The sequence below is a fragment of the Agelaius phoeniceus genome, chromosome 5 (assembly GCF_051311805.1).
Source record: "Agelaius phoeniceus isolate bAgePho1 chromosome 5, bAgePho1.hap1, whole genome shotgun sequence".
Taxonomy (NCBI): Eukaryota; Metazoa; Chordata; class Aves; order Passeriformes; family Icteridae; genus Agelaius; species Agelaius phoeniceus.
Genome location: NC_135269.1, coordinates 66,935,553 through 67,437,751, shown reverse-complemented (window position 1 = coordinate 67,437,751; position 502,199 = coordinate 66,935,553). Strand labels below are relative to the sequence as shown.

General features: G+C 43.1%; 8 protein-coding genes and 1 long non-coding RNA gene across 27 annotated transcripts; 6 read left to right on the top strand and 3 right to left on the bottom strand.

The window, feature by feature from the left end:
• The first annotated feature begins 18,678 nt into the window (after positions 1 to 18,678).
• Positions 18,679 to 41,070, top strand: PROSER2 (proline and serine rich 2). Its single transcript, XM_054631706.2, has 4 exons — positions 18,679 to 18,833; positions 28,500 to 28,715; positions 38,504 to 38,756; positions 39,620 to 41,070. The coding sequence occupies exons 2-4, from the start codon at positions 28,536 to 28,538 to the stop codon at positions 40,609 to 40,611; spliced, it is 1,425 nt and encodes a 474-aa protein (XP_054487681.2). The 5' UTR covers positions 18,679 to 18,833; positions 28,500 to 28,535; the 3' UTR covers positions 40,612 to 41,070.
• Positions 41,071 to 41,077: 7 nt separating this feature from the next.
• Positions 41,078 to 49,197, top strand: LOC143694172 (uncharacterized). 2 transcript variants are annotated; one of them, XR_013182510.1, is made up of 2 exons: positions 41,078 to 46,483; positions 48,628 to 49,197. It is a non-coding gene; the product is annotated as an uncharacterized LOC143694172 (long non-coding RNA). The 2 variants fall into 2 exon arrangements; XR_013182509.1 differs by having other exon boundaries at positions 47,073 to 49,197.
• Positions 49,198 to 52,256: 3,059 nt separating this feature from the next.
• On the bottom strand, positions 52,257 to 106,397 carry UPF2 (UPF2 regulator of nonsense mediated mRNA decay). 3 transcript variants are annotated; one of them, XM_054631704.2, is made up of 22 exons: positions 105,960 to 106,396; positions 100,895 to 101,274; positions 98,536 to 99,315; positions 94,558 to 94,718; positions 93,374 to 93,571; positions 91,977 to 92,126; positions 91,470 to 91,573; positions 91,064 to 91,149; positions 84,619 to 84,727; positions 83,331 to 83,444; positions 81,832 to 81,948; positions 76,760 to 76,945; positions 76,021 to 76,224; positions 75,034 to 75,309; positions 73,466 to 73,649; positions 71,275 to 71,414; positions 70,178 to 70,282; positions 69,163 to 69,261; positions 68,307 to 68,474; positions 63,703 to 63,844; positions 59,998 to 60,118; positions 52,257 to 53,477 (listed from the first exon to the last, which is right to left on the bottom strand). In XM_054631704.2, exons 2-22 carry the CDS (start codon positions 101,254 to 101,256, stop codon positions 53,468 to 53,470), a joined length of 3,816 nt encoding a protein of 1,271 aa, XP_054487679.2. In that variant the 5' UTR covers positions 101,257 to 101,274; positions 105,960 to 106,396; the 3' UTR covers positions 52,257 to 53,467. The 3 variants fall into 3 exon arrangements, with proteins under 3 accessions (XP_054487679.2, XP_077035354.1, XP_054487680.2); XM_077179239.1 differs by lacking the exon at positions 105,960 to 106,396 and adding an exon at positions 105,356 to 105,591; XM_054631705.2 differs by lacking the exon at positions 52,257 to 53,477 and having other exon boundaries at positions 59,994 to 60,118; positions 105,960 to 106,397.
• A 5,798-nt stretch (positions 106,398 to 112,195) lies between these two features.
• Positions 112,196 to 131,801, top strand: DHTKD1 (dehydrogenase E1 and transketolase domain containing 1). 2 transcript variants are annotated; one of them, XM_077179231.1, is made up of 17 exons: positions 112,196 to 112,370; positions 114,042 to 114,197; positions 114,638 to 114,849; positions 116,533 to 116,727; positions 117,690 to 117,959; positions 121,148 to 121,319; positions 122,851 to 123,049; positions 123,904 to 124,216; positions 125,266 to 125,350; positions 125,937 to 126,076; positions 126,448 to 126,598; positions 127,507 to 127,613; positions 127,884 to 128,048; positions 128,421 to 128,503; positions 130,044 to 130,213; positions 130,728 to 130,813; positions 131,270 to 131,801. In XM_077179231.1, the coding sequence occupies exons 1-17, from the start codon at positions 112,211 to 112,213 to the stop codon at positions 131,369 to 131,371; spliced, it is 2,766 nt and encodes a 921-aa protein (XP_077035346.1). In that variant the 5' UTR covers positions 112,196 to 112,210; the 3' UTR covers positions 131,372 to 131,801. The 2 variants fall into 2 exon arrangements, with proteins under 2 accessions (XP_077035346.1, XP_077035347.1); XM_077179232.1 differs by lacking the exons at positions 128,421 to 128,503; positions 130,728 to 130,813; positions 131,270 to 131,801 and having other exon boundaries at positions 130,044 to 130,183.
• A 4,736-nt stretch (positions 131,802 to 136,537) lies between these two features.
• Positions 136,538 to 150,684, top strand: SEC61A2 (SEC61 translocon subunit alpha 2). The gene is made up of 12 exons (XM_054631023.2): positions 136,538 to 136,768; positions 138,281 to 138,348; positions 142,078 to 142,143; positions 143,575 to 143,653; positions 145,291 to 145,422; positions 145,562 to 145,671; positions 146,304 to 146,457; positions 147,380 to 147,540; positions 148,514 to 148,711; positions 148,924 to 149,115; positions 149,257 to 149,333; positions 149,626 to 150,684. The coding sequence occupies exons 1-12, from the start codon at positions 136,762 to 136,764 to the stop codon at positions 149,810 to 149,812; spliced, it is 1,431 nt and encodes a 476-aa protein (XP_054486998.1). The 5' UTR covers positions 136,538 to 136,761; the 3' UTR covers positions 149,813 to 150,684.
• A 1,895-nt stretch (positions 150,685 to 152,579) lies between these two features.
• On the bottom strand, positions 152,580 to 165,279 carry NUDT5 (nudix hydrolase 5). 4 transcript variants are annotated; one of them, XM_054631027.2, is made up of 9 exons: positions 165,162 to 165,279; positions 159,772 to 159,861; positions 157,674 to 157,741; positions 156,808 to 156,860; positions 156,079 to 156,186; positions 155,443 to 155,538; positions 154,371 to 154,472; positions 153,180 to 153,233; positions 152,580 to 152,921 (listed from the first exon to the last, which is right to left on the bottom strand). In XM_054631027.2, exons 2-9 carry the CDS (start codon positions 159,832 to 159,834, stop codon positions 152,812 to 152,814), a joined length of 654 nt encoding a protein of 217 aa, XP_054487002.1. In that variant the 5' UTR covers positions 159,835 to 159,861; positions 165,162 to 165,279; the 3' UTR covers positions 152,580 to 152,811. The 4 variants fall into 4 exon arrangements, with proteins under 4 accessions (XP_054487002.1, XP_054487001.1, XP_054487003.1 ...); XM_054631026.2 differs by lacking the exon at positions 165,162 to 165,279 and adding an exon at positions 164,727 to 164,863; XM_054631028.2 differs by lacking the exons at positions 155,443 to 155,538; positions 165,162 to 165,279 and adding an exon at positions 164,727 to 164,863.
• CDC123 (cell division cycle 123) lies at positions 164,896 to 216,415 on the top strand. Of its 9 annotated transcripts, XR_008534095.2 has the most exons (18): positions 164,896 to 165,029; positions 166,824 to 166,895; positions 168,728 to 168,782; positions 169,568 to 169,600; positions 172,013 to 172,108; positions 173,486 to 173,592; positions 179,834 to 179,882; positions 181,487 to 181,562; positions 184,478 to 184,600; positions 187,882 to 187,910; positions 192,947 to 193,075; positions 194,825 to 194,962; positions 195,776 to 195,803; positions 197,509 to 197,739; positions 210,464 to 210,545; positions 210,641 to 210,741; positions 214,010 to 214,241; positions 215,780 to 216,415. XR_008534095.2 is itself a non-coding variant. In XM_054631024.2 (14 exons), the coding sequence occupies exons 1-13, from the start codon at positions 164,956 to 164,958 to the stop codon at positions 195,800 to 195,802; spliced, it is 1,008 nt and encodes a 335-aa protein (XP_054486999.2). In that variant the 5' UTR covers positions 164,896 to 164,955; the 3' UTR covers position 195,803; positions 197,509 to 198,089. The 9 variants fall into 9 exon arrangements, 3 of the variants coding, with proteins under 3 accessions (XP_054486999.2, XP_077035351.1, XP_077035352.1); XR_013182505.1 differs by having other exon boundaries at positions 214,010 to 216,415; XR_013182508.1 differs by lacking the exon at positions 210,641 to 210,741 and having other exon boundaries at positions 210,464 to 210,527; positions 214,010 to 216,415.
• An 11,596-nt stretch (positions 216,416 to 228,011) lies between these two features.
• On the top strand, positions 228,012 to 453,081 carry CAMK1D (calcium/calmodulin dependent protein kinase ID). 4 transcript variants are annotated; one of them, XM_054631829.2, is made up of 11 exons: positions 228,012 to 228,372; positions 320,495 to 320,626; positions 359,686 to 359,760; positions 405,803 to 405,941; positions 411,533 to 411,659; positions 420,600 to 420,675; positions 429,434 to 429,546; positions 431,269 to 431,347; positions 440,206 to 440,293; positions 441,424 to 441,562; positions 445,405 to 453,081. In XM_054631829.2, the coding sequence occupies exons 1-11, from the start codon at positions 228,281 to 228,283 to the stop codon at positions 445,524 to 445,526; spliced, it is 1,182 nt and encodes a 393-aa protein (XP_054487804.1). In that variant the 5' UTR covers positions 228,012 to 228,280; the 3' UTR covers positions 445,527 to 453,081. The 4 variants fall into 4 exon arrangements, with proteins under 4 accessions (XP_054487804.1, XP_077035350.1, XP_054487805.1 ...); XM_077179235.1 differs by having other exon boundaries at positions 228,013 to 228,372; positions 449,153 to 453,081; XM_054631830.2 differs by having other exon boundaries at positions 228,013 to 228,372; positions 449,127 to 453,081.
• Positions 453,082 to 466,268: 13,187 nt separating this feature from the next.
• Positions 466,269 to 501,153, bottom strand: CCDC3 (coiled-coil domain containing 3). Its single transcript, XM_054631239.2, has 3 exons — positions 500,392 to 501,153; positions 499,295 to 499,469; positions 466,269 to 468,385 (listed from the first exon to the last, which is right to left on the bottom strand). The coding sequence occupies exons 1-3, from the start codon at positions 500,823 to 500,825 to the stop codon at positions 468,110 to 468,112; spliced, it is 885 nt and encodes a 294-aa protein (XP_054487214.2). The 5' UTR covers positions 500,826 to 501,153; the 3' UTR covers positions 466,269 to 468,109.
• Between the last annotated feature and the right edge of the window lie 1,046 nt (positions 501,154 to 502,199).

Below are 502,199 nucleotides of genomic sequence, written 5' to 3'. Positions count from 1 at the left end.
ATTCAAATACATTTCCTCTACTATATTTCCCCCTTTTCTTTTACTCAAGTTAACAGTTGTACAGATGTTCAATTACAATACATACATTTCTCCATGACTCACAGGCCATGTTCAACACCCACATTTCTCCATGACTCACAGGCCATGTACAACCCACATAGCTCCTTGCTCAAAGGCCATACTCTTTCACAGCTCCCTGACCCAAAGGCTATGTTCTGTCGCAGCTCTTGGCCACCACAGCTCTCGGCTGTCTTATGTTCTGCTAACTATCACGTCGGGGTCACCACTTGTAGTTCTTCTATTATTTCTCCAGAGTCTTATATTGTTATTAGATTTCTAAAGTCCATACCTCCTGGGTGTATTCTCATAGCTGCCAATCTTCACTGACTCCTTCTGCATACTGTTTTCTCTCAGGTCAGGGCTCCTCCAAAGCTCTCCCTGACTGGCTATCCCGCCCCCTTTTATCCCAGTCATCTTCATCGGTTACAGCTGCAGCCCAATTAAGGACATCACAGCTGCAGCCCATCAAGGGCAACCGGGACCCCTGGGGCAAAGCCTCTATACAGATATTCAAATACATTTCCTCTACTATAGTGTGTTTGTTGGGAGGTCCATCCTTGTGCTCAAAGCTGGGCTTTTACCAGCACTGGAGCAGTTCAGCCCTGGATTTAAAGACTTGACAACTTCCAAAAAAGGGGTTCAGCTGCTCCACTGGGTAATCAGTTGCAACCTTCCAGGTGAAATTTTTTTTAATGTCCAGTCTGAGCCCTGAAGCAGCATTTTCTGGCCATTCCCCCTTGTTCCATTATTTGGCATGATTGAGAAAGTTTTGCTCCATTATCTGTGTAACTCTCTCCAAGCAGTCACAGGCTGCATGTAGACCACACTTAGATTCATTCCTCTGTGCTAGACTGACAAGCCCTGCTTCCTCCACCCTCCCTCTAGGTCATGTTCTCTGGGTAACCAGTTTGGCAACCCTCCAGTAGACCAGTTCCAGTTTCTCCACATCCCTTTTGTACTGGTTGTGCCAAAACTGGGCTGTATCCTAAATATGGTCTCACCAGATTGGAGCAGAGGAGAGCAGAATAGGCCCCCCTGTGCTGGCCTGTGAGTAGTGCTCAGTGTGTGTTTTGTCTGCTCTGTGATGAGAGTGCACTCCTGGCTTGGATTCAGCCAGGCATCCCCTGGGAGCCCATTTCCAGCAGGACTGTGCTCTGCCTCTCCACTCCTCACCTGTGCTGGTATCCTGTGCTGGTTATTCTTCCCAGGTGAAGAAACTTGCATTTCTCCTTGGATTGTGGCTGGTTTGGATTGAAGCCAGGCCATTTGGGGTGTCAGCCAATGCCCAGTTTTGCAGAATCTGCAGATTTGCTGAGGATGTGTTATTGATGGCAGTCGTAGATGAAAGGAGCCTTGGTATCAATCCATGGTGACCAACATGGGATGACCTCCCAGCAAACACATTTTTTCTGAAGTTCAACATAGCCAAATCCTGAGGGCTCATCCATCTCATCCTTAAATAGACATCTAAGCAAGACCATGTGAATCACAGTATGGCTGGGCCTTTTTTCTTTGTTGACAGTAGAAGCAGCCTAAAGGGCTTGGTGCAGACTTGGATGTCTTAAGTTAGATCAAATTAATCCTATCTATGGCTACTGAAACTCCAGATGTGGAAATATCAATTATACAGTTCCACAAAGCAAGTCCCTTTCCATCTACAGATTCAAAAGAACAAAATTTTCATTTCTGCTACAAGTTTTAATTTTAAGAAGGGAAACTTTAATTGACCATTACACTGTTTCACATTGAATGTGAAAAATGTGCATCGTTGGCACTAGCTGTTTTAAAAATACAAATTTTTATTGTTACCACCAGGAAAGATTTACAAACTCACCCAGTTTATATAGGTTAGAAACTGTTATGAGCAATTGTGAGATGGAAGAGTTAAATCTGGAGCCCAATAACCTTCATCATGTCCTTTCCAATGCAGTAAGATGCTGCATTTAGACTCTGTTCCCACATGCTGCTCTAAAAGCATTAGGAAAGAGTAAATTGTTTTTAAAAATATTTATATTTAATGGCTATCTTGCAGCTACTCAGCAAATCTCAACTGGCTCTTTTGTTCCAGGCTTTTAGAAATAAGTACATTATCTGATTTTCACAGAACAGTGCCCTTTCCAGCTAACTGCAGTAATAAAATGGTTTCACTGGCCATCTTAAAGCATGAGTGACAGTTTAGATGAGCACATTCTTTCAGAAATTCAGAAATTCTTCTACAGTTGATTGCCATCTCCGGGGTTTGGCATTATTATTAACTCCATTCAGATCTTGAAGAGAAAATATATTTTAACTCAGTTTTCACAGTATTTGTACTATTTCATGTAGTAATTATGTAATAATAGAATTATAGGCTCACCCTAGAATGGTTTGGTTTGGAAGGGACCTTAAGGACCATCTAATTCCAACCCCATGGCAGAGACACCTTCCACTAGACCAGGTTGCTCTTGAACACTTCCAGGGATGGGGCATCTGCAGCTTCTCTGGAAAACCTGTTCCAGTGCCTCACCACCCTCAAATTAAAGAATTTCTTCCTAATACCCAATCTAAACCTACCCTCTTTCAGTTTCAAACCACTCTGCCTTGTCCTGTCAGTAGTGCTTTTGTAATTAGCAATCATCAGTTCTAAAAATCTTCGTATCCACAGGAACATTTCCCTCTTGCTTGAACACTAGACAGAAAAGCTTCAGAAGGTTTTATAACATTCCTACACTGGCCCCTGAAGACTGACAAAACAACTTAATTTTTCATTTCTGACTTGCATAGGCTTTTTATTTTTGCCCACATCTGCCCTTATTGTTTAATTTAATGGATTTACAGGCTATTCCTGGGAAACAGAGCAGTTCCAGAATCGTTAATTAAGTACTACAGCCAAGAAAGAGCAAATCAAATGATAGATTGGGAGCCTTATCACCATGTTTATCTGCTGCCTGAGGGAAGAGTTTGTCCCAAAATAGCAAGGATGCTATCCCTTGTCACCCTCTCCATTTTTATTAAAGAATCTCTCTGCAGAGAAGTCTGCCAGGTAATTAGCCTAGTTTCAAGTCACCCTAACAGCATGTGGCTCTGGAAACTAAGTGCAACTCCATCTGCACACAGCCTCTAGGATGCAGCTTATCCTTGGAAATGACCAACAGGGACATATTTTCTATCCATATATACAGGAACAGCTGGCATGGAAACCAGTCATGATATGCAAGCAAGGAATTGCCAGCATGAATGGAATGAACTGCCTCAGAGTCCATGGAGGCCTTAGAATGGCTTTGAGCCTTTACCTGGAAATTTCAGAAAATATACAAAGGCAAAATCTGGAGGATATGATTGTTTTGCTTGGGATGTAGCTTCAGGCTCCCCTCATGAACAAGGCAAATGAAAATCCAGGGAGCAGTGACAACACAAGGCACAAGATGATTCCTAATTCATGGACCAGGCAATGGCCTGCCTCACCACCTCACCTGGGGAATATGTACTGAAAGTAGACTTAAACAGAAGACATGGGTAATGGGCAAGGTATTTATAACCCTCTGTTCCACAGATCCCAAGAACAGCTTATATAAGCTTTTATATAAACTTCATGGAGTTTCCTTAAGGCCACCCAACCCAGAATTCAGCAGCCTGGGTAAGAATTAGTTTGGGGTTAGTTTGAAGTAATCTCCTGTAGCTGTGGAGGAGAGACCTTGAAAATATGTGCTACAAAGGCCCAAAAAGCTGGATGTAGTTAACATTAAAAATACATGGCTACCTCAGTGGCAGGAGTCAGCAGCAGACTTTTTACCACCTAGCTCATGATTTGTGAGCATTTGGATGGCAGCACTGTGTCCTTCACAGAACTGCCTCTGGGTAATTCCTGTGCTGTCATTCCTGTATTGCAGATGGGGAAATTGAGGCCAAGTGTGCTGTGCCTGAGGTCTCCTGGTGAGCCCATGGCACTGTGGCAGTGGCACTCGGAATGCTGACACCTGCTCCTTGCATTTCTTCAGCAACCAAGCTTTTGGGAAAATCAGCAGAAATGCAGGATGACGGCGTGCCCCGAAGTGACTGCAGAGCCTTCTGAACAGGAATTATGAGCTACTGCATCAAAGGCCTCTTGCTTGACATTTATTGGCTTTTTGATGAATGTTGGGGTAATTCTACTGTCAACAGTTTCTCATTAGAAGCCTGGCAATGTACTTTCTGACCATTATCTTTCTCAATATCACACTGTGTTGCTACAAAGAGCAGGGATTTTATGTAAAACCCATCTATCTCTGTAGCTGCAAACTTTTCTAATAATTCTACATTTAAATAATCTCATGGAAATGCTGGCTGCTGTATCTGAGCAATAAGGAGACTAGACAAATGGTTAAATTTCCATGAAGACCTAAAGCTATAGGACAAATCTCATACTGCAATGAGTAGGATTCATTTGTCTTGATTCCACTGGCACTGCACCTCAATTATACTAATTTTGAATTTCACTGCTGAATAATGCATTCCCATCCTGCTTTACACTTGCAGAGGAAGGAAAAAACCATCAGAGCTGTGCCTTTCTCACTCTCCACAGTATGATGTACCACCTCCTGGCTGCTTCTGGTCAATATTAGGAATTCTTTTTGTCAAAAACCATAGATTTTCTAAAAATAAAATAGTATAAATATACCCCTAATACCACTGTGTATTTGGAAAGGGGAAAAGAGTTCATTCAACTTTGATGTTTCCAACTGCAGTAATTTTCATGCTGTGAGTTTTGAAGTATTAACATTTATTTTAAATATTTGTATCCTGGAGTCATGATAGTGGCTATTATAGTTGTTATAGACAAAGAAATCAGAATAAGATGATAAAATAATTAATTGAATTTCTACCACTAAAATGCATTTGATTCATGACTAATGTTCATAAGCTATTTAATATGAGAGCCTTTAATTTTCCCTCCTAGAGGCAGGATGGTGTTTTCAGCCTGCCAAAACCAAGACCTGTAATGCTGTGGACTCTAACTAAAAATAAACTTTCCCACCAACTCTTTAACCTCACTTTGATGGCAGTGCAGATTAACCTGTTGGACTGAACACAGATTTAGGTCTCCATCTCATCCACCAGTCCTGCTGAGGGAACCTCCCCTCCCAGAAATGCAGCACAGGTATGGATGGCAGTGTCTGAGTCTGTCACTTGTCAGGAGCTCTGATGTAATGGGCCATGTCTGAGGGAGCAGAAGCAGCTCTGCTTCCTGAAGGAGTTTTTAAGGACACATTCCCTGCAATAAGGGAATGTTGACATTCAGGCTGCCTCAGCTGCTGATGACAGAGAAGGCATGAGGTCTTCCACAGTGGCACTCAGGTTTTATTCCAGACCTGTCCACCTATAAACAATTACAGTGGATGAAATCATGTTTGGAAAGATGAGTGATGTTTTCCCTGTCCACTCTGCCCTGTCAGCATCAAGGATAAAGTGAAATATATACCTGCTTTGGTCGTCTCCATTTCCTGGCCCAAAATCATTCTCAGTGTAGACAGTGAGTGATGCTTCTGGAAAGGAACAATAAAGAATTAGTAAATCATATATAGAACACAGGGGAAAGGAAAAAGGAAATGAAGTCATTCTTCTAATGTGGTCTTCAGTCTAGATATGAATATTTTGTTTCTTGTACCTGTTTAATGAAATACACCCTTCATGCCAATAAAACTTTGATCATCTGTTGTTTAAGGGAGTTAATCCTATTTTAAAAAATCCCCATTCTGAAGGTTAGGATATTGTATATAGAGAGACATTGTGAATAATTCTAAGTTAATCTCCCTTCTCTTTTAGGACCTCACTAGTGTGCTTTTTCTTTTTTTGTATGTTGGTTTGGTTCTGAGACCTCAGTGTGATGTCAGAACTTTTATTCTGTTTTTTTCTCTCCCTCCTTGAGGGTTAATTTTGTTTTAATGAGTGCTAAGATTCTTACATGACTGAACTACTCATTCTTACAGAGGTCCACAAGTCTGAGACATAAGAGATGGAAGAGCAGGGTAATGAGAGAATTTGGCTCTCTGAAAGAAGAGAAACACTGAGGTGCTTTCCAGAGCACCCACACAGAGATTGAAAAACTGACATAATTTACCCCCTTTTCATTGGGACCATGCAAAGATGACCAGCCCCTTATTCATTATCTATTATTAATTATCAATACTATTACTTATTTTTACAGCTGCTATCATTCATTCTATAATGTATTTAATAAAATGACAGCACTAAAGTTCAGAAATTTCGGTTTTGATAACTCCTCCCCACTAACAGGCTTGGAAAGTGGTCTGAGTCACTGAAATCAGAAGCCTTTGCTGCTGGAAATGGGGAATAACATTTATCTAGCAGCAAGAGAAGACTTCATCCTTTTATAGAGCCTATGAAAAAACACTTAGTCCCTACTATGTACTCATCACAGTAAAATGGAAGTTGTCAAAGATAGAAGTTCTTTTTCTTTGCTTTCTCTGGATGTTCCTGTAAGCTTTTAGTCTTTTTCCACATGAGCATTTATTCAGAGCAAGCAGCCCAAGAATATTTCCATTGACAGCCTGAAATCTTTATGAAGTACTGGATGGTCAAAATGCAATACCAATTTATTCAGTGCTCCTAACAAACACAAACAGTGAATTTACCACAGGAAAAGTCAGTAAAGAGCTCAGTGGCAGTTCATAGGCTAAAACCCCACCTAATTAAATGTCCTAGACCTTTCTGACCCATTCACTATAATATTTAAATATATTTCTGTATGTAATTTGTTAGATAATTCTGAAACATAAACAAAAGGGGGAAAAAAATTAAGCCCTGGACAAAACAAACAACAACAGCCAAAACAAAACCAAAACAAATAAAAAGCACTGATTCACTTCCTGGCTTTCTCACAAAACTCCACTATGACCTTGGGCAAACTGACAGAGACAGAAAAGAAATGTGACTGTCCAGTCCAACCTTCTGCTTATCACAGGTCATTGCTTCTGCCTGCTTTACCCCCAAAGAACAGTTGAATTGTAGCTTTGGGTGAGCTAAGGAGTTATCTAACCTTGTGATGAAAAAAAATTGAAAATCAAATAAAAAGAAGATGCCAACAGTGTGATCCATTCTCCTTGCAGTCAGGACTTGTGGTTTACTCCTGCTTTGAATTAACCTGACTTCCAGCAGGGAACCAAAGCTGCCTTTTTGTGGGCTCAGGTAGACCTTTCAGTATCTCAGGGACTTAGAGGTAAAATGGGCCTGATCACTGGGTTTTTTCACTATGTTTTACTTGAGTTGTCCCTGTACACCACAACCTCTACAGGGAAATTTGGCTCCCATTCCCCATACACTCCATGCCTTGCACAACCCCTCACACTGGCCTTGGCTTTGATGGGGGATGATTGATATGTGATTGATTGATTGATTGATTGATGTGTAGCATGTAAGTTACGACAGTGAGAAAGGACTTTTAAAAATCAAGCCATAGACCCCAAAAATCTGTGTCTGAGGCAGGATCCTTCAGTGCTCCGTACATCCCTTGTTTGCCGTGGAACAGAACGCATCACTGTGCAGTGAGGGCACCGTACCCCGAGCTGTCGGCAGAGGGCAATGGCAGCTCACGGCTTGAAGCGGCTCCGGGGACGTGCGCCAGGCCGGGGCTGCCAGCCCTGTGCTGCTACTGGGCTGCTCGCAGGGAATGAGCCCTGCTGTATTCCGAACAGCACGCGTGAAAAAGTACCCCGGGACCCCGCAAGTCAGGGCTCTGAGCTTTCTTCTCCCACTTTTCCTGCCTTTGCATCCTCACTGATTACATTGGAGGACCAGTTGCAATCTCATTCAAGACAGACAACTCGGTAAAAAAAGTCCAGGGAGACATTTGGAAGCAAGAGGAGACCCTGTTCTGCTTTAAGGAATACACCTGTGAGCAATATTACTGTGTCTGGGCAGCTGGACCATTCAGCTGAGCACAGTTTGGGAAAGTCTGTCTGTTCTGGCTTCCCTGGGGAGTCTGAATTTTAGATCCAAATGGGTCTGTGCGTTGTGGTAAGAGGTTCTGGATGGAACAAATGATTCAAAAGGACCTTCCAAGGAGGCTGTGTCAGCAAGCCAGGTAAAGAGGTGAGTGAAGTGTGACAGTCATGCCTCCATGCCTCAGGATTTCAGGAATAGGATCCAGAGGATGGGCCTCCCAGCCAGAATGTCAGTGCTGCCTCTTCCACCCACCTTAACAGGTCAACTAAGTGGAACCATCTCTTCTCTCCATGACTCAGTTTCCCCAGCTGTAAAGGAAGTTCTAAAGTTCTGTGTGACACACTAAAAGCAGTGAATGATAAGAATTAATCAGCTGTGCAACTCACAGCTAAGTGATGAACAATTGTTCTTGTCATTGCTGGCCCAGAGTCTGCTGGGCAGAGAAAAAACTGCTGAAGGTGTTAGTCCAGATGGAGTGTAAATGCCAAGGCACAGCAGGAGCTGTTGAAAAACAGCAATATTCTCTCAGGTCCTCTCCCAGCAGGAACAATATTCCAATTGCAATGCAGATATCCTACCGAGTCATTCCATCCCTCAGGCCAGGTGAGCACTCTGCAAGAGGCTGTGAAGGTAATCATTACACTGGTGTAAATATGAACAAATACAAATGCCAGGTGTCTCTATCTGAGCCTCGGATTTACTCCTGGCTTCATGGAAAGTAAGACAGCATGATCACCTCTCATGGCACTTTTAGTCATTGGAATTTCAGGGAACACTTGTTATCAGCCAATTCTCCCCAGACTCCCATACTGTAGAAGAAAGATGGGGGCACATTCACTATTGACAGCCACCACAGTGAGGGAAATCTATAACTTCAAACACCAGTAGAGTGGGCTGTGCTGGAGCAACAGAGGAATTCAAACAAACAACACTGAACGAGCAGCTCAGGAATGCAGCGAACCCAGCCAGGTCAACAAGAACACTGATAAGGTGGCAAGTGGGGTCCAGCCCAGCCAAACCTGCAGGAGCCCATGGCAGTGGGGTACAGGTTATGCCAGCTTTGTGCCCAGCAGCTTCTGCACCACTCTCACCAGTGCAAGATGAGTGGAAGACGTAATTTAACTGCTTTGCCAGATTTCACTCCAAAGGCTCCACTCAGCCCAGTCAGTTGTGACTCAACTCCTTTTCCACCAGACAGCCTCAGCCCTGCTGTGCAGGTGTGCTCCCACCCAGCCACGACAGGGGTGACCTGTGCTCTTGGCTTTGTTTTCCTCCCTGCCACTTCTGAGCTTTCCCTGACTGGGAGAAGCTGGTTCAGGCAGGAGCCATTTCAGACTATGTCCATGTGTAGCCACAGATGTTGAGCCACCACAAGAGACATCTCTAAAAGCAAACAACTGAAATTGCAAATGTTACCTCAGAGCGATAAGTAGCAATAACAAGGACCTGGCAAGACAGTATTTTAAGCCAGAAATGTGCTAAATAAATACTTTTGCAGCCTGTTTTGAATCTTTTCTTCAACAAAGTGTTGGTTTTCAGAAAAAACTTACATAATATCAGTTTTAAGCAAAGGGGGTTTTTTTCCTTCTTAATTAAAAACAAATTTTAAAAGGTTTAAATGAAAGTTTATGCAAGCATTTCCATATAAATTAAAAAATAAAATAAATAAAAATAACTCCACCAAAGCACTCTTTCATGTGGACAGAGAGTTCCTGTTAAGGCAGTGGTTGGTTGCATGGAGGATACAAAAATAGCTGGTAATTTAAGTTTATACTTATGCCATTAAGAAATCAGGTGCTAATGAGACTGCTCGGGACTGAATCACAACTGCCCGTGGCTATTCCATGACAGCTCTTCCAGGAGGTGTCTCCAGCAGCCATGAGTCAGATTCCTGCCTCTGCAGGAAACTCCCTACAGGGAAGCTGCCAGGTATGTCCTTAAAGGCAAAGGAACCAGGGTTTTCTCAGGCTTTAGCACTTCCACCTGCAAGAACAGGCCACAGAGGCAGCTGGGAGTGAGCGTGGATAACAGCAGCCTGAGAAGCCTCTGTGCACTGGCACGAGCAGGAACCAGCAGCACTGCAAAGGTACAACAGATGGCTGTGAGCCAGGTGTGTTCCTGTTGGTCCTTGAATTGATGTTGGCTCTGCCACTCTTGTGATCTTGAACACAGGCCTAGAGGACAGACTCTTCACTGCCTGAATTAAAATCTTGCCCTCAGTTACCCTAGGCAAGGTTAATGACTATAATTTATTAAAAGGTCTATAATGACTTGTTAAATGATGTTGAAAATGGTAGTTGCATGAAAACAAGTTACAAAGTGTCCTGACAAACAAAACGTTTGCCCTGTACTTTCCTTTAAATGGAACATAGCAGTTAAAAGAAATCCCTTGGACACTTTTGGGGGCCAAGAACAATATATTAACTCTATACATCTGCATCTACCATACACATCCAGGTGCCCTATACTGTTCTCTTTGTTGGTACCTCAGATGCAACTGTGTGATGGTTTCCTTCCCATCCTCTGCATTCCATGGACTTGACAAGAACAGCACCCACAGCAGAGTCTGCATGGAAGGCACCAAGTGAACCCACTGTGAACCACCTCTCTCACTGCTGTGCCCCTCTAGGGAGGTGCTCCCAGGGAAGCAGGGCCCTTCCTTGTGAGAACCAGGAAAGGATCCACAGGCAGTGCCTCCCAAGAGGCAGGGCTGGCAGGAGAGGAAGGTACACAGGTGACCTCACCTCTTCTGTCTGCACTCATGTTATTCATAAAACACTTTCATAGCTATTGAAGAAAAACTTGGGATGACAGACTGGCAATGTTTCTTTGGTATTTAGCATTTGCAAAGGCCCCTGCATGGCTGGGACTCAAAAAAGCCTCTGTTCAAATTATTTTCTCCTGTTCCCAGGGTCATTCTCTCTCCCTACTCGGTTGCAAATCTCCTGATATCCTGTGTCTGAAGCTCATGTTGCCAGCCAAAAATGATATCCAAGCCTAGAGCTAATTGTATAAGCTCCTTCTAATGTTATAAAGAGGAAGAAAAGCTTCAAAAGATCAAAATCCCCAAAATGCTGGGAGGTACAGATCTGCCTACCTGCAGCTGGTAGGGAATGGATATCTCAGAGCACTTGACCTTCATCAGGGAACTACTCAGGAGATGGAGCCTGACACATTGTCCTAAGAATAGGAATATTTTCAAGAGTAGAACAGGGAAATTGTTGAAATCCATCAAAATTTTTAGATTTATTTTTTTCATGTTATTTGCACTTATATGTAGTGACTTTGCACTTACTTAAGGACCTGAATATTGCTCTTAATATAAGGCTTGTTGGAATACTTCTTTTTTATTCTTAATTTGGAAAGGCCTCTCCCATTCCAGTTTGAGAGGTGCACATGGTAGCAGTGCAGACCTTTTAGTGAAAGATCTGGTACTGGTTGTCCCACTGCCTCTTCCATCTGTCTTTGCACAGCATCAAGGAAGAAAAGGGACAAAAACCCAGCAGGAAAAAATGTGCTTCCATTCCTCACTTTTGAGGGTGAGATTTCCTTTTTGTGGAGAGATCTCTCAAATTATTTACTATTGCAGCCTGATATTTTTAATGGTACCTTCTTCCACCAAAAGAACAAGTTATTCTGTAAAAAAGCCAGTTCTTTGCCTCTGCCAGCTGCATGCAAGTACAAAATTACAAAGCACTCACTTAGATGAAGTGAATACTTCATTAAACAATTAAGCAATAAGGCAGAACAAAGGCTGTGGTTTCCAGGCCTTGTTCTGTAATTGTATCCTGGAGCATTAGGAGAACCAGTACTCAAACACAGGGTTGCAATTTAGGTTAGGATTATCCTCTAATAGCCTTGTCCTGTGGGATTAGGGGCTTGCCACGATGGGGAGTTATTTCATCCATCAATGGCAATGTAAAATACATGATTTGTCCCTGAAGATCTGAAGGTGAGGATTTCCTTCCCTATTTCCTCCTTTCACCTTCTTGTTGTAGTGCCTTGAGTAGAAGCTTTTATCTCTGCTTTTACTTTCTGAACCATGATGAGTATCCTCCAATCCAGATTTTATGGAGGTACAGTCACAGAACCCAAGTTCACAAGTAAATACCCCTGAGTGTCCCCAAACACGCTGTGGACACTCTGAGCTTGAGGGATAATGAGGATGGAAAAATCTGTGAGTCACTCTGTGGGCCAAGGTTAAGTTTGTGCTGAAGTCTTCTGTTCAATCATACAGCACGTGCAGACACTGGACTGCCATGGAAAACTGAGAGGCTCATCAAGAGATAAGGCAGAAGTGGGTTTTGATGGCTGATAAGCAGGGACTGTTTGGACTGCAGATGAAATTTAAATGTCTAAAGTCCATCCACATTCTGCTACAGAAGTCTAAACCCCCTTCCTGATCTAGTAAAGGCCTGATTCAGCTCCTAATGAAATTACTGGGATTTGTTCCACTGACTTGAAGTTGACCCTGGGCAGAGCCCACAAGCCCACCAGAATTCCTTTCCAGAATATCCTGAATGACAGTGGCAAGTCCTTCCCTCAGACATGATCTACAGGGAACCCCTCCATCCTGCTCTCCTCCTCCATAGACCTCTCAGTCCTGCTGAAACAGAAAATACAGCTCAAATGCAAAATACAGCTTGCTGTATCACAGGACACCCTGCCCTTGGGAACTGCAATTAAGATCATCCAGGCACATAGCATGGGCCAATGGAATACCATTAGAAGAATTAACTTTCAGTTCTAAAAGAAATCAAATCAGAAATTAAAAAAAAAAAGGAAAAACAAAGGGTAAATAAAAGAAAAAGAAAAAAAGCACAAACCTCAAAACCCACAGCAATTAAAAAAATACAGGTTTATTTCCAAGTATATGTATTTTGTGCTCTCTTGAATAAAGAGTTTTCTGTATTTCTTTGATTCTAGTTGCACTTCTCCCCTTTGGAAATAATACAATTAATATTTAATTCAATTCAGTGGCATATGTCCCTGTTCCCCCGAGGAAAATAAGTTACATTAATTTCAAACTCGCTGACACTGGAAAATAACCAGTTGTTTATAGTCGTTGGGATGTATGGAAGAACAAACATCATTAAATGTCAGAAAACATATGTTTTAAATGGCAGAAGCCAAGGAACAGCTATTAAAATCAGGCCACCTTTAACCAGATCCTGCAACACCAGGAAAAAGCTGTCCCATCCCCCTCTAAACAAAACACAGGAAAAGGGAAGTATTTGCTCTCAGAGTAGGATCTGCTGAAGGGAAAGATGATAGATTAGATCTAATAGAAGATTTAGGAGCCACAACTAGAATTTAAATGAAAGTGAGATACTAAGTCCCAAAAATTCACCCCAGCTCTCCTTTCTCTCCCCCCAGGTGAACTGCAGACAAAGCCTGAAGGCAGCACAACTCATTAGGGAACTTCCTCTTCCTCTGCAGCCTTCTCCTCCTCGTACCTGCAAATCTTGTCTCACCGGTGAGGTGCACTAACACCAGAAGCAAGGAGAGGAGAGGAATTAGGTCTGAGTTTCTAGACAGCTCACTGGTATGCCTGTGAGATCAGGCAAGGAAGAGGGACGTGGCTTCATGGAGAGAGAGAAGCACTAAGAAACCACAGTGGCAATAGAGAACGGGGAACAAGGGTAGGTCCTGAGGCATGGGTGGGACGGGGGTGCTGGCAGAGGAGGCAGAGGGGATTGGGGACACTGAGCTGGCCACTGCAGTGCAGAGAGGAGATCAGGTACTGGAAAGGGAAGGGACAGCAGGGAATCTGCATATCCAGAGGGCAGAAGGAAGACTGTGAAGTTTGGCTGAAGAGATGTTAATAAATACAGCTCACAATGCCTCCAGCTCTGCTTCTGTACAGGCAAAGAACCACAGCTGCCTCAGGGCCATTTCTCAATTAACTTATAACATAACCTGGAAATTAGATATTCTTCTGGCTTAATCACAAACAGGGCTAAACTTAAAGGCGTTCCTAAAGAGTACCAAATAAATCCTGACTGTATCTGATCTCCATAGATCCTATCTTGACTGTTTTTCACAGCAAGTGATGGTATCTCAAGTACTTGTCTAGGAAGTGCCCATCTGGAAGACTCTGTTTCTTCTGAACCACCAGACTGTTCAATCTCATCTCTCACTCTCCACATGTGTACCCTGATCATCCAGGGGAGGGATGGAAGTTGCTCTGTGCAGCTCAAAGATATTCCTGTCCCTACAGCAGTGGATCTGGTTTCAGATCTGTCTCTCTCATCCTAAAGTTTTTGTCCCACAGCAGTCAGTCCAAACAAATGCAAAAACATCTGGGTGCAAAAAAAAAAGATACAAGCACTTCCCAAAAATAATCACTGAATCATAGAACAGCCCAGGCTGGAAATGACCTCAAAACATCATCAAGCCCAGTCTTTCATGGAGAAGGGAGCCTTGCAGAGATTATGCAGCACCCTGTCCACTCACATCTTGAAAACCTCCAGCTCTACCTGGTTCCTTGGGAAGTTTGTTCCAGTGACTGTTCTCACTATAAAAAATATTTTTCATATAAAGATGAAACCTCTCCTTGAGCAATTTGTACTTATTGCCACCTGTCTTCTCCACGTGGCTCCTTAAAAAGAGAGAGCCTCCAATCTCTCTGTAGTCACCCTTTAAGTGCTGGAATACTCTGACAAGGTCTCCCCAAACACTTCTCCAGGCAGAAAAGACCTGACTGGTTCAGTCTTTCTTCACAGGGCAGGCTCTTCAGCCTTTTGATCATCTTGGTGGCTCTTCTTTGGACCCTCTCCAATCTGACTAGACCAAGACCAAACACAGTACTCCAGGTGTGGCCTGGCCTCTAATGGGTTCTTGGGTTATGTTGTCCCAGCTGCAGGACCTTGCCTCCTGTCTTGTTAAACAAACCTCATACAGTTCTTGCTAGTCCACTCTTCCAGCCCTTCCAGGTGTCTCTGCTAGACTGCTCTCACTTCTCACATCTCCATCTCACTACCCAGTTTAGTGTCATCAGCAAACTTGGGGAGGGAGCTTTCAATCCTGTCTTGTTTGGTTTAAGCTGTTTCACTACACGAACCTGCCTGACCACAAAACAAAAGCCACAGGGTTGGCAAGAGGGAGGCAGCAGTGACATGGGGGCTGGGATATTTGACTGCTACTGAGTCACAGGCAAAGCCCCAAGTTTTGGTTACTGTAAGTTTATCTCATTGCTTGGAAATGCATTCTGCCAGCTGGGCACTGCAAAGCAAGCACTGCTGGGACACTGAAGCTTTCCTTTGGCTCTGACTGTAAGTGCCAAGCCAAAAAAAGGAAGCAGTCAGTCAAGGGGAAAAGTTGTATGAATCAGTCCTGGAGCACATTTCAAGTGGGATTACTGATTGTAAACAATAATAGTGACCTGCTGTTGGTACAGGACTTTGTACAACAAACCATGCTCGTGTCTGGAGGTTTCCTATGGCCACTCTTATGCAAATAACAAGTCATGATAATACCATGTTTATCACAACACTAAGTCAACCATAATGACTGTAAATGTAACCTGACCTTCACTTTGGCTAAACTCTGTTTCTTTCATGGTTATCTCATATCTCTGTACATATTTATTTCCCTATTTTGTCTATCTGTTGCCTGTTCTTTTACTTTACATACACTGCCTCACACAAGAGGCTCTGAACTTTAACCATGGGGCTTTCTAAGCCTACTGAAATTCAAGTAAAAACCAGATAGCTTCCCATCAGTCTATGTTTTCTTTCTGACTGCTCCATTCTACCAATTCTTATCAAATCCAGGACACATACAGAGAAAAAGAAAAGACAGACCCAAAATGAAAACTGTTTGTGAAAAAAGTCCAAACCAGGTGAATAAGATCCTCTTTGATCACAGTTGCTTAGTTCAGTGTGTCTGCTCTCACTTATTTGCAGTAGCAAATACAATGAGCACATTCTGTGAGAAGAAACACAAATTTTGGCCTGTGAGATGAGGCAAAGGAGTCAGATTGGCAAGAGGAGTTTTATGAGCATGGGCTTGTTCTTGTGGCTCTGTTTTGGGCAGCATTACCAGCGTAGTGACACTGACAGCTGCATGTGTCACCCTCCAGTGAGGTAGCAGGATGATAGAAGAAATTAGAAACGCACATAAAATATTGTTTTGCTACATTAAGTAGCAACCAGAAATGTCAGTATCACATGTTAATTAATGATTAATGCTGGAAGAAGGAGCTGCATACCTGACATATTTTTGAACTGGTATAACGAGTTTTCACCGAGCAGAGGAGGGAAGTTCTCTATAATACACAGTAATGGGCTGTGTACTTGGAACTGTGCTCCATAAATTTCCCCACCTTCAGGACAGAATGTGTCAACACACAGCTGGTCTCCTAGAATAAACTCAGTGCCAGGACTAGTAATCAGTAATGCTGAAGAATGAGGAAAGAGAGAAAAAAACATACAAATGATGATCAAAAGAACAAAAAAACTCTTTTGGACTCACCTGGGGTAGAAAAATGTTGACAGGGCACATTTTTAATGTGAGACTACATCTGATATTACAGGGTGATGAGAGTAAAACAAGAAATAAAGAAAATAGCAATATGGAGCTGATAAAGCCCTGTAACTGTAAAATCTTCCTCAGAGTAATGTCCTACTTAGTAAGGAGAACTTTAGCTCAGGCAGGTTGAATTAGCATATAATACATTGCAAAAATAATACATTGAAGTTATCTAACATTCTCAAAGCACTCTCCCTCTGTGTATTGATGTTCCCACACTGGAAATCTGTAAAGTACATGCTTGCCTTTAAGTATATTCCTGAATTAAATGTTCCCAGAGCAGAGATGCTCTCCTTAGCTGGGGAGTCCATGCTGTATGCAATAGACACCACTCCCACTTTGCTCCTTGATGAAATAAGGAGCTTTCCTCTCCTGTGCTGTTGTGTAACAGTTGTTACACAGGACAGGCATATGATCCTGCACCAAGCTGTTGCCAGAGCCAAGAATAAAAGAGAAAGATGGGATTCATTAACCTAACATCAGCAAGCTCTAAACTGGGCCTCCAGTCAAGAGAGACACACAGGACTCTGGTCAGGCTTCACCACTACAACCACTAGACTCAGCTTTCCTCACAATGTGATTTGTCCAGCCTCTCTTCAACTGGTGGAAAGTCCATCTCTCTTGGCTGTAGAATGACTAAAAAGCTTAGATTAGACACCAGCTTTAACATAACCAAAAATTACATCACCAGAGTCTTAAACATTTGCTTTCCTCCTGGACACTTCTCCTGGGAGAACACTTGAAGAACTCCCTGGAGAACACTTGAAAAAATAAGTTACCAACTGGGAATGGTCTTACCTTGTCAGCCCTCACTGACCCACATTGTACAGCTCCTCCTTCCCTGTTCTGTAACTCCATTTGTTTGGGTAGGGCCACATCTTTGAAATCTTTCCATCTTCCACACTTTGAGGTACTTCTTGTGTTAGGAATATTCCAGCCACCACAGCATGGGTAAAAAATAATGATTTCTGAAAGCAGCTTGAAATTTTTACAGTGTAATATAAGTCAAACTGGTAATTTGCTGGCTGCCGTAGCCTTGCACAATGAAAAAGGGAGAGGACACAATCACCTGATAAATACCTGTGACTGTGACAATATATTAGTAATAAATAAGAATACAAATAGGTAATATTTGTTATTGAGCTCTTAAGTATATGGGTGGCACAGATTAACAAGGCATGTAAACCTTTTCCCACTGAGGAGGCAGACTCAGGGAGTTGTTACAGTAATTTTCTCTTTTACCTTCACCATTTCCCAGTAGTTTAGTGGAAGGACAAGCCCCTCATACACCAGATCCAACACAATTTATGCCTCACAGAATCATAGAATGGGTTGGAAGGAAACCTTGAAGGTCATCCAGTTCCAACTCCCTGCAACAGGCAAGAGGGACACCTTCAACTAGACCAGGTTGCTCAGAGCCCCATCCAGCCTGTCCTTGAACACTTCCAGGGATGGGCCATCCACAACTTCCCTGGGCATGATCAGGGCAGGTTTCACCTCAGGGCTCTCTGAGGCAGCCAAAGGTGTCACTGTCCCCTCTCCCAGTGTGCCCACCATGGCTCTCTGCCCTCACAGGGTGGCTGTGGAGACCCATGTCCCTCACACACAGTGGAGGGACACAGAACCACAGAACTGGTCAGGTCAGAAGGGACGAAGCACAGGATTTTGTCCAGACAGTTCTGAACATCTCCAGTGAGGGAGACTCCGCGCCCTCTCTGGGCACCCAGTTCCAGTGCTTGGCCACTGCACAGGACAGAAATTCTTCCTCATGTTCGGGTGGAAGTTCCTGGGAATCAGTTTCTGCCCTTTGCGCTCTTGTCCTACTGGACACTACCGAGCATAGCCTGATCTGACAGCCTCCCTTTAGATACTGATAGACATTGATGAGGTCCCATCTGAATCACCTCTTCCCGAGGCTGACCAAGCCCATCTCCCTCTTTCCTCACAAGTGAGATTCTCCAGACCCTTGATGAACTTCGTAGCTCCAACACACTGGGCTCCACTCCAGGGACAGCGCAGCCCCTCAGCCCCGACCGTACCGCTGCCGCCTCTCGGCAGGGCAGCCTCGCTCGCTCCCTCCCTCACGGCCTGCCCCGAGCGCCGGGACAAAGGCGGCGGTCCCGCCCGGGCGAGGCGGAGCCGGGCCGGGCTGGGCCACCGCCCGGCCGCTTTATCCGCCCGCCGTGGGTGGCGGCCGGCGCAGTGCGCATGAGTTCGGGGCGGCAGCTCGGCGGAGCCCGCGGCGCTGCTCCGACCACCTGCCCGTCCTCCGCCGGGGCTCGTTCCGCCCTGCGTAGGGAGAGGCGCGGACCCCAGAGCCGGTGAGTGCCGCCCCTGCTCGGGGGGCTCCCCTGGCCCTGCGCGGCCGCCTGGCTGAGGGGTCTTCGCTCCCCCGGGCTCGTCCCCGCCGGCTCTCGGGTCGCTGGCGTGAGGGGGCGAGCTCGCCCCGCTCCGGTCTGCCTGCCCCCCGCTCGGTCTCGCTGCGGGGAGAGGCGGCGGAGCTGCTCGCCCCTGCCAGCCCGCCACGGCAATGGTTCGGCGTTGCTCTTATTACTCACTAATGGATTTTTAATTATTCTTCCCTCCTGTTCCAAGAGCAGCGGCGGCCGGGTGCTCCGTGCGCTGCGCGGGCTCTGCGCGGCGGGCGGGACCGGGGACAGGGACCGGGGACAGGGACCGGCACAGCCCCGCAGAGCAGCTTTGGGCTTGGGTTAGTTTTGGTACACGGGCGGAGAGGAGAAAAACTATCAGCAAACTGCTGCCCTGCCGTGTGTGAGGCTTGGCTTCCCACTACTGAGCTGTTAAGAATTTTTTCATCCCTCTGGGTTTCTTGTTCTTCCCTAGCATGACGTAAAATTTCCTTCTGCTTATCGGCAACTTTAAGAAAATACGGTTAAGGAAAGGTTTCATACCTTTGATGTGTGCTGTTCCTGCCTGACTAAAGGGTGATGAGGAACAGCTGCCTTGTGCCTCCTGTTTGCTTTCCGAGTGTCTGCAATTTAGGGTTTCCATTGGAAAAGCTGTTTGTGCAAACACTGGCAGATTCTAATTCAGGGCACTTTTTTCCCCTTCCTCCTGTCAGGTGCCTTTTCCGTCTCGAGGTGGTAAGCATGAGAAGGCTGGTGCTTCTTAAGATCTTAATCTGAGGTGGTTCGGGTGAGGTTTAGTGCGTGTAAAAAGAAAGCACAGCCTTAAAAACACTATTGGGATTTCCAGTAATCCAGCATCTCAAGGGCATGTTTCCTGAATAGTTTTTGTTTTAGTGTGGCAGCGAGAGGAGGTTGCTGCAAGTGGAGCTCTCTTGTGCTTGGTCCTGTGCATGGGTGTAGCAGGAGACGATCCTGTGGTAACAAGCATGCAGGTGAAATAGGAAGGAGTTAAGACAGCCTCTTCCGAATTTTTCTAAACATTTTCCAAGGATTTTAAGCTGTAGCAAGTACCAGAAATGTAACAATTACTTCCTTTCCCCTCCCTTTTTATAAAAGACTTCTTTCTAAACCCTAAAGCCGAAGGCTTAGCTTTAAAAGCTTTTTCAATTTCTGGCTTATGCTAATAAAAAGGTATTATTTTAAGACTTTGATACAGATCCTTGACTCATGCAGCGTTGTAGATGGCCTTCCTTGTACAGGCACTACTTTAAAAAATTATTATTTGGCTTTTCTCCTTCCTTTGCAGGAATTACTGTTGTATAAGGGGGAAGCTAATGTTTAAACAATAAAAGGGAGGGAAAATGTTGCTTACTTGGGTCTCTAAGAAATGAAGATATTACTTATTTCTCAGAAATGGAATAGATTTTCCCAGCAGTGTCCTTCTTATCAAGGATTTGTTTGGGGGTTTTACTATAGGGACTGAATGAGTAGAATGAAGTTTTATTGACTAGAAGTGCAAGTAATACCTGGCATTAGAAAGGAGCAGGGGGATTTCTATATTGCATCTCTGTTTTGTCAGTAGTAAAAGTCCTCTCATCCTGTTAGTTATAGCTGCTTTTTCTCTGTATGCCTCTGAGAGAAATATTAACCAAGAATGTTGGCAGACGGATTGCTGGTTGGATATAGTAACTGGAACAACTTAACTCCTGAGCACTTGACAAGTCTCAGGCTGACTGACCTTCTGAAATACTGGAGCATGAAAATAAATGAGCATATGAATGTGGCTTTCAAAGCCAGCCAGACAGGCTGTTACTGTTACCAAATCCTCCCTCCTCCTTGTTTTTTTTTAATTAAAAAATAAAAGCAAGTGATTTTAATTTCCAGTATAACTAACTGCTTAAATGTATTCTTTTCAATTGGGTGTATATAGATGATCCCTGTACCAAGTAAAGTCCAGGGCCAAGACTCTACTGCTCTTTTTTTGCCAGTGCTGTTTTCAGCTTTGTTTACCTTGGGCAGGCAGACCTTTATGTACTTACATAGGAATGAAATGTCCAAAATTAGTTAATTTTTAAAGTAAACACCCATGCTTTGTGCTTCAGACGTCCTCTGCTTTTTTCCCCACACCAGCACGGCAGTCACAAAAAGAAACATAGGAGAGCAGCCTAAACTCTAGTTGTGAGACTGTGACACAGCTGAACTGGGGCTGAAAATTGTCTTGCTATCCTAAATACTGTGTAAAACAGGATTTGGCTCACCATTGCTATGACTGTAGCAGCAGTTACATAATGAAACCCTAAACCCCAGCAATGCTGCACCTGTAACAAGACAGAAGTTGACTAATTACAGAGGCGTCTGTGCCTGAAATTGTTTAGGTACACTTCATGGTTCTAAAGTGTTGGCTGTCACAGATAGCACCACCCTGATGTTAACAGGGCAGATTTAAAAAGAGTAACTTATAAAGAATGGGACTCTTTCCTTGTTGACATTTGCATAAGGCAAATTGAAGTCAGAGGAGAGCTCAGCCATCACCTGGATGTGTTTAAAGCCCCATGTAGGGCTGGAGAGGCAGCTCTGGGTATCACATGAAGTGCTCCCACTGAGCAGCTGCTTGTCATCAAATCTCACCTGGAGAGTCCCAGTGAGAGCCTTATCACTGCCCTTAGGTAAGACCTTAATCTACAGAAAAGTAACTGCTTGTCACTGGCTGTAGCTTTATTTTTAGTTGGGGCAGGAAGCAGTGCTCTCCCTCTAAATGAGCGGGAAACGTGAGCACTTCAGGGATCTTTGGTGGTTGAATCCACAATGTTGTGTAGGAGCCTTTGCCACTGGCCTTCATTTCAGGCAACAAGACTCAGCTGATGCTGATGTAGTGAACTGGGAACAGAGTTTATTTGCAAGGGAAAAAGCAAAGATGTGTGGGCACTTCTTTTCCTGTCTTGAGGGTGGGCCAATGTGCTGAGCATCATCAAATCCTGCCCTGGTATTCCAGTGCCTTGAAAGAAGGAGCATTTCCCAAACACTGCAGAGAGCAGTATGAGGTAGTGGTGAGCTGTGCTCTTGTGCTGGCTTGGTTTCATGTAACAAAGTCTCTGAACTGCAGGGTCTCAAAACAGTAAAAAGGATGCTCTTGAAAATCTAGAAAGACCAGTTAAGAATGAAGCACAGTATGGATTCCACATTTTCTGGTATCATCAGGCTTGGATTAGTGTGGTCAGAGGTGTGACCTTAGGCATTGTTTCTGAGCAAAGCATGATTTGGAGAATTCAGTGTAGTAATTGAATTACTACTTGGGTGATGAAAATGTTGGTTTGTGATTGTTTCCTTTCTTTTTTAAGTGGTTGCTACATTTAATTTGAGATCCAATTCGCTGAACCATTTCAGCGTGTGATGGAATGTCCTAGTGAAGTCAGACAGATTTAAGTTTTACTGAATTGGTGCCTTGCCCATCTAGTTCTTTCAAAAATGTATGTACACAGGATTAGTTATTTCACTGTTGGCAGCTCTCACAAATTCTGGTGCGAGTTGTATGAATGACATTCAGTGTGTTTCTTGAGGCTCCAACTTCCAGTTTTAGAGGACTGAGAGAATCTTTGTTTTTAGCTCCAAAACTAACGGATTTTGTAGCTCCCTAGCCTGTAAAGGAAAGTTTGAATTGTCACAAGTGTGCCACAAAAACCAGAAAGTTTAAAACAAAATATTGGGGTTACATACATTGGATTCTGGGAGACTTGCATGGTTGTTGTCACTCTGTAATTACTTTGATGAAGCTGCATATCTGTCATGGGCTGCCATGAGAGTCCCCTGAGTTCACACCTGGCTAAATATTGTTCAGTCCTACTTGTCACCTGTTCTGCAAGTCAATATTGATGTCCAAGCAAGTGTCTATAAAAATGCTGTTGGCCTGGCTCTCATTTAGTAGACCTTACTGTCATGGATTCTTTGTCTGTGTATTTTTTTTGTTCTTTTTCCATGAATGGTCAGCATTTCTATTTGGCCATACTGTGGTGACAGTCCCCCTCTAAACAAGGGCAGGGATGTTTCCAGCTTAGTGGATGTTAAATAGCCATGACTGTTTTGAACACATGGATTTTTCATGAGCAGATCAAGACTGTGAATCATACTCAGTGTTATCACAAGCTTTTACATTTATGATATGGAGAAGAAAGTCAGAATTTAACCATGTTGGCCAGTTTTGGTTTACCTTGGTTCCTAAACATCAGCTGTTGTTTGTTGTTACTTCAGTTTTGTTTTGTTTCTTTCTGTAAGAGCAGCTTATAAATTTACTGTCTGATTCTATGGGATTTTTATGTGTTCAGCAAAACCTCATCAGTTTATCCTGTGTGCTCCTGGAATCAGTCAACTTGCCTGTGAGGTTTGCCCTCTGTAGGCAGTACTGTTCCTTAGTCTATTCTTTTACCAGAAAGCTTCACTCTTACTGTATGTTACAAGAGTGGGGTTACCCCTAAAGCTCAAGGATTTACTCAGTATTTCACATCCTGAAGGAGGTGAGAAGAATTCAGTTGCTGATGGCCCTGTTCAGAAGGAGGAAATGTGCCCACCATAGCTAACCATCAGTGAGTTTGGAGGAGTTTGGAACAGCAGTGGCTCAGTGAAGACATGTCATGGGCCAGCTGGTTTTGTTCAGCTCTGGTCTGGTGCAGCTGGTTCACAGGTATGTTGCAGGAGCACTTAACACAAGGCAAAATTCATGAGGTTATTAGACACAAATACCTGACCTGTTTTGGGAAGCTCTGTGGTCTCCTGACCACAGCACGCAGGAATCTGAATGAATTCCTGCTCCCCTTTGCCTTGTTTTACTGCTCTGCTGCCAACTGTCAGAGGCTGATAAAGGTCTCCAGTCTGCTCCTGTACCATCATTTTTATAAAACCCATCCCATGATAACACTTCTGATGACCACAGAGTGTTTGCAGATGTTTTTTCCCAGATGCTTAACTCTCCAAACTCAACCGCCACCATGGAGTGCAGGGTGACTGCCAGTGTGTGCATTGCTGTGTCTGTGTACAGCTGACAGATGAAACCAGCCTTGAAGTTCACTGGCCACTTCTTCTGTTTTGGTTGAATCACTGAGAAAGAGTTGGTTAAGAACAAAGGCAAAGTCTGTGTGATGCTCAGGGTGCAACGAGGCTTAGAAATCTATCTCCAGAAATGTTTCGTGCAGAGAGTGTTCTAGAAATTATATGTATAGTGAAAGGGACAGACTGATCTTGTGCCCTTTTAAAAATGCATGATGATTTTCTAAAAATTGTCAACTCACCTTAAGTATATTGTGCAGTTAATGGCCTGCTGCTGTCTGCTGACTTTTGGCTCCTGGCTTACGTAGCAGTTGATTTTTAGCATTTAAATGTCTTGCACTTTTGTGGGATTGATCTTTTTGCCTATTAAGCTAGTCTTCAAACAGGATTGTTAATAAAAAATTCTTTCAATCTCCTGCTACTATAGAAACAGTCCCTTGTAAATGCTAACATTGAGCTTCAGTGAAGAAGTAACCTTAGTCAGCAAAACTGTAAAAATATCCTTTTTGAAAGGACAGACCACACCTTATCTTTGATGGCAACTTAATACATTCTCTCTGAATTATTTGCCTCTGTCAAAGCAAAATTAAATCTTTGGAGGTGAAATTCAGTGCTAACTTCAGAATCTTTCAATTTCTTCCTTCTACTCTCTGAAAAACGTGCATGATATGTAACTTGTATTGTTTTAAATAGCTCATGAAAGCTATCTCCAGTGTAACCAAGAAGTGATCACTTCAGATGATAGAATCACATCTGCCCTAAGATGCATTTCTGGTTTGTTGTCTGGGATCCTCTCTCCAAATAGCACAGTTCCTGTCACACTTCTGTGCTCCTGTGTCACGATCTGGTAATTTTTTATTATTAATCCCTAATGGTACAGGCACACATCTCTTAAGCCAAGCTAAAAAATACTCAGCTACAATGACTGAACAACAAATCCCATTGTGAGCAACTTTCATATTTAATGCATCTCTGAAGGTCACGAGGAACAGCTGCCTGTGGTCCTGCTGTTCCTTCTCTCTGAGCAAGCCTACCTTAATTTTGAACCCTGCTTGTTACCTTGGCAATCCTACTGAAACAGTGGGTCTGGAAATTCACTAGATCCTTGACTATTTCTATCTTAAACTTATAAAGTCTTTCCCTAATAGAGATGACATACAGAGGGTGAAGGGACTTTAGTGTTAAGCATGGTTAGGAGAGGAATTTGTCTGTAAAACATGCTGTGTGTATTGCAGCAGTGCTGGGCAGCCTCATGTCAGCTCTAGCTGCTCTAGACACTTTACAAAGGTGTAGGAGTTTCTCAAAGCATGAAGAACACAGCAAAGGGGAGAAGAAATAATGCATATGAGTGGTTATGATTTTATTGACATGTACCTTTGATGTGGTAAAGGCGATGTAAAAGGTAGAAGGGGAAAAAATCTTCCCCCACACCTTTTCTGCAGGCTCACAGACCATTGCACAGCTCTCAAGCTTTTCTGAAATGAGTAAAACTCCCAAAGAAGGCAGAGCTTCTAACACAAAAGCAGGACCAGTGCTGTAATGTTTGATACTGGCTCTTGTGTGGGCGGCTCTCTGAACCAGTTGCACTCACTGCCTTTAGTTATTGTTCAGGAGCTTTGTGAAACCTCTGAACTGCAGCTCCAGAATGAGTAATGGGAGCTTGCTGGGAGCAGAGGTATTTGTTGTTATTTATAATTCGTGGCTTTAATGTTTATTGCTGCTGAATCTGGGTGTTCCCGCTGTCCTGAATGCAGATAGCCTACCATGAACTTAGTCCTGGTCAAACTGAGGTATTGCTGTTGCAGAAAGCAGAAAAATACTCTTAAGTACTTCTCCCTCAAAATCTGGGCCTCTTGATTTGTTTCTTGGTAACATCAATTAATATCTTCTCCTGGTTAGTCTTTAAATGTGGGTTTTATTTGTGATATCTATTGTCATCTGTAATTGTAATTTGCTAGCTGTTGTAATCTGCAGCAGTGACCTCTCATAATACAGTCCATAAGATGTTCATAGTTATGAGTGTAGTTCTAGAAATCTCACAGTTGAGGGACTGAACAAACATGGCATATTCAGTTTATATTGGGGACACCTGGATAAAAAATTCAATGCTGCCATTTAAAATTGCTGAAGAGGAATAACATTTGCCATATGTTGAATGTCAGTAGAAGCAGTCACCTCTTGCTGGTCTCTCTTTTCCATCTGAACATCATCTTGACAGTCATAGGATGGAATCTGAAGTCAGTGGGAATTTTCTGTGAATTTCAGAGGTGTCAAGATGCTCTGATAGTCTCGCCTTCTAAAAATGATATATGTGTTTGTGTGTGTTTGTTCAAGTGTAGGATTTCAGAGGAGTCAGGATTTTCACTGATAATGTTGGCTTCCAAAGATTCCATATATTTTCTTGTGTGGATGTGTTTGTGTGTGGCTTTTCAGCACCATGGGGTTTGTTGTAGATGGAGCTGCTGCTGTTTTCCTGTTTAGCTTTCTGCAGCAGCCAAAGGTGCAGCAGCTGCTTCAGTGCTCCTGTGCCTGCCTGTCCTGAGAGTTTGAAAACCAGGACCATGAGCATGCTTCTACCTCTCTGGGCACCACTTAAAGCCCATTATCCTGAGGATGCATTGTAGCACTGATAGCTAAAGTTCTTAATAAAAAAAAAAAAGAAAAAACTATCGCAGACATCTTTTTGTGAAAATCTTTTCTTAGGATTTTCTCTCTTCCAAGAAGCTGAGGCCTCAGAGACAAAATGTAAACAATGGTTATCTGCTGCTGTGGAATGCATCAGGTGTGTCTGTGATGGGGCCATTTTGAATGTTTACAATTAATGGCCAACCACAGACCAGATAGCTTGGACTCTGTCTGAGCCAGCTGCCTTTGGTATCATTCTTTGCTATTCTATTCTTAGCTAGCCTGCTGAGAGACTAAATCTTTCCTTCTATTTCTTTTTAGTATAGTTATAATGTAATATATATATATCATAAAATAATAAATCAAGCCTTCTGAGCATGGAGTCAACATTCTCGTCTCTTGCCTCATCCAAGAGCCCCTGTGAACACTGTCACAAAGAATGTTCTTTTTGTGTAGAAGTAAGGCTAAATTTGATGGTTAGACCTAATGCTCATAAGAAGGGCTATGAGATGTTTTTGTTGTGGCAGCCCAGTGCTGTGGATTGTGGATGTGCTTCCAAGACTTGCTGGAGTCCAGCCTAGCTGCATTGTGTGGGAGCTTTCCCACAGGACACGTTGGTGCTGCGGCACAGGCGAGGCACCTCTGGTAATGTCATAGCCCTCTCCTGGGAGGAGGGATCAGCGGGATGGAATTGTTGCTCACTATTGGCAGATGTTATCTCACTGCTATGAAACACTAATCAGCTTACCAGAAGGCTCTGGTTTCTCAGCCCTCAGCCCACAGCTGTGGGGAGCAAGGAGAAGTAATCCGATTGAATTGGAAATGCAGGCTTGACTTTGCTTCTCGTGTCGCCTCTTGAGCCATAATAAAGGGAGAAGCGCTTGGGAAGCAGGAGCATCTCATTTAATTGGTGCAGTGTCAGGGGAATGGTGTCCATTTCCCAGCTGGCTGCATCTAAGGTGGCACCTCAGAACCAGCTGTTTTGAGGAATGTGGCACTGCTGGCCACGGGTCACAGGCAGGCTGGGTGCAAAGATGGACTGTTAGCAAGCAAGGCAATTTCTCATTGCAAAGGCTGCTTTAATGTATCACAGTGAGAAATGAGCCACATTCTATGTTTTGCCTACCCCCCTGCTCATGCTGTTAGTGCACTAAAATGATTTTTGTGTTTGTGTCCTTGAGAATCAAAGAAAATGTTCTGCCAGAGTGTTTTGGGAGATGATAACAATTCAGAGGTTTTACAGAACTGGGCACTGGGAAAGCTTAAAAAACTGGGGACTTTTCCTCTAGTGAGTGCTGGTGCATATGTCTGTTTCAGTAAGTGTCTTCCAAATGTACAAGTACTGTTTCTTCATGGCTGAGTGAAATAAAAGCTCTTGAAGCTTTAAAATGCAATTTGTAATGCTTTGATGCAAAAATGGCACCAAGCTCTGCTCCTGGATCTTTCACCAGAAGCAGGTGGCATAGAGCTGCTTCAGTAGCACGAGTTAACTGCAGCAGTGTTAGGAAAAGAATGGGGTTCTGTTTCCCTCATGTGATCCCATAAATAGAATTCTTGTTTAAAACCAAATAAAGATAAAAGTACTCGAGCTGTGCCAGTTGGTATCTCAGTCAGTGGGATTTTATTACTGTTAATGATGTGCCATAATGGAAAACACAAACTGAATTTGTAGGACAAGGATATATGCAGGATCCTTGCTTCCAACTGTCCATAGACATCTGGTTTGGAAGCACAAGAGATGGAGTACAGAACCTTTCTATGTTGAATTTTAGTCATCTTTTTGAACTAAACCAGTGTTTTAAGATGTGCCCATAAAGCAGTAGATGTGTTTCAGGACTTAAAGATATGCCCTTTACTAACTTGTGTGGGATCTTTTTTTGACATTTATTTTCCATTCCTTTTCAAGTGTTTTAACCAGCAGGTTTAACCCCATGCCACGTTGTTCTTTGTTTCCAGACATGAATAAAGCGAGCAGCCCCACGTAACACGCCCATGGCATTCTGTGCTGCGTCGGGATCAATAGGTCAAGAAGGTGTGATGCCTAGGAATCTCCTGGTGGATCCTCCTGAAATGGCATCTGAAATCTCTCCAGAGCACACACATGGGAGCATGGAAAGGGCTGGCAGTGTGGAGAACCATGGCAGCCAGTCTAGGTGCAGGAATCTTGCCTTGGTAAGTGTTTAATGAGCCTTGTGCTTAGTGATAGAGATTGCATTAATAGCTCTGTCCCACATCATGTGATTTTTGTTTTATTAAGATTGATTTCTGCCATTTCTAATCCTAAGTGGTTGCTGGTGTTGTCTTGGTTGTTTAAACTCAAAGGACAGAAATAACTTCTCAGCTTTGGTATCACAGCTTGTTATTCTGGTCCGATTGTCTCTGGGAGCTTGGAGAGTGCTTCTCTCCAGTCCTTCCTCCCAGAGAACCAGGAATGGCAGTGAGGGCTGCTCTGCCCTTGCTTTCTTAAATAGCTCATAAAGAAACTTAAGGATAGTGCTGGTTCTACACACTGCCTTTGCTTAATCTCTTTGTTGACACTCCTGAATAAAGGTCTCAGCTCATTCCACCTTAATTAGATGAGTAACAAATATGTCACCATAAACAAAGCTGTGCTTGCATTAGTGAGTATGAGTGTGTGGCCATTTCAATTGTGAGTGAGTAACTGAGGGAGTAGGATGCACTTCTGCATTCTTCCCAATTAGCAGGGTGAATCAGGCAGTGAACTCAGCAGTACACTTCGTACTGTGGCAGCCTAAGCCTAGAAAGTGCAGGTATGGTTCCTGCCATATTTTTTTATCATCCCAGCCATTTGAAAAACATTCATTTTTAATCGAGGAAAGGGCACACGTGTAAACACGCTTGCTTGGAAATCTAAATCTCTGTCTTGCCTTAAATATGGAATTAGGCTTTCTGTCTCCTTTCCTCTGCCCTCCCTGATAATTTCCTTTGAATGTGATAGTTTTCTGTGAAAAAGTGGCAAAATCTGTATTTATCTGTTTACCTCAGACACACTCATGGTTTTGTGCTACGTTGTGAGCTTTCTGGCACCTGGAGGCAATTCAAATGCAGGTCCTTTTTTTGTTGTTTCTACTGAAAATACTTACTGTTAATATGACACTGTATCCTTCAGTTGTGTTGCTAGTTAAAACACAAAACAAGTATGATGAAATTTAGTTCCTTAACTGTTTCTGATCTGTTCTAGAAAAAAGTTGTGAAGGGTCAGGGTGGGAGAGGTTAAGAACATCATTTGGACTCAGGAAGTTAGTGTATGTTGTTTGTTTTATAAAAGCTGGTTGAATTTTAGAGAATTACAGTGGAAGTAGTACTTTGGTAGAGAATTACACCTTAATCTTACACAGAATTGCAAGTTAATTTTGCTTATTACTCTACCTCTAGTTTCCAGGTTTACAAGTAATAGTCAATCGTGCCATGTATAAATCAGTCTGTACAGTCTCATTGCAGGTCTGCTGTGTCAGAAAATGACATAAATTCCCTTAGTCCAACTAGATCCTGCCATGTGATAACCCATATGATGATGCATCAGCTAGAATTGGAATCCCTTCCTACTCTGTAATGCAGTAATTTATAGATGGAGTAAAAGTTAGCTGTAGGCTTGGGCAATTCCCATCAGACCTGTGAATTAGCAGTTCACAGAGCCTTTCATTTGTCTTGAGTTTGTGCATGAAGACAGTGAATTGTGCACCAACAGATTTGATTGGGATGCCACAGATGTTCTTCCTGATTTTTCTTCCAGCAGTGTAAGTAGGTGACATGTCCAATAAGGCTGGCAGCTTGCATGTGTGGAGTAACAGGCTGGACAATGTGAACTCCTCAATACAGGCATAATTTCAGTTTCTGAATTTGAGAAGGGGTCTGTGTTAAACTGAACATGAAGGAAATTCTGCTTAATTGCTGGAACATGCTCCTAGAGACATTATCTTGCTTCAGTAGTTTTGTTATCAAAGTTTAGAAGATGCAGAAGCTTTGATGGCCTAATGAGAAGAAAGGGGTAGATAACTTTGTGTAGACAAAGAATTTCTATTATGCCAGTTCTGAGAAAAGTGGGGAAGTATTTTCAGGCACACTAGGCCTTCCCTGGATCCTGAAACAGAAGCAACTAAATACCTAACTGCCTCTTCATTTATCACTTTCCTGGGTCTGTTCACCTAGAGACATGGCAAGAAAGGTCAGGATTGGCTTTGATATTTTGGATTTTTGTAATGGCATTGCAAAGGAGAGAAGTGTGACCGTGCTTCCTATGACAGGCCCATAGTGCTGCAGGTTTCTTCCTACTTGATTGTAAAAAAAAACCAGGCTCTGAATCTTCTCAGTGTCAGACTGCATTAGTTACTGAATATAACCTTTGTATTTGTGGAATTCAAACAAACCCAGGGATGTGATAATAGGGACAAATACTTGGACTGGCTTTAGCCTTTGCTGACTGCTCACAGCTGGTTTGGCTGACTCCTGGCTGGTCCTGCATCCTGTGTGTCTGTGCTGGCACTGCTTGCTGGGAGCTGGTTGTCAGTTTAGGAATGACTTGGAGATGGACATCAACTGCCATGTGCTAAAAAGGTCTTAAAATTCTGTATGTGGGATCCTTCCCAGTCAGCTGTTGTCACTTCAGTTTCATTTTGCCAGGTTTCTCAGCTTCTCTTACCTATATAGTGATGCTTCCAGTTATCTTTGACAACTGCCTCTAAGGCCTCTAAGCCAAATTAATTTTTTTAAATGGAAAGCAAGATGCTGCCTTGATTTCACGAGTATTTCCATAGAAATTATACATGTTCAGGTCTGGACTTATTCTGCCAAATCTGTCACAGCAGGTTGAGTTGAGATGGGAGAAATGTATGCCTTGATATCTTCATCTCACATGAACTTTAGTAGCCATAAAAAACTGTTCTATATGAGGACTAATTTGCACACATATTTTGGTTTCTTTGTTATAAAAGGTATCCATACATCTGCTTGAGAGAAGTGTATTCTCTCAGTGCATGGAATCAGTTGCAAGGGTGAGGGCAAACAAAACCACTTTGTTCTTGGCAATTCTAGCTTCCAAAACCCAGTCTGTAATGACACTGCCAGACATGTGGTATAAGAATTAACTTGCCATGAAATACAGTTGCAGCAATTTAAGGACACTTAATTCAAAGATAAAACTAGGTCTTGGGGTTTTTTGGAAGCAATTTGCCTTGTTCCATTGACTGAGTAGGCACAGACCAGCTTCTTGAAGCCAATCCTTCTTTCAGTGCTTATCTCTGGTAATTGGACTGGGTATCTATTCTCAGCCATGAGTAACTGCTTTAGTTTCCAAGTGTGAATAATGTGCTAGGACAATTGTGCTACCTGTGAAAACCATGGCAGAGGTGCTGGTTGTACCTGAAGTGGGCTGTGCTAATTGGAACTGCACTAAGAAGAAGCTGTGTCAATGCCTCAGATCTGTTGCTGAAGTACAACTTCAGTACTTCACCTTCTGTATTGAACATGTTTTACTGAGTGACAGCTTTGAGGAATAGTGAGTCCTTGTTATTCTTGGTGGATCACACTGTGTTCTATATTTTATTTTTTTTGCCTTTGGATCAGACAGGTCCTTGGTTAATGCCAGAGTTTACCACCACTCTTTTTGGGGCAGTGGTGGCCTCTAGAATTTGTTCAAGTGACTGTTTCATTTGATCACTAATCAAATGGCTTAAACTGGGAGAGGCCATGACTTCTGAAGAGATTTTGCTTGTTCTGATTATTATTTCTTCAAACAAGCTTCCTCTCTGGCTCTAACAAGACTTCACAGCCAGTCACTGGAGATGGTTTGTCACCCCTGGATCCCTTGTATAGTACAGGTGACATTCTGAACATTGGTTACTTAGGCATGAAGAGTAGCTATGCTGTGAGTAGTCTGAGCTGGCTCAGTGTTCTGTTTCACACACTCAGCCATTTAACTCAGGGGTGACCTGGTTGTTTTGTAGTTATGGTGTCCCTTGTAGCCTAGAAATTCTTTGTTATGATCCTTCTCCTTTTTTAGATCAGTACAGATAGTCCAGATGCAACAGACTTGGCATTCTGGTGCACCATGTTTGTATCTCTTTACCTCAACCTTCCTGGAGAGAATCCACTGGAAATCCAGTGTGGATTTAGGGCTTCTGGAAAAGGACAGATCATGTGTCTTTAGCCCACTGCCAAACTTTTTTCCTCACAATTTGAATGAGTCTTGTGATGCTGAGCTGCACTTCAGGTACATTCAAGGGAAAGTCCTGACAAAGACTCCTGTTGTAAAATTGTGTTTTTCCCCCTTGACATTGATACTGCACAGGATTTACTGTACTACAGCACCTTTCACTGTGTCCAAGGGCTTTGCCAAACAACAATACATAAAAAATGAGAGGAATTTTTGACTGTTTGCTTTGTATGGCTACGACTGCCTTGGGGCAGGTGGAAGCCATTCCTTACAGGGTGTGGAGAGAGCTATGCTGTGTTCCATCCACTTTAAGCTGATGTTAGTATGACCTGGAAGCAGTGTGCCTTGGGAAAATAAGAGCCTGACTCCTAGCAAGGAATGATCTTGCTGTAAAATGTGCCAGGGAGAATACAGATCCTGAAGGCAGTTTGGGCTCTGTTCACAAACTGTATCATTGTCCTTCAAAGCAGGATCTGGTAGATAGAGATTATTCCACCAGGTGGGCAATTCTGCTTTTTAAACCTTGCTGATAGACATTCTTAGACTTCCAGAGTGTTTTCTTCGTATATTCTGCTACTCTTTACAGAATACTTGGATTAAAGTTTCTGTAATGTGAAAGTTAACTTCTACTTGCCCCACCTTCAGTGAATGTAAAGAAGATTTGTTGCAGTTATATGGGTGGTCAACTTTTTATATATTAAAATACTCTCAGGGACACAGGGCTGCATCTGCCCACCCCCATTAATTCTCCCCTGTTCTGAGTGTAACATGCCCCCCCATTATTTGAGCCTTCCTGTGCAGTTGCACTCACAGCACTCCATGCTTTGTTCTGGACTCTGTCCAGCTTGGCTGCATCCTTTCCAAAGTTCAGCAACTGAATCTGAACTCTGTGTTCCGAATGAGGATGTGCTGTCATGTCATCACCCTGGTTAATATATCTCAGAATGAGATCTGCATCCCTGAACAGCAGATTTTTTTCCCTCTTTATGGCACTTAAACTGACAGAATCACAGATTGCACAGGTACCCTGCAGTAACTTCATCTCAGCATCATTTTTTTGTTCATCTGAGAGTTCATTTTTGGGGGCCATGTCATAAAGATTTCAAATCAAGGTATGTGACATCTTGGGCTTGCAGCTGTTGGTCAAGTCAAGAACCCTCTCATGAGAAATGAGCTTGGTGTGAAATTACCTGATGTTTTTATAAAAATTATTTAGTGGCTTTTGCCTGAAATGTCTCCCTGTTTTTCTCAATGTTGTTCTCACAATTTCTTTTTCCCTTTAATTTCTACAGGCTGATCAGCCTAATTTTGTTTATCAAAGAGATGTCTTCAGAGTTTAAGTAGATATTCAGCTTGCTTTCTTTGAAACTAGGTTAGGAGTAATTTAGTCAGTTTATGACTTTAGCTCATCTTATTTATCTTTTAAGTACTTGTAGATAATTTGTTTCCTCACTTAGGACCTATTGATTATATGCTTTGCTGCCTCTTATGAAGCACACAGTACAATTATGCTCGTAAACTGAAGAAAACAACACTCAATATTATAGTCTTCTTCACCAAATGAAATGGTATTATCAAAACCATCAGATAGTGGGTTGTAGAGGAAGCACTTTTTGACACAGCACACAATTACACTCTGGAACTCCCTGCCACAGAATGCTGTGCATGCCAGTCATTTCCATGGCTCAAACAATAAGACAAATTCATGCTAGAAAAGCTCATTAAGGGCTGTTAAACACACAGATGCCACTGCATCTGGGAAATCTTTAAGCCATGTGTTGCTGGAAACTGGAAGGATTTGGAGGAGGAAAAAATACACCCAATCCAATATACAGCAACACCTCCCACACCCTCTATACTCCTGTGTGTTCATAGCTGCTGAGGCTACTGAGCTAAAAGGGCTTTTGGTCTGATCCTGTGTAGCAGTTCATGTTCTTAGCTGTAATTCACATGCTCCCAGCCTCAGTAGCAGCTGTACAACCCATTCCATTTCCCTTTCCTGTAAATCTAGTCAGAGGTACTTGACTTCTTCTGTGCTAAAGCTTTTATGTGTGTTCTGGTACAGTTCCTGCACGCAGGGCTTTCCTTTTCACCCCTTCTGAAGTAGAACTGCCTTGTTGTTAACAGACTGTGGCCCAAGAGGTGCTGCAATGGCCTTTGTGCTACACCTTAGTATAGTTTGCTCCCTTCATGGTTCTTTTGAGAAGCACCCAGTCACTTCTTTCTCATGGAGTTGTGCCTATTAATTCCTCAGTGCTGTCAAGTGATTGATAAATCAGTTGAATCTGGCATTCTCCTGGTATTTTGCTAATTGAAGTGTGGTTCCTTAGCAGGTTTTAGAAGATTTTTTTAAGCACTGCAGATGTCTTGGGATTTCCTGTGGTGTTCTGTTTCTGTCAAAGCTGTGCTGGTCTTGGGATTTTAGATCAGGCTGTGATGTTCAGCATTTCTTCAGATGTGTATAAAAAATTGTGGGCCTCTGGATATTAAGTCATTGTATTTAACAGGTAGGAAAGGAATCAATTAATCTTTCCTATGAAATAGATTCTACTCTTCTTTTCTTTCTCTTATTTCTTTATTTTTCCTCTTTTATACCAAACAGTGTTTTAACAGACTCTTTCCTGTTTGGCGTAAGCAGGAAATGTTTGGCTGCAGAGAGATCTAAAATATTAATGCCAGCTGAGTATACTCAGCTATTTCAGCTGTTTTCATCCCAAATTTCTTCTGTCTGAGAAGTCTTTTTAATCCTCCTAATTTAATGTAATTTAAAGCTGAAGCACAATATTCAAGTTTCAAATTCAGGCTGTCTTTTGACAGTAGTTTTAAAGTTTGTAGTGTGAGGTGTATGTGAGATTTAGTTTAGGGAGGTGTGTTTGTGTATCAAGAGTAGGGAGTAGATGGAAACTATGAGGTGAATAACTCAAGAAGCTGAAAAGACTTTTCATCTATTAAAAAGCACAGCTTCATTAAGAAAAAAGGAGGCCTGGAAAACCAGCCTGGAAAGAATATTAACTGTTCCAGTACTTGGAATATATGGAAAATGGCAAATAGACTTGGTAGCCTTAGTTAAAACTGGCACCTTTAAGTTAGAGAAATTCCTCCCATCTTTCTGAAGGCTTTGCTATAATACAAGTAATACAGGTGGGAATAAAGCAAATCACTGCTTGCTTTACATCTCTGAGCTCCTTTGGTTTGACCAGCCTGAGTAGGTTTGTTTTTTTCCACTGTGATTTTGTGTCTGAAATGGGATTGTTTCCTTGGCTGGCAAACTGAAACGTATCTGGCCTGAGGGAGTTTCTATCCAGACTCATGCCTTGCATCTCAGTACAGTGCCCTGACCTAACACTGCCTATTCTCCAGAGCTGTTGGCTTTGGTTTTGTTGTTTGTTTTGTTTTGTTTTTTCTGATGGAATGTGACATTGATCATCTTGAAGGGAGACTGCATGAGGAAACAGATTGAAGTGCTAACAGAGATGAAATTGGCCTTTCACATCTTGGTATGCTATTTATTACAAATGTGTTTGCAAAGGGATGGTTACTCAATTTAGATCCTTTACCTAAAGGGACACCACAAGATCCATGAGAGATGGTTAAATCAGGCAAAACTCTCCTGCAAGTCTAACCTGTCATGGAAAAATGTTCAGTCTTGCAGCACAGAAAAGGATGCAAGGAAGTGCTTTTGGAAGTCTTTGCTTCCTTGCTTTATTCCTTGCTCTGCTCTTGATCAAACAAATGAAGCTCACGTGGGAGCAGTTTTTTAGGTGCACACAGTAATTCCTGTACCACACTCTGGATCTGTTGCCACTATGAACTTGTTAAACACAACCCCCTCTTCTTTTCCTTTGCCCTGTAAGTCTGGCTTTTGCAATGAGCTCACCCTCAACAAAGGCTCCTGGAGTCCTGCTCAGCCCCAGCTCAGGGCTGCCCAACAAGGGCTCCTTTCCTGTCATTCTCTCGCCTACTAGACATAGCAGCCCTATGAGTATTTGGGTGGGGAAGGAAGGAGATTGCAACATCCATTAAGGAAAAAAAAACCACACACACAAAAAAACTAAAAAAAAAAAACAAAAAAGGAAGGCTTGTCTGTCTCTTGCTTTTCAAGTGCAGCTGTAAAACTTTCCTTGGCCTTTGAAAACTGACATGTGGTGGGTGTGAGCTGTGGACTACGTCAGCCTTTGAAGTTCATCTTTTAAACCAGCACTGGCAAATGGCATCCAAATTTTAGCTTTTCTAGCAGTTTTGCTGCAAGCTGGAATAAGTTACTTATTCTGACAGTGCACTGTGGATATTAAGACTAAATTAGAAATAAGCACGCCTCTGTACATCTCCTTCCTACCAAACGTTCTATTGGCCACACAGGCTAAGAGCCTCAAACCATTTATTTTCTCATCTGTAACATTCTGAGTGCTTGGAGATCAACTGCCCCTGGGTACAATGCAGCACATTATATTTCTTAATCTATAGGCATTATTTTGGTACAGAGCCATGTCATTCTTATTTTTAGGGCTGAGAATGGGGATAAAAGCTTTGTTTGTGCAAGGAGTTAACAGGTAGAGCTGCACACAGGTTTTTTTAGTCTAATCTAATGTAAGAGGATCTGAACAGGCACGGTGAGTTTGAAGCAAGTTGTGCTGCCCTAGCAAGAACGTGCTACCTCTTGAATATTTGTACTGCATACCTTTATGTATTTACCTAAATTCTCCCAGCCCTCCACTGAGAAGTAGCCTTTTTACCCTGTCTGCACGTGCAATGAGGTGTCCTTGGCACTTCTTGTTGAGTTACTGACAGCAAAGTTTCCAGTATATGCTTGGCAGGGGAGAAATTCAATCCAGAAAAGGGAAAACCTCACTTGATTTTCAACAATATATCCTTGCATTCCAGAACTCACACAGGCCTCTTGGGAAATGTCTTTCCTGTATCCATTGTCCTAATGCAGTGCCTTTCTTAATCATTCTTTGTCATCTCCAAGCTTCTGGAAAAGTGAGTGTTTCCCAGGGTGGAGGGAAAAGAGAGCATTGCTGCCCAGCTTCACATAGTGATAATGTGGTAATCAAGTTAATTAATAGCAGTGACTCAGAGAAAATGAAGATTGGATAATCCAACGATTATTTATCACTCCTGTGGTCTACAGGATTATTTCCTGCTGAAGAAAATAGCCCAAGGCACTACTAGGGAATACTATACTGCTAGGGAACAGGTCTTCCTATTTGTTCTTGGGTTTTCCTTTCTGTAACTCAAAGGTAAAATCTTTAAAAATCCTCTCCCTCCTTACTGTTACCTCTTTGTAATCTCTTATGTACCTCTGGATAATTTATGGTTTGTAGTGCCAGAGACACTTCTCAGCATTGCTTCTAGAAGTTCAGTCACCCTTTGGACTTGAGCAAAAAGGGAATCAACCCATTTCTGGGGCTGTCCTGAGTGCACCTTTCCCTCTCATGTTGTTCCCCAAGCCTCATCCCTGAGTTTGATACAGAACACAGTTTGCCCCAGTTTGGAAATCAGAAGAAGCCATCCTAACCCCTGCCAAGGCACAGGTGTGCAGGTGTGTGTAGGGCTTTTTATTTTGGTGCTTTTTCTTTTTTTTTAGTAGCTCTTATGGCTTTTATGATCTTTCAGTAATTTGCTCTGTACAACTCAAATGAAGACTTCTTTGCTAAACTAAAGGATGTAATACCAGTTGCTGCTGGTTTGGTTTTTAAATTTTTTTTTGTCCTCTAGCATTGTAATGTCTAAATGTCTTTTTGGGAAGGTGTCAATCTTTGGGTTTTTTTCTTTTTTTTCCCCATAGGATGATGAAAGTTTGAAATACTTAACTCATGAAGAACAGGATGTTCTCATGTTCTTTGAGGAAACCATAGATGCCTTAGAAGATGACTTGGAGGAGATGGCCCTACGTGACAGTGGCATCCACTGTCAGTCCCCAAGGTCAACAGAAGAAAATGTGTCCAGTCATTCAGAGACTGAAGATATCATTGACTTGGTGCAGTCAACACCTGAGAGCAGTGACCATGAAGGCCCTTCCAGCAGAGATACAGAACCAGGTAGTTGGGTTTCTTGTGAGTGTGGGTTTTCTCTTTGATCCAGCCCTGACCTATTCCAGTTCTCTGTAGAAAGTGTTTAAGAAATTCTGTACCTCCCTTACTACCTCAAGATAAATTTGTTACTCATAAGGAGCTCTAAAGACTGTGATTTTCATTTGTCTTGGGGTTATTGAAATTCTTGCTGTTGCTGTAACTTTTTTTAATAATTTCTCCTTTTCCCTCACGGGTGTCGTGCATCTGGTGAAGTTGTTGGTTTGCTGTCTCAATCCTCTGCCTGCAGACTGAGTTGTCACTGTTGTGCACAGTCATTGCAACAAAGCAGACTGTATTCACCAACCTGTTCATGCTCTGCTCTTCCCCAAGACTTTTTAAGATTTTTCCCAGGAGTTTTAAGATAGCAGATTGTTTTCAGTGTTACTCTGTGTGGCACTGAAAGGTATGCAATCCTATCAGTGAGTTTGTGACAAGACAGCATACGGCATGTTGTTTTTGTCACCCCTAGAGTATGTTCTCTCTGTGTTTGGACAATGAATCTATCAGTGGGACATAATTTGTCCTCTCCTGGCTGTTTTAATAAAAAATAAGAACTGCAAAACTCTTATGAAAGAGCAGCCATTGAAGCACCCTGAAGCAACAGGCAGACTGTGAGTGAAGGGCAGAGAGAGGGCTGGGATAGTGACACATTGTAAACGTGGTGATTTGGGCTGGAGCATTGCCTCAGAGATGCCATTGCTGGGACTTGGTATGGTTTCTTCTGGCTATGTGGGCTGAGGTTGAGTTAGAAAGGTAGAGAGAGGGGAGAAATGCTGCTTGCATTCTGCTGTGTCAAGAGTTAATGACATCTCTGCTGCTTTGCCTTTTAGTGTTGGACGCCCCTGGGAGAGCCGAGAGCCCTCAGCCAGCTGTACCTGCTGACCTTCCCCCACAGCCCCCTGCCCCAGCACCAACGGTGTCTGAGACCCTTCCTCTTCCTCCTCCACCCCCTGCTCCAGTGCAGCATCCAAAGTTGCTCCGTTCTGTCCCCACTCCTCTCATCATGGCCCAGAAGATCTCGGAGCAGCAGGGGGAGAGCCGGGCGCGCTTCCCCGGCGCCCTCAAGGAGGGGAATTCCGATAGGAGGAAAGGCCCGGTAGCCAATGGTGATTATTCCATAGCACCCAAGCACCCTCCTGCCCCCGCCCCCAAACTGCACCGGTTCCCAAGCAACATCAACATAACAAATGTCAGTGGCAAGGAATTCAGCGAGACCATTTCCAAAGCAGCGGTGAACGTCCAGGAGCGGCGGGCTCAGGTGCTGGCCAACATCAATGGGGGAGCTCTTCTGGCAGCTGAACTGGAGGAGAAGCTGCACAAAAACGATTTCTTGTCACGTAACAGAAGTTCTTCCCTACGGGATCTCTCCTCTGAGCAAACTCGCTATGAAGCCCTGACAAAACTCGGCCTAGTTAAGGGAAAGCCAGCTCAGGACCAAGTGGACCATGCCCCAAGCACTCAGCAGCCTGATGTGCAGCCCAAGAAGTCAGAGGCTGTTACCAATGGATACCAAAACATCAATGAGATTTTAAAAAGCGAGCCCAGCCCTTTCCTTCCTATGGGCAAAACTGTAACAATCAGACCAGAGGTGGCTCTTGCCACTAACAAAGTGAGCAGCCCACAGCAGAGCACAGAAAAAAGTTGCAATGATTATAAACAAGGTGGTGTAAGCCTGGACATGAGGAGGAGGTCGGGTTCTCTGCCCAGACCTTCAGGCTTTCGGTCCCAAGGGATAACGGTGAAGTTTTCCGGCCGTGGCTCCACTGAAGAAGCCAGGAGAGAGGCACTCCGGAAATTGGGACTGCTGAAAGAGACTGCCTAACTTGGATGGGAATGCTGTGGCAGTAGGGGGAAAGTCATAGCATGGCTTTGTGCTGGAACAGTCCCAACAGGACTGGGATCAAGTGGATTGGAAGAGAAAAGGGAAAGTTCTCTGCTTCAGACCAGCCAGGAAGGTATTAGACACTGTGGAATGGCCACTTGTGTTTATCCCAGGACTGGCACCACGTAGGGCCATGGACAGCAGTGGGGTTTGGCTCTCCTTCCTACAGAGAAACTCATCTGTTGCTCTTTGTGACTAAGAGGGAATTTTATTTAATTAATGCTGGACTGTAGCAGGCAGCATCTCGTTAATGAAGTGTACAGTGCAGTATTGTTGTACATAGCAAACTGAACGGCAAATCTTGCTTTTGCTCTTTCTGAAGCCAAAACAAAGAGCTCTGTCTGTCCTGCCCACATGTCTGTCTGTCCATGGGAGCTGGAGATAATGTCACAGCTGAAATTTCTGTGACTTTTTGTTGTCTGTGTTATCTGGCTTGGCTTCTTTCCCTGCCAGTAGTGGAGTCTTCTGCTCCCTCACTCTCCCCTTGACTCAAAACTGTGCCCAGGATGGCTTCTGCCTCGACCTTCTCCTGGGCAGAGCAGCCCAAGCTTTGCTGGGTGACTGCCTCACTCTGCTGCTGCTGCACCTGGAGTCTGCCCTCCCCTCCCACCACCTGCTCCTCTGTCAGGCCCCAGCGTGTCCAGGGAAAGGCACCTGGAGAGCCTCAAGGATATGCACTGACAGCCAAAGAGTCTCCTGACAATCTGTGACCCCAGCTGCTCTGTCCCAGGGAGCATCTCACAGCAGAGAAGCCATAGGAACAAGTTAACTTTGTACCAAAAGCAACACCTGTATGCTAGAAGTCTTCTCTTTCACATTGAGGTTCCTGGGAAGGAGCTGCTACTTCTTGAGCAGTAGCTGTACCACACAAATTATAAGTTCTGTTACTTCTAAAACTGTCATTTGGTCTTCCTGTAGTTTGACAGCCCTAATAATCCTCTGTTCACAGCCTTATTTGATTCTGCCCTGCCAATGCATAATAGAAATTACAGCCAAAATTCTTGCAGGCTATGTGGAGTTTCAGGAGAGCTGCACATCTTTCCTGAATGGTCCAGTTGCTGGTATTTTGCCTTTGTTCAATAGACAAGCTGGTAAATATGGTCCCAAAATATATTTTGTGTGTTATTATGTTTTTGGGGTTTTTTTAATATGGCAAAGCTGCCCTTCCACATTGAAACTCCTTCCCTTTTTGTATTACCTGAAAACATCAAGAATAGCCACTTTAAAATCAAATGCCAAACTCCTTTTTTTGTTGTTATTCCTTCATGTTTGATTTCTCAGTGTTTTGGATTTTTTTCTAAAGGGAAAAACTGACTTACTCTCTGCACTTTCTGAAGCCTCGACCAAGGCACTCCTTCTCCAGAGTAGCTGAGCAATAAACCTTGGAGAAGAGGAGGGGTGGCTACAGCAGAAACTGACACACCCTTTGGCGAGGAGCTCTGACATAACTGTGATAAACAAGTTTGTAGTTCTTGTGATAAAGTATTTCAAACTTGCTGAGCTGTACCTGTAAATGAAGCTGTCGTGAAGGAAAAACCTTTGTGTCATTCTCAACCTGCCTCATAAGTTAAGGGTTTTTTTGGGTGTTTTTTTTTGTTTGTTTTGGTTTTTTTTTTTTTTTTTAAATTATCTGCTTGCTGCTTAAATTTTTAATTGTGCTGTTACGGTATCTGGCTGGTTCTGTTATGTAGTTACTCTTTTCAGCGTTTTCACTGGGTAAGTGATCATGTTCCTCATTGTGACAGGCTTGCTATACATAAGCAATCAGTAATTAAAATATGTGGCCGTTCCTGGGCTGGCAGAGCACTTGGGCATGCATAATCCAACGTGAGAGGTGCTGCTGAAGCAAAAAAAGGCTGCTTGTGTGCTGCAAGTAAAGCACAGGCTTGTTCTGCTGGGCTCTGAGTCTGCAGTCCTAAATCAGAGAGACTGGGAGCACAGAAAATACTCCCAAGCATGTGCTGCAGTGCAGGCTGGAATGTGGATGATGCATCATAATTTATTAACATAACCTGATAAGTAAATTTAAATGTTTCATGGCCTTTGTGCTTTTAAATCCTGGTAAAGCAAATTCTTCATTAGGAATGTGAAGTGCGTACGAAGCAATCTCCACATCTAATCATTTCTGCCAGCTCCTCTTTGAGTTGTTTACAGCTGAGAGTCCTTGCTAAGCAAACGAGGGGGGAAAAACCCTGACACTGTTTCATTGAAATTCAGTCTAGTTCAATAACTCTGTAATGTCACCCTACTTAAGAATACCCCAGATATTTAATGTCTAAAGTTGCTGTATGCTGAATTAGCTGGATCATGTTCTCTCATCCTTTGTGCAGGGCTTTGTCCTCAACTGGTGGGAAGTGAGAGTTCAATCTTCATTAGGTAAAGCAGTTTCTGCCCAGGGAGGACTTGGAACGAGGTATTCATTGTGGCCCTTCATCATAGCAGATAAATTCTTCTCTGTGCCTAAAACTGTAGTGAGTAAAGCCATGTACTAAATGAAGTTAAGTCTAGCTGCTAATAACCTGTATATAAATTTAGCTCTATTTTGTGTATCTTGTTTTGTGTGTATATGTTGCTGTGATTTTACTTTCTTTCCCTTTGTGCTAGAGGTAACTGTCTTGCACAAATCTGATAAATCATCTATTAAACTAGAATAAACCCAATGAAATGATGGCTGATGGGAGGTGCCATTGTGTTCTTTGCCACCCAGTAGCATGACTCTTTCTTGGAGGAGGGAGGTGACTTTTTCTTAATGGCTAATACTGATTTAATAACCTTTCATTTTGCAACTGTGGATGTGTGTGAGCCAGAGCCCAACCCTGTCATGGCAGGTGCTGGAGGAGGGACCAAAAAAAAAAGGCTGTGTCTGACAAGAGATGCATATTCTCACTGCTGGGCTTCAGCAGCTGTGATCAGTGTCCTTGCCAGAATGAAGTTCATCCTGAACAGTGTTTGAATTAGACAAAAGCCTCTCTCTCACAATGTTTTGCATTATTAAAATGACCTTTCCAAGAGGAAAATTTTATATGGGAAAGAAGAATAACATCTTTGTTTCTAAGGCTGTTACCATGAGTGAGTGTGGTCCTGCTGAGTGTGGAAGTCTTCCTTGTTGCACAGGTCAAAGTTCCCTGTCAGATAACATTCCTACCCATCCCTTCTACATCTGTGTGCTGCTTTTCTGTCTTTTGAAGGAGGATTTCTATGTAGGTATTCAGGTGGTGTTGAGCATTTGTCCAAACATTGTGTGTCATAAAAGAGAGGCTAGAAATCACTCTAGAAAAAATAAATACTTCCATTTGTTTGAGCTGCTTTTTCATCCCTGAGGCTGGTTGTGGTGGTAGCCAAAAAGCAGCAGCAGGTGCAGCAGCCTTGTCTCCAAGCTCTGCAGGGCTGCCTCAGGGCTCAGTTCATGTCTCAGCCCTGGCAGGGCAGGTGCCCTTTTGTAATTGTGTCCAGCTCCAGCCTGGAGGCAGAGGCAGAGAATTTAACTTGGCTGGATCTGTCATGAAACTTAAAGGAGGTTCCAGTGCCTCACCTGTGCTGGAGGTGAAGCCTCTCAGCTGCCCCAGCACCTGCAGCCTTTCAAGTGGCTGCAGCTTGGGGAAGAAGCTTTTGATGTTTTGACTCCTGTTTTATACACACACATATATGGAATTTAGTTTCTCCCTTTAGAACAGACATCTTCAGAAAGTGTTATCCACAGAGGGATCAGGGGAGGCAGGAGGCTGAGGGGAGCTGATGGTTTTAACCCAGCAGCTTGGGCAGGTTTTCAGTCTTGTTTGTGCCTCAGCAGAGAGCAACTTCCAGCTCTGCTGAACGAGCTCAGTGTTGTGTAGCTGAACCCACCAAAGTAAAAATCCCAACCCTCCCTTAGCTGGCTGCTCCTGTCCTTGCAGAGAGGGAGCCAGGGCAGCACAGCTGAGGCACAGCAGCCCCTGTTCCAGGGGGATTGTTCTGGAGCAGCTACAAAGGGAGGGCCTTGGAGCAGAGAGGCAGTGCTGGGACTGCTCAGGGCCCACCCCAGGCACCCCCAGCTCCCTTTCCTCTGGCCACTTTCCCAGCCACTCATCCCCCAGCCTGGAGGGATCCAAGGGCAGGACCTGGCACTTGGTGGTGTTGAACCTCATTCCCCTATGGATCCAGCCTGTCCCATTCCCTGTGCAGAGCCTTCCTGCCCTCCTGCTGATGAACACTCCATGGCCCCAGCAGGCTCCTTGCTCCCCCTGTGCAGTTCATCAGTAATGATGTTAAGCAGGGCTGGCCCCAGCACTGAGCCCTGGGGACAGCACAGTGACCAGATGCCAGCTGGGTGCAGCAGCATTCCCCACCCCTCCCTGGGCCCTGCCCAGCCAGGATTAACCCAGCCACAAGAGCCCAAGCCCTGGGCTGGCAGCTTTTCCAGCAGAGTGCAAATGGTGGCAAAGGCTTTGCAGGAGTGCAGGGAGCCACGTGCACAGCCTTGCCCTCATCCCCAGGTGAGCCACAGAAGGGGATCAGGTTGGTCAGGCAGCTCCTGCCCTTGACAAGGCCCTGCTGGCTGGGCCTGCTCCTGTGGCTGTCCTGCATGTGCTGTGTGTGGCACTGGGGCTGCTCTGCTCTGTGACCTTCCCTGGCACTGAGGCACAGGCACTGGCCAGCCTGTGCTTCCATGGATTTTGCTTCCAGCTCTCCTTGTGGAGGGCTGTCACATTTGCCAGTTTACAATCCTGCCCTTGCCAGGACTGGTGGTGTGTAGAGGATGATGGAAGCGGGCTTGGGGAGCCCTTCACTGGCTCCCACAACAGCAGGGGGTGGTGGATCCCACCTGCCCCATGGCCTGCTGTGTATCCAAGGGCTGTAGCAGCTTGCTGACCATTTCCCCTTGGGTTATGAGGCTTTCTTTCTGCTCCCCAGCCCTGTCTCAGGAGCTGTGTACCCAGAGAACAACTGGCCTTGCCATTTACACTGAGGCAAAGAGGGCAGGAAGTGCCTCAGCCTTCTCCTCATCCTTTGTCACTGTGCTTCCTCCTGCATCCTTCTCATCCATCCTGTTGTTGCTGATGTATTTATAGAAACTTCTTTTTTGGCTTTTACAGCAGTAGCCAGATTAAATTCCAGTTAAGCTTTAGCCCTGCATAAGCCTGGTACCCTTGGATTCCTTCTGAGGTACCTGCTCCTTCTTCCATAGGTCATGCTCTGCTTTTCCCCCTGAGCTCCAGCCAAAGCTCCCTGTTCAGCCAGGCTCCTCTCCTTCCTTGCTGGCACTTTTTTCAGCATGTGGGATCTGCTCCTGTGCCTTTAAAATTTCCTCCTTAGAAGCACATGCAGCCTTCCTGAGCTCCTTGGCCTTCCAGTGTTGCTTCCCAAGAGACTCTGACAACCTTTTCAATGAGAGGAGGCCTTCAATTCATCAGCCCTCCTCCACCTGCTCTTGCTTTCAGCTAATTCCTGCATCCCATAGAGGCAAAGGCAGACAAGTCTTCATCCCAGTGCTGATTTCCAAACTATAAATATCTTTTCCTCTGTAGTAAGGAGGGTCCTTAGACTGGATGGAGCCAAACCTTCCAAGGGAACACACCCTTGTCTTGTGTGTTTTGTTTTTATTTGGTCTTTTTTCTTCCCCAGAACAGGGCTTCTCTTCCCATGTTAGGTGACTCCTCCCAGATGAGGAAATGCCTTCCCTGAAAAGTGCTCGGTGCATCCCTGACTACATCACCAAATGTTCAGATGTGTTCTTACCTCAAGGGAATTGCCAGGAAAGATTATTTTCCACTGGGCCATAATTACCTGCTGCTGCTTCCAACTGGCCAAAAAAAGAACACCAGGAGAGGCTTCAGTAAGTTTGGGATTAAACTGAGCAGGCACAAGGAGTGGTAGATAAACCAGCTGGCAGGCTTGAAGGAGCGACTCAGCTTCATTTTCTCCTTTGTTCATGGGTCTTTGCACCTGCCCCTGAGCTTTAATGAATGTTTCACACAGCCCCAGGAACCACAAACTAATTCTGAGTGGTTCCCAAAGCTGCTGAGGCACTCTTACCCAGGACCATTATTTTCTTCTCAGAGGTGTCTCTGAATCATAAGGAAATGCAGCTGCTACAGTATCCTCACCTGAAGGGCAATGTTCTTTGGGGTTTGGGGGGTTTTTCCCCATCATTAAAAAAAAAAAAAAACACCAAAAAACAACAACAACAATAAAAACTATGTTCAAGGCTTGAATTTAAAAGAAAATAAATACATAAAACCCTGTGCTACAGCCAGCCAGGGCCTCTGCTGAGCTGCTGCCCCAGGTCTGTCAGAGATCCCACAGCAGTGTCACCCTGTCCCACTCCAACCTCACCCAGCCCCTGCCCTGTGCCCCAGCAGCCACCTGAGCATGGAACCTGTACTGGGAACAAGGAAAGGGTTCTCTCACCTTATCTATTGCAGAGTCCTCCTGCTTTATTTGCTGTCAGCCCCTGTGGAGCTCAGAAGCACCTGGAGCAGGTGGGCTGGGAAGTGCAGCTCAGCAGTGCCTTTCCTCACACTGAACAGTGACTCCAGCAGGACAGGACATCCTTCCTTCCTCTCCCTTCCTGCTTTGCAAATGGAAGATCACAGGAGTTACTGGAAAAGCATCTGGGCCCAGGGCTGGGGCAGCCAAGGGAAGCTTCACGCAGACACCAGCCAGGGCTGGGGCATGGCTGCTTCAGTGGTGACTGCTGATCATGTTTCTCTTTCTGAGGTGATGCCCAGAACCAGGTCCCTGCTCCCCCAGTGATGCACACCCCCCTCCCAGTGTCCCCACACAGACCCTTGGGAGGTCCCATCATGTCCTTGTTCAGCCCAGGAGGGATTCAGGAGCTCAGTGGAGCTGTGGCAGCATCCCTGAGCATCCTCCCAGAGCCTGGAGCCCCAGCCCTTGCTGGGCACAGCCCAACTCGTGCAGCTGTCACAGTCCCCCCCTCACTGCTGGCTGGGGCTGCCGTGCAAGTCCCTTCCCTGCCTGATTCAGCCTCAGAGCTCTCTGTCAGGACAGGATTGCTCATTTCCTCACAGGGCTGGGGAGGTCAACCTCACCTCAAATGTTCATGATGGGTTTTTTCCCATCAGTTCAAAGGAAGCTCTTAAGTGCCTGAGATTCTGTTATTGCCAGCACCAGAATATGGTGCAAGTTTTTTATCTGTTCTTTGCATGCTTATCCATTCCCACAAGGAAGGGCAAGGGCTGCATTTCCCAGCTGGGAAACAAGGGCAATGAGGTAAAGCCAAGGGAAAAAGAGCAGAGATCAGCCTGACCTTCAGGTTTCCAGGCTTATGGAGTAATCCTGAATCACCCTTCCTCTCCCACCACCACACCTGCCCCTTTGGCAGGTAGCATTCCCTTGGCAGCCCAGGAGAAAATCCAGCAGCCTGGAAGCTCAGACTCACATGTGCCAGGAGTTGTTGTTCATACTCTGATTAATGGAGATAAGTCACCATTGTACTGATGCTCAGAGGCTGGAATGACACCAGAAGGAAAACAGCATCCCTACAAGCTGGTGTGGCAGGAGGGGAGACTATTTCTTCATACTTAAAGATCTATTAGGAAACAGTTGTCAGCACATTTCTATTTCCAATATCCAGCCCTGCACAAGAGCAGAGGATCCACAGGGTCTTCAGGCTTCACGACACAAACTTCATTACTGTGGAACATTTCCTGCCTCCTAAATGGATTTTAGTTTGCCTGGTCAGGTTTAATTTTTATTTATGGCATGAGTTTGCCAGTGAGCTCGAGCCCAGGAAATGGGCACTGTGTGCAATTCCTGGTGCATCCTATAACAAAACCCTCAGCTCAGTGCTAACTTTTCCCTGCAGCTTGTCACCCTGCAGCAACAGTGAGGACCAAAATCTGCTCTGATTTTATATTACCTAAGACTCACAGCCAGTAATAAACTCCTGGTTTTCATGGGTGTGGGATTTGGGTCCAACCTGAAAAATAAACTTGGTTTATTTACCCCTCTCAGGAATTTCAGTAGGAAAGGGAGGGTTAGACTGTGAGAGTTCTGCTGCTGTGTCCATCTTCCTACTGGAAAAGAAGATCTGCCCCAGGAGGGGTGAGCAATGGTGTCTGCTGGGAACAGCTCAGCTGGATTCCTGGAAAGGAGTGGACTGAAGCTGTGTCTTCCTCCAGGAAAAGGCTCTTCCTGCCCTGAGCCCAAGGAGGAAGCCAAGCTCCCACCACCACTTGAAAAGCTGCTCAGAGCAGAGACAAGCACAGCCAAAGCTGCCTCTGAGCTCCCTCTCATGACTTGGTTATCTTCACTTCCATCACCCCAGGGAGGCAACTCCCAGCAATTCAATTTGGGGTTGATACAGCAGCGAGCCCAGAGCTCCCTCCAGGTGGGTTCTCCAAGCCTCACTGACACATTCAAGTCTTGCTTCCCAGGAGAGCTTCTGATTTTTAGTTAACCATGAACAGATAGATGTGTGTGCATATGTATATAATATATACAGTGTAAATAATTTAAAAATGGAAAAAAAAAAACCACCTCCCAAAACAGTTGAGGGGTAAATACAGCAAAGTTTTCAAGCTCTTGGGCTGTTGAGTGACTCATTCTCAGCAGCAAACGTCACCCCCCTTTATCCCCTGCACAACAGAAACTTTCTTCCTGCAGGTAAATGTCAAGGAACAAATAAACATTAGCAATAGCTAAATGTCTTCCTCCTTTTTAAGTGTCCCAATCATTTTTTTATTTGCCTGGATCCAGGTAATGGAGGGAAGGAAGGAGGGAGGGAGAGAGGCTTTTTGCAGAACACTGTTTGCTCTTCTAACAGGGATCATAAACACAAAGTGTTTTAAGGGCACAATCACACCCCAACAATAATAACTTAAAAGCAAAGTTTATAGTTCAAACAATGCAAGTAAATATTTTGACATTTGCTCATTTGTTTGATTCCTGCTCAAATAGTTTCCTGTTCCCAGTAGACTGGGATTTCCTTAGGAGTAGCTGGAAAAAACCCTATTTATAGTGGACCTCTGAGAAGAGACAGCAAAGTGTCACCTCAGAGGGGCACTTTCCACAGGGCACAAGAGTGCATGGCTGAGGAAAACCTCAGTGTGGAGCAAATCAGTGATGAAGTTCAAAGAAAGGAAAAAATGGGGAACAAATGGATGTATTTATCAGGGAGCAACAGCTGGCTCGTGGCATCATTATGGATGGATTGATTTTGAAAACATCCACTCAGCCTGGTGAGGATACACAGCACCTGAGCTCCTCACAGCCCATCCTGCTGCCCTGCTGGAACAGCCAGAAGAAAAATGCTGAGAGCTTGAGGAAAGCAGGCAGACTCCACAACAGAGGTGGTTTTCTAAGCTGAATTTACATAAAATTGTGTGTGCTGCAGCCCATGTGCATGGATGTGCTTTATATTTGTATCTCCATAACAGAAACAGCCCAAGAGCTTTCTATGCTGAAGGCCTGGGAAGTTGAGATTACAGCAAGTCTGCGAACTCAGCAATTCATGAAAAAAGATTTATAGCTTTTGAAACTCATTACATCATTGTGGGTAGAGAAAGATACCCCCTACCATCAACTGGAGTTCAAGGTGCTGCCTGTGAGTACTGGCATTCCTGGGTCAAATTCCAATTTCAGGGCTTCCCAGACATCCTGGCTCCATCCTAGAGCAAGGACCAACACAGCACCTCTGCTCCAACACGCTTCCAAGTGATGCACCATAAATCATGGAATGGTTTGGCTTGGAAGGGACCTTAAAGCTCATCCAGTTCCACCCCCTGCCATGGGCAGGGACCCCTTCCACCAGGCCAGGCTGCTCAGAGCCCCCTCACAGGAGCCTGGGATGGCCTCAGACCCTGGCAGGTCCCGTGGACTCAGACACATTCAGGTTCCTCAGGTGGTCACAAACCTGTCCCCTGTGACAGGAAGGATTTCACTCCCCCAAGTCCCTGCCTTGAGCTTTGGAGGCTTGGGAAATGTGGGAAGAGAAGTTACCATCAAAAACTGAGGCACAACTGTTGAGTACAGACCTACACAAACAAAAGCACACTTTGTACAAACCTTTGCACAGCACACTTTGTCTGTCAGCTCAAGGAGCCTCACATCAGTGAAGACAACTCCAATGCCAGGGCCTGACTTTCACCCAAATTCTTCCACAGAATGATAAGATAACAGAAATCTTTACGTAATCAAAGCTATGAGACAGTTTCTCCTTCATCTACGTATGTTCTCCCAGACTTAACTCCTTACTTGCAGGGTCAGGAGCACTGCTGCAGAAATGCTCTTTGCAAGGGCACCTTCAACCAGCATCCTGTGAGAAAGGTTCCCAGGGAACATCCAACAGTGCCACTGTCTGCATTGGGGATGACTTCCCCAGTGACCTGATACACCTGTGGGTCACTGCACTGCAGGGGAAGAGAAGCAATGACATTAAACATCATTTCATTAATTCAAATAAACATCTTGTAATCTGGGTAAAGCAGCAATATTCCTAGGTGACAGACACTGATCAAAACAGAGGCAAAACAAAATTCCCCATCCTGTATCAATCCCAGGCTGCTTACCCAACAATTTTAATCAAACACCCTCCAAAGGAAGGCAAAGCTTTCTGAAGACACGAGAGGGAGCCAGGAAGAACTGCACGAGGATCAGATGGCACCAGCACCCAGCCACAGCATGAGATGTGGGCTCAGCACAAGGGAAGGTGAGAATAAAGGGGATGCAAAGGGGTTTTTTCTGTGTATCATGGAATGGTTTGGGTTGGAAGGGAAGGGACTTCTAAAAGTCACCCAGTTCATGAGCAGGGAGAGCTTCAAACACATCAGGTTGAAATCTTGCCTGTTTCCAGGGATGGATCCACCACCTCTCTGGGAAATCTGTGCCAGTGTCTCATCACTCTCACTGTAAAAATTTTCTTCCTTATATCTAATTTAGGTCAACCCTCTTTTAGTTTACAACCATCACTCCTTGTCCTACTGCAACAGGCCCTCATAAAAGGTTTGGCCCTGTACATTCAACCCTGATTATTTCACTCACAATGATCTTTAAGGTTCTTATTTGGCACAACATTAGAATAATTAATTTTAAAATTAAACTTCAAAAGGTTTCACTGAACTGTTTTTCAATTTCAGTCTGCAGTCAGGAAAATCACCAGCTGACCCTAAACTACCTTTAGTAAATAATTTTATAAAGACATTTCCATTGATCCCAATGCCATCCAAGGCATTGGACTGACACATATAAAACCGTGTTTATTTTTATGCAGTTACTCAATCTGGATGAATTAAATGCTTTTGAAACTAAGCAACATGTTGAGAAAAGGAAGCTGACCCTAGTCTGAACCACAATTAGATGCTTCATTTGGTGTTAGGAAGTGGTAGGCAGTGTTGTTTGAGGAAGTGGAAACTGACCAGGGGATATGGTCATACTGGGCTAGGAGATGTTCCTGCAGGAGCTCAGAGTTCCAAACCTAATTAATGAACATACCCATGAATTTCATGTGGAAAGAAAACTACATGAAAAAATCACATAAGACTTGAATCAAAGACCTGGAATTCCTGTCCAAACTACAGCCCACAATAGACACAAACCCTTCAAAACATCATTTCCAAAGTGGATGTCAAGAGGCAGACACTGACTCTAAATTACAACACTTTATTGCAGCATTGGCAAAGGTCAGATTTCTGAAGCTGGTGAAGATCGGGCGGCATTTCTGTATGAAATGTTACAATTTTACAAGTCTCTCTTCCTACATGCAGAAACCAAAACCAGTGGTAAAAAGGATTTTAAAAGAGCTAGAAAAAAGAATTAGTAGTAACATACAGATGGGCTCTTGAACTCAATGAACTACCTCTACCTGAAAGCAAACAAAACCCTATGCTAATAAATAACAGATTGTCAGAAACAGACCAAGAAACCTCATTTCTACTTAGAAAAAAATAAAAATTCTACTTGTTTCCAGACTTAAATCTTTTTTTTTTTTTAACTTTTTGTTTGTTTCAATAGACACAGAGGCTTATCAACCCATGAAGATCAACAAAATATTTGGATCCACTCCTTGACATCCTCCTGTTATGCTGACTGGCACGTTTTGGTTTTCAATGATACATACAATGGGCTCAACTATATCCCTGTCCTTAGGCTGGTGTCAGGCTGTTCCAAGCAGTACGAGTCAACACCCCGTGTTCATCAACTTCACTTGCTATTTTAAACCTTAACAGACATTTTTACCTCCTTGGCTCTTCAGTTTTTCACCCCTCCCCACCCCCTTTCTGGCACATCTGGCAGCAAAAGGCTCTTCCTTAACCAAGAACATTCTGGCTGAGGAGTGTTTGAGAAGTGATCCTACTCGGCAGGGTTTTCTTCTGCATTTTGCTGTTTGCTCTATGCGTTTCTAGCGCAGATTTGCAGCCCCCCAAGAACATCCTTCCAACACCAAGCGCTCGAGTCGGAGACAACGTAACTTGTGGCGAGTTCAGAGCTTTATTTCCCTGCAGGCTGAGCTGCCCAAGGCCTTTCCCCTTCCAGTGCCAGCGGCTGAACTCCCAGCTGCTCCCGGCTCTCGCCGAGCTGCTCGCAGGTCAAGTTCCCCATCTCGCTCGTTTGCTTCTGCTCCTGGGAGAAGAATTAACCCTCAAGGCGGTTCCCATAACAAAAAGCTTTTTTTGGGGGGGTGGGGGGGGAGAGGGGAGGCTGCTCTTCGTGCCCCACGGCCCCAGCCTGTCCCAGGTTTCGGTTCTGAACGCTCTAGGCTGACATGCTGAGATGTGTCCACTGCTCTCGTTTAATCGCTGGAGGACTCCACAACACCAGAGATACAGGACCTAATGAAATGACACTGGCGGCTGGATCAGCGTCTCCTGAGGGAAGAGCACAGAGAGGAATCACATCAGCCTGATCTGAGGGGCCCCAAGAGCAGCTGCCACTCATTCTGATACTTTTGTACCCTCAAAGTCACATATTGCTCTTTTCTGCACAACCATTTCACCAGACAAAAGCAGGGGGATAATCTGTGTGTGACAGATGAGTAATGCAATGATTAACTCTCACAATTAATAGACAAATACCATGGACACAGGTTAAGGAAAGTTTTATAGATTTATAGTTATGTTGTACCCCCTCACATGGTTACCAAGGGTCACCTGGCTTGTCACTGTGGTGACACCTGACCTCCAATCAGGGTTTGAGGAAGAGATCTCCAGCACTGGACAGAGAAGAAGGGGTTGATGGACAGAACTTTGGGAGGGGTTAAAGGGTTAAAAATGGAAAACCTCCATTGTGAGGGGGTTGAGCACATGGCAAGGAAAATCTTTTGCTCCCTTTTTTCTCTCTTCAGTCTTCTGTTGTATTTTTGATAAGGTTTAATAAACCTTCCTAAACTATGAAAAGTGAGGAGATGTTTCTCACATGCACCTTATCATCGCAGATGAGATGTTGAACTACTGAAGCACAGCTGTGAATTTGCTGAAAAAACAAGTTATTGTAAATAGTTTTCATCTTTCTGTGCAGTTTCTTAATGCTTAGAAGTTCTGCAGAAATGTTACAAAGGGCTTTCTAGAGGCAAATAATTGGTTAGAACCTTTCTTAGAGTCAATTGGTGCATTTAAATCTTCCACCATCTCTTGCCCATGAAACACATCCCAAAATGTGACCAAAAGTCACATTTCATTTTCTTAAGAACATACAAATACAAGAATGACATTGAAGAATGACACCAGTTTGTAGGCAGGGGATTCAACAAGACCAGGGCAATGCAGCAGGAAGGCCACCCCAGTGTCACTCACTTCAGCACAATGCAGTTATTCCATCTGGGCTCCTTTTTAGCTGATTTTAGGTTGCAAATTAAAATTAATAATAGACATCAAAATAAAACTTCAACATTTACAATTCCAAGAAAGGTCCAAGGCTACACACCCAGAATTTTTACCATGTAACCACAACAATTCATGTTTCTTTACATCAGTGCATAATCTTCCAGTGTTTGTTGAACAGTCATTGGATCTAAACCTAGTTTTTACTGAAGATCTTGCAAGAAAAATGTTACAGATATGTTATCTGGACATAGCAACTTCTGCACCTCTTGTACCAGATGAAGCTTTCACACAAATTCTGTATTTGCATGCATTGCTTTGTTCTACTATCCAGTATTTGTTTCTATAAAAATGCTGTGTATTTTTGCCAGGAAGTCCTGAGCTGATGCATCATTAGAACAGCACTGCTTCTATTATTTGGTTTTAACCACCTGTTAGTGTTACATAACATAATATTCCAATTCTTTGTGGCACACCCAACATCAGAACACTGGCTATGTGCTTTCAGTAGAAAAAAACTTTCATTTTTATTTATTTAGTAGACTGACATCTCACTTGCAGAAGGTCACAACTGAGGGCAGACATCACTGAATTGCAGGATCATGCTTTTAACTCTCCATCTCCTCTTAAAATTTATTAAATTTTATTAATTAAAAAATAACTCTATTGCTGATGGGGAGGGAAGGAAAAAGGCTGGGACTGGCTGCATGTCTCCAGCTTGGTCAAAATGACTCTCACCCAAACCAGCAGCTACCAGAGCACATCTGCTGGGGGCAGATCCCTGTGTCAGGGGATCACAGCAACCTGCTGCTGCCAAAAATAGCAGGAGGAGTTTCTCCCAAACCAGGTATTTCACATTTGTGTCCAACCTAGTAAACTTGATCCAAACTCGTATTTGGCAAGGCCAAACTCAGTACACAGATGTAATTAAAACCATCTTGAGCTCTATGTGTAAAAGAAATCAATTCATGGCAGTCTCCTCCACTCTCCCTTCCTGCCACTGAAATTCAGAGTCAGCTTCTGACACCACTGCTGAGCATTAGCACTGCCTGCTGTGACAGGGCAGAAAGCTGGAAGCCATGAAAACCCCCAGAAACATCACACCACAGCTATGGAATCATCCCAAAGCCATGGCATGGGTGAAGCTGGGAGAGCTCAGTCAGGACAACTTTCCAGCTTAAACTGAGGAGTGCCCAGGAGAATAGCAATAATCAACTCCTTTCTGCACGTTGCTGACACCACAAGATCACAAAAATCTCTTTATTTCTTGACATGTGAGACCTCTGAAGCTGGATTTCACACTGATCCCTAATCCCTCATGTCCTCCAATCCACAACACTCTGCATTTCTGCACAAATCTCACAAACTCCCAGCTCCAAACACCTCCTCTCCCAGTTCTCTCCCTGCTTTGCTTTTCTCAGCTAATCTCAGCTTCCATGCTCTTTGTTCTCTCTCTCCCCTAATAACCCAAAGCCACAAACAAGAAACAGAAAACACCAAGGTGCCCATTAAAAACCAATCACATCTGACTTATCACATTCCATACTGTGAACATCAAAATTCAAATAAACCACACAAGCTGGACTCCCAGTAAGTAAGAGAATCTTAACTTCTGGGAGTTATTTTATATTCTTATCTATCCCTCAAAAATAAAATGCTCTGACAAAGTGAAATCCAAGTCAGTGTGCACAGTGGGTTGGGCATTTTTTGGGGATTGGTAGCTGGTTTCCAGAGGGCCACAGAGCTGCAGGGATTTTTGGTAGGCAGTTGTTATTATTTATATTGAAAGAACCTTTTCAAACACAGGAGTCTTTCTAACCGAGCATGGCTTATAAATACAATTTTGCCTTCTATTCTCTCTGAAATGAACTGTGATCAGGTGTCTCTCCAGCTTTGCTGTCTGGGTTAGACTCTCACCCTGCCTGCAGAGCTCAACAAGCACCACCCTGCCCAGGCAGGCACCTGAGGCTTTTCTATTCTATTCTTATTTGCTCAGCCCCAGTGCAGTCCACCAGAAGGATTTGGAGCCCCCCTCCCACATTCCTCCCTTTGCTTCCCTCCCATGAAACAGCTGAAAATTTGGGGTTTGGAATTTCTTAGCTGTGTTTGAAAGGCTCATCTCAGTAAGAAGAGAATTCAAAGCTTCATAAAGCAGAATTGTCAATGCATCAACTTCATGACAGGTGATGTATGAATTGTGTTGGTCCAGCAGCTGAAACAGGAAATCAGGTTAAATTCACATTTCTCCTTATTATCTGAACTCTGATTTTTCAGCATTAATGCAATATTCTTTATGATGAGAATATTTAGCTAATAAAATCCCAGCATCCTGTTATTACTGTCATGCTTCATTTTTCTTTATTAAATGGGTTAAAGAGAAATAAGAGTCAGATGTAAACAGGAGACCTGAGATCACCATTTAACTTGAATATGATTTGGTTTGCCACCATGTACCTGCATCCCATGGGGAACTCTGGACACAGGCAGGCCCCTATACTATACTTTCAAAGCAGGAACAAATTTTGAGGCTACTTCTTTTAATAAGGAGAGGTTTAACAAGATAAAATCCTTGGTAAGGCCCTGCTTCCAACAGAAAAATTACAGGGAGAAAATTTGATTTTCTTGGTAATCAATGTTTTTAAAATTATTTTATATAATATGGTTATTTTCATTTCACTGTTAAAACCAAGCCATTTAATGGATCTCAATCCTCTTAAACAAAGGAAAACTACTTTATGTTTGTAGAAGCTCTTCCTAATGGTACCAGTCAATTTTTATGATAATCCCATCACCAAAAAAAATTACTTTAGTAAATTTTGTGTTTCTTGAAGGTAGTAGTTTAGTAGCCTGAGAGCCAAAGGCCTCTCTCACCACACAAATGCTACAGAACCAGAGGCAAGAGAGAAAATTGTTTTCTTCCCAGTGCTGCTGAAGCAAATCAAGGAGCACTACTTTTAATGGAGTCACAGTAAATTATCTTTAAGGCCAGTCAGCCTTAAATGTACAAGTCCCAGAAAGAATCTCTTCCTCACAGGACCAGCAGGTCTCAAAACCTGAGGCAATACAAGCAGGCAATTCCAAACAAACAGAAACAAACTCCAATTTTTGATCCAGCATTTTGCACATGCTAAATAATAATAAATCTGACAAAGCTTGCAAATCTCACTGCATTTACTTTAGTACAGAACAAGGACATGGACAGAGGAGAAATAAAGTAAAAACTGCAGAAGATTTCTCTTTTTTAAAAAACATTTAGAGGGCTAATTGCTTAGTGAGATCCAGTTGTTCAAGGCCAAAAACATGAAAGAACCCAATGCTCCCTTCATTAAATTCTGAAATGAGCTGCTACAATACATAGATTTGGATTTAACTTCCTAGAAGGTGTTTGAAACACAGTGCTTAGGGCATGTTCAACAACACAAAAGCAAAGGTAAAAACAACAAATCAATTTTCCTACTCTCAGCACTCCCTGAAATGCCATAAAGGCCTCATTCCTACCCCAGCTATCAGAACCTGTCACATTGTACATTACAGTGGAATCAGCCAGGAGATTTATTTGCTTAGATTACCCCTAACTCAAGGATTTTAAAGTAATAAGTTGTATACCTTAAAGAAAGCAGCAAACTATTATTGCCAGTAAGATTGAGTTATTTTGCAAGAAAAATAACATTTCAGTTGTGTTCATGTACAAGGAAGCAGCAACAACACAACACAGTGTCCTCATGGAAATGACAACATCTGTGTTACACCATTGGTTCCACCAGGCAGGAATGTGAAACCCTCTCTACACAGATATTAAAATTTACAGCTCCCATCTGCTCAGTGAGACCCTCCAGTACCCTCAGAAATCACAGGGTAACTTTTCAACAAAGCATGAGGGGGGTCTGGGCAGGGACTGCAGTGCAACTGTAAAGTCAGAGGACAATTTTCAATATACCCTACAAATCAGAGGCTCTAAGAATGCAGGCAACAGAGAACCTGTGCCAGTGGGAAGCCATTGATGGACCCAGGGCCTCCAAGAAATAAATGGACTCAGGAAAAGTCCTCGTTCCTTACTGCAGGCTGAGATGGCTCAACTGATGCATGACTGCCAGGCAGAGCACTGCAGTACAAACATTTAAAATAAAATAAAATAAAATATACCTGCTCAAACAAATAAAATATACCTGCTCAACAAATAAAATATACCTGCTCAAACAAACTTCCTGGTCTCTGTTCCAAGCAGCTTATGGATTAAAAGGAACAATTAAGAGGAAACTCCATAATACAAAACTACATCAGACCTGCAGGTGCATGGCACTTGAATAAGCAAACACTGCTCCAACTGTTTGCTGGATAACATCTGACCTACTTGAGTCAAGTCCTAAATTATATTTTCCCTACAACATCACAATATAAAAAGTTTTCTAAAGAAAATAATTTAAAAGAAATCTACAGATATCACATCTACTGGTCTGGCTGTTGTATGTAAAGAATAACTGCAGCATGCAGCTCATGCCTGAAAGAGCAGAATGCTGCAGCTGTTAATGAAACACCTGCAAATATTGTGGCAATTCAGTGTACCCGAACACTTTGTATTCCTACAACAGCATTAGGTCACAGTGATATGAAAAAGCTAAATGGAAAGCACTGCTCATTTTATTGAGTTTCATCTGGTTCATTTTAAAAAAACCAGTTCTTTTAAACTGCAATCTTTTTCAATTTTTTTTTGTACAAGCAGTGTCTGTATGAGGTCCCAATGGAGTGAGTGATCATCAGGACATTATCAAATGATCATAAATATGTACCATGAAGAAGTTGAAAATGCTACTGGAACACAGAAATAGTACATTACATTAACTTATTTGCAGTTTACAAAGACAGACCCATTAGGAAGTAAACTGTCCCTTCCCAGCTGCTGCTCCTATCAATCCACCTTCAAAATGAACTTGCAAAGAAAAGAGAAGATTGAAATCAAGTCTGCATTTCACCGAAGCTCTGTCCATTCAAATGTGTGCTGCAGGGCTAATTTAATGTTTATTTGCCAGCTTTCTCTGAGTGAGAAAAGACACACACTAAAGCCTCAGAACAACTATTAAGCAATGGGGAATGACTCTTTTCATGTTAATGCTGGTTTTGGCAAGCTCTTGAAGATAACAGATTAATAGCCATAAATTGAAAATTCTGCTCAGTCTTCCCCACCTTCACTATATTTACTTTCCATTCAGGGCATCAAATACAGAGGAATAGCTGTCAAATTCACCCCACAGAAAGAGCATGAGAATTTCTGCAGACACTAAAAAAGTAACCAATCCTCTCCCCCTCTCATGGAGAAAGCAGACATGCATCTTTTGCCCTACAAATAGAGGCTCACATTCTAGCGGCCATTTCACAACTGAAAAATAATCTTTTGGCTTCCAAACAGACACTGTGCTAGAAACACAAAACACTGCTTGGCATTTTAAGAGAATGCTTTAGAATGGAAACGACTGTCCAAGCACTCACTACAGAGATCATTATCTCTTTCAATTATGAAGATAATCACTTGCCTAGAACCAGAATGACCACATTTAAAGGAAGATTGTCCTACCTCCCACCGGTTTTAAAGATTAGATCTGCATTAGGTGCTCCCTTCGGATGCTGGTAACGAGGCCGCCGCTCACGATTAGTATTTGCTGGAGCTGGACGCTGTGCCAGAGACTGCAACATTTCTGGGATTTCAGGCAGAAGAAAAGGAAAGAGAAGAAAGTTCAATACATTTTCTATGGATCATTTTTACATAGGAATTTACACATGCACATCTCACTGCCGTTTACAATTTGCTGTAGAGTTAACGCTCAAATTATTCCCCATAAGTTAATTACCAAAAGTTACAAACTGCATGCACAGCTTTGATAAACCCAAGCTACCCCACAATATGAACTTGCATTTCCAGATGTTCCTGCAGAAGGAACTGCCAGCAATGGTTTTCATTACAGATGCTCGAGAAAAGACCTGCAACCTTTTCTTTCTAAACACATCAGGCACCACTTTCCTCGTCAGTGATTGGGAACAAAGACTCACAGCGGCACGAGTGGCCTCCACATTAAACCTCCCCGGAATAGTAACAACTGGACAATGCTGCTGCCAATTAAAGACTCAGCAAGAAACCTGTCCTAAAATTAGGCACTGCCAGTCAGGTATTTAAGCCTAAGCTTGGCATAATTGGATCATTTTCCAGGGAAGACAGGCACCTGAAGAAGGTGACTCAGCTGACCTACATTGCACCAGCTGTCCCAGGATGGAGTTTTTCACTTTATCATCAGTGGGAATAAAAAAAAAAAGTGCAGAAGTGCAGCCCACACTACTCAGTTTAGGCCTGGACAGCCAACTTATGGGGCATTTGAAACCAGGATAGTATTGTATTTTAACATTTGGTAAAACTTAATTTCTAAAACTTTATTTCATTTTTTAATGGTAAAAAAATGTTTCTTTACTGGGTAAAGTTAATGCTTATTAAGTAGCCAATATAATTACAGATACATCATAGGAGGTAACCTCTGCCAATCTCTTAATACATCTAATAGAAAGTATTCCTACAGTCCACCTGAGCAGGGATCTACACTACTCAGCAAACAGACAGATGGGATAAATGAAGGGGAAAAGTGGAATAAGCTGTTAAACAGATTATGTTTGAAAGTCTGCTCTGTCTGGTTCTCCAGTCTCTGGTAATCTCATTGGAGACACACACCCATCACCTGCTGCACACTCACTGCTCTCAGTGGGGCCAAACCAGAGACTCTAATGAGGTTCCCTCACCATTTACAGAATGCAGGTGAAATGTTCAGTGAAGTTATCCCCCCAGTCCTGGAGAAATTGGGAAACTGTGACTGATCCAGTATCTGTGCCAACAGTCAATGAGCCCTGGATGCATGTTCTGTACACTGAATTCAGCACCTGGCAAAGGCAGCCACTGACAGCCCGTGTTGGTAAACGTGGAACATCACCTTCCACACAGCCCAGAGAGCTCTGGGGGCAATGAGGAGACTCAGGAGGAAAAGCAGTGAGGGCACCCTGCCAGGCAGGGGGGAGCAGCAAGCACTGAATGAACAAGCACAGGCACAGCTGCCTCTTCTGTCTGCCACACAGCAGGGGAAAGGAAATATGGGACTGGGGAGTTCAGAACTGGAGAATGTAACAGAAGGCAGAGATGGCAGGGGAGCACAGGGTGTTTTCCAAGCTGAAGGCACATCACCAAAGCTCCCTGGTTCTTTAGTGAAGAAAAAAAATAATCTGCACAGAAAAGTACCAGTTTAAACTAGAGAACCACCCAAGTTCCTAATAGTTCTTTAAATTAAAAAATCTTTGTAATATACTAAGCCTTGCTGAAACATTAAATCTTTATCTGACACTACTTTGAAGTACATTGGTGAATTTCCATCTATTAGCTACCCTGTGCAGATGAAAAGAACAACAAGTACATGTGCAAACAATGGGACAGCCCTGAGGCATCCTTCCAGAAATTGAGAATTCTTTCTCACTCAGTAACTTCAAAGCTAGAAACAGAAACTTAAACCCAACACTTTCATTCAGTGAGTAGCTACCAACTTGTCACAGACAGGATGATTCTTCAAAAGGAACAATCAACTGCACTAAATCTAAATAAAATATTGTTCCAAAGGTGAATGTAATTTGGTCTATTTAATTTAGCCTGGTTAAAAGGTCCTTCTTAGTTTGGTATATTACCCAGGTTAAGATGCATCAACAGCTGTTTTAAAAAGGGATGTCAATTATGGAAAAATCTTTTGCTTTTGTGTTGACTTCCTTTCTGTATTGTTTTATACACAGCAACTAAATAAAAATCTATGAGAAAATTTTTAAAAAAGCCTATTTCCAGATATCAATTTGTATCAGTTTTCTGATTTTGTCCAACAGAAATAAATCAATGTGATCCTTTTTTGGATATAAAGCACAATTGCTCACAATAAAGTCCTAGATTAAACAGGTTCATTTTAGATATCAACAAAGTCATACAACAGTATAAAACCCAAATGCCTTGACCAGTGGAAATATTAGAAGTATCTAATGAGGAAAAACCTCATTAGATACTTGAGGAGAACAAGTCTGAGAGAAGCACTAGAATGTCTAATTCCTAGAGTCTCTCTCTACCTTTTTAACAAGTGGGCTTTATAAGAGCAGTGTCTCAGGAAAGTTTCTGCTAATTACCATGTTCAACACTAAGAATATCTTGTGTCACCACTTCAGAGCTCTGCAGACACTCACTTTGGAAGATACTCCTTTCTACAATTACAAGTTTAATTCTGGTACTATAGAAGATCTGCAAGAAGTACTGGATTGCACAGTGTTTTAAAATTAAAACTGCTTTAATTTCCCACTTCTTGATGAACAATGACCTTTCACTAAATGCCTTAAATGAGATTTCCTGCTAATTAACTACTTACACTGTGATTACCACCAGACTACAACACCTTTACAAAAAGAAGCAGAGCAAAAACTTCTGAGATGTTCAATGGAAACAGTAACATAAGACATCAGCTGCATGGGTCTGGCTTTGTTTATTATCTGAGTAGGCCGAGGGAAGCTGAATGTGAATAAAGGCACAACCCAAAACAAACCACCCAACAACTAAACACATGAGGTGCACCTGTTTGGGGACTGCATGATCTGCTGGATTAACTGTTTGCTTCCATCTGCCCAGCTTCCAAAGGGCCTGACTTGCATGTCTTCAAAGCACAAATTAATCATGTAACCTGCACAAAACTCTCACTTTGTTAATATAGGCTTACACTCCAGATTTGAGGACTCCTAGAACCTTTACAATACAAAGCTGAGGTGATATTTTAGATTTCTCTGGTGAAGTTACAGGACTTGCAAGACTAAGGAGCCTAAATATTAGTAATATCTAGAACACCTATTAATAGTTTATAAGCAGAGCTTAAATTGCATAGCATTCATCTTGGATCCAACTCAACTGCCTTGCAGTAAACATCACATTGATTTTGTATTACCTTAAAGGACAAGCTCAGTTCTTCCCCTTTCCCAGAATAAATGAAAATGCTGAAATTTGAGACCCACTTGAAAATTCTTATTCATGGAACAGCTAAAGAAACTTCTTCAAGTATAAAGACCAGGGAGGAAACAAGAAATGACTAAAACCAAAATACAGGTTTCCCATAAGGACTGCAAATCAATATTCAGAACTTCAGCTCCCAATCATCACAAATAATGCTTTCTGCAGATGCACAGAGGCTCTCCTGAGAATAAAAACTAAATCTTTGGTGATTTATTTTCTTACCCTGGTAGTCCTCTTGTTCCTGCCGTTCATTGATATCCAAAGTGAGCTTTTTCATCCTCATTCTCTCCTCCTGTTCTGCTTGCTGCTGGTTCCAATGGTTTGCAGCAAGTTGGGAAGACATTGGTACATTTAGGATCTTAAACTGCAAATGAAAAGAAGTTTTTAAGTACCCATCAGAGGAAAAAACCCAACCAATACAAAACAAGCCAAAATACAGAAATGGTATGGTTATTTCTAGGTTATTTCAATGAGGTACTTCCTACAGAAGCTCCTCCTGTGAAGTGAGTTGTTGGTTTGTTTTGAACCTCTATTTCATATAAAGGAGCATGAGAAAATGCAAGCCCTGCTAAAGACAGAGAACACACAAACAAGGCCAAGTTCAAGACCTATTACACACAGTGTTCATGTGAACAAAACTGACTGTCTTTCCCTAGGAAGGCACAGCCATGGGCTTTATTTCTTGTTCTCATACCAGCTGCTTTGCCCACAGGGAACTGCCCTGGTCTTGAGGTAAAAGCTCCACAGCTGGTTCAGAAAGCTGCATCTCCCTCTTTGGGTCTCTTCCTTCCAAAGAGATGAAGCCCCCTGAGCTGAGTATCTACCACTGCCCCTTGTGATAACAGAGGCAAAACATTTCAGAGATTCCCTGGAATTTCCTGGCCAGTACTTTTCTTTTTAACAATAATTCTGGCTCCCCACTGCTTAGCCTAGAGACAACCACGGTGTCAGACTGATCTTTTCCTCCTCCCCCATACCCAAATGTGCCCACCACCCATTCTGATTTAAACCCATTATCTGATTTGCCATAAGGCACACCAGGTAAGCTTGGCACTCCCACAGAAGTACCTCTCTCTGGAAATCCAGCTGATATTTTCAGGAAGGTGTAGGGAAGGTGATTTCTTTTTCCCCAGACTCAGAAAATCCATTTTGTTACTTCCACATATCTATTTTTTTTTAATTGTTCCAGAACAGAGAAATAATTCTTAATCTTATCCACAACTGAAACAACAATTCTAAGAAAATCCTTAATGCTAAAGTTTGCAAACATTTAGAAGAATCTCTCTTCCTCCTTCAACTTCACATCCATTAGAAATAAGTATTTCTATGCCATAAGAAGGGTAATGCATTGAAGGATAATCACTCTCAATATTCCATGAGCTACTCTGAATCCTGCTCCTTGTTACTCATCATGGGAGATCTACTTCCAAAGAAACAGAAGAAAATTCCTAAGTGTTCTTTTCTGTTACACTGTCAAAAGCTGCAGAGAGATATAAATTATCAAAACCTCTGCTGAGAAGGTTTAGAGTAAAAGCAAAATCCTCACCACCTGGAGTCAGTATTTAATGCAATAATCACTAAACAGTCTTGAGGTATCTCAGAGAGCAATATCCCACTAGCAGCAGTGATGAGTGTGAGAAGACTCAGATGAAGCACTGGAAAATAAACTGTCTTTGAAACAGTAAGGACAGACTCTTGCAAAGATCTGAGAAAAACTTGGGTACAGTAAATCCCTAAACCCTACCAACTACAAGATGTATTTAGATGAGATTTTCTGGGGGTTGGGATGACGGTAATAGCATATTATATTGAATATAAATATGAGCTTGTTATTAAGGTGTGCAGGGAAGAACAGAAATGGAAGTTGAAATTCCAAGAGCAGAGTAAACTCTGGTTACTTATTGCTGAGCAGGCTGTGCAGGTTCCCAGATACCATCAAATGAACTTTAGGTAAACTATACCAATAACTAATCTAACTAATCCATTAGCAGCATTTCAGGATAAAAATCATTCCTCAGCTTCACCATTAAGCTCCTCATCCATTTTAATGTGTCCTTTATATTTTCTCTGTTCTATGGATTTACCAGCTAGATGGGATTGGTGCTTTCAGACAGGAAGCCTAAAGTAGAAAAAGAAAACTGAACTATAGAAGGGTGTAAATGAGAGAAACAGATAGAGAAAAACAACAGCCTGGCAATTAACAAAACACCACTGAGTCACCATCTCAAGGCAATCAGCTGCCACCTGAAATCCAGTCACTGATGACAATTACTACAGGATATGATGATTACTGAACAACTGAAAGATTTCCAATTTGCAAATAGTGAAAAGGCCTATCAAAAATCTTTTCTAAAACCTGTGACATGGGGGCATTCACATCAAATCAGAGGATTTCACTTCAAGGATGTCAAACTGAAGGACTGAAAGAAGATCAAAAATGATTATTCAGAAGAATAGACCACAAATTTTATAAAAATGCCATGAAATAAAGATGAAGATATAAATGATATAAAAAATTTCACATTCAGGGAGAGATTTGACCATTCCATTGATATTATCATTCTTTTATGAAGCCTTGCTAAAAATCTTTCAAAGGGGAGGTAATCTTTTGTCTTAGGCAGTAACCAAATTCCTTGACTTTCTTTTTACTGTCTATATCTCATTTCAGTTCATATCTACCTGGCATAAAACTTCTGGTTCAGAAACACCAAATGGTATTAGGTACAGCTCAGCTCTGATCCCTTATGATGCCAACTTAATTTCCCCTTGCTCTCTCATGACTGATGGATAAATTGCAATGCCATCATCCTAATTTCAAACAACCATGTTAGGTTCTACTGCCACTAGTTTTCTATGTTCTGAAGATAAAATACAGTGTCTTGTCACTATCAGCCTGCAATGACCATTGATTTGGATACATGCAGCTGGTAAATACCAATCACTTGCTCTTGTATTGCTTCCAGAAAACTACTTGTCAATGCTGCACTAAAATCTGGGTGACACTGACATGTCAGCTGAGTATTTGGCAACTCCACTACCAAACATTACCCTAGGGAAGGAAGCACAGCACATTCCATTCTTTTAACATTTCTTGTCTCAGGAGCACCACTGACAAAGAACACAGAGACTGAAATCATGACTAGCAGAGCAAGCAAGTAGGTGATGTCATTTATCACTCTGGTGACTGTACAGATGAAGTTACTTACAGCTGCCCAGGCTGCTGCAAACTTCTTTTGACTGTTTTAAAAATCTGAAAGTTTACAGCTATAACTTAACAGTGAATCACTTTAAAACTCATTGCACATTCTGCTCATGCAGATTTAAAATGGAGCACCATAAGAAGGAATAATTATTTTCTTTTCAACTCCACCTCTTCTTTCCTGCTTATTTTTCTATTAAAACTCTGTACTAAAACGCATTTTTTTCCTGAATACAGAACTATGGACAAAGAAGGCTTTCATTAATTCAAGAGCTGAAGTAGTCTATAAAGCAACTGTTTTCTACATTTCTAGAAACACTGAGAGGAGTTTTGGCAGGAAGAGCCTACTCCAAAAACCAAATATTGGGGGAGGAACAGGGGAAACTCCTGAACAAGTTCTGCTTTCTTTTCTAAGTCACATTTCTGCAATACTTTCCCCTTTACATGGAATATGAAGATTCAAAAATCCCTTGTAACTACAGATACTCCTAGTAAATTATCCTGAAAAAGCTGACCAACATTTTTTTAAAAATGGAATTCTCTTCAACCTCTTCTCAGACCAATGACCACAATTAAACATCTCCCACTCAGAGCTTTTGTAGAACTTTGTATGCCACATTGAAGTTCCAGGAAAACAGAATAACCATTTCCTACATGAATTTTTGGAATGTGTTTCATATGAATGGAGAGATGGAGCCTACTCCAGGTTTATACACCCCAACAGCTACACTACTGTCCCAATTTAGGTAACAAATGTAAAGACCAAGTAATTACATGGATCTAAACACTTGAAAGGCTCAGACAGATGGTATGAAACAATTCTTAGCTATGCTTTCCATATAAATTCAGAGTAATTTATTTTCATCAAATTATACAAACAAAATGAAAAGATTTCTTTAAAAGCCCCAAACCATGACAAGAAATACATGTGGAATGTGTTAGGTAGAGACTTGTGTACTGTGCATTTGCTGAGCTAGGAAAATTCAAACATACACTGGAGAAAAGAGCCAAGACTAACATACAGCTTAGCTGCATGAAACAAGGAGTTAGTTTGTTTTATCAACCTGATTTTCCTTTAAGTTCCTCCAAGAGATTCACCCCATGCATTCTGGAATAATCCCCTAAAAGTGTCTTGAGGGATGACTTTTTTTTCTTTTTGCAAGTTGAATAAATTCAGCCAAGTGGCAGTTACTTAGGAAATTGAATTGAGCAATGACAATATATCTTGATTTGAAGCTGAAAATGTTTTCAGGAAAAGCTGGAGAATTTTAAAGATTCTGGAATATTCCTTTTTTTTCCTAGTCCTTTCAATGTGTTCAGGGGCAGTCCACCAACCACATCTCTTCATCTTCCACAACTATATCTAAAATACATGTAAGACATACCACTGACCTACTGGTAGAATCACCAAATGTAAATAGCAATGGTATAATCTGACCACAGAATTTTTCTACATCATTTCTATTAACAACCAAGAATTCCAAGAAATTATATATGGTATTTTTCATGTGTCAAAATGAAGTTGTCTGTATCGGATTTTGAGAAATGAAAGAAGAAATAAAAAATTCTGTGTTACTTTTTTTGAAGTGAAAGGTCTTTATTTATTTAAACAGTATCTATCCCTTACCTGCTGTTTGTTGCCTTTTCTTGTTAACATGACAAATGGCATTGTGTCCCCAGACTCTGACTCTCCTTCCCCACCACCAAGTGGGGGGCCCTTCTTCAGCTGACTTTTGAGATGCAGAGGAATAGCAACATCCAGCTGATGCACTTTAACAGATTCACCACTCCTTTGCTATGGAAAAAACGTGAATTCTATAAATGATCAGATGCTGACACAGTCAGTCAGGCTGGCAACATTCATATTTTCACAACTAAGACAAGGTTTAACCTTCCAGGAAAATTAAGTTATACATTAGTACATTTATTAGGCTTACTATATTTTCCTTTTGTTTTCCTTGTTTGTGAAGAAGAAAATTACAGGGCAATCTCTTAGGGAAAGAAATCTAAAGACCTGATGAGGCACACTGCAGAACATATATTCTTAATTCAAGATTTTTTTTTTTTGTACATCTTATTAATACATTTATTATACAGGGATTGCTTTACTCAGTACTGAAATATTTACCAGATGTGACTAAGAAAACAAAGTACTAAAAAGCTTATGCAAATTTAAATGTATCTGCATTTTAAACCTATTAAAACCTAAGATTAAGTCAGAAGTTTTGCACAGTATCTGATGCATTCATTACTCATTCTGTAAAATATATGTCAGTGTATCATGTATTCACTGGGCAAACAATACAAGTAACAGCTATTTTACTAAAAGCCAAACAAGTCAACTGCAGAGAAGAGGCCAAAACAAAGGAAAAAAGTCTTCATTCCTTTAGTATAGTAACATAAGCATTAATCACTTATTTACTTTAAGAAAAAAATCAACTACAATTAGCTGTACATCAAATTAAGGAAATAACCATTTATACCTGAAGATTTTCCAGCATCATTTTATCCAAGGCCTGAATGAAATCCTCATCCTCTGCACAAGGGACGTGCTTCAGTCCTCCTCCTTTAATCATTACTTCCTATTGCAATGGGAATAAAATCATCCATCACATTAGTTTCAGAAATATGAATTTTCAGTCTAGAAGTAAGTGAAAAATATCCTTATTGCTTCTGTATCATACACAATCCAAAGGTTTATAGAACCAAATTGTTCAAGAAAGAAGTTTTCAGCCTTGATGATTTTCTTGAAAGGCATATTTGCTGATTTATGGTCACTCATAACGTTCTGACAGACCTGTGTGTGTGTGTGTGTGTGTGTGCAGGTTCAGGGACACATTCAAGATGTGGCAATAAAAAAAGTCTGTGTCCTTAACACACCTATTTCAATTCCATTTTCCATTAAGCCCATGAAGTTAGATGATATTTTCAGGACAAAGCCTACCTTTCAATTATTTGGAAAGCACAACATGACAACAAAAATGTCAGAACTGTAACACATTGTTCTATAATGTTCATTATTTCCTTACTATGTAACTGCAATTCAGGCTCAACCATTGGATTCTTTAGCTGCAAATATTATAATCTGTCAATCCCAAATTTGTACCGTAGGAATTTCACACTTCTTGGCTTATCTCCTTTTCTGTTTTGAGATCTAGTGGAGTGTAACTGGTTACCTTGTTCTATCCTACCAGTTTGCTACTGTGGCTGGCATTGCAAAACCATCATTTACACAATATTTCCCAGTCTAGCTACCTGTGAAAGCTCACAGTCTTAAGAAAACAAGTTGTAGAAAATTTGACAGCATAAAAATTTTCAAAAGGTAATGACCAAAGTATGCATACATGAAAATAAGCTATAAAATGTATTTGAAAGAATAGCAGGAAGTGACCTTGCTGTATTTTTCCAGATATGTTATGAGCAGCACTGGCAAAACACACTGAGTAAAGAAAACCAAAGATGCAAATTCAATTCACTTATCTCCAGCTCAATACATACTGTATTCTCCTCATCAGTTTCATTTTCCTTATTGGAGTCCGTAAGATAATCAGTGTTCTCTTCCTCCTCTTCTTCACCCTCTTCTTCCTCATTGTCAGAGCCCTCCTGAAATATTCAAGGTTAACTGCTGACTATTTTAAACAAGGACAGCTAGGTTCCTCAAACATTTTCCTAAACTCTTCATGTTGCTCAGTTAAGTCTATGTAAATTTGTTTGGTTTTTATTCAATGTTTCAATCTGAACTCAGCTTTATTACTAATTTCACAAATGCACAGCAGAAAACTGGGACTGGTGGCTGATACATGCTGCCACTCAGAGGGAACTGCACAAGCTGGAGGAATGGACTGGCAAGAACTCATCAAGCTCAAAGAAGGGAAATACAAAGCTCTCCAGAGGTGCCTTCCTCAAATTAATACTAATTTATGGGTGAAGGCACAAACTTCAGGACCTTCAGTGCTGAGAGACATCTATTGAAAGAAAGCTCATTAATAAATCAACCAGCCCAAGCATATGGAGAAAAACTGTTCTGTATTTCCTTGATGAACTCATTTTCTTGTAACAATACCATTATCACGTCAGCTTTGCTGTGTCATAGTGACAAATCAGAATCTCTACGTACTTGTGGTTTTTTTATTGGCTCCACCACTTTTGATTGAAAATATTATTAGCACAGTAAACAAGGAAGGCTTTATGCTTCATAAATCTTTTATTTATTCATATTGCATAGACATACTCTGAACACCTGTTGTTTTTTCCTAATGACTGCTTTGACATTTAGTCAATACATTTGCTTCTAAAGCAGATAAAGAAAGTCATGTGAAAGTGAGTTTTTTTCATGCCAAAAGCTGAAGGTATCTTCTTGCTGAGAAGCAGCACATACCCTGAGCAAAGCTGTCAGGTTCAAGTTTCTGCCAAAATAAGCCTCAGACACTCAGTTTTCCACATACATGGAACTGGAATGGGAATATCCTGGGATGGGAATAACTGGGCTGTGCACACCCAGATTTCACCTAACTCTGACTTAGAAGGGCTTCAGAAAGTGACAAGCAAACAGAATCACTCCTTTTTACATGAGGCAAGGTAATAATTAAGCTCACCTCTTCTTCAGGTTCATTTACTTCACTTTCATTTCCAGATTGTTCCTCTGTCTCTGCTCCACCTTCCTCCTCTTCTTCATCCTCTTCCAGATTCTCTCCTTCTGTAATGGAATCCTTGGAATCTTTGTCATTCACAATTCCTGAAATTTGGAAAAAGAGGAAGACTTAGAACATTAGAACACATATAACCACTCAAATTTTATGTGGAAACTCACATCAAAAGTCCATTGTTACTGAGCACTAAAACTTAAAATATTTGACTTCTGAATGAAACATTTCCTATATACTTAGCTTAGACATAAAGGGTAATAATGTCCTGTCAGAAAAGGAGGAAAACCTTAGAAAGAATGTTTAAAATCTCCCAGAGAGCAGAAGAAGCTGTCCAAGTTGCCTCAATACATCCTCAAACTAAATGTGGACCCTACTGACACACGCAATAAAATCTGAGTACCAAACTACAGAGACTGCACAAAATCAGCAGAACCAGAGACATGGAGCCCCTGCAGTCTTTGCTGCAGTACTTCCCCCTACTGTTAATTAACAGTTTTGAAACCACAATTTTCTCAGCCTATAATAAACCTTTATGACCCTCTCCTAATGCTCTGAGGCTGCACTTGAAGCCGTGAGGATGTGGGTGCCTATATGAAATGTCTGGCACAGCAAAGTCTCTTCCACAAGTACAGTCTGGTGTGCTCATCCTCCTTGCAGACAGCTCTGACATTCTTACACTGTGTGTTTAGTTCATCTTGCAGTTTCTCTTGCTGACCTGCTTGCCTTCTGTCCCTCAAGATGTTTTAGTTTACTCTGAGTGTAAAATATCAAACATAAATATCTCTTTCAGTAAGGCATCCTTCAATCTAATACCATTATCTGTGCCATTTCCACAGAAGTAAAAAATTAGTCTTAGCTTTTTCCAGTGCTTCAGTGTCCAGTTTAGTCTTAGATATAAATTTCAATCAGAATGTATTTAAGAATTGAGCATGGTTCTGATTCAGGAAAAAAATTAAAACCTGTTTTTAGAGAATGACTGCTGTTTAAGCCATCCAGTGCAAAATCCCCAAACTTCCAGCATACACTACTGCTCTCATACATTCTTTTGTTTTTCTTTTCTTAATTTACAAAGCCACTTAATTCTCCAGAGGACTGCTCATGTCAGACTTCTACACTGCTAGTTTCTCTAGGAATTGACTGAGGAGTCAACACAGTCATTATTCAGGCTGTCATTCCTTTTTTGACATTAGACCAACTGCACTTAGGGCCAGCCATCAGAGTAAAGTTTTGTGAAGCTCCTGTTATTTGTAGGAAGGAAGTGCTGAGTACCTTTCAAAAGAATATTACAGTTCATATAACTCAGATATTTCTTCTTGGTTATCATTTTAAGAGCATGAAAACCATGAGTTTAGATGACACCATAGAGGAATTCTTATCTGCTTTTCAGTTACTACATAGGGAATTTCAAGGCATGTCAATTAAATAAACAGCATTATTTTTAAAAAAGTTCCTCCTAAAACAGAAGTTGCAACCTTTTATGTGGCTATTAGACATACTCATCTCACTGAATGAAAGGATTATTCTTTGAATGTGTCCAAGTAGGTGAAATGCTCTAATTAACACTTGTATGGTGTAAAATTTGCATATAAAATCTTTTAATGAACAAGTTTGTTTTCAAATAAAAACGGAAGATTAGAAAACAACTCCATTTAGCAATGAGCACAGCAGTGTCCAACATTTTCTAAGAAGGGATATGTACAAGAGGTGTAAAGGTTAATATGTTGATAACTGTTTAAATACTCACTAATCAGTGTATTTTCAACTGAGCTGTGCTGCCAGCCCAACTGTTTTCTCCTGAAATTAGTGTGATTACTACATTCTTCTGATTAAATTAATGATTTTCTTCCTCATATCTTGCACCATGTGACTCCATAAATACATATACACATACTTCTGCTCTCCAAATACTATTATATTAAGAGTATTCATACTATTTTTTACAACATCTATTACTTTAGAGTTATGGAGATTCTGTATGGTATGATTAGAAAGAAACATGCAAAAAAGCTACAAAAATGTTTCTATCATGAGAATAAATGATCATAACAATAACAAGTTACCTATTACCAACATAAAGAGACAATTTTAAGAACTACAGGAACTGTCAAAAATACCTAACTTCCCTTACACATTTTCTTACCCAATTTTATTAAGAATTCTCGTTCCAAGTCTTGCACCTGTCTGACAGCTTCTTCCAGAGAATTGCAGAGCTTTATCTTTGGTCTCAGCAGTTCCAGTGTATCACTGATCATATAGTCTATGTCTATAGGAAAAGGGTGGTCTTTTGTCCAAACATCCAAACTTTTTTTCCACCACACATAGCGCTGGAATACCAAATATTGAAATCAATTATATGCACACTGATGTTTATAAACCATTTAAGTTATGAAGTTTAAAATGTTATGTTTGTACAGTAAAAAATGCAAAAGCTTTCATGTCACAACTCTCCTGTTTCATACAACTATTAGATATTTTGACAGCACTAAAACTTGTTTGATAACACTGGATATCACAAACATTAAGAATTGTAATTACTGTTATAAGACTGAACAAAAAGGCCCTGACAAGAAAGTGCCTTCCCATGGCAGTAAACTCTTTCTGCAAGAGATGGCCATTTAACAACCAGCCAGCTTTCGATTCCTTCCCCCAAATATTTTCAAGAAAATGAACTTCCCCAAAGGCATATTATGGGGAAAAGGGAGAAAACATCATAAAAAAAAAAAATCTTAAGACTGCAGCCAGCTGCCAGCTTCAACTGCCTTATCCAGTTTGCTTTAAAATTAATTCACATAAACCTCTTACAGTGACACTGTAAAAAATTAATGCTGATTTTAAATGAACCTAACAGTAGAACTTAAGAACCAAGGTGCTGCAAAAACTGCATGTGAAAATGAAGTATGAATAACAGAATCTTACTTAAAAGATGACATGCTCAAGAGGAAGGCTTGCTGAAATTTTTAGATGTAACAGGAATATAATGATGTCTTCCCCAAAACATTTATTTTTGCATTTAAAAATCAGACCACATCCTACTGTGAACAGCCTGGTCCAGTGGGAGGTGTCCCTGCCCATGGCAGGGGGTTTGAACAAGGTGATCCTTGAGGTCTCTTCCAGCCCAAACCATTCTGAGGTTCTATACTTCAAAACACCATTTTACACCTAGCATGCAGATGGATTTGTATCCTTTGAAATAAGTTATCACCTTAATTTTAATACCCTTGTTTTAGTATAAATTATAGAGAAAAGCAGAAATAAAAAGAAATTAAATCCAGCAAGTTTTAGCATGAATTCCATGGTCTGGAATTCCTCATTTCAGTGTTTAAACATTCATTATGAAATATTTTCCCCACTTCATTAAATTTATTGAGTCAGAACTTTCTTTGCTGCAACTTGTGGCCATTACATCTCATCCTTTCACCATGCATGCCTGAGAAGTATCTGACTCCTCTTTCTCAACAAAACCATTAGCTGAGGACAGCAGCCTAAATAATCTCTTCTTCAAGTTCAGCAAACCCCAATGTGAGCACCGAGTGCCTCCAGATCATTTTGGCATAACTCAACATAAGATATCACTTGAAACTAAACTGCTACCAGATAGACAAGATTCTACAAATTACAGTGCTAGGGAACAATGAGATAAACACATACCAGACTGACTTATTTTAGCTTGTTAAAGAACTTTACAGATCTGCATAAAATTTAGAATACCTGAAAATATACAAGGAAGCAATCAAGTTTCCGCTTGCTGGATCCTCTGTCAAAATATTGCCCACAGGTATCGAGGATTGTACAGACAAGTCTGATTCTGAAAAGATGTTCTGGAGGGTCCAGTGGACTAGGACTGCCATCAGGATTCACACCAAAAGAGGTGAAGGAATACAGAGTTCTAAATATTACAGCTGACTCCACCATTCGATAATTGTAAAGCTCCCCCAAAAACTTGGCACTGCTGATCCGCCGTTGGTTGAACTTTGGTTGATTAACCTTTATCAAAAAAGAACAAGAAAATTCACTATCATGAAGACACAGAAGAAAATTAAAAAACCCAAACCCAACCAACATTTTACAAAGCAAGAAAGTGTATAAAAACGTTGACAGAATTTCTTAGAAAAAAACCCAATCTACCAAACAAAAAAAAAATCCCCAAACCCAACCAACCTTTTACAAAGGAAAAAAGTGTATTAAAAAGTTGACAGAATTTCTTATAATAAAAGATGGTTACTTGTGGCTACATACATTACATGAAAGTAAACATTAAAATGCAGTTATGAAAGCTGGTCAGCTAGTAAGTTCCAATACATTTAGCATACACTCCATCTTAAATCTATGATGACTTTTCAGTCAGAGAAATCTTGTCATTATAAGAGCTTTTAAAATATGGACTGGCCTCAAAAGTTACTGGAAGTTGTGTAAATCTGTCTACACTGTCAAAAAATAAATGTTATGCCTTACTATGATAAGGGAGGCAAAACAACTGTCTCAAGTAATGTTAGTTTGGTTTTGCTGGGTTTTTTGGGTACAGTTATTCTATTAATTTAAATAAACCTATACAAAGCAAGTAACTGAGGCAGAAGAGTCATCAAAAAAAAAAAAAAAAAGAGAATCCAAGGATCCCTTTCTTTAAGCACAATTATTTCAGTTTTCCTTTCAACATAAGTAGCTGAGTGTAGCTTAGCAAGGATACTGATTGCTTACCTCCATTCCTAGTCGAATATCCTCCAGCACTCCATCCACAACATGAATTCCCACATCTTCCTGGTAAAGAACCAACCCTGCTAAGAGGTTGGCTACACAGTGAATACTATTATATTTGACATTCCAGATGTTGATCATACAGCATATAACATAGTCCTTAACTTCTGCATCCTGCCAAGGCAGCTTGCGCATCTGTCTCAGGACCTAAACCAAATTTGAAGACAAGCTTCACATTTTAGCAGGTAAAATATCAAGATGCTCCCTGTCATCCCCCCTCTCTCCTGGCTGGAATGAAATCCCTGTAAGCACCTGCAAACAACCTTGTTCTCCCTTCCAGGCCTCCTCCAGGCCTGCAGTGGCTATGGAAGACTTTATGTACATGACCCAGCTACTGATCAAGCTGTCCAAGTCTGCTCCATATTTCCTTGCTCTTACAGTCTGGATTTAACTGAAGCCCTTTGTCCCTTACTCTCCCACCACAATGTAGAGAACACAATGATTCTCATCTCACTCTGCCTTTGTTCAGCATGTGATGCTGTTGAGAACACAGGTCCACAACTGGAGCTTTAACATATTCCAATAAAAGAAATTAAACCCTTTTATTAATTTATTAAACTTTAACCATTTTATTCCTCTTCCTTACAACTGAAAAACCATAGCCCTCCCCAAATCTTTTCCAAAGTAACTAGTACACACCACTTTCAGTAAAAACTGTATTAAAGGTTTTGAAAGGATTTACCTTCTCTGTGGTGACCTTGGAGAGATCCTTGTAAAGAAGCTTACGGATATATTCCTGCAAAGGAGGACGTTTTTTCTTCACAGTTTTTTCAGCTGGAGGGGGATTACAGTAGTAATAGGCATTTTCTACCATTGTAACATAGCGTGCATCAAGATGCATTGCTTGTTTTTTCCTCATCATTTGTTCCTGGAAACAAATGCAAATGGCCTGTTAGAGATGCTGACATGCCACATTTTCAAGCCAAAGGCTTTTAGAGTTACATTTGGGATACAGTAAATATGAAGGGTTGCAGAAAAGTAAGTTAAAAGCTTGGGTAGAGAGAAAAAAAGACAAAGTACATATATATGGTTCTGTGTTGCTCTTTCCATGGTCATTTTTCTTTATGATTCCTATTTTTATAATGGCTCACCTGTGGTAAAAAGGGTTTCAGAAAAGTATTTAATTCAAAATCTTAATGCTGCTGTTCAGATAAATGGCTCATAAGACTACTAGGAACTCTGTTTGAAACATTATTTAACTAGATTTTATTTAACTAAAGTAGCTGAAATATTGATGTCTTGACACAAACACAGTGAATAATCATAAGACTGGCAATCTACTTTTTACATCAGCATCAGAGAATTTTTGATGGTTTCATACTAATTTCCAAAGCTTTAGACAATAGAATTTTCCTTATTCCATGCTCCATTACTGCTGTTTAGCCAGGCAGAGTCGACTGCAAGAAAAACAGTATCTACCATAAAGTAATGTTTCAGGAAAAATCAGACAAGTAAGACTTAGTACTAATTACTGTGCTTAATTGTCATGATTGTCCTGTTTTCCTCACTTAATAAAATCTTTTCTCCATACTTCACATTAGATATGTAAGTTAAGGTTCATTTTGTGGGGTTTAAAAATTTATCTAAAAATTCTGTAAAAGAACAAAAAAAGCAGTTCTGATTTTTACAGTTGAGGATGAGCTTAATTCCATTATTAAATACTTTTTAGTATGTACCTGTGTAATTATATATATATATAGGTGTACTTCTGTAAGTGATCCTATATATTCTAAGTCACTCTGGTTGTGGTGGTTCACCAGGAAACTGGACCTGTGTAAACTTTATTAGCTGCTAGAGGCTGGCTACACAGTAATTTCTAACTCCTAATAAATAAACAAAATTAACATGTAAGTGCTCTTTCCCACACACAAATATTAGTACATCCATTCATGCAGTCCAATAAACCAACCAAGAGTTTAACCCTCCTTTGATTATTGGTGAGAAAGCACTATTTTTCATGCTGGTGGCCTTTCCACTAAACCTGAACAATTTAAAATTTCTTTTATAAGGCAGACATTTCAGTTCAAATGAAATGTCAATGCACTCAAACAGCTCCATAACCCTGAGTTTCAGCTGCTAATTCAATGAGGAACAGTAGCTTTGTGTAACATAGTAACCCAACAAATAATGTAAGTTTCTTCCTGGATTTAGTCATCTATCACCAGGAATGTCTCCATCTGACACCAACCCTAAGGCATTTCATTCTTAACCTTTTCCACAACACAAATGGTCTTTCCTTTGATTCCCTGTGAGACTGTTCCTTTCCAAATGGGAAATTTCTGTCAGTAGCAGCACATTTTCCTACAAGCACCTAACAGATGCACAGTACTTAAAACCTGAGTACATAAATTGTTTTATGTGGGGAAAACCACTTAGAGTAGAAAATTCCCCAACTTTATCATGTCATACATGTTAATGTTACCTTTGAAAATGTTTCACCTTTTCTGGATAGATCAAGAGAAAATACACCTTTGCTGCCTTAAAAGCATTTATCATGCTGTATTATAAACTGAAAAATGAAGTGGGTCAAAGTGAAGCAGAACAGAGAAAATGGCAAAAGGGCTTGCAAATAACATTTAAAACCCCCTAAACCTACAAAATTTGTGTATTTTCCTGTTATAAGAAGTTGTACATTATACTGTAAATAATAGTTTATAATTAAAATGTTTCTTCCCAAAAGAGACAATATGCACTACCTGAAGTCTCAACACCATTGTCATTTATTGGGTTTTTAGCAGTCCTGAGTGTGTGTTCTAACTGTGAGTGGATTGTATTAGTCTTAATCTCTACTTATTAAAAATCTTCAGCATTTCAATTTCATGTTTCAGTCCTTTTTCAGCTAAGGCATCAGATGGACAGGCAGGAAAGAGAAATCTTAACACTACACTGTTTGTAGTGATCAAAACCTTGATGCAATTCAGAGCAAAAAAGCAAGACCTGTGGTCCGAAGTGCTTTAAGCCCATCAGCTATTTTGGGTCCTCATTCTTCTAGGCTAGAATTAAGAATTGCATAGGTAAAGCACTACATTTGAAAATTAGGTTTCTCCTTGTCCTTTGATAAAAGCAGACCACAAACAACATTACAGTATCCATGTTAAAATGTTAAAACTGTTTGGGTTTTTCTTATTGGTGAGTACCACAATCTTTCTGCATGTGGCATATATTGCAGAAGCATTTCAAAAGAAAATCTGGTGATCATTAAGGAAAAAAAAAAGAAAGAAGTAACTAATCAAAACCTAAGCATCATGAGAATTCCAATTTTGGAAAGCATTTCAGCATAACTGACATTTAAACATCAGATTACAGCAAGATACTGAAACTGTTTAGCTCCTGCTTCCCTTTAATACCTGCACTGCTCTGCCCTGCTACTCGTTCTGACAGTTCAAAATGGAAATGTTTCATTTCCTGGAAGCATGTTATTGTTACAGTGAATTAACACAGTTCTCCATGCACTGCATTTACTTTGCCACAGCCTCCTCCTCTACAAACAACATCTCCCAGTTTGAACAGCACCAGTAAAAGCAGCCACACCAAGAAGGAAGCCACCATGTACCTTAAGTTCTGTGTATTTATTAAGGCAAGTGATCTGGCCCTAAAACTTAAGACAATTGTCTAAGTTAAATGATTAAAAATGCATCAGGAAGCTTTTAATACCAGAATTTCAAATATTCTTTCAGCAAGACCACAACAGTATAATACAAGAATTTGACATTTAAACTCAATTATGTTACAGAAACATAGATCAAGATGAAGCTGATCTTCCTTTTGAAGCTCCAATTCAAATAATCCAATTCAAGTAATTCATTTATCAACTGATCAATCCCAAAGCCAATCTAGTTTTACATTAGTATTTGAAATTACATAAAGGACACTGAATTTGAAAGATTTGCCAAGAAGACCATTATGAGAAATAAACATTGTCCTAATAAAAGAAGAATCTCTAAATAATCTGCAAAACATGAAGTAGCTCCACAAAACCAGGATAGGATCACTAGAATAAGTTACTTAGTGCCACTAAATTTGCAATGCCCTTACAGAACACTTTACTTCTCAATAAGTAATTTTTCCTTAATTACTTTTAAAATCCATTCTTAACTATGGCTTTCTTCTACACCAGGACAAAGCAACATTGACATGCAGCCTGTTTGGAATCTTATTACAAAATACATCATCAGCAGTAAAGATTAGGACCAATAATTATTTAGAGGATCAACAGGCCTTAATTCCACCCATAAGAGTAGATCAGCTTTACAATTGCTAGGATTTTTACCACAAGATTGTTATCAGCTTTGAGAGAAATCTTTTCCACAGTTCACCCTAACTTGTACCATAAGACTATGATCCAATTTGTTTAAGACTATTTAAGTCAAAATTATTCTCTGTAGAATTTTTAGGGGAATGTTAGAAAATGCAGCTATTAAGATGGATGCAGAATATAATTCTATTTAGCCTATTTTACATCTTAATAAATACACAGTCCAAACTTATTTGCCATCTTTCACCTTCTCCTGGCTCCTCAATGAATAAGAAAAGACCACTTATCCAAGACCTTGTGAGGCTTTGAGCCTCAGGAATTCAAACAGTGTTTGTGGTTTGTCTTGCACTTCACAGTTAAGCCATGTTTAGCATTCATCCAGCAGATTCCAGCAATCCAGCTAACAGCCAGCATTTTTATAGTGCATAACAATAAAAGCAGTCAGTTACAAAAACCAGCTCTGGTTTAAGTATTTAGTTTTTCCTGACTTCTAAAACTTTTATTAACTGCCATAAAGTGATAGCAATGAGTAAAATGTCTTTTAAAGATAATGAAACTCAGTTTTCAAGGGAAAAATTCTTGATTATGGGAAGGAATATATTTCACAATACAACACATCAGCTGGCAAACGTTTAGAAAATTGAGATTCAAACCCTTCAAGATACAAAGTACACCTGCTACAAAAAGCAAGAGCCAAGGAACTGGCAGTTAATTTGCCCATCTCTTTCCTCTCATGACTGTACCACCTCTCAACAGATGTTCTGACATTCAAAGAGGTTCAGAAAAAACCTGTATTTTGTGGAAAAGAAACTGTACAACATTATACCCAAGTATGCAGTAGCTTCTCCATTAACTAGAGCACAAGAAGAGAGACTGCTGGTTTAAGGGAAAGTGGATCTATCTTTGAAGATCTTCTTCAACCATGTCTGATTTGGTGTCTTGCCCTGGACAGAGAGTTTTAGGATTGTCTCCCAAGTCAGTAAATATATTTTTCAGTTCTTGTTATTATTATTTATTCAGTTCTTGTTATTTTTAAGTCTTTGTCAGTACTTCTTCAGACTTACAGATCCCAGTTCTAATCTTAATTCCCAATCTCTATTTCTAGGACTGCTTAGTGTCTTCACAAACTTTTTTTACATTTAGAACCCCAAATCATTATACAGGGCATAGAAACCACCTCTTGCACAAATGTCTTCACCTCCAGTTGAAATCATGTCTGGTTCTATTCACCACTATTTTTCCCCTCAAACACTATTTCACTATTTCAGGCATAGCTACAATATTCTTTCAACCTCATCCTCGGGGTTTCTCTGTCTCTGAATTACTAGAAGTTCAACATCAATAGCTTTTTACTTCAGAAATTGAATTCCTTTTCTTACATTTTTTTTCAAGACATGAAGAGGTCTTCAGGTCAACTGGAGTTCTTGAGAATAGTTTCAAAAAGCAATTGCTTAAGTCAGAGCATGACACCCTCTCCCATGAGACAAGTTTTCTCTTACCAAAAGAACACTGGTTCTTAGGTGAGATTCTGGTGATCTGAAGAGGAATCTTCCACAGGTTTCCAGCAAGGTACAAGCCATTTCAATGTGGTGATGAGAGAAGTCTGACAGAAGCATCTGCAATGTATTTAGATAAATCACAGCTTGTTAAACATCTTTTTCAGCTGCACAAAACATGAAGTTATGCCTACCAGAATGGACACTATGCTGGGGTACTAAATTCTTTATGAATAAATGCCAATGGATTTCACTGATCAGCTGTTAGGATTGGCAAGCTCCTGGCACAGGTTGCCCAAAGAAGTTGTAGATGCCCCCTCCCTGGAAGTGTTCAAGGTCACCTGGATGGAATTGAAGAAACCAAGTCTAGGAGGAAGGAGGCCCTGTCCAAGACAGGGGCTGGAAGCAGATGATCTTTAGGGTCTCATCCAACCCAAACCATTCTATGAATATTCAAAAGATTCATCTCATTTTAAAATTCTTATAAGAACAGGTTATGGAGCCCAAATTTAGGCTTCAGAAGAACAAGATGTTATGAAAGACCAGCATAAAAACTCCCCCCAATCTACCCAATAACACTGCACAGGGGCACAGTAACCTCAGAGCACACCTACCTGCACTGTTTTCAGTTAAGCAGTAACTATAATTAACACAACTTTGCATTTTACAGCATTTTATAGACAAGAGAGGTGAAATCATGAGTGATTATGATTTCTTTAGGAATTCAGCTTTGTTATCTAGCAAGTCAATGAATAGAAACTATTCATATAGAAAGTGATGTTAAGCTGTGAGTCTCAAGCATCTTTTATTAAAGGCACTTTTATTTTTTTAAACCTATTTTTACTTTGGGAATTGACATCAAGGTTTGAATGTTTATCAGCATGCAAAGTGAGATGATGTGCCTAGAGATGAATGCTTTCCAGAGGTGTTTTGCTCCTCAACAAACAAAAGCTCCTGCTAAATGGCATAAAAGCCTCTCCTTGCATCACTGAAATCCTTTTTGCCTCCTGTCCCTCCCCCTTATTATTTTCTCCACAAAAACATTCATTAAAATCAACATTATGGAAGTTTTACAATGTACACAGCAGATTAATAAGTAGCAATATCTGCCATACTTCCAAAGAAAATGATGAGCAGTTTGGTTATATCCAAATGTAGAAGTTTATTTTAATATATTCCTCCCATTAGAAGAGGAAGGAATTCTATATCTTCTATACCTTTTATAGCTTCTTTATATATATACATATATATATATATACACCTTTATATATATGTATATACCTTTATATATATATATACCTTTTATACCTTCTATACCTTTTATAGCTGCTGACTTCTACAGCAGCTCTAAAAGTCTCCTCATACCCAGCAGCACAGCCAGCAGGGTTTAAAACACCCCATGTAATGAATTCAGGTAACATCAGCAGCAGGTAAGTGAAGGGGAATAGGATGGGGCCACACTGTCAGCACACACAGGAGTACAGGGCTATCACAGCACCAACCTTTAAACAGTGCAGAGTGTCATTTTTGGAGAACATCTTAAACTTGGTGAGCTCACCAATAAACCTCACAGTTTTATTCTTTGTTTCAATGTTGATCTGGTCCTTTTTTCTTACCTAAAAAAACAAGCAAAAATTAATTGTAGGCCTTCAAAATACCCACTTCTAAATTACTTTGATCTGAACATGCACAAAACACACTTGGGAATTCAGCAGTGCTTGGTATCACTTTGGGTCCTCAAGCTCCACCTCTCATTGGGTTTCCTAAAACCCTCCCTACAACCTTGTTTCTTCACAACATTCTCAATTCTTTTCCCCATCTCCTTACCCCCCCAAAACAATTAATTCCTCTAGCATACCTACTCCTCATTACTCTAACATTCCCCTCCTTGGCCCAGTGAAACAGTGATAAAGAATTCTAGATTCTACATTCAGAATTTTCTACATTTTCAGGATCAATAAGAAGTCTCTATGTGAATAGGACCACTTGTACTGTCCTCAAGGAAACATTAAATATTGATAGTTTAAGTCAGATTAAATAATGTACAGACTTTTAAAATAACTAACATTCAGCAGAAATTTAGGAACCAAACAAAAATATATCTATGTCTAAACATAACCCATAAAATAGAAAATTGCATTTCCCCAACAAAAAGAAGTTTTTCTGAGAAAGTTAACATTGTTAAGATTCAAGTAAGTCTGAGCAATTTATACACATTTTTAATGTCAATATTAGAAAAAAAATTGAAATCTGTGCCACAGAGCTCAGAAAATGGTGAAGGGATCATCACTGTGCACCATAACACATTTGGTTATAATATTTAAAAAGAAAGTGATGGAAACAAGACTGAAAAATACATTTGTGTGGAAAATTTTGAGAGATGAAAATTGCAAAATCTAATTTTAATTAAATATTTTATGGTAATACTGATCCCTCCAATAGTAGCTTTGTAGTGGGAAATGTTAGCACAGGTCAGGTCTCATTTTAAAAGCAAGTTATTTATTTACAGAAAACTCTTAACACAGATGGAGCAGAGTATCTAATTTTTGTAACTTTTGTACAGTTCATTTATATAAATATGTAAGCATATATGGAAAGTTGAACAAATTTCTATTTAACAAAGTTACAAAACTTTCTCTTCTTTTTTCTAGAACTGCTGAAATGACAGAAAAATAGTCACTGAATTTTAGAAGTAGTATTTACACAACACAAAGTGGGTTTTTTTCCCCAAAGGTTGACTTATGAGATTAATTGATGGTTTTAATAAAAATATAAATCACCAAAACATACATGGAACCTGAAATCCCCTTTCAGCATGGAACAGAGATCCTCTGCTACATCAGACATACAGGGATGCAATGTGGCAACCAGCCTTGCATAAAATGGTAACAAATCCAATCTGCAAACAAAGGAGAGGATAAAATAGACAATTTAGAGACAAAAATGTATTTATGTGTACAAATATGGGTACCATTTTACTTGTGAAAAGAATCAATGCACTGACAGAACTACATACATGCAATTTTTGTGGCTCACTTCAGAATGCAGTATCATTTAAAAACAATCCAAGAAAGCAAACCCCCATATCCTGTTGGAATATTTCAGAGTTCATTTCCTTTTTAACTCCTGCCATAGGTAAAATGCTGAATACCATCAAATACAGAATCTGACCTTCAGTCAATTACCAAACAAAAAGAAAATTCACATCTATCTCAACATGCAAAACAAGGTTCTTACAGACAAGGCCATGGGTTATGGCAAGGTATTAATATTTTTTCTGAAAAGCAGCAGACATAACTAGGAAGGTAGAGAATATCTTTACTTTTAAGGTGGAAAACTCTTAAATGAATAGCAGTTATGACATAAAACAAAGCTGAGCAGATGTGATGTGGCCACTCTTTTCCCAAAAACTCCCACAAATGGTAATATTTTCAAGGTTTCTGTAGAATTTCCTTATTTCCTTCTCTCTTGCCTTAATTACATGCCTTCACACACATTTCCTTTGCACATTTATGCAAACCAGCTGTGTATATATCAGTTTTAAATGCAGAGAAACCAACTGCACTCTGAGGCCTCATAATATCATTTAACAAGCTGAAGGAAGTATTTTCAGTTTATTTTCAGAATGTTAAGTTAATGCAGTAAACAGATGAACTCTAGAACAAGCCAAAGTAAGTGGAGAGGAACATCCTAAATTTGCATGCTTCTACTGAGAAATTGCTTGTAAGGGAAAAATGCATCTTGAGTTTGCACTTTATGAAGGATTAAGGTTTTCCCTAGTGCTCAGGAAAGGAAAACAAAAAGAAAAAATATGCTAACAAAAAAAAAAAAAAAAAAAAAAAAAAAAAAAAAACACAAAAAAAAAACACCACAATCCAAAAGCACAGTTGATACACAGAGCTTGTCATGGCATAAAGCATCAAGACAAAAACTCCAAAACAAAACCATCACAACTGCCTCCTTTCTCCTTTTCCAAGACATTTAATACCCACTTACAGAAAAAGAGACAATTATGTATTTCAATTGTGGGTTAGAAGGATCAGAATATGCTCCCCCCAAAAAGCATAACCAGGCAGCCTCCTGGTAACACCCAAGACTCCTGGTGAAACATTGTGGGTATCTCAGTTACCTATTTAACAGCTTTTATCTCTTCTGTTAATCAATAACTGAAGCAGTATTTACATTTTTTAAGCTTGTTGGAACACACAGTCAAGGCTGACTACCCACAGCAAATTACTACCATGTTATTAAGCATTTAGGCATTAACTTTGAGAGAAGTGAAAGTCTCACTACTTCACACACACCCACAAAAGCTAAACTGAGAGAGGACTGTGGCTGAGCTAAGAGGGTGTATTTAACTGAGGGGATTTCTGTATGGCAACTCTTTTAAAACAAATATCAGAAAGTTTTATTCTGGTCTCAACAAGTACCTGCCTGCTGAGAGCCAATAATTTCATCTCTGTAAACTGAGTATACCTAGGGGAAAATTAAAGTCTTAGAGCACATTGTTGTTATTCCCTTGCAGGACACAAAAGGTTTCTTCATGAGGAAGCATACTAAGACTGGGTATTTCTAAATAGGTGAAATATAATAAGGAATAGCCTTGGGTTAATTATGCTGAAATTGGCAACCAGAGATGGAATTTGTTCCCTCTCAGGAGAGACAAAATTTCATGTTCAGCAGTGGAGACATTCCAGTATCAGTGGCACCATCTACTGGTACAGGCAGTGCTTTGCTCCCTCCAAAAGCATTTCTTTTTCTTGAGAAGGGGGGGAAGAACTAAACTAAACCCCCACAAACCCCACACTGCTTTCTCTTCCTGCTCTTCTGGCTATGAAGCAAGAGCTGGCATCAGGAATGGGGCAGTCACTCTCTGAAGTCCCCTGAATATTCAGCACCACAGTAAAAAGCACCACTTGTGACCATTGTCATTTAGACCCCATACCATGGACTGAAATCCAGTCAGCTCTGGATCTCAGGCTCACATGAGCTACACATCAGGAAAATATTTAAGAGCACATCTTTTTTCCACCATTTCAAATGTCAGTTTATTTTAAAAAGCCCAAACAAAAAAAAAACAATCCTAAACCAACTTACAGAAAAACTTATCTGAAAGTCCTAACTGCAATCTCTCTAAAATGAATACATCCAAAATTTTATGCCCAGGAAGAGTGAAGGGGGCATTTTGTACATTTCCTAATTTCTGTGATTCTACAGAACAGCTCAAAGAATGAAGCAATGGAGCCAGAACTCCTGTGTCACAAGCACAATGCTAATGGAAAAAGCAGAGCATTCACAGGGCCTGAACAGGTAGCCAGTGCCACCCACACTGCTCAGTGGCAAGAGAAGGATGATGTGGAATTGGAATGTTACCAGGGAAGCACTTTTGGCTTTTATTTCTTTGCCAGGACATAAAACTCCTTGATCTCAAGCACATCCCTCAATTTCATCCTCAACTGAAACAGGCCATGCAAACACTGATAAGTCAAGTTCAACTGAACAAAAAGAACCTTGATACAGAGAAGTCTCAGGAAGAAAAGCTGACAGGAAATACACAGGAGGCTTGCAGTTTTTGAATTAAAATTTAACACTTGAGAAGCAGCTAACTTCTGAATGAAGAACAACCAATAATAACACTAAAAACTTCCATGTGGAAAACAGATCTCTTACTGCAGGTAAACTTGCAACACAGATCTCCATAGATGGGAACATCAAAAATACCATAAGTCACAACAGCACCTATATACTGCTTAACATTTATCTGCAATTGTTTAGAATTTAAAGCCTAAGAAAAGATTTCAGACTTCTCATATTGAAGTAAAGGAAAAATATTTACAGAATTGCAGTATTCTGGAAAACCTAAATAATTCTGTGTACAGGAAGACAATTCAACAAAGAACCACACAAAAAGGTCCTAAAGCTGTGAGCAGTATGGGTTAAATCACTGCCTGCAGCCCTGGATTAACAGGCTAATATTTAGTTTTAAATCAATCCTCCAATGCAAATGTGAAAGCCACTCGCATACTGGCATTGAAAAATCTTTTTAAAAGGCCTTCTGTTCTGTTGGGTTGGAGGTTCAAATCACAGCTGAAAATGTAAATGTGATCCTTTCATCAGTATTCAAGAGAGCAGGGCAAAGATGCATTCTAACACTGATTTACAGTGAGTTGAGGAGGAAATGGCCTCTTTTGTCAAATTAAGTTTTCTGTCCTGAAGAATCCTGATTCGTCCCAATCTATCCAACCCTAGTGGTAGCAAGAAAGCTCCCTGGCAACACTACATAATGACTTTGATTTCACAGTGTCTGTTTTACACATCAAACAAAAAACCAGTTTTACACTTTCTTGATGAAACTGTTGTGCCTGCACATTTCCCAAAAGTGATCTCAGGAGAAGAAAGAGAACTTATTCTGTCATTGAAATACCTCATTATGGCTGCAAATAAAGCAGCTAAACTTAAACAACATTAAGTGATATGCTTGGAAACTAAATGCTTTTTGAAAATATACTGCTTTATCTGCATCCTCAAGGACACTGCTCCTCTGAAGCTTTCACAAAAAACCCTCCTCAAAAACATCAGCATAACAAGCACTCCTCTCCCACAGTATCCTAGAGAGATATTGCAAAAATTCTTGGACTAGTAAAAACAAGTATGGAAGAACAATAATGGAAGGTAAAGCCATATCACTATGGCTCAGTGAAGAGATACCCTGAGCAAAATCATCATTAATGCACAGTACACAAAGCCTCAAAGCAGTGTGCAACAGAATATCTTTCATTTTCTACATCAGAAAAGATTGTGAACATTGATTTGAAGACACACAGCAGAACTGCTCTTTTACCAACTGCAGCAATACAGTTCACTTAAATATTGGGGTAGGTTGCCCTTTCAAATTGTCTGCATCTATGGGCAGCTCAGCTGGTATTTACAATCCAGCTGCTTGTGTTCAGAACAAGCAGCTCAGTCAATATCCTGTTTTTCAGTGGAGTAGCCCAGAGATGGGCTCACCAATGCAGGCACATACTGAACTTAAGGTCTTGAAAGAATCAAGGTAGCTTGAGTATTTATTAGTCAAGTAGGTCCCAGAGGAGACAGCAGGAAAAGGAATTAAAAAAAGAATGGTACATCAAATGTTAGTACATCTTAATATTAGGAACAATTCATAATTATAATCAAAGACCAGCAGTGAGAAGATCAGCTGAGCCTTCACTTCAGTGTTGGCTCCAACCACTGGGGACCAAAACCATCACAACAGCAGCAGCTCCTTGAGGCTATCCCACCATCTATCCTGCTCTGTTGAGGGCTATGAGAAAAGCTAATATTTTTAAAATTATTATTACTTTTAATACAAATCTGCAGGGCAATGGAATTACCACTGGGAAGATGACAAATCAATGGCAATAAGGAAACTATGTATGCTTCTAGGAGTTTATTAACTCTGCTCCCAGTACAGCCTGATCACAGACACATCTTTTAACAGTGCAATATATCAGGAATTTAACTTTTGCTTTCATGCCATCTGTGAAATCACACTGCTGAATAACAGCCTTATCATGCTGTTCCTGTTTGAAAGTACCTCCTTTCACTGTGCACATGTACAAGTTCCTCCAAATCACTGTCACCTAGCACAATTTAGCAGATTATGCAAAGCAAATAAAGAATTTTCAAAGAGGTTCCAAGAGCTGATAATCAAATTCAGCAATGTGGAACCTACAGCACCAGGAAATAATACAGGACAGTGGTACAAACATTAATGTAATGTTTGTCACAGCCCAGCCAAAAAGCCACTTCCATTTCAAAAGTATGGAAAATTCTCTACTATGGCAGAGCTGAAGGCAAAAGTCTAAGTGCTCCTGCTGATTTTCTTTTCTGTAAATGTCCTAAGCTGTGAAAAAGAAATTCTGCTCACATTGTGTTTTGATGCATTTCATGATTACCAGCAGGCTGATAAACAGAAATGTTACTTCCCCTGCTACCTACATTTGGGCTAAAGAGCACTTGTTACATCTAACATAGAAGATAATCAGTTGCCTGCCTCCTCTGTCATTAATTAATATGTTGGGCACAATCAGGCCTCTATCAAAATCTCCAAACACTGAGGTCAAACCTGTAAATTTTAGAGGCAAGAACACACAAGAGAATGAAAGATTATGTGCACTGCTTCACCGTGGAGTCAGGTTAATGCTCAGTCAGCAAACAAACCATTGGTTTGCACACAGCAAGAGAACAGGGTTATTAGCACAGCAGATGGTTATTTCAGATGAGATGTAGAAATAGGCTGAATTAGGGTTGAAAACACAGCACAAGCGATGAATAAACTTAAGGAAAACAAAGCACCAACTCTGCTTGTTCAAAGTCTACACATGTGTTAAAAAAAACCACAGATATTCAAGCTATGTTTTTCCCCCAGTGTTAAAAGGTAATGGAATCAAAACTCTTAACAAGAATTCCAGGATGATCATATTCACTTTATGTTAAATTCAGCATCAAAACAGCTCATGATGAGAAACAGAGCAAGGTGAAGCAAGAAAAGCCACTTCTTCATAATTTCACCTATTTAAGGCTCAAATTTAGCAGAGAACAGAGAAATATTATTCCTCAAACAAATTCAATGTTTTTAATTGAATATTTGCAAACATTTTTGGAAGCAGGGCTCTTCCTGTAAGTGCAGGAAGTCTGCTTACACAGAGACAAGGAGAAACAGCAAGAGCTTTACACAGGCACATGTGCACAGCCAGGAGAGGCCAGGCTCCAAGTGCCTGGCCTAGAGCTGCCAGAAGGCACAAGGCTGTAACAATGGCCAGGTACAGCATCAGAATTAACACATCACAGGAAATCCTCCTTCCAGACTACACTGTGCTCTAAGTGCCCACAGGCTCTAACACAAAAAAGTGTAAGCTGTCCTGAATGAAATGAAACCTCCCTTTTTGGTATCAGGTAGGTTTTACTGTTATTTTCACAAAAAATAAAGTAATTTTTAAAAAGTAATGAAAAGAGATCTGCTGTAAACACCAAGTATTAGAAAAAAAAACCCTTTTAAAAACCTTAATTTTTTACAATTTATCATAGTGTGGATCATTGATTCTAAATATTTCTTTGGTGCTTCAGCATAAGCCACTCCAAAAGTGCAGATCAGGAATATACATGGAATATACACTGGTTTTAGAAAATATATGCACATGCTAGATTAAATAATAAATGGGTGGATCCAGCTTGGTCCCCCTTCTGCTCTTACCTTTGTCTAGGAACTATGAAAAGTGCTCGTACCAGTTTTCTTCTGTTGGCTTTTGTATTCATATTCATGCAAAAATCCATTGCTGCCTATAAAGAACAAAGTTAATGCAATGCTTCACTTGAATGCAGTGGGTTTTCAAGAAAGCAACAGAAAATGGTGTTTACACACAGCTTTTACAGAGTTATTCCTACTACATACAACTGCTTTAAAAATAACCATAACGACAAATCTTCAGTTTTGGCTAGAACTGGCATAGGCAGAAAACATGTCCACTGAGAGGAATACAGACTGATTAAAAATTAATTCAGCTACTGTCAGACTCCAAAGATTGAAATCTTTATTTCCTATCTATCTGATCTAGCATTAAGGCTTTTAAGAGTGTGAAAAACTGAAACTATGACTGTACCTTGTCTATGAGGTCTCTGTTGACACAGTTTGGAAGCTGCTGAAGAAAAGCATCTACAATGAGTTTTAAATGAGATCCAGTACTGGCTTCTTCATCTTCTTGTTCTAACAGAGGAAAATAAACAAGCAGCAGACATCTTAAAGCTATGAAATATAATGATATACCAACACATTCCCCAAAAGGTGCATTTGTAATGTTTAGTTGTAAAGTATTCATTCCTCTTTGTAGTCACTCTTCAGACAACTGCCTTTACATTTGCTTATTTTAAAAGTTGTGTGAAGGAACTGGTAACTTTCACTACATAAACATCTTTAAAATAATTTTCACTTTTATCTGAATGACTTGCTACAAAATCATTTATCACAATCCTAGCAGTTTCTAGCTGCTAGTTTCATAAATAAATAAATTGCCCTGAATGCACTCTACAAATCCACAAACCAAAACAACCACGTTAAAAAAAAAACAAACCACAAAGAAAAAGAATTCTTAAAACCAATTCTTTTTTACCTTGCTCATCAAGAAGCTTCTTTGTAAGATCTTCTGCCTCATCTCCACAGTCCAACTCCAGTGCATCATCATTAATATCCAGGTTCTCCAGCTCCAATTCCAGATCCTCATTCCCAGCTGCTTCCTTATTATCTTTGGCATCTTTTGAATCTATTTTCAAGTTAAGTAGAAATACCAAATAAATACTAACAAACTGTTAAATACACACAGTTATAATTAGAATACAGGAAGATTAATGCTGCTAAACCTACATCTGTACTGTCTTAATGCAAAATCTTTCACACAGATGAAGAAAAAAAAAGGAAAAAACAGAACAGGAGGAAGGTGTTGATGAAATAATATACTATATAAAAGGTCAAATAAAGATTATTATTTTCCTTGAACACAATATCTGAATCAGAAATATTCAGAAAAGCAGTTAATATTTTTCTTGGACCACAACACTGGTCCAACACTGAGCATTTTTCCAAGAGATTACAATCTACAGAATTTTACTGTTTTTCCAGGCCTCCTTCCAATTGCATTTGCAGACTCTGCTTCATTTAAAAAAAATAAATTTCAAGGCAGATAACCTTATTAAAATTCTAAAATTTTTCAAAGCCAAGTGTGACAACTTGTAAAGAGTGCACACACCATATGGAAATACAGACTCACAAACAAGTAACATGTTCAGAATCACAGGCAAAATGAGTCTGAAATGGACTTTGGTGGTATCTCCAGTTCAACCTTTTGGTCAAGGTGGATGAGCACTAGTAACACCACATTTCTCAGGTATTTTTCCAGTTGTTTTAAAATAGTAAGACAGAGATTCCAGTCTCCCTGGGCAAGCTGCTCCAATATCTAAAGATCCTTAGAGGGAAATGTCAGAATTCTCCAATCATGCATCTTGTGTTACACACTGAGCCAGGGATGGGGACTTTTTATCCCATTGCACCTGAAGTCTGCACGTGCCTGGTTGTGAACTGAGAGCTGTGTCACAAGTGAGGAACCAGCCAGGCCTTCTGATCTAGTGAAATTTTATCCTGACAATGTCACCTACCATTAATTATTTAATAAGAAAATAACAGTGAAAAGGACCCCAAACACTAACATCTGCAAAGAAGGGAAAACTCTTCCCATTTCTCACAGAAAAGTTGGTGTTTACTCACACTGGTTAACCTCCAATTTCTTGAAATTTACAATTCTAACAACATTAAAATCAATTTACTTTTCTTCTTCCTTAATAACCAGATGTAATCCCTATCCCACCTAGTTTATTCCCTAAAAATTCATCCAAACAGGTGTACTGTCCTGATAACACAAATTATTTTATTAGAGACTCATTACTTCTATCAATCAAGTTTTTTTATCTGTTAGACAAGATATCTTGAAGAAAATAACTTATCTAAGCATCCTACCTCTTGATTCATCTTTGCTGGAATCCTTGTTCTGGGAATATTTTTCATTATCTTTAAACAAAATTGCTGGCACAAAAGCTTTCAAGTCAATGAGATTCTCATAGAAGTTTCTAGCATCTTCATCTTCCCAGATACCCCCCTCCAGGTCATATTCTCCAGGCTTCCCTGGTGTGAAAATATCAATACCAGGTCCATGTTCTGCAAAAAAAGTTATTTACACAAATTTACATCTTCTATGGGGAGGCACCTTAAGGAGTCCTTTTAGGAAAGTGTTAAACTATTTATTACTACTTCTGTTTTCACCTGAATAATTCAATGCATACTTAAAAGTGTTTTTAACAATTCAATCTTAGTATTAGACATACCAAGAAATTATCTTAAGATCATAAATTTCATTTTGATTAAAAACTCAGACAGAATCAGAGGAAGTCAAATCAAACAAAACTAAGCAGCACATTATGTGGTACTAGAAAGTTGTACCAGACTTTAACAACATTAGCATTAAAAGTAATCACTTGGAGGATGATGAATTGTATGAACCCCACTGAGTTTTAAGAATGAAGTTTAAAAAGAACAATTTAATACTTAAAGCCATTTAAAAAAACACAGCTTTTTAAAGTTCAAGATAATTTAAAGCAAAAGATACTCTTGATTTCAACAACATCTCAACGAATCTCAAAGTTTAAATCGAATGGCATTGAAAGCTGCACTCCTGCTCAGGAGGCCAGACAGCCACACCTAGTGACTTATCTGCCTTATCAATATGTTCCTGCCCACAACATCATGCCCCAAAATAGACTTAAATGTATTTTTTAACAGCATCAGCTTTTAAAACTGACACAGTTTTTAAATACTAAAACCTGCATAATATTAAAGGAAAGGATCAGGTTAAAAACATTTCTAAATTTTCCATTTATTACTCTATCCCCAGAAACAAACCTAAAGAGATATTACTTAGGTTTCCATACACACAATATACCATAGTTATGGCTACATATTAGGCATAATTACTTTAATTTCAAAGAATAAATGTATTATTCACTAGCTGATACCCCTTAGGGGGACAGGTTGAATGAAATGAAACCAGCAGAAAGAACACACTGCTAAGAGGGTTTGGTTATTTTTTCCACCACACCCAAGCAGAGTTCCAGGATTCTGTTGACCTGCTTTAGAATCTGGCTTACCCTCAGGTGTTGGCTTCTCTTGGGGGAGGTCAGGCATGTTCTCATCCAAAAGATCAGCCAGAGACTGAGAACTTGCCAACAGCTTCTGATAGGACATGGCAAACTCCTCATACTGCTTGTGTCGATCTTCACTCAGCTCTCCTTTGGAGTGCAGAATGCGTCTACAAAAACCAAACCCACAGTAAGACCACCCATCCCTCAAACACCTCTGAGCTGTGCTGAACCATTAGCAATTCCTCTGAGCAAAGCCAGCCTGCCCTCCTTGAGGGAACTGGAACAATTCTAGCTTACACTGAAATAGCAAACATTTAAGTGACACTATTATTGTTCCAAATCACACTGAACTTCCAACTTCAATCCTACTTAAGACAGTCCAGTCACAGAAGCTCCAGCTTCCATGTCAAAGAGAAAGACTCACTTGTTCTGCCACAATTAGGCTGTAAAAGTCCTAAAAATACTTACATAGTAAAATAAAATATTCAACTTTATCAATAAACTAGATAAAAGTTGCTTTGCACCTGTAACAATCCATTTCCACATTGTTTAAATGATTACATGAACTATTGTCACCAGGAGGGTCAAAAAATTTGCAAGCAGCCCACTGACTTTCCAACAAAACAAGTTATTTCAAGGCTATCAGGCCAAATTATGAGCAGCTATATTTGTTTCTTCAGGTGCTCTTTATTTTTTTTTACAAAACTATTCATACTTGTTGCAAATAATAATTTTCAACATTGAAGTCTGTTGTCAAAAGTAACTTGCACTTGAAGGAACCTGATCACTGCTTACAAGTGATTACTGGCATCACTGACCAGGCACCCTGCACTGAGATGAAAGCATCAGAAATCTGAAAAAGGTGCAAATGCCACAATTCCCAGAGCAGGTTGTATCATTGCATTATCACTGTAGGGCTCCATGACCATTAGGCTTTTATTATGCAATAGGCAAACAGGCACAGCCTTGCCAAAGCATCTTGTGGCAGAAGAATTCTGAAATAGTTAAGGCAATGTAAGTTGAGGGTTATCAGTCTCTTGTTCCAGATTAATTGTAAAACAAAAGTCTTTTTGTACACATTCACAGGGTGAGCAACAAAATCACCTATCCCTGCTCAGAACCTCAAGTGGACACAGGTGTCGGGCAAGAGAGCAAGAAGCATTAATGCTGGCACAAGTTCTATTTCTCTGACAAAACACACTTATTTAACATGTACTGCCTGCTCCTGCAAAGTACAGTAAAGAAAAATTAACCAATTAAATAACCCCTGAGTATTTGTGAAGTGCAGTAGTTCAATCTGGATTCAGGAAACACAGTAAGTATCTATTCACAGCTTTTCCATGGAGACTGCTGTCCATTGCATACATATTTTAAACCAGCAGCTTTATAAACACCAGCATTGAAGCTCTCTGCTATTATTCAAAAACAAAAAAGCAAAGTGCTGTAACAATAGCACAAGACTTTCAGTTCTCAATTTCAGTTTCAAGAAGACAAGTGTTAACAAATTCAAAGCAGTTAAAGCAAATAAAGCAAAGTAAAAGCACGGTTCACCTGTGAATACAATTACAAGTACAGCACATAGTACTTGTCTCACTTCATGTCTCTTCAAAGCACAAGGCAAGTTCAGCACATCTTAAAAACATCCTTAATTTAGACAAAAGAAGTTTCTTCCATAGCTAACACTTTTCTTGGAAAACTCTCTTCAGAATATGGGAATAATCAAGGTGTTTCCTTGCAATGACACAGCCTGACAAGTTTTGTTGTGCCCTCAGCTGTGTCACCAAACAATCACCAGGTTCTATGGTTATGTCTATATTAAAATCAAAGAGTAGCTCAAGGTACTTTTCCTAACCATCCACTTGAGTCTGCTTTAATTTTACCTAAATGATTCCACAGGTAACACAACACTAAGGCACTCTTAATTTAGCATAGTAATTTTCAATTAATTCAACCAAATTGTACAGCTTAAATTATTTCACAGTCATTCTCCTGACAGAGATAAATTGATGAGTTATTTACCTGACAAAATATCATAACCTTAACATGTGACACAGTTAATGCACAAAAGGGAACACTTCACTCCCTATTCACTTCATTGATTGTGGAATAACACTGTGAATAAAAACTACAGCAAAATGGATCAGATTTTCAATACACGGAGAATTGCTTTATCCAATAGGATTACTGGGTTTTTTTTTTTAAAAAAAAAACCAAACTAAACTAACCTAACCAAACAAAAACACCCCAAAAAACTACCACCCACAAAAATCCAAATTTCAAAGCAAGCAAAGAATCAAGTGCACAATCACTTTCCCAGAATCTACAGTTCAGGAAGATTTCTGTAATACCCATAGAGTTCTTACTTGGCACATCTCTGTCTTGCCCTCCTGATGCCTTCTACTTCCCTAGCAAGCAAATGCCACAAATCTGTTACAGATGTTGTAAACAAATAAAATCTGGTAGGAAAGATTTGATGCCTTATTTAACAAAACTTATTCCTCCTTATTAAGGACTTAAAATAGACACCTCAAGCTTCAGAGAGAGAAATAAAGGAGTTCTCTTAATGCAGTGATAAAGGACAGCTCTTCACATGCCTTCCCCAAAACCAAGCCCTGCACCCAAGCTGACAAGGAGGGATAATTCAGTGTCAAGGTGCTCAAATAGGTCCCTCATGTGCCCTTGTCTGATCCACTCAAAGCAGGCTCAGTGATGAGGTCAGACCAGGCTGCTCAGGCTCTGTCCAGTCATTTTTATGCAGTTGTACAAGTAAATATTAAAGTATATTTCTACATCCCAGATCATTTACATTTTTCATGCTTCTTGCTTTCTTAACATATTTTGTACTTCTCAGAAAATAGAATGAAAAAAGTTTCTATCATACAGACTTTGTAACACACACTTATTGAAACACCAGCCAGAACCAGCGTGCCCAGAACTAATGATAATTGTGAAAGTATAAAGGTTCATATGCATTCACTTAGAAAAAACTACACCTTAGTCAGTAATGTACTTTGAATTAGTAAGGTACTTGTAGAAATAATGGTACCTCAAAAGTCAGTTTATGATCCTGTGAAATTCAACACTTGGCTGAGACCAGATAGGACTGCAGCACAAAACCCATCAGCACAAAGGAGTCTTGCTTTGGAAACATAAAAATTTAATGCATTCCAAGCATACATTTGGTTCTGGATGGATGTCCAACCTTTTAGCTGAAATATGTGTCTATAAACAGTAACATTTTCATTTCTATCTGACTGGAATGCTTCCAGAAGAAATTAAGAAGGACAGTTTTAAGAATAGCATTTGGGTTTAGGCTGGCTCCAATAATGAGAATTCAGGATGTTTTAAAGCAAACAGTTATTAAAAAATGTGAACATGGCAGAAATAAAATTATTAAGATCTCAAAGTCTGCATATTCATACCCTGCAATATTAGTACCACATACAAATATTTAGGAGGACTTTTATTAAATTGTCTATGCCCTCCAACACTTTAATACATTTATTTAATATATATTTGTCCACCTTGGAGTGTAACAGATACCTTCCTAACTTAGCCTATTTTTTCCTTCATCCTAGTATACTAAAATAAGTAGACAAGCCAAAGCAATTGTGGCATATGCTTCGTTTGATACATGTGGGTGGAAAGGGAGAAATCAGATTGTGCCAACTGCAAAAGGACAGTGCCAGCTGGGAAAGCAGCATTGCTCTCATGCTGATAAGGAAACAGCACCAAACAGAGGAAAGAGAATTACAGCTAAAGGTCAACCTCCCTTTCCTTTAAAAGATATTCAAAGAGTCTGTTTGGTCTCTGCTTTTTAAGTATTCAGAACAAATTTAGAACTTTTTTTTAGAAGCACTGCAGAACACACTTATCTTCTACACACTGCTAACAGACTTTGTTCATAAATACTGCAACAAATCTAGGCATTTCATAAATAAACTAATTTTTATTCATAAGTAAAAAGCAACATTCAATTGTCACCTGTTTTGTCTTTCAATATTTTGTAGCTCCCTGTGGTCCCTTTTCAGGTGTTTGGTCAAAGATGTAAAGTATTCCTTCAACAAATTCTGGAAGGGCTGCTGTTTCTCTGGGCTAATTATCTCACTAGGAGGAAAGCTCAAGTTAAACTTCTCTGCAACAGTTTTTACCTTCCTTGGTACCAAACCAGCAATGTCATCTCCACAGTGTCGACAAAAGCTGATAACCACAGAAACATGAGTGTGGGATTCTCGGTCAGCGTTAATAATATTTTTAAGCTGCTCATAGATTAAAGACAAACCTTCCTTGTCAGTGAAAATCCCAACTATTGTCAATTCTGCAATGAAACGCAAATCAGTTCTTAACTTGGTAATGTTGGGAGTCTTCTCTTCTTTCCTTGCTTCAAAATGTTTTTTCCAAGCCTGAAGTAACGAAGGAGCAAAATCAGCGTATCGCTGGTGAAAGAGGGAACACAAATGCACAGCGCAGTTCACGTCTGATATTTTCAGTTTGGCCTCCACAATAGAAGCCACTGCTTCTGCAATGTATTTGCTTAAATTCAGGCTATTAAAGTCATGGGACAAGGAGTCCCTTTGTTGCTCTGTAATGGTTTTTAGCTTCTTAACAAAAGCTGTGTTCTTCTTCAGACTGGAGTCCAGTCTGCTGAAGAAGTTTTCCTCCGGACGACTCTCCGGTGCGTTCTGGTTTTTGCTGCGCAGCTCTTTTCTTGCCTGATGGCGCTCCCAAGCCTCCTGATGGAGCTGATGTGCTTCCTCCTTCTCCCTGTGAGACATAAAAATCAGTCATTTTTGTTATGGAGCCCTCATCTCAGAGTATCAGTATAAAGGAAAAAAGGTCACAGTTGGGAAACCTTCAGGAGTTCTAACACAGTTTCACCTTATTCTCTTCTTTAATATCTACTAAGCTAATCCTAGAAAGCTAAAGCATCTGCTTCAGAAATTCTGTTTAATTTTTGTGTTGCAAAGGGCAAGTACTACTGGTTACAAAACAAAATTTCTCAAATATTTCTATGCAGAACATATTAATCCCAACAGACTTGGAAAATATAAACAAGAAACTTCATTTACTACTGATGAAGTTCCCACAGAAGAGGAAACAGCCTTTCAAAAGGTTACTGTATTAGACATTAAAGGAAAATCTTTTATTGCCAGACTACTGAAATTACACAGAAAGTTTGGAATAGGTGAAATATATGTGTCCCAGCTAGAATTTGGCTATGACATTGCCTCAATCTTACAAGGGAAGTATTTCAGACCTATAAAGATGCCACCTTCAGCACTGTACTATGGCTGGATAACATAGTAAGAAACATGGTCTTGGTAATATCACACATTAAACTGCCAGGCTACATTCTGAGTTTGCCATCCAGGTATCAGTTGTCTATGATTGATTAAAAGTCATTTCTCACATCAAATTTGCTCCTGTTATGTAAGATCTGTAGACCTGTTAAGTTTTGGACAGTAACACTTCACCTTAAATGCATCTGTGCTTCTTTATTGCCTGGTTTGGGCTGGGACAGAATTAATTTTCTTCAGAGTATCCTGTGTGGGGCTGGTGCTTTGGATTTGTGCTGGAATCAGTGCTGATAACCCAGGGGTGTTTTCACTATTTCTGGGATGGGCTTACACGTGGTCAAGGCCTTTTCTGCTCCACACCCCACCCCACCCCACCCCACCAAGGAGGAGTCTGACACTGCACAAGGAGCTGGGAGGGAACACAGCCAGAGCAGCTGACCCCAACTAAGCCAAGGGATGTCCCAGTCCCTTTGACACCATGGCCAATACATAAATCTGGGGCAAGAAGGAAGGAGAGGGATGATAGGAGTGATGGTGTTTGTCTTCCCAAGTCACTGCTAACATTTGAGGGAGCCCTGCTGTCCTGGGGAGTGCTGGGCAAGTGGGGAATGAATTCCTTGTTTTGGTTTGCTTGCCTGCACAGCTCCTGCTTTACCCATTGAACTGTTTTTATGTCAACCCACGAGATTTCTCACTTTTCTGATTCTCTTCCCCATCCTGTTGAGGGGAAGGAGTGGCTGTGTGGGGCTGATGCTAGCTGAGGTTAAATCACAACATTTACTCAAGTACAATTGTGCTCTCCATGGTCATCACATGCAGAACATTATCAAACCCCCATAACAGAGACCAAAGTAACAGAGGTTACAAGTGAACACTCAAAACCTCTTAGAAAACACAAAGCCCAATCAGACAGGCATGTAAAATTTATAACACTTACATGCAACTTATTCAAAGTAACTCCAACACTTCATCTTTTCTAACTGACCACAATTCTGATAACAGAACTCCAGCATTTGGCCCAATTAAACCTTTAAAAGATAACTTACTTCAGTTGAGCAGCTTCTTCTTCTTGTTTCTTTTTTTCTTCCTCCTCTTGTTTCTTTTTCTCCTCTTCTTCAAGTTTCTTTTTTTCTTCTTCTTCTTTCTTCTTTTGCTCCTCTTCTGCCTTTACTTTATCCTCCTCTTTTTTCTTCCGCTCCTTGTCTTCCTTCTTTCTTTTATCCTCTTCCATTTTTTTCTTTTTATCTTCAGGAACCTTTAAAGTCTCTCTCTTCATACCAACCTTCACATCTTCTTTTGGCTTCTCCCTGGTGCTCACTGGTCGCCTTTCACTAAATTCTTTTTCTTTATTATTTAACTGAGATTCTTTTTCTTCCATATTTGCTGGCTTTTTGCGCTCAGCTGGCATTGTGTTACCCAGGCAAACCTGCAGAAGCACAGGAAAACAAGTACTTTTAAATTGCTGTTGATATTTTAGTCATTTTTCACAGCCCACCCATATTCACTTAACTCACAAATGCGTGACTCATCAAAATAAAGGTTTTCTTGAGCTAAGGATTAGACCTGACAAGTAAAAACAAATAATTTTGTAAGCATGTTGTTCTGCAAAGTTGTCTTCAGCATGAATTGTGAAATAGAAGCATCTTGAAGTTTCTACAACCCAAGGAATTTAAGATCTTGAACATAAACAAGTCCATCTGGAAGAAAATAATTCAAGACTGATGAAAACAAAGTACCCCAAACTTAAAAAATAAGTACATGCTTGATCCATCAGCATGCATCTGCTCATCACTGACCTTTCTACACATCTCCCAAGAACACTCCCCCTTCCACTACCACAACTTAGGACACATAGGATAATGCAGGTTAGATGGGACCTTAAGTGATTCATCCTCCTGCTCAAAGCAGGGTCAGTAATGAGATCAGACAAGACTGTTCCAGTCCTGAAAAGTATCAAGGAAAGAAACTGCACAACTCCTCTGGCCAACCTGCCCCAGTGCTGGAGTATCCTCACTGTGAAAAGGATTTTCAACTTGCTTCCTTGTTTCCTCACCCCTCCCAGATGTCCCCAGCATCTCCAGCACTCAGCACAGGCAGCAGCTGAAGAGCACAGTGCTGACTAAGCTGGATGCACAAACCTCCCTGCCAGCAGAGCAAACGGAAATAATACCACAAAGGCTGTGATTATCAAGACTTAGGAAAGGCTACAATTTCTCTCTCCTTCTACTCAACCAACATTTTTGTAGGAGCTTTAGCCTCTTTGGGGTTTCCAGTCCTCCAAGCTTTGGTTTCATTTGGACAAGGACACAAAAGGTAATGCATATTGAACACAAAAGGGTAAAATCACAGGACAATTTTGATTAGGAGGAAAGCGAGACAAGCACCTACTTCAGGCCTCTGCTCCAAGCAGATCCAAGCAGATCAGAGGCTTGGCTAAGGCTTTAGTGTCCCCAGGAATAGAGAAGCAATGGTCCCTTCTGGGCTCAGAGACAAAAAGCTTTTCCTGATACCTGCCTGGAAATTGCCATGCCCCATACTGTGTTTGCTTCTTTTCATCCTATCCCTGCACAGCTTGGGGGAGAAGCCAGCTTCATCTTCACTATGCTCTCCCATTAGGTTGTTTCAAGACAGGAATAAGATTTCCCCCACTTTTCTTACAGATCAAGAACCCAGTTCTCTGTGTTTCTCCTCAGATATCATGTCCTCCAGCCTCCCCATGGTCTTGGTGATCTTATTCCAGTGTGTCAATGCCATTGTTGGGAACAGAGAACCCACAGCTGGATGTGTAAATGCTGAGCAGAGGGGGGAGACTCACCTTCAGCCTTACTGTCAACTCCTGGTACCACAGCCTGGAATGCAAGGGCATTCTGCTGACTCCTGCCAGGGGCAGGGGGGCCAGGCAGGACCATGAGAGGCAATTACAACCACCTAGGCTTTTACTTCAGGCTAAATTAATTTCTTAACACCAAAAATAATTTTCACATACTTACATGCGTCAAGTTAAATGCAGGCATAGGTGGGACTTTGTTTTTCTTAGTAACACCAATTTGATTCCCAATGGCCACCCCTACTTTTGCCTAACATTTTACTCTGGATTATGAAAACATCCTAGATTTACCAATTCCCTGCATCTACTCAGAGTGGATAATGAGACACCTGCATTCCAATCTCATGTAGAGTGCTTCTGGTATTAATGTTAACTATTTTGCAATATGTTTATAAATAAATAAATAAATTTATAAATAAATCTTCACAATAAAGATGTTTCTTAATAAGCATTGGACATTCCCCCTGCCATCTCCCAAACAATAAAATGAGATATTTATATACTGTCTATCCCACCAGATGAAACTGTATTAGAATATTTAAGGTGCTCATCCATTTTTCTGAAGAAAAATGGTGTGCAAAAATTTACAGAATGAGTACTCACACCTGGGCAGTGACAACCTAGCAATGGGGAGCCTATTCATGACTTGGCCTCTGGCAGCAGCTGGCAACAGCACCAACAGGGAAATGCCTCTGACAGGGACTTATGGAAATCAAATCAGCATTGCTTAAACAAGCACACTTGGCTCCCTAATGCATGTCTACAACTCCCAAATTTCAGAACTATTTGAATTCCAAAAACACTGCTCTTAAAACAGTATTATTATGAAATCAGTACTTAACCAAAGAGGGAAGGGGTCGCCTGTGTTTAAAGAAATGCTGGAACAGCATGTCACAATCCCAATACTCTGAACAAGTAACTTTTAAGAGCAGGGTCATTTACCAACAGGGTCATTCCTATTCTTACTAAATTTAGGAACTCAGAATTCTGTTTTAAAGATGTATCTGATGCTTCCTTGTATAAAAGCAAACCTGAGAAGATGGGATAAAAAGAAAAGAGAGGGAGCATCATTTGGCACGTTATGGTTTTGACCACAAGGCAGTATTGTCCACTTTTTCCCAATGAACAACGGAGTCCAAAAAAACCCCAAAAATCTCATTTTACAGCAGCATTCTGTTCTGTATCCCAGAACAGGTATGCTGCAATCCTTCTCACTACCCACTACGTGTACAGCTCCTTATCTCCCCAACCTTTCCGATGGCTCTGCCAGCTCGTTCACGCCGACACCAAAGGCCCGAGGGCACAGGAGGCGGTGCTGCCGCTGCCTCCAGCTCCAGCCGGGCCGATGCAGCGCGCAGCTCCAGCCAGGCGGAGCTCCCAGCGGCACAGAGCCCCCCTGGCAGGGCTAGGACTGTCCCACAAGGAACTTTCCCAAAAGCTGGGGGAAGCAGGGAAAAACGGGAACGGCTGGCTCACCTGGGCCTCATCTCCATAGGAAACAAGGCTGAAGATGGCATGGAAACATTTATTCTGTTTAATAGCTCACATTTACATTCATGCACTGATGAAAAGGCATAATAATGATGTGAACTCCATAAGCAAACAGACAGGACAAACCAGCACTCACACCAGAAAATTGGGAAGGACAGAGAAAACAGAGACAAGACAAACATCCCTGTGCCTTTGGACTCGTGGCAGCCCATTTCCATAGTGACACTTGCATCCTTTAACACTCCTTCTTCTCAGTTCCAGCACCTACAGACAACATGTTTGTAGAGGGAACTATTTCTCTTAGTTTTTCAATATTTGATGTACAATGATTTATTTAAAGTTAAGTCAATTTTTACTATACTTAAGTTTCTACTTTTTAAACAATAATCTTCAAATTTTAAAGAATGGGACTGGGTTCCTGATACTCTTGAGCTCAGAGACTTAGGAAATAGTTTTGAAAATATAGAAGTAACATTTAAGAAAAACCATCTATGTTATTTACTCTTGAGGAAAGCAGAGAGTAATGTAAGGTATTCAGCATCATTAATCTACTCACAATTCAGAATAAAAAAATTAACAGCAACACCTTGGCGCTCAAAGCAATACTCTCAGGTGAATAAAAACAGTCTACTCTCAAACCCTGAAGTAATATGATCCAGAATCTCTATCCTTGCAACCACAAGTCTGAGAGAAGGAAATACAGCTCTATTAAACTAAACACAATGAAATTTTTCACTAGAAATTAAATGGATTACATAAATTGTCCTTTCTGCAGCTACTCTTATTACAAAAGAGATGTGGGAGATAATGAACATAGGCAAGGTGTCTCACCTCTGGCTGAAAAATCTCAAAGAGCAACAAACTCCTCCATCACTAGTTATCACACTACTAGAAGGTTGTAAATTTCAAAAACTGAAATTCAATTAAGGTTCTCTTAATGCAAGGGAAGGTGCATAAGAAAAATACCCAGGTCAGTGAGGAGAAAATAAACTTACAGGTTTGGGAAAATGAGACACAGCACAAAAAAAACCCCCAAAAACCGTAGTGCAGAGAGAGAGGAGTCCCCACACAGGTGGCAGGGAAGGTTCACAGAATCGCAGAATATCCTGACTCAGAAAGGCCCCACAAGGATCATCGAAGTCCAACTACTGTCACTGCACAGGACATCCCCAAGAGTCACACCGTGTGCCTGAGCACATTGTCCAAACACTTCTGGAGTTCTGACATGCTTGGTGCTGTGACCTCTTCCCTGGGGAGCCTGTTCCAGCGCCCAACCACCCTCTGGGTGAAGAATCTTTTCCTGATATCCCACCTAAACCTCTCCTGACACAACTTCAGGTCACTGACACATCTTCTGGCCGGCCTGCCGAACAGCCGGGCACTTTTACTTTCGCTTCTATACCTCTCGGGGAGAATGTTTTGCTGCCAAACTCGCAGGAACGCTCTTTCCACCATGAAACAGAGGCCTAGAGACAAGGCACTAAGTCCAGAGAGACTCCTTGGCTACCACCCCAATGCCCGCTCGCAGCTCTCCCGCAGCCCGGGCCCTTTCCCGGATGGCACCAGCAGCTCGGCACCAGCAGCTTCCGCTTCTCTCCCGGCCTCCCTCTCCCAGCGCTCCCAGGCACCGCCACCCGAGCCTTCCCTACTCCGAGCCCCACGGCCCCTCCGTCTCCGGAACCCCCCTCCCCATGGCCCCGCCAGGCCCCTGTGCCCTCCTCCTCCCGTCCCCGAGACCCCTTCCCCACACACGCCCCGGCACCGCCCTCCCGTCCCGTCGGTGCCCGCGGTACCTGTGCCCGGTGCCGACATGGGCCCGCCCGGCGCCGCCGCCGCCTCCTCCTTCTCCTCCGCCCCTCCGAGGCCCCCGAGCGCTTCTCCCCTCACGGCGACCGGGCCGCCGCCGCGCTGCCTGACCCACGGCGCTGCCCCGACCGAGCCCTCCACGCCCGCCCCGCCACGCCCGGGCGCGAAGGGAGGAGCGGCGCCGCTTCAGGGCGGCGGAGCCGCGGCTGCGGGCGGCGCGGAGCGGCGCTCCCCGAGGGACGGGGGTTAGGCAGCGCGGAGGGCAGCCCCGCGCGGGGTCCTGCCGGCGGACGGGTTACCGGGAGTGCGGAGGCGGAAGGGGAAGAGGAACGGGAACGGGAATGGGAAGGGAAGAGGAAAAGGGTTCGGCCCCGCGTCCCTCCCAGCGGCGGGGAACGGGGAAATAGCCTCTGAATGTCGTTTCCTTGGTGGCCTCAGCGCACGGCTCGGCTTGTGGAGCCGCGTGACGTCACGGCGGTGACGTGTCTGTGCCGTCATGTGGCGGGTGGTGCCCTCCCGGGTGGTGCCCTCCCTCCGGTGTCACCGTGATAAAACATTGGGGTGACAGTGTCCGAACACCAAATTTCTGCCTCAGGGTGGCTTCACGGGGGGGGCGCGCGTTAGTGTGCCCAGCTCTGGGCTCCTCAGCACAAGGGAGACGCTGCAGAGGGTCCGGCGGAGCCACAGGGATGAGGAGGCCTCTGGAGCATCTCTCTGTGAGGAGAGACTGCGGGAGCTGGGCCTGGCCAGTCTGGAGAAGAGAAGACTGAGAGGGCGTTTCATTAATGCCATAAATGTGTCCAAGGCAGGTGCCAAGAGCCTGGTGCCTGGCTCATCTCAGTGGTGCTAAGTTACAGAACAACACTTGTAGCCATGATATTTTCTGAAAAATCCTTTCCTTAGGATTTTTTTCTCCTGAGAAGCTGAAAGGCCTCAGTAACAAAATGTAAATAATGATTATCTGCTGCTGTAGAATGCAACAGGTGGATCTGTACTTGGTCCATGTTGGTTGTTTCTAATTAATGGCCAACCACAGTCCAGCTGTTTCAGACTGGAGAGTCATGAGCTTTTGTTTTCATTCCATTCCTACCTTTCCTTTCAAGCCTTCCGATGAACCGTTTCTCTATTCTTTTAGTATAGTTTTAGTATAATATATATATCATAAAATAATAAACTAGCCTTCTGAAACATGGAGTCAACATTCTCGTCTCTTCCCTGGTCCTGGGACCCCTGTGAACACCACCACACACCCATTCTGTGATTCTGTCATTGGGTGTCTTTTCTAGTCTAAATTTGGTCTCTCTGCCCTCTAGCCCTGTCACTGTCCCCTCTGGACATCTGAGGATATTTCACAGTGGTGAATTTAGTGCAACTCCCAGATTTGTTGGAAAGGCTCTCTGCCTGCAGTTCTGGGCACACCATCACTTCTTGGGCAACTCTAAAGCTGCCTAAGCTGGAAAAAGCTGGCACGGCCCAGAGTTGCAGAGTGGGAATCTGGTGTTTATTTTACATTTTGAATCCAGGTTCTGACAGGAGCTTTTAGGTTGGGAAAGCCTTTACACCCCTCTGGGCTTAGATCAAGCCTTCAGCAATACTGGACTTCGGCAGCAGGCACAGGCCTGGGTGTACATAATGAGGTTATTCAACTGTTAAAGTTGCTTTTTACTCAGAGGCAAGAGTCAGCCCCAACAGAAGACACTGTTTACTGATGCAGAGCTTTAGGTGTGTTCTGCCAGCTGGTACAGGACTAGACAGGTTGTTTTGGGTTTTTTTTTTTCCCCAGGGAAGAGCTCTCCTCCCTGCTGTTTAACTTCATTGCTCATTTTGCAGACATATCTAAAAATCTCTTTCTGGACAAGTTTGAAAGGATGGAGTCGTGCTTGTTACTGGCATAGATCATGCACATGTCCCAGCTCATAAAGATCTCATTTGCTTGCCAAAATATCTTAAACTACCAAGTTGATTCAACTGAATCAATGGAGTGGAGAAGATCCATGGCAGAACATAGTAGAAAGAGGGAGAGAAAATCCATGTTAGTGTTGGCACTTTATTTTCCAAAGGCACCAATCCTTTTGCCTGTCAGGGGGTGCCTTTGGATTTCTCTTTTTAGGGGGAATTGGGTTATACTTGGGTTAAGTATCAGTGGCACTGCCATTACATCAAGAGATGTTGGCTTATTTTCTTCTGAAGCACAATGCTGCTGCCCTTTCCAACATGAATAAAAAGCACAATCACTACAGTTTGAAAGGAAAGCAAAATCTCCTTTTGTGTTTATACCACACTCCCACATCTACAATTATGTTGGAGCTCTCTCTTGTAAAGGCCATGCAAGCAAACTTCAGAAAACTTTTCCTTCTAAAGTACCTGTTTCATTTGTGCACATACTAATCCACCTTTGGTACTGATTTACCAAAACCAAAACCAGGTAGATGTTTCCTAAATCTCAGACATAATGCATGTCTTTTTTTTTTTTTTATTCCTGAAGCTCTTCTTCCCAATTTTTTTTATATGTTTCCTCAATTACTGGCACCAAATATGCACACAGTATTCAAATTGTGCCAAATACTGGCCTAATGTAGAATCTGTAGGTGTCCACTAGATTTCCTTGCAGCCAAATCCAGCAAAGTATCTTCTTTTCTGAGTGAATGGATATTCACATAATTCTTTTAGACCCACCTGATTTTTTCTCATGATTTTTGGAGATTATTTATAGCCACTGTTTCCTGGAAAGGAGCTACATTTTAGTGCACATACTCTTTCAATGTGTGCAAGCTTTCACCTCATCCTGTTAAAACAAATCATGTTTGCTTATCTCCATCTTCATCCTGTTAAAATAAATCATGTTTGCTTATCTCCATCTTGACTCTCACATTCAAGGTAACCTCTCCTTACCACTTACCTCCAGCTGACAAACTTCATCAGCTCTCAAGGTGTGGGCAGCTTTTTTGGGTTGATCTAACTACTGAAGTGGCAAGGGGCATAATTCCTTTAGAAATATTCACAGTGCTGCTGATTTTCTATGCTGCCAGGTAGCCAGACTCTTACTATTCAGTATGCACAGCCTTGGTTTTGGGCATTTCTAGGATTTTTAGTGAGAGCATCATGTAGTACTGAATGATCCTCTCACAGGAGCCTTCTCTAGGATAGGCTTTGTGCCAGAAGAGCCAGGCTGGGAGAGTCACTTTGCCCACGCCCTCAGCAGTGGTGTTTCTGCTGGCACAGGTACCACCTTCTCACATTTAGACATCAATCAAAGTCAACAAAACCTTTCCTTGACCTAGATAAAGCTACAGCAATGCTTTTGTCACGTGTAATCATGTCCTACACAAGATGATTATGTTGGGAAATCTGTAAAGTACTTTAAATCTTTATTAACTGGATTTTGATTCACATAAAAACCCTAACAAGTTGACTTGATGAGATATATATTTCAAAACTACCTGCTTAGACTTTCTTAAACTTCTATTAAGTGAACTTATATATACAAATATTCAGTTAGTTCTCTGAGATCCACATTGTGTGTCTGAAACATCTCATTGGAGAAACTGGAAATTTTTTAAAGTTCAAACCTATTCCTATCAATGCTAAATGGGAAATATTCAACTAACTGCCTATATGATTCAAAGCAAAACCACAGTGATATCTGCTGTTTGTACTGGTATTTGTTTAAGAACTGTGGAAAAGTATTTCATCATCCTGCAATCTGCCTGCAACATTTGTCTGTTTCCCCAAGCACAGAATGGAAATATTTAACTACATCAATGTTTTCTCCCTCTCCACTGTCAGCTTCAAAACAATCACATAATCTCGCAGCATTATTTTTAAGGTTCCTTCATTCTAATTGAAAAAAAATGAATATTCACAGCCACATTTCTACTACACTTCACTGTATGGACCCCATGTCCTCTTCTCCTTCTGTCACTGTATCCTTTTGCCCTCCTTGCAGCATTAAAGGTCATTTTTTTTTAAATATGCATTTAAATATGCACAAACCCAACCATGCAGGCCTCAAGGAACACAAGTGGCCCCTCTGCAAGAACTGTGACTATTGTAAAATCCCAGACCAACTGGAACTGGTTCAGTTCTGAAATCCAGTTCCACTTGTTCCCAAGGCAAATACCATGGTTTGATCTGGACAAAAAATGCTCTTTGATTTCCTCATTGTGAAGGCTACAGGAGCACAACCAAGCCCATGGACAGGCAATTGCCAGTACCTCAGACCTGCATTCACACAAAGTTTGCAGAATCACAGAAAGGTTGAGTTTGGAAGGGACATTTAAAGATCAACTGGTGCAACCCCCTGGCACAGGCAGGGACACCTTCCACTATTTCAGGTTGATCAGAGCTCCATCCAACCTGTCCTTGGACACATCCACAGGTGAGGCATCCACAACTTCCCTGCTCAACCTGTTCTGGTATTTTACCATGCTCACAGCAAAGAACATGCTCCTAATACCTAACCTAAACCTAAACTCTCTTGGTTTGAAGCCATTCCTCCTTGTCCTGTCACTACATTCTCTTGTAAAAAAATCTGTCTCCATCTTTTCTTGCAGGTACTAGAAGGGTACAATTAAGTCACCTGGAAGCCTTCTCTTCTGCGGGCTGAATAATCCCAATTCCCTCAGCCTTTCTTCATAGGAATGGTGCTCCACCTCTCTAATCATCTTGGTGGCCTCCTCTGGATTCGCTCCAACAGGGCCGTGTCCCTCCTGTGCTGAGGACCCCAGAGCTGGATGCAGCCCTGCAGGTGGGGTCTCACCTGTGTAGAGTTGGAAGGGACCTCTGGGGACCATCCAGCCCAACCAAGGCAGGGTCACCTGGAGCAGGTGATGCAGGAACACATCCAGGTGAGTTGTTGGTGTCTCCACAGAGGGAGCCTCCACAACATCCCTGAGCAGCCTGTCCCAGTGCTCTGCCATCCTCAATGAAAAGTTCTCCCTCATGTTGCAGATGTGAAATACAAAGCTGTGTTTCTGTCAGGTACATGCAGGCAATGTGTGTATTTGTGACCATGATATGTGTGGAGACCGACAATGGGACAGTTGTAAAGACAAATTCTAATAATAACTGAGGAAAGTAAAGCATGGAAGAAGGCCTTTGAACCTATCTTTTGTTCACAATGAACCTTAGTTGATTTAGGAGCATTTGAATTAAAGCGTTAAGGATGTTGCTCTTTGCTTGTAGTTAAGCCTTAAAGAGTTCTGCAATAATAACCTTTTGAAGTATAATTTTAGAATATTGCTTGTATCCCTGAAACTATAGCTTTGGAATATATATAAAGGAAACATGCTTATCTCATGCCTTAACAAAACAGAGAAAAGCAGCTTGAGAAAGGAAGATGAACATCAACTCAAGGATTTATAGTTTTGACCAAGAGAAGCTGGACATCACTGTTATGAGATTTATAGTTTTTGCAATTAAAAGGTGGACCCACATCTGGAGAGCTGGACTTCACCAGATGGGATTCATCTTTCTTCTTTTGGAAACCCGACCAGCACCATCTGGAATACTCCTTTTTGGGATACGTCCTGAGAAAAACTAAATAACAATAGTGTATAGAATTGTGATGTAAAAATTTGGAACAGAAACTGCTGATGAGTAAAAATTGGAATAGAAACTGCTGAGAAAGCTTATGAGTACCCCTGTAAACACCTGTAAGCCTCAATTATCGGTGTGCAGTTGGAGGGAAAACTTCCCCCACTGTACCCAGCGCTGTATTGCTCATACTTTAGCACATAAATTAATAAACTGATTGCTGCTTGAATATTGGCCTAGTCAAGCTTCTTATTTATAACACGGTGGAACTTTTTGGGTTTTATTTTATGGCCATTGCTCCTATCCTGTTGCTGGGCACTACTGCAAAGAGTCTGGCACCAACTTCTCGGCATCCACCTTTGAGACATTTATATGCATTCATGAAATCTCCTCCCAGTCTTCTCCAGACTGGCCAGGCCCAGCTCCTGCAGTCTCTCCTCACAGGAGAGATGCTCCAGAGGCCTCCTCATCCCTGTGGCTCCGCTGGACCCTCTGAGCGGCTCCTTGTCTCTCTTGTGCTGAGGAGCCCAGAGCCGGGCACCTCACTCCGGATTGGCTCTCTGGAGCCCCGAACACCGCGTGCTCCCTCGTTCCGTTCGGCACCGCAGGAGCCCCTGAGGGCCCGGCTGCGGGCGCCGCCCCCGGGGCTCGGGGCGGGTCCGGGGGCGGTGGGGGCGGTGGCGGCGGCGGGGGCAGCGCGGCCATGGCCATGGCGGCCGCGGCGGGGGCTCGGGCCGTGCGCTGCGCGCTCTGTCGGGCCGGCCCCAGGCGCTGGTACCGCACCGAGCGCGGCGTCTACGGCTACAAACCGCGGAAGACGGCGGGCGGGCGGGCGGAGGAGCAGCGCGGCGCCGGCAGAGCAGGTCGCACACGGCCGGGGCCGGGCGGGCGGAGGGAGCGCGGCGGGGGCTGCCCCGGAGCGGGGCCCGGGCGCGGCGTGTGCCGTTCCCGGCGGGGCGGACCCGCTCCGAGAGCTCTTGGCTGTGCTTTCTGCGAGCCTGCGGTGCCTGGCTCCGCTCCAGGGGCTGAAGCGGCTGTGAGAGCACCGAGTGCTGAAGTTCGCTCAGCGATGGGCTCTCGGAGCGTTCTGCTGCTCGTAGAATACCTCTACTACTACTGTCATTTCCCTTTTGTGTCATGGGGCTTGAACCAGCCGGACTGAGGGTGGTGAGACACTGAACAGGTTGTCCAGGGAGGTTGTGGATGTCCCAGCCCTGACTGTGTTCGAAGCCAGATGGGATTTGAGGAGCCTGGTGTAGCGGGAGATGTCCCTGCCCACGGAGCGGGGTTGGGACGGGATGGTCTGTAAGGTCCCTTCCAACCCGTTAACTTTCTAAGATTCCATGATTAACTAAGGTAACTCTCTCCTCTAGCAATCCTGTGCTGCTTTTAGCTCCATTTTACAGTGCAGAAAGGTGATTTCAAGCAGAAAACTCTTCTAGGTAGGAGTGTGGTCCTTGCATTAACTTTACTCTGGCGACTGGTAGGAATTAAACCCTTTGCCCAGGAGCAGGAGTGAAACCAGTTTGTAGCTCCTGGACAGCGAGGCCCGTCACAAAGTAGCCTCCTTGTTAATGATTAACATACTTTTATGTAACATTTTAAAAATTATGTTTAAACGGCCTCCTTGCTGAGAGCATTGTGGGCCCTGTTAGCCTTATGTCTGGGTTCTGTCCCTCTGTTGTAGAGCCCAATAGAGAAAAGGGGCTGTTTTGAATGGGCTGACGTGTCAGAGAAATAACCTTGTGCTATGGTCTGAGAATTCCATTGCTTTGGAAAACAAAACCCTTCAGACCTGACTACTGTCAGTGCTGCGTTTTTACAGGATGAAAAACCCCTCCACACTTTATAAGCAGGTTCATGTCATAAATTTGTAGCAGGTTGTGCTTGCAGTGTGTTTTATTGTTTGCAGTTCATCAGCCTGGTCTCTGGCTATGCTCAGTGACAGTAACACGTGTGACCTCTCAGCTGGTCAAATTCTGCCCATGTCGATAATTTTTACCACATTTGGCTCAGCACATGCTCTTGGCTACTACAGACTTTGTTTTTTTTTTTTTTTGAAGTCATGGGACCTGAATTATTGTTAAGACCCAATCCTCCTGTCATTCCAGCAAGGAACAAGGAAGCATAAGTGATAGGATTGAGTTGGTTTAGGAAATAAGACTATACACTGGTAATGTGCTGATCTTGACTTGGACATACCTGTTTGTAGTGCTTTTGGTTCACTACTGCTGTAGAGAGATTCAAAGCAAAATGAAGTAGCTTTGCATATGTTTACAGGAGCCTAACCTATGAGGGGAACTGTGGGGGAAATCTAGAGTGTACTTGGTTGAAAATTGCTTTGGGGAGCAGATTTAGGAGTTTGCTGATGGGAGCTGTTGTGGGGTAATAAGGTAGAAATAACTGCATAGAAAGGCTCTTTCCAGCCAGAGCCTTGATGGTTGCCAGCAGACAAAATATTCCTGTGTTGATGCTGTAAGTGGATTTCATCTAAGCATGTGTGTGATGCTGTTCTGCTTTCTTTTTGGTTCTAGTTGACCATGCTCTTGCTCGTTTAATAACTGCCTATGCTGAACATGGCCACAAAGCAGCCAAAATAAACCCACTGTTTGCTGGCCGAGCTGTTATGAACATGGTACCTGAAATCCAAGAGCTGGCTGAAGTTCTTCAGGGTCCTCTCGTTACTACAGGTGAGTCCACAGCCTCATCACAGAAAATTCTGTTCATGGGGGATTTATTGAGGGGCTGTGGCCTCTGTGGAAGAGTCAGAAAATTGTCAACTTCAGCATCCATATGTCTGTTGCAAAAATCATAGTGCAGTGAGAGGCTGCCTTCTAGCATCTTCAGAAATCATGAAAATTTGTGCTTGTTCTTAAAACTGCTGAGGTTAAACATTAATTTCTTGTGTTACTGTAACATTCTGTGATTTACCACAATACTTAACACTGTAGTGAAGGTTTGAAAATACAGGGGCAGAAGTCAAGAATTGTCTTTTCTTGTCTCTTTTAGAGCCTTGCTGCAGCTTTAAACAAAGGAGGTCGCTCTCTCTTATTGCTTTATTTTCTCCAAAACAGGCCTTAGTGCTTCCCCTCCTCCCCCAGAGTGACTAATAGCATTTATTTCCCACCAGGACTTTTAAACATGGGAAAAGAGGAGGCTTCTGTAGAGGATGTGATGGCTTATCTTGACCATATATACTGCGGGCATATTTCCATAGAAACAAGCCAGCTTCCAACTTTGGAGGAGAGAGAATGGTTTGCTAAAAGGTTTGAAGAGCTAAAGCAAGAAGCATTTACACCTGAAGAGAAAAAGCACTTGTGCAAACTGATGCTTGAGTCCCAGGTACTTAGTTCCCTATTACTGGATTGTAATGGTCATGGAGTCTGTCATGGACCCATTACTATTCTGGGCATGATTCATGCAGAAAAAGAACAATCACTGTCCTGAAAAGCTTTGACAGTGTGCAGGAGGAAGAAGTACAAGGCTTTGTCTGAAGCAGTGCAATGCAGGAATCTCATTGGAGTTTATTGCTGAATTAACTTACCAGCCATTACTGAAATAATGATGCTGTAAATCCATGATTAGTCAGTCTGCAAAAGTGAGATACTCTTAGGTTAATGATCTGACAGATCATTTTAAATGTTACTGATGGGACCACAAGGTTGAGCAGAGCTCTGTGAAGTCTTGTGCTCTGGCTAGCTGCTCTGTGTTTTCCTCTCACCCTTATGCTGATCTGTTTTACTGTCCTTAAAGTATGCTGTCCCTCAAGGTTTTGGAAGAACAAATCAGAGTTGGACTGAGGTTCTATCATACAGCACTGGCAGACATGGTGCTTTTCAGCAAGGAACCTTTGTTCAATGCCTTCTATAAGGAAGTGAAATATTTATGCACTTTTGAAATGTATAGAGAAAATTTATTCCACTACTTCTGTACTGTGAAAAGTTTTAATTTTTTCCCCTTTTCTTCCCACGTTATCCAGAATGATTGAAAGGTAGAAGAGCAGGATCTGTGAAGGTTGGAAAGGTAGAAGAGCAGGATCTGTGAAAGTGTCCCTGTTTCCAGTTTTCCAAGTGGAAGGAGTGTTAAATGTAATATTTACCAATGACTGAACGGAAGTATATGGCCCACTTTATATTTTTTGTAGCCTCTTTGGCAGTTAGAGGAATTTGATGGTGACACAGGAGGGTGATATTGGGACCCTGATGTGCTCTACTTTAACTTCAGTATGACCAGAGCTATACTAAGAGTATATCATTTAACCCTGACAGAAAAAAAACTTTTATATGTGACCAGTTTTGTACACATTATTCCTTAGAACTGAATATTGCTCAACTAGCAGTTGGCTCAGATCTTTGGGTGTGGCTTAGTCTTCCCTTCTCAGTTACAGACTTCATTTAGTTTCTGTCTTCAGTTGCAAAAACTAAAGAAATTTCCAGTGCTTCCAAAACTTGGTCACTTATTTGAGCTTTCTAGGAGGTGAATGGAGTGAAGTGAGAAGAAAATGAAGTAAATACAGATTAATTTTTTTTTTCTCCCAAGCATTCTACCTATGTAACAAGGACTGTGCCTAATGTAAATCAAAATGAAACACTGCTTTGCTAGCACTTTGTATCTCAAGATCATTATGGTTTATACTGTAAAAGAACACCATTCCTAAATTTCCACCTAAAACAGGTAAAGGAAATTTCCACCTAAAACAGGTAAAGGAAATTTCCACCTAAAACAGGTAAAGGACTACCAAGGAATTTGTAAATTAATATGGTGTTAGAATTCTTGGAGCACCTTCCATATGAGACAGAGAAAGTTTGCTCCTCAATGCAACATTTTTCTGCCTAGAGCTGATTTTTTACAGTCATCATAGCTTCTGGTCTCAGACTGTGTGGGTGGAGAGTGAGCTGAGACTTTCCAGGGGTATGTTTAGATTTATATGCCTCAAGGCTATAAACATAAATTATATTTCAATTTTATAAACCAAAGTCTGCTGCTTCAAACAGCCTAATACCGAAGTTGTCCTGTTTTTACCAGGAGTTTGATCACTTCTTGGCCACCAAGTTTGCCACAGTGAAGCGCTACGGTGGTGAAGGAGCAGAGAGCATGATGGGTTTCTTCCACGAGCTGTTCAAGCTGTGCGCGTACAGCGGGGTCACGGATATCATCATTGGAATGCCCCATCGAGGGAGGCTTAACCTGCTCGCTGGCTTACTGCAGCTCCCTCCTGAGGTGGGTGCCTTGCTTTGAAAACACAGCTGTCTGCTAAGGAAAGCAGGAGCCTCTCTTGAAATGGAAAATGTAAACCCTCTCCCTCGGAATTATTATAATTTTGAAATTAAGGGACTCTCAGGGAAAGATACGGGAGCAGGAATAACAGTTCTTTTATTAGAAAAATTAAAAATAAAAATGCGGTAATACAAAACAACACTGACAGAGAATAGGACCTGACACTCTGTGGGTCAGGGTGGTGGCACAGTCCCATTCCATGGTGGCTCAGCCCTCCTGCAGTAACAGATGTGGTTCTGTTGGAGCAGGGATCCTGTACAAGGGTGGAGTTTTCCTCTGAAGGTCCAGTGGTGGTGTAGATGGGCCTGGTCTTCCTCGGGGAATACAGTGGGAAAAGGTTGCTGTGGTGTTCCAAATCCCAGATTATATCCAGGTAGGAACTCTTGGCTCCTCCCCCTGGGTGGAGCATCTCCCAGTGGGATGATGTCATTTATTCAGTCATGCAGGGACACTCAGTAACCCATTAACAGAAGATTTCTCCCTGGAGGGAGGATTGGTTGTGGAAGAGATAAAGAAAACTGCCCAATTAACAGAAGATAACTGCCCTACCTCTAACAGGTGGCAATAGAATAGACACCTCCAGCTACATCTTGCAACCTAAGACAGTAAGAGATTTATAATCTCACAGGCAGCTGCCTGGTTTATTTGCAGTAAAATAAACCCCCAAAAGTTTGCCATGTTGTAAGTGCTGGAGCAATAGAATGTTACCTGTGTGAGAGTGTTCTCCCTTCCTATCAACACTTCAATGTCAACTGTCTGCAGGAGACTGTTAAAAGAACTCTAATGAAGGGTTTTGTGTGCTGCTGCTTAGAAGCATCCTTGCAATTTCAGGAGTAGGAGAGAGTTTTTCTTTCAACCTGTCAGTGAATCAAAAAAGGATTTGAACCAAATCTGTTTCCCTGCAGCTGATGTTCCGCAAGATGCGCGGTTTGAGCGAGTTTCCAGAGAATTCAGCAGCCATTGGGGACGTTCTCTCCCACCTGACATCTTCTGTGGATCTGGACTTTGGCTCCCACAGACCTGTGCATGTCACCTTGCTCCCCAACCCCTCACACTTGGAAGCCATCAACCCAGTGGCTGTGGGCAAGACACGAGCCAGGCAGCAGACTCTGCTCGATGGTGATTACTCCCCAGAGAGTTCTGCACAGCCTGGGGACAAAGTGATTTGTCTGCAGGTATTTTGCTCAAATATTGTTATTTATATTTGTAAGACTTGCTGGACTAGAATGTGAACAGGAGTGTACATAGAAATATCAAACAAAACTGAGTTAATGTATGATGTCAAGATCTGGGATCTTCTTTATGGGGAAGGAGGAGGGCAAGGAAGATTTCCAGGTGGCATTTGTGATGATGCTGGCATTTAAATAATTGCACTTCTAGGATTTCTGAATACTGATTCTGATACCTCCCTTTATTTTAATAATATTCTGTATTGAGAGCCATGTGTGCCTTTCCTCACTTTTGCATTTAAACTGCCACTGGAAGCCTTCTTTCAAATTAATGGGTTTGGAGAAGAGCTGTCAACAAGGCTGCAAAATGTTCAGGAGGATTTAGAGTTTTGTCATGGTACTGTTGAAGATTCTGCTGGAATTAGTTTTTACTCCCTGAACTGACTTGTATAGCTGTAGAAGCAATCCCAAATAGTTCCTTGATAAATTTTCTTCTCTTGCATTGACTTCAACTAGGAAGAACAAGTGAATTGAACTCTTAACATTTTAAAGCCAGGGTTAAAAACAAGTTGGGCAGAAATGTTCTGTAAAGTATAACAAACATGAGGAAGTTAGGAAGTGAAAACGTATTTCAGTTAAAAAAAATGTTTTGCTTTTTTCTGGAAGGATGGGATATTGTGAAAAAGCAGACATGAGAATACAAAATATTCAGGGCATATAAATTGGGGCTCTTAGTTTTTTTATTTTTAAAAAGTCTTCAGAGCTTGCAAGTGTAGCAAACTTTTGCTGCCCAATGTGCAGCAAAAAAAAAGATGCCTCCATCTTTCAGTGCAGTTATTGCTTAATTTTGGGAAGATACTATTGTTTCTTTCTCATAATGGTAGATCTTCACCATATAGTAATGAAAGTACTATGACTCTGTAAACAACAATTCTTCAGGATAAATGGACCCTCCCTATCTAAGAAAAATTTCACTTAGGATTTTTGGGGGTAAGTGATAGGGAGGATTGCATAGCAGAGAAGAGAGACATTTGATTCTGTGCTAAACACCTCCATATTAGTTACCTGATTTAAAGTATTCCTAAAAGGAAGAAAATGTATCATGATCACTTGTGGTAGTGTCTTTAAGAGGTACACAAGTGAGATTGAAAGCAGGCAAATTTTTAGTTCCAGATCTTAAGTGTTTTCATTCAGCTAATTGAGAAGAAAGAGATGAAAGCAGGCACCTTGTGTTTCAGAAGCTTGGTTTGGGAGTTTGACTTTGAACTTTCTGGTTTTACAGTGCTTTCTCTTGAGAAATGTAAGTGTGGACACTCTGAACTCTGAATTGAGCATTTTTCCTCTTCTTCCACAAGCCTCAGTACCAGAGCTTGAGGAGAGAATGACTAAAGATCAGTTAAGGTGCCATTGTCAATGGTGAGCTTCATTGTCCAGGGTCTGAAGGTCTTCTTTTAGCTTTTTGCTAATGCAGCCCAGAGAAAAATGTGCCCTAGCAAAAACCGTTTCCATTTTTTTGGTAGAATGAGTAAAATCCTACCTGCATCACAGGAATTGAATCCTCTGGGGTTTGAGATGAATATGAACAGTCTTGTGCAGTTAGATAGTCACACTGTCTTTAGGCTTTAATGCTTTGGGACATGCTAAAGGCCATCAAGTTTTCTCAGATGTTTTAGGGTCTTCACTCAAATGCTATCACTGAGATATGTAGCCTTCTTGGGCAGCAAAAGAAACCAGGAGGGAAAGGTGAAAACCCAGCACTTCAGGAGCAAGTGTAGCATAGTAAGGGATAGAATGGGGAAGCTGGCTTGTCTCTCTTGCAGTAGTTACCTTTGTTTTACTGTTATACCTCTTAAAAATCTGTATTGGAATGGTGTAAAAAACCCAGAGCTGCCAGATAACTGGTTGATTGCACCTCTGTTATCTTGGTGTACTTGCAGATGTCTCTTAAGGATTGAAACCACTATTCCATAGCTAGAAAGCAGAACTGTCAGGTTTCAATAAGGAAGTACATCAATCTGCATAGTGACTTAAATCTGCAAATGACTGAGTCTGCATTCTGAGGAAACTGCCATCATATTCATCAAAGGAGAACTGTCTCCAATTTCAAAACATTGAAATGTTAGATGACACTCACTCCAGTACCTCTAGCCTTTGTTGGAAACCTGGCTTGGCTATGACAATATTCTCCCTTCCCCTTCTGAACTAATTTTCTTATTTGCAGCATTTATTTGCTATTGCTATTTAAAAATGTAACTAAGAACTTAGGTTTTATTTCCTTTTGAAAGTTTTTGTTTTTGAGTGCTTCCATTTGTGGTATTTTCTGAGTCCCCCATCGCTGGGAAGAAATGGGAGGAAATGAACCTGACTCCAAGTTCTCAGAAGGCTAATTTATTATTTTATAATCTATATTATGTTAAAGAATGCTATACTATGCTATACTAAAGAATACAGAAAGGATGCAGACAGAAGGCTAAAAATAATAATGAAAAACTTGTGACTTCTTCCAGAGTCCTGACACAGCCTGACCGTGATTGGTCATTAAGTCAAAACAATTCATATGTTGGAAAAACAATCTCCAGCCACGTTCCAAAGCAGCAAAACACAGGAGAAGCAAATGAGATAATATTGTTTTCCCTTTTCTCTGAGGCTTCTCAGCTTCCCAGGAGAGAAATCCTGGTGAAGGGATTTTTCCAGAAAATATGATGGTGACACCCATTCAGTTAATTTTCCAGTTGTTTTTATGTTCTTGTCTGTTTGGTAAGGTGGAAATGGGCCTATGTCCCAGTTCACCAACATTCAACTTCAGCAAAAGTGTAGTGAATGCTGTGGTGAGTGGCTCCCTCTGTTCAGGGATCAGTGGTTTTGCTGCACCTTTGCCATAGCCAGGAAGCTTGCAGTCACCTGGACACTGGTGGGTCAGTTTTAAGAGATTATGGGTCAGTTCCAGGTAGGGATTACATCAGGTATTCATGTACATATGGTGGTTGCTGTGAACTTGTGTTAGTGATAAGGCTGCATAAACTCTCCAGTCATGGAAACAGTATTCTGAGAGGGATTAAGAAGTGGGTCCAGCTGGAACTGTGTCTGTTCCATGTACCCAATTTAGGAGGTCTTACTTAATGAGTTATGGTGTTGATTTTGCTGTTCCTCCAGTGTTTCCTAATGAGACTTTTCCATTTTTTTCCCTGATGTAGGTTCATGGCGATGCTGCTTTCTCTGGGCAAGGGATTGTTCCTGAAACACTGACCCTCTCTAATCTGCCACATTTCAGAGTTGGTGGGAGCATCCACTTGATTGTTAATAACCAGCTGGGCTATACCACTCCTCCAGAGCGAGGAAGGTCATCTCTGTACTGCAGTGACATTGGTAGGTAGGGTTGAATCACAAGGAAGATTGCCTGTTGTGTCAGAAAGGATTGTTAACTGCAGTGTAAGCTGTGCAATGGACTTTTTATAGCAACTGCCTGTCAGCTCTAGGGAGAGATTATTGTAACTCCAGTTTCATGGTAGAGTAGGAAATAAAATTATTATTATTATTATTCTCTCCTACTAGCAACAAATCAGATGCTAAAAATATGCCCTCCCCTACCTGCTTTATGGCAAAGACTAAATATCAAGGGAAAATCTTGTCACATTTTTACAGGATGTGATAAAATAATTGCAGGATTTCTGTGAAGTCTTTATAACTCAGTTTCTGTCATATTATTGGCAGCTTTTGAAAAGGTTTTACAACGGAGTATATAACAGATCTACTTTAAACAGTTCTTGTTAAATTTCATAAAAATCATGTGTGTTTTCTGAGCAAGATTTTTACGTCAGATACTCCTCCATTTTTCTGTTTTGTTTGTTGTCATGTGAGCCTGTTGAGCTTTCAATTTAAAGATGAAACTCAAGACCTTTCTATGCCTGAAGTAGAAGCTTTGTTTTGGACTGAATCTTTCTTAGTGATAAACAGAGGTATTACCAGTAAGATCAGAGACATAGTAGTTAGTTATCTTGTATAGGTCTCCTATAAATAAAAATATACTTTTGTATGCTTATGACTTAATATCAAGTGTTTGTCTTATGGTTTCATCAAACCAGACAAGTAGATTCATTAAATCTGATAAGGTAGATAGCATATGTTATTACTGTTTTCTCTGGGCTGGTTTTGTGTTAGGGATTGGTTTTGTTTGAGTTTGTTTTTTGTCTCCATCCTTAGTTTTCCTTTCTTCTTACCTGTCAGTGAAGAGGGGCTGTTATGTAGCTGAGCTTTAGTATTTTGCTAGAGAGGAAATCTTGGCATGAGCCAGGAATAGCTGAAGTATCTTAGTTTCCAGAATTTGGACAGATAAAGCACAAAAGGAGCACTGTTGCTTGCAGCCAAATTGTCAGACAGGAGAGGGTGTTAAGATACTGAAATTTTACAGTGTTCTCTTTAATGAAGAGATTTTTCTGCCTGGAGGAGCAGTGGACAGAATGCTACTCCCTACTAATAAGGGAGAAAGTTGCTTTTGGCTTGTATGAATTCATAGTAGAGACAGCTTAGGATAAGAAGGAAATAAAACTCAATTTTTGTTTGAAAGAGAAGCAACCAAGTAGTTCTCTCCCAGTTCCTGTACACAACCAGATTAATATGATGCAGGAACTGTGCATAGAAACTCCTCTGGGAACAAAGTGCTCGTAAAGAAGTTGTGCTCAAACTGACAAATATAACAGCTTGGGCTAATTGCATGTTCTCTCAGGCAAGACTCCTCTCCTTACCCCAGCTCTCATCACAAAGAACATCTTTTTTTAAATTTGTTTTTAATATTCTTCCTTCCCATGAGTTGTCTGTAGTTTCAGCAGAGCAGGTGAGTGTGTGCTTTCTTTGGAAGGGATTGAGTGTGATTGCTGCTGTGTTTTGAATCCCTGGGCAGGTAAAATCGTGGGATGTGCAGTTATCCATGTGAACGGGGATGACCCTGAGGAAGTTGTCCGTGCCACACGTCTGGCTGTGGAGTATCAGCGCCACTTCCGCAGGGACGTCATCGTGGACTTGCTGTGCTACAGGCAGTGGGGCCACAATGAGCTTGATGAGCCCTTCTTCACCAACCCCAGCATGTACAAAATCATCAGGTAAGGGTTGCACCACCAAAATTTGTCTGCACCACCTCAAATCTTGCTGCTGCAACAGAAGTGTCTGTGGGAGATTCTTTGACATAGCCACAGGTCTTTATGTAAGGTGCAGCTGGACTGTCAGCAGCCCTTGACTACAGTGTGAGTCTGATAATAAGATGTTAATGAGCAATCATTACTGTTGGCTCTTGAATGTGTGGCTTGGTGCTTTTTGGAGAACAATCTTGGACATAGGTCTTGGATTTCAAATTTGTGCTCACTGGTAATCAGAGGGCAAAGTTGCCTTCTGTGTTTCAAGGGGAAGTGTGCATGTTGTGAGAGAATGGGCAGGAAGCCAGTGTGATGCTTGTCTTGTCTTTGCCTGATCATCTTTATCAGCATTTAAATGTATACAGATTCCATCCTTATCCCCTAAGAAAAACACACAAAAATTCACTTGCCAGTGAATTCTGATATTTTAGGTGAAGAGTTTATGGAATGGTTGGTTGATTCTCTCCAATGCAGAAATCCTACTGTGAATTTCTCTGAAGAAAACATGCATGGTAGCACAGAGGGGGTTTTGACTTGTTTTTCCCTGTAACTGCCAACTATAGCACTTTCACTTTTTTAATAAAGGGCTATAAAACATATCTCTAAGAGAACTATTCTCTTTTTGAAAATGCCAGGAAATTGAACTTCATGCAAATAAATATAATGCACCAGGACACCATTTATATGAGTTTTCCATGGTACCTGACTGTAGTAAGGTGGTATTTCTTTGTTCTCCTGTGACACCGGTTTTAGGCTTAATATGTGATTTGAAAAAATAAATAAAAACCAAATAAAACCATTTGGTTTGATTCCCTCCCTGGCAGGTCCCGTAAGAGTATCCCAGACACGTATGCAGAACAGCTCACAGCTGCTGGGCTCATGACTGAGGCCGAAGTGGCTGAGATCAAGACCTCGTGCTACTCCAAGCTGAATGATCACCTTGCCAACATGGCTTCCTACAGCCCACCCCCTACCAACCTGCAGGCTCACTGGGAAGGCTTTGTGGAGCCTTCTGCCTCAATCACCACCTGGGACACGGGCATGCCTGTGCCTCTGCTGCAGTTCATTGGGGCCAAGTCTGTGGAGGTGCCTGAGGAGCTCCAGATGCACAGCCATCTCCTGAAGACCTATGCTCAGGTGAGTAGAGCATCATGATACTTCTGATCCCATGGCTCAAACCTGTTACAGGAAAAAGTCCAAACACAGCAGAGTTGCCAGTTAGAGAATAGCATGGTATCCTCTAGGAAAAACAGCTCCCTCTGTTTCAAGTCTGACATGATGCCATTTTTCCTCCAGTTTTGAAGAAAGATTTTTCCCCCATGTATTTTAGTTTGTTATTTCAACAATATTTTATTGCAATGAAGGAAAAAGCTTATAGAAAACACAGTTTATTATTCTTACAAATAGAAAGAAACTATTATGATAAGTTACTAACATTTATATAGCTGGAAATTAGAATGAGTGCTTTGTAAAGGAATGATTCAGGAACCTGGCAATAGTGTACACAGTTTCTAAAGCCAGTAGTGAGTGTTTTATAACTTATATATATAAACACTACACAACCTGTGGCCTAGTTTGACAGTCTGGGTTGATAGCTCCTAAGTTGGTGTTTGGTTTGGATCAGTTTGGGGTTTGTGAATGTTTCCCTTTGATGGATGATGAGTGTGTGCAGGTGTCTGCTTGGCAGCCAAAAAGAGGCTGTATTTCAAAAGACTGATGTTTTTGTCTTCCCAGCCCAAGGCAAGAGCTCCACAGCTCAGTTTGATCATTTGTCTGCAATTCTGCAGGCCAGAACAGGGAAGAGTTCTGAAGGGTGAAATACTCACACCTGGTATCTTTCATCACTGCTAACCAGACAGACCAGAAGTCTGTCAAGACTACACTCTGTGCTCTGCTAAGATTTTAAATATTTTCTGACTAGGACTACTTAATCAGTCCACAGTTTGTTGATTGGGAGGTGAACACATGGATCACCTATGGTTCTGTGGTCCTCAGGAAACCTTCTTCAGGATGTGCTGAAATAAGACTCTATTCTAATGCAGCTTAAGCTGGCTGCAGGAATATAGCATTTCTCTCTATAGTGTGTTGCTTTTTTTCCTAGCTTCTAATATTAGTCTGTGCCACCAAAAAAGCTACAGATGGAAGAGGACAAAACAGTAATTTTTTCTTCTTCTTTATTTGCTTAGTCAAGAATTCAAAAAATGGAGGAAGGAAAAAAGCTGGACTGGGCAACAGCTGAAACTTTAGCATTTGGTTCTCTGCTGAGCCAAGGTAAGAGGCAACTAGACAGGAGACAGTAAAATATTTTTGCTTTAATGTCAATAAAGGATAACATTAGATTTCTTAGGTGTTTCTAAGTAAAAAGATTGCTATGGTTTATAAATTTGACAATTTGCATGGTGTAAGAGAAGGTTAATTTGAATCCTACATGTCACTAATATTTGTAGACTGAGTCTTAAACATCTTCAAAGAACTGTGGCTCCCTCTCACTCCCCAAAACCATTTGTGCATAGAGCTGAGCACAAGCAGTGCAGCTGACATCAGTGTGGCTCCCAAGTACTTTGTGTGCTTTATGCTACTATTTCTTCTCCCTCCTCTCTAGCCTGAATTCAAATCTCCATTTACATATGATACAGAATGCACATTTTTTTGCAGTTTGCTTCAGTAAATTGAACCAATTTACCCAAAATAATGTCAGAGCATCTGTATGCTTGACAGTTGGAGCTGTTGCTCTCAGATTTGATGTTGCTGATGAGGGGAAATCCAAAAAGATACATAACAAGAGATAGAATTATGTCCTGCATGTTTTCTTTTTCCATAACTTGCTGATCTGGTGTTGTGTTTATTGCTTGGCAAGGGTTCAATATCAGACTAAGTGGACAAGATGTTGGCAGAGGAACCTTCAGCCAGCGACACGCGATGTTGGTTTGCCAAGAGACAGATGATACCTACATCCCTCTGAATCACATGTCCCCAGACCAGAAAGGTTTCCTAGAGGTAGGTTCTGTAGCCCACAAGACAACCTTCTTCAGATTGTGCTGAAACAATGCATGTTCAAAAGCTGCTGAGACATATGTAGGCCTAGTGTATGTTCTGGCAAAACCCAGATACAGGGACATAAAAACTGTCAGGTCGTCCCTATTCTTTGTCACTACAGATTGCAACTTTTATAAGGGGGTTTGCTTTTTCTTGAGAGATCAAATGTTATTCTTTTCCTCTCAGTGCCTTCATTCAAGAGTGAAAAATCAGTGCCTATCAATTGCTTTTAGGAGTGTGTGTTGTCAGCACTGTTTGTCTGGTTCCAATGCTTCTTAACCCTTGGTTGTCTTCTTCCTCATCCACCCCTCCCAACAATTTCGTTTTGTTAGGTGAGTAACAGTCCCTTGTCTGAAGAAGCTGTGCTTGGTTTTGAATATGGAATGAGTATTGAGAGCCCTAAGTTACTGCCAATTTGGGAAGCTCAATTTGGAGACTTCTTTAATGGAGCCCAGATAATATTTGACACTTTCATCTCTGGAGGTGAGTGTACAAGGAATTAATATATTTAAGAATTAATCATTTGTATTATACACATTTTTAGAAAATCCTTCCTCTTTCAAGTAAAAGGACAACATGTTGTGCAAAGAATTCAGTTTTCTCCAGGAGTCCTATGAGCTTGCCTGTGAGGTCCTGACTTCTGTGCAGCTGTTCTCTAAAGACAGCACATCTAAAATGAAGGATTCCTTGGCAGAGTACAGTCATTACAAAAGGACAATTAATTATATTAATAGCCTTTCTTCCCCCACATGTATTTTACTGTGTGTATATATGGTTGGTAGCTTTATAGGCTGTACCTTTCCTTTCGAAGCATCTGAAAAATTCTTGAAGCAATAGAGAAGGAAAATAGTGATTATTTGAAAGAAACAAACAAAAAACCCCACAACACCTTACTAAGTTTGACTCTAACATGTTTTCTGAGTGCTCAGATATAAAACCTCTGTAGTCATAGATGGAAATTCAGAGGCCCTCTAATTCCACCCAAATTCTGGATTTGATTGTAATCTCTTGTATAGTGCAGGAGGTTTGGCAGGGCTCAGGGGAATAAGCACTGCTGTGTTAACCAGGACTGGCTCATAGGATGCTGCTGGGATCACACCTGCAGAGATGAAGTTTTAAAATTTCACTGAGTCATTTGTTCTATGTGGAGACTTAAATGTTCTGGGAGCCCAGAGCTACCTGATGATTTCAGAAACTTCAGATCAGTAACATGTGTTATTTCACTATAAGGAACCTCAGGGCAAAGTGCCAGCAGCATGTTTCAGGCTTGTATTTAATGACATAGAAATTGGTTATTCTTTTTCCTGAGCAGTTTGTGCAAAGTAATGTGTTCTGTGGCTTTATGTTCTGTGGAAATCATCCTTTCCTTCCTCCTCATTCTGTGTTTCTAGGTGAGGCTAAATGGCTTCTGCAGAGTGGGATAGTAATTCTCCTTCCCCATGGCTATGATGGTGCAGGCCCTGAGCACTCGTCCTGCCGGATGGAACGGTTCCTACAGGTACCACCACAGCCCCCAGGGTCACCCATCCCAGCACAGCACTGGCAGTCAGAGCCCTGGGAGCTGGGCTGCAGTGTGCTCCAGGGAGGCACAATCTTACCAGTTCAATGCTAAACCCCTTTCTTCTCTGAAGTTGTTCCTCTCTTGACTTTGGATATTTACTAATCTGTTCCTGTACAGATCAGTGTGCCTCGTGTGCCTGGATTCTTTCTTGCATTATAGCCTCACTGCTGGCATTTGACAAGGTATTGCTGTGTTCCCCCTGTGCAGATGTGTGACAGCTCAGAAGAGGGTGTTGATGGTGACCAGGTCAACATGTCAGTTGTGCACCCCACCACCCCAGCCCAGTATTTCCATTTACTCCGGAGGCAAATGGTCCGAAACTTCAGGAAACCTCTCATTGTTGCTTCTCCCAAAGTGTTACTCAGGCTTCCAGTAAGCTGAAAAATGTCCTTCTTTTTTTTTTTTCCTCTTTATCCTCTTTTGTGTTCTCTTCCCTTTTTTTTTCTTTTCCTTTCTGTGTTCTCTGATTGCTGTTTTGGGGTCAAATCAATGGAATTTTTCCTGTTTGGGGCCACACAGCTTGAGGATTAAAGCTGGGTGGAGGTGAACTAGAAGTAGGGTTCATTCCTGGCCTGATGGTGTTCTTGGGAAGCTTATTATCCCACTTGCACTGGGAAAAGGAATATGAGGGAGAGGGAAGACTGTGTATTTTGTACTTACCAAACCCTGTCTCAGTATTCTTCTGACTCTGGCCTGAGGGAAAAGCAGCAAGATTTGGTAACTTCCAACTCTTCCCCCATGTAGGCTGCTGTATCAAGTTTTGAAGAAATGGCCCCAGGGACAACATTCAAGCCTGTCATTGGTGACTCCTCAGTAGATCCTAAAAGGTAGCTCTGCTTTCTTAGAGGAGAAGCTCAAAAGAGAAGTCCTCTCCCTTTCTCCTACCCAATAGCTTAAATTTGAGGTGGTATGAAAGAGGTGGCTTTGAGAGGAAAATGTTTCATGGTAGGCACCTGTGGTTAGTTTTACTTCCTCTTCTTTTCCTCTGGTAACTGTTGGTAGTTACCACATCTGTCTGCTAAACAGTGAAGTGTTTAGGCTGTCACCCCTTGGCCTCACAGGGAGTTTGTGACTGTAGTTACCAACCTGATGGGGCCTACTCTGCACCATGTCCATTAGCTGACAGTCACTGGAGCAGCTGTGACATGAGTCATAGAATCATACATTTGTTAAGTTGGAAAAGACCCTTTAGATCATCAAGTCCAATCTTAGCCCAACACTGCCAAGTCCACCACTAAACCATGTCCCAAGTATCACATCTGGACATTTAAATACTTCCAAGATGGTGACTCCACCACTGCTGTGGGAGGCCTGTTTGAGTGCTTCACCCTTTCAGTGAAGAAATTTTTCCTAACATCCAATCTAAACCTCCTCTGATGCAACTTGTGTGTTACCTGAGAGAAGAGACAAACTCCACCTGGCTATGACCTGTCAGGGAGTTGCAGAGAATGAAAAGTCACCTCCTAAGCCTCCTTTTCCCCAGGCTGAGGCCCCTCAGCTGCTTCTCACAGGGTTTGTGCTCCAGACCCTTCACCAGCTCCGTTCCCTTCTCTGGATGGGCTCCAGCTCCTCAATGTCTTTCTTGTCATGATTGGCCCAAAACTGAATCCAGAATTTTTGTTCTGGGGCTGGGATGCCTGAGCTGATGAGGTGGAGCAATAACAAAGTGTGTGTACATCTCTCCACTTTCATATGTTACAGTGAATCCTATTCACAACAACCAATTCAGCCTTAATATTTTTTCCCCTGATCTGCTGCTTGCCCCAGCAGTACCCAAGTCTGAGCCTCCTCCCTCTTTGCTTCTTGGCCCCCAGTCAAAAGGCTGGAAGTACCTTGGATCTGGGTTTTTTCAGTGGGATGGTGAGGCCCAAAGGATGTAGTTTGTCTTGTGCTTTTTCCAGTAAGATTAGGCAGCCAGGACCTCTGTGACTGCAGGAGGGTGTGGTGTCTCCCAGCAGGCAGTCCTGCTTTGGCATGGCAGAGAATTGTCCTCTGCAGGGACTTCTCTCCCTCTGGTTTATTTTCTACAGAGAGTGCAGAGATGACCAACTTTGACTGGATGTTTAATTTTTAATAGTCAGAGCTAAGAGAGTTCAATGCCATTGTAAGGTAACTTTCCCAGAATTACTGAAGAAACAGGACCTCTGGCATACTGTGCTCAAAGGTTAGTTTGCCAACTGTTGGAGGGAGTGGGAGGGAAAGGAAGGCAAGGAAGAGAAAAGATGGTCTAGGGAAGCAATTTAGCTCTATGAAGTTGTCTTTGAAGTTTGACTGGTTTTTTTGGTTGGAAGTGTTCTTCCAAGCTGTTCTGCATCAACTTTCTGTAAAACACTAAACTTGGAAACATTCTTTTTTATTTTTTTTTAGTGCCACCCAAGTGGTGCTGTGTTCTGGAAAGCATTACTATGCTCTGGTGAAGCAAAGAGAAACACTGGGAGAGAAGCAGCACAGCACAGCTATTCTGAGACTTGAAGAGCTCTGTCCTTTCCCCCTGGAAGCTCTACAGCAAGAGCTGAGCAAGTACAGCCATGCAAAAGGTCAGCCAAGCTTCTACCTTCGTGTTTCTACTCTCTTTGAAGTACTGAACTAAATCTGTTGCCTTTTAAGATGAAGAGCTGTAGTGGCTTTTTCTTCTTTGTTCTCCCCCTCATACATCCAAGTGTTTCTGGAGGGGGATGTTTCAGAAATGTTCATCACTTGTGTTAAAAGAACTCTCTGCTATTGTTAGCTTCCAAGAAGCAGCACTGAAAATCAGAGCAAACCATTTGAGATATTTTTTGCATTGGTGTTTGCAGTCCAATCCTTTTAGTAGCTTTTGAAAACAGCAGTAGAAAAGCAGAATATACACACAGTATACCCTAATGGGGGATATATTTTGGGTTTGAATTCAGTTCTGAGCTGCAAGGGAATTAAGTCTGGCATGCCTTCATTTCAAAGGTAGCGCCAAGACAAAAAAACTAGAGGTGCTACAAAACCAAAAAACTGTTTTTCTTTCTCTGCTGAAAATATCAATATGTATATGTTTGTTATGTACCCTTATCCTTCCTTTAGTCTTCATCTGGAGTCAGGAAGAACCACAGAACATGGGTCCATGGTCCTTTGTGTCTCCACGGTTTGAAAAGCAGCTGGGGCTTAAGGTAAGATGTCCTCAGGGTGTTTCAGGGTGTTTTAGTCTTTAAAATGAAGTTTGAAATTCTCCTTGAATGCAAAATTTTATGATGCTTAACAAAAACCTAATCTTGATTACTAAACCAAATGTGTCTTCTAATTTCAGCTACTTCTGCTCTTTATAGCACCATTGGTGAAGAGCAGGACTGGAGCTTTATTTTACATGGTGTTCAGTCAAAGTAGACAGGATAATGAAAAATCCCAAGTAGGGGAGTAGAAGGAGAATGCAAAGGTGCCATTTGCTCTGGCAGATCCTGCACTAGAAAGTCCTTGGAGCCTTGGTCTTCAGGAGATGGGGGATAACTTCCTGCATTCCTTCCAGCTGGGACTGCCCAGTTATCTGACAGCAGATACCACTGTGGCATCAGGACCTGGAGATGTGAGTCTGTCCTCCATTAATCATTTCCCCACAACTCCAATTTCAGCTCCGTCTCGTGAGCAGACCTCCTCTACCAGCCCCAGCAGTTGGCATTGGAACCCTCCACAACAAGCAGCAGGAAGATGTTCTGACCCACACATTTAGCTAAGTTTTCAATGGATGCACTGCTCCTGATGTCAGTCATGTTTAGTGCCTCCTCCTGTGAAGAACAAACACCAGACCCTGAAGAGTCTTAGTTCTCCAAAATGGAAAAAAAAAAAGGTGGAATAAGTTTGGTAATGATGAAGCAATTTTTTCATGTTGGGGAATACCTAACAACGAGAAGTGCCTGTTACTCTTGATACTTCTTTTTCTCTTATACAATTTTCTACAAAATGTCTTTATAAAGTTAAAATCCAGTCCAGAGGACAGATTGGTGAGGTGACTGTGGAATACCTTGAATCATGTTGCTTATTTGCACTTGACATTTTCCTGGGATGGTGCGTGTGTGGAAACAGGTTCTGTTTCTTCTCTTTCTGCAGAAATGTTAGTACTGCTTGATCAAATAAATGCTTCCCCATGCCTGGGAATGAGCCATTTCCATAGCAGAATGTTGTGGATTATCTCTTTTTTCTTTCCTTGAGGACCAGGAATGCAATCTGTTCTGGCTGTTGGTGTTCTTCTCAGTGTATGAGTTGTTAAAGCAGGATTTCCATTGGAGGGACCATGCAGGATGGCTCCTGAAGGCTTCAGGCACCACTGTTTTTCTCACCTAGAGGGTGAGAAATCCCAAGGAATGGTTTCAGCTCAGCTGTCATCTGGAGAAAGGAAAGAAATCAGTCTTTATTGAGAAACAAAGGATAAAGGACCAAAACCTTGAGGTTAAGTGGGAGACTAATGAACCCAAATGGAAGACAGGCATCCCAGGCTGACCCCAGTGTTGACTGCCCCACAGCAGCATTCCTGCCACCACAGGATTTCTCCCAGTATTTTTCCTTTCCTGGTTTCAGGGAGCAGTTGGCACCTCCTTGCTCTTCTCAGTTACCTGTGCAAGCAATGCTTAAGTAATCCAAGCTCCCTGTGAGCCAGAGACATTTCTGAAAAGAAACAAGTGGGCTTTAACCAGACCCAGCACTTGCAGATGGAAAGTCATGGTAGGTGAGAAAAAACAGATCCCAGGTAGGGTGTGCATTCACTTGGGGAGACAGCTCCCAAATTCATCTCTGAAGCCTGCTTTAGTATTTCATCCTAGTTAATTGACATATTCATTCATTAACTCCATATGACCCAGAAGTTACCTCTGTTCTGTGATGTTTCACATCACTGCTTTAGCACATCCATCACATCACATCCTGCTTTGCTCTAGCAAACTACACAACCTCCTGCACATCCTGAACAGCTTTATCTAATCAAGGCATATTCTGCTTTAAATTTCTGCTGATAACTAGGAAAAGGAGGCTGAAGAGTAGCATTGCTTTGGCTGCAGCTGTAGCCAAGGAAGTTGTAGAGCCCAATCACCAGCCTTGACTGCACACTGATGATTACACAAAGCCACAGTTTTAGTGCACACAAGGGAAGAACAGATTTTTTTTTTCAGTTGTGAGTTTCACGATGCCCAAACCTGACCTTGTTACACACTATTCCCTCACAGGCTGTTCAGGTCTGGTTATCCAACCAAGTAAAGGATGCTCAAGTGTTCTGACCCTGTTTGATCCTCCTGGTGGGACACAAAGCTATTTCTGTAGTGCTGCTCATGCCCCCAGCCCCATTGGGTGTGCCACGGAGCTCCCCAGGGATCCTGGGGTAGGAAGGGAGAGCTTGAGCATTTCCTCAGTCAGCTGACACACACTGCCTGCAGAGCACTGCTCCTGTGTGATGGATAACAGCTCCCAGGAGCACAGCAAAGCTGCCTGAGGGCTGACACTGTTTCTCCCAGCAATTCTGGATGCACACATTCCATCTGTGTGCCTTGCTCTTCTCTGCATGCTGAATGGGACATCCTGCACACTGCTGGATTGCTTGTGCTTTGGGGAAAAGAGAAGCAGAAATTAGAATAGAAGGGACTCACAAGGACTGAATCCAGCTCCTGGCCCTGCACAGGACACCCCAAGAGTCACAGCCTGTGCCTGAGCTGCTGCACAGGCTGAGTGAGTGGGTAACAGAGCAGCTCCCAGGCCTTTGTCAGGAAGTTCTGTGGGTCATTAACACAAGGAGAAGTGAGCCTTTATCTGCTGTTAGAGAGCAAGGAGAGAGAGAGTTACAGCATTTGTTCATGTGGTGTGTCAGGATTTTCAGAGAGAAGTGCAGGACTAGAAGGAAAAAAGTAAAGACATGGAAGGAATGAGCTGTTGAGCAGTTCATTAAAGGCAGGAAAAGCTCTCAGAAAGAAAACACACCAGGAAAACATATTAAAACAAGTATTTTAGTACTAGTGATGTGAGTTTAGATTTAAAAAATACAGTCTGAACTTTGAAGATGAAAAGTTCTGAACACAGCGGTATTTTGAATAAGCCAAGAAAACAATACTGCATTTTTATTTTTTTGCTTCTGTCAGTGAAGAAGGTGACATAGAAACATTTGTTCAGCACACCTGAAGTGGTGTATCTGTGTCAGTATGGACTGAAGAAACCTCCTGGACCTTTTATCAATCACCAAAACAGTGGCCAGTGACTTAGAGTGAAGAGGGTTTGCTAACAAAACCTGTAATTTAATGAACTTCTCAAATAAGTATGGCTAAAAATCTGAATGAAGGGTGATTACAAGAAACTTCCTGCAGCTTAGCTACTAACCCAGTTATTATTTGGAGATTATGATCTACAAGTACACTGCCAGGCATGTTAATCATGGGCATTTGTCACACTGTACAAGAACTCTAGGTGAAAGTAATTTCTATGGAGTTGCTCATTAGTATTTGTTAAGTTATGAATATATAAAACTGGAAGAAAAAACTTTTCTAAGTGATTTCAGATGAGGGAAGCTCTTGAACAAAGTTGTTTAGGTATTGTAGCAAGGTCTTAGTTAAGAGGATTTCTTAGGGAATGCAGAATGCAATCCAAAATACAGATTCAAAGTTTTGGAGGAGCCCTAATGCTTCACACAGTTTGTGTTCTCTTTTGGTAACTTAGCCTAATACAGGAAGAATTCAAGCTTGTGGGTCAGATCAGTTATTCAGAAAGAATAAATACTATTTTTAATGGTCATATTTAAATCTTGCAGTAAATTCTGATGATCCTAATTTTATATGCCACTGGCTGTTGTAACTGAGAGCTCTGTAGGTGTTATACCTGTTTTGGTGATTGTGGGATGGTATTGGAACAGGTTTTCAGGTTCACTTCAGAGAATCACAGAATCACAAAATCAATTAGATTGGAAAAGACCTTCAAAACATTGAGTCCAACCTATGACTGATCAGCACCATGTCAACCAGAGCATGGCACCGAGTGCCACATCCAGGCTTTCCTTAAACACCCACAAGGACAGTGACTCCACCAGCTCCCTGGGCAGCCCATTCTAATCCAATCTAGAGTCTAATCACCCCTTCTGTGGAGAAATTCCTACCACTGCCTGACCTAAACCTCCCCTGGTGCACCCTGAAGCCATGTCCTCTCACCCTGTGGCAGGTTAGCCAGGAGCAGAGCCTGACCCACACATGCTGCACACTCCTGTCAGGCAGCTGTAGACAGTATTGATAAGGCAGCTCAAGCCTCCTTTTCTCCAGGATGAACAATCCCAACTCCCTCAGCTCATCCTCATGGGACTTGTGCTTCAGACCCTTTCCCAGCTCTGTTGCCCTTCTTTGGACATGCTCCAATGTCCCTATGTCCTTTCACCCTGTGAAATTATCACATCCCTCTTTCAATACAGGTGGATTGGGCTGTTAACCAAACACTTCGGTACCAAACTGCTCAGCCTGTGCTTTCCACCTGTGTGAAAAACGCCAATCACTTTTTTTTTTTTAAATTTTAAAAGTTTAATAGTAATAAAATGGTTATAAAAATAGGAATACAATTAGAGTAATAATAATTTGGACAACTTGAATTAGGACAATATGAGACAATAGAGACAATAGAGACAAAGAGTTATGGATGTCAGGGTACCTTTTTCTGGGCAGCACCAGCCCGAAAAAGGACACACGTTACAAAGGATTAACCCTTAAAAACAATAGCCTGTTGAATAATCATACACTTGATACATGATGCATAAATTCCATTCAAACACAGGATTCTGTCTGGTCATCGTCAGCTTCTTCCTCTGAATCCTAACAGCACCTTCGAGGCGGGAAGAAGTTCGTTTCTTCTGATAATGGAGCAATAAATTCTTTTTCTCTGAAAGATTGAGGTGTCCTATGTCTGCTATCTCACTGCGAGTCCTTTCTTTAAAAAAAGTATCCTACATATAATAGTTTCTATTTTAACATTTTGTTATAACCTAAAACTATATTTAACACACTACTTAAGAGAATGAATACAGCATTACTTTCTAACACAACACATATAATATTCATTTTAATATTTGCTGTCGGTATCTTTAGCTTGTCAGAGTGACCCCAAGAAAAGTTAGAAAGTCTCTTTTCCCAGCCCGGTGCTTGAAGGAGTCAGTGCTGTTCATTTCTTGGTGTCAAGGTTGTTTAATGCATCTTATCTATAAAACTTTTTCTCCTGCCCTGCCGAGGTCCATCCAGCAGGACAGTTCCAGGCACACTGCCTGCCCCCAGGGCAGTGTTATGTCTTTATACTAAAACTACGTGTACAATGTTTACAATTACTTTCCAATACCTATCACCTGTGTTAGACAGTGAGCTTCTACTCTAAACCAATCCAAAAGTGCCAACATCACAGCAGAAGATGGAGACCAAGAAGAAGGAGAAAGGCTGGACGTGCCCAGATTCCTCTATCTTGTCCCCCTGAATCCCCATTCTAAAAACCCCAAAATCTACTTTTTCACCTTGTGATAAATTCACTATCATTCTACTTAATTTGTCATGGCTTGCAGATCTTTATCTAAGGTTGGTAACTTGCTCCAGGGGTCATAATCAAAACCACAGGCATCTTGGGCTCTGTGTCAGTGTCTCTGAGACCCCTGGCCGGGGTCTTAGCTGCTCAGGACAGCCAGAGGGATGTCCTGGGTCCTGACATTTGCGAAAAGCCAATCATAAAATACTCATTTTTCACAACCTGCTATGCTGTACCAACGCCGCCTCGGAAACGCCGAAGCCCCGAGTGAGGTCCGGGCAGGTTCCCGCGCCCGGCAGGGCTGAGCCGCGCCTGAGGGGCCGCGCCCGCCCCCCGCGCCGCGCGGAGCACTCCGGGAGCGCGGTCGGTCCTTCGCCGCCGCGGCTGCCCGCCCTCAGCCTGATCCCGCCGCGGCGGCCCCCGCTCCGCGCCCGTCCCGCCGCTCCGGCTCCCCTCGCCTGGGGAAGGGCGCGGGGGGCGCTCCGTGAGGGCGGTGCCGCCGTGTCCCCCCCGGGCGGGGAGGGACGGCCCGTCCGCAGCGCGCGTCACGTGACGGCGGCGACAGCGACGGTGACAGCGCTGGGACCGCGGCCGGGCCGCCACCGCCATGGGCAGTGAGTGCGGACAGAGCCGGGAGGGAGCGGGCCGGGACCGGGGCGGGGAACAGCGGCCCCGGGCAGCGCGGGGAGGACGTGGCCGGTGATGCGGCCCCTGCTCCGGGCGCCGCCGCAGGCAGGGCCGGCGGTGCCGAGCAGCCGCTCCCCGCACAGGGTCGGTGCTGCCGGGCACGGCGTGAGGCCGGGCACTGCTTCGTGGTGGGGTGACGTGTTCCACTCTAGCCCTGCTATATATATATATATATATATGTATATATATGCACTATATACGCTATAGAGCATATATACCCTATGTACACATGTATATGTGTGTATAAGTGTCTAAAGGGCGGGTGTCAAGAGGATGGATCAGGCTCTGCTCAGTGATGCCACCCAGTAAGACAAGAGGTAAAGGGCACAAAGTGATGCCCAGGAAGTTCCACCTGAACACGAGGAAGAATTTCTGTCCTTTGCAGTGCCCAAGCACTGGAGCAGATTGTGCAGAGAGGCTGTGGAGTCTCCCTCACTGGAGATATTCCAGAAGTGTCTGGGCACATCCCTGTGCCCTGTGCTCTGGCATGGCCCTGCCTGAGCAGGGAGGTCGGAGCAGATGAGCCCTGGGCTCCCTTCCTGCCTGACCCATTCCATGATGCTCTGATAGCTTGTTCATGGTGGAGCTTTGCCACCCTCTGTGGACTGAGGTGCACCTTCCAACCAGCTGTGTGAGGTTTGGGATACACAGAGGAGACATATGTCACCTCAGAGTGTACATGTAAACATGGCCCTACAGCCAGAATGTTCTTACAGCATAATAAATGCATTCTGCAATGGAATAAATGCATCCTCTTTGAAAAGGAACCAATGGTGGTTTTTTATGTCTGCCCCAGTGTGTTGGGGCTGGAAATAATGTTCAAGTTTTGAAGACAAATTCCCTACCAAGCACATATTTGATTTTTTCTGCCCCTAAATTGACTTCATTTTTTGCCCAGCAAAAGAGCTCAAACTGTTGAGCTTTTCTGTGTTTCTAAAGGGGAAACTGTGAAGAGAGATGTATTAAAACTAAAATAAAACCTCCAGAAGTTCCAATCAGAAAAAGTGTTGCACTCATTTAAATTACAATTTCTAAATATTTTTTAATGATTGAGCTGTTTTTTCAGCTAAATACTTGAATAAATCCAAGATTCTAATCTCTGCATGGATACCTTTTGATGTCAGTCTCTTTCTGTGTTTAACTAGCACAGACTGATACTAGGTCATTTATTTTTAGATGGAATACAATTCAGTTCACTTCTGGTGATACATACAGCACCAATTCTCTAAAATTATTCCAGCTTTGGAAAAAAGAATGAGCCAAATCTGGTTAGAACAAGAATTCTATTTCACATTTTTGCCCTGTTTTAAGAAGAGGGTATTAGTTTTCAGACAATTTTGGAAGCTAAATAAAGTTCTGTGAAGTTTTATAAGTTCATAAGTGTTCATTAATATATTTTTCTGTCTTCTTTTGTGTGTGTGTTTGTTTTTCTGGAACAGTAAAATTTTTAGAAGTCATTAAGCCATTCTGTGCAGTGTTACCTGAAATCCAGAAACCGGAAAGAAAAGTGAGTGCCACATTATGTTCTTACTTTTATTAGTTCACAGGGGAGGGAATATTATGGTATTTTAGTCCAGGCTCCAATATAGATACAGACAGGGGGCCCCAAAGTAGACATATTCTTTGGAGCAGGGGGAGACACATATTGAGGTAAAACATTACTGTGATGATGAATTCTGACCACCTTTCTGGTAAGTAGTTCCCTTTGGTAATGATGCTAACTCATTTTTTAAAAATATCTCAATTCTAGACTAAGTTTATTTAGTTTCAGCTTCATGTGATCTATTTTAACATACAAGGACAGAGTCTTCAAGCTTTGTTTTCCTGTGGATCCCACTGTTGGCTTTGAGCTGGCTTGTATATTACTTGCAAAAGGATTGTTCTGTAGATCAGGAAGCACAAATTAAATTCTCCCCTTCCCACAAAGTATTTCCTACAGTCATAGCTGTGATTGACCTTGCTGAGGTGGGAGAGTGATCTGTGGTACAGTTCAGGTAATTGCTCTGTTCACCTTCTGGATGTGACATTTCTCTTTGATCTGAAGTCAATGAACTCCACTCATTTACAGCTGATCTCTCTCATCCTCTAGCCCTTGAAACTCCTCCCACTTCTTGACACATTTTCTAGATTAAAAATAGGTAATTTCTACAGATTAGAAAGAGACCTGCCTTGTCCAAAAAAAAAAAACCCAACCAAACACCATTTTTGCTTTCAAAACTCAAGCAAGCACATATTGCCCACATGACAATCTAATTAAAGTAACAAATTGACTTGTCATGGCTATTGTCATGACTTCCATGAAAATTCCTTAAGAGCTAATTGTTGGGTTTTATATTCTTAAAAGGGTTTTATATTCTTAACTGGGAACATGGCACCATCTCAGAGAATCCCCTTTGGTTAATGAGAGGTTCCCAAAGGTTGGACCTGGATGTAGAGGTGTTTGTGCCAGTGACTACAGCTGAGCCTGCTGAGTTGAATGGAGAAGATACAGTAAAAAATTATGATTATGGCCCTCTGGAATTGATTTTTTCAAAAAACTGGGATTTACCCCCTGGCTCTTTGCTCCATCTAGTTGCTTTCCAGCATCCTTCAGCTTTGGGGCAGGTTTCTAAACAAATTATTTAGGCCAGACAAAGGCTTTTTCAGAGCAGGAGTCTCCAGAGCCAGACCCCCATGCTAAGGCTTGGATACACCAGCTCTGCTTGGCTGGTGCCCATCTTTGTTTCTGCAGTGGGGAACCTTGGTGCAATCTTTTGGTGCTGATTTATGGCACATCTGTGATTAGTTGGTTACAGCCATCCCATTTTTGCCTTGTGAGATGAGTGAGAAGAGAAGGCTGACACAAACCTACAGGCACTGATGTTTCTGTAAAGCTCACTGGCAGATGTTATTTGCCAGAGAGGCAGAGGGGCTTGATCTCTCCTTGTTGCCCATCATCAGATGAAGGATGCCCAGAGAGGTGCCAAGATTCCTGTCCTGTCTATTTGGGTCACTTTGTCTGTACTGCTATTTTGGTCACTGTCTAGACAATGGCTGCCAGTTGCCAGCTTTGTACACATTTAAAGTGAAAATGTAATTGGGAAGATTTCAGTCGTGTTCCTTGATTCTGTGTAGTTTATCAACAGATTTAGGTCATTCCATTTAACTCTAGTTCTCTGTAATTCAGTGTTTTCTTGCAAGCTGTCACAGGCAGATACGACCAGTAATGGTTTTAGTGGATTGGTTTAAGGCCAGGACAAGAAATTCAGATAAATAGAAAAAGAGATTAATTTTCATTAAACATGTATTGATTGTTAAATGAAGATGATGTTTTGATTCAGTTGGGCTCTCACTGAATCACTTTACTGTTCTTGTTGATGAGGAAAGTGGTTTCTCCTGTCTCTAGGGAGTGTTGCTTTTGTGTTTTGGCCAACTTGATTAACAAAAGTGATTGCTGCTGTTGTAGTTAGTAGAATGGGCTCGTATTTCCCTCATGCACAGATTTGCTAAGTAGAACACACTGTTCAGAGCACCAAGATGATAATGCTCAAGTCCCTTCATTTTCACATGATTTAAGAAAAATGTCAGAGGAAGAAAATGTCCAATTGAATCAGATCAGATGGTGAAAAATTTACTGTCCCTGTGCTTGTTAGCATTTGTGGCTGGAATATTTTGGTACCACTCTGTATTTTGCCATTCCTGACATATGGGTTTGGATGACTCCTTTTTCTTTTTGTCATCTTGACTCACAGAGACTGTTTTCCTTGTGAATAACTGCGATTTGGGTGATGCAGAATTCCTCTAATGCTCATATTCACCACAGTTAAGAGACAGAACCAGAGCAGTTCTAGACCTTCACTGATGCCTCTGAAGCCAAGTTTAACTGTGAGGCTGTAGAGATAATTTGGCTGAGCATTTTTGGTTCTAGAAGTCTGTGCTGAAAGTCTGGATTGTGGAGTTCAGACTTGGTAAAATGGGTCAGCACTGCATAGGGTAACACAAGGTATTGTTTGGATTTATTTGCTGCTGTCACTAATTTTCTTTTTATAACTCTGTGCTGTAAGTATTTTTAGCATCTGTCCTCTTTTAAGAGTGAGGCAGTAGCAGGAAATAAATTAAATTACCTGGATTATTTTGCTTCCAAGTGCATGGTTTCACTCATAAAGATGTAGACTACATTCTGGGTTTTCTTTGCTTGATGAGCTGTGCTGCTGCTGCACTGGTTTGTGGTTTCTCATTTGTGGGTGTTCTGTAGCCATTAAACCAGGCACTAATCCTTTTTCTTGTTACCTCACAGGCAGATTCGGTGGTTGGAGGCAGAGAGCTCCAACCATTTCTGCTGTATCTCTCTTATGTGTTAGTTCATGTCATGTTTTAGTAGCTGCTCTACACTTAACCCTCAGGTTTGCACTCCCTGGAGGAGAGGTGGGAACTTGAACATGACCCTGCATCCCAGCTCCCTCTGCTCTCAAGTGCATTTCTTTCTGCCTCATGCTTTGAGTAATCCTCTGACTCAAACCTAAATCTTGTGATTCTTCTCTTCTTGCACCTGCCACTAATTACAGGCACCTCAAATGTTGTGACTCTGAGATTCTCTTCAGTGAATTAATCACTAGTGATCATTGATCTGGCATTCTTTTTAAAGTACATCAATAAAAATATTTTGGAGGAAAACAAAGAATATTTAAAAATCATTTTGTGGTGTATGTCCATGAACATAATGATGAATTTAAAGCTTTCTTTAACACCCTTTGAAAAACTTAATTCTAAATATTTTGAATTGCTGTTGAAAACTCATGGTTCTTCCGGTTTCAGTCCTATGTCTTCACAACAGTTCAATCCCTCTATAAACTTCATATTGCTTTAGTTTAATAATTTCCAGCCTTACAAAACTTCTGTTGAAGCCTAGAGCACTAAGTACTGAAGATAAGTTTTCCATTAATCATTCATGTTTGCTCTGGTAAGTCCATGATTTCTGCCATGCTGTTGCTCTTCTGTAAATACCCACTATATTAGAATACTGTAGATAAAATATATCCTAGTGACTGAATGTCTGCCAGTCCCACATAAGTTACCTTTGTCTCTCCCTCTAAAATCTGAAATCTTATTAAAAATATATTCCAATGAGGGGTGATACTTCCTGGTTCAAAATCTCTGCATTGAATTCTGAATGATGACAGCATTTAGTACTGTTGTGAGAGTGCAATGGAAGTTCTGCCTACAGTGAACATGTTTGTGTCTCCACTCTGTCCTGTAGATCCAGTTCAGAGAGAAGGTACTATGGACAGCCATCACACTCTTCATTTTCCTAGTGTGCTGCCAGGTAGGTATTGATGTCATCTATGGTCAGAAAATGTGTGTTCTGTACATAAAAAGTACCCTGAAAGCATGAGATGTTCTTGTTTTATGTTGACCTACCAGTTTCAGCTTTTGTTTTTATATTAAAGTACTTAAAGTTCAGTTCAAAAAACCTGGTTGTTTGAAATAGTGTTTAGTGTTGATCATAGATGTTTTTAGAAACTAAAGCTTTATACAGAATACATAATGTTTTTTTCTTGTTACAAAGTCCTATCAAATGATGATAGTGGCTGCAGGGTAAACAGCCAAGGTAATTATTTATTGAGCAGCCTAAACAAGCCAAGCAATTCAATGCATTGTTTATCCTCTGTTCATTTAAATTCTAGCACTCACAAAGGTGAAAACTAAATCAAAGTGACTTTTTACCAAATTCCTCTTCAACAAGCTGATGGATTGTAAAGACTGGAGGAAAATGTTTTTGTGAAGTGTTTGAAGTTGAAATGTACAACTTGTTTTTTGTGAATATCCTGGTAAAGTTGTGAGCTAAAGCCCTTTCAAAATGCCTGTCTTTGTAAACATTTATGTGATCTTTTTTAGTTGTAGGCATTCCTAAAACCTGTGCTTGGCTTGTAAACAGTGGAGGCTTTTGTTGTTGTTCTTTAAATTTTCTTTTTAAAAGAACTGGATAATGAAGAAAATGAGAATCCATGCATTACTTGATACACATTTTTAGGGACTTACAGATCTATGTCTTGGAAGATTCAAAACAAACTGTACATTTCAGAATTAGCTTGTGTTTATTAATGCAGCCATTCCAGACTACAGAGCAGTAGTTTAATAGTTTTTGTTTTCAGCTCTGAAGGACTGTTTAAAGGCTAAAACCCAGCTCTTGTACCTATCTGGTGTTTGGGAGGAAGTGGGGAGATAGCAGAGCTAGAAGAACATGTAGTTTTTCTGGGTTTACTAGCAGCTGGGTGTATGCATAACTAGAGTTTTGCATCTGTGTGAGAGAAGTATATTCACAGTAGTTGAGTAAGGAAAACAGATAGTTCAGACTAGAGTTTTCAGAAATTGATCCCTAAGATTGCCTGGATTGTTACTCTACTGTTTGGTGATTAGCAAGAGTTTTAAAGAGCTCAAAATCCCTCAGTATTGACATACAGAATATTGGAAGATTTGTATGAACATGTTTAGTATTGACAGTTCCATGTAGGATATTTCAAAACATATTTAAACTTCTTCCTTTTAGGAGTTTCTGCTTTTTCCTGTAGAAGGGTCTTAGTTTAGTCCTCTGAGTTATGCCCCAGTTGGAGGATTAAAAGAGATGGTGTCAATACTTCTGATTTAATTAAAAAAAAATTAAACAATGTAACAGTTGAATCAGTACATGTTAAGGTTTTGTATGACTGCATGCTAATTGTGTGTATCTGTTTAATGCTGTTGTGCACTTTGACAGATCCCTTTGTTTGGAATCATGTCATCAGATTCTGCAGACCCCTTCTATTGGATGAGAGTCATTCTTGCATCAAACAGAGGTTGGTACTCACTCCTTCCTCTGTTTTCTGTTGGGATAAACAGCCCAGGAGGAAAACAGCTGGCTGTTAAATTCCACAGCACCCAGATGTCAGGTTGGAACACTTTGTAAAGTTCTTAACACAGATGGAATCAAAATTGGTACTTGAGCAGTGCTTCTTGTTAGGAATGGGATTTCTTTTTGATGCAGATGAGATTAATATTGATTCACAAGTTTTGGGATGATTCCATTCAGGATTTTAGAGCTGTCTCTTTCTAACTAATATGTGGGACAGGGAATCTCCTGACTTACCAGTTAGGAGCTGCACTCATGTGCAGTGCAGGAGTGTTGTTTAGGAAATGCCTCACCTTTGCAAGTCAGTTACACTTCCTAATAGTTTGGCAGTATTATGGGTGAGTAGTTTTCTAGATGGGAAAGCTGAAGGCAGAGATGATTAGGCATAAACTTTAGCAAAACTAAACTAACACCTTTAGGAAGAGTAAAGTGGAACACAACCAAATGTGTAAGATTCAAACCAATGCTAGAAGTCTGAAACTTAAGATGGGTGACCAGTCATGCCTGACTCTAAATGAGGACACTGATCTCATCTGTAGCTTGGAAAATTGGCTGGAAGAAAGAAAATCACTGGAACCCTCTAATGTGAAGGTAGTGCTTACTTACTTACTTAGGAATAGTAAATTTTGTTACCAGTGAGGATAGTAAGGTAAAGAAGTTCTCTACTTCAAATTCTCCTGCAGAGTTTGCAAAATTTGGTGTGTCCCTAGCAGTGTGTGATACTAAATATGCTGTCTACTACCCAAACAGAATGGGAACAGTGGCCAAGAAAAGGCTAGAGAGATTGAAAGCAATAAAAAACAGGAGTGGGAAATTGAGTTTTCACTTCAGTCAACTGACTAGAAGTCACTGGAGGGGGGGAGGTGAATCTTAAAGTTTTTGATATCTAATTTTCTGGCTGCTGGAGGAATAGAGATTTCCATGACAGATGATGTAATATTTTACATGGAAACTCCAGGATACAAGTATGAAAGAACCAAATTATCATATTAATTTAATGCTTTCCCTCTTTGAATTGTATACATTTGGGAGTTGGTACCTCAGTGGCACAGTGCCAGTGAGTTGGCAGAGTTAAGAGCAGCTTAATGATGGTCTTTGTTTTGTTAAGAACTAATCCTAAACTCTCAGCTGGAGCCAGTGATTCAAAGGGCAGTGTTCTCAGAAACTGTGGATCTACAGCATATTTTTGTGGTCTGCAAAATTAAACTGTTGGAAAATGTGACATTGAAGCACTGACAGAGTAAACAACCAGGGACAAGATGCTGTCCAGGGAAAGGTTCCTTGAGGATGTGCCAACAAAGCTGAGCTTCAGTGTGCATTGGCCTTCAGTGTTAGCACAGTTTCACAAAAATATTTGTAATTAAAAACTACCTGGGTTTTCCATGCTGCCTTCAAAATTACAGGTTCTAACACAGCAGCCTTTGTGAGGCCATAACTGTCTTTGTTCTGTCATACCTGTCCAGGAATGTACATATTGGAAGCATTATTAGAAATATTTGTTATAGGTCAGGAACCTTTGAAGAGACCTAATGCTTTAGGAGAGGTGCTGGAATGGCAGTTGGTTTCATTTTTCTTCTTTTCTAGGTACTTTGATGGAACTGGGTATCTCACCCATTGTGACATCAGGTTTGATCATGCAGCTGCTGGCAGGAGCAAAGATCATTGAAGTTGGTGATACTCCAAAAGACAGAGCCTTGTTCAATGGAGCTCAGAAATGTAAGCACTGTTCCAACTGAAATTACTGAGTTTATTTTTAATCTTGGGAAAGCAGCCTGCCTAAGTGATAATAGATATGAGATTTCTTTGGTAGGTGACTTCAGATTTTTTTAAAGGATTTGCTTTCTCTCTGTTTTAGTATTTGGGATGATTATTACCATTGGGCAAGCCATTGTGTATGTTATGACTGGAATGTATGGAGATCCTGCTGAAATGGGTGCTGGAATTTGTCTTCTTATTATAATTCAGGTTTGTAAAGAGCTATTTTGTGTGTAACTGAGACTGGTTAGAGACAGTATAGCTGGAAGGAAAAATGTTACTGTGTCTGGGTGACTTCAGTTTATTTATTTTTAATGCTGCAAAGCATCATTATTTGTATCTTTGAGAGATATGAGAAAATAATATATGAGAAATTCTAAATATTCCATAAAGGAGGAGAATGCTGGGATAGTAAGTATCAGATGTATTTCAGGTAGGAGTGGTGCTTAATTGAAAATACAGGAATTGGTGGCTATAAAAACTACAGGAATTCCAGTGGCTGCTCTTCAGTGCTGTGGAGGAATTCTGACTAAATGGCACAGCTGCAGCTTTGAGACATTCTCCTGCAGAACAGAACAGTAAAGGCACAAACTTTAACTTTTTTTAGAAAAAAAGTTATTACTGAGTAATCTGTTTACTGTGTCTGCCTTGAAAAAAGGCACAGAGCTCATTGCCAGGTGAGATGTGCAGGCATTGGTTAGAAACAGTGCATGAATGACATTTAGATAAAAGACTTAATGATCACTCTCCAACATGATGAAAATACTAAAGCAGGGAATTAGTACACAACTCTTGACTTGATTTATTCTTGTTTCTGCTCAGTTTTGTTTCTTTTCTCACAGCTGTTTGTGGCTGGTTTGATTGTGTTGCTGCTAGATGAGTTGCTACAGAAAGGTTATGGATTGGGGTCTGGTATTTCCCTGTTTATTGCTACCAACATCTGTGAAACCATTGTCTGGAAAGCTTTCAGTCCCACTACCATCAACACTGGCAGAGGTATGTGTGCTGTTACAGTCAGTCACAACATGCTTCAGTGGGTGTATACTGCATATAAACTATCAGATTTTTATTGGATGGCATTTTTAAAAAGTTCTCATGTGGGGTGATTGGCTTCTGAAGTCAGTTGTCCAATTAACATTGAAGATGAAAATGTCTAATTTACATGGAGATTAATACAAGTTTGCCTTTGCTGATTTGAAGTGCAGCAATTGAAATGGGACTTCAGGCCCCTTGAAGGAAAATTTTTGGATTTCCAAACTGAAGTCATCTTGTTTTAGCATCACTTAGTCCATGGAAATAGAGAAGATGGGAAATGCTGTACACTCAGAGGAGCTGTTTGTGATCCAGCTGTTGTTTGTGGCTATAGGATGCTTTTGTAGTTGGTGCCTCTGAATTCCTTTAAGCTGGTTTGATTCTTCAGAGGCTGCAGTCTCTTCATTCCACAGCCAGTCTTTGACAACATCTGGTTGTTCTGAGACCCCTGAAATATCACCTTAAGATACAGCATCAGGAAATTAACTCATTTACTGCATTCATTTGAAATCCTGAGCCATGATTTTAGTAGTTCTGTTTTACTAGTTCTAAAAGCTATTTTTCACCTTGTATATTATTTCCTCCTTCTGAACATCCTCCTACTCCCAAAAAAGAAGGGAAGAGAGTATTCTTTCAATGTGTCTTTGATCATTTTGTTTCATTTTGTTTTGTTTTTCTAACAAGAATAATGTTTTTTTAGATCATTCCACATTTCATAACCTAGAAAAGAGTCCTATGTTGTGACATATTTGTTATGACAGGATCCATGTCCTATTGTATCAGATTTTCTGTGTGCCATAATTAATATTTCAAAAAGAAAGGTACTTAAAAAAAAAAGTTTTTAATTTGGGGATTAACCTTTCTTTCCCTTCCTTGCCCCATGCAGGAACAGAGTTTGAGGGTGCTGTGATTGCCTTGTTCCATCTCCTGGCCACACGAACTGACAAGGTCCGGGCTTTGCGGGAGGCTTTTTACCGACAGAATCTGCCCAATCTCATGAACCTGATTGCTACAGTGTTTGTGTTTGCTGTAGTCATCTATTTCCAGGTAAAACTCCTCACAGCAGCTCTGCACAGGTGGAAGTGCACCCTGGACACTGCAGGCATTGGGAAAAGATGGGAGAAGGTTTAAGCCAGAGTAGCTGAAGTATCTTAGCTTTGAGAAATGAACTCTTTTTATTTCATTAACAACAACTCTGTGACAGTAAAGCTGTAAAATTCTACACCCAGGCCTAGTTGCACTCAGTGTAACCTCACATTCCATTAAATGCCATACACACTATGGGAATATTTTTAATAAAATGGATTCTGGTACTGCAGTACAGTAGTTGCATCACACTAATAATATTCTTAATATTCATCATTGACTGAAAAGAATACTTTTGGACAGAGCTGGAGAATTTTGCTTCTTTGGGGTGTGTAGTTTATCACATTTTCCGTAATTTTCTTGAAACATTTAATTAGTGTTTCTTTTTAAATCTAAGTATCTGCCAAAATGGACACTAGAGGAGGATCGGTGTGGAGATAATGGGGACAAGGGCAGCTAAAATGTAATTTTTAAGATTTTTTTTAAAGTTGTCGATTTTGAGTTTTGGGGGAAAAAAAACCAAAAAACCCCAAAACAGGTTTTCAAGTTCATGTGGCTTTTCTTGGGTCTACTCAGATAAGGTCCTGCCCCAAAAAACTACCCAAGAGCCTGCTGGTAACTGGCTAGTTCAGTTGGAAACCATGACAGGCTTTTATCAACCCCTAAGCTATAAAATGTATTTTACAGGAGTACCAGTAAGCAGATGAGAAACCATGTTTATGTGAAAAGACTGTAATACAACCAAGCAGTAACACTTTTAAATCCTTAAAATCTGTAATCCAGACTGTAGCAGAAAGCCTTTGGGCTTTACCATCTCAGACCTTGCAGTCCTTGTTTGTCTAGCAAGAGCTGCATGGTCAGGAATAGCTTTGGGGCATTGTGGGAGTACCTTGTGTCTCAGGTGAGCCCTGGTGCATTTGTGTTCTTTCCCCAGGGGTTCCGAGTGGATTTGCCCATCAAGTCTGCACGGTACCGAGGGCAGTACAGCAGCTATCCCATCAAGCTGTTCTACACCTCCAACATTCCCATCATTCTGCAGTCTGCCTTGGTGTCAAACCTCTATGTCATTTCCCAGATGCTGTCTGTTCGTTTCAGTGGCAACTTCTTGGTGAACTTACTGGGACAGTGGGCAGTGAGTATTTGATCACATTTTAGCTGTGTAGAATTATTTGCATTTTTACTTTGATGTGAATCCTTGGTATTTAACCAACTGGAATACTTACTTTTTTTACATTTGTATATAAAAGCTGTTTCAAACATCAAAGAGGAATTCCTCTATTATTACAGCATACAAATGTGGGAAGTCTGTGAAAAATAATTAATTGCCTTTTTCTTCCCCCTCAGGATGTCAGTGGAGGTGGCCCTGCTCGCTCTTACCCTGTTGGTGGCCTGTGCTACTACTTGTCTCCTCCAGAATCCATGGGTGCAATATTTGAGGATCCTGTCCATGTAATAGTTTATATAATATTTATGTTGGGATCCTGTGCATTCTTCTCCAAGACTTGGATCGAGGTGTCTGGCTCATCAGCAAAAGATGTAGGTGTTCTACCTTAATGGTTTTCAAACAGTGCTTCTGGTTTAGAACTGACCCCAGCTACTGACTGATCAGTTTATCCCAGTAAACATCAAGTAACTGTGAAACACTGCAGTAGTTTCATAAAATAATGTTTTCTGCAGGTTGCCAAGCAACTCAAAGAACAGCAGATGGTGATGAGAGGCCACAGGGATACATCAATGGTTCATGAGCTTAACAGGTAAGGAAGTGCTGACTTCCAGCTGGGTGGTGAAGAGTGCTGGGAAGTGTCAACTAGAGCAGGGATTGCTGGAAAAATCTCCTACCTGTTTCCACTGCAGAAGGGAAGATTCTTCCCATTCAGCTGTTGCCTTTCTTAGTTATGTAAAAGAAGTTACAGCAGCAATTAGAGATTAACCTGTACTTTTTTTTTTAAGTGACATAATAAGGGATTCTGAATCTCTTCCATGTTTGTCAAAGAAAGATACCTTGGTTATTACCTCCTTCTTCTCTGATTTTTTCCTTTCTTACAGATACATCCCTACAGCAGCTGCATTTGGTGGTTTGTGCATCGGTGCCCTTTCAGTACTGGCTGACTTTCTAGGAGCCATTGGCTCTGGCACTGGCATTCTGCTTGCAGTCACTATTATTTATCAGTATTTTGAAATATTTGTAAAAGAACAAGCTGAAGTTGGAGGAGTAGGTGCATTATTTTTCTAGATGTCCAAATATTTCATGGTTTGTGTGAAAGGGAAGGTATTTTGACAACATGCGTCATTTAGTCCAATAATGCTATTTTCTTTTTACTTGTTTTCAAGTGCTACGTGTCCCATTACTGTAATGGGCATTGAGCAATGCCTGTGTGCAGCATTAGTACCAGCTGCCTTAAGAATAAAGTTTACATTATCTTGTTTAAGTATTATCTAGTGTTGCCTGTAATGCTGGAAACAATTCATCTACCTTGCTGTTCAGACACTACAGTGAGATTGTAAAATGTATCAGTTTGAGAGCCGGTAAAAGTCTTTGCACAGAGCAGTAAAGTGTTAAATTAATTCCCCTGTCCCTAAGAGGAAAAAACCAAACCCCTGAGTTCAGATTGCCACGTGCCAGTATTCCTGACAAAATTTATTTGTATCTGTATTTTACATTAATTTTTTATACTTTTTTAAACCGCATTTCCCCACCACTGAACTCAGCACTCCTTATTCCTTTGCCGTGCCTCCACCCAGGCACCTTGCTCTGAGCTCTGAGGGTGGCAAGCAAACCTTTCCTGGCGGCTGATACTGTCTCACCTGTGAGCTGGCTCTGGCTGTGGGCATCTGCTGTGCCCAGGGCTGATCTGCTGTGGGGCAGCCTGGCAGCCACAGCCCTGCCCAGCAGTTCTGTTCAACCATGTACTTGTGAAAACTGTGCCACTGAAACTTCATGTCCACTTCGCTTTTGTGAGTCTAAAGAACGAGGCCTGGTTCCTGAAGCAGTTCATAGGAGGGAAAAGGGGGAATGGGGAGTTCCTGCTGAAAATTTGTCGCACTTTACAGCGGCGATGTAACAAATGTAAGCGTTAGACAATAAACTTATTTAATTAAACTCTCTCCTTCTTGTGCAGTCTTTGGTGATTTCTACAATGCCTTGATAGGGAGGTGTGGCAGTTCCAGTTGTGGGTTTCTCTGGGTCTGGATTGAAGGTACTTGAGATGGCAGTTCATGTTGGGACTCAGCTGTTTATTGTTTCTTATCAGTAAAAGTCTCACTACTGTGAGTCCGGCAGCTTTTCATTAGAAGGCACAAAATGGCCAACAATCTCTTGGTACAGGGTCTTGTAAGATTAAACTCTCCAATTAAGAACTGACACCCAGATTATTTTCCCTTTTAACCCAATAACTGATCCCAAAGAGCTGCAGTGCTGACTTTCCTGCCCAATTACAAAATGCCACCCAAACCCATGAAGAAGGAGGAAGAAGAAGCATGAAGAAGAAACCCAGGATGACACCCTGTGCCCTCCATCCACAACATACTAAAAATCCCAAAACCTAAGTTTCTCACCAAGTGATACACCTACACTGCTCTCTATAATCTATTTCACACTTCTGTGGATTCCAGTCTACCTTGAAGTCTAGGAAACTTTCTCCATGGATGAGGGTCAAAGTCAGTGCTCCCCTGGGGGTTAGGGCACCCCAGAGCAGACAGAAATATTCCCAGTGCCCTGGGTTTCCACAGGGAGATAGGTCTAGAAGGCTCCCTTTCTTCCTGTTTATTTTTTTTCTTTCTAGAACATAATTCTGATTAATTTTTAGCAGCCACAATTTAAAAAAAATCCCAAGATTCCTCCCCTTAAAATCATTGAGTTTATCTGCTCTGCTGTAATCACTTTTTCCCTTTGATGTCACATTTCTTCTGTCTTCTCTCTTAATTTGAAAGTAACTTTGTGTTGTTTGTGAACATAAGAAACTCTTAAGCAATTTTCTGTTTCAGAAAGTTTCCCTAATTATACACACTCATTCTCATCTATTTCAGAGGCAGGACTAACTTTGATGTGCGTTTATTAAACTCTCAGATCTGACCTTTCAGCTGTGGTGGCTGTTTACATAATTAGTAGCAGCCCAGTGTGTGCAGATGCTGAAGGTTTATTTGGGATAAGATGTACCAAGAAGTGATTTGACTGAATGAAGGTGCAGCCTGGGTACACACAGGTGTCCTCAGGAGAGGGAAAACTGCAAGGCTGTGCCCCCTCAGGGCACATAAGTGACCTCAGACCTTCAGCAGGATCCCCTGGCTAGGCCTGCACAGTTCTGGTTTGCACTGGTAGATGGTGGTGTCATAATCATTATTTTAGACCAAACAAACCAGTTTTCTCTTTCTGCATAGTTTAGTTAGGGCTGGGAGAAGGAAACATAGAAAGTTCTTGAAATTGCCATTTCAATTCACCCAGAGGATGCACACAGAGTTCCTGTGCTGCTGTCCCTGCTCCTTAGAGAGGAGAATTACTACTAAATTGGATATTCTACAATTCTATGATTTTTGAGTTGGAAGGGACCTGCAAGACTCACTGAGTCCAACTCCCGGCCTTGTGCAGACATCCCAAGAATCTCACCCTGTGCCTGAGAGCATTGTCCAAACCCATCTTGAACTGTCAGGCTCAGTGCTGTGCCCTGAGGAGCCTGTTCCAGTGCCCAGCCACCCTCTGGGTGAAGAGCCCTTTCCTGATATCCAACTTAAATTGCCCCTGACACAACCTCAGTCCTGTCTGGTCACCAGAGAGAAGAAATCAGTGCCAGCCCCTCTGCTCTCCATCATAAAGAAGGTGCAGCCCACCATGAGCTCTTGCCTCTCCAGGTGCTAGGAGTGAGTGCTGTGAGAGTGACAGAGACCTGCACTCCCTCTCCTGCCCCTGCCTCCTTTGGAACCATGGTGTTACAGTACCAACCACGGTTACCTAAGCATCTTACTGAACTGTAAGTGCAGAGAGGAATCTAGAGAGAAATAAGCCATTCTGAAAATTAAACAGTGTTTTTATTATGGATATTCTGTCAAGGCTTGACAGAGGAGTTAGAAGAAATGCTTTTTGTCAGTTACATAATTAGAAATAAAAATACCAGAATCATTACTACAAACACTTTTTTTGCTCTACAAGTAAAGCAAATGACCTTGATTACAAGAAGAGTTATACTTCTAAGCCATCCAGCTTGGGCAGTTTTGAATTCAATTTCTCATTGTCCAGTTCTAGAACTTCATGAAAGGAACTTGGAGCGGTTTTTCTGCTGCGTGCTTCAGAGCCAAGGCGTAAGTGTAAACCCTGGCATCTACTGCCAGCTGCTCCTCTGCTGCCAGCTCTGAAAATTAAAAAAAACATGAGATGCTGTTAAAACCTCACCTTTACAGAAATGTAAGTCCTTGCTAAAAGGAAGATGTGTAGCATTCCAGATGCTGCAAACTCCTCCTGCTATCACTAACTCACATACCTGGCCAGGTCTCTCACAGCTTTTTGCTTAACATATAACATAATGTATTCTAGGGTGAGAAAGGAGGAACCTTGAGAAGGGATTCTTGAAGCTCATGTTAGTGCATTTAATGTGTCAGAAAGCTCTTACCATCAATCCTTTGCAGTAGGTCATTCTTTGGAAGTGAAACAACTTCCACAAATTCTAGGAGAGAAGAAAAAGGTTTATACATCCTTCAATTAGTGAACAGTAAAGAAATTTACCTCAATTTTCTGTTTCTTGCAATTTAGAAGGGGAAGGAAACTGATTTAATGCTCATCATCATCCAAAAATTGTGAGCTTTCATATATCAAAAAAAGATCAATTAAATGGGGAAAGGCAGTGACTGGGCTCACTAAAAAACACACTTGGCAGAAAAAAAGCTGTAAAAACAGTTGGGGGAAAAAGTGTAGCTGGTAGTTATGAAGGATAAGAGAATCCTCAAAGAGAAACCTCCCTTTTGAGAATGAAAAATACACTGTTGAAGAAAACTTGTTTGGCTTCTTCTGGTACAGGAATGGGTTGGAGATGCATTTCAAGACCAAACCATCTCAAAGGGTTTGTTAATGATGAATTTATGCTGGCTTACCCCTCCCATGTCTCTCTGAATTACTTGTCTTTAGGGCTTGACCTACAGCTGTTGGGGGGGCAGCAATTTGTATTTCCTGAAATACTGGTGCTATAGGTGCAATACTGGGAAAGATAATTGACGTAATAATGCCCCTCAGGAATTTGCATCTAGGCCAAAGTCAACCTCAGGCACATTTGATTAGGGTCAGGAGATTACCCAAGCACAAATAAAAACCAGTTTTAACTGACTTTTTCCAAGTAAAACTTGCCATATGAAGAATCATGACCTTATTGTCAATGAGATCACAGTCACATTACGTACCTCCATCATCTGCAAGTGAAAAGAGTAGTGGGTTAAGGGGTTGAAATACACTGAGGTTTATAATTAAAAAGCATTTGATGGCTAACTGACTGTGAGTGACACTGCAATTACTTCCAGAGTAAAGCCACAATTGAGAGCAGTATCTAGGTTCACAAGTGCTTATGCCCTTACTGAAATTTGGCACTGAAATGTTTTAGAATTGTGAGTGTGCCAACAGCTGACACTTCACATCTGGGTTTCCCCAGTGGATTCAGCAAAGACACACTCATCTAGACTGCAGGATGTGATTGGAAGGATGTGCAGCATCCAAATCAGCTGGGACAGAAGAGATGAAGTGGTGGGGTTAATTGTTTTAAACCCATTGTTTTGTTATCTTCTTAACATTTTCAAATAAATGGTACAAAACTCACCAAGGTTTTGCTTAGGTCTCGTGTTCTCAGCCTCATCTCCATTTATGATGACACTCACAATGTGTGTTGTGCTGTTTGACATTCCTGGGTCCAAGCACAGAGCTGCCAACAAGCACATGGAGAGGTTCATTTTCCAGAGCAGGACTCAGGCACCTTGACATTTTAACAAAAGCCTTCACAGAAATGTATCTGATACAATAGGAGAATATATATTTGGCATACATTTGTGCTGTAAGAGTAGCAAAAACTTTGTCTTCACAAATTCTTAGAAGTAATGTTTCTGTAACTCTCAGCTCTTTTACAGATCCCTGGGAAGAGTTGTTTTCACAGCCAAATTTACTTTCCATTCCACAGACTAAAGATTTACTGTGAACTATCCCTTATACACTTCCTCAGTCTGTGGGAATTTAATTTTGCCATCACCTGTCTCCAACCTCTCCCAGTCCCCAGCATGCAGTGGTACCCAATAATTGAGAGACAAGACTCAACTGCAATGATATTTCCTCAAAATCCTAAGTTGCCTCACCTACCTTCTCGTTTGATTTATGATCCTCATTTTGCCTTCATTTTATCTTATGTAGGAAGCATAGGATTGGAACAATCATGTTCCAAAGGATCTCTGAATTTATTCCAATTACTCTCCTTTCTTCTTTCCAGCTGGAGGACCCGAGTGCTGTCACCTCCCCACAAGTACTGTCACATCCCCACAGCTGACACAAGGGTGACCTCTGCATCATGCAGCTTTTTTTTTCTAAGTTCACAGAAGTCCAGCAATTTAGACCTTTACACTAAAATGCCAAATCACAGCTTGAACAATTGGGTTTTGTGTAAAGGATCTTAATTAATAGCAATTTTCTCCCTACAGACATCAAACTTACTTCAGGCAGAAGTTCAGCAACTGCTTCACATCAAGGACCAAAGTTTCACTTTTACAGCCATGAGATACTACCCTGCTAATCTGCATAGGCTTTGCTGCTTGGATTTTCCCTTTGGTTTAGAGCATTTCAGACATTTAGAGTAGCCATCAAGACAGAATTAGCTTTAGTGGGAAAAAATAAGGAAAAGCAAAGACCTGGAGTACATTCAATGACTTCCCCCTTGTACCCAGTCTCCTCCTTCAGCTCTCGAAGCGCAGCACTTTCTGCTGACTCGTTTTCCTCAATGAGGCCTGGGAGATACATAACACACAAAAACAATTAAAAGCTTCCCACTTAACTGTAATATCCATCCTGAGATCTAATCAAGCTTTATGGAAGAGGGGAAACATGCTCACTACTCTGTCTTTACAGAGGGATAAGTGTTAGGAAGGATTCCAATCCCTGGATTCATTATCCTGCTGCCCACATCCTTAACCAATTATCTACAGAATCATGATGCCTTCCCCAAAAATGGCATTAATATTCTCATGAGGGAAAGAAGCCAAATGCTTTGACTCTTAGAGAAAGGAGAAGTGGAGGGAATTTTCTCCAATCTGCTAAAACAAGCTTATTTTGTTTTTGATTATCAAATATTCCTATTTTGGAATAGCACATGGAGCTCAGCATGGTTTTCCAGCCACAGCTTCATTAAGATCACAGACTCAATTAAGTTGGAAAAGACCTTGGAGATCCTCAAGTCTAACCTTGTAAAATACATAAAGATTGACACTCCAAGCTCATCTAAACACACTGAACCATATGTGACTCATCCCAATGTTTCAGCCACTGACCTGCAGGAAATTCCAAGCAGTAGCCATTGATTGGGGGCCTGAACTGTTTCACCAGGACAATGCAGTCGTAGTGCAGGGTTCTCTGCAGCACTGCTATCACTGCCACACCTGCCACAGCCATGGGAGACACAAGGACATGGAAGTGAGGTTTTAGTGCCAGATCTGGAAGGAACCCACAAACTGCTACTCTGAGCATTAAATGTTTGGATGCCTGCTCCATAATCCTGAATGATGAACTTAAGCTCTTTATAACATGCATGGTGAGAGATCTTCAAAGCTCCCCAGCCAGCCAGAGGCACACATACCAAGCAAGACTGAGCCTCAGGGAAGGGCTCTCTTGCCTACCAAAACTGCTTGAAAGCCTCTGTAGGGAACTCTCTACCCACCATTTCTAAATCATGTCCCAAAGAGCCCCTTGGCCCCTAACAGTAGACCCAATCACCAGTTTGGGAGCTACTCTGTGTCAGGGCACCCCTGATGTCTTAGGAAGTGCTCCATCATTTTAAAGTGAACAAAGTGACCATGGGAAAGCATTCCCACCAGTAAGGTTCTGATTCTTGAGCACTTCAGTTAGCCTTTCATTAGCTCAGGGTATAGCCAGCTCTGCCAAGCCACTGCTCCACATCCTCACTCATTCAGGAACAGATCAGCTCAAAATCTGCATTGTCAGCTTATCAGAAGGACCTTCACAGGAAAAAAATGCAAAGAGAAAAAGCCACCAATTCTTACCATCAGCTGTAACTCCCTTTTTGTTCCCAGTACGCTTTACAGTTTCCCAAGTTCTGTTTAAACAGAGAAAAGAACAAATGAATATAGAAATCATCTTCTATTCTTGCTACTTTCACTTAAAGCAAAATGTACCATCCCACAGTGAGGTCTGGTAAGAAGCAGCAGGCCATAGGCAGGCCCTGTCATACACTGGCACTATAAAATGTCTATAGTATAGTTTTCTTTTGCCTACTTAAGGGGGAGAGAGAAAATAATTAATTTTAGTTACACAAAAAAATCCAATCTTGCTAATTTTAAGAGGACACTCTGCTGATGAAGTGGGAGGCACTAGAGAGAGCAATCAGTACAGAATCTAACACACAAGGGGAGGGAACATGTTACAACAGCATGTTGTAACATCTACATAAACACAGCAAAACTAAAGAGTACAAAAGAATTGGACAGAAATGATAACATACAATGTTATTTTAATTAAGGACATTAATTTGTCAATAATATGGAGAATCCAGCTCCACCAGCAGGGAAAAAGGAGCCCACAATGAAGAACCAGAAAAGCCACAGGATGGACTCTTGATTGTCACAGAGTAGCTGCATAGCTGGAACTTGCTTCTGTGTAACATCCTTCCAAAGAACTGGAAATGCAGCACAAGTCCAATGTGCCCAAGAGGATTTAGGAGCCAAATTCAATCCCAGTGCTTGCACATCTGCCTGAGAAAGATTCTCCCCTCTGAAGAGCAGGAACTGTGAAGGAACCTCACAGTGAATAGCTCTCATCCTGTCTGGAGGGATGTGTTTGTAATGCTCATCTCTCTAGGCTGGGCCCAGTCTGTGCAATTGGGAATCTGCAACACCAGAGAGGCAATTACCTGGTTTTCCCAAAGGGATCAGTGTAAGTTGTTTCTGAAAGCTTCAACCATTGTCTTTCTACAATGACCTAAAATAAAGAATTCTTTGTTAAATACATTATAAAATTAATCCCAAAGAATTGGGAGAAACAGCACAATTTTTTTAAGTTCTTTTGAAGAAAAATTTCAGCATCACACCTATGCAGGAATGTGCAACAGCATTCCTGTTGCTAACACAGAAAAAAAAATACTCTAAATTCTTGAATATGAATAAAAATACAACCCCAAGACAGTAGCTTTTCTTAACATGAAACACCTTAACATCTTTCTTGGTTTTATAACCAAGTTTTGATGAATTCAGTGGGATTTTATGTACTGCAAAGTCCTAATTTTTTGGTAGGATTTTGCAAGGGTAATATATCAGCTGCAGAAGGGTCTCAGTGCAGCCCAGAGACTTCAGCTACACTGGTGCTCACGAGTACCCCCTTAGCAGAGAGCAGCCCAAAAGCTGAGCATGCAAGACTGAAAACCAAGCTACCCTGAAGCTTTTCTTGCCCTTGTGTAACTGCTGTACTCTGCAGCTCTGAGAGTGACACATATCTGCCCTTTAGTGACACAAATCTGCCCTTTAGGGTTCTGAGAGCTGCTGAATGAGTGCTTGGCATTAACACTATGCCCAAACGCCTTTTCTGGGCTAAGTGAGTTTATTTTCCCTATGATGTTTCCTCATCTTTGATGCAATTCATTTAAAAGAGAAAAATGCCTAGATATTAGCCTAGCAGTTTGCTTCTTTTACTGTAACTTCTTTTAAAATGAGTTATTTTTATTTCTTTGTCTATTACTTTGATGGGCAAAAAACATCTGCTTATACCAGCCTGAATGTGCCTTCCCACAAAAAGGAAGAATAAAGTAAGATCAGCTCCCACTTTCATGGAAGATAATCCAGCATCAGGCCACACTGTTACTGCACAGTTACAGAACCACTTCTGATATAAAAGCCACTGGCAGAAAGAGAGTAAATACTTCTCTGTATTAAGCCCACAAAATGATTGAAGAAAGTAAATAGCTTAAAATATGTAAGATCTAATTATAATTTCCAGTGATATGAAAGAGCACATTGTTTAAAAAAGAGAATAACTAAGAAACATTACCAAAAAACCCCAAACAACAAACCAAACAAAAAAAACATAGAAAAACTATACAAAACCAAACCAAAAGAGGATAAAATGAAAATGCTGCCTGCAAAATACCCAGCTCTTAATAGAAAACCCAAAAAGATTACAAAAATTAAATCCTTTATGCTTGTGAAATATTCATATTAAAAAATGCCTAAGAGAAAAGAAATAATACAAACAAATCTCTTTCCTTGTGCTGTGAAACTGGAAGAAATTCCAAGAGTGTTTTCACTCCATGAAGAACAAATAAAAGAAATCACATTTGTGTTACAGCAGGAGCAGGACACTGCCAAACCTGCCTTAACACCAAAAACAAACTTTTAAGAGTTCACTTTAAAGGGAACAGAAATAAATATAGGCAGTTTAGGGTGAAAGTGCTTCTAATAAGAATGAAGTAGCTCCAGAATCCTTTCTCAGGATTATTCTTACTGCTTCCTTTCTGATGTCTCTGGAACAGCAATTGTCTAAATTCAAATCCTTTCAGCAAACATCAAACGTGGTACAATCCTAAATGTTAAAGCAACCTTTGGTGCTTTGCCACCTCAAAGAAACAGAAAACTGTTTGAAAGAGAAAATTGTTGCTGAGTTTCATAACCCACCAATTTGTAAAGTCTCTCAGAGATATCAGCATTATTTCTGAACACTGAAAAACCTCCTGAAGAGACAATACAAGAAACAGATGCAAAATCTGAAAAAAAAAGAGAAGCAGCTTAAAATAATGCAACACTGTAGATTTCTGTAGATTTCTCTCTCCTTATTGATAATTTGTATAATTATTTCAATAAAGAGGAATGTCACACCTTTTAAACTCTCTGACAATCATGCAGAATTTTTTGGTCTTTTTATGAAAATCCAGCCTCTCTAGCATTTTGTACTCTGCACTCACAAACTCACAAATAATTGTTATTTAACAACAAAAAGTGCCCAACCCAAGCATGCTGTACCTCTTCCTTAAGCACGGACTGTTTAGCTGTTTTTGCAACTTCTGTGGATGTCTCAGCTGCCATTTTCAGCAATGTCAGGTTTTTCCCCTCCTGTGCAAAGTCCAGATATATATGAAACAAAATCAATATTTGCTTTCAGTGTAAAGTTAAAAGGTTCATTTCTGCATCGTAAATTAACAAATATAGCTTGTTGGAGGAAGTCAGGGACGTGTGATGGCATGTTCAATTCATGCTTTCAGCTCCACCCAGTGATTTCAGAGCCAAATAATCCAAAGGAGAAATGTAAATTTGGGTCAAATCACTGACTTGTATAATTTCAATAGTCCTATCAGCTGTCGGGTAGCTAGGCCAGCTGAAGACACTTAGTTAAGTGTCTTCAAATGTCAGACACACATACAGACAATAATGCATTTCAAACAGTGGCATTCTGATCTGGGTGAAATGCTCTGTCAACAGTGTCTGGACAACAGGACTGTGCACTCCACTGTGAAAGTCCAAAAAAAAAAACCCTTATACCAAGAGGACTTCAGTGGTAAAAACTGTCTGCTATTAAAAATAAGAACTAGAACCTCCCTCCAGCTTCCATCACAAACAGACACGTGAATGACTCAATCCTCTCACTAAAAACAAGGTCAAAAACCGTGGGGCAGCACATGGGGCTGGTGTGACCATGGCACGAGTCTCTTACTGGGAATGATGTGTCCAACACCATGCAAAAGGCAGCATTTCCATTTAAAAAGTGCCCAAAGCAAGGCTCTGCACCTGCAGCTTGTGCCTCAGCCTGCATCCCCAGGAAAGTGAGATTATGCATTCCCCCCATCCAGTTCCAGCCTAAAGACACAGCAGACAGCAGAGAAAAATATGTATTAGAGACTGACCCTGTGTCACTGTGGAACTACAGGGCACTTTCAGCACAGAAACTTACACCAGGGAAACCATCTCTGATATTAACTTAATACTGAAATCCTGAAAATAATAATGAACCATAAGCAAAAGACAGTGACAAGAAACAAATCAGTTTAAATACCAGGAGAGATGAGATGAGATAATCTTAAAGATCTCAATCATCCATAGCTTTGATGGTCATAATCTTTCCAAAAAGTCAAAAAGAATCTTTCCATGACTTCAGCTATGGATTAATAAGGCTCTGTGTGGTCTCTAGCAAAGAACAGCACCAAAATGTGTGAAAAGCTTCTCAGTCACACCCAACTTCAGCACTTTCATTTTTGACTTCATCTTTATCTCTTTTGTGGTGACATCTGTTGCACACCAGTGAAACATGAAAGGGCAACAATCAGCTTTCTTACATACTGGACTGACATGTGCTTGCAGAAAGTAGTTAAAAGGAACAGGTAGGACTAAATATTTCTGGTTATCAGCAGGAGTAAAACTAAAGTACATGAAATAATTTCCTTGGTCTGTACAACGGGCAGGCTCTCTCTTAATTCTTAAGAAAGTGGTTTTAGGTGAAGTTGGTGATAGAAGTCAAATGTGAAGACTGGTTTAAGGCAACATAAGTCTTGAAAAGAAACCTTAACCTGTTAAACCAAATTCTGTTCCTTAAAAAAAAAAAAAAAAAAAAAAGAAAGAAAAAGAAAGAAAAAAAAGGAAAGAAAAAGAAAGTTGTATACTATTCTTTTAAGGCAATGAAGCTCCTTTTCAAATCTACAGTTTTATTATCTACCTTACCACTATTTGTAACACAAACTGCTCATTCGCTTGTGTTCCAGTTTCTACCCCACTTCAGTTCAGTCAGCTGTTCCAATGTTTGGAACTCCCCTCTCTTAGGACTGAAGAGTTTTCTCTGGACAAGGGCCATGTCCCATGCTGTGACTCTCAAATACAAGATGAAGCTTCCCACCAAACACAGGCAAAAGAAGCACAGCCCAGGAGAAACAGTCAAAGGAGGCTCTGTGTGGTGTCTTTAAAAACACCAAACCTTACATACCCAGCTACAGCAAATTCACCTCCTACATTTGGGATGAATTATAGCCTTTTGCATTGTCAATATAAATATATCAAAGGAGTAGAGAGTGAACCATAGCCTTGTTAAAGTTGTCTTTGGATTGGGCTAAGTCTTGCTCTTTTACTCTCCCCTCACAGGAAATCCTGTTCCATTGATCACCCCAATCCTTCTGCACAAATATCAGTGTATCTTTCCCAAATGTGGATTACCACAGCTGTATCATGAAAAAAAAAATAAATACTAGAGCATGGCAGATATATATACTGCCATATAAAAATAAATACTCATCTTATGGCAGAAGTTGTTTTCAAAACAGCTTGCTCTCTCCTGAGAGATTCAGCAGTGACTTGCTACTTATAACAACAACAAAAATACACAGTTTCAGTGGTTTGAATTATCACTGAAACCTAAAATGGGTGAACATCTCAAAGAGAGGGGAATGCTGATCTAGCCCAGCTTCTGTAGTTTGGGTCTCCTCCACAAGTGGGTGCAGTAACTCTATGTATAGTGACATTTTTAGAAGTTCCACCAAAACAGTATTTTTGTCCAGATTCAGTTGGCAGCACAGAAGTGAGAATTTCTGCTGTTAGAAAGCTGAAATACTGTTTGGTTAAACGAAGGCTGCAATTCTGGCAGCTCACGTTAGTCATGCTGTCAAGGATGGTAACAGCTCCTGTTCATAAACAAAATTAGCTGCAACTGAAAATTAAATTTAACACTAAAATGTGAGGTTTCTAAAGGCCTATTTAGCTTTCAGAACATGCCTTGTCTTGCAGTTCTTCTACCTCATAAAATTCACTCTGCATATAAATATGAGTTCATCTGAGTTAAAAATTCAATGCAGCTGATACAGCAGCCTGGCTACCTGATTTAAGATTACATGTGCTCTAAGAATACACATTTTTAATTATTATAAATGTAATGTTAAGAATATGTCAAAGTGGTCACATTTATCAGCTGCCTTAACATGAATCAACAGCACTGGAACTATCAATTATGGGGGAAAATAAATGTTTTCTACTTTGTCTGGTAGTTTTTGTGCCCAATGTTAGAGTGTACTGCTGGCAAATCATGCTACTTCTTCTATTTATTTCAAAACTCTGGTCAAATTCTGTCCTGAAAAGCCATGCCATTTATAAAACATGTAACTTTATTCCCATTGCTTATTTCTTTATTGAGTGGCTTCCTTTCAAGGCAGCATCCAGCCATTCTACAGTTCCCAAATTATCCTTCCCAGCAGTTAAGATCTTAAGCCAGCTGAGATCTGTGAATCAGTTGGAGAAGTCAAGATATCAGAACTATACTTCAATATTAATACTTAGATAGATGGATTAGCTTTCCTAAATCACTTTTCAGAAGACATTCTCTGATCCAAATACACATTCCAGCTGACAGCAACCACATTTAATAGAAGCTCAGCAATGGGGGTCCCATGGCAAATTCAAGGTCAAGGTCAAACGAAATACAGATTTTCCTATAAAGAATGTGCAAAAGAGACACTGACAACATTTTATGCACGATTTAACCAACAGCACTCTGAGATATCTAAACTGAAGATAAACATTTAAAACTCCTAAGGCACTTTAAACTTGTTACCTGCACTTTAGTGCTATGACTCTAGAAACAAAATCAATTTAGGATCAATTAAGTTGAGGGGAGGGAGAAAAGTAGGGGGAGAATGTTTCATTTTTATCACGGTATCTGGAAGCATGGATGACCCACCGAGTGCCAAACAAAACATGGGCAAGTAACTGCAAAGCAAACAAGGATTATCTCCCAGAAGCAGAAGAGGGTGAGAGGCAGCCCCATGGTGTTATGAAACTTCCCTACAGCTGAGGTGTCACACACAGCTGGGGAGTCTGACCGTGTTCACAGGGGTCCGAGGAACAGGGAAGAGACCAGGATCTGACTCCATGTTTCAGAAGGCTTGATTTATGATTATATGATATATATATCAAAACTATACTAAAAGAACAGAAGAAAGGATTTCATCCGAAGGTTAGCTAAGAATAGTAAAAGAAGAATGAATAACAAAGGCTTGTGTCTCAGACAGTCTGAGCCAGCTGACTGTGATTGGCCATTAATTAGAAACAACCACATGAGACCAATCACAGATGCACCTGTTGCATTCCACAGCAGCAGATAACCATTGTTTACATTTTGTTCCTGAGCCTCTCAGCTTCTCAGGAGGAAAAATCCTAAGGAAAGGACTTTTCAGAAAAATATCATGGCTACAGGGGAGACATCCCCAGACTGCAGATGTGAGGGCACAGGAGGAAACAACGCCATGCAGGGGACACAACAGCTGAACCACGGGGCTTAAATATCCCCCATACTACTCTGTTAATGCCTGACTTGGGACTCAGCAAAATGAAATTGTGGTTGATAAAAAACTTAACACGAGCTGATAGTGCGAGCTTGCAGCCTGGGGCTGCATCCAAAGGTTCTGCCCCTCTCCCCTGCTCTTGTGAGAGCCCACCTGGAGCTCTGTGCACAGTCCTGTGTCCCAAACACTACAAGGACATGGAACTGTCAGAGCAAGCCCAGAGGAGGCCACGAAGTTGATAAAAGAACTGGAACAGCTCCCCTACAAAGGCTGAGGAAAGTGGAGAAGGTTGTGTGGAGACTTCAGAGCGCCTTCCAGCACCTGGAGGAGCTACAGGGAAGCCAGAAAGGACCTGTTCATCAGAACTGCAGTAATAGAACAAGGGGTAATGGGTACAAATTGAAAGAGGGGAAATTTAGGTGAGATATAAGGAAGAAATCCTTTACTGTGAGGGTGGTGAGACACCAGAACAGACTGCCCAGGGAGCCGTGGATGCCAGGTCGGATAAAGCCCTGAGCAGCCCGGTCTCATGGGAGGCGTCCCCGCCCGTGGCAGGGGGTGATTGGAACTGGATGATCTTTAGGATCCCTTCCAGCCCCTTAACATCTATGAAACAGCTCCATGCAGGGCACACGCGGGCACAGGGAGAACAGCAGAACCTACAAGGATAAGGCGTTACTCAGCCACTCCTGGGCAGGGCAGGGCAGAGCGAAGGCAGCGCCGCGGGACGCTCCGGGCGCCGCCGGCTCCGGGCAGCGCTGAGGCGGCGGGGCGGGGCCGGGCCCTGTGCGCCGGCGATGGCGCCGGGCGGCGCCCGGAGCTGCGCGGGAGGTTCCGGGCGGAGCGGGAGCTTCCGGGAGCGGCCGCGCTGAGGAGGAGGAGGAAGAGGAGGATGAAGAAGGAGCAGGTGGCGCACTGCCAGTTCTCCGTGTGGTACCCGCTCTTCAAGGCAGTCACCATCCGCAGGTGTGGGCGGTGAGGGGCGGCGGGGGCTGGGACAGGCGGTGCGGGCATTACGGGAGCGTGTGGGAGCGGCTGGGAGGAGTGTGGGGCGAGGGAGGGTATCCTGCTCCTCCCCTCAGCCCGGCCGGGGCTCACCTGGAGTGCTGTGTCCGCTTCCGGAGGGACATGGAGCTCCTGGAACGGGTCTAGCGCAGGGCTCCGAGCGTGTTAAGGGACTGGAAAAGCTGAGGGTGCTGGGCCTGTTAAGCCTCGGGGAGCACAGAATGGTTTGGGTTAGGAGGGACCTTAAAGATCTTCTGGTTCCAATCCCCTGCTATGGGCAAGGACACCCTCCTCTAGACCAGGGTGCTCCAAGCCCCTTCCAACCTCCAGGGATGGGGCAGCCACAGCTTCTCTGGGCAGCCTGTGCCAGGGCCTCACCACCCTCAGAAGAAAAAATTTCTTCCTAATATCTATCTAAACCGACTTTGAACCCATTCCCCCATGTGCTGTCACTACAATGTCTTGTAAATAGTCTTGCTCCATCTTTCTGCAAGTTCCCTTAAGGTACTGGAAGGAAAAAGAGATGTCTGAGAGGGGACTTTATTAATGGATATAAATCTCTAAAGAGGGGGTGGATGGACCAGGCTCTGCTTGGTGGTGCCCAGCAATAGAGGGCAAAGGGAAGAAACTGATGCCCAGGAAGCTCCACCTGAACATGAGGAGGAATTTCTGTCCTGTGCAGTGCCCAAGCACTGGAGCAGATTGTGCAGAGAGGCTGTGGAGTCTCCCTCACTGGAGATATTCCAGAAGTGTCTGGGCACATCCCTGTGCCCTGTGCTCTGGCATGGCCCTGCCTGAGCAGGGAGGTCAGAGCAGATGAGCCCTGGGCTCCCTTCCTGACCCATTCTGGGATTCCCTGGGGTTGGGTCAGATAGAGGGACCTGTGTGGGGCATGAAGGATTGATTGAGCCATCAGCTGCAGCCCAGGGAGCTGGGGTCTTGTCTCTCCATCCCAAGGGAGTGTTTTGGGAAGCCCTGGGGCAGGCCAGGTACCCCTGTGCTCCCTGCTCTCCTGGTGGGACTCCATGCTAAGCATCAGGAGATACCCACACTGTTCTTATTGTCCACATCCTGTGTCCACACTGCTGTTCCTACTTCCTACTTAAACTATGACTGAGTAGATCCAACCCAAGTGGCCTCCTTGGTGTTTCTATGTATTTCTGGAAGCCATTGGAAATTCTGCACTTTCTAAGGTGCTGCTCCAGGTCATGAGATGTTTACAAGAATTATCAGTAGCTCAGGGAAGTCAAGATAGCCACCCTGCTGGATCAAAAAGTGCTGACATCATGTTTTTAGTAATCAAAGTATTTGATCTTTTATCTTTCTTAGCGTTGAACACAGGCTTATTTTTGGTAAGTTTAGTGATAGTCCTGTGTTTTTGGAACCTTAGGGTGGCATAGGCAAATTTTGATTTGGATTTCAGAAGGAAAACCTTTAGTTTGAGCAACATGTTGTCTCCTCACAAGCTGCACACAATTTTACTTGGAATTTCTTAAAGCTTTGAAGGAATGGGGCATTTTTTCTGTATTTCATCTAAAATTTTTGTCCTATGCTTCCATGGAAGGAGAATGGGCACTGCTTTTTTGGGTGAGGGATAAGATGGGCAAAAGAGAATTTTCTTCCATAATGTTAGGGGATAAAACATAGTGTTGTTGGGGTGTGTGCTATGAAAAAAACAAATTCTTTTATTTCACTAGGATTTTTATTATAACAATTAATAATAAGGTATTAAAGAGATTTTCACATTTCTTCCAGTGTTATTCTTCCCCTGCCAGAGAATGTGAAAGAATATTTGCTGGATGATGGAACACTGGTAGTTTCTGGAAGGTAAAGTGTGTTTTCTCCCCAGCTTCTGAGTATTAATGCCATTTTTTATTCACAGCACCATTTTGTATATACATATTGTACTGAACATAATGAGTTTTTCAATTTGACCAGGGTGACTGCAGTAAACCTCACACAGTGTGAGCGTGTGAATGGGCTGGCTTTTGCTAGTACAGCTGGATTTGCTGGTGCCTGAAGCAGATCTTAAAATCCATGAACTACAGTTTCTTCTACACCAGGGGAGAGTACCAGTCTCTGGGATGCTCAGCTGCTGGTTTTTGTTTGCTTCTTTGGATCTGGTTGGGTCCAATTCACAGGCTTGACCTGTCCCATGCCAGTCCAGGGGTGAAGTGACATTACCTGAACTTAATTCTCAATAAAATAAGCTATAGACAGACTCAATAATCAGTATCATTTTATATAATCACTTGCAATCCATGCATCTGACAAAGCTGAATGTCCTGTATGAACACACATGCCAGGGTTTTGGATGCAGAAGAATGAGGTGGAGAGGTGGCAGGAGCAGCTGGTGAGGACACAGGCCTTGCTCTTTGTTCCTGTGTAGATCTCCCTGTGTGGTGCCCTTGTGGAATGGTTGCTGCCTGCATCTTGTTCATGATCAAACTCACAAATCAGTCCTCACTCCATGATTCCCTACCTGGGAGTTTGCCCCTTGCAGAGCACCCAGAGAGGCTGTGTGTGAAAGGGAGCTTGGGTTGATTTATCAGCTATCAATTTATATAAAAATTGAAGCTGTTTAAACGCCTCGTAAACATGAAAGAGTTTAATTTTTAATTTCTAAATTCTTTTTCTTATTAAAGGATATGCAGAAAATTAGAATTGTTTTTTAAACTATTTTGGATCAGAAGTAGCATTGTCACCTGCTTCTGCAGAATTATGTATTTATTTAGCAGCAGCTGTATATTTTAATAAGCCTTTAGAAAAGCTGAAATTGAAGGTTTGACTTAACAGCTGTGTTCTAAAATTTTGCTGTCTCCAATGGAGTAATGGACAGCTGTATGATTGACTTAAATTACATTTTTAAGATGTTTAAAAAAAATTACATTTTTAAGATGCAGTTAAAATTCCTTTTAGAAACCATTTTTTTCTCTGAGTTTAATTTCCTTAGCTATAAGTGAATGTGATCTTCTTGTAGTCAAGGCCAAAATTGCTGCTAACCTTCAGTGCACCCCTATCTGTCCTCTAGATCTCCAACACTGGATTGATGGCTTAGTCCCTCTGGAAGTTTTGCATTGAGGGACTGCAGAGACTCAGCTTGTCTAAGAATTGACTTTTGGCAGGGATGTACATTTGACCTTGCCCTGTTTGCTACATTCTCCACTTCCCATAGGATCATCTTTGGTCAGTCTGCTGAGTGTGGGGACATTTTCTTTTCAGAGCCAGAAATTCACAAGTTGACATTTGAAACTCAAGGTTTATGAATTTTTACTTGGAAAGGGAATATGGAGGTGAAAATTTAAATTTAACTTATTTTTTAAAAAAATAAATTTGTGTTTGTCAGAGTACAGTAAAGTTGGAAAAGAATCATTAACAGGGTGTCAAAAAGCTTTAATTCTGGTGTTTTAGAGCAAAACCTGATCTGCTAATTTGAAAGAAGCAAAGTGTTCAGGGTAGGACCTAGGCCTAATGCCAGCTATTCAGTCTTTAGTTTTCAGTACTGGTATCTCTGATTTTTCTCTGCCAGGGTTTTGAGGTTTAATCTTCTTATGAAAACATTTTGACATCAAGAGCTGGAAATGCTGTGGAAATGTAATGGACATGGTCAAGTCAAACTCCAGTGCTTAATTTTTTTTCCTGTTAATTTTTTGTCTCAGAGAAGATCCACCAAGTCATGCTCAGGAGGGGAGTGATGATGCAGAGGAGATACAGGTCAGTGTAAAATGCAAGTTTTCTCTTGAGAAAAATATGAGTGTATAACTTTTTCTGCATAATTTATAGGTGTGGAGAGTCCTTCACAGAAATAATTATCATGTGGTAGTTGCCATGCAAAACATAAAAATGTGATCACTTATGCTGTGAAGTCAGGGAAAGTTTAAGATATTTCTATGCTCTTCCACAGAAGGCTTTTTATTTTTCATTTCTTGATAATTGCATTTGTAATCATGACTGGGGAATGTTGAAATTGAACTTAATGCTGTTTCATGCCCTGAAAAATTAGGAGTACATTTGGAGTAGTTACTTCAAGAAACAGTGAAAGTTTTTGAGGCCGTAATAACTCAGAAGGCCATTCTAGAAGGAAAACACTGAAAAATGTTGTAATTACAAAGTGACAGAAGGTACAAAACAGAGATGAAAAAGAAATAAAAGTGAAGCTAATGGATGTGGGTCTAAGGATGGAAGTGCTGGAGCCAGGGACAAGCTGTAGATAGGGAAGACTGAGTTCTGAAATGTCCATCTTTCTGATATAAATCAAATTTGAAACATACAGAGATCTCTTTTTATCAATACTTTAGAGTAGTACTTCTGCTGAATATACTGGATTTTTCCTGTCTTACTTAACAGCCAAAATAATTGCAGGATAGTGATGTTATGCTGTCTGGGGCAATGATTTAATCTACATGTTGTAAGAGGCTGCATGAATTCTGATATGCTCATAAATGATAAAGGATGGCTCAGGAAGATGGTAACCTTTGGTTTGTTCTTATTTTCAACAGTGGTCAGATGATGAGAACACTACAACACTTAAGGTAAGGTCCTGTAAAAGCCCAGTGTGGGTTTGTCAGCAGTTTTCCATTCTGCAGCCTTGGGATACAAACTTGTTGCTTGTTAGAGATATCTCTTGCTGTATTTAACATTTTTCAATCATTTCAGATGGATGGCAGTATAGATATCTGTAACTTCCAAAAGGTTTTGCTGGCTTAATTATATTTCACTAAAATAAAACACTTTTCTTAATCCCTGACAATCATGCACTTGTTAGACCCTAGGAAATGAACTGCAGTACACCTCTAAATATAGCTCTTTCATTTTCACCACTTTGAGTATCTCCAAATTATTTAATCAAACTGGATGCAGAAGAAACCAAGCCCCTGCAGCTTAATCGTCACAACTTTTCTCTTGATGTGCCATTATTTCTTCTGAGTACATCTCTCTATATCATGTTTTTTTTTTCCTTTCCTGTCTTTATGGTCTCCTTGCACATGGAATCAAGATCATAATGGATGCAAACCAGGCTTTCTTGATGTTTTTCTTACATCTGTTTTTGAAATTTGCTGTTGCCCTGTCACTGTCAGAGTTAAAAGTACTCAAGGCACTTGTCTGCCATTGATGCTGTGACTTGAGGTCCCTAAATCAGGGTGTGGAATTGCTCATGTTGGATTAGGTGCCATATAATCACAGCCCTGCTTTGAGTGGTGCTTCTGCTAGCACAGAATTTATAGCCTAGAGTTTAAAACTAATCCATTTCAAATTTGTGCACACTGATTAATCTTCAGTTCAAATATTTAACCTCTGATAGCCTAGATTCCCTTAACTGTCAGTTATTTAAAACAAAGGGTTTAGGATCCATCATGGTTTGCAAAGCTCATGGTGATGATGCTAAATAAGTAAATCCAGAGTTTTGAGTCAGGTTCTGTTATAATGTAGAACACAATAAGGAAATACACAATTAAGAGGTATTTACCTGTCAGAAGAGCACAGGGCAAATGACTCTAGGTAAGTCCACAGCTTCCTCATGAGGGAAGTGGAGGGGCAGAAAATTCTGCTTTTAGAATAACTTGCATTAATATTAATGGTTACAAAGCCAGGCATTCAGAATTCAGGAAATGATGGAGTCCAGCTTGTTTATGCAGTTGTAGAACTTTCCTCTTGTGTGTATATTTATCCTCTTGTATTAATCAAATAATCATTGGTAACATTTTCCCAAGGAGGCTTAGTGTGTGCTGGTATTACATATATAGCAGGACTCCTGATTCCTGTCAAAACAAGAGAAGCTTGGATCAGAATGCAGTGGATGAAGAGTTTTAGTTCTTACAGGAGCAGTTTCTAGAATCAACTGAAAGCCTAAAAATAAAATTAGAGAAGTGGTTTTTTTTCAGTTTTCTGAGTGTAGTTTCCCATGGAGACTAGGTAATGTATGAAGGAAAGGATCAGAATGCTTAAGTTCAGTCTAGGTCACTGCACTAAAATGTGAGAAGGTTTTTTTAAATGTTTGCATTTGGGGAATCTGCAGTGGGGAGATGCCAGCATATATGAGTTTTTTTAGTCACTTGTATGGCTGTGAGGGTTTTGTTGTTTTAGAGGCATCAATTAGCTTTAGCCTAGGAGTTACTTTTGAAATGAGTTTCAAAATAGGCAGAAACAGTTTCCTATATACTTCTTGCTATAAATGCTATTATATGAAAAATCTTTGACATATGCTTCAAATCCTTTCATATTATTTTAAAGGTCAGCAACCTGTTCTTTTTTTTTCTGTAGCACCACATTCAGGGTAGAGTTTGGAGCAAGATGAAGAGTTGGGGTTTTTTTTACCTCAATTTTAGATTTTCAATGTTCTTTACAAGGCAAGGTTTTCTAGTCCAACCTTTGCAGTGTGTCCTCTATTTTGAATCAGTATATTGTAAGCAGCTACTTTAAGACCTAATTGAAGAGCAGATTAAAGTATTACTAACATTTTATTAAACTAGAGCCTAAATGAGCAACTTTATCAACTTGCCTATGAATTGATAAAGATATGTTTAATTCTAAAATCACTCTTTAGAAGTTTAAGTATTACTGGATCTTATTTGTATACAGTAATCTATCACAGGATATAAACTGGCAGGTAAGGATTTAAGGTTTGGTTATTTGACTTGTATTTTTGCCAGCTGTTGCAGGTTTCATGGTGACTGTTATGATGTTTTGGGTTTGAAGTTTGTGATACTTGCTAGTAATGAGAGTGAGAACTGGGAGCATTTTTAGTTTTCTCTGATTGAAAAAATGACAGATTTGATAAAGTGATTTATTTAAGTGATTTTATTGTGCACTATGTTTCTGAGGTTCATACTGATTTTGGACTTATTTCTAGTGCAATATGTATTTCTAGCAGTATTTAGAAGATGGCTACACTTCACTATTAAATGTGTTGAAATTTATATTTTGCTTCTTTGTTCTTTGTTCAGGCACCAGAATTTCCTGAGTTCACAGCTAAAGTTCAGGAAGCAATAAGTTCCTTGGGTGGCAGTGTTTTTCCTAAACTCAACTGGAGTGCTCCAAGGGTAAGAATGCTGGCTCCCAAAACTTGTAATAGATGTTGTCATACAAAATGTTTTGTGTTTGTTTTCTCTCAATGCTTTGGAAAGAAGAAGAGAGTAGTGGTTCTGATGGAAGGAAGAAGTGATACACAAGGTATCAGTGAAGTGATGGATTCTTTACTCTAAGTGGAATCCACCACTTCCTGATATCTTGTCTATCACTAGGTGGTGATGGTGCATTTCTAGGGAGGCTGATCTATGGCAGCACTGACTTTCCTATCTAAAACTAGTTCAGGATACTAGTTGAAGCCTTTGCCTGGTATAAAGATGAAAAGCACCACAGTTCCACAAAAAAAAAAAAAGGCAACTAGCTTTCCTCTAGTTAATTTTAGGTACTCATATCTTTTCTATCACTATATATGACAAAAAAAGGCAATAAACTTTCCTCTAGTTAATTTTAGGTACTCATATCTTGTCTATCATTAGATGGTGATTTTCAGGGAGGCTGATGCATGGCAGCACTGACTTTCCTATCTAAAACTAGTTCAGGATACTAGTTGAAACCTTTACCTGGTATAAAGATGAAAAGCAGCACAGTTTCAAAAAAGGGCAATAAACTTTCCTCTAGTTAATTTTAGGTACTCATCTCGTCTATCACTAGATATGATAAAAAAAATGGCAATAAACTTTCCTCTAGTTAATTTTAGGTACTCATATCTTTTCTATCACTATATATGACAAAAAAAGGCAATAAACTTTCCTCTAGTTAATTTTAGGTACTCATCTCGTCTATCACTAGATATGATAAAAAAAAGAAATAAACTTTCCTCTAGTTAATTTTAGGTACTCATATCTTGTCTATCACTAGGTGGTGATGGTGCATTTTTAGGGAGGCTGATGCATGGCAGCACTGACTTTCCTATCTAAAACCTATATCCTGGTCACAGATGTTGTGTGATGGGCAGGCTCTTGTTCAGGATACTAGTTGAAAACTTTACCTGGTATAAAGATGAAAAGCACCAAAGTTCAAAAAAGGGCAATAAACTTTCCTGTAGTTAATTTTAGGTACTCTTAACTATACTGTAAGAATGAGTGCACCCAAATATTGTTGTTTTGTGTTCTCAAGAGACACTGTGTTCAATCAAGGATTCCAAGAAAGTTCCTGGAAGCAATAAGGCAAAAACCTAATTTTGCAAATGAATTTGCATTGCTTTCATCAGAGTATTCATAAGAAAAACAAGCACTATTTTCTCTTTTAACCACTAATGAAGTTTACCTCAAAATAAAAAGAAATAATTTTCTGCATGTATTTCAAACGTTGCACAATATTTAGATAGACTTGGAGTTTGCATTCTCTCCTGCTCATAAAGATGTGTTTCAGGTCTCTCTGTGTTTCTTTAGGATGCCTACTGGATAGCAATGAACAGCTCTCTGAAATGTAAAGCTCTCAGTGACATCTTCCTCCTCTTCAAGAGTTCAGACTTCATCACCCGTGACCTCACTCAGCCGTAAGTCCATTTCCAGCAGACAATCTCAGTTATCCACAGCCAGGAAGAGCCAAAAGCAAACCAGAAACACCTTAAAGTAGCACATGCAACAGTGTGCCCTGACAGTATGGACTAAGAACATGTATTTTTTGACTACCTTTCCAGAGCAAGTCATGTTGTATTCTTGAGATTTTTTGCCTTCCCACCCCTCTTGGTATTTACTTGTTGCTACCCTCCTTGTTGGTGCCACTTCTTATGGTAATACAGTGTGACTTTACCATGTCCTCTTATTTTAAAGCTGTTGAGGTTTGTGGAGCTACCTGGAAGATGCTTGAGACTTCTGCTAACATATTTCACATATTTCTAGAGCTTGTTCTGAACCCAAGTTCTTGTAGCTCTTGAAACAAATCCATTCCAGGTGACTAAGGACAGCAATTACAGATAAAATGAAAAGTGTTATGTGCTTGGGGTTGATTTTTATCTGCTCACATGAAGGGAGTATTTAATTGTATAGGAACAGTTTCCTCCTGTGGTACCTGAATCTCCTTGATTTATGTCACTCATTTCTAAAATACAGCATTTTTCTGAAAGAAAATGAGATTACTGGGGTTGATATTTCTGTTACTATGGTTACTTTTTTGTTTTTCCTAGACAAGCAGAATTTCAAAGAAAAGGGGCAATCTGTGGCTTGGTATCTGAGAGATTCTTTTCCAGTAATTATTCAATGCTTATTTATAGTGCAGGATCTTTCTGGAGACTCAGTCAAATGCAGAGCCATTGTTCCAGGAGCCTTACAGGGGGTTAACAGGTGTAAGTTTCATGTCAAGTGGCTTATGTCTTGATAAAAAAATTATTTTTAAAATGTGAAACTAGTTACATTAATGCTGTGCAACTGCCTTCTTTTTTATTCCTGCTGCAACTCTACTGAGACTCTCTTCTCCCAGTTTTTGGTACATGAGGAAAAAAAAAGGGGTTCTTGGCAGCAGGGCTGTAAGTCCAATTCTGATGTTGGGTTTTATATCATGCCTAACCTGCAATGAGAGGAGGTGCTGGGGAAGAGACTGAGGAGGAGGGGAGAAGATATTGGAGAGATAAAACAGTTTGAAAAGTATGCTGGGCTTGGGAAACAATTGTGAAGAATGAGAATTCATGATTCTGGGGTCACAGAGAATGAAAGGAATGAGGGAGATGAGAAATCTATAGTTTACATGTCAGAGGTGAGTGAATTCTCAGAGGCCTTTGGTGCTTGCCCATGGAGCTGCTTTTCATGGCTTCCCCTAATAGGTGGGGTGTCTGGAGGATGGCTTGTTCACAGAGTTGAGCAAAAAAATTTCTGTTGCAATGGCTTTCAGGACTGATTCTTGTAGGTCTGAAAAGGGCTGCACACTTGGCATCATCTCTTTGTGAATGTTAAATAGTATGGAGTTTGTATTTACTGTCTTCATGCATAAAGAGGTCCAGCAAAAACTACCCAGAGCTGTTTGCAGAATTCCTGTTGGTTAACTGTTTTCTAGTGACTCTTGGAGACAAGCAAATGTTCAGCAAGTGCCACTTGATTTAGATGTGGCAGCTCCTTGTATGAAATGTACAAAGAATTGGTTCAACCACCTTCACTCATACTGCAATCAGTGTATTTTCTGCCCAGATTAATCTTGTTTCAGTTCCAGTCAGTGCCTCAGCTCTTCACCCCTGCAGTCAGCACTGGCTTGGTGGAGGGGCAGGGAGGACATTCTGGGGCTGTGCTGTGGGGTTTCACAGCATGGCTGTTGCCTTGGAGCAGCAGTGATTTCACCTGAAGTTCACACAAGAACAGTGGTGGCTGAGCAGCCCATAGCAGGCACATTCCCTCCTCCTGATCCTGCTCTGGGACAATCACCTCTTGCAGAAAGGCAACACCTCAAACTCCACTGCTCCAGTCCATTTAGGCTCCTTTTCCAATGTGATAAGACACCAGATAGCACAGCTAAGGTGGTAAAAAAGTAAAGCTTCTGACATGACTGTGGGAAATCACCTTGGTCTCTGTGTATATGTCATTTATGACTATATCATACTTGATTAAAGCATATATTATTGTCCACTCTCTGCTTGGTATTTCTAAATGACAAAGTTATTTGTACAGAATGTCCCCAAACAGTGCCATGATTATGGCTAAATCAGAACAGTGGTCCTCCTTAATTATACTATTGATTAGCTGCCAGTTCACTAGTCCTTAGCAAGCAGAAATTAAAAATGTAGCTGGCATAAGAACCTGAAGCTGAACAAATGAAAATTACATACATAATGCATCCAAATCCCTTGGAAGGACTGCTTGGAGAGAGGAGAAATGCACTATATTTCTACTTTGTCAGTAATGCTCAGTATGGTCTAAAGGTTTCTTGCCCTACATAAGTAACAGCTGAAATGCTGAATACCCTTTTTTTGGTGGTGTTGTTTTGTTTCCTGTGCAATTGTATAAACTTAAATATCCACTTCATGGGCCATAATATGGTAAACGTGCTGCAATGGCAATTTGTAGATCTGGGTTTTAACCTAGAAATATGAGCCAGTGATGTGGGACTTAAGGCAAACCACTTTCTTTGCCTTTTTCTCCCTTTCCCAATTCCTGTCTACCTCTAAACATTGTTCACCTAAGGGAATGCCCTTGTTGTAACTCTCAGCTGTCTCAAGTTCTGAGAAAACTTCAAACTATTAAAAAATATGGACTCATTGCAAATATACTGAGCATGATTAAATTGCTCTGACGGTTTTAAAAGTTTGTATTCTTTCATGATGCTGACACCTTGGTTGAAGAGTTCAGACTAATAAATTGCCTTTTCCATCATGTTAATTTTAAATAAATTAACAAAGACTTCAGAGCGATGTACTCATTAATGCAGTTGATGTTGTTTCTGCTTCAAAGTCAGCATTGTGTTTTACTTAGCTGAGTTCACAAAAAATCTTGTGGGTGGTGTGATCTTAATTTTTCAGGAATTAATGTAGGCTTTCAGAAATTTAGTGTTGAGTATATGTGATAAAAAAAATCCCTTTCTAACTGGGATTTCTGTTAAGTGGTAAAAACTCTTTTGAGCAGAAAGCTCTGTGTAGCCCTGGTGGATGTATTGGTGTAAAATAGAGCTTTTTTCCTTATTGTTAGAATGGGTGGACTATGTTTTGTTAAAACATGATTGATTGCTCACCTTGAGACTGATGGAAATGTTAGCAGTACTTCTAATGATGTGATAGTGCCTCTTCATTCTGACAACATTTCTGATGCCAGGCTTAATGCTTTTAATATTGAATTCCAAATTGTAGGAAAATTTCAAAGTTTTTTGAGATGTGGAGGAATAAGAGCCTGTGTTCTCCTAACCAAACATAGGAGGCAGTGTTGGACCATGAAGAGAATGTGCCTTAGCACTCCAGTATCTTTTTGCAGGAGCTGATCGTTTAGGCTTTAATATAAACTGTTTCAAGGTAGGCAGTTGCACACGAAAGGATGTGGAAAATTAGGCCTTTGATGGTGATTTTTTTTTATTCTGATTTTTTACTCTTGCCCATTTTCCCTAGCAATTTACAGTGTGGAACAAGATTCACTTTTCAGTGGTGTATGAATTTCCAATTTCTTTTAGGCCTCAGAGTTCCAGCAAGGTTTAATATTAAAGGAATAAAGATACAGTTCGAAGGCTCTTAAAAACTTCTCCTTATTCTTTTTTAAATAAGATTTTAACATAAACCATGAGATAATATCAGGGAAGTATCAGGTACAGAATAAATTTTACAATTCTCATCATATTCATAATAGTTCCTAATTCTCTCAGTGATTTGCAGATGAGTTCATGACTTTCTTAGCAGGGTGGGTACTGGAGAAACTTGCCAACCTTTTGCTTTTCTTAGTGTTGAAAACTGACCTGCATAATCACTTTTTGTAGCATGTCCTGTGGTCAAGTGTTTGCATTTGGAGTTTGACATAGAGCTGCCACATATAAAGAGATCTTGATCCTTCTGGTCTTTACTTCTCAGTGTAGCTCTGTAAAAAAGCTGTTCACCAGAACACAACAGAAGAGTTTGATCCTTTCACCCATAGTATTCAAAATGACAATTTTCAGAGGCTTCAGAAAATACAGCCCAGGCATGTCTCAATTTGGGGTGCCTGACATCTTTCTGATTGTTCTTTCAAGCATGTCCAAACCTGAATAGGATGTGGGTTGAAGACACCCCACTTAGCATTGTGCCTCTAGAGATCAAAAGCTCATCTGTAGTACACAAGTTCAGATGGGTTTCAGCAATAAATGTTACAATGAACTGGTAAAAAATATAAAATTGCAACCTCAAATCACCCAAAATTACTCCCTGAACAAAGGTGGCCTTTTGTCAATGAAAACTCATGATAATATTAAGAAGGAAAATTAGATTACAAAAACATGAGTTTATTTTGTCTTCTGCTGTGTTCACCCATTTTTTCATCATTTGCACTCAGTCCTGTGTCATTAAGGCTCAAAAAAAATTTCCCTTTCCATGTCTTGCAGTATTTTTGCCTGTGTGCTTGATTTGGCAGTGATACCTGCACAGTCTGTGGGGCTTGGGATGGCATCCAGGGATTTAATTTTCTGACTTACAATGGAAGAGGAACCATCCTTCCCCACATAACTCTTACCCAAAATGTTTGAGGGTTGAGTTAGGGAATAATTTTGATTATAAGGCTGGGGTTTTATGGCTGCTGGAAAAGACTGTAATTGGAATGAAGTAGATTGCAGGCACCCCAATCTCAGATATGAAGTCTGTGAGAGGTAATACCAGTCCTCATGTGCAGGCACTGTAAAACTCCATGTGCTGGACTTCAGCTGCCTTTGTAGATAAGTTTATTTCTATGGGCTTTGTGTGTGTGGGGGGATATTTCCTTCAGCATGATAGGCATATACTCCAGTAAGGGAGGAATTCTGACTCTAGCAAAACTGTGAGCTCTCATGGGTTTGTTTCTGTTGCTTTGACAGATCTTAAATTGTGGGGAATCTAAACTGTAGCTGAAGGATGTTATCTGTTTACACAGGCTTACAGATATATATATGATGTGTTTGATCACTGTGCTTTTGGAAAGTCTGCCTGTATTGCCCTACTTTTCTGTGTGTTGTGGATATTAAAGTCTAAACTAAAATGTGTGAAATTTATTTCTGCTGGCAGCATACAGAATGAACTCTTACAATAGCTCTTCACTTCAAACCAAAGGCTGGGAAGCCATGTCTTACAAATGCAGTGTTTATGTGAGGTTTTTGGGTTGTTGAATGAAGTTCAGTGCCAAAAGGAGATCCTGTAAATATTGTATTTAGGACTATTGCTCAGCAATGACCCTTAACACAGTTCTGTGCTTCCAAGTAGTTTGTTGCCAATAAGGTCAGGGAGTAGAAATGGAAGAAAATCACATGTTCTTCTGTGAATACCTTTTGAAAGTTACAGAATCTATTGCAAGGTTTACTGTAAAATGACAAAAAGGTACATGGAAGCTGACTTGGCTTATAACTGCCTCCATTCTTGCTAGCTCCTGAAAGGAGACCAACACACTCAGCCCCTCACAAGGGACAAAACCTTGACATCTGCTTGGAGTTGTGGAAATAGTTTTGTTTATCCCACTCTCAAGGGATTTGTAAGAGTATTTCTTAAGGCTCTTAATTTAGAAAATACCATGCTATGGAATCAGGAGTGCTGAGCTGCAGCGCTGTTTTGCATCCTTTATTCATGGAAATGAACTGCTGTAAGGCATGATGATGTGTCTCTGTTGTGTGGTTTGGGAAGTTAAACATTAAAAGTACTTGGCAAAACATGCTGCAGTGAAACTGGATTAGATTGCTCAAGTTTATTGGGTTTTTTGAGAATTCAGTTATGCCAACATAACAATACAAAGGGAAAAGAGCAGCACTGTTGATTCAAACAGAAATAAATCAACAGTGAATAAACACTGACGTTTTGGACACACCCCTGTCCGGATTTAAGTGCTTCCAAATCACACTAGAATAAAAGAGGTGATTATTCTGCTTTTTTCCCATGATTATTGTCAAAAGGAGAGTTGTTATGTATTGCAATTTATTGCTTTGTACATATTGGAAATAATTTAACAGTAGTTCTTATGTTTCACATGAGACCTGTTTCAGTTTGGGGTTATTTTCAGTTTGGGGTTATTTGGGGTTATTTTTATTGGGGTTTCAATTATGTTTCAGTTTGAGGTTATTTTTCTCACTATGGCTAAAATCTTACATGTGAAGCAGATTTTGAAGCCTGTGCCTTACTTTTCCAGATTTATTCACTGTACTGATGATTCCCCTGATCCTTCCTTGAACTATGAGGTAGGACTCCTTGCTTGATTTCTAAGTAATTGAAAATAATTGCTCACAGGCTGGGTGACATTTATGGCTGGGTTTCTGTCCATTAAATGTATTATGTTTGTTTTATTCATGTTGCTTCAATATGAAGGGAAGTCTGGTTCAGCACTGCAGGTCCTAAGAAGTTCATTTAATTGCAGATCAGGTGGGCTGAAGTGCAGACTGGAGAGGCTTCCTTGCAATGTCCTCTCGTGTCTGTCAGGTTGTGACAGGAAGGACAAGTTCAGTAGCTCAAAGTAATACATTCTTGATGGTGAGCTGCTTGTGAACATCACACTGAGGTTACCAAGGCTGAGGCTTGCTGCAGTGGCTGGGGACATCCTGAACTGCTCTGTCACATCTTGTTTCCCATGTTTGTTACCAGATCAAAATGTTCAGCTAGAGATGCTTTAAACTGTTAGTGTGGAGCTACTGCTCTTGTGGTAACATCTAGTCATCTCTCTAATAATAGTTTTTATGTAAATATAACATTTGTCATCATGCAGTGGGCTTAAAGGGCTTTGCAAAAGTGAATGAACCTTGTTTTATTTTAAAGTGTGCTTTAAAGATACAGGACATCTAAAAGTTGGAGCAAAGAGTTTAATGTTACCACCATAGTTAGGAATGTCATCTCTGGTCACTGAAGCTTTCTGCTGCAGTTTAAAGGGTTTGGGAGTTTCCAGCATCCACTAGCAGTAACTGGGGCCTTCAAAAACACCAATCCTTCAGAATATTTCAGCTTAGGAAGTACAGAAACTTGAGAAAGTGCCAGAAAGATGCTTTAATTCCCAGGCAGTCTGTCCTATTGACTATAATAGTTTGCTTTCTATTTCTGTCCTGTGTCCTTATTTTAACTGGTTTGCGCCTTCACAGGCGTCACAGAGTTCTGCTTGGGTGTGTACCAGAATAGAGGTTGATTTGGATAAATTTAATTCTGCTCATCAGCTCCTTTGACTAGGGAGCAACTTTCTGCCAATTCCATGACAGATTTGTTATGTTGTACAGCAGGGTTTTCATTTTCCATGTTTTATCATTAATGGAACTTGGAAGTTGTTGCATAAATGAGTTCACAGTTATACATACTGTACAAAGTGGAAGAGCATAAGATAATTAAGGTGGGTAGGGACCTCAGGAGGTCCCTAGTAGACTAAGACCTAGGAGGTGTCTCGTCCATCCTCATGCTCAAAGCTGGGTAAGGAATGAGATCATATTGTCCCATTTGGCATTTTATAAAATCTGTCTTGAAAACCTCAGTGGGTAGAGGCTGCCCAGCCTCTGTGAGGGATCCCTTCCAGTGCTTGACAGTCCTCATCTGAACCTTTCTGCTTTAAGCTAGTTTAGACTATGTGGTCTTTAGAGATGCCATCCAACTGAAAGCATTCTGTGATTCTCTGAAATTATTAATAAATTAATTGTTTTGAAATATTTTCAAAGATGACTACGTGAACTTCATATTTAAGATTGTTTTGTTCTCTAGTCTCACTGGTTATCATTACAGCAAAACTGTGGCTCTAAAAGGCAGACCTGTTGCCAAAAGGATGCTGTTACTTCTCTGAACCAAGGCTTTGTCATTTGTTTTTCCTGCACAGCTTGTTCTTCGCAAATGGTGTGAACTAATCCCTGGTGCAGAATTCAGATGCTTTGTCAAGGAAAACAAGCTTTTAGGTAAGGAATTTCTTAAAAACAAAGTTATTGGATGAAGTTTTGAGGAGTTTCTCTGATTCCCCGAATTAGAGCTAAGGCTGAAGAAAGCTCTTTCTTTCCACACCTCATTTCTGAAATTAATGGTTTATTCTTTCTGTAATTTAAAATGTGGTTTACCACATCTCACTTTCCACTATATTTGAAAGCTTGACAGCTCAGCATGCTTGCCATTACAGTGGAAATATTCTTAATTTAATTGTTAATTCAGAAACTTCACCCAAAGGCAGAGTCTTTTATATTCAGGAGCAAATTGCATCGACTCCAGCTTGCAGAATGAATACAGAGGCAGTTGTGTGTTGGGCTGTAAATACATGACCCCATGAGGATGTTATATGCAGAAAGTTGGGGAGGTCAGAACACCTCCACAGGTGTAGGAGGTGTCTTGAGTTCATGCTAAATTCAGTGTACTTACTTAGAGCTTGTTGTTCTGTTACTCAAGTGCAGAATCCTGAATGTAAAACGTTTCAAGTGGCACTGAAGAGCCAAGGGATCCATCCACAGCATGCACAGAGCTGGTGGGTGCATTGGGAGACCTCTGGCAGCTGGAGAACAGGAAGATTGTGCTACAGCATGTGTTGTAGGCAGCTGAGTAGGGTAATTTTAGGGTAATTTAGGGTAAATTTAGCTCAGTTTTACTCCTCTGGTTGTGTTGACTATTCTCTGCTGACTATAGCAGGAAATGAGATACCCAGTGCACATACAGGTGCTTGAATTGAGGGGTTTAATTTCAGGCTAATTACTACTCTGAAGTTTGATTTTGGTGTGGTCTACCATGAAATCTTTAGAGATGAACAGAAACTCAAATAGCACAGGATTAGTGCTTATTTGTTCTGAACAAGGTTGAATCATTCTGCCTAAACTCTTCTAAAGAGGAAGTGTTATGGCAGTGATGGAGCAAATGCAGGCTCTACAGGAAGAAAGGTGATTTTTTTTTTTGCTTTAGGATAAAACTGGGCTTGCTCACTTTGCCTCTCTCATGCCTACATATTCACAAGCACCAAGCTCCATATCCACAAGTGGTTCCTTGTGATGATATGGAAGGCCAGGGATATTGGCTTTGTAGTTCTCACTGTTCCTCCTGTCTTAGCATGGTGAGTGTGCACTTGTTTTGGCTGTGCCTTTTTGTACCTGTTGGGAGCTGCCTGCAGTTTGTTGCTCCATGCAGTCCCACCTCTGTGAAGGTTTAGGAGCACGCTCCCTGTTCTTCATTTCCTGATTTGGGTTTCCTATGGACCTGCACACAGATATTTGAGCTGTGCTAATCCAGGTGCTGTCAACACACACTATTCTCCTAAGCCCTTTTATTTGGCTGTTCTGTCTGGTGTTCCTATGCTCACCTTCCCATTTTCTCTCCATTTATGCCAGTTGCAAGTGCATTACAGCTCCCTGTAACAGAGTTTATCTTCCTAATAGCAGAGATTTCCCATTAAGTCTGCATTGTTTAATGGCTCCTCACAGAGATTTTGAAGGGAGGAGAGCTGAATCCTGTCCTGCCTTGTGATGCTGGAACACCATAACTGCCAGAGATACAAAGCATTTGTACACTGGCTAACTAAGCACTCTGTACATTTCATGGCCAGGTTTTGAAACCTAGTACATCTGCCAGTATGGGATTTTTTTTAGCTAGCACTCCAGCTGCATTTCTGAAGATTGTTCCAAGATTTTTCACAATATGTTCCCATACTCTTAAAATTAATAAGCCTGTCAGTCAAACTGAGGAATGATACTTGCAGTATAGTGAATGATTTTCCAGTTACACATCTGCATCCACTTAAATGCCATAATCTTTTGGGTTTTGTTTTTTAGACTCAAGTTAAGCTTTGTAGTGGTATTGAAAATTCAAAGTTCCACTGACATCACAAACTTTTTATATGAACTTCTTAAAAAAGAGCACATCTTTGGCAGTAGTCAGCATGGTCTTACAGTAAAACTCTGTGTTTTGTATATGGTTAAAACAGCAAACTTGAGGTCACTGATACATCTTTCTTGGGAAATTCTGTCTCTTTTTGTATGTAAATAGCCTGAATTGCTCATTCTGCAGTGATGGGGCAGGTCTTGGATTTGACATTTGTCAAGCAGGGTATTGCAATGTTTTATGTTGACACATATCCTGTATGAGAACTCTTGTCATTCAAGATGCATGCAAGTGTATAATCCTGTTGATGTCATTTTAAAAGCGTGTCTTGTAGACAAATGTATGAAATTAAGAACTTGTGGGAGGGGTGGTTTGTCTGCATAGGTAAGAAAACCCTTGAGGGAGCAAATGGGAGCACTAAGGTCTGGCCTGCATGCCATCCCACTGATTTGGGGATTTAGGGATTCACCTCTAGTGCCTTATCAAACAGGCACATGTTATTCCACACTTTAAAAATCAGTTAAATGAGAATCTGTGGTGTCCAAGCATTTGGATATTAGCTTTGCTAATGTGCAAGCTTAGCCTTCACTCCTGGCATTTCATTGTTCCATATTGTGGTCCCTACTGTGATGTGCAGAACAAAGTTTTGGGGACCAGAGTAACCAAAGGGAATAAAACTGAAAGGAAAAGTTGGGAGGTGGAAACTTCAGGACTGCTGGTCCTTAAACACAGGCAAAGTTTCCTCCTGAAATTCACTTTAAAATATTCCAAGTGTGTACATATAAAAAGAGGTTCACAAAATTCCAGAGCTGTTCAAGGAAGAGATTCCTAATGCAAGTACTTTAAGTATAGCAGAATAAAGCTAAATAGTAAGTTTAGCTTTATTATAACAGTAATAAAGGTAGAAACTGGGGAAAACCCCATCTTCTGTGCCTGATAACTGCTTTTTTCTTTTTTTTTTTTTCTGGTTGGGTTTTTTGCATGCCTAGAGCTCTTTATAATCACCTGAAATTATTGCCAGGTATCTCACAGAGGGACTACACCCAGTACTACGATCATATCTCTAAGCAGCACGAGGAGATCTGTAGGTCCATCCAGGAGTTTTTCAAGAAACACATACAATACAAATTCTTGGATGAAGACTGTAAGTATCTTGAGGGTATCTGTGGGTATGCATCTCTCTCTTCATTGCTCTTGCTTTCACAGGGCTTGGTTCTCTTTAGCTTGGGAGAGTCTGAAAGCTCTTGTGGCTACGGCATGTTGAGCAGCAAAAGTTTGGAATTACATTGGCAACAAAAAAAAAACCTGGAATAGGCTGGAGCTCTCCAAGAAAACACAAGAAATGAGTGAAAGATCCCTTCAAAAGGCATAATAACTTTTAAAAAAAGCTTTTCCCCCTTATACTTGAAAATAATTTTTATGCCAGAAAAGCAAGGTAGGAGATCCTTGACAAAAGGCATTCAGTAGTGAGAAGAATACTTATTTATAAAGATGTTGTCAGATGTTTGCTGCTAAATTATTGATGTATTCCTTGAATAAAGGATTTTTAAGCTTCTTTCCAAGAAGTTTTAATTATTTCTTCTAGAATATCAATGCACACCAGGTTAGGTGCCAAAACCTTTGAATAAAGGCCACAGTATTTGATACACCTAATCAGTCCAAGTAAATTGTGTTGTTCTCTAAATGTGAAGTCTTTTGCAAATTTGATTTGAAATAGTTTTCTAACATGGTTTAGTGATAATTGAATGGTGTTGCATCATGATGGGTGATCAATAGTAGTGAAAAATATGATGAAGAAATTTAAATTAGGTCTGGCATGGCCCAAACTTCAGCTCAGCAAAAACCCATAAACATAAGAATTTTCTGGCAGTTTTATTGTCATGTCTAATGCTTTGAAAAGTCAGCCTTTAGATGTGTTTTTAAGCATTATTAATGGTTTTACTGATACACCAGAGAAGTCAAATAGATCTGTCCTCTCTTGACTGTCTGAAAAAGGTACCTTCAAGTGCCAGTCTCTGTTATATTGCAGTTCTTCATAATTTGACTTTGCAAAGCTGCTCTGTTTCAGCCCAGAGAAGTTCTCATGGACTGTTGCTTGGAGAAGACCAGTAGAATAGTACATTAATTTAATAAGTCCATTACATTTTGAAGTAAGATCAGTAATATAGATCTGGCATTCTGGTTACTGCCTTTTAATTTTCCTCTGTGTCTCAATGTAATTTTAGCTGGTATGTAATCAACTGATAGATAAGAATTCAGGGCACTCTTTTTGGAAATTGATGCCTAGATTTAGGCTCTGAAATGCCTGGCTGGTGAACTGAAAGGTCTGAAATGTCATCTTATGTAAAGGGTGCCATCTGAGTTGCCTTGAGGGAAAAGGAGGTTTCAGGGCAACCTTCTGGCATGAAGGTTTGTTAACCTTTTATTCTTAGGCACTAAATGCTGGTCCATCTGCAGAGAAATGCCATGCAGAAAATGTTTTCTGTGTTTTTGTGGGTGGGTTTTTTTTTAAAATCACATTGCATTTATCCCCCATCATCTCCCTTGATCCACTGCCTGGTAGCATATGTGTTGTTAACAATAAAAATCTGGGTTTGCTTGTTTGTTTGCTTTTAAAAGGAAAGGTATTACAGCTTTTTTCCTGACTTCTTGTTTCATTGGGGATTTTGATGCTGTTTGCTCTGCTTTTTCCAGTTGGTCTGGTAGCATCTCCAGATGGAAGAGTTGAGTCAGAGCAGCTGAAGCATTGCAGAGTCAGAGCAGTAGGATAACAGATGGGTGAATGCTTTATAAATACTTCTAAATTATGTTAGAGCCATCTAAATATCTTTGGTAAGAGCCCAGTAAGAGCAGTGCTCTGGAGGTGTTGATAGTGCAGAGCTGGGCTTTGGCTTTCCCTCTGTTTAGAGCAGTTTCTGGTGAAGTTTCACTACAGTCTCACTGGCACAGGCCACTCCTGCTCTGAGAGTGGGAATAATTCAGGTTTTCTTCTTGTTCAGTGTTTGTGAGTGTCCTGAACCAGTCACCAGAGTGCAATCAGTCTGAATTCCAGCTGTGTGAATCCCAATAAATACTGCTAGCCTCAGTGAATACCATGGGCTTGCTTTAGGCTGACAGGCCTCACAATAGAAACCCCCAAATGCAAGGGATATCTTTTGGCTATCACTAAGGAGAGGATGTGGTGCAGGCACTAAAAGTTCAGCTGAACAGCTGGAGAAGAAATCCTGGGGTTCCTGCACCCCCCTTTGCATTGATGACTGGCTTAGCCACTGAGGGCTTCTCTTCCTGGGAGAGCAGAGCACTTAATCCTGGAGTGCCTTTGGCATTGACACAGCCCAGCTTGTGCAAAAGCTGTGAGGATTTTTGGGCTGCATGGTAAAAACCAGCTACGTGACTGGCTTTGGCTTTGTGGAGTTGTGGTTTGCCCTTAGCCCAGCCAACTTCACATGAAATGTCAGATTAAGCTTTACATGCAGGGATGGGATCAGTCAACATCCCTGTTCCTGACAGGCAGCTTCCTGAGACTCAAGTGTTCTGCAGTCACATCCTGAGTTTAATTTATCCACATGTATTGGGAAATCTCTTAGCTGAAATATTCCCTTATTAGTGAAGGAAGTAACCATATAGCACTTGTCTGAGGCTTTCTAAATTTTTTTTCCCTTTCTTCCTGCTAAACTGGTACAAGTTTTGCATGTAGCCATGTCTGAGTGCTTCCCTGTTGATTTCCCTAGCTCAATAGAAAGACAGCTCAAAGGTTTGTTTAACCATACAGAACAGGAGCTGATGGAAAGCTGCATATACAGAGTCATGTTTAATTAAGCCAAGGGGAGGAACAGCAGTGGAGCCAGGCAAGGCAGCTTTTAGTCAGTCACTGAGTGGCAAGGGGGTTGTTGGAAGGATTTGTTGATATTAATTAGGTGTGCTGTGTCTGCTCTGGGTGACATCAAACATGGCCATTTCGCTGCCACTGACCCCTTTGTTCCTACAACCTGTTTGTCTTGTTAGCTGCTGAAATTCTAGTGTCTGGAGCAGGAACCTTCTCTTATTAAATGTTTGTGCAGTGTCCAACACAGTGAAGTCTTGATCCTTCCCTGAAACGTCTCTGTTCTGCTCTAAACAAAACAGCAGTAATGTCAAGGATAAGCTCTCTGGGCTAAGAGTTTATCAGATATTCTTCATGGGAGAAAAATCAACAGAAGAAACCAGCATTAAATGGAAAAACCCAGCAGCTGATTTCCCAGTGCATTAACAATAGTTCTTGAAATGTTTCAGCTCCCTCTTAGAAGTATAGCCAATTCTGGCTTGCAGTTCATTAGACATATTGACTTTGCAGATTGTGCTGTGTACACAAGTATCTATTCAGATTTAGACATCTTCTGTGAAATTATATATCTTTTACAATTAACATTTTTTTCTCCTTTTCAGTTGTTTTTGATGTGTACAGAGACAGCAGGGTAAGTGAACAATAGGTTGTCTATAATTGTTTCTTCTCTGAAAACTTGAAATGTTACAAAGATCAAGCAAGTAATAGCTTTGTCTTCCTAGAAGTGGTCCTGGAAAAAAACAGCCAAACAAACAAAAAAATACCACTAAAGTAAAAACCCTGACCAAACAAAAACACCAAGCAAAACCTACTTGATGTTAATCTGTTCCGCAGATCTTTCTCTGTGATAAATGCTGTCTACAGAAGGAGAATAATAGCATTAGGGGTGTAAATATGTCTGTGCTAGTGATGTAATTATTTAGTTAGTATCTTCCAGAGGAGTTGTCTGTTCTAAAGCACAGAACCTAGGCTTTGACTGCAATCTTCTCAGTTCTGTGAATCTACAACAGGCAGCTTAGTTTTTATTATGACATGAGAGTCCTTGCTGCAGTAATTTAGAGTGGAATAGATGATTTCAGGTGGAAGGGACCTACAGTGGTCATCAAGTCCTACTGCTTGACCAGTTCAGGGCTGACTGAAAATTAAAAGCATGTGGTTATGGGTGGTGTTCCCAGGCACATGGTGGGATTTGTGGGGCTGTCCTGTGCAGGGCCAGGAGCTGGACTCAGTGGCCTTGTGGGTCCCTTCCAACTCAGGATATTCTGTGACTCATTAAGGGCATGCTCCAAATAGCTTTCAAACACAAAAACAGGTTTGAGGCATTTTCTTTTAAGACAGATATTTCCTTGGGCTTTATTTCTTTTTTCCCTGTGTTTGTTTTTTCACTACAGCATTTGAACTCATCAAAATTATCCTTAACATTTCTTCAGATTATCCTTGTGAGATTGGTTCATATCTGGAAGCCTAGGATAGGGATAATTGTCTAGGATAGGGATAATTGTGTGAATGTGGTGTGCCCAGTTTGTGACAGATGGAAGCCAGTTTTTTCTTTTCAAGCTGCTCCAGCTGTGGTTCTGAGAGTTGGGCAGATCAGAACCCTCAACATCCAGACAGTGATGGAGTTGGGGAGAAGCATCCTGCCTCAACTACTTGAAAGATATGTAGGTGTAGTGTTTAGGGATGTGGTTTAGGTGTGAACACAGAAGTGCTGGGCTAAGGGTTGGATTTGATGATCTTAAAGGACTTTTCCAACCTAAATAATTCTATAGAGGTGCCAGTATCAGAGTTAGTAACCTTGACTTCTCCTAGTGTGACTGGGGAGAAATATTTGGTCAGATGAATTGTGCTTGAAAGGCTTGATTGGAGAGAGTCTTTATTAGAGTTGAGTGTATTGGAAGTAAGTCCTGATTCTCATTCTGAATGTTGTTTTAGTATTTTGTAATTGTGTAACAGTAAATCATGCCATAGTTTACAAAACAGGAACTGTGTCTCACGTGGAAAACAACGACTGCACCATTTCTCAATTTCTCAGCCCAGCTTTTAATGTTGGTACCTAAAACAAAGCTGTGGGCTAGAGCAGCTCTGCTGTAATTGAAATTACCTGCCCAGGCTCAGATTGACAGACATGAGGATGCTGTCAGGGAAAATGAGGAGCAGCACTTGAGCATTGAACCAGTTTCTGCCGTTGGGTGCTCTGCCTCGTAGCTGAGGCATGAAGAGAAATTACTTAAGTAAATGGTTTCAGCCTGTGGTATCTCAAATGAGCAGTGTTTCTTCATCTGTCAAGATAAAATATATCTGTTTGTAGATTTCTCTCGGTGGATTCTACCCTCAGGTCTTGTAAACTGCCAGCTAGCCCTTTGTGTGTCAGATGCTTCTCCTTTCACACGTACTATTGTGGTTTGCAACTGTGTTATTCATCGCTCCCTTGGCGTGTGAGTTACAGGCAGCACAAGAATATTGTGAGCATGATTAATTTCCAGAGCCCGTGCTCCTCATCAGGCTGGTTGCACAGCAACCTCACCTACAGAAGGAGGGAAATGTTCACTGACTGCTTGTTTTAAATCCTTTCAACTCTAAATATTCAGCTTGCTTGAAGAAGCAAGTTGTTGTTACTGTTGTAAATGACAGCAGTCTCCTCCCCGTGCTCACTTCAGTTGCTTTAGAGCTGTCTGGAGTTGGCTCCACAGGTCCTGCTCACTGAATTGGAGGGGGGGGTTCACAAAAGCCTGAGAGTTGGCTCTGCTGTTGCTCTTTGCTGTCCCCCAGGTGTGAACAGCAAACCAAGTTCAAGACAAGTCACTGTGCTAAGACAGAGCAGTGCAAGGAGTGGCTGCAGAGCACTGCTGGCTCCCAGCTCTTGAAAAGGAGCAGAGCAGTGCTTGTGTCTGTGCCTTGTGAGCATTGTCACTGTGCAGGAAGGTGCAGCTGGAGTTAGGGAGATGTAACAGTTAAGTTTGCATTTTATCTGTCTCTGACTTCCTTTAACCAACAGGCTTTGTCATGGGCGCTTCCTTTCAGTGCCCTGCTGCTTAATGCCTTAGCAAAAAAACCCATGAAGCTGACAGGGTGTGGTAAATCTATTGATTCCTTCTTCTAGGATGAGAAGAAAACACCATGTAGTACAAGTAGGGGAATTTTTTCCCCTCCACTTATGCACAACATTTTTTTTTCCTGGCTTGTGCATTTCTCTGCTCTTGTACGGCAAAGATTGCTAATAGCAGGCAAAAGACAGCAGACAAACAGCCTTACTACTGCTTTTTAGATACACAGTGCAAATTATCTGAAACTGTATTTAAATCATGACATTGCATGTAAGACTTGAGAGAGAATTTCATCTTAAGAAAAGGCAGTTTGGTTACTGACCCAGGGTTATAGACACTCCTTTTAATGAGCCCTGAAAAGAGAGATTGAGTTTGTTTTGCCACTTGTCATCAATTTGCAGCTAGCAAAGCTCAGTGCAGATTTAAAACCATCTTAAGGAAACAACTGTTGCACTGCTGTCTGCAGGGGTGGAGGAACACTGCTGGGTGCTCACAAAAAAAACATGTTGCTTTCAGTAGTCTCAGAATCAATTTTCAGTTTTTTCCGGGTACATTTATTCTCTAGAAAAACGACCTTAATGTTCCTGAGAAAAAGCTGAGCTGGATGTATTTGGGATGAAGAGGAATTTCTGTGAAAGGCTTTCATAGGGAAGTATTAGGTAGAAATATTTCTGATGCAAGGAAAGATTCTCTGAACTGCTGAATGAACTTTGCCAGCCATTGCTTCTGTGTGTGATGAAATTGGTTCATTAGCTTGTTTTTCTGGAGTGATAGAATGAATAGAATCTAAACCCACAGATTCTTGGAGCTGACAAGACACCCCCATTAGCAAAAGTAAAAGACTGTTTATCATGAGAATTTGAGGAGAACCAGGGATGGGAAAGGACAGCAGAGCTTGCCACACTGGCTCTCTGCTCTGGTGGTGCCAATACTTGTGCAGGGGTGTTGCAGCTCAACCACGCAGATCTGGGCTTGCTCACCCTTCCAGAACAAATCAGAAACCACTCAGCTCTGTGCCCCCCAGTTTGTAGTTTCTTTTGTAGCTGTCTGGTTTCAGCACTTTTGTTTCTGTGCTTTGGCTTCTTAAAATGTGCTCAGTGAGAGCTTAGACCTGCCCTGAGACAGACACCTGTGAAAGCCTGTGTGCAACCACAGCTCCCTGCTGGGCTGCTGGCCCAGCTCTGGTCTGCAAGTCATAACCAGCGCTTTCATCTCTGCTGGGACTCCCCACACCTGCAGCAGGAGCTCACTGGGGATGGTAACAGAGGCACCAGGACATTTCTGCTCACAGGTTTGCATCACTTGCAGTCCCACAGAGTGTCAGTGCCTGTGGGACAGCTCAGGCTGGGGGAGGCAGTCTCCATGTTACTCTCTGCCGACGCTTCCAAAGCATCTTTGTGTGCTAGAAACCAGATGGCTGTAGTGTAAATAATTGAATGTATTTCCTGCTTGAATCGAGATAGGCAAGATCTTTCAAAGCCAGAAGATCCTTCAGAAAAGAGGAGAGAGCAAAATTAATGTTTAGTAGCTACATAGTCTCCAGGTTTCTTTTCCAATTCCAGTTGATCTTTATTATAAACACAATAAAACTCTTCAGCCCTGCTTATGTTACTGCAACTTTTTCCTTCCCTGTTTGATAGAACTCATTTCTTCCAGATGCAATACTGGTTTTGCAAATTTTTACTAGCAGCTGTAGTCACATTTCCTTATAATTTATTAGTGTTTTATTTTATTAGAGTAGTTGATACTTCCTTGGGCAAGAGAAGATGGCCCAGTGCTGGGGGTGTCTCTTGAAGTGCCTCAAGGAACACAGACTGTTTCTTCCTCCCCCACATGTCTGTTACTTCTAATACATCTTGTCAGTCTCTGCTTTCGTTTTTCAGTTGTAAAGCAGCTGTGCTGTTGTGCACCCTACCACAACTGTTTGGAACACAGATGTATTAAAGCTGAGATAGAAACTAGTGTGGACTGCTAGTAATGGCTATATTAAAAAAGCCTTTAAGTTATTCATTATTTATCTATGTCTCTACAGCATCTTTGAGGTTTCATGAGCTCCACCATTTTGCAGACCCTGCTCTTTGTTTTTAGGGTCCCTTGTAACACCAAGAATAGCAATTTTTCTGGAGTGCTGGATGGTGCAGTGTTGCTGAGGTGGTTTTTCATGGAAAGCAAAATTCCTGTATGGGTTGTTTGGGGTTTTTTTGTTTGTTTGGTCGTGTTTGCATTTGGGTTTTTTTTGTGGTTTTTGATTAGTGCTCTCCCCTGTTCCTTGTTCATTCTTTCTGGGGATCTTGGTGGATCATGGGGATTAGCCAGAACTTTGGTGGGCTCATCTGAAAACATTCTGGCATAGAACTAAATTCAGTTTATTTGAGCTCTCTCTGATCTTCTATTTAAAAAAAAATCAAAGTAAATTAATACATGATAGCTTGCTTTGATATAAAACTCTATGAGGTAAGGATGTTAGAATATTTTAAATGTTTAAACCCAGGTAGTTTCAATTTTGACATCTTTTTATCTAAAGACCAAGCATATTACAATAATCTGACTATATGTGTATTTTGATTTTTTTTTTCTTTTCTCTTGTTTGCTTTGTTTTAATTCATCTGTGGTTCCTTTGCAGGGTAAGATTTGGTTAATAGATTTTAACCCATTTGGTGAAGTAACAGACTCCCTGCTCTTTACATGGGAAGAACTCACCTCTGGAAAAAACTTGAAAGGAGACCAGAGTGAAGGGGAAGCAACAGAACAGGTGAGGAAGGCTGAATAACATCCAACAGGATTTATGGCCTTATTTTTGCTTTCTTTTGCTCTTACAATCAAATTGTGATGCAAGTTCCATTGAAGTAAAGGAAGCTCCTGTGACATGTAAACTCTTTGTAAGTAGAATCTACCTTAGAGTTAATCTCAACAAGTGTCACCTGCTGGTTTTAGATGCCTGCAAGGGAATTTTTAGTTCAAACAGTACAAGCCCATATTGCAGCTTTGACCCCATTGCAAAGAAGATGCCCTGAACCTTGCTTTTACACAGTTTTAATGCATTCCTTCCAGTTTGCCTTAAAATCTATTACTCTTCTATATAGTCACTTAAATTTCTACTTGGTTCTTGATATCTGTCATGCAGTTTCCCACATCTCCAGTTTTATGCTTGGGGGAAGACAAGCAGAAACTCAGAAGCTTAACTTCTGTCTCTTCCTCCTCTGGAATACCCTTAGCAAAGCCTTGTCCTCTGGTTGAACTCCCAGGACTTGCAGAACAAGGCTTTCTATCCCTCTTCCAAGCCACATTTCCTCTGTAAAAACAACTAACTTCCCATTAATACAGAAAGGGAGAAACAGACTTTATTTTTTGTATTCCAGCTTTTTTTTTTTTACTGCATCTTGAGACAGTGACCTCACATCCTAACAAGTCCTTGGGCAGCTGGGAAGGAGATAGGAAGTGGTGTGTTAATGGATCCTGGGTTATTTTCTGAGGAGAGGTGGCTGGCCAGTGTGGGCTTTTCTTTATTTCCTGGCTGTTGAACTGCATTAGAGGTCACTGAAATGACAAACTTCATGGAGCTGATTTTAACATGACTTTAGTCCTGTGGCCCTTTCCATAACACATTGACAGGGACACCCCACTCCAGGCTGTCCTTCAGGCCATTGCCTCTGTCTCACCCTGGGGCTGTTGCTGTATGAAACCCATTCCATGAACCCTCCTGTGAAAATCTGTGTCTCCTTTGTTAGAACACACTCCCAATTCAGAGCTGTCTGTGGGACACATGAATTTTCATTCTGGGATTTCTTTTTCTCGTTGCCAGATGCTTTGCACAGTTTTCTGTAGTTCAGTCTTGGATGAAAAGTAGAATAACTTGTCTTCATGTTTCATCTGACATCCAGCCATGTAATCTGGTGTAAAGTTGCTGATCTTTCTTAAAATGAAGCTGTTTATTGCAGTACAGCATGTCAGTGTGTTGAACTGAAAATTGTATCATTCTCCAAAACCTGTTGCTACAATTCAGCATTTAGAGATCTTTTTGGCCCTTTTATAGAGGTTTTTTTTTCCTTCAGTAAGTAAGTTGGTTGGAAAATTTAAATTATAATTTCAGTAAGGTTATAGTTGCAAATGTTTTTAAACTGTGAAGACAAATCTAGGGGTTCTATCAAAAAGATTTTTCTCTATCCAGATATGTATCTAGATACTATTGCCCAAAGTTCCTTATAGCTTCATTATTACAGCACTGTCACAAGCATGAATTTATTAAATGCATTAATAACTGATGCACTGTAGAAACTTTAAAGTGAGGTAATGAAAGCCATTATTTGACTGTTTAACATGTTTGACATTTCAAATTGCTCCTAAGTGGGCAGAGGTTTTATAAGAAAGCTACAATTTTTAGAAAGCTCAAGTTTAGTTGAGTGAGTGCCAAATAAACTCATTGGCAGCGTGACTCAGTCTCAGGAGGAGTCCCAGGAACATTTCATATTCATGTCCACTGTTCTTATCCCCTTTTCCAAAGGATTATCCAGTGTTCCGTTGTACCAACAGCAAAGTCACCGTCCAGCCCAGCCCCTACCTGAGCTACCGACTGCCCAAGGACTTTGTGGACCTTTCCACAGGAGAGGATGTTCACAAACTGATTGACTTCCTAAAACTGGTAAGAAGTAGCAGGAAAAATTCTCTGACCTTCTACCTTTGTCAAATGGAAACACCAAAATCCCTGGATCTGTGCTTTTGTTACTAACAAAGTGTAGAAAATTACAGAAAAAGCAGTGTATGAAGCCATCACACAATGTATTGTTGGGTTGATTGTTTCTGAAGTGATGAACAAGTTTTTTACTGCTCTCACTTTGCTTAATTAATTTTATTTTTATGGGAAGCAATGAATGTATTTTGACAAATCTTACTGAAGGACTGAGTTGTTTCCTTTCTTACTGAAATATAAATATGAATGTAGTATGAATGGAAATGTGCTTTTTGAATGCCTGGAGCTAATGCTTTTAACTTTTAATGTTTTCAACTTTTTTCTTTAAAAGTTACAAGACAAATATATTAGGAAAAACCATGATAGAGTTGTTCCTTTTTCAATCTGCTTTCTTTGTTCTTTTAATGCACAGTGGCATGAGGACATGAGTAAGTTATGGAAGGGGAGGGCAGGTTACCTGCATCTGTATCACTGACTCTTGCCAGCACTGTGATGTTTTCTGGTTCTTGTGTATTCCATGAGTTAATGGACTAGGCAAATCTTGTTCTTTACTGGAAATAAAATCCTATAGTTCAGGATGAGAGAGAGGGTTGATATTGCTCTGTTCCATTTGCTGAAAAATTATCTCTTACTGTTCCAAAAAATCACTTAGAAATGCAGTCACTGTCTAATCCATTGTATCTGGAACACTTGACATGATTTATTAGTGCTCTTACTTCAGATAACTGTGTCCTAACATTCTGAACTCTCCTGTTCTGTTGACAGAAAAGAAATCAGCAAGAGGATGACTGAGGTACCCAGAAGCATTACATTGAATTACAAGCAAGAAATGTGGCAAAATCTGTATTTAGCATAACTATTAAACTATTGATTTAAAGAAAACCTGCTTTTTATAGTTAATGAAAGACCTGAAGAGCTGTTCATCCCCAGTGTCTGTTGGTTTATAGAAAAGTGTAGGGAAGCTTTTTCAGGGAAACATGAAAGGTCAGGGTGAGTTCTCACTGGATTCCAGGTGCAAAGAAGCAACAGCCTGAGTGCAGCTGAACAAGTGCTTTCCATTTCTCATCATGTGAGCATTGATGCCACTGAGCTACGCCTTGGGACTCCCCAGTGTAAATATGGCAACACACAATGCTTGTGCAGTAACAACACGGAGCATTCTCTGCATTTAGGCACTGTCTTGCTTCATATGTAGTCACAAAGAAAAAGGAATGTACCTTTTTATCTGTAGTAACCTTTTAAAATTGTAAATTGATTTTGTTTTGGGAGCACTTCTCTTTATGTAAAAAAAAAATTAAAAACGGAGAAGGGATTTTTTTTCTTTGTTACAAGGACTAATATTTCATTTCAGAGAACAGCTATAGCTGTAGTAAACTACTTAAAGTTTGGAAATCTTACATATTGGGAATTTGAAATTCTGAATGCATTTAAAGTAAAGTAATATTTTCACAGTTGCTGAAGTGAAAAGAAATTCATTTAACTTCACCAAATTTCATTTCATTTTCATAGTAAAGCTTTCTTGAAACCTGTTTTTTTTAACATGATTACATACTAGACATCATCTGTGACTTTAATCTACATAATTAACATCAACCTATAATTTTATATACAGACTCAGTCTTCTTTCTTTTGTGTCTCATCTCTGAGTTTCTTAGGAAAGCAATTATTCTTTCAGCTCTTAAAATTCTGTATTTGTTTGGTACTTCATGTTTTTTTGTATGAAGGGAAGCTTGGCTAAATCTGGGGAAACAGAAGCTCTTGTTACCAATTGCTGCTGTTTGGGAGGTGGGGGAGGACAGTTTGAGGTGAATCACCAGCTGACTTTTGGATATAGGTGTTTGTATGACATCAGTAATTTATTAAGAGTGTGCAGATGCCCATTGAAACAAAAGGACATTTGAAGAAGCTCATAACCCCTGGAAACTGGTTCCTATTTCAGACCAGTTATGTGATACTCTGTGTGTGTGTGTGTGTATAAAGCTGTTTGTGTTTCTTTGCCTTGCTTTTGCTGTCAGATTGGAATGGTGCTTGGTTACAATCTGTTCTTGGATGTTAAATCTGAGCTAAGTTGTTAAATTATTACCTAATGTCTTTATTTAGCTTCTGTTTTGAATGAAAACTTACTCGAGTTAAAGATTATGCAGATTGAGAATCCACACATTGATGAAACATCACAGATGAAAGCTCCTGGAGTCAGAACAGTCTGCCCTGAATTGAAGCATTGTTTGAAGCATTGGAACCTGCTTCTCAATAGCTTTTTGTATTCAAATTAGATGATATTAACTCAGGGCTGGGCTATACCTAATCCTCCCATACTGCAGGATTTTGGATGAGTATTTTTCACCCGCACCAGAGAGATAATTTCAGTATAAATATCTCTAAATTGGTAGGAACCTCAAAGTGTAAAAAAATAAAGAAAGCTTTCCTCTTCGTTTTAAAGTTTCTAGCCATAATTTAAACTATTGTGATGATCTAACCACACTTCTTCCTTTACACAGATGGTGCCCTGGAACTTCCAATGGATCCATAAATGCTTCTAAACTACAGATTATTGTCTTTAAAAACAAAGTCTTAGTTTAAAGCTGGAACATAGTTTCCCACCTCTTCCATGTAGACTCCACAAATTAATTTACCACTTCCTCAGCTGTCTTTGCTGAATGTTCACCAGAACATATTTGGTGATGGGACCAGTTTGTTGGGAGCCTGTGCACTCTGGAGTGTCCCTTTAGGTGGGTAGGCTTGAGTTTTTCTCCTCTGTGAAATCTGAATTCATGGGCTGCTCAGCCAAGCTGAACTGCAGTTCAGAGTTGCAGGAACTTGTCCTGCTTCCTTTGGGCTAACTCCTAGTGAAGCACCTTAAAAGGTAGCAGAGCAAAAATACTGGCCCTATGTTCAGAACTGGTACAGAAACAATCCCCAATATAAAAATATAATCTACAGGATCAGGTCCCCCAAAATGCCATATCCTTACAGTTTAAATACCTACATCAGCTGCACTTTGCTTTTTTCCCCAACTTCAGGTAATCAAACAGTGAATTTTATTTGGCTGTTAAATTAAAGATTCCTCTTCTAAAAAAAATTTTCACTCTATATGTCCTTTTGATCTCCTAGGATAATTAACATTTTCCCTTTGGGGAGCAGAGGGGGCTAATGTTGGTAGATTAAAAATGCTTCAGATCAATTTTACACTGAATAGTACATCACACCTTTCTATTTCATCATAAAAGCAGTTTCTGCCTCTAGCCATCATATACAGAAATTTGAAAATACAAATTTCCAGTTGTTCAGGTCCTTGTTCATGGGATTTAATTACATCATCACCATTTGCTGAGTAAAGGCCAACTGTATACTATATATTCCTAATTATATGCTTAAAACACAGTGTGAAGATGCTTGCAGTCTCATCTAGATGACAAACAGAAGTTTCAGAGGGAGGTAACATGCAGTCATTTTATACAGATCCTGTGCCTGCCAAACCCTGCAGCAGTCTGGCTTAGTCTGATGGCTCCAGCAGTGAGATTCAATTCCTGGGCTGCAGCTCTGCCAGGAGTGCCAAGGAAAAGTCCTCAGTGTATCACAGCCAATGCTTGTGATGTTTAATCTCCCTGAGGGATAGTGGGGATCAGGATTCCTGTAACCCCATAAGCAGCAGTTGTGAACATGTCCTGGCTTAGTTGAGGATTTGGAGTAATGCTCCTGTCCCTCTGGGCTTCAGACTGTCCATGCTGTTTGTTCTCTTTTGAGTCTTCTTTCTCCAGTGTTGTCCAGGTCTTTCCTCATCCCTCAGCCTCTTGTTTGGATAAATATTAAGATCAGAATTGGTAGCAGCAGCAGCATGGATAATACTGGGCTGAATTTTAAAACCTCTCTCTATGCAATTTTCCCTCCCTCTTACAAAGACACTTTTTTGAGTGGTGCTCTATAATACCTAAAAAAACCCCTAAACTCTAAAAGCAGGGGAGAAATACCCAGGTCCGAGTCTCAGTAAAATCAGTAGCACTTGTTGGATGCTGATGACAGATTGTAAAAATCCACATCTGACACCCTTGGCTAGAAATGTCACCTGTCTCATTGTTACATACTCACCTGCTGCCCATGTCCAGGGTGCAGAGGAGAGGTGCCCTGTGAGATGCAGTTCAGGTGCTCATTTGAACAACAGAGACCCTTAGACACTCCTGCTTTCAGGCTTTCAGGTGAGCATTGCCAGGTGAAAGGACCCCAAACCAGATCAGGGACACTGTGGAGATGGGTAATGCATGGCACAAACCTTTGTAAAAATCCTTCTGTACCTTTGTGCATGGCTGAGTTCAGCTTTCACAAACTGTTCCAAATGTGAAGTGTCAGATGGCCAGAGAGGAGCACAGGGTGTTTGTTAGTGAGCATTAATAGTCAAATCAGCTTGGCAACTGGTCATTGATTTTAACCTTAGAGGCCAGAAGTATCAATTCTGGTTGTATTTGGACACATGTTACATTTTGTACATTAGTTCAATAAATAATACTGAACTAAAATACATCTTTTTAGCCAAGAGAAGATGGACCTGAAGTGTAACACAGAAACAGACCATGGTGCTTTTGATTCATGAAGGACACTTGGTAACACTGATACTTAATAAATCTACCTTAGCAAAAGCTTGTCTGGATGTTGAATGAACAGTGTCCTCTATTTGAATTTGATGACTTCTGTAAAGAGACAGTCTCCAACTTGTGGTCATCCTGATATTACCCAGAGCCAAAATAAGACTTGCTGCCATAACTGCTGTATCTGGTGTAATCTTGAAGCTTTCTCAAAGATACAGAGCCCTTAAACAGTTTTATATGATTACAGGATTTTGTAATAATAATGACATTGGCACTACAGCAAGTCTGGTTTTGGGTTTTTTGGTTCTTTCTTTTGGGGAGGGCAAACATCCTGTTACCTTTCTTCATGTGAGCTAAGCAGCAGTGGGTATCCTACCCGGCTATCAATGGTGTTCTGATTTCTCTAAGGCCCTCTGAGCACCTGGCCAGGCTTCTGCCAAGGATGTGTTTTGGCAGCTTGTAGGGAAAGTTGCTTGGCTGGTTGGTCATAAACACTGACAGGGCATTTCTTCGGGGAAGGTTGCAAATTACAGCTGAACTTCCAGGAGAGGTTTGTGGCTCCTAAACAGCATTACTGTCCAAAAGAGAAAAAAGAAATCAATTCTTATTTCTAGTCTTTAGGGCTCAAATCCAGCTGGTGGAGGGGCTTGAAATTTGGGGTTCTGACTTGGCTTCTGCTATGAAACTGTGTCCTGACAGACTGTAGCACTTCATTGATGTAAATGAATTATTCATGGGAGCTGGGACTTCAATATCCAGGAGAGAGAAGGAACATGTGAAGCTAAAATGTCTGTAAGCAGTGTGAGGAATGCACAGGAGGAGCTCAGTGCCAGGAGTGATTGATGTGCATTTCAGTGACTTTGGAGATGAATGGCAGCACTGCATCACAGACCTGTCTGTTGCTCAGGAAGGGCTGGGGGCACTGTGCTGAGCACCAAGAGTGTATTTCCAAAGCTTGGGAATCACAGAATGGTTTGGGTTGGAAAGGAATGTTCCATGTCCTCTTGTCCTCAAACACTTCAGGAATGGGGTACCCACACCTTCTCTGGGCATCTGTTCCTGTGCCTCAGCTACTTCATCATGAAAAATTTCTTCCTTAATGTCAGTCTAAACTGATCCTCTTACAGTTTAAAGCTGGTGCCCTTTGTCCTGTCACTACAGCCCCTGGTAAAAGTCTTTACTCTAAGCCCCTTTGAAGTACTGAAAGGCTACAATATGGTCTACCCAGAGCTTTCCCCACCTCCCTCAGCTTTTTCTCAGAGGATGGGTGTTCCAGCCATGGGATCATTTTTGTGGCCTTCCTCTGGCTTTGCTCCAGCAGGTCCCAGAGCTGGATGCAGCACTACAGGAGGGGTCTCACCAGAGCAGAGCAAGAGGGGCAGAACCCCTGCCTTGATCTGCTGCCCACAGTGCTGGGGATGCAGCCCAGGACACGTTTGGCTCTCTGGGCTGGAAGTGCATATGGCTGGCACTTGGGCTCAGTTTTTCATCCACCAGCATTTCCAAACAACACTTGAGAATTTGTTGGGAAAGTGCCTACATGGGAAGACTTGAAAAGACAGAGAGTTAATAGAATTTTTTCAAGAGGACTGTTTGTATTTCAGGAGGTACAGGGTGTTGTTATTCTGGAGTTAACTGTTCTGGGTTGCAGTCAGGTTTATTTGAAGCTTAAAACTTTAAAAGTCAGAAGTAATTCAGGTGGAAGTGGCCGTGGAGTTGGCATTTGGTGCAGAGAAGCAGAATAAGGACCTCAAAAGGCAGTTTTGGTAAGTGTGGGTGTTGATGCCTGGATCCATTTGGGAGAGGTGGGTGGGATAACTGAAGAGAGGTGCTTTTATAATGGCCCATCAGCAGTGTCCTAATGTGAAGGGAAAATGGCACAGCAAGGGCTTCTAAGGATCAATCAAAATGAAAACTGCGGAAATCTGAAGGAAAGACACATGATTAAGTGAGAAAAAATGAGAGGATGGGGAAAAATGACAGATGATTCAGAGAAAACTGATGCTGTTAAATGTTTTCTTTGCCTCACTATACTTTTTTTCCCTTTTTCAAGGAAAAGAAGAAATGAAGCAAATTAACACAATTTAGCAGAAAAATAGCTCTTGGTATAAAGGCAGAGAGGGCATTGTGAGACCCCTATACATTTTATTTCAGGGTCTGTATTTTTCCATATCTTTGTTAATGGCTGGAGCAGTGAAATAAATAGCCTGTATAAAAATCTGTGGCTGGCAGTGACTTGAGAATACACTCAGGCACTTTGGAGGTTTGTATCAGAATTTGAAATGGCCATAATAGACAGGAAAAATGGCCTGAAATAACGAGAAGAAATTTGATAAAGGCGAGTGCAAAGAGCTGTAGTTAGGAGGAGAAATCAGACATTCGAGTAGAAATGGGTGAGAGCTGGCAGAGCAGCAGTGCAGTGGGAGTGGATAAGTTACAGTAGAGACCATTAAATGCAAGGTGATAATAAGCTGTTGGGGGAGGATAAAGGCAGGTGTCATTCTGGGCTAGCAGGAGAGAGGGGTGGAAAAAATGAGAGATTATTTTGTTTGATGAGAGGATGGTGCAGTGAGATGTGTCGCTTTAGGCACGATGTTGCAAGAAATACCTGGGTCATTGGAGAGTGGCCAAGAGTGAATAAAGAATCACAGAATAATTCAAGTCAGAAGGGATTCATAAGGATCATTGAGCCTGGCTCCCTGCTCCTCACAGGGCTACCTAAAGTTAACTGTGTGACTGAGAGCATCATGCAGACCCTCCTTGAATGCTGCCAGGCTTGGTGCTGTGACCATTTCCCCAGGGAGCCTCTGCCAGTGCCCAGCCACCTCCTCAGTGGGGAACATTTCTCAGAGTTCAGGCTGGACAGCATCCCCAGAAGGGAAATTGGGATAAAAAGGAGGCTGCATCCTCCAAGAATTGTAGAGATCCCAGGGGAATGGCCCATGGCCCCCTGTCCTGCTGCTGGTCACCAGAGGGGACACCAGCACCTCCACCTCCCCCCCTGAGAGACGTCTCTCTTCAGTCTCCTCCAGGCTGAACAAACCAAGTGACCTCAGCTGCTCCTCACAAGTGTTGCCCTTGAGAGGAATAGCAGATTTGTCTTTAAATACAAGCTGTGGGGCTGCTGGTAGATAAAACTAGCTCTGGAAGATAAAAGAAACAATGGGAAGGATTCCACTGGTTGATGAATGGGAAAAGATATTTGCTTTTACAAATAAACTTTAGGTTTGCTGATAAATGAAATTAGACACTGAGAGATGAAAGAAACAGTAGGGAAGAAAAAACCCTAAATTCCATAAGAATTAAAAATTAAAAGGGAGGGTGATACATTAGAGGGAAATCTTTGGTATCAGGTGTTTTGGGAAGTCTGTACCTCTCGAGTACCTCAGCCAATGGGGAAAGAGAGAAGGGAAATGTGGCTGGGAAACTGGGATAAAAAGGAGGCTGCATCCTCCAAAAATTGGAGAGATCCCAGGGGACTGCCCCATGGCCTCTCCCTTTACTCAAATGCAGAAAGGACTCCTCTGTCTCCTTTTTGGACATAAACCTCTGGCGTTTGTAGATTAATTTTCCTAACACCCTTGAGACCTTTCCCCATCTTAGTCACCCTCCTCTGGACACAGTTGAATAGTTTGATGTCCTGCTCACATTGTGGTGCCCAAAACTGCCCCCAGGACTGCAGTGAGGCTGCCCCAGTTGAGAGCAGAGCAGGACAATCCCCTCCCTTACCTGAGTGGTGCCTGATGGATCCCAGCACATGGCTGGCTCTCCTGGCTGCTAGAACTCATTGTTCACTCATATTTCACTTTCCACAGTTGTGTAGATTCAGAAGATCCCTCCTGAGCCTTCTCTTCTGTACATGGATCCCTCCCAGCTCTCCCTGCCTTTCCTCACAGGAGAGATGCTGCAGTGCCAGACATTTCTCCAAGGAGCACCCTAGAAATGGTGGACAGCTTTGAACTCAAATTGCTTAGAAAAAACAACTGCAATCATGAAACATGTTTTTCTAACTGCACTGGATGTCAGGCTCTAATCCCAGAAGGAACAACTTGGCCTGTGATACCATCTTTGGAGGCCTATGCAGGGTAGAAAGGGGCAAACCTGCTTTCTCTGGCTGTGTTCTCCAAGTTATTGCTGCTGTGACAGCAAGATGTCCCTTGTGTCCTGGTTCTGGGGTCAGGAATGTACTAAGAGCTGCCTCCAGTCCCTGATGTTCCATAAATTCGTGTTTCTTCCCATCCAGGACTGCTTAGGCCCTCGAATGGGTGTTTTGGTTAATTATTGCCTGCTGCTCTTTCAGCACACTCCTGCCACTTGTGCCCTGGGCCCAGGGTCAGGAAGGACTCTTTTTTTCTGGTAGTTTTTTGCTCATGGGATAGTTCATAGTTATCACAAGAAAATGGGATTTATTAGAAAAGGCAAAATCAGGCTTCTTCACCATGGGAAAAGGGGCTGAGCTCTGTGCTGTTCCTAAAAGAAATCAGCCAATACATAGCAAAGATGAGCAGGGAGAGCCCTCAGAGGAGAAAATGATCCCAGGCCTAAGGCAAGCTACAAGAGAGTCTGGGGAATTTGCAGGAATAATGCTGGTTATGCTCAGTCTGACTTGAGACCCTTCCTCATCCTATTCCCTCCCTTTCCATGTGGTGTGAAAGTTTTGGCCTTATCCAGTGAGGTAACCCTCCCCAAATTTCAGATCTCACCTGGGGATGCCACGTGCCCTTTCAAAGTGGTATCCATGCTCAAATTCACTGATTCCAGGTGAAGCCCTCAGTGCTTTCCCATCTCTTTTGGGGATGTGAACATTCAGCCCTTCTCAGTGCACAGGGCTGAAGAGGAAGGGAAATTCAGCTCCAGCCCTGGGTTTGGATCTGGGTTTTCTCCCTTTTCCCGGAGGCAGTGATCCACAGCAAGAAGTCAGAGTCCAGGAATAGCAGTTTGTCTCTCATAGAAACCATTTGATTGGCATCACTGAGCTGCAAAAAGACCTGGTGGGCTTGGTGACAGATTCTGATCGCCTGGAGACAGGTTTTTCTCTCTCTCTTCTCACAGCAAGGGGAAGAAAGCTCATCTGGTATCCTTTGGACTCCCATACACCTGGGAAAGGGGTAGCAGATCTTTTGAAAAGGAGCTGCAGGATGGGATCATGCACGTGGAGGGAGGGAAGTGTCTGAAAGGGCTCTCTCTGTCTCAAAGTGGTTTTGCCCTTTGGGGTTTGATGCTCTTTGGAGTGTGCCGGTGTTCACAGGGGTCTGAGGATGAGGGAAGAGATGAGGATCTGACTCCATGTTTCAGAAGGCTGATTTATTATTTTATGATATATATTAGATTAAAACTATACTAAAAGAATAGAAGAAAGGATTTCATCAGAAGGCTGGCTAAGAATAGAATAGAATAGAATAAGAAAGAATGATAACAAAGGCTTGTGTCTGTCCAAGCCAGCTGACTGTGATTGGCCATTAATTAAAAACAACCAACATGGACCAATCACAGATGCACCTGTTGCATTCCACAGCAGCAGATAACCATTGTTTACATTTTGTTCCTGAGGCCTCTCACCTTCTCAGGAGGAAAAATCCTAAGGAAAAGATTTTTTATCAAAGATGTCTACGAGACTTTGGAGTGTGAATACCCCCAGAAAGGAGCAACAACAGCAAAAGAAAAGTATGATGGAATCATACACCATGGATCTTCGTTTTTAACCTAATTTGATCAAGAGCTTTCTTAAACATTTTCAATATTTTCAAACAGGCAGCTCGATGGGGTGAGATGCTCTGGTAGCCCCTTCCCGAAGGAAAAGCTGCAGTAGTGGTTTCTGCAGCAGTGGGTAATGAACCCATGAGAAATGAGTATTGCAAATGCCCTGAGGGCAGGAACACCCTCAGCACAAACTTCTTTGATGAGTCACTACAGAAATAAACCCCCAAATTCGAGTCTGCACAGGCCCTGCCTACATTCTGCTACCTTGCAGGTAACCTGCAGATGAGTTTGAGACAGAAACATTAAACTGTCAAAGAACTTCTACATGGACACTTTTAATTTGCTTTGGATGACCCTTTTTCATGGAGAAGACTTGGAAATAAGTGCTAATGAGTGCTAATTGCTGCTTTTTCACCAGTCAGGCCCGTATAGCCCTAAGCAGTGATTGATGATGGCTCCTTCCAGTGCCTGTGATTTATTTACCGGCTAAGACATTAGAGAAGCACCATGGATTTCTAAATAAAATATTCGACATCTTAAATACCTTGGCAATCAGTAACAGAACGAGTTTTTTACATCTGGCTCTTCAGATCATGATCAGCATTTCCCCTGGTATTTTAAGAAAAAGGGATTTTCATAGACTTTTTTCCTAAAATAGAATTTTTTCATAAATCCATGAACATCTGAGACCCTCACTGCACACAGCCTCTGCCATGTGCATTTGAGGAGGAAATTGGAGCACTGCCCAAGGATGGATTTTGCTCCACACTGGGGTCTCAAGGGGGAGAACAGAAACTGGTATGTAATATTTGGGCATCTGGTACCCATTTTTCTTATTCAGCCTGAGATTCTCCCAGGTATGGGAACAGTTACTGCAGTTGCTGTTAATTTCCTAAGCAAAAGATTATCTGCTTCTCTTTATATGGACACACAATCTTTAATTATATTGTTTTAATACATATAGCAAAGATAATTCTCCTTAATTATTACCTTGAGCACATGGCTGCAAATGCTGTTCACATATTTTTTTTTTTTTCAGTAAGAAATCTGCATTAGTCCTAAATATTGAAGTGTTTTTCATTACTGAGGGTGCTAATAAGTTATTCAGCCTACAGCTTTCATGTGTCAGGAGATCAGGGCTGTATTGACTTCATGGTTGCAAAGCCTTCTTTAAATTTAATATGGGGAAAAAACAGGACTCAACCCTGAAATTAATTAACCTGAGTTGTTGCAGACACCTGCAACTGCCACGTGTAGCCATCAGTCTGGTGTCTGACATTTATGGCTGGAGAAGCAGGTTTCTGTTTGGAATGGCATCAACCAGCTGCTGGGAACCTCTGGAGCTGGGAACAGCATCCTGGGCTGCTGCTGCTGCTGCTGGAGCATCTTCAGCAAGGACTTGTGACTTCCCATGTGTCAGAAGGTCCTCCCTGGGCTCTGTGCCTGCTGCACTCCTGTCACCATAGGACATGAAATAGCACCATGTGCACACACTGTTGTTCTTAAGGTGGGAAAGGGAAGTTTATTTTTTGACTCTAACATTTATATAGATTTTTAAAAGTGACAGGGGATTGGAGGGTGAAAGTGCCGCCTCTCCAATGACACTGGACAAACAAACAGTTTATTAAATTTCTCTTTTTCTATAAAAAAAATGCAAAACAATAAGTTATTTGTTTGAAATATATGTTATATATTTCTCCCATACAGAAAGTGTGTGAGAAAGTTCATTACAAGAATGTAAACATCAGAAAGTTTAAAAAAATCTTAAAAAATTAGGGTGACAGTCTCCCTCAGCAGCAGGAGCCTCCTCACCACCCTTCTTGAGGCTGCAAGGAGCATGAAGAAAGGGAGGAGGCTCAGTGCCAGGATGAGTGTGTTACACAGAGATCCAGGCTGGAAAAGGCTGCTGTAAAAGATGGGGAAATAGTGGCTTTCAGCCTTTCTCAATCCCAGAAGCCTTTCCAGCAGAAGGGCAGTAGCTCAGATGAGGCATTGGTGCTGCTTGCCTTGGTCACCCCTTACAGGCATCTGAGATTGCATCCATGACCTCCAGGGACTCCGGGGTGATGGGCTGAAAACCACAGCTAAAACCAGGGAAAAGGAGATCTTCCCTAATGGGATATCCCTTTGTAGCTTGCTTTTATCACCTGTGGTATCCCTTTATGGGAGTCAGGACTTGCAGCACATGCCTTGCACCCAGGGAAACCCAAACTGGGCAGGGAGAGCATCTTCACGGGCAAGAACTGCAGGACTGAGTGTGCCTGTAGCAAAGGGACCAGAAGGAGCCAAAGCAGAGGATAAAACAAATAAGCCCAGTAAATTGTTCTGCAAGTAGTAGGAAAACAAATTCTGTTTTCCAAACTTCACATCCTCTGTGCCTACACAGAGTGCCCTGCATTGAGCTCACCCTCAGACTTCTCTCTGTGTCCCTCAGCCATGGGCAAGGCTCAGCCTCCTGTGGATAATTTGGAGCTGTGCCTGGGCTCTCCAGGGCTCTCTGGTCAGCTGGAAGGACAAGCAGAACCTGCTGCTCTTACAGTGCTGCTCATTAGGGGAGGCACTGATTCCATGCTCTCCTTTTCCTCTACCCAACCACTGTTTGTCACAAAACGTGCAGCTGTTTGATGTATTTGGTTTCTAGCTGTCAAAACTGATAAAAATGGGCCACTTGTGGGCACAGATGGAGACAGAGCAGTCACAAAAGCCCTTGAGGTTAAAATGTGGGGTGTGTTTTGCATCTCAACATCTGGACACACCTTTCTCCCCTCCCTGTCTCCCACTGGAGTTGCATCCATCATTCTGCCCCCAGTCCTGTGTGCACAGAGCTGGTGCTCAGCCCCATAACATTTCACAGCCTTTTCCATGAGCCTCCATGTTCCAGATTGCAATGCAAGATGTTTTCAATTCCCATCTGTATGGCAGATGACCTTTGTCAGGTGGGCAGTTTGCCTTATCTCTCTCTTTGAGTGACCACAATCACTCCTCCCTTGGGAGGTGATAACAGGTGACATCTGCTGATAACAGACTATTGAATGTCACTGCATGACTGATAAGAACTATAACATCCCATTGTGAGATGCTCCGCCCAGAGGGAGGAGCCAAGCATTGCTCCCCAGATATAATCCAGAGGTTTTTGAAACACCAGCACAGTTTTCTCCACGGGATTCCCCAGAGGAACAGCAGCTGCCTCTTGTTCCACTGGATCTTCAGAGGCAGAATACATCCTTCTCTACAGATCCCCCTTGCTCCAACAGAACCACACCTGGCACTTCAGGAGGGCTGCAGCCACATTTCCAATGGGACTGCTACCAACACCCTGATCCACAGGGTGTCAGGTTGGGTTCTGACTCTGTCAGTGTTGTTCTAGTGTACTGCACTGTTTATTTTATCCTTTTATTTTTTCTCCTTTCCCTATTAAAGAACTGTTATTTCCTGCTCCCATATTTTCTGCCTGAGAGCCCCTTAATTTAAAATTTACAGCAATTCAGAGGGGTGGGGAGGGTTTACATTCTCCATTTCAGGGCAGGCTCCTGCCTTCCTTAGCAGACTCCTGTCTTTCCAAACCAAGACACTACAACAGCTTGTTAAATAGGATAATCCTGGCTGCATGCTTCCTACAAATGCTTCCATTCATAGATCCAGCACTTGCTTCTCCTAATTAAAGGCAATTCTCCCAGTTTGGATACGTTTTGCCATCAATAAAGTGAAAGACATCTTTAAGTAAGAAACCCAAAATACTGTTAAGAGGAGATAAGGAGAGAATATCATACCTGCTATCTTCAGAATGTTGGGTTTCCACACTAATTAAAGTACAATTTATGACATTTAGATCCTAGCCTATACAATTTTCTTCCTATTTGATGATTTTTCTTACAATGGTATTCAGGTCTATTGATTTTTTTTTTTCCTAGTTAAAGACAATCTTTTGGCATAAATAAATATAATTTATTTGGGATTTGGGGAAAATTAGGACAATTATTTAGTACTTCAGTAACTACAGGCTGAATTTTGTGAAATGTCACATTTCAGTAAATTCCTGTAGTTTGAAATTCTGATGATGTTCATTAGGTTTAAGAGGGATTGTAGAGGAGAAATGAAAGTGAGGGACAGAGAGTTACTAGAGTGGAATATAAGGGTAAAAATGAAGACTGAAATTAGAGAGGTGGTTAATTCAATCCAAGCAATGTTTGTGTGTAGTTTGACCTTGCTGGGTATTTTTATTGAACTGGATCTTGTTGTAGACAATGACACAGTACATATTGCAGTGATGAATTTCTAATTACTGAGCTGAGCTTTTCCAACAGCCACATTTCCTGCAAGTTGCATATAAACCTAATTATTCCAGGTTTGGTACTCTGACATGAAAAAATTAAAAAGCAAGCATAAAATATGTGTTATTGCCAATATCCTTGCAGTTATGTAGCCCTAGGGTAGCGTGAGGTGGCTCTTTGTTACAGCCTGTGTGTTTTAGCTGTGCCTGGGGTGTGTGGGAGGGGATGGTTTATGGATGTGTGCAGGGCTCCGTGCACAGTTATGCAAGAGTTTGGTTCTGAAATAGAGGAATCCCAGGGAACACAGAGGGAACACAGCCCACCCACCCTGGAGAGCCAAAACCCCCCTGCAGGAACCTCACACCTTCTCCAGGATTCATTCCCAAGGGGGAATGAGGAGGGTTGTGTTTGTGGGATGTTCTGTGGTAGGAAGGCAGGAATGATGAATCTGACTCCGTGTTTTCAGAAGGCTAATTTATTATTTTATGATACTATATTACATTAAAGAATACTATACTATACTGAAGAATACAGAAGGGATACAGACAGAAGGCCAAAAAGATAATAATGAAAACTCATGACCCTCTCCAGAGTCCTGACACAGCTTGATCCTGATTGGCCAATAAGTCAAAATAATTTACAGCAGAAACCAATGAAACAATCACCAGCTGGATAAACAATCTCTAAACACATTTTACATGTGAGCACAACACAAGAGACACAAATGAGATAAAAATTTGTTTTCCTTTTTCTCTGAGGCTTCTTAGCTTCCCAAGAGAAAATACTAAGCAAAAGGATTTTTCAGAAAATATGAATGTAACAGGGGAGAAGGGAGCAGATTTACATGGTACTGTGCTATGTGATGTAAATGAATGCTCCAATAATCCAATTTATTTCCACAGCTGGAGATCCAAAGACTCTGGGAACTGACCTGTCCTCGAGGTTGAGGGTGAATGTGCTACAAAGGTGATTCCTGGTGCAGTGGTATGTAAGCCAAAAAAAAAAAAAGCAGGAAAAGCAAGAAAGCAAAGCATATTTTCAGTCTAAAGTGATTGATTTGGTCCTCTGTGCTTGATCAGGGAGGTTAGGTGTGTGTGGAGCCAACCTCTGCCCTGGAGAGGGGTGAGAGAGGAAACAGAGGGAGCCACAAGTCCCCATGCCCAGAAATCCCCATGCCCAGGTAGGTAATGAAGGCCAGCTAAGCAATGGCTACATCCTAGAAGTTGGTGCTGTGCTGGAAGAGGCTGCCAAAGCAAATTTGCTAAGGGAATGTGTTCTGGACCTCTTTTGCAGCCTTCAAGAGCAGTGTCAGAGCTTCTGGCTTAGGCTGGCCAGGGGCTGGCCACAGCTACAGGGTTTTGGGAGCCCATCAGTGTCTGGGTGTGAGCTTGCTCCATGTTGTGATGCTTGCCTGGCATCTTGGACATCTCACAGGGGTTTGTCACTCCCATGGGGTCAGGTGTGGGCTGAGCCCCTCACTCTGGGCTCTTGCAGTGGCTGCTCCTCAGAGCAAGGCCAGCCACACCACTCTGCAGCAAAGGCTCACCCTTGGCACTGCTGCTTCTCTGTGGCTTCTCCTGCAGCATCAAACCTGTGTGCAAAGCTCTCAGGTGTGTCAGAGCAGCTTTTCAGCTCTACCATTCCTGCCACAGCTCCTGGAGCCTGTTTGGGAGCTAACAACAGCAGTTTAATATCAGCCAATAACCTGACAATTCCCAAAAGCTAACTGGGAGAAGCAGAAATTCTCTTCTGGCTGTTTCTGAGACCTCTGCAAGTTCTTACAATTTCATCTTTGGCTTTTTCATGCTCAGAGGCTGTGGGCTGTGCACCTCTGTGCCTTCCTTCCCCTTTCCCACACTTCCCTCATTGCCTTCCACAGAACCATTTCTGCCCTACAAACTGAGCTTTGCTAAATTGCATCCACAGCTCACTAGGGCCTGCCAATCCATCCAAGGGAGCAGAAAAGCCAATATTTCTTGTGAAAAACTATTAAAGCCAGAATGGTGGAGAAGAAGGACACCCACAGACCTGCTCACAAGGCTTGTGCTGGGCTGCAGCACAAAAGCCTGTCTGAATCTAAAAGACTCCTTCATTTAGCACAGCTTTGCAGCAGCCAATGTGTAGGGCAGGGTCCTGTAGGGCTGGCAGCACATCCCCACCCTGGGGAGAAATCTCAGCACAGCTCTCACAGCAGAAAGGCCCCATGAACAGGCTGTGAAAATGGAGATTTCCAGCTTAGCTCACAAACTTGGTCTCAGATTTTATGGGAGTATGAAAACTTTCAGATGGGTGGTTTTTTTTCTGTCTCTCTGATATAAATTAATATAAATATAATGATGTTGCACCATTGCACCAGCTGTACTGCTTTTCTCTCTGAGGAAGGACTAAATCATTAAAGCAGCCACAGGTTTTAGATATCCAGAATCCAATGATTTTTTAATAAATGCTCTTGGTTGTGTCATTTCTAATAGAACAGTTATTCTGCATCAGCCCTGTTGGAGCCTGCATCAGGTACCCTTGAGGTACTAAAGTTCCATTCCTTAGAAATGTTCTAAAACATTGGGAAAACTTGATGGGGTCTATAAAGAAACGCTGATCCTTGTTGAGCCAAACCCCAGCACAGTTTCCTGGGGCTGTAGACACAGTAATTCCAGAGTTCTGCAATTCTATATAGCAGCAGCAGCAGCAGGGCTTTTCCTGTAGTGTGAGTTAATGAGTGCATGGGCAGCACTTGCAGCCCTGCCTCCCTTGGGGAGCAGATCAGGGGGGATGCCATTTCATTGTCCCTGCTGTGAGAGCTGGGCACGCAGGATAAAGCCAAAAAAACCCCCAACTTTTGGACTTTTCACTCAAGAGTATAGGAAATGAGTCATTAATTCACATTTTCAGTTGTGCGGAGAAAGAGGAAATAAAAAACATTTTCTTATGGTTAGAAAAAGAAAATGTTATTTTATGCATTAGGAGAGAGCTGCCAACAGGGCTTTAGACTTTCTCCCCAAACAAGAATCGTTGCCTTTCAGATACAGAAGTGGAAACAAATGTGCTCCTTAGCACGTATCTTCTCTCATTGATAAACCCCTAAAGAACCATGTTCTCTGCTGATAGAAATCAGCACAGCTCCAGAGTTAAACCCTCTGAGATGCTGACCACAGCCTTACAGGCAGAAGTGATTCAAAGAGTAGCACTGTGGCTCTTTGAACACCAGCTGAAGGCCAGTGGGGAGCAGGGAAGGTGCAGGAAATGGTTTTGGGAAGCAGCTCATATTTATCTCTGTGCCACCTGGGGCAGCTCTCCATGCAAACCAGGGGGTTTGCATAAAAAAATAAACCTCAGGCTCTCATGCTGATCTACCAGGCACTCAAACTGTGCTGCACTGAAACAATCTGCTCAGGATGCATCCTTCCCCTGCCCAGGACAGAGCTCTGCCCCAAGGACCTGGCTGGCTCTGGCATCATCTCCTCCATGGATGCTGGTGCCTGGCTGCTCATGCTTGGTGCCAGGGCATGGTCAGGGGGATGCTGGGACCACAGCTGGTGGCTCATGCTTTCAATTTATCCATGCAAATTTTGAAACAATAACAAAAAAATCCCTTTTTTATTTTTTCTGTGCAATGCCACCCACTGTGTATAAAAAAGCCCTTGGTCCCTGACTTTGCTCCTTCTATTATGTGACGATCAAAAAGGTGATGTTTTTACCCCAAGGTGTTTCCAGGGGACAAGAGGAGCCAGTTCATATAAAGCAGTCCTGGTTGGAGAGGCCTGCTTCATCTCAGCTGCAAAATTAGGATGATGTTTGTTGTAGCTCTTGCAGCAAAGGAGGCCTGGAGGCAGAATTTTGAGGAAACTGCTGAATGAGGAATGTTTTTGGGAGTGTCACTCCCTCAGGGAGGGCAGGGTGAAGCAAAGCAAGTCCTTGATTCCTCAGTTCAGCACAGGGCACATCAAGGCACAAACAGGCTGTGTGAGAGCCTTTTGCTGTGGCTAACATTGCTTTAGCATCTGTAAGTAACAGGGTGGCAGAGCATCCCTAGCAAGGCCACACTGCCAAGCCATTCAGCAGAAAAGATGCTTCCTTGGATGTAAATTCATTTTACCAAGGCTGAAAATAGCCCAACCAAAGAAGCTCATAATGGTGAGTAAGTGCACTGCTAGGAAAGGGGGAAAATGGGTAGAAAAGTGTTTATCTTAAAGATTACAGAGCAAGAAAGCAGAGTCCTTTCTGCCATGCTGAACAGCAGGGCTGGGAAGGTGTGAAAGCCCTTTGGGTGCCCACACAGCCACACTTCACCAGGACTGAGCAGCCAAGGATGGAAGTAATGCTGAATTCTGTCCTAAGAATTGTGTTTCCTTACTAAATTTTAATTAACTTTCCCCAAATGTCCCTTGTTCCTGTACAGTATGTAAAAGACAGTGCCAGTTACAAATATCTCTATATTTCTCTTTATTTAGGTCCTTGCACTTCTACAGTTTCCACCACTCCAAACTGGGAATAGCTGTATTTTGAATTCTCCACTGGAATTTTACCATGATCTTGCTGCATTGGCTTCAAACTGACATTGGAGAGGGGTTGAGGATGGTGATGGGCCACCTTCAGACCTGCTGGTCACTGCTTGGCACTTGGAATGCTGAAGCTGGGAACCATCAGGCACAGCTGGATAAAATCAGGATGTGAAGTTGCCTGGTATGAAACTGCCTCAGCCACAGTCTCCACCATATATATCATATATCCCATATACAGCACAAGGAGAAGCAGGCCCAAACTGACACCCACAAGACCTGCACCCACTGCTCCCACACCACAGCCACCCCTTGGGGTGCTTTTAATAAAAATTGTTCCCTAACAGGAAAATATTCCCACTGCTCATACCCATGCATGCCCACTTGGCTTTCAGCTTGGTTTCTCCAAATTAATCCAGACTTCTCTTAAGGGAGAAAGGAAGGAGATCTTGTTTTTCTTATGACAGTGTAAAGGCAGATGAGGGAAGAATATTAAGAGGAGTAACAAAAAGATAGGAAAGAAGTGAAACCAGCCCTTTTTTCCTTCACATGGTATACACCCTGAAGGCAACCATTCTGTGCCAAAAAGGAACCTTTTTTATTTTTTCTGTCTGGGAGGTGCTTTTTAAGGAGAGAAGGCACTGTGAGTGTTAGTGCAGAGTGTCCTCCTGGAAGAAGAAGTGGCCCGGAGCTGGGGGATGGGAGGCAGTGGCAGGGCAGATGGGGCTGTTGTGCTGGGAGGCAACAGGAAAAATAAACGAGCCTGTGGTGGTTCAAAACCATCACAGATGTGGCTGTTCCAGGCTTGCTGGTGCAGTGGGTTCCTGGAACTGTTTGTCTGAACATCCACCCCGTGTACTCAGCCCCTGACAAACACAGAGCAACCCAGGGTACAAGGAGAGCCATGTCACAGTGCTATAATGAGACGTGTGGCATCATCAAGCTGCATCCCTCTCCAGGAGGAAAGCAGGCATTTCTGGAACAGCCTTTTTCATTAACTAAAGGAGCTCTCGTTGAAAAATAACCCCACCTGCTCTAAACTTAATTTTCCCATTTGGTGCATAAATTAAGAGTCAAATAAACTGGGTCAAACAGACTCTGATATTCAAGGTTTTTAAGGAAGAAGCAGCAGCAGGTCTAGCACAGGGTCTACTTAGCTGCATTTTGTTTTTTCCAGCTTGATTTCCCAGTTGTTCCACTCTGACAGGGAACAGTGGTTTCATCTGCACAGCAGATACACCCAGCACTAAGGCTGAACATGAACAGCGCATGCACAACCTCCAAGTCTGAAATCTGAATCTTTCCAAACAGACCCTGCATGTTTGGTGGTGTTTGTTTTCCCAAGTCAGCAGAAAGCTGGAATTAGATGTACAAGGGTAGGATGAGCTCACCCTAATTCCCAGGCTTTTCTCACACTGGTGAAGTCATCTGCCCATAGATCTGTGATTATCTGGCTTCAGGTGTCTGTCAGATACAGACCCTCCTGTCAGCTCCTTATCATTTGAGCCTGGCCCAGCATTCCTAGTTAAGGCTGATTAAGGTGAAAACCAGTTGTATGACATTCCTGTGGTGCACACAATCCAGCTGGATGAGGCAGGATAATGTTTCCAAGGGTCTGCAGTCTGGGCCAACATTAGTTTTGAAATGAACAGGCTTTGAGCATGACATGGGAGATCTGGTGGTGGACATAATCACTTTTCTCTGTGATTTTTTAAAACATAGAAGCAGCTGACAACTGGACTGCTGACATCCAAAACTCAACCTGCTCATTGGCTTCTGAGGATGAACATGTTTCAACTCAAACCACGACTGCAAATGACACCCAAGTGTCCTGGATTGCCAAGCAGATTGTGTTCTATTTGCCATCTGTATGGCAGCTGTCTCCTGTTAACTGGGCAGTTTTCCTTATCTCTTCCACACCCACTCCTCCCTCTGGGGAGACATCTGCTGATAACAGCTATGGAATGTCACTGCATGGCTGATAAGAACTACAGCATCCCACTGGGAGATGTGAGCCCAGAGGGAGGAGCCAAGCATTCCTACCTGGATATAATCTTCAGTTCTGGAACACCAGCACAGCTTCTCCACTGGATTTTCCCAGAGCAACAGCAGCTGCCTCTTCCACTGGATCTTCAGAGAAAGACTACACCCTTCTGTAGGATCCCTGCTCCAACAGAACCACCCCTGACACTCCCAAAGGACTGCAGCTACAATTCCAGCTGGACTGCTACCAACACCCTGACCCACAGGGTGTCAGGTTGGGTTCTGACTCTGGCAGTGTTGTTTTAGTTTACTGCATTGTTCATTTTATCTTTTTATTTTCTTCCCTATTAAAGAACTGTTATTCCTGCTCCCATATCTTTTTGCCTGAGAGCCCCTTAATTTAAAATTTATAGCAATTCGGAGGGAGGGGGTTTACATTTTCCATTTCAGGGGAGGCTCCTGCCTTCCTTAGCAGACACTTGGCTTTCCAAACCAAGACATGAAACTAACAGGCCCCCATACTTGGACAGGTGAGGTTCATGCTTCAGTTCTACAGAATGTCCATCAAGGTCCATTTTGTAAGGGAAACTTTTGCTCAAGTATTTGAAGTCTTACCATGAAGATGGAACCAGGACAGAACTTGCTCTCCAGCAGGCCAGGTCTAAAGTGTGGTTAAGCAAGGACAAAACAAAGGTCATATAAGACAGAAAGCTTTTGGTTAAGGGGATTGAATTTACATGGAAAAGCTCAGTGAGGAAGATGGTGGTGCACAGTGTAAAACCCAAATTAGATCTTATCTGACTACACAGGCACTGGAAACACACAGAAAAGGTAAAACACAGCTCAGTTCCACTCAAAATGCAACTCATGGGAACAAAGAGTAGTAGGATTCCTGTCTGGTGGGATGGTGATCAGCTGGGAGATGCTGATCCAACTCCATTTAGGATTGGGGAGAGGAAGGTATGAGGATGCAGTCAGGTGGTGTCCTCATGAGCACAGAGAGGTGGTGGGAATGCAGACTGACACAGGGCACCACAGTTTAATTAATGTCAAATAGAGTGAGATGGAAGAACAGCTGGTGAAGAAATGTAACATTCACTCCAGGCTTTTGCTTTAGTTGGAGACATGGACAAAATGACACAGGGACTGAAGCTCAGGTGTCCATGAAGGGTTTTGCGTTAAGGCCAATGAGCCCCAGTGAAACTAAACAAGATTAAAACATGCTAGTGACTGGGATGATGAGGCCATCAGCTTCTCTGCACTTCAGTTTCCCCCTCAGTAATGAGGATGATGATGATGCTTATCAAAGAGCATGCAGTGAGGATAAATCAAGGCAAGAGCCTTGATGGCAAATAGGACAGAGACCACCATATTCCAGCAGAAATTACCAGAAAATCGAGGTGAGGAGCCTTTTTGTGACAGCTGCTGGGGTTTTTATGAGCCTGTAGAGCAGAGTGTTCACTGCAGCCACTGCTCATAGCCCCGTGCACGTGTGGGAGATGGGGGAAGGCAGGCAAACAAGAGCCTGTGAAGGTTTTGTTCAGCCCATAGTTGACTTGAGGGACAGTTTGGCAGCTTGATGATGGGGAGGAAAAGTGGGTATTGCTAAATGAAAGAAGCAAAGGTGGATAAAGCATTCTGGCTTTCCTCACTTTTTATGCCCATGCAAAGTTAATTAAGTGAGAGTGCCTAAAATATGCCATTCAATTAAATGAGTTTTCAAAGAGCACAAAGTGAACTTCCGTTCCATCAGAGAGAGACACCTGAATTGTGGCACAAGGCTTGGAGACACAGGTTTGATTAAACACCTTGTAACAACATTTATGGGGCTGTAGCTTCTACAACAGTTAGGGGAAAACACATAGTTTCAGCTTAATTATAGAGCTCTGAAAAATGAGGTTCACCTTTCTACTAAGAACCTTTGCCTCACCATCAAACTCTGCATAACTCACCCTCTGGAGATCCTTTCACAGTCTGCTACATCCCAGCAGGCATGAATTGGCACAGGTGGAAGAATCTCACGAGCTGACACTGGCCACGGCATCCTGAAAGTCAGGAATTCCAGTAAAACTTTCCAAAAATTGTTTGATTGTGCTAAACACAGGCAGCTTCTCTTTTCAGATCTGGCAGTGAATGAGGCTTTTGGCTACAATTGCAGAACTGGATCTCTTCTTTGCTTGGCAGCTCGTCTGGTCAATTATGTTGTGTAAATGGAGAATGGCTTGCAAAAAGTGGAGGGCACAGATTTAGCCCTTGAGCAGCTTCAGCTGAGCTCCATCACTTGTTTGCTGATGGGGATGTTTGCTCTGTGCAGGGTAAGACAGTGATTAAGCCTGGATGCAAAAGTTCATCCCAGGTTTACAGCTACTCCATGAGTAATGCCTGGTCCTGTGAACAGGATTATTCCCTGTGTTAGCTGTCCCCTGTCAATGCAGGTCTGAGCTCAGATATTTACCCTCCATGGAGGAAGAGCTGAGCTCCAGGCACAGCCCAGGGCAGTGCTGATGTCCCTGCTCTGGAGAAAAGAAGCTCCCATGCTTTTTCTGAAGCACCCACTGAATTTGGGGTCTGTCTGCCAGGGAGCACTATGGCATGGCCCAAACCTATTGCAAAATCATGTTTTATGTAAAGAACAGAAATTCAGATTTGAATAAGCTCATGCTTGTGGTGTTTGTGAGGATCCCCAGGACGAGGTGAGAGATGAGAATCTGACTTCACGTTCTCAGAAGGCTGATTTATTTATATTATATTATATTATATTATATTATATTATAATTATATTATATTATATTATATTATATTATAATTATATTATATTATATTATATTATAGAATGCTATACTAAAGCTATACCAAAGAAAAAGGATACATCAAAAGGCTTAACAAGAATGATCATGAAAGCTCGTGACTGACTCCTCAGAGTCTGAAACAGCTGATGGTGATTGGTCATTAATTAAAAACAATTCACATGGAACCACTCAAACATTCACCGGCTGGTAAATAATGTCCAAGCCACATTCCAAAGCAGCAAACACAGGAGCAGCAATCAGATAATTATTGTTTTCATTCCTCTCTGAGGCTTCTCAGCTTCCCAGGAGAAAATCCTGGCCAATGAGGATTTTTCAGAAAATATCATGGTGACACATGCTTATGTAAAACTCTACTTTTCCCTTCCAAGCCAGTGGTTCCCCTTTCTCATGTAGTCCCTCTTTACTCATTAGGTTTTTTTTTCCCCCAACCTCTTCATGAGCTTTTAATTGGTCCCACCGTGGATTTGAGGATCTCCAGCTTCCCATGGCCTGCCAAGGTCCACCCAGCTTTTTCAGGCTGGAAGAGGACAGGATGCACCCAGGAACATTTCTGTCACATTTCCATTGTCACCCCTGCAATGTAACCCTGTTGCAGCCCTAAATAATATATTGGGATGGGGAACCTGCCCATTAATGAAAACTAAACCACCTCTTTTGGGTTGATTTGGGCAACAGGACTCTGTTTTGGCTCGTGTCCCATGTGCCCATCACTGGCTGTTGGCACTGTGCTGCTCCTTGCATGTGAGTGTCAGCCTGGACTTAATGTGGTGACTAAAGTTAATTAGCAAAGCTCCTTCTCCCATCGTTATTCAGCAACATTAATGTCTGTGGAAGGAAAGAAAAAATGAGCCAAGTTCATTTCTCTCCTGTGAAAACCCCGGAAAAATAGCCATGTTCACCAAATGGGAAAAAGAGAAAATGAGGAGATTAAAAAAATTTAATTTCCAGCTTCTAAGAGGACCTTACCAATAACAACATAAAAGATAGCTGAGTGTTCTGCTTAAATGAAAAAAATGATTACTTTGCAGGCAAGTGAGTGGTTTTCCATATCTTCTTCCCCTGCTTCTGTCATTTAATTTTTTTTCCTTCCACTTTTATTATTTGACTCCATTGATGTGGTGAGATGGTGCTGGAGGCTATTGACATTTCCCCTCCGTGCAAGTGGAGGTGACATCCAGAAGAAGTCACCTCCTTTGGAGGGGATGAGTCTGGCCTGTGACCCCTGGAAGTGAGTTGTGTTGATGCAACATTCACATGGCTCAGATAAACACATCAAGCTCAGGAAGATGAGAACTCATAGTGCATTTTCAGCCTTAGCAGTGAAATCACACAAAGCTGAGGAGGTGTGGTGCATCCTCAGGGCAAATGTGGACCCAGTGCAACCATGGGACAGGCTGGAGAGGGAAGAGGGGCTCTTCCATGGTTCCAGTCAGCATAACTGTGACTTCTGAGTGCTTCACAGGCAGCAGTATCTGGCCTCTAAGTGCTATATTGGGGTGCACAAGCCAAGTTCCTCGATGGATAATCCATTGGACAGAAGAACAGTGCAGTGGGCAGCTAAACCAGCCAAGCCCCACATCCTACACACTTAAGTCCTCTTGAGCACTTGCAGCCTCTCCAGGCTCCCTGATGTCCAAACAAGGCAACATGTCTTTCCAGGGAAGGATAACTGGATCTCTTCTTTCTACTCTGACTTCTCATTTTCAGTAGACTCCTCTTTTTGGGCTGGACTGTGATGGAAATGGGTACAAAAGTCAATATTTGTTGGGGGTGGAGAGGACCAAGAGGCAGAGGCACAGAGATGGTGCAGAGAGAGGTGTGATCAGACAATCCTCCCTTGCTGAGGGCACGGGCTGTTAACCCCACTTGTAGAAGACAGCCAGGTTGTGTAAAGCCAAAATCCCAGGAACCAGGAAACACCAGAACTAACAGCCTGCACAGCCACAACGTGGGCCTTTCTGCACATCAGATGTGAGGCATCCTTTAATTATCTGATCACCTATCATTTGGGGTTATTTTAATCTGGCCAGTTGCTCCAGGCCACGTTAACGTGGAGCACTGCTCCAGCCGTGCTCAGCATTCATTTCCTCGGCAGCCCCGGCACCTGATCAATATTAATGCCTTTATCTGCACAGCACTCCTGCCCTATCTTTAGCTGGGGAGCTGAGCCACAGAGAGATTAAGGCCAAAATGATCAAACACGTTTGCTAATTTTGGGTGCTCGATTCGCAGCAGCGGGGATCTGATCTTGCCAAGTGTTTCGCGGTGTGCCTGAAGCTCCTGCTGGCTGTTCCTGTCCCCCAGGGCAGATCCAGCCCGACTGCCCTGCCTGGGGCAGCAGGAACAGGAAGAAGGAGAACTTTTTGGGCAGCAGGAATAGGAAGGAGGAGAATATTTTGGGCAGCTCCTTTGCTGTGCAGATGAATTTCCTGTGCTGAACTGTTCAGAGCAAAGGAGAAATCCAGTGGGAAAAAACCAAACAAAAACCAAGTGAACCTGTATTGGCCATCAGTGTGGGCCCAGGTGGCCAAGAAAGCCAAGGGTAGCCTGGCCTCTATCAGCAATGGTGCTGGTCAGCAGGACCAGGTCTCCCTGTACTCAGCACTGGTGAGGCCACACCTCAAATCCTGGGGTCAGTTCTGGGCTCCTCATGACAAGAGAGGGATTGAGGGGCTGGAACATGTCCAGAGAAAAGCATCAGAGCTGGGAAAGGGTCTGGAGCACAAATCTGATGAGAAGCAGCTGAAGGGGGTGTTTATCCTGGGAAAAAGAAGGCTCAGGGATGATCTTATCACTCTCTACAACTCCCTGACAGGAGGTTGTAGCCAAGTGGGGCTTTGTCTCTTCCCCCAAGTAACAAGGGACAGGACAAGAGGAAATGGCCTCAGTCTGTGCCAGAGGAGGTTTAAATTGGATATTAGAAAAAAAAAAAAAATACTAGAAGGGTTGTCAAGAACTGGCACAGGCTGCCCAGGGAAGTGGCTGAGTCACCAGCCCCGAGGTATTTAAAAGACATGTAGATGTGGCATTTGGGGACATTAGTAGTGGCCTCGGGAGTGCTGATCTTAAAGATCTTTTCCAATTTAAATGATTTTACAGTGTCAAATTGGAAGTCTTTGGGAACCTTGTTTTTTTGATATTTTTGCAGCTTTTCAGTCCTTGCTTCATCACCCAAAATTTTTTCAGTATAAATTTCGGAGATGTAAAGTCCCCAAGTATTCCCCTCAAAACCCAAGTGTGCAAAGCCAATTCTGCCAAATTAACTAGAGAAAGATCCAGTTCTCATTTTTACCAGTATTCATCTCATTACATATCATTGATCTCAACAGGTGCAGCCCATTGGATCCTGAGGCAAACCTCCAGCTTCACAGCCCAGGGTCTGAGAGAGGAGGTGTGGAGCAGGGTTTGTGTTGGCCATGCCGCTCTCTAAGGCCATGAAATATCCACTGATTTCACACTGGGTGCTTGGCACCAGGGAAACACCAAGATTTGGGACCCCAGTGCTCAACATCAGGAACTGAGTGGGGTGTGTGGCTTTGCCCTTTGTCCCTGGGAACATTTCCTGTCCCTCCTCCCCCATCCTCCTGTGCCACTGTAATATTTTTTGTAAAATCCCTTCGCCAGGATTTCTTCTCCGGGGAAGTTGAGAAAAATGTAAATAAGAATTATCTGATTGCTTCTCCTTGTATTTTGCTGCTTTGGAATGTGGTAGGTGAGTCTTTCATTGATTCCATGTGAATTGTGTTTTCTTAATGACCAATCACAGCCAGCTGTGTTGGACTCTCTGAGGAGTCAGGAGTTTTTATTATTCATTCTTTTCTAGCTTTCTGATGTATCCTCTGTCTTTCTACAATATAGTTTTAGTATATAATTTCTTTTAATATAATATCATAAAATAATAAATCAGCCTTCTGAGAACTTGGAGTCAAATTCTCATCTCTCACCTCATCCTGGGGACCCTCACAACACCACCACACTCCTGTCCTGACCATCTCTCATCCATTCCCTGCTCCCTGTGTCCTGCCAGCTCTCCCATAGCCCACATTCAACTACACCCCCTTGTTGCTCCTTTCCCTTCTGCTTTGACAGTAATAGGGTTTTTTTTCCCTCCCACTACACTTTTATATGACCATGATTTACGACCCTGGGTTTAAAGATTTATTGCAATGCACACATGGCACAGCAGCCCATAAGTGATGTATTTAGCCTGGTTATTATTCTCTTATATAGCAATTTTTCCAAAGTGAAACAAGCAGCCTCATGTTGTCAAAACTATCGTCCTCTAACTTCTGAGGTTTATTCTGAAGAGAATAAAACCAGGGAAGAGAAGCAACTTAAAGAGGTTGGCTGGCATCTGCAAACCTCACAAGTAATAAAAGCACATGGGAGCTTAACCAGGCACCAGATGGTCTTCAGGCAATTAATTGCAGGTTGGGGATTCACATCTACACCAGCTCTTGTTCATTCCTCTTTACAGAAATGGTTAAAAACCTGGCAGAAATTTAAACTCCCTCTGAGAAAAGCAGCAATGGCAACACCCATCTATCACCTCCTCTCCCTTGCTTTTGCATGTTTTAGGACAGTGTTTTACCTAGGATGAGCAAGGGCCTTGGGTCATCTTAGACAGCTTAAACTCATCTAAGGCTTTAATGTGCTTAAAGGTGGTGGAAGGGCATTGATTATATTTAACCCTTAAACCCCACAGACAGCCGTGTACCTAAGACAGGCAGAAGTCTCTTGTTTGGGATGGATTTGTGTTCCTTTCTTCACATGCATCCTCTTGATGTACAGACAAAGTCAAAGTCCCCTAAAATCACTGAGAAATCTTAAATTAGCTCAAAAGAGCACTGCTGTTGGCATCAGCAGCAGCAGGTTCAGCCTTCTGTTGTGGACATTTTTAGAGCCAAGTTTATCTTTGTCTGTACTGAACTTGTGGTGTCAAAACTGATCTGGGAAACATTAAAACCCAACCACATCCAAGAGTTTCACCTGTGGTGAAAATCCAGAACCTGTGGTTCCCCATCAAAATGCATCTTTCCAACTGCAATTTTAAAAATTACTATCCAATTGAAGAAATAGTAGTGATTATTTTTTTTTAATAAGCAACTTTCTCATTTAAATAAACATTTGAAATTGACAGTTAAGGGAAACAATTTTGTCTCTCTCTTTTGTGCAAGCAAAACTTGTCATAATTTTATTTTTTCATGCCTAAGCATACTACCCAAGAGAATTTTCTCCAAATTTCCAAATGGGGCACAGGCTGGAGCTGCAGCATCCCCACCATTGGAAATGCCAAGGAATGCTGTGAGTTTGGATGGAATTATCACTGTGCTGGGCAGACCTGGCATCTCAAAAAATTAAGACCCGTGCTGCCAAATTTGAAGATGCCTTGCCCCAGGATTTTACTTCATCTCAGGCTTGTCTCAGAGGCTGTGAAGCATCCAAGATTTAATTTTGTTTTGAGTTTCTCACCAAGGTCTACAGTCGTGGATGACAGCGTTGCTATCACTGCCCATGAGAGCAGACCAGCACTAAAACCTGGCTCCTCCTATGTGTGTGTGAGACACCAATAATCCACTTCTCACTGGGATTGGCCCAATTTTTTTCTGTCAGAAGCAGGAAACCCACTCTCTGAGGTTGCTACGTGGTAGGGAAGGCAGCAGAGAACAGCTGTGGGCTTGAGTGCTGTTTGCTTTACACTGCTGCTGCTCCAGAGCTTGAACGTGAGACTTTAACCCTAAATATGGCCATGGATAGGGGGGTGCTCATCCCCTGAGCTTGGACCCCAGCAGCTGAGCCACAGCCACGTTTCTGATGTTCTTGCAGAAAAGCATCAATGGTGCTGATTTGTAATTGGAAAGGAAGATTATATTGTATGACTCATACATGATGCTGGGGAAGAGGTCTGATATTATGATATTTAAGCACAGGAAAACCAGGTTGTCAGTGGAAAAGCTTGAAAAACAGGCATGGCTCCTTTATTTATGCTCATGATAAACTGATTTGCACAGTGCCCATATGAAGGGTCAGCAGTGAACGGGGCCAAGCACAGCCACACCATACATGGCCAGCCCCAGCATCAGCTGGAGGGACCAAGCAGTAAAAATACAATTTCAAATACTACTCCAAAAATCCTGTCACTTTATCCTGAAATAAAATATCTCATACAGAAGTCAATTTTTAATTTCTCCCCTAAATTCACAGTATTTCCAGAGAAGGCCTTAAAAAACAGTTGGAACTTGTCCATCTGCAGTGTCAGGGTTTGGTGTTTTGCTGTGTGAGTGGCTGGGGGCATGTGCAGCTGCTTCAAACACAGCCACGCCTGCTCATTAGCTGATTTCTGATACAGCCCTTGGCAGGGCTGCAGAGCAGGCCCAGGTAATGAGAGATGGCCTCTGTGCAGCCACTAAAAGGGCTTGAGTTATGTTTTATTGTCAGTCTCAATGCTGGCATTTCTGTGCATTTCATTTTACCTCTCTATGGCTGCTCTTGTAATCGGGTTGTGGTAATTAAGCATTGAATGCAGCCCTGCAGATCCCCACAGCTGCAGCACGCCCTGCTACTCACAGCCACTCCAGAGAGGACTTTCCACATAAGATCTTAATTTTTTAGAAATACCTGCTCTTCAAATAGCTCCAATAGCTCTGCAGGAGCCTGTCAGTCAAGCAAGATTACAGACTCTCTAAATTCAGGCTGACATGACAGACTGTAATGACTTTGAAGGGGCTTTTATGGTCTATTGTGCCAGTGGTCCCTGCCTAACAGAAGCATCTCCAACACTTCTCTTGAAAACTGTAATGGCTCCAGAGACTTCTAAACTATCAGTTACTTCAATTGTGAGTTATTTCACAAAGAAAAAGCACATCAATGTGATACTAAAGGTGTAGGATAAATAAGGAAAATAGAATTTAGATTTAAATTCTGGAATTAAAGCAATTTTGACCCTGAGAAATTGCAGCATTGGCAAGGATTTGAGCAATTTTAAGTAAAACTTTTGCTCGCTGAAAGCCAAAATGGAGAAGTGGATGGCACTGTCTGTGCAGTGAGATTTTAATGTGATGCCATAGGGACCAATGTGGTGTAAGAAATAAAAGTGGTGGATGATTTTGGGATGCCATAGCCCCAAAGTAAATTACAATGCTCATCTTCTGGATGGATTTGGCCTCTTTGGCCTCCACCATGCTGGAGGTCAGGGCAGACCATCACACTTGCCCTTTCTGGCTTCACACTCTCTCAATCTTCTCCTGAAGGCAGGAGCATGGCATTTCTAATGCCACATGATTTACGTGTGAAAGAGAGGGAAAATGTCACAGTGGTGCTGTTTGAAGGGCAGCCCGGGTTTGGTAGTCAGCTGCAAGCTTTTAGGTCAGTCCCATCTCTCATTTGTGCAGCAGGGTTGTGAGGCTCCCTGGGGACTCCTGGTGACACTCCCATGGAGTGACTGCAAATCCTGAGGGTGCTGAGAAGATGGAAGGAAGTCAGGAGCAGAAGGAAACCCGTTCCAAACCCGTTTGGCAGCACACAAACATCCATCGTGGGAAATCCCAAGATGTTTGGGCTGTCCATGAGGCTGGACAGAGCATCAGAGGGCTGCAGAAATGAGCCACAGGAGCTGGCACACACACGAGTGGCTGTGCCCAGCAGAGGGTAGCATTGCCCAAACACCCCGACCTGTGCTCCAGGTTTTCACTTTCACCCACCTAGGAATGCCCACCTCTGGCACAGTCCCCTTGAGATGAGAGGCACAGCTTAGCCCATACCCAGGGAAAGCCTCATGGGCTGACACTGTGCAAATTCTGCTCAGAAATGACGAGAAATCTGGAAAATCAGCTTCCAGAATAGGATTTTAAGGAATCTGTTAAAAAACACAATACATGTTAAACAGTAAAGTGCATACAGTGCATACACATTTGTTATTTAGCTCCTTGTATTTGGCTTCATTTTCAGGCCCTGATTTGATGACCGGGTTTGGAGTTGGTCAGGTTTGGAGCTGCTCCTGAAGCACCAGAGTGCCTGTATTGCCACCAGCAAAGCCTCTGATTTGGTCACCTAACTTGGGTGTCCCAAATTACACTTTTTTAGTGCCTCATAGATTCCAAAACTGAAATCCAAAGACCTTAACTATGAACATCTCTCAGTTAGCGTGGACTATCATTTTCTCTGATGCCTGACGAATCCTGCCTGTCAGCCCGCATCAGAGCTCAGCCCGTGCCCGATGTGACGACGCTAGAGGTCTCAGTGTCGCTGAGGAAAAGCCGCTTTTAGCAATAATGCCATCCCCGTGTGTGCGTGTGACAGGCGAGAGGCCGGAGCCGTGCGGGGCTCGGCCGGCGGTGCCGGCGGGGCGGGAGCGGCGCCAGGGACCGGCAGCGCCCACCCCCGGCCCCGGCTGCTGAGCCCTCTCAGGGTGTTGGGGTGCCCCGGCTCCTTGGGCAGGGCTGGGTGAGGGTGGTCCTTGCCGAGGGATGGGTTTTACATCCCAGGACTGTGTGTGCGTGTGCGGGCCAGGTGGGCACCGCCGCCCCCGCGCAGAGCCCGTCCAGGCAGCGCGGCCGCTTGTGCTGTGCCTTTTTAATTTCCCTTTTTTTTTTTTTTTTTTTTTTCCTTCCTGGCTTTCCTTTTTTATTTTTTTTTCCCCTCTCGCTGCTTTCCCTCCCCTCCCGTTTGACGTGCGTGGTTTTGGTGCAATGCGAATTATCTTCATTCAGTCAGGAGGGGCAGCGCCAGGCAGCAGAGCAGCGGCGGGGCTGCCTCCTCCTTCTTCCTCCTCCTCCTCCTCCTCCGCTTTCTCCTCTTCCTCCTCCTCCTCCTCCTCCCATTGCCATAACAACCACGCACAGCCGCTCCGCACCGCACCGCGCCCGGCAGGCTGAGCATCCCATGGGGCCCCGCACGGGGGTGGGGGAAGAGAAACACTGACCTCCCTCCAAAAGAGAAAAAAAAAAACAAACCGAAAAAAAGAAAGAAAGAAAGAAAAGAAAAACAAACAAACAAACAAAACAAAACAAAAACAAAAAAAAGGGACTTTTCGGCGGGGCGGGTCAGTCAGGGAGCAAAGTGACCCCGGGACGCGGGTGCGCGCAGGGGGACGGAGAGACGGGGCAGCCCCGGCAGCGGCTCCGCGGGGGGAGCGCGGAGGAGGGGAGGGGAGGGAAGGGAGGGAAGGGGGGAAGAGAAAGTTGGGAGGAAATAGCCCAGGAAAAGTGACACTCGCGGAGCCCGCCGGAGCGCGGAGGAAATAAAAGCGGCGGCGGGCAGGAAGTGTGAGGAGGAGGAGGAGGAAGGGGAGAAGAAGGAGGCGGAGGAGGAGGAAAAAGAAGAAGAAGAAGAAACAGCAGCAGCCGCTGCCGCCGCGGCAGAAAAGAAAGCAAAAGCCGCCCGAGGGCTCGGAGCCGGCGGCGCGGCATCCGCGGGGCTGCGCGGCGCGGCCATGGCCCGGGAGAACGGGGACGGCGGCGGCTCCTGGAAGAAGCAGGCGGAGGACATCAAGAAGATCTTCGAGTTCAAGGAGACGCTGGGGACGTAGGTGGCGGGATTGGGCTGCGGGGCCGGTGGCGGGCGCTGTCCCTTCCCGCGGGGATGCGCGGGCTCTGCGCGGATGGGTGCGGGTCTCTGCGCGGGGGTTTGCGCACCCGCGACCCGCGCGTCCATCCCAGCGACCTGGGAACACGGAGGGAAATAGAATTAATTGTGGGGCAGGAGCTGGGCTAGCATCACCCCTCGCCCTCCTCCCGTCCCCCCCCCAAAAAGGGATAAAAAGGAAAAACCCCAAGTGTTTTAAAATATTCATAGAAAGAGGAGACAGGGGGAGGTTTTTTTCTTGATAGTGCAACTGTAAATAAATGCGGTCTGACTCGCACGCTTCCCCTAAAGCCGATGGCTGCAGCTATTCGTGGACAGACGAGCAGAAATAATCGGAGTGGATTGGATGTGTTTTAGCTACGATGCTTAACTGTTGTTGGGCTTTATTTGTTTTATTTATAGTGGCGGGGCATAAAGATTAGTAAAACGTTAGAGTTGGTTTGTTGGTTTTTTTTTTGGTTTTTTTTTGAAGGCTGAGAAAAAACACGCACAGATGGTGCAAGGAAGCGGGGTACAGGCTGGAGCCTTTTTGGCTGAGCAAAGAGTTTTATTTTTGTTTAAAGTAATTTTCTCGCTCAGGATATTACAGAGGTAGGGAGCCGGGAGTGCTGGAGGAGCCGGAGCACGGCTGTGTGTGTGTATACATGGAAATTAGAGTTGGGTTGTATTGCCAGGGCTCCTCGTAGCTGTGTCCCCACAGCTTGAATTGAAACTTCCAGCGTGTCTCGAAACCAAGCGCTCTTAATCCCGAGTAGTGTTTTTCCTACGCTCCGTGCCACTTCCCAAACACAGCTGAGCAAGTTTTGACTGTAATATTTGAGTTTTAATTTTTTTTTGAGTTTTAATTATTAATATTTGAGTTTGTTGCTGCTTCCAAGGGAAGGCTCCCTATTATAAGCAGGGTATTTCTGGTTCGTGGGCTCGCTGGTTTCCTATAAACAGGCTGGAGGTTTAACATGGAGCTGGGTCAGCTGGATAGCAGAGCCCTCAGGGAAACACTGACTTAGGAAATCACATAAATGCCTGTCCAGGTCTCTGAAGAAGCAGAATGCAGCGTAAGAGCCAAGTGTTGTGGTGTATCCTTGTCACCCTCATTGAGTTTTTGCTGTGAGAATTCCATGCTGGGAGAGACGTGCCCTGCTTTGCCAGGTTAGGTGTGCAGTGCCCTTCCTGAGCAAAGGGGTGCTGGGGAGGAAAGTTTGAATGCTCTGAGATTTGTTGGGGCAGCAGGACAGTTCACTGGGGTTCCCACTGTACATCCCTCTGAGATCTCTGTGGTTGTGGTGTTGAAGCCACCTGAGAGGGTTAATTTGTGCTGCTGAGGGGGTTCAGGAGGAATTAATGCTGTGGCCTTGATCCAGATCCCTCTGTAGTTAATGGGAGCTGGTGTAGGTCCCAAGGAAGAGAAAGCTGGTCAGAGTTAATAGTTATGCATGTTAGCATGGCTGTTGCAAATTAAATTCATTAAATATGGCCAATTAGTGCCTCAGACTATTAACTGAGCCTCACAGTTTGGTAAGTCCTTTCTGATGGGAGTAGAACTGAAGTTTTCAAACTTGACTTAACAGTCAATCTAGAAAGTTTTAGAACATTAAAATAATTGGATTACGAACCTGGGCCCACATAGAGAAAATGGAGCTGTTTTCTTTTCCAGCCATAGCTGTATTTAATTATGAATATCTGTGTGTTTAGCAGCCTACACGTGGGTTACCTTCTGGTTGTGCATTCCTTCCCTTCCAAGGGCAGGCTGATAATTAGAAGATTTGAATCTGAGTTTTGGTCCTGTCCTTGGCCATCCACCAGTGCAGCACCTGCAGTTCCTACCAGGTCTGGTGTGACTTACCAGGATGTGAAGCTCCTAAAAAATTTAGGCCATTGCTGTGCAAATCATTGAAGTGTCTGTTCCATTTCCACTGAAGGCAGTGAAGGGAGGTTCACTGATTTGAGCAGCAGATATACAGGGTCCAAGAGCCTAAATGATGGGAAACATTCTCAATTATTGATAAGAAAGTATTTAGATAGGAATTAAGCTATATAAGTAGAAATAGCTTTAAATTATTTGCACCAAAACGTTTTCCTCTGGCATTATTTAGGAGCAGGGTTAAAATCTGCTTTGATCCCTCCTGCACTGTAAAGCTGAGCTATGTTGGACAGCCAACACTTGATCTCACTGGCTAATAGATTTTTCTCTAGCATGGAGTGAAAAACTTGGCATGTCACATGAAATGTACTGGATTGTAGTAACTGTATTTTGCATTTCTCTGCCATTCCATTTCAGGATGCCAAAGTGCTAAAAGCACTTTTAACAGAAAAACAGCCCTTTTTCATGCAGCTGTCTTATCTGCCTGTGGTAAAATTGGCTAGAGGAAGAAAAGTACTAAATCCCCAAATCAGGGAAGAAAGTGAAAAAGAAACTTTAAAAGCATATTTTATTTCAAGTGCATTGATTTGTGAATGTTGAATCTATGTGTACACCTTAATAATGGTTTGTTCTCAGAAAAGAGCCTTTCATCTGGATAAAAGCTCTTCAGCAGATCTTTAACATGGGAGAGTTAAAATTTGCTGGAATTATTAAAAAGATCCTAAGTCAGTTAATCATTGCATCATTTGGGCTTCAAGGAAACTCTAATGAGTAGCCAGCTCTCCCTTCCAGAGCTGGAATAAATTATTTACACATCCCTGTAAATCATGTCCAGCCACATTGATGCTGAAATTGAACTGGATGTCATGTCCAGATGTAAGAAAGCAGCTCTTTTCCACCCAAAGAATTGTTTCCTTTGGTGGCTGGGGTCTGTGTTGTTTGCTCTGCTCTCTGCTGTTGGACAATAATATTTTTCTAAAGAAGTACCAGCAATGCAGTGGTTGGCTCAGATGTACTCAAACCTGTATTTACCCTGTTCTGTATTTAGGCAGATATTAAAGCATGTGCAATCTTCTTTTGAGGCTGCCATCTCAAAAGAAGAGTGTCAAAAAAGATTTTGGTACTATTAGTCAATATTAGTGTGTACTTTATAATACATGATTATTGGTATAGTTTATATGTTATTATTTTACAATATGAATGATGGTCCTGATCCATTCTTGGCCTGGGCCAGTCCATGTGGGACAGTGCACCACACTCCATGTGCACAGGTTCATTGAGTGCCCCTTTTGGAACTGGACCTGTTTGCTGCTAAGCCATTGACAGTGAAATTACAAACCCTGAAAAAGTAGCTAGGAAAAAATAAGTTAAAGATGAAATAAAATCATTGCAATGGGCCAGACCCTCAACTAATGCAATTTAGAATCCTTTCCAAGTCAGTACAGGTGTGCTTGAGGAAAGAAGAGGATCTGAGTCTTGTCTCTTTATATTTCCACAAATTCACCTATTGAAGCTCTACTCAGTTCCCCCTGGAAGACAAATTGAGAGGGGAATTGAAGGCCTGCCTGGAGCGGGGGATTTTTGCCCCAGCCCTTGAGAGAGGTGAGGTTTCACAATAGCAGGAATCTGATGAGTGATCACAGAAATATCACTTTTCCCCCTCCACATTTAAAGTATATTATGTCTAAGGCATTTTAAACCTTAGATTTTGACATCTGAGAAATAATAAGAAACACCATGCCACCCAGCAGTCAAAGAGGAAGGTTCCATGACTTGATCAATCTAATTAGATCAACCCCCCATTTCTAAGATACCTGTAATTAGGCCTAATTGACATCAGAGTTCTAATATTTAGAAAGGCTCAGACTTAGTAATTATGAAAATACCAGTTCTGTCCTTAAAACTGATGTAGTGGATTCCTTAAAGCTTAGTGAGGATAACAGAGGGAGCTGCATGGATATGGCCATAACATAGTAAGGAGCTGGGTGGGAAGACAAATACACTTCAAATAAGTTTCCAGCACTTTCCTAAAATACAGTATAGAGAAAACATATGGGTGGTTCTGTTTTCCTCTCTTCTCTGGGGCTCTGTGGTAATTTTTGGTTCATCTGTGTCACTTCCATGCTCTTACACCATTTGATGGGCTCCTGGCACCCTCCGTGGCTCTTCCACACACCAGTACGTGCTGGTTCATGCTGTGGGATGAAGTCACTCCTCATCCTCCTCTCAGATCTCTTTTCTCTCTCTCACACCCACGTGCACACGAGCACACAGCTCATCAGGAGCCCGTACGTGCTGTCTGCTGTGTGTCTGTCCTCTCACGTCCTCCACGGCTCCTTCCCCTCCCTGCGGCCTCTCCCTGCCTCTCCGGAGCCCCTCCACCTCCTGCTCCTGGCTGCTCTGGGTGCTCAGGCCCTCAGGGGGGCTGTGCCTTGGCTCCCAGCAGTGAGAAGGGGCTGGTGGCAAGGACAGGTCCTGGCAGGGGCTCCTCTCTGCAGGGAAGGGGCTGGGGGGTACCAGAGGGCTCAGGATCTGCTGCCTCCGGTCAACGATGCTGCCTTTCCATCAACTAAAGCCAAAAGCACTCATGCTACACTCACACAACAGATCATTTAACTTGAGGCACCATGCAAGTTACTCAGTTCTTCCCTACTGATTTTGGAAGTTCTCAAGACATGAAGAAAGACGTTGATATTTGTGTTTTCCTTGGCTCGATGCCCCCTGTGATGATTGAGGGGTTTGTCTGATTTTCGAGTTTCTGCTGACATTATCAGCAATTGCTGCCTCTCTTTTATGGCACCTCAGTGAGGCAGCAGTGGCTCTGTCAGATTGTTTCATATTTTCCTCAGTTCAGTATTTTCCTCCTTTTTTTTTTTAATTAAAGAAACATTTCACCTGAAAAAAAAATCTTCAGGGGAGCAAATGCAGTCGGCTGAAGTTGAGGTGCAGGTTTTCAGGAGCAAAGCTGATGAACCACTGGAGCAAACCATGAAGGCAAGTGGATCTCATCTCCTCTGGGATGAATTTCTGGGAGCTCTAAAAGCTCTCAGGCTACAAACAGTAGGAAAGTGCCTCTTGTCCATGTTTACAGAGGAAGAGAGTTCATGGTCATTTCTGACCTTACAGTCCATAACTCTGGGAATCTCGCTGTCAAACCCACGTGGGGTCAGGGATAATTCTTTCTGAGAGGTGCTTATAGCACGTCTCTCAAATCTGTGGGAGGAGTGAAAGCTGAGGTCCAAATATTAATGTTTAACTTAGTGGTGTGAAACAGCTCAGATGTTTTAGTCTGTGTATTCTATTTAGTGAAAGCAGAAAAATACTGTTAGGACTCCTTTAAGGTGATGCATTTTATTTTAAATCAAGTAATCCTGTTTGCTATCTCCTGGCATAGATTTCTATCCATTTTGTTCTTGAAGGCTTAAAGATAATGAGTTGGTATCTTTTGATGTAAACTGTTGGTCTTCCTTGAACAGTTACAGAAAATTACAGGTCTGAGGGTTCAGCTGGAATTGAAATGGGAAAGAAAGAAAAGTAAGATAGCCAATGGATTTAAAGGCTGATGCTGAGGATTGGGAAAAAAAATTGGCAGTCATTGGTGGGAAGGGATTTTTGACAGCTCTCCAGCACTGGTTCACAGGTGCATTTTGGAAAGTGCTCGTTTGGGGCAACAGTGTAGCCTAAAGGCCAATTTTCTTTCATCATGTGAAATTAAGGTTTCAAAATAATAATCAAAAGCTTTCAGGTGAATACATAACTGTGGAGACACACAGTTGCTGTATTGTCAGCTCACATATGTGCTCATGCTTTCTTTGTCGGCATGTTTGTCTGCAAGTTTTGATGCCTTGCCTCATTTTTCCCCCTGCCTCGTCCCTTTTTCTGTGGATATTCTCTTTCAAGTATGCCTTGGTCCTGTCTGAGCTCACCTGCATGCCTGTGCAGCCAAGGAGGGTGCTTGACCAGCAAGGGGAGCGTAAGACATTAAGGTTGGGGACAGTAAGATATCAGGGCTGGGTTGGAATAGACAGTTTGGGTTTTCTCCTGCTATTTTTTGCTTAGGAAAATGTGATCCTTGCCTCAGCCAACACTTCATCTCAGTCCTCAGGACTTCAGTACAACAAATATCTATTCCATGACTTCTCTTTGTGTAGGGCAAAGCATGCAAAAAAACATTGGTGTTTTTTGGCAGCCACAGTGGTAGCTGACACCCCAAAAGCTCCCAACAAGCAAAACCCAGAGGGTGGGGAGGTGGTGGACAGAGCTGAACCCAACTCTTTGGAGCCCTACAGCAATCCTTTAACCAAAAGTCTCTTGTTCCCATCACAGCCACAACACAGTGGGTGTGAGAGCCTTCTTCTCCTGCCATCTGGAGCAGCCTGTCTGCTTCCTTCACCCTCCATCTGCTTTCACACAGGAGCTGAAAGATCTCTCCATGTATGTCTTCCTTCCTTTTTGCCTCTTTTTCTCTCCACCTTGGTTACTGACCTCAATCATTTTTGTTGTCCTTCACACCCAGTTCTCTTGACTACGTGCAGAGTATTAGTTGGGGTTACTTAATCCTTCCAAGCATCCAAGGATACAATTAATATTGAATAAAGTGGTATTGTTTTGGTCTGCTTGACAATAACAGGCATTTATAATAGGATTCTGGATTTATTGCCAGTAATGGTATTCACTTAACCAGTGACTCACAGTTTATATTCATGATTACTTAATAGGACCTAATTTTCTAGTCATTTTAGATAGCAAGAAAACAAGTTGGAACTAAGTGGGTGCTGTTAGTAAACAGGTAATGAGTGAAAGGAGGGATAAAAAATTCCTCGGGGCAGCGATCTGTCATTTTCATTGGAATTCAAACCACCTTGCATTTCAGTGCTTCTCTGTAAATAATAATTAACAACAATAACAATAATTTGCAAACATATGTGTGTGATTGGGCTGTTGTTGAGTGACAAATAGCTGGCTTAGCAGTCAGAATGTGTCTCATTTCTAGCAATCATAGTCTTCCTTAAAACCTTTCCATCAAATCTTAACACCAATATGTTTTTTTATTATCTGACTTGGCGGTTCCTATAATTTTCCTACGAATGTTGTGCCAATCACTTTTGAAAAAGAAAGCTATAAATAACAGATTGTTAATAAACTTTTGAAGGCCCTTTCACTGATGTTTCCATGTTGAAAGCTGCATATTGAGTTTTATGCCAGAATTACTCACCAAACAGATTGTATAAGGTTAAATCAAAATAATGCTCTTAAGCAGAATTTTTTGGCTGAGTTAAAAAGCCTTTTTTCTTCTTCTTTTTTTTTCTTTTAACACTGGGTGTGCTAAGAAAAAGCTACTGGGAAGCTCTGTTTTGATCTGATCTATGTGTAGAACAGCTGAGCACAGTGCTGGGGATCCTCTGTAATAATAGCTCACTGATTTTGCCTGATCTTTTCCTGAATAATATCATGGGTCACAGTTAAAATATCAACAGTTTAAGACAACTGGACTGCATAAGATAAGCTCTTAAAATAAATTTTTAAGTGTGAAATGAGAAGAATCAAATAAAGAAAAAAACATGCTGGCTTAGTTGTATTAAGGATTTATTTCTATTTTAATTTTTTTGGTTTGATTTTCTTATATTCCCAATTGGAGATAAACCAAACAGTTTCAGTCTTCTTAGAGTCTCCAGGAGGAACAAAAAGGAGGTACTTGTAATGATGCAAATAACCAGGAGCAGCAACAGGGTAAAGAATTGTGGCATCTCCCAGCTAGATCCTTTCCTTTGCACTTTTTCTGCAGGATTCTTCTCATTTTCTTACTCTTCATGCTCCCACTAATTTAAGTTGAGGATTTGAAGATACATTCTTTCAAGCCTGAACACCCCAAAGTTGGGAATTACATCAGAATCTTAACTCCAGCCTTATGCAGGGGACTCTCCTGCTTCTTTTAGTAGTGGGCACTGTGTCAGCACCAAGGTCCTCAAAATCTATTTATTTGTATGTGATTCACCCAGGGTCATCACACATAAATCATTTTTACCAGCTAAGGTTTGGAGATGCAGAGCACTGTCTCTGGGCTGTTGGTAACAGCGTGGGTGCTTTATTGCTGTGTTGTTTCAGCTGCTCAGAGGAATCCAGAGCTGCCCAGAGCTATAAAGAGCTGGAACAGTCCAGGCAGCTCCTGGGGTGATGTAGGATTGCTCCCAGCAGGATCCCAGCCTCCCAGCCCAGCTTAAATAATTCAAAGGACCAAGCTTCAGCCAGGCATGTTTTCCATACAAACTCACCAGCTGTGACCCTACTGCCCCACTGTGATGGGCAAGGGCAGAAATGATGGGATCTATTGGATGAAAAACTGTGAAAAAACCCCCAAAATGACACAGAAAATCCAAACAACACAAGAGAGAGCTGAAGGGAGAGGAGAGCACTTAGAGGCTTTGCAGCCACATGGAAAACTCCTCTGGGGAAGGCACAGGCTGCTAATCAAATTTAGCCATAGTTGAGAGAGATTGCTGGAGCATCCCTGGATGATGCTTCACTGTTGTTTTGAGTTGGCTTGGAGATTTCCTCCCACTGCTCACTCTTGCCTTCTCCTGCCTCTCAGGGTAAGTAGCTCAGCCATGAGGCCTGTGGTGTTTTGGGAATTTCAGGCATAGCAAAGTGCTTGGTGTGTGCTGCCAGTGGCACAGGACACTGCGAGCTCATTAAACTCCATTTGTGCTCTCCACGCTGTTTTCTTGAAGAACACCTGTACAAATTCAAAGGCTTTGTCTTTCACTTTGGGACATTTTGTAGCTGCAGCCTGAGCTATCTTAAGGACTATCTAAAGCTCTGGGATCAGCATCAGCCTTACACTTCTGCTTTAATGGGATTTCTTGCCGTAGGGGTGTAATTAATTTGTTCAACTTTTTTTTTTTTTGAGGGGAAAATCTGACACTGTTAAGCTTTTCCATGGGCTGATGATGAGCATCACAAAAACACCACCTCCTTCTCTGGGTGTAAGCCATAGTGTTTTGAGACACCTTCTCTAGCATAATTACATAGCAACCTGAATATTGCAAAGCAAACAAGCTCTCCCTCCCAAAATAAAATGCTCTCAAATGTAAAAAAAGCACCATGAAGCAACACAAACCCCTTTTATCTCTTCTAGGGAGAGAAGAGGGGGGCAAACAACTCACAGCTTGTTAGCCAAGTTGCTTGAAGCACTATGAGAAGATGCTTAGATAAAAACATTAATGGAGCAGAAAAACAGTGTGTCTCCTTTTGGCCTAATGACCCAGGCACTGGAGCAAAAGAGAAATAATTTAGAAGGAAGGGAAATGTCCCCTGTCACAGGTCTGACTTATGCCTTTTAGGAAGGAGGAGGCTATATATTTAGGTGTCTGGGGAGATGTACCAAGAAATGAGCTGAAAAAAAAATGGTTCTCAAAGTCACATAGACACAGGGCATAGAGGTACTGCAGGCTGCAGGGAGGCTTCTGGTCTTGGGCATGTTAAGGTGTATCTGGAGTAATTTTACTGGCTAATTTTCCTGTCCACTGCCATGTAATTTATGTCATAGACATAAATTTTATGCCCTTAAGAGAGAGACCCTGAAAGAAAAAAAATATCTTGGAGAGCATTGTAGGCAAGTCCACTGAACAGGTGTCTCTGATGAATCTTGTATTTTTCATGGAAAGCAATGAAGTGATTGAAGGATTCCTGAGTAAGAGCTGAGATGATTTGTGCCCAGAATGCAGATTTGCTCCCTTTTGCTACTGCTGGAAGGGAACATAGCAGGCACTAAAGCTGAGAACAGGCTGGTTCCGCAGGTGAGGGGAAAGAGGAAAGGGAGAGCAAAGGGGCAAAGTAGAGCAGTGGGATTCAGCTGCAGCTTAATTGACTCTAGAGACTTTTAAATCCCCTTCCTTGTTCATGAGCTGGAAAAATTCATAGACTTGGGTCTTTTGGACAGGACAGCTTGTATTGTATCAGTACACTTCCATCATATTCAGTGACCACTAAAATGACTGGAAACTTCAGTGTCAGTGTTTGACCTGGAGATTGTGGGGTGTTGTGACATCTTTGTCTTGCACTGCCACGTGCTTGTGAGGAAGGTGCAGGAGCCCTCTATGTACATATAAGTAGATACAGGTCTATTGTGTGTGTGTATAATATTATATATATATAAAATGTGTATAAATGTATGTATACCCACATAGTAAAAATACTATTTATATAGTATTTTTACTATATACTTATTTATACTATACATATACTATATATGGAGTATATATATATTATAGTGTATATATATAGCATATCCATAGTATTATATACTCTATTTGATAGTATATATTATTTTTTATTACAGATATATAGAGATATACAGCCATAAATAGCATTTTTTTTGGCTAAACAGCACGTTGTTTGGCTTCATTAATGAATGCATAGACAATGAATTGTGCCATTTGGCAAAAGCTGTTTAAGAGCATTGTGAATGTTGTTAATTTATTCTGTAGTTTGAATTTCTCTTCATATTTGGGCTACATTTAGGGGAAGGCAGAAACTGTGTGGTGCCCCTGTGCTCAATTAGCTAATGGGGATGAACCCAGAGTAATGAGAAGTTAAAAGCACAATGGTCATTCCCTCTCCTTCTGTCCTCCATCTCCACATTACCTCTGCTGCAGCAAATCCCTGCTTTCCATCTCTTGTCTAAAACCTGCAGTTTTGGCTTTGGAGGGTGCCTGTAAAATGTGTATTTAGGTGTCTCCTTGTGTGTTGGCTTTGTGGTCACAGTAGATCTTCCTGAAGTCAGAGGGTGGCACACAAAAGCACAACTGGTTCTCTCTTATTTTCTCTTCAATAATTTGTAGCATCTCGACGTTGCTGTAAAATTCTGCCTTTGATTTCCACAGCTTGGAGGTTTTCCTGTGTGAGTCAAGAGAAGCCCCTGATAATCAGCTGCAGGCTGGAATAGCAGCATTGTCCACTCCTTACTCTCAGCTTTCAAACATCATTATGAAGTTATAATGCTGTGAAGGAACAGTTTGCAACCACACAACAGAAGAGAAAGGGGCTGAACACATCCCACAGGGCAGCTCCCATCTTCTGCCAGCTCAGCTGTTTGCAGGGATGTGCTGTGAACTCACTTAATGAAATAATACAGGTTAGAAATAGTTCTCTAAAAAGGAGGTGGGAGAAGGGGAGAGGTACAGAATATAAGAAGTTTTATTTGTTTTCATTCCATGGATGCTATAAATCAGTGGAGAAGTCAGTTGGATTTTTTTTTTCCCCTTCTGTGTTGCATCGTTAAAAAATCATCAGCCACTACACTGAAATGGTTTGAAAGAGAGACTTTGGCAGGAACACAATTTCTGCTTGAGAACAATAAAAAATTAGTAGATGCCAGGTTGAGTTCATGTGTCAGTGGTTACTGAATTCAACTTAAGAGCTGTAAATGGAACCAATCATCATTTCTTAATGAGATATATGAGAACAAAGAATCACAATGCTTGAATAATCTGTCACGTCTCTATCAGTGCTGTTTAAGCAATTATTCAGTTTGTTCAGTGGTTTGACAGGTAACATGACAAAAATCAATGTATGAAGCAGATTAAATGTAAATATGCAGCACTTTTTTCTTTTTTGGTCCCCCTCAAGAATGCCACTCTAAAGCCTTGTGTTTTTTATCCTTACAATCCCCACCCACCTGTTCTCAGTGGTACTGCTTGGATGGAGTGCTGCATGGCCCACAGTGACATTATTCACCAGATCATTTGTCTTTAATCCATCTCTGGTCTAATGAGACTGTCACCTGGGCCTCAGTAAAAATGAATGATGCATTTCTCTGATGTGCAGTGTAAGTATGCTTTTCACTGCTGAGGCTGTATTTTCCCAGGGTTCTTAAAGAAACCCATCCCCTTTAATGTATATATTTCTGAATATTTTACTCATTTGGCAGCTAAAATAGGAGAAACTTGGTATGAGTTCCCTAGGAGCTAAATAACAACCATTGTACCTGGAGTTGATACCATCACCTCTTTTAATACCAGAGTTTTCATCGTGTTGCAGCAGACTGTGACTGGGGTGGTCCCATCCCTGTTTGTAGTGGTGGAAATCTGCAGCAAACACTGATAACAGCTGCCACAGTGGTCACAGTGCCATGTTCAGCAGCTGATCTTACCCTTTTCTTGTTCAGCTGGCCTGACTCTTACTGGTCTTACCCTTTTCTTCCCTGAATGTGTCTTCAATACTTTGAATGAAGCTGTGGCACAGAAGAGACAATTTTTTCCCCCCTATGAAATGTTTGCACCTCTTGTCCTCTTCATGGGGAACTCAGAGATTTTTGTTCCCTGCACAAATAACTCCTGAATTCCCTCAGTCCATTTGTGTTTTATACAATCTAGAAGATGCCATTGACATACCTGGCTGTGTATCTCATCATGCCTCTTGTACTGTCACCACGTACTCAACAGAGATGTCATAACAACTTTTAGGGAATTGTGAGTGCTTTTCTTTTTATTTCAGCCGAGGTGACAGCGTTCCAAGAAGCCTTTTAAATACACCAGAGGACTGTGTTATGGAAGAGAATGGTATTTCTTAACTTATTTTTACCATGTGACTCCTGTTTCTATAAATTTTTGAGCAAATCATGTCCTTACAAAATCTGTGAAACTGAAAACTCGTATGCTTATATTTTAGTTACATTAATGCATGACATATGGACTTCCAGTAGTATCTGGTTATTCAGTTTCTGCTCAACATCTTGTATTTTGTGGTGACTGTTGAAGAATCTGAATATGTCTGGTATTTCCTTATCTATTATTGGTGTTGCTGTAGTGTTTAGATTGTGGTTTGTTGGCTAAGTGTCAAATACTCATGGCTTCATTAAGAAACAGATGTACAGGTCTACACTTTGTTTTTGTAGCTGCACTTTTGACATATTGTAAATGTCCTTAATTGATTTTGTTCAGGATAATACCATCTGCTGGCATCTGTTTCTGCTGTGGCTCTTGTTGGATACTTGTGTGCATCGTGGTCTATAGGGACAAATTACAGAGTGTCAGCAAGGTATTATGTCCACTTTTTTTTTTTTCTGAAATAAATGAAAACAGAATTTGAACATGGGACAGCCTATTACCGACATAATTTAATATCTAGATTAATACAGTTTATTACAGAAATAATATTTCAGGCAAAAATTGGGCCCTCTGTCCATGTTGGGCTCTCTTAATGTATTGTTGGTGTGTCTGCATATCAAAAGTTGCAGATTGGGAGAAAAAGTGTCTTTGGCTTTATATTTGTCTCTCCATTGATCATGGAGAGATGTGGAATACACTTCTAGATCTTCCTGAAGCATTTACACAAAACTGTCTAACAAATAGTCAAAATAAGTGATGTTAACATGTCACTTACTGTGTCTGTAAAGCTGATGGTCTTGTAAGCCTTTAACATAGCTAGATATGTTCTGATGTGAAGATTTTGGAGGCAGAAGCAGTTCTGGATATGCACTAGATGAGAATTCTGCTGAAGGTGTTAACAGGAAAATATGTGCTGTCTCCTGAAAGTCCAGAACAAAATTCTTATTTTTGAGTCTCCCTCTGTCCTGTTGGATTTAGCTCTCCATATTCCACCCTGTCCTTCCCAGGTAGAATCAGTATTTATGGTGGATTTTATTGCAATTGCTGTGTCTGTGTCTGAACTGTGAACTGCAGCAGAAATTCCATTTCCTGGCATTCCCTGTCTCTGCTCATGACAAGTGCAGGCAAGCATCAAAAATTATATAGGTCAGGATTTATCTGTAGTGCCCTGACTCTGTTCCCGATAAAAGTAGTGAGAGTTGGCCTTTGATGATGTCAATGAGACAGCATTCATCCAATTTTGAGATGCTTATGACCTCTTTACCTCTCCAGACCTCACACATGCAGTGGTGACAGGCAGAAGCAGGGTCATGCAGAGAAATGAGAGTTCTCCAAACACCATTGAGGGCAGAGAGAGGGATGTGCTCAGTGTTTCAGTGGAAGTGGGTCACCAGCCTGAAATACTTGTGTCCCAGCAGGGCTGGATTGTCCTTGAGCTGGAGTAGCCTTTGCTTCATGGGGTGAAAACTAAATTACAGAGAGCCTTCATGGCTGTGCATGTGTGTTGGAGCCCTCATGAAAGTAATGGCAAAAGTACAGGCTCTCCTTTGACTTTACCAGTCACTTTCTTTGACCCAATATCCCTGCTGCTGCTGGTCTTCCACTGCTGATGTCTGCAGGACTGGTGCTCCCATGCTGGTACCCACTCAGGAGTCAGACCTTGTAAACTCATGAGCTTTGGGGGGATGATGTGCACTAATGGTGGAGACGTGTATTGGGTTGAAGAGAAGTAGGTAACAATTTGGGAGACTTGGGTTTTGTTTCTGACTGTGGCACTGGCCTTTTTTTTGTGACCTTGGAGAAGTTGCAGCACCTCACTGTCCTGGTTTCCCCATCTGTCAAACAGTTCCTGACCTACTTTGTAACTCACTTTGAGATCTAACTCATTAAAGCTTGCTATGTGAGATGTTCAGAATGTGCTGTGCAAGGTGTTGTTTTTGTCATGGTAATGTGGTAAGAATCTCTCCTCTTGTATCCAAGCATGTTGGGAACTCAGCTGCAATGCCTGTGTTTGGCAGATGATGCTTTGTGGGGAGCACAATGCCAGAATCTGATCCCTTTCCCAGAAATACCACTTCAAAAAGAGGTGGACAGCTCCACCTCAAAACCACTAGAAATGGGACAAGAGAGTAAACCCAAATGAAGTGCATTGTGTTTTCTGAAACTGTTCCTGTCTTTCATTGTGCAAGGAACCCCAGCAAGGCAGAAAGACCTTCCAGAAGTGTCTCTGAGCACTCAGCACCAGCCAGTGATGGGTTTTGCAGTATAGATTCATCATTGGACAGACATTAGGGAGACACCTGTAGGAAACTGTAAAGATGTGGGGCAGCTTCCCCCTCCTGTGCAATCTATTTTATAAGTGGGAGTCAGAGAATAGCAGCCCTTTTAGCATCACACTGCCAACCATGGGATTTGCAGAGCAGGATGAGAATTTGTGCTGCCCTGAAGAGCCCTCCAGTGATGAGACAATGTGGTCTTGCCTTGAAGACACATCTGCAGCATCAGCCATGTGTTATCTGCTAATTATGTTTTTTAATGTCTCACAGTGTTTGTGCTGCTTGGAAATCAGTTCAGTAACTAAAGCCAGCACAGTGAGTGGCTACTGAAGTGATAAAGCTTTTTGAAACACCTTCAAAAAACCAATGAAAGCAAGTGTAGGAATGTCTTCATTGCCATGTCTTGGGGGAAAAAATTGTACCTGTGAGATGCAAGAGGAATAGAATTGTATTTCCAGTCACTGTAGCAGTACTGTTTTAAAAAGCCTTTTTGTAGGCACAGTGCATTCAGGTTTTTTCTTTGATTCTGGAAAAAAGTAAAGTTCATGCATAAATTGGCAAGCAGGCTTTCATTTAAGCTGTGTGATTTAGATCTGCTGGTGAAGGCTGCTGCTGTAGAGCATTTGGCATTCATCAGAAAAATCTCCAAGTCTAAACAGTTTTATTATGCAAAGTTATATAGTTGGAAGGTAAAACACTCTGTCTTTTTCCACTTTGATGAACCAGGCTAGATGATGGATGTCCCATCAAATGTCTCATAAATTTGCAGGGAAGGTGAATAGCTGTAGGTCTCACTGTTCACCCTGTGGCTGCTCTGAGCCCTAAGGGAAAAGGATGCTTAGCTGGGCTGTGGGTAAGAGAGCAGCTGTACTCAAGAAACCATGTGGGTTCTCAAAAAATGTGCTAGAAAATCATTGGCATCTTCATGAACTAGGATCCCAATACCTGGATATTTCCATTCAGATTTTATTAACACAGCTTTATACTTCTTGCAAGACACTTCTAACAAAGCTTGCAGTGACTGCACTTCACATGTGTAGAGATTTTCCTGAAGTGAAATTTCCTTAGTGACTTAGGGAAATTCATAGTTCACTGTAACATTTATTAAAGCTTCACCCTGTTTAGTATGTGATTACTTTGCTCATTCATAGTGCCATGTGTTCACTCTAAAGTCTTATTAGAGGTGTGAAGTCAAAGGGATTTCAGCAGGAGCAAAAATATTAAGCCCTTAATGTCTTTTTTACTAGGTATGGACTGCTGAAAGGTGACCAAGAAGGGTTCTCCTGAGTGACTGTCCTCTGTATTTCTGTACATTTCTACATAATACATGTAGAAATACATAATCCTTTTCGTACATGCAAAGGACCAGGTTTGCTAATCTCACCCAGAGCTCATTGCCGGAGCCAAACCAAGCCCTTGGTTTTGGGAGGGAGACCTCTCTGAGCACTGCAGCTGGGTGGGGTGGGAGCTGTGACCTCAGCCCTGCTGGGACACCAGTGCCATGGGAGTCACCACCTGGGTGGGACAGCCCAGGCTGGGCAGAAAGAGCTGGTCTTGGTGTCCTGCACCCACCCAGCCCCACCACAACCAGCACCAGCTAGAGCCCTGCTAGGCCACTTTGTAAAAACAGCCTCACAGGAGAATCTTGGCAGGGTGAGAGGGAAAAAGCTATTTAGCTCGGCACACTGTTGGTGCACCATAAATATTTTTCTCCGTTCCATGAAAACTGCAATAAGGGAACACCAGCCTTCATGAAATGCCCTTTAAGATGCAGTAAGAAAACTCTATATTAATAGGTTCCTATTTATTCAAGCAAACCTTTAAAATAAGCTCTGAGTGCTCAGAAAAGTAACTTTCTCCATCACAGGCAAATGAATTGCATTGTTTTTTATTTTGGATAGCTTTATTTTTTCTGGGAAGAGGAGACTGTAGCAGAAGGAATTACCCAAGACAATAATCTGGGCCTTGAACAAAACCAATTTCTTGCATGTAATTGGGGTTTGTTCTCCTCTGAGGCTGTACTTTATGTGGACAGTATAAAACTTGGCGGTCTGTCAAAGTCTTGAGGGAACAAAAGAAAGGACTCATTATCCCTTCACCTTGTGCATTGCAGGATCTGCAGAGATTGTGAGAAGTATTGCTGTTTCCCAGGAGTTACTGGTTCCTTAGAGGCTGGGTGGGATTCACTGCCCCTACAGGAGTTGGGTGCATTTGCCTAAATTTAGGAATTCACAGTCATTTGTTGTGGCAGTCTTGCTTATGCAGAAAGGGCTCCCAGGGATGGGTTGGGTAGAGCAGCTTCTTCTTTCTTGGTTGGGTCCAGTCCCTTTACTGCTTTTTTTTTCATTACTTACTAATGTAAGATCTTCTGTTAAATAATATCATCAAAAGTCAAAATTATTTTGCTTGGGTTTAATTTTGTTCTCTCCACTTGTGGCTTCATTTGCCAGATTTTAAATTGTTTTGGGAAACTTAAGACAACCTTTGTCAGCCTTCTGAGGTGGTGGTGGCACTGTGTTCTCTCCCATTTTGTCACAAATAAGACATTCTTTTAATATTGGTTGTTTAAAAGGGAGCTCTTGCAAAAAGGTAGTAAAACACCCCCACTTGTACCATGGGTTCTGTTGTGAGAATTTCATGTTGGGTTTGTAACCTGGAACACGTGTGATCCACTGGTTCTGCAAAAGCAGCATCTGGACTAATTTAACATTGACTAGCTTTGCTTGAAAAGAGCTGTCATCATTATTCTTTGCACTTGTGAGATTTTTCCTTTTTTTTGTATGGATACAAAGCTTTTAACGCACTTGCCCACTCTTTATCTCAGCTGGTATTTACACTCTAAGGTGGTTTAAATCTTGCAATTCCACGTCAGTTCAGCCACTCTGCTTGGAATTACTTCTGGGTCATTACAAAAAACCCAGGAATTGTTAATGCTTCTGTGTAAGTGGGTGCTGGAACAGCCTGTTTCCTGCCTTCAGATGGTAAAATCAGCAAGATCACAGACTCAGCTGGCCCTGCACGACTTTGGATGGGTGGTTCTTTAGAGAAATGTGGGTTGCTGGTGGCAGTGTAGGTGGGTGGGAAATGGAAACTCCAGCTCCATAGCTGGGCATGCCTCAGCCTTGTTTTTTCTGAACCTTCCTCCAGCTGGCAAAATCTTCCTGCCTGTGCAGTGAGAGCAGCAATGGTCAAGCCCAGGAGCAATGGCTTTGGTCACCTGGTGTGCCCTGTTGGCTTTGAAGTTGTGTTACTGTTGTCCCTTTCTGCCTAAAGCCTCGCTGCACCAGTGTTGTGCTGTGTGGGGTTGGGGGCCAGAGGGTGAGAACACACAAGAATTGGAAAAGCAAACCTCAAATCCCCCAACTCTAGCCAAATGGAATTAGAGGGGGGTAGGAGAGCAGGGCAAGTATGAGTCATAGCTGGATGGGCTGAGTTTTAAATGCTTTGTAGGTGGTTTTAAAGGAAAATCAATGCATAAAATGGTTTTGTGACCTGAAAAAAAGGTGACAACAAAATAATAAAAAAAAACCAACTTCAGAGGGGGGCAGAAAGAGGGAAAAGGGGAAAAGACGAAGAAGAGAAAAAAAGAAAATAATTTATAAAAATGAATAGGAAGAAGCTTGACCATTCTTGGATTACAGAGGAGTGGGAAGCACTGCTCAGCATCCTCGTTTCCAGGGCTGTGCAAGGTCTGATGTGTCAGTAGATGGTTTCCAGTTCAGGGCTGGCTGGTGTCCAGCTGGCGTGGAGATCTCCCGTCTGTCTGTGAAACACTGCGGAGATGCACCGTGCCCCAGCTGAGTGAAAACTCCTCACCTTACTGCTCAGCCTGCTCTTTGAACAAGAAAAAGTAATAATTCTGAAAGAGTAGAGGAGAAGTTTTGCCATTACACAATGTTTGAACCCTGTAGCAGAGGTTGTGGTTGTGGATCCAAGGCTCCTTCTCTCCGTAGCCCAAAGCTGGCACACCCAGGGAGGAGGTTTAGTTCCTGCAAAGTGGGGCTGGAGAGCAGGGACAGCTCAGATATGTCTGTCTTTAAGCAGAAGCAGCTGAAACAAAGAAATGTAGTGGTTTTCCAGATTCAGCAGTAAGTGGTGAGCAGTTTGCATGCCTTTCCATGCCTCCCCCATCTGAGCAGGAGAATTTGTTTTGGCTCTGGGGAACTTGCACCACGCAAATGTCAGAGTGGGTATCCTGGGGAATCTGCAATGGCAGAGTTCAAAGAAGACACAGTTGGTGAAGTGAATCTGCTGAAGCTTCTGTAACATTTAATGAGACAGACTTGAAGACACAAACTGTTCTTGCAGAGATGATGGGATTGGAGGCAGAACCAGCCTGCTCCCAAATCTCCTGAAGTTACCATGAGCGACATGGGAGGAGAACGGGATCAAGGGGTACCTCCTGTGTGTCAGTCCTTATAAAAACACTAACTGAGGGATTTTCAGTATCCCTCAGTGCTTGCCTCTTGCCATACTTTGTATTTCTTCCCCTCATAGCTGTGCTGAGCTGCTGTGGGTCAGGGGCCAGCACTCAGCCCTGCTTTGCCATGTGCATCTCCCTGGAGGGGCCATGGCCTCGCTCAGCTGCAGGCAGCCACAGGTCTGCTGGCTTTCCAAGGTTTTGATTTCCAACCTGGCTGGCTGCAGTGGGGATTGAATTATCTGAACTTTCTTCTTGGAGTGAGGGCTTTGTGCACTGGCCACGGTGCTGGGTGCAGCTGTAGTGCCTGACCCTGGGACAGCTTTGCTCTGGTGCTTGTGCTGAGAAGTCAGATCTGGTTTATCTGGATCTGGCTCTAGGCTCAGTTTAATTAATCTTTTCTTTAAAGTAGATTAAATTGATTGCTTTGGAGGAAAAAAAAAAAAGTTAAATTGTCTTTGCATTTTTTTTGGTTGTTTCAGTAGCAGGCTGGGAAAGAAGAGAAATTAGGTGGATTGACATGGTTTTCACTATAAAATCTTTATTCAAAAAAATCCAGTCTATTTGGTATGAATTAAGAAGCTGTGACATAGACTGTCCCCATATTTTTAATGATCCTAGAATGACATGTTCTGCAAAAGGGGAAACAATGATAGAAATAAAAATTCATTTTACAATCTAGTAAATGAAAAGACTACAGCTCAGAACCCCTCTGTTGTCTCCTGAACACACCAAATATAACAAGTTAAAGCACTGCTATTTCAACGTGGGACATGTGTGCACATGCTGTCTCCTGTGTCAAGAATATCCACTGCACCTGGGATATGATGGATTTACTACACTTGTCTGAAGCTGGGGTTTCATGTGCTGGATGAAATTGTAAAATGTTGTGGGGTTTTTTTTTAATGGATGAATGTGAGCCACATGCATGGAGTGAGTTCACTCTGACCAGGATTTCTGGGGTTTTGTATGTCCAAAATTCTTGCACAAATTGCCAGCTCTTTCTGCTTGCACTGAGACAAAATTTCCAGACAGAAAGGAAGATCTCTGTCAGGAACCTCGGGAGGAAAATAACCTAAAACTGAAGCTGTGATCAATGAATTTGGTCAGGGTTCCTCTTGACCACATAACTGCAGGAGTCAGAGTCTGGCCTTTGCCCATGTCTTCAGCTCATGCACTGCCCTGGGTGTTCAAAAATCTGCTTTTTCATGTCATACCCTCTCCCTTATGGTTTATAGGTGGGTTTGAGACACATTGATTCAAGTGCTGGCTGAGAGGTGTCCTCCTCCTCTGTCCTCCTGTGCCATGGGGTGACTGCAGAAGTTTCCTGCAGCAGTGGGAATACAAATGTGTTACAGGGATGCTCTCCTGTCCTGAGGAGTTGGGAAAGACCAGCTTTTCCTGCATGGCTGCTCCATCTCCTGCTGCATGTGTGAGCACAGTCTGGTGGGTCTCTGTCCTCTGCCATTCATGCCACCCTCAGCTAACACAGAGTCACAGAATGATTTGGGTTGGAAAGGACCTTAAAAACCATCCAGCCTAACACCATGCTATGGGCAGGGACACTTCCCACTAAACCAAGTTGCTCCAAGCCCCATCCAACCTACAGAAGAAGGATGAAGGACTTTGAGATGCTGTGAGAGCTTCTACTCCCCATTCAGTGATGTTTCCTTCGCTCAGCACACCCAGGCTTTGCACAACCACCTCCCAAACTTGCACAGAATGAGGATTAATCCTTCCCTTTCCTGTGTAATGGCAAATCCCTTTCCTGCCAGAGATCTGCAGCACTTGGGACCTCCCAGGGCTACCCCAAAACCTCCCTGGGGAAGAGGACGTGCCTGAGGGTCAACCTGAGTCTTGTGAGAGCTAAAGATAAAAGCACAAAAGTTCACAGTGGAAAAAGGACTTCTCTCATGACTAAGGGCTGCCCATAGTTTCCTATCAGGATAACTGAGGGTGGGCTAATTCAGGGCAGGGATGGAGGAGGAGGCAAGAGGGAATGTAGGAACCAGAGCTGGGACCATGACATCATTGTATTTTCTTTCCTGGTGTTGCTTAGAGCGTGTGGCTATGTTTATCTGAAAACCTCATCCTTGCCTATGTAATTTGAGCTCAGTTTTAGGGGTTTAGTGTGTTTTGGAAACCACATATTAAGAATACAATTTGTCTCTGTAATCTTTTCCTATTTTTGTGGCATGCAGACAAAAATGCCAGCACAGGAGTTTTATGTTGAAGGAGTAATTCAAATTAATATAACCATCTGTAAATCCTGGTGGAAAGCCCTTTTTGTCAGCAGTGCAGAAATACCAGCTAAGAGGGTTTGCCCTTACACTTTTAAAGTTCCAGGCCTGCATGGGTCCCAAGGAATTTTAATCTCCCATTTGATTGGAAGGGATTTAATGATCATAAAAGTCTCTGCTCAGTTTTCGGGGCACACATTGGGGTCTCAGCTGTTCCCTGGGCTGAAGTGTGGCTGCTTTTCTGGTTGGGTTGAAATGAGCAAGGAGATAATAATGGGGATGTTGAATTTAGAGCTGGCTGGGAAGCACTGAGGAGCACTGGGAGCCGTGCACCACCAGGCTCGCTGCTGCATGACAGACAATTCCACTCTGGGTCACACAGCCATAACCGGCTCATTTCTGAATCACAGGCATCTGATCTCACTGCAGCTTATTGACTCTAATGGAGTTTATTCTTTTAATTTTTACACTGGTGTAAGGGAGAGCAGAGCTTGGCTGGAAGCCACAGTAGTGCTGTGTTGGCAGATGGAGTGGGTGAAATGTGCAGAATCAAACCCACTGCAGGGAAGGCTCAAGTTCTGTGCTACCCAAACCCTTATTTGTGAGTCCAGGTTTCTTGTTTTCCAGGGTGACTAGAAGAGAGCCATCCCTGCCCAGCTTGCAGGGCAACATGGAGAAATGAAGAGTCTGGGGGTTTATTCCTGATTCCTGTTCTTGTTTTCCTACCAGCCCTTTCTCCATGCTGAGCTCTGCCTGTTGATAAGATACCCTGAGCTGTCAAGCGCTTCTTGACGAGACCCATGCGTATCCTATCCAGGGTGATAAAAACCAAGCAGAAGGGATGGGCAGAGCTGTCATTCCTGTGCAGGAGGCCAGCATGTGGCCCCTGGCTCGTGGTGACACGTTCTGGCTGTGGCACTGGAGGCAGCAGTTGGGGTTTTCAGAGAAGCAGTAGCTGTGGTCTGTGGCAAGAAAAATTTTCTCTCTGGTGCCATCCTCCTGAATTTCCCCCTTTAAACACAGATTAAAGCAGTTTAAAGAGGTGATAAAGTATGAAGTTTTGCTTGTAGCTGTAGTAGGAAGAAAGTTATGTGTGGATGCATGAGCAAGTGAGGTGGGGGGAAGGTGAGGATCTGACCATGCATGTAATTTCCTAATGATTTTTGTTGCTATTGATATATTAATTCCATTACCACTGCATTGTCACTCCTCTTCCCTTGTTGCTGGCAGTGTCCTTCACCAGAAGCAGTTGGGCAAGGTGTGATCCCTCCCCATCACACCTTATTGCTGGCCCTTTTTGATTTCTTATACTTCAAAGCCTGGCACAAGCCCTGAATGTGACCTTTAAAATGCATTCAAAAGATGTTTAATCATTATCTGTAACTCTGCTGAGTCTTGTTATCTGTATAAACACTCAGTAATATCATAGAGTACTATCATTTTGTACATATATTTAATTATCTCTTGCTTTATTTTAGCCTGATGAATTTTAATCCAGCAGATGCTGTTAGCTGATCACTGTGCTGGGCTTGGATGTGATCTTCTGTGACAGTGTTTGCAGGGGTCCGAGGATGAGGGAAGAGACCAGGATCTGACTCCATGTTTCAGAAGGCTTGATTTATTATTTTGTGATATATATTATAAGAAAACTATACTAAAAAAATAGAAGAAAGGATTTCATCAGAAGGCTAGCTAAGAATAGAAAAAGAAAGGATGATAACAAAGTCTTGTGGCTTGGACTCTCTGTCTGAGCCAGCTGACTGTGATTGGCCATTAATTAGAAACAACCACATGAGACCAATCCCAGATGCACCTGTTGCATTCCACAGCAGCAGATAACCATTGTTTACATTTTGTTCCTGAGGCCTCTCAGCTTCTCAGGAGGAAAAATCCTAAGGAAAGGATTTTTCATAAAACATGTCTGTGACAATCTCCCTGTCTTACTGCAAATACCAAGTGTTTGTACTCACTGAACACATTGTGATCCACGCCCTCATGTACAACACAGATGTGCTTTTTGGGTGCCTGGCACGTGAAGAACAAGGGGGGCACCTGTAAGAGTGGGCCTTAGCTGCTCTCTGGGCTGTGTTTAACTGGTAGCCTTGCACTTGGAAGAGATTTCCTTTATTTGGCAGCCTTTGCTCATTCGTACCCTTCCAATTTGTTTTCGACACAGCCCGAGTGTAATTGAACGGCTTCTTTTATTTCAGTGTAAAAAAATGTCTGGTTTACATGCCTCCTGAGGATTAGGCAGTGAATTAAAAGCAAGTGGTTTTAGAGAATCACAAATAATGCTTTAACCTCCCTCCCCACCGAAACCAATGAATGATTCTCTAAATAAACAGATTTTCCTTTGTGTATGTTGGGCTGGATGAGACAAGAGCCTCTCCCCCAGCTGGCCCCCTCCAGCCCGTGGCTGAGCCCCAGAGGCATGTGAAAGTTGTGGTGTGTTTACCAGAGCTCATCCTCTCTAGTAATAGGGAGCTGCTGGATTGCTTCACGCATGGGTCTCCCAGTCATTGGGGGCGGTTTTATTTTGAGTTTCATAAAGAGTTTAGAGCAGGAGTGTGCCTCCCTGGCTCTTTGACTATTTTTACTTAATCTCTGTGACTTCCCTACAGCTCTGCTGCCCTTAATGCAGCTTACACTAATAGGCAGAGACAGTCACTGGGGACGTTAATGACTTGTCTGTTGAGGTCTGTCACTTGCTGGCGACTTACGTAGTCAGGTTGTTGTTTTTCTCCCTGGAGCGCTCCAGGGTTCTTTATCTGAGCCTCTCTCCTTGTCTCGTTGGGATTACAAGGGACATTTTAGTTGCAGGTGCACTTCAGTGAACAGAGATTTCTTCATAGGGTTTGTTTTTGCCTTGTCACACATGCTTTGTAGAGCTACTTGTTGGAGCTGAATTAGAAGAACTTGCTCTTCTGATATCCAAGGACTCTGTTAGGAGAGAACCAAGAAAGTCTTGTATCATGAGGGTTTAAATCCAAATGGATTACATGGTGGGTGACAAAAATATTGTGAGGAGGAGAGGTGCTGACAGTTTGGATGATATGAGTCTTGTAGCTCCTGTGTTACTGCAGCTCTCTTAAAGGGTCTGTCAACAATGCTCAGACTTTTGGATGATTTCCCTTCAGTCAGGTTTTCCTTTTACATTAACCGTCACCATGTGCCTTTTGGGAGAGCATCCTGGGAAAAATTGGGATGCTCTAATTCATTCACCCTTAAGCCTACTGGATTTTTTGAATGGATAATGCTGATTTTGGTTTTGTTTGCATTTTTTTGTCTGTTTATTTGTTTATTTTTTTCTAATGAAGAAGTCAAGGGTGCCTGTCAGAAAGGTTTCATTCCACTGAGGAGGAACTTGGACACCAGGAAGGTGCTGGAGAAAATTGTCATTTGACAATTGCTCAAGTGGTTGAACAAACCACTACCTACAGTCTCTGGTTTTGGTCTGTGTTGCCACAGTAACTCCCAGTCCTGCTGCCCACTTAACACTGCTTAATTTGATTGCAAAGACCAGACCTTCAAGGAGAGACTTTAAGCTGTGCCTATGGGAGACTGCTGAAGGCTGAAATTGGGAGACTGCTGATAAGTTTCCCCTACCATCCCACTCAGCAAGCAGGGATATAACTATGCTGCATTTTACAACTCTATAAACTTACAGCAAAGCCAGGGCTCTGCTCTCTGGCTCTGATACCCAGATGAAGTGGATCCACTTAGAGTTCAGCTGTTCTGTGTATTGTAGTCTCTTCAAGTTGTAGCTGGATGTATCTTACTACAAGTTGTGTAGCTAATTTTATCATATCAGACCCATTTTTATCTTTCATCCTTGAAAGACAGTAGAAAAAACCATGAAAGTGATGCAGAATTGCTAAAAAATAAGTACAGAGCTTACGGATTCCTTATACTGCATTTGATAGTTGCAAAAGTCCAGAAAAATGTAGAATAATATAGCCACTCTATATCATCTTTTTTAATGGATAAGTGGATTTGGTAGCAGTAATGGTTTCAAATTTGCCTGACCTTTAGGGGAGTTGGAATATGAATCCAGACTGGCTTTGAATCAGGCAGTGGAGCTCTTTTGTTGTGTCTAAATGTGGATCCAGATCTAAGCCTCAGGATTTTGGTTCTGTGTCTAACCACAGTGGTTCCTAACGAGATGAAGTAAAATCTGCAAGAGCAGCTGAGTGATGTGCACACTCCCAGGTGTGGAGTGAAGACAAAACACAGATGTGCTCTCACCCAGTGATGGAAGCCTGAAAAAACAGAGGGACAAAGGGCTTGGTGACAGCTGATGACCCTGGTGTGGCAGGGTCAGGGGTTAACTCCAGCCAGCAAACAAGGACCACACAGGCCATGGCTCACTCCCACACCAGTGGGATCAGGAGGAGAATTGGAAGGGTAAAAGCTGGATAAGTCATGGATTGAGATAAAGACAGCTTAATAGGGAAAGCAAAAATCGCCCACACAAGCAAACCAAACCAAGGAATTAATTCACTGCTTCCCATAGGTGGACAGGAGTTCAGCCATCTCCAGGAGAGCAGGGCCCCATCACAAGTGATGGCTACTTGGGAAGACAAGCACCATCACTCCAAACGTCCCCTCTTTTTCCTTCCTTTCCCCCCAGTTTTATGTACTGAACATGATGCCATATGGTCTGGAATATCCCTGTCCTGGCTGTGTCTCCTCCCATACACCCACAACTTTCTTGCCAGTGCAGCAGTGTAAAAAGCAGAATTGGCCTTGGCTCTGTGTAAGCCCTGATCAGCAATTAAAAAAAAAAAACAAAAAAACTCTATATTATCAACACCGTGCTCAGCACAAATCCAAAACACAACCCTGTACCAGCTACAGTGAAGAAAATTAACTCCATCCCAGCCAAACCCAGCCCAGCTACCCTGGGGATGAGCAGGTAATTAGAGGGATGCAGTGTTGCCAAGGCACCAGATTTATAGGAGCACTGGGGTAGGATGTATGGGAGGAGGAGTGACAGTGCAAGTGAAGGATAATGCAAAACGCAGCAGCGTAGAAGCATCATGGGAAAAGCGAAGTGCTGTGGTATCCTTGTGGGTGGAAACTCCAACTCTAATAATAAATGTAGTAGTAGGATTGTACTACAGGAACATCCCCTCCTTCCCCTCCCCAGGAAATATTAAGTGAGATTAAAGAAGCTGAAAATTTAGGACAGGTATTAATAGAAGGAGATTTCAACTATCCATACATAGAATGGGTCAGTGCCTCATCAGGATGAGATGTAGTGAGAAAGTTTTTGATGGAGTAAGTACATGGTTGCTTCCTAGAACAATTAATCCTAAATCCTGCAAGAAAAGATGCTATTTTGGATTTATCCTGAAGCGGTGCCAGGACCAGGAGGAATTAGTGGCAGAGCTCACTGGTAGCAAGTACAATACAATTAGTTTCCACATCACAGCAGGAAAAATCAAGGCATATATGTGGATATTGAGTTTCAAGAGAGGGATAAATATGAGGGTGCAGTTCAAAAATGGAAGAAGACTGCATGGAGGCTGTTAATAACAGTGTCTTAGAAACTAAAAACCCAGTTGTCCCCTAAATCACCAGCAGAACCAGTAGGCAGATTAAACAGCATATCACAGGAGATGACTGGCATCTGAGAAATGGAGATCTTGCTCAAATGAAAAGAATGAGGAAAGCTGTAAAATGTGTTAGGTCAAGTGTAAAGAGAAAATTGGGTTTTCTGATGAAGCCAAGCTGCTTTGGGTTGTCAGATGCCACAGGGATGGTGAGGAACTCCAGACAGACCTCATAAAAATGACTGAGTGTCAAGAACAGGGCATGCAAGCTCCAGCGTAGATAAATGCTCAGTAATCCATCAAGGGAAAATTAAACCATGCCTTCATGATGCTCAACTCCAGAACTGGGAGCTGTATCTTGGGGGAGAGATCTTGGAGTCATGGTTGAGTGTTGTCATTGCATTGTAAAGGTTTGATATTGTTGTCTCCTTATTTCAAGGGTTTCACACCTCCTTGATGGTTCTCACAGGCAGCTTCTCCAAGCACTGACTCCTCCTTCTTCTCACAGTGGCCAACTGACTCCAGTTCCCCTCTCACCCCACTCTTTTATAGCACTCTTCTTCTCATTGGCTACAGCTGTGGCCTGTTAAAGTCAGGCCTGCTCCTAATCTCTAATAATTGGCTCAGCTGCAACTCCTTAGGGGTAAGATTACTTTCTATACTACCTTTATTTCCTTCTATCCCCCTACAGTTGGCAGCTATTTGGGATCATGTGTTCAGTGTGCAGTGGCATTCAAAGCAAAGCCCCTGTGTATGGTTTGGGAGGGTGCTGAGAACCAGATAAAAGAAAGTGTTTTTTGTGCTTGGCAGATAGTCCATGTCCTTCCTATGCTGGGGACTGTAGGCACACAGTTTGTGGTGATTGGGAGTGGGGCTGGGCTGAGCCTCATCCCAACTGGGCACAGCTGTGAGCAGCACTGACAGCAATGAGCCATGGAGTGCCCAGGTGTGCTGCCAGCCCCCAAAGGGACCAGAGGGCACACAGGTGCAGTGCATCAACAGGAGGGGATAAAAGGTTGGTAAAGAACAGGAAGGGCAGATGCTTGTAGCCTTTTGAGGTAGGATGGTGTAACTCTGTGGGTGTTGAAGCTTTCTCATGTTGTGTGTGATACTCTGCGCATTGTGGCCGCCTCAATTGTGGCAGGGGATCCCAGTGCTGTACTTGGGTAAGTGTGAGTGTGCCTGTGAGTACTGAGGTGGGGTCTTGTGAGAACAGAGCAGAGTAGAGTGGTAGAATGGCCTCCCTTAACCTGCTGCCCACACTGCTTTTGGTGCAGCTCAGGGCATGTTTGGCTTTCTGAGCTATGAGAACACAGTGATGGCCAGTGCTTGAGCTGCTCATTCACCAACACCCTCAAGTCCTTCTCTACAGAGCTGCTCTCACTCCATTCTCCATCCAACCTGTGCTTGTGCTTGCCCTGACCTTACTACAGGACCTTGTACCTGACCTTGTTGAGCTTCATGAGGTTCACACTGGCCCAGCTCTCAAGCCTGTCCCTCTGGAAGTTCCCTTCCCTCTGGTGTGTTGGACACACTACAGAGCTTGGTGCCATCAGCAAACCTGCAGAGGCTGTGCAGGACAATGCCAAATGCATTGTGCAAATCCAGGTAGGTGATATCTGTTGCTCTTCCCCTTTCTAACAATGCTGTAACCCCATTGTAAAAGGCTACCAAATTTGTCAGGAATCTGACAGCTGTGAGATGATGGCAGCTGTTGATGCCTTGCAGCATAATTTGCCTTCTCATCAGTTTTACTTTACACATTGATCCCATGCAAATTAAAACGTTGCAGCTTGCATTTCCCTAAGGGACAGAAAGGAAATGAGGATGGAGCTGGTTGGAGCAGGGCTGTGCATAGAGCCCTGTTTGTCAATATAGGAAGGGCAGGGGGTATAGGATAGTGTGGAGGTAAATGCCCCAGGTTATGTTGAGATAGTGTGTGGAAAGGGTAGAGTGAGAAAGAAGTTCATAGGAAGGGAGCCTCAGAGTCCTGGTGTGGAGCTGACTGGGGGAAAGCAGGAGAGGGTATTATGGAGATAATTATTCTACATTTGACAGAGAATTATTTTATTATTATTTATATCATAAAAATTATGTTATTATTAGTTATCATGTGGTGGGAGCTTAGGACCATTCACTTCCACACTAGGCTGTGGTGCATTCATATCATCTATGGGATTGTGTAGTAAGAGGGCATTAGCTGATTCCTTAATAAATCAGGAGTTTGGTATTTGGCTGGTACTGGGTGTTCTAGAGGCTCCTAAAACAAACTATTTTGATACCTAGTCAAATCTGGAAAGCAAACATATGAATCCTGCCTAATGCTGAAGCCATGAGGAATCTGCCCACCCCCAAAACTAATTTTAATACAGATAGGAAACTAATTTCCTGATGAGAAAGCTCTTGATAGAGTGTGTTGATAGCCAGCAGCCAGGAGAGGGTTGTGGGCTCTGGTGCAGCTAAGCAACCATGCTGGGAAGCCAAAGGAGGCTGTGCTATGAAGAGTTGTGCAATGGCTGGGGCAGGGGTGGGATTTAAGGATGACCAAGTCCAAACGATGGAAGAGACCCCTTTGGTTGGTGGCTGTTCAGCTGGTGGATGCCTCAGGGGTTGCTTTTCACCTGAAACAGAATTGTAGCACTCCTGGCCATTGCTGGTGTGGTGTTGGGGTCATCTTGGAGTTCCTTGGCCAACCACTGCAAGGGAGAAAGAAGAGGTGTGGGTGTGCCTGCATTGTGATCGGTGCTACAGTGCTCTGAGCGTGTTTTTGGGCAGGAGGCATTTAATTTCCCACTTGTCTGTCCTGTGTTTGGTCTTGGAGGACTTGGAGTCCACCAGGCCAAGCAGGCAGGGATGGAAAGCCTCCAGGAAACTCAGCGTTTTCCCTTGGCTTCCCCTGTTGTTTTTACCTTCTTTCTCTCAGTTTGCAGTAATTTTTATTGGCAACCCTCACTCCCTGTGAGGGCTGAAATGCTGAGGTTGGGGATAACCTTAGAATCCGTAGGAGTCCAAATTGGATGTTCACATCTCCACTGAGGGGGTGGGAGCCTCCTAACTCCCTGTAACCTGTGTGGTGTGGCTGACCTTGGACTTCAGGTCTGTGGTGTTTGGCTGCCTGTAGCCCTTTGTCAGCTGTCTGGTTTTCAGTAGAAGCCCTCCTGTAAGAGTCAGCTTGCTCATAATAAACTAATGAGTCATGCAAGCATGGAATTTCTTTCTGCCTTACCTTAGGGTCAGGTTGTTACATAAGCAAACTCCACGACTTTCCCAGATGAAGTTTGCTCTGGCATCTCTTCTCTCATGGGAACCTTCAGGGTTTTTTTGCTTCCCTGAGAAATGCAGACAAAAATACAGCTCCTATGGGTGTAGGGGTTTTTCCCTGTCTGCTGCTGGCTCCTGTGTGGACCTCCACACACCCCAGAGCAGCAGTGCTCTGTTGTTCCCTGCCCCGCTGTGAGTCAGTCTGTGAGCTGTGTGTGGATGAACCCTGTGGTGGGTGCCTCTCATCCCACGATGGAAATCTCAGCAGGGTCCTGCTCTCCAGGGTGTGTCATGGTGTCTCTATTTTGGGAAACAGTTGTACCAAGGACAGTCTGAAGATTGCAGCGTGTGTTTGGCTCTGCCAGGGAGATGGAGGCTGGTTTGCTTTTCAGCACGGGGATGATGTCCTCTGCTCATCCCTGGAGCTGTTCCCATGCCAAGCCCCCACCCTATTTGTAGAGGCCATCCCACCCTGACTTTATGGAGAGTTCCAGACTGCCTCAAACATGGGCATGGAACAGCATAACCCCTCATCTCCTAACCTTGGGGAAGGATTGTCACCTCCAGAAAGCAGTGTCACAGTATCTATTTATATAGAGAGTCTTCAGTTGTGGATGCTTCTTACTCATCCAGCTTCACTTTTGGACAAAGTCCTGCCATTACTGTTCTGACCCAGTTTTTGGTTGCCTTTGTGAGCTGGTAATGGCCCCACCATGAATTCATTTGGACACAGTGAGAAAAGGTCTCGTGGAACTGAAGATTTCACCTGAGCTGGAGGAAAAACATAAATCCATAGGATTTACACTCTGAAATCCTGTGAGGGATACAGCAAATCTATGTTTCTTTATGCCTTGGTGCCCAGACTGTGAAATTAAATGGTGCCTCTGGTCCAGGTGCAGTGAGCAGGGAGAGATTTAAGTAATTGGTATTCTCTTAAGACTCTACAGGAACTGCAGGCAGAGAGACAGAATTGGAAATGTGATCATAGTATCTAGAATTGCATCTGATGACTACACTCACCCCAGACTATGTACAAGACTTGCTTTGTCTGTCACAGGTGTTATCCTGCTTATCTCAAGGTTGTGGCAAGAGATGTAAAACTTTTTTTATGGGAAGCCAAGGACAGTTTGGTTAGTCAAATTTTAATGACCCAAACTTGGTTTCCCCAAGACAGGAGAGACTTGTGCCAGCCAGTGTGGCACTCCCATTCCCTGTGGAGCTGAGCAGATTCACACAAAACCAGAAGCTTGAAATGTGCTTTCAGTAGAGAAAGTGTTAGTAATCCTGGAAGAAAATTATTTTCTGCCCTTTTTAGAAACAGAAATTCAGCAATGCTGCTCGATGCAACTCAAGTTTTTTCTTGCCAAGCCTGAGCTTTCAGCTCAGTTCCCCAGCCCTGGAGTTTGTGGTGGGAAATGGACACACAGCAAAGTCCTGGAGTCTCCATCACACTGAGTTTGGTGCTGCTGACTCTTGCCTTTGCTCAATCACAGTGACACATCTGGCAGACCTTCACCTGAATGGTGGTTCATAAGCTCAGCTCTCTGGGGATGGATGTATTTCATTAGTGAAAAGGCAGCAGTATTTCCAGAGGGGGCAGAATCTCCAGAGACCCCTCTGCCAGTTCATCTGAGGTAGGTTTTAACTCCAGCTCCAACTTGGCCCTGGCCCCCTGAGATGAGATTTCTTTGCTGAACCTATTAAAAGCCAGATTAAGATCTCTAGCAGAGGTCATTTAGAAAACAGTGAGAGAATTCTAAGGAATACTTGTTTTCCTCTCAATCCTCAAAACAATCCAGGGAATGTGTTTGGAGTCAGTTTCTAAACTTAACCCTCTCATCCTCAGGGAAAAGAATTCTGTGTGCTGCCCTCGTGCCTGGCATGGTGCTGACTTCCCAAGCCATGCTGATTTTCTGGAGCACACAGCAGGGTTTGTGTTGTGTGGGGTTATACCACGAGGAGAGGGTGACTAAACCTGATGGGTTTGCAGTTATATAAATTGGCATCAGCCTGTGCTGCTGTGTGCTCAGCACAGGGATGACTCAGAGGCAGGAGCTGTGTGTTGGGGATTGACAGCCTGGGTGGGGCAAAGCTGATGGATCCTGCTGGGTCTCCTTGGGTGCCCCCTCATCTGCCATGGGTGCTGGGGGTGCTGCCTTCCCCCTCTCTAGGGAACAGGGAGCTTTGGTACTGAGCCTCTGGGGTTGCAAGCAAGTCAAACAGTGAGTCAGCATTAGGTGGAAATCCAGTGTTGTGTGTGTGGGCTGTTGAAATCCAAAAGAGCTGATAGGAAAATGAGCCTGTCTCTCCATGGTGGAGAGTCCACTGCTGTCTGTGGGAGGTGGGATTATGGTTAGATGCAATGATAAAGGATGGAGTAGAATTGGAACTCAGCTGTGAGCCCTCTTAAGCCTGGAGTTTGGAGTGCCTTGGGTTCTACAAGGAGATGCCTATTGATTTCATCCTAAAACCAGCTCTATCAATTGCATCCTATCCATAGAAATGTATGCAAAACAGCCTCTTTTTCTTTTTTTTTTCTTTTTGCAAAGTCAAGTCTTAGTACACTTTACTCCTTAGTTTGTTCATACTCTAAATTAGTATGCACTGGTGTTCTAAAATGGGAAGCCAACTCCATCAGAATCTCAGAAGGGAAAAGAATTCTTTGTACCACTGAGAAAGATTTTGCTGATAAAACTACTTTCTATCAAGAAAAAAAAGGAAAAAGAGAAGAGGATGTTTTACCTGGGACTCATTGTGTTCTTATATGGCAATCATCAATATTCAGAACTCGTGCCTCCAAAACTATAAGATCTAAAAAAAGTTTAAAAAATACAAATTTTTTCTATTCAAATTTACTTTCTAGGCCATGGAACTTAGATTTCTGTGCTTGAATTTTCTTTTTTTCAGAGGGGATTAGGAGCTTGAAAAAAAGAAAGTCACATGCCATCCCACTTTCCCCCACCCTGCTTAGAAAGCTTTGCTGGAAGGCTCTCTCTGGGAGCCAGGGCGTTTGGAAAAGGACCAGGAATCACAGGAGTGGGCAGTGCTAGCACTGCCTCAAATCCCCTGCTAATAAACACACCAGCTGAAGCCAGATGGTGAAAGTGCATTTTTATCATGTTTTATGTGGATTAATGATTCCAATAAACATTTTTCTCCTTTGTATACATTCAGGGCAGCATTAGCACAGCATCTAAGAAAATTCAGTGAATTTCTCTGGCTTTCTCAGTGCAGCACTCAAAGACTGCCTTTGTCTGATTGGCCTCAACCTCCTCTCATATTTGCCATTTGCATGAGCCACAAGACTGCAGTAAGACAGTGGTTGCTGATCCCTGAGGAGTCTGGTTTTCCCTTGGTGTGTCTGTGGCTCCTTCCACCATAGTAGGAGTTATTTGTGCATTTGGAGGGTATTAGTTAATGCCCTGTGATGTTCAATCTGCAGGGCCACAGATTGTCTCTGTGACAGCCACACTTTCTGGAGTGCTTTTGTCTTCATTAAGTTTTGGTGTGTGGTGAAAACAAGCATTACTGCCCTCGTTTCAAGATGGGAAACCTGATCTGTTGCCAGTTTGGTGGGTAAATAATATGAGCTGCTGCAGAGTGAGTGATTTATTGGATAGCCAGGGTGCTGTGGTTCAACAAGACCCTCTCCTCCTCCTCTTGGAGAGGCTGTGGGTGCCCTCTTGACCTGGGCAGCTGCTGGGAAATGGGCTCAGCCTGACAGGAGAGGTAATTGGGCTGACACAGATGAGGTTGTGTGTGCACACGTTTCCCATGACTCACTGAGCTTGTGGGTAACATTCCTAAACCTCTGATGTTGGATGTGGGAACTGGCCTGGTGGTCTGCTCAGGCCCCACCACATGTCCAAGCCTTTCCAAAGCTGTCAGAAAGAGTAGGAGCAGTTTTGGAGGCAGAGCAGGGCAGCCTGAAGGCTTTGCTAAGCCCTTGTTTTGTCAAGGAGCTTCCCCGGCTGTTGTGCAGAATCTGTGCTGATATTTATACCTGTGATCACTGTGCTGTGTGCTCTGGTTTTCCATCAGCTCAGGAGAAGCCCTCATCCCAGGGCTTACTCTGGGGGTGGTATACAATGTCTGGGAATGACTCACACAGCTGCTGTGTGGCACATCTACTCCTCTCCAGATGTAAAATTAAACACATGCTTTTAGTGTTATCTTGACCTAGACTAATGTTGCTATTTCAGGGTTTTATGTCAGAGGCACAAAAAACCTGGAAATCACTGATGGAAAAGACCTATGAGATCATCCCTTCCACCCACAGGGTTGTTCCCTGCAAAATATTCTCCATCATTTTGTCCAAAGCAGTCAAAATTCACTCAAGTGAGAGGGATCCTGATGCTTCTCCAGGGGAACTCTTCTATCTTCCAGGATGTCAGGGAGGACCCATTAATCCCCAGACTACAGTCCAAAGTGTTCATTTTCCCTTGTTTAAACCTCTCTCCCAAGTTCAAGTCCCGAGACTGGTCCTGCTCTCCCTGCTATTCATATTCAGCACAGTATCCAGCTCAGCCACCTGTAAAGGGGAGAATTTGCAATCAACCCTCAAATAATTCCCCAGGGCCTCTCCAGCTGTAGCCTTGTCACAAAGGTGGTGTAGGATGGAAAGCCTCATACCCCAGGGCTGCATTTCCTCCATCCCTCTGAGGTACAAACTCCCCACAGGGCAATTTTTTATTTTATTGAAATATCTCATTTGCTGCTTCATGGGATGCAGACACCCAGACTCATAGCCCAGCTGTGTTTATTTTTAAAGGAAAAGGCAAAATTCCCACTGAATAGGAGAGGGCTGCTGCAAAGAGGGTTGTGGATACCTGATGGACAAGGGCTGGGTTAGACCATGTCAATCTGTCCATGTGTTTGGGCTGCTGGGGACACCACCCCTTCCATCAAACCTTGTTTCTGAGCTGTTGCAGGCTGCTAACAACCTCTGCTAACAACTACTGTAACATCACTGAGACAGCTATTTTTAATATAAAATGCATTTGAAAAAAAAAAAAGAGGTCTCCATATAAGAGATTTTACAGATAAGTTGGAAAAGAAAATAATCTCTGTCTGCAGGGCAGGGACTGTGTGTGCCAGCTCCCTGCTTTGGCCCAGCTCTGTGTCCCATCTCACCCTCATATCCCCTGGGAGCAGAAATGGAAACCTCTGCTCTGAGCTCTGGCAGTACAAGTGGATACCAGGGGAATGTTTTTGCCAGGACTTAGCAGGAGCCAGCTCTTGCTCCAGTGCAGCAGTTAAACTCAGGAGTGCTCTGAGCCTGCACAGCCCTCCTGGCACTAGCTGAATAGGTGTTTGTGGGTTGTTTTGGGGTTTTTTTTGCACCAGGTTAATTTTCTTCTTGGGCTTCTAAGCGCTCATCTGCGAAACATGAAATTGCCCAATCCTGAAGCTCATCCCTGGATTGGTGAGATCCATAAGCTTGAGGAGAACAATATTTTCCTTTCTTTTATACTCAGAGGAGTCTTCAAACTGCAGTCACTCAGCAGACAGCAATTTTCAGCTGTCCTTCCTTGATGCTTTCAGTAGGATATGAGCATCTTTGGAAAGTGTAAATTTACAGCCAGGGATCACAAAATGATGCCTCACTCTGTGATCTTTCCTGGGCAAGCTTTGTGTAGAGAACACAGCTGCCATGTCTGAGGAGCTGCAGTGTAAGTGGTGATAAATGGTTGCCCTGGAGGATCCATGCAAGATGCCTGGGATGGCTCCAGGCTGCACACAGGGGATCTGACAGGACAGGCTGTTCAGTGCCATTACCTGGGGATATCTTGCCTGATAGAGATCCCAGAGCTTTGCCAGGGCTGGTGCAGCCCCTCTCAAGCATTACAGGATACTGATGCACAAGTGGAAGGAGAGAGGAAAAGGTTCTCATGTCCAAGGAGAACTCTGATTCATTTTGAGCATGTGCTAGGGGACAGAGTTGAAGAGTGAAAAGTGTCTGTCAAAAAGCCACCTTTTGCTCCTCCTAAAAATTCTAGCATTTTTACTGAAATCTGCTTGACCTGGATGCAGTCCCTGTGGTGTAGCTCTACCTTCCTCCCATACAGCTGCCTCTTAGTAGCCATCTTCCCTCATCTCACTTCCATTAATCTTTCCATATTCATCTGACCTTCTGATGTCTCATTTAGTTTTCCCTGTTTGCATTTATTTGCTCTGCAAATCCCTCAGGCCACGAGCTGTCTCTATAAAGTGTTCAGTGATTGTCCAGTAGAATTTCAGTGTGTAGTTTTTTAAGTCCACAAAAAATGGCAGCTCCAATCATATAGGCTGCTTTTACAGGTTGCTCTCCATGTGACTTGAGCCAACTTTTAAAATCAAAGTTAACTATTGTGACAAAATAATATAAACATCAGGTCTCATCAGAATTTGGCTCTATAATAACCAGAAAATATGGAAAAATATGCAAAAATTCTGTTCTTTATATCAAGCACAAGCACTTGAAGCATTCTGGGTTATTTGTCATCATTGCCAGGCTCTACAGTGCCTGCATCCACTTCTTGCCACCCACAAGAGCTGCTTTCAGAGTAACCAGACTGAGTCATGAGTGTCCTTAGCTGCAGATTTTGCTCTTTGAGCTTCAAGCTGCCTCTGTGTGGTGTGTTTGTGCTGATCCACTGGGGCGTGGATCGTTGGTGTTATCGACACATCCACGGGACAGAGGGCTGAGCCTGGGGTTGGGATATCGAACCTTTTGTCCCTGGAATCATTGTGGCGTGCCCTGGGCTGGCAGGGGACAGCAGCCAAGCCATCCCAAGCCTTTGTGCAGTGATTTGGAGGTCATGACTCTGCTCGGGGCAGCTGGGTGTCCGTGCAGCAGGAAATTCACCGAGGGATGCATGGAAGATGCTCCGCTGCTGTTGGCCACACGGCAGGGCAGCACGGGGCCTTGCCTCTGGGGGAGAACGGGGCTGGTTCTCTCTCCTGTGCCCTGCAGACAGACTTTTGCCATGGCATCATAAATTCTGGACCAATAATTATTGTTCTGCTCATGGAAAACGCAGAGAAATGAACTGCCGGAGCAAAGCCCTCCTCATTTCCTACATAGCATCAATTTCCAACTGACAGTGGAACCATGAAATCTCTTGAGTTTTGTTATAAAATTACTAAACAGCCAAGAGGCTGAGCCCTTGCTTTAAGAGGAAGCCTCAGTGCATCTCTGAAGCTGCTCTCCACTTCTGCAATCACCCATTTACAACAAGCAGAATGTGATACAGGGGCCTCACAGACACTGGCTGTTACTGGCAGCACAGTAGGCTCAGCTCAGAATTTGCTCTGCTTTTGGAAGTTCTCTAGTGCAGAGGAGATGGTTCTCTTCTCCAGAGCCGTGGAGAAAAGGGAGCATTTCCAGCATGACAGTCTTGCACACCAGTGGCCTGAACAGATGATTAATAACAATAACACAGCAGCTCTGGTTGGCAGGAAAAGCTCTTCAGCTTTGGCACATAAGTGCCAAGAACTGACCAGTTGGGAGTTCTGTGTATTGTGTGGTACAAAATCTAGTTGTAGTTCTGCTGCTCCAGGGTGTGAAAGAGGCAAGAGGGTCATCAGAACAAACCCCCTCTTCTTTCTTTAAAGCCTAAATCTTTCTTTAAACAATCTATCCAAAACCTCATCGTTTAAAGCAGATGCATTTTATTAAGGTTGAAGGCACAGACTGAGTGCTAGAAAATTTTAACTTCTGTTTCTTGCAGGGATTTCTCACACTCCTGTGTCCAAAAAATATGACTGTTCAAGATCTCTATTTCCATACCAGTAAAACAGGGATGACAGCATCTCTTAGTCACAGCAGGATTATGAGCTTGAATGAATTAGTACCTCTGAGGTGCTCTGATGGTAGATGCAAAGTCTTTTTGTAAGAACTCACAATTCCAGCTAGAGAACAGTTTTGCATGGTGAATGCCGAGGTTAGAAAGGTGTGAAGCCAATTTACCTTCCAAATTCTGTGGGCCTCATCAGAAAATCTGTGAATTCAGGCCCTTGCTGCTGAGTGGTCAATCAGGATCAGACTCTTCCACACTCTTGCTGAAACCATCAGACTATGCACATAATAATGCAGTGCTGCTCAGAAATCATGGTAGACCCAGGTTCTGGGAATTATTCTTTGTCCTAGACATCTTGAAAGACAAAAATAATTCCCTAGTCTTTATCAACAGGAACTCTTTTTTCTGGGAGAATCTCTTACTTGCTGATTGAAAGCTTTTTACCCTACCAAAAAATAGCAATCTCATCAGGAGTTGTGGAGTTCAGCAGAGTGTTAGCACTGCAGCAAAAGCTGCTGTTTGAAAGTTGGAGTTCTTCACTGGGCCCACGTGTTTATGATGACTAATTTCCCACTCTTATCTAAGAGTTACTTAATCTAAGAGTTCCCAGTGGGATAAATGGAACAGGAGCGAGGGCAACAGTGTGCAATTGTCAAGGTGAAAAGAGAGAAAATACCCACATACTGCACTAGGCAGGCTCTTGAAAAATGTTCTGGCTTTGCCAGGAAAGATAAGGGTCCCTCTCTAGCTGTAAAGTTTCTATGAAAGAAACTGTAAGTGCTGTGAAAGTTGGGAAAATGGTCATACACCCTGTGTTTTGGGAATGATCTCCAGCCTGTGGCATTGCTGCTTCATGTCCCTGGTACTGCTCAGTCTTGGTGACACTGCCAGCCTTGGCTCCCTCTGAGGAACGGCAGCAAAACACATCCCCATATCCTTTGGGATGCTTTGGTGCTGGGCTGGTGGATGAAGATTTACACCATGGATATCCAGGGATCTAAGGCAACAAGTGTGTTCCTGGATATTGGTCTTTTCCCCCAAATCCATTGTATCCCACTGGGGAAGAGCAGGGAGCCACAGCAAAAATGTGACCTGTTCATACAAATAACTCTTGATTCCAGCTCTGAGGGGTGTGAAGCTGTGAAAGAGAATGCTACAGCTCAGGATTCATTATTTTGAGGGCATGTGGGAGTTGTCCTTAAAACTGCTGCTTCTCTTGATGGATATAAATGAATTACCCCCAGCTCTGTTGCCACCTCATGATTTGCTGGAAGCTCTCGCTCCAGCAGAATCCTCGGGGATTCCTGAATCAACTTTTGAATTGAAAAGGGTCTGATATTGTGCCTCTCATTGATCAGGTTAGACACTGCCTTTGTTTCACTCCTGACTCTTTAAAATGGATTGGGATTGTAAAACTTGTGTTCCTGGAGCAAGTCACGTCAGTAACCTGCATTGGTGTGGGAATGTAGGGCTGAATATGGGTTTTTCTGTAGAAAGCTGAATATTTTAGCTCTAGAACCACAGACAAAATGTGGCAGCCTCATTTAAATCTGTAAAGATCCAGCATTAGCTACAAGACTGCTTGGTGTTACACCACATCTCTGAATAGATGTGCTTTTATAGAATACCTCACGCTGAAAATCTAATTAATCGGAGAACAGTTATCACATTACCAGCCTGACTGACTTTTTTTTTTGGTGAAAAAACGTGTGTTTAAAAGTCTAAATGCTCCTATTACAATGATTAATTATCTGCAGAAAATTGAAAGCACACAAGAAATTATCAAGAAAGAACATTTAGACATCATCTGTCTTCCTAAAAACACTTGTCTGAGTGTATAAAGAAGAATATCATTGCAGTGTAGTTGCTGGCTACTTAGGACATATTTTCCCTGCCTTCTCTTTAAGTGTATTCTTGCTACAATTAAAAAAAAATATATATATAGTGCCTAAATGGATAAAATATTTATTGAATTTTTTAACTGGAGTGATTCTCTGGAGAAGATTGATTTCCCTGCTGCCTCAGATGCAGTTTAATTTTTGTGTTGCTTATGAAATAATGAGAAATAGACTTTAATGGGGAGAAGCAATGGCACAGAGCACTGGTGGTGTCTCAGAGTGTGTCAACAAGGAGCCTCACCTCAGGTGTTTATGAGCTGTGACGGTGTCACAGGGATTGCACTTTGGAGAAGGAAACACTGCCAAAGCCAGAACCAGTGGAGCAGACACACAGCCACCTATAAATCTGTGTACTCTCACTCCTTATTAGCTGAGGGTCATGGCTTATTAATTATATGTGACTTGATGATGACATATCTCATAAACAAGCAGCACACAGTGAAACTTGATGGCTTTACATTAGGCAAGATGGAGATGGGTCTTTTGCAACCCAGCGTGGGGTTAGAAGAGTAAAATTTACTCCTGCTTAGAGGTTTGTACAAACTGAACATCCATGTTGAATATCCATGTTTTTTAAATAGAAAATCAGCAATTGATTAGGCCTGTACCAGTCATTTCCAACAGATTGAAAATTACAGGAGGGAAATAAGCAGCATCTGGTTCTTTTTTCTTAGGAAACCAGGAAAACCAAAACAAGAAATGGACTGAAGGAATCCCAGGCAAAGAAAGAATAAAACCAGTTCTGTAGATTACACTGGGTGCTCAGACAAAACCCCAAAAAGCCAAACTTTCCTGGCTGACATGAGGCAGTGCTCACACTGCAAGCTGTAGCTCCTGCCAAAGAGCAGCAGCAGTTCACAGCATCCCTGGCCAGTGTGCAGTGGGGAGCAAGGGGATGGAAACACAGCTTGAGAGCAGCTCCATTGGTTTAAGCCAGCCTTGCCCTGGGAGCCAGGGGGCCACTCTCAGAACTTTGTACAACTCCTGCCCACTAAAATCTTTGGCTCGTTGCACAGAGCTCGATATCAGGGTCTGAATTAAATCCATTTATAGTAGATAAATAGATTTGGAGGAGGTCAGGGCTGGGTGGAATGCCTGTAGCAAAGAAACTGAATGTTAATAACCATTCCAGCAAGGCCTGTGCAAACAGCCAAAGAAAAGAACAGTGAAATGAAAAATGAAGCACCTATTTCTCCTGCTTTGTACATGTAAGAAGCCCTAGGTTCAGCCCTGACCTGATCCTTATATGTGCTCTCAGAATCAAGGATCTGAGTCATATGTCTGAGCATGGCAAGATCAAGTGAAATTTATTCTTAGAATGAATATTGTCTTTTGTTTTTGAAACATTTTCAAGAGTAAGATTAAGACTTCTGCTGCCTTGGTATAACTTTCAAACCAGGAGCTCCTCTAGTGTTCTCAATGCCTCCATCCAGCATGGTCAGAGATGCTTATACATAAAATAATGAAAGGGAGAAAGAGAAGTCAGTGTTCAGACATATGAATGGTCACACATAAAAGAGTAGGTGAATTCTATTAAATACTCTCACTTTTTTTTCTCTAATCCTTAAGAAAGATTGTGCTGATGCCAGTGATTAATAAAAACCAGCTGAACACATTTTGGAGTTAGCGTGGAGCTTTTCATCACCAGAAAAGCCCAGCCCTGCTGCTGTAATTACATGATGCATAGCACAGTTGTCTCACCCTTCTTTCTCCTTATATGAACAAACAACCACTCTGCCACACTGGCTGCATTTGAACAACTGATATCTCCAAATAATCACTTGGTGCTAATAATGCTTTAAAGAAATATTTATTCCAAGTAATGATGTCCCTGTATCATTTGTGCTGCAAATGAAGTTGCATTAGTTTCTGCAGAGCACCACCATCAGCTTTCATTGTGCCTGCCCAATACACTGAGTCCTGACATCCCCAATGTGCTGTGTGAACTTTCACTGAAAGCCTGAACCAGCTTTAAAGAGATGCTGCAGCTGCTCTGAATTTTAGTGAGTGAAGTTAAGTCTCTGTAGCCACAGGCTGCTCCCTCCAAAGCCTTCCCTTCTGAGCAGAGGAATTCTTTTATCTGATTGTATTTTTACGGTTACCTGGCACATAGTTCCCTTCTCTTGGTGTGAAATTCAACATTCACCAGCCAAACATAAACCCCAGAGTAGAGACAGAAAAATAATTTACTTCAATAGCTAAAAGAACAAAGGTTGCAGAAAAGAAAAAAAGGCTTTTGGGGGAAGATTTGTCCAGATTGGCCCTTGCTGAAGAGATCTAGTGCTGTGTTTGGTTAAGGACAAAAATAATGGTGCAGTTTCTGGCTTGTGACCACACATGGCTGTGTTACCATACTTTAGTGACTCTCCATTGTCTGCTGTTTGCTGGCTTCAGGATTTATTTGTCTGGTTTCACTTCCCACAGTGAGGGGAGAAGTGAGCTCACAGCTGGTCCCTGCAGCTCAGCTGTACCTGCCCAAGCAGTAAATCCTTCATCCTGGGTGTGCATCTGTGCCTTAGCAGTGCTACTGCCAGAGGGAAAACACCATTTTTGGGCTCCATAGCCCCTAAAACATTGATTGACTCACAGGCTGCCAAGGAGCTGTGGGGTGAAGCACAGAGGCCACCAGCAGAGGCTGAGAGGCTTTGTTCAGCCTGGAGGAGAGAGGACTCAAGGAAGATCTTTTTGCCTTCTACAGGCTCCTAATGGGAGGATGGAAAGAGCAAGGAGCTCAGCTCTGCTCAGAGGTTTGTGGTGACAGCTCAGGTGCAACAGGCACAAGTTGCAAGCTGGGAAATTTCAGCTAAATGTAGGAAAAGCTTTTTTACCATGGATGTCATCAGATGGTGGAAGCTGTCCAGAGCATTTGGGGCATCTCCACCTTGGCAATGTTCAAAATTTGGCTGGACATGGCCCTGAGCACAGGATCTAGTTGGATGTGTTTTACATGATGGAGTAGACTAGAGGCCTCCAGGGTTACCAGAATTACTCTGTGACTAGTAACAAATCCCACTGAAGATTCAAACCTGCCCACTAAAATCTTTGGCTCATTACGCAGAGCTCGATATCAGGGTCTGAATTAAATCCATTTATAGCAGATAAATAGATTTGGAGGAGGTCAGGGCTGGGTGGAATGCCTATAGCAAAGAAACTGAATGTTCATAACCATCCTGGTGAATAGCATTTTTTTCTCTGGTTGGTTCCCCAACCTTGTGTTGACAGTCTGGGCTCATGGTATGACCGGTGCTGTCTGAATTTGGGTAGATGTGGGTGTGTCAGATGGAAATCACAGATGGGGTGAGGAATGAGCAACTCACAGCAGGGCACCATGCCTGCTATGGGGCAGGAGCTGGGGGTTGGATGGGCTGGGAAGAGGTGGAGGAGTCCTGTCCTGAAGCAGGCATTGGCTCCAGTGAGGGCACAGGTGGTGGGATTTTACCAGCTATTTATCAGGCCCAGTTCTGGTGGTTTCTGCTTCCTTGATAACTTCAGGTAGCTGAAGGATGTTGCATTTTCTGGCTCATTTTGAGCGCTGCTCCTTGAGCCCTGGCCCTAGAGCTGGCCTGCAGCTGCCATCCTGCACACCAGCCGTGCTGCTCAGTGTCACAGTTTCATTGGCACCTCATCAGCAGAGCCATGTGGGTGTCCCAGACCCATCTCTGGGCCTGCCAGGACCTTCCAGCTGCTCCCAGGCTCTTGCCTCTTTTGGATGTACCTCACTGCAAAGTGAGACCTCAGAGCCTGGCATGGAGGGAAGACATGAGCTAAATAAATCCTATTTTTTCAATAAGTTCAGAGCTTTCTATACCAAAAGTGGAAGTTTTCTCCCTGCTGATCAGGGATGCCACTTCTGTGGCCTGCTGTGTGGTTGTTAAAATGTGCCCAGGAAAGCAGTATTGCAGGCAAGATGGGAAAGGCTTTCCATGAAGGCTGGAGCATCTCTTTGGAGTCAGTGTGTTGCTGATTTGCTCTCAGAGTGAAGAAATAACCCATGGTTAAAACAGCCCTGAAGTAAGCAGATGTTTTCTGGACAGGCTCTTAAAGACCTTCAAAGGCAGTTAAGCCCTAGGGAGTGAAGTGAACCAGGCTTGCCTGGAAATCAATATCCACAAGCTGAATTTTCTCATTTTGAAAATGCAGTCAGCTCATTTGGGTACTTAACCATCCGCTTGTCCTCAGCCAAGTGCTCCAAAATATTTGGCATGTATTTTCTTGTCTACCAGCTTTATCTCTGCTTTTATTATCTCCCTTTGCTGCTCCAAAACTGCTGTGAGGAGCTTTGTAGCTCATGTTTTCAAAAAGCAAAAGTGTTTGTCATGATGTTTTCTTTCTGGAGTTTTGAAACTTGCTTTGTATAAAAATGTCAAAGTTCTGTGGGCACCCATCAGTTCAACCTAAAAAGAATTTATTTGGTATCAGAAAGAGATGTACCACTAGATTGAGCTTGTGCCTTTATTTATGATCAACATCAGCAGGGAGGATTGTGGGGAAAATAAATTTTGACATTTTTCTTCATTTTAACACTGCACCTCTATTTTTTGCTTTTCCCTTTTGGATCCCAAAATTCAGTCTTGCTCTGCTCCCTCAAAGTCTGTGTGTGTCCAGTCCTGCCACGTGGGCTGTCCTGCACTTATGGCCTGGCCTCAGCACAATGAAGCTCCAGCACAGCAAGGAGCACTGCACTACCTTTGGACTGATTTCTTCCTATCCCAGGGTTTTTTTTCCCCATGTTTCCCAGATAATTCACTGTAGCCCTGAAGAACACCATCTTTTGCTCTTATTGAGAAAAAAAAAAAAAATATTCAGCTTACTCACTAGTAGAATTGATGCTCAGCAAAACTCATCTAAGTCACCAACTGAGAGGCTCTGGATTTTCACATAACCTTCATTTATTTTTTTCAAGATTTTTTCCTCAATTTACATGGACCCACTTTTTCCTTAGACATCTCAGCTGAAATTGTCCTGGGTTTCTCCAAAATGAGAGAGCCTTTTTTGTGTGATCATGGGAATTCCAATATTCTTCCCAAAGCTGAAGGGCAGGAGGTTATTTGAGCTGTGAAGCACTGAAGGGAGCAGAGGCTGTAGGTGTTAAGTGGAACTTGCAGAAGTAATTTGGGTGAGACGTGGCACTGGCTAGCAAAGCTCTGTTATGAAACCACTCAGGCTTTCTGCTAGGCATTACACATTCCCAATTTGATAAACTTTGCTGGAATCATGCTAGTAAAATGAAATGCATTTCCAGGCATAACCCAGCAGATTTCATTTTAATGGCTGCAGCAGATCTCTGCTTGTGGAGCTGAATATTGGAGCCTGGGGCTGGAGCTGGGGACAGCAAGTGTCCATCCTGGGGAGGCTTTCTGCTCTCTTAAAGGCTGTCTGGGGAAAAAAAAAAAAAAAAAAAAAAGATAAATGCTGGTTGTACTCTGCTATTTCTATAATAGGAGGATAAAGAAGGGAAGCGGAATCGAACAAGCCAAAAGCAGAAGGGAGAGGCATCAGGAACAGGGAGGTGTTAATTGTTCCCTGTCTCTTTGGAATGGATGGAGTGAGTCTGTGGCCCATAAATTTCACAGTGCCACAGCACCCTAGTAATAAACTCTATCTCAGGCAGTGAGACAAGTGGATCTGAGGAATACTGTAATACTTCCTTGGCTCCAGACCAATGTTTTGGGTAGATCTGTATTTATTTTCCAGTGTTTCACTGACAGGGCTGGAGGGGATGGCTCCTGGGTGGGGTAAGGCCAAATCCTCATCTGCCCTGAGTTAATGAGTGACATGGGATGGGAAAGGTTGGCAGGGAGAGGTGGAGTGGAGCCAGTTCCTCCTGTTGTTGGTTTTGGAGTGACGGGAGCATGGTGTGGGTGCCTGGCAGGAGATGGATTTGGGTGATGTGGCTCTCCTTGACCAGCCAAGAGCATCCTGTGACTGTCACCTGGAGGGGCTGGTGGCCACTATGACACTGACAGTGCAGGTGGTGCTTGGCCCTGGGCAAGCATTTGCCAAGGTCTTCCCCTTGGATTCACCCTATGGCATCAGTCAACCTCAGACAGGGACCTGGAAAACAAGAAGTGTCACTATAGGACACGAAATAACACGACGTGCACACACTGCTGTTTTCTCAAGGCAAAAAAGGGAAGTTTATTTTCTGACTCCAACTTTTATAGATTCCCAAAAGTGACAGTGGATTGGAGGGTGCCACCTCTCCAATGACACTGGACAAACCAACAGTTCATCAAATTTCTCCTCCATAAAAGAATGCAAAACATTAAGTTATTTACAGAAAGTGTGTGAGAAAGCTTGTTACAAGAATGAAAAAATCAGAAGGCTTAGAAAATCTCAAAAGATCAGGAAGGTTGAACGGGCAGGAGGCACAAGGGGCATGGCTGAGGATCCTATCAATCACCCAAAAACTTCTTTGTGTGGCATGGTGATGGTTGACCCCAGCAGTGCCATATCCAGTTCATTTGGGTGAAATGGGATCATTCCTGTGCAGCATGAAGGTCACTTGGCCCTGGCTGTTGTTCAGAGGATTTTGCTGTTCATGGTCTCATTGTTAGTGATCGTCTTGGTGCTGTGGAAGGCCCAGGGAGCTGAGGGGTCTGCCAGGAGTATTTACACTGCTGTGCTTGGAATGAGGAGTAAAAGCACCAAACACATAATTCATTCCTACTATTACACTACGAAGCTTTTTGCTGCTTGTCTCCCTGTGGATGTAATTAGTCGTGGGAGCTCTTTTTTAAAAGTAATTACACCATTAAGCATACTTTGGCTTCAACAACAAAAATGCATGGTTGGGCTCCATAATTACACCTCTTAATGACGTTACATAATTGTATGTAAGAGTCTATGAAGCAAACAATGCCTGGGCTCCCTCTGACTGGCTGCTGCTTTGATCTCCAAAACTGGTGCTGGGAGTGGAAACTCTGCATCCCTCAGCTGGATGAGTTGTGCTTGGAGAAGCTGTTTTCTTCCCAGATCCACTTCCACTCAGTGTGAAAAGCCACTCGTGTTCATAAATAAGAAATCAAAGCCAAACAGCATGAGCCTGGGAGCTGCCCAAGTGGCTCACTTCCTCTGGGTTTCTAAAAATGTACATGTCCATGAGACATGTTTTTGTTCCTGCTTCTTCTGTACACAACACTGTGGAAGCTTTAAGTAAAATCTGTCCCTGAATAGGCATCCCCGGGATGTGCAGCTGCCAAAACAAAAATCAGGCAACCAAACTGGGCTCCTGCCCTGAAAATAATCCATCCTGTTATCTTTTTCTTTTCTTTATAATCCAGTCTATTTAGTTTCCTAGACACTTATTTTTTAAGGAATACTGTGCCTGGCCAGTTTCCTGCTTGCTCTTTGGGAGGCTGAAGCTGCTTCTGTAGCAGGTTAAGATTTCTGGCAGTGCCCATGTGAGCCCTGTGATGTGGTAAATTGGTAAAAAAAAATGGACAATGTGGTAAATTGTCCAGCTGTAGGGATAGATGGAGGATTGGACCTCCTTTGGACTGTCAGCCAAGGTTTAAGTTAGTTTTGTGTTCTTTGATGGCTTTCCTGGTTCTCTCACAATTTCTCTGATACCTTTTTGGGAAACAGTGCAATGAGGGGGTGTATCTGAGATTGTACAGTTAAATTACATGTAGTTCTGTGAAAACAAAGCTGGAAGTAAAACTTTGCAAGAGCAGCATCAGCTCATTGCATTTCCAGTATCTGTCTGTGAGAGCACTAAGTGGACTGTTGAGGAACTTCTAAATCAGTCAACACTATCTCCTTGTAAAACCACCTGATTCCTTTTTCTAAAATATGTTACTCTGCAGTCAGGCATTGTGTAATCATGTGTTCTTCTCACACATGAGCAAAATAAATGTCTGCTTAAACAGGATCACCCTTTTTATTTGAAAAAACAAACAACCAAAAAATCCACCACTACTGTTTCAAGGTCTATGTAACTTGTCAGCAACAGAATACAGCTGTCTTAAAAACATAAGAACACTCTTTTTCAATTTTCAGGGAAGTATTCTATGTAGAAATGCTCATTTTGAAGCAGATATTTTCTGAAAACCGTGTTGTTTATCTCATCATGAAAAGGGTTACACTGCTTGCCTCACATCTCAGAAAAAAAGCACACAGTAATGGACTTTTTATAGGGTGAGGAGACACCAATTCTGAATGTAGAGCCATCCTAATATTATTCATTATAATGTTTTCTCCATCTCAATTTTTATGGTTGGTTTGGTAGCCTCTTTGTTCTCTATCTGATTCTCTGAAATTGCCTGCAGAATAGGAGTTTGTTAAAGACTGCTGCATGTCTGGCAGCAGTCAATGGGTTTGCAGACAGAAGAATGTAAAAATACAGTTCATCTCTGCCATCAAATAAAACCTAGGCAAGAAGTTTCTTCTGTTCAGAGGAGAATATGAAGGGCACAGAAGAGGTTGTGCTAGCCCAGCTCGTGCCCTCTGAAGTGCTGGTGTGGAAATTGGGGCTTTAAGTGCAGCTCTACTCTGGTTGCTGAAGAAAAGGGGTCTGGTGGTTCTTTCCTGTTCCCTAGTAGCATCCTAGTGCCAGGATGAACCATGCTCATCCATGGTTGTGTCCTTGGTTGTGTCTGTGGTGAGCTAAGTCATGTGCACTCAGAAGTGTCAGAGGTGATAAAACTTGATAGTCTGCTGTAAATTAGGTTTGCGGGTTGGAGCATCACTCAAAATTCACAATGAAAAGTAATTTAGCAGATTCAGGACACTTCTTGTCATGTTTTTCACTGAAAAGGGACCTAATGTGTGCACTAGCAATATTGGCCAGCAGGTTTCCCACTTAGCAATGTGAGCCTGTGAATATTTTGGCTCTGCTCCTGCCTCTGCATTGTCTCCACATCAAGCACATCATTCAGTTCATGCCCTGGGCCTACTGCAAAAAGTCTTTATTGGAGATGGACCATTGCATATATGATTTTCCCAGGATGTGAATGAAAAACATGGGAATAATTGCTGCAATTTAACAGATCTCATCTCTTTGCAAACTAAATTAAAATTTCATGCTGTGGGTGGGCTCTTTTCGATGTCATTGTGTTGTCACTGAGGTCTGCACAAAACTGGGCAAAGAAGCAGGGCTGGGAGCAGGAAACCTCCTGCATACCCTGCAGTTTGGAGGGGAAGAAGGTGACTGCAACTTTCCAGTGGGATTATCTGTCCTGTGTCTTTGAAAGTACCAAAAGCACACAGATGATTATTGCATAAAACAATATATGGAAACTCCAGCCATAACCATTTTGCTCCATTGGAGAAACATGGCCACGTGCCCAGGAGAACAGCACTTTATTTTGGCAAAAGTGAATTTGTGAATGTGTGGCACGACTGTGGGGTGTCTAAACTCTCAGTTTAGTAAAAGAATTTTTGCAGCACTGAGAGTAGTGGTAGTAGGTGTTGCTACAGAATCTAAATTTTCTCCTGTAATACCATATATGCAGGCTGCTCTCTAAAACAACAAAGCCTCTCGGTGGAACTGCCAGTTACACAAAATAAAGCAAAAGGAAATTTGAAGCAGGTCTCAGAGCAAGAAGTGATTATTATAAGAATTATATAAATTAGTGATATTTAGAACTTTTCTCTCACAGGAAGTTTGCATCCACATTGGGTCTTCTTGAGAATTGTGTTCCCCTCTCTGGAGTCCTAAATACCAGCTGGAGATGAGTGTGCAGATGTGAGCCAAAGGCATGCAAGCCCAGTGATCCAGCGTGGACAGTGATGTGTCTCAGTTATTAAACTGGATACTGATCTAAGCATCTTTTCCAATAGATGGAAAAATCTCAAGTGTGATCTCTTCCTCATCACTTGTCTTTTACAGTATCTCTTTCCACCCGCCCCCCATCCCTCTGCTTACAAATGTGCAATTTCCTGAAAAAAAAGATTTCCCCATCACTTTTATTTTTAGATTTGTGTTTGTTTACCAGAATCTGTCTGAAGCCTGGCTGGATAGCAATTCAATATCTACTCATTGATTTCCTAGCTCTCATTAGCTTAAATACTTACTCGAAGCAGGGGGTAAGGTCTTCATTGTTTACTTTAGGAGCATTTAGTTTTAAGATGGCCTTTTGTTTTATGTTGTATCCAAATCAATTTTTAAAGGGACCATTTATAGTCTCTTTAATGTTTACTTTTTGGCATGAGTGTCTGGTTGTTTCTGTTTTATAGTACTTTGAAACGGAAACTAAGTTAGATATAGAAATTAATGAGCTCACTGATCGTTTGCCAAAAAAACCATGGCATAGAAGATGCATGTGACAAATTAACCCCAAGATTTCCCTGAAAAAGGCCCTTTCCTTTACCAGAAATAATGAAGATGGAACAAAGTAATGATGCAACTTATTAATTTGGTTTTGAGGGGTCACTGTGCTTTTTGGAAGACAGTGTGACCTAAGGAAACATTAGTAAACCTTGAATTCTCTTCCCAGAATTGATCTTAAATGTCCTTAATTGAGTGATTCAAGTTTTCTGAGAATCTAAAACTCATCTTTTTGTTACAAAATGCTTTCAGATCCATAGGAAAGTGCTCTAGGAGAGCCCAGATGAGAACACTCATGTCAGTAGTGTGATTTGAGCCCTGATTAACCCTTTTGTCTCTTCTTGGGCTGGAAACACATCCTCTACAGGGTCCATATCCTTGAGCAATGTATTTTATCCTGTTTGGTTTTCATAGCTTAGATCAGGATTTTCTTAATGCCAAGGCAAGCTTTTAGGGACAAAGAGAGTCAATTAGAAATGCATTTTTCTAGAGGCAGACACAGCTCCCATGTAGGAAGGTCCAAGAAGAAGAATTGGATGCTGAAAGTGGAAAAAATTAGTAGTGCTAGAAATGTATGCTTTCAAAAGTTGGTGATTATTTAAATTTGAGCCAGAAATGAGAGAAACTTGGAAGTAAGGAAATTAGAGACAATATGGCAATGTGGCAGTCACCACTTTTCAAAATGTGAAATAAAAGTGTCTTGCTACTGCTGTAGCTCTCTGTCCTTCCCTGCTCTCCCCTTCTCTTCCCATTTCTATCTGGAAATGATGAGACTGATTTGTATTTCCCAGTTTGGATGGTCCATGGAGTGGCACTCAGAGCCTCAGTGCCTGGTAGGCTATAAAAGCATCTTTAATATTCTGTGATTTACACTTTTTAGTGAGCCTGAATCTTTAATAGGAAACTAATGGTAGATCAGGAGACATCTTAAGATCGAAGCTTGCACTGTAGATATCTTGTTGGTGTTCAGCCCAAAATGAAAAATGTGTTTTCTGTAAAGAAGTATGAAAGATTTCCCTGGGATCTGAGGCTCAGGTGTCACCATTCAAGATGCCAGATCAGTGTATTGAGGAGCTTGTACTCACTGACATCTGTTTGCTGCAAAATACAGAGGAAAGAGAAGATGAGCAGATTGTGAATGTACATCTGCAGAAGGAGTATACTTTTTTTTTTTATTGTATTATTAAAATTGCAAAGGTCAGGCTGCAAGTGAGAATAATTTATTACAAAAATCCTGCAGTAAACAACTAGCCAGAATACATAAAATTTCACTAGAGGAAGATTTTTTTAAGCAGCATATTTTTTTATTGGGTGAATATAATTGCAAATAAATTCAGTATTCTATAAAATATTAGAAGGGCAGGATGGCATGCTTCCAGTTTTTTGGTGCTGAAGTCTGATGAACAAATATTTGAACAGAGAAGGAGGAGGAAAAGAAGAATAAAAGATCCATAGCATATGCATGGGCAGATTATTTTTTTGCAGTTGTTGTGTTTCTGTGGGGAATCAGTAGTGTCAGTTGTTTAGAAAACACTGTTGACACAGAAATGTGGGACTTTAAAGAGTAAAAACCATGCTCTTAACTTGCCAGCTCATCTTGTGATTCTGTCAGTCATCAGCAGCTGAGCAGAGCCTTGCTGAGGGTGTCATCTGCTTTGTTTTTATTTTTCATCCTGGAATCCTGCTTTGTTTACTTTTATTTCTTTCTTCAGCTTCATAGTACGAGACAGTCCCCACCCTGAGCGTGGCATTAACATTTTCTGAAAAATCCCTTCACCCAGGATTTTTCTCCTGGGAAGCTGAGAAGCCTCAGAGAAAAAGGAAAACAATTCTTATCTCATTTGCTTCTCCTGTGTTGTGCTCACATGTGGAATGTGTTTGGAGATTGTTTACCCACAGGTGATTGTTCCATTGGATTCTGCTGTGAGCTGTTTTCACTCATTGGCCAATCAGGGCCAAGCTGTGTCAGGTCTCTGGAGAGAGTCAGGAGTTTTCATTACTATCTTTTAAGCATTCAGTAATTATCCTTTCTGTATTCTTTAGTATAGTACAGTTTTGCATTCTTTAATATAATATAGTATCATAAAATAATAAATTAGCCTTCTGAGAACATGGAGTCAGATGCATCATTCCTTCCTGCCACGAGGGTCCCTGCCAATACAATACTGCAGAGTTTGTCATCTAAATAGACAGGAGGTGAAAAAACAAATGCTAAGTCACAAAGTAGTTGAATGGGAAAAGCAAATGAAAATGTGGATGTCCCAGCCTCCTTTCCACCACCTCATGTCCCAGGAGCTGCCACATTTTGTAATTATCAGTTTCTTTCTGTACCTCATGAAGCACCTGAGCAGAGACAGCTCCCAGCCCTGCTGGCTGAACCCAGCTTCAGAGGAGCTGCTGATGTGAGTGGCATTGATTTAGCCAATAGCTGCTCATGCTGTGAGTGATTATTGACATGAGGAAAGACAAAGTCCACCCATAAATAATGAGCCAAGTTTAATGCAGCAAGACCAAGTGTGGTTATGCATTTTGCATGAGACACTCACAGGGTTCAAAAATCAAACAACAAAAAAAAAAGGTGATCTGCAGATCAGGGACTGTGACCAGCATCAGTTCCTTCTCTCAAGTTGCTAGGGGGGCTCCATCTCCAAATGGAGTTTTGGGAAGAGGAATGAAGAGTTCTGCTACCCTGTAGCACTGCCTCTGTGGGCACTGGGCAGCCTCTTCCATCTGAACTTGGGCTTAATTGGCCAATGAGTGAAAACAACTCACACCAGGATCCAATGCAACAATCACCTGTTGGATAAACAATCTCCAAACATGTGCTTAATCCATTTCCAATCCTCTGCATCCCCTCATAAGCCTTATCCAAGGCTTTTCCCAAGTTGCTAGGTGGGCTCCATCTCCAAATGGAGTTTTGGGAAGAGGAATGAAGAGTTCTGCTACCCTGTAGCATTGCCTCTGTGGGCACTGGGCAGCCTCTTCCATCTGAGCCTGTGCTTAATCCATTCCCAATCTTCTGCATCCCCTCATAAGCCTTATCCAAGGCCACCTCCTGTGTGGATCTCAGGGTTTCATTGCACAGATCAGGGGACTTGTTTTGATCTTGTCTCCTCTAGGCATACCAGTGGCTGAACAAAGGTGCCTAAGTATTTTTTCCATGAAATGTAGATTAAAATGATAATTCAGGTGGTGAAAAAGGTTAGACCAAGTTTCTGGGGTCTCTGGTCTTAGTCATCACTGTTCTGTGTTGCACTTTAAGCAGTAAGTGCTATAGAGCAGGGAGTGTTTTGGGGTGAACAGAGATTTTTAAATGCAGAATTTCAAAGTTGCAGAACTCTACATGACAGCCCTCCAGAGATCTGCAGCATTGACTGCTTTGAGAGTTTGCAATTTTTTCATGCTGATGCCAGAAAAATTGAATCTTTTCCAGGTTAAGTGTCCCAGGAAAGAGTCTTTCTGTGTTCTTTGAAAAAGAGATTTGAATGCTGGGTAAGAATCACCTCTAAATGTCTCTTCTCATGCATATTCTGTGTGTGCAGCTTCACTGCAAAGTGTCAATGAGTGCAAACTTTGGAGCTCTCCCTTTCTCCCTTAAGGATTCTCTCTAGAGGAAGTAAAAAAAAAAAAAAAAGAAAAAAGAAAATAAATAATGAATTTTAGTTCACAGACCACTCATCAGAAAATTTAAAATCAAGAGTTTGGGCAAATAAATGCTGTTTGGATTCTCTCTGTTCACTGGTTGACTTTTGAGCTTTTAAGGCTTAGGATTTCAAGCTTCTTCCACATTCAATTAATTGAGAATTTCTGTTTGCTTCCTTTCTGTCCTGAAGCAGCAGCCCAGCAGGATGGTGTGGAAAAAATACATTTCTCATGAGCCTTAAGAGAGGCTGAGCCCCAGTCCTGCTATTTCACAGTGGTGAGGTGCCCTCATACCCTCATCTGCAGCTGCTGCAGAGAGCAGAGTGTTAGCAGTTTTAAACTGTCCACTTGCATCTATCTATGTGCTCCTTCTGTCTCTCTCATTCCTGCATTAATTGTAATTCGGGAATGATGTGGGAGCCTATGGGTGTTATCCTTGAGACTGACTCGCTCCTGTGGTGACATTCAGATCTTGTCACCCAGAGGAGGCTCTGTGGCTGCAGAGGTTCATTGCTGTGCCAGACCTTGTCTGGCTGTAGAGTGCTGGCAGTGCCAGCTCTCCCTTCTCCAGGTCAGAGAGAGTAAAGGAGAGGAGCTCCTTGGGCTGGCATTGTTCAAGGATCCACTTCCAACCCAGACATATTCTGTGAGCAGTGAGCTCTGGAACAGACTGTAGGAAATGGGTCTGGAGTAGCCAGGCAGAAGGAAGCCCCACACATCAGAGCACCCAAGGTACCAGGACAGAGAGGGGAGTGAGTGCTGGAGGTTTTTGTTCTACACACAGGACCAGGTTCACCTCTGATGAAAACCTCTTGCCATCTACCTGTCCCAGATGGGCTCAGCCACAAGGGCTGAAGCCATGAGCTTTATACATCTAGGTGGTTCTGTATTCTTTTGAAATTACTTGATTTTTCTTCCATATATGTATTTTATATGCTGGTAATGAGTATTCTGAAATACAGCATGTATTATACAAGTCTATAAATCCATATACAGTCTGTGTTTCTATAAACTGATGCTAGAAAACAGAAGGCAATGCTAGCTGCTGAAATGCACTGCCACAGCAGTTTCTTTCCCTTTTTGCCATGTATGTTTTATTCCACTTGCCTTGCAGTGGAGGATGCCTGGGCTCTGGGAGTGAGGCTGCTCCTGGCTGAGCCTGCCCAGCACCCAGGAGAGCTCTGTGCTCTGATTCCTGACTGGGGCTGCTCTTTCAAACTCCCATTTCTCCAGAGAGGTTTTGAAGAGTTGAATCAGCCCCCAGCAGCTGGGACCTGAAAAAATGTTTGACTTCAGACAAAAACCTCCCTATTAAGCGTGCATTTGGCTAATGGAGTGCAGTGGAGTTTCCCTTGGTTCAACTGCTGGCACATTTTGAGCCCCATTGCTTCCAGTACCTTTGGGGACAGGTTTGTGCTTTCTGGAAGGAGCAGTCAGGAGCATGGATGGATTTACACTACCTGACTACCAAATACTCATCATCAGAGCCAGTGCAAGCTTCCAGGCTACCCTGGAGCCACAGTGGTGGGATCAGGGCTGGTTCAGATGCTCCTGAAATGTCTTTATAGGGACTAGCTTGGCCCCGTTGTGCTGTAGGTAAGACACAGAGCTGGTCACTGAGCTCCTCACACAGCCTGTATCTACCTGCACATCTGCAGATGTGTCTCTTTGGGCAGCCCCAAGGCAAGGCAAGGCTCAGATCCCCCTTGGCTTGCCTGGATGTCTGCAGGCACTCTGAATATCTGTCCTGTGTGGAGAACCTCCCCTTTGACCACCACAGCAAGGGAGAGAAATTAGCAGTGATGTGCTTCTGCACAGTTTGGTTTCTCATCAGCCTGGGTGTAGAATCCTGGGTGGAAAATGATGTGGGGAGGCTGCTGGGAACATGCTGGACCATCTGAGGGGCAGGGGTGTCAGAGAAATGAGCATCTGTCACTGGGTTGAGCAAAACCAGTGCACTCCCAGGGCAGAAGCTGTTCAACAACATCTAGGGAAATCAGCTTTCTTTGGCAAACAGAAACTTTCTAGGAAGCTGAAGACAAGATTTTCTGTAAATCTATTGATTTTATTTGGCTTATATGAAGGATAATTTTGTTGCCATGGCATAAGCCCTTTAGGATGGAAAACTATGTGAATATTTTATAGGCCTCATTTTTTTGGTGGGCTTTAATTGAAATTGAAAACTAATATGAATTTTTCTCAGGAATGTTTATCAAAAGTCTAGCTTCTCTTCTTTATATATTGTAAAAATGTAGAGAAGATGTAATTTTATCAAGAACTATGAATTTTATTCATATAAAGGTTTGTGGAAAATACTCTTAAGCCTGCTTTGGTGCTGTTCTGTAATAACCCATCCATTTACTTCAGAAGCTTCACTGATTAATTTCATATTGCACTCATTTCCCTTCTTGGAGAACCCTATATTTAATTATTTTTAATAACAGGAATATGAATCCTATTATTCAATATCTTACTATTACTCTTCATCTTTCCAAGGATGTCGGAAATAGAGAAATTTGTGCTTGGCATTTTGATGGAAACACAGGAGTTGGAAATTTTCTTCAAGAGTGTTAGGGCTCACATAGATTTGTGTGTACTGCCTGCAAATTTAACTCAGATTAAAGCTGTGCATGGAGAATCACATGAAATTAAAGCCCATTGCTGCAAATAAATGTGAAAGGAGCATCTGTGTCCCAAAGAATTCTGAGTGCCAGACCAAGGGTAGACCTGTAACCCAATGGGATTTGGAGCCAGGTCTCTTGAATTCAGTCTTCTGACTACAACACCATCCTTCCCTTCCAAACATGGTGATTTAAACCTTCAGATGAGTTTTTCCTGAGTGTTGAGCATGCACCAGTTCCCAGTAAGAGGAGGTGGTCATGCAGTCTCATTCATTTTTGAAAAGGGCGGGAAACAGTTCACACTGAATATAACTTTCCTGGTAATACTGTGATCATTTCCAGCAGAATTTCTCAGCTACAAGTCAGTGGTTTTTTGTTAATGAAGTACAGCTCTGTTGTACTTCTATCCCCTCAGAATGTGATTTTTGTTTTTTTTTACAGGCTGATCTCTGATATTTTGCTTTTAGGCAATATCCTGCAGACAGTCGCAGTGCCCTCCACCAGGTCACACCACTCAATGACTTGTGGATGAAAGATAACTCAGATCAAGCAAAACAGGAAAGTTCAATGAAAAAAAAGTAATAGCACAGCTCTTATCCAGTTCTTTTCATACTATGATCTCCAAGGGATCCATGAGAGTAACTTTATTTATAGTCTTCAGTTGGGGAAACACCCAGTAGGTCGAGAATCGCTCAGCAAAACAATATGAATCAGAACTAGGTTGTTTCTTAAATCTCCTGGCCAATCTCTTATCATGATTTTTTCTGGAATTATTGTTATCTTACAGAGGTTTACATGGTTATATATTGGTGGGAATTTTTTTTTTCCTAAGTGAACAGTGTTGATGTTGATAATTTAGTTTTCCCAGTGTATTTACCAAAGAGATGTGTTGAAAGATGGGACGTTTTTTAAACCAGGGCAACTGGACAAATATCTGTCATTGAGAGGATGTCATTGGTGGAGTGTCAGAGGTAGGAAGAATGTTCTACACATTGGGGCAGAGTGAATTATCAGTGTCCCATGGCACACTTCAGCTGGAACACATGTCCCAAGTGTATCAAACAGTTCTGCCAAACTGATAAGGCCTGAAAGTTGTCCAGGAAAGCTATTTTGTACTGCAGATTGCCTAAGAACACATTGGTTTCTCATTTATTTACTGGATGTAAGTATGAATTCTCTTCTCTGGTCCATAGTTCTTCAAAGGGAATAGGAGAAAGAGGGTGTAAATACCCTGGTTTTCCCTCTGTACTCAATAATCTGCTGAAAATAATTCATTGCCCCTTATGTCCCTTGTATCTGATTTCCCTGGTATTTCTGGGGGCTTGGCTGCATGAGCCCTGAGTGCTCTGCTAATTCTGACACAGCACAGCCTGTTTGAGATAAGGAGTTGAGGAAGCTGAATGTTCCTTCTTGCACTTCTGTGTTCTGTAGGATAGTAGAAAATAAAAAGGGTCAGCAGCTGCCAGGCTGACACTGGATTTTCTTGCTTCCCCATGGCCAAAAGAAGCTCACACACAGACTGTGTATCTGCAGATGCTGCTCTTGAAACTGATCTTGACTTTTTTCAGTATCCAGATTGGTGCTTTTCTGCCTGTAAACCTGTTCAGTCCTAGACAAGCTACTGCTTGTTAGGAAAGGAAAGAAAAGGAGACACCTCTGTCTCAGTTTCTGCAGACTTTCTTAATGTTTTCATCCTGTTTTTGTCATTGTTAACAGATATATGTTGGTGCTCATTAAGCCATGAATATTCATTGATTGATTCTCCTGATCTGTGCTTCTCTCTGTTCATGAGTGTGAAAGGAAGACCAGGATTAGACTGACCACCCAAAACTTTTTTTTGAGGAAATTTGGTAGAATGGGGTGGGTCCAGTTTTAGTGGTCCCAGATCTTTAATGAGGCCTTGCTTTGGAGAGTCGGCTGTGGTGGCACAGGGCTTTGTGCATATCTCTTGCAGCATGTGAGGGTTCTGAGTTGTGCTGTTATCTCCCTTCCTGTTTTTATCTTCCCTCCACTGAGTTTCAGTATTGCATGCTTTGAAATAGTTGTTCTTACATAATCTAAAGAAGGAGAAAAAAAAAAAAAATGAAATGTGACCTTTATTGCCCTCAAGACATTTTGGAGCTCCTGAAAAAGTCTGATTGCTGCCAGGGATTATACCATGCCTCATGGAGACAGGCAGGAAATGTAATTTTGCATACATAAATAATAGGTAAATGCTCATTTTCATGCTCAACAGGTGACTCATGGGAGTCATGGCCCTGGAAAGTTTGACATACCTACTCAGCTCAACAGAAAGTTACTGGAAATTGGCAAAAATAGGGTTAGTAACACAGTGAACATGGTCTAAGACTTGCAGTGGGGCTTTGGATTTTCCTTCCAAAATTTTCAACATCATACAAGCTAACTCAAACTAATTTCAAAGCAGACTGATGCTGAAACCTGTGTGGGAATTGATGTTGTGGCAGAGTTGGGAGACACTCTGTGAGTACAGTTTGCTTTGCTGTTAGTTTGTTTACAAATTTTGAGTAAAACGATCACATTTGTGCTTATGTTGATTTGGCAGCATCTACCCAGAAAGAAAAACTGTTAAGCAGCTAAAACAACTTGAGTCAGGCAGACCAGGGCATCTTTCCTATGCAATGAAACCACGTGTCATGAGGAATTTGACCCAGGAGAGTTTATTTTACATCTTTCTTTGGTAGGCTCCCGGGGCCGCGTTCTCTGAGCTGGGAGTTGTGCGGAAGTGTCACAGGGAAAGATAGCTCGCTTCAAAATTAATTACAGTGAGATAAGGGTTGTGAAATAGAGCTGTTCCTGTTGGAGCTGTCAGCATCTCCCTTGTGCTTCTTCGGTGTCGTGTTGCCTTTTGTGGATGCCAGTGGCATTCCCAGTTATTAATCCCACTTTGTCACTCATGCCATCTGCACAGGGCGTGGAGGAATCTCAGTGCACTCAGTGACGTTGAGATTTGGAATTTCTGTGCCATAATGTCAATGTTTTCTCCTTTTGTGGATACCAGTGGCATTCCCAGTTATTAATCCCACTTTGTCACTCGTTGCATCTGCACAGGGCGTGGAGGAATATCAGTGCACTCAGTGACGTTGAGATTTGGAATTTCTGTGCCATAATGTCAATATTTTCTCCTTTTGTGGATGGCGGTGGCATTCCCAGTTATTAATCCCACTTTGTCACTCATGCCATCTACACAGGGCGTGGAGGAATCCCGTTGCACCCAGTGACATTGAGATTTGGAATTTCTGTGCCATAATGTGAATGTTTTCTCCTTTTGGCCTTTTACTGGAAAATGTTTGAGACCTGATGTTTTCTGAATACAGTCTGTGAATTTCTCTGAACACTGTGATAAATCCAGCCAGGATCTCACAGATCAGAAAATGGTCACCCAATAGGCCCTGCTGGCTTTAATACTTCTGAAGGAGTGTATTGGCAGAGTTGTTTGGCTAAAAGTGACTCCTCGATTGCTCCCACATAGGCAGCTGGTTTGGAAGTAGTTACTGAAAGTAATGGGGTTGTGGGAAGGACAATACTCTAATCTCACAGGTTTGGAAGTTACATAATTTCAATGGTTTGACAAGTCTGTCACCTATTAGCAGTTATTGAATGACTTTAAAAAATAATGTGGTCTGAGAAAGTTAAAGGCTAAAAAGGTGAGGTTAGTGTTTATTACTATTTTTATTGAGCAGCCCCATAACCTCAGGCAGGAGCTTGTCTTCTCTCCTAATGGGACTCACTGTCCCTACAATATCTGGGATTTAATATGGGATGTTTGGTCCATCTCTGCCTCTGGTTTTTTCATCAGTTAAATGTAGTAATATTTGCCCTCTTTTGCAAAACACTGAGATTTAAGGAAAAATATAGAAAATGAAAGTACTATTAATTACGGTTATTTTATTTAGTGCCATTTTACTATCAGTGTCAAAGATTCTCAGGGAGGTTTTGTAGAAATTCAGTATCTCCAAAAGAAAGAAAATTCATGGAGAATGAAGAAGTCAGAAAGAGAAAAAGGCCTCAGAGATTGGATCTCATTAAAGGAGATGATAAAGAAGAGTCTTAGACATCTTTCAAAATGTAAATCATACTTAGAGGACACATCTAAAGCTAATGCAATTAGGCATAATGTGAGATTAATGTACTTGTTTCAAATTATCCTATAATCAACCCTTTAACAAAAGCACTCAGTCCAAAACTGGGTAAATGATGAAGATGAACGATGAGAAGGAGAAAGTACTTGAGTGAAGAGTAATAATAGTTTTGTTGTGGTTTAATCCTGCTAGCAACTGATCCCCACACAGCCATTCCCTCATGCCCTGCAACAGGATGGGGGAGGCAATTTGAAAGAGTGAAAGCGGGAAAAATTGTGGATTGATCTAAAGACAGTTCCATAGGTAAAGTAAAGCTGAGCGTGTGAGCAAAGCCAAAGAAGGAATTCATTCACCATTTTCCAGGGGAGGAACAGCAGATTCCCCATCCCTTATTCCATACTACTTACATCATGCTCAGGTACCACCCTGCCCCATTCAATCTCTTTAACCATAAAACACAAGTGTCATTTCTCCAGTCTATGGACCACCCCTGTAGAATGTCCATAGAATTCCCATGAAATGTGTGCAAAATGTCCATCAAATGTCTGTTGAGTTAATTTGGTTCCTGACTTTGGGCTCCCTCTGGCATGGTGTTCACTTGGGACGGGAGAGATGATTTGTTGTGTGAAACTTTTGGGCACCAAAGCCAGCTCAGGTCAGGTTGTTTCTTGTAAGGCTTCTCCAAGGCTACAGTAATTCATTTAACAACTCAAATCATGGCTTACAACAATTTAAAGTTATTTCCATTACAGCCTCCAACCCTGGTGCCTTTGGGCCAGGGTTTGACACTGTAATGAACTCTTCCCTTTGCCCCTGCTCTGGCTTGCCCTTATCCACACTCTTATGTCCCTGAGGCTGTATCTGCTCCATGTGGAACCTTATCTATGAGCCACAGCCTCTCCCAGGGGTGTACCTTGTCTTGGTTTGAAAAGACAGGTGTCTGCTGAGGAAGGCAGGAGCTTCTCTTGAAATGGAAAATGCAGACCTCCTCCCTCTGAATTATTATAATTTTGAAATGAAGGGGCTCTCTGGCAAAGATATGGGAATAGGAATGACAGTTCTTTACTAGGAAAATTAAAAATACAAATGCAATAATTAAAAAAAAACCACTGACAGAGTCAGAATAGGACCTGGCACTCTGTGGGTCAGGGTGGTGGCACAGTCCCATTCCATGGTGGCTCAGCCCTCCTGCAGTGACAGCTGTGGTTCTGTTGGAGCAGTGATCCTGGGGAAGGGTGGAGTTTTCCTCTGAAGGTCCAGTGGTGGTGTAGATGGGCCTGATCTTCCTCTGGGAATCCAGAGGAGAAGAAAGCTGCTCCCCTGGGAATCCAGTGGGAAAAGGCTGCCTGAGTTGTTCCAAATCACAGATTGTATCCAGGTAGGAATGCTTGGCTCCTCCCCCTGGGCAGAGCATCTCCCAGTGGTCTGATGGAATTTTATCAGCCAGGCAGTGACACTCAATGGCCCATTGACAGCAGATATGTCCCTGGAGGGAGGATAGGATGTGGAAGAGATAAGAAAACTGCCAAATGAACAGAAGAGAACTGCCTCACCTCTAACAGATGGCAATAAAACACACATACACACCCAGTCACATCTTGTAACCTAAGACAACCTGTTGTGGTGCAGCCTTACCCACAGCCACAGTCACCTTGAGGTGCACCTGCTCCCCATGGCCACAGCCATGGCACTGCCATAGCTGAGCAGGACCTGCTCTGCTGTGGACACAATCCTGGCTACCAACACCTCATGGTGTCCTGCTCCCATGTGTGCTCACCCCCAGGTCATGTTGACTGGAGTTCACACTGGACAGGGGTCCCAGCCCCTATCACAGGGTCCCAACCTGTCCAGTGGAGCAGCACAAAGCAGCAGTGATGCCTTGGCCATCTGCCAGCCCAGTTGCATTGCTGTTGCTGTTATCAGAATGTTCCCAGGCACAGCAGGGTAAGATAATAAGCCACACGGTGGGACAGCACACGGTCAAAGCAAAAAGCAGTCACTAACAAGCACCAGACTCAAATACCCAGTGAGGGAAGCAAGCCCCATGGCAAGCTCAGGAGCCTGCCAATTAATAGCTAATCAGCAGTAACAGCTATAAATTAGATCTTGCATGTTTCAATCAAATCTGTTGTTATCTTGAACTCTTGGAGCCCCTCTTGGGCATGAGGAAGGACTGTCGTGGTTTAACTCCACTCACAACCCAGCTCCATGCAGCTCATCTTGCCCCAGTGGAATAGGGGGGAAAATTGGAAGAGAAATACTGAGAAAACTCTCAAGTTGAACTAAAGACAGTTCACTGGGTAAAGCAAAAGCTGCACACACAAGCAAAACAAAACAAGGAATTCATTCACTGTTTCCCACTGACAGGTGTTCAGCCATCCCCAAGAGAACAGGGCTTCATCACAGGGAGCAGTGACTTGGGAAATCAAGCACCATCATTCCAAATGACCCCTATTCTTCCTCCTTCCCCCAGATTTATGAACTGAACATTACTGTGAGTGGTCTGGGATATTCACTGGGTCAGCTGTCCTGCTGTGTTCCCTCCCAACTCCTTGTGCAGCCCCAGACTCCTCCTTGGTGCGGTGGGGTGAGGAGCAGAAAAGGCCTTGGCCTTGTGTGAGCCCTGCCGAGCAATAATGTGTCATCAGTGCTGTTCCTAACACAAATCCAAAACACAGCCCCATGTACAATACTCTGAAGAAGATTAACTCTGCCCCAACTAAAACCAGTACAAATTTCCATTTCTACTGGACTCCAGACAAGACAGTCTTTGCTGAGTGTCCCGTGTTTCAGATGGAAGAACTGAGGCAGGGGTGAAAAAAGTTGGATTTCCTCTGCCTCAGTGCTGGTGTCTGCATAGGGTGAGCATCACTTGAGCTCTTTCCTAGGGTTTGGAAGAGAGGAGGTGCCAAGATACAAATCATGCTACCATCCCTCACCACCTGTTGCCATTGAGCATATTGTCAAATGGGCAAAGAGTAATTCTATTTGATGATGGTTACATTGATATTTTACATTTATCCAGTTGTGATTTGGATGTGATTGAGTTTCACTTTTTAAAGTATATGTAATTTTGACAAATCTGGGCAGTTACAACTCCTCTGTGAAGTAAGATGCAATAAATTTTTCCTTGTAATCAAGTAGAGGAGATGTGAATATGATTGCATTTGGCAAGCACTAGCCCTGCTGCTATAGACTCATATATATAATATAATATATACACACAGACATTATAAATAATGAATTTGTAAAATGCCTTTCTGCTCCTGTGGCTAAGGAACAGCCTCAATTTCAGGAATTTCAAGTTACTTTAAGGGAAGAGTGGATTCTGAAATTAGACTTCCATTGAATGTGACACAAGAAGTGTTTTTTACTGAGAGTATTGCTCTTACTAGTCTTAAAAAAAAAAAAAAAGGTAGTGGGGAAGGGGGGGGGATTTGAGGGTAAATGTCCCACACAAATATTTCTGTGTTCTGCTGATTTGATGAGCTGTTATTTGAGTGATCTGCTGAAATCATCTTATTATAATGATGGCTTTAAATTTTTTCTGGGCTTACAGTTGATTGTTTGATTGCACTGATTCTGTACATTGGATGGAAGAACAGCAGAATCAATTTTATTCCAAGTGTGGCTGCTCCTAGCAGCTTTTCTTCTTTTTTCAGTTTTAAGGTTGTGTAATACTGGATATGAAGACAGAGCGCATTAACTGGATTTCAGGTTGACCAAGTACTTAAAACATTGTTTTCCTTTTGCCTTTGGTATGTGGCTTTGAATTCTTCTAAATTACTGGTCTCCTCAGCAGTCTAGTTGTAAGATATCAATTTAAATTTAGCATTGTGTGACTAGAGAAATCATCACCACATCACAGTTGTTCACTGAATTCATTTCAGGATGGGAATGTCCACAGGACAAAGCTACCATCTCCGGGGGGATGTGTTGCCATCCCTGTAGGAGGCCTCTACAGAGGGACAAAGCATTAAGACAGCAGAGAAAACTGATTTTTACATCTGCCAAAAGAGGTCTGAGGCTCACAGCAGAAAGGTGTTGCTGCCCCTCATCCCTGTTGTGAGGGGCTTGTACACCTTGTCTGAGCACCTGGTCTGGTCCTGAGACCTTGTGGAAATTAAGGCAGGAAAATGTAAGAATAGGAGCAGGAGGGTGATATTAATTACCTGTACCTTGTGCCCTGGTTGGAGGATCTGCATATGAGACATGCCTGAGTCTACTAAGAATGATTCCAAAAACAATTCAAAAATTTGCTCTAGAAGTTAATTGAGCTCTTTATTCTTCTAAACAAAGATTAGACCTGGAGGGCTTGCTGAGCATTTTTCAGAAATGTGCAAAGAATAACAGAGGATTCTTTGGTCTGTCAGATACGTGTCCTGGAAAATTTCCCCAAGATACACTATGTGCATTCTCACATGTGAATTTGGGTTTTGGATATCATGGGCATGTTAAAATCAGAGCAGACATAGCCTGCAGTGAACACCTGTAGTTCTTTACTCTGCTCATATTAGATGTTATTTCTAATTCTGGTTAATTATTTAATCTGTCTATTTGAATCAAGGCAAATGGGTTTAGGAAGCTGTGCTACCTGCTGTAATTTTTCAGAGATGTAAAAGGAAGCAGTAGTTTCCAGCTGTCAACTGAACAATGTGATTTTCCTGATCTTTTCACATTTACTGAGAAGTAACTAATTATATCACTCACTACATATTAATATTTGTAATATCATCATGTTTATCCCTCTGTATTTGAGAGCAGTGATTCTTTACAGAAAGAAGGGAATCATGTAATTGAGGATAAGCAAGTACACTGATTTTGAATTTGGCTTCAGTTGAATGCTTTTTGCATGAGATTTAATGAAACTTATTTACTCTAAAAATGGCTTATAAAATTAACTCAGGCCAAATTCATCCCTCAGCTGTTGTAGGGCTGTCTAGTTCATTGACCCAGCACATGGGTTGTAACTTCCAATGAGCTTTAGATCACAGAATGACAGAATCAATTAGGTTGGAAAAGACCTCTGAGCCCATCAAGTCTGATCACCACCTTGTCAACCAGACCATGGCACTGAGTGCCACATCCAGGCTTCCTTAAACACCTCCAGGGATGGTCACCCCACCACCTCCCTGGGTAGCCTGTTCCAAGGTCTGGAATTTCTGTGAACGAATTCTTCCTCATATCCAGCCTAAACCTTCCCTGGCACAGCTTGCGGCCGTGTCCTCTCACCCTGGGGCAGGTTAGCCAGGGGCAGAGCCTGATCCCCAGCTGCCTGCACCCTCCTGTCAGGGAGCTGTAGGGACTGATAAAGTCACCCCTGAGCCTCCTTTTCTCCAGGATAAACAACCCAGCTTCCTCAGCTGCTCCTCACAGCACTTGTGCTCCAGACTCTTGCCCAGCTCTGTTGCCCTTTCCCAAGCTCCAATGGAATCCTGCCTTGCAGCTCTCCTGTATTTTCATGTATCTTTTTAATCTGTTTCCATACTAACAACCTTGTTGTCTTCTTTACTATAAATACAGTTAAAAATCGTCAATTATTATTTCTTCTATTAACTCAACTTTGCTTACAAGCCAGCTGTCCCACCCCTCCATACTCTCCCCCAAGGAGGGTGACAGTAGCTGTGCTCTGGGAAATGCATCTTTGAGGGACTGTCAGCTCCACAGGAGGATTCACATTTCTGAGGATACAAGCCAGTGTAACTCCTTCTTCCTTATGGGTTTGCTTTCTTTGCTCCAAGTGCAGGCTGTGTGGCAGGGAAGGATGGGTCAGCAGCTCAACAAGGATAATCCCCCTGAGCACCAGCCTTGGGCCAGGGCATGCCCCGTAGCTGGTTTGAGTTTTTAGCCACTGTGCACATTCACAGCAGGGGCTGTTCCTAGGAAGGGTGGGGAATGAGACTCTTCCTGTGTTTCAAGGAGGTTCTCCAAGGGGTGAAATGCAAATGTCTGCAAAGGAAGAAATAATGTTCACTCATAAATACAGCAGCGAGCATCAGCCTCATCTAAATGCTGCAGTGTCCTCTGTGGTTCAGGAGGGGCCTATTTCATATGAATTTCTTTATTGGTATTGTTTTCTGTCATGATGTGCTGTGTTATTTCCGCTGCCACAGCACCCAGAAAACGCAGCTCCTGGTGCAGAGTGAATGCATGAAAGCAGAGGTGATTTATGCCCCAAGTGCAGTGAGGCAGGGCTGCCTGCTCACACCAGCTGTGTCACCTGGGTGAGCAGCAATCCTGGCCTCTCTCTGCAGCCTGAGCCATACCAAAGGTCTCTGCTCAGGGGGTCACAGCTTAAGATGGACCAGAAACATGTAAAATGTCACACATATTACCTTAATTTCTAGTGTATGTATCCTCTTCCTTATGTAGGGTTTTCTTGGAGTTAAAGATGTTTTTCTGATTGTGAACATCAGTTATTTCCCCAGCTTCAGTGAGCAGCTTTTAGATCTATGGGTCTGTTCTTATAACTAATCAAAGCTTTTAATAACATTAGCTATAGTGACACCCTTGTAACTTTGCTAAAAATTGCCTAACACCTGTCAAGAAATTTGTTTTATTAACTTGAACAGTGACAGGATTTATCCAGTTGGTAGCAAATCATTCTCTAAAGAATAATTTTATTTTGGATGCCTACTCATTTTAAAAATGTTTAATGTTTGCATGTCTTTCTCTGTCATTTGTGAGTGACTACACATTCTGGTCTACAGAAAAACCAATTTGGAAGGTCCTTATTGTACAGTGGGTGCAATTAAAATGAGAGGACCAGACATAATGAGAGCTGGCAAGAGGCTGTGGAGGGTTATGGAGGCAGATAGCACAAGAAGAGATGTTCATTCATTCTTGAGAGGGCATTTTTTAACAAATAGTACAATTTGTCAGTGTGTTAGGCTGAAGTCTGGATTAGAACATCTAACTGCAATCAGTGATGGCATCAAGTGGACCAAGTGCATATGAACATATATGTAAACAAGATAAAACAACTGGATGAAAAATCAAATTTGGTTGAAGTTTTGACCATGCATTCTTTACGATTCTTGAGGGGAAGATGATTCTGTCCATGCCAGTTTACTCTGTGCCTCCAAGAGGATAGATGCACTTTCTGGGGCCTTTCTGGGAGGCTGCTACCTCCTGATTCAGAGAAGCAGACACCTCCAACACCCAGCAATCACATCATGTTCATTCCAGGGACTAATTGTCTTCATTCAGTAACAGTCACATCTGGAGTTTGCTCTGTGAACCAACTCCTGGGGGAAACCTCACTCTGTATCTTCACCCTTTTTGTTGTACTGTTGAGATTTTAAGCATCTCCTGGAGAAATTCTGTGTCCGTAGGAGGCCTGAGGTGCTTGAGCTCTGATTTTGGGTACATATGACCAATACATGTATGACCAGAGCTCCCTGAGGGTGCCAAGGCAGAACCTGTGCTGAGTTTTGTGGGACAGCCTTGGTGGAGCTGCATCTCCATTTGTGGAGGTGAACATGGTAAAGCTGGCCTCAGGTTCCCACTGATTCATTCAATCAGTTCTCACTTGATTTTTTAATCAAATTTTGAAGTTAAAATATTTAAGAGAACAGTTTTATCTCTTTAAATCCCCTGCTATTAGTAGGTAGAACAAGATCCTGAAAGGCTTTTACTGTATCTGAATAACTCTCAAAAGATGTGACATGGCCCAGGGAAGCACAGCCCTCAGCTGTTGAAAACAGTGCAGTTTATTTCTTTTCTGCCTGCAATCACCTTCATACCCACAACTCACATAAGCGATTTAATGAGTGTGGCCCAAAGTTTCTCAAATCAGAGTAAACAGAATGATTTTTGAAGTGTTCTCTCCTGCATCAGGTTTGCAGCAAAAGTGAAGAAATTCATTTCTGTCCTGCATGTCTGAGGTTTTAGCCCTGGTTACACAGCTGGGGTCAGGTTTGGCACAAGCAGTAATTGGATGTCTTCATGGACATTGCTCAGGATGCACCTGTGGAGCTCTTCTGGAATAAACTGCACTGCAATGTATATTTTAATACCTTTACCTTTCAGTTTGGTATTGAAAACAATATATCAAGTTGAAAGGCAATAAAAACCTTTGTGTAAATATGCCCCAGAGGTAGGTTGATTGAACTGTATTTTTTTTTTATTCCTGGAGTCTTCTGAGAAAAGTCTTTGTTGGAGAAATGGTGCACTGCTGGATTTTATAATAAGGTTCTAAAAGAACTTCTAACAAAGAAAGAGGTGTAGACTCGGGGAGGGGAGGGTGTTGGTTTCTTTTTAGTTTCAATTCATCTCAGGTTCTGCATTTGAACTGCACAGTTTCTTGTAAGAGGTTTTTATAAAGATTCCTGACCAATTCATGTTAGCTTTTATGAATGTCTGTTTTTGCTAATGCCCAGCATCTTTATAACTGTTCTCACCAGTGTGTTCAATGCTTGTGGCAAACTCACATCTTTATTCTATAGAGCCAGAATTTCAGCACACTCTTCAAATATTGATTAAGGACTGAGTACCGGCACTGTGGTTTTGCTCATTTTATACCAATCTAATAACTGAGAAATTATAGCCCTACAAACAATGTGGATGTTACCTATTTTTTTCTCTAATATAATAGTGTTTCTACAAGATGCCTGGCCCTGGTAATGGGCACACTTAGAGTAAGGTTGTGGCCAGTAGGGATAGAAGGGTAGAGGAATTTCATCAGCATCATCTGCAGTGCTCTGATTTCCCATCAGCCAGGGAGATGTTGAGGCCCCAAGTGAGAAGGGAAGGAAAAAGAAACAGGTCTTGAGCTCTGGACATTTTGTACTTACATGTTGGTTATAAGGACCTTCAGTGTAAAAGAAATTCAGATGCTAAATCTAAAACTGTAGAGAAGCCAAGTCTCAGAGTTAAAACCCAAGAAATCATCCAGTCTTCCTGGAATCATAAAAATCCCTCTAAAAATAATGAGATTATATAAAAATTTCAGTTGGGTTCTTGGTTTCAAGCCTTTGGGGTATATGAGGGCCATGCAGACAAACTGTTCCCTGTAAGCCTGAAGGCTAACAGATGCCAAAATAAAACAAAATAAAAATGAGAGCTGAGACACAGCATTACTCATGTCTTTACAAACTCAGACTTTACAAAAAAAGCCCACAAGTACCCAAAGGCTGAGGACAAACTTAAGACACTTGGCGATATCATTACTGCAAGTATAGGAGAAGCAGAGAGTGAAGTTCTCTAGAAATTGATGGTGAGGTTAGGTTGGCTGGACTGAAATGTGCAAAAAGAAAACCAAGGGCATTATTAATGTTATGAAAATGAGTCCCCTACAATTTTTTTTTTGTCCTTAAATATATGGTTTAAGGTGCCATTTGGAGCTCAGGAAAGAAAATTTATTTTATTTTTGACAATATATCCTTTTCAACTTGACAGTACCCTTTTCAATAATTCAATGAGATCAGTGAGAAATAAAAAAGGAGCTGTAGTGAGTCAACTTTGCAGCTCAGCAGTGAGTGAGTGGCACTACAGCCTCAACACAGGTAATAAAAGGGAGAAAGAAAGATCAGGGCAGAGAGCCTGAAAATGAATAAACCAGCTGAAAATTTCTTTAGTGACAGACTTATGGAGCAAAGAGAGACATATTATCTCTCTTTCTCATTTAGCATGATGAAATTATACCTTGAAAGTAGCTGGAAAAAAATTATTCATCTTGAGCATTGTACTTGCCTCTTGGATTTAGTTTAATTTTTCTTTGGCAAATTTTCCTGTGGGAAAAATAGGCACCAAACTTCATTTGACCCGTGTTCTACTTGGGTTTCTTTTCTGTTCTAAATGTGTCCTTTCTACTTTCTTCTTCATAAAATAAGGGAAGGGCAAACAGCACATGACCTCAGTTGTTGGTATGAAATATGACAGGATAAGCATTGGTAATAAAACAAGAAACTCCCCCTTTTTTCCCTTCCAGGCACCAGAAAAAGCTCACATCTTCATGCAAACATTGTATTTTAGGATTATCTCTAATTGGGATGTACCAGACTTAGAGGTTTTAACAGCAGATTCTCATAATTCACTAAACTGATCAAAGGGGAGGTTTTTACCAGCAAATCTGGGTCTCCTGGGCCCATCTCTAATCACACAGAAAAAGAGGAAAAATAAGAAGCCTTTTCTCTCCACTTGCCAAGCGTGGATCTGTGTGGGAACTTGAACCCACCAGCTGCCAGAAGTAGGAACTTTGCCCTGAATCTTTGATTCAGGGAAAACCCTTTGGTTTTTTGTTGTGTCACATTCCAAGGAAGGTTTATGGGGCTGTCAGATAATGGCTGAGCCCTTAAGTCCTGCCAACGTAGAAGTATTTTTGGTTGATGCAGGAGCTTCCCACCCTAAATGCTTAATAGGTCTCCTGCTGATGTTTTGCATCAGAGCTGGGGACTGGAGCTGGCTTCCCTGGTCATGAGGAAATGAGAAAACTGCTTTTCTGGGACAGGCAGAAAGGACAGGCTTTTCTGTGGCTCTCTGCAGTGCAGGACATGCTCTCCACTGAGCGTGTTAGCACATCTTGCTCACAAACAGAAGCTGCAAGGACTTGAAATGGGCTCAGCCAAGGAGATGAGTTGCTGTGGGGGGGATGGTGCTGCTGAAATCCTCCTGCCAGCTGGGGATGTCATCAGCACTTGGGTTTGGGGGAGACCCTCATGGTTTGCACCCACTGGTGACTCCAGGACTTGGAAATGCAGGCAGGAGGCACATGGGGGCTAAAGTCATCCTGAGTAACTGGAAAATCCCTTTGCCAAGATTTCTTCTCCTGGGAAGATGAGAAGCCTCAGCTTCCCCTGTGTTTGCTGCTCTAGAATGTAGTGTGGAGATTTATCCAAACATGTTAATTGTTTTAATGTAATGACCAATCACCATCAGCTGTGTTGGACTCTGAGGAGTCAGTCATGAGTTTTTATTATTCATTCTTGTTAAACCTTCTCTCTGTATCATTCTCTTTCTTTAATATAGTTCTAGTATAGTATTCTTTAATATAATATAAATATCATAAAATAATAAATCAGCCTTCTGAGAACATAGAGTCAAATTCTCATCTCTCACCTCGTCCGGGAAACCCTCACAAACTCAACAAGTAATGAACAGATGGAAGCAGAAATTTGGAGTCATGTCTCCAAATGAGTTCAGAGAGTCCCTTCCTCTTTCACTGAGGTCACTGATTTGTTAGAAAGCCTGGCTGGAACAGAGCTTGCTGACATTATCAGCAATTTAAAATGAACTTGGCTTTTTCTGGCAATAATTGCAGGTACTTTCTTTAAAGCAGGATGGAGAAACAGTGTCCCTGGTGGGCCTGACAGTGTGCTCAGGGGGAATGAAAGGCTGTAGAGTGTCCCACAATTTTTCCCCTGGCATAAAGTCAGACATTGGCAGGGATGAGAACAACCCAAGGGATTTCAAAGGATAGGAAGTCCCATCTTGAAGGAATAAGCCAATATTTAAGTAATGAGGGTTAGCACAAAGCTTTCCCATGGCTGGTGTGCTCTGTTACAGCCCTATGGCAGTGCTCTGACACCTTCCTGTAACAGACATAAAGCAGTGTCACAGCACTTGCTGGACTAGATCCACCTTTTTGACGGATATTTTATATATTGAGCACCAGAAAATCTGTTGAGAAGGCAGAAAGGGAAAAGAGGGAGATCATCAGCTGGTATAAAGCAGAACAAGTCCATTAGCATCAATGGCACGCAGCTGGCACCAGCTGAGGCACTTCTTTGGCTTTTCCCTGCAGAGCTGCAGTGTGTTGCTTGTCTGAGAGCTGGCAGGACATGGAAACCCCTGCCAAGCCGTGTGTATGAGAAAATGTCTCATCTGTGTGCAAGGAGCCATGGCTTGGGTGGGCACACAGGGATCCCAGTGCACCCTGGCACCCAGGAAGCCTCTGGGTCACTGATCCTGAGAGATCAAGAGAGTGAATTGAGAATATTTCCGTGTTTTCTCTTTTTTAAATGCTTTTCATGCAGGCATTTGTTAGGAGCTGGGAGGCGTTTTGCTAGAGCTGCCCTTTGGTCTGACCCAGTGTGGTGGGTCTCCTCCTCCTCCACACAGACAGGTGGTGGAGGGGTCTGTAATTCCCACAGCAGGCAGACAAAAGAGAGAGCACTGAACCCACCTTATCTCTCTTGCTCATTTATCTTTTGTGGCTCTGTGTGTGTGTGTAAGCACCACAGTGCTCCCCTTGCCGGGCCAGTGCAGTTGAGGGATCTCCATTCAGGCAGGAGGACAAACCCTTTGCAGAGCTGCTCATTGCATGTAGCATTTACAGGTGAACACAAAGAAAGGAGGGCTGGAAACCCGCAGGGTATGATCTTCTTTGTGCTCGTGCAGTTAAAGGGTGAGGAACCCAGGCTGAGATTTTTGGGGCTGACAAGCAGCAGCATCTCAAGGGGCTGTTTCCAAGCCTGACTGGGTGTGGGGAGCCTTGAGCTGGGCATGCAGAGCTGGGCTGGAGCCCCCCAAATTCGATGTGGTGCCACTGAGAAGCAGAGAGCAGGAAAGTTGAAATGTGGGGTTGTTTGTTAATGCTCCCTTGGAGCCCCTGCTGGAACACCTGGTGGGTCCATGCAGGCAGTGTGGGGTGCACCTATGGCTTCAATAATAACACTAAAGCAGGTAAATCAATTAAAATATTAACTAAATAAGCAATCTGATACTACGTCCCTTACATTAAATAACTTCTTAACAAACATCAAAAATATCAATCATACATTGTTACAAAATGAAACAACAATAAATTTTCTTTTATTAACACACAAACATAAATATAAAAAATGTAATAAAATGTTATATAAATTTATCTAATTATTCAAAATCTATTTATAAAATATACAACTTTAAAAATATATCAAAAATAAAAATGAATAATAAAACTTAACTAAGCAATTTATTTAGTAAATAAAATTTAACACCATAATTTAGAAAATCTTGCAACAAAATTATACATTATAATAATAGCAATGATGATGATGATGATAATAATAATAATAATAATAACTTATTTACCTCAGTATATGCAACAACCAACTTGAGGGGATGGGAAGGTTGTCCATGCCACAGTTATATCCATAATCTTGGAGTCAGGGAAAATGTTGGGACCTAAAGCAATCTGCCTCATGCCTGGTGCTTTTCCCTGGTGCTCTTCACAGCCAGAGCAGCCCCTGCTGTGACTCTGCCTGTGGCAGACTGGGATGGTTGATGGGCAAATCTTGTTTATTTGTGTCCATGGTCTGAACCAAGGATGATCCATGCAGCTCCTCCTTTCCCATGTCCCTTTCCCCCATGCCCCTGCTCCTGGCACCTGCCCTCTTCTCATGTTTTTCTGTCACTTGGGATCAACTGTATAAAAGGACAAGATAGCCTGAATAGCCTGAAAGCATCATTGTTGATGATTTGGTATGAGGTGATTTTTCCTCCTGCACAACACTTTTTTTCAGAATTCAAAGCTAGCTCAGATATCTGTGCAGGTGCTGTGCTGATGATATACAAGAGGGACCAAATGCACTCTTGCTTAGTTGGACTGACTGTTCGAGGAGAATGGTGATAAAAATCAACACATCCCAATTTATTTATTTTCTTTTATTTTTCTCATCCTGAAGATGTTATTCAGGATGCAAAGAATGAGCAGGTTGGTGGAATAAGAAGATGTTTTTACAGATGCTTTTTGCAGAGCTGCGCTTGAAGTGTTTTGTTTGGATTTTTAAATGTCAAGGCAGTCCTACTGTTTAATTGAGATTTAAATATGAAATAGGTTCCCAAACAGGCACAGACTGTGCAATGTCATGTCCAATATTAAAACTGGCACTTGGCTACCTCTGCCCTTCCATTTAAACAGCTCAAAATTGAGCACGTGTACAATTTGGAAGGGTTGCACTAAAGGGATGCCTGCATTCCCTCAGCTTCTCTCTTTGTTAAGTACTTAATTATTTTTGTTGCCTTCTTACCTATTCATAAGTGGGAACTGCTCTGTGTCTGATGTGGGTAATTTCTCATTGTATTTGTGCTTCCAAATTGACATTTATAAATTAAACAGCGGTGTAACATCCCAGAGAGCACCAGTGTGGCACAATTAGGGATGTAATTGCATGGAGTCACCTGGGAGGCAGCTGGGATGGGGAAGGCATTGCAGACATTACAGATGGGGGTGACAGAGAGGCAGAAAATGTGCAGAAAACTCACCCACACTTTCCCATTAAAATTGTGCTCATCCCTTTACCCTGGGGAGGGAGGGTGGGAAAGGCATTTGAGAGCTGAGTGCAGGGTGTGCTTTCACTGAGCTCTGATGGATTTTCTCTTTAACTTCACCCCCAGCAACATATTGATTCCTAATGTAGAAATTGTAATGCCTTGTAGTGCTAGGTATGGAAAAAACACTGGAAAGAGCAATTAATTTCTCTGCTCCTGCATGCTGAGCCCTGTTGCAGGTTTGTGGGTCCCTGAAGACCCATGGTGCCACCTCACCTCCTCCCAGCTGGGATGCTCTCCCAGATAATGTTGCACAGGTAAAACCAAGCCAGAGACGAGCTTGGAGAACTCGGGAGAGGGAACCATCTGCTCCCTAAGCTCTCTAGAGTTGTGTTTACTTCTGCCTTGGTCACATGGCTTGGCTTGTAGCCTCCTTTCAGATGTGATTATCATCCTAATTGGCCCTAATGAGAACTACACATGCAGAGGAAAGGGGATAGTGAGTGTTCCACCCCCAGCCTTGTCCTATCTCCAAACTACAAGTAATAGGAAAAAAGATGTGTCTTTTTTTATGTGTGTGTGTGTATGATATATACATACATACATATATATATATCTATATTTATATCTATATATATATATCTCCATCCTCTGCAGTGCTGTTGCTTTCATCATAACTTTCAGCCCCTGAATATGTTTAACATGGGATTTTTTAGCTTCTTTAGGCAAATAAGGCTGGAAAAAAAATGGTGGGGGATATTGGGTGAGTTTTTTCCTTTCCTGAACTGGAGTTAAGACGAAGCAGGTGATATTCAGGGTGCAGCAAGCATCCTGCTGGTGCCTGCTCCAGTGTCACCCTTGTGCTACCAGCACTCCAGTCCTGCCCTGGGAAGGGCAAACCCCCTGTGTGAAACCCTGCCCATGTGTTTGCAGCTCCCTGGCAGAGCTGCTGCTCCTGAGGGACCTGTCTCAGTTCCTGCTTGAGAGTTTCAGCATGTGACTGGGTTGGATCTATGAAATTCGTTTCTTGTTGGGTAAACAGCTTGTGGTAACGTGCCAGGGGCTGCTGACACTGTCTGTGTTTGGACAAGTGACCTCCTGGAGAAGGGCCCCTCAGCAGCTTTATCATTAACATTTTAATGGCATGCTATCAGGGAACATTTCTCCCAGGAACAAATACCCAGATAAACCCCATGACTTCAGCTGCTCCTGTGGTTGGAATTGGCACTGCATGGTTGCTAGGTGTGCTGGAGGCTGTCCAGGGGCAGCTGAGGCAGAAGAGGTTCCCTTGGAGCTCACTGAGGTCCTCTTCTATCACTGGGAAGGGAAAGAACTGCTTGCATGGTTGCACCTCCTCTGTTTCTGCCTAACTGGATAAAAGGCACTCTCAACCATTTATTAGGCCAGGCTGTTGTGATTTATTGGATGATGCTTGGAGGGATGCCTCTAGTTTATGGGAGTTGCATCCTGTCTTGGAGTTGGGATTAACCAGGGCAAGGCACAGCCTGGGCTGTGCTGGACCTGTCAGAATAGACCCTGAGCTGCCCTCCTATGCTGGGGGAAAATGAGGTGCCATCCTTCACATTTAATGACCATTTCTGGGAGCAGAGGTGTTCTCTAGGCATATGGAAAACCTTTCACCCTGTGAAAGTGTGAAAATGGACATGGTGGAGCTCAAACTGGGGGAGAGGAGTTGACCTCCCTAAACAACATTCCTGATAAAAGCAGGAGCAGCAAATGGGTAGCTTTCTAAGGGTTCCTTCCCATCCTTAGGGCAGCAAAATTCAGTTTGGTTTCTATTGCCAAGAAGCTTTGAAAAGCTTTGAATTGACTCTGTCCTTTGCTGATGTGACTCAGCATAGCATAAATCAGTATGGCTTCATCAGCACAGTAACTCAGATAAGTACAAGGGAAGGACCTGGCCCACAGATAACATGGAAATAATATAGAAAGCCAGGGATGAATAATTTCAGAATATAGATGTAGTCATGGTAGTAGTAATAATAATAATATTTTCCCTAGTGGGAGAAAAATAGACCTTTCGTGGTTGTTGTGCCTGGAGCTATTAAATATGGATGAGGCAGATGAAATGCTGCTTCTCCTATTACACAGAAATGAATAAACAGTAATTCTCAATCACTATATGCATCTCAGGCTTAAAAAAACCCACAAAGACAAGTTAAATATGAACACCTGCTAACATTCACTTGTGCCACTCTGAGGCTCTGTCAACAAAGAGAAAAGGTTTGCTACTTTATGAAGCCTCTGATGGTGACCCAGCCAAAGGATATTTACCCTTCTAAAGTTGGGAAAATCAGTTCAATGCCAAACAGGGGGGTTCAATAAACAAGTTCACTGCTCGACTCATTGGGTTGATGATTCTGTTTGTTTGCTGCAGCTTTAGCAGTGTGTGATGTAGTAAGCAAAAAACACTTCTGCAATTTTAAATTGTCATGGCCAAGATGGGGGGAAATGATGCCAGCCTTTTAGTGAATCTCTTTTCTGGGGAAGAACTGAGCTTTAGTCCTGTCACAGATGATAAAAGTGTGGGGACAGCAGGCTGTGATACAGAAGGAAGGCTGAAGCAGAAGGTGTAGGGAGTAGAGGCTGTGTGTGATCTGGCAGCATGTGAAGACATTCTTCCAGTTCAGCAATGGGTGATGGCCTGGGGAGACCTGGGGTTAATCTGCTTTATGACCTTCCTTGCCCTAATTCCCATGTATTTCATATGTGTGACAGCACTGCCTAATCCCATGGGGGAGTTGTAAAGGCAAATGCATGAGAAATTTTGAGGGTTTGGGCTATTCTAGCTGCAGGGATGGATGCAAAGGCAGATTGGTGTATGGCATTTAAACCTTGGGATGTGAACTTTAGCTTAACTAGCTGCTCTGATCCCACAAGGAAGAGATGACTGCTATGTGCAGTGGTAATAAAAGGCCCATCACTTAGAGCAAAGATAAAGGAAGACAGGGGCTCTGTTTATTCCACAGGAGATCACAGAGACTGTTTCTTCCATGTGTTTTTGATGCAGCTTTCCAAACTGTGTTTTCCCTGGACATCTTGTGGTAATTCTCTGCTAATCCTCTGAAGTCAGAGGTTGTCTTTATTACTACATGTCTGATGTACTACTAGATGACTGGGTTGCTTAGGTGAAAATGCAGTTGTTGGAATTAGGCAGTATTTTACATGCACTTATCCTTGGTTTTTGCCATGACTTAAACCTCAGGAAGTTCCTGTCTGCCTCAGAGACTGCTTCACTGTCCATGCATTTTGCATTTATGCTGCATTTATGCTGCTGTTTGCTGCTGCTCTGCTGCATTGATTGACCCCAAGAACAGCTGTACTGGGTCAGAGCAAAAATGCAGCTCATGCAGTGCCCTGTCCTTGCAGACCATGTCTGGGGAGGAATGCACAGGTCAGCATTTAGAAATAATGCAATTATAATACCTAGGGGTATTATAATACCAAGGTGGTACTCCCCTAGAGTTCTGTGAGATGTGTGCAGGCATTTCCTGACAATCAAATGGTGCCTTTAGTGCTCTGGGATGGATTTTATAACCAGTATTCATCTAGCTGTTTCCTGAATGCTTGTTAATGGCTGCTCTGTCCTGTGGAAAGAAGCTGGGTGAAGTGTTCTCAAGTGTGTCCTTGCTGCCTACCCTCGTGTGCTGTCACCTCATCCTTGCCTCAGAAGGGACAGTGACCACCTTCCCTGCTCCACTCCCAGCTTCATTCTGCCACCCTCAGTTTTCCTTTCTGGGCTGCAAAGTCTCAGTTGATTCTGTAATCCCTCATAATGTCACTGCTCCATCATTTTGATCATCACTGTCCCCGCCCTGGTGCCATATCCTGAGGTGAGGAGAAGGATCCCAACAACACAAAGCCCTCAGGGTGTGGCAAACTTCTTCCTTAGTGACCCCTAACACTGGATATTAAATGGATTTACCATTTATTTCACGCTGTTCTCTGTCTTTTAACCACTTTGTTCTTGCAAGAAGTTTCTCCTATCCCCTGACAGCTCATCTGCTCAGAGATCTTTGACGCACCCCACTGAAATCTGAAAAAACCACATCAGCAGCATTTTCCCATCTGCATAGTTGTTGACCCTTCCAGAGTATTCCAGTGCATTTATGAAGCCTGGAAGATCATATACCTTGATCTTCCAGCCATTTCCTTCTCTAAATTCTCAGTGAGAATGTTGAAAATGTTCAGTAATTGTATCTTTGGTGAGAGGGATGTGCTTCAGTAGAGTTTTTACTGACCTGCTGATGTCAGTTTTGCTAATCTGGAGTACTCTGTAACCCCTGACTTATTTCTTTGTGTCCCTTTTCTAAAGTTACATTATGTTAGCTGCCTTCTAAATTTTGGGTACACATAAAGCTTTAAGAGGGAGACCCCAGCCCGTGTTTAGTTTCATGCCCACATTCCCCTAGAATGGTTGGGTCAGTCCAGTCCATGACCCCTTTTACCAGCCTTGTAAAGAAGGTTTCCAGTGTAAAAACCTTCCCAACCCTCCCTGCAATGATCATACATGACAAAAACTCTATTTTTTGGTGATAGTCATGTGTGTTTATTCGTGCTGCATCTGTGGTTGGTTTCTTCCTGGTCCATCAGACATGTGCAGACATGTGCATATTCTCACATGTGCAGAATAAATCTTTATTGGGTTCCCTGCCTGGTGCAACTGTTCTTTAGGTGCTTTTCCCCACCCTTTCAAGTTCTTTTATTTTAGCCACCGGAAATTGAAATCAATTGACACACAATTTCTGGGTTTGAGGATGTTGTCTTACTTCTCACACTTTCTCTTGCCCAGCTGCTTAGCCTGCCAGACTTCTCTGTTTCAAGAATTTATTTACCTGGGGCATATATTTGGTCTGTGTTTCCAGCATCAATATTTTCAAACAGTGCTTATGTTTCCTGCAAGTTTTATCTCTCCTGGTTTTGTCTCCCAGGACCTTCTCGCTTCTTGTTTTGACAACTTTATTCATTTTTACAGGTATTCCTTTAAAATTACACACAGCACTGAAGATTTAACACAGTGTAAAAGTGTAACACAGCTTTCTTTCCTAAGAATTCTGGGGTTTGTCTCATGTCTCCTACTATAGGTTGAGAGTTTCTTGCCTTGGAGAGTGAGGGGGAATCCAGTTCTTCAGCTCTTGCACACTCCTTTTGCTGATTGTCTCTACCTCTAGTCATAGTTTAAAAACCATTCAATATATTTGTGGTTAAAACCCATTATGTGACATGGGAAAGCAGTTGCTTACTTAACATATTTAAAATGTCTTTCACTGGAGAGTTATGGAATGAAATTATCAAGGATCAAATTTAAAATGAACAAAGAAGAATGCTTTATCATATAATTTGTACTTCATTGTCCTTAATTCTGCAGGAGACTGAAATTGAAAGTGTGAATGGGTTGGGGAAAATGAATGACAGAGATTAGTGCAGGACAGGTAGCTGAGACATGGGTCAGTGCAAATGTCACCTGAGCAGAGCTCCCTTTCCTGCATCTCTGACTGCTGGAGGCTGGGGGATAAACAGGGTGGGAGGATGTCTTGTTCTACACGAGCTCCATTTCTTAAGCTCTTTGTTAAAATTAAATTCCTACCCCTGGAAGAAAGCAAAACTTTTCCCCAAGGAAGCAGCGTGTTTTTTCTGCTATTCCAACAATTTCATGTACATCCTTTTGACTGGTCATGGGCTCAAAGGTTATTTTTCTATATTTTTTAATGGGCTCAAAGGTTATTTCTTCATGGTGAACCTCCCCATATGATCATGGTGGGCAGAGATGCTGTCTCATTTTGATATATTCCTAAATTCCAGGGATCAACTTGTGCCCTTGCTGTCAGCGTTGAGTATCCAGCCCATCCTCCCCTTCAAGCCCTTTCAATGACAATAAACAGAAGCTCCCCAGGAAGCCAAATTTCTGGAATATTTTCTGATTTTTTTCTTTAATCAACTTTTAACCTGTTTGGAATACTCTGCAGCCCATCTGTTCAGTGGGCTGGTGTTTGAGCCAGAGCACCTTTGTACCCCACACAACCTGTGGCAGCTTTTTCCAGCTGGACCGTGCAGAGCTTGGCTCCTCAGCCTGCTGCCAGTGCCCTGTTCTTTGCAGTATTTTTGGGAACTGGCTTCCAGGTAGCCTTTACAGTGCATTAGGAGAGATATTCCTGCAGTCCTGCTCATTCCTTCTCACTCTGCCAGTGTTCCCCTGCATGATGGGTCTGTCTGGAGGCACAGAGCCTTTCAGGAGCTGCTGTGTACCTTGATCTTCCAGCCATGAATGTCATAAGAGCTCCTTTCCTGCTAGTGATCTGGCTTTGAAGCCTCCCTTTGGGGAGGAGAAGGATCCCAACAACACAAAGCCTTCAGGCTGTGGCAAGCTGCTTTCTTGGTGATCCCTAACACTGGATATTAAATGGATTTACCATTTATTCCATGCTGCTTTCTGTCTTTTAACCACTTCTTTGTTCTTGCAAGAAGTTTCTCCTATCCCCTGACAGCTCATCCCCTTTGGGGTTCTTTAAACTTGTGGAGTGCAGGTCACCTGGGAGGAAATGATACTGCTTCCTTTCTGTCCATGAAATTATGCAACAGCTTCCACGAAACACAGAAATTATTGCTGTCAGCTTTGAGGAGTTGTGTTCTCATCATCAGCTCTTGGGCCATTTTGTGGTGCCTGCCACCCCTGCTGCCCAAGGTCTGGGCTGGGTTATCTGGACCCAGATGAAGGATGGGAAGCACAGAGGTGGCACTGTCCCTGTGTGTGTAGCATGTCAACCTGAGGTGGAAATCAGTTCTGAGAAACTTCATTTTTAAAACCAGTCAGGGCGTGTGGCAGGCATCTCCTGGGAAACTCATCATTGTATTGTGAGACCATAATGTGCTGTGATTGCATTTCAGATAAAGGGAACCAGCCTTGCTGTCAGATTGTTTCTATTGTTTCTGCTGAAGTGTTCCAACATAGGAGGACATCCCTATGCCCAGAGGATCACTCTTTGGCTCCCTGCTTCATCTGGATCCATGGCTAGGCTGGGAAGGATTTGGATGGAAGCTGGTGCAGCTTCTGGTTCCTCACATCTCCCTGGGGAGTTTATTTCTGCCAATCCCTGTGTAACTCCATGACATCAAAAGATGTGCCTTCAGAGCAGTGGGGAGGATTGTGACCATGGCTTTATGGGGGGAAAGGTGTGCTGGTGCTGAATCTATTTGGAAAACAATCTCAGTAGTCTCAGCACAGCACCATGAAAATGGAGTAATGGAGAAATTCCTCATCAGCAGAAGCTGAAAGAAACCCCCTTTTTACCCTCAGTTTTCATGAGAAAGACCGAGGGTGGCACAGTGGAAAGTGTGGCAATTGTTTTTGCAGAAGTGTCTGTGAGTTGCAAAGGCCCTGGTAACTTTGTGTGCAGTTAGACTGAAATAATCTTTGCCAGGGTGTTTATTTTCAAGCTTGCCAGTTGCTAGGCAAACCAGTTCGCTGAGTTTCTTAATGTACCTCAGCTCAGGCATGAAACCACATGTGGATACATGAGTGAAGAGGCTGGGGAGTAGAAAAGCAAATGCTCTTCCCTGTGTTTAGAGAGGTGGCCACTGGGAGTAGAGCTGCAGATGGAGCTCTGAATATCCTGCAGTGCCTTTTCCTACCAGAGCTATAAAACAATTTATTTGTATTCCACCATACCGAATTGTCTTTTCTCTCTCTCTCTCTTGTTTTTTTTTTTTGTTTTTTTTTGTTTTTTTTTTTTTTTTTTGTTTTTTTTTTTTTTTTTTAATTCTAATCTGCAACTTGGATTGGGCAAGGATACAAAATGCACATCATTTTTAGCCCAGATATTTCAAATGGATCTGCAGGGCTGGCTGAGGCAGCAGGATGAGAACAGGCCAATTAGAGTTTCACAGAGCACAGAAGGGCTCGTGGACAATGGGAGTTGTTCAGCTGTGCTTGTGACAGCCCTGAACCCTGTGGCCTCCTCTTTCAGTGGCTGCTCATCACATTCATGGAGGTGCTTCCTGACTGGGGCTCCACATTGGATCTGGAGGATTGCAGTGGGAAAGGCAGGTGCTGGGAGATGTGCACTGGTTTCATGGTGCAGTTATCTAATCTAAATTTGCCCTTAGAATAGGCAAAACCATGCTGTGATCATCTGCACTAATGGCTGGGCATCCCAGGTGATCTCTGTGACCAAAGTCGTGCAGCAAATGGAACAGGGGGTTTTGGCTGACAGGGTTTAAGGATCCTACAGACAAACAATGGCTGTCATTAATTAATTAATGACAGTGTGCTGTCCTTAATTTTGGGTAGGGCATAAGCATCTGCTGCAGATGCTTTTCAAAGTACAACAGGAATGTGCACTTTTAGACGATGCAAAGCTCCCAGCTTTTAAGTAATGAAATTAAATAACAGTCACAGAATTGTTAAAGTTGGAAAATACCTCCAGGACCACTGAGTCTGGCGGTTAATGCTGCCATCTTCACCAGCAAACCATGTCCCCAGGTGCCACATCAGTCCATAGCGTTCCTGCTCCTCAAGGCCCTCACCTGTGGAATGGGCAGTGCAGCTCATGAAAGGCAGGGTTGGTGTTTGAAAATCACAGCTCAAGGAATACAATCCTTTACCTCTGAGCACTGGGGAAGGCTACCAGAACTGACACTGTGGCTTCATTTTGTAGAGAAAGAAATGCCACTTGAATGAATGAGGTGCTGTGCAGACTTTTGTATCTTGGATTTGTGAAGTTCCAGACACCTTTAGGTGAAACTCTTGGCTAAATGGGAGTTTCCCATGGATTACTCACAGCTGCAAAGTATTTGATCTTTGGGCAGTGGATAATTCCACCTTCACTACAGATCTCTGTAGAAGGAATGTAGGAATGTAGGAATGTTGGAATGTAGGAATTGTTGGAAGCAAAACTACGGTGTCTGCCTTGCTTTGCTTTGCTACAATATCATCTCCTTGTTCTATAATTGATTCAGCCTCTTGGAGAATGACACACTGGGACAGATCTTTTCTTGAGTTTCCATGTGGAGAAAGAAGAAGAAGAAGAAGAACCAGGCTCTTTCAAATTGGTGTAATCTACTTAATATCGCCAGATAAGATCTCCAGAAATAATAGACTCTGCATGTGTCAGTGTTAGAATAGGGAAATGCTTTGAAAAAAAAATCATGGAGATCACTTATGCCTCTAGAAAGGCTTGAGGTCATTCCTAGAAGAAAAAAGGTTATTTTCTTGTGAGAATGCTGCCATCAGATAAACCCTGCGAGACGATGAGCTCCTTTTGACTCATAAGATGAAAGTGGAAAAAAAGGTACTTAAATATTCACTTTGGAAGGCAAGTGATCATCAGTGGGGGGAAAAAAAACCTGCTTAACAGCTCATTTGTGAAGAGTATAATGGAAGGAAGATCTCAGTACAGAGAACTGTATGTTTTATGTTTTTCTTAATAGCTTTACTGTGACTGCCACAGAGGATGTAATGTAAATGTAATAGGCCTTTAAAGACAATACTTCCCTTTCTAATAGGGGTCAGGATTAATCAGAAAGGAGCAAACAGTTCAGGAAAGAAAATGACTGTAATAACAAACACGACTGGGGAGCTGAGCTGGGCCAGTTTCCCTTTTTAGCATCCATGCATCACTGTCTCACAACAGACTGCATAGCATCCTATTAAATTAGCATACACCAGGCAGCTCAAACAAATTAGTTCATCTTAGAGAGGGAGGAGGTTCTTCAGAAACTTTCTTTTTTTGGCTTAATTTCTGTGCCTTGTGTGGTTCATTCATCTTTGAACCCAAATCTTAAGGCACTGAAGCTTGCACGCCTTGTTCTGCTCTGCACCTGGTGGCTTTTCTTGGCTGGAAGTCTCCTTGGTTGGGTGTTTTGGTGCCTTCACCCTGCTGCTGTGTGAGCTGGAGTGACAAGAGGGGCTGGTGGTGTGTGCCATGCCCTGCTGTGACCTTGGAATTCATCCTGGAGTAAAGAATTAATCCCAGCTACAGAATGGTTCACATCGTTTCCACGGATGTTCTCCTTGAGTGAAAATCATTGTTTCCCTCTAAGGGGGTTGTTGCCTTCTGGTGAAGGGGGTCCAGGGCTGTGAGGGAAACCACCTTGACTATATTGTCATAAATTCATGCTTTATGCTGTGCAACTTTAAATCTGGGTTTTCTGGCTTCATAGAAGTCTCTTTCCTCTAAGTAGCTTTCCTTTAAGTAGCTGACATGGATTTCCAATCTTAATCCCAGTTCTTTTAGTGGGTGGGCTCTTTTTTTTTCTTTCCCTGAGATTATTAAATATTGAGCAGCTAAACTAGAAGAAATTATAAGCCTCAAATGGGCATTAAAATTCTTGCAGCTGACTCTGGTGACAAAAACTGTCAAAACACTAAGCTGTTGTAACTGTAGACAGTAGTACCCACAAAAAACAGAAGTTAAATCCAAACAAATAGGAAATCTCTTGGTGGCTACACAAGACCAAAGCTTTGTGCTGCTCATTATGTTGCAGACTGAAATGGTAAGTGGAAACCCAACTGGTTTAAAAGGAGGTGAACAAAGAAGCTCTGCCTATAGTGTGGCATTTATTGTTGGGTGGCTCTGTCATGGCTATAAGCCCCAGCAGAGATTTGGGTATTGATGGGGTTATCTCCTCCCAAACCTGTTGTTAAAGGGGAAGCAGCAGAATGACTGAAAGAAAAGTCTGCAATTCAGGATTTTGTGCTCCCCAACCCTGGGCATGGTGACTCCAGGGTCCTTTCATGCTGTGGCTGCTCACTGCAAGCTCACGGTGATTTTAGGATATCTTGGACAAAATGCTGAGGGAATGGCCATGGGGCAATGGCTCAGGGAACACAGAAAGGTGTGAGTGCTCCAGAAAGGGAATGGCCATGGGGCAATGGCTCAGGGCAAGGTGTGAGTGCTCCAGAAAGGGAATGGCCATGGGGCAATGGCTCAGGGCACAGGGAAAGGTGTGAGTGCTCCAGAAAGGGAATGGCCATGGGGCAATGGCTCAGGGCACAGGGAAAGGTCTCAGTGCTCCAGGAAGGGAATGGCCATGGGGCAATGGCTCAGGGCACAGGGAAAGGTGTGAGTGCTCCAGGAAGGGAATGGCCATGGGGCAATGGCTCAGAACACAGGGAAAGGTGTGAGTGCTCCAGGAAGGGAATGGCCATGGGGCAATGGCTCAGGGCAAGGTGTGAGTGCTCCAGGAAGGGAATGGCCATGGGGCAATGGCTCAGGGCAAGGTGTGAGTGCTCCAGGAAGGGAATGGCCATGGGGCAATGGTTCAGGGCAAGGTGTGAGTGCTCCAGGAAGGGAATGGCCATGGGGCAATGGCTCAGGGCTCAGGGCAAGGTCTCAGTGCTCCAGGAAGGGAATGGCCATGGGGCAATGGCTCAGGGCACAGGGAAAGGTCTCAGTGCTCCAGAAAGCAGCTTCTTGCTGCAGGAACACCCAGCAAAGAGTTTCTGTGCCCCTTGCCATTGTTGGAGTGTCCATCAGGGTATAGCAGCAGCATTTTGGCACAGTGGGAAGTGCTGTTCATCATCTGTGGTGGGTTAAGAACAGCCCCAGCTGCAGCATCAGGCACCTCCACGGCATCATCACTGCGGGCAGGGATTGGGACCAGCCCTGGAGAGGGGAACTGGGGTCAGACACTGCCCAGGGCAGGGCCATTCTGCTGTTAGAGCAGGCACTCGTGGGGCCCCAAGGTAGGAAACAGCATTTTCAGTCGTGGCTGGGAGGCTTAGTGGAAATTAAATGAGTAGGGAGGCTAAAAATACCGGTGTTAATACAGTGAGCCCAGTTGTTGTGCTCTTGCCCAGGCAGAGGAAGCATTGCCATAGAAGGGGCTGCAGGCTTGGAACTGTGTGTTTGATGAATGAAAATAGCTAGAAAAAGTATTTGTGCTCTAAAGCATAGATGGCTGCCACCAGATTAGTCAGCTTTTTGCATGAATTTATATTCAGTTCTTGGGAATATGTAGAGAATTTGGTTCCTGTACCATGTGTAGCACAGTCCCAAAATCCTTCTCCTTTCCTGTTGGCTGGCTAAAAACCCTCTCCACACTTTTGTGTTTTTAACTTTGCATTCAGACATCACCAAACTATTGAATTGAATTGTAAATTCATTTTCATGCAGCTGTCAGAACACTGATAGACATGACTTTGGAATAAAAATCTTTATTTCCAGCTTTAGTTGGGTTTGTGTTGGGATGCACCTGCATGATGTGTGAGGAGAGTGAGGAGGTATTTACAAAAACAACTGAATAGAAAATTAAAAAAAAAAAAGCCAAAAGAGAGACCATGAGTTGTGCAGAAAAATGGCTTGGTAGAAAAGTGGTTTGCAGGACCAGAACCCCCTGGTGTGTTACACAGAGCTTGAGCTCATCCTGCAGTTAACTCCTTGAGGCCCATGGAAGAAGCTGTGAAAATGCTAACAAAGACTTTTTTCCCTCTGTTTGTGGTGCAGTCCAAAGTCACCTTTCTTTGGAGAATCAAGGAGCAGAATTTGAGTGTGGCTGCCAAAGCCACACTATAAAAATGACCTTTAGTTTGATTTGTCCCCCTTTGATTCAATCAGACTTTCTGTCTCAGGGTGGATGGACATGGTATATTTTTCACATGTTGAGTGTTCACTTTTTCCCCCCCCTGGTTTGGCCAGGGCAAAGTGCACATGGGAAGCCAATTGTGCAATAATTAAGAACATTAGCTATATGCAGCCTGAAGATGTGAAATCTGTTTCCTGGCTATGTCTGTTGACTTAGTGTGGCAGAGCACCTGCTAATGCAGTGGAAAACTGCTCAACATTGAGGCTGAATGGAAAAAATGAAGTTCTGTCCCTCCATCAGCTTTGTCTTCATTTTGTCAGTATTTTTGTCACAGCAATTTTTTTGTTGAATGAGAACAGATTTGCTGTCTCAGTATATGCTGTTCATTGTATTTCAGAAATTAAATGTTCATAATAAGTTATAGTTCCAACAGAAGAAGGAAAAACTTACTTGTTCTTTATTTTGCTTTGATCTGCAGGATAGCCTAGCCTTGCAGCCACTGCTTTCTCACAGAAAATCCAGTCTGTTTGGGTATGAATAATGTTCATATTTCGATGTTAATCTTGAAATTATAATCTTTAAATCTAAATAAAAGATAAATAATGCATGAGAAATAATTTAAATGGATCAAAACTTTAAAAAATTGGCATCTTATAGGATACTGCACAGTCCAGGTGTTTGCAAAGGGGTGAGGAGTCAAAACATCTCAAGCACCCTCTAGAATTTGCAATTATCTCAATGTCACTCAACAAGTTCTTTGACATCTTTTTTTTTCCTTACATTGTTCCTAATTCATTTGGAAGTGATCTAAATAATGAACTTATTCCATGCCTTAATTAGAAGTTTGAAAAGAGCAATTCCTCCAGGTAAATGATAATATGGTCAAAACTTTCAAAAATAGGTCGTTGCCGCACACGGATTTTGGCAGCTGAAAGTGGTTTCACTTTGCAGAAGTTTCTTGCTTACCCATTTCCACCCCTGTCCTACTTCCTCAAAGCCATGATACTTTTTTGCTTGTTTGCTATCATCTGCAGGCGGGACAGGGAAAATTCCTGAGGGATTTGGAAGCTTTTCTTTGGAGAGGTGCAGATTTTGTCCCTGAGCATGTTGGAAAGGTTGCATTTACCTCCTTCCCACTGAAGGGAATGGTGCATCCCAACCATTGCAGACACATTTACAATCATAATTTTTAACTAGCTAACCTCTTATCCCAATTTTAAAAAATCTATATCACAGCATGACATTTGGTTTATTCATTTTTATCATACAGCACTGCTTGATGATGTTTAATGGAAGCCATGGCCTTTTCATAAAAGTCCTGTCATGTTGATGGTGTAAAATGCAATATTTTCCTACCCCAAACTTCTATCTAAAACTTTGTACAAAACTACATTTTAAATCTCAATAAAGAATTGTAATTAATTCTTAGAAATGAATTGCTTTTTTTTCATTAATATAATGATTTTAAAGGAAGTATTAATTTCTTTTGGGTAGAAAAAATCTTTAGCAAGCCTGCTGAGCTGGTAGTTCTGAGCAACTTTTTTGAGAAGCTGGGGATTTGCTGTAGGATATGTTGCTGTTAGCAAGAAAATGAGCAGCCTTGTCTTTGTGGCTTTCTCTCTGATATTTACCTATTCATGCCTGAGTCAAGAGGGGTTTAGTGGAGGCTGAACTGTGTCATTAAGGGTGGATGACTTCAGCTGCATGTTTGAAACTATGAGATAATTGCTTGCCCATCTATTCAGTATTTTGACTCTTCCCAGACTCCAGGAGTGCCTTTGCTGCCTCTCCCTTGCTGGTGCTCCCTCCCACCCTTTCTTTCTTCTTGCCCTATATTGCTGAGTCTCTGTTTAACACTCTGATCCCTCTCTGCATCTGTTCCCTTCCTTCTCTTTCCTTCCAGCACTTCACTTCTCTTTCTTTTGTGCACTGAGTCATTGCTGTGCCCCCTCCCTTGCTCTGTGAGCCCAGGGGTGTATGAAGTGCACAGAATAATGCAGACTGCCTCACTCCTGCCTCCTCACATCTCCCTCCTGCCTTCCCAGCAGATCCATCCCAGCTCTCCCCCTCCCATTGCTCTTCCCAGCATTAGCAATTTCATGCCATGGCCTCATATAAAAATCAATGTAAAAAAGCACCCTGTCCGTGCCTGGGGTTGACATGGGACTAGACACTTCAGCTGAGCTTCAGGTTATTTCATGCTGTAATGAGAAAGGCTGTTAAGGAGATAGGGAATTGGGTTTCATGAGTATTGCAGAACTCCACAAAAAAATTTCATTTAAATTCACAGAGGCTCTTTCCAAGCAAGGAAACCATGTCTGTCCTGATAAGTGGAGGAAGAAATCAAATCCAGCTGAAAAAGAGGTGCTTCACAAAGTTAACCATATTGTGTGGAGAGGAAATAAAGGGATTTCCTCTGTTTTGTTGTCTGAGATCAGCAATGAAATGCAGATTGGGATGGGAGCTCCCTGTATTTTTATAATATCATAAACACTGGGAGAGCTGTGTGATCAGTAAATAATATTCCTGGTGGGAATATTGCAGCTTCCAACACCATTTAACTGAGGGCAAGGAGGCTGTTCCAGACACAGCTGGAGTGAAGTGCTGTGCTGAAAGCTTAAGCAGATGGGACTTGAGGGGTTCATGAAATACAGCTGGGAGCAGCCCTGTGAGTTTCTGAGTGCTCAGGTCTGCAACCAAGGCTGGTAAGCACCCAGAGGTCTCAGGGCTTTCCAGCAAAAGGGTTTCATTGCAGTTCTGGTCTGGCTGTCCCAAGCATGAGGGTCAGGATGAAAACCTTATTTGGTGAATTGAATGGCTAGGGCTGTCAATAACAGGAAAGGAAATAACACAATTAAGAACACTCTGGGTGGCTTATTTGTGCAAACCACTTTCAGCTGTGAGGACCCTAAACTGGAGCCTGTGATGCTCTGACATGCTGTGGTGGATTATACACAGAGCAGAAAAGAGGAAATCATTCTGCTACTCCAAGTGGCATAAATGTAGCCATAGTCTGTCCTTTTTAGTGAAAATGAGGCAAAACATTTCTTGATTCAGAGGACCACTGCCCCACGTGGACGAGCTGTCAAACATCTGCTGTAGAACAGCATGCAAAAGCCTTTTTTCCTCAATTTCACTATCACTACTTCCCTATCTGCTGGCTACAAAAGCATTTCTGGGTGAACAGGTACTTTGTTTCCAGAGCAGAAGCCTCTTCCTTTTGCTTATCCACTCGTGATTCATGTGGCTGTTTTGCAGCTCAGGAGCTGCTGGTGAGGTCACAGCAGCCTGCTTGTGTCATCCAAGTGCATGACCTAAAAAGGAGGAGCCTGTCCAGGAAAGGAAATTCTTTTGTTTATCCACAAAACATCTAGATAAGCAGCAGTTGTCAGGAATGCAAGCCAGAGAAAGTTGGTGGTAGCCAGATGAGGCTGTGACCAAACATCAACCTTTGAAGAGCAGGCTGGAGCATGGTTGGGTTTGCTCAGCACCCTCTGAGCATTTATCAGAGTGAGCTGTGTAGGAGAGCAGAATAATCTGCTAATTAGGAGAAATAATAAAGGGAAGATTGTTTTTATTTCTTATAAATAAAACACAAACCTTCACAGAATCATAGAATCAAGGAATGCTTTGGGTTGGCAGGAGCTTTCATGATCATATAGCTGCAAACCCCTTCTGTTAGACCAGATTGCTCACCCTGATCCTTCAGCTGTCATTGGGTTAGAAAAGCCCTTGGACTGATCTCTCTTGGACCAAGTGGGTGCTTCAGGAGAGGGTTTTGGTGAGTAGGAAAAATTATTTGCTGTTCCTCATCAGGTCAATGCTCCCTCTGGCCCAATACCTTGCTGCTAAACCAGTACCAAGTTCCAGATATAAGGATGGTCCTATTGTACCACTGCAAAGTCTGTCCAGAGTAGCAGAGTCTGAATGATGCTCAAATGCTCAAAAAATCTGGAAACCAAAAAAATGTGTGTATAGCACTGACTGTGATGTTTTCCTGGCCTCTTCTTGGTTAGGCCCAGAAGCTTGGGAGGAAGCACTGACAGTGCAAGGAATAATACACTGTTATGAAATAACCCAGTGAAGGAGGGGCAGTGCCCATTTTTGGCAATTGGCTGCTGTGATGATGTTTCTTTATTTGTGTAACCCTCTTGGGGTAACCATAGGGAGGCTGCTACTAAGGCCAATGTTTAGACTTGTGATTTAATCCAATTCTTTGGCTTTAGTGGTTACACACATCAGTTTGTGCTGTGGAATATCCTTGCATGCATAGAGAAATTCTGATGCAGTCTGAGTCAGGGTTGATTCAATGGTGAGGAGAAGCCCAGGCAGGACCAGAGTGGGGGCCCTGACCTCTTGTGGTGGCTGAGGAACCAGGAGCACTCCTGACACTGGTGTGTCACTTAGCCCTGGGGACTTCGGGCTGCTTTGTGAATTAAACCTCCAAAAATCTCAGAAAGGGGAAAAGTTCCTCATCCACCAAGCCAGGCTATGGTCCATGCCCCTGTGTACAGAAATGGTACTTTCTCATTTTCAAGCTCTGCTCATATCTCTGTTGGATGATGGTTCTTTATTAAAATGGTTGTTTGGTAAGCCTTTAATGCACTGCATGAGTGTGAATGTCTCCATATGTTTGTAAAGGCAAAGAAAGATGTTTGTAATGTCATTTCTGTGTTTAACAAGAGCAGCTTCCAAAGGACACCAGAAGAACTATGTTCAATGGTTGTGTTTCAGTTAACAGGTTTCAAAGAAAAACCACACCTTTCAACCAGGGCTTTTCTTCTCTTCTTTCAGGGGTGCATTCTCTGAAGTTGTTTTGGCTGAAGAGAGAGCGAGTGGGAAACTCTTTGCAGTCAAATGCATTCCCAAGAAGGCACTGAAGGGGAAGGAAAGCAGCATAGAGAATGAAATTGCAGTGCTGAGAAAGTGAGTACCAGACCTTCATTTCTGCCCCTTTGCTTCAGCTAAACTCCCCTGCATTCGAGGAACAGTGATTGACAAATGTGAATGAAAAGTTGTTCAGCCCATCACAGGCAGACAAGATCATGCAAATTTAAATGGTACTGAAAATGTTTTGAGAAATGCTCTTCTTTCATATTAATGCAGCCACACAACTGCAGAATGGGAAAGGAGTGAGGCTAGAGTAAGTCTGTGATGCCATAAAGTGACTTTATCCACTAAGAATGTCAGCAGTTGTGTCACAGGATTTGAGCAGAGCAGGAGCAGGGTGATATTTTTTAAATATCTGTTACTAATTGCTCTAAAATGATGCCATGCCATGGATTGTCATAGGAGATGGTGTTAACCTGTGCCATAAAGATGAGTGGTACCTCTGTACTTCTGGAAGGGAGATGTGGTTTTTTTCCCTTACTTTGGCTGGAATACATGGGTAAGAAAAAGGAATTTCACAATTTCTGTGAATTCATTGTAGTTATTAGAGGCTTGATCCTTACCTCTTCCTCATTTTATGCCCTGAAGGTGGGATTCATCTCACCTGACTTGAGACATTTGGATCTGAACTTATCACCCTTGACTTTCATTCTGGGAATTAGAAAGAGATTGGTTACTTTAGGATTGGTTCATGTAGTGTGTTTTAAACTTCTAAAAGTGCCTTCTCATTGAGTTAAAGGCAGCACAGTTATACAGAGCTGCTCTGCACTGGATGGGGACATTCTTATTCCTGCTGCACTTCTGTCCCAGGTGGGACTTCTTGCCCCAGTGCTTGGTCATGTCAGAGCTGAAGGCTGATCATCTGGGCACCACATGACAAAACAGATCCTAAAAACTAACTGGATGAAGAGCTCAGCCAGCCTAAGTCAAAGGAGCTGGCTCAAGGGCAAATTCAGACATCTCAGCAGGCAGAGGGGATCCTTTTCGGTGGAGAGACATAAATGGGGCTCCAAACAGCTACAGATATTTGTAGCAGTGCCCTCCTATTGCTGAGCCCACCTTGGGTCAGTGCAAGGTAAACCCAGTGAGAAAAGCAGCATGTTGTCCTGCTGTGTGGTGTTATTGAGAGCCTGTCAAAAAACTCATCCATTGCCATGTCTGTAAGCAGGCAATAATGGCCAATAACCACAGCTTGACAGTCTCTGTGTTGATGGGTTTGTCCCCTGGTTCTCCTGTGGGGTGTAAGAGGGGCAATAACCATGTGCAGTAAGAACTGACTTGCATCAGCCTTGACCCTGAGCTGGCAGAGCAGAGAAATCATTCAGGTTATTTCTTGCTTCTGCACTGTGAAGCGTTTCTGTTCCCTGCAAACAACTTCCTGAGAAACCAGGAGGCAGCACCCAGGCTGTGCTATTCCAGCTGCAAGGGCAGGAGAGTGAGTGAGCAGAAAATGCCTTAATTTCATGCAATTAGATCTACTCAATCTCTTGTCCTGTGCACGTTAGGACATTAAAAGAGAATGTCCCTTTTTTATCTTCTGGTGTCTTCTACTTAGCTGTTGCTAATACAAACTTTGCCTGCCATTGTCTTTATTCTGAAAATAGACATCCTTGCTTGCAGATGCAGTATTGAATTTGTATGTGCCACCAAGGAAACAATTAGAAAATAACAAACTAAATTCTGCCTACAGCTGAGGAGAACGGATATCAACCTGTTCCTCTGTTTAATGAATTCTCTGCTTCAAAAGCTGTCAGTAAAAATAGATTGAGAGTGGTTGAATGGATCCTGAGCAGCTGTTGCTAAGCTCCATCTAAGTGCCCTTGCTTTTGTTTCTTGTAGCTTAACACTGAGTGGCAATGGCTAGTTCTTGTGTTGTCTAATGAATGGGTGGGACCCCAGAGCCCTGGGCTTCCCTGCAGAGCTCTGAGGTGCCACAGCCTTCAATGTACCATGCACTGAAGCACCTCATCTGGAGGAGGTGCACAGAGGATGCCTGGCAGCACCAGCTGGTCCCTGTTCCCCAGGGGAAGGTGTAGAGACACAGAAGATGGATGTAAAGCAAATAGAAATATGCACAGGTGTTGATCCTAGTCTCCCTGTCTGGTTTTAGTCACTGGATTCATTGAATTTGTGTCTTTTGAGGGTGCTTTAAGTCTGATGGGATAAAAGTCCCAAAGACACCCTGCCTGGCTAGAATGCAGACAAACTCCATGAGATCCTTCAGAGAAGGGTCTCTTGTCTTACACTGGACTTTCTCCTCCTATCCTCAATCATTAGAATTTTGTTTTCCTCCTGACAAGCTCTGTGCTTTCTGGCAGAACTCTACCAAGTGTTGTGAAATGCAAGATTCTTCTTGATTTCTTCTTGATCTCTTCTTGATTTCCCCCAGTTGTATATCCAGGTGAGGTCTGATAGGAGATCCAGAATGTACTCCCTGCAGTGTCTGGCTGCTCTCAGGTGAGCTGCTCATGCCCCTGTATGTGGTGTTTAGGAGCAGTCAGAGATTGTGCTGGTGTGTCCAGTTTCAATGCCCATAGTGTCCCCACATACTTTGTACCCACAGTCAACTCTGGTGAAGGTTCATTCCTCTGCCAGTCCTGCCCAATCATTCAGGTCTGGCAGAATCAATATGGGAGAGAGTTTGAATGATTCTGTGTGTTGAAGTAATGTTTAGAGGAGCATTTTTTGCAGCCAGGATTAAAAGTCTGAGCATGGAGTGCCGGTGATGAAAACGTGAATCCAGTGACTAAAAGCTTTGGGTCCCCTCTCACCTTGGCTACTTTCCTTCTGTCACAAGAATTATTGTCTGTATCAGTATTTATTGGCTGTGAAACAGCTCTAATTGAAAATACTTCTGAACAAACAGTTTTACCTGCAGTTGCTTTCCTGTCCTCTCTTGTGTCAGCAGAGTGGATGTGAGAGGGGAGGTTTCTGGGCCGGGCTCTTAGTGTGAAACCAAAACTTCTGTCAGTCCTTCTGTGTGTCTGGACTAAAAAGCTGTTGGGAGCATTAATCCAATATTCAGTGCAGCATAAGGTCAGTGACTCCCATGTGAGGTACATGGAAGGTAGGAGATTTTATCTCTCTGTCTGTGGGCTTGGACGCCCGGGCTGCCAAAACAAAATGACACATTTCAGGAGCGCTGCTCTGCGAACAGAGGAGCTGCCAGCCAACTGATCTGCATGTTTGTGTGAGTGCCAGAGTGAATCATGCATACTCCATAATTCTATTTTTCCAGCCATGGCCAACAAATCTGTTCTTAAAAAAGAAAAAAGGCGGAAGAGCCGTTAAGTCAATATTTACGCCTAGCAACCTTAACGGGGCTCTTCCAATATGGACTCTTGTGTCCCGTGGAAATCCATGGCAACATTCCCTGAAGACAAGGATGGGTGGGGACGGAGTGGGAAGGAGCTTGCTGGGAGAGACTGAGTCTGCAGTTAATCCAGGAGCCTGGGCCTGACAAAGCATTTAAGCATGTGCCTAATTTCAGGCAGTAATTAGTTCAGTGAAATTGGTGAGGAGGCTGAGCTCCCCTTCCTTCGATGTTTCAGAGAAGGGTGAGAGTCCCACCGTGTTTGGTACCACATCAAGAGGGGAGTTTTCTTTTTATCTTCAATTAAGACATTAAGACATGTGGAAAACATGCTTAGAATGTGTTTGAGGAAGAAAATGGAATCTCTAGGGCGGGACTGTCACAGCTGCATTAACTGGCTGTGGGGGATAGCAGCACGCAGTCACCTCTGTGTGACACAGCCTTTTTCTGAACTGATGTGTGGGGAGTTTCATAACCTGTCCTGAAAGCAGCTGTGTTCTGGTTTTGAGCAGAAAGAGAAATGCAATCCTTTCCATTGTTTGCTGTAGAATAGAGGAAATTTCTTCCACTTATGGTAATTGTGCAGGTGTGAACACGCTGGAAGAGGAATCCTCTGCTAGACGGGTTCCTGAAGGCAGTGCAGAGTGCAAGGAGTTGGACTGCAGAGAAACAGCAGTCTGAGGTTCTAGTTAAAGGAAAAAAAAAAAAAGCTTATAGGCCAGATAGATAAAAACATGCCTGATTTGCTTGTAAGGCTGGTTTTGTTGTTTTTTTTTCCTTTGGCTACCCCACTATTTATCACAAGAAATTCTCTGCTGCCTGGGTGATACCTGCCCAATTGTACAGACTCAGTGCTGAGTCAGAGCAAAGCAAGGGGAGGAACAATAAACTGTGTGTAGCCCTGCTCCCAGGTTTATTGATTGCTTAATGGCAGTAATGTGCGCATGTGTCTTGTTAAGCAATACTGTCTAGATAGCAAATCATACTCTGCTTTAGCTAGTTTCTGCTGAACAGGGATTTAAAAAAATAATTTCTAAGCTACTTAGGTATCTCTACTTTCTCTCCCACCTCTTTACTATCCTAGATCCTGTGGAAGAGGCACCATTAAATTCCTTATTACAAATCAAATCCATGCCTTACCAAGGTCTGAGGCCTTTTTTCCTGTTAAAGAGAGTGAACTGTTCCCAGCAGGTCAGCTAAACTCCTGCCAGTGCTTTCCATCCCCTTTTCCTCAGGAGACAGGATGTTCAGGCAGTGATTCACTGCCTCACTCCTTATATGCCTGCACCTACAAACCAGGAGCTGCTGCTGGGATAAAGGGCAGGGAGAGAGGAGAGGACATGTCCCCCTGCAAAGCCTGGGAGGTCAGGGCTATACTCAAAGTAAAACTAAACTAAAAACAGCAATGAAAAGTTTTCCTAATGTGGGTGGAATTGTGGGAGCTCCTGCTCTCCCATAAATCAGATCATGGTCAAAGGAGCCCCTTGCTCCATGACAGGAGGCAGTGCTGCTCCTCATGTTAAAGATAACAAATGTGGAAAAATCACCCATTCTCAAGACTTACATGAAGGCTGCAGGGGTAATTAAAAAATTGTTCCTCTTTGCTCCTTTTCAGCAGTCCACTGACAAACTTCTTGTAAAACCTCTCTGTCCCAGATTCTTATCTCTGTTCTGCCCCAGCCCTCCAGAGCTGACTCCATGGCCTCCAGGAAGAGGAATCCAAATTTAGTTTTGAAACCCATTAGTTACCTCTTATTAAACTCTTCTGTGCAATTTAACTCAGAATCAAAGGCTACATTAATTCTGAATAAAATTGGCCATGCAGAAGTTTAATGTGCCCTAACATAAATTCAGGCATTTAATTAATTCAGATGAATGTTCCTGATTGACTTTGGGGGACAAACCCATCTATTCAAGCCACGATTGTGTTCAGGTCAAAAAGTACAGCCCTTGCAGGCCTGGGTGGTCCCATACTCCACTTTCCCAGTCTGGAGGCTCTCCTGGTGCCCACTGATGTTTTCCTGTGGTAATTGTTTTTCTGTCCAAGGCTGCACAGCAGAGCACAGGGCCAGCTGAACATTCAGATGCTGTGTGAATAAGTGTTAACATAAAAGTGATGGTAATTAGATTGTGTAGCTGAGGTACAAAAAGCTGTGGGATTGACCCTTAAGGGGTTAATGACTAATTACCTCTTTGCACCCCAGCAGTAAGAGCTCTTTTTTCCTGTCAAGAAATGGATAGGTGGTTAAGAAATGAGAAACAAAAAAAAAAGCACTTGACATCTCTGTCTGTCAGGTATCATAATTTCTCTGGTGCTTTGCTTATTCTATAGACAAAACAGGCTTGCTGCTTTTTTTTTATTTTTTTCCCCTGTTTTTTCTCCTCTGTGAATAATGGTGAGAAGATCAGCTGCCTCAGCAAGAATTGAAGAGACAGCTGGTTGTTATATTAAGTAATCACTCTCTGAGAAAGCTTTTATGTAGATTTACTTGTTAAAACCTGGCTTGCTCATGCCACTGCAGTTGCTCTGGGGTGACAGGAGGCTGACTCTGCTCTCCCTGCACTGCCATGCTCCAAGCCCTGCCAACTGTAGATCCAGGACATCCCAAAAACCTGCTCCTCAGTGGGGCCCTGCCTCCCCAAGGATGGCTCAGGGTGCTCAGACACACAGCCACCAGCTGGGCTGGGGTAGCCACTGGTACCATTAATGATGTTGATGTCAGTGGTGCCAGGGTAGGGCCCTTGCAAGAATATATTTGTTGGCATCATGCATGGATTTGCTTCATCATGGCCCCCACAGATCTTTTGGGCTGATCTGGGTGCCTGGAGGGACCCCCAGTGCCTGCCTGTGGAGCCTCCCTTCCAGCTGTGCCCTCCTGCAGAAATCCCTGCTAGGGAGGCAGGCAGGCTGGAAAGGAGCCAGGAGCTACAAAACTCAGGGGAGGGGGACAGTTGGGCATGCCTGGAGGCTGACATCAGCCCAAACCATGGGATCATCCCCTGGATCAAGGAGATGCAGACTGGATGAATTGCCCTTCTCTGGTTTCAGGCAAAGGGGAATCTGACCCTCTAAATGTGGGTATGGCACAGGGCAGCTCTGCCTTGGCACTCACACTTGGCTCCATGTTAAGCAAATAGTTTTGCTGCAAAGAATTCATCCCAGTGAATAAAAATGTGAAACCTGAAACAAAGCTGACAGCATTCTTCATCACTAAGATGCTGGAAACATTGCAGGGGAAGACTTGTAGCCAGGGCTGCCTGGATTGCATTTCATGCTAGATTAGATGTAAGCAGATATTGAGAAACAGATCAAGGCATCTTAAAAAATCCTTAGAATACATTAAGTGGAAGAGAAAAATCCCCTCTGAAGTGGTAATCACAGAATCCTGTGTATCTTCTCTGGTCTTGCACAGTTCTGTTCAGGTGCAGGGTGCTGGGTCAGGCTTCAGGGATGGTGTGTGGCATTTCTGTGTCTCAGCCTGACCTCACACCCTGCACACCCAGGCTCCTCCAAGGAGGTTACAGAGTGATAAGTCATTTCACTGTAATTGCTGGATGGTGACACAGCTGTTCCTCTCTCCTGGGTGGTGGTGGTGGTTTACCAGATCTCCCTGGCATAACTATTGTCATCCAAGGTCACCCCATACCTTGGCTCATCTCAAAAAATGTCATGTCCATGTTAGAAGGAGGACATGGAAACACACTGTCACTCTGTGGTCCAACTTTTAAAATAATTCAAGGAAGTAACTGCTGATTTCTGAAAGAGTTCTAGGAAGGGTCCAAATTAGCAGAATGATTTTAATTTAGAATGTCAGCCTTAGGTGGTGTCTGCTTCTGTGCCACACAGAATCACAGAATATGCTGACTTGAAAGGGAACCCGCAGGGATCATTGAGTCCAACTCCTGGCTCTGTGCAGGACACCCCAAAAGTCACACCAGGTGCTTGAGAGCATTGTCCCAATGCTTCCTGAACTTTGGCAGGATTGGTGCTGTGATCACTTCCCTTGCACAGGGGGAATAACAAAGCCAAGGTCCTCTCAGAGCTCCCAGCTGAAGAAGGAGAATCTGTGACCTATTTTCCAGTATCTAATTCTCAGGAAGGTGGTTATGATTGTGTTTCAGTGGTACAAGTGTCTGATTATATTGCCTTGTCTGTTGCCTAAAAGGAAAGGCTTGCTAAGATGCATAAAGCCTTTTCAACAAGATCAATAAGTTTGATAAATGACTCAGCTTTAAATCTGGATTCATAAGGTCTGTTCACCCACATATTTAAACCTAAGGGTTACCTAATTTGCAAGCACATGGCTTTGGTAGTAGGGACAGCATTTTCTCCAGTGCTTGCAGTTCAAAACTTCAAGGATGTCTTGGTGCATAAAAGCAGCTGAGGATGTACTCAATGTACTCCTAGGTGGCTTCATTAGGCAAAGTACTTCCTCTTCTGTTTGTTCTCCCAAGGTTCTTTATAGGTAATCTGGAATGTTTTGTCAAAAAATTAAGGGTTTTGCTTTCTTTTCCATAGAAGTAATTTCTTCATTTGGACAAAGTACAAAAGCTGTTTAAATGTCTCATGACATTAGGGAAGTGAAGATTGTTTAAATATTATCAACCTATTGCATTTTGCCTCTATTCTCTTATGTTTTCTTGAAACATGAGCTAGAAAAATTCAGTGTTTGGTAATAAGCTGTTGTGATGTGCTGCTGGGAACCAGTTGGTTTCTAACCTCAGGGTGACCATATTTTGGTGATGGGTAAGTTTTTAGATGCATAGTCCAAGCAACTCCATGGATAATCCTTTATTTCACTTTCATGCTATTAAAATCCACATCAGTAACTCATAAAACACTGGACTATTGGAGTGGTGAAGCAGAGTTATAATTTGTGAAGCACTGCATAAAGAGAACAAGTAAATGCAAGGTAAGAATCATCTGGCCAGCTGGAAGCATCCTCCAGGTACACAGCTGCATCTAAGCTCAAACCTCACTTGCTATGGAAATCATCAAATATGCATTTCTAAGTGGATCAGAATGTACAGGGAGGATAAACAAGTATTCCAAAAGTGTCAGTTCAAGAAGGTAGAAACAGAAATCTTATCAGAAATGACAGTTTTCTGTAGTACTCCTTGTCCAAAGCAGTTTTTTGCTCTTAGTTGCATATTAAAATGCTTTTTAAACACAAATTGCTGTATTTTTGGCCTTCATTATATGAAATTAGACAGCAATGTTATCAGTGGACAGGTTTTTCTGAGACTCCAGTGTGAATTTAAACCAACTCTGTTGGCAACTTACACCTCCTGTTTTCATTTATTGAAGATGAATCACGATAAATTTTGTGTCTCATTAAGGTAACAGTTCTAGGTGTCTGAGAGCAGAGTTTGGCAGAAGGGGGCTGGTTCTCACTGTAATAAAATGGGGAAATATTTGTAATCTGTCCCACGTTCTGCTGCATCAGGTTAAACCTGACAGCAACCTCTGTGTTTGGAACATATCCAAAATATCCTGATCTGATAGCTGCATAAATTAATTGCTGTTTGACCAACTAAGCCTGCAACTGTCAACTGTGATACATATTGATTTTTTTCTTGCAATGCTTACTCATACAACACCTTGTTTGTGTTCAGGGAGAGTTTTTAAGGGAAGAAATGTGAAAAAAAAAATCTGTATGTATAGAATTTATCTTTTAACAAAGGCAGAAATTTAAAACACTCATTTAGTCTGGGGGCTGCCCTGGTGGTCAGTTTGACCAAGGATATGCTGATGATAATTTTATTCCATATGAAACATTGATTATATTTTTAAAATCAGAAATTCTAATTTTTTTTAACTGTGTTTTGCATTCATAAGGCATTGGCTTAGTCAGAATACATCTTTTTTATCCTGAATGAAGTGTCCCTGGTAAGGGACTGTGCTTCTACAACTATAGGACTTTAAGCCTATTAGTCCAATGAGTTTTCAAAATAAAGCCTAACATTTTCCTAGCTTGCATCCATGTTTCTACATCTCTGGCTATCTGAGGCACCTGGCTATACTGCCCAGGTCTTAAATCTCTCTAAGTGCAGAAACCTTTGGATTAGTTTTAATACTGACAATCTATATCAATAAGTGGACTATGAAATCATTTCCCTAAGGATAGGTGACAGCCAGCTTTTACTCTGCCAGCTATTTCATCAAATGAAAATTATGGAGCATTACATTAAACAGGAATGCTTTGGCCTCCTTGACTTAATTTTTTTGTCCAGAAAAGTAGACATAGCTGAACTCAAGCCTTTGGTTTAATAGGTTCTGATTTGAAAACACTTAAACATAAAAATAGCAGAATTTATTTCTTTTTTTTTTTTGAAAGTTTGTTCAATAACTTTGAGAAGGCTATTGGTAGGAAGCTTTTGCAAATAATCTAAAATGTATTACAGGTCTACATGTTACCAAAACAACCAACTGACAAATAAGTAGCAGTGAACTGTGCCAGATACATTTCTGCACACCACCGGTGTCACCTTCTGAGATTACTCCAAATTTCTATATATAATCTATTTGGTTCCCACCAAATAAAATAACAACCTGCTTCAAATATCTTCATACCTTTGTGATATCTCCTGTCTTGGCTGATGCACCAGGGATTAAACTGTGACCTTTTTGGACTCACACATGCATATCTTTACAGCTAAGTAGCCATTCCCTGCAGGTCCCTGGAATGGATTCAGTGGTGGACTGGGCTCCTAGTGCCATAGTTAACTTGTGCTGAAATACTGATTTGAAAAGTCCTCGTGCTGAAATAGTGGTTTGAAACATCCTCATGCTGATATACTCATTTGAGAAGTCCACATTGGTGTGGGGTTGTTTCTCAGCTATTTAATTTTTTTCCCCTCCACCAAAAGCAGAGGAATTCCCATGCAGCAGCAGCATTTGGCATAATATGTTTTGTCAAGAAGCCTCTCTCCAGACCAAAGCAATCTGGTCACTCCCATGTCTGCTGTAAAATTGATAATTAGAAGAGAAAACAGTGGCTGTTCACAGCTTTGCTCTTAAAGAGGATAATGGGGGATTTCTGACTGAAAACAAAGGGAAGGACTTTTTCAGTGTTTTAAGCTCTCTTATGCAAACCACAACAAATATATGGATATGACATGATCCAAAAAGATGCAGGATTTGTATAAAAATGCCAATTCTCTCCTTTCTATGTTACAGCAATAGTAGTGGCTGGCTGATTTATATTTACTACAAGGGGGCTGGTGGGAGGGAAGCAGAACATTTTCATGAACTTTGAAACTTTTCCTTCTGTGTTTTTTGTGTGTTCCTGAGAAAATTGCTGTTGAGTGAAACTCCTGTGTGCCCCACAGTGCTTATGTCTTGAAGGAACCATCCTTGCCATTTATGGTGTCCAACACACACATTTATGGTGTCCCAGCCATGTAGCAGCAGCGTGGCTCAACGAGCACTCGTCATTAACAAATAGGCATGGGTAACATGATCTCATGCTATTCTGGTCAATAGGAAAATTCAAAGTCGTTGAACTTGGTTACATGACTCCTCGAGGCTCCCTTGAGAATCTTGGCCCAAAGCAAAGAGGGGAAAGAAAGCCTGAGCTGAGGTCACCCCTGTGGATTGCAGGGCTTTGTCTGGTGTGGATGTGCAGTGTGGGCTCAGGGCTTTGCACACAGCAGATGTGCTGCACAGCCTCCTTCCCTCTTCCTCAGTGCCTCCTGACTGATACATCCAAGGAAAGGGGCACAGCCACGTGGGGATTTACTGTTCCAAAGGTGGTTGTTCCTTTTCATGTCCTCCCACACAGGATCCTGGCTTTCCCACTGGGAGCTCTGTGCCATCTCTGGATTAGTTCTGGGAACAGTGGGTGCTCGGTGGTGCTGCTGCTGATTTCAGCTGCTGTGGCTGGGGCCAACTTCAGCCTGCAGAGAGAGGATCTGCCAGGGACTGGCCATGTCCCCCCTCCTCACTCCCTCCCCAGCCACAGAACTGGAACAAGGGAATCCCAAGTGTTGCTCCTGTGAGAGGATGGGGAACGTGGTCGGTGTCTTACCTAGTGGGGCTTGCTCCTGCTGGTGTCATTAAGTTGGTTTTCCTTCTGGAAACTGAAAGACCAGACAAGAGTTCCTCACCAAACTTCACCTTGAAAGGATTGGGTTGGCACATAGAGATTTTCCCCCCTCTTGTCTCTGATTTTACTATTAGGATGCTGAATTGCTGACTTTGTTTAAAATTCCTCCTACCATTGGAAGCATATGTTTCTGATTTTCTTTCTTATGATGACGTAGTTTGCACTCTTATCCAAGAGCTGTTTTCTTAATAGGACCAACTATATTTGGAATCACTCTGAATTGCTCTTGAAATGGAAGATTGATGTCAGTATTTCTGGCAGTTTTTCACTGTATTTCTTTCCCCATAGTTGATCATTAAATGACTGTTCAAGCTGGAACACCTACACCATTTTATTTTAACATAATTAGATTTGTTTTATTGTAGTGCTCTATATACTCCTAGAGTAGCTGATACAGGTAAACTTATTAATGGGATGGTTTGAGGAGGATTCAGTAAATAACAGAAAGAGGATGCCAGTGAGTGTAGAGGGTTTTGCTTTGCATCACTTTACACACAGGGAAGTCTTACAGGTTTTAGAGATGTGATCCTGTGCTGACACTGTCACATCTGTATCTCAAGCACACTCGAGTGGTATTTTTAAAAGTATCTGCACAGGACAGGGATCTGGATCCCACTGAAATTCCCTGTCTAGAGGACATTAGAAGACCTCATGGATTTTATTAGTCAGCTCTATAATTTCCTCTGTCATGATTATCCCTACAGCATCCGTGTGGGATGTGACTGTTCTCAGGTCATAGGGAATCCATCACAGTCCTCCCAGTCCTGAACAACAAACCAAGAAATGTCAGTCCTGAGAGGGAGCACTCAGCTCAGTGCTGATCTGGGCCTTGAACCATCTTGGAAACCTCTTTAAAACTCTCTTGGGAAAAAGCAACAGGCCTTTTTCAAGGAAAAAAAACAGTACCCAAACTGCCCAAAAATTCAGGCTCATTTTGAACTGCACTTTGTGTCTCAGCACCCTTAAATTCTGTGTTTGATTCTGGAAGGAGAAAGTCCCTCACCTGATCTGACCCACTGCAGCAAGTGGGCTGTCTCATTTCATCTGTTTATGCTGCAGAGATCTTGGTAAGTGGATTTGACTCGTGGTTAGAAATATAGCCAGGCTTTGTGGGAGCCTCCTGCTTCTGCCCTAGGACTGCAAAGGCACCCCAAATACTCCTTCAAAAAATACTCTATTATTCTCATTTGCCTGGGAACTTGTCAGGGTTTAACTTCTATTTGCTTGTGGATGTATTTCTTAATATATTTCTCAAGAATATATTAAATATATTGATATATATATAGATATATACATCAATATATCTCATGTTTCTTTAATATTCTGCCTATATAGGTCCTTATCTTATGGAATCTCTGTTTTTACTATGCAGAATTGAGTGCAGGGTTCTTCTTTATAGACACCCTTGGGTACTTGGAGAATGTTTTGGACATTCCTCATGCCTACTCTGTAGGTGGAAGTGTTCCTATGGCATGCAGTGATTTACAGGGAGCATGGCAGGAGGGGAAAAAAAAGCATTTTTAGAGTGGGATAATCCTGAAAAAAGGGCTTGATTTGGCAATAATTCCTGGTGATAGTCCAGATTTTGTCTTCATTTATTAAATCAATTTATTCCACTTGTAAGTTTTGGCTAACAGGGGTAGATTTTAGGAGCACACTGATGTTGTGTGCATGAGGCACAGCAAGGACATGAAATATCTGGAAATGGGGCAAAAGGAGGGGTTTTGGTGGGGGAATCAGTGCTCTGATTGCTGTGGGTGATTTGTGTCTTGTTTTTAGGAAAATGAAAGAGCAAAAGCCCAAGAGCTTATTCTGGAAATGGCTTTATAATAATGGTTTTCAACCTTTTGAATAGGCAGGTACTTAATTTTTTTTTTTTTCCAGTAGCAGAGCCAGCTCCTCCACAGCAATTTCATCTGAAACTCCTGAATGATGGATTTACTTTTGTAGTTATCCTTTACAGACCCATTCACAGAATCTGTGAATGCCACAGATTCCCAAGGGTCTGCACACCCCTGGGTGGAAACCACCATGCTGAAGTGTGAAGGAATGAAAAAAGCCTCTCCAAATAAAATAACAGGAGAAAGCAGAAGCTAACTGTGGCGTGTTAAAGCACCTCCATAGCAATGCCATTGTGGAGCAGTTAGTACTGGATATGGTTTTCAGGAAATCCCTATATATTAACTTTCCTTTTTAAGTAAGTATTTGAGCTCACATCACTTTTCATTGGCCTCACATGAGTTTCAGCCAGTCCTTGCCCATTCCTGAGCTGGGGCCACTCTACAAGGGAGAAAATGGTGTTAAGGGATTTGGTGCCACTGAGTGTGTTGGTGTCTGTGGTTTTGTGCTTGGTTCTGGCCATGGTTTCCTTTCTCCAAAGTGGAGGAAGAAGCTCAGAAAATGATTTTTTTTCTAAGCCTATTCCAGACTAAACTTTTCATTTGAGGGTCCTGAAAGGCCATCTCTTCTCCAAGACTCCTCCTGAAGCCACACGTCCATCAGGGTTGGTTGGGTTGATGGCATAGCCACACTGAAATAATATTTTTGAATAAAAGTCATAACCATTACTGAGTTATATAAATATCAGCACTTGGCACTGTTGTACAAAGCCAAAAGTATTGCTGGGAGAAAGCAGTGAGTTAAAAACTGCTTTGCAGTGCTGTGCTTCTCCTTGCTTTAAAAATAAAGTGAAACATCGTGAGCTGTTGGTCTTGCTGTTTTGTAAACAATTCTCCTCACATTTTCTCCTCTTTACTTTTGATAATGGTGAAGAATTGCACTGCTGATCAAAGAAGCTGCTGTGGTGGGACCAAAGCTTTTCCATAACTCTGCTAATAGGAGTTATTGACCTGTAACAGACCAAAAATGCTCCTTGCTTGGGATCATTACAGTTGTAGTAATCCCCCCTTCCCTTGGAGGCACAACACTCACACATCACTCTAAACAGAAAATATATTTAAGCATGGCACATGGCTACATGGATGCTTTTCAGATTGAGTAATCAAGGAGAAAGTGGGAATGGAGAAGGAATGGAGCATGGAAGATAAGAAAACACTTTCCCCAACTTGGATGCTGAAGAGGTTCCCAAACAGTTAATTCCTGCTGCATATTTTTGCACTTCTCACTTAAAATAGAAAAAAAAATCTGAAAGTGATCACAAATGCCAAGGATTTGAATGGGAACTGTGAACTGTTGCAAACTTACAACATGTTCAAATTTGCCTTTAGTATTTCATAGACAGAGGAGTTTTGCAGGTAAGCTCTGAAAGCTGTAAACAGCCAAGTGAAAGGGATGTGCCAGATCATCCTTGCCCTCAAGGAAGGCATTTCCAAATGCTGTCAGAGGTGCATCCATATATTTGAGACTCATGGCCAGAAGTAAGGCTGTGGTCATGGCTGAAGAAAGATTTGCACAAGAGCTTGAAGCTCCCCAGTGTTTATTGCCTGAGTCAAAACAAAGTCCAGCAGGGATCAATGGAACAGTGGGGGCTCAGGTGTTCATTCCACCAGCTCTGTTTTGCCACGTGTGCATGATGCAGGGATGGCAAATCTGCTGCTGGACTGAGCTCCTCCTGTCCTGCTGCTCTGCAGGGAGATGCCCAGGAGGATCTGTGTGGATCTGAGGCAGTGAGGTTTGTGTGTGAGGCACGGTGTGCTCCATGTGTTACAAAATAGATTTGTCTGTAAATGGTGCTGACCTTTACCGTGCCTCGGTCTGCTTGAAAAGAAAGCCCTGAGGAGACATCCTCCACTGAGGAGACAACACTGTGATTTCTGTAATCTGCCTGTGGTATTTCTGATTTAGGAGAGGCTAAGCCATTTCACAGCTGTCTCTGCCCAATAGTTACCTTAACACCTTCTTTCCCAGTTTCTGGCTGGCAATTCTTCTCTAACCCAGATTATTTCAGCAGGATTGGGTGTGTTGTGCCACAAAGAACTCCAGTATTTTTGCATGCCTTTGTTGGAGTTAATGGTGTTCCCCACACAGCTGATTTGTCTACTATAAACTGAAAAGCCACGTGCCAGCTGTCATTGAGTCATTGATCACCACCCCTGGAAGTGTTCAAAAACCATAAAATTATGGCACTTGAGGACGTGGTCTAGTGGTGAATGTGGCTGATAGTTGGATTTGGTGATCCTAGGGGTCTTTTCCATAATGATTCTATGACATAATGATTTTGTGACCTGATGGGCATTGTGGTATGCACCATATTCTAAACCCATTTCTTAGCCTCAAAGGAGTATCTTTAAGCATCATAGTTCATAGCTATCTCCCACCATGGTATCTTGGCATTGCGTCTGCAACACTGCAATCAATGAAGTACAAAAATCCTTCTCTGCCAGTGAAGAGATGGAAGTATTTTACCAATGCCTGTGAGAAAAGCATCATTGAAGAAAAAGATCTTCTAGCAAATCTGATGGTGGCAACAACACAGGTATTGCTAGAAATCCTTTGGATTGTGGTGATGATTGAGGGCCCACCCTGGACTAAAATCCTTTAATAGTAATTCCTATAGGAAAACCCCATTACTTTGCCCAAACACATGCTGTGTGTCCTCCTGCTCACCTGCAGAAAGCTCTTCCAGAGTGCTGAGTCAGCCCCTGAGATACCCTTTGTCTCTCCTCCTTGTACCTGCCAAACCTTTTGTGTCCGACTGCAATGGCTGAAACAACGGAGTCTGGTAGAAAGGCAGATGCTCCCTGGGATAGGATAAGCTTTTAACTCAGTGTATGAATTCCTTGGATTAGTACCAGAACCTGTTCTTGGGTGCCCTAGGGAGCAGGGGACCAGCACAGGCTGAAATGCTGTGGTGAGATGCAGCCCATGGATGTTTGATCGCCCCACGGTGGGAATGAAACCAGGTACTGAGCCCAGTTTCTTGTGAGCTCTTTGCTCACATGGGCAGGCAAATATGCTCACCTGGAGTCAAGGTGGGGACACCAAGTCTTTTTGTTTCCTTTCTGGGAACTGGAAATGGTCCCACCTTGCTCAAGACAATCACTACAGTTGGAGACCTGCCCTCAAATGGTTAAGTGCTGATGCTTGTCTGAGTTATTTCCTGCTTCTTGGGAATGTGTTAAGCACTAAATGATGCATGAGCACCTTGGAGGGAGGTGTTACATTCTGTATGAAACTGCACACAGAATATTTATTTTTCACTGATGATTTTATTCTGGTTCCAGGATAACTTGACATGCTAAGCAGGCCCTGAAACAAGGCAGTAATTTGCGTTCCCCTAAACAAACACGTCCTCTAATTGCTGTTTTAAAGGTGGTATCATATAGGAAGAAGCAATAGGAAATAATTTCATAGGGTGGGACACATGTTAAACTGGCACTGGCATGAAAAAAATGTCCTGAAATTGTAACAACTTGTCTTTATAGTTGGCATGCTGCTTTGCTTGCCCTGAATTTAGTAAGACCTTGGGTGTGATATTTCCTAGGAAAGATCCTTATCTCAGGGATCAGTGTCTGCCCAAATTGCAAAAATGGTGTTTTGCTCATCAGTTGGCCTCTGCTTTATGATTTTTTCTTTTATTATTTCCTTTTTCCCATGCATACTTGAGCAGGTGAGCACTTGCAATGTCAGCTGGGGGGATTGAACAGGGCTCTCCTGTCAAGGTAAAAACAGGAGACACTACAGCCTAAATTGGAACAGCCCATCTCTGCAGGAGGGATTGTAACACCATCCTGACAGCCACCCATGAGGTACAGAGGGAGATCCACATCAGGCAGTCATTAGAGTTTTATCTTGGGGAATGTGCAATCAAGGCAAGCCAAAATCTCTTCGTAATTTAGATTGCAGTCAGCTTTAATTATGAAACTTCTGATCCTCTCTCCTTCCCCTGGTCACAGCTTACAAAATTTAATTGGCCTCAAAGATGACATATTTATTTTCAAATAGGCTGTTTTGATTTCTGCAGTGTGAGATGGAAGGGAAGCCAATCTGGTTTTCAGTGGCAGACCACCAGACAAGTTGGCATTTGCTAAACACTTTTGTGTGTGTTCTTCTGAAGCTCTCCTCCCCTACCTTTGCATGTGATGCTGAGTGAGTTACAGGCTCTGGGCATCAGCCATCTCTGCTCTCCTCCGTGGGGGATAATAACAACAGCAGCTTCAATTTGACATCACTTTTTTACTCCATGTGTTGACTAGTTGAGTTCGATCTCCCATTCAGCATGTTTGAGATTATGACTATAATTAATCTGTATTATTTATTGTCTCTTAAGAATTTCTCAAATGCTCTTTATGCTTTCATTTTTTAAAAAAATATGAAACAATTTAGTCAAAAGTTGGCTATATAGTTAAATGAAATTTCCTTCTAGTTATCTAGGTTAAGGTTGTATTCCTTCTATTTGTATGGACCTTTTCAGTCACTTCTGTTATGTATGCATTTTGTGTACATAAACCCCTCTTCCTCACACTCTGAGAGGAAAATAACCTGCCTGGAGAAAGCAACCATTAGACAACATCCCAACACAGAAGATCTCCACAGTCCATATTAGTAACAGAGAGAGAATAAAGATTTCATTTGAAGTCCACCTCATCTGATTTGTTCTTCCACGTTTCAACAAAACATGTGGAATGTCACCTCTGACAGCAGCCACAACATCCTGGCAACTCACTCAGGAATGGGCCAAACACAGCAACACTTGAGATACCAACCTAGACAGACACCCAGCAAAGAGCACAGGAATATGAAGAGCAGAGAAGGTGGGGGGAAAAAAAGCCATTTTCAGCTATACTGCACTGTATGGATCAGTACAGATCACCAGCAGAAACCTGTTAACATTTCAGAAAACAAACATTTGTTTAAACCATTTCCTTCCATTAGAATTCAGTCAGAGGCTTCTTTGTTCAGGGCTTTCCAAGCTGATTATTTATTCTTCATCTGAAAATATTTTAGTTTCCTCAGAGGAAACTGCAGCATGCTTTGGCTAGCAGTAGCTTGAGTTTGCACAGTACAAGATTGCTGCAATAATGGCACTAAATGGTGACTTTCAACAAATGCTCTTTCCCTTTTCTAAGTGGGGTTGCTTGTGATAGGGCAGGAACTGTGTGCAGGCAAGAGCTGTTGTTTGTATGGATGTCATGCCCAGCTGAGTTTACATATTTGATATGATCCTGCCTGACTCCAAGGAGATAAATTAAATTAGGTTCTCAGAAGGGAAGTAATTAGACCATGAAACAATAGCAAAGATAAGGCACTATGGGAGAAAATGTCCTGGAATAAACAGGGAGTAGAGGGGGCTCTTAGTGGAGAAATACACATTTCCTCAGCTCTCAGGAGATGGGCAAAGCTAAGGTCTCTCAAAATGAAAAGGAGTACCAAAGGGGCTGCTGCAGATCTGATAACCCTGGCTTTGGGGTCAGCACAGGATGGTTGGGGAATGGTGCTGTCAAGGAATCTCCATCAGAAGCAGGTGCTGGGAGGAAGGTTTTGGAGGTGGGCTCCAGGTTTCAGCCTGTTCTCTTGCTTGTCACAGAGCTATTGAGAAATAAGTAGTGTTTCCCACTACAGGGAAAAAAAAAAGGCTGAGAGGTGCCAGAAGTGGAAGACCATTTGTGTGAAGGTGTCAGGAAAACAAGGATTCTGCACTCTGGAGTTATGGGGCAGGAGGGTTTAGCCAACAGCCTTCAACCCAGAGAGAGGTGGGAGAAGTGAAAGAATTGTTTGGCAAAATGTGCTGGTTGTTGACATGAATTTATTTCTTCTAAAGTGGAGCAGATTCCCAGGCCTGAAATCTGCCTTTTTAGTCACTGAGACGACAGATTTTTTATTATTTTTGCTGACCTTTAGTTAAACAAATAATAAATGCTACCACAAGGAAGTACTGTACCACCTTCCTTTTAAATGATCTGATAGAATACTTTGTTTGGAGAATTGGGCTCTAAAACTCTTCCTAGTTGCAGTAGCTTTACATTTGCTTAATTTTTTTTTCCTTCACCAAGGTTGTTTCTGAAATAAAATCTAACTGGATGCAATCAGTGATGAGATTGAGCAGCTTGCAAACAGTGCCACTGGGATTCTTCAAGTTTTTTTTTTTATGTGGATCAGCCAGAGGATCTGGAAGCTTATGATTATGAGGAGTAAAGGCATATTTTCTGTTAAAATATCTTAAAATAGCTGTTGTACCATCTTATCAGGTTTATGTGAGCCATGGATCCCTACAGAGAAGGATATTGCTTGGTTTTTCATTGGGTGAAAGATGGTATCACCATTGGCAGTACACATGGGAGTCCACCAGTGTACTTGATCATACTGAATCCTTAGAAATTATTTAAAATACGCTTCAGTCTTAAAAAATGCATCGGTATTGTAAAATATGTAACAGTCCCCGTTTCAAGGGCATTCACCTGAACATCATAGGTTTCTGTGTTAGAAATCCATGAGTATTTGTCCAAAAAAGTCAGGCTGTGAGATTTCTTGAGATGGGAGCAGGTGGTTCTGCTGAGGGACAGAGAAATGGACCCTTCTTCATCACCTCTGGACCATGATTTGAAGCTCAGTGAGTGAAATGGCCTCTTGATTTCAGCTGCTGGCCTCACTCCCTGCTCTGGATGGACATTTCATCCTCAACACCACTCAGCCTGTTTATAAAATGATGAAAAGTAAATCCTGTTTGGAATGGAGGATTAATGTAGTCAAGGGACTGCTGTGAGCAGAGAGGGTGTGCACACATCCATCTTGTTTCACACTGCAAACCATCACCACAAAGTCTGAGTAATGCACCAACTGGGTGAGGGATTGCCAGCTTCTGGCAAATTCAACAGAGGTATTAATCACTTGGGTTTTGGGGTTATAAAACACGGGTCACACACATACCTGCTTGAAGTTTGGCAGCTAATTTTAGATTTCTCTGTTTGAATTTCAGATTTCTCTGTTGTTTTTAGTATTTTTGTGGGCAACCTGGGCAAACAAGATGTTTTAGTCCTGGAAGAGGTTAGCAGTATTTGATGGAGAGTTATGTTCTAGCTTTTTTCTGACCATCTTTAGGGATGCTTTTCAGAGCAGACATGCACCCAGGTGAAGTCTAGAACTAGGGAGGATCTTGCACAGCTGGTGGATTCATCCTGGGAGGCAGCTGACAGGGATTTCAGAAGAGAGATTCCTTCCTTGGGGTTCCTGCAAGGATGGGGAGGTTTTCAAAAGGAGCTGTGCTCTTGGTCTGCTGGGTCAGCACATCCTCAGGTTGCTCTGCTCAGGCCCTGCTCCCAGCTGGCAAATGGGTGCTGAGAGAGGTCTCACTCCCTTCTCAGGCTGAGTCTCTTCCCTGGGTGAATTTTTCCACTTTCAAGGGCTACTTTTACTTTAATCTGCTGAAAGTTGAGTTCCAGTTCCTTTGGGCCATTAGGCATCTGTGTTCTTCCTCCCAAGAGGACAGTTATTTTGGCCAAAAAAAAAGAGATGGAAGTTGTTTATCTGCAGAGCTCCTTGGCCAAGTCCCACCTTCGAACTGTAGAATTGTTATTTGGAAGGAAAAGGAAACCCTGAGAGCCAGGTTAGGATGCAGATTGCCTTCATGTGTTCCAAGGCCTGAGGAAATGATCTGCAGAGGGAGCTGGGAGCTGAGAGCAGAAAGTCAGGATGTTGGATGGAGATATGCCCAGAAATAGGCAGAGGCAGTGCTGGAGCTCCTGTCCCTCTCTGAGGGAGCTCAGAGAGCACCTCTGGGCACTGCATCAGCAGCCTCTGCTCAGCCAGGAGCCCTGCTGTCCTTGCTGGAGGTGGGTACCCAGCTGAGAGGGAATTCCTGCTTGTGGAAGGCTGTGCCCTCCCTTCCTCTGGGCACTCCTGGCACTCCAGGTCCCGTTAACCTGCTGGCTTTGCTGCCTGCACCAGGCCACAGAGCCTCTGCTCTGGGGTGCTTGCACCCCTTCCTGGTGACAGTGGCACCAGGAGTGCAGGATTCAGGGGTCAAGAGGAGAAACAGATAATGTGGGAATAGGCTAAGAAGGTCCTTAAAACCACATATGGAAGTATCGTAGCCAGAGAACAGGCAATGAACGGTGCATGGATGTGCCCAGTCAAAAATATAGGCTAGGAAATGGGCTCTGCAGCAGGCCAGAGAGGAAGAGATTGCAGTAACTGAAACTGCATGTTTGTGCCTCTTCCCTTCTCTTTATTTTATTCCTGATTGCTCCCCTGAGCAGGGTCTCACAGACAGCACCAATGGAGACACAGGTCTGTGTAAACTGTGACCTGCTGTCAGCACACAGCATGGCTGGGGCAAGCAGCAGCCACAGAGGTGACTTGTGTGTGTGAGGAAAAGAGCTTTCCACCTTCAGGTGGGCTTCTGACAAAGAATAAATGGATGGGAGAGGAGGGAAGCAGCTCAAAGCAGAGGAGAAAACAAGACATAGAAACAGAACCAGAAATGCAGACAAAGCAGGAGACACTGAGTAACAATTAGGCTGATGTGAAATTAAGTGTTTTAACTATTCACACTGTGTGATTAAGTACTGTGAGATTTGACAGCTCTGGTTATCTACTCACAAGTGTGTTTATGTCTGTCAAAAGCAAAATGCCACTTCAGAAACAGAGGCTCCCCTGCCCCACCTGTATCTGGTATGGAGCTTGCAAAGCACAGCTCAACAGTGATAACAATGAATTGTGTCTGAACTGAGCACATGCATGACTGATGCAATATCAACTGCTCAGATTTTGCACCTTGGCTTTCACCAGTGTGACTTCACTGGAATTACAGGCCTGGTTTGAGGTCACTGAGCCCTGTCTGCCCCCTGGGGACTCTGCTTGACTCCTTCATTGTGGTGTCACCAGAACCAGCTCCAAGCTCTGACACCAGCATTGTGTGGACCAGCTCAGGTGTGAATAGAGACACCAGGTTTGATTATTTTATCCTCTAAATATGTGCAGGTGTGTGTCCTTGGAGTAAGAACTGACACTTTCCTGCCCATCCCAAATGACTGCTTCCACTTGGTTATACCCTTCAGAAAGACAAATAGGGTGTCAGAGGGACATTCCTGGGTGGCTGGTGGCTCTGGAGGGTTCTGGCTGGTGTCTTGGCAGTAAGTTTGCACCTCTCAAAGTGCCCATTAGTTGGCATGAAGCCACACACAGAAGCCCAAATGTATTTAGGGCATATGGATTCGTGTTTGTTTTCCCCTAAACATTTCCAAAATATTTTTCACAGTGTTTGCTGGTAGCTGGTGCCAGCCTGAGCATGTTTCCAAGCTAACTCCAGCCCCCTTGGAAATCCTCAAAACTTCTTAAACAATTTCCATTGGCTTTGCAAACTGCAGCTTTCATTCCTAGGTCAAAGGTGGATTTTGTTTTCTTTAAGTGTGAAAACAGCATTTCCAGCCATACTTGTGTGAGTGGGGAGAAATGTACATTTTTCTGTGTGCTTGGTTTGAAGTTCATGATTTCATCATGAAAAATGGCTGAAGTTAGCAGGTTAATGGAAACTCAGAGCCACAGCATTAACTCAGCAGGGAGCTTCCTCCCTCTTACTGTCCTATTGAGAGCACACAAATACCCTCCTGGCTGGAGGAAATAATTATTTGCATCAAATTTCTTGTTATTTTAAAATCCCACCAGAACACAGAGTAACCTGATAATGCAGTAATTCACAAGTTGAAGTGTAACTAGATGGATAGAGCAATAAAACAGGGCAAAAAGCCTAGGACAGGATGCTGGTCAGGTGGGTGCTCTGATGCAGTTTGGATTTGAGCTTCAAGGGGCACTGTGCTGGAGAGTGTGACACATGAGAAGACACATAATTGATAAGGACCTGTGCAATTCTAGGTTTTAAGCTAAAGCACAAATTAGGAATTGTATAGGAACATCTGTGCCTGCATTTGTGTTGCATTCAGAATTGAGACATTCTGTAAATTCTATTCCAAATCCAGCTCTTGAGAGATCACCAGATCAGAGATGATAAGACCCGTGAGAATGTGTACATTCATCTAGAAATGAACTTCTAACCCCATCAGTTTGTGATGCTAATCACATCACCAACTACTTTCCCAGCATTTTCTATTTGTTGTGCTCAGCATCTATGAAGCACTGATACACTTGCAATTTGTGACAAGGCATTGGATTTATTGATGCCACATAAAGCTGAGGCAATGATAAAAAAGAAAGGGCTGATGACTGTTTCATGATGTATCATAAATGAATGCATGACTCCAGTTGAGCAGACAATAGGCAGGAGTGAATGCTGTAAAATCACACCCTTTGCTGCTTTGTAAATCCTTTTTTTTTTTTTTCTGGGAGAAGCCAGGCATTGAATTGCCTCAAAGGCTGAGCTGCAGAACACCTTCTACCCACACACATGCTCCACCCAGATCAAAACTGTGAAACAAAATGTGTTTGCTGTCCTAGGGGTCCTCCAGCATCATCCTGACAAGCTCTATTGGCAGATGCTCTTTAATCAGGATACAGCTTTCATGTATTAATTCAGCTTTATTCATGGGGAGCAGCACAGCTTTTAGCACAGCAGAGAAGGGGATGCTACCAGAATGTCCTGTGTCCATCAGCAGTAAGGCTGCATTTAGTACCATTTATTTTTGTCTTCATCTAATAGCTACCTTTCATTCTAAATACCTTGAATTAATTAGATGTATTGCTTAGGAAAAAATGAGTCACCACGTGTGACTTGGATGTGTGACTTGGCTGCATAAAATATTAGAAATCTATAGAACTGTAGTTTATAAGTCAGTTGGTTAGAAAACATTTTCTTGAATGCCATGAAACAATCCACTTTTTCATACTGATTTCTTCTTAATGGCATGAATGAAAACAAGGACCTGGCAAAGAGAAATTTTGCTATCAATGTCCTTTGAAGCACATTTATTAACTCCTGCTTTCAAAGTATTTTTATTCCCATTTCTGCTTCATCATGACTTGCAAAAAGTCAGTGGGCAGTGGTAAAACCTAGCTAGAATAATGGAAAAATAACCACATGTCATTGCAATATTGCTCTTTAGCCCTACTGTTCCCACAGCTAGACATGCATTTATATTACATGAAGGATTTGCTGTCTTTTAACACTAATTGCTGCTTATGACATTAATATTGTGCTTGTTGCTGTCTGAAATATTGGTGTTGTTAACCTCCAAGCTCTGTTGCAGGACAGTGCCACAGTGACATATTTAAAAAACATAAATTCTTTCTGCAGTGGTTATTAAGGATTCAAAACTCTGGAAAGATTCCAGTCTTCCAGCCCTTCAGTGCCTATATCACCCTTAAAAATCTTTTAGATATATATTTTTAATATATTAACTGTCTGAAGATAGCCAGGAGGAAGTTTGAAAGCACTTTGATGCTTAGTTACTGTAGGAAGTTACTTGCATCATATGGTACCTAATAATCTTTACAAGTCTGGTCCTTGGCTACTGAGTGAATGTTTTTAAAAATTATACTTCCATGCCATAAGAAAAGAGGGAACTGCAGCTTATGGTCTGCTTTTCTGGGCAAGTGGCTGCAAGTATAGAGCTGGCTTCTGGTTTAAACTCCTCTGTTACCTCTCCAAAGGCACTCTGGGAACATTTGTGAATCCAGGTTTCTCTCTCTCCTAAAAATAGAATTCTATACATAGGGTCCCTGTGCTCCACACTGGTAACAGGAATAAATGAACTTCACTATTTAATTTTTAATTAGACCCCCTTTATGATATTCTTTGTAAAACTGGGGAGATTAAGCTTCTCAAACTTATTCTCACCTGGTTAAAAACCAATTAGCTGTTATACACAAGCAAAATGCATCCTTATTAACACGGATTTCTGCTAATTATAATGTTCTGGTTAAATGACTTTTCTGCCACTTGATGTATTGAGTTCAAGCCTATTTTGGACTCTGTAGTGATGCTGCCAAGACATGAATCCAGCCAAGTGAGACCCCCAGCAGTCTTGCCTGATTAATGATTCCAGGATTTGGCCCAGATAAATTATTCCATTATTAATTCCGGCCATTGCCGGAAGGGTTTTTTTCCTATCCTCTCCCACTGCTTCTTTCCTGAAGACCACATGCAAAGCAAACCCAATGGCAGTGGAAGTAGAAGACTTTTTTTTTTTTTTTGTCCCTAGGATCTGGGAAGATTGGAAATAAACCAGGCTTGAAGATCAGTAGCCTTCACTCCAGCTTGGAAATGGCAGGTGCAGTTGTGGAGGGCTGAGCTGTGTTCCCAGTGTCATTTACCAGCTGTGCAGAGGGGCAGGGCTGGGACTTCAGGAGTCCCCCAAGTGTCAGGAGAAGTGGATCTGCCTTTCAGTTTGGATGTCCATGCTCTGTGGCTGGGGGCAGTAACTCATCATGAGCATGGAGTGGCAGGGTCTGTGCTCTGAGCTCAATCCCCCATGTGCAGAGCTCCCCCACTCACTCTTGGATGGTGCAGGGTGTCTGTGACTCACCCCAGGGCTATTGGCACTTCCCACAGGCAGCTGGGGGAGCAGCCTTCTGTGTAGGAGTGTCCCAATACTCTGAAATGTGAAATGATGAAATGTGGAAACCTGCCTAGCCTCTTACTTACGCTTCTGTCTCAATAAATAAAATAAATTGGCTTCCCAGTAGCCTGGTGGGAAGGAGGGGTGACAGGTGACAGGTCCCTGCTGCTGAGTTTGTCATGTGGCTTGTCCAGGCAGACGGAGCACTTGAGTCAGAGCCATTGCCTGGATGCCAGCTGAGGATTGCCCAGGAGAGCTGTGCTCCAGCATCCATCCCAGTGTGCCAGGCTTCCCTGCTCCCTGGGCAGGTGGCCCTGGGCCAGCCAGGTGGGCAGGCAAGCACTGCTGGTGACACAAACACACTGTGACTGATCCAAACCCACACCTGCTAGAGGTGGGTATTCCTGTACCCCCTGCCCACACAGGGGCTCTGACCCATTCTGGAGGGCATTTGCTGCTCCTCACTGCAGGAGACACCTGCAGCTGGGCAAGTGTGGCACTGCTGGCCACTGGCATGGCACTGAGGGACTGTAATCTGCTTTAATTGCCACATGCACACCCAGTCTGATGAGACTCAATCAAAGCCTGTGATTTTCCAGGCTGCCCAGCAGCAATCAGCAGAGATGAGCATGCAGAGGACGACCCAGCTTCGTTGGGGGATAAGAAATCTGTGTTCAGCATGTCATTTGTGTTTGGTTGCCCATTTTCTTTTCTGCTTCTCTTGTGGAGAAAATGTGGTTTTGAGGCATAAACCTCTTTGGATGTGACTGTAGAGCATAGCCCTGCTTCCTGCTGTGAGACAAAGTGTCTTTTTGGTTGCATCAGTGTTTTCTGAGTACAGAAACCATCTCTGCCTTTGTGCTGTTACTTGTCCTTATGATCAGCAGTTCAGCTCCACCTCACCCACATGCATTAGCTTCTAGGGTAACCCAATAGATAAAAATGCTGTAAAAGTCACAGCTGGGAGTCCCAGCTCTGTCACATCTGGGTGACAGCTACATTTGTTCCCCATGTGGTGGTATGAAATACCTGGCTTTGTTAAATCTTTCAGCTCTGTGCTTGCCTGAATAGGTATTTTTCCATGCTCCTGTGTAACTTACCTGTGCAGGTGAGTGGGTGTCAGAGCATGCACCCTTCATTAGTATGTATTCAAACCAGTGAGGGAGATAACAGGAGATAGCACCAGCCCTGTGTCTCTGTCAAATGGGTATTTCACGGATGGCAGGGCTTTCCTTTCAGAGGTGGAGAGTCTGCTGCCAGGTTTCAATGGAACTGATGGATGTGTACACACTGCACTCACCTGAGAGCCAGGAGGCCACACAGGGTTACACCACTTATTCAGCTCTTCATTCACTGCAGACTAATAAGATCTTCTCATTTTGTGAGGCAGTGTACAAGGATAACTGCTCTGACTGCTGCCAGATCACCCTTCCAAGAGTGTCATTCCTCCTGTTTTTCAGGGGTTTTGCAGGCAGAGCCTGCTTTTGTGTTCATGAAATACCTCCAGAGCAGCCCACCTGTCACAGACATCTTTTATGAAAAAGAAAAGATTTAAGATTTTTCCTCCTGACAAGCTGAGAGGCCTCAGGAACAAAATGTAAACAATGGTTATCTGCTGCTGTGGAATGCAACAGGTGGATTTGTGATTCATCCATGTTGGTTGTTTTTAATTAATGGCCAATCACAGTCAGCTGGCTTGGACTCTGTCCGAGACACAAGCCTTTGTTATTCATTCTTTCTTTTGCTATTCTTAGCTAACCTTCTGATGAAATCCTTTCTTCTATTCTTTTAGTATAGTTTTAATATACGATATATCATAAAATAATAAATCAAGCCTTCTGAAACATGGAGTCAGATCCTCATCTCTTCCCTCATCCTGGGACCCCTGTGAGCACTGTCACACCCACCTCAGCCCAGGAGTGCTCACCACCTTGAACTGCACGTGGCTCCTCAGTCTCCCAGGCAAGGCAGTGGGAATCACCCCTAATTACTGGCTGCACATGTAAATCCACAGTCCTCCACACTGCAAAAACAGGGCTGCTGCCAAGAACTAAAGCATGCTACACTGGTTTTGGCTGAGATAAATCCTTGCAGACACTGCTTTTATCTTTTTCACCTTTAATGATTAATTAATCATTAATATTTGTTTTGATGTGTTTCACATTAAACAGCCTGGAGGCTTCTGCTCAGGCTTTGCAGGCTTTTTGATTGCTGCCAGTTGGGATCTACCAGTTGGAAACCATCGTTCCCATGGTTTGGTCTGCTTCTTGTGGAAGTCAGGAATATTCCTGAAATGGCACTGACATGGGGATATTCCTGTTGCCTTGAATGGGCTGCCAGATCTGCAGGAATACAAGCATTCCAGAAGGTTTTTTGGACCTTGTCTTCACACTAGAGCTGCAAGTTTTAGTAGTAGAAGACCCAGAGCTTGAATTTCTTCCCTTGAATGGCTGCTGAGCAGCATTCACCTGACAATTCTTGAGACAAGTGAGCACAAGGTCAGCACCTACCTCCAGGTGTGTGATACAGGAATCACTCATGGTTATCCTCAAAGGACCTAAATTAATTTGTTATGTTCGTGGGGGGTTATAAAGTTCCACCAGTGCCTGGTGAAAACCTGTGCTGAAAATGTTCAGCTTTTGTCTGAGCTCTGTTGTGACCTCACTAGGAAGTATAACATGAGATAGGGCAGGGATCAGAAATGTCAAGGTGTATCTGGGTAGGTTTTGTCACAGCCAGTCAGTGCTACAGCTGATTAACTCCACAGCTCAGGTTTCCACCTGTGGAACGTGTCCAGCTTGACTTTATCACTGCAAAATCTCATGAGAACATTTTATACACGTGGTACATAAGGCTGGGATTTGCTACAGAAATCCTGCAGTGCTAGGGAAGAAAGACCATGGAAATGGATGGAAATATTTCTGGGTCATCACTCCTGAGTAACAGGAAGTTATAGAGGTGATGGGCAGGATCTGGAAAACAAAATGGAGAGAGGTCAAGTTGTATAATCATGAGAAAATGCTGCTAGGACACTGGATCAGGACAAATCCCATCCTGGCCCATTGCTTGGCATACAGAATATTACATGCCTAATTAAAGTGTTAAAGTGTGAAAAAACTAAACTGAAAACGATTTTAATTTTAAAATCATCACTACCTTCTAAGGCTAATAGAAGTAGGTCTTTTGGTGGGCATCTCTCTTCTGAATTTTGACTGTTCCTACTTCCTTCAGACACCTGCTCTGAGCCACTTGCTGCTTGCTACCAACACTGGAGCTTTTTGTCACAGTCTCTTCAGTCACAGCTGAGGAAAGGTTATGAAGTGACTCATCCCTCCATATTTACCTTTGGGTACCATCTTCTAGGGCATCCAGGGTCTTTCTCTTCTATCTGGTTTCCCAAAGCAGACCAGATTAACCTGACAGAAGCATTGAGATCTTAAAAATATTAGTGAAGACGCTAATTTCCTTCCTGTGCTGTGAGCAGTCTGTGTTTTGAAGCCCCCACGTGACCCCAAAGTTCAACTCCTTGTCCTTCCAGCCACAGAGATTTAACTGATTTGGCCAGGCAGTCAGCATATGGACACTGAACCATCTGGCTTTGAGCTGGAATTAGCTATCCCTTGCCCAGTTGTTAGATCAAGCAAGGCAAGATGTGTAATATGGGTGGGAACAAAAGGTATCACAATGGTAGGAGATCAGAGGAGGTCAAAAAACACCGTCTGGCATGGGGATGTAGCACCATTTCTAAGTTATAGCTCATAAAAATGAGCTCTGTTTTATTTTCAAGGCAAGGGAATATTCAGTGCTGAATCCAGTAACCCTCCTCCAGCTCTTTCCAATAGGCAGATTAGGGATATAACTTAAAAAAACACCAGCAATATAAGTGTAGTAGGAGAGAAAAACCAGATGTTTTGGATTTGCAGACTCTGTAGAGCCACCTTTGCTGAGCAGCTGACATCTGCCTGGTTTTGTTCACATCTCTGCTGTGTGCCTGAGCTGAGGCTTCTCTGAGTTTTGCATTATTTGCCTGTGTGTTTGTGAGTGAGAGAGAGGGAGACTGCTGCCCTGAGATGGTGGGCACCAAAGCCACAGAAGCTGTCACCACTGTGACTGTGGTCACAAGGGTTTTCAGGATGAAGAAGAGATGAGAATGTTGACTCCATGATCAGAAGGCTTGATTTATTCTTTTATGATATATGTTACATTAGACTATACTAAAAAGCAATAGAAAGGAAAAGGTTTCTTCAGAAGCTAGCTAAGCTAAGAATAGAAAAGAATGAATAACAAAGATCTGTGTCTCAGACAGAGCAAGAGCCAGCTCTGCCATGAGTGGTCAAGAAATCCAAACACCCACAGGAGACCAATCACAGGTCTACCTGTTGCATTCCACAGCAGCAGATAACCATTGTTTACTTTGGTTGCTGTAACTGCAGCTTCTCACAAGGAAAAATCCTAAGAAAGGATTTTTCATGAAAGATGTCTGCGACACACCACTGCTGGACCACGTTCTTGCTGGCTGTGATGGGAGGACATTGTGGGGGATATGACATAGAAGAAATTAGTGTCAGGGTCATTAAACCTTCCACCTTTTTTCTAAAGCTGTCTCCAGCTGCCCATTTCAGGGAGGGTGGTTAACTTGGTGACATCAATCTGGTACCCTCTCACAATCTGGACCCTTGGAAATCAATGGGACACATGTGATGTGAGGCACCACACTGCCCTCCCTCCCTCTCACACCCCAACCATCAGCAATGGTGTGGCCAGCAGGAACAGGGCTGTCCCTCTGTGCTCTGCACTGGTGAGGCTGCACCTCCAATCCTGGTGTCAGCTTTGGGGCCCTCATACAGGAGTGGCACTGAGGTAAAGCAGTGCAAGTCCCACAGCACAGCATCAGCATTGGAGTGGTTTTTGGGAGCAGGAATGGTGGGCACAGCTCTGCTGCAGCCAGCCAGCCATTTCCAGGACAGCCACCCGCTCTGCCCCATTCCCCTCTTGGCAGAATTGCCAGTTTCTCCTTGAGATCAGGCTGGCTTGCTCCCATGCATCCTCACATCCTCTGAGCCATCATGAAGATTTTTGGGTAGTTTTCTTTCAAGTGGAGAGCAATCTGATCTGATCACTCCCTGTGAACATGTGTGAGACTGTAGTGGATATTTTTGCCCCCGACAAGGGGGAGAAAATGATGCATCTGACTCCATCTTATCAGAAGGCTAATTAATTACTTTATTATACTATATTATTCTATACTATATTACACTATATTACATAACACCTAAACTGAATCTGCCAAGCACTCAACTGTACAAAATCTCGTGATTGTCACCAGACAGTCCCGACACACGCACACACCTGGCTGATAGGCCAAGGAAACAAAACACCATCACTCTGGGTAAACAGTCTCCATATTGCATCCTACTTTGGCACAAACACAGGCACAGCAAATGATAAGAATTGTTTTTTCTTTCTCTGATGTTCAGAGAATGTGAAACCCAGAAATATTCTTGGGAAGAATTGTGCCTTGCTTTTCTCTGTGAAGAGAAATGTGGTGACACGACACCATCCTACTATCTGTTGAAATTATTGACTCATTTCAAACAAATGAGACAGCTGAGCAGAGGTAAGTTTGCAGTGCCCTCCACAGCAGAAACTGTGATTTAAACATCTCCCTTGGCCAGCTGGTGAACTCATCAACCCTGATGCTGCAGGCCAAACTCTCTCCAGGGTTTGTGTGGGAATAACGGAGCATTGATTCTCAAAGACACTTGGTTACTCAAAGCCACGAATCCTCACAGCCTCACGCTTTGTTAGTTCTGGCTTCTGCAAAACGATTCCTGCTTTCTTGTGGCATTTTACCCGTGACACGTGCTGCTCGTGGAGGTGCAGCATTAAATGTCACGTCTTGCAAATGCAACACTGGCTTGGAAAGAGTTGTTGTGGGGGGGACCTGCCCTACTTAAGCAGCTCTTGTGTTTGCCCAAGGTTTTTGTAGGGTATTCTTCCAACTGAGCCTGGTTTTTGGTGTTAAATGTGATAGATATTAATGTAAGTGATTCTGTCGTGGTTTGTAGCTGGGCTGTTCCACGTGCTCTCCTGGCAGATCAGCAGCCAAAGTAACAGCAAAATCTGGGTTCTCTGCTTTTATCTGTGCAGAGGGCAGCCCCTCTAATTAATGATCCAAGGCAGCACACAGCAGGTCTAATGCCAGCTCTTTGGCCTCTGGGATGGTCAGGAGCCAGCAGAGATGTACAGAAAGCCCAAGCATTAAAGGATTTGGTTTCCCTTATTGTACATCAACTTCCAAATTTTAATCCCTTGCTTCTTAAAAGCAATCTCCTGCCAAAGCCCATGGAATATATTGATTTTTAGATATTTTTTTGGCAAACATTGAAGTGAATACTGTCCATTAGAGCTAGATATGGACCTATGGGGGCTTGTGTACTTCTGGTGGACATGAGTCAGGCATGGTGTCTCTGGGCCAGCCAGTGGCAAGGGAGGATTTTAGCATCACTGGGGTGCCATGCCATGTACTCATCACCACTCCAGTGCTGCAGCACAGCCCATTTGGCATGATGGAAACTGGTGAGCAGAGCCAAATGTCACCCCTGGTCATGTCAGGTCTTGTTTTGGGGCTGTGTTTCAGCCCCTTTGGATGTGGAAGTTTCTGTGTTTTATCAGTAGCAGTTGGAGAAAAATGACAATTCCCCTATCAATGCTCTCATGCAATGTCTCCACAGGAAGCAGAGGGGGCCAGTCTGTGCTTGGGCTCTGCTGCAGATCAAGCACTCTTTTGTCAGCCCTTGTTTGCACAGCTGCCATGCCCAGAAAACTCACTTGCAGTCCTTGGTTTCCCAGTTCAGTTTGCTCCTTTAAATCTTGGCTGGCTGTGTTAAAATATTGCTCGAGCACAACGTTGCCTTCATTCATTTGTATCATTGACTCCTTTGTAAAAGACATGGCAGAACATAGACTGAAAGTCTGGAGGGGAAGCTTGATAATTTTGCATTGAGCCCCAAGGTTTGTGCCTGCCTGAGGTACAGCATCCAACCCAGAGCTGCTCTGAACAGGGGGAATCCATCCTTTCTTTTCATAGTTTCATAGTTTCTTTTTTATACTAAACTTTTCATAGTTTCTTACCAGGTTTAATCCCTCTTTATGTTTGATTTTTTTTTTTTTTTGTATACTTAAATTCCCTTGATTCTCACTCCTAGATTTATCTTCCTCTTCTTTTTTTTCAGCATCACATGAGGGTGAAAAGTCCTGAATCTAAAAAAGAATTGGCCTCTCTTTATTTGTATTTTTAATTCTAGACAATTTCTTTCTGTGTAATGGCCTCAGAATATTCCTGAAATTGAACAAAGCAGTGATGGCACCTGCCCTTTGTGCCACAGATGGAGGAATTTTGGGGACACATTGGGATGTGGGAGATGCAAGAAGCACATGGGGTTTGCCAGGATGGAGGGGGAACATCAGGAAAAATAGCAAATGTGATGAAAAGGGGGTTGCAAAGATGGCAAGGGCAATTTTCCTTATTTCATATCAATTTGCATAATAGGATCTAATTTGCTTTAAGCAAGTCCCTGCTTCGGTGTTCACTTTCAGGGCTTTTTTTCTTTGGAAACAAGTAATGGGAACTGCTGTCACCCCATCCCATGTCCATGTCCCCTTTGCTACAGCCCTAATATTGCACTATCATGTACCCTAAAAGCATCAGTGAGCTCCTTTGTGCAGAGTTAATCAGGCAGATTTATCTATTGCAGGGTGGGAGCCACATGTTGGGAAGGGAGGAGTCTGGAGAGGGAGGACAGAAGGAAGGAAAGATCTGCAGAGAAGAGTGGGGTTAAGATTCTCTCACTGAGGTAGGAAGGAGAAGGAATTGAAATAATATGGCCCATGGATTAAGATATTACTCTGGGATTGAGGAATCTTGGCCCTCTCTGCTCCATTCTCACTGGTGATTACAGAAAAAACTTGTAGTTTTTCTGCACAATGCTTCCCCTTCTGTAAAGTGAGAGCAGCATCTTTTAAAATAATAAATCCTGTCAGGTCTTGAGTAGATCAGGCAGTCCAGTGAGTATTTCTGCAGGGCTGTGTGCAGGCATTTGGAGGCTTAGCAGAATGAATCCTCTGAACCTTTGAGACTCGCTTGGTGCTCCTAGAAGGGGATAAAAGTGGAGTTAATTAACCCATCCCCAAATCCCTCCTGATCCATGACCAGCAAGTAGCTGCCACTTCACAGTGCTTCTTTCCTTGGCTCTTGAGGTACCCAAGCCTCCCTGCAGGCCAGAGGGAGTGTCTGCCTGTTGCTCACATCTGGCACTGTTGATCTGCTTGCAGAGGAGGGGGACAAATTTGCTCCATCCCCATTGGACTTTGTGCTACCAACAAAACATTGTGATGATGCCACACCTGCTTGCCCAAACCCCAGGGTGTTATTGAAATGAATATTCTTCATCCTTGAAGGATTAATTATCGTGTATCAGGGCTGTAAGTGATTACATGCTCGTGCTTTAAAGGGAAGAAAGGAGCACATGGATTTCTGTGTGGATTTCTGCAGTGAGTGGCAGAGGAGCAGTGATCTCTGCTGGGAACCCCACTGCTGCTCTGTCCAGCTCCAGCTACACAACCCCCAAATCTGTCTAAATTTGTGGGCTTCACCCCAAGTAATCTCTGTCTTGTTGATTTTTAAACTTTGAATTCCATTCTCCTTTTAGTAGCTTGTCATTTGAGAGTTCCTCGGAGTAGAGGAATGCTGTGCAGAACAAGCTGCTTCATTCACAGGTGTGTGATGTGCACTTGACCAGGGACATTAAACCCTGCATAACACCAGGGCTGAGGCCTTGATGGTCTTGGGAGGCTGGGACAAAGGGGGAAAGTTGCCTCCTCCCCTCTCATCATGCCCTGGAGTGCAGCAGTGTAGCAGCAACTGGGGGTAGGATGGTCGGGATGGACGGACAAGAGATCTCTGATGCCAGGTCGTGTCTCAGAATCTCTGCTGGTCACAGTGACTCTGATATATGTACAAGCTTCTTCTCCCAGCAGTCAAAGAAGGAGTCAGGATTTTTCTGTTCTTGTTCTCAAGGTTGGTTTTTATTTCTTATCTATAACATTCTTTCTCTGACCTGCTGAGGTCTGTCTGGCAGGTCGGGTTGAGGCACACTGCCCGTCCTTGGGGTGGTGTTATCTTTTTATACTAAAAACTACCTGTACATTATTTACCATAACTTCCCAATACCTATCACTATGTTAGACTGTGAGCTTCTATTCTAAACTAATCTAAAAGTGCCACCATCACAGTAGAAGATGGAGGCCAAGAAGAAGAAGAAGAAGGAGAAAGACTGGACATGCTTAGATTTTTCTATCTTGCTTCTTGAACTCTTATTCTAAAAAACTCAAAAAATCTATTTTTCATTCCTGACCAACTAACTATTATTCTACTTAAACTCTCTTGACTTGTAATTCTTCATATAAAGGTTGGTAATTTTTTTTTTTCCAAGGGCTACATCAAAGGCACAGGGGTCTTGGGCTTTGTGCCAAGGTCTCTGAGCCCCCCAGGCAAGGGCTCGAGCCCTCCAGGGCAGCCAGAGGAATTTCCTGGGTTCTGACAGTGGTGGAACTTGTGGTTTATTGCAAAGGGCCTGGGTGCAGGGTCCTGCTGGGAGCTGCTAGCCACAGCTCAGAGCAGGCCCCAAAGAGGGAGAGAGAGGTAAAGAGAGAGAAGGCAAGAGTGTGGTAAAGATGAGAGCAAAAGAGTAAAAGAGAGAGGACAAAAGAGTAAATGAGAGAGAAGTTCCTGTTACAATACCATAAATCTTCTTCTGTGTTGAATATTCTAATTCTCCTAACGAATCTAATACAATATACAAATCCTATAGCATTTACATACAGCCTATAAGAATCATTACATTACCATACTGTGTTACATTTTAAACCCTAAAAACTACTCTTTGGACCTCTTCTGCCAAGCTAGTAGGGTCTGCTCTGACCCTTGGAGCTGTCTGCAAGCAGAGGGTATTGTTTCATCAAAAGGGGATTACCTTCAGCCAGCCACACCATTGTTTTCCAGTTGTTCAGTAACTAAGGTATCTCAAAGCTTGCTTTCATTTCAATCTCTCTTATAGTTTCTATATTCTCAAAATCTTTTGCCAAGCAATCATATTTATAAGGCTTTCCTGTTTCATCTTCCCCAACACAGCACCACCAGCAGTTGGGGTGGTATGTACAGACACCACTCCCAAAGGCACATCATGCTCCAAACGCCATCATCCCTTTGAGGGACACTCTTTGTGTCCTTTGGGGGTGATTCAGCTTCTTCAGCTGTCTCCTCCCAGATTACACTTCGTATTTGCTGTCTTCCCACACGCTCACATCCTGCCTCTGATTTCAGGGGGGGACAGATGGGCTCAATGCAGAGGACCCTGGCAGGGTGGGACTAAGCCTTTTCTCCCCTTCTCTGCAGCACTGAGCAGTTTGTCTGCCCTCCCTCCAGAGCACAGGGTGTGGTGCCCGTTTGGTTTGCACATCAGGGAGGGGAGAGTGCCTGCAGCAGCCCCCGTGCTCAGTGCTGCATCTCTGATCAGCTCTTACCCAGCCTCTGCCTCCCTGGCTGTGGGTGACCCTGAGTGTGATGGTGAGGCTGCTTTGGGGAGCCTCTGAGCTTTCCCAAAATTAGAGATGGAAAGCAGTAGTGAATGCATGGTGAAAACTGAAAAGAGCATATTATATGGCACTAGGCAGATATTTACTATATGTGTTATGCTGTATTGATTAGTAGTGCTGGATTAATATTTTAATAGTATGGTAAATGTAGTTTTGTAGTTAAAAGGTGACTTTTGTAGTTAAAATAGGAACTATGTATGTGGGATATTTTTTTAAGAAAGGAATGAGGTACTCACACCAGATAGCAGCCACAGGACACCCAAATCTTTCAGAGAAAGAGAATTTATTGCTCCATTATCAGAAGAAATGAACTTCTTCCCACCTTGCTCAACCATGGAGACACCATTAGGATTCAGAGGAAGAAGCTGACACTGCCCAGACAGAATCCTGTGTTTGAATAGAATTTATGCATCATGTATGAGATGTATGAATATTCAACAGGCTATTGCTTTTAAGGGTTAATCCTCTGTTAATGTGTGTCCTTTTTTGGGCTTATTTTGCCCAGAAAAGGTACCCAGACGTCCATAACTCTTTGTTTCTGTTGTCTCATATTGTCCTAATCCAAATTGTCCAACTTATTATTACGCTAATTACATAGCTATTTTTAAAACCATTTTATTATCATTAAACTTTTTAAAATTTTAAAAACAAGTGATTTTTTTTTTTTTCCACAAAACCACACCACAGACTAAACTGGAGGCTTTAAATGTTACAGCAGATTGATTGTGTTAAACTGCCATCATCGTGATGGTAGCAGGAGCCCAAAGGATCAGGTGAATGTGTGTGGTGCATAAAGGATAATGGATAAATAAATATAATAGTTTTCATTAAAAATCACTAATTGCTTGAAACGTCATTTCTAACACACCTTCAACTCAACTAAACAAGGCAAACCTGCCCTTGTCCTAACTAACCTTTGAAGGGACCAGGCACTAGACCTGCACAACAAAATAAATCCTTCCAAACATTTGTTGTGTAAAGCCAAATGGGTGGTGTATTGGTTTCCTGTTGCAAATATTAAGAATTTAATTTGTGATGCAATCTACCTGGAAATTTTGCTAAAGTACCATGGGATTTTCCAGCCATTTAGGTAGAATGAAGAGCCAAGTCATGTGTTGCTCTAACATCCTGCAGCGTATTACATTTGAGTTTGCTTATTGTTGACATTAAATTTCCTGTGTGTGAAAGTCCTTGCATGAACACAGCTTTTGATGAGCAATTATGGGCATAAATTCAGGTCAGTCCTAATATTTCCAGTGAATTCAGAGGAAACTGAATTAGTCTCTATGCTTGTGGGAAAGATCCTGCTGGGCACAATGGACCTTCTGCTCTCCACGTCATCACACAGGTGTTAGGACACTTGTGACCATAGAGGATAAGGTCCTGACACATGATTAAGCATCTTAATTAAGCTACTTGAACCTAGAAACATGTAGAGAGTTTTGCATTTGCTGACAATGCATGTTTACTTTCCTTCTGAACATACCCATCTGTTGCTTAATGAGTGGCCTCTTCTTAGAATTTTCCATCTTTCTCTTGCTCTTAAAATACTGTTTGGAATTGGTGTAATTAATGTTCTGCCCTGGGCTTGCACAGGGGTAGTCTCTTCAGGATCTGCACAAGTTAAATATATCCTTTGCAAATTATTTGTAAACATTTAAGGAACAAACCCATAGAGGCAGTGCTGAAGTAGCTAATTAGATGTGTGCTTGTAGAGATGATTTTTCTCTTTGGAGCTAATGTTTTGGCAGGAGGCTTGGTGGGAATGGTGAGGATGTAAAAAAGCCATGAAGACTCTTGGAGCTGGTGCACAAAGGGCTTAATGATGCTGTAGAGAAATTCAGGCATCAAGAGCAGGTTTAACATCAGAGCAGCACAAATTTGGTGGGAAGGAGTGTGGGGCTGTCATGTGGCTGCTGATTCCCTGTGTGAGCTTCCCCAGGGGGTCAGATCCCTGCTTTCTCCCTGCCAGCCTGCACCCTGCCTCTGTCACTCCCTTGCACCCTGCAGCAAAGCTCTCCTGGGAATTCAGCCTCCAACCAACCATCTTCATTCATCTGACACAGGAACTGAATACACCTAATACTTAACTCAGATTCAGCCTCAGATACTTAACTGTTACACATTTTGGCTTCAGAGATGATTGAAATGATTTTTTCTGAATAATAACTGTATTCTGGGCTGTGAAGAACTTTGGGCTGTTTACTTTTGTCAAAAGGGCCCTCAGGCTACAAGGATCATCTGGTTCCTATCCCCCTGCCTTGGGCAGGGACATCTTCCACTAGACCAGGTTGCTCAAAGCCCTGTCCAGCCTGGCTTTGAACACTTCCAGGGATGAGGCATCTGTAACTTCCTTGGGCAACTTGTGCCAGTGCCTCACCACCCTCACAGTAAAGAATTTTGTCCTAATATCTAATCCAAATCTGCCCTCTTTGAGTTAAAAACCACTATCCGTTGTTCTATCACTACACATCCTTGCAAAAAGTTTATGATGTTGAATAAAACACTGACAAGTATTGTGTAACTAAAAATAGCTCTGTGTTTTGCAGTCATGTGAAAAAAAAAGATGAAAATCACTATTTCATATTGTCTTATCTTGTATTTTTTCAGGATCAAGCATGAAAATATAGTTGCTCTGGAAGACATCTATGAGAGTCCAAACCATTTATATTTGGTCATGCAGTTGTAAGTACTGAACCTAATGAAGTCTTTATATCAAAGTTGCCAACTCTTCTTACTCTGGTTTTGTTCTTTAACCCAAAAGATGGGATATATAAGAGGTATTTGTCTCGTGTGCTACAGACTGCAAAATCCCTGGAGGGTGGTCAAAACCAGACCTCTAGCTGTGGTGTGGTATGTTGTTGTTAAATTGGGAATTAAATTGTTTTGTGACTAGTCTAACCCAAATCAAACCCGAGTGGTTTTGTGAGATCACATCAAGAAAAAGAGAGCAGAACAGGCAGACAGGGCAGGGGAGTGAATTACAGCTGAGAAGAGCCAGATGTGCCATGGGGAAGCCTGGAGCAGACAGAGGCAGCTCTGGGGTTAAACACCTCAGGGGAAGCCCTTGGGGAAGATGCTGGTCCCGTGTCTGTTGGTAAGGTCCAGGCATGATGATATCCTCAGAAGTTGTTGTGCTGGCATTGTGGGGAGAATAGCATCCTGTAAATTCTTAGTGTGTTTTTGTAGCCCTACATCTCAGTGCAGAGTGCTGCAAAAGGACTTGCACAGGAACATTAGTGTTGTACAAATTCCAACAAGCCAGCTGGACTGTGGGAAGTACCAATTTTGTGATAAGTTGATTCATAAATCCTTAGTTTTGTTTAATGTCTTCAGAAAAATAAATAGATATTATTCCTACTTATTATTAGCTTGTTTAATATAGTGTAACCATCACTTTTATAAAATCCTTGCATCCAGATATTTGGGTTATCTGAAATGTAGTTCTGTAATGAGAGGTGACACTGATTACATCTTGGTATAAATTTTTACTTGTTCACTATTTAACACTTTCTAGGGAATTATCCTTTCTGTTATAGCTGTGCTTGTGAACCCAGCCAGTCAATTTTCCCAAGGCCAAGCATTTGGCTATTCCAGGGGGACAGAGACCCAGTGGGGTGAGATGCCCAGCTGAAGGCAGCAGCCAGAGCCCATCAGCAGCATTTGGGGTGGCAGCTCCAGGCAGTCCCCAGTCCCAGCAAAGAGCTGTGCCTTGTGTTACAAGATAGACCAAGAGCACTGAACTGAATGTAGGGAATGATCTTCCTGCACTTTTTTGGGAAAGTGCTGTGTTATCTCAAGGTGGAGAGGACAAGAACCCTCCAGGTTACTCAGGTTACTCCAAGCCAGGTACTCACCCTCATCTCTTTGGATGTCACATGAGGGATGGTGCAACCTCTGCACTGCTTCTGAGTGTTCATCAATAGTTAGGCTTGGGATCAATTGGTATCAAGAGTTGGGTGGCAACACTGCAAAGTCCAGGAGGCTCAAAATCCATTTTGCTTGCCTCCTTTCATGGATTCTTGTTTGGGAGAAGGCATCTATGGATAAGCTCTTGTTTCCAAGGTAACACCAACTTGTTGATACAATGGCTGTGAACCATTGCACAGCATGAAGTATCTTATCTTTTTGTTTATATTTCTGCCCTGATTATTATTAGATTCCCTGTGGGTTTTTCAGCTTCTCATTTTTGTGTATTTCTCCTAAACAATTTCTCCTAATTTTGCCTTCCTTTAAAACTTGGGTTCTGTGAAGCAGAAGGGATTCTGATCAAGCAGCTTTGAGAAAGCCACATTTAGACTGCAAAAAAAAAGAAGGGTCTAATCAGGGCCACTCAAAGATCAGTATCGTGAGCACAACAAATCTCAAATCCATTTGTCCTTTTCCCTGGGTCATTGCCTGCAAAGTGGACTCTAGCTAATACTTCCCAAGGATTATTTTGTGGTGTGGACAGCATTTTCATTACCAAACTTTAGAGCACTCCTTGCTGTGTTGTGGAAAATTCACATTACAGCCCCTGAGCATCTCGCAGCACTTCTGTGAGAGAAGGTTTTTGAAGGCAGACCAAGCCTCCCTGTTTATGTTTGTCCTTGAGTGCATCTCCTTTTACATGAAAGCCATGCTTGTTAGCAGGCCAGCCTGAAGGATAAATATCACACCTCATTTATTCTGTCAAAGATATGGGCAAGTAAAGGTCTCAGTGTCTGTGCTGGAGTTGGAAAGGAGGGAAGTTAAGAGGCAGCTGTCCATGTCTACTTGACACTTAATTTGTTCCTGCCAGTCCCCCTGGGAGCACTTCCCAGGGTGACGTAGCTGGTGGTGAATCTGCCCTGTGTGTTTCCCAGTATGTCCATGGGGAAAGAAGATCTCTGGCTTTGGTTTCACCACCTTGTTTTCACATATATATTGTACACAAGCCATCACAGAACTGTTCAAACTGACACAATCCTCTTAGTGCAAGGTAGACTAGAGGTTGGAGATTGCTGGATTTGACAACTCAGAACTTAAACTGCTGTCTCCAGGGGTTATATACTGTTCCTTATAAAGGGCTGGGCTATTTTTTCTTTATTTATTTTCCCAAAATGCAAGATATTCCAACACAGTGTTTTCTAAGTTTGGCAAGGTTGTGGATGACTCCTTGCTGTCTTTGACTCCCAGCAGTGTAGCTCAGCTTTGGTGTGAGGTGGTCACTGGTGCAGCTGCAAAGCCAAATACAAATGTAGATAATCACTGCCTCTCCTGTGATGACTCTGCCAAACTTTTGCAGGCACTATAGAAAAATACTGTAGAACATTTGTTGTATTTCCATGAGGATGATGTGCTTTCCAACCAGGAAAAAATCTGCTCCATCCCAAGCTTGGATTTCCTATAGTAACTTTTAAGACCTACACTGGCAACAAAGACAAAAACTAAAATGAAACTCTGAAAGTTTCATTCTTTCTGGATGCTGCTTGAGATTTCCCCAGAGGATATTGTAGAAGACAGGGGGAAATAAATTGCTTTCAGAAATAGTTTTATTGAACAATTTTGGTGTAATAGTAAGCTCTGTAAAAAGCAGTTATAGGATTTTTGGTTGCTGTTGGTGCCATTTGATAAGAATTACCTTACTGTATCTTACAAGTGATCTGCCTTATTATACTTGTCAGTATAGGGAAAGATCTTGATAATCTGTTGTGGTTGGTGATGTCAGATACTAATGTTTCATTAGCATAATCAGCCTCCTTGGGTATTTGTCGGGTCCGGCTGTCTGTCTCTGCCCCGACACGGGTAGAGTGGTTCTTTGGTGGGCGCGATGCAAAGGACGAGTCTGGACTCTTCAGCTTTCGGTCTTCAGGTTGTTTATTATTTCTTATCTACAAAATTTTTCTGTCTGCCCAACAGAGGTCTGATCTGCAGGCAGTCACAGGCACTCTCTGACCACCCACGGGGCGGTCATGTCTTTTTATACTAAAACCTACGTATACAATATTTACCTTTATTTCCCAATGCTTTTCGCCCATGTTGGCAAGTGCACCTTCACTAGAAACCAATCTCTAAGTGCCAACATCATCACAGGAGATGGAGGACAAGAAGAAGAAAGAAGAAGGACGAGACACGCCCCGATCTCTCCATCTTGTCTCCATAACCCCCCTGTACCAAAAACCTTAAAGTCTATATCTCACCCTCTAAATGTGTCTCTTTTACACCTTGTACTCTAAAGTGATTCTCTTGTCCTCAGACTCTTGTTACTTCTGTGGATGGATCAAAATCAAGCCACCAAGCACTCTTGGCAACATTCCAGGGTTTTCGAGACCCCCAAGGGTTCTCCTGGCATCTCTGGACATCGGGAACGATGTGCTGAGATCCCACATCTCCCCCTTCTGTTTGCACCAAGAAGACTTCTTTGGCAACTTGACTCATGACACGTCTCACACACATAAAGATGCATGGGACGATGAGCATGAGGACTAAGAGTATCATTAAAATATAAAATCCCATTTTTAAAAACCCTCTCCATAAGGGAGAAAGATCAAAAAATCCCGCCACATCATCAATCCATGACCCAGTGATTTCGCCTAATTTCTTTATACTGTCTTTTATATTTTGAATGCTTTCATGAATTGATCTCGAATGATCTGAGAGATTCATGCAGCACATCCCCTCAAACTCTTCACACCCATGTCCATGAGCGAGCAACAGATAATCGATTGCTGCTCTATTTTGAAGAGTTGCCTCTCTCACACTGCTTACATCTTTCAACATGTCACTCAAAGCGAGAGAAACTGATTGAGCATGCTTGCTCAACCAACAACCCATGTGGTCCAGTTGAGTCAAGGCCACCCCCGATGCTGTCTGAGGTGAGAAAATTGCTGTCGCAATTCTCCTTGCCTTGTCCCAGGTGTACACTTCATCATCACAGTCTGCACTGTAATGTTGCAAGGACCTTTTCTCTTTGTGTTTTTGTTCTCTCAACACTTTTAAATCTGGTGACAACATTGAAATCCTCCCAATGCTGCATGGACCTCCTTTGGCATTTGCAGGAATGCCGTGCCAAATTCTGTCCCCACAAATTAAAAACAACCCACGTGGCAATTGCACTGGGACCTGGATTGATCCTTTGGCTGTCGTCACAGTGTGATTACACCAAGCTGATGCATTTCTATAATATTCATGATTTGGTGTGACATCAATGCTATTGTTTGTCCTTGACACATTCGAATTTTCAAATTTCATGCATAGCTCCATTGTTGTGGACCCAAAAATTTCCAATTCCTGCGGTTCGGTAGAAGCCACAGGTAAAAGATGTGTCCACGCACACCACTCATTCACAGGATCTTTGATGACCTGTGAAATCTCCATTGGAGGATGCCCTGGAATTGGCCATTCGCCCACTGGCAACCCAACCATGCATGCCGTGAATGGTTTCCCTGGTTTCGAATGTGTCAGGCAGATACTTTCTAAATTTGCTGCCTGGGCTAACGTTTCCCAAACATTTTGTTTCAGCTGACTGACTAAGCTGGCATTGAGGGTTGAGTACTTGAGCGTTTCTTTTGAGTGGAAGGGGTTTGAACCATAGGGATTGAGGCTAGCATTGGGACCGGAGAGGGGGTGGAGCCCCGGGATGCCGAACCCCGAGTGTGGCCCCTTCTTTTCGCCCCAGACGTCACAGAGGATCGGACCCGCCCCCGACCTCGCTCCGCCGGCACTTCCCGCGCATGCGTGCCTTCGGGGACGCCCTCTGCCTCCCCTGTACTGACGTCACTGTCTCCGTCCCGCTCCACCTCCGAAGTCTCCTCCCTATCGTCTGTTCCTGCCCCTCTCTCCTCCTCCTCTGACGCTGTATCCACACCCCCTGCCGAAGTGCACAGCCCCCTCCCCGCGGGTGCCCCCTTTCTCGCAGCGATTCGAGCCGATCTCCGGGTCCAGACTTCCGGGTCTGACGTCACCACCGCGCGTCTCCTGCGTCCCTTCACAGCAGCTCTCCGGAGCTCTGCAGCTGCTCCGTCCTTGCTGCCCGTGTCTGACGCTCCCGCGCCGGTTTGAGAGGTCTCCCCGGCCACTCCCTGAGCCTTGCTCGACCCGCGCGTCTTTGGCACCGCTCCAAAGGCGACTGTCGCTTTCGGCGTTGCGCTCACAAGAGTCGCATGGAAACCCGTGTCTCCCATTGCCTCCCCGCCCCCCCCGCCGGCCGCCGCCGCTTCCGCGCCGCCGCGCCTGCCGCGAGAGAGCGCATCCCCCCTCCCCGCTTGTTCCCTTTGAACCCCCCTCCCCGACTCTGCCACGTTTTCCACCTCCTCCCCCCCTGATTCCTGCGAATCGGGACAGTACACTCCGGAAGGGTGGCCTGTCTCCTCGATGTCGCTGGGAGAAAACTTTATTTCATCAGGAAGAGGAATGGTATCATCAGTGTCTGAGTCGGAGTCTGAAATCCCTGTATTCTCTGTGGTTTCAGGGTGCTTTAGGGTTCCCTTGGGTTTTCGGGATGGTGGGACTGAGGGCAATGACATTTTCCCTTGTACCCTTTTCTCGGGCACCTTTTCCCCCGGGCTAATTGAGATCAGAGCCAATTTCTGCTTGGAACCTTGCTCTGCTCCCTCCGCCCCTCTGGGACCTGCAACAACTTGTTGCCTGGCTGACCCCCTAAATTGAGTCGAGGTCGCCTCTAACATAATTCTTGCTGAGGACAGCAACTTTAAGGCTGTTTTATCCTCATTGATGGCCAGAAAATATAGGTGTCTGTTAACTTCTTGCCAAAAGCCTACTTCAAATAACAGCCTTGTTTCGGAGTACGGGTAATTACACCGCACCCATAGCAATAATTCTCTAAGCTTTTTCTTTGGGATCCCCTTAGTGTGTGTGTCTGCCACGCCCTGTAGGTCGGACAGAATTTCTATTTGTTCCTGGGAAAGTGTACCCCCCATGTTCTTAATTCTTGACCTTCTCACCGAATTCCTGTCGTCAGAGCAGTCCGGAGGCTCCTGGTCTCTGGCCTGCAGGTCACAGGAGATGGATCCGGAGGCGCCTTTCCGATTCCGATCCGGGCTGTCCTGCTACGAACTTTCTTCGGCTGAGGTGGAGTGCGATGTTTTCTGCGGCTGCTGCGTCTTCAGAGTCTCCTGGCTGCTTTCTGGCTGTTTTCCCAAGGAGTTATCAGGCTCTCCTGGGAATGAGTCCAACTCGGGAGCTGCCCACTCGGTGCTTCAAGGCTGCCCCTGTGCAAGTGGTGCACAGTAGAGCTCACCGTGGCTCAGCGAAGGCTGCTGGATGCTGCTGGATCGCCGGTCGCTGCCGAGCTGCTCCCGGGTCGCCGCCGGGTGCCCACCGGTGCCGGTGCCCACGGGGTGCCCACCCAGGGACGCCAAATGTCGGGTCCGGCTGTCTGTCTCTGCCCCGACACGGGTAGAGTGGTTCTTTGGTGGGCGCGATGCAAAGGACGAGTCTGGACTCTTCAGCTTTCGGTCTTCAGGTTGTTTATTATTTCTTATCTACAAAATTTTTCTGTCTGCCCAACAGAGGTCTGATCTGCAGGCAGTCACAGGCACTCTCTGACCACCCACGGGGCGGTCATGTCTTTTTATACTAAAACCTACGTATACAATATTTACCTTTATTTCCCAATGCTTTTCGCCCATGTTGGCAAGTGCACCTTCACTAGAAACCAATCTCTAAGTGCCAACATCATCACAGGAGATGGAGGACAAGAAGAAGAAAGAAGAAGGACGAGACACGCCCCGATCTCTCCATCTTGTCTCCATAACCCCCCTGTACCAAAAACCTTAAAGTCTATATCTCACCCTCTAAATGTGTCTCTTTTACACCTTGTACTCTAAAGTGATTCTCTTGTCCTCAGACTCTTGTTACTTCTGTGGATGGATCAAAATCAAGCCACCAAGCACTCTTGGCAACATTCCAGGGTTTTCGAGACCCCCAAGGGTTCTCCTGGCATCTCTGGACATCGGGAACGATGTGCTGAGATCCCACAGGTATTGATGATTCATTTTCTGCATGCTGGAAAATCATGCATAAAAATGGATTTACATAAACACATGGAATCTTAGAGTCATTTAGGTTGGAAAAGTCCTCAAAGATCATTGAGTCCAACCATTAACCTGTCACTGCCAATCCCACCATGTCCCCAGGTGCCACATCCACACATCTTCTAAGTACCTCCAGAGGTGGTGACTCCACCACTTCCCTGTGCAGTCTGTTCCTGTGCTTGACAATCCTTTCAGTGAAGAATTTTTTCCTGATAATCCAATCTAAATGTCTTTTCCAGCAGAGTTTTGTGGGTCCATTTGCAAATGCTGTTTCTGACTGTGCTGCCTGCGTAGATCAGAGCAGATTTCCAAGGCTTGACTGATTTCATCTCTATTGTTCAGCTGCATTGAAGTGTGAAGCAGCAGAGTTTGGTTTCCCTGAGGTTCTTGTGTAACCTGTGCTAGTCAAAGCAACAGGATTTGAGGCTGTTGCTTCTCCAGCAGAATAGGGGACCGTGTTAAAAATCTATTAAGACAGAAATTTCCTTTTTCTCTTTTTTTTGTTTAAAAAGGGTAGGAACTTAATATTTTTGCTACCTCTTCTCTCAAAGTTGGTTGAAGTTCACCCAATGGGTCAGAAATTACTGAGGGCTGGCAAGTTGGGATGGAGGGTCACTGCCTCACTGCCTTTGGAAAACAGGCTAAAAATGGGTCTAAAAGGCACCTCCAAAACATATAGAGCAGCCCAGGGTAGTGTGCAGCTACATAAGTAATGGTCAAAGCTGAAGACCCACCTCTGAGTTTCATTACACCTTTTTGCAGAGTCAAGAACATTAAAAAAGCCAGAGGAATTCCTGTCAATACTAGGATCTAGTTAAAGAATGTGAAAACCATAATGCCTGTCTGGTGTAATGTTCCATCCCTTTGGAGCATCTGTGATCTGATCCTCTTGGCAGGACTGCTTTACCTAGATCCTGTCAGCTGCTGTTTCTGGTTCTCCAAAGAAACCAGAGTATTTTCCTGTGTGATGTCTTTTGAGACTTTGGCATCTCTGTTGAGAACAAGTTTTTAGAGTGAACATCCTTTCAACCAGCCCTGAAGTACTTCTCCCTACCTTTGCAAAAAAACCCAGCCCAGGCTGAGCTGAAACCCCCAACCCTGAAGTTTTTCCAGCTTGGTCTCTGAACTCTGATGAATTATTCAGATGATTTTTGTCACAGAAAAGCTGAGATGACGGAGGCTCCTTCCTGCCGGGTGCAAGTCACGCACTGAGGAAAGCTCTGCCCACAAGTTTGCAGGCTCAGAATCCCAGTGTCCCATTCCTCCCTGTTTATCAGCTCTACCCTGCCAGACACAAGCACCTCAAAACTCTGCAATGCCTTGGGAAGCAGCTCAAACAGGCAGGAACTCACCAGTGGTAAAATCCGCAGAAGTTTTTGTTATTACCGGAACCACTTTTGCCTTTCAATTGTTTTGCTAATAAGTAAGCAGAGTGCTGCTCTGTGATTAAGTGCTGAATTCACTTTGTGTTTTGAAAGCCCAATGCCTGAGTGCACTCTGAGAGCAGCCGAGCATGAGCTGTGCGTGTAAGTGACATTTCAATGAAAATATTCAGCCTCCAAGAAAAACAAGAGACAATGGAAGGAAGTGTTGTGTTTGCCAGGTTCCTCACGGAGCCTAGAGAGGGCTCGGTGTGTTACAAAACAGAGATCTGCATGCCAAGCCAGTATCACATCAGGATGCTAATTAAAGCAAAACACAGATCTGCCATGCCACATTCCTTAGGTGAGGCTTATTCCCCTGCTCGGGGGGTTTTGTGTAAGCTTTATGCAAAAGAAGGAACAGAAGGAAATCTCTCTGCATTCACAATGGAATTTATACCATAGAACCAAAGAATGATTTGAGTTGGAAGGGACTTCTAAGATCATCCAGTTCCAACCCTGTGCCCTGGGCAGGGACACCTTACACTAGACCACGTTGCTCAAAGCCCCATCCAGCCTGGCCTTAAACACTTCCAGGGATGAGACATCCACAACTTCTCTGCTCAGCCTGTTCCAGGGCCTTAGCAATGGATAATAAAAGCATACTGGGCTCTTCAGGAGCTGAAAGGTAGCAGTTATTAATCCAGTATCAATTTGACATCTTTTCCTTTGTGGAAAAAAAGATTATTCCATCTGTTGGGTTACACTGGTCAGTGCTAAATACAGAGGAGGATTCTCCCCTTTTCCAGTGGCAGAGAGATTATAAACAGACTAGAAAAGATTAATGTTGGGGTAGAGATCAGGGCATGGGTAAATTTATTTGTAATAGATTAATAGACCCCAGATTGACCACCAGAGTGGCTTTTAGACTTGTAATCCTGTGGATTCTGTGTGATCCTGAAAGTGTGAGTGTGCTCATTGGTCAGTCCTAGCTGCCCCCAGCACTTTTCATTTTTCTTGTTTTTTTTTCTGGCTGTGGCAGAACTTTTGGTAACTCCTAGTCCCCGTGCCTTCTCCAAACACAGCACCTTTTCCTCAGCAGCAGTCCTGTTGCTTCCTTGTGCTTCAGCTGTGCCTAGGACCAGGCATTTTAGAGGCTCTGGGCAGCAGCCCAGCCTTCCTACAGCAACAGAGAAATGATGAGAGTCTTCTTCACCTTGGAGACTACAAAAAACTTTCTCATTATGCCTTCCAAAACTACTTAGAAGATTCTGTCACCTTCAAGAGTTGAAGACAATTGCCAACATTCTTGTTCCAAAGCTTACACTTGTTATTGTTACCTTAGTCAAAGCATCCCAGTAAGGACTCATTAGCAAGGCAGCACTATGGTTTGGGGTTATTTTTTTCAATTGGAGTGACATGCTACTCCTGATGGAGAGTGGTAATCTTTTTTTCCTGTAGCCTTGAGAATAAAGAAGTAATGGAGAAAAAATTTTCTCATTTTCATTGAATAGACAGCATTATAACATTGTTTGCTTTCAGAGAAATGTGAATTCAGATGAAAGTGGATTTTTTTAAGATATCTATTGTTGCAAAGCTGCTGTTGTCAATAGAGAAAACAAAGGGTAAGGCCAAAATTCAAAATAAAACTTGTTCTAATACATTAATCTTTAAAGTTACAAAAAGATTTGAAGGTCCCATGAATTTGTTTGTTTCCCTGTGTTGGTGATTACAACAAACAGAGAGTTATTTGTTGTAATGCCCACTCCTCAGCAAGGGCTGGTACCAAATCCTTAGGGTGACAATATGTGCCTTGATTGTTTTTTTTAATAGCAATAGGTTTTGGCAGCATCAGCTTGAGTTCCTTCCTTCAGCCCTGCAGCAGCTGCCTCACTAAGTCCCAATTTAGGAATTTCTTGCAGCTGGGTATGGGGGCGTATCTGCCTGTGTTGTATGGCTTGGTCTGGAACAGGCGATTGAAGGGGCAGGAATACAGATCTGCCAGTAATCCTGTATAATATCACTGCTTCCCTGAGAGCAGGAGTGAGGCTTTTCTCTCCAAGCAGCAGGAAGGTGGCTATTTAGAGCCCTAGCAATTTTCTTTCCATTTTGTTGGCTTTGGATAAGGATCTCCTTCCTTTCATGCTTTGCCCAGAAGTTTCACTGCTGGTTACTTGGTGTTCACGTAGTCACTGAGTGAGTCTTTTAGATTTAGTTCTGCTTCTCTCAGCTCTTGGTGATTTACACTGTGGTGCACCAAAGTCAATTGAATAGCTGGTGTTTAATTCAGGTGGAAGGGGCTTTGCAGCAAGGCATATAATAAATTTTAAATCCATATATGCCACAGTGTGAGAATTCATTATGATACAGTGGGATCTCTCTCAGGCATGAAGTGGAGTCATTCTGATTAAATGGTTACACTTATTTAAACAGAAAAGGCTTTTCATAACAACCTGCAAAGCTTTGAAGTGAAATAACACGGTGTTGAATCAAGATGCAAAATGAACGTGGGCGTTCCCAAGTCCATTCTTTTACATGGAAAACATTATTAAAAGTTTTCTTCTGGAGGAAGGTTCTACAGGCTGTGGTGAGGAGGCTGGTGAGTGCTTCGTGACAGCGTGTTCCAGAAGACATTCCATGGCAGAAAAACAGGCTCAATTTCCCAGGCATGCTCATGTCCCAGCTCCAGCCTCTGTTCCAGGCTGTGCAGTCAGGCAGGTGACTCTGCTCAGGAGTCTGCAGGTGACTCCAGAGTCAGTGCTGGCCTAACTTGCACCTACACTTGCATTGTACTACAGCAGGTGATGAGGAGCATCATCATCCCATTCATAGTCACACTGAAAGAAAAGATCTCTCACTACACATTTTGTCTGCATTGCCCCAAAATCTCTGCATAAGGATGTGTGTTGTTTGTGAGGTCCCCAGGACAAGGTGAGAGATGAGAATCTGACTCCAAGTTCTCAGAAGGCTGATTAATTATTTTATGATATTATACTATAATAAGGAGTACTATACTAAAACCATATTCAAGAAAGAGAAGGATACAGACAGAAGGCTTAACAAGAATGATGATGAATCTTGTGGCTCTCTCCAGGGTCTGACACAGCCTGACCCTGATTGCTCATTAAGTTAAAACAATTCACATGAAACCAATCAAACAACCACCTGTTGGATAAACAATCTCCAAACCACATTCCAAGGCAGCACAACACAGGAGAAGCAAATGAGATAATCTTGTTTTCCCTTTTCTCTGATGCCTCTCAGCTTCCCAGGAGAAGAATCCTGGGCAAAGAGGATTTTTCAGAAAATATGATGATGACAAAGGGTCTATTTTTAAAGCCAGGTTGATTCATATAGATTTCTATGGCTGGGCTGGGTGTCAAGGCCTTGAACAGGAGAATGTAAAATCTAGAATTTTTTGTGGAAATACAGGTTGCTGTTTGAAACCCTGTTTTGACTTTTTGCAGTACTGTGATTACCTCCTCTTACAGAAACTATTTTCATAAGTCTGCAGAAATACTTGCCATAGGTTTCTGCTTTAAACATTCTCCCTGGAAAATTATTTAGTGGAAAATGAATGTGGAGAATTTTGTGGTTTTCTTTTTCTTTCTTTTTTTTTTATTTTCCTGAAACACTGGTTAGGTCTGCTGTAGCCAAACTTTTATTTTTGAAGCATTTTATAGAAAAAGAAAATAGTGTTGCTGGTGAAGCCTTTCTTTGATGCATTTATAGAACATGTGCTCATTTCATTCTGATTCATGCCACATGGTTATATCTTAGCCTGTCAAGGCCATTTTTTTTCTCTTAAATTGGAGGAAAATCGTGTTCAGAGACCCAAATATTTATGTCATCTTTTCCCTTCTCCAAGACAAAATTCCCATTTGGGGCTGTGTGATCCTGGCTTAGCTGAAAAGGGCTTTCTCTACTAGTTCTGAAGATGGTTTGGAGGAGTTTGGAGTTTATTCTATCTAATTATTCTGTTGGCAAGGAGCATTTAACCACTCTGTAATTGTATTTTCTTCATCCCTCACTGATGATACTCTAAGGAGCACTGCTATCCATGAGTGAGACCTAGTGGAGCCTTTAAATGTCCAGATGTCCCTGAGGAAAGAAGATACAATTCTCCAAAATGCATTGTAAAGAAAGAGTCAGAAGCACAGGTTGAAATCCACTGAAAGGGAGCTGAGATTTTAAGACCTGCATTAGCATAAACAGAGACAGCATTACTAAAACTGGCCTTGGCATCTGTAGTATGAAAAATCAGGTAGAAAATTAAAATTCATGCAATTATTTTTCTCTCTGTTGTAGAGTTTTTGCCATAAAAAATCTGCTGTGAGTCTCTTGCAGCTACAGAAAAGGGGATATTCCTACAGGAGAACACAGAGCTAGGCATCCATTCTGCCATGGCTGTGATGCTCCTTGTTTTGATGGTGATGTCAGAAACACTCAGTTCTGAACTGCATGGTCACCCTGGTGCAAAACATCGCCCAGTGCCATGGGACAGGAAAGATGCAACCATAATTAAGCAATGCTGAGCAGAGAGGAGAGAAATCACCTTGCTCTGATTGCTCACTAGGCTTATCTGCAACAATATTTATCTGACTGCAGCCCAGGGTCTTTCCTGTTGATTAAGGCTTGTTTTCCTGTGAGCATGGAGCAGGACCACTTGCAGAAAGTGCTTCTGACATTTTGCTTCTTGGGGCTGAAAACTCCCTGCCAGAGGCTTTTAAATCTGCTCTTTTCAGATGCTTTTGAAGATGGATTTGCTGTAGAGAGCTTCTGCTTCCCATTGGTGCTGTCCTGCCTTGTCTGAAGGGTGGTGAGGGAAATGTAGGTTAGCTCTCTGTCACTGATGATTGTGTCACCAGACAAAATGTATTTTAGAAGGAAAATTTCCTAGAGAAAGGCATTTTATTTTGCACTCTCTTCCTCTGCAGCCTAATGTGCTTGCAGCTGGAATCCCTCTCCTTGCTGCTGATGTGTGACCACTGCCAGGAGAGCAATGGCAGCTCCTAGAAACAGCAAGTGGGAGCATTTTGGGGAAAGAGCATTCCTCTGATGTGTGTGGGCATTTATTTTGTAATGGAATGGGAGTGAGGAGTGCTTGTGACATGTGCAGGAGTGCTCATGCCTGCAGGCAGGGTTGCTGCTGGAAGTGATTCACACCAAGGTGGAGAGAGGTGCCTTTGAACAGTCTCTGCTTTAACCCTGGTCCCACCTGAGCTAAATTAACTGAAGAAATGTGCTGCTACATCCATGGCTGTGTGTGGTTGAAAGTTTAGAGCAAAAAGGCAACAGTTTTCACAACACCACAGGTAAAAAAAAGTGGGAAGGGAAGGAAAAATAACAAAACAGCTGATGAGCTGCTGCCTGTTCTTGGCTGAAGGTCTAGAGCTTCTCCCTGGCCTGAGTTTCCTTGAACATGCTGTGAAATGTGGCCAGGTGATAGTCATACCACAGACTTCCCCCTGTGGCTGAGCTTTCCTGAGCACAAGCCTGCTCTCAGCCTGCTCCACTTGGCATGTGTCTTCATGCAAGGGGTTCTTCCTGCACAAGGGCTTTCTCTGCAGTTTTCCTGGTCACACTGGTGGACATATACTGCTCCCCAAAACTGCAGCAGCACAGTGTGCCAGAGACATTGGAAGCTTTCCTTGTTATTTGTCTCATGTTCTGCTCTAGGGCACCTAAAGCCGGTGTGTTTGCACAAGCCCTTGGTGCTGGTGGCGGGCATATTTAATTAATCTAGGTCTTACATTCTCCTGTTCAAGGCCTTGACACCCAGCCCAGGCACAGAAATCTATATGAATCAACCTGGCTTTATAAATAGACCCTTTGTCACCATCATATTTTCTGAAAAATCCTCTTTGCCCAGGATTCTTCTCCTGGGAAGCTGAGAGGCATCAGAGAAAAAGGAAAACAATATCATCTCATTTGCTTCTCCTGTGTTGTGCTGCCTTGGACTGTGGTTTGGAGATTGTTTATCCAACAGGTGCTTGTTTGATTGGTTTCATGTGAATTGTTTTAACTTAATGAGCAATCAGGGTCAGGCTGTGTCAGACCCTGGAGAGAGAGTCACAAGATTCATTATGATTCTTGTTAAGCCTTCTGTCTGTATCCTTCTCTTTCTTGAATATAGTGTTTATTATAATATTTTATTGCTTGGTCCCTTTGCCTGGTGTGTGACAGCCTCTGGCAAGGCAAATGCCATAAAGATGTGCCTCTGCCATCATGAAGGACCACTGCAAACCCCAGTGGGCCCTTTATGAATCAGGAAGGGTTGTTTGGCTCTAAATTCTGGTGTGTGGCTCCTGGCACAGCCCTGGAACAGGGGCTCCCAATGCAATCCCAGGGCAGAGGAGGCAGCTCATGGCTCCAAAGAGGAGGAGGGAAAAGCAGAAGCTGAGCCATATGGAAGAGAAAGGAGAAGCAGACACAGCAGCTCAGTGGTAGGTGCTCATTAGGCTGTCTCTGATGTGCTGGGAAGACTGAGTTTATCCTGCTAAAGGAATTCTAATATTCTTCTCTAAGCTGAAAGATGTATCAGGGTGGGTAAAGTACAGGTCTTTTTATCTATGGAAAAATATTCTAGCCTGTTTACCAACAATGTGTAACAGGAACCAGCAGCTGCTGCTCTTGAAGTCTTGTGAGGATATTTTTGTGGTTAGAGCACACAGATCTGAAAATCTGGAGTTCTTGTCTTACTCTGTCATTGATTTACATTGTGGTCTCAGATCACTTTTTGTTTTAATTTCCCTGCTCGCAGAAAGAGAATACCTTCCTAATTAATTCTGGGTAAGATTAATTGGGTTTTTGTTTGTTGGGGTTTTTTCTCTCGAGTCAGTGCTGCTCTTTGTGGAGTAAGTTGTTAAAAGAAATAAGAGTACTGAAGTCTGGCCTCTGGTGTTGTTCACTGAGGAGCACTGTGGTCCATCTGTGCAAAAGTGAATGAACTTGTTTGCCAGGACCTGTTGACTGCTTTGAAAATCATATTCAGGCATGCCTTAATCCCACACTCTGCAGTAGCTGTGCAGTGCCTTTATCCCTCCATCCCATCTATGTCTGGGCAGAAACCTCCAGCAATCAGAGCCCAGGCTGTCTGGTGACTCAGTGTAACAGCATGACTGGTGATGGCCATCATCATTGCACAGATTTATTTATCCTTGTGATGTAGGTATGTGGAAATCTCAAGCAGCAGATGTATGACAGCCAGAGTTAAAAATCCACTTACATAAAGCCAGGATTTCACCTACTGTGCAGAGATGTGGGGGCAGCCAAATGCATCATGCCATCAATGGAGGGAAACAAAAAGAGTCATCAGTTAAAACTTGGTAAGGAAGAGCTATAAAGCAGCAGCTTAAACCCAGGCTGGGTAGAAGCTGAACAGGAGTATCCTGCATTTTAATGTTCATTTCTTTGTGCTGCAGGGAGGTGGAAGTGGTTATTGCAGATATGGGGATGTGGGAGCAATGTGCCAAAACACAGGGTATGGGGGGCTCCAGCACCTCTGCTCATGCTTCCCCCGTGCAGTGTGACTGGATCTGTGTGGAGGAAAGGTGGGATGGGGGATTTGGGAATTCCCAGTGTGCCTGGGTGCCCTCCAGCTCCGAAGGAAAGTCATTCTGTGTCCCCATCTCTCTCTTTGTACATGCAAAGGAGTAAGCTCAAAGTGATGGATGCCTCAAGATGCATTACAATAACAAGTAAGATAAATAGTTGGCAGCTCTATGTTTGAAACACTTACTGCCCTAAATAATAATAATAATAAACACCAGAAAGGGCCTTTGGACAAATATATATGTTTGTATATAATAACATATATGTATTATATAATATATAAGTGTAATCAGACCCACCAACCCTACTGTGAAAATTGTCTGGGTGTGCTTGGGCATCATATTCCCACTCTGGGGGTGGATATGAATGATCATTTTGACTCCTATGTCTACCAGTAAATACAAAAGGTGTGTGTTGGTGCTGTCCACTGAGCTGTGTGCAGGCACTGGCCAGGAGATGGCTGGCTCAGGGTGACCCAGCTCAGGGGACTGTGCCATCAGCCCTGTCAGTGTGGGCAGTGGTGGGACAATGTGCTGTTTCTGTTCAGGGACAGGGCAGGCACAGCCTCCAGGCCCTGCTCCTCCTTTGGGAAGTGAAAATCGTTGCCTTTTCTGCCATGTGTGGATGCTGTGAGTATAAACATGTTAAACTCTATGAAGTTTGGAGATAATAATATCAGTTTAGGCATGTAAATGCCTCGGATGAATATATTGTGCAAACACCAAGTGGATTAAAGTACAACTTCTGCACAGTGATATTGCTTAAAGGCTGCTTTAGTTCCATTTCAAAGGATTTCTCAAAATAAATAGTCTGAATCCTGCTCCCTCTCTGCAAAAAATATGGACACTGTCACCAAAAAGCCATTAGAAGAGAAAAGCAAAGCATCCAAAAGCTTTCTCCTGGTTTAAATTTTTTAGATTTCAGAGTGGGAACAACTCCATTTATCCATTAAGTGTTGGTCTGGCACCACTCTCCATCACCCTGTGGCACAAATCACTGCACCAGGAGCTCCTTCTGGCTCTTTTCAGAGCTTTGACACAACTCAAACTTCAGCCTGTCCACAGTCTCACCACTGGCAAGGACGAGGGCTACAGAAGTGGTTTGCAGAGTCACATTCTGTCACCTAATTCCCACCTGTGGATGTCAAAATTTATTTAGCCACAGGTAACTCTGCTTGGTGATTCAATCTTTCCTAAGGGCAGGACAAGGAGGAGAAGAAATGGGAGAGGGAACCCCAGCTAGCAGCCAGAGAATTGGCTCTGTGGCAGCAGAATTGCCTCTAGGTGTGAGACACTGTCTGGTGTACCCTCAGTCATGCATACACCACGCCATGTGGCTGTGAATGCAAAATTTACTTCCTTGCTGTTTACTTAATCTACAGCTCTTGGTAGTAAATTATATTCATTGCCTCCAGTTCCTGTTCCTGTGGAATAGTTATTTGCAAGGCAAAGGAAATGTGTACTGGTTTTATTCTGTTTGGACTTTGAATGCATAAAATAGTCAATTTTCTTTAGTCTGAAGACACAAGTGCCCTTTAGAATGTTAGTATTAGCATTGTGTTCAGAAAAAAAAAAATTTTTTTTCAAAATCTTACTTCTCATGTACTGACTCATTTTAAAGAATTGAGCATTCTTTATGGTTTTCAGAGAAATTCCTAAACCAAAAGGTATCCTACTTCCCTTCATCTTGAATTCTTACTCAGCATCATAGTCCAGGGTAGCTTAGCCTTGCACAATTAAGCTGTGAAGCCTTTTCCCTGTAGAGCTCATTGGTACAGAGAGGTGAAAAGCAAATACAGTTTCTTGTAAGGTTTTACTTCTGGCAATATGTTCAGAATTTCTTTTGGAGATTCTAAAATTTTATTTTTCTGGTAAGTTGTAGAGTCACTGAAGGGTTTGAATCAGAAGGGACTTTTTTAGAATTACCTAGTTCAACCACCTCTGCCATTGAGCAGGGACATGTTTCATTAGATGAAGTTGCTCAAACCTCCATCCAGCCTGACCTTGAACATTTTCGGTCTCTTAATTACATGTCTGAATGTGTGGTGAGGGCTTTGCCTTGGCTCCCACAGATAATGTGATGGTGTCAGGCCATGCAGGGTGTTCCAGCCAGGCTTCTGCAGATGAATCATCTGAAGGGTGGTTTTTGAAGGATTGGGCTATTGCATTTGATTCACTCTCCTTGGCAAGCTGAAAATAGTGTGCATTGTTCTCATAATCCTTAGCAACTTGAAAACTGCCATGAATTGAATACATTTTAATCTTTACCTACAGCAAGGAAATAGGCTAATTCAGTTATTCCTGCAGTTCCTTAGCTAATGTTAATTAACTGATGGTTTTGTATTTTTCCAGCAGTTTTCTAAACATTTGCCTTATCATTTCAATGAGCCCTTCACAAATTATGAGGCATAGTGAATAGATTTATTTCTATCATGTGCATTAATAAGTCCAAACAATATGTTAAAATATAACTGTCCAGGAAACAAAGACCCACTCCCACAATCTCATAAATCATAGATTGCCAAGATTAGTAATGCCCTGGGTATGATTTTTGCAGGGGAGTTGTTAACAGTCATGTTATAGAACAAAAACTGCCCAAGGGTGAGGTTGAGAAGTGGTACTGCACATTGGTGGAGTTGTAGGGTACATGCAGGACAGAGACCACAGACCCACCAGATATAACAATTCTGCACCAAATTGATCTGGATGACTGAATTTCATCTTTGCCTATTCCGAGTACTGTCTTGAGCTGCACTTTCTTTATTTCCTCTGAAATACACTCCTCTGTTGATTTACAGGTAATTTGGTGGATGACTTATGTGTGGTCAGAGAAATTGTTGAAAGCCCTGGGTTGGTAACTTCAGTCTCCTGTGCTTAAAGGTGCAAGTGATAAGGGTTGTAGTACACTTGGGAAGATCAGCTCTCAAATGCCCAGGACAAATGACCACAGATGTTGTGTGATGCAGAGGAAGCACCAAATGTCTGCATTAGGGTAAATTTTGTCTTCAAAAACAAAGGAATGGCTCTTCTTTGGCTACAGTGATGTGGTGCTCACTACCAGTTTCGTGGAGGAGTTACAGTTGTGTCTTGAAACAACACTGACTTGTGATTTCTGCCATGATCTGGTCCCTGGGCCCAACTGTGTTGAGCAAAGACTTCCCTCTCCTGTCTGTCCCTCTCCCTCTCCTGTCAAAACTGCATTAAGCAACAGGCTGATGAAAATTCACAACCATCAAACCCTCTGGGACCATTGGATAATCTCATTCCATGTTCAGCTAGGAATACTCTCTTCCTTTTACCTTTACTTGGTACAAACCAAACACCTCAAAGAGACCTTTGAGGACTCTATGGACAGATTGGAAGCAAGACAGAGAATAAACAGGGCTAGTGGGATGAGGATGGTGGTGAGCAGCACTGATCTGCTTTAGGTACCCAGCCAAGGAGTTGGGATGGGCTCTGACACTGCCTGGGGCTTTCTCAGCCCTGCAGAATGCAGAGACTCTGTGTCCATGCTCACATCTAGGGGTACAACCTGCTGTGGCTGAGTTCACCAAGGAATTTTCTGCTAACTTTGATGGAATCAGTCCTGAGACTGATTAGGTTTTGCTTCTGAAAGATTAGGTTTTGCTTCTGAAAATAGCTGTAGTAATTGAAAAAAAAAAAAAAAAAGGCAAACAAACAAACCAGCCCTGCATGGGATGGTAGAGTGGTTGTGATAAGCAAGGGAAGTAAATACTTTGGTAGATAAAATTTGGAGATAAAAGGGTAGGAGTGGACCAAACCTGCAGCTTACAATGAGGAATTCTTCCCAGGCCTGTCTGTTTCAGGCTTACTAAACAAAGAGGGCAAAGGGCTCATTCATGACTCCTGGGCAAGCCTAGGGCAAACTTCACTACCCCGCTGGTGGCCAGGCTGCTCTGCACCTCCTGTACATCCACAGCACAGAGCAGTGGCCCTTGTCTCCTTGAGGCCTCAGATGGTGCCATGATGTCCCTCAAACATGATCAATATGCTGCTGGGCATTTTCCAGGTCAGAGGCTGTCACAGCATGAGAAGGACAGTGTTGCATTCCACTTTCACAGCATGGCACAGAGTGTGGGACCAGTGTGGGAAGCTGGAATGTGTTGGAGAGAGATCTTGTTGTACTGATCCAAGCCAGAGCCAAAGTGACCTGGGAGGGAATCCTTGAACCTCATGCATTCTGTGCCAAAGTCAGTGCTTAGGCTCATTTCCTGGCCATTCCTTGGTTGGCATTTGTTGGTGTGTCCTACATCTCCCTCCAAGCAGAGGGAGGCCCCAAAGTCCTGACAGTGGCTTGGCATGGTCAGATCCTCAAGCAAATCCACAACCTTCTCGAGAGGACCTTCATGTCTTCCATCCCAGTCAATCTGAGGACTGAGGAGGAGGGGGATTAGGGCTGGGCTTGGTGTCTCTGGTGCTGGAGGCCGGGCTGGTGGCTCCTGTTCCAGGGCAGAGGGGACACTGCCGATGCCACGCTGAGCACAGCAGCTGGTGGGTAGGAGTCAGTGCTGAGGCAGCATCCTCTGCTTGCCTGGTGGTGTGAAGAGCTGCTGGGCCGTGAGGGAGGGGAGGAGGGAGTGAGTTGGGAGGAAGCTGTCACGGATCTGCCTCTCACTGCTGCTGGCAGTCCCACGCTGGCTGAGTCAGAGCTGGCGGGAAAGGCGAGACACTCGGGTGGTCTCTGGGAAAATCCACACTCAAAGACAGTGAGGAAGAGAGAACCAACAGGACCCAGCCAGAGGCCTCAGGCCTGGTGTTGCAGAGTGGATGAAGATGAGGAAGACTGTGCTGGAAGGCTGTGGTGTGCAGGAGTTTTGTGCTGTCTCACACCCCTGAAAATCATGATTTGACATCATGGTTGGCTGTTAGGAGGCTCAGCTGTCGGAACTCAGTACATCCCTCCGGGTGTCCAAAGTTGCTGAGGACCCCGCCGCGGGGCTCGGAGACCTTAGCATGCTGCCCAGAGCACCTGGGGATTTGATTTTGACCCTTAGAGCAAGTTGCCAATTTGTATGAGGACCTGAAAGTCACACAGGTTTGAATACTGTAATAACAAAATGATCACAGGGTGAAAATGTAGATTTTAAGATTTTTGGTATGAGGATTATGGGGACAAGATGGAGGAATCTAGGCGTGTCTAGCCTTTCTCCTTCTTCTTGTTCTCCATTTTCTGCAGTGATGTTAGCACTTTGAGATTAGTTTAGAGTAGAAGTGCACTGTCTAACATAAGTGATAGGTTTTGGAAATTAAGTGTAAATATGTTAAACGTAGTTTGTAGTATAAACTACTACAAAGACAACACCGCCTCGGGGGCGGTCAGAGTGCTCGTGGCTGCCCTGCAGAGCGGACCTCGGCTGGGCAGAAAGAAAATTTTATGGATAAGAATTAATAAACAACCTCAAGACTGAAAGTCCAGACTCGTTCTTCAGTTGCGCGGGCCGAAGCAGAGACATCCTGCACATCTTGGTCAGCAATTATCAACAGCACCCCAAGACTCAGCCTTCAGCATGGACCAAACCACCACATTCGAGCTGCTGAGAGCAGCCCAGCAAGATGTGCAATGTCCAGCACAGCATCCAGTGAGTTTCCTTTTCTTGCTGCCCTTCAGCTCTCATGTCGTGTGTTCACTGGCACTCACACAGCCAAACCAGCACTCAGACACTGTTCTGATCAATAACACTTTAAAGAGTTCTCCAGGAGCTACTTAACGTGTTTTATGTCATTCTCAGTTCAGATGTGCAAAGCCAAACAGGGTGAGCTTTGAAAGCAAGTTTATGTCAGCAGTAATCCAGAGAAGAATTAACAAAGGCTTCAAAGTTAAATTATCCAAGATAGCATGTCAAGGCATTGAATTTCAGTTCAGCAGCATGCCAAAATATTCCAAGATGCCTCTTATGATGTATTTCATTGTTTCTTATAATTTGAGTCGTAGGAAAGTGATTAAAAATAAGACTGCATCCCTGTTTCTCTTTGATTCACTGTCTGAAATTTCAAGATATTGAAAAGGTATTTATACTCATACATTTATGCTTTTGCAGTCATTCATTTTACTATGCAGTTTTAAAGTGATTCAGTTCAGCAATTAAGGTCTAAACTAAATTGTCAAACACACAAAAGGATATTTGCATGTGTTACTTACAGCATCCATTTCAAGCTGATTTCCCAGAGAGAAACATGGGCCTTTCTGTTCCTTCCTCCCATATCTCCTAACAATTTTTGGACCATTGGCTAATCAGAGATGCATCTGATGGAGGAGTAGAGTTATATCTTGGATATAAGTGGATCCCTGTGCGTTTTGTGTTGGAATCTCCCTGCTAAAGAGAGATCCCACAACAGTTCCCTCAACAGAAGGAAATAGGTATTCTTGTAAGATTTCAAAGTGGTAGCATGTGCCCCATAAACAGCTCAGTGTTTCCTGGTGACTGAAACAGAGGGGTGTTTCCTTTTCCAAGTATAGAGTGGTTATTTTGAGGGCTTGACAGGGGAATGTAGAGTTTCATGCATCACCCACGATGTTTGAAAAAGCATTAGGATATTGAGACTGACTGAGACAAGAAGTACAGAAATGTTTTAAGAGGCTGGCAGAAATGCCAGAGAAGAGTTTAAAAGAGCTCAAAAGGTTACTTTGACCAAGCAATGGTGAATGCAGGGTATGTTATGCACAGTATGTGGTGGATGCAGGCTGCTAGGGGAGAGAAACTAGCTGCTGTTGGAAGGCAGTGACAGACTTTTCTGATTCCAAACTCTGACTGCAGGTGTTAAAAAAAGCCAGGAGACAATTCCTGTGGTGCTGTTAACCTGCAGCATCAAGTATGGCTCTGCAGATGTCTCTGTTTCTCAAGAAGAAACATCAGCAAAACCCCAGTCTAGGACACAGTCTTAAGCTGCACCAAGGGAAATAAAGGTTGGATATTAGGAAAAGGTTTTTATGGAAAGAGTGATAAAGTACCAGAATTGTCTGCTTGAGAAGGTGGTGGAGTCACCATCCCTGGATGTGTTTAAAAAAAGCCTGGATGTGGCACTCAATGCCATGGTTTATTTGAGGTGTTGGGGCATGGTTGGACTCAAGGATCTTGAGGATCAATGATTCTGTGACCCCATGCTCTGGGAGGGCACTTGGTTAAAAGCTTACATGTGCATGTGGGACGCTGCTCAAAACCATTGAAGTCACAGTGAGCTTTTCCATATGCTCAGTGAGCTGTGATTCAGGCTCTGACTGAGGTGAGAAGGAAGTATCCATTTTTTTTCAGGGAAAAGTAAATGCCGGCTGCAGAAAATTCTGCTCAGCAAGAAATTCCAAAGAGAACTTTGGAGCTCATCTCTCCTGTGACATTAAGTTATGGTAATTTTAACATATTCTTTTGAATTTTAGAAGACAGTTACATGTGCTCCATAAACAGACCAGAGTTTCCCAGTGGCAGGGAAGACGTGTTTGTGGTTTGGGTGTTGGTGATGGGGTTTCCACATGCCCTCAGAAGGAGGAGGAGATCCTGGCAGGGTTTGTGATATAGAAGCAGTGGTGATTCCAAAGGTAGCTCACAGAGGATGAGCAGGAGAATTTGGGAAGCATCTCATTGGATGCAAGACTTTTGGGAACAGCCACACTCTGAAAGGACATCAAAGCTGAGGTTTCCATAGTACTAGGTTTGAGATATCCACCTCAGAGAGGGTGGGAATGGTGTGAAAGGGAGAAGGGCATGAAAGAAAGGAAATTTTTATTATGAGTATGAGGACACACTTTCCCAGTGGTTGAGGTTCTCTGAGTGAAATGAGAGCAGATCTGTCACTCAAAGCTGAGCAGTACAGAGAAGTGGAAAGCAATTCTGCAACTCAGAGACAACAATTAAAAATTTGATGGACAGAATGATGCAGGAGTTTTTCTCCCTGCTTCTGTCTAGTGTGGTTTGAAATTGCCTCTAATGCCAAGAAAATGAGAGCAGAAACTGGCTGATACTGCCAATGCACTGGGTCTTGTTCCCTGGGGTCTGTAATGGGCTCTATAATGAATTTCCTAAAGTTTTGCATGGTACATTTTGTGTTTTAGTGATGGAAAACTTGTTTCAGGCTGATTCTCCTCTGGAGTAAAAATTTTCTGAGTAACATTTTTCTTCAGATTTTACCATTTTATAAATGGCTTTGTTCTGTTTTCCTTTTACCAAATATGAAAATTCACTCTGTAAAAGAAAATTATTTCAAGATCTAGTCTGAATATAGAAACTACTTTTGTGCAAGTATGAATATAAACTTAAGAGAAGAGACCAACTAAACCTCTTGAGGATATTACATCAATCTCAAAGTTAATAAGGTGGAAGAGAATGCATTTTAGATTTTATATTAACTTCCTTCAGACTAAGAACCATTTTTTCCTTGCACTTCAGTTTCCATCTCATTAATTTATTAATAATTAAACATCTGAAAAATAAAAGATCTGTTATTTCTCATATAACATCAATCAATAGATTTCTAATTAACCAGCCTTAGAGCACTGAGAAGCAGTTGCTCCAGCAACTGTTTCTACTACCAGCAAATTTTAGTTGGAGAAATAGGGTTTAATTGTTTTTCTGTTCCAGAACTGAAACCAGAGGCCAGCTGAGATTTTTTTTTACCACAAGGGCCAAATCTAAGGTGGCACCCTGGGAGCATCTCCAGAATCCTGGGCCCATGGATGTGCTGTAGGTGGATCCTGGTTTGTGGGGTGATGTATCCCATTCTCTTTTGGTTGTAAAACCTGAGAGGATGGGCAGGGATGATCCATCCATGCTCCCAGCTGACTGTGGGGATGCTGTGATGCTGAGAGGTTGGTAAGGCTCTAACCCATTGCTCTAACCCTGGAGATCTCACAAGCCCTGGAGCTCACAGATCAGAAAAACAGCAGAAGGTGATGTGAAACATTTGGAAGGGAAAAATGTGCTGTAGGGCACAGAAGGAGCCTGTGGTGGTGTCAAAACAGAAAGACACAATTTTCAAAACCTGGCTTTGCCCATTTGCAGGCTGAAGCTGTATAACCAGCTACTCTCCAATATGTCAGAAATCTCCTGTGATTTGCTGGAAGAGAAGGTGTTAAAGGTACATTTCATCTTGTGATCCTGCAAATGCTTTCTGATGTAACTTTGTCCCCATAAATAACCCCTTACACATGGAATTGAGAATCACATTCTCATATTATAGCTCCTGATGTGCCAAGTGTCTCTGACTAAAGGGATCTCAGTCCATGGAAAATATCCCTAGAAAATCTTTCCAGACTGATCAGTGTGCTCTTTCACAGTCATTTAAAATAAATCTTTCCTGGCTAATAAGTGGAAGGACAGCCCTGTGTAAGGGGTGAAACTGGAGGAGCTCTTTGGCAGTCTCAAATTCTGCCTGCTAACGTGGTACTGAGGCTCCTCCTGTGGGGATCAGAGAGAAATACAAAGGATGAAAGTACTAGAAATAAGGAGGAAAAGTGGCTAAGGAAGAGAAACATGAACTAAACACTGAAGGACGAATGAATCACTCAATATCACTGCCAAATGTATAAAACAAACTCAGTACAAACCCTCAGAATTTGCTCCCCTGTCTACAAACCCTCAGAAGTTGCTGTTTTGTTTTTAAGGAACTGTTCTCCTTTGTGCTTTTTGATGGAAGCAGTAGCACCAATTCAGAATGAAATCAGGGTCCTATTGGTTTGGGTGTTTTTACAGACAAACACAGAAAGGTGAGTGATGTTTGTGAGCTCCAGGAAAGCTGTGGCATTCCAGAGTTCAGGCTTTGCTGCCTCCCAGAAAGCAGCACAGAGTTCCTTTGCTGCAGCTCAGATGTGACTCCAGCCACCCTTTCTGGAAATGCCATCTGCTGTGTCCTCCCAGAGAGGAAATACTGCCTGGTCACCATCTTTGCCCTTGGTTAACACTTGGTTAACACTTCTCCATAGTCCAGGGAGAGGTTTGCACAGTTACTAATCAGACTTGCCCAATGAAACTTGGCAAATTTGGGTTTTCTTGGTGTCCACCAAAGCACAGGGATTAGTTTGTCTTAACCCCAGTAGTGACAGTGGTGACCCTGATCCAGACTGGGATGTATCATGAGGGTAGGTCTGTCACAGGAGTGCTATTGCACATCCACTCTGGCCCTGCCTGAACCCTTTAGAAGGTTCAGATCTGGCAATAAAACTTGCAGAGGCCGATCTGTACAACAACAGAGAGGTAAGGACTAGAGCTAGGACTAGGCTGTGCAGGAATAGAGAGATAGGGCCAAATGCCAGGAGGGACTTGGGCATCCCAAATTACATTTAGCTGCAGTAGAGGGGTTGACAGTCAAAGCCATCATAATGAAGACACTCAGCTGTTGCCATCCCTGAGGGTGGGAAAAGCTTCCTAAGCAGCCTGTTGTTTTGTACTCCAGTCTCTGACCAGTAATGAGCTTGGCACTAACTTAATTAGCCAAATTATCAAGTTCTTCCTCTGCTGAGCCCTGGGCAAGGTGGGTTTGGCAGCCAGGCTCCTGCACTCCTAACACAGAGCTGGTCAGGTCCAGCAGGAAGGGGAGCTGCAGGTTCTGCTGGTTCCAGATCCCTGTGCCAGCCTGGGACCCCCACCCTCCCCAGGCAGCTCCTACAGTGGGCACCCACCCAGACCCTGCTGATGGGGCTTTGATTCCCTCCTGGAAAAAAAAAATATGCCAGGGGAATGCCTGAACCAGCCTAATGCTTAATTTTAGTATCTGAGGTTTTTCTCTTTCTTTTTTTTCTTCCTTGTTTTCTGTATTCCCAAAGACACGGATTCAGTTCCCTTTTAAGATTTATGAAGTCATAGGGGAAAACAGTAAAGCTTTTTAAGAAACAAAACATCAATTCCCTAGAAATGCAGCATAAGCTTACTTTATACTTTTCTTTTTACATCATAGGATGTAAAAAGGATAGGATAGGATTGATGATTTTTATGAAACTTTATGCCACTTCTAATCTTGTGAAAAAGATAAATCAGAGAGAAAATACATCACCAGTGCTTTGTGGACTGCTCACTTTTACAAATCAATGGCAAAAATATTTTCTGAAATTCTGTATACTTAAATTTTACTTTCACACATCTTACTGTTCTTAATTTTTCTGCTTTTATGCTCTGGGGCAGACAACTTAGCTCTGCATCAGAGGAAGTCAAGAGCCCGAGAGATGAATTTTAATTAGAAGGCAATCAAACCACCAGATGGCTCTCTGATGTCTTAAATCTACACTTGGGTGAAATAAATTGACTTTTCTTTAAAACAGCACTACAGTAAATTTTAAGCAATGCCCCAAACCTGAAACATAAAGTCGTTCTGCATAGTTGTGAGAATAATTTGTAGACTCTGAGGCATTTGTCAGAGTGTTTTATTTGTTTAATAAAAAGCATTAATGTTTGAATTACTGGCTGCTTTTGCACTATGCCCTATGATCTATTCCCAGTATGTTGTTTGAAAATACATTTAATGCTTGGGTTCAGTTGTACCAAATTACAGAAAATAAACAAAAAATAAGTTAATTCTTCCCAGTTTTCAGTTTCAGTGTTGTGTTCATTATGAGGGCAGCGGCAGCTTGTGGTCTGAACCCCCCAGCACTGTGGGACGGGTATTTCCCAAGTGGGGTGAGGAGGGCAGGGGGACAAAGTGACCTCCCTAAATCTGAGGAGAGGTGGAGCACAGTGCATAAGCTCTGACCATCATCAGTGGCCTAAACCAGGAGAGGAAACCTTCATCAGAGTGACAGGGCAGAGCAGCATGGCAGAGAGGAGGCCTGGCAAGTCTGTAATACCCCACTCACTGTGCTGGGACCTGCTGAAATCACTTATATTTGTTTTTTCTAGGTGGTTGCATTTGTCTTTCCCTGCAGCTGGGGTTCTGCACAGAGTATTTGTGGGATCACATCTTTATGCTGAGTCCCATCTGTTGTCTGAGGACCTCAGGGCCAAAATCAAAGCTTCTTTTTAGTCAGGGGGTAAAATGCCAGTTGACTGCAGGGATTCAAAGCTCAGCACCTCACTGCTCTTTTCAGTATGGATATTGAAATTTACCATCTTGCCTTGGTTGGTGGCTCATGTGCCAGCATGGACCAGATGCAGCAGAACCGCACCGTCCCACCCCAGAGCTGCTGGCCTGCAGCATTTGCATCTGCTGCTGCAGGAGGGAATGTCCTGAACCATGGCTGACTGTTCAGCAGTGGGTTCAGCTGCTGTCTCTCTCTCTGTTTGGCAGCTCACTCTGAGTTGCTAAATGATCTACATTTTTGTGCCTATAAATAACGATGGCAGCAGAAATCGTGACTATTGTTGTGCCGTCTGTCTCTGGAGCAAGCCCAGTCTTGTGATCTCACTGCTCCACTGAGGGGCTGCTGCTTTTTTTCCCAGTCTCTGCATGGCTTTTCAGCCTGATCTTTTGTGGGAGTCTTGATCTCAGGGTGCCCAAGAGGTCCTGTGCAGGAACCTGTGGGTGCCAGGTCGGGTCTAACACTGCAGGGACAATCTTATTGCAGCAGCAATGCCGTTTGCTCTGCTGGGCCAGGTTTGTGGTGGTGTCTGTGAGGGGCATGCACACCATAGTTGTGTGAGGAACACACCATGGTTGTGTGAGGAACACACCAGGGCTGTGTGATGAGCACACCATGGTTGTGTGATGAGCACACCGTGGTTTTATGATGAACACACCAGGGTTGTGTGAGGAACATACCATGGTTGTGTGATGAACACACCATGGTTGTGTGATGAACATACCATGGCTGTGTGATGAACACATCATGGTTGTGTGATAAGCATGCCTTGGTTATGTGATGAACACATCATGGCTGTGTGATGAGCACACCTGTTTGAGGCCACAAACCTGCTGGGCCAGGTTTGTGGTGGTGTCTGTGTGGGACATGCCCACCACGGCTGTGTGATGAACACACCATGGTTTTATTATGAACACACCAGGGCTGTGTGATGAACACATCTGTTTGAGGCCCAGAACCTGAATCTCTTGTACTCAACCCAAGGGATGTCTCAGTTCTTGCAAGCTGAGGTGTTTTGGGATGTGGTTGTTAATTCTACAACAAAATTGTCAGCCCATTATATTGTCAGTGTCTGCTTGAATCTGAAAACATTTATTAATTAACGTGTTCTTTCTCCTGGGTGACCATGTCCTTAAGGATGCTGAACCATAGAAGAAAATTGTAATATTGCAGCTTGGTTCTGCATCTTTAAATAGGGTTTTGGGGAGCTCTGAAACTCAAGTTCAGCTGGCTTTGTGTCAGAACTTTCAGCCGTGGGAGCACTGGGCTCTCAGGCATTGCCTTGTGGGAGGGTTGGGCACCTCTGCATTCAGGTGGCCCTTAAGGCAGGACCCTGCAGCACAACAATAAAAACAATTATTTAAAAACCCCAAATCTTATAAATGTCAGCTCCATTTTTGCAATAAATAGTTTATTTTAATGGAGTATTTTACAGAGGTTCTTTTAATGTACTGGAATAGCACTGTAACAAAAAGCACTTTAACAAGGGGTTTCCAGCCTGGTGCTTAACAGCTGCAACAGGGGAAACATTTGGCATTTCTGTTTTCCTAACCTCCTGAGAACACACCAGTGAGATGCCTCTTAATTGAGCCCTTAAACTTTTAATGTAGTCCCTGGCCTGATATGCATTTGCCCTATGTTTTACTTAGCTATTGAATGGTTGACTAAGGCCTTTACTTGGCCTATTAAACTGAATTGATGACATTTTAATATTGCACAGGGAATACCACAGGCCAAATAGAAAACAGACATCTGTGGCACTGAGACAGGTCAATTCTGGCACTGGGCTGAGGACCTGGACCAGGGAGCTGAGCTCTTGCAAACCAGAGCAGCAGAAATAACACAGCAAGAGCAGGAGAGCCTTTTCATCAGTGGCTTTGGATGTTCATACCTGCCTATAACTCATTATTTAAGGGCTGCCTAGAGCACTTTATAAATCATCAGTGTGAAATCTGTTTTCCATACTGGTCTGTAACACATGATGAGAGTGAATGGCTCCTTCCATTGCATAAACACACCTGGTTTTCCTGCTGGAGGGACAGACACTCCAGCTGCAAGGCCAAAGTCAGCACGGTGACTTTTCCTTTAGTTATGGAAGACGTGGCCTAAGATTACCATCTCATAAAAACATGACAGGATGAACATATTTCTTGAGGGGATTAATCTGTCTTCCTACAAAGGTTAAGGGAACAACTGACATTCACTTTAATGGGCCCTGTTACTGCTCCATGACACTGGCATCAATCTGGCAGTCACGGTGCTGAGGAAGTGTTATGGTGCTGAGGCAGCCTGCAGACATTTTCTGAGAGGTGGAATATTTTCAGATGGAAGTAAGGAAAACATCCTGTGGTTTAGGGCACTTTCCAAGTGTTGGATCTATTGACTTGATTCTCCTCTCTTACATCTGGAACGGGGTCAGAGCTTGTGCCCCAAGTCCTGGGAGCTTTGCTGCTCACAGTTGTCAGCCTTGACTTGCTGGCAGCAGCAGCACCTGGGTTATCCAAACCCTAATTCCCTCTCCAAGGACCTAAGTCCCTTTTCAGAGTCATCCTTCACTGGCTTGCCCAGGGTTGCAGAGGAAATGTGTGGCAGAGCAAAGGTTAAAGGCAGCTGCCCAAGGTGAAGCTCTTGCCTTGGCCGTGCCTCCGTGTTTGTACAGGAGCGCAGTGATCCTGAATATCTCACACCTCCCATCCACTGGCACCAGAATCCTGGGAGGAATTGTGGGGTTGTGTGGTAGCTTTCATATTGTGAGTATCAGATATAAATACTGTAGTAATTGTAATTTCCTTGCCATATCTGGTGTTAGTGAAACTTTGCTTGGTGCACAGGCAACCAAAGATTGATGGCAGAGCAGTCACAGTGTGGAGCTGTGGATGTTTACTCTCTTGGCACTTTGATTTGGGCTCTTCCTTTGGACCAGCAGAGTAGCAGGTCACTGACTTGAATGCATTGGCTTAGGGAGACCCAGTGCCTGCTTGGCAGTGACTGGACTGAGAGAACTGACTTTTGAAACCTTTTTCTGTTTCCAGTCTCTGAATCCCTCTCATGCAGAAGAGCAGATGCACTGAAAATTTTATTCTAATACTTGTGCATCAGTGTGCAGGCTCCAAGGTGGTGGGAGGCAACAGCTTCACAAAATTAAGGACCATAAAAAAGCTCTCTCATGGATTATGTGCACATACAGGGCATAGATTCTTTAAAAAAAAAAAAAAAAAAAAAAAAAAGAGAGAGAGAGAGAGAGTTAAAATAGTGTTATTCTTCAGGCATCATTTTTAGATGCTATTGCCAAAATCTGGACACTTGGGATTTCTGTGCAGGGCTGATGAGCCCTGTAGCCAAAGTCTGCATTTTATTTTTGTCCATGAGTTTTTGCAATGTGCTTTGACTACCATGTTAGAAAAAAAACCCCTGTGTCCATCCACTTTATTAACTCCCTAATGTTCTTAGTGTATAAATCACACATCTCAGGGTTATATTTGCTAGATTATTTTTTAGGTTTGATCAGTTTGGGATGGAGGAGGAGGTTTTGATTTTAATTTTCCCATTTCTGTCTTTTTAACATACACAGCAGATGCTTAGGAGGCAGGATTGGAGGTATTGGGATACTCAGGTCCTAGGAGTGTCCCTACAAAATGGAAAAGGAAGATTACAAACTTTTTTTTCCTAAATCACTGAGGAATCCATGAAACTATGAGGTCATGTAGCTTCTTCAGCAGGAATGCACAGGATTTTAACAGATCCTGTACTGACCAGTTAAGTAGACAGCAATTAACTGTTCATGCCAAGGATTCCCCATGGGATGTACTGAGCTGTTGGGGTGGCAGTTCAGGCCAGCTCAGCACGACCCTTTGGGTGCTCCAGAAGTGGGATAAGGCCCCAGAGGCCTTGTGCTGCCACACAGCTGCTTTGTGGCCAGTGTTGCTGGCAGAATTCTCCCTCCTGGAGCCGTGTCCTGCCCTGGGCCTCCCAGGAGCAGCGAGGCTGGGCTGGGAGAAGCAGTTCCATGGCTGGAGCCTGAAGCTGATGCACTTTCACAGCTTGTATTTCTGCTGGTGCTTGGGGCCTGCTCATGAATGGGATATTACAGGGCAGTTTAAGTATGAAATGTGAAACATGGGGAAATTATATCCCTTACAATCCCCAGGGGGTAGGGCTGAAGGAGAGCTTTGCACAGAGCATGCCTAACAGGAGGCATCAACCAGGTTTCTTTAAGGCTTTGGGATAATCCTGTTGGATGCTGGGGAACTTGAGGGGATTGAGGGCCATGTCTTTACTTTTTGCCCACTCTGCCTGGTGATGGGGCTTACCAGGAGCTGCCTTTGGGGTGCCACTCTTGGGAAAGATTTTTAGAATCCTGTCATGTGGGATGGGCAGGAGTATCCCTGTGCCCTGCCCCAGCAGATGAACAAGGTGTTTGCTGTGAGACAGAGTCTTGGAACAGCACTGTATTGGACTTTTGGTGCTGGATGTAGCTCCCACAGATTTCTGCATGTGAAACAATCTGGTTAAGCTTTTCTCCATTTTCCCAGCTGACTTTGATTCTTTGTTGTATCAATCATGGGTTTACTTTTTACAAACATAAGCTTTTACAGCTTGTCACTAATCCATCCATTAAAAATTATTGCAGAAGTAGACAAGGCAATTGTAACACAAACTCCTAAAATATTGAGCATGACCTGTGAGGGTTGGCTTCTTGGCATCGATTCACTCTTCTGTCTTGAAAATAAAATTACTGTGGAGCTACTTGTGTTGATTAACAAAGAAATAGCTGGAGCCTTGCATTTTCTGTGTCAAGGAAAATGTAAAGTGTTAGAATAGATGGTAGCCTTGGAGCAATAATGTATAAATAGATATTTAAAATCTCTCCCCAGGCCAGGGGACAGTCCCAGTAAAAACCAGAATGCCTGGCAGATGTCCAGCCTAGTTTGTTAAGACACGGGAGCAAATAGCTGCCATTAAAAATAACAGAATCATAAAATCTTCCCACTTTTTCTGTAGCCCTCATTATTAGTATGAGCATGTGTCTGTTTTCATCTCTGTGATTATATTCTTGGAAATTGTCTCTGTGATGAATTGATGATTTCCATTAGAAACATCTCCATGGCCTGGACTAAAACAGACACCAGCAAGGCAATAATTGAAGAATTATTAAAATAAACCCTGGGGCACATTTGTGTTGTGTAGGATGTTCTGGAAACCTTCTTTTCTGTGAGCTCTGCTCCTAATAGATCTTTTAACAAATACTTGCCTTCCCAGAACGTTGGAGTTTATCTCCTTCTAAAGGCAGTACATTCAGCTATTGCACAGAATAAAAGCAGTAAATCTGTGCCTGTGGTACCTGGTTTTAGTGCCAGGCAGCCAACACAGACTGAGCCAGCACAGGGTGTTGGCAGGATCTCCCTTTCTGCCCTCTCCATGCCCAGCTGGTTTCCCTCATGATTTCCCAGCATTTTTGGAGGCTGCTCTCTCTGCTGGCCAGGTTTGTTTCATTTGCTGCTGGTGGCGCCTCATTCCTCCCATCTCTCCTGGGGATGCCATGGACAGCATTTCCTTGAGGAGCTCTCATCCCATGGCAGCTGAAGAGCAGAAATCACATGAGCCATCCTCTTTCACATGCCTGAATTCTGAGGGGGTTTTTGAGAGTATCAAGAATTAGGACCAGATGCTTTTTTCTTTTTTTCTTTTTTTTTTTTTTTTAAGGAAGTGCCTCTTTTGTACATCATAAATCTTCCCTCAAGGCCGTGAGAGAATATCTGTGCTGCCCACCCTCCAGCCAAACCACAATAAATCAGCAGGTCCTGCTGGTCCCTGCTGTGCCTTATCTGTGCAAAGGGCCCAGCTTGGAAATGAGCTGTTCTTACTGGGAGAGGGCAGCTGGCCCTCTGCAAATGAACATGGAGCTTTAGTAGCCTGTGCTGTTGCTGGCCCCTCAGCAAGGCACAAGCAGCATCATGAGCCCACTCACAGGGTTTGTGCATGGAGGGAGCTGGGAAGGAGTGGGTGATGTGAAAAGTTTGGTTCATACATAGGTGAAAGCCTCAGGTGGGACACATCAAGCAGAGCTCAGCAGTCGTGGGTCGCAGTGGGGTTGGAGCAGTGGGATTTAGACCAGTGTGTTTGCCATAAGCTGCTTTTGACAGGTTTGGTTTGGCTCTGTGTGTGGCTCATCCTCACTCACCATGGCCTGTGCCTGCTGTCCCCCTTCAGAGGGGACTGGGCAGGAGATTAATCAATTTATGGACAATCCTTAGGTTTCCAAATTCAATACCTGTTTCTCCTCTTCTTTCAGTGGCATTACAAAGTGCCCTCTTGAAACTGAATTTACTTGCTAAATGTTTAGTATTGCTCTTAACAGTCATGGAAGTTTTATTTAGCTGAGATTGCATCCAAGCTGTAAGAAATTAGATTGATGTGTCTCCACACCACTCTAAATTGCAGAAATTCACTCTTTGCTGTGGAAAACAAGAATATCTTGATTGAATAGCAGTGAGATAAACTCACAAGATGAAGCAGAGTGATTAAATGATGTTGAGAAGTGAGCAATTGGAAACTGTATCTTCTGTTTAGGTTATATTTGATTCAATTCTGAAATACAGGTTCCTAGTACTGGTCAATATCCTGTCCAGGAACAGCTTGTTCATTATTGATGCATAGGTAAGTACTTAACAGGGTAATTTAACATTCCAAATGGAGAACTGGAAATGAGCATCACTCAGCTTCTCGTTAGCTCTTCTCAATGGATACCTTCTTAGGTGGCTGTTGAATATAACTTTTTCAGAGAGAAACTTTAGATAGAAGCAAAAAGAATGAGTTTACCAAGACCTAAATAAAGTGAAGTTTCTCCAATACAGCTAAAGAGTCTGCAGGCAGTGTTGAAAGAATGCCACTGACAGAACATCCAAAATTATCATTGGAAAAAAGCTCAGTGTAATTAGTCAGCGTGTGTAATTAACTGCTGGACAAAGCAGACAAGGGATTAGTGGTATCTTCTAAGTCAAGCCTGTCTACACTGCTAAATGATAGTCTTTTGTCCAGCCAGGAGCAATGGATCAGTGGCAAAAATTGTACTGTCTTTGTTTTGTCTGGGGTCAGATTAGATTATCATAAAGGCTTTAAAATCTTTGAATATGTCATATTTGATTTTAAGTGAATGAATCAAAAGGCTCCCTTAATGTAGGTGTGCACATTCAGAACAGAGCTGAGTGAATAATTCAATAATTAATTTGGTGAGTGCAAACATAAGAACATGAGTGCAGTTTTATTGGGTCATACCAAAGATTCATCTGTTCCAGGATGGCTCTTCAGATGACAAAGGCTTTTGTCCTAAATCCACCACCTGCTAATTCCATTAGGTCTCCCATTTCTTATCTGTGGTGTGAAATAATTCTTTATATTTCCCTTGTCCATGCTCCACCCTTCTCATGAGTGATTTAGTGGTGGACCTGGCAGTGCTGGGTTAATGGTCAGACTTGGTGGTCTTAGAGGTCTTTTCCAGCCTAAATAATTCCATGTTTCTGTGGATCTATGATTCTGTACAGTGTTCTCCTCTGCCATCTCTTTTCTTTCTAAAACACATTCTCTCTGCTCACAGAGAGGCTCTCTGGTCCTGCTTGCTTTTCTTCTCTGTACTTCCCCAAGGTTCATTATAGTTTTGGCCAAAACATCTTTTCATAAAGATCATCAAGGTGGGATTTGTCCAAATGAACACAGAAATGGACATTTCTGCTCCTCACACCCTCGACCTGCTCCTTCCCTTGTGTTGGCAAGAGGAGTGTGGTAGCACCCACACCAGTGACTTGCAAGATTTGGTGAGATGAACTTTGTCAAAAGTATTGAGAGTGGGAGTGTTCCATGACTGTTTAGGAGGACAAAATATTTTCTGTTTTGCACTCATTTTTCTCCTAAACCTTCTGCTTGATTTTTCATGGCCACAGAGTATTTCAGGGAGTTGTCCATTATAACTCCAACATGTATTTCAATTCCAATGTGTATTTCTTGATATTTTAAAAAATTGTCTATTTTAAAATAGTACATATAGAATAAAATGTGTTTTTCCTTGTACTTGAGTTACTTGTACATTTCTTAAGAAATACTTCAATATGAGCAATTAGAATTCTGAAGTTTCTTTATCAATTCTCTGCAACTTTCTTGGCAATCAAAAGTTGGAGAGCATAATAATGACATTTTAAATGTATATATAGTTGTTGCAACAACTATAAACTGTATCTTTATAAAACAAGATACCTATATAACTTAGAGTTAAGTTGGTCTGTTTGGTTTTAATATTTAACTCACAATTTATTGTTTCTACAAACTACTTGGAAAGTTGATATTTGCAACAATATATCTTGACCAGTTGGCAGCATTTCTCTTTTTTTTTTTTTTTTTTTTTGTTTCAAAATAAATTTTCCAGGGTTGTATTTCTCTAGGACAAAGGGATGATTCAATGCTGTACATCCTACAGATAAGCTGAAAAAAAGTAGAATTTCTGTGAGATACAGGGGATATAAGGATCTTCAAAGCTCTTTCTGCACTGAGACAGGTATTAGTCAATACTATCTTTACATTGGCTATTTCTCTTATGACATCTGTCTGCAAACTTACTTGTGAGAAAGCAAGTGGAAAACAAGTCAGTCTCAGAAAAAGGAATATTCACACCACTCCAAATTTCTATTAAATATATTTCACTGTAAATCTGGGCTGTTTAAGCTCCAGCTGAGAGTGACTTTATTGCACTTTCCTGTGCTCCTTTCCATTATTTAGTACAATTCTCAGTGCTGCATTCACCTTATATTTCAAAATTGTTTACTATATATTGTGTAATTTACAGTATCCATTTTCGGTTGCACCAGTTTTAATTATTTTTAAGTCTGTTCTTCCTAGTTAATGTTGGCAGGACATGCAGGTTGGTTTCCATTGGAAAACAAGTCAAAAGGAAAATAAACCAAACCTATTAGTGCTGAAACATGACCTAGTTTTAAATTGTTGTCAGGTGAGGAATCTCCTCCAGATTTTAACTGTTCACTTGTTTTATGGAGAGATGGAGGAATAAGACAGCAATTAGGAAATACATTGTTCCAACCTTCAGATACTGGAAAATGTATTTTGAGCAGTGGTTTGTCTACAGAGCTGTATTTCTCTGTTTCCTAGAAGCAAAGTGAAAAAGATTGAGGCAACAAGATCACATATATATATATTTGTGATATATGTATATATATATATATATATATATATATATATACACAACAAGCAAGAGTGGGCTGATTTACTGATATCCCTCAGAAGGAAGTGAATAAACCAGTGATTCAATTCCTTCTTTTAAAACTATGCTTTTGAGATATTTAATACACACTGTGTATTTTTAATGACATTTTTAAAAATGCTGGTTTTTTCACTGGTTTGCAGGGATGTAGTGATCTCAAACTGATACAGATAAAAGTCACCACTTCTGGGCTGCAGCTTTGCCTTTCCATTTGATGCAGAACCATGAAGATAAACAGGCTGAAGTGCCAACCTCTGTCATGGAATCATGGAATAGTTTGGGTTGGAAGGGACCTCAAAGGTCACCCAGCCCAACCCTCTGCACTGAGCAGGGACAGCTTCACCTACACCAGGTTGCTCAGAGCCTTGTCCAACGTGACCTTTGATGTTCCCAGGGGTCCACCACCAGTCTGGGAACCTGTGCCAGTGTTTCACCACCTCCACAGGTCCTTTTTCAAATGACAAGGAGCCCACTTGAGAGTAATCCACTTGCTAATCCCGGCATGATTCCTTGATTCCTGTGGAGGTGCCAAACAAACTATAGGAGCTCAGAAGAGTGAAAGAAAGGATGTTCCCATCTTCTGCACATCATGGTGTTTGCAGACCTCAGCAGAGTGCTGCAAATGTGCAATTTTGCTATGATTACTTCTCAGGGTTTGTCTGCATGATGGTGTTTTCAGTGGAAGCACTGGTTTCTCTCCTGTGCCTCATCATGATGGCAGCACTGAGGGAGTGTTGCTGTCACTGGCACGTCCCACATCTCCTCCATGCTCCACTGCCTGGGGGAACTAACACAGACAGGGCAAATGGCCTGCTGGCATTTAAAGGGCTGTCATAAGCTGTCACTCAGAACAGTGTAATCACAAAAGACTTAAAAACCTGATGTCCTTTGTCATTTGGTTGCCTTTGGTTCAGTCACACCTTTTACAGCTGATAGGACCAGGGGAAATTTTGAATATAATGTAATGTAATGTATATATATATGTATAATGTAATCTTTGAATATGGAATAAAATTTTGAATAAAACAAGAGAGCATTGACCTTGAAGAATCATGGACCTTTAAGATCTCTGCAGTAGGGATTCTGTGAAGGAAAATACTGTCTCCAAAGATTTTAACTGCCAAACTGTGTTACATCCCTGAGCAGAGCTTTCCAGAGTCTTGCCCCAGTGGAAACAAAGGTCTGTTCTCCAAGGCACAACCTCACTGCAGCTGCTCAGCAAATGTCAAATGAAACTTTTAATGCAGGAGGAAAATTAGTTAGTTTGCTCAGTTGGGTTCAGAAAATGGCCACAGCATTTTTACCCAATTATTTCCCCAGCAACCCCTCAGGGTGGGGAGCAGCCCTTTGGAGCAGCCATCATCACAAGGGTGAAAGGGCTGAAAAACCAGAATAAATACTGTGGCAATGTTGCTTTGCATTTTCTCTACACAACCTGGAAGGAGGTTGTAATGAGGTGGGATCTCTTCTCCCAGGAAACTCTTGACAGGACAAGATGAAATGGCCTCATGTTGCACCAGGGAAGGTTTGGGTTGGATATGAGCAAACTTTTCTTTGCCTAAAAATTGTCAAGCACTGGAACAGGCTGTCCAGTGAAGTGGTGGAGTTGCCATTCCAGAAAATGTTCAAAAAGGGAGTTGCTGTAGCCCTTCAAGATATATTTTAGTGGCTATGGTGGTGTTTGGTCAAAAGTTGTGCTTGATGTTCTTGAAGGTCTTTTCCAGCCTGAATGATTCTGACATTGAATAGCACCACCAAAGGAGAGGGTGCTAACATCCCTCCCTGCCATATGCACACACCTGCATTCTAGAAGAATAAGCCAAAACTAATCCTGTGTCCTTTCTTTGGTAGCAGCATATATTTATGTTGCCAGCAGATTTTAAGCTGGGTGATTTAAAGATACAATAATGAGGAAAGTCCTCGCCTTTTTCAAGCTGTATATTTTATGATGTGCTGCAAATGAGAAAGCCAGGGCAGTTTTCTGACATATTTACTGAATAAAGCAAATCTCTGCAGGCCATACAGTAATTCTGTAGCAATATCTGTCCCTGCCTGATTAACACTCTAGATTATTGGTACAAGGAGAATTTTCATCACGTACTTTTATTTGCAAGAGGTCAGACTAAATAATCATAATGTTCCTTTCTGGGTCTAAAATCTATTAATCTGTTTACTCATTTTCCTTTTATGTGTTGCTTCATTTGAACAATGACATGGGGGTGGCCAATTTCTCTTTCAAACAGCACATTGGCCAGGTTTGCCTTCTGGTTCTCATGCATTTTTCACAATGCAGAGGAAGTTTAAAGCCAAACAGAAAAGCCCTCCATTAAAAAGAAAATACATTTTAGGAACTGAATTATTTGTCTTAATAAGAATTCCTTCATTAGAAAAATGTAATACTCAAAGGCAGAACTTCTCAGGAATAGCCCCTTCAGTCTTCCTTATCTCCACTCACACTTCAGCTTCATGCTGAGTTCTGTGCTGTTTCTGATTTATATTGTAGGAAACTGTGAATGTGTAACTTCTGATAGATAAGCTGCTCACAATTATAGGGTAATGCTCATATTTAACTTACTTTTCATACTGTCCTGGGAGGCCTCCTGCTCCAATTTCTGAAACCAGTCCTCTTTTTTATTTAGCTTCCCTAATGTGCAAGTTTAAACAGCATTGGTGAATCCCTAGGGATGTGTCTGCCTTCGCAGGGTGGCTCTTCTAACCCAGCATGACTTATGGTGCTTTGGTGACTTGTCCAGTGGAGAATGGATCATGACTTGAACTGCATGGAAGCATGAGGTGGACTGAACATGGAAGCATGAGGTGGACTGAACACCCTTCTGGAGGGAAAAGCCAACAAGCTCTGAATAGCTTTGCTGGGGTTCTTCATGTAAATCCACCACTGATGAGTTCATCAATAAGACTCCTGATAAAAAGCAATTAAACTGTCAAGCAGTAAATGATCCAGAGCAATTCCAGCCTGTAGTACAAAAGAGGAAGAGAAGCATCAGTGTTTTGCCAAATGGCAAAGAAGTCAAAGTGATATTTCAAAGGGTTTTATTTTTCAAGCTCCTAAAACAAGCAGAAGGGTTCCTACACTTGGTGACAGTGGGGGATGCAGGGGTGAAGAAGTGAGAGGATTTATCTGCACACACAGACAGTCCCACCAAGAGAAAGAAAGGGCAACTGAATACATTAATATGACTAACTTATTTTTAATTCCAGTGTTTATTTGTTCTTTTATTCATGTTTTTATTCACCTGAAGGCTAACATATGTGGGGATGTCCCCCACCAGGCAGCCCTGCTGAGGTGACAGTCTGGCAGGTACCTGGTACTGTGACCTGCAGTGTGAGGGTGCAGGTTTCACTCTGCTGGCAAAAACACCAGAAATTCAGAGAGATGGGCTCTTGTTTTCTGTTTATGAGTTTAGGGCCTTAAATTACAAGGGAGTTTTTGTTTGGTTCTCATTTTTCATCAAAGTACTGCTTTGAAACGTTGCACCTTCTGCTTTCCTGATGGTGCTGCAGAGGAATGGGATGCTTTGGAAAAAGTTTGATAATTCCCTTTACCTGCAGCATGGGCTGTTTTCTTTTTATTTGCCAGTTTGGTTCTTTCCTGATGAACTGATGGTGAAATGGGTTAATGTAAAGGGAAGGTGTAATAGTAATGTGTTTAAATAGTAATGTGTTTATGTGTTTAAATAGTAATGTGCTTAAATAGTAATGTATTTATGTGTTTAAGAAAAGCCTGGATGTGGCACTCAGTGCCATGGTTTAGTTGAGGTGTTAGGGCATGGGTTGGACTCAATGATCTTGAGGGTCTCTTCCAACCTAGTCGTTCTGGGAATTCTGTAATGCTGAAAAGTTTCCTTGTCTCTCACAAGTTACATCTGTAAATTAGAAATTGCACAAATACGGAAAATGTAGTGTCAAGGACTGACACCAATCCTTAAACAGAGCCTGAGTATTTATTAGGTCACTGTTAGAGTGACCTCTCCTTTGCCTCTAATGAGCATTGCAAGGTCTTTCAGGGTCCTTTTTTACTGTCTGAGCAGGGAGTTCAGCCAACAGTGTACACACTGAGCGCCCAGTTAACAAGGTAGCTTGTCCGTGTACAAAACCATTGGTATTTTCAAAGTTTTTTGAAACCTGTCCTAAGATGAGCCACTCAATGTGGCAGCTTGTGCTAGAGGTTTAGATCTGCATTTAAACATCAAACTGGGAAGAAGCAAACCCCCCCAAATCCAGTCAGGAAAATAAAAGATTATAAATATAACTGTAGGAATTTATTGCAAACTCCATCACCAGCCTAGGTCCACTGAAATATTTGTATCGCCTGCATGATCAATACCCAAAGTCTCCTTAATGAAACACTAGATCTGGAAGCTTTTATCTCAGGAAACCCTGGAAGCAGAGTGCAATCTGTGTTTCCCCAGTGGAATTGCAGATAATATCTCTTTTATGAGATGGTCAAGTTGGGTTCTACTGTCCCTCCTCAAACTGGGTGTTAATGGAATACATCCTGGCCTGTATCAGCAACAGTGTGGCCACCAGGGCCAGGGCAGTGACTGCCCCCCTCCCCTCAAATCCTATTTCCTTTCACCTTGAATGTTTGTTCTGGCTTTTTTCATGTGGCTAGTCAGTAATATGTACTTAAGGCATGTAGCCTCAGGAAAAAGATGTATTAGGAGTTAAAGTATTCATATTTATGGCTGAGTTTGGTTGTATTTTTTTTTTTAATTCTAAATGAAATTATTCTTCTGGTCATTGCTTTGAAATAGTTTCCTGTTGCTGGAGGCAGGCAAAGCATATTCTGGGGTGTCCATGTGCCATGGGGACACTTGGCTCAGCTCCTTCTCCAGGTGCTGGGCTTTTCCCAAGCTGCTTGGAGAACCAGAGAAAAGCCACAGCTCAGTGGCTGAGCCAGGACCAAGGGCTGGAGCCAGACATGTTCCATCAGGCAGTCCCAGCAGGCACATCCATACAGAAGAGGCAGTTGTGGCTGCTTTGCTGAGTTTTGCCCAACTCTGAATCCCTGGGCAGGGCTGAAGCTACCCTGGATCACAGCGTGACACTTGAGCTGCTCCAGAGTTAAATGCTTTTCAAGTACCTGAGCTTGGCTGGTTGTCCCTTGACTTTTTCTTTGCTGGGAACCAAGATTGAAATCATCAGGGGGAAAAGGTTCCTTTTGCTGCTGTTTGTGTGTCCAGCTCCATGAGCCAGTGCCAGCTCCAAGACAGGAGCAGGCCTCTAATTTCCACTAATGAGAAATCCCTCCTACCCTCTCTTTCTGATCAGAAAATTCTGTCTTAAATTCCTTTAAAACAAAGACCTAATTCTGCTCTTACTGCCTGCAGTTTCAATTCTGCCTCAAAATTGCCATGGAGAGGGCAAAGCTGGATGGTGCCATTAAAAAGAAAATAATTATTCCAGAGTATTAAAGACTGGAACAAACTGCAGGAACACTTTATGAGTGCCCAGGTCTGCTCAGAAGAGATGCCAAGTCCCATCCCAGCAGGGCAGGGGGGGTTGGGATCAAGACCAGCCAACAGGCCACATCTCCACCATGATTTAAGAGCTCAGATGCTCTCCCACAGCTCCTGTGGGAGCACTGGCTTGTGTCAGTCCTTGGGTGCCATGCAGGGAGCAGCATTCCCAATGACATTGTGGTTGGATTAACCCTATCTTAGGGGAGAAAAGCCATAAGGACATGAGGTTCATGTGGAAAGTAGCCATGGCCTTGGGTGCTGAGTTGAAGAGCATCCCAGGGAGGTGGAGCTCAGCCAGGAACCTTGCCAACATCAGGGAGACTCTAGTGCAAAGCTGTAATGCACCATGACACAGAGTCACCACACTAATAAATAGGAGCACGAGACCCTTGGCTCTCTGCATGGACCTGGGATGCTCTCAGCATTCTCAATAAACAAGGGCCTGCAAATGTAAGAGCTGCTCCTCCTGAGTGTTTGGATAAGCTCTGGTTTGCAGTGCATCATTTAAGAGGTTGCAAATATTTTCTGTGTGTTGAAATAAAATTATAAGCAGATTGAGCCTGCGTACAGTAGATCCAGTGGACTAAATCTGACTAAGAAAAGCCTTCAATTAAAGAGTGAGGCTTAAGGGGGGGCAGGGAGTGAGCTGGCATGGAGGGAAATTCTGTCAATTTAGTGAAAAATATTTTGTGGAAATATACTCTGTGCAAAAATCAAAGGAGAGTTTCCCTGTGCAGGAAAGCATATGGTGTAAATTGGTATCTACTAAAGCAGTCATTGCTTGAGTGTAACAAAAGTAACTGTATGAACCTGCAAAACAGCACACACTGCATTTTCATGGGGAAATATGCTGTATTCTGGGATACTAATTACTGTGTGGGCTCAATTTTCAGTGCAATCAATCCACAGGAAACAAAGGGACTGCAAGGGAAATATAAAAAGACAGTCAGCTAATAGGAGCCATATTCAATAAAATTGTATCTGCCTTCAGTGAACAGTGAGGGTGAGGTGAGTCTGTTCTCCCTTGGCAGGGCACAGGATGGGCTGGGCCAAGAGGGGCTTGGAGCAACACTCTGTGTATTTCCACACATGTATGTATAAATATGTGTATGTGAGAAATACAACTCCTGTTTTGAGAAACTAGGAAAGAATTAGGGCATTTAATTCAGGCTGCTGGTGGACGTCAGACCCTGGGTGAACTTCACCTTTCCTGCAGTTTCAATATAGTGCCAGTGTGTCAGTAAGCTGTTTGTTTTGTTTGCCTAGCACTTCATAGAAGGATTATCTGGTTTCTTTCTTTTAAGGTTTCCAGGGTTGCTTTTCATTTTTGAAGCTGAATGTGTTCATTTTTAGTGGTAGCATTCTCTCCCATTCAGGCTCCAAACTTCCCTAGGAAGTGACTTCATGTTATTATTCAAGCAGATTATTGCCTGGAGTGGCTGAATTACCTAGTGTTTGTGTAATGGCAAGCTCTCAGTCCATATGCATTTAATGACTGTAATCATTTGTTATTTTCCCTTTATTAGGTTTGTTTTTAAAGAAAGTTTTACTGTGCTATTTATGATATGCTAAGTGGTGCAACTTGCTGAAGAAACATTTCACATACATTTTATTTTTTAATAGGTTTTGCTTGCTAAAATGGAAATCTTTTATTTACCCTAGTAGGGCAGTTTTTTGCTGACAGTTTTATTATTTCAATTACTCAGACATTTCTTTCCTCTTTTGTTTCCTCAGATACTCCTCCAGGGAGTTTTAATGTGCCATTCTTTATTTAAAATTGGGTTCAGAACGTGTTATTTCTAGCAAGGCAGGGAAAAAGTGCAGTATGGCAGACATTAAATAGTGGGATGTCAAGGTTTTATTTTCTTTCCTCTTTGAGTTGTGGAATCCTTTCCTCATTTGTGTCATCTGGTGATGAATTGCACTGATAATCTGTGTTCCTCATCAATAACTGTCTCCTACCAGTGCCCGGCAGAGGCTGTGCTCTGCCTAAAGAGATTGTGGCTGCAGATAAATGATCATGCATGTGTGAATAAAGAAGGGGACCTCTGAGAGCATTTAAAATTGTCAGAGGTGCAGGCTACTTTAATAAAATAATTCTCTATAGGTAGTGGCAACGACTCCTGAATGCATTTCACTCCCTAGTGGGGAAAGAATGGGACCATTCCTCCAGGGCAAACCCCAAGCCTTGTCAGTGGAGTGAAAAGTGAACCCCAAGGGATCATAAAAGGGGGGAGCTTTACAGCCTGAGTGGGCCAGCACCAGCAGATGGAACTGCCTATGCAAAGTTCTCTGGGGTGGGACAGCAGGGAAAGCAGGGTCTGCTCCCCTGGCTCTTGCTGGGCTATGATTGTGATTTCCTCTGCAAGTGCTAGAGAGTCTTTGGCCACTTCCTGATGTGTGATGGGTTTTCCATTCTAGCCTGACCAGTCCTTGGAGAAAATCAAACTCAATTCATAGAACCATAGGATATGCTGGGTTGGAAGGGACCCGTGAGGATCATTGAGTCCAACTGGCCCTGCACAGGACACCCCAATCACACCCTGGGCCTGAGAGCATTGTCCAAATGATTTTGGACTCTGTCAGGCTCAGTGCTGTGACCACTTCCCTGGGGAGCCTCTTCCAGTGCCCAGCCACCCTCTGGATGAGGAACCTTTTTCTGATATGCAACTTAAACCTCCCCTGACTCAGCTTCAGGCCATTCCCTTGGCTCCTGTCAATGGGCACCAGAGAAGTGACCAGTGCCTGTCCCTCCACTGCCCCTCATGAGGATGTTGAAGAGCACAGTGAGGTCTCCCTTCCAGGCTGTCCAGACCAAGTGACCTCAGCCCCTACACATAAAACTTCCCTTCCAGACCCTTCCCCATCCTTGTGGCCATCCTTGGGATGCATCGTGGGGGAGCCCCAGAGCCGCAGGCAGATCTGCTCTGGCTGCCTGTGTCCAGTGCATGGCCTTGACCACCCTTTAATGATATACAGAAAGGGCTTTACAAAGCACGTCCTCACTCTTCTACTTCCTGTTGTGTTTTCCAGAGTGTCTGGGGGAGAGCTCTTTGACCGCATTGTGGAGAAGGGCTTCTACACGGAGAAGGACGCCAGCACGCTGATCAGGCAGGTCCTGGACGCTGTGTACTACCTGCACCGCATGGGCATCGTGCACAGGGACCTCAAGGTACAGCCACAGCACCCCTCTGGCCACTGGGCAGCGTCAGTGGAGGCTGTGTAATTGTGTGAGCCTAACAAACACATGAAGTTTGTTCATTGTGCAGAACAAACAATGAAGGTTGTGTAATTGTGTGTGCCTCAGGGCTGGCTGTTCCAGTAAGGTTGTACCACAGGAGAGATGCTCCAAACCCTCCTGGAAACCTCCTCCCCCAAAGATCCCCCTGATAGGGAGACCCCTAAAAAGTTCTGTGGCAGTATGGAGAGACTGTTGGGAAGGATGAAAGTTTGACAAGAAAGTCTCACAGATATGTGTGCTTAGCAGAAAGATTTTTAAATGTAGAGTCTGATGAAGGAATAGAGATGGAAGCAAATTTTGATATAGAAGAAAAGAATTGCTGAGCCAGTCTTACTGGATAACCAAGGAGGCAAAGGGTGTGTTAGTTAGAAGGGGTTTTTATGGCTTAGAGCAAAGGATAAACCCACCCCAAACAAGATGTTTTTACCAAGCAGAAAGATAGCACAGGCAAACAAGTCAGCAAAGTTGCAAGTAGAAAAAAGGTCTCAGAATTTTCCACTGCAAGAAAACTGAAAAACAACTTCTAGCTTAAACTGTAATGTACTAACTTTTAGTGATTGGAGAATAGTAACATGAATATGGTAATTACAGTAGTTATGATAGGCTATAGATAAAAGTTAAGGTATAGATTGGTTCTGCTGTATTAAGATGCTCAGCAAAGTAAAGTATATAATGCACTGTAACCAAAACCAAAGGGTCTGGAGCTGACAGCTGTAGGCACAGGCTCTGTCACCCACAACCCTGGACTGCTGTAACTCTTGGATGGAATAAACTGCATTTTGGAGAGCCCCTGGAGTCCCACATCCCTCATTTCAGCTCTTACATAGAGACGAACGGGACTTTTGTATTTTTCGGTCTTCAGGTTGCTGTTTATTTTTCTCTTATCAGAAGTTCAGCACGCCATCTACATATCAGATGTAGTGTACAAAGAAAAGGCACCAAAAGTCACAAGACACACAGGTTCAAGGTCTTTTAAATCTATTTTGTCCAATTAACTCTTAAAACCTATTTTATTTCTACCTTTCTACCAATACCTAATTATTTGTCTGTTCATGCAACATCTGAATTGCAGTTTTTTCTCACCAATCACTCTGTGCCACCAACACTGCAGAAAATGGAGTAGATGAGGAACAAGAAGGAAATCAGACAATGCCCCCAATCCTCCATCTTGTCTTCTATCTATAGAATACTCAAGCCCATACTAAAACCCCAAAACGCTAAGTTTTTCACCCTGTGATAAACTACACTACTATCTATTTCACACACTCATAGATTCCAATTAATCCCAAAGTCATGGAAGCTTTCTCCCTGGACGAAGGTTAAAAGCAGTATTCTCCTGGGGATCAGGACTTCTCAGGACAGGCAGAGAAATATTCCCTGTGCCCTGGGTTCCAGCCCCCATGGGACTGGTTTCAATGAGGACTCTGCAGTCAGGGCACTTAGAGTGGGAGCTTTGCACGTAGGATTTGAGGAAAAGCTATTAAGACCCAAAATGTTACATTAAGGCAGAAACCCCATTATTGTATTTGCAGGGAATGTCCCAGTGAAGGCAGGAATGATGCATCTGACTCCATGTTCTCAGAAGGCTGATTTATTACTTTACAATACTATATTATATTAAAGAATACTAGATATAGTATTCTTTTAATTTCTGTATTCTTTAGTATACTATACTATACTAAAGAATACAGAAAAGATAATAATGAAAACTCCTGACTCTTTTCAGAGCCCCAACACAGCTTGGCCCTGATTGGCCAAAGAGTGAAAACAGCTCACAGCAGAATCCAATGAAACAATCACCTGTGGGTAAACAATCTCCAAACACATTCCACATGAGCTCAACACAGGAGAAGCAAATGAGATCAGAATTGTTTTCCTTTTTCTCTGAAGCTTCTCAGGTTCCCAGGAGAAAAATCCTAGGTGAAGGAGTTTTTTCAGAGAATGTGAACGCCACACCCCATCTCAGCTGAGGTGTGTTCACTGCTAAAAAGAATTTTGCAGGTTTGCTGTGCTAGATTTACTTTTACTTAATAATGACTGGTAACAATAGTGGGGGAAAGTTTAGTGATTTCCTATCTCTTGGAGCAGTGTTTTTGCTAACAGCAAGGGTTCTTCTAAGGACCATTGTGTGCTAATGTGATATTTAGATTATTTTCCTTTCAGCTGCACCATATTGTCACATCTAAACCTCTCAGCTGTTCAGGTATAAAAACTCCCCAAATGTTGTTGTTTTATTCTTTTCTTCCAGTATCTTTAGTGCCATTAAGACAAGCAGAAAGGCTTGGATTTGATAGCACTTTAGTGTTTTAAGTAATAAATGAGCAGAAGATACTAGAAAAATACACAAATTTCAAAAGCAAACCATGTGTTCAGCTCCTGAGCTAGTTAATTCTGCCAAAGTTTACTGCCAGAAATGAAGACTTCAGTGATGGAAATAACATCTCTGGCTGTATTTTGGAGGGATGCTCCAAACAGGGGTTTCCTTGGATGTTGAGGCAGAGCTTGTATGTTCCCTCTGTGAAGAGAGTGGAATTTGGCTACATGTTATAAGCCTTATATAAGCCTTATAAAAAGGTTTAATGAACACTAACAGAGTCAAGAGGCTCTGCAGTCCAGTCCAGACAGTCCCAAATAATGGGTTTCCTGCAAGGAGGCACTGGTTAGGCTCCCATCTCCTACAGTCTCCACATCTTGCCCTCAGCTCCTGTTCATTTCCTGCCCTTATGCTGAAGTACACAGGAACATTCTCATATTTGTAAGAGCTCCACAGAATTCCAGTATGGAAGCGCTGTATTTTAACATGACCATCTTGCTCCCAAATTCAACTTCTAGGAAACAACTTCAGTCTTCTTTCTGCCACCCGCATTTTTGGAGTGAGGTCCAAGACCTCTTAATTCAGATATTCCATTGTACAAGGTCTTGTTATTCTTGTATTTATAATCTAAAGCAGGTTATACCTCTCATTTTTAAAAATAATCTTATTTTAAAGTTCCTGTAATAAAATATGGGGTCTGGTGATTTGGGAATTAAATTCATGTACAAATTACTTTCAGAGTTTATATAAGGCCAAGCTGAATTTAGATCAAACCAACCTTCTCCAGTGGTATTTTGTAGCTCTTTTTCTCTTTCTCTCTTTTGTTTGCAGATTTTTGTCAGTACCACATCAATTGTCAAAATGACTCATAAAATGCAGTATATGAGGAACACCTGCTGTGAATTTCTGTTAGCAAAAACATACCATGATGAGAAAAACAGAGATATAATAAGACTTTTTATGATTTCAAAATATCAAAATAACTGTAAGGTTCAAAATGAAACTCTGGGAAAGAATCCACTCTACAAAAACTCAACCCATGAAACATCCATAACAATTATTTATTGTAATTATGTGTTTATTCAGATACCAAAATAGGACTTGCTGTAGTTGGTAAAAGCATGTCTGGGCTCCAAGTCTCTAATCTAAGTAATGCAAGAGCAGATTAGAAGAGATGGCAGCAGGTGATGTCTGGGGGAACTCCAGGATGCACAAAAGGAGTGAAAGGCTCAAGCAGCTCCATTTGGTACAGAGCCACCATGTTAATGCTTTTTGAATTAACCAGCTTGAGGAAACAGAATTCTTTTAAACAAGTTTGACTTTTAAATGTGTGGGTTTCTTGACCTTATTAAATGTATGTGGGAACCTGAGGTGAGTTTTTAGAAATTGTTAGGAGATAACTGCTTTTCCCTTAATTCCAAGTCTACCAAACCCTCACCAGATCACAAGAGCTGTAGTAAAAATTAGGAGTGACTCCAGCCTAGGGCAGAGCATGGCAGGAAGCTGTAGTCCTTACAAGAGTGTCAACACTATAAAGTGCAATTAAAGCACTGGACTTGCAAGTTATCATGAGAAAGAACATAAATGGTACAACTGCATATTTATTTTTAGGAGCCAAATAATTTCCATTTTTACCTCAGCCCTGCTGGCCCACAGCTGCGGCTTGCAGATCCTCTCATGGCCATTGTGTCCCATGTTTCCACATGTCCCATGGATGAAGCCAGCACTTGGTGCTGGGGAGCAGGAATGGCTTTAACCTCCTGAATGGGGACATCACCCTCCAGCACCCCTTCATCCCCCCTTCCCCAGAGCAGATGGGTTCTGGTGCTGCTGAACTGCAGTTTCTCCTCCTCACAAATGCAAGCTTGGATGTGTCCCAGGGAGTCTGAGGATGTTGTGTGGCTGCAGCTGCTCCTCACCATTCCCTGGAGCACACAGCAGGCTGTTTGTCAGCATTTGTGCCAGCTTTGGGCAATAGACTCCACTGAGGCTATTTAGAAACATTGGGTACCTGTAGGAGGATAGAATTTAAGAAAATAAAGATAGTGTAGAAAGTAATCTTACCCCTAAGGAGTTGCAGCTGGGCCAATTATGAAGGATTAGGAACAGGCCTGACTTTACAGGCCACAGCTGTAAGCAATGGGAAGAAGAGGGCTATAAAAGAGTGAGGTGGGTGGTTAAGAAGGGAACTGGAGTCAGTGCCTGCTTTGTGAAGAAGAAAGACTCAGTGCTCTGAGGAGCTGCCCACGAGAAACACCAAGAAGCTGTGAAACCTTTGCAATAAGGAGACAGCAGTATGGAACCCCTGCAGTAAGATGATGATGATGGGTACCCATCACTTTTACAGATGAAGACCCAAAAGTCCAAAGCCCATTGCCTCCAGGCTGAGTGCTGCAGGTGTGGGACCCTTTCATGAGCCCAGATGTTAGGCAGGGGAAGAGGTGGGCTCTCACAGCCCCCAGCCTGAGCTTTGCTGTGTAGCAGCAGCAGCATGCTCAGAACACAAGAATGCAGGGATGTCTGGAGCAGATGGAGGCTGGTTGGGCTCTCCCAGCTGCCTGACTCTGATGTAAAAAGTCACAGGGCTTTGTGGAGTGATCCTTGTTTTCTCTTGCCATAAACAAGTTGCTGTGCTTAGTGCTATAGCACATTTTTCCTTCAGCATTTTTTTCCTAATCAGCTCTAGCTGAAATATCCTTGCTTCAAGTCTGATAACTGTAAAGGCATTTCCCCTCTCAAAACAGTTTGTTTCTAGTGGAGAAGATACAAAAATTCTCTAATACCTCCTGTTTTCCTTTTTCTTTTTTCAAATACTGTATAAAATTTTTTAGTATACTACCTGGATTTACCATATTTACTTGCTTTCAAATGAGTCCTTCTGTTTCACCACTCTGAAGTGAAAATGCATCAGACATATCTCACAAGTAAGGGATGAGCCTTGGGTCTTTCTTGAGGTGCCAGAGGAGGAGTTTGTTGGCCCAGAAAAGTTGCTCAAAGCTCAGGGTGTCAGGGTCTTCCATTTGTTGCCATGCAGGAGTCTGGAGAGGATCTCCATGTAGGTTTTAAGAACAACTCTTTAAACTTAGGGCAAGCAAATTATATTTGTGCATGGTGTGATGAGGGATTGTATTAAATGTATGCCTGGGTCACCAGGTGTTGTTACTGAACTCACATATTCAAAACTCCTTTTGCTTATTCTCCTTTCTAGCCTGAGAACCTGCTTTACTACAGCCAGGATGAGGAGTCAAAAATCATGATCAGTGACTTTGGCTTGTCGAAGATGGAGGGTAAAGGAGATGTGATGTCCACAGCCTGTGGCACTCCTGGCTATGTTGGTAAGAGGTTTGCTTATATTTTAGTGAAAATGAAATAATTCTCATTTTCTGGTGCTGGTACATGGTGCACGTGAGATTTTACAGATAGTTGTTAGAATTTAGTGTTTGCCTGTGCTCTGTCTTGTGTGCTCTTCGCCTTTGGGGTACAATTCTGCAATCCAGCTCTGGGTTTGTGGGATTCACTTTGATGTTTTCAGTCCTTTGTGGAATGGTTCTCAAAGATCCTGCTTTAGCTACACCAGGAGCATGTGGTGCTGTGAAGAATAGCCTCAAATGTATTGCTCCTGCAAGCACCTAGGAAACCAAGAAGCTTTACCTAATGAAATGTATTATTTTAATCATAAAGAATAGCATTTTCCAGCTTCCTCTGAGAGAAGACAGTAAAATGAAAGAGCTGCATCTATTCAGCTGTGTTCAGCAATCCTCTGTTACAATCATGTTAAATTACTAACTCAGATGTTAAAATGCAAAAGCTCTTTAGATCCTTGGGCCTTCCTGGACAGTGTCAAATTGTTTTCTGTCATTTATTCTTTGCTCTTCTGTCCATTTGGTAGTGACTGTACAAGGCCACCTATTAGCAGCATGTTTACCAGCAATCTCTAAGAACAGCTTAAGTAGCTGAAAGTGAGCATTAGAGGGCAGGTGGTGATGAGGCCTGTTTGAGCAAACACATTTAAAAGCTCCCTTTGTGTACAAGACATCCAGCAAGCCTGTGCCTCTTGCCACAGCAGGATCATCAGCTGAGGTGGGGAAGTTAAACTCTGGGGTACCCATGAAGTCCATGCCACTGACAGTGAATAGATTTCTCTCAGATCTTTCCAGCAGGAAAGACTGGATGCTTTCCAGCTGTCAGAAACTCTTTTTACTTTGCAGCTGCCACCTCACCTCTTTTCATAGCTCTGATGATATCATGGTACAACAGCTCAGATTAGGTGATTATGACACAGCCATACAGATTTGTCACAGGTATTTTTTATGGGCATTATCTTCACATTGTGCAGACACTCTATCCCAATAAAATCAGGAAAAGGAACAGATTTCTGTGCTTTTCCCATCAATGTTTTATTTTAAGACATGGGTCAGGATGCAGTCTTGTGTAATCACACCAGACTGGAAATCTTCTTCCAAAGCAGTGGCAGGAACTGAGGTGAGACAGCAATTTTCATAACTTTTGCTGTCAGCTCTTCTGTCCCTATCAAACATGTTTTATTTTGCTCTGGAATGGGCACTGACCAGAATGAGTCTCAAGGCACAGGAAAGCTGAGATGATGTTTGCTGAAGTGCTGGTGAAAATGAGGGAGTGACTCTGCTTGGTCTCTGAGTGATCTCATGCAGCCTCTCATCATTGCTATTTACGTGAGAAAACTTGCTATTTTGGAGAGGAAGCCCTTGGAGCCTGTGACAGGAGCTGTAGTGCTTTGAGAGATGTTTGAGAGCTCTCATTACCCATGGTCTGGCCTCTGATGGCTGCACAAGTGCCTCCAGGCTTGTTGTTACCTTGCTGAACACAGGATTTACTCATCCTGGTTCAAGAGGTCATGGCCACTTATTTCTGAAGTGCTGACAGGGCTTTTCCCCCTCCTTCACAAAGAAAACAGCTTTAAATATTTGTTCTATTTCTTTTTTTCTTTTTTTTTTTTTTTCTGCACAAGATTCAGCTCCTCTTTGGTGCTGTACATTTATTTTTTTAAATGTGACAGGTTGCTCAGACAACATTTCCAAGCTCAGAAGGTTTTTGTTGCTGGTCACTGTGGTGGCCCCTGCAATGGTTGTCCTTGAGTATTAGACCTGATGTTGTGGCTTCTGCATAGGTGATCTGCAACTTGCCCATATCCAAAAGCTTTCATGTCTTCCAGCCTGCAGCACCTGCCAAGTGCCCTCAAATCAATGGAAGTTATTCCTCCTACTGGCACAGCATGGATAAAACTCCTCAGCCTGGCTGGGGCAGACAAATGCCACAGTCCCAGCCCATCAAGTGCCCTCTCTGCCACCTCCTTTTGTGTTTTGCCTTTTCTTTCCAATTTATTTTACCTCAGGTTAAGTAGCACTCAGAGATCTATCACTTAAAACTCATTTCCTGGTGCTTTTTGTCAGAGATAGGCAGAACACCCTAAGAGTTTCTAAGATCTTACCAGAACTGATTATTTTTATCAGTTTAACCACTTTGCTTTTAATTGCTGGAAGATGTTCAGGCACATATCACATGTCAAAGGCACCCAGGGCTCTGTTAAGAAGTCATTGGCATCTGCTACAATTTATAACTTCATCTCCAGAAATGGGTCCACTCAGATCCCACTTTGCAAAGTGCTGGACAAGCTTCTGACTCAGAAGCAGACCTGATCTTAACTCCTGTCTGCTGCCCAAGTATTTGCAAGTCTGCAACCCCCTGTCATTTCTGTCTAATTTCCTTCATCAGGATATACTTTCAACTCCTCGTGCTTCATTTTTTATCTCAACTTTTCATAGTTTCATCTGCAAAGAACAGTAGTATCTATGACATTAAATGCCTGTTTCTGTGGTCTGGAAATTTATTGAATAAGGAAGGGTGTAATTAGAATTAAATCCCTTAACAAATATCAGTTTTCTTTCTGAAAATCAAAATATCACTTTTCAAATTGGACTGTATCTGAAATGTGCATGGCGAATGGGGCATTAGGATTTCAGCTTTTAAAGCTCTGCCTTACAGATTAAATTACTGTCAAGAGTTCTGAGTTCTTATTTTTTCAGGAGTTTTGTCAGAGATTTTGGCCCTGTGATGAAAAGCTGATGGTTAAGATAATTTAACCCAATTATCTGAGCCACTTTTATTAAGAGGCCAGTCTAAATATTTGCTTACTGAAAAGGGGATCTGACAGCACAGCCTCTACTAAGAAGGTCTTGCATTTTCTTATTGCTTAGCATTCTTATCCCCATTTCTTATGGAAAGAGTCTGGGATTCTTTCTGATGAGCTGAGACTAGACTGATGAACTGACTAGACACCCAACTTTTAGATGGCAGCTGAATTGGGAAAGATGAGGCAAGGTGAGCCTTGTGTGGCTCATTTCACTCCAAATGAGGTGTGAGGAGTGACCTGCTTGGTTCTGAACTGTAAAAAACGCCAATCACTTGTTTGTAAAATTTTAAAAGTTTCATAGTAATAAAATGATTATAAAAATAGTAATACAATTAAGAGTAATAATAATTTGGACAATTTGAATTAGGATAATATGAATCAATAGACACAAAGAGTTATGGACGTCCAGGTACCTTTTCTGGGCAAAATAAGCCCAAAAAAGGACACACATTACAAAGGACTAACCCTTAAAAACAATAACCTGTTGCATATTCATACACTTCATACCTGATGCATAAATTCCATTCAAACACAGGATTCTGTCTGGTCATCGTCAACTTCTTCCTCTGAATCCTAACAGCGCCTTTGAGGAGGGAAGAAGTTCATTTCTCCTGATAATGGAGCAATAAATTCTTTTTCTCTGGAAGATTCGGGTGTCCTGTGGCTGCTATCTCGCTGCGAGTCCTTTCTTTAAAAAAAGTATCCTGCATATCATAGTTTCTATTTTAACATTTTGTTATAACCTAAAACTATATTTAACACACTACTTAAGAGAATGAACACAGCATTACTTTCTAATACAACACAGATAATATTCATTTTAATATTTGCCAAAAGCCAATCATAAAATATACATTTTTCACATGAACCCATTGTCCAATGTGGAGAAGAAGTGGTGTTTTCAACACCCTGAGGGATGTGTGTGATTATGGGCAAGATCCCAAGAAGCCATTAGTGATTTATAATTTTAAACATCATAGATTTGGGCTGTCAGCTCTTGGCCTTATATAATAACTCAGTTTTGGGGTAGGAGCTGTTCAAACCTGCCTGAAAATGAGCCATTCCTGAGGTGTGTCAAGCTGGGCACCCACCAGGAGGTGACTCCAATCACTCAGCAAATTCTTCTGAAGAGATTTTGGGTGTTTGGCAATTGGGTCTCACTGAGTGACTTTCCATGAGAGGTAGGCCCTCAAAAGCTTTGCTTATTTCTGCAGATGGAACTTACTTTCAAGATGCTTGTTATTAAAAAAAATGTTAGAAAAGCCTGTCTGAGGCAATCTGCTCTCATCTTGCAGAAACACTGAATTATGAGCTGTGTTTGTGGCTGACTAATATGTTAATCCTACTGAGATTTAAAATTCTTGCTCTGAATCCCAATCCTCTTCAAGTAAAACTTTCTTGTACTTCCCTGCCATACAAATTGGGCTGGATTCTGGATATATGGCTGGTCCTGGTATGCTCCACCTCACTCCCTGTTTTCATTTTCTGTAGTGCTTTTATCAAAGGTCATTTCACAGCTTTCATCTCTGCTCTGCCATAAATCCAGTAGTTTCAGATCTCACCAAAGCCACCTGTTCCTCTTAGCCCTGTGCAAGACCACAGCATTTAAGTAAGGAATAGATTATCATGTTGAATTTTTACTTATTTGGTATCCTTTGAGTCAAAGGTTGGAAAATATTCAATAAGCCTTCAGAATATCCTTATTAGCCATTAACTACTTCAGGAGCCTTTAGGCAGTATCATGAATAACTAAGTAAAAATAAAGCATGGGAATCACTCTGAACAGGGTTTGCTCAGGCAGAAGCACATGATAGGGCAATTTCTCAGCTCTGTTGCCAAATCCTGACAAAGACTTGTGTTACCCTCTGCTAAGCAAAAACTGCATTATTACCCATGGCAGATATCTAAATCTGACTCAGCAACATGAAATAAGAATGACAGGAGCACAGAAAGTCAGCAATACTGCACTGAAACCCTGCTCTCCTTCTGAAAAAGCCTCAAACTTCACAGTCTTGGCTGACCAGAACAAGATGAGCACTGGAGGAATGTGTGAAAAAAATGGAAAGAAGTTGTGTTCACCCCAGGATTCAGTGGAAGAAGAACTCAGCTCTTGGGGTGAGGCTGCTTCATGTGCACCTCAGCCTGTTTGCACTGTGAGGAGGGTACTTTGCAGGCTTTGGCTTCAGGAGAGGGGCTGGAGCTGCTTCATGTGCACCTCAGCCTGTTTGCACTGTGAGGAGGGTACTTTGCAGGCTTTGGCTTCAGGAGAGGGGCTGGGCTGGCCCTTTGTGTGCAGTACAGGCTGTTATAGAGAACAGGCACCCTCATGACTTGTACAGTGTGAACAACAGGCTTAAAGTATCAGAGCAATCCCCATCACCTGAGCTCTTTGCAGGAACATGGATTGCAGGTTTTGGCATCCAGCAGCTGCATTTTTAGGGGGTTTATTAGCATAGCTGTGCTTCACTGAGGGTAATGGTAATGGCATGGTGTTCTGAAAGGGTTCCAAATGTTCTGGTCTGCACCTTTTCTTGAAACCTCCATTTGAAACAAGCCTTTGAATTTGTTCTCTTATTAAAAGCAAAACATAACAAACAAAATAAATAAATAAATAAATAAAGCCATCTGTAAGACAGCAGGATCATCTGGGGAAGCACACCTTCATGTACCTGAAGGTGGAATGAGCCTCCCCCTTGCACCTGGCATTGTGGCAATGCTGATTCAGCCTGAAACACCTTCCTGGATGTGAAGGAAGGGCCCAGGTTTGCTCCATTGTTTCCCTGGAATGTGTTGTGGAGATTGTTTACCCAAAGTGATTTGTCAATTGGATTCTGCTGAGGATTGTTTTGTTTCTTTGGCCAGCTGAGTCCAAGCTGTGTCCTGACTGTCTCAGACAGTCATGGGTTTTTCTTTAGTATAGTGTAGTATCTCTTTAGTATAGTTATAGTATAGTATTAATGTCATATAGTATTATATATAATATATATATATATATAATATATATATAAAATTTTAATATATTTTTATTATATGTATTATATATTACATATTATATGTATATATATGTATACATATTATATGTATTATATATTATATTATTTTATTATTGTATATGTTTTATTATTATAGTCATATAATATATATTATATTTATATATTTTTAATATTGTATTATATGTTATATATTGTATATAGTGTATATAAAGAAATTGTTCAGCATTCTGAATCATGCAGTCAGAGCACATTATTCCCAGCACTGGGGGCTCCCTGCATACAATAGGTGACCACTGTTCATGGTTTGAGCCCAGTGATTCCCTGGGGATGTGTGATAGTGGAAGCTGTGCTCAGCTGGCATCTCCCCCTCTCCAGAAATGGGAGATTTGGCTTTCCCCTTCTCCTTTCTGCTGTTTTGTCTCCCCAGCCGTCTGTGTTGATCCTTTAGTGCTGTCAGCTCCTGGATTTTCTTCGTTGTGTCTCCTGCTTTTGCCTCTTGGCACTGAGGACTTGTTTTTCAGCTCATTATTATAAATATTTCCGTTTTTCCGTACGTCAGAGGCAGATGATGCTGAGCTGTGTCCTCCTGTTCCTGTCTACTTATTGGAACAAAAATCAAAACCAGCCATTTGGCCTTAAAAGAAGTATTTAAACCTCCTACCTTTCTTTGTTAGTGCTTACCCTGTATTGTTCTTACCTCTTTCAGAGCTGCCATCCACAGCAATAACTATCAGTGCTCTTCACTCCTTCAAAACAGAGAGAAATGCCCCAGCACAGCTTTGATGTTTTAAGAGGGAAAATCTTTATATAGTTCACATCCCCTCATCTCAGAATTGTTTTCTGTTATGTTAATGTGGCATATCTGTATAATGTCAGGAACTCACTGGTGCTCAGCAGCCATTTGCATAATATTTTCTTTAGGAGCTATGAAATGTGTAATGTTTACCAGTCTTGAAAGTTATGTAAATAGGCACAGACAGTCAAAGGCAGAGGAGAATGTGAATAAAATGAAGATTTGGAAGACATCTAAGCACACAAAAACAGGAGAGCATTATCTCCCTTCGTTCTCATATTTTGTCACAAAATTTGATTACAAGGGATGGAACAAAACAGGAAACTCTCATTTCTTATGCAGTGGTCCCAGTTTCCAGTTCACATACAATGGTCCCAATTTGCTGAATGACTTGAAAATTGGGTAGTATTTAACCTGTGCTGCAGACTGGGACAAATCCCAGTTTTCAAGAGTCTTCATAACATGGTTGCCACCCATAATTTTACCCACATTCCCCTGAAGTTTCTTCAGTTCTGCAACATGTCTCTGGTGAAATTTAACCCATTTCCATCATTGTTCTGCTTGTGGGAATGCAGATGCCCTCATCTGCCTTGTGCACTCTCTTCCTCCAGTCCCCTCTGTGAGCCCTCATGCTAAAGCACCAGAACATCTTTTTTTATTCTCATGATCTCCTCTTGTTCCATACCTTGCTGGCAGTATTGACCTTGGCTTTTTTTTTTTTTTTTTTTTTTTTTTTTTTTGGTTGGCTTCTCTGAATCAAGAAGATAAGTCTTTGAAGAGTCCTACCAGTACAGCAGAAGATAGGTAGCTACTAAATGTGAGGCTCAAGTTTTAATGTATCTCTGTGTGTCACAATTTGTTTTTTGCTCTTCTTCAAGTAACTAAGTGCTTTGAAGCTGGTGAGACTCCAAGCAGAGGAAGGTGTGACTCCCAAGAAATATTTTTGTTGGGATTTGTCACTTCATTACTTTTTTCCAGCATTTGAACTCCAAATTACTAAAAGGAAATACTGTACTTTTTAAAACCCAGTATGGCAAGTCTGCTTTAGGAATGCCACAATTAGTGATTTCTTGCATTATTTTGGATGTTTTGCTTTGAAAAAGGCAAAAGCTTCTTTACATGAAAAAGATTAGGGTCACAGGGTTTTAAAATTTAGGTTTAAGCACTTACACTGCAAGGTCTCAACAGGGACCCAAACAAAAAAATGCACCTTTTTAAGTCTCAGTAGTATAAGATAGTAAAGCAGATCCACAGAGAGTTTAAATAAATTCCCAGGCTCTTGCTTCTAGCAAAATTCAGACAATGGTGGTTGTATGGAGGCAGGAGGCTCAGTTCCTTTGTGCACATGTCCAATTCCTGCAGCTTTTCATTTCTCCCTCTGGAGGTGTCTGTGTTCCCAGAGGCAGAAGGACAAATGGCTCCCTCTGACATCCAGCAGGCTTTTGAAGGCAGCTGCTGGAAGAAGTGGTGGCTGCTCTCCTTCCTCTCCTGCAGATGTAGCTCATCTCCTCCCTGACTCACTGCCCTTTCTGAGCTGCCTCTGGAGCTGCCCTCTCTGGCAGAGCAGAGCTGTGATGCTGTCAGGGAGAATCTGCATCTCTGCCCCCGTGCAAAGCTCGGCCTCATTTTCCTCCTAAACAGGGAGGTGATGGCCCTCTGCCTCTCACGCACCTTTCTGTGCTTTGTTTTGTTTTCTGTGCCTGAAGACAAAAAAAAAAATTGTGAATTTGCTCTACTTTCAGAGTTACCCTTTCTCGTGGGGATATGACCTTCAAAGACCTCAGGACAGATTTGTAAACACAAGGGTGTGGTGGTGTTCACAGGGGTCCCAGGACGAGGGAAGAGATGAGAATCTTGACTCCATGTTTCAGAAGGCTGATTTGCTATTTTATGATATATATTATATTAAAAGAAAATGATATATTAAAACTATACTACAAGAATAGAAGAAAGGATTTCATCAGAGGGCTAGCAAGGAATAGAAAGGAATGGAATGATAACAAAAGCTCGTGACTCTCAGAGAGTCTGAGCCAGCTGACTGTGATTGGCCATTAATTAGAAACAAGCAACATGGACCAATCAAAGATGCACCTGTTGCATTCCACAGCAGCAGATAATTATTGTTTTCCTTTTCATTTGAGGCTTCTCAGGAGAAAAATCCTGGCAAAGGGATTTTTCAGAAAATACCATGGTGACACAAGGGTTATATGTGGAGAGCAAAACAAGGTCCTGGGGGTCTCCAAGTTTCAGAGTCGTACCTTTTGACCATATTCAAATGTCTGGCCTTATAACACATGCTTGTTTGGCTTTTTATTTTCAGCTCCTGAAGTGCTGGCCCAGAAGCCCTACAGCAAAGCCGTGGACTGCTGGTCCATTGGGGTCATCGCCTACATCCTGTGAGTACCTCTGGAGTCCCCAGGGCTGGCACCTTTGGGACCTGCAGCTTGCTCTCCCACCATGGAGTTACCTGCTCAGCCTGGGGCAAAATAACCCACCCCTGACACTTGTGATGCAGGGGAGCATCTACCCTGGACACCTTCTCTCAGGTTTCTGTGGTTGAGATGACTTCTGAGGTATTAGAAGGTCTTTTTTCCCAGCCTTGCGACCAAAGAAAAAGTCGAGATTTGTTGGCTTTGCTTTTCAAGGTTGTTAATTTTCTCTTATTCATTGCATTCTTTCTCTGACCTGCTGAGATCTGTCCAGCAGGTTGGGTTGTGGCACAGTGACTGCCCTTGAGGAGGTGTTAGCTTTTTATACTGAGAACTACGTGTATTTTATTTACAATAATTTTCCAATACTTATTACCTATGTTAGACAGTCTAGTTCTATTTTAAACCAATCAAAAAGTGTTACCATCACAGAAGATGGAAGACAAGAAGCAGAAGGGCAGGACACGCCCAGATTCCTCCATCTTGCCTCTTGAACCCCCATTCCAAAACCCCAAAATTCTACTTTTTCACCCTGTGACAAATTAACTGTCATTCTACTCAAACTCTTGTGGCTTGTAACTCTTCACACAAAGTTGGCAATTTTTTTCCATGGACTAAAATCGAAGGCACAGGTGTCTTTGACTCCATGCCAAGGTCTCTGAGCCCCCTGCCAGGGTCTCGAATTACCCAGGGCAGCCAGAGCAATGTCCTGGGTCCTGACAACCTCCCAGCTGCATAAAGGCTGAAATTTGAGCAAAAGTGGTAGGAAATGGACTAGTACCCTTCAGCTGTCAAAATCCTTGGTCCCACCAGGACTACACTGTGTGCAGTAATGTGGGCTTGTCCAGGTTGTGACATTATTGAAGTTATTGTTGTCCCCTGCTCAGATTGGCTTTGAGAAGAAACTAATCTGGCTGTGTCCACTGAGCTGCTACAGAAACAAATGTCTTTTCCTGACAGCATTACCACTGCTTTATTTTTTTTCTTTTCCCTTTTACACAACTGTCACCACTGTTATACAAGACTGAAGGAAAAAGCAGCTCCAATAAGGCACAGCATTAAAGCATTCCTACTTTGTTCCCTTCTTCCTTATGCAGACATTTCATGGCTTGTCAACATGAATAACTTTTTGATACTGCTGTAGAACTATTTTTGCCAGGACATACCTCATTGCTGTGCTATCTACTCTGTACAGTGTTCATTCTTTACATTTGCATTACATTTGCATAATGTATATGCTCCCCAAAACAAGGAGGCTTTATATTAAATAGAATAGGAAGGCAGCTTGGTTTATTGCACATGTGTTTATTTAAACCAAAATCCTGTCTGAAAACTTTAGTTTTATGACTGTCTATTTGGAAAACTTGTTGAGTACAAAACTTACATGGGAATGGATTTCTCTTGGAGCAGGCATCAATAGCAGGATGCAAAAAGCTTTTGCTAAACAAAGCAAAAATCAACAGTGTTGATTCTGACTTTGGTTCAAAGCCCACTGGGACCTACTACAGCAGTGAGGAAGAGCACAGACATGCCAAAATACCTTGAAGGCTGCTTCACAAACCATTCCTTAGTGCTCTTTTAGATGAGGATGGTGTGTGCTGACTCAAAGTTTCCTTTTTTCATAAGCAAACCTGATCATGGGAGTCCTAAGGGTTGGGATTTTTGACATTGTCAGTCCTTGCCAGCCATGGCAGCACATGGTTGGAGCCTTTTCTCATGTTCTTTTAGGACTTAACAGAGTACCAGTTTCAGGGAGTGGGAAAAGGAGGATGCAGGTGGGAGATAGCACTACTCTGCCTCACATCCAGGCTCAGCTGCTGTCTGGGTTCAGTTTATTCAGTTTATATCCACCATGAAAATATGTGTCCATCTGCAGCCCAGGGCAGGGCTGGGAGCTGTTGCATGTGGCTGCCTGGAGATAAACCTGGCTCTGCTTCCCTCCAGGTTGTCAGTCCCATGTGCCCATGGCTCATGCACCAAAGGCAGAGCTCTTTGCTCTGTGCTCTTATTTCACTTGTTGCTGGGCAATAGGGGTGAGGCAGTGCTAGGCAATGTGTCCTCCACACCCACTTTCTGAGCACTGCTTCAACAGGTGGAAGATTTTAATCTCCTCCATAATCTTTCCCCCTTCCTAAGCAAGGCTGCTCTTTCTGCAAGGTTCAGCTCTGTTTCCTGCTCTGTTTTCCAAATCAGCATGTGCTCAGCTTGTTGGGCAAATTTAAATTCCCTATTCACTACACAGGGAATTCCCAGCCCAGAAGGCTTAAATCATCTCAGTAAGAATGAGCCTCTATGAATTCCTGTTTGTAGCACAAGGAAGCCTTTTCAGGGTTTCTGTGCTTCAGGTAATAAGGTCTTGATTTGTATTTTGTACAGCCCAAATAAGTGGCAATAACACATTGCTGCAGAAGGAGCCTGTTAATGTCTTTGCCAGATTGTTACAGCTTGGGTGGGATTGGGTCTGAGACCAAACCAGCTCTTTCAATGAGTAAGCCACATCCTCCAGCTCCTGTAGCAGTCAGCAGCACTCCTGGGCTCCCTTTGGTGAGCCCCCCACAGCATCAGGGGCTCTGTGCACTCCAGGGTCACTGGGCACCCCAGCCCAGCCTGAGTGGATGCAAGAGGCCATTTCACCAGGGTGGGCTGTTCAGTTGCCTAAACTTGCACAGTTAGTGCCATGCTGGGGGGTCCAGGGCAGCCACATGGGTTTGGAAAATGTGACACAATGCAGAGCCCTTCCATCTGGAGAGGCAGATGGATCCAAGCTGGGTCATGGGCCATGTCAAACAGCCCCAGATGCTCATGCTGAGGTGACTGGATCACACCCTGCTCCCATAGTGTGAGTTCATCTGCTTTGTGGCACATTTACATCACTCTCCAGCCTCCCGTGACTCCATCTCTGCTGAGTGCAATGTGATCTGAGAAACCCAGCCCACACCTCACGTGTCCTAGCCTTGGTCTGGATCTCATCCTTGCTTCCAGGAATAGCCAGAAGCTGAGGATGTGGTGTCTTAAGAAAGTGAATGTCTGGAATACAGTAGAAGGAGAGGGGAGAGGAGGGTTCTTCCCTAAGCTGGAGGGAATTATCCCTGGTGGGGTGTCTGGTACAGCCAGTGATGGGCACGAGTTTAACAGGCAGGTTTGTGGCCTCAGCAGGGGCTCCCAGAGTGACATGGCACTGAGATGCCTCAAGGACCAGCAGCACAAGGACCTGGTGAAATGCTGGGAGTTAAACCTGCCCTGAGCAGGAGCTATCAGCTCCAAAGTGTGGCTGCACCCATTCAGATATGCCATATTCCAGCTCCACAATCAGCACAGCTGGAGCCACTTGCACGTGCCTAAACCAGCTGGAGATGCATTTTTACATATGGCAATCCAAGCACAACGTCCTGCTTCATGTCCTCACCTCTCCCACAGATCCTCACTGCCACTCTGGACAGACTGTTGTCATTTAAGAAGATGGAAACTCAAAGGAAACCAGCGCAGAATCAGGCATAAATTAAAGATGCTTTGAGCTAATATTACTACAAGTGGTTTGAGTGCCTCCAGACCCGAGCTCAGTCTCACTTGAGAGCCCTCAGTTCATGACACTGGAAGAACAAACTGTTTCTGAGGCACTGATGCTGTAGAGAAATATTTGTTTCCGTGATCTGCAAGGATGTCTTGGGACAGAATAATTCTGTTTCAGTGCCAGTCTCCAGTGCTTCTCCTTAATGACAGCCAGATTGCACAGGCTGCACCAGTGGAGTTTTTATCAAAACCTGTTTTGCATGAGAAGTCATTATTCACAAAAACTAATTTTAGAGCCTGAAATTTCCTGTTACTCCAGTTGCAGTATTTCTCAATTTGAAACAGCCTCACTGTTGAGCTCGGCCTTCCACTTATCTCAAGATAGTTTTGATCATGTGTCCAGCTTTAAAATATAAAGCATAAGAAGAGCAAGAAACTTCACTGGATTCCCAGCAGCTGGATTTGGGGCCTTTCTGGGTCAGATAAGGGATTACAAAAGCTTGGGGAAAATACTGATCATATGCATACCTTATACAGAGAAGATTAGGTTAATTTATGCAAAAAATAGAAAATCATGTTTTGAAGCTGGAAAAGAATGCTCTGCCTCAGCCCCTGGTTATTCATAGTCTTCTGCAACAGGTCAAACACATTTTACCTTGAATTTTCTTCTGTTTCCATGCACTGTTTGGACAGAGAGTTACTGGTTTGTTGTTCTTTGTAAACAATTACCTATCTGGAGATAAATCTTGGATCAAACTTTCACACTTTGCTGCTGAGCTGCTTTTGATTCTCAAGTAGATGTGCATGAATCATCAGTGCTGTTTGTATGGAAGGATTAACCAGGGACAAGGTATATTGTGCCAAAAGAAGTTTCCACCATCACCTAGGAGTCATCCATTGGGAAAAGGTGGTCAGTCATCTTTCCTGCTTTGCATCACACATAAGCCTAAGCAAAAAAGTGAGGAATAACTTACTTGCTCAGCACTGGAAGGAGAAACAGAGTGGCAGAGGACACAGGCATTTTGGGTTGCTCAAGAAAACTCAGCTAACATTGGGAAAACAGCCCCAAATAATCATTCCTCATTGCTTGCTTCTTAATTTGTGTGTGATCCCCTCTGCTGAGATGTCCTTGTCCACAGCTTTGTGAGGGCACCAGTGTCAGCCAATATGAGGGACTGTTCCCAAAATATACAGAAGAAATACATGTGTTTATCCCTATAAATAGCACTTGGATGACTTCCCACACCATTCATCTCAGGTCTTTGAGCAGCTACTGAATTCTTTGTTCTAATCTAACTGGAAAATTGTCTGTAAAACTAACCCTGGGGCCTCTTGTGTTACAGACTGGACACTGACCATGTGAATGAGTTCTTTAGCCTTTAGTATCACCCCCAATATGAAATGGGATCTGCAGGGTTTTGCTTTCTTTGCCTGGTGAAGACAAGATGTTCCTGCTATTCCTCTTGTGCTCTCAGGATCACTTTTAGAAATTACTTCTGGCAATATCTTTCTCTTGTACATCCACCTGTGTTCTTCTTATCTGCATCCCATTATTTTTAAGGCAAGACTGGGAATAGGAGTTTAGGGAAAAATCTGTTGCTTATGTGATAAGGTTGCTAAATAATTCTGAAATCCTTTTATTTGGTGAAACTGCAAGAAAATGATGACAACTAATAGCTGCCTGAAACTCCCCCAGGATAATGCTGGGAGTTTTTCACATTGAAGACAGAGGGGTTATTTTTGCATTTCTGCATATCTGAAGAAAAGCAGCAGAACCTCTGATAGTGAGGTCATTTTATTCACACAGAAATGTCCCAGCAGATGGAAATGAAGTCGGTGGGATTTTGATTCTGTAAGAATCAACCAAAAAACTCATTATGGACTTTGGAAAGTGGCCCAGTTGCTGGAAGTCCAGCAAGATTTCCTCCAGCCATAAACTGCCAGATAGGCTGATTTGCTGGGGCTTTCCCATCCCTTCTGCAAAGCCAATAATGTTAAACCTTAAGTGACTTCCATGTCTTCCTAAGCTCTGTTTTTAAGGGAAAGGACAGCAAGGCTGTACATAAAATATTTGTATTTTGGCTCTCAACCCATCAGGGTGTCCCAGTGTTCCCCTCCCACATTCCACCTCCTGTGGCCCACAGGGCTTGCTCCCTTCTCACCTGCTTTCTGGTGTAGGTCCTCACTGATTTTCCTCCCAGAGGAACATCCTTGCATCCCCTGTGCAGGAGGCTCATCCCATCCCTGGCCAAGCCAGGATCAGCCCCTGGCTCACTCAGCTCTCAGGTGAGGGCTGATCTGGGGGGATCTCCCTGCCCATGACCTGTAGTAGCAATGAATCCTTCTCAGCCTCTTCCTAGCAAGGGCAAAGCTGTGCCAAAAGAGGCTCTTTTCTGCCCTGTGCCCAGCTCCTGGCAGTCCTGGTGCCCTCCTGCATGACCCTTTCTCTCCTTGTGCATCAACAGGGGCTGCAGTGACTTCCTGGACACAGAGGCTGATTCCCCAGCCCTGGACATACTCCAGCCATGCAAGAAGATTTTCATTTCCTCCATAATCTGAAAGGCTCTGGAAGGGCTGGGGTTCTTGCTGGGACTCATATCTCTGTGCTCCCCCTTTGTAGGATTGTTGCCCTCCAGCTCTGTGCTGCTTAGCAGTTCACTCCTGCCTTTTGCTGCCACAAGTGTGCATAAATCACAGCAGTCCTAACTTGTGCTCTTGTACCTCTGCCAAGGTAATTAGTACAGTGCACATTTGAGGAGAGTTATTTCTCTCTCCAGAGAGCAGCCTGCCAGTGCCTCAGCATGCACAGCACTGTCTGCTTGCCTTCAAATGCTTTATCAGAGCACTTTGGGCTTGTCTGAGGAAAACGCTGAGGAAGGCAAGAAATTAATGAAGGGCTGTCAGGCTCCTTAAATGCAGCCCCCTGAGTCTCACAGGGAGGAGGGGACAGAGCAATGGCTTCAAGGGGCTCTTTTTTCTTCTTTCTTTTTTCCATTTTCTTTTTTCCTTTTTTCTTTTTTTTTTTTTTCTTTTTTTCCTTTTTTTTATTTTTCTTTTTTTTCTCTTTTTTTTTTTTTTTCTTTTTTTTCTTTTTCTCCAACCTGGGTATCTCTACCCCAGTGCTCATCCTGCCAGTTGCAGCGCTGGTGTTGTCAGCTCCATCATCTCTCCTCAGTAAAGCACCCAAAATCTTGAGGGTTGTGACGAAAGAGGAGGAAGGAGAAAATCAGTTCACATGCATCCCACCCCAAGACCGTGGGATGTGAGCACTGATAATTATTACACTAAAACAAGTAATTTATAAGCTCTCCACAGATACCAGTAGAGCTGGACACTGATTGTGGATCGAGTCTCTTCATTAAGCCCCCAGATGTTTTTCCTCAGCTGTCTGTGTACATAGTGGCATTTTGGTATTTGCTAAATTTATTGTTTTTAGGGACCCTTCTCATACAGCACCTGCACCACGGGGTTTCCAGCAGGAGCACCCAGCCCCAGGCACCAGCAGGTGCCCATTAAGTAGGTGCAGAGCCCTGCTCTGGACATAGACACTTGTCTGGCAGGAGGTGATCTTCCTGCTTTGATAATGGCACAGATGAGGACTGGCTCATCTCTCTGAGATAAAGAGAGAGATTTCAGGTTCAGCTGAGCCACAGTGGGTTCATCATCATGCTGCAAATGTCAGTGGAGTTCTCCCGGGTCAGCGTGGCTGTGACGCAGATCAACATCTCAGTATTTAAATTATTTATCAAGCACACTGGCTCCTCAGAGCTAACAAAACATTGCTCCTTTCACCCTCAAGTGTTGAGTTGGTTCAAATAACCTCCAGGGCAGCCGGCTGCCTTTGGGTTATAAATAACTCAAGTATTCATTTCTTGCAGTTTCCCCCCCTTGCTCTGCTGCTGTTTCTGAGCTAGATCTACAGTCTGTTTGTAATGCTCTCTCCAACTAAATGCTTTATTGAGGTTGATTGACTCAGAGTTTAAAAAAAAAAAACTGTAGGAAAAATATCATTTCAATACCAGCAAAGTATGTGGAAGAATGATTTAGACCACAGACCAGTGATAAGAGGAAAAAAATGTATCATCTCTACAGAGAGGCAGGAAGGGCTGTTTAACTGTGAGCAGGATGGGTTTGCTAAAACCTTGGGCCAGCCTCAGAGGTAAATCTGGCACTTTGCAACATTGGTGTTCAAACTTGAAGAAGGGCTGTCTCTGCTGGCATGTCTGTGCAGAGTGGGACAGAATCCTGCCTGCAGCACCAGCTGGGTGTAGGGATCTCTGACACACGAGATTCATCCCTGCACTTGCTTCATGCAGTGCTAGATGGGCTTCTCCCACATCCAGCCCTGCCTCAGCATTGTGGCTGTCCTGCTCTGCAGCACTGGGAGGGTGCACCCTGAATGGATTAGCTCAGACTAGGCAATAATGCTCAATGTCCTGCTTGGTTTTATTTTTCTTTTTTTTCCCTTGTTTTGTTTGGGCTAGGTTTTCTGAGCAGTCTGCCTATAAACACTGAGAACCAGGACAGGACTGTTGTCAGCCTCAGGCAAGGCAGGCAATTGGATGTGCTCAGCAAAATCACTTTCAGGAGTGAGAGAGGGAGAGGCTGTCCCTGTGTCTGCAGCAGCAGCAGCAGCAGCAGGGCCATGTGCAGCCCTTGCAAGCTCTGCTGCAGAGGTGCATGGGCTCCTGTGCATCCTCCTGACTGTGCCTGGGGACACAGAGCCCAGCACATGCTGCAGGAGCATTGTGCCCTCTGCCTGAAAGCTCTGCAGGGCTCCTTGCCCTGCTCTGCACCAGCACTTGTGGATGTGCTGAGGGCTTGGAGGGATTGATGCTCTGTTGATGAAGGGTTTAGCTCATGAAATCTCCTCTTAGCACTTGTGCAGGAGAGGATGGCAGGGGCCATGTCTGTGTAATAAAACCATTCCTCTGGTTAAACACTCAAAAGCATGCAGAGAGAGGCCAGGATATCTGAGGGATCAACAGCACCAGGCTTCCAGGCAGGATTCTGCTTTGTCTGGGGCAGTGCCAATCTCCAGAAGTGGCTTTACATGTCCCTGAAGAAACTCCTCTCATGGTAGCATTTGCCTGCTTGAAAACTTACTTGGGCAAGCCTTAAGTGAGAGTTCCTCCTTCTTCTCCCTCCCTCCTTCTTCCCTTCTGGGCAGAGATGGCTCCAGTGGTCACCTCTCTCTTTTCCTGCTCTCCATCAGGCTCTGTGGATATCCCCCTTTCTATGATGAAAACGACTCCAAGCTCTTTGAGCAGATCCTTAAGGCAGAGTATGAGTTTGACTCTCCATACTGGGATGACATCTCAGAGTCTGGTAAGTAGCTACTGCTCTTTACATTTAAATGCAACAACAACCATGCCATGCATGCACCTGTGCCTACTGCATGCATCCCCCCTGGGCATGGAATGCACCCTCCATCATGTGCAGAGGTCCTTTTGACTGAACACCAGTGGGAATCTGCATTTCTTTTGGCTCAGATAGTCATGGGAGTTTGTTTCTGCAGCAAATTAGGTCTGTCAGTCACACAAAAAGCACTAAAACATAGCTCAAACAGCAGATAAAGATGGCAGAAGACTGTCCCAAGAAGAAAAAGCAGCTTAATTTTTTCATTGTGTCCTAATGAAAAGCAGATAGTTAATGTGCCATTAACAATAATGTGGCAAATGAGTTTGGCTCTGTTGCTGACACTTCACTGCAGCTCCAAAGCAAGTCCTCAGTCTGTGCAGCAAAAAACCAAGAAATTAATGGCTTGCAAAGAATGCAGGTGAGCAGATCCAGAAACTGGAAGGACTGTCCATGTGGGTGGATGTTCCCCATCCACTGCAGAGGACATTTAACCCTTAGTACCCACCTGCCCCTGCTCCAGCAGCCTGGCAGAGGGCAGATACCCCAAATGTGTTACAGGCAGATGTTCCAAGGCCTTCTGGCTCCAGCATGGGTCTGTGTCCAGGGCTGACAGCAGGGGACATTCAGCCTTGCACCTGCATGTGTCCCTGACACACTGTTTAGTCTCCAACAGGTCACCCAAGCTCAGTGTCCTTGCTCTGTTCAACCCAGGGAAACATCTGCTACCTCATGCAGAAGAAGAAATGAATTCAAGGAATATTCCATCATGTAAAAATATCCCTATAAATACAGTTTTCTGATTTATTAGTGCTACTGATTGAGGCAAGGGAGATAAAAATTGAGTGTTTTTATTATAAAGATGATTATATATTCTCTTATCTCCACACAGAGAGCAACATTTTATGCTGCTTACATCTGCAGTCCAGATATCATTATGATGGATTGCTCAGAAGTATATGTGATGAGAAGTTTTTTTAAACTAATAAGGATTTTCAGAGAAAATATGAAGGTCTGCTGGCAGACCCTTCTGTCTCATGGGGGAAAGTCCATCACCTAAATCAGCACAAAGATTTTCCTGCCATATTTGGCTTTGCTGTGGCTCCTTCAGCTGCCCTGTCCTGAAGCTGCTGGACGCACGCCACGCTGCAGCCTCCGTTCCTTCCATTGTGGTGTCGATGAAAAACACCCTGCCTCCTGCTCCAGGGAGTCCATGTGCCTTGCTGAATTCCTCCTGAATGGGCAACATGTCCTCACAGCTGCCCATGTGCTTGGGATGAGCAATGTGAAGCTCCTCTTGCTGTGGCATCTGACCTCCTCCCTCTCCCCTGGGCTGACCAGCACGTCCAGTGCATGTGGCCACATTCAGACCGCTAAGATGATGCAGCATGTGGCTGACCAGAGACCCAGAGTTGTACTCTGCTGACTCTGAATTATCCATCCCACTCCTAAATGTACCTGCAGGAGTAGATGCCTTCAGCCTTTATCTGGTACTCTGAATAGCTTGGGTTTGGTCCTAAGTCACCTCGGTTCTATCTATACTAATAAATGACAAATGACCCAGGGCTGTTTTCTTGTGCTGTGGCCAGATGGCTCTTGGTAGCTGATCAGTGCTGTTGAATGTGGCAGCAGAGCTGGGCATCAACTCTATTGCTTTCAATGATTTTCTCTTTTTTTTTTTTTTTTTTGCAGCTAAAGACTTCATTCGGAATTTGATGGAGAAGGACCCCAATAAAAGATACACCTGTGAGCAAGCAGCACGGCACCCTTGGTAAGCAGCACCCAGTGCTCTGAGAAACCCTCAGGACACAGAGCACCTTTTCACATTCCTGCATGGAAGTGGTTTTTCTGTCACACATTGTACTGACCTCTACTACATAACTCTGAGCTTTTATTCTTACAAGCCCTGCCCTTGTCCTCCAGATTTTCCTGGAAAACTGTAATGGACTTTAATCTCATGCACCAACCTGTGTAGGATTAGTGAAATGCTGAATTATGTATGTTGACTGTAGTGCAGCAGTGGGATGTGCCAAAATGATTAAAGGGCTTGAAGTCAAATGATGCCTTTGCATATGAGTGACTTCATCAACATTTCCCAAGGTCTGTGTAGCTGGAGCAAGGGTGACTCATGTGCTTCTGACCAGCCCTGAGTGACTGAGAGCAGCATCCCACACTACCAGCTGCACCCACACATGGGCTCTGGATCTAACTCTTTTAGGGTAGGGAATATTATATAAGCAAGGTGAGGTATTATTTTTGTTGTTATAATAGCTGCAACAGAAAAGAGGTAATGGCATGACATTTGCACCCCAGGTGTGCATTACACTCTGGTTCTATACTGTCAGAATTGCCCCAAATGCCACTTCCTTTTGCATTGTCTGTGTGACAAAAAGGAAATTTGAGACACGAAATCCCAATTTTGTGAGATAAAAAAAAAAAAATCCCAAACTGGTTCTAAATGATACTGACCTGAGCCTCGGGAAATTAAACAAGTCAGTATTAGGAATACAGAATAAACAATGAGAATGCAACTCCCAGCAGGGAGTGAGGTGACCATTTGTACAACTCAGAGACAGATTTTCCAAAGCCTTACATCCAAGATACACAAAATGTAAGCATCCAGCTTCTGGCCCTGCTACATGTGTGTTGGTGGCTGGAGTGCAACAAAGAAACGTGGCACTTGTAACACACACAGCTTCTGGGCCCTCTGAAAGGAACAAAATGATAAAAAGTGTTTTCATTCCTTTTTTGTGTGTGGTTTTGGGTTTTTTTTTTTTCTTTTGCATGTCATGGCCAAGGGCCAATGGAAACTCACAGGCTGCTACATAATTCGTACTGTTTTCCACAGAATCCAATTTTCCATTTAAAAACAACCCCCCAAAAAAGGTTTTTTTCCCCATTTCTGTGGCCGGGGGTCTTCTCCTGCCAGGCTGACTTTGCCATCCACTGGTTCCTTTTCAAGATTTCAAGTTCTGACACAGCACAGCTCAGGGTCAGCCTTTGAAATGTCAGACATGCAAGTGGCACTGCAGAAGGGAGGCTGAAAATATTCACCATGTTGGCACTGCACACCCTGAATCCACCTCCCTTTGACCCAGGGACAGTGTGTGCCAGGGGATTACAGGACAAAAAGGAAAAGCATGGAGGTTTCCAAAGCTATGGATGGCTTCAGACCTGCCCCTGTCCTCCCCAGAGTGCTCATGAGCAGCACTCCATGCCTCATTCCTCCTCTGGAGAGCTCCCTGTAACATGGACACTGCAGCTATGGACCTCTCTGCAGAGCTGGGCAATGATTTTTTTATTTTTGGAGGCTTTGGATGGTGTAGTGATAAATGCCTTTTTGGATAATCATGGCTGCTCACCCAGATGTTATTTTGGAGTTAGTGGTAGGATCTCCTTTTGCCAAAGCATTGCTCAAGGAGCATTTTCCACCCAGATTCCTCATGTCAGGAAATAGTGAGGGTTTTGCTGTTTCTTTTCTCATTCTAGCCATTACATCTGTGGCAGTGACATCCTTTCCTTCTCCTGGAAGGGAGGGAAGGATTTTTCAGTGCAGGAGGAAGAGAGTTCTGTGCTTTGTCTCAGTGGTCAGCTGTGTCCTTCTCTCAAGCTGGGCTTGTTTAAATTTCCAGCAGCTCCAGGCCTGAGCTCCTCTCTCTCATGGTTGCATTTGGTGTTGCAGCAGCTGGAGACAGGGGTGCACATGTGCAGCCAGCAGAGAGAGGCCACCACAGCTTTTGTGTCATCCCACAGCCCCTTTTCAGCTGAGCATGGATTTCACATCCCCCCAGCTGCATCACCTTCCTCAGTGATGCCAAGAGAGCATCTGCTCTGTGAGTTATCACAGGACAGAGGTACCTGAAGCTCTTGGCTTAGTGGGAAGGGATGATCAGAGCAGGCTGAAGTGGTCCCATAAATTATATGCTTTTGCAGAGTGTTTGCACTGCAAACAGCCCCTGATGGCTGCTCATAAAAGGTATTTGTTTCTTGTCTGCACAAGCAACATAACTGGAAAAGCATCTTTGAACCCTAGTGTTCTCATGAAGCAAAATTCAGATTCCGCTGAGGCTAATGGGAGTTTTGCCAGACTTCAGTGAGATTTTGGGTTTGTCTCCTTGTTTCAGCAGCAGAACACAGGCCTCCCTGGGTCACTGTTGCTGTGCAAATGGCAGATAATTAATACATATATGGTGAGGTGGCTCCATGTGGTAACATTTTCCAGCTTTCCCTTGTTCTTCCTCCTGTGAAGTCTTCCTATGCAGTTTCAGATCATTGAGATTTTCACAGATTAGGAAGAAATCTATCAAATCATGAATAATTAACTCATATTTTATAATCTGATTGTGCTAAAAGTAGTTAACTGTGCATGACATGGCTACCTGGCCATGAAATTTTGTTGTTTCAATATGCAGTATTTGTGAAGAACAAACTGATTCTAAAACACACCTTTTATTTGAATCACTGTGTTTTCATTAAATTCCTTCCAAACAGGGCTTGCAGGAACTGGATCTTGCAAGATAATACATTTGTGCCTTTAAGGTTAATAATATCTTTGAATTTTGGGAAACTGCTCCAGAATAGACAGCTATTTGCATGACTAAATGTTTGCACAGGATCAGACCTTAAAAAAAGTCAATATTTCTTCCCAATGGCCCACTTTTCTGAGTGTATCTGCTCACCACATGCCTGCATTTATGTGATGTCTGGCTATTTATAATCAAATGGCCTTGGTAGGGGGATGGTGTGTTAAACTCAGAGCTGGCAGAAAAGGAGGCTAATGATTGCAGTGAAGTATGACAGCAGAACCAGTACAATATGTGAGACTTGTTGGGATAATGAGTCCACCCCTGCTTCTCCATTTATTCAGATTTCTCCAGTTTAATATACAGGTGACTTATGCTTTCCACTGGAAAAGTTATTTATTTTATAATGTATCTTTCAGTGAGGTTTGCACTGTTTATGGGGTGTTGCAAAGGTGCAATGTTCTGCTTAGCTTTTCTTAGCTTTTCCCACTGTGACTTTTCAAAAAGGACATGGAAAATGAAGGTAACAAAAGAATGGGGTGATTTTGCTGCAGCTTGATACATTTTAATGTTTCCCTGGCTCATATTAAAGACAGCAATTAAGTTTATTAAATATATTGCCATGTCAGAGCCCACATCCTGTTTAGGGCAGTGGCTCAGTCTGCAGTGATTAGGGGGGAGCAGCAGAAACCTGAGGACCTGTTTCTGCCAGCTATAGACTTACAGAAACATAGAATATCCTGAGGTGCAAGGGACCCTCAAGGATTAGCAAAATGTGCTCCCCATCAGGTCAGACTCGGTCCTGCAGAGCCAAATTCAGCCTCCAGGCTCAGATCAGAAGGAAAGAAAACAGAGCTCAGAGGGTGAGGACAAAGCCCAGCAGTTGGGAAGCTAATACAGAAGTTAGAAGGGCTGCCATGAATTTATTTACTCCACCATGCATTAACCAATGGACCTAAATGGGATTTAATGCTGTGTGCTGAAGACACTTAGAGCATCAAAGGCAATTTGGGGCACCCAAATTAAAGGCTGATGGATTAATTGCCTCCATATAGAGACTGTAAATACATAGACTGTAGAAGGAGAAGGAGCTTGTGGCACCAGCTGGACCCCAGTGTCTGCAGGTGGGAGCGTGGTCCTGGCTGTGCAAAGGGAGAAAGGATCCTTGGGATGTGCCAGCATCCAGCCACACCCACACTGAGGGATCACAAAGCTCTGGCCAGGACTGAGCCTCTGCAAATTGTGACCGTGACTCCAAGGGTTTATTGTGTGCCAGAGAGCACAAGCCAGATAATAATTTCCACCCAGGGAAAGGACATGGTTTACAAAGAGCTCAGTTCTCAGACAATATTGTTTGAAGTGTGAAAAGGCCTTCCTGAAGGGAATTGCTGATGTTTACAACATTAAATCAAACTGTTATCGAGTTCATCCCCACACTCTATTTATTTTGGAACATCTCTGATACAGTGTGTGTGTGTATTTGTATACATGCATGGATGTGTGTGTGTACATGTACAAGAGTTATGATCCCTCAGCATTATCCATTACAGCTAACTCCATGTTTCCTGTCATCATACTCAGGACTATTTCCAAGCACTTTTTGGCCAGCACAGCATTTGAGTTGGCTGCCTTCAGAAGGAAGGTTCAGAAAACAATGGCAGATGAAAGGCTCTGCCTGCCATGGTGGGCAGGGAGGATGAGAGAGACATTTGCTTACAGCATGCTAATGAAGAACTGTCCAAAAGGAAATTTGCTGGTTTTGTCTGTGTTGGAGGTTCCTCTCAAAGCTTAGAAGTGGTATGGCCAGATAAATTGGTGTGATAAGTTTGAAGTCATCTAGAGAGCTAAAATAAATTAGATGCTATGAAATAATATTTGATCATTAGATTAGATTCCTCTCATGTGTAGGATTAGATTTGTTATGGTTATTCATGAGAAATACCCTTTTTGGCTTCAGTGGATGTGTTTGGGGATGGGGAGCCATCATTCCTGGTCTCTTGGTATCCATTTCTGTGCATTGAGACAGTTCTGTATTTACAACTGGATGTAAAACCAGCTTCAACATGAAGTTCCCCAAAGCATTGTCAGGATGCAGCTGCTCTCAGGTGCTGCAAAAATGGGAATCTGGAGAGAAAATCCAGGTTTCACTTAGGCTAATCAGTCCTTGCTTGGTTCTGGGTGATGCTCAGCAGGATAACAGATGATGCACTATTCTGATTTGTTTAATTTTATTTTTGTGTATGTGTGTGGTAGGTAGAAGCAATGTCTTTTACTGGGCCAAGTAGAACAGTTGGTAAAAAAAAAAAACTTCAGAGTTGACATAGTTAACTTCAAAGTTAACTGCAAAGCCAGAAACTATTGTTCAGGACTAGATAAGCATCAGTCTGATTAGCTCAAGTTGATTGCAATTTCTCGGTGAAAACTGAGCTGATTTCTAGAGGCAAAGTATATGTTGTGCTAGAGAGGGAGGGAGAAAGAAAGAAAGAAAAGAAAGATACTAAGGTATTTTTGTCCTTAAAAGAAAAATTAGATAGTTTATAGCCTGTGGACTTGGAGAGTTAGGGAAATGTGGAAGGGAAATAATTATAAATGCCCCAAACCCACTATCTATTAGTTTCATTCTTTCTCTTCTTAGCAAGGGAACTAAAGTTCATAATTAAATATATTTGGTGTAGATGTAAGGATGCTCATGATAGGCACCACAGAGTAGGTCTGTGTGCCCAAACACATCTCATTTTTCATATCTACCAGCTGAGAGTACAGAACATGTGACTTCTGCCTGCTCACCTCCACCTCTTCCATGTCCTGAAACCCCCACACCTCCAGCAAAGCACCAACAGCGAAGGGATGATAACATTGCTCTTGTTTCCCTAGAAGCAAAACTATACTATAAACACTGTAACACCACAAGTATTTCATAAAAGTTACAAAACCCTCCGAGTGCAAAATGCAGTCTGAAAGCACAGTGCTCATGTTCCAGCATCCCAGGGTTGATGGGGTAGCTCTTCAAAGGCCCTTGGAGAGCAATCCCACTCCCAGCTCTGGCAGCTGAGGCTGCATTCTGAGCCACACCATGCAGCATGCCAGCACGTGTCTGAACAGCTCCTGCTGCACTAAATTAGCCCCAGCAGTGCTGTGATTTTGCTCTGATTAGAAACTATCATCTGCAAGGTGCTAATGTTGCTGAAGAGACCTAAGGTGTAGGATGGTTGCAGTGCTGTAGCATCTGAGGGCTTCACAGGGTGTCTCTCCATCCCCTTGTGAAGTAAACAAATATTCTTCTGCCTGTCTGGAAAACACCCAAATACCAAGACTTTTTTTTTTCCTGGAATCAGAAGAATTGCATAGTGAACATAGAGTTAGGGGTGGTAGGAGGCAGTTTGTGAACTATTGGAACCAGCAGTTTCTTATTGAAACAACCAGCATTTCAGAAAATGATCCCTAAACTAAAAAAAAAAAAAAAAAAAAAAAAAAAAAAAAAAAAAAAAAAAAAAAAAAAAAAAAGCCTCTATTGGAGCTACATGCTCAATCAAAAGCTTCATATTACAAAAACATATTTTCAAATCCTTGAGGAAACTGGCAAGAACAGTCTTCTGGAAGAGCTTGCAAGGGCATCATGCCTCAAGAACTTGTTCTATCTATGTTTCCAAAATAAGATTTGACAGGTGGGCAACAGTATCTGTTCTTATAGAGTTTGTTAACCAACTTGTTTGTTTGTAAAGCAAAATGCATCATTAGCTTTGGTGGAAAAATATCCTTTGCAAGTGTAAGTGAATTTTCTGCCCTGGTCTCTTTGATCAGTTACTGAAGGCATGGTTTGGCTTGTAGTTTCTTCTGAGATCTGTAATGTGACAGCCAGTGCTCCCAGCTGGTGTGTGCTGAGGGCACCTGCCTTCCTTCACCAAGGAGGTGTTCTTGGACAGAGCTGAGTGCTCATGACATTTTGGAGTGGCTCTGACTAATCATGCAGTTTGCATTCCCACCAGGAAACTCTGCTAGGGCCTGTCTGGGAGTGTGGACTGCTTGGGATCCATCAGGGTCTGTGCTGAGCCTGGCAATATTCACTGTGCAGGACAGGGGATGGAACAGTGAACATGATGCTTAACCTCCAGATAGTGCCTCAGAAAGATTTTGGTCACCTGGCCCCAGTGGGAAAGCCAGCTTGCCTTGCTGTCAGTGGGAAAGGTGATCAGAAGGAATCATCTTCAAAGGAAGATCTGAAGATCATCCAGTTTTCAGCCAAACACCTCCCTTTCTCTATCAACAGCACGGGCCCCCAGGAGAGGAAGTCAGGTGCCATTTGGGAGCTGTGCTTTGCCCAGTCCATCTGTCTGCTTGAGGCAGAGGCTCCATGGCAGGGAGGGCCCTTCCCAGCTGGGTGAGCCCTGCTCCTCCTGCCCTCAATGCTGCAGCACTCCTGAATAACCCAAGAGATGAGCTCAGTTACAACAGGGTGGGATTGGTGCGTCTCCATTCTTGGGACACGAGGGTTTAGTCCTTCCTCCCAAGGGTAAGTCATTCCTCCCATCTCTCTGGTGAAGATCCTGGCAGATTGTTGTCCACTGGAAGGGGGGCAGGAATTTGGAGAAGGCTGGTCTCAGCACTTCTTAGATGTGCCAAGGACATGAAGGCAGAAAAAGCAGCATGTCCTTAGAAGAACAGTTTGGAACGATCTGGGCAGAGTGAAAGGGGTGTCTCCAACACAGGGACACATAAATGGAAGCAGCAGACTGGGGTATGTAAGCAGAGTTTTTTCTTTTAAAAGCACAAAGCAATGCTGCCATTCTGCTGCCTTAGTTGGAAAACAGAGAAAGTTTGGGTGCTGCCCTCGAAGGAAGATGTGGACTAGTTGGAGAAAGTCCAGAGGAGCTCACTAGATCAGAGGATTAGAAAACATGAGTTATGAAGAAACAGGGAAAGAATCAGTTTGTTTAGTCTAGAGAAAAGAAGACTGAGAGAAGTCATGATAACAGGCTTCAAATATGTGAAAGGATGCTTCAAAGACAAAGGGAATAAACTATTTTCCATGTCTTCTAGGAGGTAGAGAGGCACTAGAATAGGATGCCTGAGGAGTCTCCATCTTTCAGAGATCTTTAGGGACTGGTTTGTCAAATATTTGTCAAAATTATTTTGACAGTTCTGGGGTGGGCAGAAGGACTAGATGACTGCTGAGTCCCCCAGACCTTCTGATTATCCTGCTGGAGCTCCTCAGACTGGGAGACTCTGGTCCTGGTGGATTATTAAATTTCTTATATTTTTTTATTGCTAATTCACAATGTTTTTCTACACTGTGGCTAAAAAAATTAATTTCTGGAAGTATCACATACAACATACAAGGCAATCTTTGCCTCCTTGCATCACCTACTTTAGATAGCACTAATTACCCCAGCACATGGCCCAACATCAGTTCACTGCAGTGCCTGCTCTTCCAACAGATCTCATGCCTTGAGGAGTTAAATGAATCAAAAAAATCCCCTTGATATAACAGAGTTCAGTGAAGATATGAATGTATCTTAATCTCTTAAAGGAACTATGCAAGATCAATCAATTATTTTAGGTTAAGTATTGCTCAGCTTAAGCTCTTTGTGCAGCCTGTGCTGCTTCAATGAGTGTCCATGTCTCTGCTTTTCTGTAAATCTACATTAATCATGATGAATGACTACTTACATTGCAGGGTGGCAGGGAAATCTCCAGTGCAAACAGAAATCAGACAGGTTGGAGTGGCTCTGGAAGCTTCTGCATAGCTGAGGCTAAAAGTAGTCTCAGCCTGTTGATGTTAAATCTTTGGATGTAAAGGAAAAAAAAAGGTAGAATGTTTTCATCTGGGGCTGTAATGGTGATAGAAAGCAGTCATGCACCAACAAAATCAGCCCATACCTCTTTGTAGCTGCCAGACTTACAAACCTTATCTACACTGGCTTTTATTGCCCCAGATTTTCCACTGCAGCTGCCAGCAGAGACAGCCATGGGAAGTTTGAGCCCATCTGTGAATGAAATCATTGTCACTGCAGGTGTGGTCACACCTGGGAGGAGGTGTGGGGGAAAAGTAAGAGTGTTCAAGGGGAGGAAAAGATCTCTTAAAATGTGCCTGCTCTGTCCATTTCAGGATTGCTGGAGATACAGCACTCAACAAAAACATCCACGAGTCGGTCAGCGCTCAGATCCGGAAGAACTTTGCAAAAAGCAAATGGAGAGTAAGTGCCCTGTCCTGAGGGGTGACACTGACACACAGCTCTGCCATACAGCCACCCTGCAGCAGGGTAGTGCTTTTGTGGCCCAAAATTGTGGTCAAAATGGTTGGTCCAGGCTTAAGTTACATGACCCCGCAGGGCTTCTCGTACAGGATGGTGTTTGCCAAGTACCAGATGTAAAAAGTGTGAGAAATTGAGCTGGGGCTGCTCATAGCTAAAGGTCCCATGGTTTTTGGTGGAGTGGGGTCAGCACCATGCAGGGACATGAAGAAATGCCTCTTGGGTCAGGGATGGGTTTGTCAAATATGACTTTCTTGTATCTCACAATCTCTGCTTGTGAGAGTGACTCTGAGATACAGACAAGCCTCTTTTTCCCAGCCCGGCAGTCAAAGAAGGAGTCAGGATTTTTCTGTTCTCATTCTCAAGGTTGTTTATTATTTCTTATCTATAACATTCTTTCTCTGGCCTGCTGAGGTCTGTCTGGCAGGTCAGGTTGAGGCACACTGCCCACCTCAGAGGCGGTGCTGTCTTTTTGCTGTCACTAAAAACTATGTGTACATTATTTACTGTAATTTCCCAATACCTATCACTATGTTAGACAGTGAGCTTCTATTCTAAACTAATCTAAAAGTGCCAACATCACCCAGAAGATGAAGGCCAAGAAGAAGGAGAAAGACTGGACACTCCCAGATTCCTCCATCTTGGGACCCCAAGCCCCATTCTAAAAACCCAAAAAATCTGTTTTTCACCCTGTGATAAACTATTATTTTACTTAAACTCTCTTGACTTGTAATTCTTCATATAAAGGTTGGTAATTTTTTCCATGGGTCAAGATCAAAGGCACGGGGGTCTTGGGCTCTGTGCCAAGGTCTCTGAGTCCCCTGGGCAGGGGCTCAAGCCCTCCAGGGCAGCCAGAGAAATTTCCAAGAGGGTTCTGACACTTGTAGGCTGCTGCATCCACCAAGGTTTGCTAATGCACTTCCTAGTTTAAAATCCATGAAAAATTTGAAAGATAACCGGCTTATTCCCATTCTGACACTCTGAGCAGCCGGGAGAGGAGCACCAGCAACCCAGCAACCCTTCTGCCTCCAGCTGTTTTCATTCTCCGTTTCCTTCTCGCCCCGTTTCTGCAGCAAGCGTTCAACGCCACGGCGGTGGTGCGGCACATGCGGCGGCTGCACCTGGGCAGCAGCCTGGACAGCGCCAGCGCCAGCGTGTCCAGCACCCTCAGCCTGGCCACGCCGCTCCCCGACACGGCCACGCGCAAAGATTGTGAGTAGCCAACGTCCTGGGCGAGCCCAGAAAATCCACGGGATCCCCGTTTTCCCCCGACCCTGCCCCCCAGGCTGCAGTCCTCGCTGCCCATAGGTTTGGCTTTGTGCAAGCAGGTGGTTAAAGTGAGGGTTTGAAATGGGCTGTCATTTGTGGCTGGCGAGAAAAATTGTGTTGCAGTTTCTGAAAAAAAAAACAAACAAACAAAAAAAAGATGTTTTAGCTCAGTGATTTTTGGGAGAAAATCACTGTTTCTTGTGGAGAAAAAGGGCTTTTGCTTGGGAAAAAGACCCAGACCCCTCAGCAACAAAATTTTGTATTTGGTTGAAATTTGAAAAAGTTTAATCAAATTGTTTGAGTTTACAGTATTATGATAGGGCATTTTTCTGTAAAAATTGCCTTACTTTCCATTTCCATGGAGAAGACTGGTCCTGCCAGTCAAACCCAGCTTCTCTCTTGAGAAGCTGGGTCCAAGTTAAGCTCCTGCACAAAGAGGTTCATTTGTTTGAGCAGGATTCAGGCTCTGCACCACTGTGGGACTTGGCCCTCTGCCATCTTTGTTTTGTGCTGTAATTGATATTTGCAAGCTGCCCACTGGACTCAGATGTTTGGGATATATATTTTTTCTGAATGCCAGGGAAGGGGACATGGCAGCAAAGGGATTATTTGGAAGACAGAAATGCATCCTTTGCAATGAAGCCTGTTTATTCTCTGGCTTCTGAGCATTTCTTTTTTTCTCTCCTGTCCATCTGTAGATATTTTATATCATTAAATGGAGGAATGTGGACTTTACAGCTTGGGGGGTTAAAGTGCAACACTAAAAAGGAATGCTTTGCTGTGGACTGAAGTAGTCATTTCTAGACTGTGCCTTGCACTATCCTGGAGCTGAAAGCACCTATTGCTCAGGATGGATTTTGGAAAATGCTGCTCTCTGCTTCTGCCACCCCTGCTTGCCACCCCCTGCTCCTTGATGAGGACATTCCACCAGCCACAGTCCCGCTGGCTCTGTGCAGAAGCTGTTTCCTCTTGCTCCCATGGGTGCAATTTCCCCCACAGCTGGGGTGGGTTCATCCTTCTGGGTACCCTGTGAGATATTTTTTCAGCCTGTGCTGTGGCTGAGCCAGGAGAGAGCCCCCTTCCCTCTGGATACTGGGCCTGGTGGGGATTCATACCTTGTGATGCCCAGCACCAAATCCTACAGCTGCTGCCAAAAAAACATCACTGTGCTCCTGGCCCATACCTGGCACTGCAAAGGAGTGATGCTGACCATCCTCAAAACACTCCCAACCATGCACTGGCCATGCAGCCATGTAGAAAACCCCCTGTGTGGGAGAAACATCCTTTGGTTTTGGTTCCTGCTGCAGTTTGGCAAGGCTGGACCCCAGTCAGGTCTAGAGCATCTGTTGAATGCTTTGCTGCTAAACTGATGGGTGATTAATGCAGTTAAAGTGGTGGGTGATTAATCTCCATCCATCCATTTGATTAACCTCAAATGGTGTTAATTAATGGCAATCAGTAGTCTGAAAAGTGTTAAAACATGTGTGAACGGGAAGGGTGGGAAGGCAAAGAAATCTGTTTAACGATTACAGAGCCCTGTGAAGAATCCAACCATATTTTGCAGTGGTGAAGTCAACCAGGACATGAAGGATTAAACCAGATGTGTAAAGATAGGATGAGTTCTTACATGCCAGAAATACAAGGCAGAAAAATATTGGAAGATTTCCAAGCATCCCAGTTAAAGTCCAGCTTGGCAGACAATGTTGAAGAGCTTTTCTTCTTCAAAGAAATAATTTAAAGTTAGGAGATGCTGGAGCCCCAGAGAACCAATGAGGAGAGCCAGCAGCAAATACAAGGAGTTAAGAGGGATCTGACAAATCAAATACATTCCACCCAATACCTCCTGACAGGAAAAAGGAGATCTCTGAGGTCTCTGTCCTACCTCTGTATTTCTCAGCAGCTTTCTCTGGGTACAGACTCCTTGCACAAGAAAGATCCCATGCAGCAAGTTACACGATCCAGCTGTGCCACCACTGCACAACAGAATGCTGCCTGATTCTATTAATAGACACTTTTTGAACTCTCCAAATACTTTCAAATGCAGCAATTTCACACCACTGAAGACAACTAAGTACAGCCTTTGCCTGACAGTAGATTATGTCAGGCTGCATCCAAAACCTCTGTAGTAGGGCAGAGCAGAGATCAGGCATTAGGCTGGATTATGCCACCTGTCAGGAAACATGAAAAGGTTCCTAAGGGAATCAGCTAGGATTTCTCAAGTGTATTGGCCTGATTCTCAGTCCATGGCTGGTTTATTCAATTTAGTCATGACTGAACTGCCTAGATTATTTATAGGTCCTAGAGCTCTGTATTTTTAATGTACTAGATAAATTGCAGTGTGATGCCAAGTGGTAAAATGTCAATGGGAAATGGAATGTGGCCAAGTATAGGTACAGCATAATCCTCCATGAGATTGAAATGCCACATTGAAGCATGGAAAAGTAGTTAAAAGTCCCAACAAGTATCAAAAAGGTCTTGAAAAGTCAAAAGGCCAAACTTTGGTCTGAGAATATATTAATACAGGCTTCATCTATCCTTTATTCACCAATCTGGAAAAATGAACTGTATTTCTAATCACTCTGAGCCTGCATCTTATCAGAGCAAGGTGACCATGCCAGGTCCCCACCTAACAGCTTTTGTTGCACCAGAATCCTGGTACTCAAGAGATACTCAACCTCACATCAACCTACATCTCAGCTGGAAGCCCTGCAGACATCCAGCAAAGCCTGGAGCAATGTGAGCTGTCACTAGAGTGATGTCCAAGTCACAAATTTACAGTCAAATTTACAGTCCCTCTAGATTTACTGGAACTCAGCAATGAATTTGACCCACTGTACTTCTTTATCAGCAGCTTCCCAGGATGCCCAGGGAACTGTGCTTAGCCCAGGTGCACAGCTCTGTTCATTTAGCTAGATGGCCATGGTGAGACATTTAATCATCTTTAACATGCCTGAGAGGAAATTATTCTGAACAAGTACAATGCTGGAGGGATTTCTGAACCCCACAACTCTTTGTCTTCAGCCCTGGAACTGTGACATTGGTGTGGCTGAACCAAAACTGGGCTTTGAGTCCCTGTGAGATGGTGTGCACTGCTGCTGGTGGCAGCAGGTGAATGACCATGGGCAGAAGATGCCCTGTGGAGGTACCCAGCCAACCCACCACAGCAGGAAGAGCAGCAGCCCCTTCTCCAGCTGCAATCCTCTCCAGCAGCCCCTATTCCAGCTGCAATCCTCTCCAGCTGCAATCCTCTCCAGCAGCCCCTTCTCCAGCTGCAATCCTCTCCAGCTGCAATCCTCTCCAGCAGCCCCTTCTCCAGCTTCAATCCTCTCCAGCAGCCCCTTCTCCAGCTGCAATCCTCTCCAGCTGCCCCTTCTCCAGCTGCAATCCTCTCCAGCTGCAATCCTTTCCAGCAGCCCCTATTCCAGCTGCAGTCCTCTCCAGCAGCCCCTATTCCAGCTGCAATCCTCTCCAGCAGCCCCTATTCCAGCTGCAATCCTTTCCAGCAGCCCCTTCTCCAGCTGCAATCCTCTCCAGCAGCCCCTATTCCAGCTGCAATCCTCTCCAGCAGCCCCTATTCCAGCTGCAATCCTCTCCAGCAGCCCCTATTCCAGCTGCAATCCTCTCCAGCAGCCCCTTTTCCAGCTGCAATCCTCTCCAGCAGCCCCTATTCCAGCTGCAATCCTCTCCGCTCCGTAGCGCGCTACGGAACAAGCTCAGCTTCTCCGCCCAAGCTCCCACCTCCAAAAGAATAACATTTCTAACTGTCTTTCTGGCTTTCCTTTTAGGTATGTCTCCATCCACTCTCTGTAGTTTTGTTTCATCTGCTTCTTCAGGCGTTTCTGCGGTGGGAGGGGACCGGAGACCCAGAGCCACCACAGTGACCACGGTGCACACCGGCAGCAAGTGAGCACGGGGGGCTGGCAGCGGCCTTGGCACCTCCTGCCCTGCTCGGCCAAGGACTAGAAGAAAGAAGATTTTTTTATGGCCATATTTTATACTGCAATTCTGAAATGTTTCATTTATCACAAACTGCAACGACTCCAGGAGGAACGGAATCTAACAGTCTCTGGTGCTGTACATATATATATACATATATATATATATAAATATATATATATATATGAATATATATATGTATGTGAGTCTAGCAATGTTCTAACCAATGAACACTCATTCTTTCCCCCAGTGATTTACTCTTTTCTCAGTGTAGGTAACAGTATATGTTGTATTTTTTTTTCCATTAACTACAAACATCTCAACTGGATTATTTAAATAGAAATACTTTCCTGAGCATATTTTTTTCTTTTAAAAATTACTTCAAGTAATGTCCCTCTTCCACTTTGCTGGGGGATAGGCTATTTCTGTAGGTAGGAACTGGCATTAACTTTGCAAAATGGGAGGATTTCAATGGCATGCCATTTCTTGCTCCTGAAATAGGACTGCAAGTCTGTCTGGCTTTAGCAGAGCTGTTACTGCTCAGATTAAGAAACTGCTGCTTTTCCCCCCCATCCTCCTCCTTGAAAGCCATGGGGAGAATTAAATTGCCACCAGCTGGGAGTCAGCTCATCCTCAGCCTCATTCCTGCATGCTGGGGATCAGAGGAGAGGCAGGTACAGGAAGTCAGGCAGGAGCTGACCAGAGCTGTGCAAGGGAAATGACAGAGCATGGTCTCATCCTGCAGCTCCCATCTCCTTCCAGTCACTGGGTGTTGTGAGCAGAGGGAGAGAAAAGGAAGATACAGGGATGGGAATCATCATCCTCTGCCACTGATTTGCTCAAGCAAGATATTTAATTCACCAGCCTCCCCTCAGAGTGCCCTCTGGCATGGGGTGCATCCAGCCCAAGGGCTTGATGAGAGAGATTCCCAGCACCCACAGCTCCTTGGGGCTTTGCCTGGCATTGCTGATGCTCAGCACCTCCCAGAGTAGCCAAAAGTGGGGAGAGGGGAGGAGGGGTGCTTGAAGCCCTCTGCAAAACACTGGCAGTTCCTTGGGTGCAAAGTGCAGGATCTGGTGTAGGATCTGATCATGATCAGGATGAGGATTGACACAGAGAGCTGAGCTGGGGGAGCAGGACCTCACTGAAGGCACAGGCACAGCTGGCAGCACTGGGGGCACTGGCTCTCCCTCCTCCCCAGAAGCTCATACACCAAAGCAAGCCCAATTTACCCATTTTTTAATTACTGAATGCATGCACTGCCCAGGCTCTTTGTGCTGGTGCATCTTTCAGGAACAGCCTCCACAACTTCGCGTTAAAGCAGCTTGAAACAGAGAGGGGAGCAAACTTGCCCAATTGGTAAAGGCCTCCCTTCAGGTTACCTCAATGAAATTCCCATCTGATTTTGCTTTGAGGAGGTGAGAGGGGAGGCAGGTGGCAGAGACAGATGCCCTTCACTGGGCACTCTGAGCCCCTCACATCCCAGACAGGTCCATCCCTGCCAGAGGCACAGTTCCCTGCAGCATGCTTTGTTGCCACACTTGCCTCACTTATCCTGAACATGAAATTGTGAAAGCCACTCACAGACAGAGCTGAATGTGTCAGGCAATAGTGCTTGTGCTGGGAAAAGCCATAAGATAGGTATTTTTCATTGAGACTTCTATATCCTGCTCCAGCTTTGGTTGGTCAACTTCACACAGCAGAGCTGGGATTTCATCCATCATACTAAAAAAAAAACCTTGGGGTTGGGAAAAAAAATGCTGGGAAAAAACTTTGCTGGAAAATAGGTGGCAGTGAGCACTGACTGTTTGAAACAGCCACTTCTTCAGTGGCACTTGGAGCTGTTGCACCAAGTTTCTCTAGTTTCCTCTGTGCTAAGTTGCTCCCTGTTTTCAGAGGGCTGTGGCACACCTGAGTGAGCCCTGGGTGCACCCTGTGCACCCCAGCATGCTGCACCTGCCATGGGTGCTCACACAGGGAAGGCTGCAACTTCAATTTCTCATTTCAGGAAAGAGAGCAGACACTGAACTGTTGGGGGGTTACAGCAAAACACATAATTTCCACAGTGAAGACTTCTGACCAAGATTTGGGCAGACTGAAGGCCAGGGCATCTCCTTGCTGCAAGTCACACTCCTGTCCCCATACCCTGGCCATTGCCACCATGCACTTTTTATTGGCATTTATATCTGAGCTCTTTATGTCTTGCTGCAAAAGCATGAAAACACAAGTAGAATACAGTTTAAACTCAGTCTAAGACCACTTTATTTTGCCAGCCTGAGTAAGGAAGTTTTAGTTTTGAGAGACTCCAACCCCAAGAAATTCAAGGTATTTTGAACCCCCATGACTTCATAAGCACGGCTGGCCCTGTTCTGCTCCAGCTGCAGGCTGTAAATGGACAATCTCCCAGTCTGGCATCAGTGGAGTTCCCCACATTTACACATGTGCAACTAGAAGCAGGATTTAGTATGGGAATAGTTTTGTCTCTGTAGAGCAGTTTTAAAGGTCAAATGTTCCCTCTGCACCTCCTCTTCTGAAACCTGAGGTCTGGTTTGGACTTGACCTCAGGAGTTGCTGTGGCCACTGATCAAAATACAGCATCCAAATGAACCTTGCAGAAAAAAGAAAAGCCAGTGGATTTCCATCTCCAAAATGAAGAGCAGTGACAGGAGCAGAGGCAGACATGCTGTCCTGCACAGGGGGGGTTCCCTTGTGCTGGCTGCCCCTCCTTGCTGGGTGCTTTCTGTGGGTTTTTTTTTTTTTTTTTTGTTTTTGTTGGGAGGGGTATTCTTTCCTTCCATTGTTGGAATTAGTGTGATTTGGTTTTGTTTCTACAAGTAATATTCTGCCTTGGTTGTGTAATTTGTCATCATTCTCTTTGGCTTGCTATCAACTGCTGGGATCATGAGATAAGAAACAGAAGCACTTGTGAGCAAAATTGTTTCTTTCTGCTACAGTTTTGGTGGTGGGGAGCTCTTCTTTGGTATGAGTGAAACCCAGCTGGAAACCTGACCCAGCTTCACCCAATGCTTAGAGATCTCTCCTGAAGCATCACGTGGTTAAAAGCTCTCAGTTTAAATCTGGGTAAATCTGTTAAATCTGGGGGGACTGGGCAGCACCCAGGCCACATTTATGGGGCAGGGCTGGGGACATTTGCCCCTTGGCAGCACAGCCTGTTAGGGGAAACACTCCAGCCTTGCTCACCAGGGATGCTCCAGTGCTTTTGCATGTCCTTCCCCTGCCCCAGCCTGCTTCTGCTCAGCCACTCTCACAGGAGAATGCAAAGGTAGAGAAAATAATGTGGGCATGGAGGAAAGTTTGAATAGCCCCACAGTAGAAGCTTCAAAACAAATCCCCAGCTGGCCTTGCTGTGAAGGACAAGGTAGAAAAATCACTCTGGGCTCTTTTCCAATGAACTGTCCTGCTAAACAATCTGTGATTTGCTGCTTGCATGAGGACTTCAGCCTGGACTCTGTTTGTTACCCTTTTCTTCTTTACTTTACTGGTACCGATGGGATTTTCCTTTGTAACTTGTTTTCCTCAGCTCCTTCCCCTTCTTTTTCTTTGCTTGCAGCTTTGATTGTTGATTTTTACCTCCAGAGTCACAGAGGCCATCTCTGATGCCAACAGCAGTGCTCTTGCTGGGAAAACAAAACAAACAAAAAAAAAAACAAATCCAGAAAAGCTCCAGCTGGCCCCTTAGCCTGCAGAAGAAGTTGTGAGGACAGGCTGCCCGTGAACTCTGCGAGCTGAAAGTCAGTATTGCAGTGGCAAGGGCTTCTGCTGCTGATTTTGCATGTGACTTCATTCCCAGTGCATCCTAACTCTCTGCTGGATCACCCCTTCTGCAGCACAGAATGGATATTGGCCCTGCGACACGGCTGGTGGGGAAGGAGGAGTGTGGGGAAAACCTGGCAGTGTTGCTTTCCTGAGACTGTGTCACTCTGTGTCACTCTGCTGCTGCTGCTCTCTCCTCTGTCCTGGTTGCTGTTGTACAGGTGCCATTAGAGTAGTGGGTACAAAAAAAAAATATATATATAAGTAGGATTTTACCTATATTTTACCTATGCCCTGTGTGTGTGTTATGGTTGTGGTGCTGAAATAAAACCAAGAAATTTGGTTCATCATTCCTGACATGAATCAAACCACAAAAAGGGGTGTGATCCCACTGGTAGACATCTCCATGTAGTTCTGCTGTAGGCAATGAATAGGGGTTTCTGCTGTGCATGTGTCCTGCATACCTCCATGGCTATTGACAGTATTTTTTTTTTTTTATTACCAGTTATTTTGGATCCCTGCCTGGTTCTGATAAAATTCAGGTCTTGTCCTAAGTTTTCTTCTGTCCCAGGGCCAGCATAACCCCTGATCTCAGGCTTTTCTCCCTAAACCCTCTGCAAACCAGAACATGGGCCTCCAGGGTGCCCATGAAATGCAGTTGCAGCTGGCCCCAAGGTTGTCCCCTTCCTATTTTTAGGGAAGCAAACCTGCAGAGACACCCAGATGGCTTTCAGCCATTGGCAAGCAGAGAGGATATTGCCCTTTGATGTGAACTTGGCATGAACAAGATCAGCTCTAGGGAAACCTGTGCTATTACTTCCTCCTGTGATAACAGCTCCAGCCCTGAGCAGCACTGAATGAGCACCAGATAAAAACACCAGACTGACTTTGCCAGCAAGATCATGCAGGCTATGGCCTGTTCCTTTTGCTCTTTCCAAAGAATCAGGGGATTCATCTGCTGGCAAAATAAGTTTCTAGGCTGAGCCCCAAGGTACAGAAGTAGCTCCCATTCAGCATATGGAAATTCTCATTTGATGCAATTATTCCTGTTCTTGCTGCCATGAATATTTACCTGTCTGAATGGGGGGTAGATGCATCCCAGAAATTATTAATGGGAAGGAAGTTTTGCCTTCCTTATTGTGCTTATTTGCTCCAGAAACTCCAGCACACATTCAAGCAAAAAGCAGAAACACACACGGAGCCTACGGTATCCAAGGAAAACAGCATCAAGACCAAGAGTGGAGGATTAGTTGGCAAATCACTGTCAGCAATGGCTGAGTGAGGGAACAGCAACCTGCTCACAAACACTGCATGAACCCCTATTTCCCCTGGTAAACCAGCCATCCCATACTTCATGCCCAGCAGCAAGTTTCACCCAATCCCTTTTGTTTTCCCTCCCATCCCTGCAGCAGGGTCCTGCCTTCCCAGCCTGTGGGGTGCTCTGCTCTCTGTGACACACCTGTGTTTTTGTGGGTGCACGTGCACACTGTGGCCCCAGGGATCACAGATCCCTCCAGTGGGTCATCAGGAGTTGGTCCAGGTTTTTTTGTCTGGCTTTGCGTGGTTGGGTCAAAGCTGTGTAAATAGTGTTGGTAGCAGAATTTAGCCTGGACTCTGGATTTCAAGACCCCCTTCCCCACCACAAATAGTGCCACTTATCTGTCCAGGTAGCTTTTTTTTTCCCCCCATCCTCTTGATAAATGCTAAGGTCAGTGGAATGGCTCTTACAGGTTTTCCATACTCAGAGTGGAATCAGGGCATGTGTGCTCCCAAGCATTGTGAAAAACACTGCTGAACCAATGATGGCATCAACTGTCCAATAAATGCATGATACTGCACTGCATGTATTAAACTGCTGGTCACTGGTTCTGTATTTCCTGAGCCTTTTCTTTGTCCACTTCAACCCCACCTTCTCTCTGAGGGAGTTACTTCCATGTATTGCTTTTCAATGACTCAATGTATCTGTAACTCAAAATCCATTGTTAAGTTTAAGTAAATGCAAAAGCTGATGTTTTGTAAACAAGATATACTGCAAAGCCTGGTAATGTATTTTGTCTTTCTGTTGAGTTCTGTGCAGCATGTACAGGAAGAGTCACCATCCAGAGCAGCTTAAAATTAGGCAGCAGTCACATACACAGATGTAGAAGCAGGGAGCTGGGGAGGTGAGAATCCCTTTTTTAATACAACACTTACAAATTTGATCTGCATCAAAAATTACTTCCCTGGGTCACTAACTCTCAGAGCTGCCAAGAAACATGTTGGTGTGTCTCTTTGTTTTTTTTCTTTTTTCCTTTTGGTTCATTTTTTCTAGTGAAAATTCAGATTGGTTCACTCAATACTTAGTATTTTTCTCTTCCTGCAAGATAGTTCTTTCTCACCTGTTGCAGAATGAACTGCATTTTGGGGACCAAGATGCTGTGATCCTTTGCCTGCACAAAATAGGGCAGAGAGCTGAGCTAAACTATCCCATCCTTTCCAAAGCATCACCACCTAAATACTACCACTTAATCCCTGAACCTCCAAGTAATACCCTTCATTTATCCATGGAAGAGTTTGGTGTGGTACTTTTCCTTCTTCCACATGGAAACCATGCCCTTGCCTTCTCTTCCCTTAGTCATTGACCCATTTTCATCTGTGCTGGTCTTTCCAAGGCAGGATACAGGATTGCTCCAGCCCAAACCTCTTGAGGGCATCGCCTGGGCTGTGGTCCCAGCTCCTGAGTGGCTGCTGTGTGGAAAATCCTTGAGTTCCCAACACTCAAAGCAGAGTCATCTGAAAGGGCTGGGAATTGCTCTGTGTCCCTGGCAAGGGCATGCCAAGCAGCAGGCCTGGGCAGCAAGCACCATCCTTGGAAATTATTCTCCATGGTGGCCAAAAACACTGAGAAGTCTTGAGCCCCCCTTCAAGGCTGGCGCTCAGCCAGGGCTGTGCCATTGCCAAATCACTGAGTGGCAACAAACCATCAATTACAGCTGTAAACCAGCCTGAGTCCAGATTGCTGAGGCAGCACCTGGCCTGAGGCTCCATGAGGAGGTTTGATGTGTGCTGTGGGTTCTGGTGGGTGGGAGCTCCTAGGGAGTTGCTCGGAGCAGCTCTGAGCTTTTCCATCTCTCATCTTGCATCCCCTGAGCCCAGCATGGCATCACACATGCTGAGTCTTACTAGACCAAGCATGACCCCCAAAGTGAGGAGGGTGGAAGGTTGCAGCTCAGTTGGTGTGTCTCATGTTTTGGTCAACACAACATCAGTGACCTGGTGTAAATTGACCTCTAGTTGAGAAACAATATTTTGGCCCATTTGGGCCTTTTTTTAGATAGATATTTTATTTGAGCCAGAAAACAGTAGGAAAAAAGAGCCTAGTCTGCCCAGAATAGTGACTCCCCAAATATCCCCAACTGCAAAACATCCCTCAGTTGACTTCTAATGAAAATGCAAGCATGTTTTCTACAAAGGCTTTAATCTTAATCAAGGAATGTCAGTGTGCCTAATATTGCAGGTCTTGTGATTGATAACAAGTTCATAACAGCATCCATGTCCAAAAAGAAGGGAGAATGTGTATTTACTCCATGCATGTATTAAGGCATTGCAAAAGTTTTATCTGTAATGAGTTTGCAGTTCTGCAAATTGTTCATGGGGCTACATCGCAAGTGGTTCTCTGCCTTGACAATCATGTATACATATCAAGATTTCTATCATATTGACAATTTAAAGGGATGACTAATTGTTTTCCTCCAATAAATCCAATTAAATCAGCCTGATGTGAAGTCTGATGATTTTGAGTGCACGAGTCTCCACCCACAAGCAAGAAAGGGAGTGAAGAATTTCTGTGGCTGCTCCACTGCCCTGCTGTGTTTTATCAATGATGTTTCTTTATGTCCCAAAGGAGAATAATAAGATTTTCTTTCTCCCCAGTTCACTCCATAGGGAAAGGAATAAAAAGGATGATTGGTCCTTTGGATTTTTTCTAAAGCTGTTGATAGAAATGGTGTTGAATGTCACATAAGGAGACATGGCTGTCTTCTGGGCACTGAGAATGTCTGTGTAGGGTTAGGGAAAGGACATGTACTTGGTGGAGACTGCTGCATATTTGAGTTGGTCCTGGTGACTTACACACCCTGTGGTGGGAACCATCAATGGAGACAGGATTTTCATCAGTGAGAATTTCTGAGTCCCTTTGCAGTCAGCCACACTCTCCAAAGACTGTTGAGTGTGCTCCATCATTGGCTTAATTTTCTTCTAGACTATGTTCCTGGGGTGTGTTATGACTTGCTTTTAATTTTTTCCTCCTGTTTTTCTCCACTGTTGTTTCTTATCTTCTGGTTTTCACTCACTGGCACACAAGAATTCCTCACCCCTTAAAATAGGTGGCAAAACCAACATGCCCAGCAGGGAGGTGGCCCTGTGCTTGAGGCCAAAGCTAGGTAGTTTTAGACACCTGGTTCAGTAACAGAGCTGAAACAAACAGCAGTGATGATGGCCAACTCACAACAGTAAAAAGAGAAAGGCAAATTACTTATAAAGCTTTTATTTTGTGCATGAAGAAACAACCCCCAGAACCAACATGGTAAGTATTTGAACGCTGTGGTGAGAGCTGTGTTCTCAGAATTACATTTTCATGGTGAGTTGTACCAGGACAGGTAAGATAACCTCCAATTTGTGCTCTGGAAAAAGCACATCCATGGCAAGATAGACCTTTGGAAAAGTACATCCATGTACAAAAATGCTGTCTGGAAGTTTGGAGGTGATGTGTGACACTGAGGCACAAGCACATGATCTGCAGTGTCAGGAGGAGCAGCAGATCCTGTAGAAAGACTGTGCAATCTTCCCATGTGACATAAGCCTGAACTCTGACAATCCTTTCACACTAAGGACCTCATCCCCACCTGTGTGTAAATTAGCTGGATTTAGCTCAAATTTGGCACTTAGAGCAGGTAAAGGTCTATCCCACACTTCACCATGGAATTAAAATCTCAGCGAGGGAAACTTTTTTTGTGTTTTGGTTTTAAAGTCATGGGTTCCTCCATAGATTCAGTGGTCACTCAGAGCCCACCAGGCTCTTCCAAGCTCCCAGAGAGATTGGGCAGAAGGTCACCCCATGACCACTGAAGTCCTTATGCATGACATCCTGATGATGTCATGTCAATATTCACTTCATCTTTGTACATTTTCTTCACTGCTATGTGCTCAGCCACAAATTCTTGGCTGTTTGCAACAAAGGAGATAAAAACATCAGTACAGAGAAGCCAGAGGGACAAGACCAAGATGCAACTGTAGAAAATATTTTGCTTGCAACCTTGCCAGAATCCACAGCCATGTTTGCACTGGAGGGAAGGGGACTGTCCTTGCTTTGAAGGCTTCCAGAGTGTTGGTATGCACTGAGGTCTGGCCTATGCCACACTCCAGCCTTTCTTTGTGCTACACCAGCACCTTTTCTCACTCCTGCTCTCCAGAACTGTCCTTTCCCAGAGCCAGGGCTCCAGTGGGCTGTGGCAGCTCTTCCTTCACAGCCAAGAGGGGTTTGAATGAGTGATACCTGCTGAAGCAGAGAAACTGCAGGTGCACAACTTTGAGGACCATCCAGGCTGAGTAGGGATAGACCCCTGTGGTCCAGGAGCAGGTGATGCTGAGGAAGCTGCATCCTGCCCAGAGCTTTCAAATCAGTGCTTGTGCACTGTAAACAGTCCTGCCCTCTGGGATCATGCCTTCATTGAATCTCTTCCTTCATGCCAAACCTTCCCAGCTCTGTGAATCCACAAAACCACACTGATCTTGTGAGGATCCCTCTGGGCAGCTTTCCATGGGGAGACACCATGGGCCTGCACTGCCCAAAAGCAATCCCAGGGCACTCTAAGCTGTCATAGGGATAAAAGGATGCACTCTTCCCACCATTTTATGCTTCCTCCCAGCTCTGGACATCCCTCAGGTAGAAAATCCACCTACATCACTGTGGGTGTGTGCCCTGCCTAGCACATCTGAGTTTGGTGGCCCTCTCAACCATGCTGAAATATTGTGGTGATAACCATTTTTAATTTCTGTGGGGGTGGGGAAGAAGGACCATCTGGATTATCACTGCAAGTATTCAATTGAGTATTTCCAGATTGTTTGGCGTTTGGGCTTTCTGGATTACGTTGGGATAAATTCCTGCCTTCCAAACTTTGTTTGCTTATCCTGATTTCAAGAGTTTCTTTTCTTTTTTAATCTTTGGGGTTTTTCTTTTTATAATTTCAATGTTCTGATAAAGTTACAGTCAATTAATGATTAATTTACCTTCTCCATGAAAGTGTTTTGTTTAGGGAAATTAATAATAATAGAGCTGAGAGGCAATTTGTTGTTCCCATCAAGCTCACGAACTTTGTGCTTTCTTTGGCGCCATATAGACTCTTGTATGTTTTTCATTTTCTTTCTTTAGGGCAGAAGAAAGAGCTGTGCTCACATCTGTGCCTCAGCTTGGAGTCTAACAGTGACCAGAAATGCATAATAAATCTCAAACTAATGCTTCTTTTTGTTGCAGGCCAGCTGGGCAGGTACCAACCACATTAGGAATCACATATCACATCTTCAAGTTTTCATTTGCTCAAAGTAGCCTCTGAAATGCAATTTTTCCTCCCAGTCTTTGACCCAACACAGGTCAGTGTAGCACCTAAGTGGATCAGAGCCCTGTTCCACTACATGGAAAGACCAAAATTATTGTCATGGTGAGCCTCTACTGACCTTCAATGGGAGTTGACAGAATTCATGTTCCCAACAAAGATGTACATGATGGACACACATCTGGAGTTATAATATATGGTAATACAATACAATAGAATGCAACATTATATTATATTATATTATATTATATTATATTATATTATATTATATTACATTACATTACATTACATTATATTATTACAGTGTCTCTATCAGACTAAAGCAGAGGGGAACATGACATTACTTGAAGGTTTTGTACTGTTCTCCTGTGCCTTGTCAGTACTCAAATTATAGGATTTTGCCATGTATTTCAGTTAATTTCTGGTCACAATATCTAAAGAGGGAATTCATCTATGATCAAGCCAGGGCTGAATTCTGCAGACAATGTGTGGCTTTGTTGCCACCAAACATCAAGTTCAGTGCTGAGCCCACTGACAGGCACCTTGGAGGCTTGAACTGAGGAACTTCTTCCCTCTCTAAGTATTTGCAGTGTGCAGAGGGCACCATGTGCTTGAGTTTACTGATGGTTCCCATTAAATCCATGGAAAGAACCGACTGTCCAGCAATTCCTCTGTAAGAAAGCCAGAGACCTTCAGAAAAAGAAGGGAAGGGGCTCTTCAGGAAAGAGCCAACAGCTGTGGTTGAGTCTGTTAGCAGGACACCTTGGGGGCCTCACTCACCTGTGCAAAGAAGGTGGTGACAGACTGATGAGATGATTTAGCACCAAATGTGGCTGGACAGATGGACAGGGTCCTGACACCTGTTCCTGGAAGTCACTGTGTCCAGGGATACCTGCAGCCATGGATGGCCTGGCAGGGCTGTTGTGCTTTGCACCCCAGCCATGGTCCCCAGCAGCTGATGGACCTGTACCAGGTTGGGTCCATTGTCACTAAGCTGGTGGTAGCAAGATGAGCTGAGCACTTCAACTGCAAAGTATTTAATTCTTTAAATTCTCCCATGGAGATGTAATGCAGTCGTTCTGTTCAGCTTCAGCCTCATAACTTGTTTTGATTATCTGTGGCCTTATGGTGGTGATTTAAGCCTACTGATTTATTGATTCAGTCTTAATTGGGTCCTGAACTGGGTCATTGCATCATTCTATCTTTAATTGTTTTAATGAAAGTCTAGCAAATTAGGCTGGTAATATGATTGCTTAGAGGAATTCTTGCCTGTTCATGCTTCTTAATGAAATCCATAAAAGTGAAAAAAGGAATGAGCTTATCCTACTAAATTGCCACTTAAATATTGTGGAGTCTGAGCAAAGCTCAGAAAATCAATCTGTGGTGTCCTTGGCTCTTCCTCCAAATATATGTTTTCAGAAAGAGAAAACCTAGCATCTCAGCAAACCTCCCAACAGAAGAATGAGAGAAAGAAAACAGTAAAATATGAAGCTAAAACCTGGTTCTAGTACCCTTTTCTCAGATTTCCTTTAACTTTGCAAGCAAGTCATTTAGGAGAAGACCTAAAAACCTACTTATATCCCAAAAGAGAACTTCAGCCCAGTGGCTAGAGCACATGCTGGTATCCCTCCTGCTGTGAGAGCCCAAATCTCTGTGGGTTTTGAGGTCTTTCATCATGTCCCCAGAGGTTTGACTCATGCCCCGTTCTCTTTGCTGTCGGTTTGGTGCCCAGATGAACATTTCAGGCAGAGGACTCAGCACTAGCAGTGAGAAGGACGATTTTGTCCCCATTTTGTGTTGTGACATTCATGAGAAGCATGAGTGTGGCTGCCCTCCATCACCACTGGCAGCTGCCTGCTGCCTGCACAGTTGTTCCTTTCCACCTCTTCCCCTCTGGATTTCCAGCAGGGCTGCTGCATCTGCAATGCATTTTCTACCCACTGGGCTAATGAGCTCTGTGCTGCCAAAGCTGCCTGTAACTTCTTCATCTCCCCCTGTTTTATGGCTGGAAATATGCTGCTTCCTCCCACTCCTTGCTCATCAGTGAACACTGTACTTTGCATCTCACTTGACCCTGGCTCCTGCTGCAGGGAAAATATCATTACTTACCAGCAGTGCAAAGCCCCCCACCAGCCCTGCTCATATACCCTGAAGCCTGTTCCGTAAAGAACACAAAAAATCTGCTTCAAAACTGAATTTGCAAAACCAAGGAAAATCTGCAGTCAATTAAAAGCAATGAGAATTAAGAATACAGCAGATGAAGAATACAAAGCTCAGATCAGCTTGATCCTCAGCGTGACAATGCATTTTATTTTATCCCTCTAGGAGAACAGGGAATTTTGTCTCTGCATGGGCTGTAATGATGTGGCTGGAAAGCTTCCATTATCTTTTAATTAAACAGTGTGATTACATTTTGCTTTCTGCAGCCCATTTAGCCCCTGAGTCAGTGCAGAGAATGAAGATGTGTCACTGGTGCTCTGAGAGCAGCACTAACCCCTCTCCATTGATCAGGGCTGGATCTGGAACCCCAAACCTGTCCCCAGGCTGCCCACAGCTCTGACTGCACTTCCAGCTCCCCTGCTCTGAGCAATGACACCTTCCACTACCCCAGGTTGCTCAAAGTCCCATTCAACCTGGCCTTTAACACTTCCAGGGATGGGGCATCCACAGCTTCTCTGGGCAGCCTGTGCCTGTGTGTCACTAACCTCACAGGAAAGAATTTCTTCCTTATTTTTCAACCATGCACTCTGTCTTGCAGCAATTTCAGATTGATGATGGTTTTTGTCTCTGTGGGGTGAGGTATCAAACATGTGGCTACAGAATGGACTTCCCAGGTGACATCAGGATGTAGCTGCAGATGGTGATTTCTGGCAGAGGCTGTTGGCAAGTGGGACCATCCCACTGCACTGTTCCACCCAGCCATGGTGCAATGCTGGGGATCCACCAGTGAACAGGGGTTAAAAGGAGACTTGGCTGACTGCCTGCAGCTGAAGAATTTTCAGCCATTGCTTGTAACCTGCCTGAAGTAATGGACTAGATGTCAGCAAAAAAATATTTAGAGAAAAAGAAAATGTTTTTCAGTTGCAAAAAGTTCACAGTTTGGAAAGTCCCTTTTCCATGCACTGGGGCAGAGACCGGCATCAGCACAGAAACTTTCAGCCTGAACAGTGTCAATGCAGCTACTGAAAATGCTGTAAAGTCACAACTGCCCCGCTCTCCTGGTGAGCAGTGCTGCTTCCAGGCACAATTAAAAGGTACATTTCCTAAGGCAGGAGTTAGCTCTTCTTCTTGTGTTCATGGGTAGCAAAATGTTTTGTGTGTGTAAAAAATTATAATAGATTGTAATCCTGAAATGAGCCTGAATCACCTATGTATGGACAAGAAAAGAGATATCAGGTTAGGAGATATTTTCTTTTTACTAAAGAAATAGTTTTCATTGCTGCCAGCTTCCAACTAACACACTGTACTTACAGGTGCATATTGCATGTTCTAACATCTCTGAAACAAGTAATTTGAAGACAGCATAACCCATGATCTGCTTTCCTACAGCAAGAACTGCTTTTCCTGGCATCAAAAAATGGGAAAAATAATTCATTGACAACAGTCTGTGACATTTTCTCTTCCTTATCTCTTTAGGCCAAGTCTCCAGCAAGCAGAGTATTTCAGAAATAATCATAAGAGAAATATTAAAGAGAGGAAAACAAAACATCTGCCTGTTCCCATGGAAATGCATGGGAACAGTTGAAGCAAGCACCCTTCTGGTGTGGCCATGTGTTTGTCCTTGGATGGTGAGCAGAGCTCAGGCAGCTCTTCCTCTCTGTGCTCTGCCTGGGGTTTACTGCCATGGCAGATAAATAAATGCCTTTGACCTTGGGGGCTCTCTGCTTTTCTCTGGGCAGGGAAAGTGGAACAGAAAAGTCATCTGGGACACCCTGCTGGTCTGCACTTATCTCTTCCCTTCTTGCTGGGTCCAGCCCTTCCCTGGTGGGTCCTGGCTCACAAGGATCCCTCCAACCTCTTCCCAAGCCACCAGTGACCCCATGGGAGCATCTGCCCCTCAGACCCACTCTTACCTCCTGGGTGAGAAAGGGATGAAGAAATTGGGCTATGGAGGTTAAAAGAAATGGTTTTGCCCCTCTGGTCAGCTGTCCTGAGACTTCCCCTGGAGTGCTGGTTTACCTGCCCAAGAGCTCCTCATCCTCCATGCACGGCCACGTGGTTTCTGTCAGGAAGGATTTCCCAGTTTGCCTCCTCCTGGGCAGTCTGGTTGTGTAAGAAGTCCCAGATCATGGCAGTCTTGGGGAAGGACTCATGTTCTGTCTGGGTACTGTGTAAAAACGTTTAATAGTCAAAGGCTGTCAAAAGAGCTCTTGACCCTGGGAAACAGAAGAGACCTCTCTGGGCTCTGCTCCAGCCAAGAGGATGTCTGTCCCCTTGCTTTTGTTGAGAAGTTGCTCTCCTGTCTAAATAAGCAATCCAAGTTCTGGCACCTACTGCAGACTGCTCTGATTCACACTCTACATCTCTGATGTGCTGGCACCTCCCCTCCTGCCCCGCTCAGGAAGGTGACAGTTCTAGAAACTGGAGCAGGTGCCAAAATCAAGGGCCCCTGAATTCTCCAGTGCAGACCTGCCACAGAACTGCTGTGTTTGAGTGATTTACATGCATCTTGCTGCCTTGGCTTGACTTTGAGTGGATGCAAAGTCCTGCTTGGTGCATTTTAAGGATCCAGTGTAGTCAGTGGAAGGATGAATATTTTGTTGCATTTGTTCCCAGACTGTGATATATAGGCTACACATTGGCAGCTGCTGACCCTCCAAAACCAAGTGGTTTTTGGTTTCCTTCTGACTGCCTTTCTTGCAGAAAAGATCTCAGGAGTCTGTAAGAGCAAGTAGAAATGAAGAAAAGGAGCCAGGCCACTTTGTGTGCTCTGGGTGTTGACAGCAATGGCTTGAGCCCACCTCTACTCTTCATCAAGCTGCCATGGTTTTGCCACCCAAAAGCAATGTCAGCAGTGTCTCTAGGCCAGCAGTGTCTCTAGGCCAGCAATTGTCGGGATCTTTAGCTGGTCAGAGTGACCCCAAGATGTGTTAGAAAGTCTCTTTTCCCAGCCCGGTGCTGGAAGAAGGAGTCAGAGCTCTTCATTTCTCAGTCTCAAGGTTGTTTATTGTGTCTTATCTATAAAAATTTTTCTCCTGCCCTGCCGAGGTCCGTCCAGCAGGGCAGTTCCAGGCACTCTGCCTGCCCCCAGGGCAGTGTTATCTCTTTATACTAAAACTACATTTACAATGTTTACAATTACTTTCCAACCCCTATCACCTATGTTAGACAGTGAGCTTCTACTCTAAACCAATCCAAAAGTGCCAACATCACAGCAGAAGATGGAGGCCAAGAAGAAGGAGAAAGGCTGGACACACCCAGTTCCCTCCATCTTGCCTCCTGAACCTCCATACCAGAAACCCCAAAATTGACTTTTCCACCCCGTGATAACTTCACTATTATTCTACCTAAACTGTCGTGGCTTGCAGATCTTCATCTAAGGTTGGTAATTTGCTCCACAGGTCATAATCAAACCCACAGGTGTTTTGGGCTCCGTGCCAGGGCTTCTGAGCCCCCTGGCAGGGTCCTGGCCATCCTGGACAGCCAGAGGGATGTGCTGGGTTCCTACAAGCAATGTCTCTAGTCCAGCAGTGTCTTTATATCAGCAATGTCTCTAGGTGAGCAGTGTCTCTAGCTCAGCAATGTCTCTAGGTGAGCAGTGTCTCCAGGCCAGCAATGGCTCTATATCAGCAGTGTCTCTATATCAGCAATGGCTCTATATCAGCAGTGTCTCTAGGCCAGCAGTGTCTCCAGGCCAGCAGTGTCTCTAGCTCAGCAATGTCTGTAGTTCATCAGTGTCTGTAGTTCATCAGTGTCTCTAGCTCAGCCGTGTCTCTAGCTCAGCAGTGTCTCTGTATCAGCAGTGTCTCTGTATCAGCAGTGTCTCTAGCTCAGCCGTGTCTCTAGGTCAGTTTGCCTGTGCCACTCCCAGCACAGAAGGAATCACTTATCCCTTGCTCTCCAGCCTGGTCCTTTACCTGGGGCTGGAGCTGGAGCTGTGCAGCTCCTGGCATCTGCTGATACAAAACACAAGTGACAGAGGCTGTCTCTCTCTGTCCAGAGGGGATCCTTGGGCTCCCTTACACAGACTCTTGATGGACAGTGGTTGTCCCCAACCACAAATGGTTGTCCCTTTCCAGGACCTTTTCCATGTCTCAAATCCAAGTACTGGTGGCCACTTCTGTAAGAGCAATTCTGGCCCTGTGAGTGTTCCCAGCTCCAGTGTCTCTCCTCTAATTACTCCTCATGGCCTTTCTGAGCTTATTGGAGCATCCCCATCCTTATGGCACCACCCCTGGCACATACACAAACCCCTGGGCACTGCAGAGGCATCCAGGAGATTAGGATGCAATAAAAATCTGCTTTTCTCAGTCCTGTCAAGGCTGTCTGTGCTGCCACCTATGGCAGCTGGACTGTCCAGGGAAGGACAGGCTCAGGAAGGTTCATTTTGTGCATTTGCTGGGGTTTTAGCTGTGCAGCACTACAAAGACTTTGCTGGGCATGTGTGCATGGCAAACCCAAAACATTCCAAAGACTTCCTGCTGATTTTTCTTGGGGCAAGGGGTACATAAAAGGAACTGCCAAATTTTGTCATGACTCCAAAGTGGGAGATTACTGAAGAAAATGCCACTTCACTGATTATATTTTAACATTGCAAAACAATTATTTATCTCCTAGAACTTGTTCTGAGAAATAGCTCTGCGTTGTGGAAAATTTCAGTAAAATAAAAAATTACTCTCCATAGGCAGATAACCAGAGGGGGAGATGCCATTGCATGCAATCAGCATTAACCAAAGCAGCCAGCAGCTGCTGGAGCACCCTCACCAGGAGAAACCATCAGGAGTGGTGTGATGCCACCAAACCCAACGAATGGAAAACCAACAAAGTCATAGAACCATTGAATCATTTAGGTTGGAAAAGACCCTTAAGGGTGTTCAACAGTTAAACCAGCACTACCTTGTTCAGCACTAAACCACATCCCCAAGACATCTATGTATCTTATCAATACCAGCAGTGACAGTGACTCTGCCACTTCCCTGGGCAGCCTTTTCCAGGGCATGACAATCATTGTGGTGAAGAGATTTTTCCTTATATTCAAGCCAAACATCCCCTGGCACAACTTGAGGTTGTTTTCTCCTGTAGTCTCATTTGTTACCTGCAAGAAGAGCCTTGCACAGGCTGTATCCTTTCTGGATATTGTAAAGAACCATGAGCTGTCCCCTGAGCCTCCTTTTCTCCAGGCTGAGCCCCCCAGCTCCCTCAGCTTCTCCTCATTAAACTTGTGCTCCAGACCCTTCCCCAGCTCCACTCCTTTCTCTGGACACACTCCAGCACCTCAAGGTCTTTCTGCAACTGAGAGGCCCAAAACTGAACCCAGGGTTTGAGATGTGGCCTCACCAGTGGCCAGTACAGGGGCAAAATCCACCCTGATCCTGCTGGCCACGCTATTCTGGTACAAGCCAGGTGCCATTGGCCTTTTTGCCCAGCTGGGCCCTCTCTGGCTCATGTTCAGTCCCTGTTGACCAGCACCCCCAGGTCCTGTTCCACTGGAAAGCTTTCCAGCTGTGTGGTGATGTCTGCAGGGGTCCCAGGACAAGGGAAGAGATGAGAATCTTGACTCCACATTTCAGAAGGCTGATTTATTATTTTATGATGTATATTATATTAAAAGAAAATGATATATTAAAACTATACTACAAGAATAGAAGAAAGGATTTCATCAGAAGGCTAGCAAGGAATAGAAAGGAATGGAATGATAATAAAATTTTGTGACTGCTCACAGCCTTGACACAGGTGGCTGTCATTGGTCATCAAGTAAAAACAACTCACGTGGACCAACCAAAGATGCACCTGTTGCATTCCACAGCAGCAGATAATTATTGTTTTCCTTTTCCTCTGAGGCTTCTCATCTTCTCAGGAGAAAAAATCCGAGTAAAGGATTTTTCAGAAAATACGTCCATGCCACAGCTGCTCTTCCCCCAGCCTGTGGTGCTGCGTGGGGTTGCTGTGATTGAAGTGCAGGATTTCACCTTTTTAAATCCCATGCCATTGGCCTCAGCCCATCAAACCAGCCTGTCCAGCTGCCCCTGCAGGGACACCCTCAAGCAAATCAACACTCCCAACTCTCATCCAGCTTGGTATCATCCCTGCCAAATCCTGATCCCCCAAGAGATGACTCCTGACAAAGACAGCATTGCTCCTGCCCCACTAAATCCCTGCTGAGCCTGCCTTGCCAGGCATCCCTGTTGGGATGGCTTGGCCTGGTTTCCTGCAGGGCCAGGGAGCCCTCCCAGCAGTGCCACATGTGCTGGGACGTGCTGTCCTGCTCTCTGTGTTTGTTTGAGGGGATTAGGAACATGCCTGAACCCAAGCACATGCTGGAAATGATGTTTCACATGCAGAGCAGGCTGGTTTGGAGGGAAATAGGTGCATGTCTGTGATTAAATGAAAATAATTGGTGTTAAATAGGGAGGAAAATTAAAATTTCCTTGCAATTACTTGGATTTGTTATAAGAAAGAATGACACATGTTTTCAGTTTCATCTGCTTTCTCCAGTTTTGCCTCTATGTTTTTTCTCCTACTTTCAGAAATTAATTTGGGCTCCTTTGCCTCATTAATGGGAGATTACCTAGCTTGGCAAGAGGTTTTGTGTATTAGAAATGGGCTTTACTGATACAACTCTGAAACCCTGATGGGCTCTTTAGTTCCAAAACCCCCTTCTGCCAAAACCCAAATAGAATAACATGACTATTTCCCTAAATTATTATTCAAACATAAGGAAGTAATTTTTTCCCCAATGGTTTTGGTGTTAAGAAGCAAAGAAAGCTACTAACAGTGTCTGCTCCCCATAAATCCTACCTCACTTTGTGGTTCTTCCCCAGTCATTCAGGTAGGGTTTTTAAATCAGGATGATATTGGGATTTATGAGAAAAGTTTATTTGATATACTTTGTTTTATAAACATCCACTTTCAAAAAAACGCAGAAAATTCAGTGGTAAAGTCTAAAAAACTCAAGGTATTTTTGGGTGCAGATCACCATCTAAATTATCCACTTACACTCTGGTGAGACACACAAGTCCTGCAAAAGTTGTGACAGAAATAGTACAAGAGGGATGTGTTGATGGTTAAAAGGAGAATCCCTATGAGAACAATTTCCCCTCTGCTGTTTCTTTCTGTCACTCTCTTCTCTTCTCTTCTCTTCTCTTCTCTTCTCTTCTCTTCTCTTCTCTTCTCTTCTCTTCTCTTCTCTTCTCTTCTCTTCTCTTATCTTCTCTTTTCTTTCTCCACTCTCCTCTCCTCATCTTTTTTTCAATTACTCTGCCCTGTTACTATTAATTTTCCTCTTTCACTTCTTGTCATCCTCTGTATCCATCAGGAAAAATGTATTTGTCCACAAAAACATCCCCACAGTGAAGGCAGATGCCAAAAATCCCATCCTTGTCTCCAGTTGTGTCCAGCTGCTCTGGACACCCCTAGCACTGGTCCTGCAGATGCTCTGGCAGCCTTCCAGCTCCTGATATGTTTTGAAAAAGCAGATGTTACTAATTTGTAAAGCATCTTTGAACTTCCCAAGGGGAGCTGACACATTTAGTGCTGTTTCTAACAAAATGTGAATTTTCTTTGTCTTTCTTTTTTTACCAGGATTTTTTTGGGTTTCTACACCATCTCTTGTGAGCCCACCCAGCTATGCCAACCTCTTCTTCATTTCTGCATCTCAGTCCCTCCCTCACAGCTTTTCAAGAGGAACATAATCATGCCTTTCCCATTACTCTTGGAAATGGCAAGAAATTCTGCCCTTTTTGCAGGTCTCCAGATGAGCTGATCCCTGAAATTGTATGGAGTGGGTCTAAAAATTGTAGCTGTGTGATGTGTACCAGCCTGGGTGGACAGAACCCAAATTCCTCATTCCTCTTGTGTCTCCTGCATGTGCAGCCTTCCTGGTCACTCTCTGGACACTGTCACCAGCAGGGACAGGCAATCAATTCTGACACTTTAATGGCTTTTTTATTCAGGTCTGACATCTCCTGTTGCTTGTCAAGAGGGTTAACTTGTGACCTGATCTGACTGCTAGTCCTTATCTCTGGAAATGATCCAAACCCAAGCAGGAATGAAAGGGAAAAACAAACTCACAAGGAAACAAACTTTTAGGGTTTTGCACCCAGTGAAAGCATTTTGGGTTGCATTTGGACTTTGCATTTTGGGAGGTTCTTTTTGTTTTCTTTGCAGAATAAATGAAATTCTCACAAAACTCACAAGGAGAACAAAATGTTTTACTTTTTTTTTTTTAAGGAAGACAAAGGGGGAAACAGGAAGAAAATTCCAATCTTTTCATCAAGCAACAAAAATACCAGCCAAAAGAAAAAGATATTCAACACTGTGTTTGGAAAATCTATAAGAATAGCAAAGGTTTAACTATATTAATTATAATTTCTCAGCTTTATACAAACACTTATAAAACATGAATGAATACCAGAGGGAATATTTTTCTTAACAAAAAATTAAAACACAAGCTTTTAATACCTATGCCAGGAAAATCAGTTCATTTATTTAAACAGTAGTTTAGAAGCCAGAAATTAAACAACAAAAAGTAGTTACTTTTCTATGGATTTAAATTTTGGAGTTAAAAATCTCTTGATGGCTTCTAGGGAAGCCTAAGTTCTGTAGCTATTCTCAGGAAACAGCATTGCTGACTCCAGCAGAAAACAATTCAAATTGTGGTGATGTGGAGGGTGGAGCCTTTGAAACCAGTGAAGCTTGAGGAGGAGTCAGAATCTTAAAAAATGCCAATTTTATTTCAAGAGGGGGGAAAAAAGTATTTCCAAAAGGAGCAAAACTGGAAGGTAATGAGAGTCAGCTTCTGTGTTCTGCTTGGACTGAAGCTCACATTTGAAAGCTGATATGGGCTTTTCCAAGTGCAGGGATAGTTTCAAGCATTAACATTATCAGCCATGGATACTGAGGCCTAAACCCACACTGCTTGAGCAGAAGTCAGTTTGTAAATACCTAATAAAGGATATGATGGACTTTTCTTTTTCATGAGATAAGAAAGAAACAGGTTTTACTTCATATTTTAAGAAATTAGACTATGTCAAATGTGTAATAAAAATATTTTCTATAGGATTTTAAAATATATACATATATAAACTACCTAAATTTTTAATGCCCTGTTGATATTGATGTGGTCTCTACAGGTTTTAAATGTAACTAAGTGAGGCTGCCCAGCAACCTCCATTATACCTCAGTGACTACAAAACTTGAAGCTTTGTCCACATTGTAATTAAACCTGCTTGAGAATGGGATCTGAAATTTCCTGCTGGGCCTGATCCAACACCCACTCATAGGCTAAGTCCACTCCTGACTGCAGGATTTGGTCTTAGACACAGTCCCAAAATGATGTGGTTTCCAACCCAGTTGGCTGACCAGTGATAAAGGCACCTGAGGGAGTTACTGAGAGCCTTGAGGCACTTTTTGGAAAAATAAAAGTTGTTATTTATTCGATTTAGAATATTTAAAGATATATAGGGACAGTCTTAAGACAATATGGGCACATGTATATTTTGTGCTGAAGAGAGGCACAAACTGCCTGAGTCTCAGACACAGCCTATGCCCAGGCACTGGGTGAAGACTTCAGTCAAGCTCAAGCAGGGCTGAGAGCCTGGGGGTGATAAGGGAGGGAAGGCATCCATGCCTTCATCCTTCCCACCACATTCCTCTCTAGATCCCAAGCCTTGCTTGCCCAGCCCATGAGGAGGAGGTAAACTGGCAGGAGGAGCTCCTGTGTCAAGTGCCTGCAATGGCCCAGAGGTCTGGGCTGGCACTTCCATCAAACACAGCCTAAAGCTGGAGGTGCAGCTGGGTGAGGGAGGAGAAGCACAGATGATTGTCGGGCCCTGTGTCCACTGAGAGCAGCAGGACATGGCTTTGGGCCGTGCCAAGTCCAGCTGCCATTCCTGTTTAATCTGGCACTGTGTCTAAAGCAAGGTCAGATTCATTTTCCATGCAAGGTTTGAAGCACAGCATAGACAAGGTGTGAGGGCCAGACCCTGATCTAACGCAGACAAAACCCACCGGCCTGAGCACTTACCCTGCATTATACTTTCAGGTAGGTACCGTGGGAGTTCTCCTGCTTCAAAGAGTTAATATAGGGCACTTGACCACCTGCAGAGGAAAGTTTCTCACTGAGCTTTCTGTTCACCAGCTCCATGTGCCTGGAGTTTTTCCTGGCTTGCCGGAGAGACCTCTTGACTTTCTTCACTCGCTCTCGCAGCTGCTTGTTGCGCTTCTCCAGCGCCGCCACCTTCTGCTGCAGCTTCTTCACCCTGTCCTCCTCCTCAAACAGGGCCTTCTGCACCGAGGAGCACATCAGCTGTGGGGACAGCAGCAGGTCAGGGTGCACAAGAAGTTACCACAGCAAGGGTTAATTCAGGCTTTGCGGAAAACACCTCACAACTTGGCAAAAGCTTGAATGCTTTTTGGGGGGAACTTTGATTTTGGTTTTATATCCTTTTAAGTGAAATCCTCTCTTTCACTTATGGATTTAGTTAATTGTAGATCTTAATGTGATTCAAAATTACTTTTATGAACTGTTTTGTCAGATCTATCCAGTGCACTGAGGATACATCAAGTTTATGGAGAAAAGCTGCTCTAATTCTGGTACTAAACTGGAGTTTGGGTCAAGGGGTGTCACTTTTGGAAAACTCTGGTTTGGATTCAGCTTAGCAGCCCTTCAGAAACCCCAGATTCTGATAAGAGCCCGCCCTTTGCTCTTTATGTCAACATGTGAAATAAGGACAGCACCTGCCAAACACAGAACTGGTTATTTTGCTTTTCCAAGAACAGAGGTGTCTTAAACACCTCATTATATTGGCTTGTTTAAGACAAAACCCTAGAGGGTAAGATCTCAGCAGTCCCTAGGAGCATCCATGATCCCGTAACTTTAACATAAATTATTTGAGAGGTCATTGCCTGAAAACTGCCCCTCCCACTCTACCCATACAACTTACTGCAATATTTTCCCCAGAAGGGACATCAAGTTTTGCCATTCACTCATGCCAGTGGCTCTTAGATAGGAGATAAAAAAGAGAGAAGGTTTCAAAGGTGCTGCCCCCAAGGCATCCCTAGAAGAACAGCTCACAGAGCATTTTCAAATCCACTGGGTTGGGTGATGGTACAACTGCAAAACATCTGTTGGACAAGTGCTCATCTTCTACCACCTCATCCTAGGATGACCCAAAAGATCTCTCTTATCTCATAGGTGTGTTAATGGTCTCACTGGTTTCCTGTCTGTAGGTGCAGCAACAGGGGTGGGATGGCAAACACCAGCTGGTCTCTACAGGTTTTAAATGTAACTAAGTGAGGCTGCCCAGCAACCTCCATTATACCTCAGTGACTACAAAACTTGAAGCTTGAAGCTCAGGGCTGCTGAGGAGTCAGTTCCCAACACACAGCCTCACTCAGGATGGGATTCAGCTGCCTTCTCTTAAGCTAAAAGTGAGACTCAGGTCTGGGCTCCTCTCTTTGCACTTCCCCTGTAGTGTCTGCAGGGAGAGACACCCTTCCAGAGGCTGATGTGCCCCTCCTAGGGCAGAGGGAGGAATCACCCTCTGAACACAGCTCTCTCCTTTTACTGACCACAAAGACACCAAGTTCCATTTTTTCTACCTGGAAAAAACTTTCCAGGCAGAAAAAGAGGAGACACCTGGAGATCAAGGACAACTCCACCAAAAAGTTTCTGATTTAGAAGATCCACATCAAAATCAATTTCTCCTCAGGTGCCTCCTGCTTTTTTTTTTTTTTTTTTTGCCCTACAGAAAACATCCTGAGCTATTTTACTGTGCATGTGGGACTTTCATGTTGCTGCTGCACTGTGAGGACAGGCAGTGTATTCTGCTGGATTTATCTTCTAAATACATCTAGAAATTTTTCTATGTGTGTCAAGCACTCCTGGAGTCTGGATGGGCTTTCTCTGGCAGAACATTTGGAACAGACAGGGAATCTAAATAAACAAGTAAATCCTGACTGTGATGATGAAGGATTACATGTTTCTTTCCATCTTACTTTGTAGTATTTTCAACAACTGAAAGCTGGGGAGGGAGCCTGCCTTGATGAATAACATTTCATTTGCTTTGGAAACCCCCAGCAGTGGGAAACCATGGCCAGTCAACACAAACACAGCAACTGCTTCCACTCCCTTGGAAGCTCTTGTTCCTTGTGCAAAAGCACTGTGGGGTTTTGCTGCATGGCAAATTCTTGCCCCAACTGTTCTCTCTCTAGGGCTCTTTTATAAATGCATGCTAGCAAGATGGGGAGCTCACAGATAGAGGGCCAGAAATTGTGCTGAAAAGGAGAGAGTTTGGTTTTGATCACTGCTCAAACCAAGTGGTCTTTGAAAACAGCCAGCACATCTTGGCTTTTGTGTTTGCCAAACCCTTGCAAAACCTCAAGCAGAACACTTCTTGAATTTAAATCCCCGTAAAGGAGGACACTGAGTTAGGGAAATATGTTTGTTGGGAAGACATGAGGTGGAAACTCTACTTCACCAGGGATTTCCTGCATTTTCCCTGGATGCAGTGATAGGCATGGCCCATGCCAGAGTCCAGTGCAGAGGAACAAACACTTCATGCAGCTGAAGTGGGAGGTTCTGTGAACCCAACTGCATTTCATGTGTCTGGGCTGGCTGATGGGGGGATAGCAGATATCAGGGATAGTATTATCCTCATCCCAGAGACACTCACAGACATTTTGAGGTTGGTCCTTTGTCAGGAGAGGTAGATCTGCTCTACAGAGCCACTCAGAAACTTCTCAAACACTATCAAAAAGCTAACCAGCTCATTTGCTTATACTGTTTTTCTACAGCCCTCACTCTCCAGTCTGAAAGACACAATTTAGTGCTTAAATTATCTGGAGATATCCAGAGACATCACAGGAACAGCATGGTTCTAAAAAATGAGGCACTATCTGACATGCAGGGCTTTGTTTGCCAACAGGGTAGGTGATAGGAAGAGCCCAGCTTGATAACTGGATGCCTGTCTGCAACTGCAAGACAACCAGCTGGAAAATAAACACTTTGTTCCTTCTACATAGGGAAAAATAACAAGGTGGAGTCCTCTCATTCTCACTGGCTGGTTACAAACAGCATTTTTCACAGGACTCTTCAGTGGGGATGATGATGATGATGATGATGATGATGATGATGATGATGATGATGATGATGTTTAAGTGTGAGTGCTGTCCTGTCCCTACTGTTACTGATGGGGCTGTGACTCACCTGGCTGCAACCAAGTTATCCTCAAATTGGTGCTGAGAACTGTGTAACTGTGACAGCTGTGAGCTCAGCACAGCCTGGATCACCAACCCAGCTGCTGAACAAGCTGGTGAAAAGTTACCCACTCCAAGTTGCTACCTGGATGCCTGGGAAATGAAGAGAAGGACTAGGAAATGGCTTCTTAGGCAAACCTTATAGGTCATTTTCCAAATTCCATTCAAAATTTGGATTCCCTAATGATCCATAATTAGGAAGAGTTGTTTGGTCTGAAGATCAGTCTGCTGTCTGTTTGTTCCACAGTTTTGTTAGGAGGGCATCCTCAGCAGTGCTACACTCAAGTTCAGAGCAGTACCAGGAGATGTAATGAGAAAGGTGGCACAAGAACCATACAGATCCTGAGGATTTATCCAAGACAGTCTACAGCTGTGAAACTGCTCATTAAATATGTTTGAGTATTTGTCTGAGAGACCATATCACAAGACCATGTCACACACTGAGTTTAAAGTGTCACCATATCTAGGAGATTTAGAGAAAACGCCAAAGAAATCAGCACTGTAATAAATAGAATAGAATAGAATCACAGAATCATTGAGGCTGGAAAAGACCTCCAAGATCATCCAGTCCAATCACTAACCTAACAAACTAATTTTAGATCATCACATTATAGGCATGCAAATCCTTACCAAACACCCTGAACCTATATATATATATATATATATACACACACTTTTTTTTTTTTTATTGACAGACACACACCTGCCTTCTGGAAGCCTGATTTGAGGGCACAGTTGATAAAGGTGCCATGGATAAGGGTGTGATTGTAGTGTTCATCCACCACAAAATGTCCATAAGTGGTTGAAGTTAGTGTTACAGAACTCCAATCACTCAAAGCCCAGCAGTGGCACCCAAGTCTTGCCCTTCACCTACCCAAGGGAGAGATGTTGAGTCCCAGCAATCTCCTCATGCTCCTTATGGCAACACTGCTAAGAAACACTGGAGTCCCACTACCTAAAAGTCTTTCCAGTGGGAGTGAGTGTGTTGCATGGAAAGAAAGACAAGGAGTCAAAGAATAATGGGGGAGGTCTGGCAGAGGGGAGCATTGGGTTTGGGATGGAGTGACTTAACCTCCAGTTACTGGGGTTTTTCAGCCAAGACCAACACTCATGCTGAAGTGTGGAAAAGTCCCTGTCAGCACTGTTAAAGCATCGTGTTGGGTGAAGTGCTGAGGGCATGGCAGTGCTGAGTTAAACCTTTGCTTGCTGCAAGAACAGCACTTTCAGAGGTACAGAACTGGGGTCCCAAGGACATATCCATATCACTGGCATTGATGGAGATAAGCTGGGATTTCACCCTAGGACCTCATATGCATCAGCAAGATGCACAAAACCTGGATGGAGAAAGAAATTGTAGTGGCTGTTGTTACCTTGCTGAATGCTGGGTCAGCATTTGCCACAGGAAATATAATGTTTGTAGCACAGCTCTCCAGTTCATTCAAAATATTAGAGATGTGGATTTCCTTGGGGTATGAAGCACTGCCTACAGGAAGCCTCTGCCAGGCTACATCCACTCTCAAGGTGCTCTTCTTCCTCATTTCACTCCTCACTAAAAGCAGATTTTCTCTTTAAGCTCCTTAGATGCAGATAGTCAAGGGCACATCCTAGAGGAGATATCTTGCCTACCTTAGACACTTCCCTTAGTGCACTTCCTTTGGAGACTCCTGCCTAGATAACTGTCTCAGACTGGAATGGATGTCACCATGAGTCCCATCAAATGGCATCTGAATGGCACTGACTTCCCAGGGCAGGCTGCAAGGGCAAGATACAGATAATTTTCTTGGAGTGTGGAGAAGCTTGCCCTGGAAACAGACCCAAATCCATGTCCATGTGTACTTGGGGGTCTTCAAAAAGAGCTTTGTTCTGACCTGCATCAAATCACTGTTTGGTGGGAAGGTATCTGAGCTGCTGGTGGCTCTCATCTGCAGTGGGTGTTGCTGGCATCCATTTCAAAACCCCACACTCCCCCTTCAAACTCACAGCCCTTCCACCCCTGCTCTGGCTGGGGGTGTTTTTACAGGATGCAGGGTCATTATGGGGCACTTGAGGACTGGTGAAAAGAGCCTCAGCCATGGAGGTACCTGAAGAGAGGTCCCTGGCCCCAAAACCACACATAGAGCTTGTCCTGAGGCATTGCTTTCCCCTGGCACTTGGAGCCCTGAAGCCTGAGAAGCTGCTGGGAGGATGGAAACAAAGATAGCAAGTGACAGTCACACCAAGTCACCTCTGCCAGGATTGGAAATGGGGAAGGGAATTTGTCGTCACAGTCACTGCCAGTGCCCAGGAAGGGATCAACACCTTATTCCCTGTACTTGTGAAGGAAAAAAGTCAATGGGTTAGCAAGTATTAGAAACCACACTAATCAAGACAAGAAAGGGGGGGAAAAAAGGTGTAGGGTATGAGCCCGACTGCCTACCACAGGCACCTCACCCGTGCCAAGTGAGCAGATAAGTCAGTCCTGACAGTAAATCCCTAAATTCCCTGCCCAGGCAGTGGGAGACAGAAGGTCTCCAGGAAGAGAAAAATAAATCAAAAGGGTATGACCTCACTCTGGGGCATCTCCAAGTTCCCTTCCTGTGCTCTCTGACCACACAGCAGCCAGGGAGGGACACAAGGGCCAGCCAGGGAGGGACACAGGGACCAGCCAGGGAGAGACACAAGGGCCAGCCAGGGAGGGACACAGGGACCAGCCAGGGAGGGACACAGGAGCCAGCCAGGGAGGGACACAAGGACCAGCCAGGGAGGGACACAGGGACCAGCCAGGGAGGGACACAAGGACCAGCCAGGGAGGGACACAGGGACCAGCCAGGGAGGGACACAGGGACCAGCCAGGGAGGCACAAGAGGCCAGCCAGGGAGGCACAGAGGGACCAGCCAGGGAGGGACACAAGGGACAGCCAGGGAGGCACAGAGGGGCCAGCCAGGGAGGGACACAGGAGCCAGCCAGGGAGGGATACAAGGGACAGCCAGGGAGGGACACAAGGGACAGCCAGGAAGGGACACAGGAGCCAGCCCACTGCTTTTCCCCAGCAGGTGCTGGGGAAGATGATACAGGAAAGCCTTATAAATATGATTGTCTGGCAAAAGATTTTGAGAATATAGAAACTATAAGAGAGATTGAAATGAAAGCAAGCCTTGAGATACCTTAGTTACTGAACAACTGGAAAACAATGGTGTGGCTGGCTGAAGGTAATCCCCTTTTGATGAAACAATACCCTCTGCTTGCAGACAGGCCCAAGGGTCAGAGCAGACCCTACTAGCTTGGCAGAAGAGGTCCAACGAGGAGTTTTTAGGGTTTAAAATGTAACACAGTATGGTAATGTAATGATTCTTATAGGCTGTATGTAAATGCTATAGGATTTGCATATTGTAGTAGATTGGTTAGTGAGAATTACAATATTCAACACAGAAGAAGATTTATGGTATTGTAACGGGAACCTCACTCTCTTACCCTTCAATGCTCTTACCATTTTTACTCTTTTGTGGGTTTTGTTGTTGTTGTTGTTGTTGGTTTTTTTGGTTGGGTTTGTTTGGGTTTTTTTTGTCTCAGAGTGATTGCAGTCTAAGCAGGGTTCAAAACTCTCTGTGAGAGGCTTTCCCCCAACAATATGTACAGAACCTTTTCATTACCACAGCTACCAAAGTTACCAAAACTTGCTATCCACTTTAATTTTCAACTCAGCTTTTTTCCCACCTAGTATTACTATTCTCACAATGAAACCAATTATGTCTGATATGCCTAAAACTACTTTGCTAATATACCTTACCCCAAGTGTATTGTTCTCTGACTGAAAGTTGCTGTGTGACCATGTCTCCATCTTAACTTGTTTTACTTGGCTTGTATTTCAACAGGATTAGATCACCATTCCCCCCACATATACACACAGAGAACTAATTAAATAGCAAGGAAGGGATAAAACCAGCAAGACCCAAAATCAAAGTGTATTGTGTCCTTGCTTCTCACTCATGGGAACTCAGGGAAATAAGAAAATGCTGATCAGAGCAGAACAGCATTTTATGATTTGCTCCTATTTATTGACATTTTTGAATGAACTGACCTTTACTTTGTGTTACAACAGCTTCTAGAAACCTCCTTTATTTTAGTGTTCTGTCAAGTAGAGAGCACACACCTCATAGCACAGTAGCAGAGAGGGAAGTATAGTATATCCAAATATACCATCCCCAGATGCAGCTGAAGCTGAGAACCAGAATCAGATGGTGAAGAAAAATATTTATCTTTACCACTATTAATTTGCATGAGAACAACACAGGTTTAACGTAGCATTATACCTGGTTTGGGGTCTTTACATTAAGTATGATTTACTTCAGTCTAATGTTTTACAACTTGTGGAGTTCCCTGGGAGTCCTGACAAGTGTCTGATGGTCTGGTGTGGCAAGTGCTGCAGGGTTTAATTAAACATGGATGTAAGGGGTACAGAGGAGCAGGTGGGAGACATGGACTGTGGGAGAACAGGGGACACATGGAAACAAGGTTGATTAAGGTCTTAATGAATTCAGAACCTCCTGGGGGTGAGGCCATGGCAGACCCCCCTGTACCCCTCAGCAGGTTCAGAGTGGAAATGCTCAGAGCCCACACCCTCTGTCCCTGAGGAGGGAAGAACTGGGATCAGTAAATATATAATAAATGTTATGTATAATATGAAGAGAACGTTTGTTTCTCTGTCACCTATAAGTCAAAATGGGGAAAGAGAGAAGCCAAGCAAATCCCAGAAGGCTGTAGGTAGGTATTGGCAAATGGCCACAGTGTGACTGCAATGCACTAAATGCTGCCTCTCAAGAAAGCAAAGAAATGGGCATTTAGTGTAATTTGAGGCCATGTCTCCTCCCCAGACAATATATCATACCCAGGGGCACTTGTATGCACAGGGGGAGAACCCACGCTGAGAAAGGCAAATGTTTAAAGTTAATGCAACATCTATAAAAGTCAAACTCCCCTATAAATCCCTCTGCTCTGGATGTGTTGGCTTCACACTGCACACAAGCTGCTGCAGCTCAGCTGCCTCTACAAACAGATAGGGTTTCCTTGGCTGAAGGCTCAGCTGGAAGCCCTGAGCATGCCCTGCTGCTGTGCACAGCTTTGGGATTTCAAAGAGGAATTGCAGGTGCCCCAGGGAAACCTGCTGCCCTATGGTGCCACTGGAGAGGGGGAATGTTCACATCCTTCCTGAGCATCCATAGGAACTTCTGGAGACATTTCACTTTTTTTCCAAGTGTATTTGGGTCCAGAAAAGCATGGGGACCACGCTCAAACTTGTATTTATCTGTGTTTGGTGGGTCCCTTGTGGTGGTCTTTGCATCACCCTGCTAAAATAGGTAACCTCAATCCTGGGTAGGAAACATTGGCTTTCTGATCTTTTTCTACAGTTTTTACAGGGACAGAAATTCCTCTGGAGGATGAGTCAGAGGAACTAATTTAGAGCAGGGAATCAGGCACTGAAACTGAGTTGAATAGTACGGAAACAACTCCAGCACGGCGCTTACGCACACAGTGGAGACACCCCTGCCATGGCAGGAGCAGGACAAGAGGCTCTAATGAAGCCTTTCCCTGCAAGCAGGAAGGGATTTGTGAATCCTGCATGGAAATGACGGCAGCAGCATTGAAGTCAGGCTGGGTGAAACACAAGGGCTTGACAAAAGGCATCTGCATCTGCTCCTGAGCTGCTCTGCAAGCCCAGAGCAAGGAGGAGAGCTCAGCAAGGAGCTGTTTGCTGTGCCCCATCATCCCAGCAGGGCTGAGGACCAGGTCCAGCCCTCATCCCAGCACAGAAGTGCCGCAGGTTGCCACGGCATGAAGTGGAAAAGCCTTGGTGAGGTTGAGGAAGCAAAGACAAAGGGAAGGAAAAACAAACATCTGTGATGTGCAGGCACTCTCTGAATAATGTCAGTGCTGAGAAAGGGACCAAATGCCTGAGAGACTGATCAGCAGCTCTGAACAACAAGCTCCAAGCACTAACATCTGGCTGATGGGAGCTCACTGCTGCTCACAGATATTCCTGTCCCACCAGGCAGCCCAGAGCAGCCTGTCCACAGCTCTGGCTGCTGCGTGGGCTGTAAATCCTCAAAGGGCCCCAGACCACCCTGGGTGAGATGAATGGGCAACAGGCTACTCTGAAGATGGCAGGATTTGGCAGACAGACAGTTTTCAGTGTGGAAAGATGTGGTATTCAGGGAACCACCCTCCTGCTTGCATGTGCTCAGATGCCCTAAGCATTTGGGGCATTAATGACTATTTCTGTAGGAGACAGAAGCTGTTTTCACTCCAGTACAATTCCTCAGATCAGCTTCTATTCCTGGGCCATTATTTCAATTCTCAACAGAAATACTGGATCAGGGAAATACAGGATCATATTTTAAATCCAATGTCATATTTAGTGGCCAAAATCTCTCCCTGCTGCTTTGCTGAGTTTCATACAGACACAGAAGCACCAGAAACTCCCACCATGTGCTGCACAACTTACTGCCTTATACAGGGAAAAGCTTTTCACACAGGGCTGGCTGCAATGCCTGCAGAAAATAAGGTCACAGGGGAAGCATGAGTCAGGCCTCCCCATACACACCAGCCTGGAGCACTCTTTCCAGCCTGATTTCAGGAGAAGGAGGATTGCAGCCACAGTTACACAGGATAAAATGCTCACAGGGCTGCTGGATGCCCTGTGGTGAACTCTTTCCTCCAAGCATCTAAATTATAGAGCACACACCCCACTGCTGGTTAATGTTGCAGTGGTGGCTCTCAACTGTTTAATCCTATGTTAATAATTGTGCTGGAGAGAGATAATGACATAGCAAGCGCCACACCACTGCACAGTGAGCACATGGTGATACCTTAGAGCTACAGTTCAATCATGGACTACCTTGGGGTTTGGCTTTTTTGTGAATAACTGCACTGAGGTCTGAAAAATCTCATAATATCCTGCTGTTCTGTCTTTTTACTTTTTATTGTTCCTGGCCAAATACTTAGGGACAGGCAGTAAATGCTTCCCCCTATAAGTCTGTGTTACTGTTTGTGTATGCACAGGCTTTAAACATGATTGTGAAATTAATTTTCTCTATCAGTCCAAAATTCTTCTGTGGAATTTGTTATGCTTGTCCCATATTTCTCTGACACAGAAGTTATCTGTACTTTCACCAGCTTTGTGTTGCATCACTTCAGCAATAGCAAGGGCCAGGGAATGGACAGCCTTGAGGAGCAGATGATCTGAATTGCCCCACACCCCTCCTGCAGCAGCAATCACAGTACCCACACCAGTCACCATCCCCACAACTCCACAAAAATTGCCTAACATCACAGAATTTAAAAAAAAAAAAGACAAAAAAAAAGACAAAAAAAGATGGCAAACCTACTCTGAAGAAGTCAAGACCTGGGCTCCAGTCTAGTTCCATAATTAGGACACTTGCCTGTCTTTTGGCAATGATCATGTTGGAAGAACAAAACCTCTGTCATCCTGAGCTGTGTTATCTGAACAGCTTGTTCTCATTGAGCAACACGTGCACTTCACAGCTCATCAGAGAGGGCAGATAAATCCTTGTCCTAATCAGAGGAATGGGACTGGAGGTCTCCACTACAGTAAGGACAGTAACCAGTAAAGGGCAAGTAGGTCCAGTAAACAGCTTCCCTGTGCTTCCATTCCTTGTCTCCAAAAATGGGGATTACAGAACAACTGTGATTATAGAGTCTCTGAGTCATTATAACCTAATCCAGGAAGGTCTCTATTCAAAGCCTGAACGGTGTGTATGGGACAGGAGCAATAGCAGAGCCAGGACTCATGGGCAGATACTTCACTTGCATGCAGAATGGCCACAGTGTTTCTCTGTGCAAATTCAGAGTCTGAGCCCAGAAACCATGGTTTTCCTTAGGTGCTGGTAGGCATCGCCCATAACTGCTGTCTTGTCTCCTGAAACATATTGCTCAGCAAGGATCCTGGACAAATTGCCTATCACTGAACCATGTGATTGATTGAGCTGTCAATATTGAGGGATTTAGTCAATACAATTTTGCAATAGAAAAATTGTATCTTTCTGTGTCACTGATCAAGGCATTAAAGTGCACATTATCCAAGAAGGGGGAAATCCTGGCTTTGTGAACGTGGCTCAGATATGGCTCAGATACATGAGCAATGCCAATGGTCCCAAGACCAAGGTTCCAAGTATGATCAAAGGGACAACTTCTAGCAGCTGCCTTTTTTGGGCCATTGAAGACAAAACAAACCATTCCTTAGGCACCATTCAGCAACAAAATGGGTGTGAGTGGTTAGGCAACAACGTGGTAATGGTCATTCCTCTCATTATTCTGGAGTTAATGGGTCAGTAAATGAGCAGAAAAGACAGCAGAATACATTTTTACAGGAATGGAATAAAACTTTTATTCTCACTCATTACCTAGGTCAGAAATCAATGGGATTGTGAGCTAATCTGGAAGAGCACAGCAAGAACATGGCACTAAGCCTCTGGAGGGGATGGCAAAGACCCTTTCCTGCAGATATTTGAGGCCTCTCTTCTTCAGCCAGATGTGGTTTAGGGTTAGTACATGTAAAGTGCAGCACAAACTCAGCTGATAAGACTGGGTGACAAATTTGTTTAATCTGAGCCCCATCCAGGTGATGTCTCAGTTCTGCCTTGCTCTGTTTAATCCTGTTAATAAATACATCCCTGGCATACAGCGCCTACACTTCTCGTGGCAGTCAGTGTTACTGAAAGTCAACCCAACTGATTTATCCTGCTCCCTCCAGATATCTGTGAGGCATTTCAAGAGAAGAAAAACAAACAGAAAAAAATCCTGATAAATTGCATAATTCCAAATGTTTTTCCTTCCACATTCTCTCCACCCTAAAGACTCTGCCACTTAGTAACATTTCTTTATTTAATCCCTTCCTAAAATACCCTTTTACCATTGAGAACTTTGCAACTGTTTGGGAGTGGGCCGAGTTGTTTGCTGTTTTGATGGAAAGAGAGAAACTAAATTATTTCCTGGCTGAGATTTATGCGTGAAGATTTAGCTTACAGCCAGACTTTTTTAGCCAAGTTATAAAATCTGAAGATAATTCCAGCTCTCATCGTCAGTGACTTTTATGAAGCAATTCAGGATATGTGCAGGAATAAAAGGGAACTCCTCACCATGGAGGTTTTCATGGAAATGAAGAGACACATTCCTGCACAGAAGGAAAGGGCAGGAACATATGTCAGCCTAAACAGAGCTGTCAGAAAGCAGAATACCAGCTTACTAAAAACTCATGAACATGTTGATGAACCCATGGGGATTTTTTAATGCTTTGGATGCAAACTGAGAGCAAAGCAGAGGCTGCACTTGCCTGTGGACAAAACAAAGCTGAGTTTTGCTTGAGACATCAGGCTTTTGAAAACTTAAGAGCAAATGCCTTGGTGTGATATTGTAAAGATGCTCCTGATCTCCTGAGATTATTCAGTTCAGTGCTGGTCAGCTGGAAGGTATGATGGTCATGTTTTCTACCAAAAGGACACAGAAATGCCTCACTAAGCCATGGATAATGTTGTGCTTCTCCAAATCTTCTGCCACATTTGCTATGCCAGACCCTGATGGGCTGACCCATGTCTGAACAATAAGGTGGCCAGAGCAGTGTCAGCTGGACAGGCTTAAAGAAACGAATAGAGAGGAAGAAGAGACAAGTAACTGAAAGTTCCAGAAACCCACAGTGAGATTTGTGTGCCTAAAACTCGAGGTGTCAGGTGAGACACCCCAAAAAGGCTTGTGCTGTTGGCTGCATCCACATGAGCAAGTCATTGGAGCAAGAGGAATGTGTCTGTAGACTGAAGCTCTAGATGTGTTTGGGGTGAGCAAACAGGCAGGGAAAGGGCTCAGAAGGTGTGTGAAGGACCAGCTGTGGATCCCTCACGTTCCCATTAGGAGCTGGTGCACACCATACAGGCATCTGCAGCAGTCTGGCTGTGTTTCCTCCAGGAGGAATCCACTCATTGTGCAGCAAAACCTCTCTGTGAACTGAACCAACAGTTGTCAAGCAAAATCACATGTCTCCTACTCAGCAGATTCATTCCCTCTCAGGATGGAGATTGCACTGATTTGACACGTCTGGCAAGCTAAGACACCTCTTGTTCCCTCAGGTGCTTTGCCTGAGCTCCATGGCTTGGGAAACTTCCAACAGGAGACCTCACAACCATTGCAAAGCCTGCAATGCAACTGCTTTCACATTTGCCTCTCATCCTTCCTGATGGGCCAGCTCCAGGCTCTGGAGGTGTTTCACTGGCCTGGTGGAGGCCCCTCACAACTCATCTGAGGACAGGAGGTGGGGATGGATGTGCAGTGCAGCTCTGGGATTGTGAAATCCAATTATAACTCAGAAAGAGCAGCTAGTGGCTCCCCAGAGCCATCTCCTACCACAGCTCACTAGGTTTCTCTCCCTGAAGTTCCTCTAGAAGGCTCAAGCAAGGAGGCTGGCTGAGCTCTAAATCAACTCACCTATTTCCTGCCACTTGGTTCTCTGCAAATCTTTACTGGTGCTGACATCCATGCTGTCCCAAACTCCTACATTTTCAAGAACAGTTGAACCAACAAGTGCTGGGAGAACACCGAGACTGTGAAGCCACCTTGGCTGTGTTTCAACGTCTTCTGGAAAGATCCTAATGCAACACAGACATTCATGATATGTTTGCACTTGCAGCTAAGTGCTGGCTACACTTGAGCTTGTCTGTAATGAGCTCTCTCCACAATACCACACATGAAATATAGACAGACAGACAGACAGACAGACAGACATATTGGTTTCAGAGTTACATGGGAAGGAAGGCAGATGTCTAGCAGCAAAAAGAACTCAGTAGATACAAGGACATTGCCTCCCAGCTCTGCTCATCACTGTCCATGCCTTAAAGCTAGGTAAAAATTGTTTAGACACTCCAGTTCAGAAATGAGTTGCTGAGACACAACCAAAACAACTCTGAGGCTGGAGCTGGACTGAGTTCCATGGATGTTCAGATCCACTAAAAAATGCCAAGAAATGTGGCTGACCTTTTGGTTTTGGGGCTGAGGAGTGACAGACCAGAGAAGATGTTTGGCTATGGACTCTAGGCTGAGTCCAAATCTTGCTTACATGGCTGGGCAGCAATTGAATATAGCAACAGAAAGGAGAACAAAAGTAATGTGGTAGCAGCTAAAGAAGCTGCAATCTGTCCAACAGCTCATGACAGCATAGTTGAGCCTTTTGGAGTCAGGGGTGTCATTGCTGGGAAGGTGTAAACTCATGTTTTACATTAGTGACTTAAATACTTAAATTTAATGAAGACTGTTGAAAATGCATGTCACATCCTTTGATTGCTGAGGGAATAATTCCCAGGTATTTCAAAGCTTAATTATTCAAAAAACTTTTCAGTCAATTAGAACAAATGCATATGTAACAATAATAAAGAAACAAAAAAAATATAGGGATAATTCAACTTAAACATCAGTTGATCCAATTACTGGGCTCAGCCCCCAAAGTTCAGGTGAAAGCAGATCTCACAAGCAATGTTCCACCTCTACCACTTCTCAAAGTAGACCAATACCCTAAACTAACAAAGCTACTTTCATCCAAAAAATTCTGAATGTGGCTTCATATTTCAAACTCATTTATTACTTTGCTTTCTATGTATAACTCACAGTTTGTGAGAACTATACAAAACCACATAAAAGGGAAGAGGAAAAGGGAGGGGTGCTATAATAAATTCTGCATTCCCTGAGAAGATAGGTAAGTGTCTTCTTGTGCCAACTGCCCTTGGTGTTAAATTGCAGGAAGGGTTTATATGCAGTTATAACCTCATTGATTCTGAGCTGAGTTTTGAATCTTGGGTGGTGACACAGTGGTTACAATTGTGGGTTGCCTGGACTTTAAAAATGTGATTAAATTACAATAAAGTTACAGTAATGGCCATGACAAAGAGCGTCTGTAGCAACCACAAATGAGCACTCCTCAATCTTCACCCTGTGTGTCTGTTATGAGTTTTACCACTGTAGGCATTGCAGCTCACAAGAAACTCTCCCACAGCATCTGTGAAGCTTGCAGAAGCTCAGAGGAAGAGGACACAGCTCTGCTCAGCTCTGACAAATTACAATCAATTCACTGTTACAGATTCTCCATGTCTTCCAGGGCAATGCAGAGTTGTGGGGCACTTTCACTCCTTGTAGCCAGCTGGGTCAAGAGCTTCCTGAAGGCTACCCCAAAAATCTGTGTCTGTGTTTCATCAGGACCAAAAAAACCCAACCCTGTAGCAGCTGTGAGAAGATGCTATTCCATCATCCCTTTCAACAGCTGCTGGACACCTCTGAGCACAGTCTGCACCAGCAGGACCAGTGTTTTGCATCACTGTGTCCCCAGCAGGTCAGCAGTGCTGCAGATCTCCATCTCCTTCCTGCTCCTTTTCAAACTCCACCGTGTCAGCTGAGTTGAATCAGTTTTCTGGATACCTTCCCACTCCCTTAATACTTCAGCAAACAGCACTAAGAGTGTGAAAGGGTTCTTTGAAGGAACCCAGGCCTGACAAGCTCTTCTTGGCTGTCACTCTGTGTCAGAGATATATTTGCCTTTGTTTTCCCCTTGTTTTTAAAGCTGCTCTATAGTGTGTTTTACTGCATTTGATAGGGAACTTTAAAAGACTCCATAGAGCAATGCTTTTTCTCACCCTGACTCCTCAGCTATAGTAGAAACTGGAAAGATGGTGCCTTGGACAGCTTCTGACCCTCCTCTCAAGGCTGCTTCTTATTCACTCCTGTGGTTCAGATTTCTTTGTAAACATGGCTGTACATGATTCCCTATGACCCATAGGGAGGGAAATCCCTAAGAATGGGCTTTGGGGCAGGGACACTGAATTCTCCATTATATGTAGTATAGTCCCAAACCCCACATTTTCTGTCAGCCAAACTAGAAAATAACTTGCTGTCCACTATGAGGCAATGAGGGCAACAAGAATCTGTTCTCTTTAAACCAGATTATATCAGACTTCCTGTATAAAATTGTTGGAAGTCATTCCTTTTGCTCACCAAATTACTTCAGCAGGTGCATATCTTTCCTAGAAAAGAGTTCCAACCTCTTTTTCAGTGATAGAAAATCTATCATGACCCCTGGCAAACTAAAAATTAATGATCTACTTCACTTCAAAAACCCACTGTATTTAGGTTGGGTTATATGGATGCAGATTGCTGCCAGTTTCAAGCTGTAGGTCAAGAAAGAAAAATATTTAAGCAGAATAGTTCTGGTTTGATTTCTGAGTCAGGAAATCCTTGCTGTAATTGCAGTCTGCCAGGTAAGACACACTTCCCCCCGTGCTCTCACCCAGACCACAGCCAGGTGTTTGAGGAGGTTCTGCCTTCCTCTTCAGAGAAACACAGTGGCCCCTAGCAATGGCTAATTGCCACTCTGCTGATTGACAAAGTGCCAAGGAGTGAGCTCTGCTACCTCCATAACCGATAATTACATTTTTGTCAGGCTGCCAAGGTCCTCACACACACCTGCACGCTGCCCACACAGTTGTTACAAAGAGATTTATAAGAATTAATTGTAGCATTCCTATCACGCATCTCCCCGCCTGCTTCCAGCAGCAACACGTAAATCCAGAGATGAGCATGTCTAATTTCCTCTCCTTGCTAACCTCAGAGTAAAGCCAGCTAAGAACATCTTCTGTTTGCATCCTTTGAAGCCTTGAGTCATGTTTTTTCCCTGACATCTTAACTTCATTCTAGGTGAGGAATCACACTTTTTTCTCTTCTTCTTCTATTTTACTCTGCTTATTTGTTCACGCCTTCCTGACTAGTCTAGACAGCCCTACCACTTATGATTTTCCTGAGATGGATGCTTTCCAAACAGTACAGCTCTCCTCCCACAGAACATGGGCCAAGCTTCACAAAACCAAGCCTCTTCCCACGGATCAGCATTTCCCCAGCTAGCAATTGACTTCCAGAACTGAAGAGGTAGGAACTAAAGACTGTGTAACATATTCATTGCCTCCAGGATCCTTCCTGATTCCCAGAGGCATCTACTGTCCATGCAGCATCCCATCAAGCTGCATCCCTCATTTCTACCCCCTCCCTACTTCGTGCTCACCCCTGGAACCTCCCAACCTGCTAAACACTGATGAGCCCCTGTTGCAATGCTTTTCTTACTGGTCTTCATGCTGCCCCTTTTGGGAAAGCAAAAAGCCCCACTGAAATTTTCCTTCTCCCTGATTTGCTCCTAATCTGTTTTGCATTTTATTCTTTCTTTTTATTCCTTTTTTTTTTTTCCATACTATATTCTGTTTTTACATCCTTCTCAGTTTTCACTTTCTCTCACAGGTTGCTGGCACTATTGACATTCATCTGCACTTAATCTTCTTGGGGTTAGGTCTTACACACAAATATTTGCTTTCCCTGTTGGCACTTCCAACAGTCTAGGCAAAACTTTGAAATTTCCCTGTGGCAATAGCAGTGGGAGGTCCCAGACAGCCAGGGAAGGGGCTTTACTCCCTCTTTTCTTGCATTGCAGAGTGTTAGCAGTAACTGATTGCTGTCCAGGATAGGGGAGGAACAACCTTCTCTGAGGCTCAGACATTAAGTTTGGTCTGTAAGTCCAAACTTAATGTCTGAGCCTCAAAAAAAATGTAAGTTTTGAGTCCTGTGAGAGTGTTGAGGATAAAGGTCTACACAACCATGAAGGGAGAAAATAAAGACTTACAACATCTTCCAGCAGAAGAACTGGGAGCATCAGATAATAAAGTAGGAAACAGGTTGAAAGCAATCTAAAAGCTGGCAATCAAATCAAAAAGGCAATAAAATTCTCAAGAGAAGGCTGGACAGCTTTATGGGAGACAAATTGACTGGATGTCACTGAATATATAGACAGAAATAAATATATGGAAGTTGCTTCAGCACAGAGACTTCTTCAGCTTAAAGCATTGGAGAATGGGAAGGCATCAGCTAGAATTCTCTTCCTGTACTCTTCCATGGATACCTGACTTAGGTAACACTTGGCATACTGTGAGCCTTGGGATGGGGACAGGGGAGAATGCTGACAGTCTTTTACTTTACTTCCTCAGAAAACTTTTGGCAAAACTGCTATTTTACACCAGTTCAAGACTTCTGATAACAAAATACCTAGCAAAAGGACTCCTGTACCCCTCTCTGCTGTTGGCCAAAGCCCTTCAGAATGTTGTATACAATGAAATTCAATCTTTGCTCACATTTTAAGATCAATACTGAAGCAGACAAGCTCCTTAACTCCATTCAACTAATACTTACATACATCCAACCAAGAAGCCAATCCAAAGCCAGAATATTTATCATAAAATACATAAAAAAACATGTTCAGAGTCACATTGACAGTGTAGACTTGAAGTTCAAACAGAAAAAGCCCTAAAATCAATGCTGAAGTAATTCAAACAGCCCCATTACACCTCCAATAATGTTGACTGCACTAGAAAGATTATTCCAGTTGTTCCACAAGCTTTAGAGTTAAAGGCTTTCTGTGTTAGAGACAATGTTCCCTTTTGGTAGAGTATTGATAACACATGTGTCCTCTCTTTTTATTTCTTTTCCTAACATCATTTTAATTAATTTTTTTTTATTTCTTTGCACCATTTTCTAAATCAGTTCATGATTGACCACAGCCTTAAAAAAAATGGGGGCAGAGGTTTCAGAATTTCAAAACACAAGGAATTGCTTTAAAGCAATTTAGAAGATTGGATTTAAATCCACAAAACAAAACTCTACATCCTTCATGCACTCAGCAAATTTTATCTGAAAGGCTTTATGAGCTAGAAGATAAAGACTCCAAAAGGCATCATAAGCTCCAGCCAAATTCAAGCCACCTGCTCCACACAGCAGCAGACACAGAAGGAGGACTCCAGACATGCTGCAGTGCTTGATTCAAGCTCTGGACTTTTCCTCATCCACTGAATCTAAGCTGGAACTGCTGTATGCAGAAAAAGAAGCCACTGAGACAGAGCCATAGTCATGGTCAAGGTGCTGTGGGCTAAATGGCCCAGGATCACATCAGTCCCTTTTAGACACAGAAAAGTTCATATGTGGCCAAGGCCAGACCACAGTGTGAGCTCAAATTACCTCTGTTCTTGCAATTAATATATTGTCTTTGCCCCAAAGACCAGCAGAATCTGAAAACAGTTATTTGTAGGGCTAATGTTGTAGTGGGTGCAAGATTAGGAGATCTTTCCACTCACATATTGTGCTGGGCAAGGATTTCCAAATCCCTGTGCTGCTCTAGAGAAGTCAGGAATACTGACTGCAGATGAAACGGCAAGGGAAGGGAAAGGGAAAAGGGAAAGGGAAAGGGAAAGGGAAAGGAAAAGGAAAAGGAAAAGGAAAAGGAAAAGGGGAAAGGAAAAGGGGAAAGGAAAAGGAAAAAGGAAAAAGAAAAGGAAAAGGGAAAGGAGGAAAAGGAGAAGAAAAAGAAAAAGAAAAAGAAAAAGAAAAAGAAAAAGAAAAAGAAAAAGAAAAAGAAAAAGAAAAGAACAAAAATTTTTCCTAGGACCTGGAAAAAAGGATAGTGGATCTGAAAAATACTGAGAGCAAACATTAACACTTCAATAGCCACGTTCCCAGCTCATAGCTGTGGGGTTGAGGCCGCCCCAGGACACTGCCGATGTGTAAGTTAATATTTAAAGATACGTGTGGGCTTAGGAGCAGATTAAAGTACACAATGAGCCCTGGGCAAGCCTGAGATTTCTCCATTTCACAACATAGGAAATGCTGTAAATACCATGGCAAATGCAATTACCAGAGTGTGATAAACACCACTTCATTAGCAGAGACCACAGGAGGCTTCTCCTGTTTCAGAGTTTCTGACAATGAGCAGGACCAGAGGCTGATCCTGAACTCCAGACACAGAACAGGCAGGCAAATGCCTCAGGGATGCCTCCAGTCTGGGATTTTGTTTTTAGCCCATCTCTGGCCTGATGCTTTGATGGAAGGGCTCTGCTCCTTCATATCCTCGACATCTGTGATGTGTTTTTTTAGCAATGACTGTCTGTAAGGACAGGATGTGTTCCAGCAGCTCCAGAATGCCACTGATTTGGAAGCACCACAACATTTTGAATCAGTAGTTCAGCTGCTTTCAGACCCTATATTTCAGTTAAATATAGGAGGATTTTGTCACTGGATGTGGTTTCAAGCCACTTGTATTATGGCAGGCAAGATTTGAGAACTAAGTATTATTTCCAGGACACATCTAATCAATGATTCCACACCTTTGGGAAAAGAATCAAGAATCACATTTGCTCCTCTGCCCTTTGAAACCAAGATTTAAGAAAACACAGGCTCAATTAGGGTTTCAAGGGACAGATAGTGAAGTGCTCACTCAATTCAAACAAAATATGCCTGAGCCTGAAATGTATAAAAGGAAAATCATTGATGGTAGTAACAGCTCTTCAGTAGACCCTTTTTAAAAGTGTTTGTTTCCAATCCTCAGTGGCGTCTCACAACACCAGGACTCATGTCCAGCATGGCACAGAGGACTTGGAAGTGATTTTTAGAAAAATTCACCTCCAGGTTATCTTCTTAAATCCAGCTGATGGAGGTGGGCTTTGGATGGTACCTGGTACCTCCTGGAGCTGCTCAGCCACAGAGTGGGGGACATAAACCCTCTCCAGAGAGAGCAGCACCAACAACAGGACAGGACAGGGGGCTCTGAAAGCCTGTACAGCCCCTCCCAGAGCCGTGTCATGAGCTGTGCAATGGCTCTTCCTCCAGAGGCAGGCAGCCAGAGAATGTCTTCCTCTGACCCACTTCAATCTCCCAGCTAGACTCAAGTTTTGTAAGTAATTGAGATTTTACATCAGTGGGACACACATTTCGGTGGGTTATTTCTTCATTTCCTATTCCCATGAGTTATTTTAATTTTCTCTCATTTACAATGTTATTTTTAGTTTGTCTCTACTCACAGAAAAATCTCCAGCAGAGGTACTTACAGACCAAGTAAGGTTCTTCCCCACAGATAAGCCATGTACACACAGAGTCTCACTTAAGACAACTTTTATAGACCATGAATAAACTCTCTCCCAGCCAACCCAGACCTCAGAACTCTTTTAAAATGTGAGCAGGCATGTGGCAGAGGTGCCCTATGGTTACTGTGACTAAGCCCCCTCCTCGTTATCTCGCATCTCCCACACCCAAGGATGTTGCTTTAAAGGTGGAAAAACAGCTTCCTCATTCTGCAACAAAATAGAGAATTTTGAGTGCATGTGGCTGCTGTGTTTTTGCTTCAAAGGCTCTGAAATGGGAGTTCCATCTTTCCCCATGTAAAGGAAATTAGGACTTAAAGCATCTGAATTTCTATTCCTATCCCAGAGCCATTGTCAGTACAAGCTGTTCTTCCACTTTGACTTTCCTTCCTTTCTCTCCCAGCCACCATCCAGTTAAGCATTTAAGTAATTTTCCACAATAAAAAAATCTAATAAACAATACCCAGAAGAACATATTTGTGTTTGTACCCCGTTTAAAGGCTCTGGAAATACAAAAAGAAAGCCAAACAAACAATTGTGCTCTGAAATGGGTGTACAGCAATGACAAATGAAAGCAATAAACTCATTGCATTTTGAGGAAAGGAAGAGGATACAAGACACCATCCACCTGAAGAAGGAAGCCAGACTTCATCCCACCAACATGCTCTATTTGAATAAACAGCTAAACCCCAGCTGCTCATGCTAAACCCACCTGAAGGAAACTCCCTACTCAAAATGCAGAACTACCTGTGCAAGAAGGCTGGAAACCATGGGAGGGGAAGGACACAGGATTTTGACAAATAAGTTTACAGGTAAAAAAAAATAATTCAGACAGTTGTTTCTAATCCCAAAGGTCATGAATCTGGGAGCAAAAATAATTGTCTCCACTGGACTGGGATACAGAGCCCAACACACCTGCCTTTCTTTTTTACCTCTGCAGAATGGAAATAGCTCTCCTGCTGCCCCTGCATAGTGAAGGAGATGGGTCAGTTTGAGGATAACAGTGTGTAAATACCAGCTTGCATTTTAGTCCCACATCTTGTCTCAATATAAAACACTGCACCAACATTCTCCCTTGCAGTTGCTACTGGTTCCTTACTGACCTAGGAAATGCAAAAATACTGCAGAAAAAAGTCCATTAAGTGCTTTCAGATCTCAGGAAATATTTGTTTCCTTGCTTGCTCTTAAGTTTTTTGGGCAGAAATTCAGACCTGGCTTTTCAGCCATATTATTTTCCTTTTGTATTTTACAGTGTCATGGAAACTTGCCTCTCCCTCAGTGTGTTTTTCCCTGCTGTCATTCCTTTTACTGATGACTCGACTAACAGTTGCAGCAGCCTTGTTCCAAAAAAAGTTGACAGACTGGGGCAGCAAGAGGAGGGAGTCACAGCATCAGCTGCTGGAGGCACCTGCAATGATTTTCTCAGCAACCAGCTGTAGTTGGTCCACCAAAACCATATGTTCCCAGTCCCCCAAAACCAGGCACTTTGGTTTGTCACTTCACATTAGCTGCTGCAAGGGGCTGAGTGCTGCCAGGGCCAGCAGCCAAGCCAAGCCTGGCACCACATGGCTGCTCCTGGCTGAGCACAACAGGGCAAGGACACTTCTCCAGGGGAATTTGGAAAGGTTCTTGGCTGGTGGAGGCAGGATTTAAAAGGCTCTGTCTGCAGCTTCCATTAGGGACTCGAACTCCTGCTGCCTCAGAGCCAGCTTGGCTTGTCATTTGTGAAAATAAACATCAAAATGCATGGGCTGGGAGAAAATATGTCCCAGATTAAAAGATCTCATCCCCCTTCAAGCCACAATGGCTGATCTGGTTACAGGCAGCATCACAGATGTCCTGTCTGCCAGCTGGACTTTGGTGGCCGTTGATTTTAATAAATGTTTTGCTCCATCTTCTTCTGTATCCATCTCACTCAGGTGGGTCAGGAGAGAGAGAAAAATTCAAAGAAAATACTCTCCCTAGGTTCAAGGTCAACAGCAACTAAACCAAGGTCTGCCCACAGCGCCTTTAGGAGCATCATGTTCATCAAGGAGAGATCCTGGTCCAGGACTGCTGATCTACATGAATCATCCTTTCCACCTGCTGACCAACACAAAGTATCAATTTGCACACAAAAACCACCCAACTCATCTACAGACTCACAGATTTACAGAAGGCCGTGGTGGCTCCCATAACTGGGTTGAACATCACAAATTATGGGCACCTCCCACATTAATTTTGGCAGATCTTGTTCCAGAAAACTTGCCTGAGACTCATTCTGAATGTATTCCCCAAGAGCTGGCTCAAAACAAGCTCTAGGAAAATCCAAGCAGGTGAAGAGCCATGTGCAGCCAGCTCTGATGTTTGCTTCCCCCTCCTGCTCCCAGCCCAGCCTAAGCACTGGAATAGCCCCAGTGTGTTACTGTGAGCAGGATCCCGGACTCATCTGAGCATCTTTCAGTGGCTCCCAGGCAAAGTCAGAACCTCCACCCTCTGAGACTGAAATGTCATGGGACAAGCATGACTTGTAAGCATGACTGGATCCAAAAGAACCCATGATCTGCTTCTTTGGACTGCACATTCTGTTTTGCCTTGGGTTAGTAAAATGATACATCCACCTTAAGAACATTAGCCTCAACTCTTCTCCTTGGAGAACATCCCAGGTATCTGGGGAGCACCTTGAGCACACAAACCTCTGTTGAGGAAGGGGATTTGGCTGTGGACACAAGCTCTTTCAAGCATCCTGCACTACTCAATTTCACAGCCCAGATCCACACCAACCCTTTCCCTGCACCTCTCCCTTCATCTTTCACAGTGGTGGGATGTTCCTTCTCACTTTCCCACTCTGGGGAGGCCATGAACAGGAGGGCAGAAAAGCAGAGGTATCACTCACACCCAGGGAAGGAGACAGCAGACTGAAATCAGCCTCCTCATGTGTTCTGGTTGCCACTTTTCCCATGACAGTGTCATCTCCAGAGGGGATGGATGAGAGGTCCTCTGCTCACTACAGTGCTGCCATTCCCAGCCCATCTTCACGTGTGGATGCTCAGGGTGGGATTCAACCTTCCCACTGCCCCCCCGAGGGAGGTGTCACCCCCCTCAGCCACTTCTGTGTTAGCATAGAGGGAACATGGGCAGCCCAATCAAAATCCCAACTCTCCTCCCCACACAGTGCCTTGGCCCTTGGCTAAGAGGCTTCCAAAGGTCAGGGCCTCCCAAAAAACTTTTCATCCAGCTAAGAAAGCACTGCTGGGCTTGAAAAGCCATGTCTGGGCTGGAAAGTCCAAGGCTATGGCATCCTGCAGACAGCCTTGGATCTGAAACAGAGGAGGGACAACAGGGTCCCTTCAGCCCCACCTTTGTGTCTCTCAACATGCAGAGCTCAGCCTACAAATGCCAACTGCCCCCATGGCCACCAGCCAGGCAGAGAACCTCAAAAGTGTCCTGGGGCTGGGGTCAGATGCCTGTTCACCACCAAGCTCAAGTACAGCAGCAGATAGCCTTGTGCCATGAAATATGGAATGAATTAGAGCATTTGGCAGAGCTTCATTAAAGTGTGACTCTGGATAATTAAAAGAGGCCTGGAGCCATGTGGGTCTCCCTTCCCTGCCAGTTCCTGGAAGGATTGTTCTTCACCCTTCGAGGAGGCAGCAGCACATACACACACACACATATCCCTGGTTGTCTTGGTATTTCCTTGCTTGGTGAGCTGGAAACTGGATATTTTTAAGGATATTATGTACTTGGATGTGCCTGAGACACAGCAAGAGAGAGCTGTGCTCTGGAGCAATCTGCAATGCCTGATAGGCAGCAATGGTCCAGACACGTTCACCAAGAGCTGTGCCACTCTTTGGGGCCCCCCTGTTGGTACCAGGAGGGGGCTAAGGGGAGTCTCACCTCAGCACCTCCCTGCAGCAGGGCTGCCATGGGGGACAAGAGCTCAGATGGGTGGGAAAAGGCTCGATTTTCAATCCCAAATTCTGACTGTTCATAAATGATACCGAATCCAAGGCTCCCATGTTACATCAGGTCATCCCTCCTGCATTGTGTATGAAAACCAGCCAACCTATCCCCACAGAAATAATGTGCTTCTAAGAAACAACTGAAAACCAGAGATACTGCCCATTTTTCTCCTGGGAAGCACTGCTCAGAACACCTTCTGGGTGCTATAAATATTATAAAGACCATATGCAATGGAAACATCCTGTGGATAAGGCTATTGTGTATTCCTTTGTGCTCTTTTACTCCACATTTTATCAGCCTGTGTGCATGTGGAAAGATAGAAAACTGATAGGGATATGCCAGTCAGAGCCCTAAGAGTCCCCTACAACAGCCTGGGTGTGAAGATTTGGGAAAGAATCAATTCCATTTTTGTGCCAAAAGACTCCTGGGGATGCTACCCAAATGTATCAATTGTCTCGTGGTCTTCCCTTGCCCCAGACACTTGTCAGCAGTTCTCCATTTCATCTGATATTGCTTAAATGTACTCAAATTAAACACAGATCATAGGGAGGGGGTTCACCCTGGGTGGGTTTCTGGGAGGAAAACAAAAGCTCTGTAAATCACTATGAAAACAACCCAGAAGTGATGGCACTTTCTATCATGCTGTTAGGCTCATGGAGAAACAGCTCCTCTAACCAATGGCAGGGCAAGAAACCACATGTAAAAGAAGATTTTCAAACCTCTAGATATTGGACCTCACTTCAATTCTATTTTGAGGTCTTTTTGTACTGCCCTTGCCACGTAGCACTGGTTTTAACTGAGGTTATTTTGTATTTCCCTAGTGCCTTAAGACCACAGAAGGGAGAATGTCTAATGCAGCTCATGCCACAAGCAAACACAAAAACTCGGTACATGGGAATTAAAGAGAACTGTCTCCACCAAGCCTGGATGCTACCTGCTCTTTTTCAGACTGCTTCTTCTCCTAAAACAGCTGGCTCTGGACTCCATGAGCAGCATTTTCCAGTCTTGACATCCATCTCCCAGCACTCAGAGCAGAGAGGGAACTCTGCAAGAGCAGAAGCTCTTAACTTTATTAAGAGAAAAAAATATTACTTTTTCATTTTAATTTTGTGAATAACATGGACAACACAGTTATCAGCTTCTTTTTCCTAGTGGCCAGGATTTGCAAGATTCACAGAGCAGACTCACTTCTGGCATCAGCAATGTCCATCTCAGCCACCACAAGACCTCTGGCCCATGGATCCATGGCAGCTCAGGCTCCCTCTGGACATGGCACTATTTAATCACTTCCAAAATTAGGGTAGTCTGAAACATTGTGGGGACTTCCCCAACTTTCCCTCTTTCTTCCCCCTCTCTGGGGGCATGTTGTCAGGGAGATGGATCAAAACAAGTCCCCATAGCAAACATCACATGAACAAGCCCTTCTCTGTCTGGTAGGCAAGGAGCTCTAGTACAAGTGGCTATTTCTCTGTGGCTTGTGTCCTCGTGGTGCTGTGAAGTGTCACTGATTGAGACCCTCTGCCATTCACCTGGTTGAGAGCATCAGGGAAAAGACAGGCTGGACCAGCAGATGGGCTCAGGGATTCACCCAGCCCAGTGGCTCCCAGTCCATGCACACAGCAGTTGCTGAAATACAGATAATTCTAAAACTATTTCCTCTACTTCCACAGAGGGAGAATGTAATTTAATTTTTGCTTTGCACAGTAATGGCAAGGCCATTTATGCAGTTACATTGCTTTTCTTATCTAGTTCCCTTTTCAGCTGCTCCAAAGTCTTCCAGGTGTCCCAGTCAGGTCATTAGTCTGTTACAGCAGCCATGGTGCCACCAGAGAAGAAGATCCAAACCCAAAGATGCTAAACAGATGCTGGGCTAACCCACTAATTACCTTGCTTTTTATTTGGGACACTGGCTACTCCCATAAAAGCTCTATGATTAGAGATCATACTCCAGATAAAGCTCTGGAGGTCTCTCAGAAGGCAAGTCCATTCATCTAAATCAATTGAGGTAACTGTGTGGTTGTGGCTCTGCTTGCTGCTTGAGTCAATGTAGGGAGAGAGGCTTAATAAAAGGTGTGATCTCCCCCTGCAATCTCTGAGCTTAATTGAAGTTATTGGACTCCTTAATTTCATGGACTTTATCTCAGTGCTGTCACTGTTGCTCACAACTGGGCTGACAGCTTGACATCAATCCCTTGTTGTGGGGTCATTTTGCAGCTCTCCTGCACACATAAAGGGGGAGGCCAAAAGAACACATCTCCTTACCAACCTGTAGACAAAACCAGTTCAAGCCCCTCTGAATAATAACTACAAGTGCTGCTAGAGATTTCTACTGTCCTTATTGACACCAGACCTCAAGTCACTTCTCCTGAAATCCCTTGTGTGCAGACAAAGCAACAAGGTCCTCTCTGTGAGATCACACAACCCTGCAGAAGGCCAGAAGGAGAAATTACAGCTCCTAGATTTGCACTAAAATGGTGAAACTCTGCAGGGGGGGCTAGATTTCAAATCTCAATGTAAGGCATCATCCCTTGGCTTTAGAAACAACTTTGTGGAAACCACTGCAACAACGAGCTGGAGTAAAGCAAGAGATCTGCAAACATCACCAAGGGGCTGAGACAAAAAGTCAAGATGAAGCCACATGAGTATTTGCCTCTGCAAACGTGGAGGCCAAAATGCAAGTGCCTAAAGAAACAATGGCAGGAGCAATCATTGCACTCTGAAATGGCCAGAACAAGAGCCTGAGTGAATTTATGAGATTGTAGGGTTATTGGAAAACTATGGAAAGCAGCATTTGGCTCTTAGCCCAGACTGCAAGGGGCTTAAAAATGCAGCTGGAATTAGCTTACAGCAAAAGCAGCAGGCCCAGGATGAGGAAAGTATTATACTCAGTGAGATGTGCCTTGGGTCTGACCTCTTTTCATCACACGCCATGGGGCCTTTCTGAAAACTAAAAGCATTTTACCATGATGGAAAAGGCAGGTGGCACATCCCAGTGCATCAAAAAGTTCTGCACATCTCTTTGCTCTCTTTTGCATCATCAGACACATTTGCTGGAAGGAGGAGAAGGAGCTATCAGTGTTTTCCTCATTTTACCCCTTGGGCAGCTCAGATAAGGCTGCCTGCATGCAAGGAGCCAAGCAGGAGGACAACATGTCAGTGGTCACTTTGGGGTCACCTGCTCCATGGCCAGCTCAAGTACACCCTGCAGAAGGGACCCCTTGCTTGGAGTGGGATTACATGAGGCAAAGACACTCATCCATCATGGGATTTTCTCACATTCTGGCTGAGCATCCCAGAGCTGCAAACACAAATTATCCATTGCATCTGCACGTGCTTCTAGCACCAAAGTCTCTCTTGAAGTGTCCACCCCAGAAATATATCAAGAGCAGGATTCCAAAAGACTTTCAGACTGTGGGATTTGTCTGTAAACAGAAAATTTCATCATTCCTTTATTCCAAACCTCCTCTGGCCTGCTGCTTTTTAAGTTGTCCCTGCATGCAGCTGTTCCAACACCTGGAGGCAGGACCTTACCTATGAACTCCTGGGATGAGACTCTCATCTCAGCTGCTTTCTGATCAGAATGTCTCAACATTTCCACCTCTCCTCTCTGACTGCACAAAACATCCATGATGTATTTTAAGTAACAATTTATGTCAGTACACAGCAGCTAGTGAGACCCCTGACTCCTCACTACAGAATGAGCCTCATCAAACAACCTCCTCTCTATCCAAGCTCTTCCTGACTTGACACCATCACAGAACCCTCCCTTTGGATGTACCCAGGCTTCCAAAGAGGTTATTTTCCAAAACCTTCAGGAGTAATGCTCTATGTTCACTGCCTGTGCCATGAAGCTGGCACACAGCACAGATTTCAGCTTTGGAGCCAGCATGGGGCAGCTCGGCCGAGCACATTCAGAAACAGAAATTGTTCACACTGTGACAGGATGTGAGCAGACACAGTGACAATTGGGAAATCCACCACAACAGGTAAAAAGGCAGAGAGAGGAGGGAGCCATAAAGAGAGCTGTACCTGGGAAGAGCTGAGGAACAAATTCCTAATATTGCAGCAGGCAGAAATGTCATCCCTTTCCCAGGCTGGGGCACGCAGGCGCCGGGAGCTGGCGCTCGGCTGGGCAAACACAGATGCAGGAGCTGAATGGGAGCACAGTCAGCCCCATCTATTTTTAACTGGTGCAGAGGAAGCTTTTACTTTTCATTATGAGGGCTGGACAAAGTGTCCATCAGTTGTGCCGAATCTGTTCACTGGGTGGGTGGGGGTTGAAGTGTGTAAAGCCCCCGGCCCCGGCAGTGGGAGCAGCAGCCCTAATCCCCCCCAGTCTGCTCACAGCTGCACGGGTCAAAGAGTGCAACAGCTGAAATGCACTTCTGATACATATGCTGAGGGTTGCCCCAGCTCACCCTGGGGGTTTCTGCCTGGTCATTTCCATTAAGGTTGACTGGTGAGATTCACTGCTGGCATAAACGAGCGCCAGCCCATCAAGATCCCCCACGTTTAGCTCAGCATGACGAAATAAACAGTGCACAGGCATCACCAGCAGACACTGGCAGTTGGATCTGGTGGCCTCCCAATGCCACTTTGCTCCCCTGGACAAAAATCTGTGGATTTGGCAGCAGCAGCCCCTTTACTTGCCAAGTATGTTGCTTGTGTCACTGGGGAGCAGGGGGTGGGAGGGAGAAGGCAGGGCTGGGACCAGGGCTTTCCACCTCCCCCTTCTTGCCTGGACGGGGTTACAGCTCTGCAATTTAATTGTAGGATAACTAATTTCCTCTTAAATATCAGTTTATGCTGCTGTCCCATATATTTGAACAGCACCATTCTACAGTCTCCCCTCAAAAATATCAGCAGCAAGAAAACACTTGCTCATGGGGCATCCCAAGGAGAAGAGCTGTGTCACTGGCCAGATGGCCACACAGCAGCTCAAACTTTGTATGCTGGCATTTGGCCAGGTGGTGAAAGGAAAAGGCTCAGCCAGCTACTGAGTTCCCTCCATCCATCTCCCAAACAAGCCACTCACACATCTGCTGTCATACATAAACATCATGCCTTGGGTAAATCCACAGAAGACACAAGCAATGACACCTGTCCTGTCCATCCTGACCTAGAGAGGTGCTTAAAATGTTCTCAGATACCAGGGGAAGCCACCAGCCTCACAAAACAAAGTTTAGCACTAAACCAGCTCTCCAAGTTCCACCTTCTCAAAAGTACACGCACTTCCAGAACGTGCACACACATGACAGCATGTTGCTCCTCTCTGCCAAATAAGCATTTGTTAAAATCCTGCATTTGTTACACACACTACAATCCCATAAAGGGGCTCAGAAGCCACCAAGAGTGGGCATCTTTGGATGTTCTTAAGGGAGGATCACCTAGAGGGTGAACTGCTTTCTGTGGCCTTCCTTGAAAGGAGAAAGAGACATTTCATCTGTCTTGTTCAGAAGTAAGCGCTGGCATCCCTCAGAGGAACCCTGCCCTCATCACTCACATGAAATGTGCCCTTAAGAGTCCTTTTTTTCCCCAGCTGCTACAAAGGCAGCTCAGGGTGATTAGTTTAGTAGATGTTTATGCTGTTATGTGGAGTTAGGCAAGAATAATCCCTTACAGTCTGTCATGGTCTAGGCACTGCTCTCACTACATGAGATGAACAGAGAAGTTCAAAAGCAAAGATCGGCTCCTGAGCATTTCAGCTGAAATTAAAAAAAGAGGTCTAGAGATAGCAAACCCTGAAATTATCTGGGTGGGGGAGGACAAGATCACAAGTAATACTATTTTTAACCTATTGTTCATGAACAAGTTGATACCAAGCTTTGCTCAGGTCCATGAGAAGCTGAAGAAGTTAACACAGAGGTCAGCTTTGAAAAAAGTTTAATATTTCCTCACCAGTGTGTTACTTTGCTAGTGGTACTACCCAAGGAACAGGAAAATCAGGGACCTGCTGCTCTGCATTCATGTACACATGTTCACAAAGGACATGGGAATGCCTGTGCCCACTTTGAAAACAAGCACTGGAAAGCAAACAAATCCCTTACCCGGCTGTCCTCTTGAATCTCCCAGTCACTGGAGAAGCTCAGCACGTGCTGTGCCTGTGAGCAGTTGGAAAACTGGAAAAGGCTGGCAAACATTCTTCTGTTCTCCTGGGTGTCGGGGAAAATCGCCTCCTGGAAGTTGACTCCATGTGGCAGGAGGATGTAGTTCTCATCCATTCTGGAACACAGATTGCAGGGGCAGCCCACTGTGAGAATGAACAGCACTCTCTCTCCTGCAGAAGTCACCTGTCATACTTCAGCCTGGCTCGACAAAAAGTCACACAGACTTTTAGCCTGCAAGTAGCTCTCAGCTCTCCTGGCACCAAAATGACAATTTCCAACACAAGGACCGGATCAGGCAGCAGCAGTAAGGACCAAACTGCTCCTTCCACCCTGCAGACACCATGAAGGAGGCAAATCTGTATTTTGGGCCACAGTTTCTAGTGAATTTGCATCACTTTGCCCTTGAGCCCAGAGTTTAAGTACTCCTTCAAGCAGTCAATAAATAACTTGTGTCAATAAAATGTGTTTAAAGATGTTGGTGCAGACTAAGTCCTAGACAGCATCAAAATGAGTTTTGTCATGCAGTCTAAGAATACACCAAGTATTTAAAAACAAGCCACTGAGTAGTATTTCGCAAATGCTCTCGAATTGAAAGGTCACAGAGATGGCTCTGTTCCCACATTGTGGTTTATTTTCTTATTCTTTCGATGAGCCCAAAGTCAGGGTCTGGCTGGGACTCGGGAGAGTCGATGGAAAGCTATCGGGTGAGTATTCGGGGATGGGTTTTAAACTCCCACGACAAACTTCGGCAAACGCTCTGGCCTCTCTCCAGCTCCGTGACCGTCCCGCCGTAAAAACAAAAGCACCAGCACCCACGAGCTACTCAACAGCAGCTCCCTGTGCGATAATGCTGGAACACTACGGGAGTTTGCTGTTCCGGGCTTTTCTTTCCCTATGAAACTGAGGGTGGAAGCGCAGAAGAGAAGGCGGTGCGCGGAGAGCGGCCGCGGGACGGAGCGAACCCTGCGGGCAGGGGCGGGCGCGCATCCCCCGGCACATCCCAACCCCTGCCCGGACCCCCCCAGCCCGGCACTCACCGGAGAAAGAAGAAATAAGCGTAGCCCTGCATGACGGTGTGCGAGTGGCAGGAGAAGTAGCCGAGGCCGGTGAGGTTGAGGCGGGAGCCGGCGGGCACCTCCAGCATGCTGCCCCACGCCTGGTCGCACAGCAGCTCGATCTCGGCCGAGTAGAAGAGGTCGCCCGCTCCGTGCTGGGGGCCGCCGGGGGGGCCCCTCTGCCAGGGCAGGTAGTTGTAGGCGCCGTAGGGGTCGGGGTGCAGCGCCAGCACCCGCGCGTACACGATGATCGCGGCCAGCTCGGCCCGGCAGCCCTCGCTGAGCGGCCGCCACTCGGCCGGGAGCTGGCAGCCACCCCCGGCACCCGCCCGGGCCCCCAGCACCAGCACCAGCCCCAGCACCAGCACCGGCACCGGAACCGGCACCGGCAGCGACGCCGGCACCGGCACCGGCATCGCGGGCGGCTCCGGGCCGGGCTCAGCGGGGCTGGAGCGGGGCACGCACGGCCCGGAGGCTGCGGGGGACCGGGGCTGGGCAGGAGCGCAGGGAGGCGGCGAGGAGGAGATGAGGAGGAGATGAGGAGGGGTGGAGGGTGCCAGGGGCAGAGCACAGAGGGCTGAGAGCCGGGCAGACAGGAACGAGAAGGGGCGAGGGGCAGGAGGTGTGCGGGGGCAGAGATGCGAGGAGCAGAGATGCGAAGGGGAGGGATGGGAAAAGGCAGAGATGCGAAGGGGGCAGAGAGGCAAAGGGGAGGGCTGTAAGCGAGAGAGGTGCAAAGGGGGAGGTGGAAAGGGAGGGCTACAAAGGGGAGGGATGCAAAGGCAGAGTTGCAAAGAGGAGGAATGCGAAGGGAAGAGGTGAACAGGACGGAGGCTGCAAAGAGGGAAGATGTAGAAGAGCAGAGATGGGAAAAGCAGGCACACTCCGGGCTGAGCACTTGGTGGTACCCAGGGCTTTGAAAGGTGAAGGTGTGCCTCGTAGGGTTTTGGAAGTGCAAGGATCCCAGTGGAGCAGAGGGCTGTGCACAGCTCCCCTAGGAGAGAAAATCCTGGGAAACTTTAGATGTGTTTGTGTAGAAACTTGTAACTCTAGTCATCCACTTCTCCCACTTGAAATGAGGCTGGAGAAAAACTCACAAGTGTAGGAGAGCAGCCTGCAATAATTTTCCAAAATACACCTGGTGAGCAAAGTAAAAGTAAAAAGCCAGGTCTCAATATATTTTGACTTCCCGCTGCTTCATCCTAGAAGAGTCTGATGCAGCTTTTTGGCAGATAACTCGAAGACTGACCCTCTCCCCACATACAAACTGCTGTGGAGCTTCTCCCAAGGATCCCTGGGGGCCTTGCACCACTCACAGCCTCCAACAGCCTCTTTCTATTTCAGTATTCTCCTTTTCCCACATCTGCTCCCACTTGGAATAATAGTCAGGAATGGGCATGGGACACTTAAAATCTTCTGGAGGTTTTTTTTTTGTATGAATTTCATGGAGACACAGTCACAGCTAAATCTCTCCCTGGCTGTCAAGGTTACTCAAAGTCTGGCAGCATGTCCTGCCTGGTTCCTTTAATCTCACCCTCCATCTATCTCCATCTACCTCTCCAGTCCTCCACGAGGACTTGGAGCTCCTGGAAGCAGAAGGTGCCTCTTTGTTCCATGTTCATGCTGCTCCTGGTATAGGAGGGTCCTTGTGCAGGACTGGGGTTCAAAATAATGTGCAAAATAATTAATCATCAGTTAAATAATGCTGAGTCAACTTCATAGCAGTGAGACAAAACAGCTTCAGTGACAACAGTCTTCCTCTGGAATAGTTTCATCACTCTCATCTGTGT

What these genes read in the sequence shown, in the direction of transcription:
- SEC61A2 (XM_054631023.2), top strand. An exon ending in GTTCAATGGAGCTCAGAAAT is followed by an intron (nt 145,423 to 145,561) that starts GTAAGCACTGTT and finishes TCTCTGTTTTAG; the next exon opens with TATTTGGGATGATTATTACC. An exon ending in CTGGCTCATCAGCAAAAGAT is followed by an intron (nt 149,116 to 149,256) that starts GTAGGTGTTCTA and finishes TGTTTTCTGCAG; the next exon opens with GTTGCCAAGCAACTCAAAGA.
- CAMK1D (XM_054631829.2), top strand. Translation starts at nt 228,281, where the DNA reads ATGGCCCGGGAGAACGGGGACGGCGGCGGCTCCTGGAAGAAGCAGGCG. An exon ending in GGGGTCATCGCCTACATCCT is followed by an intron (nt 420,676 to 429,433) that starts GTGAGTACCTCT and finishes GCTCTCCATCAG; the next exon opens with GCTCTGTGGATATCCCCCTT. An exon ending in CACGGCCACGCGCAAAGATT is followed by an intron (nt 441,563 to 445,404) that starts GTGAGTAGCCAA and finishes CTTTCCTTTTAG; the next exon opens with GTATGTCTCCATCCACTCTC.
- UPF2 (XM_054631704.2), bottom strand. Translation starts at nt 101,256, where the DNA reads ATGCCAGCTGAGCGCAAAAAGCCAGCAAATATGGAAGAAAAAGAATCT. An exon ending in TAAGAACCAGTGTTCTTTTG is followed by an intron (nt 76,946 to 81,831) that starts GTAAGAGAAAAC and finishes ATTTGTTTCCAG; the next exon opens with GAACAAATGATGAGGAAAAA. An exon ending in AGAATTCTTAATAAAATTGG is followed by an intron (nt 71,415 to 73,465) that starts GTAAGAAAATGT and finishes TCCAAATTTCAG; the next exon opens with GAATTGTGAATGACAAAGAT.
- PROSER2 (XM_054631706.2), top strand. Translation starts at nt 28,536, where the DNA reads ATGGCATTCTGTGCTGCGTCGGGATCAATAGGTCAAGAAGGTGTGATG. An exon ending in GGTGCAGGAATCTTGCCTTG is followed by an intron (nt 28,716 to 38,503) that starts GTAAGTGTTTAA and finishes TTTTCCCCATAG; the next exon opens with GATGATGAAAGTTTGAAATA. An exon ending in CAGCAGAGATACAGAACCAG is followed by an intron (nt 38,757 to 39,619) that starts GTAGTTGGGTTT and finishes TTTGCCTTTTAG; the next exon opens with TGTTGGACGCCCCTGGGAGA.
- DHTKD1 (XM_077179231.1), top strand. Translation starts at nt 112,211, where the DNA reads ATGGCCATGGCGGCCGCGGCGGGGGCTCGGGCCGTGCGCTGCGCGCTC. An exon ending in TCCTGAAGACCTATGCTCAG is followed by an intron (nt 124,217 to 125,265) that starts GTGAGTAGAGCA and finishes TTATTTGCTTAG; the next exon opens with TCAAGAATTCAAAAAATGGA. An exon ending in AAGTGTTACTCAGGCTTCCA is followed by an intron (nt 128,049 to 128,420) that starts GTAAGCTGAAAA and finishes TCCCCCATGTAG; the next exon opens with GCTGCTGTATCAAGTTTTGA.
- NUDT5 (XM_054631027.2), bottom strand. Translation starts at nt 159,834, where the DNA reads ATGGCAGCTGAGACATCCACAGAAGTTGCAAAAACAGCTAAACAGTCC. An exon ending in GATCCCTTTGGGAAAACCAG is followed by an intron (nt 156,861 to 157,673) that starts GTAATTGCCTCT and finishes CTGTTTAAACAG; the next exon opens with AACTTGGGAAACTGTAAAGC. An exon ending in CTGCTTGGAATTTCCTGCAG is followed by an intron (nt 155,539 to 156,078) that starts GTCAGTGGCTGA and finishes TGTATCTCCCAG; the next exon opens with GCCTCATTGAGGAAAACGAG.
- CCDC3 (XM_054631239.2), bottom strand. Translation starts at nt 500,825, where the DNA reads ATGCCGGTGCCGGTGCCGGCGTCGCTGCCGGTGCCGGTTCCGGTGCCG. An exon ending in GCTTATTTCTTCTTTCTCCG is followed by an intron (nt 499,470 to 500,391) that starts GTGAGTGCCGGG and finishes TCTGTGTTCCAG; the next exon opens with AATGGATGAGAACTACATCC. An exon ending in AGATTCAAGAGGACAGCCGG is followed by an intron (nt 468,386 to 499,294) that starts GTAAGGGATTTG and finishes CTGTCCCCACAG; the next exon opens with CTGATGTGCTCCTCGGTGCA.
- CDC123 (XM_054631024.2), top strand. Translation starts at nt 164,956, where the DNA reads ATGAAGAAGGAGCAGGTGGCGCACTGCCAGTTCTCCGTGTGGTACCCG. An exon ending in AGAACACTACAACACTTAAG is followed by an intron (nt 169,601 to 172,012) that starts GTAAGGTCCTGT and finishes TTCTTTGTTCAG; the next exon opens with GCACCAGAATTTCCTGAGTT. An exon ending in CAAGGAAAACAAGCTTTTAG is followed by an intron (nt 181,563 to 184,477) that starts GTAAGGAATTTC and finishes AATTATTGCCAG; the next exon opens with GTATCTCACAGAGGGACTAC.